The sequence below is a fragment of the Hyperoodon ampullatus genome, assembly GCF_949752795.1.
Source record: "Hyperoodon ampullatus genome assembly, chromosome: X".
NCBI lineage: Eukaryota > Metazoa > Chordata > Mammalia > Artiodactyla > Ziphiidae > Hyperoodon > Hyperoodon ampullatus.
In genome coordinates, this window is record NC_136913.1 from 142,411,654 (window position 1) to 142,988,369 (window position 576,716).

Sequence of the window (576,716 nt, forward strand, 5' to 3'; positions counted from 1 at the left end):
TGTCTTTCCTAGGATATTTTAGGTGGACCCAAGTTGAGGTTATTGTAAGCAGTGCAGACCTAAATTTTGGGGTGGTTCTGTCTTATTGATTTTCAATTTTCCCAAGGTATATTCCCTAGACTGGAAGTGCCCTTGACTCTGTAGCTCTGCTGTTTACTTCTTTTAGGGAACACAGTGCACTCCTCCAGAGAGGCAGTTGGCAATTTACATCCTGCCCATCAGCATAAGTAGGCTCACTGTTCTCCAGGCCCTGTCTTGCCTTTCTGGTTTTTACACATTTTGTGGCTGTCCCTTTTGACCGGTGGGAAGTGATACTTCTTTGTAGTGCAGATTTGCATTGCCCGCTTGCTTGCTTGGCCAAAAAGGGCGTATGCGTTTTCTCCTGAATATATTCAGGAGAAAACACATACACCCTTTTTAGCCAAGTGCCTCACTGTCGAAGTTGTGCCCCTCTTCCTGTGCTTTAAAGGTGATTCAAATGTACCTATTGAAATCTGTTTCCTGCATATCTGGCTCGCTTTCAAGTCCGCCTTGTTGCCTTCCCTCAACTGATATTTGAATGATAGATATCAATTATTACTCTGCCAGTTTGTGAGTTGCTGTTCCCCTGAGCTCCATTTTTCAACTCGTTTTTTGTGAGCTAGACCGCAAGTCCAAAATTTTGGTTCAGGACCTCTATTGGTTCCCGGACGGTGGCTGAGACTTTGATTAATTCTCCTTCCTGCCGGGAAATTAGTGTGACATGTGCCCGTCCAAATGCCTAAAAGCTAGTCTCTCATTCGTTCTCCCTCTTCCCTTTCATCCTCTGCCAAATTGGCAACCAGTGTGAAAAAGGAGGTTAAATGTGCTGTCTCTCCAAGTTGCTAGATTGATTGTAAAGCAGTTGGAAATTCAAACCGGAGCACCAGGAGAGGGACTCTTAGTTGAGTTTTAGAAACATTTCATATTCACACTGTGTCCATTCTTTAGGTTTCCCGTCATTGTTATAGCTGTAGTAATATTCCGTTCTACCTGGATAGTTGGGACCCTTGGAATGTGTGCCACACATTATTGCTTTAAATGGTCTGCATATGCTCAATGAATCTCACCAATCCTCTCAGTCCCAAGTGTCCAGCCTTATGCCACATCCAGCTCTCGTTGTAGATATGGTCATTCCAGGTTTCATCAGAGCCCCTGAAGGAAGTGTTAATAATTTCCCTGTTTTTTTGTTTTGTTTTCGAAATTCCTTTTTATAGTGGGTTTGAGCTGATTCTCCCTGCCATGTTTATGCCAGTCTAGACACACTTGATTCCCTTACGGAGACATATCAATACATTGGTTTTAAGATTCTTTCTAGTCAGATATATTCCTCTGCGGGAAATATGGGGTTTTGAGTCCCTTTCACTGAGGAAAGTGTAGGTCTTGTCTATTCCGTAGTTGGTTTTTGGAATGTTACCTGTACTAATATCAAACTTTGGTTTTATGCATCACCCCACCTTTCCTTCACCCTTAAGCAAGCACAAGAGTGTTTTCTAAATGTGAGACTCTGTTCTCTTTCTAACTCAGTTCATGTGTATCCAGCCATGTTTACAGGACCTTCATAAGTGATATCTTATGATAAGTTTCTTTTTCTCTGTGACTTATTTCACTTAGAATCATCGTAACTGAATCCACTCATTTTGCTGCTACTGGCCTTATGACATTGATTTCATGGCTGTGGGATATTCCATCTTACGTTAGTAACACAATTTCTTGAACCATTTTTGTCTTTCCTGGGATATTTAAGGTTTTAAAAATGTTGAGGTTCTTGTAAGCAGTGCAGCCCTAAATTTTTGGGTGGCGCTGTCTTATTGATTTTCAGTTTTCCCACGGTATATTCCCCAGACTGGAAGTTCACTTGGCTCTGTAGCTCTGTCGTTAACTTGTTTAAGGGAACACAATGCACTCATCCAGAGAGGCAGTTGGCAATTTACATCCTGTCCATCAGCATAACTAGGCTCCCTGTTCTCCAGGGCCTGTCTTGCCTTTCTGGTTTTTACACATTTTACGGATGTCCCATTTCACCGGTTGGAAGTGATACTTCTTTGTAGTGCAGATTTGCATTGCCAGCTTGCTTGCTTGGCCAAAAAGGGCGTATGCGTTTTCTCCTGAATATATCGAGGAGAAAATGCATACGCACTTTTTGGCCAAGTGCCTCACTGTCGAAGTTGTGACCCTCTTCCTGTGTCTTAAAGGTGATTCCAATGTACCTCTTGAAATCTGTTTCCTACTATTCTGGCTCGCTTTCAAGTCCACCTCGTTGCCTTCCCTCAACAGATTTTTGGAAGATTGTTGTCCTTTATTACTCTGCCCGTTTGTGAATTGCTGTGCCCCTGAGCTCCATTTTTCAACTCGTTTTTTGTGAGCTGACCGCAAGTCCCAAATGTTTGTTCAGGACCTATACTGGTTCCCGGCGGTGGGCTGAGACTTTGGTTTGTTCTTCTTCGTGCTGGGAAATTAGAGTGACATGTGCCCGTCCAAATGCCTAACAGCTACTCTCTCATTGGTACTCCCTCTTCCCTTTCATCCTTTGCCAATTTGGCAACCTGTGCGAACCAGGAGGTTAAAGGGGCTGTCTCTACAAGTTGGGAGATTGATAGCAAAGCAGTTGGAAAGTGAAACCGGAGCACGAGTTGAGGGACTATTAGTTGAGTTTTAGAAACCTTTCGTATTCACAGTGGGTCCATTCTCTAGGATCCCCGTACATGTTATAGCTGTAGTAATATTCCCTTTTATTTGGAGAGTTCGGACCCAAGGAATGGGAGCCACGCATTATTGCTTTAAAGGGTCTGCATTTGCTGACCCAATCTGACCAATCGTATCAGTCTCAAATTTCCAGCCTTATGCCACACCCAGCTGTCGTTGTAGAAATGGTCATTCCAGGTTACATCAGAGCCCCTGAAGGAATTGTAAAGAATTTCCCTGTTTTTTTGTTTTGTTTTAAATTCCTTTTTATCGTGGGTTTCCGCTGATTTTCACTGCCATGTTTATGCCAGTCTAGACACACTTGATTCCCTTATGGAGACATATCAATACATAGGTTTTAAGATTCTTACTAGTCAGATATATTCCTCTGCAGAGAATAGGGGTGTTGAGTCCCGTTCACTGAGGAAGGAGTTGGTCTTGTCTATTCTGTATTTGGATTATGGAATGGTACTGGTGCTAATATCAAACTCTGGATTTATGCATCTCTCCACATCTCCTTTCCCCATAAGCAGGCATAAGTATGTTTTCTATATGTGAGACTCTGTTCTCTTTACTAATTCAGTTCATGTGCACCCATGTTAACATTTACTTCATAAGTGATATCTTATGTCAGAATGCTCCATAGATCTTGTCATCATAATGCTCCATGATGCTTGTCACCACGATTATCCATGGTCTTCTCATCACAATGCTCCACGGTCTTGCCATCACATTGCTCCATGTCCCTTGTCATCAGAATTCTCCAACTCTTTGTCACCACAATATTCCATGACATTTCTCATCAAAACGTTACATGCTCTTGTCATCACAATTCTCCGTGCACTTGTCATCGCAATGCTCCCTGAACCCTGTCATAGCAAGCTCCATATGCTTGTCATCACAATGCTTCATGACATTGTTATAAAAATTATCAATATCCCTTGACATCACAATGCTCCCTGCCATTGTCAACACAATTCTCCATGTCCCCTGTCATCACAATCCTCCATGACACTTTTTAACACATTGCTCCATGCCCTTGTCATCACAGTGGTCCAGGCCCTCTTCACACAAGACTCTGTGACCTTTGTCACCACACTGCTCCATGAAATTTTCATCAAAATGCTCTGTGTCCCTTGTAATCACAATGCTCCTTGCCTTTGTCAGCACAATGCTCCATGACACTTGTCATCAAAATGCTCCATGCGCTTGTCAGCACAATGCTCCATGACACATGTCATCACAATGTGCCATGCTCTTTTCATCACAATGCTCCACATACGTTTCATCTCTATGCTCCATAAAACTTGTCATCACAATGCTCCATTCACTTCTCATCAAAATGCTCTCTCACCACATATATCACAATGTTCCATCACTAGTCATCACAATACTCTCTCACCACTGTCATCACAATGTTCCATGACCCCTGTCATCACAGTGCTACATGCCCTTATCATCACAATGCTCCATGATCCCTGACATCACAATGTTCCATAACACCTGTCACAAAATGCTCCATGACCCATTTCATCACAATGCTTCATGACCCCTGACATCACAATGTTCCATAACCCCTGTCATCAAAATATTCCATGACCCTTTTATTCAAATTGCTCCATGACCCTGTCATCACAATGCTCCCTGCCCTTCTCATCACAATGCACCACGCCCTTGTCATCAAAATGCCCCATGACATTTGTCATCACAAACCTCCATGACCCTTGGCATCACAATGCTCCATGCCATTGTCATCACAATGCTCAATGAAATATCTCATCACATTCCTCAATGCCCTTGTCATCACAATGCTCCATTACACCTGTCATAACAATGCTCCATGACCCCTGCCATCACAATGTTCCACGGACTTGTCATCACAAGGCTCCATGACTCTTGTCATCACAATGCTCCAAGACCTCTGTAATCACAATTCTCCATGCCACTTTTCATCTCAATGCTCCATGAACACTGTCGTCACAATGCACCATGCCCTTCATCATAATGATTCATGCTATTGTCACCACAATGAAATCAAAATGCTCCATGTCCTCTGTCATCACAATGCTCCAAACTCTTCTGATCACAAGGTTGATAACACTTGTCATCACATGCCCCATGACGCTCGTCATCACAATTATGCAAGGTCTTCTCATCACAATACTCCATGATATTTTTCACCACAATGCTCAATACACTTGGCACCACAATGCTCGCTGACACTTGTCATCAATATGCTCCTTGAACCCTGTCATGACAAGGCTCCATGCCTTTTTCATCACAATGATCCATTCCCTTTTCATCACAATGCTCCAAGACCCCCGTTATCAAAATACTCCGTGACTCCAGTCATCACAATACTTCATGACATTTGTCATCACAATGGTCCATGACCTCATCACTCTAAGCTCTGTGAGCTTCGTCACCACAATGCTCCATGAAATATTTATCACAATGCTCTGTGACCCTTGTCATCACAAAGCTCCATGCCTTTGTCAGCACAATGCTCCATGACCCTTGTCATCACAATGCTCGATGCGCGTGTCAGCACAATGCTCCATAACCCATGTCATGACAATGCACCATGCACTTGTCATCACAATGCTCCACATCCTTGTCATCAAAATGCTCCATAAACCTTTTCATCACAATGCTCCATGCACTTATCCTCAAAATGCCTTCTCACCACTGATATCACAATGTTCCATCACTAGTCATCACAATACTCGCTCACCACTGTCATCACAATATTCCATGACCCCTGTAATCACAATTCTCCATGCCCTTGTCATCACAAAACTACATGACGCATGTCATCAGAATGCTCCATGGCCTTCTCATCACAATGCTCCATGCCCTTGTCATCACAATGCTCCAACACCCCTGTAATCACAATGCTCCATGCCACTTTTCTTCTCAATGCTCCATGAACCCTGTCATCACAATGCACCGTGCCCATCACCATAATATTTCATGCTATTGTCATCACAATGAAATCAAAATGCTCAATGACCTCTGTCATCACAATGCACCAAACCCTTCTGATCACAATGTTCCATAACACTTGTCATCACAATGCCCCATGACGCTGGTCATCACAATTATCCATGGTCTTCTCATCACAATGCTCCATGATCTTTGTCATCACAATGCTCAATACACTTATCATCACAATGCTCGCTGACACTTGTCATCAGTATGCTCCTTGAACACTGTCATGACAAGGCTCCATGCATTTTTCATCACAATGATCCATTCCCCTTTCATCACAATGCTCCAAGACCCCTGTAATCACAATGCTCCATGTCCTTGTCATCACAAAGCTCCATGACGCATGTCATCAGAATGCTCCATTGCCTTCTCATCACAATGCTCCATGCCCTTGTAATCACATTGCTTCAAAACCACTGTAATCTCAATTTTCCATGCACCTTTTCATCAGAATGCTCCATGCCCTTGTCATCACAATGCCCCATGACCCTTGTCATCGCAATGTTCCAAGCCCTAGTCATCAAAATGTTCCATTACCTTTGTCATCACAATCCTCCATGACACTTGGTATCACAATGCTCCATGCCATTGTCATCACAATGGACAATGACAAATGTCATCACAATGCTCCCTGACACCTGTCTTCACAACACTCCATGACCTTGTCATCACAATGTTCCATGCCCTTGTCATCACAATGTGCCATGCCCACTGTCATCACAATAATCCATGAAACATGTCAGACCAATGTTCCATGCCCCTGTCATCACAATGCTCCATGCCCTTGTCATCACAATGCTCCATGACCCCTGTCATCACAATGCTCCGTGACTCCAGTCATTGCAATGCTTCATGACATTTGTCCTTACAATGTTCCATGCCCTCGTCACACAAGGCTCTGTGACCTTTGTCACCACAATGCTCCATGCCCTTGTCATCTCAATGCTCCATGCCCACTGTCATCACAATAATCCATGAAACTTGTCAGACCAATGTTCTATGCCCCTGTCATCACATTGCTCCATGCCCTTGTCATCACAGTGCTCCATGACCTCTGTCATTTCAATGCTCCGTGACTCCAGTCCTCACAGTGGTTCATGACTTTTCTCATCACAATGGTCCATGCCCTCGTCACACAAGGCTCTGTGATCTTTGTCACCACAATGCTCCATGAAATTTTCTTCTCAAAGCTCTGTGTCCCTTGTCATCACAATGCTCCATGCCTTTGTCAGCACAATGCCCCATGACACTTGTCATCAAAATGCTCCATGCGCTTGTCAGCACAATGCTCCATGACACATGTCATCACAATGTGCCATGCTCTTTTCATCACAATGCTCAACATCCTTTTCATCGCTATGCTCCATAAAATTTGTCATCACAATGCTCCATGCAGTGCTCATCAAAATGCTCTCTCATCACATATATCACAATGTTCCATCACTAGTCATCACAATACGTGCTCACCCCTGTCATCACAATGTTCCATGACCACTGTCATCACAGTGCTACATTCCCTTATCATCACAATGCTCCATTACCCCTGACATCACAATGTTCCATAGCCACTGTCATCAAAATATTCCATGACCATTTTATTCAAATTGCTCCATGACCCTGTCATCACAATGCTCCCTGCCCTTCTCATCACAATGCACCAAACACATGTCATCAAAATGCCCCTTGACATTTGTCATCACATTCCTCCATGACCCTTGGCATCACAATGCTACATGACCTTGTCATCACAATGCACAATGACATATGTCATCACAATGCTTCCTGACACATGTCTTCACAATTCTCCATGAACCCTGTCATCACAGTGCTCCGTGACACCATTCATCAAAATGCTTCATGACATTTGTCCTCACAATGGTCCATGCCCTCGTCACACAAGGCCATTTGACCTTTGTCACCACAATGATCCATGCCCTTGTCATCTCAATGCTCCATGCCCACTGTCATCAAAATAATCCATGAAACTTGTCAGAACAATGTTCCATGCCCCTGTCATCATATTGCTCCATGCCCTTGTAATCACAATGCTCCATGACCCCTGTCATCACAGTGATCCGTGACTCCAGTCACCACAATGATTCATGACCTTTCTCATCACAGTGGTCCATGCCCTCGTCACACAAGGCTCTGTGATCATTGTCACCACAATGCTCCATGAAATTTTCATCACAATGCTCAGTGTCCCTTGTCATCACAATGCTCCATGCCTTTGTCAGCACAATGCTCCATGACACTTGTCATCAAAATGCTCCATGCACTTGTCAGCACAATGCTCCATGACACATGTCATCAGAATACTCCATTGCCTTCTCATCACAATGCTCCATGCCCTTGTAATCACTTTGCTTCAAAACCCCTGTAATCTCAATGATCCATGCAGCTTTTCATCAGAATGCTCCATGGCTCTTTTCATCAAAATGCTCCATTAACCCTGACATCGCAAGGTTCCATAACCCCTCTCATCAAATTGTTCCATGACACTTTTCATCAATTTGCTCCATGACCCTGTCATCACAATGCTCCCTGCCCTTATCATCACAGTGCACCACGACCTTGTCATTAAAATGCTCCATGACCTTTGTCATCACAATGCTCCATGACCCTTGGCATCACAGTGCTCCATGCCATTTTATCACAATGCTACATGAAACCTCTTATCACATTGCTCCATGCCCTTGTCACCACAATGCTCCATGACGCTTGTCATCACAATGCTCGATACACTTCTCATCACAATGTTCCATGCCCTTGTCATTACAATCCCCCATAACACATGTATCACAGTGTTCCGTGCCCTAGTCATCACAATGTTCCATGCCAAATCTCATCACAATAATCCATGAAATTTTCAGACCAATGTTCCATGCCCTTGTCATCACAATGCTCCAAGACCCCTGTAATCACAATGCTCCATGTCCCTACTCATCAGAATGCTCCATGAGACTTGTCATCACAAGGCTCCATGGTCTTCTCATCACACTGCTCCAGGACATTGTCATCACAATGCTCCATTCCCCTGTCATCACAATGCTCCTTGACCACTGTCATCACAATACTCCATGAACATTTTCAGGCCAATGCTCCATGACCTTCTCATCACAGTGCTCCATGACCCTTGTCATCACAATGCTCCATGAGCCCTCTCATCACAATGCTCCATGACAGCTGTCATCACAATGCTCCATGCCCCTTGTCATTACAGTGATCCATGACGCTCTTCATCATAAATATTCATGGTCTTTTCATCACAATGCTCCACGGTCTTGCTATCACAATTCTCCATGCCATGTTCATCACAATGCTCCATGTCCCATGTCATTACAATTCTCCCCGTCCTTGTCATCACAATGCTTCGTGACACTTCTCATCACAATGTTACATGATCTTGTCATCACAATTCTCCATGCACTTGTCATCGCAATGCTCTATGACCCCTGTCATAGCAAGCTCCATGTGCTTGTCATCACAATGCTTCACGACGATGTCATCAAAATTATCAATGGCCCTTGTCATCAGAATGCTCCATGCCCTTGTCATCACAATGCTCCATGACCCTTGTCATCACAATGTTCCAAGCCCTTGTCATCAAAATGGTCCATTACCTTTGTCATCACAATCCTCCATGACACTTGGTATCACAATGCTCCATGCCATTGTCATCACAATGGACAATGACATATGTCATCACAATGCTCCCTGACACCTGTCTTCACAATACTCCATGACCTTTTCATCACAAGGTTCCATGCCCTTGTCATCACAATGCGCCATGCCCACTCTCATCAAAATAATCCATAAATCTTGTCAGACCAATGCTCCATGACACCTGTCAACACAATGCTCCGTGACTCCAGTCATCACAATGTTTCATGACCTTTGTCATCACAAAAGTCCATGACCTCGTCACACAAAGCTCTGTGTCCTTTGTCACCACAATGTTCCATGAAATTTTTATCACAATGCTCTATGACCCTTCTCATCACAAAGCTCCATGCTTTTTTCAGCACAATGCTCCATGACCCTTGTCATCACAATGCTCGATGCACGTGTCAACGCAATGCTCCATAACCCATGTCATCACAATGATCCATGCACTTCTCCTCAAAATGCTTTCTCACCACTGATATCACAATGTTCCATCACTAGTCATCACAATACTCCCTCACACCTGTCATCACAATATTCCATGACCCCTGTAATCAAATTTCTCCATGCCCTTGTCGTCACAAAGCTCCATGACGTATGTCATCAAAATGCTCCATGGCCTTCTCATCACAATGCTCCATGACCTTTTCATCACAATGCTCCAACACCCCTGTAATCACAATGTTCCATGCCACTTTTCTTCTCAATGCTCCATGAACCCTGCCATCACAATGCACCGTGCCCATCGCCATAATATTTCATGCTATTGTCATCACAATGAAATCAAAATGCTCAATGACCTCTGTCATCACAATGCACCAAACCCTTCTGATCACAATGTTCCATAACACTTGTCATCACAGTGCCCTATGACGCAGGTCATCACAATTATCCATGGTCTTCTCATAACAATGCTCCATGATCATTGTCATCACAATGCTCAATACACTTATCATCACAATGATCCCTGACAGTTGTCATCACCATGCTCCTTGAACCCTGTCATGACAAGGATCCATGCATTTTTCATCACAATGATCCATTCCATTTTCATCACAATGCCCCAAGACCCCTGTAATCACAATGATCCATGTCCTTTTCATCACAAAGCTCCATGACGCATGTCATCAGAATGCTCCATTGCCTTCTCATCACAATTCTCCATGTGCTTGTAATCACATTGCTTCAAAACCACTGTAATCTCAATGCTCCATGCACCTTTTCATCAGAATGCTCCATGCCCTTGTCATCAAAATGCTCCATGACCCTTGTCATCGCAATGTTCCAAGCCCTTGTCATCAAAATGCTCCATTACCTTTGTCATCACAATCCTCCATGACACTTGGTATCACAATGCTCCATGCCATTGTCATCACAATGGACAATGACATATGTCATCACAATGCTCCCTGACAATTGTCTTCACAATACTCCATGACCTTGTCATCACAATGTTCATTGCCCTTCTCATCACAATGCGCCATGCCCACTGTCATCACAATAATCCATGAAACATGTCAGACCAATGTTCCATGACCCTGTCATCACAATGCTCCATGCCCTTGTCATCAAAATGCTCCATGACCCCTGTCATCACAATGCTCCGTGACTCAAGTCATCACAATGCTTCATGACATTTGTCCTCACAATGGTCCATGCCCTCGTCACACAAGGCTCTGTGACCTTTGTCACCACAATGATCCATGCCCTTGTCATCTCAATGCTCCATGCCCACTGTCATCAAAATAATCCATGAAACTTGTCAGAACAATGTTCCATGCCCTTGTCATCATATTGCTCCATGCCCTTGTAATCACAATGCTCCATGACCCCTGTCATCACAGTGCTCTCTGACTCCAGTCACCACAATGATTCATGACCTTTCTCATCACAATGGTCCATGCCCTCGTCACACAAGGCTCTGTGATCATTGTCACCACAATGCTCCATGAAATTTTCATCACAATGCTCAGTGTCCCTTGTCATCACAATGCTCCATGCCTTTGTCAGCACAATGCTCCATGACACTTGTCATCAAAATGCTCCATGCACTTGTCAGCACAATGCTCCATGACACATGTCATCATAATACTCCATTGCCTTTTCATCACAATGCTCCATGCCCTTGTAATCACTTTGCTTCAAAACCCCTGTAATCTCAATGCTCCATGCACCTTTTCATCAGAATGCTCCATGGCCCTTTTCATCAAAATGCTCCATTACCCCTGACATCACAAGGTTCAATAACCCCTGTCGTCAAATTGTTCCATGACACTTTTCATCAATTTGCTCCATGACCCTGTCATCACAATGCTCCCTGCCCTTCTCATCACAATGCACCACGACCTTGTCATCAAAATGCTCCATGAACTTTGTCATCACAAAGCTCCATGACCTTTGGCATCACAATGCTCCATGACCCTTGTCATCACAATGTCCCAAGCCCTTGTCATCAAAATGTTCCATTACATTTGTCATCACAATCCTCCATTACACTTGGTATCACAATGATCCATGCCATTGTCATCACAATGGACAATGACATATGTCATCACAATGCTCCCTGACACCTGTCTTCACAATACTCCCTGACCTTGTCATCACAATGTTCCATGCCCTTGTCAGCACAATGCGCCATGCCCACTCTCATCACAATAATCCATAAATCTGGTCAGAGCAATGCTCCATGACCCCTGTCATCACAATGCTCCGTGACTCCAGTCATCACAATGCTTCATGACCATTGAATCACAGTGGTGCATGCCCACTTCAAACAAGGTTCTATGATCTTTTTCACCACAATGCTCCATGAATATTTCATCACAATGCTCTGTGTCCCTTGTCATCAAAATGCTCCATGCCTTTGTCATCACAATGCTCCAAACCCTTCTGATCACAATGTTCCATAACTCTTGTCATCACAATGCCCCATGAGGCTGGTCATCACAATTATCCATGGTCTTCTCATCACAATGCTCCATGATCGTTGTCATCACAATGCTCAATACACTGATCTTCACAATGCTCCTTGAAATTTCTCATCAGTATGCTACTTGAACCGTGTCATGACAAGGCTCCATGCAATTTTCATCACAATGATCCTTGTCCTTGTCATCACAAAGCTCCATGATGCATGTTATCAGAATGCTCCATGGCTTCACATCACAATGCTCCATGCCCTTGTCATCACGATGCTACAAAACCCCTGTAATCACAATGCTCCATGCACCTTTTCATCAGAATGCTCCATGACACTTGTCATCACAAGGGTCCATGGTCCTCTCATTACAATGCTCCAGGACCTTGTCATCACAGTGCTCCATTCCCTTGTCATCACAATGCTCCATGACCCCTGTTATCACAATAATCTATGTACATTTTCAGCCCAATGATCCATGACGTTCTCATCACAATGTTTCATGCCCAATGTCATCACAATGCTCCATGACCACAGTCATCAAAATGCTCCATGACCCCTGTCATCACAATGGTGCATGCCCTCGTCATCAAAAGGCTCTGTGACATTTGTCACAATGCTCCATGAAATTTTCATGACAATGTTCTCTTACTCATGTCATCACTATGCTCCATGCCTTTGTCAGCACAATGCTCCATGACCCTTGACATCACAATGCTCCATGTGCTTGTCCGCACAATGCCCCATGACCTGTGTCATCACAATGCGACATGTGCTTGTCATCACAATGCTCCACAACCTTGTCATCACAGTGCTCCGTAAACCTTGTCGTCACAATGCCCCATGCACTTCCCATCAAAAGTATCTCCCATCACTGATATCATAATGTTCCATCAGTAGTCATCACAATACTCCCTCACCCCTGTCATCACAATGTTCCATGACCCCTGTCATCACAATGCTCAATGACACTTTTTATCACAATGCTCCCTGACCCATGACATCACAATTTTAAATAACCCCTGTCATCAAAATGTCCCATGACACTTTTCATCAAATTGCTCCATGACCCTTTCATCACAATGCTCACTGCCCTCCTCATCACAGTGCACCACGCCCTTGTCATCAAAACCCTCCATGACCTTTGTCATCACAAAGCTCCGTGACCCCTGGCATCACAATGCTCCATGCCATTGTCATCAAAATGTTCCATGAACCCTCTCAACACATTGTTACATGTCCTTGTCATCACAGGCTCCATGATGCTTTTCATCACAATGCTCGATGCACTTCTTAACACAAAGCTCCAAGGTTTGTCATTACAATCCTTCATGACCCATGTATCACAGTGTTCCGTGCCCTTGTCATCACAATGCTCCATGCCCCCTCTCATCACAATAATCCATGAAAATTTTCAGACCAATTCTCCATGCCCTTGTCATGAAAATGCTCCATTACCACTGTTATAACAATGCTCCATGAAAACTGCCATTACAATGTTACACGGCCTTCTCATCACAAGGCTCCATGACCCTTGTCATCACAATGCTCCAAGACACCTGTAATCACAATGCTCCATGCCCTTGTCATCACAAAGCTCCATGACGCATGTCATCAGAATGCGCCTTCGCCTTCGCATCACAATGCTCCATGACCTGGTCATCGCAATGCTCCAAGACCCCTGTAATCACAATGCTCCATGCCCCTTTTCATCTCAATGCTCCTTGAACCCTGTCATCACAATGCACCATGCCCATCATCATAATGCTTCATGCTATTGTCATCACAATGAAATCAAAATGCTCCATGACCTCTGTAATCACAATGCTCCAAACCCTTTTGATCACAATGTTCCATAACATTTGTCATCACAACTCCCCATGACGCTCATCATCACAATTATCCATGGTCTTCTATTCACAATACTCCATGACCTTTTTCATCACAATTCTCAATAAACTTGTCATCACAATGCTCCCTGACAATGGTCGTGAATATGCTCCTTGAAACCTGTCATGACAAGGCTCCATGCATTTTTCATCACAATGATCCATGCACTTTTCATCACAATACTCCAAGACTCCTGTAATCACAATGCTCCATGCCCTTGTCATCACACAGCTTCATGTAGCATGTCTTCAAAATGCTCCATGGCCTTCTCATCACCATTCTCCATGCCCTTTTTATCACAATGCTCCATTCCCTTGTCATCAAAATGCTCCATGAAACCTGTCATCACAATGCACCGTGCCCATCCCCATAGTATTTCATGCTAATGTCATCACAATGAAATCAAAATGCTCAATGACCTCAGTCATCACAATGCACCAAACACTTCTGATCAAAATGTTCCATAACACTTGTCATCACAATGCCCCATGACGCTGGTCATCACAATGATCCATGCCCTTTTCATCACAATGCTCCAAGACCCCTGTAATCACAATGCTCCATGTCCTTGTCATCACAAAGCTCCATGACGCATGTCATCAGAATGCTCCATTGCCTTCTCATCACAATGCTCCATGCCCTTGTCATCACAATGCTTCAAAACCCCTTTAATCACAATGCTCCATGCACATTTTCATCAGAATGCTCCATGACCCTTTTCCTCAAAATGCTCCATTACTCCTGACATCACAATGTTTCATAACCCCTGTCATCACAATGTTCCATGACACTTTTCATCAATTTGCTCCATGATCCTGTCATCACAATGCTCCCTGCCTTTCTCATCACAGTGCACCACAACCTTGTCATCAAAATGCTCCATGACCTTTGTCATCACAGAGCTCCATGACCCTTGGCATCACAATGCTCCATGCCATTTCATCACAATGCTACATGTAACCTCTCACCATATTTCTCCATGCCCTTGTCAGCACAATGCTCCATGACACTTGTCATCACAATGCTCGATACTCTTCTCATCACAATGCTCCATGCCCTTGTCATTACAATCCTCCATGACACAGGTATCACAGTGTTCCGTTGCCTAATCATCACAATGCTCCATGACGTATCTCATCACAATAATCCATGAAATTTTTAGACCAATGTTCCATGCCCTTGGCATCAAAATGCTCCATTACCCCTGTCATAACAATGCTCCATGACCCCTGCCAACACAATGTTCCACGGCCATGTCATCCAAGGCTCCATGGCCCTTGTCATCACAATGATCCAACACCCCTGTAATCACAATGCTCCATGCCCTTGTCATCAAAAAGATCCATGACGCATGTCATCAGAATGCTCCATTGCCTTCTCATCAAAATGCTCCATGCCCTTGTCATCACAATGCTTCAAAACCCCTGTAATCACAATGCTCCATGGACCTTTTCGTCAGAATACTCCATGACCCTTTTCCTCAAAATGCTCCATGACCCCTGACATCACAATGTTTCATAACCCCTGTCATTACAATGTTCCATGACACTTTTCATCAATTTTCTCCATGACCCTCTCATCACAATGCTCCCTGCCTTTCTCATCACAGTGCACCACAACTTTGTCATCAAAATGCTCCATGACCTTTGTCATCACAAAGCTCTATGACCCTTGGCATCACAATGCTCCATGCTATTTCATCACAATGCTACATGTAACCTCTCATCACATTGCTCCATGCCCTTGTCAGCACAATGCTCCAGGACACTTGTCATCACAAAGCTCGATACCCTTCTCATCACACAGCTCCATGCCCTTGTCATTACAATCCTCCATGACACATGTATCACAGTGTTCCATTCCCTAGTCATCACAATGCTCCATGCCGAATCTCATCACAATAATCCATGAAATTTTCAGACCAATGATCCATGCCCTTGTCATCACAATGCTCCATTACACCTGTCATAACAATGCTCCATGCCACCTGCCAACACAGTGTTCCACGGCCATGTCATCCAAGGCTCCCTGGCCCTTGTCATCACAATGCTCCAAGACCACTGTAATCACAATGCTCCATGCCCTTGTCGTCACAAAGATCCATGACACATGTCATCAGAATGCTCCATGGACATCTCATCACAATGATCCATGCCCTTGTAATCACAATGCTCCAAGACAACTGTAATCACAATGCTCCATGCCCCTATTCATCAGAATGCTCGATGAGACTTGTCATCACATGACTCCATGGATTTCTCATCACACTGCTCCAGAAACTTGTCATCGCAATGCTCCATTCCCTTGTCATCACAATGCTCCTTTACCCCTGTCATCACAATACTCCATGAACATTTTCAGCCCAATGCTCCATGACCTTCCAATCACAATGCTCCATGACCCTTGTCAGCACATTGCTCCATGACCCCTCTCATCAGAATGCTCCATGTCCCATGCCATCAAAATTATCCACGTCTTTGTCATCACAATGCACCATGACACTTCTTATCACAATGTTACATGATCTTGTCATCACAATTCTCCATGAACTTGTCACTGCAATGCTCGATGACCCCTCTTATAGCAAGCTCTATGTGTTTGTCATCACAATGCTTCACGACGTTGTCATCAAAATTGTGAATGGCCCTTGTCATCACAATGCTCCATGCCCTTGTCATCACAATGCTCCATGACCATTGTCATCACAATGTCCCAAGCCCTTGTCATCAAAATGCTCCATTACTTTTGTCATCTCAATCCTCCATGACACTTGGTATCACAATGCTCCATGCCATTGTCATCACAATGGACAATGACATATGTCATCACAATGCTCCCTGACACCTGTCTTCACAATACTCCATGACCTTGTCATCACCATGTTCCATGCCCTTGTCATCACAAGGCACCATGCCAATTGTCATCACAATAATCCATGAAACTTGTCAGACCAATGTTCCATGCCCCTGTCATCACAATGCTCCATGCCCTTGTCATCACAATGCTCCATGACCCCTGTCATCACAATGCACCGTGACTTCAGTCATCACAATGCTTCATGACCTTTGTCATCACAATGGTCCATGCCTTCGTCACACATGGCACTGTGACCTTTGTCACCACAATGCTCCATGCACTTGTCATCACAAAGCTCCATGACGCATGTCATCAGAACGCTTCATTGCCTTCTCATCTCAATGCTCCTTGCCCTTGACATCATAATGCTTCAAAACACCTGTAATCACAATGCTCCATGCACCTTTTCATCAGAATGCTTCATGACCCTGTTCATCAAAATGCTCCATGACCCCTGACATCACAGTGTTCCATAACCCCTGTCATCAAAATGTTCCATGACAGTTTTCATCAATTTGCTCCATGACCCTGTCATCACAATGCTCCGTGCACTTCTCATCACAATGCACCACGATATTTTCATCAAAATGCTCCATGACTTTTGTCATCACAAAGCTCCATGACCCTTTGCATCACAATGCTCCATGCCATTTCATCACAATGCTACATGAAACCTCTCATCCCATTGCTCCATGCTCTTGTCATCACAATGATCAATGACGCTTGTCATCACAATGCTCGATACTCTTCCCATCACAATGCTCCATGCCCTTTTCATTACAATCTCCCATGACACATGTATCACAGTGTTCCATGCCCTAGTCATCACAATGCTCCATGCCGAATCTCATCACAATAATCCATGAAATTTTCAGACTAATGTTCCATTCCCTTGTCATCACAATGCTCCATTACCCCTGTCATAACAATGTTCCATGACCCCTGCCATCACAATATTCCACGGCCTTGTCATCCAAGGCTGCATGACCCTGGTCATCACAGTGCTCCAAGACCCCTGTAATCACAATTTTCCATGCCCTTGTCATCAAAAATATTCATGACGCATGTTATCAGAATATTGCATGGCCTTCTCATCACAAAGCTCCATGCCCTTGTCATCACAATGCTCCAAGACGCCTGTAATCACAATGCTCCATGCCCCTTGTCATTACAGTGCTCCATGACGCTCATTATCACAATTATCCGTGATCTTCTCATCACAATGCTCCACGGTCTTGCCATCACAATGCTCCATGCCCTGGTCATCACAATGCTCCATGTCCCATGTCATCACAATTCTCCACGTCCTTGTCATCACAATGCTCCATGACACTTCTTATCACAATGTTACATGATCTTTTCATCACAATTTTCCATGCACTTGTCATCACAATGCTCTATGACCCCTGTCATAGCAGGCTCCATGCGCTTGTTATCAAAATGCTTCACGATGTTGTCATCAAAATTCTCAAAGGCCCTTGTCATCACAATGCTCCATGACCCTTGTCATCACAATGTCCCAAGCCATTGTCATCAAAATGCTCCATTACCTTTCTCATCACAATCCTCCATGACACTTGGTATCACAATGCTCCATGCCATTGTCATCACAATGGACAATGACATATGTCATCACAATGCTCCCTGACACCTGTCTTCACAGTACTCCATGACCTTGTCATCACAATGTTCCATGCCCTTGTCATCACAATGCGCCATGCCCACTGTCATCACAATAATCCATGAAACATGTCAGACCAATGTTCCATGCCCCTGTCATCACAATGCTCCATGCCCTTGTCATCACAATGCTCCATGACCCCTGTCATCACAATGCTCTGTGACTCCAGTCATCACAATGCTTCATGACCTTTGTAATCACAATGGTCCATGCCCTCGTCACACAACGCTCTGTGACCTTTGTCACCACAATGTTCCATGCCCTTGTCATCACAATGCTCCATGCCCACTGTCATCACAATAATCCATGAAACTTGTTAGACCAATGATCCATGACCTCTTATCACAAGGCTCTGTGATCTTTGTCACCACAATGCTCCATGAACTTTTCATCACAATGATCTTTGTTCCTTGTCATCACGATGCTCCATGCCTTTGTCAGCACAATGCTCCATGACCCTTGTCATCACAATGCTCCAAGTCCCCTGTAATCACAATGCTCTATGCATTTGTAATCACAAAGCTCCATGACGCATGTCATCAGAATGCTCCATGGCCTTCTCATCACAGTGCTCCATGCCATTGTCGTCACAGTTCCCCAACACCCCTGTAATCACAATGCTCCATGCCCCTTTTCATCTCAATGCTCCGTGAATCCCGTCATCACAATGCACCAGGCCCATCACCATAATATTTCTTGCTATTGTCATCACAATGAAATCAAACTGCTCAATGAACTCTGTCATCATAATGCACCAAACCCTTCTGATCACAATGTTCCATAACACTTGTCATCACAATGCCCCATGACGCTGGTAATCACAATTATCAATGGTCTTCTCATCAAAATGCTCCATGACATTTGTCATCTAAGTGCTCAATACACTTATCATCACAATGCTCCCGGACACTTATCATGAGTATGCTCCTTGAACAGTGTCATGACAAGGCTCCATGCATTTTTCATCATACTGATCCATTCCCTTTTCATCACAATGCTCCAAGACTCCTGTAATCACAATGCTCCATGTCCTTGTCATCACAAAGCTCCATGACGCATGTCATCAGAATGCTCCATTGCCTTCTCATCACAATGCTCCATGCCCTTGTCATCACATTGCTTCAAAACCCCTGTAATCTCAATGCTCCATGCACCTTTTCATCAGAATGCTCCATGCCCTTGTCATCACAATGCTCCATGACCATTGTCATCGCAATGTTCCAAGCCCTTGTCATCAAAATGCTCCATTACCTTTGTCATCACAAAGCTCCATGACACTTGGCATCACAAAGCTCCTTGCCATTTCATCACAATGCTACATGAAACCTCTCATCACATTGCACCATGCCCTTGTCAGCACAATGCTCCATGACGCTTGTCATCACAATGCTCGATACTGTTCTCATCACAATGCTCCATGCCCTTGTCATTACAATACTGCATGACACATGTATCACATTGTTCCGTGCCCTAGTCATCACAGTTCTCCATGAAGCCTCTCATCACATTGCTCCATGCCCTTGTCATTACAATACTCCATGACACATGTATCACAGTCTTCCGTGCCCTAGTCATCACAATGCTCCATGCCGAAACTCATCACAATAATCCATGAAATTTTCAGACCAATGTTCCATGCCCTTGTCATCACAATGCTCCCTTACCCCTGTCATAACAATGCTTCATGACCCCTGCCATCACAATGTTCTACGGCCTTGTCATCCTAGGCTCCATGACCCTTGTCATCACAGTGCTCCAAGACGTCTGTAATCACAATGATCTATGCCCTTGTGGTCACAATGATTCATGACGCATGTCATCAGAATGCTCTATGGCCTTCTCATCAAAATGCTCCATTCCCTTGATACCACAATGCTCCAAGACCCCTGTAATCACAATGCTCCATGCCCCTTGTCATTACAGTGCTCCATGACGCTCGTCATCACAATTATCCGTGATCTTCTCATCACAATGCTCCACGGTCTTGCCATCACAATGCTACATGCCCTGGTCATCACAATGCTCCATGTCCAATGTCATCACAATTCTCCACGTCCTTGTCATCACAATGCTCCATGACACTTCTTATCACAATGTTACATGATCTTGTGATCACAATTCTCCATGCACTTGTCATCGGAATGCTCTATGATCCCTGTCATAGCAAGCTCCATGAGCTTGTCATCACAATGCTTCACGACATTGTCATCAAAATTCTCAATGGCACTTGTCATCACAATTCTCCAGCCCTTGTAATCACAATGCTGCATGACCCTTATCATCACAATGTTCCAAGCCCTTGTCATCAAAATGCTCCATTACCTTTGTCATCACAATCCTCCATGACACTTGGTATCACAATGCTCCATGCCATTGTCATCACAGTGTACAATGACATATGTCATCACAATGCTCCCTGACACCTGTCTTCACAATACTCCATAACCTTGTCATAACAATGTTCCATGACCTTGTCATCACAATGCACCATTCCCACTGTCATCACAATAATCCATGAAACATGTCAGACCAATGGTCCATGCGCCTGTCATCACAATGCTCCATGCCCTTGTCATCACAATGCTCCATGACCCCGGTCATCACAATGCTCCGTGACTCCAGTCATCACAATGCTTCATGACCTTTGTCATCACAATGTTCCATGCCCTCGTCACACAAGGCTCTGTGACCTTTGTCACCACAATGCTCCATGTCCTTGTCATCACAAACTCCATGACGCATATCATCAGAATGCTCCATTGCTTTCTCATCACAATGCTCCTTGCCCTTCTCATCACAATGCTTCAAAACCCCTGTAATCACAATGCTCCATGCACCATTTCATCAGAATGCTCCATGGCCCTTTTCATCAAAATGCTCCATGACCCATGACATCACAGTGTTCCATAACCCCTGTCATCAAAATGATCCATGACACTTTTCAGCAATTTGCTCCATGACCCTGTCATCACAATGCTCCCTGCCCTTCTTATCACAATGCACCACGACCTTGTCATCAAAATGCTCCATGACCTTTGTCATCACAAAGCTCCATGACCCTTGGCATCACAATGCTCCATGCCATTTCATCACAATGCTCCATGAAACTTCTCATCACATTGCTCCATGCCGTTGTCAGCACAATGCTCCATGACACTTGTCATCACAATGCTCGATACTCTTCTCATCACAATGTTCAATGCCCTTGTCACTACAATCCCACATGACACAGGTATCACAGTGTTCCGTGCCTTAGTCATCACAATGTTCCATGCCGAATCTCATCACAATAATCCATGAAATTTTCAGACAAATGTTCCATGCTCTTGTCATCACAATGCTCCATTACCCATGTCATAACAATGCTCCATGACCCCTGCCATCACAATGTTCCACCGCCTTGGCATTCAAGGCTCCATGACCCTTGTCATCACAATGCTCCAAGACCCCTGTAATCACAATGCTCCTTGCCCTTGTCATCACAAAGATCCATGACACATGTCATCAGAATGCTCCATGGCCTTCTCATCACAATGCTCCATGCCCTTGTCATCACAATGCTCCACGACCCCTGTAATCACAATGCTCCATGCCCCTATTCATCAGAATGCTACATGAGACGTGTCATCAAAAGGCTCCATGGTCTTCTCATCACACTGCTCCAGGACCTTGTCATCACAATGCTCCATTCCCTTGTCATCACAATGCTCCTTGACCACTGTCATCACAATACTCCATGAATATTTTCAGGCCAATGCTCCATGACCTTCTCATCACAATGCTCCATGATACTTCTCATCACAATGTTACATGACCTTTTCATCACAGTTCTCCATGCACTTGTCATCGCAATGCTCTATGACCCCTGTTATAGCAAGCTCCATGCGCTTGTCATCACAATGCTTCACGACGTTGTCATCAAAATTCTCGATGGCACTTGTCATCACAATGCTCCATGACCCTTGTCATCACAATGTTCCAAGCCCTTGTCATCAAAATGCTCCATTACCTTTGTCATCACAATCCTCCATCACACTTTGTATCACAATGCTCCATGCCTTTGTCATCACAATGGACAATGACATATGTCATCACAATGCTTCATGACTCCAGTCATCACAATGCTTCATGACATTTGTCATCACAATTGTCCATGCCCTCGTCACACAAGGCTATGTGACCTTTGTCACCACAATGCTCCATGCCCTTGTCATCACAATGCTCCATGCCCACTGTCATCACAATAATCCATGAAACTTGTCCGACCAATGATCCATGCCCTCTTCACAGAAGGCTCGGTGATCTTTGTCACCACAATGCTCCATGAACTTTTCATCACGATGCTCTTTGTCCCTTGTCATCACAATGCTCCATGCCTTTGTCAGCACAATGCTCCCTGACCCATGTCATCACAATGCGCTATGTGCTTGTCATCACAATGCTCCACATCCTTTTCAACGCTATGCTCCATAAAACTTGTCATCACAATGCTCCATGCACTTCTCATCAAAATGTTCTCTCAACACATATATCACAATGTTCCATCACTAGTAATCACAATACTCCCTCACCGCTGTCATCACAATTTTCCATGACCCCTGTCATCATAGTGTTACATGCCCTTATCATCACAATGCTCCATGACCCCTGACATCACAATGTTCCAAAACCACTGTCATCAAAATATTCCATGACCCTTTTCATCAAATTGCTCCATGACGCTGTCATCACAATGCTCCCTGCCCTTCTCATCACAATGCACCTCGCCCTTGTCATCAAAATGCCCCATGACCTTTGTCATCACAAAGTTCCATTACCCCTGTCATAACAATGATCCATGACCCCTGCCATCACAAGGTTCTGCGGCCTTGTCATCACAATCCTCCATGACCCTTGTCATCACAATGCTCCAAGACCCCTGTAATCACAATGCTCCATGCCCTTGTCATCACAAAGCTCCATGACGCCTGTCATCTGAATGCTCCATGGACTTCTCATCACAATGTTCCATGCCCTTGTCATCACAATGCTCCAACAGCCCTGTAATCACAATGCTCCATGCCCCTTTTAATCTCAATGCCCCATGAACCCTGTCATCACAATGCACCGTGTCCATCACCATAATATTTCATGCTATTGTCATCAAAATGAAATCTAACTGCTCAATGACCTTTGTCACCACAATGCTCCATGAAATTTTTATCACAATGCTCTGTGACACTTGTCATCACAAAGCTCCATGCCTTTGTCAGCTCAATGCTGCATGACCCCTTTCATCAAAATGCTCCATGAACCCTGACATCACAATGTTCCATAACCCCTGTCATCACAATGTTCCATGACACTTTTCATTAAATTGCTCCATGACCCTCTCATCACAATGCTCCCTTCCCTTCACAACATAAAGCAACACGCCCTTGTCATCAAAATGCCTCATGACCTTTGTCATCACACATCCCCATGACACTTTGCATCACAATGCTACATACCATTGTCATCACAATTCTCCATGAACCCTCTCATCATATTGTTCCATGTCCTTGTCATCACAAATCTCTATGACGCTTGTCATCACAATGCTCCAGGCCCTTGTCATTACAATCCTCCATGACCCATGTATCACAGTGTTCCTTGCCCTTGTCATCACAATGCTCCATGCCCACTCTCATCACAATAATCCATGAAAATTTTCAGACCAATTCTCCATGCCCTTGTCATCACAATGCTCCATTACACTTGTCATAACAATGCTCCATGACCCCTGCCATCACAATATTGCACGGCCTTGTCATCACAAGGCTCAATGACCCTTGTCATCACAATGCTCCCAGACCCCTGTAATCACAATGCTCCATGCCCTTGTCATCACAAAGCTCCATGACGCATGTCATCAGAATGCTCCTCGGCCTTCTCATCACATTTCTCCATGCCCTTGTCATCACAATGCTCCAAGAACCCTGTCATCACAATGCATCATGCCCATCATCATAATTCTTCACGCCATTGTCATCACAATGCACCATGTCATATGTCATCACAATGCTCCCTGACACCTGTCTTCACAATACTACATGACCTGGTCATAACAATGTTCCATTCCTTTGTTATCACAATGTGCCATGCCCACCCTCATAGCAATAATCCATGAAACTTTTCAGACCAATTCTCCATGCCCCTGTCATCACAATGCTCCATGCCCTTGTAATCACAATGCTCCATGAAACCTCACATCATAATGCTCCGTGAATCCAGTCATAACAATACTTTATGACATTTGTCATCACAATGGTCCATTCCCTCGTCATCACAATGCTCTGTAACATTTGTCATCACAATACTCCATGCCTTTGTCAGCACAGTGCTCCATGACCTTGTCATCACAATGCTCCATGCGCTTGTCAGCACAACGCTCCAAGACACATGTCATCACAATATGCCATGCACTTCTCATCACCATGCTCCACAACCTTGTCATCACAATGCTCCATAAACCTTGTCATCAAAATGCTCCATGCACTTCTCATCTAAATGCTCTCTCACTACTGATATCACAATGTTCCATCACTAGTCATCACAATACTCCCTCACCCCTTTCATCAAAATGTTCCATGACCACTGTCATCAAAATGTTACATGCCCTTATCATCACAATGCTCCATGACCACTGACATCACAATATTCCATAACAACTGTCATCAAAATGTTCCCGGACACTTTTCAACAAATTGCTCCATGACCCTGTCATCACAATGCTCCCTGCCCTTCTCATCACAATGCACAAAGCACTTGTCATCAAAATGCTCCATGACCCTTGGCATCACAATACTCCATGACCCTTGGCATCACAATGCTCCATGCCATTGTCTTCACAATGCTCCATGAAACCTATCATCACATTGCTCCTTGCCCTTGTCATCACAAAGCTCTATGACGCTTGTCATCACAATGCTCAATGCCTTTCTCATCACAATGATCCATGCCCTTGTCATTACAATCCTCCATGACCCATGAATCACCGTGTTCTGTGACCTTTTCATCACAGTGCTCCATGCCCACTCTCATCACAATAATCCATGAAATATTTCAAACCAATGCTCCATGCCCTTGTCATCACAATGCTCCATTACACCTGTCATAACAATGCTCCATGACCCCTGCCATCACAATATTGCATCACGTTGTCATCACAAGGCTCCATGACCCGTGTCATAACAATGCTCCATGACCCCTGTAATTACAAGTCTCCATGCCCCTTTTCACCTCAATTCTCCATGAACATTGTCATCACAATGCACCATGCCCATCATCATAAAGCTTCATGCTATTGTCATCACAATGAAATAAAAATGCTCCATGACCTCTGTCATCACAATGCTCCAAACCATTGTGATCACAATGTTCCATAACACTTGTCATCACATGCCCCATGACGCTCCTCATCACAATTATCCATGGTCTTCACATCACAATGCTCCATGACCTTTGTCATCACAATGCTCCTTGACATTTGTCATCAGTATGCACCTTGAACACTGTCATGACAAGGCTCCATGCATTTTTCATCACAGTGATCCAAGGACATTTCATCACAATGCTCCAAACCCCTCTAATAACAATGCTCCATGCCCTTGTCATCACAAAGCTTCATGGTGCATGTCATCAGAAAGCTCCATGGCTTTCTCAGCACAATGCTCCATGCCCTTGTCATCACAGTGCTCCAAGGCTCCTGTAATTACAATGCTCCATGCCCCTTTTCATCAGAATGCTCCATGACACTTGTCATCACAAGGTTCTATGGTCTTCTCATCACAATGCTCCATTGCTTTTGCCATCTAAATCCTCTATGACACTTGGCATCACAATTCTCCATGCCGTTGTCATCAGAATGCACCATGACATATGTCATCACAATGCTCCCTGACACCTGTCTTTACAATACTACATGACCTTGCCATAACAATGCTCCATGCCCTTGTCATCACAAAGATCCATGACCCTTGTCATCGCAATGTTCCAAGCTCTGTCATTAAAATGCTCCATTACATTTGTCATCACAATCCTCCATGACACTTGGTATCACAATGCTCCATGCCCTTGTCATCACAATGCTCCATGACCCCTGTCATCACAATGCTCCGTGACTCCAGTCATCACAATGATTCATGACCTTTCTCATCACAGTGGTCCATGCCCTAGTCACACAAGGCTCTGTGATCTTTGTCACCACAATGCTCCATGAAATTTTCATCACAATGCTCTGTGTCCCTTGTCATCACAATGCTCCATGACCTTTGTCACCACAATGCTCAGTACACTTGGCATCACAATGCTCCCTGACACTTGTCATTAGTATGCTCCTTGAAAACCGTCATGACAAGGCTCCAAGCCTTTGTCGTCACAATGATCCATGCCCTTTTCATCACAATGCTCCAAGACCCCTGTTATCACAAGGATCCGTGACTCCAGTCATCAAAATGCTTCATGACATTTGTCATCACAATGTTCCATGACCTCGTCACACAAAGCTCTGTGACCTTTGTCACCACAATGCCCCATGAAATTATTATCACAATGCTCTGTGACCCTTGTCATCACAATGCACCATGCCCACTGTCATTAAAATAATCCATGAAACTTGTCATACCAATGTTCCATGCCCCTGTCATCACATTGCTCCATGCCCTTGTCATCACAATGCTCCATGACCCATGTCATCACAATGATCCATGACTCCAGTCATCACAATGATTCATGACCTTTCTCATCACAATGGTCCATGCCCTCGTCACACAAGTCTCTGTGATCTTTGTCACCACAATGCTCCATGAAATTTTCATCACAATGCTCTGTGTCCCTTGTCATCACAATGCTCCATGCCTTTGTCAGCACAATGCTCCATGACACTTGTCATCAAAATGTTCCATGCGATTGTCAGCACAATGATCCATGACACATGTCATCACAGTGTGCCATGCTCTTTTCATCACAATGCTCCACATCCTTTTCATCGCTATGCTCCGTAAAACTTGTCATCACAATGCTCCATGCACTTCTCATCAAAATGCTCTCTCACCACATATATCACAATGTTCCATCACTAGTCATCACAATACTCGCTGACCCTTGTCATCACAATGTTCCATGACCACTGTCATCACAGTGCTACATGCCCTTATCATCACAAAGCTTCATGACCCCTGACATCACAATGTTCCATAACCCGTGTCATCAAAATATTCCATGACCCTTTTATTCAAATTGCTCCATGACCCTGTCATCACAGTGCTCCCTGCCCTTCTCATCACAATGCACCACGCCCTTGTCATCAAAATGCCCCATGAAATTTGTCATCACAAAGCTCCATGACACTTGGCATCACAATGCTCCATGCCATTGTCATCACAATGCTCAATGAAATCTCTCATCACATTGCTCCATGCCCTTGTCATCACAGTGCTCCATTACACCTGTCATAACAATGCTCCATGACCCCTGCCATCACATTATTCCACGGCCTTGTCATCACAAGGCTCCATGACCCTTGTCATCACAATGCTCCAAGACCTCTCTAATCACAATTCTCCATGCCACTTTTAATCTCAATGCTCCATGAACACTGTCATCACAATGCACCATGCCCATCATCATAATGATTCATGCTATTGTCATCACAATGAAATCAAAATGCTCCATGTCCTCTGTCATCACAATGTTCCAAACCCTTCTGATCACAATGTTCCATAACACTTGTCATCACATGCCCCATGACGCTGGTCATCACAATTTTCCATTGTCTTCTCATCACAATGCTCCATGATCTTTGTCATCACAGTGAGCAATACACTTATCATCACAGTGCTCCCTGACACTTGTCATCAGTATGCTCCTTGAACACTGTCATGACTAGGCTCCATGCCTTTCTCATCACAATGATCCATTCCCTTTTCATCCCAATGCTCCAAGACACATGTTATCACAATGCTCTGTGACTCCAGTCATCACAATGCTTCATGATAATTGTCATCATAATGGTCCATGACGTGTTCACACAAAGCTCTGTGACTTTTGTCACCACAAAGCTCCATGAAATTTTTATCACAATGCTCTGGGACCCTTGTCATCACAAAGCTCCATGCCTTTGTCAGCACAATGCTCCATGACCCTTGTCATCACAATGCTCGATGCGTGTGTCAGCACAATGCTCCATAACCCATATCATCACAATGCACCATGCACTTGTCATCACAATGCTCCACATCCTTGTCATCAAAATGCTCCATAAAACTTGTCATCACAATGCTCCATGCGCTTCTCCTCAAAATGCCTTCTCACCACTGATATCACAATGTTCCATCACTAGTCATCACAATACTCCCTCACCCCTGTCATCACAATATTCCATGACCCTTGTAATCACAATTCTACATGCCCTCGTCATCACAAAGCTCCATGACGCATGTCATCAGAATGCTCCATGCCCTTGTCATCACAATGCTCCAACACCACTGTAATCACAATGCTCCATGCCTCTTTTCATCTCAATGCTCCATGAACCCTGTCATCACAATGCACCGTGCCCATCACCATAGTATTTCATGCTATTGTCATCACAATGAAATCAAAATGCTCAATGACCTCTGTCATCACAATGCACCAAACCCTTCTGATCACAATGTTCCATAACACTTGTCATCACAATGCCCCATGACGCTGGTCATCACAAATTTCCATGGTCTTCTCATCACAATGCTCCATGATCTTTGTCATCACAGTGAGCAACACACTTATCATCACAATACTCCCTGACAGTTGTCATCAGTATGCTCCTTGAACCCTGTCATGACAAGGCTCCATGCATTTTTCATCACAATGATCCATTCCCTTTTCATCACAATGCTCCAAGACCCCTGTAATCACAAGGCTCCATGTCCTTGTCTTCACAATGCTCCATGACTCATGTCATCAGAATGCTCAGTTGCCTTCTCATCACAATGCTCCATGCCCTTGTAATCACATTGCTTCAAAACCCCTGTAATCTCAATGCTCCATGCAACTTTTCATCATAATGCTCCATGCCCTTGTCATCACAATGCTCCTTGACCCTTGGCATCGCAATGTTCCAAGCCCTTGTCATCAAAATGCTCCATTACCTTTGTCATCACAATCCTCCATGACACTTTGTATCACAATGCTCCATGCCATTGTCATCACAGTGGACAATGACATATGTCATCACAATGCTTCCTGACACCTGTCTTCACAATACTCCATGACCTTGTCAACACAATGTCCCATGCCCTTGTCATCAAATATGCCATGCCCACTGTCATCACAATAATCCATGAAGCTTGTGAGACCAATGTTCCATGCACCTGTCATCACATTGCTCCATGCCCTTGTCATTACAATGCTCCCTGACACCTATCATCACATTGCTCCGTGACTCCATTCATCACAATGTTCCATGCCCTCCTCACACAGCGCTCTGTGATCTTTGTCATCACAATGCTCCATGAAATTTTCATCACGATGCTCTGTGTCCCTTGTCATCACAATGCTCCACGCCTTTGTCAGCACAATGCTCCATGAGACTTGTCATCAAAATGCTCCATGAAACATGTCATCAAAATGTGCCATGCCCTTTTCATCACAATGCTCCACATCCTTTTCATCCCTATGCTCCATAAAACTTGTCATCACAATGCTCCATGAACTTCTCATCAAAATGCTCTCTCACCACATATATCACAATGTTCCATCACTAGTCATCAAAATACTCACTCACCCCTGTCATCACAATGTTCCATGACCACTGTCATCACAGTGCTACATGCTCTTATCATCACAATGCTCCATGACCCCTGACATCACAATGTTCCACAACACCTGTCATCAAAATGTTCCATGATACATTTCATCAATTTTCTCCATGACCTTGTCATCACAATGCTCCATGCCCTTCTCATCACAATGCACCACGACCTTGTCATCAAAATGCTCCTTGACCTTTGTCATCACAAAGATCCATGACACTTGGCATCACAATGCTCCTTGCCATTTCATCACAATGCTACATGTAACCTCTCATCACATTGCTCCATGCCCTTGTCAGCACAATGCTCCATGGAACATGTCATCACAATGTGCCATGCTATTTTCATCACAATGCTCCACATCCTTTTCATCACTATGCTCCATAAAACTTGTTATCACAATGTTCCATGAACTTCTCATCAAAATGCTCTCTCACCACATATATCACAATGTTCCATCACTAGTCATCACAATACTCGCTCACCCCTGTCATCACAATGTTCCATGACCACTGTCATCACAGTGCTACATTCCCTTATCATCACAATGCTCCATGACCCCTGACATCACAATGTTCCATAACCCCTGTCATCAAAATGTTCCATGACACTTTTCATCAATTTGCTCCATGACCCTGTCATCACAATGCTCGCTGCCCTTCTCATCACAATGCACCACGACCTTGTCATCAAAATGCTCCATGACCATTTTCATCACAAAGCTCCATGACCCTTGGCATCACAATGCTCCATGCCCTTTCATCACAATGCTACATGAAAACTCTCATCACATTGCTCCATGCCCTTGTCAGCACAATGCTCCATGACCCCTGTCATCACAATGCTAGATACACTTCTCATCACAATGCTCCATGCCCTTGTCATTACAATCCTCCATGACACATGTATCACAGTGTTCTGTGCCCTAGTCATCACAATGTTCCATGCCGAATCTCATCACAATAATCCATGAAATTTTCAGACCAATGTTCCATGCCCTTGTCATCACAATGCTCCATTACCCCTGTCATAACAATGCTCCATGACCCCTGCCATCACAATGTTCCACCGCCTTGTCATCCAAGGCTCCATGACCCTTGTCATCACAATGCTCCAAGACCCCTGTAATCACAATGCTCCTTGCCCTTGTCGTCACAAAGATCCATGACCCATGTCATCAGAATGCTCCATGGCCTTCTCATCACAATGCTCCATGCCCTTGTAATCACAATGCTCCAAGACCCCTGTAATCACAATGCTCCATGCCCCTATTCATCAGAATGCTCCATGAGACTTGTCATCAAAAGGCTCCATGGTCTTCTCATCACACTGCTCCAGGACCTTGTCATCACAAGGCTCCATTCCCTTGTCATCACAATGCTCCTTGACCACTGTCCTCACAATACTCCATGAACATTTTCAGGCCAATGCTCCATGACCTTCTCATCACAATGCTCCATGACCTTTGTCATCACAATGCTCCAAGAACCCTGTAATCACATTGCTCCATGTCCTTGTCATCACAAAGCTCCATGAAGCATGTCATCAGAATGCTCCATTGCCTTCTCATCACAATGCTCCATGCCCTTGTCATCACATTGCTTCAAAACCCCTGTAATCTCAATGCTCCATGCACCTTTTCATCAGAATGCTCCATGCCCTTGTCATCACAATGCTCCATGTCCCTTGTCATAGCAATGTTCCAAGCCCTTGTCATCAAAATGCTCCATTACATTTGTAATCACAATGCTCCCTGACACCTGTCTTCACAATACTCCATGACATTGTCATCACAATGTTCCATGCCCTTGTCATCACAATGCGCCATGCCCACTGTCATCACAATAATCCATGAAAAATGTCAGACCAATGCTCCATGCCCCTGTCATCACAATGCTCCATGTCCTTGTCATCACAATGCTCCATGACCCCTGTCATCACAGTGCTCCGTGACTCCAGTCATCACAATGCTTCATGACTTTGTCCTCACAATGGTCCATGCCCTCGTCACACAAGGCTCTGTGAACTTTGTCACTACAATGATCCATGGCCTTGTCATCTCAGTTCTCCATGCCCACTGTTCACACAGTAATCCATGAAACTTGTCAGACCAATGTTCCATGCCCCTGTCATCACATTGCTCCATGCCGTTGTCATCACAATGCTCCATGACCCCTGTCATCACAGTGCTCCGTTACTCCAGTGATCACAATGATCCATGACCTTTCTCATCTCAATGGTCCATGCCCTCGTCACACAAGGCTCTGTGATCTTTGTCACCACAATGCTCCATGAAATTTTCATCACAATGCTCTGTGTCCCTTGTCATCACAATGCTCCATGCCTTTGTCAGCACAATGCTCCATGACACTTGTCATCAAAATGCTCCATGTGCTTCTCAGCACAATGATCCCTGACAAATGTCATCACAATGTGCCATGCTCTTTTCATCACAATGCTCCACATCCTTTTCATTGCTATGCTCCATAAAACTTGTCATCACAATGTTCCATGCACTTCTCATCAAAATGCTCTCTCACCACATATATCACAATGTTCCATCACTAGTCATCACAACACTCGCTCACCCCTGTCATCACAATGTTCCATGACCACTGTCATCACAGTGCTACATGCTTTTATCATCACAATGCTCCATGACCGCTGACATCACAATGTTCCATAACCCCTGTCATCAAAATGTTCCATGATACATTTCATCAATTTTCTCCATGACCCTGTCATCACAATGCTCCATGCCCTTCTCATCACAATGCACCACGACCTTGTCATCAAAATGCTCCTTGACCTTTGTCGTCACAAAGATCCATGAGACTGGCATCACAATGCTCCTTGCAATTTCATCACAATGCTACATGTAACCTCTCATCACATTGCTCCATGCCCTTGTCATTACAATCCTCCATGACACATGTATCACAGTGTTCCGTTCCCTAGTCATCACAATGCTCCATGCCGAATCTCATCACAATAATCCATTAAATTTTCAGACCAATGTTCCATGCGCTTGTCATCACAATGTGCCATGCCCACTCTCATCACAATAATCCATTAATCTTGTCAGAGCAATGCTCCATGACCCCTGTCATCACAATCACCCGTGACTCCAGTCATCACAATGCTTCATGACCATTGTCATCACAGTGGTCCATGCCCTCTTCACACAAGGCTCTGTGATATTTTTCAGCACAATGCTCCATGAATATTTCATCACAATGCTCTGTGTCCCTTGTCATCAAAATGCTCCATGCCTTTGTCACCACAATGCTCCATGCCCTTGTCATCACAATGCTCCATGCCCACTGTCATCACAATAATCCATGAAACTTGTCAGACCTTTGTTCAATGCCCCTGTCATCACATTGCTCCATGCCCTTGTCATCACAATGCTCCATGACCCCTTTCATCACAATTCTCCGTGACTCCAGTCATCACAATGCTTCATGACCTATCTCATCACAATGGTCCATGCCCTCGTCACACAAGGCTCTGTGATCTTTTTCACCACAATGCTCCATGAATATTTCATCACAATGCTCTGTGTCCATTGTGATCAAAATGCTCCATGCCTTTTTCAGCACAATGCTCCATGACACTTGTCATCAAAATGCTCCATGCGCTTGTCAGCACAATGCTCAATGACGCATGTCATCAAAATATGCCATGCGCTTGTCATCACAATACTCCACATCCTTAATATTGCTATGCTCCATAACACTTGTCATGACAATGCTCCATGCACTTCTCATCAAAATGCTCTCTCACCACATATATCACAATGTTTCATCACTAGTCATCACAATACTCCCTCACCCCTGTCATCACAATGTTCCATGACCCCTGTCATCACAATGCTCCATGCCCCTTGTCATTACAGAGATCCATGACGCTCTTCATCATAATTATCCATGGTCTTTTCATCACAATGCTCCACGGTCTTGCTATCACAATTCTCCATGCCCTGTTCATCACAATGCTCCATGTCCCATGTCATTACAATTCTCCATGTCCTTGTCATCACAATGCTTCGTGACACTTCTCATCACAATGTTACATGATCTTGTCATCACAATTCTCCATACACTTGTCATCGCAATTCTCTATGACCCGTGTCATAGTAAGCTCCATGCGCTTGTCATCACAATACTTCACGACGTTGTCATCAAAATTCTCAATGGCACTTGTCTTGAAAATGTTCCATGCCATTGTCATCACAATGCTCCATGACACTTGTCATCACAATATTCCAAGCTCTTGTCATCAAAATGCTCCATTACCTTTGTCATCACAATCCTCCCTGACACTTGGTATCACAATGCTCCATGCCATTGTCATCACAATGGACAATGACATATGTCATCACAATGCTCCTTGAATCCTGTCTTCACAATACTCCATGACCTGGTCATCACAATGTTCCATGCCCTTGTCATCACAATGCGCCATGCACACTCTCATCAAAATAATCCATAAATCTTGTCAGAGCAATGCTCCATGACCCCTGTCATCACAATGCTCCGTGACCCCAGTCATCACAATGCTTCATGACATTTGTCATCACAATAGTCCATGACTTCATCACACAATCCTCTCTGACCTTTGTCACCACAATGCTCCATGAAATTTTTATCACAATGCTCTGTGACCCTTGTCATCACAAAGCTCCTTGCCTTTATCAGCACAATACTCCATGACCCTTGTCATCACAATGCTCGATGCACGTGTCAGCACAATTCTCCATAACTCATGTCATCACAATGCACCATGCACTTGTCATCACATTGCTCCACATCCTTGTCATCAAAATGCTCCATAAACCTTGTCATCACAATGCTCCATGCACTTTTCCTCAAAATGCTTTCTCACCACTGATATCACAATGTTCCATCACTAGTCATCACAATACTCCCTCACCCCTGTCATCACAATATTCCAAGACCCCTGTAATCACAATTCTCCATGCCCTTGTCATCACAAAGCTCCATGACGCATGTCATCAGAATGCTCCATGGCCTTCTCATCACAATGCTCCATGCATTTGTCATCACAATGCTCCAACACCCCTGTAATCACAATGCTCCATGCCCCTTTTCATCTCAATGCTCCATGAACCCTGTCATCACAATGCACCGTGCCCATCACCATAATATTTCATGCTATTGTCATCACAATGAAATCAAAATGCTCAATGACCACTGTCATCACAATGCACCAAACACTTCTGATCACAATGTTCCATAACACTTGTCATCACAATGCCCCATGACACTGGTCATCACAATTATCCATGGTCTTCTCATCACAATGCCCCATGATCTTTGTCATCACAATGCTCAATACACTTATCATCACAATGATCCCTGACAGTTGTCATCAGTATGCTCCCTGAACACTATCATGACAAGGCTCCATGCATTTTTCATCACAATGATCCATTCCCTTTTCATCAAAATGCTCCAAGACCCCTGTAATAACAATGCTCCATGTTCTTGTCATCACAAAGCTCCATGACGCATGTCATCAGAATGCTCCATTGCCTTCTCATCACATTGTTCCATGCCCTTGTAATCACATTGCTTCAAAACCCCTGTAATCTCAATGCTCCATGCACCTTTTCATCAGAATGTTCCATGACCCTTTTCATCAAAATGCTCCATTACCCCTGACATCACAATGTTCCATAACCCCTCTCATCAAATTGTTCCATGACATTTTTCATCAATTTGCTCCATGACCTTGTCATCACAATGCTCGCTGCCCTTCTCATCACAATGCACCACGACCTTGTCATCAAAATGCTCCATGACGTTTGTCATCACAAAGCTCCATGACACTTGGCATCACAATGCTCCATGCAATTTCATCACAATGCTACATGAAACCTCTCATCACATTGCTCCATGCCCTTGTCAGCACAATGCTCCATGACGCTTGTCATCACAATGCTAGATACTCTTCTCATCACAATGCTCCATGCCCTTGTCATTACAATCCTCCATAACACAAGTATCACAGTGTTCCGTGCCCTAGTCATCACAGTGTTCCATGCCGAATCTCATCACAATAATCCATGAAATTTTCAGACCAACGTTCCATGCCCTTGTCATCACAATGCTCCAAGACCCCAGTAATCACAATGCTCCATGCCCTTGTCATCACAAAGATCGATGACACATGTCATCAGTATGCACCAAGGCCTTCTCATCACAATGCTCCATACCCTTGTCATCACAATGCTCCAAGAGCCCTGTAATCACAATGCTCCATGCCCCTATTCATCAGAATGCTCCATGAGACTTGTCATCACAAGGCTCCATGGTCTTCTCATCACACTGCTCCAGGACCTTGTCATCACAATGCTCCATTACCTTGTCATCACAATGCTCCTTGACCACTGTCATCACAATACTCCATGAATATTTTCAGGCCAATGCTCCATGACCTTCTCATCACAGTGCTCCATGACCCCTCTCATCACAATGCTCCATGACACCTGTCATCACAATGCTCCATGCCCCTTGTCATTACAGTGATCCATGACGCTCTTCATCATAATTATCCATGGTATTTTCATCACAATGCTCCACGGTCTTGCTATCACAATTCTCCATGCCCTGTTCATCACAATGCTCCATGTCCCATGTCATTACAATTCTCCACGTCCTTGTCATCACAATGCTTCGTGACACTTCTCATCACAATGTTATATGATCTTGTCATCACAATTCTCCATGCACTTGTCCTCGCAATGCTCTATGTCCCCTGTCATAGCAAGCTCCATGTGCTTGTCATCACAATGCTTCACGACGTTGTCATCAAAATTCTCAATGGCCCTTGTCATCAGAATGCTCCATGCCCTTGTCATCACAATGCTCCATGAACGCTCTCATCACATTGCTCCCTGCCCTTGTCATCACAATGCTCAATGGCCTTTTCATCACAATGCTCCATGCAATTGTCAACATCATACTCCTCAAGCTTGTCGTCCGAATGCTCCATGAACCTTGTCATCACAATGCTCCATGACCCCTGTCATCACAATGCTCCATGACACCAGTTATCACAATGCTCCATGCCCTTGTCATCACAATGCTCCATGACCCCTGTCATCACAATGCTCCGTGACTCCAGTCATCACAATGCTTCATGACTTTGTCCTCACAATGGTCCATGCCCTCGTCACACAAGGCTCTGTGACCTTTGTCACTACAATGATCCATGCCCTTGTCATCTCAATTCTCCATGCCCACTGTTCTCACAGTAATCCATGAAACTTGTCAGACCAATGTTCCATGCCCCTGTCATCACATTGCTCCATGTCCTTGTCATCACAATGCTCCATGACCCCTGTCATCACAGTGCTCCTTTACTCCAGTCATCACAATGATTCATGACCTTTCTCATCTCAATGGTCCATGCCCTCGTCACACAAGGCTCTTTGATCTTTGTCACCACAATGCTCCATGAAATTTTCATCACAATGCTCTGTGTCCCTTGTCATCACAAAGCTCCATGCCTTTGTCAGCACAATGCTCCATGACACTTGTCATTAAAATGCTCCATGCGCTTCTCAGCACAATGCTCCCTGACAAATGTCATCACAATGTGCCATGCCCTTTTCATCACAATGTTCCACATCCTTTTCATCGCTATGCTCCATAAAACTTGTCATCACAATGTTCCATGCACTTCTCATCAAAATGCTCTCACACCTCATATATCACAATGTTCCATCACTAGTCATCAGAATACTCGCTCACCCCTGTCATCACAATGTTCCATGACCACTGTCATCACAGTGCTACATGCTCTTATCATCACAATGCTCCATGACCCATGACATCACGATGTTCCATAACACCTGTCAACAAAATGTTCCATGATACATTTCATCAATTTTCTCCATGACCCTGTCATCACAATGCTCCATGCCCTTCTCAACACAATGCACCACGACCTTGTCATCAAAATGCTCCTTGACCTTTGTCATCACAATGCTCCTTGACATTTGTCATCAGTATGCACCTTGAACACTGTCATGACAAGGCTCCATGCATTTTTCATCACAGTGATCCAAGGACATTTCATCACAATGCTCCAAACCCCTCTAATAACAATGCTCCATGCCCTTGTCATCACAAAGCTTCATGGTGCATGTCATCAGAAAGCTCCATGGCTTTCTCAGCACAACGCTCCATGCCCTTGTCATCACAATGCTCCAAGGCTCCTGTAATCACAATGCTCCATGCCCCTTTTCATCAGAATGTTCCATGACACTTGTCATCACAAGGTTCTATGGTCTTCTCATCACAATGCTCCATTGCTTTTGTCATCTAAATCCTCTATGACACTTGGCATCACCATGCTCCATGCCGTTGTCATCACAATGCACCATGACATATGTCATCACAATGCTCCCTGACACCTGTCTTTACAATACTACATGACCTGGTCATAACCATGCTCCATGCCCTTGTCATCACAAAGATCCATGACCCTTGTCATCGCAATGTTCCAAGCTCTGTCATTAAAATGCTCCATTACTTTTGTCATCACAATCCTCCATGACACTTGGTATCACAATGCGCCATGCCATTGTCATCACAATGGACAATGGCATATATCATCACAATGCTCCCTGGCACCTGTCTTCACAATATTCCATGACCTTGTCATCACAATGTTCCATGCCCTTATAATCAAAATGCGCCATGCCCACTGTCATCACAATATTCCATGAAACATGTCAGACCAATGTTCCATGCCCCTGTCATCACAATGCTCCATGCCCTTGTCATCACAATGCTCCAAGACCCGTGTAATCACAATGCTCCATGTCCTTGTCATCACAAAGCTTCATGACGCATGTCATCAGAATGCTCCATTGATTTCTCATCACAATGCTCCATGCCCTTGTAATCACATTGCTTCAAAACCCCTGTAATCTCAATGCTCCATGCACCTTTTCATCAGAATGCTCCATGCCCTTGTGATCACAATGCTCCATGACCCTTGTCATCGCAATGTTCCAAGCCCTTGTCATCAAAATGCTCCATTACCTTTATCATCACAATCCTCCATGACACTTGGTATCACAATGCTCCATGCCCTTGTCATCACAATGCTCCATGACCCCTGTCATCACAATGCTCCGTGACTCCAGTCATCACAATGATTTATGACCTTTCTCATCACAATGGTCCATGCCCTAGTCACACAAGGCTCTGTGATCTTTTTCACCACAATGCTCCTTGAAATTTTCATCACAATGCTCTGTGTCCCTTGTCATCACAATGCTCCAGGCCTTTGTCAGCACAATACTCCATGACTCTTGTCATCAAAAAGCTCCATGCATTTGCCAGCACAATGCTCCATGACACATGTCATCACAATGTTTCATGCTCATTTCATCACAATGCTCCACATCAATTCCATCGCTATGCTCCATAAAACTTGTCATCACAATGCTCCATGCCCTTCTCATCAAAATGCTCTCTCACCACATATATCACAATGTTCCATCACTCGTCATCACAATACTCGCTCACCATTGTCATCACAATATTCCATGACCACTGTCATCACAGTGCTACATGCCCTTATCATCACAATGCTCCATGACCCCTGACATCACAATGTTCCATAACCCCTGTCATCAAAATATTCTATGACACTTTTCATCAAATTGCTCCATGACCCTGTCATCACAATGCTCCCTGCCCTTCTCATCACAATGCACCACGCCCTTGTCATGAAAATGCCCCATGACATTTGTCATCACAAATCTCCTTGACCCTTGGCATCACAATGCTCCATGCCATTGTCATCACAATGTTCAATGAAATCTCTCATCACATTGCTCCATGCCCTTGTCATCACAATGCTCCATTACACCTGTCATAACAATGCTCCCAACCCTTCTGATCACAATGTTCCATAACACTTGTCATCACATGCCCCATGACGCTCATCATCACAATTATGCAGGGACTTCTCATCACAATGCTCCATGACCTTTGTCAGCACAATGCTCAGTACACTTGGCATCACAATGCTCGCTGACACTTGTCATTAGTATGCTCATTGAACACTGTCATGACAAGGCTCCATGCCTTTTTCGTCACAATGATCCATGCCCTTTTCATCACAATGCTCCAAGACCCCTGTTATCACAAGGATCTGTGACTCCAGTCATCAAAATGCTTCATGACATTTGTCATCACAATGTTCCATGACCTCGTCACACAAAGCTCTGTGACCTTTGTCACCACAATACCCCATGAAATTATTATCACAATGCTCTGTGACCCTTGTCATCAAAATGCGCCATGCCCACTGTCATTAAAATAATCCATGAAACTTGTCATACCAATGTTCCATGCCCCTGTCATCACATTGCTCCATGCCCTTGTCATCACAATGCTCCATGACCCCTGTCATCACAATGATCCATGACTCCAGTCATCACAATGATTCATGACCTTTCTCATCACAATGGTCCATGCCCTCGTCACACAAGTCTCTGTGATCTTTGTCACCACAATGCTCCATGAAATTTTCATCACAATGCTTTGTGTCCATTGTCATCACAACGCTCCATGCCTTTGTCAGCACAATGCTCCATGACACATGTCATCACAGTGTGCCATGCTCTTTTCATCACAATGCTCCACATCCTTTTCATCGCTATGCTCCGTAAAACTTGTCATCACAATGCTCCATGCACTTCTCATCAAAATGCTCTCTCACCACATATATCACAATGTTCCATCACTAGTCATCACAATACTCGCTCACCCTTGTCATCACAATGTTCCATGACCACTGTCATCACAGTGCTACATGCCCTTATCATCACAATGCTTCATGACCCCTGACATCACAATGTTCCATAACCCGTGTCATCAAAATATTCCATGACCCTTTTATTCAAATTGCTCCATGACCCTGTCATCACAGTGCTCCCTGCCCTTCTCATCACAATGCACCACGCCCTTGTCATCAAAATGCCCCATGACATTTGTCATCACAAAGCTCCATGACACTTGGCATCACAATGCTCCATGCCATTGTCATCACAATGCTCAATGAAATCTCTCATCACATTGATCCATGCCCTTTTCATAACAATGCTCCATTACACCTGTCATAACAATGCTCCATGACCCCTGCCATCACATTATTCCACGGCCTTGGCATCACAAGGCTCCATGACCCTTGTCATCACAATGCTCCAAGACCTCTCTAATCACAATTCTCCATGCCACTTTTAATCTCAATGCTCCATGAACACTGTCATCACAATACACCATGCCCATCATCATAATGATTCATGCTATTGTCATCACAATGAAATCAAAATGCTTCATGTCCTCTGTCATCACAATGCTCCAAACCCTTCTGATCACAATGTTCCATAACACTTGTCATCACATGCCCCATGACGCTGGTCATCACAATTATCCATTGTCTTCTCATCACAATGCTCCATGATCTTTGTCATCACAGTGAGCAATACACTTATCATCACAATGCTCCCTGACACTTGTCATCATTATGCTCCTTGAACACTGTCATGACAAGGCTCCATACCTTTTTCATCACAATGATCGATTCCCTTTTCATCCCAATGATCCAAGACCCCTGTTATCACAATGCTCCGTGACTCCAGTCATCACAATGCTTCATGATAATTGTCATCATAATGGTCCATGACGTGTTCACACAAAGCTCTGTGACTTTTGTCACCACAATGCTCCATGAAATTTTTATCACAATGCTCTGTGACCCTTGTCATCACAAAGCTCCATGCCTTTGTCAGCACAATGCTCCATGACCCTTGTCATCACAATGCTCGATGCATGTGTCAGCACAATGCTCCATAACCCATGTCATCACAATGCACCATGCACTTGTCATCACAATGCTCCACATCCTTGTCATCAAAATGCTCCATAAAACTTGTCATCACAATGCTCCATGCACTTCTCCTCAAAATGCCTTCTCACCACTGATATCACAATGTTCCATCACTAGTCATCACAATACTCCCTCACCCTGTCATCACAATATTCCATGACCCCTGTAATCACAATTCTCCATGCCCTTGTCATCACAAAGCTCCATGACGCATGTCATCAGAATGCTCCATGGCCTTCTCATCACAATGCTCCATGCCCTTGTCATCACAATGCCCCAACACCACTGTAATCACAAAGCTCCATGCCTCTTTTCATCTCAATGCTCCATGAACCCTGTCATCACAATGCACCGTGCCCATCACCATAATATTTCATGATATTGTCATCAAAATGAAATCAAAATGCTCAAAGACCTCTGTCATCACAATGCACCAAACCCTTCTGATCACAATGTTCCATAACACTTGTCATCACAATGCCCCATGACGCTGGTCATCACAATTTTCCATGGTCTTCTCATCACAATGTTCCATGATCTTTGTCATCACAGTGAGCAATACACTTATCATCACAATGCTCCATGACAGTTGTCATCAGTATGCTCCTTGAACCCTGTCATGAAAAGGCTCCATGCATTTTTCATCACAATGATCCATTCCCTTTTCATCACAATGCTCCAAGACCCCTGTAATTACAATGCTCCATGTCCTTGTCTTCACAATGCTCCATGACGCATGTCATCAAAATGCTCCCTTTCCTTTGTCATCACAATCCTCCATGACACTTTGTATCACAATGCTCCATGCCATTGTCATCACAGTGGACAATGACATATGTCATCACAATGCTCCCTGACACCTGTCTTCACAATACTCCATGACCTTGTCATCACAATGTCCCATGCCCTTGTCATCAAATGCGTCATGCCCACTGTCATCACAATAATCCATGAAGCTTGTGAGACCAATGTTCCATGCACCTGTCATCACATTGCTCCATGCCCTTGTCATTACAATGCTCCATGACACTTATCATCACAGTGCTCCGTGACTCCATTCATCACAATGGTCCATGCCCTCCTCACACAGGGCTCTGTGATCTTTGTCATCACAATGCTCCATGAAATTTTCATCACGATGCTCTCTGTCCCTTGTCACCACAATGCTCCACGCCTTTGTCAGCACAATGCTCCATGACACTTGTCATCAAAATGCTCCATGCGATTGTCAGCACAATGCTCCATGAAACATGTCATCAAAATGTGCCATGCTCTTTTCATCACAATTCTCCACATCCTTTTCATCGCTATGCTCCATAAAACTTGTCATCACAATGCTCCATGAACTTCTCATCAAAATGCTCTCTCACCACATATATCACAATGTTCCATCACTAGTCATCACAATACTCACTCACCCCTGTCATCACAATATTCCATGACCACTGTCATCTCAGTGCTACATGCTCTTATCATCACAATGCTCCATGACCCCTGACATCACAATGTTCCATAACACCTGTCATCAAAATGTACCATGATACATTTCATTAATTTTCTCCATGACCCTGTCATCACAATGCTCCATGCCCTTCTCATCACAATGCACCACGACCTTGTCATCAAAATGCTCCTTGACCTTTGTCATCACAAAGATCCATGACACTTGGCATCACAATGACCCTTGCCATTTCATCACAATGCTACATGTAACCTCTCATCACATTGCTCCATGCCCTTGTCAGCACAATGCTCCATGAAACATGTCATCACAATGTTCCATGCTCTTTTCATCACAATGCTCCACATCCTTTTCATCACTATGCTCCATAAAACTTGTCATCACAATGCTCCATTAACTTCTCATCAAAATGCTCTCTCACCACATATATCACAATGTTCCATCACTAGTCATCACAATACTCGCTCACCCCTGTCATCACAATGTTCCATGACCACTGTCATCACAGTGCTACATGCCCTTATCATCACAATGCTCCATGACCCCTGACATCACAATGTTCCATAACCCCTGTCATCAAAATGTTCCATGACACTTTTTATCAATTTGCTCCATGACCCTGTCATTACAATGCTCGCTGCCCTTCTCATCACAATGCACCACGACCTTGTCATCAAAATGCTCCATGACCTTTTTCATCACAAAGCTCCGTGACCCTTGGCATCACAATGCTCCATGCCATTTCATCACAATGCTACATGAAAGCTGTCATCACATTGCTCCATGCCCTTTTCAGCACAATGCTCCATGACGCTTGTCATCACAATGCTCCATGGCCTTCTCATCTCAATGCTCCATGCCCTTGTCATCACAATGCACCAAAACCCCTGTAATCACAATGCTCCATTTTCCTTTTCATCCCGATGCTCCATGAACCCTGTCATCACAATGCACCGTGCCCATCACCATAATATTTCATGCTATTGTCATCACAATGAAATCAAAATGCTCAATGACCTCTGTCATCACAATGCACCAAACCCTTCTGATCACAATGTTCCGTAACACTTGTCATCACAATACCCCAAGACGCTCGTCATCACAATTATGCAAGGTCTTCTCATCAAAATGCTCCATGATCTTTGTCATCACAATGCTCAATACACTTATCATCACAATTCTCCCTGACAGTAGTCATCAGTATGCTCCTTGAACCCTGTCATGACAAGGCTCCATGCATTTTTCATCACAATGATCCATTCATTTTTCATCACAATGATCCAAGACCTCTGTAATCACAGTGCTCCATGTCCTTGTCATCACAAAACTCCATGAGGCATGTCATCAGAATGCTCCATTGCCTTCTCATCACAATGCTCCATGCCCTTGTAATCACATTGCTTCAAAAACCCTGTAATCACAATGCTCCGTGCACCTTTTCATCAGAATGCTCCATGCCCTTGTCATCAAAATGCACCATGACATTTGTCATGACAAAGCTCCATGACCCTTGGCATCACAATACTCCATGCCATTTCATCACAATGCTACATGAAACCTCTCATCACATTGTCCCATGCCCTTGTCACCACAATGCTCCATGACGCTTGTCATCACAATGCTCGATACACTTCTCATCACAATGCTCCATGCCCTTGTCATTACAATCCTCCATGACACATGGATCACAGTGTTCCGTGCCCTAGTCATCACAATGTTCCATGCCAAATCTCATCACAATAATCCATGAAATTTTCAGACCAATGTTCCATGCCCTTGTCATCACAATGCTCCATTACCCCTGTCATAACAATGCTCCATGACCCCTGCCATCACAATGTTCCACCGCCTTGGCATCAAAGGCACCATGACCCTTATCATCACAATGTTCCAAGCCCTTGTCTTCAAAATGCTCCATTACCTTACTCATCACAATCCTCCATGACACTTGGTATCACAATGCTCCATGCCATTGTCATCACAATGGACAATGACATATGTCATCACAATGCTCCCTGACACCTGTCTTCACATTACTCCATGACCTTGTCATCACAATGTTCCATGCCATTGTTTTCACAATGCGCCATGCCCACTGTCATCACAATAATCCATGAAATATGTCAGACCAATGTTCCATGCAACTGTCATCACAATGATCCTTGCCCTTGTCATCACAATGCTCCATGACCCCTGTCATCACAATACTCCGTGACTCCAGTCATCACAATGCTTCATGACCTTTGTCCTCACAATGGTCCATGCCCTCATCACACAAGGCTCTGTAACCTTTGTCAACACAATGCTCCATGCCCTTGTCATCTCCATGCTGCATGCCCACTGTCATCACAATAATTCATGAAAATTGTCAGACCAATATTCCATGCCCCTGTCATCACATTGCTCCATGCCCTTGTCATCACAATGCTCCATGCCACTCTCATAACAGTGTTCCCTGACTACAGTAATCACAATGATTCATGCCCTTTCTCCTCAGAGTGGTCCCTGCCCTCGTCACACAAGGCTCTGTGATCTTTGTCACCATAATGCTCCATGAAATTTTCATCAAAATGCTCTGTGTCCCTTGTCATCACAATACTCCATGCCTTTGTCAGCACAATTTTCCATGACACTTGTCATCAAAATGCTCCATGCGCTTGTCAGCACAATGCTCCTTGACACATGTCATCACAATGTGCCAAGCTGTTTTCATCACAATGCTCCACATCATTTTCATCGCTATGCTTCATATAACTTGTCATCACAATGCTCCATGCACTTCTTATCAAAATGCTCTCTCACCACATATATCACAATGTTCCATCACTAGTCATCACAATACTCGCTCACCCCTGTCATCCCAATGTTCCATGACCACTGTCATTACAGTGCTACATGCCCTTATCATCACAATGCTCCATGACCCCTGACATCACAATACTCCATGTCCTGGTCATCACAAAGCTCCATGACACATGTCATCAGAATGCTCCATTGCCTACTCATCACAATGCTCCTTGCCCTTGTAATCACATTACTCCAAACCCCTGTAATTCAATGCTCCATGCACCTTTTCATCAGAATGCTTCATGACCCTTTTCATCAAAATGCTGCATGACCCCTGACATCACAATGTCCCATAAACCCTGTCATCAAAATGTTCCATGACACTTTTAATCAATTTGCTCCATGACCCTGTCATCACAATGCTCCCTGCCCTTCTCATCACAATGCACCATGACCTTGTCATCAAAATGTTCCATGACCTTTGTCATCACAAAGCTCCATGACCCTTGGCATCACAATACTCCATGCCATTTCATCACAATGCTACATGAAACCTTTCATCACATTGCTCCATGCCCTTGTCACCACAATGCTCCATGACGCTTGTCATCACATTGCTCGATACACTTCTCATCACAATGCTCCATGCCTTTGTCATTACAATCCTCCATGACACATGTATCACAGTGTTCCGTGCCCTAGTCATCACAATGTTCCATGACGAATCTCATCACAATAATCCATGAAATTTTCAGACCAATGTTCCATGCCCTTGTCATCACAATGTTCCAAGACCCCTGTAATCACAATGCTCCATGCCCTTGTCGTCACAAAGATCCATGACACATGTCATCAGAATCCTCCATGGCCTTCTCATAACAATGCTCCTTGCCCTTGTCATCACAATGCTCCAAGACCCCTGTAATCACAATGTTCCATGCCCCTATTCATCAGAATGCTCCATGAGACTTGTAATCACAAGGCTCCATGGACTTCTCATCACACTGCTACAGGACCTTGTCATCAAAATGCTCAATTCCCTTGTCATCACAATGCTCCTTGTCCACTGTCATCACAATACTCCATGAACATTTTCAGGCCAGTGCTCCATGACCTTCTCATCACAATGCTCCATGACACTTGTCATCACAATGCTCCATGACCACTCTCATCACAATGCTCCATGACACCTGTCATCACAATGCTCCATGCCCTTGTCATCACAATGCTCCATGACCCTTGTCATCACAATGTTCCAAGCCCTTGTCATCAAAATGCTCCATTACCTTTGTCATCACAATCCTCCATGACACTTGGTATCACAATGCTCCATGCCATTGTCATCACAATGGAGAATGACATATGTCATCACAATGCTCCCTGACACCTGTCTTCACAATAATCCATGACCTTGTCATCACAATGTTCCATGCCCTTGTCATCACAAAGCGCCATGCCCACTCTCATCACAATAATCCATAAATCTTGTCATCACAATGCTCCATGACCCCTGTCATCACAATGCTTCGTGACTCCAGTCATCACAATGCTTCATGACCTTTGTCATCACAGTGGTCCCTGCCCTCTTCAAACAAGGCTCTGTGATATTTTTCACCACAATGCTCCATGAATATTTCATCCCAATGCTCTGAGTCCCTTGTCATTAAAATGCTCCAGGCCTTTGTAACCACAATGCTCCATGCCCTAGTCATCACAATGCACCATGCGCTTGTCATCACAATACTCCTCATCCTTATCATTGCTATGCTCCATAACACTTGTCATCACAATGCTCCATGCACTTCTCATCAAAATGCTCTCTCACCACATATATCACAATGTTCCATCACTAGTCATCACAATACTCACTCACCCCTGTCATCCCAATGTTCCATGACTACTGTCATTACAGTGCTACATGCCCTTATCATCACAATGCTCCATGACCCCTGACATCACAATACTCCATGTCCTTGTCATCACAAAGCTCCATGACACATGTCATCAGAATGCTCCATTGCCTACTCATCACAATGCTCCTTGCCCTTGTAATCACATTACTCCAAACCCCTGTAATTCAATGCTCCATGCACCTTTTCATCAGAATGCTTCATGACCCTTTTCATCAAAATGCTGCATGACCCATGACATCACAATGTTCCATAAACCCTGTCATCAAAATGTTCCATGGCACTTTTCATCAGTTTGCTCCATGACCCATGTCATCTGAATGCTCCATGGCCTTCTCATCACAATGCTCCATGCCCTTGTCATCACAATGCTCCAAGACCCCTGTAATCACAATGTTCCATGCCCTTGTCATCACAATGCTCAAAGACCCCTGTTATCACAATGCTCCGTGACTCCAGTCATCACAATGCTTCATGACCTTTGTCATCACAGTGGTCCATGCCCTCTTCAAACAAGGCTCTGTGATATTTTTCACCACAATGCTCCATGAATATTTCATCTCAATGCTCTGAGTCCCTTGTCATTAAAATGCTCCAGGCCTTTGTAACCACAATGCTCCATGCCCTAGTCATCACAATGCACCATGCGCTTGTCATCACAATACTCCACATCCTTATCATTGCTATGCTCCATAACACTTGTCATCACAATGCTCCATGCACTTCTCATCAAAATGCTCTCTCACCACATATATCACAATGTTCCATCACTAGTCATCACAATACTCGCTCACCCCTGTCATCACAATGTTCCATAACCCCTGTCATCAAAACGTTCCATTACCTTTGTCATCACAATCCTCCATGACACTTGGTATCACAATGCTCCATGCCATTGTCATCACAATGGACAACGACATATGTCATCACAATGCTCCCTTACACCAGACTTCACAATATTCCATGACCTTGTCATCACAATGTTCCATGCCCTTGTCATCACAATGCGCCATGCCCACTGTCATCACAATAATCCAAGAAACTTGTCAGACAAATATTCCATGCCACTGTCATCACAATGCTCCATGCCCTTGTCATCACAGTGCTCCATCACCCCTGTTATCACAATGCTCCGTGACTCCAGTCATCACAATGCTTCATGACCTTTGTCATCACAATGTTCCATGCCCTCGTCACAAAAGGCTCTGTGATCTTTGTCAACATAGTGCTCCATGCCCTTGTCATCACAATGATCCATGCTCACTGTCATCACAAAATCCATGAAACTTGTCAGACCAATGTTCCATGCCCTCGTCACACAAGGCTCTGTGATCTTTGTCACCACAATGCTCCATGAACTTTTCATCACAATGCTCTGTGTCCCTTGTCATCACAATGCTCCATGCCTTTGTCAGCACAATGCTCCATGACACTTGTCATCAAAATGCTCCATGCGCTTTTCAGCACAATGCTCCATAACCCATGTCATCACAATGCGCCATGCACTTGTCATCACAATGCTCCACATCCTTGCCATCAAAATGCTCCATAAACCTTGTCATCACAATTCTCCATGCACTTCTCCTCAAAATGCTCTCTCACCACTGATATCACAATGTTCCATCCCTAGTCATCACAATACTTCGTCACCCCTGTCATCACAATGTTCCATGACCCCTGTCATCACAATGCTACATGCCCTTATCATCACAATGGTCCATGAAACCTGACATCACAATGTTCCATAACCCCTGTAAACAAAATGCTCCATGACCCTTTTCATCACAAAGCTCCATGACCACTGACATCACAATGTTCTATAACATTTGTCATCAAAATATTCCATGACCCTTTTCATCAAATTGTTCCATGACCCTGTCATCACAATGCTCCCTGCCCTTCTCATCACAATGCACCACGCCCTCGTCATCAAAATGCTCCATGACCTTTGTCATCACAAAGGTCCATGACCCTTGGCATCACAATGCTCCATTCCATTGTCATCACAATGTTCCATGAACCCTCTCATCACATTGCTCCATGCACTTGTCATCCAAATCTCAATGACGCTTGTAATCACAATGCTCGATGCCCTTCTCAACACAATGCTCCATGCCCTTGTCATTACAATCCTGCATGATCGATGTATCACAGTGTTCCGTACCCTTGTCATCACAAAGCTCCATTACATCTTTCATAACAATGCTCCATGACCCATGCCAACACAAGTTTCCACGGCCTTGTCATCACAAGCCTCGATGACCCTTGGTATCAAAATGCTCCAAAACCCCTGTAATCACAATGCTCCATGCCCTTGTCATCACAAAGCTCCATGACGCATGTCATCAGAATGTTCCATGGCCTTCTCATCACAGTGTCCTTGCCCTTGTAATCACAATGTTCCAACACCACTGTAATTACAATGCTCCATGCTCCTTTTCATCTCAATGCTCCATGAACCCTGTCATCAAAATGAACCGTGCCCATCACCATAATATTTCATGCTGTTGTCATCACAATGAAATCAAAATTCTCAATGACCACTGTCATCACAATGCACCAAACCCTTCTGATCAAAATGTTCCATAACACTTCTCATCACAATGCCCCATGACGCTGGTCATCACAATGATGCATGCCCTTTTCATCACAATGCTCCAAGAACCCTGTAATCACAATGCTCCATGTGCTTGTCATCACAAAGCTCCATGACACATGTCATCAGAATGCTCCATTGCCTTCTCATCACAATGATCCATGCCCTTGTCACCACAATGCTTCAAAACCCCTGTAATCACAATGCTCCATGCACCTTTTCATCAGAATGCTCCATGACCCTTTTCATCACAATGCTCCATGACCCTTTTCATCACAATGCTCCATGACCCCTGACATCACAATTTTCCATAACCCCTGTCATCAAAATGTTCCATGACACTTTTCATCAATTTGCTCCATGACCCTGTCATCACAATGTTCCCTGCCCTTCTCATCACAATGCACCACGACCTTGTCATCAAAATGCTCCATGACCTTTGTCATCACAAAGCTCCATGACCCTTGGCATCACAATGCTCCATGCCATTTCATCACAATGCTACATGAAATCTCTCATCACATTGCTACATGCCCTTGTCATCACAAGCCTCAATGACCCTTGTCATCACAGTGCTCAAAGACACCTGTAATCACAATGCTCCATGCCCTTGTCATCACAAAGCTCCATGACGCATGTCATCTAAATGCTGCATGGCCTTATCATCACAATGTTCCATGCCCTTGACATCACAATGCTCCAACAGCCCTGTAATAACAATGCTCCATGTCTTTTTTATCTCAATGCTCCATGAACCCTTTCATCACAATGCACCGTGTCCATCACCATAATATTTCATGCTATTGTCATCACAATGAAATCAAACTGCTCAATGATCTCTGTCATCACAATGCACCAAACCCTTCTGATCACAATGTTCCATAACACTTGTCATCACAATGCCCCATGAGGCTGGTCATCACAATTATCCAAGGACTTCTCATCACAATGCTCCATGATCTTTTTTATCACAATGCTCAATACACTTACCATCACAATGCTCCCTGACAGTTGTCATCAGTATGCTCCTTGATCCCTGTCATGACAAGGCTCCATGCATTTTTCATCACAATGATCCATTCCCTTTTCATCACAATGCTCCAAGACCCTTGCAATCACAATGCTCCATGTACTTGTCATCACAAAGCTCCATGACGCATGTCATCAGAATTCTCCATTGCATTCTCATCACAATACTCCATGCCCTTGTCATCACAATGCTTCAAAACCCCTGTAATCACAATGCTCCATGCACCTTTTCATCAGCATACTCCATGACCCTTTTCATCAAAATACTCCATGACCCCTGACATCACAATGTTCCATAACCCCTCTCATCAAAATGTTCCATGACACTTTTCATCAGTTTGCTCCATGACCCTGTCATCACAATGCTCCCTGCCCTTCTCATCACAATGCACCACGAACTTGTCATCAAAATGCTCCATGACCTTTGAAATCACAAAGCTCCATGAACCTTGGCAGCACAATACTCCATGCCATTTTATCACAATGCTACATGAAACCTCTTATCACATTGCTCTTTGACCCTTTGCATCACAATACTCCATGCCATTTTATCACAATGCTACATGAAACCTCTCATCACATTGCTCCATGCCCTTGTCAGCACAATGCTCCATGACGCTTGTCATCACAATGCTTCAAAACACCTGTAATCTCAATGCTCCTTGCACCTTTTCATCAGAATGCTCCATGACACTTGTCATCACAAGGCTCCATGGCCCTCTCATCACAATGCTCCAGGACATTCTCATCACATTGCTCCATTCCCTTCTCATCACAATGCTACATGACCACAGTCATCAAAATGATCCATGCCACTTGTCATCAGAATGTTCCATGTGCTTCTCATCCCAATGCTCCATGACCCCTGTAATCACAATGCTCCTTGACGCTAGTCGTCTCAGAGCTCCATGACACTTGTCATCACAATTCTCCATGCCTTTGTCAGCAAAATGCTACATGACCTTGTCATCACAATGCTCCATGGAATTGTCATCACAATTCTCCATTACCAGTGTCTTCACAATCCTCCGTGAACCTTGGGATCACATTGTTTCATGCCCTTGTCATCACAATGCTTCATGATTCTTGAAATCAAAATGTTCCATGACCTGTGTCATCAAAATGCTCCAAACACTTGTGATCACAATGTTCCATAACAGTTGTCATCACAACGCTCCATGATGCCTGTCATCACAATACTCCATGCCCTTGTCAACACAATGCTCCATGAACTTTGTCATCACAATGCTCAATACACTTGTCATCACAATGCTCCCTGACACTTTTCGTCAGAATGCTCCTTGAAACCTGTCATGAAAAGGCTCCATGACATTTTCATCACAATGCTCCATGCCCTTTTCATCACATTGCTCCATGCCACTGTCATCACAAAACTCCACAAGCTTGTCATCAGAATGCTCCATGACCCTTGTCATCACAATGCTCCATGACCCATGTAATCACAATGCTCCATGACACCTGTCATCACAATGCTCCATGCCCCTTGTCATTACAGTGCTCCATGACGCTCGTCATCAAAATTATCCATGGTCTTCTCATCACAATGCTCCAGGGTCTTGCCATCACAATGCTCCATGACACTACTCATCACAATGTTACATGCTCTTGTCATCACAGTTCTCCATGCACTTTTCATCGCAATGCTCCATGACCCCTGTCATAGCAAGCTCAATGTGCTTTTCATCACAATGCTTCAGGAACTTGTCATCAAAATTCTCAATGGCACTTGTCATCACAATCCTCCATGCCCTTGTCATCAAAATGCTCCATGACCCTTTTCATCACAGTGCTCCAAACCCCTGTCATCACAATGCTCTATTAACTTTGTCATCACATTCCTCCATGACACTTGGCATCACATTACACCAGGCCATTGTCATCACAATGGACCATGACATATGTCATCACAATGACCCAAGACCCCTGTCTTCACAGTACTCCATGACCTTCTCATCATAATGCTCCATGCTCTTCTCATCAGAATGTGCCTTGCCCACTGTCATCACAATAAACCATGAAAATTTTCAGACAAATGCACCATGCCCCTGTCATCAGAATGCTCCATACCCTTGTCATCACAATGTTCCGTGACTCCAGTCATCACAATGCTTCATGAACTTTGTCATCACAATGGTCCTTGACCTCGTCATCACAAGACTCTGTGACCATTGTCACCACAATGCTCCATGAACTTTTCATCACAATGCTCTGTGACCATTGTCGTCACACTGTACCATGCCTTTGTCATCACAATGCTCCATGCGCTTCTCAGCACAATGCTCCAAGACCCATGTCATCAAAATGCGCCATGCAATTGTCATCACAATGCTCCACAGCCTTGTCATCACAATGCTCCATAAACCTTGTCATCACAATGCTCCATAAACCTTGTCATCACAATGCTCCATTCACTTCTCATCAAAATGCTTTCTCACCACTGATATCACAATGTTCCATCAGTAGTCATCACAATACTCCCTCACCACTGTCATCACAATTTTCCATGACCTCTGTCATCACAATGGCACATGCCATATCATCACAATGCTCCATGACCCCTGACATCAAAATATTCCATACCCTCTGTCATCAGAATGCTCCATCACCCTTTTCATCACAATGCTCCAAGACCCCTGACATCACAGTGTTCCATAACCACTGTCATCAAAATGTTCCATGACACTTTTCATCAAATTGCTCCATGACCCTGTCATCACAATGAACCATGTCCATCATCATAATTCTTCATGCTATTGTCATCACAGTGAAATAAATATGCTCCATGACCTCTGTCATCAAAATGCTCCAAACCCTTGTGTTCACAACGTTCCATAACCATTGTCATCACAATGCACCATGAGGTTCATCCTCACAATTATCCATTGTCTTCTCATCACAGTGCTCCATGACCTTTGTCATCACAATGCTCAATACACTTGTCATCACAATGCTCCCTGACACTTGTCATCAGTATGCTCCTTGAACCCTGTCATGACAAGGCTCCATTCCTTTTTCATCACAATGATCCATACCATTTTCATCACAATGCTCGAAGACCACTGTAATCACAATGCTCAATGACCTTTAATCACAAAGCTCCATGATGCATGTCATCAGAATGCTCCATGGCCTTCTTATCACAATGCTCCATGTCCTTGTCATCACAGTGCTCCAAGACCCCAGTCATCTCAATGCTCTGTTACTCCAGTCATCACAAGGCTTCATGATATTTGTCATCACAATGGTCCATGTCCTCGCCACACAAGGCTCTGTGACCTTTCTCACCACAATGCTCCATGAACTTTTCATCACAATGCTCTCTGATCCTTGTCATCACCATGCTGCATGCCTTTGTCAGCACAATGCTCCATGACCCTTGTCATCACAATGCTCCATGTGCTTGTGAGCACAATGCTCCATAACCCATGTCATCACATTGAGCCATGTGCTTGTCATCACAATGCTCCACATCCTTGTCATTACAGTGCTCCAAAAAGCTTATCATCACAATGCTCCATGCACTTCTCATCAAAATGCTCTCTCCCCCCTGTCATCACAATGTTCCATCATCCCTGTCATGACAATGCTGCATGACCTTATCATCACAATGCTCCATGAACCCTGACACCACAATGTTCCATAACCCCTGTCATCAAAATGATCCATGACCCTATTCATCACAATGCTCCATGACCCCTGACATAACAGTGTTCCGTAACCACTGTCATCAAAATATTCCATGATACTTTTCATCAAATTGCTCCATGAACCTGTCATCAAAATGCTCCCTGCCCTTCTCATCACAATGCACCACGACCTTGTCATCAAAATGCTCCACGAACTTTGTCATCACAAAGCTCCATGACCCTTGGCATCACAATGCTCCATGCCATTTTCATCACAATGCTTCATGACCCCTGTAATCACAATGCTCCATGCACCTTTTCATCAGAATGCTCCATGAGACTTGTCATCACAAGGCTCCATGGTTTTCTCATTACAATGCCCAGGACCTTGTCATCACAATGCTCCTTTCCCTTCTCATCACAATGCCCCATTACACCTGTCATCACAATACTCCATGAACATTTTCAGCCCAGTGCTCCATGACCTCCTTATCACAAAGCTCCATGACCCTGGCATCACAATGCTCCATGACCACTGTCATCACAGAGCTCCATGACCCCTGACAACATGAAGATATGGGAATCTTGTCATCAAAATGCTCCATGACCCTTGTCATCACAATGCTCCATGCCCTTGTCATCACAATGCTCCATGAAGCCTCTCATCACATTTCTCCACGCCATTGTAATTACAGTTCTCCATGATCCATGTATCACGGTGTTCCGTGCCCTGGTCATCACAATGCTCTATGCCCACTCTCATCACAATAATCCATGAAACTTTTCAGACCAATGCTCGATGCCCTTGTCATCACAATGCTCCATTGCCCATGTCATAACCATGCTCCATGAACCCTGCCATCAAAATATTCTATGGCCTTGTCATCACAAGGATCCAATACACCTGTAATCACAATGCTCCATGCCCCTTTCCATCAGAATGCTCCATGAGAATTGTCACCACAAGGCTCCATGGTCCTCTCATCACAATGCTCCAGTACCTTGTTATCACACTTGTCCATGCCCACTTCATCAAAAGGCTCTGTGAAATTTGTCACCACAATGCTCCATGAAATTTTCATCACAATGCTCTTTTACCCATGTCTTCACCATGCTCCATGCCTTTGTCAGCACAATGTTCCATGACGCTTGTCAACACAATGCTTGATACACTTTTTATCACAATGCTCCATGCCCTTGTCATTACAATCCCCCAAGACACATGTATCAAGTGTTCCATGCCCTAGTCATCACAATGCTCCATGCCGAATCTCATCACAATAATCCATGAAATTTTCAGACCAATGTTCCATGCCCTTGTCAACACAATGTTCCATTACCCCTGTCATAACAATTCTCCATGACCCCTGCCATCACAATGTTCCATGGCCTTGTCATCCAAAGCCCCATGACCCTTGTCATCACAGTGCTCCAAGACCCCTGTAATCACACTGCTCCATGCCCTTGTCATCACAAAGATTCATGACGCATGTCATCAGAATGCTCCGTGGCCTTCTCATCAAAATGCTCCATGCCCTTGTCATCACAATGCTCCAAGACCCCTGTAATCACAATGCTCCATGCCCCTTGTCATCACAGTGTTCCATGACGCTCTTCATCACAATTATCCGTGATCTCCTCATCACAATGCTCCACGGTCTTGCCATCACAATGCTCCATGCCCTGGTCATCACAATGCTCCACGTCCCGTGTCATCACAATTCTCCACGTCCTTGTCATCACAACTCTCCATCACACTTCTCATCACAATGTTACATGATCTTGTGATCACAATTCTCCATGCACTTGTCATCGCAATGCTCTATGACCACTGTCATAGCAAGCTCCATGCGCTTGTCATCACAGTGCTTCACGACGTTGTCATCAAAATTCTCAATGGCACTTGTCATCACAATGCTCCATGACCCTTGTCATCACAATGTCCCAAGCCCTTGTCATCAAAATTCTCCATTACCCTTGTCATCACAATCCTCCATGACACTTGGTATCACAATGCTCCATGCCATTGTCATCACAATGGACAATGACATGCGTCATCACAATGCTCCCTGACACCTGTCTTCACAATACTCCATGACCTTGTCATCACAATGTTCCATGCCCTTGTCATCACAATGTGCCATGCCCACTGTCATCACAATAATCCATGAAACTTGTCAGACCAATGTTCCATGCCCCTGTCATCACAATGCTCCGTGACTCCAGTCATCACATTGCTTCATGACATTTGTCATCACAATGGTCCATGCCCTTGTCATCACAATGCTCCATGCCCACTGTCATCACAATAATCCATGAAACTTGTCAGACCAATGATCCATGCCCTCTTCACACAAGGCTCGGTGATCTTTGTCACCACAATGCTCCATGAAATATTCATCACAATGCTCTGTGTCCCTTTTCATCACAATGCTCCATGCCTTTGTCAGCACAATGCTCCAGGACACTTGTCATCAAAATGCTCCATGCGCTTCTAAGCACAATGCTCCATAACCCATGTCATCACAATGCGCTATGCGCTTGTCATCACAATGCTCCACATCTTTTTCAACGCTATGCTCCATTAAACTTGTCATCACAATGCTCCATGCACTGCTCATCAAAATGCTCTCTCACCACATATATCACAATGTTCAATCACTAGTCATCACAATACTCCCTCACCCCTGTCATCACAATGTTCCATGACCCCAGTCATCACAGTGCTACATGCCCTTAACATCACAATGCTCCATGACCCCTGACATCACAATGTTCCATAACCCCTGACACAAAATTCTCCATGAGCCATTTCATCACAATGTTTCATGACTCCTGACATCACAATGTTCAATAATCCCTGTCATCAAAATGTTCCATGACACTTTTCATCAAATTGCTCCATGACGCTGTCATCACAATGCTCCCTGCCCTTCTCATCACAATGCACCACGCCCTTGTCATCAAAATGCCCCATGACCTTTGTCATCACAAAGCTCCATTATCCCTGTCATAACAATGATCCATGAACCCTGCCATCACAAGGTTCCATGGCCTTGTCATCACAAGCCTCCATGACCCTTGTCATCACAATGCTACAAGACACCTGTAATCACAATGCTGCATGCCCTTGTCAGCACAATGCTCCATGACGCTTGTCATCACAATGCTAGATCCTCTTCTCATCACAATGCTCCATGCTCTTGTCATTACAATCCTCAATGACACATGTATCACAGTGTTCCATGCCCTAGTCATCACAATGCTCCATGCCGAAACTCATCACAATAATCCATGAAATTTTCAGACCAATGATCCATGCCCTTGTCATCACAATGCTCCATTACCCCTGTCATAACAATGCTCCATGACCCCTGCCATCACAAGGTTCCACGGCCTTGTCATCCAAGGCTCCATGACACTTGTAATCACAATTCTCCAAGACCCCTGTAATCACAATGCTCCATGCACTTGTCGTCACAAAGATCCATGATGCATGTCATCAGAATGCTCCATGGCCTTCGAATCACAATGCTCCATTCCCTTCTCATCACAATGCTCCAAGACCCCTCTAATCACAGTGCTCCATACCACTTTCATCTCAATGCTCCATGAACACTGTCATCACAATGCACCATGCCCATCATCATAATGCTTCATGCTATTGTCATCACAATGAAATCAATATGCTCCATTACCTCTGTCATCACAATGTTCTAATCCCTTGTGATCACAATGTTCCATAACACTTGTCATCACAATGCCCCTTGACGCTGGTAATCACAATTATCCATGGTCTTCTCATCACAATGCTCCATGACCTTTTTCATCACAATGCTCAATACACTTATCATCACAATGCTCCCGGACACTTATCACCAGTATGCTCCTTGAACACTGTCATGACAACGCTCCATGCATTTTTAATCACAATGATCCATTCCCTTTTCATCACAATCCTCCAAGACCCCTCTAATCACAATGCTCCATGTCCCTGTCATCACAAAGCTCCATGACGCATGTCATCAGAATGTTCCATGGCCTTCTCATCACAATGCTCCATGCCCTGGTCTTCACAATGCTACAAAACCCCTGTAATCACAATGCTCCATGAACCTTTTTATCAGTATGCTCCATGACACTTGTCATCACAAGGCGCCATGGCCCTCTCATCACAATGCTCCAGGACCTTCTCATCGCATTGCTCCATTAGCTTCTCATCACAATGCTCCAGGACCCCTGTCATCACAGTACTCCATGAACATTTTCAGCCCAATGCTCCATGACCTTCTCATCAAAAAGCTCCATGACCCATGTCATCACAATGCTCCATGACCTTTAATCACAAAGCTCCATGATGCATGTCATCAGAATGCTCCATGGCCTTCTTATCACAATGCTCCATGTCCTTGTCATCACAGTGCTCCAAGACCCCAGTCATCTCAATGCTCTGTTACTCCAGTCATCACAAGGCTTCATGATATTTGTCATCACAATGGTCCATGTCCTCGCCACACAAGGCTCTGTGACCTTTCTCACCACAATGCTCCATGAACTTTTCATCACAATGCTCTCTGATCCTTGTCATCACCATGCTGCATGCCTTTGTCAGCACAATGCTCCATGACCCTTGTCATCACAATGCTCCATGTGCTTGTGAGCACAATGCTCCATAACCCATGTCATCACATTGAGCCATGTGCTTGTCATCACAATGCTCCACATCCTTGTCATTACAGTGCTCCAAAAAGCTTATCATCACAATGCTCCATGCACTTCTCATCAAAATGCTCTCTCCCCCCTGTCATCACAATGTTCCATCATCCCTGTCATGACAATGCTGCATGACCTTATCATCACAATGCTCCATGAACCCTGACACCACAATGTTCCATAACCCCTGTCATCAAAATGATCCATGACCCTACTCATCACAATGCTCCATGACCCCTGACATAACAGTGTTCCGTAACCACTGTCATCAAAATATTCCATGATACTTTTCATCAAATTGCTCCATGAACCTGTCATCAAAATGCTCCCTGCCCTTCTCATCACAATGCACCACGACCTTGTCATCAAAATGCTCCACGAACTTTGTCATCACAAAGCTCCATGACCCTTGGCATCACAATGCTCCATGCCATTTTCATCACAATGCTTCATGACCCCTGTAATCACAATGCTCCATGCACCTTTTCATCAGAATGCTCCATGAGACTTGTCATCACAAGGCTCCATGGTTTTCTCATTACAATGCCCCAGGACCTTGTCATCACAATGCTCCATTCCCTTCTCATCACAATGCCCCATTACACCTGTCATCACAATACTCCATGAACATTTTCAGCCCAGTGCTCCATGACCTTCTTATCACAAAGCTCCATGACCCTGGCATCACAATGCTCCATGACCACTGTCATCACAGAGCTCCATGACCCCTGACAACACGAAGATATGGGAATCTTGTCATCAAAATGCTCCATGACCCTTGTCATCACAATGCTCCATGCCCTTGTCATCACAATGCTCCATGAAGCCTCTCATCACATTTCTCCACGCCATTGTAATTACAGTTCTCCATGATCCATGTATCACAGTGTTCCGTGCCCTGGTCATCACAATGCTCTATGCCCACTCTCATCACAATAATCCATGAAACTTTTCAGACCAATGCTCGATGCCCTTGTCATCACAATGCTCCATTGCCCATGTCATAACCATGCTCCATGAACCCTGCCATCAAAATATTCTATGGCCTTGTCATCACAAGGATCCAATACACCTGTAATCACAATGCTCCATGCCCCTTTCCATCAGAATGCTCCATGAGAATTGTCACCACAAGGCTCCATGGTCCTCTCATCACAATGCTCCAGTACCTTGTTATCACACTTGTCCATGCCCACTTCATCAAAAGGCTCTGTGAAATTTGTCACCACAATGCTCCATGAAATTTTCATCACAATTCTCTTTTACCCATGTCTTCACCATGCTCCATGCCTTTGTCAGCACAATGTTCCATGATGCTTGTCAACACAATGCTCGATACACTTTTTATCACAATGCTCCATGCCCTTGTCATTACAATCCCCCAAGACACATGTATCAAGTGTTCCATGCCCTAGTCATCACAATGCTCCATGCCGAATCTCATCACAATAATCCATGAAATTTTCAGACCAATGTTCCATGCCCTTGTCAACACAATGTTCCATTACCCCTGTCATAACAATTTTCCATGACCCCTGCCATCACAATGTTCCATGGCCTTGTCATCCAAAGCCCCATGACCCTTGTCATCACAGTGCTCCAAGACCCCTGTAATCACAATGCTCCATGCCCTTGTCATCACAAAGATTCATGACGCATGTCATCAGAATGCTCCGTGGCCTTCTCATCAAAATGCTCCATGCCCTTGTCATCACAATGCTCCAAGACCCCTGTAATCACAATGCTCCATGCCCCTTGTCATCACAGTGTTCCATGACGCTCTTCATCACAATTATCCGTGATCTCCTCATCACAATGCTCCACGGTCTTGCCATCACAATGCTCCATGCCCTGGTCATCACAATGCTCCACGTCCCGTGTCATCACAATTCTCCACGTCCTTGTCATCACAACTCTCCATCACACTTCTCATCACAATGTTACATGATCTTGTGATCACAATTCTCCATGCACTTGTCATCGCAATGCTCTATGACCACTGTCATAGCAAGCTCCATGCGCTTGTCATCACAGTGCTTCACGACGTTGTCATCAAAATTCTCAATGGCACTTGTCATCACAATGCTCCATGACCCTTGTCATCACAATGTCCCAAGCCCTTGTCATCAAAATTCTCCATTACCCTTGTCATCACAATCCTCCATGACACTTGGTATCACAATGCTCCATGCCATTGTCATCACAATGGACAATGACATACGTCATCACAATGCTCCCTGACACCTGTCTTCACAATACTCCATGACCTTGTCATCACAATGTTCCATGCCCTTGTCATCACAATGTGCCATGCCCACTGTCATCACAATAATCCATGAAACTTGTCAGACCAATGTTCCATGCCCCTGTCATCACAATGCTCCGTGACTCCAGTCATCACATTGCTTCATGACATTTGTCATCACAATGGTCCATGCCCTTGTCATCACAATGCTCCATGCCCACTGTCATCACAATAATCCATGAAACTTGTCAGACCAATGATCCATGCCCTCTTCACACAAGGCTCGGTGATCTTTGTCACCACAATGCTCCATGAAATATTCATCACAATGCTCTGTGTCCCTTGTCATCACAATGCTCCATGCCTTTGTCAGCACAATGCTCCAGGACACTTGTCATCAAAATGCTCCATGCGCTTCTAAGCACAATGCTCCATAACCCATGTCATCACAATGCGCTATGCGCTTGTCATCACAATGCTCCACATCTTTTTCAACGCTATGCTCCATTAAACTTGTCATCACAATGCTCCATGCACTGCTCATCAAAATGCTCTCTCACCACATATATCACAATGTTCAATCACTAGTCATCACAATACTCCCTCACCCCTGTCATCACAATGTTCCATGACCCCAGTCATCACAGTGCTACATGCCCTTAACATCACAATGCTCCATGACCCCTGACATCACAATGTTCCATAACCCCTGTCACAAAATTCTCCATGAGCCATTTCATCACAATGCTTCATGACTCCTGACATCACAATGTTCAATAATCCCTGTCATCAAAATGTTCCATGACCCTTTTCATCAAATTGCTCCATGACGCTGTCATCACAATGCTCCCTGCCCTTCTCATCACAATGCACCACGCCCTTGTCATCAAAATGCCCCATGACCTTTGTCATCACAAAGCTCCATTATCCCTGTCATAACAATGATCCATGAACCCTGCCATCACAAGGTTCCATGGCCTTGTCATCACAAGCCTCCATGACCCTTGTCATCACAATGCTACAAGACACCTGTAATCACAATGCTGCATGCCCTTGTCAGCACAATGCTCCATGACGCTTGTCATCACAATGCTAGATCCTCTTCTCATCACAATGCTCCATGCTCTTGTCATTACAATCCTCAATGACACATGTATCACAGTGTTCCATGCCCTAGTCATCACAATGCTCCATGCCGAAACTCATCACAATAATCCATGAAATTTTCAGACCAATGATCCATGCGCTTGTCATCACAATGCTCCACAACCTTGTCATCACAGTGCTCCATAACCCTTGTCATCACCATGCTCCATGCACTTCACATCAAAATGCTCTCCCCCCACTGATATCATAATGTTCCATCAGTAGTCATCACAATACTCCCTCACCCCTGTCATCACAATGATCCAGGACCCCTGTCATCAAAATGTTCCATGACACTTTTCATCATAATCCTCCATGACCCCTGACATCACAATGTTCCATAACCACTGTCATCAAAATGTCCCATGACAATTTTCATCAAATTGCTCCATGACCCTTTCATCACAATGATCCCTGTCCTTCTCAACACAGTTCACCACGTGCTTGTCATCACAATGTTCCATGACCTTTGTCATCACAAAGCTACATGACCCTTGGCATCACAATGCTCCATGCCATTGTCATCAAAATGCTCCATGAACACTCTCATCACATTGTTCCATGCCCTTGTCATCACAGGCTCCGTGATGCTTTTCATCACAATGCTCGATGCTCTTCTTAACACAATGCTTCATGCCCTTATCATTACAATCCGCCATGACCCATGTATCACAGTGTTCCGTGCCCTTGTCATCACAATGCTCCATGGCCCCTCTCATCACAATAATCCATGAAGCTTTTCAGACCTATGCTACATGCCCTTGTCATCAAAATGCTCCATTACCCCTGTTATAACAATGCTCCATTACACCTGCCATTACAATATTCCACGGCATTGTCATCACAAGGCTGCATAACCCTTGTCTTTACAATGCTCCATGTCCTTGTCCTCAAAAAGCTCCATGACGCATGTCATCAGAATGCTCCATGGCCTTCTCATTCACGATGCTCCATGCCCTTGTCATCACAATTCTCCTAGACCTCTGTAATCACAATGCTCAATGCCCCTTTTCATCTCCAATCTCCATGAACCGTGTCATCACAATGAACCATGCCCATCATCATAATGCTTCATGCTATTGTCATCAAAATGAAATCAAAATGCTCCATGACCTCTGTCATCACAATGCTCCAAACCCTTGTGATCACAATGTTCCATAACACTTGTCATAACAACGCCCCATGATGCTCATCATCACAATTATCCATGGCCTTCTATTCACAATACTCCATGAACTTTGTCATCACAATGCTCAATACACTTGTCATCACAATGCTCGCTGACACTTGTCATCAGTATGCTCCTTGAACCATGTCATGACAAGGCTCCATGAATTTTGCATCACAATGATCAATGTCCTTTTCATAACAATGCCCTGTGACCCTTGTCATCACAATGCACCATGCCTTTGTCAGCACAATGATCCATGACACTTGTCATCACAATGCTCCATGTGCTTTTCAGCACAATGCTCCTTGAAACATGTCATCACAATGCACCATGCGCTTGTCATCACAATGCTCCACATCCTTGTCATCACAATGCTCCATAAACCTTGTCATCACAATGCTCCATGCACTTCTCATCAAAATGCTCTCTCACCACTGATATCACAATGTTCCATCACTAGTCTTCTCAATACTCCATCAACCCTGTCATCACAATGTTCCATGAGCCCTATCATCACTATGCTACATGCACTTATCATCAAAATGCTCCATGACCAATGACATTACAATGCTCCATAATCCCTGTCATCAAAATGTTCCATTACCATTTTCATCACAATGCTCCATGACATCTGACATCACAATTTTCAATAACCACTCTCATCAAAATATTCCATGACTTTTTCACCAAATTGCTCCATGACCCTGTTAGCACAATGTTCCCTGCCCTTCTCATCACAACGGACCACGACCTTGTCATCAAAATGCTCCATGACCTTTGTCATCACAAAACTCCATGACACTTGGCATCACAATGCTCCATGCCATTGTCATCACAATGCTCCATGAGGGCACTCATCACATTGCTCCACGCCCTTGTCATCACAAACCTCCATGTCGCTTGTCATCACAATGCTCGATGCCCTTCTCATCACAATGCTCCATGTCCATGTCATTACAATCCTCCATGACCCATGTATCAAAGTGTTCTGTGCCCTTGTCATCACAATGCTCCATGCCCACTCTCATCACAATAATCGATGAAACATTTCAGAACAATGCTCCATGCCCTTTTCATCACAATGCCCCATTACACCTGTCATAACAATGCTCCATGACACCTGCCTTCACAAGTTTCCACGGCCTTGTCATCACAAGACTCCATGACACTTGTCATCACAATGCTCCAAACACTGTAATCACAATTCTGCATACACTTGTCATCACAAAGCTCCATGACGCATGTCATCAGAATGCTCCATGGCCTTCTCATTCACAATGATCCATGCCCTTGTCATCACAATGGTCCAAAACACCTGTAATCACAATGCTCCATGCCACTTTTAATCTCAATGCTCCATGAACCGTGTCATCACAATGCACCATGCACATCATCATAATGTTTCATGCTATTGTCATCAAAATGAAATCAATATGCTCCATGACCTCTGTCATCACAATGCTCCAAACACTTGTGATCACAATGTTGCATAACACTTGTCATCACAACGCCCAATGACGCTCATCATCACAGTTATCCATGGGCTTCTATTCACAGTACTCCATTTCCTTTGTCATCACAATGCTCAATACACTTGTCATCACAATGCTCCATGACACTTGTCGTCAGTATGCTCCTTGAACCCTGTCATGACAAAGCTCCATGCATTTTTCAACACAATGATCCATGCCCTTTTACTCACAATGCTCCAAGACCCCTGGAATCACAATGCTCCATGCCATTGTCATCACAAAGCTTCATGACTCATGTCTTCAGAATGCTCCATGGCCTTCTCATCACCATGTTCCATGTCCTTTTAATCACAATGCTCCATTCCCATGTCATCAAAATACCCCATGACCCCTGTCATCACAATACTCCATGAACATTTTCAGCCCAATGCTCCATGACCATCTAATCACAATGCCCCATGAAACCTGTCATCACAATGCTCCATGACCCCTGTCATCACAATACTCCGTGACTCCAGTCATCACAAAACTTCATGACATTTGTCATCTCAATGGTCCATGCCATTGTCACACAAGGCTCTGTGACCTTTGTCACCACAATGCTCCATGAACTTTTCATCACAATACTCTGTGACCCTTGTCATCAAAATGCACCATGCCTTTGTCAGCACAGTGCTCCATGACCCATGTCATCACAATGCGCCATGCGCTTGTCATCAGAAATCTCCATGAGGTTTGTCATCACAACGCTCGATGCATTTCTCATCACAATGCTCCATACCCTTGTCATTACAATCCTGCATGATCTATGTATCACAGTGTTCAGTGCCGTTGTCATCACAATGCTCCATACCCTTGTCATCACAATGCTCCATGACCCTTGTCATCACGATGCTCCAAACCCTTGTCATCAAAATGTTCCATTACCTTTGTCATCACTATCCTCCATGACACTTGGCATCACAATGCTCCATGCTATTGTCATCACAATGGAACATGACATATGTCATCACTATGCTCCCAGTCACCTGTCTTCACAATACTCCATGACCTTGTCATCACAATGCTCCATGCCCTTGTCATCACAATGAGCCATGCCCACTGTCATCACAATAATCCATGAAACTTGTCAGACCAATGTTCCATTTCCCTGTCATCACAATGCTCCATGCACTTGTCATCACAATGCTCCATGACACCTGTCATCACAATGCTCCGTGACTCCAGTCATCACAATGCTTTATGACATTTGTCATCACAATGATCCATGCCTTCGTCACACAAGGCTCTGTGACGTTTGTCACCACAATGCTCCATGCTCTTGTCATCACAATGTGCCATGCCCCTGTCATCACAATGCTCCATGCCTTTGTCATCACAATGCTCCATGACCCTTGTCATCACGAAGTTCTAAGCCCTTGTCATCAAAATGCTCCATTACGTTTGTCATCACAATCCTCCATGACACTTGGCATCACAATTCTCCATGCAATTGTCATCGCAATGGACCATGACATATTTCATCAAAATGCTCCCTGACACCTGTCTTCACAGTACTCCCTGACCTTGTCATCACAATGCGTCATGCCCACTGTCATCACAATAATCCATGAAACTTGTCAGACCAACGTTCCATGCCCCTGTCATCAAAATGCTCCATGCCTTTGTCATCACAATGCTCCATGACCCCTGTCATAACAATGCTCCATGATCCCTGCCATCACAATGTTCCACGGCCTTGTTATCCAAGGCTCCATGACACTTGTCATCACAATGCTCCAAGACCCCTGTAATCACAATGCTCCATGCCCTTGTCATCACAAAGCTCCATGACGGAAGTCATCAGAATGCTCCATGGCTTTCTCATCACAATGCTCCATGCCCTTGTCATCACAATGCTGCAAGACCCCTGTAATCACAGTGCTCCATGCCCCTTTTCATCTCAATGCTCCATGAACTCTGTTATCACAATGCACCATGCCCATCACCATAATATTTCTTGCTGTTGTCATCACAATGAAATCAAAATGCTCAATGGCCTCTGTCATCACAATGCTCCAAACCCTTCTGATCCCGATGTTCCATAACTCTTGTCATCACAATGCCCCATGAGGCTGGTCATCACAATTATCAGTGGTCTTCTCATCACAGTGCTCCATGATCTTTGTCATCACAATGCTCAATACACTTACCTTCACAATGCCCCTTGAATCTTCTCATCAGTATGCTCCTTGAACCCTGTCATGACAAGGCTCCATGCAATTTTCATCACAATGATCCATGTCCTTGTCATCACAAAGCTCCATGATGCATGTCATCAGAATGCTCCATGGCCTTCTTATCACAATGCTCCATGTCCTTGTCATCACAGTGCTCCAAGACCCCAGTCATCTCAATGCTCTGTTACTCCAGTCATCACAAGGCTTCATGATATTTGTCATCACAATGGTCCATGTCCTCGCCACACAAGGCTCTGTGACCTTTCTCACCACAATGCTCCATGAACTTTTCATCACAATGCTCTCTGATCCTTGTCATCACCATGCTGCATGCCTTTGTCAGCACAATGCTCCATGACCCTTGTCATCACAATGCTCCATGTGCTTGTGAGCACAATGCTCCATAACCCATGTCATCACATTGAGCCATGTGCTTGTCATCACAATGCTCCACATCCTTGTCATTACAGTGCTCCAAAAAGCTTATCATCACAATGCTCCATGCACTTCTCATCAAAATGCTCTCTCCCCCCTGTCATCACAATGTTCCATCATCCCTGTCATGACAATGCTGCATGACCTTATCATCACAATGCTCCATGAACCCTGACACCACAATGTTCCATAACCCCTGTCATCAAAATGATCCATGACCCTACTCATCACAATGCTCCATGACCCCTGACATAACAGTGTTCCGTAACCACTGTCATCAAAATATTCCATGATACTTTTCATCAAATTGCTCCATGAACCTGTCATCAAAATGCTCCCTGCCCTTCTCATCACAATGCACCACGACCTTGTCATCAAAATGCTCCACGAACTTTGTCATCACAAAGCTCCATGACCCTTGGCATCACAATGCTCCATGCCATTTTCATCACAATGCTTCATGACCCCTGTAATCACAATGCTCCATGCACCTTTTCATCAGAATGCTCCATGAGACTTGTCATCACAAGGCTCCATGGTTTTCTCATTACAATGCCCCAGGACCTTGTCATCACAATGCTCCATTCCCTTCTCATCACAATGCCCCATTACACCTGTCATCACAATACTCCATGAACATTTTCAGCCCAGTGCTCCATGACCTTCTTATCACAAAGCTCCATGACCCTGGCATCACAATGCTCCATGACCACTGTCATCACAGAGCTCCATGACCCCTGACAACACGAAGATATGGGAATCTTGTCATCAAAATGCTCCATGACCCTTGTCATCACAATGCTCCATGCCCTTGTCATCACAATGCTCCATGAAGCCTCTCATCACATTTCTCCACGCCATTGTAATTACAGTTCTCCATGATCCATGTATCACAGTGTTCCGTGCCCTGGTCATCACAATGCTCTATGCCCACTCTCATCACAATAATCCATGAAACTTTTCAGACCAATGCTCGATGCCCTTGTCATCACAATGCTCCATTGCCCATGTCATAACCATGCTCCATGAACCCTGCCATCAAAATATTCTATGGCCTTGTCATCACAAGGATCCAATACACCTGTAATCACAATGCTCCATGCCCCTTTCCATCAGAATGCTCCATGAGAATTGTCACCACAAGGCTCCATGGTCCTCTCATCACAATGCTCCAGTACCTTGTTATCACACTTGTCCATGCCCACTTCATCAAAAGGCTCTGTGAAATTTGTCACCACAATGCTCCATGAAATTTTCATCACAATTCTCTTTTACCCATGTCTTCACCATGCTCCATGCCTTTGTCAGCACAATGTTCCATGATGCTTGTCAACACAATGCTCGATACACTTTTTATCACAATGCTCCATGCCCTTGTCATTACAATCCCCCAAGACACATGTATCAAGTGTTCCATGCCCTAGTCATCACAATGCTCCATGCCGAATCTCATCACAATAATCCATGAAATTTTCAGACCAATGTTCCATGCCCTTGTCAACACAATGTTCCATTACCCCTGTCATAACAATTTTCCATGACCCCTGCCATCACAATGTTCCATGGCCTTGTCATCCAAAGCCCCATGACCCTTGTCATCACAGTGCTCCAAGACCCCTGTAATCACAATGCTCCATGCCCTTGTCATCACAAAGATTCATGACGCATGTCATCAGAATGCTCCGTGGCCTTCTCATCAAAATGCTCCATGCCCTTGTCATCACAATGCTCCAAGACCCCTGTAATCACAATGCTCCATGCCCCTTGTCATCACAGTGTTCCATGACGCTCTTCATCACAATTATCCGTGATCTCCTCATCACAATGCTCCACGGTCTTGCCATCACAATGCTCCATGCCCTGGTCATCACAATGCTCCACGTCCCGTGTCATCACAATTCTCCACGTCCTTGTCATCACAACTCTCCATCACACTTCTCATCACAATGTTACATGATCTTGTGATCACAATTCTCCATGCACTTGTCATCGCAATGCTCTATGACCACTGTCATAGCAAGCTCCATGCGCTTGTCATCACAGTGCTTCACGACGTTGTCATCAAAATTCTCAATGGCACTTGTCATCACAATGCTCCATGACCCTTGTCATCACAATGTCCCAAGCCCTTGTCATCAAAATTCTCCATTACCCTTGTCATCACAATCCTCCATGACACTTGGTATCACAATGCTCCATGCCATTGTCATCACAATGGACAATGACATACGTCATCACAATGCTCCCTGACACCTGTCTTCACAATACTCCATGACCTTGTCATCACAATGTTCCATGCCCTTGTCATCACAATGTGCCATGCCCACTGTCATCACAATAATCCATGAAACTTGTCAGACCAATGTTCCATGCCCCTGTCATCACAATGCTCCGTGACTCCAGTCATCACATTGCTTCATGACATTTGTCATCACAATGGTCCATGCCCTTGTCATCACAATGCTCCATGCCCACTGTCATCACAATAATCCATGAAACTTGTCAGACCAATGATCCATGCCCTCTTCACACAAGGCTCGGTGATCTTTGTCACCACAATGCTCCATGAAATATTCATCACAATGCTCTGTGTCCCTTGTCATCACAATGCTCCATGCCTTTGTCAGCACAATGCTCCAGGACACTTGTCATCAAAATGCTCCATGCGCTTCTAAGCACAATGCTCCATAACCCATGTCATCACAATGCGCTATGCGCTTGTCATCACAATGCTCCACATCTTTTTCAACGCTATGCTCCATTAAACTTGTCATCACAATGCTCCATGCACTGCTCATCAAAATGCTCTCTCACCACATATATCACAATGTTCAATCACTAGTCATCACAATACTCCCTCACCCCTGTCATCACAATGTTCCATGACCCCAGTCATCACAGTGCTACATGCCCTTAACATCACAATGCTCCATGACCCCTGACATCACAATGTTCCATAACCCCTGTCACAAAATTCTCCATGAGCCATTTCATCACAATGCTTCATGACTCCTGACATCACAATGTTCAATAATCCCTGTCATCAAAATGTTCCATGACCCTTTTCATCAAATTGCTCCATGACGCTGTCATCACAATGCTCCCTGCCCTTCTCATCACAATGCACCACGCCCTTGTCATCAAAATGCCCCATGACCTTTGTCATCACAAAGCTCCATTATCCCTGTCATAACAATGATCCATGAACCCTGCCATCACAAGGTTCCATGGCCTTGTCATCACAAGCCTCCATGACCCTTGTCATCACAATGCTACAAGACACCTGTAATCACAATGCTGCATGCCCTTGTCAGCACAATGCTCCATGACGCTTGTCATCACAATGCTAGATCCTCTTCTCATCACAATGCTCCATGCTCTTGTCATTACAATCCTCAATGACACATGTATCACAGTGTTCCATGCCCTAGTCATCACAATGCTCCATGCCGAAACTCATCACAATAATCCATGAAATTTTCAGACCAATGATCCATGCGCTTGTCATCACAATGCTCCACAACCTTGTCATCACAGTGCTCCATAACCCTTGTCATCACCATGCTCCATGCACTTCACATCAAAATGCTCTCCCCCCACTGATATCATAATGTTCCATCAGTAGTCATCACAATACTCCCTCACCCCTGTCATCACAATGATCCAGGACCCCTGTCATCAAAATGTTCCATGACACTTTTCATCATAATCCTCCATGACCCCTGACATCACAATGTTCCATAACCACTGTCATCAAAATGTCCCATGACAATTTTCATCAAATTGCTCCATGACCCTTTCATCACAATGATCCCTGTCCTTCTCAACACAGTTCACCACGTGCTTGTCATCACAATGTTCCATGACCTTTGTCATCACAAAGCTACATGACCCTTGGCATCACAATGCTCCATGCCATTGTCATCAAAATGCTCCATGAACACTCTCATCACATTGTTCCATGCCCTTGTCATCACAGGCTCCGTGATGCTTTTCATCACAATGCTCGATGCTCTTCTTAACACAATGCTTCATGCCCTTATCATTACAATCCGCCATGACCCATGTATCACAGTGTTCCGTGCCCTTGTCATCACAATGCTCCATGGCCCCTCTCATCACAATAATCCATGAAGCTTTTCAGACCTATGCTACATGCCCTTGTCATCAAAATGCTCCATTACCCCTGTTATAACAATGCTCCATTACACCTGCCATTACAATATTCCACGGCATTGTCATCACAAGGCTGCATAACCCTTGTCTTTACAATGCTCCATGTCCTTGTCCTCAAAAAGCTCCATGACGCATGTCATCAGAATGCTCCATGGCCTTCTCATTCACGATGCTCCATGCCCTTGTCATCACAATTCTCCTAGACCTCTGTAATCACAATGCTCAATGCCCCTTTTCATCTCCAATCTCCATGAACCGTGTCATCACAATGAACCATGCCCATCATCATAATGCTTCATGCTATTGTCATCAAAATGAAATCAAAATGCTCCATGACCTCTGTCATCACAATGCTCCAAACCCTTGTGATCACAATGTTCCATAACACTTGTCATAACAACGCCCCATGATGCTCATCATCACAATTATCCATGGCCTTCTATTCACAATACTCCATGAACTTTGTCATCACAATGCTCAATACACTTGTCATCACAATGCTCGCTGACACTTGTCATCAGTATGCTCCTTGAACCATGTCATGACAAGGCTCCATGAATTTTGCATCACAATGATCAATGTCCTTTTCATAACAATGCCCTGTGACCCTTGTCATCACAATGCACCATGCCTTTGTCAGCACAATGATCCATGACACTTGTCATCACAATGCTCCATGTGCTTTTCAGCACAATGCTCCTTGAAACATGTCATCACAATGCACCATGCGCTTGTCATCACAATGCTCCACATCCTTGTCATCACAATGCTCCATAAACCTTGTCATCACAATGCTCCATGCACTTCTCATCAAAATGCTCTCTCACCACTGATATCACAATGTTCCATCACTAGTCTTCTCAATACTCCATCAACCCTGTCATCACAATGTTCCATGAGCCCTATCATCACTATGCTACATGCACTTATCATCAAAATGCTCCATGACCAATGACATTACAATGCTCCATAATCCCTGTCATCAAAATGTTCCATTACCATTTTCATCACAATGCTCCATGACATCTGACATCACAATTTTCAATAACCACTCTCATCAAAATATTCCATGACTTTTTCACCAAATTGCTCCATGACCCTGTTAGCACAATGTTCCCTGCCCTTCTCATCACAACGGACCACGACCTTGTCATCAAAATGCTCCATGACCTTTGTCATCACAAAACTCCATGACACTTGGCATCACAATGCTCCATGCCATTGTCATCACAATGCTCCATGAGGGCACTCATCACATTGCTCCACGCCCTTGTCATCACAAACCTCCATGTCGCTTGTCATCACAATGCTCGATGCCCTTCTCATCACAATGCTCCATGTCCATGTCATTACAATCCTCCATGACCCATGTATCAAAGTGTTCTGTGCCCTTGTCATCACAATGCTCCATGCCCACTCTCATCACAATAATCGATGAAACATTTCAGAACAATGCTCCATGCCCTTTTCATCACAATGCCCCATTACACCTGTCATAACAATGCTCCATGACACCTGCCTTCACAAGTTTCCACGGCCTTGTCATCACAAGACTCCATGACACTTGTCATCACAATGCTCCAAACACTGTAATCACAATTCTGCATACACTTGTCATCACAAAGCTCCATGACGCATGTCATCAGAATGCTCCATGGCCTTCTCATTCACAATGATCCATGCCCTTGTCATCACAATGGTCCAAAACACCTGTAATCACAATGCTCCATGCCACTTTTAATCTCAATGCTCCATGAACCGTGTCATCACAATGCACCATGCACATCATCATAATGTTTCATGCTATTGTCATCAAAATGAAATCAATATGCTCCATGACCTCTGTCATCACAATGCTCCAAACACTTGTGATCACAATGTTGCATAACACTTGTCATCACAACGCCCAATGACGCTCATCATCACAGTTATCCATGGGCTTCTATTCACAGTACTCCATTTCCTTTGTCATCACAATGCTCAATACACTTGTCATCACAATGCTCCATGACACTTGTCGTCAGTATGCTCCTTGAACCCTGTCATGACAAAGCTCCATGCATTTTTCAACACAATGATCCATGCCCTTTTACTCACAATGCTCCAAGACCCCTGGAATCACAATGCTCCATGCCATTGTCATCACAAAGCTTCATGACTCATGTCTTCAGAATGCTCCATGGCCTTCTCATCACCATGTTCCATGTCCTTTTAATCACAATGCTCCATTCCCATGTCATCAAAATACCCCATGACCCCTGTCATCACAATACTCCATGAACATTTTCAGCCCAATGCTCCATGACCATCTAATCACAATGCCCCATGAAACCTGTCATCACAATGCTCCATGACCCCTGTCATCACAATACTCCGTGACTCCAGTCATCACAAAACTTCATGACATTTGTCATCTCAATGGTCCATGCCATTGTCACACAAGGCTCTGTGACCTTTGTCACCACAATGCTCCATGAACTTTTCATCACAATACTCTGTGACCCTTGTCATCAAAATGCACCATGCCTTTGTCAGCACAGTGCTCCATGACCCATGTCATCACAATGCGCCATGCGCTTGTCATCAGAAATCTCCATGAGGTTTGTCATCACAACGCTCGATGCATTTCTCATCACAATGCTCCATACCCTTGTCATTACAATCCTGCATGATCTATGTATCACAGTGTTCAGTGCCGTTGTCATCACAATGCTCCATACCCTTGTCATCACAATGCTCCATGACCCTTGTCATCACGATGCTCCAAACCCTTGTCATCAAAATGTTCCATTACCTTTGTCATCACTATCCTCCATGACACTTGGCATCACAATGCTCCATGCTATTGTCATCACAATGGAACATGACATATGTCATCACTATGCTCCCAGTCACCTGTCTTCACAATACTCCATGACCTTGTCATCACAATGCTCCATGCCCTTGTCATCACAATGAGCCATGCCCACTGTCATCACAATAATCCATGAAACTTGTCAGACCAATGTTCCATTTCCCTGTCATCACAATGCTCCATGCACTTGTCATCACAATGCTCCATGACACCTGTCATCACAATGCTCCGTGACTCCAGTCATCACAATGCTTTATGACATTTGTCATCACAATGATCCATGCCTTCGTCACACAAGGCTCTGTGACGTTTGTCACCACAATGCTCCATGCTCTTGTCATCACAATGTGCCATGCCCCTGTCATCACAATGCTCCATGCCTTTGTCATCACAATGCTCCATGACCCTTGTCATCACGAAGTTCTAAGCCCTTGTCATCAAAATGCTCCATTACGTTTGTCATCACAATCCTCCATGACACTTGGCATCACAATTCTCCATGCAATTGTCATCGCAATGGACCATGACATATTTCATCAAAATGCTCCCTGACACCTGTCTTCACAGTACTCCCTGACCTTGTCATCACAATGCGTCATGCCCACTGTCATCACAATAATCCATGAAACTTGTCAGACCAACGTTCCATGCCCCTGTCATCAAAATGCTCCATGCCTTTGTCATCACAATGCTCCATGACCCCTGTCATAACAATGCTCCATGATCCCTGCCATCACAATGTTCCACGGCCTTGTTATCCAAGGCTCCATGACACTTGTCATCACAATGCTCCAAGACCCCTGTAATCACAATGCTCCATGCCCTTGTCATCACAAAGCTCCATGACGGAAGTCATCAGAATGCTCCATGGCTTTCTCATCACAATGCTCCATGCCCTTGTCATCACAATGCTGCAAGACCCCTGTAATCACAGTGCTCCATGCCCCTTTTCATCTCAATGCTCCATGAACTCTGTTATCACAATGCACCATGCCCATCACCATAATATTTCTTGCTGTTGTCATCACAATGAAATCAAAATGCTCAATGGCCTCTGTCATCACAATGCTCCAAACCCTTCTGATCCCGATGTTCCATAACTCTTGTCATCACAATGCCCCATGAGGCTGGTCATCACAATTATCAGTGGTCTTCTCATCACAGTGCTCCATGATCTTTGTCATCACAATGCTCAATACACTTATCTTCACAATGCCCCTTGAATCTTCTCATCAGTATGCTCCTTGAACCCTGTCATGACAAGGCTCCATGCAATTTTCATCACAATGATCCATGTCCTTGTCATCACAAAGCTCCATGATGCATGTCATCAGAATGCTCCATGGCCTTCACATCACAATGTTCCATGCCCTTGTCATCACAATGCTACAAAACCCCTGTAATCACAATGCTCCATGCACCTTTTCATCAGAATGCTCCATGACACTTGTCATCACAAGGCTCCATGGTCCTCTCATCACAATGCTCCAGGACCTTGTCATCACAGTGCTCCATTCCCTTGTCATCACAATGCTCGATGATCCCTGTCATCACAATACTCTATGTACATTTTCAGCCCAATGCTCAATGACCATCTCATTACAATGCTCCATGACCCATGTCATCACAAGGCTCCATGACCACAGTCATCAAAATGCCCCATGACCCCTGTCATCACAATGGTGCATGCCCTCATCATCAAAACGCTCTGTGACATTTGTCACCACAATGCTCCATGAAATTTTCATGACAATGTTCTCTTACTCATGTCATAACTATGCTCCATGCCTTTGTCAGCACAATGCTCCATGACCCTTGTCATCACAATGCTCCATGTGCTTGTCCGCACAATGCCCCATTACCTGTGTCATCATAATGCGACATGCGCTTGTCATCACAATACTCTACAACCTTGTCATCACAGTGCTCCATAAACCTTGTCGTCACAATGCACCATGCACTTCCCATCAAAATGCTCTCCCATCACTAATATCATAATGTTTCATCACTAGTCATCACAATACTCCCTCACCCCTGTCATCACAATGTTCCATGACCCCTGTCATCACAATGCTCAATGACACTTTTCATCACAAGGCTCCCTGACACCTGTAGTCACAATGCTCCATGCTATTGTCATCACAAAGCACCATGACGCATGTCATCAATCTGCTCCATGGCCTTCTCATCACAATGCTCCATGCCCTTGTCATCACAATGCTCCAAGACAACTGTAATCAAAATACTCCATGCCACTTTTCATCTCAATGATCCATGAACTCTGTAATCACAATGAACAATGCCCATCATCAAAATGCTTCATGCTTTTGTCATCAAAATGAAATCAAAATGCTAAATAACCTCTGTCAACACAATGCTCCAAACCCTTGTGATCACAATGTTCCATAACACTTGTCATCACAACGCCCCATGATGCTCATTATCACAATTATCCATAGTCTTCTCATCACAATTCTCCATGTCCTTTGTCATCACAATGCTCAATACACTTGTCATTACAATGCTCCCTGACACTTGTCGTCAGTATGCTCCTTGAACCCTGTCATGACAAGGCTCCATGCCATTTGCATCAAAATCACCCATGCCATTTTCATCACAATGCTCCAAGACCCATGTAATCACAATGCTCCACACCCCTTTTCATCAGAATGCTCCATGACACTTGTCTTAACAAGGCTCCATGGTCTTCTCCTCACAATGCTCCAGGACCTTGTCATCACAATGCTCCATTCCATTGTCATCGCAATGCTTCATGACCACTGCCATCGCAATACTCAATGAATATTGTCAGCCCAATGCTCCATGAACTTCTCATCACAGTGCTCCATGACCCCTGTCATCACAATGCTCCATGACCACTGTCATCACAGTGCTCCATGACACCGGACAACACAATGATCCGGGACTCTTGTCATCAAAATGCTCCATGACACTTGTCATCACAATGATCCATGCCCTTGCCATCCCAATGCTCCGTGACCCCTGTAATCACAATGCTCAATGACGCTTGTCATCACAGTGTTCCATGACACTTGTCATCAAAATGCTCCATGCATTTGTCAGCAAAGTGCTACATGACCTTGTCATCACAATGCTCCATGCGCTTGTCATCACAATACTCCATTCCCATTGTCGTCAAAACCCTCCATGAACCTTGGGTTCACAATGCTTCATGCCCTTGTCATCACAATGCTCCATGCACCTTGAAATGAAAATGATACATGACTTCTGTCATCACAATGCTCAAAACCCTTGTGATCACAATGTTCCATAACATTTGTCATCACAACGCTCCATGATGCCTGTCATCACAATGCTCCATGATCTTTGTCATCACAATGCTCCCTGACACTTGTCGTAAGAATGCTCCTTGAACCCTGTCATGAAAAGGCTCCAAGCCTTTTTCATCACAATTCTCCATGCCATTTTCATCACAATGCTCCATGCCATTGTCATCACATTACTCCACAAGCTTGTCATCAGAATGGTCCATGACCCTTGTCATCACAATGATCCATGACACCTGTCATCACAATGCTCTATGCCCCTTGTCATTACAGTGCTCGATGACGCTCATCATCACAATTACCCATGGTCTTCTCATCACAGTGCTCCACGGTCTTTCCATCACAATGCTCCATGCACTGGTCATCACAATTCTACATGTCCTTCTCATCAAAATGCTCCATGACACTTCTCATCACAATGTTACATGATCTTGTCAATACAATTCTCCATGTACTTGTACATCACAATGCTCCATGACCCCTGTCATAGCAAGCTCGGTCCGCTTTTAATCACAATGATTCACGACCTTCTCATCAATATTCTCAATGGCCCTTCTCCTCACAATGCTCCAAGATCATGTCATCACAGTGCTCCATGACACTTGTCATCACGATGCTCCAAGCCCTTGTCATCACAATGCTCCATTACTTTGTCATCACAATCCTCCATGAAACTTGGCATCACAATGCTCCATGCCATTGTCATCATAATGGACCATGACATATGTCATCACAATGCTCCTTGACACCTGTCTTCACAATATTCCTTGACCTAGTCGTCACAATCCTCCATGCGCCTGTCATCACAATGCGCCATGCCCACTGTCATCACAATAATCCATAAAAACTGTCAGAGCAATGTTCTATGCCCCTGTCATCACAATGCTCCATGCCCTTGTCATCACAATGCTCGAAGGCTCCTGTAATCAAAATGCTCCATGCCCCATTTCATCAGAATGCACCATGAGACTTGTCATCACAAGGCTCCATGGATTTCTCATCACAATGCTCCAAGACCTTGTCATCACGATGCTCCATTCCCTTGTCATCACAATACTCCATGAACATTTTCAGCCAATGCTCCATGATCTTCTCATCACACTGCTCCATGACCCCTGTCATCACAATGCTCCATGACCTCTGTCATCACAATGCTCTATGACCCCTTACAACACAATAATCCGGGACTGTTGTCATCACAATGCTCCATGATCATTGTCATCACAATGCTCAATACACTTGTCATCACAATGCTCCCTGACACTTGTTTTCAGAATGCTCCTTGAAACCTGTCTTTAAAAGGCTCCATGCATTTTTCATCACAATGATCCATGCCCTTTTCATCACAATGATCCATGCCATTTTCATCACAGTACTCCACAAGCTTATCATCAGAATGCTCCATGACCTTGTCATCACAATGCTCCATGATCCGTCTTCAAAATGTTCCATGACCCATGTCATCACAATGCTCCATGACGCCTGTCATCAGAATGCTCCTTGCCCCTTGTCATTACAGTGCTCCATGACGCTCGTCATCACAGTTATCCATGGTCTTCACATCACAGTGCTCCACGGTCTTGCCATCACAATGCTCCATTCCCTGGTCATAACAATGCTCCATGTCCCTTGTCATCACAATTCTCCACGTCCTTGTCATCACAATGCTCCATGACACTTCTCATCACAATGTTACATGCTCTTGTCATCACAATTCTCCATGCACCTGTCATGGCAATGCCCCATGACACCTGTCATAGCAAGCTCCATGCCTTTGTCATCAAAATGCTTCATACATTTTCATCAAAATTCCTAGTGTCCGTTGTCATCACAGTGCTCCATGCCCTTGTCATCACAATGCACCATGTCCCTTGTGATCACAATGCTCCAAGCCGCTGTCATCACAATGCTCCATTACCTTTGTCATCACAATCCTCCATGACACTTGGCATCACAATGCTCCATGACATTGTCATCTCCATGGACCATGACATATGTCATCACAACGCTCCCTGTCACCTGTCTTCACAATATTCTATGACCTTGAAATCACAATGCTCCATGCTCTTGTCATCAAAATGCACGATGTCCACCATCATCACAATAGTCCATGAAACTTGTTAGACCAATTTTGAATGCCACTGTCATCACAATGCTCCATGCCCTTGTCATCACAAAGCTCCATTACGCATGTCATCAGAATGCTCCATTGCCTTCTCATCACAATGCTCCATGACCTTGTCATCACAGTGCTCCAAGACCACTTTAATCACAATGCTCCATGCCCCTTTTCATCTCAATGCTCCATGAACCCTGTCATCACAATGCACCATGCCCATCATCATAATGCTTCATGCTATTGTCATCACAATGAAATCAAAATGCTCCATGACCTCTGTCATCACAATGTTCCAAACTCTTGTGATCACAATGTTCCATAACACTTGTCATCACAACGCAACATGACGCTCGTCATCACAATTATCCATGGTTTTCTCATCACAATGCTGCATGATATTTGTCATCACAATGCTCAATACACTTGTCATCACAATGCTCCCTGACACTTGTCGTCAGTATGCTCCTTGAACCCTGTCATGACAAGGCTCCATGCCGTTTCCATCACAATGACACATGCCCTTTTCAGCACAATGCTCCAAGACCCCTGTAATCACAATGATCCATGCCCTTGTCATCCCAATTCTCCATGACCCCTTTAATCACAATGTTCCGTGACGCTTGTCATCACAGTGCTCCGTGACCCTTGTCATCACAATGCTCCATGCCTTCGTCAGAAAAATGCTCCATGACCTTGTCGTCACAGTCCTCCATGACCCTTGGGATCACATTGCAAGATGCTCTTTTTATCTCTGTCTTTATTTTCTTGTTTTTACAGATTTTCGGATGTCCCTTTTGAGTGGTGGGAAGTGACAATACTTTGTAGTGTGGATTTGCATTGCGGGCTTGCTTGATTGGCCAAAAAGGGCGTATGCATTTTCTCCTGAATATATTCAGCAGAAAATGCATACGCCCTTTTTGGCCAAGTGCATCATTGTCGAAGTTGTTACGCTTTTCCTGTGCTTTAAAGGCGATTCCAATTTACCACTTGAAATATGTTTTGTGCAATTCTGCCTCATTTTCAAATCTGCTTCACTGCCTTCCCTCAACAGATTTTTGGAAGAGAGTTGTCCTTTATAACTCTGCAGGTTTGTGAATTGCTGTGCCCCTGAGCTCCAATTTTCAACTCGTGTTTTTGTGAGCTGACCGCAAATCCAAAATTTTGCTACAGGACCTATACTGGTTCCGGGGGTGCAGGCTGACGCTTTGGTTAATTCTTCCTTCCAGAGGGGAAAATAGAGTGACATGTGTCCGTCCAAATGCCTACAGCTACTCTCTGATTGGTTCTCCCTCTTCCCTTTCATCCACTGCACAATTTGCAAACTGTGCGAAGCAGGAGCTTACAGGGTCTGACTGTCCAAGTTGGGAGATTGATAGTAAAGCAGTTGGAATGCCAAACTGGAGCACAAGGAGAGGAAAAAATTAGGAGCCTTTTAGAAATCTTTTGCCATCACAGGGTGTCCATTCTCTAGGTTTCCCATACATGTTATAACTGTAGTGATATTCCCTTCTACCTGGAGAGTTGGGACCCATGGAATGGGTGGCATGCATTACTGCTTTAAAGGGTCTGCATTTTCTCACCCAATCTCACCAGTCCTCTCAGCCCCAAGTGTCCAGCCTTATGTCTCATCTAGCTGTCTTCGCAGATAGGGTAATTCCAGGTTTCATCAGAACCCCTGAAGGGATTGTGTAAGAATTTCGCTGTATTTTTTTGTTTTGTTTTTGAAATTCATTTTTATAATGGGGTTGAGCTGATTTTCACCGACATGTTTATGCCGTTCTAGACACACTTGATTCCCTTATGGAGACATATCAATATATAGGTTTTAAGATTCTTACTAGTCAGATATATTCCTGTGCTGGGAATTGGGGTTTTGAGTCCCGTTCACTGAGGAAGGTGTAGGTTTTGTCTATTCTGTATTTGCTTCATGGAATGCTACATGTGCTAATATCACACTCTGGTTTTATGCATCACCCCACCTCTCCTTCCCCCTTATACAGGCATAAGAGTGTTTCCTCAAAGTGAGACTCTGTTCTCTTTCCTCAGTTCATGTGTAGTCATGTTTACAGGACCTTCATAAGTGATATCTTATGATAAGTTTCTTTTTCTGTGTGACTTATTTCACTTAGAATCATCGTACCTAAATCCACTCATTATGCTGCTACTGGCCTTATGACATTGATTTCATGTCTGAGTGATATTCCATTGTACAAAATTACAACAAGTTCTTTACGCAAATTTCTCTTTCCTGGAGTATTTAAGTTGTACCGAAGTTGAGGTTCTTGTATGCAGAGCAGCCCTAAACTTTGGGGTGCCTGTGTCTTGTTGATATTTAGTCTTCCCAAGTTATATGCCCATGAGTGGAAGTGCCCTATGCTCGGTAGCTTTGTATTTTAGATGTTTTAGGAAACAGCATACACTTCTTCAGAGTGGCTCTTGGATATTTATATCCCACCCATCAGCGTGACTAGCTCCCTGTTCTCCATGGCCTCTCCTGCATTTCTGGTTTGTACACATTTTTTGGATGGCCTTTCTGAGCAGTGGAAATTGCGACTTCTTTGTTGTGCAGATTTGCATTTCCCGCTTGCTTGGTTGGCCAAAAAATATGTATGTGTTTTTTTCCTGAAGTTATTCATGAAAAAAACGCATACACCCTTTTGCCCAACTACATCATTTTAGAAATTCTGCTGCTTTTCATATGCTTTAAATGTGAGTCCAATCTACCTTTTGAAATCTGTTTCCTGCAATTCTGCCTCTCATTCAGATCCTCTTCGTTGCCTTACCTGAATATATTTTTGGACGTTGGTTATCAGTTTTATCTTTGCAGGTCTTTGAATTGTCTGCTCCTGAGCTCCATTTTGCAACTCGCTTTTTTGTGAGCTGGCCGCCAAACCATTGTATTGCTACCGGCCCTATTCTGGTTCTGGGGAGGCAGGCTGAAACTTTGGTTAATTTTTCTTCCTAATGGGAAATTAGAGTGACATGTGCCTGTCAAAACTCCTACAGCTAGTCTCTCATTGGTTCCCCCTCTTCCCGTTTATCCTCTGCACAAATTGCAAACTGTGTGAAACAGGAGGTTAAAGGTGCTGATTCTCCAAGTGGGGAGATTGTTAGTAATTTGGCTGGAATGGTGAACCCCAGCACCAGGAGATCAAAAATGAGGTGCATTTTAGACCCCTTTCCTGATCACACGGTGTACATTCGTCTCGGTTTCCCAGGCATGTTTTTGCTGTCAGAAGATTCCCTTGAACCTGCAGATTCGGAACACATGGAATGGGAATCAGGCAGTATTTCTTTTAAAGGTCTGCATTTCGTCAGCCAGCCTCTCTAACATCTCTTAGCATGCATAGCTTCCTGCCTTATATATCATCCTGCTGTGGGTCTACATGTGTTCAATCCATGTTACATCATAGACCTTCAACAAAAGTTGTAAGAAATTTTGTTTGTCTCACTGTTTTTCTAAATATTTTTAAATTTATTTTTATATTGGTTACAGCTGATTTTCAAAGCTCTGTTTTTTGCTGCTGTACATCCACTTGATTCATGTACTGTGAGACAACAATATATTCTTTTTCAGATGCTTACCATTCATATGTATTATTTTCCAGTGACTTGAGTGGGCTGAGTGCAGTTCTTTGAGGTACCGTGTAGGCCTTGTCAGTTATTCTATATGGCGCTTGGAATGGTATCTTTGCTAATTTCAACCTCCTGGATAATACCTCACCCTTCCCCACCTTTCCCATTTAGCAGCCTTATGTCTATTTTCTACATATTTGACTATGTTTCTGTTTTGTAAATTATTTCATGTGTAGCCATTTTTTATTCCACCTTTAAGTGACATCTTATGATATGTGTCTTTTTCTTTCTGACATACGTCACTTAGAATGATCATATGTAACTCCTCCAGAGTTGTTACAACTGGCCTTATTTCATTGATTTCTGGATGAGTAATATTCCACTCTACATTAGTACCCCATCTCTTTTATCCATTTTATCTTTCCAGGGACATTTAGGTTATATCCAAATTGAGGCCCATTTTAACAGGAGGTGGTAAACGTTGTGGTGCCTGTTTTCTGTCAATTTTTGTTTTTCCCAAGGTATACACCCATGAGTGCAAGTGCCCTACGCTCTGTAGCTCATGTTTTAGATGTTTTAGCAAACACAATACACTTCTCCAGAGTGGCCGTTGGCAAATTACATTTCCACTATCAGCCTCACAGGGCTCCCTTTTCTCCTCACCCTGTCCTGCATTTCGTGTGTTTACATTTTATGTGGATGGCACTTCTGACTGATGTGAAGTGATACATTTTTTAGTATTGATTTCCAGTGCCCACCTGCTTGGTTGGATAAAATGTGTGTATGGCCTTTACTTGAATATATTCAGAAAAAATGCATACGCCCTTTTTGGCCAACTGCATCATTGGTGATGTTCAGCCCCTTTTCTTGTGCTTTAATGGGGAGTCCTTTCTACCTCTTCAAATCTGTTTCCTGCCACTCTCCCTTGCTTACAAGTCCTTTTCTGTGACTTACCTCAAGACATTTTTTGACGATAGATATTTTCAACTGTGCAGTTTCATGAATTTTAGTACCCCTGAGTTCCATATTTCAACTTGTGTTTTTGGAAACTGGACACAAAACAGTGGGATTTCCTCTAGTCCTATTCTGTTTCCAAGGGCAATTCTAGCCTTTGATGAATTTGTCTTCCGGATTGGAAATTAGAGTGGCATGTGCCTGTCCAAACACCTAGGTCTTGTCTCTAATTTTTTCTCATCCTTCCACTTCATCCTCTGGACAAATTCCAAACTGTGTGCAACAGGATGTTGACGGTGCTGATATCCCCAAGTGAGGAGATTGTTAGGAAAGATGCTGGAGGGGTGAACCCGAGCACCAGGCGATGAGGAGATGAGGTGCCTTTTCCAAACTGTTTCCGATCAAACGGTGTACCATCCTCTAGGTGTGACAGGCATGTTTGAGCTGTAGGAATGGTCCCGTGCATGTAAGGAGAACATCAGGGATTTTTCCAATTCAGTGCCTCCCCGAACCCCAAACAGGGAATTTTTAAGCTACGGCTACACATATGTCCATTAAGGGCCTTGGGTAATAGGCAGAGTCCAAACTTTAGATGATTGAAATCTTCAGAGTCAGAAGTGCTCACCATCGGCCTTGCTTAGGGTACATTTTATCTGTCATTGATAGATGATGTCAAAAAAAATATCTATTCTTTTTCAGGTTATTTCCCCTTATAGTTTATTGCAAAATATTCAGTGTAGTTCCCTGTGCTATACAATAGTTCCTTGTTGATGATCTGTTTTATACATAGCAGTGTGTATGTGTTAATCCCAAACTGTTAACTTACCCCTTCTCCTAACTTTCCCCTTTGGTAATAATAAATTATAAGATTTTATACTTCTCAGAAATGGGGAAGCTGAAAGAGAGGTATCATTTTCAATGGAAAAGCATTCAAAACAAGATTGAAGCTTCAGCCAAGAGTATTCGATGTACATCCTTGGGAATAAATCACTTCATTTCTCTAATGTTGACCTGACAAATAAGACAGACGTCTTCACTGAACTTTCTTATAATAAAGTGATGGAAATATTAAATGTAAGTCTTAGAAACATCTTATTTTACCCGAGCCTTATACACTGCTCTAGGTTGACTACAGTTTGGCTCACACATCTGTTCATTGAATTTACAATGTTCTCAATTTCTTTACTGATCCTCCAGAGTGGACCCCAACAGGAGTCCCTGTGCCCAGTGTCATTGGAGCCAACAGATCAAGACTGAGTTTGGTTCAGAAGCAAAGGAAACTTTATATTTTGAAAACAGAATGGAGAGGTGAGAGCTTGCACTCCTGCGTGGGCTGTGGGCGGGGCTGCTGTGTAGTGATCCCGGCAGCGTCAGCAGGAGGGAGGGGATGGAGCTCTTGAAGGCTGGCTTGGATGCAGCTCAGGCTCTATGTCGCAGAGTCTGCATGGGACCCCGCTAGCTGAGGTGTCGACCCAGCCATTCTGCACTAGGAAATCGGGTCTGTAGTGCCGGGTGTGGGACCTCTGCATGTGGAACCCTAGGAGCACGTGAAATTAGACAAAGCACAAAGGAAAAACAGGTTAGACTTTATTTTATTGCCCAGATTCTCTTTTTATCTCCCAGGAATTTTTAATGAACATTGCCGGAGACGAACACCTCCTCAGCTTTTTGTCCCGTTCCTCATTCTTGGGGTGCTGAGGGTGCAGACCCCTCTTTTGTAACTGCTTCATGCTGAGGTGGGAGCCCTCATACACGGGGGGAGGGGCAAAACTTCTCCCCAGCAGCCTCCAGGTGAGGTTGATTGTCCCCAGGACTACTGCCTCACTGGTCTTCCACCTAAGCACCAGCATTGGAAGTGTTATAGATTCTAATGACCTTTAAGGGTCCAGGAAAGAGTTGCACAGTGATGCTGCGGTGGCAGGTTTCACCCCACCCCACATTTGTTCCACGACCTTAGACTGACGGTTTTTGCCAGCGTAGATGCACTGTCCAGTAGTCTGAGCTTTCTTTAATTAGGTCCCTGAATTAATGTACCAACAGCACCATGTGTCAGAGCCCTGCCCGCTCAACTCCGAGACAGTCCAGGTTCGGTGGTGATCCAGGACCATGACGTCCACTGAGTCAACGGCCTTTTGAAGTAGCCAGCAGTCCAGCCGGTCATATTGGCCACCATCACCGCGGTGTCTGTAGTGTTTTCTATGGTGAAATCGTGATATACGTTTCCTCCGCCAAGCTTGTTAGCTCCCATTTGGGTGCAGTAAGTCCTCCAAGCAGTAGTCTGCTCTTTCAGGGTACAGACTTGTTTCTGAGAGAAACTCCAGGTCAAGTGATGGTCACACGAGTCATCTTGGGGGCCCATTGCCCCCGTTTGTCTCTCTGGAGGTTGGAGTTGGAGGGCCTCCTAACTCGAGGTCATTGTGTCCACAGAGCAACCCCTGCAACTTCAGGGCATGATGGGTGGTTAGGATCACCACGTGGGGTCCTTTTCCCTTAGGAGGGAGCTGGCCTTGTGGGCTGCTGATTTCCAGCTTTTTAGATACCCCAGTATCCTGGCCTGATGGGGCGGGGGGCAAAGCCCTTGGTGACAATAGTTTATCATACCTGAAGGTCATTCTTGTGTTGCTCCATTTCAAGTGGTCCCAGTTTTTGCACTAAGGCTCGAAGGGCGTTTAACCTTTGACTGGGTATGTAAAGGTCAAAGGGTTTAGCTAAATTAGGGAGTTCCTGGGCAAGGGTCTGAATTGACTGCTCTTTCCATTCTTGAAAGGCTGCTTCTGGATTCTATTCAAAAGGATCATCATCTTTTCGTGTCAGTGTTTCATGTAGAGGCCCAGCTATTAGACTGTAGTTAGGGATCCAGATGCAGAAAACCTTGGCCTCCCCAGGAACCCCTAAGCTGTCTTCTAGTTTTAGAAGAGGTAAGGCTGCAAATGGCTTCTTCCCTATCCTGGGATGCGTTTCTCTGAATATCTGTGAGAATTAAGCCCAGGCATGTCGCCTTAGCCTGGGATATTTGAGCCTTTTTCTTGGACACCTTCTATCCTTCCTTGGCTAGGTAGTTCAGAGGCGTCTTTAGTAGGACTGGCGATCAGAATGTCATCTCATATTGAAGGAGGGTTCCCTTTTACAGAGGTAGAACTTTTATGTCTTTAGAGGACGTTTCCCCAATGATGGTGTGGGGATTTTTCAACCATTGGGGCAGGACGGCCCAGCATTATTGCTTTTGTTGCATGTTGTGTCCTGCCACTCACAAGCCAAAAATTCTTGTGACTCAGAGATGAATGGAATACTGAAGAAGGCATCATTGAAGTATAATACAGAATGCCATGGCCTGGTGGATGTTAAAATGACCAGCAGGTGTAGGAAATAGGAGCTACTTGATGTATATCCTCGGTGGCTTCACAGACTGTCCTGATATACTTTACCAGGTCTCCAGCAGCTCATGGGGCTCTCGTGGTCAGGCCAATCCCAGGATATGGAGCTCACCTGGGCTGCACACCCCACCGCACAGCCCACGGGGCTCTCGTGGTCAAGTCCCTCCCAGGGTATGGAGCTCACCTGTGCAGCTACCCAACAGCCCATGGGTCTCTCATAGTCAGGCCCTTACCAGGATACGGAGCTCCACTGGGCATGTACCCCAGCAGTGCTGGACACACAGGAACCGTGCACATAGCCCACCTTGCAGAGAACCCCCAGCTCACCTGTCGCTCACAGCTGACACAGAACACCTCAGAGCAGGACTTGAACTAACAAACAGCAGCTCTGACAGTTCTGTGACACTGGGTATCACTCTGTGTGGCCTCTCTCTGCCTGGTCTTCCAGACACTTCCACTGCACCCAGGGCAACAGGCCTCTGTCTCCACCCACCATCACTCCTCTCCCTGACTCCTGGGTTCCTCTTGTTAGGATAGGGTCTTCTTGAATTTGTTTTCCACTCATGGACCACATAAAATGATAAGAAAATAAGCCGCAGCTGCAGCCCCTTGTCTATCCTGACTCTCAAGAGCCCACACTTGTTCCTTGGGCCTGGCCCGTTTAGCAAGGCTCATTTTCTGCAACTGTGAGCCCCTGAGTGGTGAGGATTGGCTGATTTGGGCAGCCTGACACCGCCTGACAGCCCTCCCGAGGTGTGCCTGGGTTGAGGTCAATATAAACACCTCTCCAGTCAGCAGGATCTCCTGTAACTGTGCCTGACGCCATATTCTCTTCCCGGTCAGCAGTGTCGGGGCTGGGGTGGTGGGAGGGAGTGAGGGGCCGTGGCTTTGTGGGTGGTCCAGTGTGAGTGGGGCTCTGCTGGACTTTCTGCAGGAGTTGCCAGGCTGCCACCTGCTAAAGAAGAGGATGTGTCACCCATACCTGCCGCTGGAATTTCTCCCCAGGCAGAGGTGAGGAAGTAAAAAAGCAGTGGGGGCCGTGGCAGGAGGGGTATCTCAGGCAGGGAAATGGAAAGCTTCCAGAAGAGCATCTGGTGCCAGGAGCATCCTGGATGTCCTGCAGGCACCACGTCGGCCTGCATGCTGTCGCTGGTGTGGCTCCACAGCCCTTCCTCTAGGCTTGCAAGTTCTTGTACATATTCAGGTGTTTTACCTGGAAAGGGTGGGAAGATTTCAGATGCAGCAGGACTGGGGTACAGCTCACATTTACACACAGAGGCCTCGACATAGTCCCCCAGCTTTTCAATGAGGATGCTCCTTGTGGGGGGGAGCGCTGCTGACTGCATGGGAGATGATTTCCCACTTCTGAACAACTTAAGAATTTTTGACCACTGGAGCAAATGCCCTGATACGATTTTCCTCTGTATAACTGGTGGGTTCTGTTTTTTTTTTTTTTTTCCTTTTTTCTTTTTGGTTCAAGGTAGGTTTTATTTATTCCTCTTTTTTTTTAATTTAGAGATATAAACATGGAAATAATGCATTAATATAAAGACGTCTATATGAAGGGAAAAACTATTTTTCTGTTTTATTTTATTAAATGTTATTTATTTATTTTTAATTTTTTAAAATTTATTTATTTCTTTTATACAGCAGGTTCTTATTGGATATCTATTTTATACATATAAGTGTGCACATGTGAATCCCAGTCTCCCAATTCATCCCACCACCACCCTCACATGGCGTTCCCCCCTTGGTGTCCATATGTTTGTTCAATACATCTGTGTCTCTATCTCTGCCCTGCAAACCCGTTCATCTGTACCAATTGTCTAGGTTCCACATATATGCATTAATATACAATATTTGTTTTTCTCTTTCTGACTTACTTCACTCTGTATGACAGTCTCTAGATCCATCAAGGTCTCTACAAATGACCCAATTTCATTCCTATGTATGGCTGAGTAATATTCCATTGTATATATGTGCCACATCTTTATCCATTCGTCTGTCTGTGGGCACTTAGGTTGCTTTCATTACCTGGCTATTGTAAATAGTGCTGCAATGAACATTGTGGTGAATGTGTCTTTTTGATTTATGCTTTTCTCTGGGTATATGCCCAGCAGTGGGATTGCTGGATTATATGGTAATTCTATTTTTAGTTTTTTAAGGAACCTCCATTCTGTTCTCCATAGAGACTGTATCGATTTACATTCCCAACAATAGTGGAAGAAGGTTCCTTTTCTCCACACCCTCTCCAGCATTTGTTGTTTGTAGATTTTCTGATGATGCCCATTCTAACAGGTGTGACGTGATACCTCATTGTAGCTTCGATTTCCATTTCTCTAATAATTATTGATGTTGAGCAGATTTTCATGTGCGTCTTGGCCATCTCTATGTCTTCTTGGAAGAAATGTCTATTTAGATCTGCTTCCATTTTTGTATTGGGTTTTTTGTCTTATTAATGTTGAGCTGCATGAGCTGTTTATATATATTGGAGATTAATCATTTGTCCATTGATTCGTTTGCAAATATATTCTGCCATTCTGAGGGTTGTCTTTTCGTCTTGTTTGTAGTTTCCTTTGCTTTGCAAAAGATTTTACGTTTCATTAGGTCCCATCTGTTTAGCTTCTTTTTTTTATTTCATTACTATAGGAGGTGGATCAAAAAAGATCTTGCTGTGATTTACGTCAGAGTATTCTTCATAAGTTTTCCTCTCAAAGTTTTATACTGTCCGGTCTTACATTAAGGTCTCTAATCCATTTTGAATATATTTTTATTTATGGTGTTGGGGAGTGTTCTAATTTCATTTTTTTACATGTAGCTTTCCATATTTCCCAGCAGCACTGATTGAAGAGACTGTCTTATCTCCATTGTATAGTCTTGCCTCCTTTGTCATAGATTAGTTGACCATAGGTGTGTAGGTTTATCCCTGGGCTTTCTTTTTATTTTTTTCCTTTTACACGTTTATTGGAGTATAACTGCTTACAATGGAGTGTTAGTTTCTGCTGTATAACAAAGTGAATCAGCTATACATATACAAATATCACCAGATCCCCTCCCTCTTGCATCTCCCTCCCACACTCCATATCCCACCCCTTTAGGTGATCACAAAGCACTGAGCTGATCTCCCTGTTCTATGTGGCTGCTTCCCAGTAGCTATTGGTGTTTCATGTGGTAATGTATTTATGTCCATGCCACTCTCTCACTTCGTCCCAGCTTACCCATACCCTTTCCGGTCTCCTCAAGTCCTTTCTCTACATCTGTGTCCTTAATCCTGTCCTGCCACTAGGTTCTTCATAATCTTTTTTTTTTTTTTTTTCTTCATTAGATTCCGTATATCTCTGTTAACATACAGTATTTGTTTTTCCCTTTCTGACTTACTTCACTGTGTAGGACAGATTCTAATCCATCCACCCCAGTACAAATAACTCAGTTTTGCTTCTTTTTATGGCTGAGTAATATTCCATTGTATATATGTGCCAGATCTTCTTTATCCATTCATCTGTCGATGGACACTTAGGTTGCTTCCATGTCCTGGCTATTGTAAATAGAGCTGCAATGAATATTTTTGTACATAACTCTTTTTGAATTATGGTTTTCGTAAGGCAAATGCCCAGTAGTTGGATTGTTGTGTCGTATTGTACTTCTATTGTTAGTTATTTAAAGGAACGTCCGTACTATTCTCCCTAGTGCCTATATCAATTTACATTCCCACCCACAGTACAAGTGTGTTCCCTTTTCTCCAATAAAGGCCTCTCCATCATTTATTGTTTTGTAGAATTTTTTGATGATTGCCACTCTGACTGCTGTGAGGTGATACCTCACGGTAGTTTTGATTTGCATTTCTCTAATGATTAGTGATGTTCAGCATCCTTTCATGTGTTTCTTGGTAATCTGTATATCTTCTTTGGAGAAATGTCTATTTAGGTCTTCTGCCCGTTTTTGGATTGGGTTGTTTGTTTTTGTGATATTGAGCTACATGAGGTGCTTGTAAAGTTTGGAGATTAATCGTTTATCAATTGCTTCGTTTGAAAATATTTTCTCCCATTCTGAGGGTTGTTTTTGCATCTTTTTTATGTTTTCTTGTACTGTGTAAAAGCTTTTAAGTTTCATTAGGTCCCATTTGTTGATTTCTGTTTTTATTTCCATTTCTCTAGGAGGTGGGTCAAAAAGGATCTTGCTGTGATTTATGTCATAGAGTGTTCTGCCTATGGTTTCCTCTAAGTGTTTTATAGTGTCTGGTCTTATATTTAGATCTCTAATCAATTTAGAGTTTATTTTTGTGTATGGTGTTATGGAGTGTTCTAATTTCATTCTTTTATGTGTAGGGGTCCAGTTTTCCCAGCACCAATTACTGAAGAGACTGTCTTTTCTCCATTGTATATCCTTAGCTCCTTTGTCATAGATGAGATAGCCATAGGTATGTAGGTTTATCTCTGCACTTTCTGTCCTGTTCCATTGATCTGTGTTTATGCTAATCTACATACACTTGATTCCATTATGGAGACGTATAAATACATAGGTTTCAAGATTATTACCAGTCAGATATATTCCTCTTCAGTGAATAGGGTGTTTTGTGTCCAGTTCATTGAGAAAGGAGTAGGTCTTGTCTATTACATATTTGGTATATGGAATGGTATCTGTGCTAATTTCAAACTCTGCTTTTACACATCACCCCACGTCACCTTTCCCCATAAGGAGGCATAAGTGTTTTCTAAATGTGTAACTCTGTTCTCTTTTGAAATTCAGTTCATGTGTATCCATGTTTACATTCCCTCTATAAGTGATATATTACAATAAGTTTCTTTTTCTTTGTGGCTCATTTCCATTAGCATCATCATACCTAAAGCCACTCATTATGCTGCTATTGGCCTTATGACATTGATTTTATGTCTGAGTGACATTCCATTGTATATAAGTACCACAACATCTTTATCCATTATTTACCCTTTCCTGGGATATTTAAAGTGTACCAAAGTCGAGGTTCTTGTAAACAGAGCAGCTCTAAACTTGGGCTGGCTGTGTTTTGTGGATTTTTAATTTTCCCAAAATACACGCCCATGAGTGGAAGTGTGCTATGCTCTGTAGCTCTGTTTTAGAAAACAACATTCAGTTCTCCAGAGAGGCTGTTGGCAATTTACATCCTGTCCATCGGCGTAACCAGGCTCCCTTTTCTCCATGGCATGTCCTGTATTTGTGGTTTTTACACTATTTGCGGATGGCCCTTTTGACCGGTGGTAAGTGACACTTCTATGTAGGGTGGATTTGCAATGCCTGATGGCTTGCTTGGCCAAAAAGGGCGTATGCATTTTTTTCCTGAAAATATTCAAGAAAATACACATACTCCCTTTTCGGCCAAGGGCAACATTGTCGAAGTTCTGTCGCTTTTCATGTGCTTTAAAGACGACTCCAATCTACCTCTTGAAATCTGTTTCCTTCAATTCTGCCTTGCTTTCAAATCCTCTTCACTGCCTTACCTCAATATATTTCTGGATGATAGTTGTCCTTTATAACTCTGCAAGTTTGTGAATTGCTGTGCCACTGATTTCCATTTTTCAACTTGCTTATTTGTGAGCTGGCTGCAATACCGCAGAATGGCTTTAGGCCCTAGTCTGGTCCCGGGGTTGCAGGCTGAGCCTGTGTTTAATTCTTCTTCCTGATGGGAAACTAGAGTGACATGTGCCCATCCAAACACCTACAGCTAATCTCTCATTTGTTTCCCCTCTTCCTGTTCATCCTCTGCACAATTTGCAAACTGTGCACAACAGGAGGGTAAAGGTGCTGACACTCCAAGTGGGGAGATTTTTAGTAATGCAGATGGAATGGCAAAGCCGAGCACGAGGAAAGGAAAAATGAGGTACCTTTTAGAAAACTTTCCCGATTACACAGTGTACCATCCACTGGGTTCCCCAAGCATGTCTTAACTGTAGGAAGATTCCCTTAAACCTGGAGAGTTGGGGCCACTAGAATGGGTAGCACACAGTATTGCTCTAAGTGGTGTTCTTTACTCACACAATCTCAGCAAAATTGTCAGAACCAAGGGTCCAGTCTTATGTCTCATCCAGCTGTGGATGTAAAGGTGGACCGTCCAGGTTGCATCATAGGCCCTGAACGTAATTTTTAAGAATTTCTCCCTGTTTCGCTGTTTTTGCATTTTGCTTTTGAAATTTATTTTTATAAGGGGGTTTAGCTGAATTTCAGTGATGTGTTCATGACATTATACACACACATGATTCATTTATGGAGACATGAGAATACATATGTTTTAAAATTCTTACTAGTCAGATATATTCCTCTTCAATGAATAGGGGTTGTTGAGTCCAGTTCATTTTGCCAGGAGTAGGTGCTGTCTATTACATACTTGGTTTATGGAACGATATCTGTGCTAATTAAGGAGTGTGGATTTATGCATCACCCCACCTTGCCTTTCCCCTTAATCATCAGAAGTTTGTTTTCTAAATGTGTGACTCTGTTGTGTTTGTAATTCAGTTCATGGGTAGCCATGTGTACATTCCCGCTATGAGTGATATCTTATGATAAGTTTCATTGTTCTGTTGTCTTTCCTAACTCAGATCATGTGTAGCCATGTTTACAGGACCTTCATAAGTGATATCTTCTGATAAGTTTCTTTTTCTCTGTGACTTATTTCACTTAGAATCATCGTACCTGAATCCACTCATTTTGCTGCTACTGCCCTTATGAGATGGATTTCATGGCTGAGGGATATTCCATCGTATGTAAGAACCACAATTTCTTGAAGCATTTTTGTCTTTCCTGGGATATTTAAGGTGCACCCAAGTTGAGGTTCTTGTAATCAGTGCAGCCCTAAATTTCGGGGTGGCTCTGACTTATTGATTTTCAGGATTCCCAAGGTATCTTCCCTAGACTGGAAGTGCCCTTGGCTCTGTAGCTCTGTTGTTTACTTGTTTTAGGGAACACAATGCACTCCTCCAGAGAGGCAGTTGGCAATTTACATCCTGCCTTTCAGCATAACTAGGCTCCCTGTTCTCCAGGGCCTGTCTTGCCTTTGTCGTTTTTACACATTTTGCGATGTCCCTTTTGAACTCTGGGAAGTGATACTTCATTGTAGTGCAGATTTGCATTGCCCGCTTGCTTGATTGGCCAAAATGTGCATATGCGTTTTCTCCTGAAAATATTCAGGATAAAAAGCATACGCCCATTTTTGGCAAAGTGCATCATTGTCGAAATTGTGCCCCTCTTCCTGTGCTTTAAAGGCAATTCCAATGTACCTCTTGAAATCTGTTTCCTGCTATTCTGGCTCGCATTCAAGTCCACCTCATTGCCTTCCCTCAACCGATATTTGGACGATTGTTGTCCTTTATTACTCTGCCAGTTTGTGAATTGCTGTGACCCTGAGCTCCATTTTTCAACTCGTTTTTTGTGAGCTGACCGCAAGTCCAAAATTTTGGTTCAGGATCTATACTGGTTCCCGGCGGGTGGCTGTGACTTTGGTTAATTCTTCTTCCTGACAGGAATTAGAGTGACATGTGCCCGTCCAAATCCCTAACAGCTATCTCTCATTGGTTCTCCCTCTTCCCTTTCATCCTCTGCCAAATTGGCAACCTGTGCGAAACAGGAGTTTAAAGGGTCTGTCTCTCCAAGTTGGGAGATTGATAGTAAAGCAGTTGGAAAGTCAAACTGGAGCACCAGGAGAGGGATTATTAGTTGTGTTTTAGAAACCTTTCGTATTCAATGTGTGTCCATTTTCTAGGTTTCCCGTACATGTTATAGCTGTAGTAATATTCCCTTCAACCTGGAGGGTTGGGACCCTTGGAATGTGCGCCACACATTATTGTTTTCAATGGTCTGCATTTGCTCACCGAATCTCATGAATCCTCTCAGTCCCAAGTGTCCAGCCTTATGCCTCATCCAGCTGTCATTGTAGATAGGGTCATTCCAGGTTTCATCAGAGCCCCTGTAGTAATTGTAAAGAATTTCCCTGTTTTTTTGTTTTGTTTTTGAAATTCCTTTTAATAGTGGGTTTGAGCTGATTCTAACTGCCATGTTTATGCCAGTCTAGACACATTCGATTCCCTTATGGAGACATATTAATACATAGATTTTAAGATTCTTACTAGTCAGATATATTCCTCTGTGGGAAATATGGTGTTTTGAGTCTCTTTCCCTGAGGAAAGTGTAGGTCTTGTCTATTCCGTATCTGGTTTTTGGAACGGTACCTGTACTACTATCAAACTCTGGTTTTATGCATCACCCCACCTCTCCTTCCCCCTTAAGCAGGCATAAGAGTGTTTTCTAAATGTGAGACACTGCTCTCTTTCCTAACTCAGTTCATGTGTAGCCATGTTTACAGGACCTTCATAAGTGATATCTTATGATAAGTTTCTTCTTCTCTGTGACTTATTTCACTTAGAATCATCGTATCTGAATGCACTCATTTTGAAGCTACTGGCCTTATGACATTGATTTCATGGCTGAGGGGTATTCCATTGTACGTAAGTACCACAATTTCTTGAAGCATTTTTGTCTTTCCTGGGATATTTTAGGTGTACCCAATTTGCGTTTCTTGTAAGCAGTGCAGCCATCAATTTTGTGTTTGCTCTGTCTTATTGATTTTCAGTTTTCCCAAGGTATCTTCCCTAGACTGGAAATGCCCTTGGCACTTTAGCTCTGTTGTTTACTTGTTTATGGAACACAATGCACTCCTCCAGAGAGGCAGTTGTCAATTTACATCCTCCCCATCAGCATAACTAGGCTCCCTGTTCTCCAGGGCCTTTCTTGTCATTCTTCTTTTTACACATTTTGTGGATTTCCCTTTTGATCTGTGTGAAGTGATACTTCTTTGCAGTGAAGATTGGCATTGCCGGCTTGCTTGCTTGCCCAAAAAGGGCGTATGCGTTTTCTCCTGAATATATTCAGGAGAAAATGCATACGCACTTTTTGGATAAGTGCATCATTGTCGAAGTTGTGCCCCTCTTCCTGTGCTTTAAAAGTGATTCCAATGTACCTCTTGAAATCTGTTTCCTCCTATTCTGGCTCGCTTTCAAATCCCCCTCGTTGCCTTCCCTCAACAGATTTTTGGAAGATAGTTGTCTTTTATTACTATGCCAGTTTGTGAATTGCTGTGCCCCTGAGCTCCATTTTTCAACTCGTTTTTTGTGAGCTGACGGCATATACAAAACTTTGGTTCAGGAACTATACTGGTTCCCGGCGGTTTGCTGAGACTTTGGCTAATTCTTCTACCTACCTGGAAATTAGAGTGACATGTGCCCATCCAAATGCCTAACAGCTACTCTCTCATTGGTTCTCCCTCTTCCCTTTCATCCTCTGCCAAATTGGCAACCTGTGCGAACCAGGAGGTTAAAGGGGCTGTCTCTACAACTTGGGAAATTGATAGTAAAGGAGTTGGAAAGTCAAACCATACACCAGGAGAGGGACTATTACTTGAGTTTTAGAAACCTTTCGTATTCACAGTGTGTCCATTTTCTTTGTTTCCCATACATGTTATAGCTGTAGTAATATTCCCTTGAACCTGGAGAGTTGGGACCCTTGGAATGTGTGCCACGCATAATTGCTTTAAATGGTCTGCATTTGCTCACTGAATATCACCAGTCCTCTCAGTCCTAAGAGTCCAGCGTTATGCCACATCCAGGTGTCGTTGAAGATAGGGTCATTCCAGGTTTCATCAGAGCCCCTGAAGGAATTGTAAAGAATTTCCCTGTTTTTTTGTTTTGTTTTTGAAATTCCTCTGTATAGTGATTTTGAGCTGATTCTCACTGACATATTATGCCAGTCTAGACACACTTGATTCCCTTAAGGAGACATATCAGTGCATAGGTTTTAAGATTCTTACTAGTAAGATATATTCCTCTGCGGGAAATATGGTGTTTTGAGTCCCTTTCATTGAGGAAGGTGTAGGTCTTGTCTTTTCCGTAGATGGTTTTTGGAACTGTACATGTACTAATATCACACTCTGCTTTTATGCATCACCCCACATCTCCTTCCCCCTTAAGCAGGCATAAGAGTGTTTTCTAAATGTGAGACTCTGTTCTCTTGGTAACTCAGTTCATGTGTAGCCATGTTTACAGGACCTTCATAAGGGATATCTTATGATACGTTTCTTTTTCTCTGTGACTTATTTCACTTAGATTCATCGTACCTGAATCCACTCATTTTGCTGCTACTGGCCTTATGACATTGATTTCGTGGCTGAGGGGTATTCCATTGTACGTAATTAACACAATTTCTTGAACCATTTTTGTCTTAACTGGGATATTTAAAGTGTACCAAAGTTGAGGTTCTTGTAAGCAGTGCAGCCCTCAATTGTGTCTTTGCTCTGTCTTATTGATTTTCAGTTTTCCCAAGGTATCTTCCCTAGACTGGAAGTTCCCTTGGCTCTGTAACTCTGTTGTTTACTTGTTTTAGGGAACACAATGCACTCCTCCAGAGAGGCTGGTTTCAATTTACATCCTGCCAATCAGCATAACTAGGCTCCCTGTTCTCCAGGGCCATTCTTGCCTTTCTGTTTTTTAAACATTTTGCGGATAACCCTTTTTACAGGGGGGAAGTAATACTTCTTTATAGTGCAGGTTTGCATTGCCCGCGTGCTTGCTTGGCCAAAAAGGGCGTATGCGTTTTCTCCTGAATATATTCAGGAGAAAACGCATACACCCTTTTTGGCCAAGTGCATCATTGTGGAAATTGTGCCCCTCTTCCTGTGCTTTAAAGGTGATTCCAATGAACCTCTTGAAATCTGTTTCCTGCTATTCTGGCTCGCTTTCAAGTCCGCCTCGTTGCGTTCCCTCAACAGATTTTTGGACGATAGTTTTCCTTTATTACTGTGCCAGTTTGTGAATTGCTGTGCCCCTGAGCTCCATTTTTCAACTCGTTTTTTGTGAGCTGACGGCAGGTACACAATTTTGGTTCCGGACCTATACTGGTTCCCGGCGGGTGGCTGAGACTTTGATTAATTCTTCTTCCTGCCGGGAAATTAGAGTGACATGTGCCCGTCCAAATGCCTAACAGCTACTCTCTCATTAGTGTTACCTCTTCCCTTTCATCCTCTGCCAAATTGGCAACCTGTGCGAACCAGGAGGTTAAAGAGGCTGTCTCTCCAAGTTGGGAGATTGATAGTAAAGCAGTTAGAAATTCAAACAGGACCACCAGGAGAGGGACTATTAGTAGAGTTTTAGAAACCTTTCGTATTCATAGTGTGTCCATTCTCTAGGTTTCCCGTACATGTTATAGCTGTAGTAATATTCCCTTCAACCTGGAGAGTTGGGACCCTTAGAATGTGTGCCACACATTATTGCTTTAAATGGTCTACATTTCCTCACCAAATCTCACCAATCCTCTCAGTCCCAAGTGTCCAGCCTTATGCCACATCCAGGTGTCATTGTAGATAGGGTCATTCCAGTTTTCATCAGAGTACCTGTAGGAATTGTAAAGAATTTCCCTTTTTTTTTTGTTTTTGAAATTCCTTTTTATAGTGGGTTTGAGCTGATTCTCACTGCCATTTTTATGCCAGTCTAGACACACTTTTTTCCCTTATGGAGACTTATCAATACATTGGTTTTAACATTCTTACTAGTCAGATATATTCCTCTGCGGGAAATATGGGATTTTCAGTCCCTTTCACTGAGGAAGGTGTAGGTCTTGTCTATTTCATAGTTGGTTTTTGGAACGGTACATGTACTAATATCAAAATCTGGTTTTATGCATCACCCCACCTCTCCTTCCACCTTCAGCAGGCATAAGAGTGTTTTTTAAGTGTGAGACTCTGTTCTCTTTCCTACCTCAGTTTTTGTGTATCCAGCCAATTTTAAAGGACCTTCATAAGTGATATCTTATGATAAGTTTCTTTTTCTCTGTGACTTATTTCACTTAGAATCATCGTACCTGAATCCACTCATTTTGCTGCTACGTGCCTTATGACCTTGATTTCATGGCTGAGGAATATTCCATCGTACGTAAGTAGCACAATTTCTTGAAGCATTTTTGTCTTTCCTGTGATATTTTAGGTGGACCCAAGTTGAGGTTCCTGTAAGCAGTGCAGCCCTAAATTTTGGAGTGGCTCTGTCTTATTGATTTTCAGTTTTCCCAAGGTATATTCCCTAGACTGGAAGTGCCCTTGGCTCTGTAGCTCTGTTGTTTACTTGTTTTAGAGAACACAGTGCACTCCTCCAGAGAGGCAGTTGGCAATTTACATCCTGCCCTTCTGCATAAGTAGGCTCCCTGTTCTCCAGGGCCTGTCTTGCCTTTCTGGTTTTTTACACATTTTGCGGATGTCCCTTTTCACCGGTTGGAAGTGATACTTCTTTGTAGTGCAGATTTGCATTGCCCGCTTGCTTGCTTGGCCAAAAAGGGCGTATGAGTTTTCTCCTGAATATAATCTGGGGAAAATGCATACACCCTTATTGGCCAAGTGCATCATTGGCGAAGTTGTGCCCCTCTTCCTGTGCTTTAAAGGTGATTCCAATGTACCTCCTGAAATCTGTTTCCTGCTATTCTGGCTCACTTTCAAGTCTGTCTCGTTGCCTTCCCTCAACAGATTTTTGAACAATAGTTGTCCTTTATTACACTGCCAGTTTGTGAATTGCTGTGCCCCTGAGCTCCATTTTTCAACTCGTTTTTTGTGAGCTGACTGCAAGTCCAAAATTTTGGTTCAGGACCTATACTGGTTTCGGGCGGGTGGCTGAGACTTTGGTTAATTTTTCTTCCTGATGGGAAATTAGAGTAACATGTGCCGGTCTAAATGCCTAACAGCTACTCTCTCTTTGTTTCTCCCTCTTCCCTTTCATCCTCTGCCAAATTGGCAACCTGTGCGAACCAGGAGGTTAAAGAGGCTGTCTCTCCAAGTTGGGAGATTGATAGTAAAGCAGTTGGAAAATCAAACCGGAGCACCAGGAGAGAGACTATTAGTTGAGTTTTAGAAACCTTTCATATTCACAGTTTGTCCATTCTCTAGGTTTCCTGTAGATATTATAGCTGTAGTAATATTCCCTTCAACCTGGAGAGTTGGGACCCTTGGAATGTGTGACAGGCATTATTGCTTTAAATGGTCTGCATTTGCTCACCGAATCTCAACAATCCTCTCAGTCCCAAGTGTCCAGCCTTATGCCACATCCAGCTGTCGTTGTAGATAGGGTCATTCCAGGTTTCAACAGAGCCCCTGAAGGAATTGTAAAGAATTTCCATGTTTTTTTGTTTTGTTTTTGAATCTCCTTTTTAGAGTGGTTTTGAGCTGATTCACACTGCCATGTTTATGCCCGTTTAGACACACATGATTCCCTTAAGGAGACATATCAATACATATGTTTTAAGATTCTTACTAGTCAGATATATTCCTCTCTGGGAAATATGGGGTTTGGAGTCCCTTTCACTGAGGAAGGTGTCGGTCTTCTCTATTCCGTAGGTGGTTTTTGGAACAGTACATGTACTAATATCACACACTGGTTTTATGCATCACCCCACCTCTCCTTCCCCCTTAAGCAGGCATAAGTTTGTTTTCTAACTGTGAGACTCTGATCTCTTTCCTAACTCAGTTCATGTGTAGCCATGTTTACAGGACCTTCATAAGTGATATCTTATGATAAGTTTCTTTTTCTCTGTGACATATTTCACTTAGATTCATCGTACCTGAATCCACTCATTTTGCTGCTACTGGCCTTATGACATTGATTTAATGGCTGAGGGATATTCCATCGTACGTAAGTAACACAATTTCTTGAACCATTTTTGTCTTTCCTGGGATATTTAAGGTGTACCGAAGTTGAGATTCTTGTAAGCAGTGCAGCCCTAAATTTTGGGGTGGCTCTGTCTTATTGATTTTCAGTTTTCCCAAGGTATATTCTCTAGACTGGAAGTGCCCTTGGCTCTGTAGCTCTGTTGTTTACTTGTTTTAGGGAACACAATGCACACCTCCAGAGAGGCAGTTGGCAATTTACATCCCACCCATCAGCATAACTCGGCTCCATGTTCTCCAGGGCAGGTCTTGCCATTCTGGTTTTTACACATTTTGTGGATGTCCTTTTTAACCGGTGGGAAATGATACTTCTTTTTAGTGCAGATTTGCATTGCCCACTTGCTTGCTTGGCCAAAAAGGGCGTATGAATTTTCTCCTGAATATAATCTGGAGAAAACACATACACACTTATTGGCCAAGTGCATCATTGTCTAAGTTGTGCCCTTCTTCCTGTGCTTTAAAGGCAATTCCAATGTACCTTTTGAAATCTGTTTCCTGCAATTCTGGCTCGCTTTCAAGTCCGCCTCATTGCCTTCCCTCAACAGATTTTTGGAAGATTGTTGTCCTTTATTACTCTGCCGGTTTGTGAATTGCTGTGCCTCTGAGCTCCATTTTTCAACTCGTTTTTTTGTGAGCTGACCGCAAGTCCCAAATGTTGGTTCAGGACCTATACTGGTTCCCGGCGGTTGGCTGAGACTTTGGTTACTTCTTCTTCGTGCCGGGAAATTAGAGTGACTTGTGCCCGTCCAAATGCCTAACAGCTACTCTCTCATTGGTACTCCCTCTTCCATTTCATCCTCTGCCAATTTGGCAACCTGTGCGAACCAGGAGTTAAAGGGGCTGTCTCTCCAATTTGGGAGATTGATAGTAAAGCAGTTGGAAAGTCAAACCGGAGCACGAGGAGAAGGACTATTAGTTGAGTTTTAGAAACCTTTCGTTTCTTCACAGTGTGTCCATTCTCTAGGTTTCCCGTACATGTTATAGCTGTAGTAATATTCCGTTCTACCTGTAGAGTTGGGACCCAAGGAATGGGTGCCACGCATTATTGCTTTAAAGGGTCTGCATTTGCTCACCGAATCTCACAAATCCTCTCAGTCCCAAGTGTCCAGCCTTATGCCACATCCAGCTGTCATAGATAGGGTCATTCCAGGTTTCATCAGAGCCCCTGAAGGAATTGTAAAGAATTTCCCTGGTTTTTGGTTTTGTTTTTAAATTCCTTTTTATCGTTGGTTTCAGCTGATTTTCACTGTCATGTTTATGCCAGTCTGGACACACTTGATTCCCTTACGGAGACATATCAATACATAGGTTTTAAGATTCTTACTAGTCAGATATATTCCTCTCCGGAGAATAGGGGTGTTGAGTCCCATTCACTGAGGAAGGAGTAGGTCTTGTCTATTCTGTATTTGGATTATGGAATGGTACCTGTGCTAATATCAAACTCTGGTTTTATGCATCTCCCCACCTCTCCTTTCCCCTTAAGCAGGCATAGTATGTTTTCTCTATGTGAGACTCTGTTCTCTTTACTAATTCAGTTCATGTGTACCCATGTTTACATTTCCTTCATAAGTGATATCTTATGTCGGAATGCTCAATGGCTCTTGTCATCATAATGAGCCATGATGCTTGTCACCACGATTATCCATGACCTTATCATCACAATAGTCCATGGTCTTGCCATCACATTGCTCCATGCCCTGGTCATCACAATGCTCCTTGTCCCTTGTCATCACAATTCTCCACCTCTTTGTCATCACAATGTTCCATGACACTTCTCATCACAATGTTACATGCTCTTGTCATCACAATTCTCCATGCACTTGTCATTGCAATGCTCCATGAAACCTGTCATAGCAAGCTCCATATCCTTATCATCACAATGCTTCATGACTTTGTTATAAAAATTCTCAATGTCCCTTGTCATCACAATGCTCCCTGCCATTGTCATCACAATGCTCCCTGCCATTGTCATCACAGTGCTCCAAGCCCTTGTCATCACAATGCTCCATGCCCTTGTCATCACAATGCTACATGACCCATGTCATCACAATGTTCCCTGACACCTGTCATCACAATGCTCCTTTCCCCTTGTCAGTACAGTGCTCCATGATGCTCGTCATCACAATTACCCAAGGTTTTCTCATCACAATGCTTCACGGTTTTACCATCACCATGCTCCATGCCCTGGTCATCTCAATGCTCCATGTCCCTTGTCATCACAATTCTCCACGTCCTTGTCATCACAATGCTTCTTGACAGTTCTCATCACAATGATATATGCTCTTGTCATCACAATTCTGCATGCACTTGTCATCACAATGCTCCATGACCCCTGTCATAACAAGCTCCATGTGCTTGTCATCACGATGTTTCAAGACATGGTCATTAAAATTCTCAATGACCCTTGTCATCACAATGGTCCATGCCCTTGTCTTCACAATCCTCCATGACACTTGGCATCACAATGCTCCATGTCATTGACATCACAATGGACCATGACATATGTCATCAAAATGCACCCTGACACCTGTCTTCACAATAATCCATGACGTTGTCATCACAATGTTCCATGCTCTTGTCATCACAATGCACCATTCCCACTGTCATCACAATAATCCATGAAACTTGTCAGACCAATGCTCCATGCCCCTGTCATCACAATGCTCCATACCCTTGACATCCCAATGCTCCATGACCCCTTTCATCACAAGGCTCCGTGACTCCATTCATCACAATGCTTCATGATCTTTGTCATCACAATGGTCAATTCCCTCGTCATCACAAGTCTCTTTGACCTATGTCACCACAATGCTCCATGAACTTTTCATCACAATGCTCCGTGACTCTTGTCATCACAATGATCCATGCCTTTCTCAGCACAATACTCAATGAGACTTGTCATCACAATGCTCCATGCACTTGTCAACACAATGATCCACCAGCTTGTCATCACAATGCTCCTTGCACGTCTCATCAAAATGCTCTGTCACCACTGATATCACAATGTTCCATCAGTAGTCATCACAATACTCCCTCACCCTTGTCATCACAATGTTCCATGACCCCAGTCATCACAATACTACATGCCATTATCATCACAATGCTCCATGACGCCTGACAACACAGTGCTCCATAACCCATGTCATCAAAATGCTCCATGACCCTTTTCATCACAATGCTCCATGACCCCTGACCTCACAATGCTCCATAACACATGTCATCAAAATGCTCCATGACCTTTGTCATCACAAAGCTCCATGACCCTTGGCATCACAATGCTCCATGTCATTGTCATCTCAATGCTCCATGAACCTTCTCGTCACATTGCGCCATGCCCTTGTGATCACAAATCTCCATAACGCTTGTCATCAAAATGCTCGATGCCTTCTCATAACATTGCTCCATGCCCTTGTCATTACAGTTCTCCATGAACCCTGTATCACAGTATTCCGGGCCCTTGTCATCACAATGCTCCATGCCCACTCTCATAACAATATTCCATGAAACTTTTCAGACCAACTCCACATGGCCTTGTCATCACAATGCTCCAATACCCCTGTCACAACAATGCTCCATGACCCTTGTCATCACAAGGCTCCAAGACCCATGTACTCACTTTGCTCCATGCCCTTGTCATCACAAAGATCCATGATGGATGTCATCAGAATGCTCCATGGCTTTCTCATCGCAATGCTCCATTCCCTTGTCATCAGAATGCTCCAAGACCCCTGTAATCACAATGCTCCATGCCCATTTACACCAGAATGCTCCAGGACCTTGTCATCACAATGCTCCATTCCCTTGTCATCACAATGCTCCATGACTGCTGTCGTCACAGTACTCCATGAACATTTTCAGCCCAATGTTCCATGACATTCTCATCACAATGCTCCATGACCCCTGTCATCACAATGTTCAATGACCACTGTCATCACAGTGCTCCATGACCCCTGACAAAACAGTGATCCGGGACTCTTGTCATCAAAATGATCCATGACACTTGTCATCACAATGATCCTGCCCTTGTCATCCCAATGCTCCATGAACCCGTAATCAAAATGCTCCGTGACGCATGTCATCACAGTGCTCCATGACACTTGTCATCACAATGCTCCATGCCTTTGTCATCAAAATGCTCCATGACATTGTCATCACAATGCTCCATGCACGTCTCATCAAAATGCTCTCTCACCACATATATCACAATATTCCATCACTTGTCATCACAATACTCGCTCACCCCTGTCATCACAATGTTCCATGACCACTGTGATCACAGTGCTACATGCCCTTATCATCACAATGCTCCATGACACCTGGCATCACAATGTTCCATAACCCCTATCACAAAATGCTCCATGACCCATTTCATCAGAATGCTTCATGTCCCCTGACATCACAATGTTCCATAACCCCTGTCCTCAAAATATTCCATGACCCTTTTATTCAAATTGCTCCATGACCCTGTCATCACAATGCTCCCTGCGCTTCTCATCACAATGCACCACGCCCTTGTCATCAAAATGACCCATGACATTTGTCATCACAAAGCTCCATGACACTTGGCATCACAATGCTCCATGCCATTGTCATCACAATGCTCAATGAAATGTCTCATCACATTGCTCCATGCCCTTGTCATCACAATGATCCATTACACCTGTCATAACAATGCTCCATGTCCCCTGCCATCACAATGTTCCATGGCCTTGTCATCACAAGGCTCCATGACCCATGTCATCACAATGCTCCAAGACCACTGTAACCACAATTCTCCATGCCACTTTTCATCTCAATGCTCCATGAACACTGTCATCACAATGCACCATGCCCATCATCATAATGATTCATGCTATTGTCATCACAATGAAATCAAAATGCTCCATGTTCTCTGTCATCACAATGCTCCAAACCCTTCTGATCACAATGTTCCATAACACTTGTCATCACATGCCCCATGACGCTCGTCATCACAATTATGCAAGGTCTTCTCATCACAATGCACCATGACCATTGTCACCACAATGCTCAATACACTTGGCATCACAATGCTCGCTGACACTTGTCATCAGTATGCTCCTTGAAAACTGTCATGACAAGGACCCATGCCTTTTTTTTTGTTTTTTTTGTTTTTTTTTTTTTTTTTTTTTTTTTTTTTTTGCGGTACGCGGGCCTCTCACTGCTGTGGCCTCTCCCGCTGCGGAGCACAGGCTCCGGACGCGCAGGCTCAGCGGCCATGGCTCACGGGCCCAGCCGCTCCGCGGCATGTGGGATCTTCCCGGACCGGGGCACGAACCCGTGTCCCCTGCATCGGCAGGCGGACTCTCAACCACTGCGCCACCAGGGAAGCCCAGACCCATGCCTTTTTCATCACAATGATCCATTCCCTTTTCATCACAATGCTCCAAGACCCCTGTTATCACAATGCTTCGTGACTCCAGTCATCACAATGCTTCATGATATTTGTCATCACAATGGTCCATGACCTTGTCACACAAAGCTCTGTGACCTTTGTCACCACAATGCTCCATGAAATTTTTATCACAATGCTCTGTGACCTTTGTCATCACAAAGCTCCATGCCTTTTTCAGCACAATGCTCCATGACCCTTGTCATCACAATGCTCAATGCGCGTGTCAGCACAATGATCCATAACCCATGTCATCACAATTCTCCATGCCCTTGTCATTACAAAGCTCCATAACGCATGTCATCAGAATGCTCCATGGCTTTCTCATCACAATGATCCATGCCCTTGTCATCACAATGCTCCAACACCCCTGTAATCACAATGCTCCATGCCCCTTTTCATCTCAATGCTCCATGAACCCTGTCATCACAATGCACCATGCCCTTCACTATAATATTTCATGCGATTGTCATCACAGTGAAATCAAAATTCTCAATGACCTCTGTCATCACAATGCACCAAACCCTTCTGATCACAATGTTCCATAACACTTGTCATCACATGCCCCATGACGCTCGTCATCACAATTATTCAGGGACTTCTCATCACAATGCTCCATGGCCTTTGTCACCACAATGCTCAATACATTTGTCATCACAATGCTCCCTGACACTTGTCATCTGTATGCTCCTTGAACACTGTCATGACAAGGATCCATGCCTGTTTCATCACAATGATCCATTTCCTTTTCCTCACAATGCTCCAAGACCCCTGTTATCACAATGCTCTATGACTTCAGTCATCACAATCCTTCATGAAATTTGTCATCACAATGGTCCATGACCTTTTCACACATGCTCTGTGACCTTTGTCACCACAATGCTCTATGAAATTTTAATCACAATGCTCTCTGTTCCTTGTCATCACAAAGCTCCATGCATTTGTCAGCACAGTGCTCCATGACCCTTGTCATCACAATGCGCCTTGCACTTGTCATCACAATGCTCCACATCCTTGTCATCAAAATGCTCCATAAACCTTGTCATCACAATGCTCCATGCACTTCTCCTCAAAATGCTCTCTCACCACTGATATCACAATGTTCCATCACTAGTCATCACAATACTCCCTCACCCCTGTCATTACAATGTTTCATGACCACTGTCATCACAATGCTACATGCCCTTATCATCACAATGCTCCATGACACCTGACATCACAATGTTCCATAACCCCTGTAATAAAAATTCTCCATGACCCTTTTCATCACAAAGCTCCATGACCACTGACATCACAATGTTCTATATCCCCTGTAATCAAAATATTCCATGACCCTTTTTATCAAATTGCTCCATGACCCTGTCCTCACAATGCTCCGTGCCCTTCTCATCACAATGCACCACGCCCTTGTCATCAAAATGCTCCATGACATTTGTCATCACAAAGATCCATGACTCTTGGCATCACAATGATCCATTCCATTGTCATCACAATGCTCCATGCACCCTCTCATCACATTGCTCCATGCACTTGTCATTACAATCCTGCATGATCTATGTATCACAGTGTTCTGTGCCCTTGTCATCACAATGCTCCATGCACACTCTCATCACAATAATCCGTGAAAATTTTCAGACAAATGCCCCATTCCCTTGTCATCACAAAGCTCCATTACCCCTGTCATAACAATGCTCCATGACCCCTTCCATCACAAGGTTCCACGGCCTTGTCATCACTAGCCTCGATGACCCTTTTCATCAAAATGCTCCATGCCCTTGTCATCACAAAGCTCCATGACGCATGTCATCAGAATGCTCCATGGCCTTCTCATCACAATGCTCCATGCCCCTGTAATCACAATGTTCCAACACCCCTGTAATCACAATGCTCCATGACCCCTGACATCACAATGTTCCATAACCCCTGTAATCAAAATGTTCCATGACACTTTTCATCAATTTGCTCCATGACCCTGTCATCACAATGCTCCGGGCACTTCTCATCACAATGCACCACGACATTGTCATCAAAATGCTCCATAACCTTTGTCATCACAAAGCTCCATGACCCTTGGCATCACAATGCTCCATGCCATTTCATCACAATGCTACATGAAACCTCTCATCCCATTGCTCCATGCCCTTGTCAGCACAATGATCAATGACGCTTGTCATCACAATGCCCGATACTCTTCTCATCACAATGCCCCATGCCCTTGTCAATACAATCTCCCATGACACATGTATCACAGTGTTCCATGCCCTAGTCATCACAATGCTCCATGCCGAATCTCATCACAATAATCCATGAAATTTTCAGACTAATGTTCCATGACCTTGTCATCACAATGCTCCACTACACCTGTCATAACAATGCTCCATGACCCCTGCCATCACAATGTTCCACGGCCTTGTCATCCAAGGTTCCATGTCCCTTGTCATCACAGTGCTCCAAGACCCCTGTAATCACAATGCTCCTTGCCCTTGTCATCACAAAGATCCATGACCCATGTCATCAGAATGCTCCATGGCCTTCTCATCACAATGCTCCACATCCTTTTCATCACTATGCTTCATAAACCTTGTCATCAAAATGCTAAATGCACTTCTCATCTAAATGCTCTCTCACCACTGATATCACAATGTTCCATCACTAGTCATCACAATACTCCCTCACCCCTTTCATCACAATGTTCCATGACCACTGTCATCAAAATGCTACATGCCCTTATCATCACAATGCTCCATGACCACTGACATCACAATGTTCAATAACACATGTCATCAAAATGTTCCCGGACACTTTTCAACAAATTGCTCCATGACCCTGTCATCACAATGCTCCCTGCCCTTCTCATCACAATGCACAAAGCTCTTGTCATCAAAATGCTCCATGACCTTTGTCATCACAAAGCTCCATGACCCTTGGCATCACAATGCTCCATGCCATTGTCTTCACAATGCTCCATGAAACCTATCATCACATTGCTCCTTGCCCTTGTCATCACAAAGCTCTATGACGCTTGTCATCACAATGCTCAAAGACTTTCTCATCACAATGAGCCATGCCAATGTCATTACAATCCTCCATGACCCATGAATCACCGTGTTCTGTGACCTTGTCATCACAATGCTGCATGCCCACTCTCATCACAATAATCCATGAAACATTTCAAACCAATGCTCCATGCCCTTGTCATCACAGTGCTCCATTACACCTGTCATAGCAATGCTCCATGACCACTGCCATCACAATATTGCATGGCGTTGTCATCACAAGGGTCCATGACCCTTGTCATAACAATGCTCCATGACCCCTGTAATTACAAGGCTCCATGCCCCTTTTCACCTCAATTCTCCATGAACACTGTCATCACAATGCACCATGCCCATCATCAAAAAGCTTCATGCTATTGTCATCACAATGAAATCAAAATGCTCCATGACCTCTGTCATCACAATGCTCCAAACCATTGTGATCACAACGTTCCATAACACTTGTCATCACAATGCCCCATGACGCTCCTCATCACAATTATCCATGGTCTTCACATCACAATGCCTCATGTCCTTTGTCACCACAATGCTCCTTGACATTTGTCATCAGTATGCACCTTGAACCCTGTCATGACAAGGCTCCATGCCTTTTTTATCACAGTGATCCATAGACTTTTCATCACAATGCTCCAAACCCCTGTAATAACAATGCTCCATGCCCTTGTCATCACAAAGCTTCATGACGCATGTCATCAGCATGCTCCATGGCTTTCTCAGCAAAATGCTCCATGCCCTTGTCATCACAATGCTCCTAGGCTCCTGTAATCACAATGCTCCATGCCCCTTTTCATCAGAATGCTCCATGACACTTGTCATCACAAGGTTCTATTGTCTTCTCATCACAATGCTCCATTGCTTTTGTCATCACAATCCTCTATGACACTTGGCATCACAATGCTCCATGCCGTTGTCATCACAATGCACCACGTCATAAGTCATCACAATGCTCCCTGACACCTGTCTTTACAATACAACATAACCTTGTCATAAAAATTCACCATGCCCTTGTCATCACAAAGATCCATGACCCTTGTCATTGTAATGTTGCAAGCCCTTGTCATCAAAATGCTCCATTACTTTGGCATCACAATCCTCCATGACACTTGGTATCACAATGCTCCATGCCATTGACATCACAATGGACAATGACATATGTCATCACAATGCTCCCTGACACCTGTCTTCTCAATATTCCATGACCTTGTCATCACAATGTTCCATTCCCTTGTCATCAAAATGCGCCATGCCCACTGTCATCACAATATTCATTGAAACATGTCAGACCAATGTTCCATGCCCCTGTCATCACAATGCTCCATGCCTTTGTCATCACAATGATCCATGACCCCTGTCATCACAATGCTCCGTGACTCCAGTCATCACAATGCTTCATGACCTTTGTCCTCACAATGGTCCATGCCCTCGTCACACAAGGCTCTGTGACCTTTGTCACCACAATTCTCCCTGCCCTAGTCATCTCAATGTTCCATGCCCACTCTCATCACAATAATCCATGAAACTTGTCAGAACAATGTTCCATGCCCCTGTCATCACATTGCTCCATGCCCTTGTCATCACAATGCTCCATGACCCCTGTCAAAACAATGCTCCGTGAATCCAGTCATCACAATGATTTATGACATTTGTCCTCACAATGGTCCATGCCCTCGTCACACAAGGCTCTGTCACCTTTTCACCACAGTGCTCCATGAATATTTCATCACAATGCTCTGTGTCCCTTGTCATCACAATGCTCCATGCCTTTTTCAGCACAATGATCCATGACCCCTGACATCACAATATTCCATAACCACTGTCATCAAAATGTTCCATGACACTTTTCATCAATTTGCTCCATGACCCTGTCATCACAATGCAACCTGCCATTCTCATCACAATGCACCACGACCTTGTCATCAAAATGCTACATAACCTTTGTCATCACAAAGGCCATGACCCTTGGCATCACAATGCTCCTGGCCATTTCATCACAATGCTACATGAAAGCTCTCATCACATTGCTCCATGCCCTTGTCAGCACAATGCTCCATGACGCTGTCATCACAATGCTCGATACACTTCTCATCACAATGCTCCATGTCCTTGTCATTACAATCCTCCATGACACATGTATCACAGTGTTCCGTGCCCTAGTCATCACAATGTTCCATGCCGAATCTCATCACAATAATCCATGAAATTTTCAGACCAATGTTCCATGGCCTTGTCTTCACAATGCTCCATTACCCCTGTCATAACAATGCTCCATGACCCCTGCCATCACAATGTTCCACCGCCTTGTCAACCAAGGCTCCATGACCCTTGTCATCACGATGTTCCAAGACCCCTGTAATCACAATGCTCCATGCCCTTGTAATCACAAACATCCATGACTCATGTAATCAGAATGCTCCATGGGCTTCTCATCACAATGCTCCATGCCCTTGTCATCACAATGCTCCAAGACCGCTGTAATCACAATGCTCCATGCCCCAATTCATCAAAATGCTCTATGAGACTTGTCATCACAAGGCTCCATGGTCTTCTCATCACACTGCTGCAGGACCTTGTCATCACGATGCTCCACTCCCTTGTCATCACAATGCTCCTTGACCACTGTCATCACAATACTCCGTGAACATTTTCAGGCCAATGCTCCATGACCTTCTCATCACAATGCTCCATGACCTTTGTCATCACAATTCTCCAAGAATCCTGTAATCACAATGCTCCATGTCTTTTTCATCACAAAGCTCCATGACGCATGTCATCAGAATGCTCCATTGTCTTCTCATTACAATGCTCCATGCCCTTGTCATCACATTGCTTCAAAACCCCTGTAATCTCAAAGCTCCATGCACCTTTTCATCAGAATGCTCCATGACCTTGTCATCACAATGCTCCATGACCCTTGTCATCGCAATGTTCCAAGCCCTTGTCATCAAAATGCTCCATTACATTTGTCATCACAATCCTCAATGACACTTGGTATCACAATGCTCCATGCCATTGTCATCACAATGGACAATGACATATGTCATCGCAATGCTCCCTGACACCTGTCTTCACAATACTCCATGACATTGTCATCACAATGTTCCATGACCCCTGTCATCACAGTGCTCCATGCCCTTATCATCACAATGACCCATGACCACTGACATCACAATGTTCCATAATCCCTGTCACAAAATGCTCCATGACCCATTTCATCACAATGCTTCATGACCCCTGACATCACAATATTCCATAATCACTGTCATCAAAATATTCCATGACAGTTTTATTCAAATTGCTCCATGACCCTGTCATCAAAATGCTCCCAGCCCTTCTCATCACAATGCACCACCCTCTTGTCATCAAAATGCCCCATGACATTTGTCATCACAAAGCTCCATGACCCTTGGCATCACAATGTTCCATACCATTGTCATCACAATGCTCAATGAAATCTCTCATCACATTGCTCCATGCCTTTGTCATCACAATGCTCCATTACACCTGTCATAACAATGCTCCATGACCCCTGCCATCACAATGTTCCACGGCCTTGTCATCACAAGGCTCCATGACCCTTGTCATCACAATGCTCCAAGACCTCTGTAATCACAATTCTCCATGCCCCTTTTCATCTCAATGCTCCATGAACACTGTGATTACAATGCACCATGCCCATCATCATAATGATTCATGCTATTGTCATCACAATGAAATCAAAATGCTCCATGTCCTCTGTCATCACAATGCTCCAAACCCTTTTGATCACAATGTTCCATAACACTTGTCATTACTTGCCCCATGACCCTCGTCATCACAATTATGCAAGGTCTTCTCATCACAATGCTCCATGACCTTTGTCACCACACTGCTCAACACACTTGTCATCACAATGCTTGCTGACACTTGTCATCAGTATGCTCCTTGAACACTGTCATGACAAGGCTCCATGCCTTTTTCATCACAATGATCCATTCCCTTTTCATCACAATGCTCCAAGACCCCTGTTATCACAATGCTACGTTACTCCAGTCGTCACAATGCTTCATGACATTTGTCATCACAATGGTCCATGACCTCATCACACAAAGCTCTCTGACCTTTGTCACCACAATGCTCCATGAAATTTTTATCACAATGCTCTGTGACCCTTGTCATCACAAAGCTCCATGCCTTTGTCAGCACAATGCTCAATGACCCTTGTCATCACAATGCTCGATGCGCGTCTCAGCACAATGCTCCATAACCCATTTCATCACAATGCACCATGCACTTGTCATCACAATGCTCCACAACCTTGTCATCAAAATGCTCCATAAACCTTGTCCTCACAATGCTCCATGCACTTCTCCTCAAAATGCCTTCTCACCAATGATATCACAATGTTCCATCACAAGTCATCACAATACTCCCTCACCCCTGTCATCACAATATTCCATGAACCCTGTAATCACAATTCTCCATGCCCTTGTCATCACAAAGCTCCATGATGCATGTCATCAGAATGCTCCATGGCCTTCTCATCACAATGCTACATGCCCTTGTCATCACAATGCTCCAACAACCCTGTAATCACAATGCTCCATGCCACTTTTTATCTCAATGCTCCATGAACACTGTCCTCACAATGCACCGTGCCCATCACCATAATATTTCAGGCTATTGTCATCACAATGAAATCAAAATGGTCAATGACCTCTGTCATCACAATGCACCAAACCCTTCTGATCACAATGTTCCATAACACTTGTCATCACAATGCCCCATGACGCTGGTCATCACAATTATCCATGGTCTTCTCATCACAATGCTCCATGATCTTTGTCATCACAATGCTCAATACACTTATCATCACAATGCTCCCTGACAGTTGTCATCAGTATGCTCCTTGAACCCTGTCATGACAAGGCTCCATGCATTTTTCATCAAAATGATCCATTCCCTTTTCATCACAATGTTCCAAGACCCCTGTATTCACAATGCTCCATGTTCTTGTCTTCACAAAGCTCCATGACGCATGTCATCAGAATGCTCCATTGACTACTCATCTCAATGCTCCATGCCATTATCATCACATTGCTTCAAAACCCCTGTAATCTCAATGCCCCATGCACCTTTTCATCAGAATGCCCCATGCCCTTGTCATCACAATGCTCCATGACCCTTGTCATCGCAGTGTTCCAAGCCCTTGTCATCAAAATGCTCCATTACCTTTGTCATCACAATCCTCAATGACACTTGGTATCACAATGCTCCATGCCATTGTCATCACAATGGACAATGACATATTTCATCACAATGCTCCCTGACACCAGTCTTCACAATAATCCATGACCTTGTCATCAGAATGTTCCATGCCCTTGTCATCACAATGCGCCATGCCCACTCTCATCACAATAATCCATGAAACATGTCAGACCAATGTTCCATGCCCCAGTCATCACAATGCTCCATGCCCTTGTCATCACAATGCTCCATGACCCCTGTCATCACAATGCTCCGTGACTCCAGTCATCACAATGCTTCATGACCTTTGTCATCACAATGGCCCCTGCCCTCGTCACACAAGGTTCTGTGACCTTTGTCACCACAATGCTCCATGCCCTTGTCATCTCAATGCTCCATGCCCACTGTCATCACAATAATCCATGAAACTTGTCAGACCAATGTTCCATGCCCCTGTCATCACATTGCTCCATGCCCTTGTCATCACAATGCTCCATGAGCCCTGTCATCACAGTGCTCCGTGACTCCAGTCATCACAATGATTCATGACCTTTCTCATCACAATGGTCCATGCCCTCGTCACACAAGGCTCTGTGATATTTGTCACCACAATGCTCCATGAAATTTTCATCACAATGCTCTGTGTCCCTTGTCATCACAATGCTCCATGCCTTTCTCAGCACAATGCTCCATGACACATGTCATCAAAATGCTCCATGCGCTTGTCTGCACAATGCTCCATGACACATGTCATGACAATGTGCCATGCTCTTTTCATCACAATGCTCCACATCCTTTTCATCCCTATGCTCCATAAAATTTGTCATCACAATGCTCCATGCACTTCTCATCAAAATGCTCTCTCACCACATATATCACTATATTCCATCACTAGTCATCACAATACTCGCTCACCCCTGTCATCACAATGTTCCATAACCACTGTCATCACAGTGCTACATGCCCTTATCATCACAATGCTCCATGACCCCTGACATCACAATGTTCCATAACCATTGTCACCAAAATGTTCCATGACAATTTTCATCAATTTGCTCCATGACCCTGTCATCACAATGCAACCTGCCCTTCTCATCACAATGCACCACGACCTTGTCATCAAAATGCTCCATGACTTTTGTCATCACAAAGCTCCATGACCCTTGGCATCACAATGCTCCATGCCATTTCATCACAATGCTACATGAAACCTCTCATCATATTGCTCCATGCCCTTGTCACCACAATGCTCCATGACACTTGTCATCACAATGCTCGATACTCTTCTCATCACAATGCTCCATGCCTTGTAATTACAATCCTCCATGACACATGTATCACAGTGTTCCGTGCCCTAGTCATCACAATGTTCCATGCCGAATCTCACCACAAAAATCCATGAAATTTTCAGACCAATGTTCCATGCCCTTGTCATCACAATGCTCCATTAACCCTGTCATAACAATGCTCCATGACCCCTGCCATCACAATGTTCCACCGCCTTGGCATCCAAGGCTCCATGACCCTTGTCATAACAATGCTACAAGACCCCTGTAATCACAATGCTCCATGCCCCTGTCATCACAAAGATCCATGACACATGTCATCAGAATGATCCATGGCCTTCTCATCACTATGCTCCATGACCTTGTCATCACAATGCTCCAAGACCCCTGTAATCAAAATGCTCCATGCCCCTATTCATCAGAATGCCCCATGAGACTTGTCATCACAAGGCTCCATGGTCTTCTCATCACACTGCTCCAGGACCTTGTCACCAAAATGCTCCATTCCCTTGTCATCACAATGCTCCTTGACCACTGTAATCACAATACTCCATGAACATTTTCAGGCAAATGCTCCATGACCCAAGTCATTACAGTTCTCCACGTCCTTGTCATCACAATGCTTCGTGACACTTCTCATCACAATGTTACATGATCTTGTAATCACAATTCTCCATGCACTTGTGATCGCAATGCTCTATGACCACTGTCATAGCCAGCTCCATGCGCTTGTCATCACAATGCTTCACGACGTTGTCATCAAAATTCTCAATGGCCCTTGTCATCACAATTCTCCATGCGCTTGTCATCACAATTCTCCATGACCATTGTCATCACAATGTTCCAAGCCCTTGTCATCAAAATGCTCCATTACCTTTGTCATCACAATCCTCCATGACACTTGGTATCACAATGCTCCATGCCATTTTCATCACAATGGACAATGACATATGTCATCACAATGCTCCCTGACACCTGTCTTCACCATACTCCATGACCTTGTCATCACTATGTTCCATGCCCTGGTCATCACAATGCGACATGCCCACTCTCATCACAATAATCCATAATCTTGTCAGAGCAATGCTCCATGACCCCTGTCATCACAATGCTCCGTGACTCCAGTCATCACAATGTTTCATGACCTTTGTCATCACAGTGGTACTTGTCCTCTTCAAACAAGGCTCTGTTATCTTTTACACCACAATGCTCCATGAATATTTCATCACAATGCTCTGTGTCCGTTGTCATCAAAATGCTCCATGCCTTTGTCACCACAATGATCCATGCCCTTCTCATCACAATGCTCCATGCCCACTGTCATCACAAAAATCCATGAAATTTGTCAGACCAATCATCCATGCCCCTGTCATCAAATTGCTCCGTGTCCTTGTCATCACAATGCTCCATGACCCCTTTTATCACAATGCTCTGTGAGTCCAGTCATCACAATGCTTCTTGACCTATCTCATCACTATGGTCCATGAGCTCGTCACACAAGGCTCTGTGATCTGTTTCACCACAATGCTTCATGAATATTTCATCACAATGCACTGTGTCCCTTGTCATCAAAATGCTCCATGGCTTTGTCAGCACAATGCTCCATGACCCATGTCATCACAATGTGCCATGCGCTTGTCATCACAATACTCCACAACCTTATCATTGCTATGCTCCATAACACTTGTCATCACAATGCTCCATGAACTTCTCATCAAAATGCTCTCTCACCACATATATAACAATGTTACATCACTAGTCATCACAATACTCCCTCACCCCTGTCATCACAGTGCTACATGCCCTTATCATCACAATGCTCCATGACCCCTGACATCTCAATGTTCCATAACCCCTGTCACAAAATGCTCCATGACCCATTTCATCACAATGCTTCATGACCCCTGACATCACAATGTTCCATAACACCTGTCATCAAAATATTCCATGACCCTTTTCATCAAATTGCTCCATGACCCTGTCATCACAATGCTCCCTGTCCTTCTCATTTCAATGCACCATGCCCTTGTCGTCAAAATGCCCCATGACCTTTGTCATCACAAAGCTCCATGAAACTTGGCATCACAATGCTCCATGCCATTGTCATCACAATGCTCAATGAAATCTCTCATCACATTGCTCCATGCCCTTGTCATCACAATGCTCCATTACACCTGTCATAACAATGCTCCATGACCCCTGCCATCACAATGTTCCACGGCCGTTTCATCACATGGCTCCAAGACCCTTGTCATCAGAATGTACCAAGACCTCTGTCATCACAATTCTCCATGCCCCTTTTCATATCAATGTTCCTTGAACCCTGTCATCACAATGCACCATGCCAATCACCATAATGATTCATGCTATTGTCATCACAATGAAATTAAAATGCTCCATGACCTCTGTCATCACAATGCTCCAAACCCTTCTGATCACAATGTTCCATAACACTTCTCATCACATGCCCCATGACGCTCGTCATCAAAATTATGCAAGGTCTTCTCATCACAATGCTCCATGACCTTTGTCACCACAATGCTCAATACACTTGGCATCACAATGCTCGCTGACACTTGTCATCAGTATGCTCCTTGAACACTGTCATGACAAGGCTCCATGTCTTTTTCATCACAATGATCCATTCCCTTTTCATCACAATGCTCCAAGACCCCTGTTATCACAGAGCTCCGTGACCCCAGTCATCACGATGCTTCATGACATTTGTCATCACAATGGTCCATGACCTCGTCACACAAAGCTCTGTGACCTTTGTCACCACAATGCTCCATGAAATTTTTACCACAATGCTCTGTGACCCTTGTCATCACAAAGCTCCATACCTTTGTCAGCACAATGCTCCATGACCCTTGTCATCACAATGCTCGATGCGTGTGTCAGCACAATGCTCCATAACCCATGTCATCACAATGCACCATGCACTTGTCATCACAATGCTCCAAATCCTTGTCATCAAAATGCTCCATAAACCTTGTCATCACAATGCTCCATGCACTTCTCCTCAAAATGCCTTCTCACCACTGATATCACAATGTTCCATCACTATTCATCAAAATACTCCCTCACCCCTGTCATCACAATATTCCATGACCCCTGTAATCACAATTCTCCATGCCCTTGTCATCACAAAGCTCCATGACGCATGTCATCAGAATGCTCCATGGCCTTTTCGTCACAATGCTCCATGCCCTTGTCATCACAATGCTCCAACACCCCTGTAATCACAATGATCCATGCCCCTTTTCATCTCAATGCTCCATGAACCCTGTCATCACAATGTACCGTGCCCATCACCATAATATTTCATACTATTGTCATCAAAATGAAATCAAAATGCTCAATGACCTCTGTCATCACAATGCAGCAAACCCTTCTGATCACAATGTTCCATAACACTTGTCATCACAACGCCCAATGATGCTCATCATCACAGTTATCCTTGGGCTTCTATTCACAGTACTCCATTACCTTTGTCATCACAATGCTCAATACACTTGTCATCAGTATGCTCCTTGAACCCTGTCATGACAAGGCTCCATGCATTTTTCAACACAGTGATCCATGCCCTTTTCCTCACAATGCTCCAAGACCCCTGGAATCACAATGCTCCATGCCATTGTCATCACAAAGCTTCATGACACATGTCTTCAGAATGTGCCATGGCCTTCTCATCACCATGCTCCATGCCCTTTTCATAACAATGCTCCATTCCCATGTCATCAAAATACCCCATGACCCCTGTCATCACAATACTCCATGAACATTTTCAGCCCAATGCTCCATGACTTTCTCATCACAATGCCCCATGAACCCTGTCATCACAATGCTCCATGAACCCTCTCATCACAATGCTCAGTGACTCCAGTCATCACAATGCTTCATGACCTTTGTCATCTCAATGGTCCATGCCATTGTCACACATGGCTCTCTGACATTTGTCACCACAATGCTCCATGAACTTTTCATCACAATACTCTGTGACCCTTGTCTTCAAAATGCACCAAGCCTTTGTCAGCACAGTGCTCCATGACACATGTCATCACAATGCGCCATGCGCTTGTCATCACAAATCTCCATGAGGCTTGCCATCACAACGCTCGATGCACTTCTCATCACAATGCTCCATGACCTTTTCATTACAATCCTGCATGATCTATGTATCACAGTGTTCCGTGCACTTTTCAGTACAGTGCTCCATGCCCTTGTCATCACAATGCTCCGTGACTCCAGTCATCACAATGCTTTATGACATTGGTCATCACAATGTTCCATGCCCACGTCACACAAGGCTCTGTGACGTTTGTCACCACAATGCTCCATGTTCTTGTCATCTCAATGTTCCATGTCCACTGTCATCACAATAATCCATGAAACTTGTCAGACCAAAGTTCCATGCCCACTGTCATCACAATAATCCATGAAACTTGTCAGACCAAAGTTCCATGCCCCTCTCATCACAATGCTCCATGCCCTTGTCATCACAATGCTCCAAGACCCTTGTCATCACGATGCTCTAAACCCTTGTCATCAAAATGCTCCATTACGTTTGTCATCACAATCCTCCATAACACTTGGCATCACAATGCTCCATGCAATTGTCATCGCAATGGACCATGACATATTTCATCAAAATGCTCCCTGACACCTGTCTTCACAATACTCCCTGACCTTGTCATCACAATGCTCCATGCCCTTGTCATCACAATGTGTCATGCCCACTGTCATCACAATTATCCATGAAACATGTCAGACCAAAGTTCCATGCCCCTGTCATCACAATGCTCCATGCATTTGTCATTACAATGCACCATGCACATCATCATAATGCTTCATGCTATTGCCATCACAATGAAATCAAAATGCTCCATGACATCTGTCATCACAATGCTAAAAACCCTTGTGATCACAATGTTCCATAGAACTTGTCATCACAATGCCCCATGACGCTCGTCATCACAATTATGAATGGTTTAATCATCACAATGTTCCATGACCTTTGTCACCACAATCCTCAATAAACTTATCACCACAATGCTCCCTGACACTTGTCATCAGTATGCTCCATGAACCCTGTCATGAAAAGGCTCCATGCCTTTTTCATCACAATGATCCTTTCCCTTTTCATCACAATGCTGCAAGACCCCTGTAATCACAATGCTCCCTGCTCTTGTCATCACAAAGCTCCATGACACATGCCATCTGAATGCTCCATGGCCTTCTCATCACAATGCTCCATGCCCTTGGCATCACAATGCTCCAACTACACTGTCATCACAATGCTCCTTGACTACAGTCATCACAGTGCTTCATGACATTTGTCATCACAATGTTCCATCACCTCGTCACACAAGGATTTGTGACCTTTGTCACCACAATGCTCCATGAACTATTCATCACAGTGCTCTGTGACCCTTGTCATCACAAAGCTCCATGCAATTGTCAGCACAATGCTCCATGACCGTTGTCAGCACAATGCTCGATGCACGGGTAAGGACAATGCTGCATAACCCATGTCATCACAATGCTCCCTGCACTTCTAATCACAATGCACCACGCACTTGTTATCAAAATGCTCCATGACCATTGTCATAACAAAGTTCCATGACACTTGGCATCACAATGCTCCATTCCATTGTCATCACAATGCTCCATGAACACTCTCATCACATTGCTCCATGCACTTGTCATCACAAATCTCCATGAGGCTTGTCATCACAACGCTCGATGCCCTTCTCATCAAAATGCTACATGTCCTTGTCATTACAATCCTGCATGATCTATGTATCACCGTGTTCCGTGCCCTTGTCATAACAATGCTCCATGACCCCTGCCATCACAAAGTTCCACGGCCTTGTCATCACAAACCGCCATGAACCTTGTCATCACAATGCTCCAAGACCCCTCTAATCAAATGCTCCATGCCCTTGTCATCACAAAGCTCCATGACGCAAGTCATCAGAATGCTCCATGGCCTTCTCATCACAATGCTCCATGCCCTTGTGATCACAATGATCCAAGACCACTGTAATCACAGTGCTCCATGCCCCTTTTCATCTCAATGCTCCATGAACCCTGTCATCACAATGCACCATGCCCATCACCATAATATTTCATGCTATTGTCATCACAATGAAATCAAAATGCTCAATGACCTCTGTCATCACAATGATCCAAACCCTTCTGATCACAATGTTCCATAACACTTGTCATCACAATGCCCCATGAGGCTGATCATCACAGTTATCAATCGTCTTCCCATCACAATGCTACTTGATCTTTGTCATCACAATGCTCAATACACTTATCATCACAATGCTCCCTGACTCTTCTCATCAGTATGTTCCTTGAACCCTCTCATGACAAGGCTCCATGCAATTTTCATCACAATGATCCATGCACTTTTCATCACAATGCTCCAAGACTCCTGTAATCACAATGCTCCATGTACTTGTCATCACAAAGCTCCATGGCGCATGTCATCAGAATGCTCCATGGCCTTAGCATCACAATGCTCCATGCCCTTGTCATCACAATGCTACAAAACCCCTGTAATCACAATGCTCCATGCACCTTTTCATCAGAATGCTCCATGACACTTGTCATCACAAGGCTCCATGGTCCTCTCATCACAATGCTCCAGGACCTTGTCATCACAGTGCTCCATTACCTTGTCATCACAATGCTCCATGACCCCTGTCATCACAATACTACATGTACATTTTCAGCCCTATGCTCTATGACCGTCTCTTTACAATGCTCCATGACCCATGTCTTCACAATGCTCCATGACCACAGTCATCAAAATGCTCCATGACCCCTGTCACCACAATGGTCCATGCCCTCGTCATCAAAAGGCTCTGTGACGTTTGTCACCACAATTCTCCATGAAATTTTCATCACAATGTTCTCTTACTTATGTCATAACTATGCTCCATGCCTTTGTCAGCACAATGCTCCATGATACATGTCATCACAATGCTCCATGCGCTTGTCAGCAACATGCCCCATGACCTGTGTCATCACAATGCGACATGTGCTTGTCATCACAATGCTCCACAACCTTGTCATCACAGTTCTCGATTAACCTTGTTGTCACAATGCTCCATGCACTTCCCATCAAAATGCTCTCCCATCACTGATATCATAATGATCCATCACTTGTCATCACAATACTCCATCACCCCCGTCATCACAATGTTCCATGACCCCTGTCTTCACAATGCTCCATGACCCTTTTCATCACAATACTCCCTGACACCTGACATCACAATGTTCCATAACCCCTGTCATCACAATGTCCCATGACACTTTTCAACAAATTGCTCCATGACACTTTCATCACAATGCTCACTGCCCTTCTCATCACAGTACACCACGCCATTGTCATCAAAACCCTCCATGACCTTTGTCATCACAAAGCTCCGTGACCCTTGGCATCACAATGCTCCATGCCATTGTCATCAAAATGCTCCATGAACCCTCTCATCACATTGTTACATGTCCTTGTCATCACAGGCTCCATGATGCTTTTCATCACAATGCTCGATGCTCTTCTTAACACAAAGCTCCAAGGCTTGTCATTACAATCCTCCATGACCCATGTATCACATTGTTCCGTGTCCTTGTCATTACAATGCTCCATGCCCCCTCTCATCACAATAATCCATGAAAATTTTCAGACCAATGCTCTATGCCCTTGTCATGAAAATGCTCCATTACACCTGTTATAACAATGCTCCATAAAAACTGCCATTACAATGTTCCACGGCCTTCTCATCACAAGGCTCCATGACCCTTGTCATCACAATGCTCCAAGACACCTGTAATCACAATGCTCCATGCCTTTGTCATCACAAAGCTCCATGACGCATGTCATCAGAATGCGCCTTCGCCTTCTCATCACAATGCTCCATGACCTGGTCATCGCAATGCTCCAAGACACCTGTAATCACAATGCTCCATGCCCCTTTTCATCTCAATGCTCCATGAACCCTGTCATCACAGTGCACCATGCCCATCATCATAATGCTTCATGCTATTGTCATCACAATGAAATCAAAATGCTCCATGACCTCTGTCATCACAATGCTCTAAACCGTTGTGATCACAATGTTCCATAACACTTGTCATAACAACGCCCCATGACGCTCATCATCACACTTATCCATGGTATTTTATTCACAATACTCCATGACCTTTGTCATCACAATGCTCAATAAACTTGTCATCACAATGCTCCCTGACAATGGTCGTCAATATGCTCCTTGAAACCTGTCATGACAAGGCTCCATGCATTTTTCATCAAAATAATACTTGCACTTTTCATCACAATACTCCAAGACCCCTCTAATCACAATGCTCCATGCCCTTGTCATCACAATGCTTAATGAAGCATGTCTTCAAAATGCTCCATTGCCTTCTCATCAACATGCTCCATGCCCTTTTCATCACAATGCTCCATTCCCTTGTCATCAAAATGCCCATGACCCGTGTCATCACAATACTCCATGAATATTTTCAGCCTAATGCTCCATGACCTCTTCACAATGCCCCATGAACCCAGTCATCACTATGCTCCATGACCACTGTCATCACAACGATCCATGACCCCTGACAACACAGTGATCCTGGACTCTTGTCATCAAAATGCTCCATTACACTTGTCATCACAATGATCCATTCCCTTGTCATCACAATGCTCCATAACCCTTGTCATCACAAGGCTCCAAGCCCTTGTCATCACAATGCTCCATTATATTTGTCATCACATTTCTCCATGACAATTGGCATCACAATGCTCAATACACTTGTCATCACAATGCTCCATGAGCTTGTCAGCACAATGCTCTCAGACACTTGTCATCAGTATGCTCCTTGAAAACTGTCATGACAAGGATCCATGCCTATTTCATCACAATGATCCATTCCCTTTTCATCACAAAGCTCCAAGACCACTTTATCACAATGCTCCGTGACTTCAGTCATCACAATGCTTCATGACATTTGTCATCACAATGGTCCATGACCTCGTCACACAAAGCTCTGTGACCTTTGTCACCACAATGATCCATGAACTTTTAATCACAATGCTCTGTGACCCTTGGCATCACAATGCTCCATGCCTTTGTCAGCACAATGCTCCATGACCCTTGTCATCATAATGCTCCATGAGCTTGTCAGCACACTGTTCCATGACCGATGTCATCACAAGGTGCCATGCGCTTGTCAACACAATGCTTCACATCTTTGTCATCACAATGCACCATAAAACTTGTCATCACAATACTCCATGCTCTTCTCATGAAAATGCTCTCTCACCACTGATATCACAATGTTCCATCACTAATCATCACAATACTCCCTAACCCCTTTCATCACAATGTTCCATGACCCCAGTCATCACAATGCTACATGCCCTTATCGTCACAATGTACCACTCGCTTGTCATCAAAATGCTACATGACCTTTGTCATCACACAGCTCCATGACCCTTGGCATCACAATTCTCCATGCCATTGTCATCACAAGGCTCCATGAAGCCTCTCATCATATTGCTCCATGCCCTTGTCATCACAAAGCTCCAAGGCGCTTGTCATCACAGTGCTCGATGCCCTTCTCATCACAATGTTCTATGCACTTGTCATTACAATCCTCCAAGACCCATGTATCAAAGTGTACCTTGCCCTTGTCATCATATTGCTCCATGCACACTCTAATCACAATAAACCATGAAACTTTTCAGACCAATGCTCCATGCCCTTGTCATCACAATGCTCCATTACTCCTGTCATAACAATGCTCCATGACCCCTGCCATCACAAGGTTCCATGGCCTTGTCATCAAAAGACCCCATGACACTTGTCATCACAATGCTCCAAGACCCTGTAATCACAATGCTCCATGCCCTTGTCATCACAAAGCTCCATGACGCATGTCATCAGAATGCTTCATGACCTTCTCATTCAAAATGCACCATGCCCTTGTCATCACAATGCTCCATGACCCCTGTCATCACAATGCTCCATGACCACAGTCATCACAACGATCCATCACCCCTGACAACACAATGATCCGGGAATCTTGTCATCAAAATGCTCCATGACACTTGTCATCACAATGATCTATGCCCTTGTTATCCCAATGCTCCATGACCCCTGTAATCACAATGTTCAGTGACGCTTGTCATCACAGTGCTCCATAACCCTTGTCATCAAAATGTTCCATGCATTTGTCAGCAAAATGCTTCATGAACTTGTCATCACAATGCTCCATTCCCATTGTCATCAAAATCCTCGATGAAACTTGGGTTCACATTGCTTGATGCCCTTGTCATCACAATGCGCCATGGTCCTTGAAATGAAAATGATCCATGACCTCTGTCATCACAATGCTCCATGCCCACTGTCATAGCAATAATCCATGAAACTTGTCAGACCAATGCTCCATGCCCCTGTCATCACAATGCTCCATGCCCTTGTAACAACAATGCTCCATTACCCCTCACATCATAATATTCCTTGACTGCAGTCATCACAATGCTTTATGACATTTGTCATCACAATGGTCCATCCCCTCGTCATCACAATGCTCTGTAACACTTGACATCACAATGCTCCATGGCTTTGTCAGCTCAATGCTCCATGACCCTTGTCATCACAATGCTCCATGTGCTTCTCAACACAATGCTCCGAGACACATGTCATCACAATGTGCCATGCACTTGTCATCACAATTCTCCACAACCTTGTCATCACAATGCTCCATAAACATTTTTATCACAATGCTCCATGCACTTCTCATCTAAATGCTCTCTCACCACTGATATCACAATGTTCCATTACTAGTCATCACAATACTCCCTCACCCCTGTCATCACAATGTTCCATGACCCCTGTCATCAAAATGCTACATGCCCTTATAATCACAATGCTCCATGACCGCTGACATCACAATGTTCCATGACCCCTGTCATCAAAATGTTCCCTGACCCTTTACATCAAATTTCACCATGACCCTGTCATCACAATGCTCCCTGCCCTTCTCATCACAATGCACCACGCACTTGTCATCAAAATGCTCCATGACCTTTGTCATCACAAAGCTCCATGACCCTTGGCATCACAATACTCCATGCCATTGTCATCACATGCTCCATGAACACTCTCATCACATTGCTCCTTGCCCTTGTCATCACAATGCTCAATGGCCTTTTCATCACAATGCTCCATGCAATTGTCATCATAATACTCCACATGCTTGTCATCCGAATGCTCCATGAACCTTGTCATCACAATGCTCCATGACCCCTGTCATCACAATGCTCCATGACACCAGTTATCACAATGCTCCATGCCCCTTGTCACTACAGTGCTGCATGACGCCCGTCATCACAATTATCCATGGTCTACACATCACAATGCTCCCCGGTCTTGCCATCACAATGCTCCATGCCCTGTTCATCAGTATTCTCCACGTCCTTGTCATCACAGTGCTCTTTGACACATCTCATCACAATTTTACATGCTCTTTTCATCAAAATTCTCCATGCCCTTGTCATTGCAATGCTCCATGACACCTGTCATAGCAAGCCTCATGCTCTTGTCATCACAATGCTTCACGAATTTGTCATCAAAATTCTCAATGGCCCTTGTCATCACAATGCTCCAATCCCTTGTCATCACAATGATCCATGACTCCAGTCATCAAAATGCTTCATGACCTTTTTCATCAAAATGGTCCATGCCCTCGTCATCACAAGGCTCTGTGACATTTGTCACCACAAGGCTCCATGAACTTTTCATCACAATGCTCTGTGACCCCTGTCATCACAATGTTCTATGCCTTTCTCAGAACAATGCTCCATGACCCTTGTCATCACAATGCTCCATGCGCTTCTCAGCACAATACTCCATGACCCACGTCATCACAACGCGCCATGTGCCTGTCATCACAATGCTCCACATCCTTTTCATCACAATGCTGCTTAAACATTGTCATTACAGCACTCCATGCACTTCTCATCAAAATGCTCTCTCACAACTGATATCACAATGTTCCATCACTATTCATTCCAATACTCCATCACCCCTGTCATCACAATGTTCCATGACCCCTGTCATTAAAATGCTACATGCACTTATCATCACAATGTTCGATGACCCCTGACATCACAATATTCCATAACCCCTGTCATCAAAATGCTCCATGACACTTTTCATCACAAAGCTCCATGACCCCTGACATCACAATATTCCATAACCACTGTAATCAAAATGTTCCATGACCCTTTTCACCAAATTACTCAATGACCCTGTCATCACAATGCTCCCTGCCCTTCTCATCACAATGCAAGTCACCCTTGTCATCAGAATGCTCCATGACATTTGTCATCACAAAGCTCCATAACCCTGGGCATCACAATGCTCCATGCCATTGTCATCACAATGCTCCATGAACCCTCTCATCACATTGCTCCATGCCGTTGTCATCACAAAGCTCCATGACGCTTGTCATCACAATGCTCCATGCCCACTCTCATCACAATAATCCATGAAACTTTTCAGACCAATGCTCCATGCACTTGTCATCACAATGCTCCATTCCCCCTGTCATAACAATGATCCATGACACCTGCCATCACAAGGATCCACAGCCTTGTCATCACAAGACTCCATGACCCTTTTCATCACAATGCTCCAAGACCCTGTAATCACAATGCTCCATACAATTGTCATCAGAAAGCTCCATGACGCATGTCATCAGAATGCTCCGTGGACTTCTCATTAACTATGCTCCATGCCCTTGTCATCACAATGCTCCAAGACCCATGTAATCACAATGCTCCATGTCCCTTTACATCTCAATGCTCCAAGAACCCTGTCATCCCACGCACCATGCCCATCATCATAATGATTCATGCTATTGTCATCACAATGAAATCAATATGCTCCATGACTTCTGTCATCACAATGCTCCAAACACTTGTGATCACAATGTTCCATAACACTTGTCATCACAATGCCCCATGACACTCCTCATCACAGTTAACCATGGTCTTCTCATCACAATGCTCAATGAACTTTGTCATCACAATGCTCAATACAATTGTCATCACAATGCTCCCTGACATTTGACGAGAGTATGCTCCTTGAACCCTGCCCTGACAAGGCTCCATGCCTTTTTCATCACAATGATCCATGCCCTTTTCATCACAATGCTCAAAGACCCCTGTAATCACAATGCTCCATTCCTCTTTTCATCACAAACATCCATGACACATGTCATCAGAATGCTCCATGGCCTTCTCATCACAATGCTCCATGCCCTTGTTATCACAGTGCTCCAAGACCCCTGTCATCACAATACTCCATGAATATTTTCAGCCCAATGCTCCATGATCTTCTCATCACAATGCTCCATGATCCCTGTCATCACAACGCTCCGTGCTCCTTGAAATCAAAATGATCCATGACCTCTGTCATCACAATGCTCCAAACCCTTGTGATCACATTGTTCCACAACACTTGTCATCACAACGCTCCATGATGCCTGTCATCACAATACTCCATGCCCGTGTCATCACAATGCTCCATGACCTTTGTCATCACAATGCTCAATACACTTGTCATCACAATGCTCCCTGACACGTGTCATCAGAATGCTCCTTGAACACTGTCATGAAAAGCCTCCATGACTTTTACATCACAATGCTCCATGCCCTTTTCATCACAATGCTCCATGCCTTTGTCATCACATTACTCCACAAGCTTGTCATCAGAATGCTCCACGACCCTTGTCATCACAATGCTCCATGCCCCTTGTCATTACAGTGCTGCATGATGCTCGTCATCACAATTATCCATGGTCTTCTCATCACAGTGCTCCACGGTCTTGCCATCACAATGCTCCATGACACTTCTCATCAAAATGTTACATGATCTTGTCATCACAATTCTCCATGCACTTGTCATCGCAATGCTCCATGAACCCTGTCATAGCAAGCTCCAAGTGCTTTTCATCACAGTGCTTCACGACATTGTCATCAAAATTCTCAATTGCCGTTGTCATCACAGTGCTCCATGCCCTTGTCATCACAGTGCTCCATGACCATTGTCATCAAAAAGGTCCATGACCTTTTCCTCACAATGCTCCATTACCTTTGTCATCACAATCCTCCATGACACTTGGCTTCACAATGCTCCATGCCATTGTCATCACAATGCACCAAGACATATATCATAACAATGCTCCCTGACACCTGTCTGCACAGTACTCCATGACCTTCTCATAACAATGCTGCATGCCCTTGTCATCACAATGCTCCATGCCCTTGTCATCACAATGCTCCGTGATTCCAGTCATCACAGTGCTTCATGACCTTTGGCATCAAAATTGTCCATGCCCTCTTCATCACAGGGCTCTGTGAAATTTGTCAACATAATGCTCCATGAACTTCTCATTCACAATGCTCTGTGACCCTTGCCATCACAATGCTCCATGTCTTTTTCAGCAGACTGCTCCATAACCCTTGTTATCAAAATGCTCCATGCGCTTGTTATCAAAATTTTCCACAAACTTGTCATCAGAATGCTCCATGAAACTTGTCATCACAATGCTCCATGTACTTCTCATCAAAATGCTCTCTCACCACTGATATCAAAATGTTCCATCATTAGTCATCACAATACTCGCTCACCCCTGTCATGACACTGTTCCACAGCCTTGTCATCACAAGTCTCCATGACCCTTGTCATCACAATGCTCCAAGACCACTGTAATCACAATGCTCCATGCTATTGTCATCACAAAGCTCCATGACGCATGTCATCAATCTGCTCCATGGCCTTCTCATCACAATGTTCCATGCCCTTGTCATCACAATGCTCCAAGACAACTGTAATCAAAATGCTCCATGCCACTTTTCCTCTCAATGCTCCATGAACTCTGTAATCACAATGAACCATAACCATCATCATGGAGAATTATCAATACATAGGTTTTAAGATTCTTACTAGTCAGATATATTCCTCTGCGAGAAATATGGGGTTTTGAGTCCATTTCACTGAGGAAAGTGTAGGTCTTGTGTATTCCGTATTTGGTTTCTGGAACGGTACCTGTACTAATATCAAACTCTGGTTTTATGCATCACCCCACCTCTCCTTCCCCCTTAAGCTGGCACAAGAGTGTTTTCTAAATGTGAGACTCTGTTCTCTTTCCTAACTCAGTTCATGTGTATCCATGTTTATAGGACCTTCATAAGTGGTATCTTATGATAACTTTCTTTTTCTCTGTGACTTCTTTCACTTAGAATCATCATACCTGAATCCACTCATTTTGCTGCTACTGGCTTTATAACATTGATTTCATGGCTGAGGGATATACCATCGTACGTATGTAACACAATTTCTTGAACCATTTTTGTCTTTCCTGGGATATTTAAGGTGAACCCAACTTGAGGTTCTTGTAAGCAGTGCAGCCCTAAATTTTGCGGTGGCTCTGTCTTATTGATTTTCAGTTTTCCCAAGGTATATTCCCTAGACTGGAAGTGCCCTTGGCTCTGTTGCTCTGTTGTTTCCTTGTTTTAGGGAACACAATGCACTCCTCCAGAGTGGCAGTTGGCAATTTACATCCTGCCCATCATCATAACTAGGCTCCCTGTTCTCCAGGACCTGTCTTGCCTTTCTGGTTTTTACACATTTTGCGGATGTCCCTTTTGACAGGTGGGAAGTGATACTTCATTGTAGTTCAGATTTGCGTTGCCCGCTTGCTTGCTTGGCCAAAAAGGACGAATGCATTTTCTCCTTAATATATTCAGAAGAAAACACATACGCTCTTGCTGGCCAAGTGAATCATTGTTGAAGTTGTGCCCCTCTTCCTGTGCTTTAAAGGTGATTCCAATGTACCTCTTGAAATTTGTTTCCTGCTATTCTGTCTCACTTTCAAGTCCGCCTCGTTGCCTTCCCTCAACAGATTTTTGGACGATTGTTGTCCTTTATTACTCTGCCAGTTTGTGCATTGTTGTGCCCCAGAGCTCCAATTTTCAACTCGTTTTTTGTGAGCTGACCGCAAGTCCAAAATTTTGGCTCAGGGCCTATAATGGTTCCCGGCAGGTGTCTGAGACTTTGGTTAATTCTTTTTCCTGCCAGAAAATTAGAATGACATTTGCCGTCCAAATGCCTAACAGCTACTCTCTCATTGGTTCTCCCTCTTCCCTTTCATTCTCTACCAAATTGGCCACCTGTGCGAACCAGGAGGTTAAATGGGCTGTCTCTCCAAGTTGGGGGATTGATAGTAAAGCTGTTGGAAAGTCAAACCGGAGCACCAGTAGAGGGATTATTAGTTGAGTTTTAGAAACCTTTCATATTCACAGTGTGTCCATTCTCTAGGTTTCCCATACATGTTATAGCTGTAGTAATATTCCCTTCACCCTGTAGAGTTGGGACCATTGGAATGTGTGTCACGCATTATTGCTTTAAAGGGTCTGCATTTGCTCACCAAATCTCACCAATCCTCTCAGTCCCAAGTGTTCAGCCTTATGCCACATCCAGCTGTCGTTTTAGATAGGGTTATTCCAGGTTTCATCACAGCCCCTGAAGGAATTGTAAAGAATTTCCCTGCTTTTTTTTTTTTTTTTGAAATTCGTTTTTATAATCGGTTTTAGCTGATTCTCACTGTCATCTTTATGCCAGTCTAGACACACTTGATTCTCTTATGGAGAAATATCAATACATAGATTTTAATATTCTTACCAGTCAGATATATTCCTCTGCGGGAAATATGGCGTTTTGAGTCCCTTTCACTGAGGAAAGTGTAAGTCTTGTCTATTCCGTATTTGATTTTTGGAACAGTACCTATACTAATATCAAACTCTGGTTTTATGCATCACCCCACCTCTCCTTCCCCCTAAAGCAGGCACAAGAGTGTTTTCTAAATGTGAGGCTCTGTTCTCTTTCCTAACTCAGTTCATGTGTAGCCATGTTTACAGGGCCTTCATAAGTGATATCTTATGATAAGTTACTTTTTCTCTGTTACTTATTTCACTTAGAATCATCGTACCTGAATCCACACATTTTGCTGCTACTGGCCTTAAGACATTGATTTCATGGTTGTGGGATATTACATCGTATGTAAATACCACAATTTTTTGAACTATTTTTGTCTTTCCTGGGATATTTAAGGTATACCCAAGTTGAAGTTCTTGTAAGCAGTGCAGCCCTAAATTTTGGGGTGGCTCTATCTTATTGATTTTCAGTTTTCCCAAGGTATATTCCCTAGACTGGAAGTGCCCTTGGCTCTGTAGCTCTGTTGTTTACTTGTTTTAGGGAACACAATGCACTCCTCCAGAGAGGCAGTTGGCAATTTATATCCTGCCCATCAGCATAATTAGGCTCCCTGTTCTCCATTGCCTGTCTTGCCTTTCTGGCTTTTACACATTTTGCGGATGTCCCTTTTGACCGGTGGGAAGTGATACTTCATTGTAGTTCAGATTTTCATTGCCCGCTTGCTTGATTGGCCAAAAAGGAGGTATGCGTTTCCTCCTAATTTTATTCAGGAGGAAACGCTTATGCCCTTTTTGGCCAAGTGCATCATTGTCGAAGTTGTGCCCCTCTTCCTGTGCTTTAAAGGCGATTCCAATGTACCTCTTGAAATCTGTTTCCTGCTATTCTGGCTCGCTTTTAAGTCTGCCTCGTTGCCTTCCCTCAACAGATATTTGGACGATTGTTTCCCTTTAATACTGTGCCAGTTTGTGAATTGCTGTGGCCCTGAGCTCCATTTTTCAACTCGTTTGTTGTGAGCTGACCACAAGTCCAAAATTTTGGTTCAGCACCTATACTGTTTCCCGGCAGGTGGCTGAGTCTTTGTTTAATTCTTCTTCCTGCCGGGAAATTAGAGTGACATGTGCCCGTCCAAATGCCTAACAGCTACTCTCTCATTGGTTCTCCCTCTACCCTTTCATCTTCTGCCAAATTGGCAACCTGTTCGAACCAGGAGGTTAAAGGGGCTGTCTCTCCAAGTTGGGAGATTGATAGTAAAGCAGTTGGAAATTTAAACCAGAGCACCAGGAAAGGGACTATTAGTTGAGTTTTAGAAACCTTTTATATTCACACTGTGTCCATTCTCTAGGTTTCCCGTACATGTTATATCTGTAGTAATATTCCCTACAACCTGGAGAGTTGGGACCCTTGGAATGTGTGCCAGGCATTATTGCTTTAAATGGTCTGCATTTGCTCACCAATCCTCTCAGTCCCAAGTGTCCAGCCTAATGCCACATCCAGCTGTCATTGTAGATATTGTCATTCCAGGTTTCATCAGAGCCCCTGAAGGAATTGTAACGAATTTCCCTGTTTTTTTGTTTTGTTTTTGAAATTACTTTTTATAGTGGGTTTGAGCTGATTCTAACTGCCATGTTTATTCCAATCTAGACACACTTGATTCCTTATGGAGACTTATCAATACATAGGTTTTAAGATTCTTACTAGTCAGATATATTCCTCTGCGAGAAATATGGGTTTTGAGTCCATTTCACTGAGGAAAGTGTATGTCTTGTCTATTCCGTATTTGCTTTTTGGAACGGTACGTGTACTAATATCAAACTCTGGCTTTATGCATCACCCCACCTCTCGTTCCCCTTAAGCAGGCATAAGAGTGTTTTCAAAATGTGAGACTCTGTTCTCTTTCCTAACTCAGTTCATGTGTAGCCATGTTTAGAGGATCTTCATAAGTGATATTTTATGATAATTTTCTTTTTCTCTGTGACTTATTTCACTTAGAATCATCGTACCTGAATACACTCAGTTTGAAGCTACAGGCCTTATGACATTGATTTCATGGCTGACTGATATACCATCGTACGTAAGTAACACAATTTCTTGAACCATTTTTGTTTTTCCTGGGATATTTAAGGTGTACCCAAGTTGAGGTTCTTGTAAGCAGTGCAGCCCTAAATTTTGCGGTGGCTCTCTCATATTGATTTTCAGTTTTCCCAAGGTATATTCCCTAGACTGGAAGTGTCCTTGGCTCTGTTGCTCTGTTGTTTCCTTGTTTTAGGGAACACAATGCACTCCTCCAGAGAGGCAGTTGGCAATTTACATCATGCCCACCATCATAACTAGGCTCCCTGTTCTCCAGGGCCTGTCTTGCCTTTCTGGTTTTTACATATTTTGCGGATGTCCCTTTTGACAGGTGGGAAGTGATACTTCATTGTAGTTCAGATTTGCGTTGCCCACTTGCTTGCTTGGCCAAAAAGGGTATATGCATTTTCTCCTTAATATATTCAGGAGAAAACACATACGCTCTTGCTGGCCAAGTGCATCATTGTCGAAGTTGTGCCCCTCTTCCAGTTCTTTAAAGGCGATTCCAATGTACCTCTTGAAATCTGTTTCCTGCTATTCTGGCTCGCTTTCAAGTCCGCCTCGTTGCCTTCCCTAAACAGATTTTCGGACGATTGTTGTCCTTTATTACTCTGCCAGTTTGTGCATTGTTGTGTCCCTGAGCTCCATTTTTCAACTCGTTTTTTTGTGAGCTGACCGCAAGTCCAAAATTTTGGTTCAGGACCTATACTGGTTCCCGGCGGGTGTCTGAGACTTTGGTTAATTCTTCTTCCTGCCAGAAAATTAGAATGACATGTGCCGTCCAAATGCCTAACAGCTACTCTCTCATTGGTTCTCCCTCTTCCCTTTCATTCTCTACCAAATTGGCCACCTGTGCGAACCAGGAGTTTAAATGGGCTGTCTCTCCATCTTGGGGGATTGATAGTAAAGCAGTTGGAAAGTCAAATCGGAGCACCAGGATAGGGAGTATTAGTTGAGTTTTAGAAACCTTTCGTATTCACAGTGTGTCCATTCTCTAGGTTTCCCGTACATGTTATAGCTGCAGTATTATTCCCTTCATCATGTAGAGTTGGGACCCTTGGAATGTGTGCCACACATTATTGCTTTAAAGGGTCTGCATTTGCTCACCGAATCTCACCAATCCTCTCAGTCTCAAGTGTCCAGCCTTATGCCACATCCAGCTGTCGTTTTAGATAGGGTCATTCCAGTTTTCATCAGAACCCCTGAAGGAATTGTAAAGAATTTCCCTGTTTTTTTGTTTTGTTTTTGAAATTCATTTTTATAATGGGTTTTAGCTGATTCTCACTGCCATATTTATGCCAGGCTAGACGCACTTGTTTCCCTTACGGAGACATATCAATACGTAGATTTTAAGATTCTTACCAGTCAGATATATTCCTCTGCGGGAAATATGGCGTTTTGAGTCCCTTTCCCTGAGGAAAGTGTAAGTCTTGTCTATTCCGTATTTGGTTTTTGGAACGGTACCTGTACTAATATCAAACTCTGGTTTAATGCATCACCCCACCTCTCCTTCACCCTTAAGCAGGCACAAGAGTGTTTTCTAAATGTGAGGCTCTGTTCTCTTTCCTAATTCAGTTCATATGTAGCCATGTTTACATTTCCTTCATAAGTGATATCTTATGTCAGAATGCTCCATGGTTCTTCTCATCATAATGCTCTATGATGCTCTTCTTCACAATTATCCATAGTCTTCTTATCACAATGCGCCACAGTCTGGCCATTACATTGCTCCATGCCCTGATCATCACAATGTGCCTTTACCTTTGTCATCACAATCGTCCATGACACATGTCATCACAATGCTCCATGTTATTGGCGTCACAATGGACCATGACATATGTCATCACAATGCTCCCTGACACCTGTCTTCACTATAATCCATGAGGTTGTCATCACAATGTTCCATGCTCTTTTCATCACAATGCACCATGCCCACTGTCATCACAATAATCCATGAAATTTGTGAGACCAATGCTCCATGCCCCTGTTATCACAATGCTCCATACCCTTGACATCCCAATGCTCCATGACACTTGTCATCACAATGCTCCGTGACTCCATTCATCAAAATGCTTCATGATATTTGTCATCACAATGGTCAATGTCCTCGTCATCTCAAGGCTCTGTGACCTGTGTCACCACAATGCACCATGAACTTTTCATCACAATGCTCCATGCCTTTCTCAGCACAACACTCAATGACACTTGTCACCACAATGCTCCATGCGCTTGTCAGCAAAATGCTCCACCAGCTTGTCATCACAATGCTCCATGCACTTCTCATCAAAATGCTCTGTCACCACTGATATCACAATGTTCCATCACTAGTCATCACAATACGCCCTCATCCTTGTCATCACAATGTTCCATGACCGCTGTCATCACAATACTACATGCCCTTATCATCACAGTGCTCCATGACCCCAGACATCACAATTCTCCATAACCCATGTCATCAAAAAGCTCCATGACCTTTTACGTCACAATGCTCGATGACCCCTTACCTCACCATGCTCCATAACACATGTCATCAAAAATCTCCGTGACATTTGTCATCACAAATCTCCATGACGCTTGTCATCACAATGCTCGATACCCGTCTCATAACAATGCTCCATTCCCTTGTCATTACAGTCCTCCATGAACCCTGTACCACAGTGTTCTGGGCCCTTGTCATCACAATGCGCCAGGCCCACTCTCATCACAATAATCCATGAAACATTTCAGACCAATTCCCCATGGCCTTCTCATCACAATGCTACATTACCCTTGTCATAACAATGCTCCATGACCCCTGTCATCACAATGCACCGTGCCCATCACCATAATATTTCATGCTATTGTCATCACAATGAAATCAAAATGCTCAATGACCTCTGTCATCAAAATGCTCCAAACCCTTCTGATCACAGTGTTCCATAACACTTATCACAATGCCCCATGAGGCTGGTCATCACAATTATCCATGGTCTTCTCATCACAATGCTCCATGATCTTTGTCATCACAACGCTCAATACACTTATCAGCACAATGCTCCCTGACAGTTGTCATCAGTATGCTCCTTGAACCCTGTCATGACAAGGCTCCATGCATTTTTCATCACAATGATCCATTCCCTTTTCATTACAATGCTCCAAGACCCCTGCAATCACAATGCTCCATGTCCTTGTCATCACAAAGCTCCATGACGCATGTCATCAGAATGCTCCATTGCCTTCTCATCACAATGCTCCATGCCTTTGTAATCGCATTCCTTCAAAACCCCTGTAATCTCAATGCTCCATGCACCTTTTCATCAGAATGCTCCATGACCCTTTTCATCAAAATGCTCCATTACCCCTGACATCACAATGTTCCATAACCACTGTCATCAAATTGTTCCATGACACTTTTCATCAATTTGCTCCATGACCCTGTCATCACAATTCTCCCTGCCCTTCTCATCACAATGCACCACGACCTTGTCATCAAAATGCTCCATGACTTTTGTCATCACAAAGCTCCATGACCCTTGGCATCACAATGCTCTATGCCATTTCATCACAATGCTCCATGAAACCTCCCATCACATTGCTCCATGCCCTTGTCACCACAATGCTCCATGACACTTGTCATCACAATGCTCGATACTCTTCTCATCACAATGCTCCATTACCTTGTCATTACAATCCTCTATGAAACATGTATCACAGTGTTCCGTGCCCTAGTCATCACAAATCTCCATTACCACTGTCATAATAATGATCAATGACCCCTGCCATCACAATGTTCCACGGCCTTGTCATCCAAGTCTCCATGACCCCTGTCATCAAAATACTCCATGAACATTTTCAGCCCCATGCTCCATGACCTTCTTATCACAATGCTCATTGACCCTTGCCATCACAATTCTCCATGCCCTGTTCATCACAATGATCCATGTCCCATGTCATTACAATTCTCCAAATCCTTGTCATCACAATGCACCATGACACTTCTCATCACAATGTTATATGATCTTTTCATCACAATTATCCATGCATTTGTCATCGCAATGATCTATGACCCCTGTCATAGCAAGCTCCATGCGTTTGTCATCACAATGCTTCATTACATTGTCATCAAAATTCTCAATGGCCCTTGTCATCACAATGCTCCATGCCCTTGTCATCACAATGCCCCTTGACCCTTGACATCACAATGTTCCAAGCCCTTGTCAGCAAAATGATCCATTACTTAGTCATCACAATCCTCCATGACACTTGGTATCACAGTGCTCCATGCCATTGTCATCACAATGGACAATGACATATGTCATCACAATGCTCCCTGACACCTGTCTTCACAATACTCCATGAGCTTGTTATCACAATGTTCCATGCCCTTGTCATCACAATGCGTCATGCCCACTGTCATCACAATAATCCATGAAACTTGTCAGCCCAATGTTCCATGCCCCTGTCATCACATTGCTCCATGACTCCAGTCATCACAATGCTTCATTACCCTTGTCATCACAGTGGTCTATCACCTCGTCACACAAGGCTCTGTGACCTTTGTCACCACAATGCTCCATGCCCTTGTCATCACAGTGCTCCATGCCCACTGTCATCACAATAATCCATGAAACTTTTCAGCCCAATGTTCCATGCCCCTGTCATCACATTGCTCCATGCCCCTGTCATCAAAATGCTCCCCAACCTTGTCATCACAATGCTCCGTGACTCCAGTCATCACAATTCTTCATGACCTTTGTCATCACAATGGTCCATGCCCTCATCATCACAAGGCTCTGTGAACATTTTCACCACTATGCTCCATGAACTTTTGATCCCAATGCTCTGTGAGCCATGTCATAACAATTCTCCATGCCTTTGTCAGCACAATGCTCCATGACATTTGTCATCACAATGCTACATGCCCTTGTCAGCACAATGCTCCATGACCCATGTCATCACAGTGTGCCATGCGATTATCATCACAGTGCTCCCCAACTTTGTCAACACAATGCTCCGTAAAACTTGTCATCACAGAGCTACATGCACTTCACATCTAAATGCTGTCTCACCACTAATATCATAATTTTCCAACACTAGTCATCACAATATTTCCTCTCTCCTGTCATCACAATGTTTCACGGCATTGTCATCACAAGGCTCCATGACCCGAGTAATCATAATGCTCCATGCCAATTTTCATCTCAATGCTCCATGAACCTTGTCATCACAACGAACCATGCCCATCAGCATAATGCTTCACGCTATTGTCATCACAATGAAATCAAAATGCTACATGACCTCTGTCATCACAATGCTCCAAACCCTTGTGATCACAATGCTCCATAACACTTGTCATCACAACGCCCCATGACTCTCGACATCACAATTATCCATGCACTTCTCATCACAATGTTCCATGACCTTTGTCATCACAATGTTCAATACACTTGTCATCACAATGCTCCCTGACACTTGTCGTCTGTATGCTACTTGAACCCTGTCATGACAAGGCTCCATGCCTTTTTCATCACAATGATCCATGTCCTTTTCTTCACAATGCTCTAAGACCCCTGTGATCACAATGCTGCATGCACCTTTTCATCAGAATGCTCCATGAGACTTCTCATCACAAGGCTCAGTGGGCTTCTCATCACAATGCTCCAGGAACTTCTCATCACAATGCTCCAGTACCTTTTCATCACAATGTTCCATTCCCTTGTCAACACAATGCTCCATGACCCCTGCCATCAAAAAACTCCATGAACATTTTCAGCCCAATGATCTATGACCTTCTCATCACAATGTTCCATGACCACTGTCATCACAACGCTCCATGGCCACTGACAACACAATGATCCTGGACTCTTTTCATCAAACTACTCCATGACCCTTGTCATCACAATGATCCATTCCCTTGCCATCCTAATGCTCCATGACACCTGTAATCACAATGCTCCGTGACGCTTGTCATCACAGTGCTCCATGACACTTGTCATCAAAATGTTCCGTGCATTTGTCAGCAAAATGCTACATGACCTTGTCATCACAATGCTCCATGTGCTTGTCATCACAGTACTCCATTACGATTGTCATCAAAATCCTCGAAGAAACTTGGGTTCACATTGCTTCATGCCCTTGTCATCACAATGCTCCATGGTCGTTGAAATGAAAATGTTCCATGCCCTCTCTCATCACAGTGCTCCAAACCCTTGTGATCACAATGTTCCATAACCCTTGTCATCACAACGCTCCATGATGCCTGTCATCACAATGCTGCATGAACTTTGTCATCACAATGCTCAACACACTTGTCATCACAATGCTCCCTGACACTTGTCGTCAGAATGCTCCTTGAAACCTGTCATGAAAAGACTGCATGCCTTTTTCATCACAATGCTCCATGCACTTTTCATCACAATGCTCCTTGCCAGTGTCATCACAATACTCCACAAGCTGGTCATAAGAAGGCTCCATGACCCCTCTCATCAAAATGATCCATGACACCTGTCATCACAATGCCCCATTCCCCTTGTCACTACAGTGCTCCATGACGCTCGTCATCACAATTACCCATGATCTTCTCATCACAATGTTCTACAGTCTTGCCATCACAACGCTGAATCCCCTGGTCATCACAATGCTCCATGTCCCTTGTCATCACAATTCTCCATGTCCCTCTCATCACAATGCGCCATGACACTTCTCATCACAATGTTACATGCTCTTGTCATCACAATTATCCATGCACTTGTCATCGCAATGCTCAATGACCCCTGTCATAGCAATCTCCATGTGCTTGTCATCACAATGCTTCACGACGTTGTCATCAAAATTCTCAATGGCCATTGTCATCACAATGCTCCATGACACTTCTCATCACAATGCTCCATGCCCTTGTCATCAAAATGCTCCATTACATTTGTCATCACAATCCTCCATGACACTTGGTATCACAATGCTCCATGCCATTGTCATCACAATGCACCTTGACATATGTCATCACAATGCTCCCTGACACCTGTCTTCACAATACTCCATGACCTTGTCATCACAATGCGCCAGTCCCTTGTCATCACATGGCGCCATGCCCACTGTCATCACAATAATCCATGAAACTTGTCAGACCAATGTTCCATGCCCCTGTCATCACAATGCTCCATGACCCTTGGCAACACAATGATCCGGGACTCCTGTCATGAAAATGCTCCATGACCATTGTCATCACAATACTCCATGCCCTTGCCATCCGAATGCTACAAGACACCTGTTATCACAATGCTCCATGCCCCTTTTCATCAGAATGCTCCATGAGACTTGTCATCACAAGGCTCCATGGTCTTCTCATCACAATGCTCCATGAAGCCTCTCATCACATTGCTCCATGCCCTTGTCATAACAAAGGTCCATGATGCTTGTTACAATGCTTGATGCCCTTCTCATCACAATGCTCCATGCCCTTGTCATTACAGTCCTCAATGACCCATGTATCACAGTGTTCCGTGCCCTTGTCTTCACAATGCTCCAGGCCCACTCTCATCACAATGCTCCATGACACTTCTCATCAAAATGTTACATGCACTTGTCATCACAATTCTCCATACATCTGTCATCGCAATGCCCCATGACACCTGTCATAGCAAGCTCCATGCCTTTGTCATCAAAATGCTTCATACCTTGTCATTAAAATTCCCAATGTCCGTTGTCATCACAATGCTCCAAGCCCCTGTCATCACAATTCTCCATGACACTCCTCATCACAATGCTCCAAGCCCTTGTCATCACAATGCTCCATTACCTTTGTCATCAAAATCCTCCATGACACTTGGCATCACAATGCTCCATGCCATTGTCATCTCAATGGACCGTGACATATGTCATCACAACGCTCCCTGTCACCTGTCTTCACAATAATCCATGACCTTGTAATCACAATGCTCCATGCCCTTGTCATCACAATGTGCCATGCCCACTGTCATCACAATAATCCATGAAACTTGTTAGACTAATTTTCCATGCCACTGTCATCACAATTCTCCATGTCCTTGTCATCACAAAGCTCCATGACGCATGTCATCAGAATGCTCCATTGCCTTCTCATCACAATGCTCCATGCCCTTGTCATCACAATGCTCCAAGACCACTTTAATCACAATGCTCCATGCCAATTTTCATCTCAATGCTCCATGAACCCTGTCATCACAATGCACCATGCCCATCATCATAATGCTTCTTGCTATTGTCATCACAATGAAATCAAAATGCTCCATGACCTCTGTCATCACAATGCTCCAAACCGTTGTTATCACAATGTTCCATAACACTTGTCAACACAAAGCCCCATGACGCTCGTCATCACAGTTTTACAGGGGTTTCTCATCACAATGCTCCATGACCTTTGTCATCACAATGCTCAATACACTTGTCATCACAATGCTCCCTGACACTTGTCGTCAGTATGCTCCTTGAACCCTGTCATGACAAGGCTCCATGCCTTTTCCATCAAAATGATCCATGCCCTTTTCATCCCAATGCTCCATGATCCATGTAATCACAATGCTCCGTGAGGATTGTTATCACAGTGCTCCGTGACTCCTGTCATCATAATGCTCCATGCATTTGTCAGCACAATGCTACATGGCCTTGTCATCACAATCCTCCATGACCCCTGGGATCACATTGCACCATGCTCTTGTCATCTCTGTCTTTATTTTCTGGTTTTTACAGATTTTCGGATGTTCCTTTTGACCGGTGGGAAGTGACAATTCTTTGTAGTGTGGATTTGTATTGCGGGGTTGCTTGATTGGCCAGAAAGGGCGTATGCCTTTTCTCCTGAATATGTTCAGCAGAAAATGCATACGCCCTTTTTGGCCAAGTGCATCATTGTCGAAGTTGTTACGCTTTTCCTGTGCTTTAAAGGCGATTCCAGTTTAACTCTTGAAATATGTTTTCTGCAATTCAGCCTCATTTTCAAGTCTGCTTCGCTGCCTTCCCTCAACAGATTTTTGGAAGAGAGTTGTCCTTTATAACTCTGCAGGTTTGTGAATTGCTGTGCCCCTGAGCTCCAATTTTCAACTCGTGTTTTTGTGAGCTGACCACAAATCTACAATTTTACTACAGGACATATACTGGTTCCGGGGGTGCAGGCTGATGCTTTGGTTAATTCTTTCTTCCGGACGGGAAATTAGAGTGAAATGTGTCCGTCCAAATGCCTACAGCTACTCTCTGATTTGTTCTCCCTCTTTCCTTTCATCCACTGCACAATTTGCAAACTTTGTGAACCAGTAGCTTATAGGGGCTGACTCTCCAAGTTGGGAGATTGATAGTAAACCAGTTGGAATGCCAAACTGGAGCACAAGGAGAGGAAAAATTAGGAGCCTTTTAGAAATCTTTTGCCATCACAGGGTGTCCATTCTCTAGGTTTCCCATACATGTTATAACTCTATTGATATTCCCTTCTACCTGGAGAGCTGGGACCCATGGAATGGGTGGCATGCATTACTGCTTTAAAGGATCTGCATTTTCTCACCAAATCTCACAAGTCCTCTCAGCCCCAAGTGTCTAGCCTTATGTCTCATCTGGCTGTCTTTGCAGATAGGGTCGTTCCAGGTTTCATCAGAACCCCTGAAAGAATTGTGAAAGAATTTCGCTGTTTTTTTTGTTTGCTTGTTTTTGAAATTCATTTTTATAATGGGGTTGAGCTGATTTTCACCGACATGTTTATGCCTGTCTAGACACACTTGATTCCCTTATGGAGACATATCAATATATAGGTTTTAAGATTCTTACTAGTCAGATATATTCCTCTGTGTGGAATAGGGGTGTTGAGTCCCGTTCACAGAGGAAGGTGTAGGATTTGTCTATTCTGTATTTGCTTCATGGAATGGTACCAGTGCTAATATCAAAGTCTGGTTTTATGCATCACCCCACCTCTCCTTTCCCCTTATCAGGAATAAAAGTGTTTTCTCAATGTGAGACTCTGTTCTCTTTCCTAACTCAGTTCATGTGTAGCCATGTTTACAGGACCTTCATAAGTGATATCTTATGATAAGTTTCCTTTTCTCTGTGACTGATTTAACTTAGAATCATCGTACCTAAATCCACTCATTATACTGCTACTGGCTTTATGACATTGATTTCATGTCTGAGTGATATTCCGTTGTTCAAAATTACCACAAGTTCTTTATGCAATTTTCTCTTTCCTGGAATACTTAAGTTGTACTGAAGTTGAGGTTCTTGTATGCAGAGCAGCCTTAAATTTTGGGGTGCCTGTGTCTTGTTGATATTTAGTCTTCCCAAGTTATATGCCCATGAGTGGAAGTGCCCTATGCTTGGTAGCTTTGTATTTTAGATGTTTTAGGAAACAGCATACACTTCTTGAGAGTGGGTCTTGGATATTTATACCACACCCATCAGCGTGACTAGCTCCCTGTTCTCCATGGCCTCTCCTGCATTTCTGGTTTGTACACATTTTTTGGATGGCCTTTCTGAGCAGTGGAAATTGAGACTTCCTTGTTGTGCGGATTTGCATTTCCCGCTTGCTTGGTTGGCCAAAAACTCTGTATGTGTTTTTTTCCTGAAGATATTCACGAAAAAAACGCATACACCCTTTTGCCCAACTGCATCATTTTAAAAATTCTGCTGCTTTTCATATGCTTTAAATGTGAGTCCAATCTACCTTTTGAAATCTGTTTCCTGCAATTCTGCCTCTCATTCAGATCCCCTTCGTTGCCTTACCTGAATATATTGTTGGACGTTGGTTATCATTTTTATCTTTGCAGCTCTTTGAATTGTTTGCTCCTGAGCCCCATTTTACAACTCGCATTTTTTGTCAGCTGGTCGCCAAACCATTGTATTGCTTCCGGCTCTATTCTGGTTCTGGGGAGGCAGGCTGAGCCTTTGGTTAATTCTTCTTCCTAATGGGAAATTAGAGTGGCATGTGCCTGTCAAAACTCCTACAGCTAGTCTCTCATTGGTTCCCCCTCTTCCCGTTTATCCTCTGCACAAATTGCAAACTGTGTGAAACAGGAGGTTAAAGGTGCTGATTCTCCAAGTGGGGAGATTGTTAGTAATTTGGCTGGAATGGCGAACCACAGCACCAGGAGATCAAAAATTAGGTGTATTTTAGACACCTTTCCTGGTCACACGGTGTACATTCGTCTCGGTTTCCCAGGCATGTTTTCGCTGTCAGAAGATTCCCTTGAACCTGCAGATTTGGGTCCCAAGTAATGGGAATCAGGCAGTATTACTTTAAAAGGTCTGCCTTTACTCACACAGCCTCTCTAACATCTCTTAGCGTGCATAGCTTCCAGCCTTATATATCATTCTGCTGTTGGTCTACATGTGTTCAATCCATGTTACATCGTAGCCCTTCAACAAAAGTTGTAAGAAGTTTTGGCTGTCTCACTGTTTTTATAAATATTTTTAAATTTATTTTTATATTGGTTACAGCTGATTTTCAAAGCTCTGTTTTTTGCTGCTGTACATCCACTTGATTCATGTACTGTGAGACAACAATAAATTCTTTTTTAGATGCTTACCAGTCATATATATTATTTTCCAGTGACTTGAGTGCGCTGAGTGCAGTTCTTTGAGGTACCATGTAGGCCTTGTCAGTTATTCAATTTGGTACTTGGAATGGTGTCTTTGCTAATTTCAACCTCCTGGATAATACCTCACCCTTCCCCACCTTTTCCATTTAGCAGCTTTATGTCTATTTTCTACATATTTGACTATGTTTCTGTTTTGTAATTTATTTCATGTGTAGCCATTTTTGATTCCACCTTTAAGTGACATCTTATGATATGTGTCTTTTTCTTTCTGTCATATGTCACTTAGAATGATTGTATGTAACTCCTCCAGAGTTGTTACAACTGGCCTTATTTCATTGATTTCTGGATGAGTAATATTCCACTCTACAAAAGTACCCCAACTCTTTTATCCATTTTATCCTTCCAGGGACATTTAGGTTATATCCAAGTAGAGGCCCTTTTTAACAGAGAGGTGGTAAACGTTGGGGTGCCTGTTTTCTGTCGATTTTTGTTTTCCCCAATGTATACGCCCATGAGTGCAAGTGCCCTATGCTCTGTAGCTCATTTTTTCGATGTTTTAGCAAACACAATACACTTCTCCAGAGTGGCCGTTGGCAAATTACATTTCCACTATCAGCCTCACAGGGCTCCCTTTTCTCCTCAACCTGTCCTACATTTCTGGTGTTTACACTTTATGTGGATGGCCCTTCTGACTGATGTGAAGTGATACATTTTGTAGTATAGATTTCCAGTGCCCACATGTTTGGTTGGATAAAATGTGTGTATGGCCTTTACTTGAATATATTCAGAAAAAAATGCATATGCCCTTTTTGGCCAACTGCATCATTGTTGATATTCAGCCCCTTTTCTTGTGCCTTAATGGGGAGTCATTTCTACCTCTTCAAATCTGTTTCCTGCCACTCTCCCTTGCTTACAAGTCCTTTTCTGTGACTTACCTCAAGACATTTTTTGATGATAGATATTTTCAACTGTGCAGTTTCATGAATTTTAGTGCACCTGAGTTCCATTTTTCAACTTGTGTTTTTGGAAACTGGACACAAAACAGCGGGATTTCCTCTAGCCCTATTCTGTTTCCGTTGGCAATTCTAGCCTTTGATGAATTTGTCTTCCGGATTGGAAATTACAGTGGCATGTGCCTGTCAGAACACCTAGGACTTGTCTCTAAATTTTTCTCATCCTTCCGCTTCATCCTCCGGACAAATTCCAAACTGTGTGCAACAGGATGTTGACGGTGCTGATATCCCCAAGTGAGGAAATTGTTAGGAAAGATGCTGGAGGGGTGAACCCGAGCACCAGGCGATGAGGAGATGAGGTGCCTTTTCCAAACTGTTTCCGATCAAATGGTGTACCATCCTCTAGGTGTGACAGGCATGTTTGAGCCGTAGGAATGGTCCCGTGCATATAAGGAGAACACCAGGAATTTTTCCAAATCAGTTCCTCCCTGAACCCCAAACTAGGGAATATTTAAGCTACGGCTACACATATGTCCATTAAGGGCCTTGGGAAATATGCAGAGTCCAAACTTTAGATGATTGAAATCTTCGGGATGAGAAGTGTTCACCATCGGCCTTGCTTAGTTTACATTTTATCTGTCATTGATAGATGATGTCAATAAAAATATCTATTCTTTTTCAGATTATTTGCCCTTATAGGTTATTGCAAAATATTCAGTGTAGTTCCCTGTGCTATACAGTAGTTCCTTGTTGATGATCTGTTTTATACGTAGCAGTGTGTATGTGTTAATCCCAAACTGTTAATTTATCCCTTCTCCTACCTTTCCCCTTTGGTAATAATAAATTATAAGATTTTATACTTCTCAGAAATGGGGAAGCTGAAAGAGAGGTATCATTTTCAATGGAAAAGCATTCAAAACAAGATTGAAGCTTCAGCCAAGAGTATTCGATGTACATCCTTGGGAATAAATCACTTCATTTCTTTAATGTTGACATGACAAATAAGACAGACGTCTTCACTGATCTTGCTTATAATAAAGTGATGGAAATATCAAATGTAAGTCTTAGAATCATCTTATTTTACCCGAGTCTTATACACTGCCCTATGTTAACTACAGTTTGGCTCACACATCTGTTCATTGTAGTTACAATGTTCTCAATTTCTGTTACTGATCCTCCAGAGTGGACCCCAACAGGAGTCCCCGTGCCCAATGTCATTGTAGCCAACAGATCAAGACTGAGTTTGGTACAGAAGCATAGGAAACTTTATATTTTGAAAACAGAATGGAGAGGTGAGAGCGTGCACTCCCCGGCGGGCTGTGGGCTGGGCTGCTGTGTCGGAATCCCGGCAGCGTCAGCAGGAGGGAGGGGATGGAGCTCTCGAGGGCTGGGTTGCCTGCAGCTCAGGCTCTATGTCGCGGAGTCTGCATGGGACCCCACTAGCTGAGGTGTCAGCCCAGCCATTCTGCACTAGGAAATCGGGTGTGAAGTGCCGGGTGTGGGACCTCTGCATGTGGAACCGTAGGAGCACGTGAAATTAGACAAAGCACAAAGGAAAAATAGGTTAGACTTTATTTTATTGCCCAGATTCTCTTTTTATCTCCCAGGAATTTTTAATGAACGTTGCCGGTGATGAACACCTCCTCTGCTTTTTGTCCCGTTCCTCATTCTTGGGGTGCTGAGGGTGCAGATCCCTCTTTTGTAACTGCTTCATGCTGAGGTGGGAGCCCTCATACACGGGGGGAGGGGCAAAACTTTTCCCCAGCAGCCTCCAGGTGAGGTTGATTGTCCCAAGGCTTCCTGCCTCACTGCTCGTCCACCTGAGCACCAGCATTGGAAATGTTATAGATTCTAATGACCTTTAAGGGTCCAGGAAAGAGAGGCAAAGAGATGCTGTGGTGGCAGGTTTCACCCCACCCCACATTTGTTCAGCGACCTTAGGCTGACGGTTTTTGCCAGCCTAGATGCTCTGACCAGTAGTCTGTGCTTTCTTTAATTAGGTCCCTGAATTAATGTATAAACAGCACCATGTGTCAGAGCCCTGCCTGCTCAACTCCCAGACAGTCCAGGGTCAGTGGTGATCCAGGACCATGACGTCCACTGAGTCAATGGCCTTTTGAAGTAGTCAGCAGTCCAGCCGGTCGTATTGGCCACCATCACCGTGGTTTCTGTAGGGTTTTCTATGGTGAAAGCATGATATATGTTTCCCCGCCAAGCTTATTAGCTCCCGTCTGGGTGCAGTAAGTCCGGCAAGCAGTAGTCTGCTCTTTTGGGGCACAGACTTGTTTTCTGAGAGAAACTCCAGGTCAAGTGATGGTCACACGTGTCTTCTTGGGGGCCCATTGCCCCCGTTTGTCTCTCTGGGGGTTGGAGTTGGAGGGCCTCCTCACTCGAGGTCAGTGTGTCCACAGAGCGACCCCTGTAACTTCAGGGTATGATGGGTGGTTAGGATCACCACGTGGGGTCCTTTTCCCTTAGGAGGGAGCTGGCCTTGCGGGCTGCTGATTTCCACCTTTTTAGATACCCCAGTATCCTGGCCTGATGGGGCTGGGGGCAAAGCCCTTGGTGAGTATAGTTTATCATACCTGAAGGGCATTATTGTGTTGCTCCATTTCAAGTGGTCCCAGTTTTTGCACTAAGGATCTAAGGGCGATTAACCTTTGACCGGGTATGTAAAGGTCAAAGGGTTTAGCTAAATTAGGGAGTTCCTGGGCAAGGGCCTGAATTGACTGCTCTTTCCATTCTTGAAAGGCTGCTTCTGGATTCTATTCAAAAGGATCATCATCTTTTCGTGTCAGAGTTTAATGTAGAGGCCCAGCTATTAGACTGTAGTTAGGGATCCAGATGCAGAAAACCTTGGCCTCCCCAGGAACCCCTAAGCTGTCTTCTAGTTTTAGAAGAGGTAAGGCTGCAAATGGCTTCTTCCCTATCCTGGGATGCGTTTCTCCGAATATCTGTGAGAATGAAGCCCAGGCATGTCACCTTAGCCTGGGATATTTGAGCCTTTTCCTTGGACACCTTCTATCCTTTCTTGGCTAGGTAGTTCAAAGGCGTCTTTAGTAGGCCTGGCGATCAGAATGTCATCTGCATATTGAAGGAGGGTTCCCTTTTACAGAGGTAGAACTTTTAGGTCTTTAGAGGACATTTCCCCAATGATGGTGTGGGGATTTTTGAACCATTGGGGCAGGACGGCCCAGCATTATTGCTTTTGTTGCATGTTTTGTCCTGCCACTCACAAGCCAAAAATTCTTGTGATTCTGAGATGAGTGGAATACAGAAGAAGGCATCATTGAAGTCTAATACAGAATGCCATGGCCTGGTGGATGGTAGACTGACCAGCAGGGTGTAGGAAATAGGAGCTACTTGATGTATATCCTCGGTGGCTTAACTGATAGTCCTGATATACTTTGCCAGGTCTCCAGCAGCCCATGGGTCTCTCGTGGTCAGGCCAATCCCAGGATATGGAGCTCACCTGGGCTGCACCTCCACCCCCACAGCCCACGGGGCTCTCGTGGTCAAGTCCCTCCCAGGGTATGGAGCTCACCTGTGCAGCTACCCAGCAGCCCATGGGGCTCTCATAGTCAGGCCCTTCCCAGGATATGGAGCTCCCTTTGGGCAGGTACCCCAGAAGGGCTGGACACACAGGAACTGTGCACATAGCACAAATTGCAGAGAAACCCCAGCTAACCTGTCGCTCACAGCTGACACAGAACACCTCAGAGCAGGACTTGAACTATCAAACAGCAGCTCTGACAGGTCTGTGACACCAGGTATCACTCTGTGCGGCCTCTCTCTGCCTGGTCTTCCAGACACTTCCACTGCAGCCAGGGCACCAGGCCTCTATCTCCACCGACCATCACTCCTCTCTCTGACTCCTGGGTTCCTCTCATTAGGATAGTGTCTTCTTGAAGTTGTTTTCCACTCATGGACCACATAAAATGATAAGAAAACAAGCAGCAGCTGCAGCCCCTTGTCTAGCCTGACTCTCAAGAGCCCACACCTGTTCCTTGGGCCTGGCCCATTTAGCAAGTTTCATTTTCTGCAACTGTGAGACCCTGAGGGGTGAGGATTGGCTGATTTGGGCAGCCTGACACTGCCTGCCAGCCCTCCCCAGGTGTGCCTGGGTTGAGATCAATATAAGCACCTCTCCAGTCAGCAAAAGCTCCTGTAGCTGTGCCTGACGCCATATTCTCTGCCCCGTCAGCAGTGTTGGGGCTGTGGTGGTGGGAGGGAGTGAGGGGCCGTGGCTTTGTGGGTGGACCAGTGTGAGTGGGGCTCTGCTGGACTTTCTGCAGGAGTTGCCAGGCTGCCACCTGCTAAAGAAGAGGATGTGTCACCCATACCTGCCGCTGTAATTTCTCCCCAGGCAGAGGTGAGGAAGTAAAAAAGCAGTGGGGGCCGTGGCAGGAGGGGTATCTCAGGCAGGGAAATGGAAAGCTTCCAGAAGAGCATCTGGGGCCAGGACCATCCTGGCTGGCCTGCTGGCACCAAGTCGGCCTGCATGCTGTCGCTGGTGTGGCTCCACAGCCCTTCCTCTAGGCTTGCAAGTTCTTGTACATATTCAGGTGTTTTACCTGGAAAGGGTGGGAAGATTTCAGCTGCAGCAGGACTGGGGTACAGCTCACATTTACTCACAGAGGCCTCGACATAGTCCCCCAGCTTTGCAATGAGGATGCTCCTTGTGGGGGGGAGCGCTGCTGACTGCATGCGAGATGATTTCCCACTTCTGACCAACTTAAGAATTTTTTACCACTGGAACAAGTGCCCTGATGCGATTTTCCTCTGTATAACAGGTGGGTTCTGTTTTTTTTTTTTTTTCCTTTTTTCTTTTTGGTTCAAGGTAGGTTTTATTTATTCCTCTTTTTCTTTAATTTAGAGATATAAACATGGAAATAATGCATTTATATAAAGACGACTATATGAAGGGAAAAACTTATTTTCTGTTTTATTTTATTAAATGTTATTTATTCATTTTTAATTTTTTAAAATTTATTTATTAGTTTTATACAGCAGGTTCTTATTGTATATCTATGTTATACATATAAGTGTGAACATGTGAATCCCAGTCTCCCAATTCATCCCACTATCACCCTCCCATGGTGTTCCCCCCTTGGTGTCCATATGTTTGTTCTCTACATCTGTGTCTCTATCTCTGCCCTGCAAACGGGTTCATCTGTACCATTTTTCTAGGTTCCACATATATGCATTAATATACAATAATTGTTTTTCTCTTTCTGACTTACTTCACTCTGTATGACAGTCTCTAGATCCATCAAGGTCTCTACAAATGACCCAATTTCATTCCGATGTATGGTTGAGTAATATTCCATTGTATATATGTACCACATCTTTATCCATTCGTCTGTCTGTGGGCACTTAGGTTGCTTTCATTACCTGGCTATTGTAAATAGTGCTGCAATGAACATTGTGGTGAATGTGTCTTTTTGATTTATGGTTTTCTCTCGGTATATGCACAGTAGTGGGATTGCTGGATTATATGGTAATTCTATTTTTAGTTTTTTAAGGAACCTCCATTCTGTTCTCCATAGAGACTGTATCGATTTACATTCCCAACAATAGTGGAAGAAGGTTCCTTTTCTCCACACCCTCTCCATCATTTGTTGTTTGTAGATTTTCTGATGATGCCCATTCTAACAGGTGTGACGTGATACCTCATTGTGGTTTCGATTTCCATTTCTCTAATAATTAGTGATATTGGGCATATTTTCATGTGCGTCTTGGCCATCTCTATGTCTTCTTGGAAGAAATGTCTATTTAGATCTGCTTCCATTTTTGTATTGGGTTTTTTGTCTTATTTATGTTGAGCTGCATGAGCTGTTTATATATATTGGAGCTTAATCATTTGTCCATTGATTCGTTTGCAAATATATTCTGCCATTCTGAGGGTTGTCTTTTCATCTTGTTTGTAGTTTCCTTTGCTTTTCAAAAGCTTTTACATTTCATTAGGTCCCATCTGTTTAGCTTCTTTTTTTATTTCATTACTATAGGAGTTGGATCAAAAAAAGATCTTGCTGTGATTTACGTCAGAGTATTCTTCGTAAGTTTTCCTCTCAGAGTTTAATATTGTCCGGTCTTACATTAAGGTCTCTAATCGATTTTGAATATATTTTTATGTATGGTGTTGGGGAGTGTTCTAATTTCATTCTTTTACATATAGCTGTCCAAAATTCCCAGCACCACTGACTGAAGAAACTCTCTTTTCTCCATTGTAAAGTCTTGCCTCCTTTGTCATAGATTAGTTGAGCATAGGTGTGTAGGTTTATCCCTGGGCTTTCTTTTTCTTTTGCTTTTCCAACTTTATTGGAGTATAATTGCTTTACAATGGAGTGTTAGTTTCTGCTGTATAACAAAGTGAATCAGCTATACATATACAAATATCACCAGATCCCCTCCCTCTTGCATCTCCCTCCCACACTCCATATCCCACACCTTTAGTTGGTCACAAAGCACCGAGCTGATCTCCCTGTTCTATGTGGCTGCTTCCCAGTAGCTATCAGTATTACATGTGGTAATGTATTTATGTCCATGCCACTCTCTCACTTCGTCCCATCTTACCCATCCCCCTTCCGGTGTCCTCACGTCCTTTGCCTATGTCTGTGTCCTTAATCCTGTCCTGCCACTAGGGTCTTCAAAATCTTTTTCTTTTCCTCATTAGATTCCGTATATCTCTGTTAACATACATTATTTGTTTTTCCCTTTCTGACTTACTTCACTGTGTAGGACAGATTCTGAGTCCATCCACCTCAGTGCAAATAACGCAGTTTTGCTTCTTTTTATGGCTGAGTGACATTCCATTGTATATATGTGCCATATCTTCTTTATCCATTCATCTGTCGATGGACACTTAGGTTGCTTCCATGTCCTGGCTATTGTAAATAGAGTTGCAATGAACATTTTTTTACATAACTCTTTTTGAATTATGGTTTTCACAAGGCAAATACCCAGTAGTTGGATTGTTGTGTCGTATGGTACTTCTATTGTTAGTTATTTAAAGGAACCTCCGTACTGTTCTCCCTAGTGCCCATATCAATTTACATTCCCACCCACAGTGCAAGTGTGCTCCCTTTTCTCCAATAAAGGCCTCTCCAGCATTTATTGTTTTGTAGATTTTTTTGATGATTGCCACTCTGACTGCTGTGAGGTGATACCTCACAGTAGTTTTGATTTGCATTTCTCTAATGATTAGTGATGTTCAGCATCCTTTCATGTGTTTCTTGGTAATCTGTATATCTTCTTTGGAGAAATGTCTATTTAGGTCTTCTGCCCGTTTTTGGATTCGGTTGTTTGCTTTTGTGATATTGAGCTACATGTGGTGCTTGTAAAGTTTGGAGATTAATCCTTTGTCAATTGCTTCATTTGAAAATATTTTCTCCCATTCTGAGGGTTGTTTTTGCATCTTGTTTATGTTTTCCTGTACTGTGTAAAAGCTTTTAAGTTTCATTAGGTCCCATTTGTTGATTTCTGTTTTTATTTCCATTTCTCTAGGAGGTGGGTCAAAAAGGATCTTGCTGTGATTTATGTCATAGAGTGTTCTGCCTATGGTTTCCTCTCAGTGTTTTATAGTGTCTGGTCTTATATTTAGATCTCTGATCAATTTAGAGTTTATTTTTGTGTATGGTGTTATGGAGTGTTCTAATTTCATTCTTTTATGTGTAGGGGTCCAGTTTTCGCAGCACCAATTACTGAAGAGACTGTCTTTTCTCCATTGTATATCCTTAGCTCCTTTGTCATAGGTGAGATAGGCATAGGTATGTAGGTTTATCTCTGAGCTTTCTGTCCTGTTCCATTGATCTGTGTTTATGCCAGTCTGAATACACTTGATTCCATTATGGAGACATATAAATACATAGGTTTCAAGATTATTACCAGTCAGATATATTCCTCCTCAGTGAATAGGGTGTTTTGTGTCCAGTTCATTGAGAAAGGAGTAGGTCTTGTCTATTACATATTTGGTATATGGAATGGTATCTGTGCTAATTTCAAACTCTGCTTTTACACATCACCCCACATCACATTTCCCCTTAAGGAGGCTTAAGTGTGTTTTCTAAATGTGTAACTCTGTTCTCTTTTGAAATTCAGTTCATGTGTAGCCATGTTTACATTCCCTCTATAAGTGATATATTACAATAAGTTTCTTTTTCTTAGTGGCTCATTTCACTTAGCATCATCGTACCTAAAGCCACTCATTATGCTGCTATTGGCCTTATGACATTGATTTTATGTCTGAGTGACATTCCATTGTATATAAGTACCACAATATATTTATCCATTTTTTTCCCTTTCCTGGGATATTTAAAGTGTACCGAAGTTGAGGTTCTTGTAAACAGAGCAGCCCTACACTTTGGGCTGGCTGTGTGTTGTGGATTTTTAGTTTTCCCAAAATACACGCCCATGAGTGGAAGTGTGCTATGCTCTGTAGCTCTGTTTTAGAAAACAACATACAGTTCTCCAGAGAGGCTGTTGGCAATTTACATCCAGTCCATCGGCATAACCAGGCTCCCTTTTCTCCATGGCCTGTCCTGTATTTGTGGTTTTTACACAATTTGCAGATGGCCCTTTTGACCGGAGGTAAGTGACACTTCTATTTAGGGTGGATTTGCAATGCCTGATGGCTTGTTTGGCCAACAAGGGCGTATGCAATTTTTCCCGAATTTATTCAAGGAAATACACATACTCCCTTTTCAGCCAAGGGCAACATTGTCGAAGATCTGTCGCTTTTCATGTGCTTTAAAGACGACTCCAATCTACCTCTTGAAATCTGTTTCCTTCAATTCTGCCTTGCTTTCAAATCCTCTTCACTGCCTTACCTCAATATATTTCTGGATGATAGTTGTCCTTTATAACTCTGAAAGTTTGTGAATTGCTGTGCCCCTGATTTCCATTTTTCAACTCGCTTATTTGTGAGCTGGCTGCAATACCACAGGATGGCTTTAGGCCCTAGTCTGGTTCCGCGGTTGCAGGCTGAGCCTGTTTTTAATTCTTTTTCCTGATGGGAAACTAGAGAGATATGTGCCCATCCAAACACCTACAGCTAATGTCTCATTTGTTTCCCCTCTTCCTGTTCATCCTCTGCACAATTTGCAAACTGTGCACAACAGGAGGGTAAATGCAGTGACACTCCAAGGGGGGAGATTTTTAGTAATGCAGATGGAATGGTGAAGCCGAGCACGAGGAAAGGAATAATGAGGTACCTTTTAGAAAACTTTCCCGATTACACAGTGTACCAACTACTGGGTTTCCCATGCATGTTTTAACTGTAGGAAGATTCCCTTAAACATGGAGATTTGGGGCCACTAGAATGGGTAGCACACAGTATTGCTCTAAGTGGTGTTCTTTTGCTCACACAACCTCAGCAATCTTGTCAGCTCCAAGTGTCCAGTCTTATGTCTCATCCAGCTGTGTGTGTAAAGGTGGTCAATCCAGGTTGCATTACAGGCCCTGAACGTAATTTTTAAGACATTCTCTCTGTTTCGCTGTTTTTGCATTTTGCTTTTGAAATTTATTTTTATAAGGGGTTTAGCTGAATTTCAGTGCGGTGTTCATGCCATTATACACACACATGATTCCTTTATGGAGACATGAGAATACATATGTTTTAAAATTGTTACTAGTCAGATATATTCCTCTGCAATGAATAGGGGTTGTTGAGTCCAGTTCATTGTGCCGGGAGTAGGTGCTGTCTATTATATACTTGATTTATGGAATGGTATCTGTGCTAATTTTGGACTGTATATTTATGTATCACCCCACCTCGCCTTTCCCCTTAATCAGGCAGAAGTTTTTTTCTAAATGTGTGACTGTGTTGTGTTTGTAATTCAGTTCATGTGTAGCCATGGGTACATTCCCGCTGTGAATGAGAGCTTATGATAAGTTTCATTATTCTGTTCTCTTTCCTAACTGAGTTGATGTGTAGCCACGTTTCCAGGACCATCATAAGTGATATCTTATGATAAGTTTCTTTTTCTGTGTGACTTATTTCACTTAGAATCATCATACCTGAATCCACTTATTTTGCTGCTACTGGCCTTATGACATTGATTTCATGGCTGAGGGATATTCCATCGTATGTAAATAACACAATTTCTTGAACCATTATTGTCTTTCCTGGGATATTTAAGGTGTACCCAAGTTGAGATTCTTGTAAGCAGTGCAGCCCTAAATTTTGAGGTGGCTCTGTCTTATTGATATTCAGATTTCCCAAAGTATATTCCCTAGACAGGAAGTGCCCTTGGCTCTGTAGCTCTGTTGTTTACTTGTTTTAGGGAACACAATGCACTCCTCCAGAGAGGAAGTTGGCAATTCACATCCAGCCAATCAGCATAACTAGGCTCCCTGTTCTCCAGGGCCTGTCTTGCCTTTCTGGTTTTTACACATTTTGCGTATGTCCCTTTTGACTGGTGAGAAGTGATATTTCTTTGTAGTGCAGGTTTGCATTGCCCGCTTGCTTGGCCAAAAAGGGCGTATGAGTTTTCTCTTGAATATATTCAGGAGAAAACACATACGCCGTTTTTAGCCAAGTGCATCATGGTCGAAGTTGTGCCCCTTTTCCTGTGCTTTAAAGGAGATTCCAATGTACCTCTTGAAATCTGTTTCCTGCTATTCTGTCTCGCTTTCAAGTCCACCTCGTTGCCTTCCCTCAACAGATTTTTGGACGATAGTTGTCCTTTATTACTCTGCCAGGTTTTGAATTATTGTGCCCCTGAGCTCGATTTATCAACTCGTTTTTTGTGAGCTGCCCGAAAGTCCATAATTTTGGTTCAGGACCTATACTCTTTCCCGGCGCGTGGCTGAGACTTGGATTAATTCTTCTTCCTGCCTGGAAATTAGAGAGACCTGTGCCCGTCCAAATGCCTAACAGCTACTCTCTCATTGGTTCTCCCTCTTCCCCTTCATCCTCTGCCAAATTGGCAAGCTGTGCGAACCAGGAGGTTAAAGGGGATGTCTCTCCAAGTAGGGAGATTGAGTGTAAAGCAGTTGGAAAGTCAAACAGGAGCACCAGGAGAGGGACCGTTAGTTGAGTTTTAGAAACTTTTTGTATTCAGAGTTTGTCCATTCTCTAGGTTTCCCATACATGTTATAGCTGTAGTAATATTCCCTTCAACCTGGAGAGTTGGGACCCTTGGAATGTGTGCCACGCATTATTGCTTTAAATGGTCTGCATTTGCTCACTGAATGTCACCAATACTCTCAGTCCCAAGTGTCCAGCCTTATGCCACATCCAGCTGTCATTGTAGATAGGGTCATTCCAGGTTTCATCAGAGCCACTGAAGGAATTGTAAAGAATTTCCCTGTTTTTTTGTTTTGTTTTTGAAATTCCTTTTTATAGTGGGTTTGAGCTGATTCTCACTGCCATGTTTATGCCAGTCTAGAAACTCTTGATTCCCTTACGGAGACATATCAATACATAGGTTTTAAGATTCTTACTAATCAGATATATTCCTCTGCGGGAAATATGGGGTTTGGAGTCCCTTTCACTGAGGAAGGTGTAGGTCTTGACTATTCCGTAGTTGGTTTTTGGAACAGTACCTGTACTAATATCAAACTCTGGTTTTATGCATCACCCCACCTCTCTTTATACCTTGAAAAGGCATAAGAGTTTTTTCAAAATGTGAGACTCTGCTCTCTTTCCTAACTCAGTTCATGTGTAGCCATGTTAACTGGACCTTCATAAGTGATATCTTATAATAAGTTTCTTTTTCTCTGTCACTTATTTCACTTACAATCATCGTACCTGAATCCACTCATTTTGCCGCTACTGGCCTTATGACATTGATTTCATGGCTGAGGGCTATTCCATCATACATAAGTAATAGAATTACTTGAACCATTTTTGTCTTTCTAGAGATATTTAAGTTGTACCCAAGTTGAGGTTTTTGTAAACAGAGCAGCCATAAATTTTGGGGTATCTCTGACTTATTGATTTTCAGTTTTCCCAAGGTATATTCCCTAGACTGGAAGTGCCCTTGGCTCTGTAGCTCTGTCGTTTACTTGTTTTAGGGAACACAATGCACCCCTCCAGAGAGGCAGTTGGCAATTTACATCCCGCCCATCAGCATAACTAGCCTCCCTGTTCTCCAGGGCCTGTCTTGTCTTTCTGGTTTTTACACATTTTGTGGATGTTCCTTTTGACAGGTGGGAAGTGATACTTCTTTATACTGCTGATTTGCATTGCCCGCTTGCTTGCTTGGCCAAAAAGGGCGTATGCCTTTTCTCCTGAATATATTCAGGAGAAAACACATACGCCCTTTTTGGCCAAGTGCATCATTGTCGAAGTTGTGCCACTCTTCCTGTGCTTTAAAGGTGATTCCAGTGTACCTCTTGAAATCTGTTTCTTGCTATTCTCGCTCGCTTTTAAGTCCGCCTCGTTGCCTTTCCTCAACAGATTTTTGGACGATAGTTGTCCTTTATTACTCTGCCAGTTTGTGAATTGCTGTGACCCTGAGATCCATTTTCAACTTGTTTTTTGTGAGCTGAACCAAAGTCCAAAATTTTGGTTCAGGACCTATACTGGTTCCCGGTGGGGGGCTGAGACTTTGCTTAATTCTTCTTCCTGCCGAGAAATTAGAGTGGCATGTGCCCGTCCAAATGCCTAACAGCTACTCTCTCATTGTTTCTCCCTCTTCCCTTTAATCCTCTGCCAAATTGGCAACCTGTGCGAACCAGGAGGTTAAAGGGGCTGTCTCTCCAAGTTGGGAGATTGATAGTAAATCAGTTGGAAAGTCAAACCAGAGCACCAGGAAGGGGACTATTAGTTGAGTTTTAGAAACCTTTCGTATTCACAGTGTGTCCATTCTCTAGGTTTCCCGTACTTGTTATAGCTGTAGTAATATTCCCTTCAACCTGGAGAGTTGAGACCCTTGGAATGTGTGTCACGCATTATTCCTTTAAAAGGTCTGCATTTGCTCACCGAATCTCACCAATCCTATCAGTCCCAAGTGTCCAGGTTTATGCCACATCCAGCTGTCGTTGTAGATAGGGTCATTCCAGGTTTCATTAGAGCCCCTGAAGGAAATGTAAAGAATGTCCCGGTTTTTTTTTTTTTTTTTCGGTTGTTTTTGAAATTCCTTTTTATAGTGGGTTTGAGCTGATTCTCACTGCCATGTTAATGCCAGTCGAGACACAATTGTTTCCCTTATGGAGACATATCAATATATAGGTTTTAAGATTATTACTAGTCAGATATATTCCTCTGCGGGAAATATGGGGTTTTGAGTCCCTTTCACTGAGGAAGGTGTAGGTCTTGACTATTCGATATTTGGTTTTTGGAATAGTACCTGTACGAATATCAAACTCTGGTTTTATGCATCACCCCTCCTCTCCTTTCCCCTTAAGCAGGCATAAGAGTATTTTCTAAATGACAGGCTCTTTTCTCTTTCCTAACTCTGTTCATGTGTAGCCATGTTTACAGGAACTTCATAAGTGATATCTTATGATAAGTTTCTTTTTCACTGTGACTTATTTCACTTAGAATCATCATACCTGAATCCACTCATTTTGCTGCTACTGGCCTTATAACATTGATTTTATGGCTGAGGGAAAATCCATCGTACGAAAGTACCAAAATTTCTTGAAACAATTTTGTCTTTCCTGGGATATTTAAGGTGTACCCAAGTTGAGGTTCTTGTAAACAGTGCAACCCTAAATTTTGGGGTGGCTCTGTCTTATTGATTTTCTTTTTTCCCAAGGTATACTCCCAACACTGGAATTGCCCTTGGCTCTGTAGCTCTGCTTTTAATTTTTTTAGGTAACACATTGCACTCCTCCAGAGAGGCGGTTGGCAATTTACATCCTGCCCATCAGCATAACAAGGCTCCGTGTTCTCCAGGGCCTGTCTTGCCTTTCTGGTTTTTACACATTTTGCAGATGTCCCTTTTGACCGCTGGGAAGTGATACTTCTTTGTACTGCAGAATTGCATTACCCGCTTGCTTGCATGGCCAAAAAGGGCGTATGTGTTTCCTCATGATTATATTCAGGAGGAAACGCATACGCCCTTTTTGGGCAAGTGCATCATGGTCGAACTTGTGCCCCTCTTCCTGTGCTTTAAAGGCGATTCCAATGTACCTCTTGAAATCTGTTTCCTGCTATTCTGCCTCCCTTTCAATTTCGCCTCGTTACCTTCCCTCAACAGACTTTTGGACGATAGTTGCCCTTTATTACTCTGCTAGTTTGTGAATTGCTGTGCCCATGAGCTCCATTTTTCAACTCGTTTTTTGGGAGCTGACCGCAAGTACAAAATTTTGCTTTAGGATCTAAACTGGTTCCTGGCTGGTGGCTGAGACTTTGGTTAATTCTTCTTCCTGCCGGGAAATTAGAATGGCATGTGCCCGTCCAAATGCCTAATAGCTACTCTCTCATTGGTTCTCCATCTTTCCTTTCATCCTATGCCTATTTTGCAACCTGTGAGAACCAGGAGGTTAAAGGGGTTGTCTCTTCAAGTTGGGAGATTGATAGTAAAGCAGTTGGAAATTCAAACCGAAGCACCACGAGAAGGACTATTAGTTGAGTTTTAGAAACCATTCGTATTCACAGTGTGTCCAAACCCTTGCTTTCCCGTACATGTTATAGCTGTAGTAATATTCCCATCAACCTGGAGAGTTGGGACCCTTGCAATGTGTGCCACGCATTATTGCTTTAAATGGTCTGCTTTTGCTGACCCAATCTCACCAATCCTTTCAGTCCCCAGTGTCCATCCTTATGCCACATACAGCTGTCATAGTAGATAGGGTCATTCCAGGTTTCATCAGAGACCCTGAAAGAATTGTAAAGAATTTCCCTATTTTTTTGTTTGGTTTTTGAAATTCCTTTTTATTGTGGGTTTGAGCTGATTCTCACTGCCATGTTTATGCCAGTCTAGACACACTTGATTCCCTTACGGCAACATATCAATACATAGGTTTTAAGATTCTTACTAGTCAGATATATTCCTCTGCGGGAAATATGGTGTTTTGAGTCCCTTTCACTGACGAAGGTGTAGGACTTGTATAATCCGTAGCTGGTTTTTGGACCGGTACCTGTACTAATATCAAACTCTGGTTTTATGCATCACCTCACCTCTCCTTCCCCCTTAGGCAGGCATAAGAATGTTTTCTAAATGTGAGACTCTGTTGTCTTTCCTAACTCATTTCATGTGTAGCCATGTTTACAGGACTTTCATAAGTGATATCTTATGATAAGTTACTTTTTCTCTGTGACTTATTTCACTTAGAATCATCGTACCTGAATCCACTCATTTTGCTGCTACTGGCCTTATGACATTGATTTCATGTCTGAGGGATATTCCATCATACTATAGTAACACAATTTCTTGAACCATTTTTGTCTTTCCTCGGATATTTAAGGTGTACCCAAGTTGAGGTTCTTGTAAGCAGTGCAGCCCTAAATTTTGGGGTGGCTCTGTCTTATTGATTTTCAGTTTTCCCAAGGTATATTCCCTAGACTGGAAGTGCCCTTGGCTCCTTAGCTCTGGTTTTTACCTGTTTTAGGGAACACAATGCACTCCTCCAGAGAGGGAGTTGGCAATTTACATCCCGCCTAGCAGCATAACAAGTCTCCCTGTTCTCTTGGGCCTGTCTTGCCTTTCTGGTTTTTACACATTTTGCAGATATCCCTTTTGACCGGTGGGAAGTGATACTTCTTTGTAGTGGAGATTTGCATTGCTGGCTTGTTGCTTGGCCAAACAGGGCGTATGCTTTTTCTCTTGAATATATTCAGGAGAAAACGCATAAACCCTTTTTGGCCAAGTGCATCATTTTTGAAGTTGGGCCCCTCTTCCTGTGCTTTGAAGGCGATTCCAATGTACCTCTTGAAATCTGTTTCCTGCTATTCTGGCTCGCATTCAGGTCCACCTCGTTGCCTTCCCCCAACAGATTTTTGGACGATATTTGCCCTTTAGTTCTCTGCCAGTTTGTGAATTGCTGTGCCCCTGAGTTCCATTTTTCAACTAATTTTTTTGTGAGCTGACCACAAGTCTAAAATTTTGGTTCAGGACCTATAGAGGTTCCCAGTGGGTGGCTGAGAATTTGATTAATTCTTCTTCCTGCCGCGAAATTAGAGTGACATGTGTCCGTCCAAATGACTAACAGCTATTCTCTCATTGGTTCTCCCTCTTCCCTTTCATTCTCTGCCAATATGGCAACCTGTGAGAACCAGGAGGTTAAAGGGGATGTCTCTCCAAGTTGGGAGATTGATAATAAAGCAGTTGGAAATTCAAACCCGAGCACCATAAGAGGGACTCTACGTTGAGTTTTAGAAACCTTTTGTATTCACAGTGTGTCCATTCTCTAGGTTTCCCGTACATGTTATAGCTGTAGTAATATTCCCTTCAACCTGGAGAGTTGGGACCCTTGGAATGTGTGCCATGCATTATTGCTTTAAATGGTCCGCATTTGCTCACTGAATCTCACCAAACCTCTCAGTCCCAAGTGGCCAGGCTTATGCCACATCCAGCTGTCCTTGTAGAGAGGGTCATTCCAGGTTTCATCAGAACCCCTGTAGGAACTGTAAAGAATTTCCCTGTTTTTTTGTTTTGTTTTTGAAATTCCTTTTTATAGTGGGTTTGAGCTGATTCTCAATGCCATGTTTATGCCAGTCTAGAACCACTTCATTCCCTTATGGAGACATATCAATACATAGGTTTTAAGATTCTTACTAGTCAGATATATTCCTCTGCGGGAAATATGGGGTTTTGAGTCCCTTTCACTGAGGAAGTTGTAGGTCTTGTCTATTCCATATTTGGTTTTTGGAACGGTAGCTGTACGAATATCAAACTCTGGTTTTATGCATCACCCCTCCGCTCCTTTCCCCTTAAGCAGGCATAAGAGTGTTTTCTAAACGTGAGACTCTGTTCTCTTTCCTAACTCAGTTCATGTGTAGCCATGTTTACAGGACCTTCATAAGTGATATCTTATGATAAGTTTCTTTATGTTTGTGACTTATTTCACTTAGAACCATTATACCTGAATCCACTCATTTTGCTGCTACTGGCCTTATGACATTGATTTCATGGCTATGGGATATTCCATCATACGTAAGTACAATTTCTTGAACCAATTTTGTCTTTCCTGGGATATTTAAGGTGTACCCAATTTGAGGTTCTTGTAAGCAGTGCAGCCCAAAATTTTGGGGTGGCTCTGTCTTATTGATTTTCAGTTTTCCCAAGGTATATTCCTTAGACTGGAAATGCCCTTGGCTCTGTAGCTCTGTTGTTTACTTGTTTGAGGGAACACAATGCACTCCTCCAGAGACGCAGTTGGCAATTTACATCCTGCCCATCAGCATATCTAGGCTACATATTCTCCAGGGCCTGTCTTGCCTTTCTGGTTTTTACACATTTTGCGGATGTCCCTTTTGACTGGTGCGAAGTGATACTTCTTTGTAGTGCAGATTTGCATTGTCCGCTTGCTTGCTTGGCCAAAATGGGCGTATGCGTTTTCTCCTAAATATATTCAGGAGAAAACGCATACACCCTTTTCGGCCAAGTGCATCATTGTCAAAGTTGTGCCCCTCTTCCTGTGCTTTAAATGTGATTCCTATGTACCTCTTGAAATCTGTTTCCTGATATACTGGCTCGCTTTCAAGTCCTCTTGGTTGCCCTCCCTCAACAGGTTTTTGGACTATAGTTGTCCTTTATTACTCTGCCAGTTTGTGAATTGCTGTGCCCTTGAGCTCCGTTTTTCAACTTTTTTTTGTGAGCTGACCGCAACTCCAAAATTTTGGTTCAGGACCTATACTGGTTCCCGGCGGGTGGCTGAGACTTTGGTTAATTCTTCTTCCTGTTGGGAAATTCGAGTGACATGTGCCCGTCCAAAGGCCTAAGAGATACTCTCTCATTGGTTCTCCCTCTTCCCTTTCATCCTCTGCCAAATTGGCAAGCTGTGCGAACCAGGAGGTTAAAGGGGCTGTATCTCCAAGTTGGGAGATTGATAGTAAAGCAGTTGGAAAGTCAAGCAGAAGCACGAGGAGAGGGACTATTATTTGAATTTTAAAAACCTTTTGTATATACAGTGTGTCCATTCTCTAGGTTTCCTGTACATGCTATAGCTGTAGTAATATTCCCTTCAACCTGGAGAGTTGGGACCCTTGGAATGTGTGCCACGCATTATTGCCTTAAATGGTCTGCATTTGCTCACCGAATCTCACCGATCCTCTCAGTCCCAAGTGTCCAACCTTGTGCCACATCCAGGTGTCGTTTTAGATAGGATCATTCCAGGGTTCATCAGATCAACTGAAGGAATTGTAAAGAATTTCCGTGTTTTTTCTGTTTTGTTTTTGAAATTCCTTTTTAATGTGGGTTTGAACTGATTCTCACTGACATGTTTATGCCATTCTAGACACACTTGATTCCCTTATGGAGACATATCAATATATAGGTTTTAAGATTCTTACTAGTCAGATATATTCCTCTGAGGGAAATATGGGGTACTGAGTCCCTTTCACTGAAGAAGGTGTAGGTCTTGTCTGTTCCATATTTGGTTTTTGGAATAGTACATGTACGGATTTCAAACTCTGGTTTTATGCATCACCCCTCCTCTCCTTTCCCCTTAAGCAGGCATAAGAGTGTTTTCTAAATGTAAGACTCTGTTCTCTTTCCTAACTCAGTTCATGTGTAGCCATGTTAACAGGACCTTCATAAGTGATATCTTATGATAAGTTTCTTTATGTTTGTGACTTATTTCACTTAGAACCATCGTACCTGAATCCATTCATTCTGCTGCTACTGGCCTTATGACATTGATTTCATTGCTGAGGTATATTCCATCGTACATAAGTAACACAGTTTCTTGAACCATTTTTGTCTTTCCTGGGATATTTAAGGTGTACCCAAGTTGAGGTTTTTGTAAGCAGTGCAGCCCTAAATTTTGGGGTGGCTCTGTCTTATTGATTTTCAGTATTCCCAAGGTATATTCCCTAGGCTGGAAGTGTCCTTGGCTCTGTAGCTCGGTTGTTTACTTGTTTGAGGGAACACAGTGCACTCCATCAGAAAGGCAGTTGGCAATTTACATCCTGCCCATCAGCATAACTAGGCTCCCTGTACTCCAGGGACTGTCTTGCCTTTCTGTTTTTTACCCATTTGCGGATGTCCCTTTTGACCGTTGGGAAGTGATACCTCTTTGTAGTGCAGATTTGCATTGCCCGCTTGCTTGCTTGGCCAAAACGGGCGTATGGGTTTTCACCTGAATATATTCAGGAGAAAACCCATACGCCCTTTTTTGCCAAGTGCATCATTTTCGAAGTTGTGCCCTCTTCCTGTGCTTTAAAGGAGATTCCAATGTACCTCTTGAAATCTGTTTCCTGGTATTCTGTCTCGCTTTCAAGTCCACCTCGTTGCCTTCACTCACCAGATGTTTGGACGATAGTTGTCATTTATTACTCTGCCAGTTTGTGAATTGCTGTGCCCCTGAGCTCCATTTTTCTACTCGTTTTTTGTGAGCTGACCGCAAGACCAAAATTTTGGTTCAGGACCTATACTGGTTCCGGGCGGGTGGCTGAGACACTGGTTAATTCTTCTTCCTGCCCGGAAATGATAGTGACATGTGCCCGTCCAAATGCCTAACAGCTACTCTCTCATTGGTTCTTCCTCTTCACTTTCATCCTCTGCCAAATTGGCAAACTGTGCGAACCAGGAGGTTAAAGGGGCTGTCTCTCCAAGTTGGGAGATTGATAGTAAAGCAGTAGGAAATTCTAGCCGGAGAAACAGGAGAGGGAGTATTAGTTGAATTCTAGAAACCTTTCGTATTCACAGTGTGTCCATTCTCTAGGTTTCCCGTACATGTTATAGCTGTAGTAATATTCCCTTCAACCTGGAGAGTTGGGACCATTGGAATGTGTGTCACGCATTATTGCTTTAAAATGTCTGCATTTGCTCACCCAATCTAACCAATCCTCTCTGTCCCAAGTGTCCAGCCTTATGCCACATCTAGCTATCTTTGTAGATAGGGTCTTTCCAGGTTTCATCAGAGCCCCTGAAGGAATTGTAAAGAATTTCCCTGTTTTTCTCTTTTGTTTTTGAAATTCCTTTTTATCGTGGGTTTGAGTTGATTCTCACTGCCAAGTTTCTGCCAGTCTAGACACACTTGATTACCTTACGGAGACATATGAATACATAGGTTTTAAGATTCTGACTAGTGAGATATATTCCTCTGCGCGAAATATGGGGTTTTGAGTCCCTTTCACTGAGGAAAGTGTTGGTCTTGTCTATTACGTGTTTGGTTTTTGAAACGGTACCTGTACTAATATCAAACTCTGGTTTTATGCATCACCCCACCTCTCCTTCCCCTTAAGCAGTCATAAGAGTGTTTTCTAAATGTGAGACTCTGCTGTCTTTCCTAACTCAGTTCATGTTTTGCCATGTTACAGGACCTTCATAAGTGATATCTTATTTTTAGCTTCTTTTTCTCTGTGACTTATTTCACTTAGAATCATGGTACCTGAATCCACTCATTTTGCTGCTACTGGCCTTATGACATTGATTTCATGGCTGAGGGATATTCCATCCTATGTAAGTAACACAATTTCTTGAACCATTTTTGTCTTTCCTGCGATATATATGGTGTACCCAAGTTGAGGTTATTGTAAGCAGTGCTGCCCTAAATTTTGGTGTTGCTGTGTCTTATTGATTTTCAGTTTTTGCAAGTTATATTCCCTAGACTGGAAGTGCCATTGGCTCTGTACCTCTGTTGTTTACCTCTTTTAGGGAGCACAGTGCACTCCTCCAGAGAGGCAGTAGGCAATTTACATCGTGCCCATCAGCATAAATAGGCTCCCTGTTCTCCAGGGCATGTCTTCCCTTTGTTGTTTTTACACATTTTGTGGATGTCACTTTTGAACGGTGGGAAGTGATACTTCTTTGCAGTGCCGAATTGCATTGCCCGCTTGCTTGCTTGGCCAAAGAGGGCGTATGCGTTTCCTCCTGAATATATTCAGGAGAAAACGCATACACCCTGTTTGGCCAAGTGCATCATTGTCGAAGTTGTGCCCCTCTTCCTGTGCTTTAAAGGCGATTCCAATGTACCTCTTGAAATCTGTTTCCTGCTATTCTGGCTCGCTTTCAAGTCTGCCTCATTGCCTTCCCTCAACAGATTTTTGGACGATAGTTGTCCTTTATTACTCTGCCAGTTTGTGAATTGCTGTGCCCCTGAGCTCCATTTTTCAACTCTTTTTTGGTTAGCTGACCACAAGTCCAAAATTTTGGTTCAGGACCTATACTGGTTCCCGGTGGGTGGCTGAGACTTTGGTTAATTGTTCTTCCTGCCGGGAAATTAGAGTGACATGTGCCCGTCCAAATTCCTAACAGCTACTCTCTCATTGGTTCTCCCTCTTCCCTTTCATCCTCTGCCAAATTGGCAACCTGTGCGAATCAGGAGGTAAAAGTGGCTGTCTCTCCAATTTGGGAGATTGATAGTAAAGCAGTTGGAAAGTCAAACTGGAGCACCAGGAGAGGGACTATTAGTTGAGTTTTAGAATCCTTTAGAATTCACATTGTGTACATTCTCTACGTTTCCCATACATGTTATAACTGTAGTGATATTCCCTTCTACCTGGAGAGTTGGGACACATGGAATTGGTGGAATGCATTATTGCTTTAAAGCGTCTGCATTTTCTCAGCCAATCTCACCAATCCTCTCAGTCCCAAGTGACCAGCCTTATGTCTCATCCAGCTGTCGTTTTAAATAGGGTCATTACAGGTTTCATCATAACACCTGACGGAATTGTGTTTGAATTTCGCTGTTTTTTTTGTTTTGTTTTTGAAATTCATTTTTATACTGAGGTTGAGCTGATTTTCACTGACATGTTTAAGCCTGTCTAGACAGATTTGATTCCCTTACGGAGACATATCGATACATAAGTTTTAAGATTCTTACTAATCAGGGGCTTCCCTGGTGGTGCAGTGTTTGAGAGTCCGCCTGCCGATGCAGGGGACACGGGTTCGTGCCCCGGTCTGGGAGGTTCCCACAAGCCGCGGAGCGGCTTGGCCCATGAGCGATGGCCATTGAGCCTTCGTGTCCTGAGCCTGTGCTCCGCAACGGCAGAGTCCACAACATTGAGAGGCCCACATACCGCAAAAAAAAAAAAAAAAAAAAAAAAAAAAGATTCTTACTAATCAGATATATTCCTCTGTGGGGAATAGGGGTGTTGAGTCCCGTTCACTGAGGAAGGAGTAGGTCTTGTCTATTCTGTATTTGGATTATGGAACGGTACCTGTGCTAATATCAAACTCTGGTTTTGTGCATCTTCCCACCTTTCTTTCCCCTAAGCAGCCATAAGTATGTTTTCTAAATGTGAGACTCTGTACTCTTTCCTAATTCAGTTCATGTTTAGCCATGTTTACATTTCCTTCATAAGTGATATCTTATGTCAGAATGCTGCATGTCTCTTTTCATCATAAAGCTCCATGATGCTCGTCATCACAATTATCCATGGTCTTCTCATCACAATGCTCCATGGTCTTGCCATCACATTGCTCCAAGTCCTGATCATCACAATGCTCCTTTACCTTTGTCATCACAATCCTCCATGACACTTGGCATCACAATGCTCCATGTCATTGGCATCACAATGGACCTTGACATATGTCATCACATTGTTCCCTGACACCTGTCTTCACAATAATCCATGACGTTGTCATCACAATGTTCCATGCTCTTTTCATCACAATGCACCATGCCCACTGTCATCACAATAATCCATGAAATTTGTGAGACCAATGCTCCATGCCCCTGTCATCACAATGCTCCATGCCCTTGACATCACAATGCTCCATGACCCCTGTCATCACAATGCCCCGTGACTCCATTCACCACAATGCTTCATGATCTTTGTCATCACAATGGTCAATGCCCTCGTCATCACAAGGCTCTGTGACCTGTGTCACCACAATGCTCCAAGACCCTTGTCATCACAATGCTCCATGCCTTTCTCAGCACAATACTCAATGACCCTTGTCATCACAATGCTCCATGCGCTTGTCAGCAAAATGCTCCACCAGCTTGTCATCACAATGCTGCATGCACTTCTCATCAAAATGATCCATCACCACTGATATCACAATGTTCCATCACTAGTCATAACAGTACTCCCTCACCCTTGTCATCACAATTTTCCCTGACTTCTGTCATCACAATACTACATGCCCTTATCATCACAGTGCTCCATGACCCCTGACATCACAATGCTCCATAAGCCATGTAATCAAAATGCTCCATGACCCTTTTCATCACAATGCTCCATGACCCCTGACCTCACAATGCTCCATAACATATGTCATCAAAATGCTCCATGACATTTGTCATCACAAAGCTCCATGACCATTGGCATCACAATGCTCCATTCCAATGTCATCACAATGCTCCATGACCCCTGCTATCACAATGTTCCACGGCCTTCTCATCACAAGCCTCCATGACCCTTGTCATCACAATGCTCCAAGACCCCTGTAATCACAATGCTCCATGCCCTTGTCATCACAGTGCTCCAACACCCCTGTAATCACAATGCTCCATGCCACTTTTCTTCTCAATGCTTCATGAACCATGTCATCACAATGCACCGTGCCCATCACCATAATATTTCATGCTATTGTCATCACAAGGAAATCAAAATGCTCAATGACCTCTGTCATCACAATGCTCCAAACCCTTCTGATCACAATGTTCCATAACACTTGTCATTACAATGCTCCATGACACTTGGCATCACAATGCTCCATGCCATTGTCATTGCAATGGACCATGACATATGTCATCACAGTGCTCCCTGACACCTGTCTTCACAATACTCCATGACCTTGTCATCACAATGCTCCCTGCCCTTGTCATCACAATGAGCCATGCCCACTGTCATCACAATAATCCATGAAACTTGTCAGACCAATGTTCCATGCCCCTGTCATCACAATGCTCCATGCCTTTGTCATCACAATGCTCCATGACCCCTGTCATCACAATGCTCCGTGACTCTAGTCATCACAATGCTTTATGACATTTTATATCACAGTGTTCCATGCTTTCGTCACACAAGGCTCTGTGACCTTTGTCACCACAGTGTTCCATGCCCATGTCATCACAATGTGCCATGCCCACTGTCATCACAATAATACATGAAACTTGTCAGACCAATGTTCCATGCCCCTGTCATCACAGTGCTCCATGCCCCTGTCATCACAGTGCTTCGTTCCTCCAGTCATCACAATGCTTCATGACCTTTTTCATCACAATGGTCCATGCCCTCGTCACACAAGGCTCTGTGACCTTTGTCACCACAATGCTCCATGAACTTTTCATCACAAAACCCTATGAGCCTTGTCATCACAATGCTTCATGCCTTTGTCAGCACAATGCTCCATGCACTTGTCAGCACAATGCTCCATGACCCATGTCATAACAATTCACCATGCGCTTGACATCACAATGCTCCACATCCTTTTCATCGCTATGCTCCATAAAACGTGTCATCACAATTCTCCATGCACTTCTAATCTAAATGCTCTCTCACCACATATATCAAAATGTTCCATAACTAGTCATCACAATACTCCCTCACCCCGTCATCACCATGTTCCATGACCCCTGTCATCAAAATGCTACATGCCCATATCATCACAATGCTACATTCCCATATCTTCACAATGCTCCCTGACCCCTGACATCACAATGTTCCATAACCCCTGTCATCAAAATATTCCATGATACATTTCATCAGATTGCTCCATGACTCTGTCATCACAATGCTCCATGAACTATTCATCACAATTCTCTCTGACCCTTGTCATCACAAATCTCCATGCAGTTTTCAGCACAATGCTCCATGATATTTGTCATCACAATGATCGATGCGCATGTAAGCACAATGCTCCGTAAACCATGTCATCACAATGCTCCCTGCACTTCTCATCACAATGCACCCCGCCCTTGTCATCAAAATGCTCCATGACTTTGTCATCACAAAGCTCCATGACCCTTGGCATCACAATGCTCCATTCCATTGTCATCACAATGCTCCATGAACCCTCTCATCACATTGCTCCATGCATTTGTCATCACAAATCTCCATGAGGCTTGTCATCACAATGCTCGATGCACTGCTCCTCACAATGCTCCATGCCCTTGTCATCACAAAGCTCCGTGACGCATGTCATCAGAATGCTCCATGCCATTGTCATCAAAATACTTCACAAGCTTGTCATAAGAGTGCTGCATGACACTTGTCATCACAATTCTCCATGCACTTGTCAGTACAATGCTCACAGACGCTTGTCATCACAATGCTCCAAGCGATTGTCATCACAATGCTCCATTACCTTTGTCATCAGAATCCTCCATGACACTTGTCATCACAATGCTCCATGCCCTTGTTATTACAATGCTCCATGACCCCTGTCATCACAATGCTCCGTGACTCCTGTCATCTCAATGCTTCATGACCTTTGTCGTCACAATGGTACATGCCCTCGTCATCACCAATCTCTGTGACATTTTTCACCACAATTCTCCATGAACTTTTCATCACAATGTAATTTGACCCTTGTCATCACAATGCTCTATGCCTTTCTCAGCACAATGCTCCATGACCCATGTCATCACAATGTGCCATGCGCTTGTCATCACAGTGCTCCACAATCTTTTCATCACAGTGCTCCATAAACTTTGTCATCAAAATGCTCCATGCACTTCTCATCAAAATGATCTCTCACCACTGATATCACAATGTTACATCACTATTCATCACAATACTCCCTCACCCCTGTCATCACAATGTTCCATAACTCCTGTCATCACAATGCTACATGCACTTACCCTCACAATGTTCAATGACACCTGACATCACAATGTTCCATAAACCCTGTCATCAAAATGCTCCATGACCCTTTTCATCAAAATGCTCCAGGACACCTGACATCACAATGTTCCATAACCACTTTCATCAAATTGTTCCATGATACTTTTCATCAAATTTCTCCATGACCCTGTCATCACAATGCTCCCCACCCTTCACAACAGAGTGCACCAAACACTTGTCATCAAAATGCTCCATGACCTTTGTCATCACAAAGCTCCATGACCCTTGGCATCACAATGCTGCATGCCATTGTCATCACAATGCTCCATGAACCCTCTCATCACATTGCTCCATGGCCTTGTCATCACAAAGCTCCATGACGCTTGTCCTCACAATGCTCGATGTCCTTCTTATCACAATGCTCCATGCGCTGGTCATTACAATCCTGCATGACCCATGTATCTCAGTATTCCATTGCCTTGTCATCACAATGCTCCTTCCCCCTCTCATTACAATAATCCATGAAATTTTTCAGATGAATGCTCCATGCCCTTGTCATCACAATGCTCCATTACCCCTGTCATAACAATGCTCCATGACCCCTGCCATCACAATGTTCCACAGGCTTGTCATCACAAGGCTCCATGACCCTTGTCATCACAATGCTCCACGGCCCCTGTAATCACAATGCTCCATGCCCTTGTCATCACAATGCTCCAAGACTGCTGTTATCACAATGCTCCATGCCCCTTTTCATCTCACTGCTCCATGAACCCTGTCATCAAAATGCACCATGCCCATCATCATAATGCTTCATGCTATTGTCATAACAATGAAATAAAAATGCTCTATGACCTCTGTCACCACAATGCTCCCAATCCTTCTGATCAAAATGTTCCATAACACTTATCATCACAATGCCCCATGATGCTTGTCACCACAATTATCCATGGTCTTCTCATCACAATGCTCCATGAACTTTGTCATCACAATGCTCAATACCCTTGTCATCACAATGCTCCCTGACACCTGTCATCACTATGCTGCTTGAACCCTGTCATGACAAGGCTCCATGCCATTTTCATCACAATGATCCATGCCCTTTTCATCACAGTGCTCCAAGACCCCTGTAATCACCATGCTCCATACCCTTGTCATCACAGTGCTCCGTGATGCATGTCATCAGAACGCTCCATGGCCTTCTCATCCAAATGCTCCATGCCCTTGTCATCACAATGCTGCAAGACGCCTGTAATCACAATGCTCCATGCCCCTTTTCATCAGAATGCTCGATGAGACTTGTCATCACAAGGCTCCATGGTCTTCTTATCACAATGCTCCAGTACCTTGTCATAACAATGCTCCATGACCCCTGTCATCACAATACTCCATGAATATTTTCAGCCCAATGCTCCATGACCTTCTCATCTCAATGCTCCGTGACCACTCTCATCACAATGCTCCAGGACCACTGTCATCACAACGCTCCATGAACCCTGGCAACACAATGATCCGGGACCCTTGTGATAAAAATGCTCCATGACACTTGTCACCAAAATGATCCATGCCCTTGTCATCCCAATGCTCCATGACCACTCTAATCACAATGCTCCTTGAGGCTTGTCATCACAGTGCTCCATGAACCTTGTCATCACAATGCTCCATGCCTTTGTCAGCAAATGCTACATAATCTTGTCATCACAATGCTCCATGCACTTGTCATCACAATCCTCCATGACCCTTGGGATCAAATTGCTTCATGCCCTTGTCATCTCTCTCTTGCCTTTGTGGTTTTTACAGATTTTCGGATATCCCTTTTTACCGGTGGGAAGTGACAATTCTTTGTAGTGTGTATTTGCATTGTGCGCTTGCTTGATTGGCCAAAAAGGGCGTATGCGTTTTCTCCTGAATATATTCAGCAGAAAATGCATACGCCCTTTTTGGCCAAGTGCATCATTGTCGAAGTTGTGATGCTTTTCCTGAGCTTTAAAGGCGATTCTAATTTACCTCTTGAAATATGTTTTGTGCAATTCTGCCTCATTTTCAAGTCCACTTCTTTGCCTTTCCTCAACAGATTTTTGGAATTGAGTAGTTCTTTATAACTGCAGCTTTGTGAATTTCTGTGCTCCTGAGCTCCAATTTTGAAATCCCATTTTTGTGAGCTGACCGCAAATCCACAATATTGCTTCAGGAACTATACTGGTTCCAGGGGTGGCTATACTGGTTCCCTGCTGTTGGCTGAGGCTTTGGTTAATTCTTCTTCCTGAACGGGAAATTAGAGTGACATGTGCCCGTCCAAATGCCTTCATCTACTCTCTGATTGGTTCTCCGTCTTCCCTTTCATCCTCTGCACAATTAGCAAACTGTGCGAAACAGGAGGTTATAGGGGTTGACTCTCCAAAGGTGGGAGATTGATAGTAAAGCAGTTGGAATGCCAAATTGGAGCACAAGGAGAGGAAAAATTAGGAGACTTTTAGAAACCTTTTGCCAAAACAGTGTGTTCATTCTCTAGGTTTCCCATACATGTTATAACTGTAGTGATATTCCCTTCTACCTGGAGATTTGGGACTCATGGAATGGTGGCATGCATTACTACTTTAAAGGGTCTGCATTTTCTCTCCCAATCTCACCAGTCCTCTCATTCCCCGGTGTCCAGCCTTATGTCTCATCCAGCTGTCTTTGCAGATAGGGTCATTCCAGGTTTCATCAGAACCCCTGAAGGAATTGTGTAAGAATTTCACTGTTATTTTGTTTTGTTTTTGAAATTCATTTTTATAATGGGGTTGAACTGATTTTCACGGACGTGTTTATGCCGGTCTAGACACAATTGATTCCCTTACAGAGACATATCAATACATAGGTTTTAAGATTTTTTACTAGTCAGATATATTCCTCTGTGTGGAATAGGGGTGTTGAGTCCCGTTCACTGAGGAAAGTGTAGGTCTTGTCTATTCTGTATTTGGTTTATGGAATGGTACCTGTGCTAATATCAAACTCTGGTTTTATGCATCACCCCACCTCTACTTTCCCCTTAAGCAGGCATAAGAGTGTTTTCTAAATGTGAGACTATGTTCTCTTTCCTAATTCAGTTCATGTGTTGTGATGTTGACATTACCTCTATAAGTGATATCTTATGATTAGATTCTTTTTCTGTGTGACTTATTGCACTTAGAATCACGGTACCCTAATCCACTCATTATGTTGCTACTGGCCTTATGGCCTTGATATCACGTCTGAGTGATATTCTGTTGTACAAAATTACCACAAGTTCTTTATGCATTTTTCTTTTTCCTGGGATATTTTATGTGTACCGAAGTGGAGGTTCTTGTATGCAGAGCAGCCCTAAATTTTGGGGTGCCTGTGTCTTGTTGATATTTAGTCTTCCCAAGTCATATGCCCATGAGTTGAAGTCGCCTTTGCTCGGGGGCTATGTATTTTAGATGTTTTAGGAAACAGCATACACTTCTTCAGAGTGGCTCTTGGATATTTATACCCCACCCATCAGCGTGACCAGGCTCCCTGTTCTCCATGGCCTCTCCTGCATTTGTGGTTTGTACAGATTTTTTTGGATGGCCTTTCTGAGCAGTGGAAATTGAGACTTATTTGTTAAGCGGACTTGCATTTCCCGCTTGCTTGGTTGGCCAAAAACTCTGTATGTGTTTTTTTCCTGAAGATATTCACGAAAAAAACGCATACACCCTTTTGCCCAACTGCATCATTTTAGAAATTCTGCTGCTTTTCATATGCTTTAACTGTGAGTACAATCTACCTTTTGAAATCTGTTTCCTGCAATTCTGCCGCTCATTCAGATCCCCTTCGTTGCCTTACCTGAATATATTTTTGGACGTTCGTTATCATTTATATCTTTGCAGGTCTTTGAATTGTCTGCTCCTGAGCTCCATTTTTCAACTCGCATTTTTTGTGAGCTGGCCGCCAAACCATTGTATTGCTTCCGGCCCTATTCTGGTTCTGGGGAGGCAGGCTGTGCCTTTGGTTAATTATTCTTCCTAATGGGAAATTAGAGTGACATGTGCCTGTCAAAACTCCTACAGCTAGTCTCTCATTGGTTCCCCCTCTTCCCGTTTATCCTCTGCAGAAATTGCAAACTGTGTGAAACAGGAGGTTAAAGGTGCTGATTCTCCAAATGGGGAGTTAGTTAGTAATGTGGCTGGAATGGCGAACCCCAGCACCAGGAGATCAAAAATGAGGTGCATTTTAGACACCTTTCCTGAGCACACGGTGTATGTTCATCTTGGTTTTCCAGGCATGTTTTCGCTGTCAGAAGATTCCCTTGAACCTGCAGATTTGGGACCCATGGAATGGGTACCAGGCAGTATTACTTTAAAAGGTCTGCATTTCCTCACCCAGCCTCTCTAACATCTCTTAGCGTGCATAGCTTCCAGCCTTATATATCATCCTGCTGTGGGTCTACATGTGTTCAATCCATGTTACATTGTAGCCGTTCAACAAAAGTTGTAAAAATTTTTGTCTGTCTCACTGTTTTTATACATATTTTAAAATTTATTTTATATTGGTTACAGCTGATTTTCAAAGCTCTGTTTTTTGCTGCTGTACATCCATTTGATTCATGTACTGTGAGACAACAATAAATTCTTTTTCAGATGCTTACCTGTCATATGTATTATTTTCCAGTGACTTGAGTGGGCTGAGTGCAGTTCTTTGAGGTACCGTGTAGGCCTTGTCAGTTATTCAATTTGGTACTTGGAATGGTATCTTTGCTAATTTCAACCTCCTGGATAATACCTCACCCTTCCCCACCTTTCCCATTTAGCAGCCTTATGTCTATTTTCTACATATTTGACTATGTTTCTCTTTTGTAATTTATTTCATGTGTAGCCATTTTTCATTCCAACTTTAAGTGACATCTTATGATATGTGTCTTTTTCTTTCTGACATACGTCACTTAGAATGATCGTATGTATCTCCTACAGAGTTGTTACAACTGGCCTTATTTCATTGATTTCTAGATGAGTAATATTCCACTCTACATAAGTGCCCCTTCTCTTTTATCCATTTTATCCTTCCAGGGACATTTATTTTATATCCAAGTTGAGGCCCTTTTTAACAGAGTGGTGGTAAACGTTGGGGTGCCTGTTTTCTGTCGATTTTTGTTTTTCCCAAAGTATACGCCCATGAGTGCAAGTGCCCTATGCTCTGTAGCTCATTTTTTCGATGTTTTAGCAAACACAATACACTTCTCCAGAGTGGCCGTTGGCAAATTACATTTCCACTATCAGCCTCCCAGGGCTCCCTTTTCTCCTCACCCTGTCCTACACTTCTGGTGTTTACACTTTATGTGGATGGCCCTTCTGACTGATGTGAAGTGATACATTTTGTAGTATAGATTTCCAGTGCCCACCTGTTTGGTTGGATAAAAAGTGTGTATGGCCTTTACTTGAATATATTCAGAAAAAATGCATACGCCCTTTTTGGCCAACTGCATCATTGGCGATGTTCAGCCCCTTTTCTTTGTTTTAATGGGGAGTCCTTTCCACCTCTTCAAATCTGTTTCCTGCCACTCTCCCTTGCTTACAAGTCCTTTTCTGTGACTTACCTCAAGACATTTTTTGACGATAGATATTTTCAACTCTGCAGTTTCATGAATTTTAGTGCCCCTGAGTTCCATTTTTCAACTTGTGTTTTTGGAAACTGGACACAAAACAGCGGGATTTCCTCTAGCACTGTTCTGTTTCTGTGGGCAATTCTAGCCTTTGATGAATTTGTCTTCCGGATTGGAAATTACAGTGGCATGTGCCTGTCCGAACACCTAGGACTTGTCTCTGAATTTTTCTCATCCTTCCACTTCATCCTCTGGACAAATTCCAAACTGTGTGCAACAGGATGTTGACGGTGCTGATATCCCCAAGTGAGGAGATTGTTAGGAAAGATGCTGGAGTGGTGAAGCCGAGCACCAGGCGATGAGGAGATGAGGTGCCTTTTCCAAACTGTTTCCGCTCAAACGGTGTACAATCCTCTAGGTGTGACAGGCATGTTTTAGCCATAGGAATGGTCCCGTGCATGTAAGGAGAACACCAGGGATTTTTCCAAATCAATTCCTCCCTGAACCCCAAACTGGGGAATTTTTAAGCTATGGCTACATATATGTCCATTAAGGGCCTTGGGAAATAGGCAGAGTCCAAACTTTAGATGATTGAAATCTTCAGAGTCAGAAGTGCTCACCATCGGCCTTGCTTAGGTTACATTTTATCTGTCATTGATAAAGGATGTCAATAAAAATATCTATTCTTTTTCAGATTATTTCCCCTTATAGGTTATTGCAAAATATTCAGTGTAGTTCCCTGTGCTATACAGAAGTTCCTTGTTGATGATCTGTTTTATACATAGCAGTGTGTATGTGTTAATCCCAAACTGTTAATTTATCCCTTCTCCTACCTTTCCCCTTTGGTAATAATAAATTATAAGATTTTATACTTCTCAGAAATGGGGAAGCTGAAAGAGAGGTATCATTTTCAATGGAAAAGCATTCAAAACAAGATTAAAGCTTCAGCCAAGAGTATTCGATGTACATCCTTGGGAATAAATCACTTCATTTCTCTAATGTTGACCTGACAAATAAGACAGACGTCTTCACTAAACTTGCTTATAATAAAGTGATGGAAATATCAGATGTAAGTCTTAGAAACATCTTATTTTACCCGAGCCTTATACACTGCTCTAGGTTGACTACAGTTTGGGTCACACATCTGTTCATTGAAGTTACAATGTTCTCAATTTCTGTTACTGATCCTCCAGAGTGGACCCCGACAGGAGTCCCTGTGCCCAGTGTCATTGGAGCCAACAGATCAAGACTGAGTTTGGTTCAGAAGCAAAGGAAACTTTATATTTTGAAAACAGAATGGAGAGGTGAGAACGTGCACTCCCCCACGGGCTGTGGGCTGGGCTGCTGTGTAGGGATCCCGGCAGCGTCAGCGGGAGGGAGGGGATCGAGCTCTCGAGGGCTGGGTTGGCTGCAGCTCAGGCTCTATGTCGCGGAGTCTGCATGGGACCCCGCTAGCTGAGGTGTCGACCCAGCCATTCTGCACTAGGAAATCGGGTCTGAAGTGCCGGGTGTGGGACCTCTGCATGTGGAACCCTAGGAGCACGTGAAATTAGACAAAGCACAAAGGAAAAACAGGTTAGAGTTTATTTTATTGCCCAGATTCTCTTTTTATATCCCAGGAATTTTTAATGAACGTTGCCGGAGACGAACACCTCCTCTGCTTTTTGTCCCGTTCCTCATTCTTGGAGTGCTGAGGGTGCAGACCCCTCTTTTGTAACTGCTTCATGCTGAGCTGGGAGCCCTCATACACAGGGGAGGGGCAAAACTTCTCCCCAGCAGCCTCCAGGTGTGGTTGATTGTCCCAAGGCCTCCTGCCTCCCTGCTCGTCCACCTGAGCACCAGCATTGGAAGTGTTATAGAGTCTAATGACCTTTAAGGGTCCAGGAAAGAGATGCACAGAGATGCTGCTGTGGCAGGTTTCACCCCAACCCACATTTGTTCGGTGACCTTAGGCTGACGGATTTGCCAGCCTAGATGCTCTGACCAGTAGTCTGTGCTTTCTTTAATTAGGTCCCTGAATTAATGTACAAACAGCACCATGTGTCAAAACCCTGCCCGCTCAACTCCCAGACAGTCCAGGTTCGGTGGTGATCCAGGATCATGACGTCCACTGAGTCAACGGCCTTTTGAAGTAGCCAGCAGTCCAGCCGGTCATATTGGCCACCATCACCGTGGTGTCTGTAGGGTTGTCTATGGTGAAATCGTGATAAACTTTTCCTCCGCCAAGCTTGTTAGCTCCCGTCTGGGTGTAGTAAGTCCTGCAAGCAGTAGTCTGCTCTTTCGGGGCAGAGACTTGTTTTCTGAGAGAAACTCCAGGTCAAGTGATGGTCACACGAGTCATCTTGGGGGCCCATTGCCCCAGTTTGTCTCTCTGGAGGTTGGAGTTGGAGGGCCTCCTCACTCGAGGTCAGTGTGTCCACAGCGCAACCCCTGGAACTTCAGGGCATGATGGGTGGTTAGGATCACCACGTGGGGTCCTTTTCCCTTAGAAGGGAGCTGGCCTTGCAGGCTGCTGATTTCCAGCTTTTTAGATACCCCAGTATCCTGGCCTGATGGGGCAGTGGGCAAAGCCCTTGGTGAGCATAGTTTATCATACCTGAAGGGCATTCTTGTGTTGCTCCATTTCAAGTGGTCCCAGTTTTTGCACTAAGGCTCCAAGGGCGATTAACCTTTGACCAGGTATGCAAAGGTCAAAGGGTTTAGCTAAGTTAGTGAGTTCCTGGGCAAGGGCCTGAATTGACTGCTCTTTCCATTCTTGAAAGGCTGCTTCTGGATTCTATTTAAAAGAATCATCATCATTTCGTGTCAGTGTTTCATGTAGAGGCCCAGCTATTAGACTGTAGTTAGGGATCCAGATGCATAAAACCTTGGCCTCCCCAGGAACCCCTAAGCTGTCTTCTAGTTTTAGAAGAGGTAATGTTGCAAATGGCTTCTTCCCTATCCTGGGATGCGTTTCTCCGAATATCTGTGAGAATGAAGCCCAGGCATGTCACCTTAGCCTGGGATATTTGAGCCTTTTCCTTGGACACCTTCTATCCTTTCTTGGCTAGGTAGTTCAGAGGCGTCTTTAGTAGGCCTGGCGATCAGAATGTCATCTGCATATTAAAGAAGGGTTCCCTTTTACAGAGGTAGAACTTTGAGTTCTTTAGAGGATATTTCCCCAATGATGGTGTGGGGATTTTTGAACCATTGGGGCAGGATGGCCCAGCATTATTGCTTTTGTTGCATGTTGTGTCCTGCCACTCACAAGCCAAAAGTTCTTGTGACTCTGAGATGAATGGAATACAGAAAAAGTCATCATTGAAGTCTAATACAGAATGCCATGGCCTGGTGGATGGTAGAATGACCAGCAGGGTGTAGGAAATAGGAGCTACTGGATGTATATCCTCGGTGGCTTCACTGACTGTCCTGATATACTTTACCAGGTCTCCAGCAGCCCATGGGGCTCTCGTGGTCAGGCCAATCCCAGGATATGGAGCTCACCTGTGCAGCTACCCAGCAGCCCATGGGGCTCTCCTAGTCAGGCCCTTCCCAGGATACATAGCTCCCCTGGGCAGGTACCCCATCAGGGCTGGACACACAGTAACTGTGCACATAGCCCACCTTGCAGAGAACCCCCAGCTCACCTGTCGCTCACAGCTGACACAGAATACCTCAGAGCAGGACTTGAATTAACAAACAGCAGCTCTGACAGGTCTTTGACACTGGGTATCACTCTGTGCAGCCTCTCTCTGCCTGGTCTTCCAGACACTTCCACTGCAGCCAGGGCACCAGGCCTCTGTCTCCACCCACCATCACTCCTCTCCCTGACTCCTGGGTTCCTCTCATTAGGATAGGGTCTTCTTGAAGTTGTTTTCCACTCATAGACCAGATAAAAATGATAAGAAAACAAGCCGCAGCTGCAGCCCCTGGTCTATCCTGACTCTCAGGAGCCCACACCTGTTCCTTTGGCCTGGCCCGTTTAGCAAGTTTCATTTTCTGCAACTGTGAGCCAATGAGGGGTGAGGATTGGCTGATTTGGGCAGCCTGACACTGCCTGCCAGCCCTCCCCAGGTGTGCCTCTGTTGAGGTCAATATAAACACCACTCCAGTCAGCAAGAGCCCCTGTTGCTGTGCCTGGCACCATATTCTCTGCCCCGTCAGCAGTGCTGGGGCTGGGGTGGTGGGAGGGAGTGAGGGGCCGTGGCTTTGTGGGTGGCCCAGTTTGAGGGGGGCTCTGATGGACATTCTGCAGGAGTTGCCAGGCTGCCACCTGCTAAAGAAGAGGATGTGTCACCCATACCGGCCGCTGGAATTTCTCCCCTGGCAGAGGTGAGGAAGTAAAAAAGCAGTGTAGGCCGTGGCAGGAGGGGTATCTCAGGCAGGGAAATGGAAAGCTTCCAGAAGAGCATCTGGGGCCAGGACCATCCTGGCTGGCCTGCAGGCACCAAGTCGGCCTACGTGCTGCCGCTTGTGTGACTCCACAGCCCTTCCTCGAGGCTTGCAAGTTCTTGTACATATTCAGGTGTTTTACCTGGAAAGGGTGGGGAGAGTTCAGCTGCAGCAGCACTGGGGCTCAGCTCACATTTACTCACAGACGCCTCGACACAGTCCCCCAGCTTTGCAATAAGGATGCTCCTTGTGGGGGGGAGCGCTGCTGACTGCATGGGAGGCGATTTCCCAACTCTGACCAACTTAAGAATTTTTACCACTGGAGCAAGTGCCCTGATGCAATTTTCCTCTGTATAGCTGGTAGGTTCTGTTTTTTTTTTTTTTCTTTTTGGTTCAAGGTAGATTTTAGTTATTCCTCTTTTTTTAATTTACAGATATAATCATGGAAATAATGCATTAATATAAAGAGGTCTAAATGAAGGGAAAAACATATTTTCTTTTTTTTTTATTAAATGTTATTTATTTATTTTTAATTTTTTTAAAATTTATTTATTTCTTTTATACAGCAGGTTCTTATTGGATATCTATTTTATACATATAAGTGTGCACATGTGAATCCCAGTCTCCCAATTCATCCCACCACCACCCTCACATGGCATTCCCCCCTTGGTGTCCATATGTTTGTTCTCTACATCTGTGTCTCTATCTCTGCCCTGCAAACCGGTTCACCTGTACCATTTTTCTAGGTTCCACATATATGCATTAATATCCAATATTTGTTTTTCTCTTTCTGACTTACTTCACTCTGTATGACACTCTCTAGATCCAACAAGGTCTCTACAAATGACCCAATTTCATTCCTATGTATGGCTGAGTAATATTCCATTGTATATATGTACCACATCTTTATCAATTCGTCTGTCTGTGGGCACTTAGGTTGCTTTCATTACCTGGCTATTGTAAATAGTGCTGCAATGAACATTGTGGTGAATGTGTCTTTTTGATTTATGGTTTTCTCTGGGTATATGCCTAGTAGTGGGATTGCTGGATTATATGGTAATTCTATTTTTAGTTTTTAAAGGAACCTCCATACTGTTCTCCATAGAGATTGTATTGATTTACATTCCCAACAATAGTGGAAGAAGGTTCCTTTTCTCCACACCCTCTCCAGCATTTGTTGTTTGTAGATTTTCTGATGATGCTCATTCTAGCAGGTGTGATGTGATACCTCATTGTAGTTTCGATTTCCATTTCTCTAATAATTATAGATGTTGAGCAGATTTTCATTTGTGTCTTGGCCATCTCTATGTCTTCTTGGAATAAATGTCTATTTAGATGTTCTTTCATTTTTGTATTGGGTTGTTTGTTTTATTAATATTGAGCTGCATGAGCTGTTTATGTATATTGGAGATTAAGCAATTGTCCATTGATTCGTTTGCAAATACTTTCTGCCATTCTGAGGGTTGTCTTTTCGTCTTGTTTGTAGTTTCCTTTGCTTTGCAAAAGCTTTTACGTTTCATTAGGTCCCAGCTGTTTAGTTTTCTTTTTTATTTTATTAGTATAGGAGGTGGATCCAAAAAGATCTTGCTGTGATTTACGTCCGAGTATTCTTCGTAAGTTTTCCTCTCAGAGTTTTATACTGTCCAGTCTTACATTAAGGTCTCTAATCCATTTTGAATAAATTTTTATGGATGGTTTTGGGGAGTGTTCTAATTTCATTCTTTTACATGTAGCTGTCCATATTTCCCAGCACCACTGATTGAAGAGACTGTCGTATCTCCATTGTATAGTCTTGCCTCCTTTGTCATAGCTTAGTTGACCATAGGTGTGTAGGTTTATCCCTGGGCTTTCTTTTTTTTTTTCCTTTTACACGTTTATTGGAGTATAATTGCTTTACAATGGAGTGTTTGTTTCTGCTGTAAAACAAAGTGAATCCTCTATACATATACAAATGTCACCAGATCCCCTCCCTCTTGCATCTCCCTCCCACACTCCATATCCCACCCCTTTAGGTGGTCACAAAGCACTGAGCTGATCTCCCTCTTCTATGTGGCAGCATCCCAGTAGCTATCAGTGTTACATTTGGTAATGTATTTATGTCCATGCCACTCTCTCACTTCGTCCCATCTTACCCATCCCCCTTCCGGTGTCCTCAAGTACTTTCCCTATGTCTGTGTCCTTAATCCTGTCCTGCCACTAAGTTCTTCAAAATCTTTTTTTTTCTCTTCATTAGATTCCGTATATCTCTGTTAACATACAGTATTTGTTTTTCCCTTTCTGACTTACTTCACTGTGTAGGACAGATTCTAAATCCCACCACCTCAGTACAAATAAGTCAGTTTTGCTTCTTTTTATGGCTGAGTAATATTCCATTGTATATATGTGCCAGATCTTCTTTATCCATTCATCTGTCGATGGACACTTAGGTTGCTTCCATGTCCTGGCTATTGTAAATAGAGCTGAAATGAACATTTTCGTACATAACACTTTTTGAATTATGGTTTTCGCAAGGCTAATGCCCAGTAGTTGGATTCTTGTGTCATTTGGTACTTCTATTGTTAGTTATTTAAAGGAACCTCCTTACTGTTCTCCCTAGTGCCCATATCAATTTACATTCCCACCCACAGTGCAAGTGTGCTCCCTTTTCTCCAATAAAGGCCTCTCCAGCATTTATTGTTTTGTAGATTTTTTTTGATGATTGCCGCTCTGACTGCTGTGAGGTGATACCTCACGGTAGTTTTGATTTGCATTTCTCTAATGATTAGTGATGTTCAGCATCCTTTCATGTGTTTCTTAGTAATCTGTATATCTTCTTTGGAGAAATGTCTATTTAGGTCTTCTGCCCGTTTTTGAATTGGGTTGTTTGTTTTTGTGATATTGAGCTACATGAGGTGCTTGTAAAGTTTGGAGATTAATCCTTTGTCAATTGCTTCATTTGAAAATAGTTTCTCCCATTCTGAGGGTTGTTTTTGCATCTTGTTTATGTTTTCCTGTACTGTGTAAAAGCTTTTAAGTTTCATTAGGTCCCATTTGTTGATTTCTGTTTTTATTTCCATTTCTCTAGGAGGTGGGTCAAAAAGGATCTTGCTGTGATTTATGTCATAGAGTGTTCTGCCTATGGTTTCCTCTAAGTGTTTTATAGTGTCTGGTCTTATATTTAGATCTCTAATCAATTTAGAGTTTATTTTTGTGTATGGTGTTATGGAGTGTTCTAATTTCATTCTTTTATGTGTAGGGGTCCAGTTTTCCCAGCACCAATTACTGAAGAGACTGTCTTTTCTCCATTGTATATCCTTAGCTCCTTTGTCATAGATGAGATAGCCATAGGTATGTAGGTTTATCTCTGGGCTTTCTGTCCTGTTCCATTGAACTGTGTTTATGCCAAAGTACATACACTTGATTCCATTATGGAGACATATAAATACATAGGATTCAAGATTTTTACCAGTCAGATATATTCCTCTTCAGTGAATAGGGTGTTTTGTGTCCAGTTCATTGAGAAAGGAGTAGGTCTTGTCTATTAGATATTTGTTATATGGAATGGTATCTGTGCTAATTTCAAACTCTGGTTTTATGCATCACCCCACGTCACCTTTCCCCTTAAGGAGGCATAAGTGTGTTTTCTAAATGTGTAACTCTGTTCTCTTTTGAAATTCAGTTCATGTGTAGCCATGTTTATATTCCCTCTATAAATGATATATTACAATAAGTTTCTTTTTCTTTGTGGCTCATTTCACTTAGCATCATCGTACCTAAAGCCACTCATTATGCTGCTATTGGCCTTATGACATTGATTTTATGTCTGAGTGGCATTCCATTGTATATAAGTACCACAACATCTTTATCCATTATTTTTTTTCCTTTCCTGCGGTATTTAAAGTGTACCGAAGTTGAGGTTCTTGTAAACAGAGCAGCCCTAAACTTTGGGGTGTCTGTGTGTTGTGGATTTTTAGTTTTCCCAAAATACACGCCCATGAGTGGAAGTGTGCTATGCTCTGTACCTCTGTTTTAGAAAACAACATACAGTTCTCCAGAGAGGCTGTTGACAATTTACATTCTGTCCATCGGCGTAACCAGGCTCCCTTTTCTCCATGGCCTGTCCTGTATTTGTGGTTTTTACACTATTTGCAGATGGCCCTTTTGACCGGACGTAAGTGACAATTCAATGTAGTGAGGATTTGCAATGCCTGATGGCTTGCTTGGCCAAAAAGGGCGTATGCATTTTTTCCCGAATATATTCAAGAAAATACACATACTCCCTTTTTGGCCAAGGACATCATTGTCGAAGTTCTTTCACTTTTCATGTGCTTTAAAGACGACTCCAATCTACCTCTTGAAATCTGTTTCCTTAAATTCTGCCTTGCTTTCAAATCCTCTTCACTGCCTTACCTCAATATATTTCTGGATGATAGTTGTCCCTTATAACTCTGCAAGTCTGTGAATTGCTCTGCCCCTGATTTCCATTTTTCAACTCGCCTATTTGTGAGCTGGCTGCAATACCGCAGGATGGCTTTAGGCCCTAGTCTGTTTCCGGGGCTGCAGGCTGAGCCTTTCGTTAATTCTTCTTCCTGAGGTGAAACTAGAGAGACATGTGCCCATCCAGACACCTACAGCTAATCTCTCATTTGTTTCCCCTCTTCCTGTTGATCCTCTGCACAATTTGCAAACTGTGCATAACATGAGGGTAAATCCGCTGACACTCCAAGTGGGGAGATTTTCAGTAATGCGGATGGAATGGCGAAGCCGAGCACGACGAAAGGAAAAATGAGGTACCTTTTAGAAAACTTTCCCGATTACACAGTGTACCAACCACTGGGTTTCCCAGGCATTTTTAACTGTAAGAAGATTCCCTTAAACCTGGAGAGTTGGGACCACTAGAATGGGTAGCACAAACTATTGCTCTAAGTGGTGTTCTTTTGCTCACACAACCTCAGCAATCTTGTCAGCTCCAAGTGTCCAGTCTTATGTCTCATCCAGAGGTGGGTGTAAAGTTGGTCAATCCACGTTGCATCACAGGCCCTGAACGAAATTTTTAAGAATTTCTCTCTGTTTTGCTGTTTTTGCATTTTGCTTTTGAAATTTATTTTTATACGGGGTGTTTAGCTGAATTTCAGGGCAGTGTTCATGCCGTTATACACACACATGATTCCTTTATGGAGACATGAGAATACATATGTTTTAAAATTCTTAAAGTCAGATATATTCCTCTGCAATGAATAGGGGGTGTTGAGTCCAGTTCATTGTGCTGGGAGTAGGTGTTGTCTATTACATACTTGGTTTATTTATCGGTATCTGTGCTAATTTAAAACTGTGGTTTTATGCATTACCCCACCTCGCCTTTCCAATTAAACAGGTAGAAGATTGTTTTCTAAATGTGTGACTCTGTTGTGTTTGTAATTCAGTTCATGTGTAGCCATGTGTACATTCCCGCTATGAGTCATATCTTATGATAAGATTCGATACTCTGTACTCTTTTCTAACTCAATTCATGTGTAGCCATGTTTACAGGAACTTCATAAGTGATATCTTATGATAAGTTTCTTTTTCTCTGTGACTTATTTCACTTAGAATCATCGTACCTGAATCCACTCATTTTGCTGCTACTGGACTTATGACATTGATTTCATGGCTGAGGGATATTCCATCGTACATAAGTACCACAATTTCTTGAACCATTTTTGTCTTTCCTGAGATATTTAAGGTGTGCCCAAGTTGAGGTTCTTGTAAGCAGAGCAGCACTAAATTTTGGGGTGGCTCTGTCTTATTGATTTTCAGTTCTCCCAAGGTATATTCCATAGACTGGAAGTGCCCTCGGCTTTGTAGCTCTGTATTTTACTTGTTTTAGCGAACACAAGTCACTTTTCCAGACAGGTAGTTGGCAATTTACATCCAACCCATCAGCATACCTAGGCTTCCTGTTCTCCAGGGCATGTCTTGCCTTTCTGGTTTTTACACATTTTGCGATGTCCGTTTTGACTGGTGGGTACTGATACTTCTTTGTAGTGCAGATTTGCATTGCCCGCTTGCTTGCTTGGCCATATAGGGCGGATGCATTTTCTCCTGAATATATTCAGGAGAAAACGCATACGCCCTGTTTGGCCAAGTGCATCATTGTCGAAGTTGTGCCCCTCTTCCTGTGCTTTAAAGGCGATTCCAATGTACCTCTTTAAATCTGTTTCCTGCATTTCTGGGTCACTTTCAAGTCCGCCTCGTTGCCTTCCCTCAACAGATTTTTGGACGATATTTGTCCTTTATTACTCTGCGAGTTTGTGAATTGCTGTGCCCTTGAGTTCCATTTTTCAACTCATTTTTGTGAGCTGACCACAAGTCCAAAATTTTGGTTCAGGACCTATACTGGTTCCCAGCGGGTGGCTGAGACTTTGGTTAATTCTTCTTCCTGCCTGGAAATTAGAGTGTCATGTGCCAGTCCAAATGACTAACAGCTACTCTCTCATTGGTTCTCCCTCTTCCCTTTCATCCTCTGCCAAATTGGCAACATGTGCTAACCAGGAGGTTAAAGGGTCTGTCTCTCCAAGTTAGGAGATTGATAGTAAAGCAGTTGGAAATTCAAACCGGAGCACCTGGAGAGGGACTATTTGTTGAGTTTCAGAAACCTTTCGTATTCACAGTGTGTTCATACTCTACGTTTCCTGTACATGTTATAGCTGTAGTAATATTCCCGTAAACCTGGAGATTTGGGTCCCTAGGGATGTGTGCCACGCATTCTTGCTTTAAATGGTCTGCATTTGCTCACCGAATCTCACCAATCCTCTCAGTCCCAAGGGTCCAGCCTTATGCCACATCCAGCTGTCTTTGTAGATAGGGTCATTCCAGGTTTCATCAGAGCCCCTGAAGGAATTGTAAAGAATTTCCCTGTTTTTTTGTTTTGTTTTTCAATTTCCTTTTTATACTGAGTTTGAGCCGATTCTCACTGCCATGTTTATGCCACTCTAGACACACTTGATTCCCTTACGGAGACATATCAATACATAGGTTTTAAGATTCTTACTAGTCAGATATACTCCTCTGTGGGAAATATGGGGTTTTGACTCCCTTTCACTGAGCAAGGTGTAGGTCTTGTCTATTCCGTAGTTGGTTTTTGGAACGGTACATGTACTAATATCAAACTCTTGTTTTATGTATCACCCCACCTCTCCTTCACCCTTAAGCAGGCATAAGAGTGTTTTCTACATGTGAGACTCTGTTCTCTTTCCTAACTCGCTTCATGTGTAGCCATGTTTACAGGACCTTCATAAGTGATATCTTATGATAAGTTTCTCTCTCTCTGTGATTTATTTCACTTAGAATCATCGTACCTGAATCCACTCATTTTGCTGCTACTCGCCTTATGACATTGATTTCATGGCTGAGGGATATTCCATCGTACGTAAGTACCACAATTTCTTGAACCATTTTTGCCTTTCCTGGGACATTTATTGTGTACCCATTTTGATGTTCTTGTAAGAAGAGCAGCCCTAAATTGTGGGGTGGCTCTGTCTTATTGATTTTCATTTCTCCCAAGATATATTCCATAGACTGGAGGTGCCATCGGCTTTGTAGCTCTGTTTTTTACTTGTTTTAGTGAACACAGTGCACTCCTCCAGAGAGGCAGTTGGCAATTTACATCCTGCCCATCAGCATAACTAGGCTCCCTGTTCTCCAGGGCCTGTCTTGCCTTTCTGGTTTTAACACATTTTGCGATGTCCGTTTTGACTGGTGGGTAATGATACTTCTTGTAGTGCAGGTTTGCATTGCCCGCTTGCTTGCTTGGCTATAAAGGTCGTATGCGTTTTCTCCTGAATATATTCAGGAGAAAACGCATACGCCCTGTTTGGCCAAGTGCATCATTGTCGAAGTTGTGCCCCTCTTCCTGTGCTTTAAAGGCGATTCCAATGTACCTCTTGAAAACTGTTTCCTGCTATTCTGGTTCTCTTTCAAGTCCACCTCGTTTCCTTCCGTCAAGATTTTTGGACGATAGTTGTCCTTTATTACTCTGCCAGTTTGTCAATTGCAGTGCCCCTGAGTTCCATTTTTCAACTCGTTTTTTGTGAGCTGACCGCACGTCCAAAATTTTGGTTCAGGACCTATACTGGTTCCCGGCGGGTGGCTGAGACTTTGGTTAATTCTTCTTCCTGCTGGGAAATTTGAGTGTCATGTGCCCGTCCAAATGCCTAACAGCTACTCTCTCATTGGTTCTCCCTCTTCCCTTTCATCCTCTACCAAATTGGCAACCTGTGCTAACAAGCAGGTTAAAGGGCCTATCTCTCCAATTTGGGAGATTGATAGTAAAGCAGTTGGAAATTCAAACTGGAGCACCAGGAGAGGGACTATTGTTGAGTTTCAGAAACCTTTCGTATTCACAGTGTGTCCATTCTCTAGGTTTCCTGTACATGTTATAGCTGTAGTAATATTCCCTTCTACCTAGAGAGTTGGGACCATTGCAATGTGTGCCACGCATTATTGATTTAAATGGTCTGCATTTGCTCACCAAAACTCACCAATCCTCTCAGTTTCAAGTGTCCAGCCTTATGCCACATACAGCTGTCATTGTAGATAGGGTCATTCCAGGTTTCATCAGAGCCCCTGAAGGAATTGTAAAGCATTTCCCTGTTTTTTTGTTTTAATTTTGAAATTCCTTTTTATAGTGGGTTTGAGCTGATTCTCACTGCCATGTTTATGCCAGTCTAGACACACTTTATTCCCTAATGGAGACATATCAATACATAGGTTTTAAGATTGTTACTAATCAGATATATTCCTCTGCGGAAAATATGGGGTTTGATTACCTTTCACTGTGGAAAGTGTAGGTCTTGTCTATTCCTCATTTGGATTTTGGAACGATACCTGTACTACTACCAATGTCTGGTTTTATGCATCACCCCACCTCTCCTTCCCCCTTAAGCAGGCATAAGTGTTTTCTAAATGGGAGACTCTTTTCTCCTTCCTAAATCAGTTCATGTGCAGCCATGTTTACAGAAACTTCATAAGTGATATCTTATGATAAGTCTCTTTTTCGCTGTGACTTATTTCACTTAGAAACATCGTACCTAAATCCACTCATTTTGCTGCTACTGGCCTTATGACATTGATTTCATGGCTGATGGATATTACATCGTACGAAAGTAACACAATTTCTTGAGCCATTTTTGTCTTTCCTGGGATATTTCAGGTGTACCCTGGTTGAGGTTCTTGTAAGCAGTGCAGCCCTAAATTTTGGGGTGGCTCTGTCTTATTGATTTTCAGTATTCCCAATGTATATTCCCTAGACTGGAAGTGCCCTTGGCTCTGTAGCTCTGTTGTTTACTTGTTTTAGGGAACACAATGCACTCCTCCAGAGAGGCAGTTGGCAATTTACATCCGGCCCATCAGCATAACTAGGCTCCCTGTTCTTCAGGGCCTGTCTTGCCTTTCTGGTTTTTACACATTTTGCAGATGTCCCTTTTGACCGGTGGGAAGTGATACTTCTTTGTACTGCAGATTTGCATTGCCTCCTTGCTTGCTTGGCCTAAAAGGGCGTATGCTTTTTCTCCTGAATATATTCAGGAGAAAACGCATACGCCCTTTTTGGCCAAGTGCATTATTGTCGAAGTTGTGCCCCTCTTCCTGTGATTTAAAGGTGATTCCAATGTACCTCTTTAAATCTGTTTCCTGCATTTCTGGATCGCTTTCAAGTCCACCTCGTTGCCTTCCCTCAACAGATTTTTGGACGATAGTTGTCCTTTATTACTCTGCCAGTTTGTGAATTGCTGTGCCCCTGAGCACCATTTTTCAACTCCTTTTTTGTGAGCTGACCACAAGTCCAAAATTTTGGTTCAGGACCTATACTGGTTCCCGGCGGGTGGCTGAGACTTTGGTTAATTCTTCTTCCTGCCGGGAAGTTAGAGTGACATGTGCCAGTCCAAATGCCTAACAGCAATTCTCTCATTGGTTCTCCATCTTACCTTTCATCCTCTGCCAATTGGCAACATGTGAGAACCAGGAGGTTAAAGGGGCTGTCTCTCAAAGTTGGGAGATTGATAGTAAAACAGTTAGAAATTCAAACCAGAGCAACAGGAGAGGGATTATTAGTTGAGTTTTAAAAACCTTTCGTATACACTGTGTGTCCATTGTCTAGGTTTCCCGTAAATGTTATAGCTGTAGTAGTATTCCCTTCAACCTGGAGAGTTGGGACCTTTGGAATGTGTGCCACACATTATTGCTCTAAATGATCTGCATTTGCTCACCGACTCTCACCAATCCTCTCAGTCCCAAGTGTCCAGCCTTATGCCACATCCAGCTGTCATTGTAGATAAGGTCATTCCAGGTTTCATCAGAGCCCCTGAAGGATCTGTAAAGAATTTCCCTGTTTTTTGTTTTGTTATTGAAATACCTCCTTAGTGGGTTTGAGCTGATTCTCACTGCCATGTTTATGCCAGTCTAGACACACTTGATTCCCTTATGGAGACATATAGATACATAGGTTTTAAAATTTATACTAGTCAGATATATTCCTCTACGGGAAATATGGGGTTTTGAGTCCCTTTAAGTGAGGAAAGTTTAGGTCTTGTCTATTCCGTAATTGGATTTTGGAACGGTACCAGTATTAATATCAATCTCTGGTTTTATGCATCACCCCACCTCTCCATCCCCCTTAAGAAGGCATAATGGTGTTTTCTGAATGTGAGACTCTGTTCTCTTTCCTAACTCGGTTCATGTGTAGCCATGTTTACAGGACCTTCTTAAGTGATATCTTATGATAAGTTTCTTTTTCTCTGTGACTTATTTCACTTAGAATCTTCGTACCTGAATCCACTCATTTTGCTGCTAGTGGTCTTATGACATTGATTTCATGGCTGAGGGATATTCCATCGTACATAAGTACCACAATTACTTGAACCATTTTTGTCTTTCCTGGGACATTTATGGTGTACCCAAGTTGAGGTTCTTGTAAGCAGAGCAGCCGTAAATTTTGGGGTGGCTCTGTCTTATTGATTTTCATATCTAACAGGATATATTCCATAGACTGGAAGTGCCCTTGGCCCTGTAGCTCTGTTTTTTACTTTTTTTAGCAAACACAATGCACTCCTCCAGAGAGGCAATTGGCAATTTACATCCAGCCCATCAGCATAACTAGGCTCCCTCTTCTCCAGGGCATGTCTTGCCTTTCTGATTTTAACACATTTTGCGATGTCCATTTTGACTGGTGTGTAGTGATACTTCTTTGTAGAGCAGATTTGCATTGCCCGCTTGCTTGCTCGGCCAAAAAGGGCGTATGCGTTTTCTCCTGAATATATTCAGGAGAAAACGCACACGCGCTGTTCGGCCAAGTGCATCATTGACGAAGTTTTGCCCCTCTTCCTGTGCTTTAAAGGCGATTCCAATGTACCTCTTGAAATCTGTTTCCTGCTCTTCTGGTCCGCTTTCAAGTCCACCTCGATGCCTTCCCTCAAAAGATTTTTGGACGATAGTTGTCCTTTATTACTCTGCCAGTTTGTCAGTTGCAGTGCCCCTGAGTTCCATTTTTCAACTCGTTTTTTGTGAGCTGACCGCAAGTCCAAAATTTTAGTTCAGGACCTATACTGGTTCCCGGCTGGTGGCTGAGACTTTGTTTAATTCTTCTTCCTGCCTGGAAATTTGAGTGTCATGTGCCCGTCCAAATGCCTAACAGCTACTCTCTCATTGGTTCTCTCTCTTCCCTTTCATCCTCTGCCAAATTGGCAACCAGTGCTAACAAGCAGGTTAAGGGGTCTGTCTCTGCAATTTGGGGGATTGATAGTAAAGCAGTTGGAAATTCAAACCGGAGCACCAGGAGAGGGACTATTGTTGAGTTTCAGAAACCTTTCGTATTCACAGTGTGTCCATTCTCTAGGTTTCCTGTACATGTTATAGCTGTAGTAATATACCCTTCAACCTAGAGAGTTGGGACCATTTCAATGTGTGCCACTCATTATTGATTTAAATGGTCTGCATTTGCTCACCAAAACTCACCAATCCTCAGTCCCAAGTGTCCAGCCTTATGCCACATACAGCTGTCGTTGTAGATAGGGTCATTCCAGGTTTCATCAGAGACCCTGAAGGAATTGTAAAGCATTTCCCTGTTTTTTTGTTTTATTTTTGAAATTCCTTTTTATAGGGTGTTTGATCTTATTCTCACTGCCATGTTTATGCCAGTCTAGACACACTAGATTCCCTTACGTAGACATATCAATACATAGGTTTTAAGATTGTTACTAATCAGATATATTCCTCTGCGGGAAATATGGTGTTTGAGTCCCTTTCCCTGCGGAAAGTGTAGGTCTTGTCTATTCCTCATTTGGTTTTTGGAACGATACCTGTACTACTACCAAACTCTGGTTTTATGCATCACCCCACCTCTCCTTCCCCCTTAAGCAAGCATAAGAGTGTTTTCTAAATGGGAGACTCTGTTCTCCTTCCTAAATCAGTTCATGTGTAGCCATGTTTACAGGAACTTCGTAAGTGATATCTTATGATAAGTTTCTTTTTCTCTGTGACTTATTTCACTTAGAAACATCGTACATAAATCCACTCATTTTGCTGCTACTGGCCTTATGACATTGATTTCATGGCTGATGGATATTCCATCGTACGTAAGTAACATAATTTCTTGAACCATTTTTGTCTTTCCAGGTATATTTAAGGTGTACCCAAGTTGAGGTTCTTGTAAGCAGAGCAGCCGTAAATTTTAGGGTGGCTCTGTCTTATTGATTTTCATATCTCCCAAGATATATTCCATAGACTGGAAGTGCCCTCGGCTCTGTAGCTCTGTTTTTTACTTGTTTTAGCGAACACAATGCACTCCTCCAGAGAGGCAGTTGGCAATTTATATCCTGTCCATCAGCATAACTAGGCTCCCTGTTCTCCAGGGCATGTCTTGCCTTTCTGGTTTTAACACATTTTGCGATGTCCGTTTTGACTGGTGGGTAGAGATACTTCTTTGTAGTGCAGATTTGCATTGCCCGCTTGCTTGATCGGCCAAAAAGGGCGCATGTGTTTTCTCCTGAATATATTCAGTAGAAAACGCACACGCTCTGTTGGGCCTAGTGCATCATTGTCGAAGTTGTGCCCCTCTTCCTGTGCTTTAAAGGTGATTCCAATGTACCTCTTGAAATCTGTTTCCTGCTATTCTGGTCCGCTTTCAAGTCCTCCTCGTTGCCTTCCCTCAAAAGATTTTTGGACGATAGTTGTCCTTTATTACGCTGCCAGTTTGTGAATTGCTGTGCCCCAGAGCTCCATTTTTCAACTCGTTTTTTGTAAGCTGACAGCAAATCCACAATTTTGGTTGAGGACCTATACTGGTTCCTGGCGGGTGGCTGAGACTTTGGTTAATTTTTCTTCCTGACGGGAAATTAGAGTGACATGTGCCCGTCCAAATGCCTAACAGCTACTCTCTAATCGGTTCTCCCTCTTCCCTTTCATCCTCTGCCAAATTGGCAACCTGTGCGAACCAGGAGGTTAAAGGGTCTGTCTCTCCAGGTTGGGAGCTTGATAGTAAAGCAGTTGGAAACTCTAACCGGAGCACCAGGATAGGGACTATTAGTTGAGTTTTAGAATCCTTTCGTATTCACAGTGTGTCCATTCTCTTCGTTTCCCATACATGTTATAACTGTATTGATATTCCCTTTTACGTGTCGAGTTGGGACCCATGGAATTGGTGGCATGCATTATTGCTTTAAACGGTCTGCATTTTCTCTCCCAATCTCACCAATCCTCTCAGTCCCAAGTGTCCAGCCTTATGTCTCATCCAGCTGTCATTTTAGATGGGGTCATTCCAGGTTTCATCAGAACACCTGAAGGAATTGTGTTAGAATTTCGCTGTTTTTTTGTTTTGTTTTTGAAATTCATTTATATAATGCGGTTGAGCTGATTTTCACTGACGTGTTTATGCCGGTCTAGACACACTTGATTCCCTTACGGAGACATATCAATACGTAGGTATTAAGATTCTTACTAGTCAGATATATTCCTCTGCGGGAATAGGGCTGTTGAGTCCCGTTCACTGAGGAAGGAGTAGGTCTTGTCTCTTCTGTATTTGGATTATGCAACGGTACCTGTGCTAATATCAAACTCTGGTTTTGTTCATCTCCCCACCTCTCCTTTCCCCTTAAGCAGGCATAAGTACGTTTTATAAATGTGAGACTCTGTTCTTTTTCCTAATTCTGTTCATGTGTAGCCATGTTTACATTTCCTTCATAAGTGATATCTTATGTCAGAATGCTCCACGGCTCTTGTCATCATAATGCTCCATGATGCTCGTCATCACAATTATCCATGGCCTTCTCATCACAATTTTCCACTGTCTTGCCCTCACATTGCTCCTTGACCTGGTCATCACAATGCTCCATGTCCCTTGTCATCACAATTCTCCACCTCTTTGTCATCACAATGCTCGATGACACTACTCATCACAATGTTACATGCTCTTGTCATCACAATTCTCCATGCACTTGTCATCGCAATGTTCCCTGACCCATGTCATAGCAAGCTACATATGCTTGTCATCACAATGCTTCATGACATTGTTATAAAAATTCTCAATGTCCCTTGTCATCACAATGCTGCATGCCAGTGTCATCACAATGCTCCATGACACTTGTCATCACAGTGCTCCAAGCCCTTGTCATCACAGTGCTCCATGCCCTTGTCATCACAATGCTCCATGACCTCTGTCATCACAATGTTCCCTGACACCTGTCATCACAATGCTCCATGCCCTTTGTCAGTACAGTGCTCCATGATGCTCGTCATCACAATTACCCAAGGTCTTCTCATCACAATGCTTCAGGGTTTTACCATCACAGTGCTCCATGCCCTGGTCATCTCAATGCTCCATGTCCCTTGTCATCACAATTCTCCACGTTCTTGTCATCACAATGCTCCTTGACACTTCTCCTCACAATGTTATATGCTCTTGTCATCACAATTCTGCATGCACTTGTCATCACAATGCTCCAGGACCCCTGTCATAGCAAGCTCCATGTGCTTGTCATCACAATGTTTCAAGACCTGGTCATTAAAATTCTCAATGGCCCTTGTCATCACAATGATCCATGCCCTTGTCATCACAATGCTTCTTTACCTTTGTCATCACAATCCTCCATGACACTTGGCATCACAATGCTCCATGTCATTGGCATCACAATGGAACATGACATATGTCATCACAATGCTCCCTGACACCTGTCTTAACAATAATCCATGACGTTGTCATCACAATGCTCCATGCCATTGTCATCACAATGCTCCATGACACTTGTCATCACCATGCTCCAAGCCCTTGTCATCACAATACTCCATGCCCTTGTCATCACAATGCTCCATGACCTCTGTCATCACAATGTTCCCTGACACCCGTCATCACAATGCTCCATGCCCCTTGTCAGTACAGTGCTCCATGATGCTCGTCATCACAATTACCCAAGATCTTCTCATCACAATGCTTCAGGGTTTTACCATCAAAATGCTCTATGACCGCTGTCATCACAATGCTCCGTGACTCCATTCATCACAATGCTTCATGATCTTTGTCATCACAATGGTCAATGCCCTCGTCATCACAAGGCTCTGTGACCTGTCACCACAATGCTCCATGACCCTTGTCATCACAATGCTCCATGCCTTTCTCAGCACAATACGCAAAGACACTTGTCATCACAATGCTCCATGTGCTTGTCAACACAGTGCTCCACCAGCTTTTCATCACAATGCTCCATGCACTTCTCATCAAAATGCTCTGTCACCACTGATATCACAATGTTCCATAACTAGTCATCACAATACTCCCTCACCCTTCTCATCACAATGTTCCATGACCCCTGTCATCACAATACTACATGCACTTATCATCACAGTGCTCCATGACCCCTGACCTCACAATACTCCATAACACATGTCATCAAAATGCTCCATAACATTTGTCATCACGAAGCTCAATGACCCTTGGCATCACAATGCTCCATGTCATTGTCATCACAGTGCTCCAGGAACCTTCTCATCACGTTGCTTCATGCCCTTGTCATCACATATCTCCATGACACTTGTCATCACAATGTTCGATGCCCTTCTCATAACAATGCTCCATGCCCTTGTCATTACAGTCCTCCTTGAACCCTGTACCACAGTGTTCCAGGCCCTTGTCATCATAATGCTCCAGGCCCACTCTCATCACAATAATCCATGAAACTTTTCAGACCAATGCTCCATGGCCTTGTCATCACAAAGCTCCATTACCCCTGTCATAGCAATGCTCCATGATCCCAGTCATCACAATGTTCCACAGCCTTGTCATCACAAGGCTCCATGACCCTTGCCATCACAAGGCTCCATACACATGAAATCACAATGCTCCATGCCCTTGTCATCACAAAGCTCCATGACGCATGTCATCTGAATGCTCGATAGCCTTCTCATCACAATAGTCCATGCCCTTGTCATCACAATGCTCCAAGACATCTGTAATCACAATGCTCCATGTCCCTTTTCATCTCAATGCTCCATGAACCCTGTCATCACAATGCACCATGCCCATCATCATAATACTTCATGCTATTGTCATCACAATGAAATCAAAATGCTCCATGACCTCTGTCATCACAATGCTCCAAACCCTTGTGATCACTATATTCCATAACACTTGTCATCACAACGCCCCATGACGCTCGTCATCACAATTATCCATGGTCTTCTCATCACAATGCTCCATAACATTTGTCATCACAATGCTCAATACACTTGTCATCACAATGCTCCCTGACTCTTGCCATCAGTATGCTCCTTGAACCCTGTCATGACAAGGCTCCATGCCTTTTTCATCACAATGCTCCATGCCCTTGTAATCACAATGCTCCAAGACCCCTGTAATCACAATGCTCCATGCCCCTTTTCATCAGAATGCTCCATGAGACTTCTCATCACAAAGCTCCATGGTCTTCTCATCAGAGTGCTCCAGGACCTTGTCATCACAATGCTCCATGACACCATTCATCAGAATACTCTATTAACATTTTCAGCTCAATACTCCATGATCTTCTCATCACAATGCTCCATGACCCCTGTCATCACAATGCTCCATGCTCCTTGATATCAAAATGATCCATGACCGCTGTCATCACAGTGCTCCAAATCCTTGTGATCACATTGTTCCATAACACTTGTCATCACAACGCTCCATGATGCCTGTCATCACAATACTCCATGCCCTTGTTATCACAATGCTCCATGACCTTTGTCATCACAATGCTCAACACACTTGTCATCACAATGCTCCCTGACACTTGTCGTCAGAATGCTCCTTGAAACCTTTCATGAACAGACTCCATGCTTTTTTCATCACAATGCTCCATGCCCTTTTCATCACAATGCTCCATGCCATTGTCATCACAATACTCCACAAGCTTGTCATCAGAATGCTCCATGACCCTTGTCATCACAGTGCTCCATGACCCCTGTTATCACAATGCTCCATGACACCTATCATCACAATGCTCCTTGCCCCTTGTCATTACAGTGCTCCATGACGCTCGTCATCACAATTATCATTGGTCTTCTCATCAAAGTGATCCACGGACTTGCCATCACAATGATCCATGACATTTCTCATAACAATGATCCATGACCGATATCATCACAAGGCACCATGCGCTTGTCATCACAATGCTCCATAAAACTTGTCATAACAATGCTCCATGCACTTCTCATGAAAATGGTCTCTCACCACTGATATCACAATGTTCCATCACTAGTCATCACAATACTCCCTCAGGCATGCCATCACAATGTTCCATGACCCCAGTCATCACAATGATCCGTGCACTTTTCATCACAATGCTCCATGCTATTGTCATCACAATACTCCACAAGCTTGTCATCAGAATGCTCCATGACCCTTTTCATGACCATGCTCCATGACCCCTGTCATCACAATGCTCCATGACCCCTGTCATCACAATGCTCCATGCCCCTTGTCATTACAGAGCTCCATGACGCCCGTCCTCACAATTATCCACGGTCTTCTCATCACAATGCTCCCCGGTCTTGCCATCACAATGCTCCATGCCCTGGTTATCAGTATTCTACACGTCCTTGTCATCACAATGCTCCATGACACATCTCATCACAATGTTCCGTGCACTTTTCATCACAATTATCCATGCACTTGTCATCGCAATGCTCCATGACCCCTGTCATAGCAAGCTCCATGCGCTTGTCATCACAATGCTTCACGACCTTGTCATCAAAATTCTCAATGGCCCATGTCATCACAATGCTCCAAGCCCTTGTCATCACAAAGCTACATTACATTTGTCATCACAATCCTCCATGACACTTGGCATCACAATGCTCCCTGCCATTGTCATCACAATGGACCATGACATATGTCATCACAATGCTCCCAGACCACTGTCTTCTCAATTCTACATGACCTTGGCATCACAATGCTCCATGCCCTTGTAATCACAGTGAGCCATGCGCACTGTCATCACAATAATCCATGAAACTTGTCAGACCAATGCTCCATGCCCCTGTCATCACAATGCTCCACGCACTTGTCATCACAATGCACCATGACCCCTGTCATCACAATGCTCCGTGACTCCAGTCATCACAATGATTCATGACCTTTGTCATCACAATGGTTCATAGCCTCGTCATCACAAGGCTCTGTGACATTTGTCACCACAAACCTCCATAAACATTGGCATCACAATTCTCCATGCCATTGTCATCACAATGCTCCATGAACCCTCTCATCAAATTGCTCCATGCACTTGTCATCACAAAGCTCCATGACGCTTGTGATACCAATGCTCGATGCACTTCTCATCACAATGATCCATGCCCTTGTCATTACAATCCCCCATGACCCATGTAACACAGTGTTCCGTGACCTTGTCATCACAGTGCTCCATGCCCACTCTCATCACAATAATCCATGAAACTTTTCATACCAATTCTGATGCCCTTGTCATCACAATGCTCCACTACCCTGTCATAACAATGCTCCATGACACCTGACATCACAAGGTTTCACGGCCTTGTCAATACAAGTCTGCATGACCGTTGTCGTCACCGTGCACCAAAACCCTGTAATCACAATGCTCAATGCACTTGTCATCACAAAGCTCCATGGCGCATGTCATCAGAATGCTCCATGGCCTTCTCATTAACAATGCTCCATGCCCTTGTCATCACAATGCTCCAAGACGCATTTAATCACAATGCTCCATGCCCCTTTTCATCTCAATGCTCCATGAACCCTGTCATCACAATGCACCATGCCCATCATCATAATGCTTCATGCTATTGTCATCACAATGAAATCAAAATGCTCCATGACCTCTGTCATCACAATGCTCCAAACCCTTGTGATCACAATGTTCCATAACACTTGTCATCACAATGCCCCATGACGCTCCTCATCACAGTTATCCATGGTCTTCTCAGCACAATGCTCCATGAACTTTGTTATCACAGTCCTCAATACACTTGTCATCACAATGCTCCCTGACACTTGTCATCAGTATTCTCCTTGAACACTGTCATGACAAGGCTCCATGCCCTTTTCATCACAATGCTCGAAGACACCTGTAATCACAATACTCCATGAATATTTTCAGCCCAATGTTCTGTGGTCTTCTCATCACAATGCTCCATGACCCCTGTCATCACAATGCTCCATGCTCCTTGAAATCAAAATGATCCATGACCTCTGTCATCTCAATGCTCCAAACCCTTGTGATCACATTGTTCCACAACACTTGTCATCACAACGCTCCATGATGCCTGTCATCACAATACTCCATGCCAGTGTCTTCACAATGCTCCATGCACTTTGTCATCACAATGCTCAATACACTAGTCATCACAATGCTCCCTGACACTTGTCGTCACAATGCTCCTGGAAGCCTGTCATTAAAAGGCTCCATGCCTTTTTCATCACAATGCTCCATGCCCTTTCATCACAATGTTCCATGCCATTGTCATCACAATACTCCACAAGCTTGTCATCAGAATGTTCCATGACCCTTGTCATCACAATGCTCCATGACCCCTGTCATCACAATGATCCATGACACCTGTCCTCACAATGCTCCACGCCCCTTGTCATTACAGTGCTCCATGACGCTCGTCCTCACAATTTTCCATGGTCTTCTCATCACAGTGCTCCACGGTCTTGCCATCACAATGCTCCATGACACTTCTCATCACAATGTTACATGCTCTTGTCATCACAATTCTCCATGCACTTGTCATCGCAATGCTCCGTGGCCCCTGTCATAGCAAGCTCCATATGCTTGTCATCACAATTCCTCCCGACCTTGTCATCCAAATTCTCAATGGCCCTTGTCATCACAGTGCTCCATGCCCTTGTCATCACAATGCTCCATGACCATTGTCTTCACAATGCTCCAAGCCCTTGTCATCACAATGCTCCATTACCTTTGTCATCAAAATCCTCCATGACACTTGGCTTCACAATACTCTATGCCATTTTCATCACAATGCACCATGACATATGTCATCACAATGCTCCCTGACACCTATCTTCACAATACTCCATGACCTGGTCATAACAATCCTCCATGCCCTAGTCATCACAATGTGCTATTCCCACTATCATCACAATAATCCTTGAAACTTATCAGACCAATGCTCCATGCCCCTGTCATCACAATGCTCCATGCCCTTGTCATGACAATGCTCTGTGACTCCACTCATCACAATGCTTCATGACCTTTGTCATCACAGTGGTCCATGCACTCGTCATCACAGGGCTCTGTGATCTTTGTCTCCGTAATTCTCCCTGAACTTTTCATCACAATGCTCTGTGACCCTTGTCATCACAATCCTCCATGCCTTTGTCAGCAGAGTGCTCCATGACCCTTGTCTGCACAAAGCTCCATGAAATTGTCAGAAAAATGCTCCATGACCCATGTCTTCACAATGTGCCATGCGCTTGTCATCACAATGTTCCACAACTTTGTCATCACAATGCTCCATAAACCTTGTCATCAAAAAGCTCCATGCACTTCTCATCAAAATGCTCTTTCACCACTGATATCAAAATGTTTCATCACTAGTCATTACAATACTCCCTCACCCCTGTCATTACAGTGTTCCACGGCCTTGTCATCCAAGGCTCCATGACCCTTCTCATCACAATGCTCCAAGACCCCTGTAATCACAATGCTCCATGCTCTTGCCATCACAAAGCTCCATGACGCATGTCATCAGACAGCTCCATGGCCTTCTCATCTCAATGCTCCATGCCCTTTTCATCACAATGCTCCAAGACACGTGTAATCACAATGCTCCATGCCCCTTTTCATCTCAATGCTCCATGAACTCTGTCATCACAATGAACCATGCCCATCATCATAATGCTTCATGCTATTGTCATCACAATGAAATCAAAATGCTCCATAACCTCTGTCATCACGATGCTCCAAACCCTTGTGTTCACAATGTTCCATAACACTTGTTATCACAACTCCCCATGATGCTCGTCATCACAATTATCCATGGTCTTCTAATCACAATGCTCCATGAACTTTGTCATCACAATGCTCAATACACTTGTCATCACAATGCAACCTGACACTTCTCGTCAGTATGCTCCTTGAACCCTCTCATGACAAGGCTCCATGCTTTTTCATCACAATCATCCATGCTCTATTCATCTCAATGATCCTAGACCCATTTAATCACAATGCTCCAAGCCCCTTTTCATCAGAATGCACCATGATACTTGTCATCACAAGGCTCCATGGTCTTCTCCTCACAATGCTCCAGGACATTTTCATCACAATGCTCCATTCCATTAGCATCACAATGCTCCATTACCCCTGCCATCACAATGCTCAATGATTATTGTCAGCCCAATGCTCCATGAACTTCTGATCACAATGCTCCATGACCCGTCATCACAATGCTCCATGACACCAGTCATCACAATGCTCCATGACCACTGTCATCACAACGCTCCATGACACCAGAAAACACAATGATCCGGGACTATTGTCATCAAAACGCTCCATGACACTTGTCAACACAAGGATTCATGCCCTTGCCATCCCAATGCTCAAAGACCCCTGTAATCCAAATGCTCCATGACGCTTGTCATCACAGTGCTCCATGACCCTTGTCATCAAAATGTAACATGCATTTGTCATCACAATGCTCAATACACTTGTCATCACAATGCTCCCTGACACTTGTCGTCAGAATGCCCCTTGAACACTCTCATGAAAAGGCTCCATGCCTTTTTCATCACAATGATCCATTCCTTTTCATCAAAATGCTCCAAGACCCCTGTTATCACAATGCTCCATGTCCTTGTCATCACAAAGCTCCATGACGCATGTCATCAGAATGCTCCATTGCCTTCTCATCACAATGCTCCATGTCCTTGTCATCACAAAGCTCCATGATGCATGTCATCAGAATGCCCCATTGCCTTCTCATCACAATTCTCCATGCACTTGTCATCGCAATGCTCCATGAACCCTGTCATAGCAAGCTCGGTGCACTTTTCATCACAATGCTTCACGACCTTCTCATCAAAATTCTCAATGGCCCTACTCCTCACAATGCTCCAAGATGTTGTCATCACAGTGCTCCATGACCCTTGTCATCACGATGCTCCAAGCCCTTGTCATCAAAATGCTCCATTACTTTGTAATCACAATCCTCCATGACACTTGGTATTACAATGCTCTATGACATTGTCCTCTCAAAGGACCATGACATATGTCATCACAACACTCCCTGTCACCTGTCTTCACAATATTCCATGACCTTGAAATCACAATGCTCCATGCCCTTGTCATCAAAATGCACCATGTCCACCGTCATCACAATAATCCATGAAACTTGTTAGACCAATTTTGAATGCCACTGTCATCACCATGCTCCATGCCCTTGTCATCACAAAGCTCCATGACGCATGTCATCAGAATGCTCCATTGCATTCTCATCACAATGCTCCATGCCCCTTTTCATCTCAATGCTCCATGAACCCTGTCATCACAATGCACCATGCCCATCAACAAAATGCTTCATGCTATTGTCATCACAATGAAATCAAAATGCTCCATGACCTCTGTCATCACAATGTTCCAAACCCTGTTGATCACAATGTTCCATAACACTTGTCATCACAACGCCCCATGACGCTCATCATCACAATTATCCATGGTATTCTCATCACAATGGTCCATGACCTTTGTCATCACAATGCTCAATACACTTGTCATCACAATGCTCCCTGACACTTGTCATCAGTATGCCCCTTGAACCCTGTCATGACAAGGCTCCATGCCTTTTCCATCACAATGATCCATTCCCTTTTCATCACAATGCTACAAGACCCCTGTAATCACAATGCTCCATGCCATTGTTATCACAAAGCTCCATGACACATGTCATCAGAGCGCTCCATGGTCTTCTCATCCAAATGCTCCATGCCCTTGTCATCACAATGCTCCAAGGCCCCCGTAATCACAATGTTCCATGCCCATTTTCATCAGAATGCTCCATGAGACTTGTCATCACAAGGCTCCATGGTCTTCTCATTACAATGCTCCATGACCCATGTCATCACAATACTCCATGAATATTTTCAGCCCAAAGCTCCATGACCTTCTCATCTCACTTCTACATAACCCTTGTCATCACAGTGCTCCATGACCACTGTCATCACAACCCTCCATGACCCCTGACAACACAGTGATCCGGGACTCTTGTCATCAAAATGCTCCATAACACTTGTCATCACAATGATCCATGCCCTTTTCATCCCAATGCTCCATGACCCATGTAATCACAATGCTCCGTGACGCTTGTCATCACAGTGCTCCGTGACCCTTGTCATCACAATGCTCCATGCCTTTGTCAGCAAAATGCTCCATGACCTTGTCATCACAGTCCTCCATGACCCTTGGGATCACATTGCAACATGCTCTTGTTATCTCTATCTTTATTTTCTGGTTTTTCCAGATTTTCGGATGTCCCTTTTGACCGGTGGGAAGTGACAATTCTTTGTAGTGTGGATTTGCATTGCAGACTTGCTTGATTGGCCAAAAAGGGCGTATTCATTTTCTCCTGGATATATTCAGCAGAAAATGCATACGCACTTTTTGGCCAAGTGCATCATTGTCGAAGTTGTTACGCTTTTCCTGTGCTTTAAAGGCGATTCCAATTTACCTCTTGAAATATGTTTTGTGCAATTCTGCCTCATTTTCAAGTCTGCTTCGTTGCCTTCCCTCAACAGATTTTTGGAAGAGAGTTGTCCTTTATAACTCTGCAGGTTTGTGAATTGCTGTGCCCCTGAGCTCCAATTTTCAACTCGTGTTTTTGTGAGCTGACCGCAAATCCACAATTTTGCTACAGGACCAATACTGGTTCCGGGGGTGCAGGCTGACACTTTGGATAATTCTTCCTTCCAGACGGGAAATTAGAGTGACATGTGTCCGTCCAAATGCCTACAGCTACTCTCTGATTGGTTCTCCCTCTTCCCTTTTATCCACTGCACAATTTGCAAACTGTGCAAAGCAGGAGCTTATAGGGGCTGACTCTCCAAGTTGGGAGATTGATAGTAAAGCAGTTGGAATGCCAAACTGGAGCACAAGGAGGGGAAAAATTAGGAGCCTTTTAGAAATCTTTTGCCATCACAGGGAGTCTATTCGCTAGGTTTCCCATACATGTTATAACTGTAGTGATATTCCCTTCTACCTAGAGAGTTGGGACCCATGGAATGGGTGGCATGCATTACTGCTTTAAAGGGTCTGCATTTTCTCACCCAATCTCACCAGTCCTCTCAGCCCCAAGTGTCCAGCCTTATGTCTCATCTAGCTGTCTTTGCAGATGGGGTCATTCCAGGTTTCATCAGATCCCCTGAAGGAATTCTGTAAGAATTTTGCTGTTTTTTTTGTTTTGTTTCTGAAATTCATTTTTATAATGGGGTTGAGCTGATTTTCACCAACATGTTTATGCCATTCTAGACACACTTGATTCCCTTATGGAGACATATCAATATATAGGTTTTAAGTTTCTTACTAGTCAGATATATTCCTGTGCTGGGAATTGGGGTTTTGAGTCCCGTTCACTGAGGAAGGTGTAGATTTTGTCTATTCTGTATTTGCTTCATGGAATGGTACATGTGCTAATATCAAACTCTGGTTTTATGCATCACCCCAAATCTCCTTCCCCCTTAAGCAGGCATAAGAGTGTTTTCTCAATGTGAGACTCTGTTCTCTTTCCTCAGTTCATGTGTAGCCATGTTTACAGGAACTTCATAAGTGATATCTTATGATAAGTTTCTTTTTCTGTGTGACTTATTTCACTTAGAATCATCGTACCTAAATCCACTCATTTTGCTGCTACTGGCCTTATGACATTGATTTCATGTCTGAGTGATATTCAATTGTACAAAATTACCACAAATTCTTTACGCAATTTTCTCTTTCCTGGAATATTTATGTTGTAGTGATGTTGAGGTTCTTGTATGCAGAGCAGGCCTAAACTTTGGGGTGGCTGTGTCTTGTTGATATTTAGTCTTCCCAAGTTATATGCCCATGAGTGGAAGTGCCCTATGCTCGGTAGCTTTGTATTTTAGATGTTTTAGGAAACAGCATACACTACTTCAGAGTGGCTCTTGGATATTTATACCCCACCCATCAGCGTGACTAGCTCCCTGTTCTCCATGGCCTCTCCTGCATTTCTGGTTTGTACATATATTTTGGATGGCCTTTCTGAGCAGTGGAAATTGAGACTTCTTTGTTGTGCAGATTTGCATTTCCCGCTTGCTTGGTTGGCCAAAAACTCTGTATGTGTTTTTTTCCTGAAGTTATTCATGAAAAAAATGCATACACCCTTTTGCCCAACTACATCATTTTAGAAATTCTGCTGCTTTTCATATGCTTTAAATGTGAGTCCAATCTACCTTTTGAAATCTGTTTCCTGCAATTCTGCCTCTCATTCAGATCCTCTTCGTTGCCTTACCTGAATATATTTTTGGACGTTGGTTATCCTTTTTATCTTTGCAGGTCTTTTAATTGTCTGCTCCTGAGCTCCATTTTGCAACTCGCTTTTTTGTGAGCTGGCCGCCAAAACATTGTATTGCTTCCGGCCCTATTCTGGTTCTGGGGAGGCAGGGTGAACCTTTGGTTAATTGTTCTTCCTAATGGGAAATTAGAGTGACATGTGCCTGTCAAAACTCCTACAGCTAGTCTCTCATTGGTTCCCCCTCTTCCCGTTTATCCTCTGCACAAATTGCAAACTGTGTGAAACAGGAGGTTAAAGGTGCTGATTCTCCAAGTGGGGAGATTGTTAGTAATTTGGCTGGAATGGCGAACCCCAGCACCAGGAGATCAAAAATGAGGTGCATTTTAGACCTCTTTCCTGATCACACGGTGTACATTCGTCTCGGTCTCCCAGGCATGTTTTCGCTGTCAGAAGATTCCCTTGAACCTGCAGATTTGGGACCCATGGAATGGGAATCAGGAAGTATTTCTTTTAAAGTTCTGCATATCCTCACCCAGCCTCTCTAACATCTCTTAGCGTGCATAGCTTCCAGCCTTATATATCATCCTGCTGTGGGTCTACATGTGTTCAATCCATGTTACATCATAGCCCTTCAACAAAAGTTGTAATCAATTTTGTCTGTCTCACTGTTTTTCTAAATAATTTTTAATTTATTTTTATATTGGTTACAGCTGATTTTCAAAGCTATGTTTTTTGCTGGTATACATCCACTTGATTCATGTACTGTGAGACAACAATAAATTCTTTTTCAGATGCTTACCATTCATATGTATTATTTTCCAGTGACTTGAGTGGGCTGTGTGCAGTTCTTTGAAGTACCGTGTAGGCCTTGTCAGTTATTCAATTTTGTACTTGGAATGGTATCTTTGCTAATTTCAACCTCCTGGATAATACCTCACCCTTCCTCACCTTTCCATTTAGCAGCCTTATGTCTATTTTCTACATATTTGACTATGTTTCTGTTTTGTAATTTATTTCATGTGTAGTCATTTTTGATTCCACCTTTAAGTGACATCTTATGATATGTGTCTTTTTCTTTCTGACATACGTCACTTAGAATGATCGTATGTAAATCCTCCAGAGTTGTTACAACTGGCCTTATTTCATTGATTTCTGGATGAGTAATATTCCACTCTACATAAGTAAACCATCTACATAAGCAGCCCTAAATTTTGGGGTGGCTCTATCTTATTGATTTTCAGTTTTCCCAAGGTATATTCCCTAGACTGGAAGTGCCCTTGGCTCTGTAGCTCTGTTGTTTCCTTGTTTTAGGGAACACAATGCACTCCTCCAGAGATGCAGTTCGCAATTTACATACTGTCCATCAGCATAACTAGGCTCCCTGTTCTCCAGGGCCTATCTTGCCTTTCTGGTTTTTACACATATTGCGGATGGCCCTTTTGACTGGTGGGAAGTGATACTTCATTGTAGTGCAGATTTGCATTGCCCGCTTGCTTGCTTGGCCAAAAAGCACGTATGCGTTTTCTCCTCAATATATTCAGGAGAAAACGCATACGCCCTTTTTGGCCAAGTGCATCATTGTCGAAGTTGTGCCCCTATTCCAGTGCTTTAAATGTGATTCCAATGTACCTCTTGAAATCTGTTTCCTGCTATTCTGGCTCGCTTTCAAGTCCGCCTCGGTGCCTTGCCTCAACAGATTTTCGGACGATTGTTGTCCTTTACTACTCTGCCAGTTTGTGCATTGCTGTGCCCCTGAGCTCCATTTTTCAACTCGTTTTTAGTGAGCTGACCGCAAGTCCAAAATTTTGGTTCAGGACCTACACTGGTTCCCGGCGGGTGTCTGAGACTTAGGTTAATTCTTCTTCCTGCCTGGAAATTAGAATGACATGTGCCCGTCCAAATGCCTAGCAGCTACTCTCTCATTGGTTCTCCCTCTTCCCTTTCATCCTCTACAACATTGGCCACCTGTGATAACAAGGAGGTTAAAGGGCCTGTCTCTCCAAGTTGGGAGATTGATAGTAAAGCAGTTGGAAAGTCAAACCGGAGCACCAGGAGAGGGACTATTAGTTGAGTTTTAGAAACCTTTCATATTCACATTGTGTCCATTCTCTAGGTTTCCAGTACATGTTATAGCTGTAGTAATATTCCCTTCAACCTGGAGAGTTGGGACCATTGGAATGTGTGCCACATATTATTGTTTTAAATGGTCTGCATTTGCTCACCGAATCTCACCAATTGTCTCAGTCCCAAGTGTCCAGCCTTATGCCACATCCAGTTGTGGTTGTAGATAGGGTCATTCCAGGTTTCATCAGAGCCCCTGAAGGAATTGTAAAGAATTTCCCTGTTTTTTTTTTTTTTTTTGAAATTCCTTTTTATAGGGGGTTTGAGTTGATTCTCACTGCCATGTTTATGGCAGTCAAGACACACTTAATTCCCTTACGGAGACATACCAATACATAGGTTTTAAGTTTCTTACTAGTCAGATATATTCCTCTGCAGGAAATATGGGGTTTTGAGTCCATTTCACTGAGGAAAGTGTTGGTCTTGTCTATTCCGTAGTTGGTTTTTGAAACGGTACATGTACTAATAACAAACTCTGGGTTTATGCATCACCCCACCTCTCCTTCCCCCTTAAGTAGGCATAAGAGTGTTTTCTAAATGTGAGGCTCTGTTCTCTTTCCTAACTCAGTTCATGTGTAGCCAGGTTTACAGGACCTTCATAAGTGATATCTTATGATAAGTTTCTTTTCCAATGTGACTTATTTTACTTAGAATCATCGTACCTGAATCCACTCAGTTTGAAGCTACTGGCCTTATGACATTGATTTCATTGCTGACTGATATTCCATCGTACGTAAGTAACAAAATTTCTTGAAACATTTTTGTGTTTCCTGGGATATATAAGGTGTACCCAAGTTGAGGTTCTTGTAAGCAGTGTAGCCCTAAATTTTGGGGTGGCTCTGTCTTATTGATTTTCCATTTTCCCAAGGTATATCACCTAGACTGGAATTGCCCTTTGCTCTGTAGCTCTGTTGTTTCCTTGTTTTAGGGAACACAATGCACTCCTCCAGAGAGGCAGTTCGCAATTTATATCCTGTCCATCAGCATAACTAAGCTCCCTGTTCTCCAGGGCATATCTTGCCTTTCTGGTTTTTACACATTTTGCGGATGGCCCTTTTGACCGGTGGGAAGTGATACTTCATTGTAGTGCAGATTTGAATTGCCCGCTTGCTTGCTTGGCCAAAAAGGGCCTATGCATTTTCTCCTGAATATATTCAGGAGAAAACGCATACGCCCTTTTTCGCCAAGTGCATCATTGTCGAAGTTGTGCCCCTATTCCTGTGCTTTAAAGGTGATTCCAATGTAACTCTTGAAATACGTTTCCTGCTATTCTGGCTCACTTTCAAGTCCACTTCGTTGCCTTCCCTCAACAGATATTTGGACGATTGTTGTCCTTTATTTCTCTGCCAGTTTGTGAATTGCTGTGGCCCTGAGCTCCATTTTTCAACTCGTTTTTTGTGAGCTGACCGCAAGTCCAAAATTTTGGTTCAGGACCTATACTTGTTCCTGGCGGGTGTCTGAGACTTTGGTTAATTCTTCTTCCTGCCGGGAAATTAGAATGACATGTGTCCGTCCGAATGCCTAACAGCTACTCTCTCATTGGTTCTCCCTCTTCCCTTTCATCCTCTACAAATTTGCCCACCTGTGAGAACAAGGAGGTTAAAGGGGCTGTCCCTCAAAGTTGGGAGATTGATAGTAAAGCAGTTGGAAAGTCAACCTGGAGCACCAGGAAAGGGATTATTAGTTGAATTTTAGAAACCTTAAGTATTAACAGTGTGTCCATTCTCTATGTTTCCCGTACATGTTATAGCTGTAGTAATATTCCCTTCAACCTGGAGAGTTGGGACCCTTGGAATGTGTGCCACGCATTATTGCTTTAAAGGGACTGCATTTGCTCACCGAATCTCACCAATCCTCTCAGTCCCAAGTGTCCAGCCTTATGCCACATCCAGCTGTCATTGTAGATAGGGTCATTCCAGGTTTCATCAGAGCCCCTGAAGGAATTGTAAAGAATTTCCCTGTTTATTTCTTTTGTTTTTGAAATTCCTTTTTATAGTGGGTTTGAACTGATTCTCACTGCCATGTTTATGCCAGTCTAGACAAACTAGATTCCCTTATGGAGACATATCAATACATAGGTTTTAAGATTCTTACCAGTCAGATATATTCCTCTGCGGGAAATATGGGGTTTTGAGTCCCTTTCAATGAGGAAAGTGTAGGTCTTGTCTATTCCCTAGTTGGTTTTTCGAACGGTACCTGTACTAATATCAAACTCTGGTTTTATGCATCACCCCACCTCTCCTTCCCCCTTAAGCAGGCATAAGAGTGTTTTCTAAATGTGAGACTCTGTTCTCTTTCCTAACTCAGTTCATATGTAGCCATGATTACAAGACCTTCATAAGTGATATCTTATGATAAGTTTCTTTTTATCTGTGACTTATCTCACTTAGAATCATCGTACCTGAATCCACTCACTTTGAAACTACTGGCCTTATGACATTGATTTCCTGGCTGACTGATATTCCATCGTACGTAAGTAACACAATTTCTTCAAACATTTTTGTCTTTCCTGGGATATTTAAGGTGTACCCAAGTTGAGGTTCTTGTAAGCAGTGCAGACCTAAATTTTGGGGTGGCTCTGTCTTATTGATTTTCCGTTTTCCCAAGGTATATCCCCTAGACTGGAATTGCCCTTGGCTCTGTAGCTCTGTTGTTTCCTTGTTTTAGGGAACACAATGCACTCTTCCAGAGAGGCAGTTTGCAATTTACATCCTTTCCATCAGCATAACTAGGCTCCCTGTTCTCCAGGGCCTATCTTGCCTTTCTGGTTTTTACACATTTTGCGGATGTCCCTATTGACCGGTGGGAAGTGATACTTCATTGTAGTGCAGATTTGCATTACCCGCTTGCTTGCTTGGTCAAAAAGCGTGTATGTGTTTTCTCCTGAATATATTCTGGAGAAAACTCATACGCCCTTTTGGGCCAAGTGCATCATTGTCGATGTAATGCCCCAATTCCTGTGCTTTAAAGGCGATTCCAATGTACCTCTAGAAATCTGTTTCTTGCTATTCTTGCTCGCTTTCAAGTCCGCATCGTTGCCTTGCCTCAACAGATTTTTAGGCGATTGTTGTCCTTTATTTCTCTGACAGTTTGTGCATTGTTGTGTCCCTAAGCTCCATTTTTCAACTCGTTTTTTGTGAGCTGACCGCTAGTCCAAAATTTTGGTTCAGGACCTATACTGGTTCCCGGCAGGTGGCTGAGACTTTGGTTAATTCTCCTTCCTTCCGGGAAATTAGAGTGACATGTGCCCGTCCAAATGCCTAACAGCTACTCTCTCATTGGTTCTCCTTTTGGCAACCTGTGAGAACCAGGAGGTTAAAGGGGCTGTCTTTGAAGTTGGGAGATTGATAGTAAAGCAGTTGGAAAGTCAAACCAGAGCACCAGGAGAGGGATTATTAGTTGTGTTTTAAAAACCTTTCATATTCACATTGTGTACATTCTCTAGGTTTCCAGTACATGTTATAGCTGTAGTAATATTCCCTTCAACCTGGAGAGTTGGGACCCTTGGAATGTGTGCCACATATTATTGCTTTAAATTGTCTGCATTTGCTCACCGAATCTCACCAATCGTCTTAGTCCCAAGTGTCCAGGCTTATGCCACATCTAGCTGTGGTTGTAGATAAGGTCATTCCAGGTTTCATCACAGCCCCTGAAGGAATTGTAAAGAATTTCCCTGTTTTTTTGTTTTGTTTTTGAAATTCCTTTTTATAGGGGGTTTGAGCTGCTTCTCACTGCCATGTTTATGGCAGTGAAGACACACTTCTTTCCCTTACAGAGACGTATCAATACATAGGTTTTAAGTTTCTTACTAGTCAGATATATACATCTGTGAGAAATATGGGGTTTCGAGGCCATTTCACTGAGGAAAGTGAAGGTCTTGTCTATTCCGTAGTTGGTTTTTGGAACGGTACCTGTACTAATATCAAACACTGGCTTTATGCATCACCCCACCTCTCCTTCCCCCTCAAGCAGGCATAAGAGTGTTTTCTAAATGTGAGACTCTTTTCTCTTTCCTGACTCAGTTCATGTGTAGCCATGTTTACAGGACCTTCATAAGTGATATCTAATGATAAGTTTCTTTTTCTCTGTGACTTATTTCACTTAGAATCATCGTACCTGAATCCACTCAGTTTGAAGCTACTGGCCTTATGACATTGATTTCATGGCTGACTGATATTCCATCGTACGTAAGTAACACAATTTCTTGAAACATTTTTGTCTTTCCTGGGATATTTAAGGTCTACACAAGTTGAGGTTCTTGTAAGCAGTGTAGCCCTAAATTTTGGGGTGGCTCTGTCTTATTGATTTTCCATTTTCCCAAGGTATATCCCCTAGACTGGAATTGCCCTTTGCTCTGTTGCTCTGTTGTTTCCTTATTATAGGGAAAACAATGCACTCCTCCAGAGAGGCAGTTGGCAATTCACATCCTGCCCATCAGCATAACTAGGCTCCCTGTTCTCCAGGGCCTGTCTTGCCTTTCTGGTTTTTACACATTTTGCGGATGTCCCTTTTGACCGGTGCAAAGTGATATATTTTGTAGTGCAGACTTGCATTGCCCGCTTGCTTGCTTGGCCAAAAAGGACGTATGTGTTTTCTCCTGAATATATTCAGGAGAAAACGCATACGCCCTTTTTCGCCAAGTGCATCATTGTCGAAGTTGTGCCCCTCTTCCTGTGCTTTGAAGGTGATTCCAATGTACCTCTTGAAATCTGTTTCCTTCTATTCTGGATCGCTTTCAAGTCTGCCTCGTTGCCTTCCCTCAACAGATTTTTGGACGATAGTTGCCCTTTAGTACTCTGCCGGTTTGTGAATTGCTGTGCCCCTGAGCTGCATTTTTCAACTCGTTTTTTGTGAGCTGACCGCAAGTCCAAAATTTTGGTTCAGGAACTATACAGGTTCCCAGTGGGTGGCTGAGACTTTGATTAATTCTTCTTCCTGCCGGGAAATTATAGTGACATGTGCGCGTCCAAATGCCTAATAGCTACTCTCTCATTGATTCTCCCTCTTCCCTTTCATCCTCTGCCAAATTGGCAACCTGTGTGAACCAGGAGGTTAAAGGGCCTGTATTTCCAATTTGGGAGATTGATAGTAAAGCAGTTGGAAATACAAACTGGAGCACCAGGAGAGGGACTTTAGTTGGTTTTAGAAAACTTTCGTATTCACAGTGTGTCCATTCTCTAGGTTTCGCATACATGTTATAGCTGTAGTAATATTCCCTTCAACCTGGAGAGTTGGAACGCTCGGAAAGTTTGTCACGCATTATTGCTTTAAGTGGTCTGCATTTGCTCACTGAATCTCGCAAATCCTCTCAGTCCCAAGTGTCCAGCCTTATGACACATCCAGCTGTCATTGTAGATATGGTCATTCCAGGTTTCATTAGAGCCCCTGAAGGAATTGTAAAGAATTTCCCTGCTTTTTTGTTTTGTTTTTGAATTTCTTTTATAGTGGGTTTGAGCTGATTCTCACTGCCATGTTTATGCCAGTCTAGACACACTTGATTCCGTTATGGAGACATATCAATATATAGGTTTTATGATTATTACTAGTCAGATATATTCCTCTGCGGGAAATATGGGGTTTTGAGTCCCTTTCTCTGAGGAAGGTGTAGGTCTTGTCTATTCCCTAGTTGGTTTTTGGAATGGTACCTGTACTAATATCAAACTCTGGTTTTATGCATCACCCTACCTCTCCTTCCCCCTTGAGCAGGCATAAGAGTCTTTTCTAAATGTGAGACTCTGTTCTCTTTCCTAACTCAGTTCATGTGTAGCCATGTTTACAGGAACTTCATAAGTGATATCTTATGATAAGTTTCTTTTTCTCTGTGACTTATTTCACTTAGAATCATCCTAACTGAATCCACTTATTTTGCTTCTACTGGCCTCATGACATTGAGTTCATGGCTGGGGGATATTCCATCTTACGTAAGTACCACAATTTCTTGAACCAATTTTGTCTTTCCCGGGATATTTAAGGTGTACACAAGTTGAGGTTCTTGTAAGCAGTGCAGCCCTAAATATTGGGGTGGATCTGTCTTACTGATTTTCAGTTTTCCCATTGTATATTCCCTAGACTGGAAGTGCTCTTGGATCTGTATCTCTGGTGTTTACTTGTTTGAGGGAACACAATGCACTCCTCCAGAGTGGCAGGTGGCAATTTACATCCTGCCCATCAGCATAACTAGGCTCCCTCTTCTCCAGGGCCTGTCTTGCCTTTCTGTTTTTTACACATTTTGCGGATGTCCCTTTTGACTGGTGGGAAGTGATACTTCTTTGTAGTGCAGATTTGCATTGCCTACATGCTTGCTTGGGCAAAAAGGTCGTTTGTGTTTTCTCCTAAATATATTCAGGAGAAAACACATACACACTTTTTGGCCAAGTGCATCCTTGTCGAAGTTGTGCCCTTCTTCCTGTGCTTTAAAGGCGATTCCAATGTACCTCTTGAAATCTGTTTCCTGCTATACTGGCTCGCTTTCAATTTCCCCTGGTTGCCTTCCCTCAACAGGTTTTTGGACTATAGTTGTCATTTATTACTCTGCCTGTTTGTGAATTGCTGGGCCCCTGAGCTCCATTTTTCAACTTGTTTTTTGTGAGCTGACCGCAAATCCAAAATTTTGGTGCAGTACCTATACTGGTTCCCGGCGGGTGGCTGAGACTTTGGTTAATTCTTCTTCCATCTGGGAAATTAGAGTGACATGTGCCCGTCCAAATGCCTAACAGCTACTCTCTCATTGGTTGTCCATCTTCCCTTTCATCCTCCACCAAATTGGCAACATGTGAGAACCATGAGGTTAAAGGGGGGGCTGTCTCTCTAAGTTGGGAGATTGATAGTAAAGCATTTGGAAATTCAAATTGGAGCACCAGGAAAGGGACTATTAGTTGAGTTTTAGAAACCTTTCGTATTCACACTGTGTCCATTCTCTAGGTTTCCCGTACATGTTATAGCTGTAGTAATATTCCCTTCAACCTGGAGAGTTGGGACCCTTGGAATGTGTGCCACACATTATTGCTCTAAATGGTCTGCATTTGCTCACCGAATCTCACCAATCCTCTCAGTCCCAAGTGTCCAGCCTTATGCCACATCCAGCTGTCATTGTAGATAGTGTCATTCCAGGTTTCATGAGAGCCCCTGAAGGAATTTTAAAGAATTTCCCTGCTTTTTTGTTTTGTTATTGAAATACATCCTTAGTGGGTTTCAGCTGATTCTCTCTGCCATGTTTATGCCAGTCTAGACACACTTGATTACCTTATAGAGACATATCGATACATAGGTTTTAAATTTATACTAGTCAGATGTATTCCTCTGCGGCAAATATGGGGTTTTGATTTCCTTTAACTGAGGAAAGTTTAGGTCTTGTCTATTCCATATTTGGATTTTGGAACGGTACCTGTACTAATATCAATCTCTGGTTTTATGCATCACCACACCTCTCCTTCCCCCTTAAGAAGGCATAAGGGTGTTTTCTGAATGTGAGACTCTGTTCTCTTTCCTAACTCACTTCATGTGTAGCCATGTTTACAGGACCTTCATAAGTGATATCTTATGATAAGTTTCTTTTTCTCTGTGACTTATTTTCCTTAGAATCATCATACCTGAATCCACTCATTTTTCTGCTACTGGCCTTATGACATTGATTTCATGGCTGAGAGATATTCCATCGTACATAAGTACCACAATTTCTTGAACCATTTTTGTCTTTCCTGGGATATTTCAGTTGTACCCAAGTTGAGGTTCTTGTAAGCAGTGCAGCCCTAATTTTGGGGTGGCTCTGTCTTATTGATTTTCAGGTTTCCCAAGGCATATTTCCTAGACTGGAAGTGCCCTTGGTTCTGTAGCTCTCTTGTTTACTTGTTTTAGGGAATACAGTGAACTCCTCCACAAAGGCAGTTGGTAATTTACATCCCGACCATCAGCATAACGAGGCTCTCTGTTCTCCAGGGCCTGTCTTGCCTTTCTGGGTTTTACATATTTTGCGGATGTCCCTTTTGACCTGTGGGAAGTGACACATTTTGTAGTGCAGATTTGCATTGCCCGCTTGCTTGCTTGGCCAAAAAGGGCGTACGTGTTTTCTCCTGAATATATGCAGGAGAAAACGCATAAGCCCTTTTTTGCCAAGTGCATCATTGTCGAAGTTGTGCCCCTCATCCTGTGATTTGAAGGCGATTCCAATGTACCTCTTGAAATCAGTTTCCTGCTATTCTGGATCGCTTTCAAGTCCGCCTCGTTGCCTTCCCTCAACAGATTTTTGGACGATGGTTGCCCTTTAGTACTCTGCCAGTTTGTGAATTGCTGTGCACCTGAGCTCCATTTCTCAACTCGTTTTTTGTGAGCTGACCGCAAGTCCAAAATTTTGGTTCAGGACCTATACAGGTTCCCAGTGGGTGGCTGAGACTTTGATTAATTCTTCTTCCTGCCGGGAAACCAGAGTGACATGTGCCCGTCCAAATGCCTAACAGCTACTCTCTCATTGGTTCTCCCTCTTCCCTTTCATCCTGTGCCAGATTGGCAACCTGTGCGAACCAGGAGGTTAAAGGGGCTGTCTCTCCAAGTTGGTAAATTGATAGTAAAGCAATTGGAAATTCAAACCAGATCACCAGGAGAGGGACAATTAGTTGAGTTTTAGAAACCTTTTGTATTCACATTGTGTCCATTGTCTAGGTTTCCCGTACATGTTATAGCTAGGTAATATTCCCTTCAACCTGGAGAGTTGGGACCCTTTGAATGTGTGCCTCGCATTATTGCTTTAAATAGTCTGCATTTGCTCACCGAATCTCACCAATCCTCTCAGTTGCAAGTGTCCAGCCTTATGCCACATCCAGCTGTCGTTGTAGATATGGTCATTCCAGGTTTCTTCAGAGCCCCTGAAGGAATTGTAAACAATTTCCCTGTTTTTTTGTTTTGTTTTTGAAATTCCTTTTTGTAGTGGGTTTGAGCTGATTCTCACTGCCATGTTTATGCCAGTCTAGTACACTGTATTCCCTTACGGAGACATACTGATACATAGGTTTTAAGATTCTTAATAGTCAGATATATTCCTCTGCGGGAAATATGGGATTTTGAGTCCCTTTCACTGAGGAAGGTGTAGGTCATGTCTATTCTTTATTTGGTTTTTGGAACGGTACCTGTACTAATATCAAACTCTGGTTTTATGCATCACCCCACCTCTCCTTCCCCCTTAAGCAGGCAAAAGAATGTTTTCTAAATGTGAGACTCTGTTTTCTTTCCTATCTCAGTGAATGAGTAGCCATGTTTACAGGACCTTCATAAGTGATATCTTATGATAAGTTTCTTTTTCTCTGTGTCTTATTTCACTTAGAATCATTGTACCTGTATCCACTCATTTTGTTGCTACTGGCCTTATGACTTTGATTTCATGGCTGTGGGATATTGCATCGTATGTAACTACCACAATTTCTTCAACCACTTTTCTCTTTCCTGGGACATTTAAGGTGTACCCAAGTTAAGATTCTTGTAAGCTGTGCAGCCCTATATTTTGCGGTGGCTCTGTCTTATTGATTTTCAGTTTTCCCAAGGTATATTCCCTAGACTCGAAGTGCCCTTGGCTCTGTAGATCTGGTGTTTACTTGTTTTAGGGAACACAATGCACTCCTCCAGAGCAGTAGTTGGCAATTTACATCCTGACCATCAGCATAACTAGGCTTCCTGTTCTACAGGGCCTGTATTGCCTTTCTGGTTTTACACATTTTGTGGATGTCCCTGTTCACCTGTGGGAAAAAATACTTCTTAGTAGTGCAGATTTGCATTGCCTGCTTGGTTGCTTGGCCAAATGGGCCTATGCGTTTTCTCCTGAATATATTCAGGTGAAAACGCATATGCACTTTTTGGCCAAGTGCATCATTGTCGAAGTTGTGCCCCTCTTCCTGTGCTTTAAAGGCGATTCCAATGTACCTCTTGAAATCTGTTTCCTACTATTGGGGCTCGCTTTCAAGTCCACCTCGTTGCCTTCCCTCAACAGATTTTAGGAAGATTGTTGTCCTTTATTACTCTGCCAGTTTGTGAATTGCTGTGCCCCTGAGCTCCATTTTTCAACTCGTTTTTTGTGAGCTGACCGCAAGTCCCAAATGTTGGTTCAGGACCTATACTGGTTCCCAGCGGTTGGCTGAGACTTTGGTTTATTCTTCTTCGTGCTGAGAAATTAGAGTGACATGTGCCCGTCCAAATGCTTAACAGCTACTCTCTCATTGGTACTCCCTCTTCCCTTTCATCCTTTGCCAATTTGGCAACCTGTGCGAACAAGGAGGTTAAAGGGGATGTCTCTCCAAGTTGGGAGATTGATAGTAAAGCAGTTGGAAAGTGAAACCGGAGCACGAAGAGAGGGACTATTAGTTGAGTTTTAGAAACCTTTCATATTCAGAGTGGGTCCATTCTCTAATTTTCCCGTACATGTTATAGCTGTAGTAATATTCCCTTTTATTTGGAGAGTTGGGACCCAAGGAATGGGTGCCACGCATTATTGCTTTATAGGGTCTGCATTTGCTCACCCAATCTGACCAATCGTCTCAGTTTCAAGGTTCCAGCCTTATGCCACATCCAGCTGTCGTTGTAGATATGGTCATTCCACGTTTCATCAGAGCCCCTGAAGGAATTGTAAAGAATTTCCTTGTTTTTTTTGTTTTGTTTATAAATTCCTTTTTATCGTGGGTTTCCGCTGATTTTCACTGCCATGTTTATGCCAGTCTAGACACACTTGATTCCCTTACGGAGACATATCAATACGTAGGTTTTAAGATTCTTACTAGTCAGATATATTCCTCTGCAGAGAATAGGGGTGTTGAGTCCCGTTCACTGAGGAAGGAGTTGGTCTTGTCTATTCTGTATTTGGATTATGGAATGGTACTGGTGCTAATATCAAACTCTGGTTTTATGCATCTCGCCACATCTCCTTTCCCCGTAAGCAGGCATAAGTATGTTTTCTATATGTGAGAATCTGTTCTCTTTACTAATTCAGTTCATGTGTACCCATGTTTACATTTCCTTCATAAGTGATATCTTATGTCAGAATGCTCCATGGCTCTTGTCATCATAATGCTCCATGATGCTTGTCACCACGATTATGCATGGTCTTCTCATCACAATGCTCCACGGTCTTGCCATCACATTGCTCCATGTCCCTTGTCATCACAGTTCTCCACGTCTTTGTCACCACAATAATCCATGACATTTCTCTTCAAAATGTTACATGCTCTTGTCATCACAATTCTCCGTGCACTTGTCATAGCAATGTTCCCTGAACCCTGTCAGAGCAAGCTCCATATGCTTGTCATCACAAAGCTTTATGACATTGTTATAAATATTATCAATGTCCCTTGACATCACAATGCTCCCTGATATTGTCATCACAATTCTCCATGACACTTCTCATCACAATGCTCCAAGCACTTGTCATCACAATGCTCCATGTCCCTTGTCATCACAATGCTCCAGGACGTCTGTAATCACAATTCTCCATGCCCCTTTTCATCTCAATGCTCCATGAACACTGTCGTCACAATGCACCATGCCCATCATCATAATGATTCATGCTATTGTCATCACAATGAAATCAAAATGCTCAATGACCTCTGTCATCACAATGCACCAAAGCCTTCTGATCACAATGTTCCATAACACTTGTCATCACAATGCCCCATGACGCTGCTCATCACAATTATCCATAGTCTTCTCATCACAATGCTGCATGATCTTTGTCATCACAATGCTCAATACACTTATCATCAAAATGCTCCCTGTCAGTTGTCATCAGTATGCTCCTTGAACCCTGTCATGAAAAGGCTCCATGCATTTTTCATCCCAATGCTCCAAGACCCATGTAATCACAATGCTCCATGTCCTTGTCATCACAAAGCTCCATGACGCATGTCATCAGAATGCTCCATTGCCTTCTCATCACAATGCTCCATGCCCTTGTAATCACATTGCTTCAAAACACCTGTAATCTCAATGCTCCATGTACCTTTTCATCAGAATGCTCCATGCCCTTGTCATCACAATGCTCCAAGACCCTTGTCATCGCAATGTTCCAAGCCCTTGTCATCAAAATGCTCCATTACCTTTGTCATCACAATCCTCCATGACACTTGGTATCACAATGCTCCATGCCACTGTCATCACAATGGACAATGACATATGTCATCACAATGCTCCCTGACACCTGTCTTCACAATATTCCATGACCTTGTCATCACAATGTTCCATGCCCTTGTCATCACAATGTGCCATGCCCACTGTCATCACAATAATCCATGAAACATGTCAGACAAATGTTCCATGCCCGTGTCATCACAATGCTCCTTGCCCTTCTCATCACAATGCTCCATGACCCCTGTCATCACAATGCTCCGTGACTCCAGTCATCAAAATTCTTCATGACCTTTGTCCTCACAATGGTCCATGCCCTAGTCACACAAGGCTCTGTGACCTTTGTCACCACAATTCTCCACGCCCTTGTCATCACAATGCTCCAACACCGTGTTATCACAATGCTCCATGCCCCTTTTCATCTGAATGCTCCATGAACCCTGTCATCACAATGCACCGTGCCCATCACCATAATATTTCATGCTATTGTCATCACAATGAAATCAAAATGCTCAATGACCTCTGTCATCACAATGCACCAAACCCTTCTGATCACAATGTTCCATAACACTTGTCATCACAATGCCCCATGACGCTGGTCATCACAATTATCCATGGTCTTCTCATCACAATGCTCCATGTTATTGGTCATCACAATGCTCAATACACTTATCATCACAATGCTCCCTGACAGTTGTCATCAGTATGCTCCTTGAACCCTGTCATGACAAGGCTCCATGCATTTTTCATCACAATGATCCATTCCCTTTTCATCACAATGCTCCAAGAACCCTGTGATCACAATGCTCCATGTCCTTGTCATCACAAAGCTCCATGACGCATGTCATCAAAATGCTCCATTGCCTTCTCATCACAATGCTCCATGCCTTGTAATCACATTGCTTCAAAACCCCTGTAATCTCAATGCTCCATGACCTTCTCATCACAATGCTCCATGACCCTTGTCATCACAATGCTCCATGCCCCTTGTCATTACAGTGATCCATGATGCTCTTCATCATAATTATCCATGGTCTTTTCATCACAATGCTGCACGGTCTTGCTCTCACAATTCTCCATGCCCTGTTCATCACAATGCTCCATGTCCCATGTCATTACAATTATCCACGTCCTTGTCATCACAATGCTTCGTGACACTTCTCATCACAATGTTACATGATCTTGTCATCACAATTCTCCATGCACTTGTCATCGCAATGCTCTATGACCCCTGTCATAGCAAGCTCCATGCGCTTCTCATCACAATGCTTCACGACGTTGTCATCAAAATTCTCAATGGCCCTTGTCATCACAATGCTCCATGCCCACTGTCATCAAAATAATCCATGAAACTTGTCAGACCAATGTTCCATGCCCCTGTCATACATTGCTCCATGTCCTTGTCATCACAATGCTCCATTACCCGTTTCGTCACAATGCTCCGTGACTCCAGTCATCAAAATGCTTCATGACCTATCTCATCACAATGGTCCATGCCCTTGTCACACAAGTCTCTGTGATCTTATTCACCACAATGCTGCATGAATATTTCATCACAATGCTCTGTGTCCCTTGTCATCAAAATGATCCATGCCTTTGTCAGCACAATGCTCCCTGACACTTGTCATCAAAATGCTCCATGCACTTTTCAGCACAATGCTCCATGACCATGTCATGAAAATGTGCCATGTGCTTGTCATCACAATACTCCACATCCTTACCATTGCTATGCTCCAAAACACTTGTCATCACAATGCTCCATGCACTTCTCATCAAAATGCTCTCTGACCACATATATCAAAATGTTAAATCACTAGTCATCACAATACTCCCTCACCCCTGTCATCACAGTGTTCCATGACCCCTGTCATCACAGTGCTACATGCCCTTATCATCACAATGCTCCATGACCCATGACATCACAATGTTCCATTACCCCTGTCACAAAATGCTCCATGACCCATTTCATCACAATGCTCCATGACCCCTGACATCACAATGTTCCATAACCCCTGTCATCAAAATATTCCATGACCCTTTTCATCCAATTGCTCCATGACCCTCTCATCACAATGCTCCCTGTGCTTCTCATCTAAATGCACCATGCCCCTGTCATCAAAATGCCCCATGACCTTTGTCATCAAAAAGCTCCATTACCCATTGCATCACAATGCTCCATGCCATTGTCATCACAATGTTCAATGAAATCTCTCATCACATTGCTCCATGCCCTTGTCATCACAATGTCCCATTACACCTGTCATAACAATGCTCCATGACCCCTGCCATCAAAATTTTCCACGGCCTTGTCATCACAATGCTCCATGACCCTTGTCATCACAATGCACCATGCCCATCATCATAATGATTCATGCTATTGTCATCACAATGAAATCAAAATGCTCCATGTCCTCTGTCATCACAATGTTCCAAACCCTTCTGACCACAATGTTTCATAACACTTGTAATCACATGCCCCATGACGCTCGTCATCACAATTATGCAAGGTCTTCTCATCACAATGCTCCATGTCCTTTGTCACCACAATTCTCAATACACTTGGCATCACAATGCTCGCTGACACTTGTCATCAGTATGCTCCTTGAACACTGTCATGACAAGGCTCCATGCCTTTTTCATCACAATGATCCATTCCCTTTTCATCACAATGCTCCAAGACCCCTGTTATCACAATGCTCCGTGACTCCAGTCATCACAATGCTTCATGACACTTGTCATCACAATGGTCAATGACCTCGTCACACAAAGCTCTGTGACCTTTGTCACCACAATGCTCCATGAAATTTTTATCACAATGCTCTGTGACCCTTGTCATCACAAAGTTCCATGCCTTTGTCAGCACAATGATCCATGACCCTTGCCATCACAATGCTCGATGCGGGTGTCAGCACAATGCTCCATAACCCATGTCATCACAAAGCACCATGCACTTGCCATCACAATGCTCCACATCCTTGTCATCAAAATGCTCCATAAACCTTGTCATCACAATGCTCCATGCACTTCTCCACAAAATGCCTTCTCACCACTGATATCACAATGTTCCATCACTAGTCATCACAATACTCCCTCACCCCTGTCATCACAATATTCCATGAGCCCTGTAATCACAATTCTCCATGCCCTTGTCATCACAAAGCTCCATGACGCATGTCATCAGAATGCTCCTTGGCCTTCTCATCACAATGCTCCATGCCCTTGTCATCACAATGCTCCATGTCCACTTTCATCACAATAATCCATGAAACTTGTCAGACCAATGTTCCATGCCCCTGTCATCACATTGCTCCATGCCCTTGTTAACACAATGCTCCATGACCCCTGTCATCACAGTGCTCCGTGACTCCAGTCATTACAATGATTCATGAGCTTTCTCATCACAATGGTCCATGCCCTCGTCACACAAGGCTCTGTGATCTTTGTCACCACAATGCTCCATGAAATTTTCAACACAATGCTCTGTTTCCCTTGTCATCACCATGCTCCATGCCTTTGTCAGCCCAATGATCCATGACACTTTTCATCAAAATGCTCCATGCGCTTGTCAGCACAATGCTCCATGACACATGTCATCACAATGTGCCATGCTCTTTTCATCACAATGCTCCACATCATTTTCATCGCTATGCTCCATAAAATTTGTCATCACAATGCTCCATGCACTTCTCATCAAAATGCTCTCTCACCACATATATCAAAATGTTCCATCACTAGTCATCACAATACTCCCTCACCACTGTCATCACAATGTTTCATGACCACTGTCATCACAGTGCTACATGCCCTTATCATCACAATGCTCCATGACCCCTGATATCACAATGTTCCATAACCCCTGTCATCAAATTGTTCCATGACACTTTTCATCAATTTGCTCCATGACATTTCATCACAATGCTACATGAAAGCTCTCATCACATTGCTCCATGCCCTTGTCACCACAATGCTCCATGACGCTTGTCATCACAATGCTGGATACTCTTTTCATCACAATGCTCCATGCCCTTGTCATTACAGTCCTCCATGACACATGTATCACAGTGTTCCATGCCCTTGTCATCACAATGCTCCATTACCCCTGTCATAACAATGCTCCATGACCACTGCCATCACAATGTTCCACCGCGTTGGCGTCCAAGGCTCCATGACACTTGTCATCTCAATGCTCCAAGACCCCTGTAATCACAATGCTCCATGCCCTTGTCATCACAAAGATCCATGACACATGTCATCAGAATGCTCCATGGTCTTCTCATCACAATGCTCCATGCCCTTGTCATCACAGTGCTCCAAGACCCCTGTAATCACAATGCTCCATGCCCATATTCATCAGAATGCTCCATGAGACTTGTCATCACAAGACTCCATGGTCTTCTCATCACACTGCTCCAGGATCTTGTCATCACAATGCTCCATTCCCTTGTCATCACAATGCTCCTTGACCACTGTCATCACAATACCCCATGAACATTTTCAGGCCAATGCTCCATGACCTTCTCATCACAATGCTCCATGACCCTTGTCATCACAATGCTCCATGACCCCTCTCATCACAATGCTCCATGACACCGGTCATCACAATGCTCCATGCCCCTTGTCATTACAGTGATCCATGACGCTCTTCATCATAATTATCCATGGTCTTTTCATCACAATGCTCCACGGTCTTGCCATCACAATTCTCCATGCCCTGTTCATCACAATGCTCCATGTCCCATGTCATTACAGTTCTCCACGTCCTTGACATCACAATGCTTCGTGACACTTCTCATCACAATATTACATGATCTTGTCATCACAATTCTCCATGCACTTTTCATCGCAAAGCTCGATGACACCTGTCATAGCAAGCTCCATGCACTTGTCATCACAATGCTTCACGACGTTGTCATCAAAATTCCCAATGGCCCTTGTCATCACAATGCTCCATGCCCTTGTCATCACAATGCTCCATGATGCATGTCATCACAATGTTCCAAGCCCTTGTCATCAAAATGCTCCATTACCTTTGTCATCTCAATCCTCCATGACACTTGGTATCACAATGCTCCATGCCATTGTCATCACAATGGACAATGTCATATGTCATCACAATGCTCCCTGACACCTGTCTTCACAATAATCCATGACCTTGTCATCACAATGTTCCATGCCCTTGTCATCACAATGTGCAATGCCCACTCTCATCACTATAATCCATAAATCTTGTCAGAGCAATGCTCCATGACACCTGTCATCACAATGCTCCGTGACACCAGTCATCACAATTCTTCAAGACCTTTGTCATCACAGTGGTCCATGCCCTCTTCACACTAGGCTCTGTGATCTTTTTCACCACAATGCTCCATGAATATTTCATCGCAATGCTCTGTGTCCCTTGTCATCAAAATGCTCCATGTCTTTGTCACCACAATGCTCCATGCCCTTTTCATCACAATGCTCCATGCCCACTGTCATCACAATAATCCATGAAACTTGCCAGACCAATGTTCCATGCCCCTGTCATCACATTGCTCCATGCCCTTGTCATCACAATGCTCCATGACCCCTGTCATCACAATGCTCCGTTACTCCAGTCATCACAATGCTTCATGACCGTTCTCATCACAATGGTCCAGGCAATCTTCACACAAGGCTCTGTGATCATTTTCACCACAATGCTCTGTGTCCCTTTTCATCAAAATGCTCCATGCTTTTGTCAGCACAGTGCTCCATGACACTTGTCATCAAAATGCTCCATGCGCTTGTCAGCACAATGCTCCATGACCCATGTCATCACAATGCGCCATGCGCTTCTCATCACAATACTACACATCTTTATCATTGCTATGCTCCATAAAACTGGTCATCACAATGCTCCATGCACTTCTCATCCAAATGCTCTCTCACCACATATATCACAATGCTACATCACTAGTCATTACAATACTCCCTCACCCCTGTCATCACAGTGTTCCATGACCCCAGTCATCACAGTGCTACATGCCCTTATCATAACAATGCTCCATGACCCCTGACATCACAATGTTCCATAACCCCTGTCACAAAATGCTCCATGACCCATTTTATCACAATGCTTCATGACCCTTTACATCACAATGTTCCATAACCCCTGTCATCAAATTATTCCATGACACTTTTCAACAAATTGCTCCATGACCCTGTCATCACAATGCTCCCTGTCCTTCTCATCTCAATATGCCATGCCCTTGTCGTCAAAATGCCCCATGACCTTTGTCATCACAATGTTCCCTGAAACTTGGCATCACAATGCTCAATGCCATTGTCATCACAATACTCCATTACACCTGTCATAACAATGCTCCATGTCCCATGCCATCACAATGTTCCACGGCCTTGTCATCACAAGGCTCCATGACCCTTGTCATCACAATGCACCAAGACCTCTGTAATCACAATTCTCCATGCCACTTTTCATCTCAGTGCTCCATGAACGCTGTCATCAGAATGCACCATAACCATCATCATAATGATTCATGCTATTGTCATCGCAATGAAATTAAAATGCTCCATGACCTCTGTCATCACAATGCTCCAAACCCTTCTGATCACAATGTTCCATAACACTTGTCATCACAATACCCCATGACGCTTGTCATCACAATTATGCAAGGTCTTCTCATCAAAATGCTCCATGACCTTTGCAACCACAATGCTCAAAACACTTTTCATGACAATGCTCCCTGACCCTTGTCATCAGTATGCTCCTTGAACACTGTCATGACAAGGATCCTTGCCTATTTCATCACAATGATCCATTCCCTTTTCATTACAATGCTCCAAGACCACTGTTATCACAATGATCTGTGACTTCAGTCATCACAATGCTTCATGACATTTGTCATCAATATGGTCCATGACCTCGTCACACAAAGCTCTGTGAACTTTGTCACCACAATGCTCCATGAAATTTTTATCACAATGCTCTGTGACCCCTGTCATCACAAAGCTCCATGCCTTTGTCAGCACAATGCTCCATGACCCTTGTCATCACAATGCTCAATGCGCGTATCAGCACAATGCTCCATAACCCATGTCATCACAATACACCATGCATTTGTCATCTCAATGCTCCACATCCTTGTCATCAAAATGCCCCATAAACCTTGTCATCACCGTGCTCCATGAACTTCTCCTCAAAATTCCTTCTCACCACTGATATCACAATGTACCATCACTAGTCATCACAATACTCCCTCACCCCTGTCATCACAATATTCCATGACCCCTGTAATCACAATTCTCCATGCCCTTGTCATCACAAAGCTCCATGACGCATGTCTTTAGAATGCTCCATTGCCTTCTCATCACAACGTTCCCTGCCCTTGTCATCACAATGCTCCAACACCCCTGTAATCACAATGCTCCATGCCCCTTTTCATCTCAATGCTCCATGAACCCTGTCATCACAATGCACCGTGCCCATCACCATAATATTTCATGCTATTTTCATTAGAGTGAAATCAAAATGCTCAATGACCTCTGTCATCACAATGCACCAAACCCTTCTGATCACAATGTTCCATAACACTTGTCATCACACTGCCCCATGACACTGGTCATCACAATTATCCATGGTCTTCTCATCACAATGCTCCATGATCATTGTCATCACAATGCTCAATACACTTATCATCAGAATGCTCCCTGACAGTAGTCATCAGTATGCTCCTTGAACCCTGTCATGACAAGGCTCCATGCATTTTTCATCACAATGATCCATTCCATTTTCATCACAATGCTCCAAGACCCCTGTAATCACAATGCTCCATGTCCTTGTCATCACAAAGCTCCATGACGCATGTCATCAGAATGCTCCATTGTCTTCTCATCACAATGCTCCATGCCCTTGTAATCACAGTGCTCCATGAACTTTGTCATCACAATGCTCAATACACCTGTCATCACACTGCTCCCTGACACTTTTCCTCAGAATGCTCCTTGAACCCTGTCATGAAAAGGCTCTATGCCTTTTTCATCACAATGCTCCATGCCCTTTTTCTCACAATGCTCCATGCCATTGTCATCAGAATACTCCACAAGCTTGTCATCAGAATGCTCCAAGACCCTTGTCAATACAATGCTCCATGATCCCTGTCATCACAATGTTCCATGCGCTTGTCCGCACAATGCCCCATGACCTGTGTCATCACAATGCGCCATGCGCTTGTCATCACAATGCTCCACAACCTTTTCATCACAGTGCTCCATAAATCTTGTCATCACAATGATCCATGCACTTCCCATCAAAATGCTGTCCCACCACGGATATCATAATGTTCCATCAATAGTCATCACAATACTCCTTCACACCTTTCATCACAATGTTCCAGGACCCTTGTCATCAAAATGCTCCATGACCCTTTTCATCATAATGCTCCATGACCCCTGACATCACAATGTTCCATAACCCCTTTCATCAAAATATCCCATGACACTTTTCATCAAATTGCTCCATGACCATTTCAGTACAATGCTCTCTGCGCTTCTCATCACAGTGCACCCCGCCCTTGTCATCAAAATGCTCTATGACCTTTGTCATCACAAAGCTCCATGACCCTTGGCATCACAATGCTCCATGCCATTGTCATCAAAATGCTCCATGAACACTCTCATCACATTGTTCCATGCAATTGTCATCACAGGCTCCATGATGCTTTTCATCACAATGCTCGATGCTCTTCTTAACACAATGCTCCATGCGCTTTCAATTAATATCCGCTATGACCCATGTATCACAGTGTTCCGTGCACTTGTCATCACAATGCTCCATGCCCCCTCTCATCACAATAAGCCATGAAACATTTCAGACCAATGCTCCATGCCCTTGTCATCAAAATGCTCCATTACCCTTTATAACAATGCTCCATGACACCTGCCATTACAATGTTCCACGGCCTTGTCATCACAAGGCTCCATAACCCATGTCATCACAATGCTCCATGTCCTTGTCATCACAAAGCTCCATGACGCATGTCATCAGAAAGCTCCATGGCCTTCTCATTCACGATGCTGCATGCCCTTGTCATCACAATTCTCCTAGACCCCTGTAATCACAATGCTCCATGCCACTTTTCATCTCAATGCTCCATGAACCGTGTCATCAGAATGCACCATGCCCATCATCATAATACTTCATGCTATTGTCATCAAAATGAAATCAAAATGCTCCATGACCTCTGTCATCACAATGCTCCAAACCCTTTTGATCACATTGTTCCATAACACTTGTCATCACAACGCCCCATGACGCTCATCATCACAATTATCCATGGCCTTCTATTCACAATACTCCATGAACTTTGTCATCACAATGCTCAATACACTTGTCATCACAATGCTCTCTGACACTTGTCGTCAGTATGCTCCTTGAAACCTGTCATGACAAGGCTCCATGCCTTTTTAATCACAATGATCCATGCCCTTTTCCTGACAATGCTCCAAGACCCCTGTAATCACAATGCTCCATGACCTTGTCATCACAAAGCTTCATGACATATGTCTTCAGAATGCTCCATGGCATTCTCATCACCATGCTCCATGCCCTTTTCATCACAATGCTCCTTTCCCTTGTCATAAAATTGACCCAGGACCCCTGTCATCACAATACTCCTTGAATATTTTCAGTCCAATGCTCCATGACCTTCTCATCACACTGCCCCATGAATCCTGTCATCACAATGCTCCATGACCCCTGTCATCACAATGCTCCGTGACTCCAGTCATCACAATGCTTCATGACATTTGTCATCAGAACGGTCCATGCCCTTGTCACAAAAAGCTCTGTGTCATTTGTCACCACAATGCTCCATGAACATTTCATCACAATGCTCTCTGACCCTTGTCATCACAATGCACCATGCATTTGTCAGCACAATGATCCATGAAACTTGTCATCACAATGCTCCATGCGCTTGTCATCACAATGCTCCTTGACACATGGCATCACAATGTACCATGCACTTGTCATCACAATGCTTCATGTGCTTTTCGGCACAATGATTTTTGACCCATGTCATCACAGTGCTCCACATCCTTGTCACCACAATGCTCCATAAACCGTGTCATCACAATGCTCCATGCTCTTCTCATCAAAATGCTCTCTCCCCACTGATATCACAATGTTCCATCACTAGTCTTCACAATACTCCCTCACCCCTGTCATCACAATGTTCCATGACCCCTATCATCACAATGCTACATGCACTTATCATTAAATGCTCCATGACCCATGACATCACAATGTTCCATAAACCCTGTCATCCAAATACTCCAATACCCTTTTCATCACAATGCTCCATGACCCCTGACACCACAATTTTCCATAACCACTCTCATCAAAATATTCCATGACCTTTTTCATCAAATTGCTCTATGACCCTGTTATCACAATGCTCCCTGCCCTTCTCATCACAACGCACCTCGACCTTGTCATTAAAATGCTCCATGACCTTTGTCATCACAAAAATCAATGAACCTTAGCATCACAATTCTCCATGCCATTGTCATCACAATGCTCCATGAAGCCTCTCATCACATTGCTCCATGCCCTTGTCATCACAAAGCTCCATGACGCTTGTGATCCCAATGCTTGATGCCCTTCTCATCACAATGCTTCATGCCCTTGTCATTACAATGCACCATGACCCATGTATCAAAGTGTTCCGTGCCCTTGTCATCACAATAATCCATGAAACTTTTCAGACCAATTCACCATGGCCTTGTCATCACAACGCACCTTTACCACTGTCATAACACTGCTCCATGACACCTGCCCACACAAGGTTCCACGACCTTGTCATCACAAGACTCCATGACACTTTTCATCACAATGCTACAAGACAATGTAATCACAATTCTCCATACCCATGTCATCACAAAGATCCATGACACATGTAATCAGAATGCTCCATGGCCTTCTCATTCACGATGCTCCATACCTTTGTCATCACAATGCTCCAAGACTCCTGTAATGACAATGCTCCCTGCCCCTTTTCATCTCAATGCTCCATGAACACGGTCATAACAATGCACCATGCCCATCATGAAAATGCTTCATACTATTCTCATCACAATGAAATTAAAATGCTCCATGACCTCTGTCATCACAATGCTCCAAACCCTTGTGATCACAATGTTCCATAACACTTGTCATCACAATGCCCCATGACTCTGGTCATCACAATTATCCATGGTCTTCTCATCACAATGCTCCATGATCTTTGTCATCACAATGCTCAATACACTTGTCATCACAATGCTCCATGACACTTGTCAGAATGCTCCTTGAACCTTTTCATGACAAGGCTCCATGCATTTTTCATCACAATGATCCATGCCCTTTTCATCACAATGCTCCAAGACCACTCTAATCTCCATGCTCCTTGCCCTTGTCATCACAAAGCTCCATTATGCATGTCATTAGAATGCTCCATGGCCTTCTCATCACTATGCTCCATGACCTTGTCATCTCAATGCTCCAAGACCACTGTCATCATAATGATCCATGCTCCTTTTCATCAGAATGCTCCATGAGACTTGTCATCACAAGGCTCCATTGTCTTCTCATCACAATGCTCCAGGACCTTGTCATCACAATGCTCCATTCCCTTGTCATCACAATGCTCCATGACCCCTTTCATAACAATACTCTAAGAACATTTTCAGCCCAATGCTCCATGAACTTCTCATCACAATGCTCCATTACCCTATCATTACAATTCTCCATGCTCCTTGAAGTCAAAATGATCGATGACCTCTGTCATCACAATGTTCCAAATCATTGTGATCACATTGTTCCATAACACTTGTCTTCACAACACTCCAGGGTGCCTGTCATAACAATACTCCATGCCCTTGTCTTCACAATGCTCCAGGACCTTTTTCATCACAATGCTCAATACACTTGTCATCACAATGCTCCCTGACACTTGTCATCAGAATGCTCCTTGAACCCTGTCATGAAAAGGCTCCATGCCTTTTTCATCACAATGCTCCATGCCCTTTGCATCACAATGCTTCATGCCATTGTCATCACAATACTCCACAAGCTTGTCATCAGAATGCTCCATAACACCTGTCATCACAATGCTCCATGACCCCTGCTATCACAATGCTCCATGACACCTGTCATCAAAATGCTCCTTGCCCCTTGTCATTACAGTGCTCCATGACGCTCGTCATCACAATTGTACATGGTTTCTCATCACAGTGCTCCACGGTATTGCCATCACAAGGATCCATGACACTTCTCATCACAATGTTACGTGGTCCTGTCATCACAATTCTCCATGCACTTTTCATAGCAATGCTCAATGTCCCTTGTCATAGCAAGCTCCTTGCGCTGGTCATCACAATGCTTCACGACGTTTGCATCAAAATTCTCAATGGCCCTTGTCATCAAAATGCTCCATGTCCTTGTCATCACAATGCTCCATGACCCTTTTCTTCACAATTCTAAAAGAAATTTTCATCACAATGCTCCATTACCTTTGTCATCACAATCCTCCATGACACTTGGCATCAAAAGGCTCCATTACAGTTGTAAACACAATCCTCCATGACACTTGGCATCACAATTCTCCATGCCATTGTCATCACAATGCACCATGACATATTTCATCACAGTGCTCCTTGACACCTGTCTTCACAATACTACATGACCTTGTCATAACTATGTTCCATGCCCCTGTCATCACAATGTGCCCTGTGCACTCTCATAGCAATAATTCATGAAAATTGTCAGACCAATACTCCATGCCCCTGTCATCACAATGCTCCATGCCCTTGTAATCACAATGCTCCATGACCCCTCACATCATAATGCTCCGTGACTCCAGCCATCACGATGCTTTATGACCTTTGTCATGAAAATGGTCCATTCCATCGTCATCACAATGCTCTGTAACACGTGTCATCACAATGCTCCATGCCATTGTCAGCACAATGCTCCATGACACTTGTCATCACAAAGCTCCATGCGCTTGTCAGCACAATGCTCCAAGACACATGTCGTCACAATGTGCCATGCACTTGTCATCACAATGCTCCACAACCTTGTCATCACAATTTTCCATAAACCTTGTCATCACAATGCTCCATGCACTTCTCATCTAAGTGCTCTCTCACCACTGATATCACAATGTTCCATCACCAGTCATCACAATACTCCCTCAACACTGTCATCACAATGTTCCATGACAACTGTCATCAAACTGCTACATGCCCTTATCATCACAATGCTCCATGACCACTGACATCACAATGTTCCATAACCCCTGTCATCAAAATATTCCCTGACCCTTTCCATCAAATTGTTCCATGAACCTGTCATCAGAATGCTCCCTGCCCTACTCATCACAATGCACCATGCCTTTGTCATCGAAATGCTCCATGACATTTGTCATCACAAAGCTCCATGACCCTTGGCATCACAATGCTCCATTCCATTGTCATCACAATGCTCCATGAAACATCTCATCACATTACTCCATGCACTTGTCATCCCAAATCTCCATGACGCTTGTCATCACAATGCTCGATGCCTTTCTCATCACAATGATCCATGCCTTGTCATTACAATCCTCCATGACCCCTGTATCACCGTGTTCCCTGCCCTTGTCATCACAATGCTCCATGCCCACACTCATCACAATAATACATGAAACATTTCAAACCAATGCTCCATGCCCTTGTCATCACAATGCTCCATTATCCCTGTCATAACAATGCTCCATTACCCCTGCCATCACAATGTTCCACGGCGTTGTCATCACAAGGCTCCATGAACATTGTCATCACAATGCTCCAAGACCCCTGTAATCACAATGTTCCATACCCCTTTTCATCTCAATTCTCCATGAACACTGTCATCAAAATGCACCATGCCAATCATCATAATGCTTCATGCTATTGTCATCACAAAGAAATCAAAATGCTCCATGACATCTGTCATCACAATGCTCCAAACCCTTCTGATCACAATGTTCCATAACACTTGTCATCACACTGCCCCATGACACTGGTCATCACAATTATCCATGGTCTTCTCATCACAATGCTCCATGATCATTGTCATCACAATGCTCAATACACTTATCATCAGAATGCTCCCTGACAGTAGTCATCAGTATGCTCCTTGAACCCTGTCATGACAAGGCTCCATGCATTTTTCATCACAATGATCCATTCCATTTTCATCACAATGCTCCAAGACCCCTGTAATCACAATGCTCCATGTCCTTGTCATCACAAAGCTCCATGACGCATGTCATCAGAATGCTCCATTGTCTTCTCATCACAATGCTCCATGCCCTTGTAATCACAGTGCTCCATGAACTTTGTCATCACAATGCTCAATACACCTGTCATCACACTGCTCCCTGACACTTTTCCTCAGAATGCTCCTTGAACCCTGTCATGAAAAGGCTCTATGCCTTTTTCATCACAATGCTCCATGCCCTTTTTCTCACAATGCTCCATGCCATTGTCATCAGAATACTCCACAAGCTTGTCATCAGAATGCTCCAAGACCCTTGTCAATACAATGCTCCATGATCCCTGTCATCACAATGTTCCATGCGCTTGTCCGCACAATGCCCCATGACCTGTGTCATCACAATGCGCCATGCGCTTGTCATCACAATGCTCCACAACCTTTTCATCACAGTGCTCCATAAATCTTGTCATCACAATGATCCATGCACTTCCCATCAAAATGCTGTCCCACCACGGATATCATAATGTTCCATCAATAGTCATCACAATACTCCTTCACACCTTTCATCACAATGTTCCAGGACCCTTGTCATCAAAATGCTCCATGACCCTTTTCATCATAATGCTCCATGACCCCTGACATCACAATGTTCCATAACCCCTTTCATCAAAATATCCCATGACACTTTTCATCAAATTGCTCCATGACCATTTCAGTACAATGCTCTCTGCGCTTCTCATCACAGTGCACCCCGCCCTTGTCATCAAAATGCTCTATGACCTTTGTCATCACAAAGCTCCATGACCCTTGGCATCACAATGCTCCATGCCATTGTCATCAAAATGCTCCATGAACACTCTCATCACATTGTTCCATGCAATTGTCATCACAGGCTCCATGATGCTTTTCATCACAATGCTCGATGCTCTTCTTAACACAATGCTCCATGCGCTTTCAATTAATATCCGCTATGACCCATGTATCACAGTGTTCCGTGCACTTGTCATCACAATGCTCCATGCCCCCTCTCATCACAATAAGCCATGAAACATTTCAGACCAATGCTCCATGCCCTTGTCATCAAAATGCTCCATTACCCTTTATAACAATGCTCCATGACACCTGCCATTACAATGTTCCACGGCCTTGTCATCACAAGGCTCCATAACCCATGTCATCACAATGCTCCATGTCCTTGTCATCACAAAGCTCCATGACGCATGTCATCAGAAAGCTCCATGGCCTTCTCATTCACGATGCTGCATGCCCTTGTCATCACAATTCTCCTAGACCCCTGTAATCACAATGCTCCATGCCACTTTTCATCTCAATGCTCCATGAACCGTGTCATCAGAATGCACCATGCCCATCATCATAATACTTCATGCTATTGTCATCAAAATGAAATCAAAATGCTCCATGACCTCTGTCATCACAATGCTCCAAACCCTTTTGATCACATTGTTCCATAACACTTGTCATCACAACGCCCCATGACGCTCATCATCACAATTATCCATGGCCTTCTATTCACAATACTCCATGAACTTTGTCATCACAATGCTCAATACACTTGTCATCACAATGCTCTCTGACACTTGTCGTCAGTATGCTCCTTGAAACCTGTCATGACAAGGCTCCATGCCTTTTTAATCACAATGATCCATGCCCTTTTCCTGACAATGCTCCAAGACCCCTGTAATCACAATGCTCCATGACCTTGTCATCACAAAGCTTCATGACATATGTCTTCAGAATGCTCCATGGCATTCTCATCACCATGCTCCATGCCCTTTTCATCACAATGCTCCTTTCCCTTGTCATAAAATTGACCCAGGACCCCTGTCATCACAATACTCCTTGAATATTTTCAGTCCAATGCTCCATGACCTTCTCATCACACTGCCCCATGAATCCTGTCATCACAATGCTCCATGACCCCTGTCATCACAATGCTCCGTGACTCCAGTCATCACAATGCTTCATGACATTTGTCATCAGAACGGTCCATGCCCTTGTCACAAAAAGCTCTGTGTCATTTGTCACCACAATGCTCCATGAACATTTCATCACAATGCTCTCTGACCCTTGTCATCACAATGCACCATGCATTTGTCAGCACAATGATCCATGAAACTTGTCATCACAATGCTCCATGCGCTTGTCATCACAATGCTCCTTGACACATGGCATCACAATGTACCATGCACTTGTCATCACAATGCTTCATGTGCTTTTCGGCACAATGATTTTTGACCCATGTCATCACAGTGCTCCACATCCTTGTCACCACAATGCTCCATAAACCGTGTCATCACAATGCTCCATGCTCTTCTCATCAAAATGCTCTCTCCCCACTGATATCACAATGTTCCATCACTAGTCTTCACAATACTCCCTCACCCCTGTCATCACAATGTTCCATGACCCCTATCATCACAATGCTACATGCACTTATCATTAAATGCTCCATGACCCATGACATCACAATGTTCCATAAACCCTGTCATCCAAATACTCCAATACCCTTTTCATCACAATGCTCCATGACCCCTGACACCACAATTTTCCATAACCACTCTCATCAAAATATTCCATGACCTTTTTCATCAAATTGCTCTATGACCCTGTTATCACAATGCTCCCTGCCCTTCTCATCACAACGCACCTCGACCTTGTCATTAAAATGCTCCATGACCTTTGTCATCACAAAAATCAATGAACCTTAGCATCACAATTCTCCATGCCATTGTCATCACAATGCTCCATGAAGCCTCTCATCACATTGCTCCATGCCCTTGTCATCACAAAGCTCCATGACGCTTGTGATCCCAATGCTTGATGCCCTTCTCATCACAATGCTTCATGCCCTTGTCATTACAATGCACCATGACCCATGTATCAAAGTGTTCCGTGCCCTTGTCATCACAATAATCCATGAAACTTTTCAGACCAATTCACCATGGCCTTGTCATCACAACGCACCTTTACCACTGTCATAACACTGCTCCATGACACCTGCCCACACAAGGTTCCACGACCTTGTCATCACAAGACTCCATGACACTTTTCATCACAATGCTACAAGACAATGTAATCACAATTCTCCATACCCATGTCATCACAAAGATCCATGACACATGTAATCAGAATGCTCCATGGCCTTCTCATTCACGATGCTCCATACCTTTGTCATCACAATGCTCCAAGACTCCTGTAATGACAATGCTCCCTGCCCCTTTTCATCTCAATGCTCCATGAACACGGTCATAACAATGCACCATGCCCATCATGAAAATGCTTCATACTATTCTCATCACAATGAAATTAAAATGCTCCATGACCTCTGTCATCACAATGCTCCAAACCCTTGTGATCACAATGTTCCATAACACTTGTCATCACAATGCCCCATGACTCTGGTCATCACAATTATCCATGGTCTTCTCATCACAATGCTCCATGATCTTTGTCATCACAATGCTCAATACACTTGTCATCACAATGCTCCATGACACTTGTCAGAATGCTCCTTGAACCTTTTCATGACAAGGCTCCATGCATTTTTCATCACAATGATCCATGCCCTTTTCATCACAATGCTCCAAGACCACTCTAATCTCCATGCTCCTTGCCCTTGTCATCACAAAGCTCCATTATGCATGTCATTAGAATGCTCCATGGCCTTCTCATCACTATGCTCCATGACCTTGTCATCTCAATGCTCCAAGACCACTGTCATCATAATGATCCATGCTCCTTTTCATCAGAATGCTCCATGAGACTTGTCATCACAAGGCTCCATTGTCTTCTCATCACAATGCTCCAGGACCTTGTCATCACAATGCTCCATTCCCTTGTCATCACAATGCTCCATGACCCCTTTCATAACAATACTCTAAGAACATTTTCAGCCCAATGCTCCATGAACTTCTCATCACAATGCTCCATTACCCTATCATTACAATTCTCCATGCTCCTTGAAGTCAAAATGATCGATGACCTCTGTCATCACAATGTTCCAAATCATTGTGATCACATTGTTCCATAACACTTGTCTTCACAACACTCCAGGGTGCCTGTCATAACAATACTCCATGCCCTTGTCTTCACAATGCTCCAGGACCTTTTTCATCACAATGCTCAATACACTTGTCATCACAATGCTCCCTGACACTTGTCATCAGAATGCTCCTTGAACCCTGTCATGAAAAGGCTCCATGCCTTTTTCATCACAATGCTCCATGCCCTTTGCATCACAATGCTTCATGCCATTGTCATCACAATACTCCACAAGCTTGTCATCAGAATGCTCCATAACACCTGTCATCACAATGCTCCATGACCCCTGCTATCACAATGCTCCATGACACCTGTCATCAAAATGCTCCTTGCCCCTTGTCATTACAGTGCTCCATGACGCTCGTCATCACAATTGTACATGGTTTCTCATCACAGTGCTCCACGGTATTGCCATCACAAGGATCCATGACACTTCTCATCACAATGTTACGTGGTCCTGTCATCACAATTCTCCATGCACTTTTCATAGCAATGCTCAATGTCCCTTGTCATAGCAAGCTCCTTGCGCTGGTCATCACAATGCTTCACGACGTTTGCATCAAAATTCTCAATGGCCCTTGTCATCAAAATGCTCCATGTCCTTGTCATCACAATGCTCCATGACCCTTTTCTTCACAATTCTAAAAGAAATTTTCATCACAATGCTCCATTACCTTTGTCATCACAATCCTCCATGACACTTGGCATCAAAAGGCTCCATTACAGTTGTAAACACAATCCTCCATGACACTTGGCATCACAATTCTCCATGCCATTGTCATCACAATGCACCATGACATATTTCATCACAGTGCTCCTTGACACCTGTCTTCACAATACTACATGACCTTGTCATAACTATGTTCCATGCCCTTGTCATCACAATGTGCCCTGTGCACTCTCATAGCAATAATTCATGAAAATTGTCAGACCAATACTCCATGCCCCTGTCATCACAATGCTCCATGCCCTTGTAATCACAATGCTCCATGACCCCTCACATCATAATGCTCCGTGACTCCAGCCATCACGATGCTTTATGACCTTTGTCATGAAAATGGTCCATTCCATCGTCATCACAATGCTCTGTAACACGTGTCATCACAATGCTCCATGCCATTGTCAGCACAATGCTCCATGACACTTGTCATCACAAAGCTCCATGCGCTTGTCAGCACAATGCTCCAAGACACATGTCGTCACAATGTGCCATGCACTTGTCATCACAATGCTCCACAACCTTGTCATCACAATTTTCCATAAACCTTGTCATCACAATGCTCCATGCACTTCTCATCTAAGTGCTCTCTCACCACTGATATCACAATGTTCCATCACCAGTCATCACAATACTCCCTCAACACTGTCATCACAATGTTCCATGACAACTGTCATCAAACTGCTACATGCCCTTATCATCACAATGCTCCATGACCACTGACATCACAATGTTCCATAACCCCTGTCATCAAAATATTCCCTGACCCTTTCCATCAAATTGTTCCATGAACCTGTCATCAGAATGCTCCCTGCCCTACTCATCACAATGCACCATGCCTTTGTCATCGAAATGCTCCATGACATTTGTCATCACAAAGCTCCATGACCCTTGGCATCACAATGCTCCATTCCATTGTCATCACAATGCTCCATGAAACATCTCATCACATTACTCCATGCACTTGTCATCCCAAATCTCCATGACGCTTGTCATCACAATGCTCGATGCCTTTCTCATCACAATGATCCATGCCTTGTCATTACAATCCTCCATGACCCCTGTATCACCGTGTTCCCTGCCCTTGTCATCACAATGCTCCATGCCCACACTCATCACAATAATACATGAAACATTTCAAACCAATGCTCCATGCCCTTGTCATCACAATGCTCCATTATCCCTGTCATAACAATGCTCCATTACCCCTGCCATCACAATGTTCCACGGCGTTGTCATCACAAGGCTCCATGAACATTGTCATCACAATGCTCCAAGACCCCTGTAATCACAATGTTCCATACCCCTTTTCATCTCAATTCTCCATGAACACTGTCATCAAAATGCACCATGCCAATCATCATAATGCTTCATGCTATTGTCATCACAAAGAAATCAAAATGCTCCATGACATCTGTCATCACAATGCTCCAAACCCTTCTGATCACAATGTTCCATAACACTTGTCATCACAATGCGCCATGACGCTCGTCATCAAAATTATCCATGGTCTCCTCATCAAAATGCTCCATGACATTTGTCAGCACAATGCTCAATACACTTGTCATCACAATGCTCCCTGACAATTGTCTTCAGTATGCTACTTGAAACCTGTCATGACAAGGCTCTTTGCCTTTTCCTCACAATGATCCATGCACTTTTCATCACAATGCTCCAAGACCCCTGTAATCACAATGCTCCATTTGCATGCCATCACAAATCTCCAGGACGCATGTCATCAGAATTCTCCATGGCATTGTCATCACCATGCTCCATGCCCTTGTCATCACAATGCTCCAAGACCCCTCTAATCACAATGCTCCATGCACTTGTCATCGCAATGCTCCATGACCCATATCATAGCAAGTTCCATGCGCTTCTCATAACTATGCTGCACGACCTTGTCATCAGAATTCTCAATGGCCCTTGTCACCACAATGCTCCAAGCCCTTGTCATCACAATGCTCCATTACCTTTGTCATCACTATCCTCCATGACACTTGGCTTCACAATGCTCCATGACATTGTCATCACAATGCACCAGGACATATGTCATCACAATACTCCCTGATACCTGTCTTCACAATAATCCATGACCTGGTCATAACAATGCTCCATGCCCTTCTCATCACAATGTGACATGCACACTTTCATCACAATAATCCATGATACTTCTCAGACCAATGCTCCATGCCCCTGTCATCACAATGCTCCATGCCCTTGTCATCACAATGCTCTGTGACTCCAGTCATCACACTGCTTCTTGACCTTTGTCATCACAGTGGTCCATGCCCTCGTAATCACAGGGCTCTGTGAACTTTGTCACCATAATACTCCATGAACTTATCATCACAATGCTCTGTGACCCTTGTCATCACAATGCTCCATGCCTTTGTCAGCAGAGTGCTCCATGTCCCTTGTCCTCACAATGCTCCATGCGCTTGTCAGCACAATGCTCCATGACCCATGTCATCACAATATGCCATGCGCTTGTCATCACAATGTTCCACATCTTTGTCATCCCAATGCTCCATAAACCTTGTCATCTCAAAGCTCCATGCACTTCTCATTTAAATGCTCTTTCACCACAGATATCAAAATGTTCCGTCACTAGTCATTACAATACTCCCACACCCCTGTCATGACAATGTTCCACGGCCTTGTCATCACAAGGCTCCATGACCCTTGTCATCACAATGCTCCAAGACCCCTGTAATCACACTGCTCCATGCTCTTGTCATCACAAAGCACCATGACGCATGTCATCAGACAGCTCCATGGCCTTCTCATCACAATGCTCCATGCCCTTTTCCTCACAATGCTCCATGAACTCTGTCATCACAATGAACCATGCCCATCATCATAATGCTTCATGCTATTGTCATCACAGTGAACACAAAATGCACCATAACCTCTGTCATCACAATGCTCCAAACCATTGTGTTCACAATGTTCCATAACACTTGTCATCACAACTCCCCATGACGCTCATCATCACAATTATCCATGGACTTCTCATCACAATGCTCCATGACCTTTGTCATCACAATGCTCAATACACTTGTCATCACAATGCTCCCTGACACTTGTCGTTAGTATGCTCCTTTAACCCTCTCATGACAAGGTTCCATGCTCTTTCATCACAATCATCCATGCCCTATTCTTCACAATGCTCCAAGACCCATGTAATCACAATGCTCCATGCCCCTGTTCGTCAGAATGCTCCATGATACTTGTCATCACAAGGCTCCATTGTCTTCTCCTCACAATGCTCCAGGACCTTGTCATCACAATGCTCCATTCCATTGTCATCACAATGCTCCATGACCCTTGCCATCACAATACTCAATGAATACTGTCAGTCCAATGCTCCATGAACTTCTGATCACAATGATCCATGACCCCTATCATCACAATGCTCCATGACCCCTGTCATCACAACGCTCCATGACACCAGACAACACAATGATCCGGGACACTTGTCATCAAAATGCTCCATGACACTTGTCATCACAATGATCCATGCCCTTGCCATCACAATGCTCCATGAGCCCTGTCAACACAATGCTCCATGACTCCAGTCATCACAATGCTTCATGACCTTTGTAATCACAATGGTCCATGCCCTCGTTTTCACAAGGCTCTGTGATATTTGTCACCACAATGCTCCATGAAATTTTCATCATAATGGTCTGTGACCATTGTCATCACAATGCTCCAAGGCTTTCTCAGTACAGTGCTCCATGACCATTGTCATCACAATGCTCCATGCCATTGTCAGCACAGTGTGCTATGAACCTTGTCATCACAAGGCTCCAAGCCCTTATCATCACAATGCTCCATTACCTTTGTCATCACAAACCTCCATGACACTTGGCATCACAACTCTCCATGGCATTGTCATCACAATGGGCCATGACTTATGTCTTCAAAATGCTCCCAGACACCTGTCTTCAAATACTGCATCACCTTGTCATCAAAATGCTCCATGCCCTTGTCATCACAATGCGCCATTCCCACTGTTATCGCAGTAATCCATGAAACTTGTAATACAAATGCTCCATACCCCTGTCATCACAATGCTCCATGCCCTTTTCATCACAATGCTCCTTGACCCGTCATCAAAATGCACCGTGACTCCTGTCATCACAAAACTTCATAACATTTCTCATCACAATGGTCCATGCCCTCGTCATCACAAGTCTCTTTGACATTTGTCACCACAATGCTCCATGAACTTTTCATCACCATGCTCTGCGACCCTTGTCATCACAATGCTCTAGGAACCATTTCATCACACTGCTCCATGAACCCTGACATCACAATATTCTATAACCCATGTAATCAAAATGTTCCATGACCCTTTTCATCAAATTGCTCCATGACCATGTCATCACAATGCTCCCTGCCCTTCTCATCACAATGCACCATGCCCTTGTCATCAAAATGCTCCATGACATTTGTCATCACATAGCTCCATAACCCTTGGCATCACAATGCTCCATGCCATTGTCATCACAATGCTCCAAGACCCCTGTAATCGCAGTGCTCCATGCACTTGTCATCACAATGCTCCATGACCCCTGTCATAGAAAGCTCCATGTGCTTGTCATAACAATGCTTCACGAACTTGTCATCAAAATTCTCAATGGCCCTTTTCACCGCAGTGCTCCAAGCCCTTGTCATCACAATGCTCTATTACCTTTGTCATCACAATCCTCCATGACACTTTGCTTCACAATGCTCCATGACATTGTCATCACAATGCACCAGGACATATGTCATGACAATGCTCCCTGATACCTGTCTTCACAATAATCCATGACCTGGTCATAACAATGCTCCATGCCCTTGTCATCATAATGCTCCCTGACTCCAGTCATCACACTGCTTCTTGACCTTTGTCATCACAATGGTCCATGCCCTCGTAATCACAGGGCTCTGTGAACATTGTCACCATAATGCTCCATGAGCTTATCATCACAATGCTCTGTGACCCTTGTCATCACAATGCTCCATGCCTTTGTCAGCAGAGTGCTCCATGACCCTTGTCATCACAATGCTCCATTCGCTTGTCAGCACAATGCTCCATGACCCATGTCATCACAATATGCCATGCGCTTGTCATCACAATGTTCCACATCTTTGTCATCCCAATGCTCCATAAAACTTGTCATCACAAAGCTCCATGCACTTCTCATTAAAATGCTCTTTCACCACAGATATCAAAATGTTCCGTCACTAGTCAACACAATACTCCCACATCCCTGTCATGACAATGTTCCACGGCCTTGTCATCACAAGGCTCCATGACCCTTGTCATCACAATGCTCCAAGACCCCTGTAATCACACTGCTCCATGCTCTTGTCATCACAAAGCACCATGAAGCATGTCATCAGACAGCTCCATGGCTTTCTCATCACAATGCTCCATGCCCTTTTCCTCACAATGCTCCATGAACTCTGTCATCACAATGAACCATGCCCATAATCATAATGCTTCATGCTATTGTCATCACAATGAAATCAGAATGCACCATAAACTCTGTCATCACAATGCTACAAACCCTTGTGTTCACAGTGTTCCATAACACTTGTCATCACAACTCCCCATGACGCTCATCATCACAATTATCCATGGTCTTCTCATCACAATGTTCCATGACTTTTGTCATCACAATGCTCAATACACTTGTCATCACAATGCTCCCTGACACTTGTCATTAGTATGCTCCTTGAACCCTCTCATGACAAGGCTCCATGCTCTTTCATCACAATCATCCATGCGCTATTCTTCACAATGCTCCAAGACCCATGTAATCACAATGCTCCATGCCCCTTTTCATCAGAATGCTCCATGATACTTGTCATCATAAGGTTCCATGGTCTTCTCCTCACAATGCTCCAGGACTTCGTCATCACAATGCTCCATGACCCCTGCCATCACAATACTCAATGAATACTGTCAGCCCAATGCTCCATGAAATTCTGATTACCATGCTCCATGACCCCTGTCATCACAATGAACTATGACCCCTGTCATCACAATGCTCCATGACCACTGTCATCACAACACTCCATGACACCAGACAACACAATGATCCGGGACCAATGTCATCAAAATGCTCCATGACACTTGTCATCACAATGATCCATGCCCTTGCAATCACAATGCTCCATGACCCCTGTCATCACAATGCTCCATGACGCCAGTCATCACAATGCTTCATGACCTTTGTCATCACAATGCTCCATGCCCCGTCTTCACAATGCTCTGTAACATTTGTCACCACAGTGGTCCATGAAATGTTCATCATGATGGTCTGGGACCGTTGTCATCACAATGCTCCAAGCCTTTCTCAGTACAATGTTCCATGACCATTGTCATCACAATGCTCCATGCCGTTGTCAGCACAGTGTGCCATGACCCTTGTCAACACAAGGTTGCAAGCCCTTGTCATCACACAGCTCCATTACCTTTATCATCACAAACCTCCATGACACTTAGCATCACAACGCTCCATGGCATTGTCATCACAATGTGCCATGACTTATGTCTTCAAAATGCTCCCAGACACCTGTCTTCAAATACTGCATGGCCTTGTCATCACAATGCTCCATGCCCTTGTCATCACAAAGCGCCATTCCCACTGTCATCCCAATAATCCATGAAACATGTAAGTCCAATATTCCATGCTCCTGTCATCACAATGCTCCATGCCCCTGTCATCACAATGCTCCATGCCCTTGTCACCACAATGCTCCATGACCCGTCATCACAATGCTCCGTGACACCTGTCATCACAATGCTTCATGACCTTACTCATCAAAATGGTCCATGCCCTCGTCATCACAAGTCTCTGTGCCATTAATCACCACAATGCTCCATGAACTTTTCATCACAATTCTCCATGACTCTTGTCATCACAATGCTCCATGTGCTTATCAGCACAATGCTGCATGACCCATGTCATCACAATGCAGCATGTACTTGTCATCACAATGCTCCACATCCTCATCATCATAATGCTCCATAAAACTTATCATCACAGTGCTCCATGCACTTCTCATCAAAATGCTCTCTCACCACTGATATCACAATGTTCCATCACTAGTCATCCCAATACTCCATCACCCCTGTCATCACAATGTTCCATTACCCCTGTCATCAAAATGCTACATGCACTTATCATCACAAAGTTCGATGACCCCTGACATCACAATGTTCCATAACCCCTGTCATCAAAATGCTCCATGACCCTTTTCATCACACTGCTCCATGACCCCTGACATCACAATATTCTATAACCCCTCTAATCAAAATGTTCCATGACACTTTTCATCAAATTTCTCCATGACCCAGTCATCACAATGCTCCCTGCCCTTCTAATCACAATGCTCCATGCCCTTGTCATCAAATTGATCCATGACATTTGTCATCACAAAGTTCCATAACCTTTGGCATCACAATGCTCCATGAACCCTCTCATCAAATTGCTCCATGCACTTGTCATCAAAAAGCTCCATGACGCTTGTGATACCAATGCTCGATGCCCTTCTCATCACAATGCTCCATGCCCTTGTCATTACAATACTCCATGACCCATGTAACACAGGGTTCCGTGACCTTGTCATCACAATGCTCCATGCCCACTCTCATCACAATAATCCATGAAACTCTTCAGACCAATGCTGATGCCCTTGTCATCACAATGCTCCTTTAACCCTGTCATAACAATGCTCCATGACACCTGCCATCACAAGGTTCCACGGCCTTGTCATCACAAGACTTCATGACCCTTGTGATCACAATGCTCCAAGACCCTGTAATCACAATGCTCCATGTACTTGTCATCACAAAGCTCCATGGCGCATGTCATCAGAATGCTCCATGGCCTTCTCATTCACAATGCTCCATTCCCTTGTCATCACAATGCTTCAAGACACCTGTAATCACAATGCTCCATTCCCCTTTTCATCTCAATGCTCCATGAACCCTGTCATCACAATGCACCATGCCCATCATCATAATGCTTCATGCTTTTGTCATCACAATGAAATCAAAATGCTACATGACCTCTGTCATCACAATGCTCCAAACCCTTGTGATCACAATGTTCCATAACACTTGTCATCACAATGCCCCATGATGCTCCTCATCACAGTTATCCATGGTCTTCTCATCACAATGCTCCATGAACTTTGTTAAAACAATGCTCAATACACTTGTCATCACAATGCTCCCAGACACTTGTCATCAGTATGCTCCTTGAACCCTGTCATGACAAGTCTCCATGCCCTTTTCATCACAATGCTCCAAGACCCCTGTAATCTCAATGCTCCTTGCCCTTATCATCACAGACCTCCATGACGCATGTCATCAGAATGCACTATGGCCTTCTCATCACAATTCTCCATGCCCGTGATATCACAATGCTGCAAGAAACCTGTCATCACAATACTCCATGAATATTTTCAGCCCAATTCTCTATGATATTCTCATCACAATGCTCCATGATCCCTTTCATCACAATGCTCCATGCTCCTTGAAATCAGAATGATCCCTGACCTCTATCATCACAATGCTCCAAACCCTTGTGATCACATTGTTCCACAACACTTGTCATTGCAATGCTCCGTGATACCTGTCATCATAATAATCCATGCCCGTGTCATCACAATGCTCCATGAACTTTGTCTTCACAATGCACAATACACTTGTCATCACAATGCTCACTGATACTTGTCGTCAGAATGCTCCTTGAACCCTCTCATGAGGAGCTCCATGCCTTTTCCATCACAATGCTCCATGCCGTTTTCATCACAATGTTCCATGACCCCTGTCATCACAATTCTCCATGCACTTTTCATCGCAACGCTCCATGTCCCCTGTCATAGCAAGCTCCGTGTGCTTGTCATCAAAATGCTTCACGACGTTGGCATCAAAATTCTCAATGGCCCTTTTCATCACAATGCTCCATGACGCTCGTCATCACAATTATCCATGATCTTCTCATCACAGTGCTCCACGGTCTTGCCATCACAATGCTCCATGACACTTCTCATCACAATGTTACATGCTCTTGTCATCACAATTCTCCATGCACTTGTCATCGCAATGCTCCATGACCCCTGTCATAGCAAGCTCCATGTGCTTTTCATCAAAGTGCTTCACGAACTTGTCATCACAATTCTCAATGGCCCTTGTCATCACAATGCTCCATTACCGTTGTCATCACAATCCTCCATGACACTTGGCTTCACAATGCTCCATGCCGTTGTCATCACAATGCACCATGACATATGTCATCACAATTCTCCCTGACACCTGTCTTCACAGTACTCATGACCTGGTCATAACAATGCTCCATGCCCTTGTCATCACAATGTTCCATGCCCACTATCATCACAATAATCCATGAAACTTGTCAGACCAATGCTCCATGCCCCTATCATCACAATGCTCCATGCCTTTGTCATCACAGTGCTCCGTGACTCCAGTCATCACATTGCTTCATGACCTTTGTCATCACAGTGGTCCATGCCCTCCTCATCACAGTGCTCTTTGAAATTTGTCACCATAATGCTCCATGAACTTTTCATCACAATGCTCTGTGACCCTTGTCATCACAATGCTCCATGCCTTTGTCAACAGAGTGCTCCATGACCCTTGGCATCACAATGCTCCATGCGCTTTTCAGAACAATGTTCCATGACCCATGTCATCACAATATGCCATGCGCTTGTCATCACAATGTTCCACAACCTTATCATCACAATGTTCCGTGAACATTGTCATCACAAAGCTCCATGCACTTCTCATCAAAATGCTCTTTCAACACTGATATCAAAATGTTCCATCATTAGTCATTACAATACTCCCTCACCCCTGGCATGACAATGTTCCACGGCCTTGTCATCACAAAGCTCATTGACCATTGTCATCACAATGCTCCAAGACACCTGTAATCACAATGCTCCATGCCCCTGGTCATCAGTGTGCTCCATGAGACTTGTCATCACAAGGCTCCATGGTCTTCTCATCACAATGCTCCAGGACCTTGTCATCACAATGCTTCACGACCTCCTCATCAAAATTCTCAATGTCCCTTGTCAAAATAATGTTCCAAGCCCTAATCACAATGCCCATTATCTTTGTCATCACAATCCTCCATGACACTTGGCATCACAGTGCCCCATGCCATTGTCATCGCAATGTAACATGACATATGTCATCACAATGCTCCCTGACACCTGTCTTCACAATACTCCATGACCTTGTCATCACAATGCTCAATACACTTGCCATCACAATGCTCAATACACTTGTCATCACAATGCTCCCTGACACTTGTCGTCAGTATGCTCCTTGAACCCTGACATGACAAAGCTCCATGCATTTTTCATCACAATGATCCACGCCCTTTTCTCACAATGCTCCAAGACCCCTGTAATCATAATGCTCCATGCCGTTGTCATCACACAGCTTCATGACGAATGTCTTCAGAATGCTCCATGGCCTTCTCATCACCATGCTCCATGATATTTTCATCAAAATGCTCCATTCCCTTGTCATCAAAATGCCCCATGACCCCTGTCACCACAATACTCCATGAACATTTTCACCCCAATGCTGTATGACCTTCTCATCACCATGCCACATGAACCCTGTCATCACAATGCTCCATGACCCATGTCATCACAATGCTCCATGAACACTGACAACACAATGATCCGGGACTTTTGTCATCAAAATGCTCCATGACCCTTGTCATCACAATGATCCATTCCATTGTCATCACAATGCTCCATTACCCTTGTCATCACAATGCTCCAAGCCCTTGTCATCACAATGCTCCATTACATTTGTCATCACATTTCTCCATGAGACTAGGCATCACAATGCTCAATGCCATTGTCATCACAATGCACCATGACATATGTCACCACAATACTCCCTGACACCTTTCTTCACAATAATCAATGACCTTGTCATCACAATGCTCCATGCGCTAGTTATCACAATATGCCATGCCCTCTGTCATCACAATAATCCATGAAATATGTCAGACCAATGCTCCATGCCCCTTTCATCCCAATGCTCCATGCCCTTGTCATCACAATGCTCCATGATCCCTGTCATCACAATGCTCCGTGACATTTGTCATCACAATGTTCCATGCCACTTTTCATCTCAATGCTGCATGAACCCTGTCATCACAATGCACCATGCCCATCATCATAATGCTTCATGCTATTGTCATCATAATGAAATCATAATGTTCCATGACCTCTGACACCAAAATGCCCCAAACCCTTGTGATCACAATTTTCCATAACACTTGGCATCACAACGCCCCATTACGCTCGTCAACACAATTATCCATGAACTTCTCATCACAATGCTCCATGAACTTTGTCATCACAATGCTCAATACACTTGTCATCTCAATGCTCCCTGACACTTGTCCTCAGTGTGCTCCTTGAACCCTGTCATGTCAAGGCTCCATGCATTTTTCATCACAATGATCCATGCCCTTTTCATCACAATGCTCCAAGACCCCGGTAATCACAATGCTCCATGTGCTTGTCTTCACAAAGCTCCATGACGCATGTCATCAGAATGCTCCATGGCCTTCTCATCACCATGCTCCATGCACTTGTCATCTCAATGCTCCAAGACCCCTGTAATTACAATGCTCCATGCTGCTTTTCATCAGAATGCTCCATGAGACATGTCATCACAAGACTCCATGGTCTTCTCAACACAATTCTCCAGGACCTTGTCATCACAATGCTCCATTCCCTTGTCATCACAATGCTCCATGACCCCTGTCATCACAATACTCCATGAACATTTTCAGCCCAATGATCCATGATCTTCTCATCACAATGCTTCATGACCACTGTCATCCCCGCTCTCCATGACCCCTCACAACACAATGATCCGGGAATCTTGTCATCAAAAATCTCCATGACACCTGTCATCACAATGATCCATGCCCTTGTCATCCCAATGCTCCATGACACCTTTAATCAGAATGTTCCGTGATGCTTGTCATCACAATGCTCCATGACCCCTGTAATCACAATGCTCCATGAAGATTTTCAGCCCAATGCTCCATGACCTTCTCATCACAATGCTCCAAGACCCCTTTAATCACAATTCTCCATGCCCCTTTTCATCTCCGTGCTCCATGAACCCTGTCATCACAATGAACCATGCCCATCATCATAATGTTTCATGCTATTTTCATTACAATGAAATCAAAATGCTCCATAACCTATGTCAGCACAATGTGCCAAACCCTTGTGATCACAGTGTTTCATAAAACTTGTCATCACAACGCCCCATGATTCTCATCATCACAATTATCCATGGTCTTCTCATCACAATGCTCCATGACCTTTGTCATCACAATGCTCAATACACTTGTCATCACAATGCTCCCTGACACTTGTCGTCATTATGGTCCTTGATCCCTGTCATGACAAGGCTCCATGCATTTTTCATCAAAATGATCCATGCCCTTTTCTTCACAATGTTCCAAAACCCATGTAATCACAATTCTCTATGCCACTTTTCATCAGAATGCTCCATGAGACTCGTCAATACAAGGCTCCAATGTTTTCTCATCACAATGCTTCAGTACCTACTCACCACAATGCTCCATTCCCTTGTCATCACAATGTTCCATGACCCCCGCCTTCACAACAATTCATGAATATTTTTAGCCCAATGCTCTATGACCTTCTCATAAGAATGCTCCATGAACCCTGTCATCACAATGCTCCATTACCACTGTCATCACAATGCTCCATGACCCCTGACAACACAATGATCCGGGACTCTTGTCATCAAAATGCTCCATGACACTTGTCATCACGATGATCCATGCACTTGCCATCCCAATGCTCCATGACCCCTGTAATCACAATGCTCCATGACGCTTGTCATCACAGTGCTCCATGACACTTGTCATCAAAATGCTCCATGCCTTTGTCAGCAAAATGCTTCATGACATTGTCATCACAATGCTCCATGCGCTTGTCATCACAATACTCCATTCCCATTGTCATCAAAATCCTCGGTGAACCTTGGGTTCACATTTCTTCATGCCCTTGTCATTACAATCCTCCATGATCCTTGAAATCAAAATGATCCATGACCTCTGTCATCACAATGCTACAAACCCTTGTGATCACAATGTTCCATAACACTTGTCATCACAATGCTCCATGATGCCTGTCATTACAATGCTACATGAAGTTTGTCATCAAAATGCTAAATACACTTGTCAACACAATGCTCCCTGACACTTATCATCAGAATGCTCCTTGAACCCTGTAATGAAAAGGCTCCATGCCTTTTTCATAACAATGCTCCATGCCCTTTTCATCACAATGCTTCATGCCATTGTCATCACAATACTCCACAAGCTTGTCATCAGAATGCTCCATGACCCGTGTCATCACAATGATCCATGACATCTGTCATCAAAATGCTCCATTTCCCTTGTCATTACAGTGCTCCATGACGCTCATCATCACAATTATCCATGACCTTCTCATCACAATGCTCCACGGTCTTGCGATCACAATGCTCAATTCCCTGGTCATCACAGTGCTCCATGTCCCTTGTCATCACATTTCTCCACGTCCATGTCATCACAATGCTCCAAGACACTAATCGTCACAAAGTTACATGCTATTGTCATCATAATTATACATGCACTTGTCATCACAATGCTCCATGACACCTGTCATAGCAAGTTCCATGTGCATGTCATCACAATGTTTCACGACGTTGGCATCAAAATTCTCAGTGGCCCTAGTCATCACAATGCTCCATGCCCTTGTCATCACAATGCTCCATGACACTTCTCATCACAATGCTCCAAGCGCTGGTCATCACAATGCTCCATTACCTTTGTCATCACAATCCTCCATAACACTTGTCATCACAATGCTCCATGCCATTGTCATCACAATGCACCATGACATAGGTCATCACAATGCTCCCTGACACCTGACTTCACAGTACTCCATGACCTTTTCTTCACAGTGCTCCATGCCCTTGTCATCACAATGCGCAATGCCCACTGTCATCACAATATTCCATGAAATTTTTCAGACCGATGCACCATGCCTCTGTCATCACAATGCTCCATGCACTTGTCATCACAATGCTCCATGACACCTGTCATCACAATGCACCGTGACCCCTTTCATCAGAATACTCCATGAACATTTTCAGCTCAATGCTCCATGATCTTCTCATCACAATGCTCCATGACCCCTGTCATCACTATGTTCCATGCTCCATGCTCCTTGATAACAAAATGATCCATGACCTCTGTCATCTCAGTGCTCCAAACCCTTGTGATCACATTGTTCCATATCACTTGTCATCACAAAGCTCCATGATGCCTGTCATCACAATACTCCAGGCCATTGTCATCACAATGCTCCATGACCTTTGTCATCACAATGCTCAATACACTTGTCATCACAATGCTCCCGGACACTTGTCGTCAGAATGCTTCACGAACACTGTCATGAAAAGGCTCTATGCCCTATTCATCACAATGCTCCATGCCATTGTCATCACAATACTCCACAAGCTTGTCATCAGAATGCTCCATGACCCTTGTCATCACAATGCTCCATGACCCCTATCATCACAATGCTCCATGACACCTGTCATCACAATGCTCCAGGACCCTTGTCATTACAGTTCTCCATGACGCTCGTCATCACAATTATCCATGGTCTTCTCATCACAATGCTCCACCGTCTTGCCATCACAATGCTCCATGACACTTCAAATCACAATGTTACATGCTCTTGTAATCACATTCTCCATGCACTTTTCATCGCAATGCTCCATGACCCCTGTCATAGCAAGCTCCGTGTGCTTTTCATCACAGTGCTTCACGAACTTGTCATCAAAATTCTCAAAAGCCTTTGTCATCACAATGCTCCATGCCCTTTTCATCACAATGCTCCATGACCATTGTCATCACAATGCTCCATTACCTTTGTCATCACAATCCTCCATGACACTTTCATCACAGTGCTCCATGCCGTTGTCATCACAATGTACCATGACATAGGTCAACACAGTGCTCCCTGACACCTGACTTCACAATACTCCATGACCTTATCTTCACAGTGCTCCATGATCTTGTCATCACAATGTGCAATGCCCACTGTCATCACAATAATCCATGAAATTTTTCAGACCGATGCTCCATGCACTTGTCATCACAATTCTCCATGACACCTGTCATCACATTGGTCCGTGACTCCAGTCATCACAAGGCTTCAATACTTTTTCATCACAATGGTCAATGCCCTCATTATCACAAGTCTCTGTGACCTTTGTCACCACAATGCTCCGTGAACTTTTCATCACAATGATCTGTGACCCTTGGCATCACAATGCTCCATGTCTTTGTCAGCACAATGTTCCATGACACTTGTCATCACAAAGCTCCATGAGCTTGTCAGCACAGTGCTCCATGACCGACGTGATCACAATGTGCCATGCGGTTGTCATCACAATGCTCCACATCCTTGTCAACACAGTGCTCCATAAACATTGTCATCCCAATGCTCCATGCACTTCTCATGATAATGCTCTCTCACCACTGATATCACAATGCTCCATCACTAGTCATCACAATACTCCCTCACCCCTGTCATCACAATGTTCCATGACCCATATCATCACAATGCTACATGCCGTTATCATCACAATGCACCACTCCCTTGTCATCAAAATGCTCCATGACCTTTGTCATCACAAAGCTCTATGACCCTTGGCATCACAATGCTCCATGCCATTGTCATCACAATGCTTCATGAAGCCTCTCATCTCATTGCTCCATGCCCTTGTCATCGCAAATCTTCATGATGCTTGTCATCCAAATGCTCGATGCCCTTCTCATCACAATGCTCCATGACCTTGTCATTACAATCCTCCATGACCCATGTATCACAGTGTTCCGTGTCCTTGTCATCACAATGCTCCATGCCCATTCTCATCACAATAATCCATGAAAATTTTCAGACAAATGCTCCATGCCCTTGTCATCACAAAGCTCCATGACGCATGTCATCAGAATGCTCCATGGCCTTCTCATTCACAATGCTCCATGCCCTTGTCATCACAATGCTCCAAGACACCTGTAATCACAATGCTCCATGTCCCTTTTCATCTCAGTGCTCCATGAACCCTGTCATCACAATGCACCATGCCCATCATCATAATGCTTCATGCTATTGTCATCACAATGAAATCAAAATGCTCCATGACCTCTGTCATCACAATGCTCCAAACCATTGTGATCACAATGTTCCATAACACTTGTCATCACAACGCCCCATGACTCTCGTCATCACAATTATCCATGGTCTTCTCATCACAATGCTCCATAATATTTGTCATCACAATGTTCAATACACTTGTCATCACAATGCTCCCTGACTCTTGCCATCAGTATGCTCCTTGAACACTGTCATGACAAGGCTCCATGCCTTTTTCATCACAATGCTCCATGCCTTTTTCATCACAATGCTCCATTCCCTTGTCATCACAATGTTCCATGACCCCTGCCATCACAATACTCCATGAACATTTTCATCCCAATGCTCTATGACCTTCTCATCACAGTGTTCCATGACCACTGTCATCACAACGCTCCATGACCACTGACAACACAATGATCCGGGACTCTTTTCATCAAACTTCTCCATGACCCTTGTCATCAAAATGATCCATGCCCTTGCCATCCCAATGCTCAATGACCTCTGTAATCCCAATGATCCGTGACGCTTGTCATCACAGTGCTCCATGACACTTGTCATCAAAATGCTCCATGCATTTGTCAGCAAAATGCTACATGACATTTTCATCACAATGCTGCATGCACTTGTCATCAAAATACTCCATTCCCATTGTCATCAAAATCCTCGGTGAACCTTGGGTTCACATTGCTTCAGGCCATGTCATAACAATGCTCCATGCTCCTTGAAATGAAAATGATCCATGACCTCTGTCATCACAATGCTCCAAACCCTTGTGATCACAATGTTCCATAACACTTGTCGTCACAATTCTCCATGATGCCTGTCATCACAATGCCCCATGACCATTGTCATCACAATGCTCAATACACTTGTCATCACAATGCTCCATGACACTTGACGTCAGAATGCTCCTTGATCCCTGTCATGAAAAGGTTCCATGCATTTTTCTCCACAATGCTCCATGCCTTTTTCATCAAAATGCTCCACGCCATTGTCATCACAATACTCCACAAGCTTGTCATCTGAATGTTCCTTGACCCTTGTCATCACTATGATCCATGACACCTGTCATCACAATTCTCGATACCCCATGTAATTACAGTGCTCGTTGACACTCGTCATCAAAATGCTCCAAGGTCTTGCGATTACAATGCTCCACGGTCTTGCCATCACAATGCTCCATGACCTGGACATCACAATGCTCATTGTCCCTTGGCATCACAATGCTCCATGCGCTTCTCAGCACAATGCTCCATGACCCATGATATCACAATGTGCCAAGCGCTTCTCATCACAATGCTCCACGACCTTGTCATCACAATGCTCCATAAATATTGTCATCACAATGCTCCATGCACTTCTCATCAAAATGCTCTCTCACCACTGATATCACAATGTTCCATCGCTAGTCATCACAATACTCCCTCACCCCTGTCATCACAATGTTCCATGACCCCTGTAATCACAATGTTCCATGCCCTTGTCATCACAAAGCTCCATGATGCATGTCATCAAAATGCTCCATGGCCTTCTCATCACAATGCTCCATGCCCTTGCCATCACAATGCTCCATTACACCTTTCATCACAATGCTCCCTGACCACTCTCATCACAGCGCTCGATGACCCCTGACAACACAATGATCTGGGACTTTGTCATCAAAATGCTCAATGACACTTGTCATCACAATGATCCATGCGCTTGTCATCCCAATGCTCCATGACACCTGTAATCAGAATGCTCCGTGACGCTTGTCATCCCAGTGCTCCATGACCCTTGGCATCACAATGCTCCATGAACCCTCTCATCACATTGCTCCATGCCCTTGTCATCACAAATCTCCATGACGCTTGTCATCACAATGCTCGATGCCCTTCTCATCACAGTGCTCCATGCCCTTGTCATTACAATCCTCCATGATCAATGTATCACCGTGTTCCTTGCCCTTGACATCACAATGCTTCATGACCACACTCATCACAATAATCCATGAAACGTTTCACACAAATGCTTCATGCCCTTGTCAACAAAAGGCTCCATTACCCATGTCATAACAATGCTCCTTGACCCCTGCCATAACAATGTTCCATGGCCTCGTCATCACAAGACTCAATGACCCTTGTCATCACAATTCTCCAAGACCACTGTAATCACAATGCTCCATGCCCTTGTCATCACGAAGCTCAATGACTTATGTCATCAGAATGCTCCATGGCCTTCTCATCACAATGGTCCTTGCCCTTGTGATCACAGTGCTCCAAGACCCCTGTATTCACAATGCTCCATGCCCCTTTTCATCTCAATTCTCCATGAACTCTCTCATTCCAATGCACCATGCCCATCATCATAATGCTTAATGGTATTGTCATCACAATGAAATCAAAATGCTCCATGACCTCTGTCATCTCAATGCTCCAAACCCTTGTGATCACAATGTTCCATAACACTTGTCATCACAATTCCCCATGATGCTCCTCATGACAATTATCCATCGTCTTCTCATCACAATGCTCCATGACCTTTGTCATCACAATGCTCAATACACTTGTCATCTCAATGCTGCCTGCCACTTGTCGTCAGTATGCTTCTTGTACCGTGTCATGACAAGGCTCCATGCCTTTTTCATCACAATGATCCATGCGCTTTTCATCACAATGTTCCAAGACCCCAGTAATCACAATGCTCCTTGCCCTTGTCATCACAAAGCTCAATGACCCATATCATCAGAATGCTCCATGGCCTTCTCATCACCATGCTCCATGCCCTTGTCATCACACTGCTCCCTGACACTCGTATTCAGAATGCTCCTTGAACCCTGTCATGAAAAGGCTCCATGTCTTTTTCATCACAATGCTCCATGAATTTTCATCACTATGCTCCATGCCATTGTCATCAGAATGCTCCATGACCCATGTCATCCCAATGCTCCATGACCCCTGTCATCACAATGCTCCATGACACCTGTCATCACAATGCTCCATGCCTCTTGTCATTACAGTGCTCCATGACGCTCGTCATCACAATTATCCATGGTCTTCTCATCACAATGCTGCACGGTCTTTCCATCACAAAGCTCCCTGCCCTGGTCATCACAATGCTCCATGACCCTTTTCATCACAATTCTCCAAGCAATTGTCATACAATGCTCCATTACATTTGTCATCACAATCCTCCATGACACTTGGCATCACAATGCTCCATTACATTTGTCATCACAATCCTCCATGACACTTGGCATCACAATGCTCCACGCCATTGTCATCACAATGCACCATGACATATGTCATCACAATGCTCCCTGACACCTGTCTTCACAATACTACATGATCTTGTCATAAAAATGTTGCATGCCCTTGTCATCACAATGTGCCATGCCGACCCTCATACCAATAATCCATGAAACTTGTCAGACCAATTCTCCATGCCCCTGTCATCACAATGCTCCATGCCCTTGTAATCACAATGCTCCATGACCCCTCACATCATAATGCTCCGTGACTCCAGTCATCACAATGCTTTATGACCTTTGTCATCACAATGGTCCATTCCCTCGTCATGACAATGCTCTGTAACACTTGTCATCACAATGCTCCATGCCTTTTTCAGCACAAGGCTCCATGACCCTTGTCATCACAATCCTACATGCGCTTGTCAGCACAGTGCTCCAAGACACAGGTCATCACAATGTACCATGCACTTGTCATGACAATGCTCCACAACCTTGTCATCACAATGCTCCAAAAAACTTGTCATCACAAGGCTCCATGCTCTTCTCATCTAACTGCTCTCTCACCACTGATATCACAGTGTTCCGTCACTAGTCATCACAATACTCCCTCACCCCTGTCATCACAATGTTCCATGACCCCTGTCATCAAAATGCTACATGCCCTTATCATCACAGTGCTCCATGACCACTGACATCACAATGTTCCATAACCCCTGTCATCAAAATGTTCCCTGACCCTTTTCATCAAATTGTTCCATGACCCTTTCATCACAATGCTCCCTCCCCTACTCATCACAATGCACCACACTCTTGTCATCAAAATGCTCCATGACCTTTGTCATCACCAAGCTCCATGACCCTTGGCATCACAATGATCCATGCCATTGTCATCACAGTGATCCATGAACACTCTCATCACATTCCTCCTTGCCCTTGTCATCACAAAGCTCCACGACGCTTTTCATCACAATGTTCGATGCCTTTCTCATCACAATGCTCCATGCCTTGTCATTACAATACTCAATGACCCATGTATCACCGTGTTCCGTGCCCTTGTCATCACAATGCTCCATGCCCACTGTCATCACAATAATCCATGAAACATTTCAAACCAATGCTCCATGCCCTTGTCATCACAATGCACCATTAGCCCTGTCATGACAATGCTCCATGACCCCTGCCATCACAATATTCCACAGCATTGTCATCACAAGGCTCCATGTACCTTGTCATCACAATGCTCCAAGACCCCTGTAATCACAATGCTCCATGCCCCTTTTCATCTCAATTCTCCATGAACACTGTGATCACAATGCACCATGCCCATCATCGTAATGCTTCATGCTCTTATCATCACAATGAAATCAAAACGTTCCATGACCTTTGTCATCACAATGCTCCAAACCCTTCTGATCACAGTGTTCCATAACACTTGTCATCACAATGCCCCATGACGCTCCTCATCACAATTATCCATTGTTTTCTCATCACAATGCTCCATGACCTTTGTCAACATTATGCTCAATACACTTGTCATCACAATGCTCCCTGACACTGGTCTTCAGTATGCTCCTTGATACCTGTCATGGCAAGGCTGCATGCCTTTTCCTCACAATGATCCATGCACTTTTCATTACAATGCTCCAAGGCCCCTGTAATCACAATGCTCCATGCGCTTGTCATCACAAACTCCATGACGCATGTCATCAGAATGCTCCATGGCATTGTCAGCAAAATGCTACATTTCCTTGTCATCACCATGCTCCATGCCCTTGTCATCACAGTGCTCCAAGAAACCTTTAATCAAAATGCTCCATGCCCCTTTTTATCAGATTGCTCCATGAGACTTGTCATCACAATGCTCCATGGTCTTCACATCACAATGCTCCAGGACCTTGTCATCACAATACTCCATGAACATTGTCAGCCCAAAGCTCCATGACTTTCTCATCTCACTTCTCCACAACCCTTGTCATCACAATGCTCCATGACCACTGTCATCACAACGCTCCATGACCCTGACAACACAATGATCCGGGACTCTTGTCATCAAAATTCTCCATAACCCTTGTCATCACAATGATCCATGCCCTTGTCATCCCAGTGCTCCATGACCCCTGTAATCACAATGCTCCATGACGCTTGTCATCACAATGCTCCATGACACTTGTCATCACAATGCTCCATGCCTTTTTCAGCAATATGCTACATGATCTTGTCATCACAATCCTCCATGACACTTGGGATCACATTGCTTCATGCCCTTGTCATCTCTGTCTTTCTTTTCTGGTTTTTACAGATTTTCGGATGTCCCTTTTGACCTGTGGAAATTGACAATTCTTTGTAGTGCGGATTTGCATTGTGCACTTACTTGATTGGCCAAAAAGAGCGTATGTGTTTTCTCCTGAATATATTCAGCAGAAAATGCATACGCCCTTTTTGGCCAAGTGCATCATTGTCGAAGTTGTTACGCTTTTCATGTGCTTTAAAGGTGATTCCAATTTACCTCTTTAAATATGTTTTGTGCAGTTCTGCCTCATTTTCAAGTCCCCTTCGTTGCCTTCCCTCAACAGACTTTTGGAAGTGAGTTGTCCTTTATAACTATGAAGGTTTGTGAATTGATCTGCCCCGAACTCCAATTTTCAACTCGCGTTTTTGTGAGCTGACCACAAATCCACAATTTTGCTTCAGGACCTATACTGGTTCCGGGGGTGCAGGCTGACGCTTTGGTTATTTCTTCTTCCAGACGGGAAATTAGACTGACACATGTCCGTCCAAATGCCTACAGCTACTCTCTGATTGGTTCTCCCTCTTCCCTTTCATCCTCTGCACAATTTGCAAACTGTGCAAAGCAGCAGGTTAAAGGGGCTGACTCTCCAAGGTGGGAGATTGATAGTAAAGCAGTTGGATTGCCAAACTGGAGCACAAGGAGAGGAAAAATTAGGAGCATTTCAGAAATCTTACGCCATCACAGGGTGTCCATTCTCTAGGTTTCCCATACATGTTATAACTGTAGTGATATTCCCTTCTACCTGGAGAGTTGGGACCCATGGAATGGGTGGCATGCAATACTGCTTTAAAGGGTCTGCATTTTCTCACCCAGTCTCACCAGTCCTCTCATTCCCAAGTGTCCAGCATTATGTCTCATCTAGCTGTCTTTGCAGATAGGGTCATTCCACGTTTCATCAGAACCCCTGAATGCATTGTGTAAGAATTTCGCTGTTTTTTTTTTGTTTGTTTTGTTTTTGAAATTCATTTTTTATTGGGTTTGAGCTGATTTTCACCGACGTGTTTATGCCGGTCTAGACACACTTGATTCCCTTATGGAGACATATCAATATATAGGTTTTAAGATTCTTACTAGTCAGATATATTCCTCTGCGGGGAATAGGTGTGTTGAGTCCCGTTCACTGAGGAAGGTGTAGGTTTTGTCTATTCTGTATTTGGTTTATGGAATGGTACCTGTGCTAATATCAAACTCTGGCTTTATGCATCAGCCCACCTCTCCTTCCCCCTTAAGCAGGCATAAGAGTGTTTTCTCAATGTGAGACTCTGTTCTCTTTCCTAACTCGGTTCATGTGTAGCAATGTTTACAGGACCTTCCTAAGTGAAATCTTATGATAAGTTGCTTTTTCTGTGTGACTTATTTCACTTAGAATCATTGTACCTAAATCCACTCATTATGCTGCTACTGGCCTTATGACATTGATTTTATATCTGAGTGATATACTTTTAAACAAAATTACCACAATTTCTTTACGCAATTTTCTCTTTCCTGGAATATTTAAGGTGTCCTGAAGTTGAGGTTCTTGTTTGCAGAGCAGCCTTAAACTTTGGGGTGCCTGTGTCTTGTTGATATTTAGTCTTCCCAAGTTATATGCCCATGAGTGGAAGTGCCCTATGCTCCGTAGCTTTGTATTTAAATGTTTTAGGAAACAGCATACACTTCTTCAGAGTGGCTCTTGGATATTTATACCACACCCATCAGCGTGAGAAACTCCCTGTTCTCCATGGCCTCTCCTGCATTTCTGGTTTGTACACATTTTTTGGATGGCCTTTCTGAGCAGTGGACATTGAGACTTCTTTGTTGTGCGGATTTGCATTTCCCGCTTGCTTGCTTGGCCAAAAACTCTGTATGTGTTTTTTTTACTGAAGATATTCACGAAAAAGAACGCATACAACCTTTTGCCCAACTACATCATTTTAGAAATTCTCCTGCTTTTTATATGATTTAAATGTGAGTCCAATCTACCTTTTAAAATCTGTTTCCTGCAATTCTGCCTCTCATTCAGATCCTCTTCGTTGCCTTACCTGAATATATTTTTGGACGTTGGTTATCATTTTTATCTTTGCAGGTCTTTGAATTATCTGCACCTGAGCTCCATTTTGCAACTCGCATTTTTTGTGAGCTGGCCGCCAAACCATTGTATTGCTTTCGGTCCTATTCTGGTTCTGGGGAGGCAGGCTGAGCCTTTGGTTAATTCTTCTTCCTAATGGGAAATTAGAGTGACATGTGCCTGTCAAAACTCCTACAGCTAGTCTCTCATTGGTTCCCCCTCTTCCCGTTTATCCTCTGCACAAATTGCAAACTGTGTGAAACAGGAGGTTAAAGGTGCTGATTCTCCAAGTGGGGAGATTGTTAGTAATTTGGCTGGAATGGCGAACCGCAGCACCAGGAGATCAAAAATGAGGTGCATTTTAGACCCTTTTCCTGATCACACGGTGTACATTCGTCTCGGTTTCCCAGGCATGTTTTCGCTGTCGGAAGATTCCCTTGAACCTGCAGTTTTGGGACCCATGGAATGGGAATCAGGCAGTATTACTTTAAAAGGTCTGCATTTTCTCACCCAGCCTCTCTAACATCTCTTAGCGTGCATAGCTTCCTGCCTTATATGTCATCCTGCTGTGGGTCTACATGCATTCAATCCACGTTACATCGTAACCCTTCAACAAAAGTTGTAAGAATTTTTGTCTGTCTCACTGTTTTTATAAATATTTTTATATTTATTTTTATATTGGTTACAGCTGATTTTCAAAGCTCTGTTTTTTGCTGCTGTACATCCACTTGATTCATGTACTGTGAGACATCAATAAATTCTTTATCAGATTCTTACCAGTCATATGTATTATTTTCCAGTGACTTGAGTGGGCTGAGTGCAGTTCTTTGATGTACCGTGTAGGCCTGGTCTGTTATTCAATTTGGTACTTGGAATGGTATCTTTGCTAATTTCAACCTCCTGGATAATACCTCACCCTTCCTCACCTTTCCCATTTAGCAGCCTTATGTCTATTTTCTACATATTTGACTATGTTTCTGTTTTATAATTTATTTCATGTGTAGCCATTTTTGATTCCACCTTTAAGTGACATCTTATGATATGTGTCTTTTTCTTTCTGACATACGTCACTTAGAATGATCGTATGTAACTCCTCCAGAGTTGTTACAACTGGCCTTATTTCACTGATTTCTGGATGAGTAATATTCCACTCTACATAAGTACCCCATCTGTTTTATCAATTTTATCCTCCCAGGGACATTTAGGTTATATCCAAGTTGAGGCCCTTTTTAACAGAGAGGTGGTAAACGTTGGGGTGCCTGTTTTCTGTCGATTTTTGTTTTTCCCAATGTATACGCCCATGAGTGCAAGTGCCCTATGCTCTGTAGCTCATTTTTTAGATGTTTTAGCAAACACAATACACTTCTCCAGAGAGACCTTTGACAAATTACATTTCCACTATCAGCCTCACAGGGCTCCCTTTTCTCCTCACCCTGTCCTGCATTTCGGGTGTTTACACTTTATGTGGATGGCCCTTCTGACTGATGTGAAGTGATACATTTTGTAGTATTGATTTCCAGTGCCCACCTGTTTGGTTGGATAAAAAGTGTGTATGGCCTTTACTTGAATATATTCAGAAAAAATGCATACGCCCTTTTTGGCCAACTGCATCATTGGCGATGTTCAGCCCCTTTTCTTGTGTTTTAATGGGGAGTCCTTTCTACCTCTTCAAATCTGTTTCCTGCCACTCTCCCTTGCTTACAAGTCCTTTTCTGTGACTTACCTCAAGACATTTTTTAACGATAGATATTTTCAACTCTGCAGTTTCATGAATTTTAGTGCCCCTGATTTCCATTTTTCAACCTGTGTTTTTGGAAACTGGACACAAAACAGCGGGATTTCCTCTAGCCCTATTCTGTTTCCGTGGGCAAATCTAACCTTTGATGAATTTGCCTTCCAGATTGGAAATTAGAGTGGCATGTGCCTGTCTGAACACCTAAGACTTGTGTCTAATTTTTTCTCATCCTTCCGCTTCATTCTCTGGACAAATTCCAAACTGTGTGCAACAGGATTTTGACGGTGCTGATATCCCCAAGTGAGGAAATTGTTAGGAAAGATGCAGGCGATGAGGAGATGAGGTGCCTTTTCAAAACTCTTTCCGATCAAACGGTGTACCATCCTCTAGGTGTGACAGACATGTTTTAGCCGTAGGAACAGTCCCGTGCTTGTAAGGGGAACACCAGAGTTTTTTGCAAATTAGTGCCTCCCCGTACCCCAAACTGGGGAATGTTTAAGCCACGGCTACACATATGTCCATTATGGGGCTTGGAAAATAGGCAGAGTCCAAACTTTAGATGATTGAAATCTTCGGGATCAGAAGTGCTAACCATCGGCCTTGCTTAGGTTACATTTTATCTGTCATTGATAGATGATGTCAATAAAAATATCTATTCTTTTTCAGATTATTTCCCCTTATAGGTTATTGCAAAATATTCAGTGTAGTTCCCTGTGCTATACAGTAGTTCCTTGTTGATGATCTGTTTTATACATAGCAGTGTGTATGTGTTAATCCCAAACTGTTAATTTATCCCTTCTCCTACCTTTCCCCTTTGGTAATAATAAATTATAAGATTTTAGACTTCTCAGAAATGGGAAAGCTGCAAGAGAGGTATCATTTTCAATGGAAAAGCATTCAAAACAAGATTGAAGCTTCAGCCAAGAGTATTCAATGTACATCCTTGGGAATAAATCACTTCATTTCTCTAATGTTGTCGTGACAAATAAGACAGACGTCTTCATTGAACTTGCTTATAATAAAGTGATGGAAATATCAAATATAAGTCTTAGAAACATCTTATTTTACCCGAGCCTTATACACTGCTCTATGTTAACTACAGTTTGGCTCACACATCTGTTCATTGAAGTTACAATTTTCTCAGTTTCTGTTACTGATCCTCCACAGTGGACCCCAACAGGAGTCCCCATGCCCAGTGTCATTGGAGCCAACAGATCAAGACTGAGTTTGGTTCAGAAGCAAAGGAAACTTTATATTTTGAAAACAGAATGGAGAGGTGAGAGCGTGCACTCCCCCGCGGGCTGTGCACTGGGCTGCTGTGTAGGGATACTGGGAGCGTCATCGGGAAGGAGGGGATGGATCTCTCGAGGGCTGGGTTGGCTGCAGCTCAGGCTCTATGTCACAGAGTCTGCATGGGACCCCGCTAGCTGAGGTGTCGGCCCAGCCATTTTGCACTAGGAAATAGGGTCTGAAGTGCCGGGTGTGGGACATCTGCATGTAGAACCCTACGAGCACGTGAAATTAGACAGAGCACAAAGGAAAAACAGGTTAGACTTTATTTTATTGTCCAGATTCTCTTTTTATCTCCCAGGAATTTTTAATGAATGTTGCCAGAGATGAACACCTCCTCTGCTTTTTGTCCCGTTCCTCATTCTTGGGGTGCTGAGGGTGCAGACCCCTCTTTTGTAACTGCTTCATGCTGAGGTGGGAGCCCTCATACACGGGGGGAGGGGCAAAACTTCTCCCCAGCAGCCTCCAGGTGAGGTTGATTGTCCCAAGGCCTCCTGCCTCACTGCTCGTCCACCTGAGAACCAGCATTGGAAGTGTTATAGATTCTAATGACCGTTAGGTGTCCAGGAAAGAGATGCACAGTGATGCTGCGGTGGCAGGTTTCACCCCACCCCACATTTGTTCGGCGACCTTAGGCTGACGGTTTTTGCCAGCCTAGATGCTCTGACCAGTAGTCTGTGCTTTCTTTAATTAGGTCCCTGAATTAATGTACAAACAGCACCATGTGTCAGAGCCCTGCCCGCTCAACTCTCAGACATTCCAGGGTTGGTGGTGATACAGGACCATGATGTCCATTGAGTCAACGGCCTTTTGAAGTAGCCAGCAGTCCAGCAGGTCATATTGGCCACCATCACCGTGGTGTCTGTAGGGTTTTCTATGGTGAAATCGTGAATATACGATTCCCCCGCCAAGTTTATTAGCTCCCCTCTGGGTGCAGTAAGTCCTGCAAGCAGTAGTCTGCTCTTTCAGGGTTCAGACTTGTTTTCTGAGAGAAACTCCAGGTCAAGTGATGGTCACACGTGTCTTCTTGGGGGCCCATTGCCCCCGTTTGTCTCTCTGGAGTTTGGAGTTGGAGGGCCTCCTCAGTCGAGGTCAGTGTGTCCACAGAGCGACCCCTGCAACTTCAGGACATGATGGGTGGTTAGGGTCACCACATGGGGTCCTTTTCCCTTAGCAGGGAGCTGGCCTTGTGGGCTGCTGATTTCCAGCTTTTTACATACCCCAGTATCCTGGCCTGATGGGGCGGTGGGCAAATCCCTTGGTGACCATAGTTTATCATACCTGAAGGTCATTCTTGTGTTGCCCCATTTCAAGTGTTCCCAGTTTTTGCACTAAGGCTCCAAGGGTGATTAACCTTGACCGGGTATGTAAAGGTCAAAGTGTTTAGCTAAATTAGGGAGTTCCTGGGCAAGGGCCTGAATTGACTGCTCTTTCCATTCTTGAAAGGCTGTTTCTGGATTCTATTCTAAAGGATCATCATCTTTTCGTGTCAGTGTTTCATGTAGAGGCCCAGCTATTAGACTGTAGTTAGGGATCCAGATGCAGAAAACCTTGGCCTCCCCAGGAACCCCTAAGCTGTCTTCTAGTTTTAGAAGAGGTAAGGCTGCAAATGGCTTCTTCCCTATCCTGGGATGCGTTTCTCCTAATATCTGTGAGAATGAAGCCCAGGCATGTCACCTTAGCCTGGGATATTTGAGCCTTTTTCTTGGACACCTTCTATCCTTTCTTGGCTAGGTAGTTCAGAGTCGTCTTTTGTAGACCTGACAATCAGAATGTCATCTGCATATTGAAGGAGGGTTCCCTTTTACAGAGGTAGAACTTTTAGGTCTTTAGAGGACATTTCCCCAATGATGGTGTGGGGATTTTTGAACCATTGGGGTAGGATTGTCCAGCATTATTGCTTTTGTTTCATGTTGTGTCCTGCCACTCACAAGCCAAAAATTCTTGTGACTCTGAGATGAATGGAATACAGAAGAAGTCATCATTGAAGTCTAATACAGAATGCCATGGCCTGGTAGATGGTAGAATGACCAGCAGGGTGTAGGAAATAGGAGCTACTGGATGTATATCCTCGGTGGCTTCTCTGACTGTCCTGATACCCTTTACCAGGTCTCCAGCAGCCCATGGGGCTCTCGTGGTCAGGGCAATCCCAGGATATGGAACTCACCTGGGATGCACCCCCCACCCCACAGCCCACCGGGCTCTTGTGGTCAACTCTCTCCCTGAGTATGGAGCTCATCTGTGCAGCTACACAGCAGCCCATGGGGCTCTCATAGTCAGGCCTTTCCCAGGATACGGAGCTCCCCTGGGCAGGTACCCCAGCAGGGTTGGACCAACAGGAACCATGCACAGAGCCCACCTTGCAGAGAACCCCCAGCTCACCTGTCGCTCACAGCTGACACAGAACACCTCAGAGCAGGACTTCAACTAACAAACAACAGCTCTGACAGTTCTGTGTCCCTGGGTATCACGCTGTGTGGCCTCTCTCTGCCTGCTCTTCCAGACACTTCCACTGCAGCCAGGGCACCAGAACTCTGTCTCCACACATCATCACTCCTCTCCCTGTCTCCTGGGTTCCTCTCATTAGGATAGGGTCTTCTTGAAGTTGTTTTCCACTCATGGACCAGATAAAATGATAAGAAAACAAGCCGCAGCTGCAGCCCCTTGTCTATCCTGACTCTCAAGAGCCCACACCTGTTCCTTGGGCCTGGCCCGTTTAGCAAGGTTCATTTTCTGCAACTGTGAGCCCCTGAGGAGTGAGGATTGGCTGATTTGGGCAGCCTGACACTGCCTGCCAGCCCTCCCCAGGTGTGCCTCTGTTGAGGTCAATATAAACACCTCTCCAGTCAGCAAGAGCTCCTGTAGCTGTGCCTGACGCCTTATTCTCTGCCCCGTCAGCAGTGTCGGGGCTGGGGTGGTGGGAGGGAGTGAGGGGCCGTGGCTTTGTGGGTGGCCCAGTGTGAGTGGGGCTCTGCTGGACTTGCTGCTGGAGTTGCCAGGCTGCCACCTGCTAAAGAAGAGGATGTGTCACCCATACCTGCCGCTGGAATTTCTCCCCAGGCAGAGGTGAGGAAGTAAAAAAGCAGTGGGAGCCGTGGCAGGAGGGGTATCTCAGGCAGGGAAATGGAAAGCTTCCAGGAGAGCATCTGGGGCAGTACCATCCTGGCTGCCCTACAGGCACCAAATCGTCCTGCGTGCAGTCGCTGGTGTGGCTCCCCAGCCCTTCCTCTAGGCTTGCAAGTTCTTGTACATATTCAGGTGTTTTACCTGGAAATGGTGGGAAGAGTTCAGCTGCAGCAGGACTGGGGCTCAGCTCACATTTACTTACAGACGCCTCGACACAGTCCCCCAGCTTTGCAATAAGGATGCTCCTTGTTGGGGGGGAGCGCTGCTGACTGCATGGGAGTTTATTTCCCACGTCTGATCAACTTAAGAATTTTTTACCACTGGAGCAACTGCCCTGATATGATTTTCCTGTTTATAACTGGTGGTTTCTGTTTTTTTTTTTTTTTTTTTCTTTATTCTTTTTGGTTCAACGTAGATTTTATTTATTCCTCTTTTTTATAATTTAGAGATATAAACATAGAAATAATGCATTAATATAACGACGTCTATATGAAGGGAAAAACTTTTTTTCTGTTTTATTTTATTAAATATTATTTATTTATTTTTATTTTTTTTAATTTATTTATTTCTTTTATACAGCAGGTTCTTATTGGATATCTATTTTATACATATAAGTGTGCACATGTGAATCCCAGTCTCTCAATTCATCCCACCACCACCCTCACATGACGTTCCCCCCTTGGTGTCCATATGTTTGTTCTCTACATCTGTGTCTCTATCTCTGCCCTGCAAACCGGTTCATCTGTACCATTTTTCTAGGTTCCACATATATGCATTAATATACAATATTTGTTTTTCTCTTTCTGACTTACTTCACTCTGTATGACAGTCTCTAGATCCATGAAGGTCTCTACAAATGACCCAATTCCATTCCTATGTATGGCTGAGTAATATTCCATTGTATGTATGTACCACATCTTTATCCATTCGTCTGTCTGTGGGCACTTAGGTTGCTTTCATTACCTGGCTATTGTAAATAGTGCTGCAATGAACATTATGGTGAATGTGTCTTTTTGATTTATGGTTTTCTCTGGGTATATGTCCAGTAGTGGGATTGCTGGATTATATGGTAATTCTATTTTTAGATTTTAAGGTACCTCCATACTGTTCTCCATAGAGACTGTATCGATTTACATTCCCAACAACAGTGGAAGAAGTTTCCTTTTCTCCACACCCTCTCCAGCATTTGTTGTTTGTAGATTTTCTTATGATGCCCATTCTAACAGGTGTGACGTGATAACTCATTGTAGTTTCGATTTCCATTTCTCTAATAATTAGTGATGTTGAGCAGATTTTCATGTGCGTCTTGGCCATCTCTATGTCTTCTTGGAAGAAATGTCTATTTAGATCTTCCATTTTTGTATTGGGTTGTTTGTTTTATTAATATTGAGCTGCATGAGCTGTTTATATATATTGGAGATTAATCATTTGTCCATTGATTCGTTTGCAAATATTTTCTGCCATTCTGAGGGTGGTCTTTTCCTCTTGTTTGTAGTTTCCTTTGCTTTGCAAAAGCTTTTACGTTTCACTAGGTCCCATCTGTTTCGTTTCTTTTTCTTATTTCATTACTATAGGAGGTGGATCAAAAAAGATTTTGCTGTGATTTATGTCAGAGTATTCTTCGTAAGTTTTCCTCTCAGAATTTTATACTGTCCAGTCTTACATTAAGGTCTCTAATCCATTTTGAATATATTTTTATGTACGGTGTTGGGGAGTGTTCTAATTTCATTCTTTTACATGTAGCTGTCCATATTTCCCAGCACCACTGATTGAAGAGACTCTCTTTTCTCCATTGTAAAGTCTTGCCTCCTTTGTCATAGATTAATTGAGCATAGGTGTGTAGGTTTATCCCTGGGCTTTCTTTTTTTTTTTTTTTCCTTTTACACGTTTATTGGAGTATATTTGCATTACAATGGAGTGTTAGTTTCTGCTGTCTAACAAAGTGAATCAGCTATACATATACAAATATCACCAGATCACCTCCCTCTTGCATCTCCCTCCCACACTCCATATCCCACCCCTTTAGGTGGACACAAAGTACCGAGCTGATCTCCCTGTTCTATGTGGCTGCTTCCCTGTAGCTATCGGTATTACATTTGGTAATGTATTTATGTCCATGCCACTCTCTCACTTCTTCCCATCTTACCCATCCCCCTTCTGTTGTCCTCAAATCCTTTCTCTATGTCTGTGTCCTTAATCCTGTCCTGCCACTAGGTTCTTCAAAACTTATTTTTTTCTTTGTTAGATTCCGTATATCTCTGTTAACATACAGTATTTGTTTTTCCCTTTCTGACTTACTTCACTGTGTAGGACAGATTCTAAGTCCATCCACCTCAGTACAAATAAATCAGTTTTGCTTCTTTTTATGGCTGAGTAATATTCCATTGTATATATATGCCAGATCTTCTTTATCCATTCATCTGTCGATGGACACTTAGGTTGCTTCCATGTCCTGGCTGTTGTAAATAGAGCTGCAATGAACATTTTTGTACATAACTCTTTTTAATTATGGTTATCGCAAGGCAAATGACCAGTAGTTGGATTGTTGTGTCGTATGGTACTTGTATTGTTAGGTATTTAAAGGAACCTCCGTACTGTTCTCCCTAGCAGCCATATCAATTTACATTCCCACCCACAGTGCAAGTGTGTTCCCTTTTCTCCAATAAAGGGCTCTCCATCATTTATTGTTTTGTAGATTTTTTTTGATGATTGCCACTCTGACTGCTGTGAGGTGATACCTCACGGTAGTTTTGATTTGCATTTCTCTAATGATTAGTGATGTTCAGCATCCTTTCATGTGTTTCATGGCAATCTGTATATCTCCTTTGGAGAAATGTCTATTTAGGTCTTCTGCCCGTTTTTGGGTTGGGTTGTTTGTTTTTGTGATATTGAGCTACATGAGGTGCTTGTAAAGTTTGGAGATTAATCCTTTGCCAATTGCTTCATTTGAAAATATTTTCTCCCATTCTGAGGGTTGTTTTTCCATCTTGTTTATGTTTTCCTGTACTGTGTAAAAGCTTTTAAATTTCTTTAGGTCTCATTTGTTGATTTTTGTTTTTATTTCCATTTCTCTGGGAGGTGGGTCAAAAAGGATTTTGCTGTGATTTATGTCATAGAGTGCTCTGCCTATGGTTTCCTCTAAGTGTTTTATAGTGTCTGGTCCTATATTTAGATCTCTAATCAATTTAGAGATTATTTTTGTGTATGGTGTTATGGAGTGTCCTAATTTCATTATTTTATGTGTAGGGGTCCAGTTTTCCCAGCACCAATTACTGAAGAGTCTGTCTTTTCTACATTGTATATCCTTAGCTCCTTTGTCATAGATGAGATAGCCATAGGTATGTAGGTTTAGCTCTGAGCTTTCTGTCCTATTCCATTGATCTGTTTTTATGCCAATCTACATACACTTGATTCCATTATGGAGACATATAAATACATAGGTTTCAAGATTATTACCAATCAGATATATTCTTCTTCAGTGAATAGGGTGTTTTGTGTCCAGTACATTGAGAAAGGAGTAGGTCTTGTCTATTACATATTTGGTATATGGTATGGTATCTGTGCTAATTTCAAACTCTGCTTTTACACATCACCCCACGTCACCATTCCCCTTAAGGAGGCATAAGTGTGATTTCTAAATGTGTAACTCTGTTCTCTTTTGAAATTCAGTTCATGTGTAACCATGTTTACATTTCCTCTATAAGTGATATATTACAATAAGTTTCTTTTTCTTTGTGGCTCATTTCACTTAGCATCATTGTACCTAAAGCCACTCATTATGCTGCTATTGGCCTTATGACATTGATTTTATGTCTGAGTGACATTCCATTGTATACAAGTACCACAACATCTTTATCCATTTTTTTTTCCTTTCCTGGGATATTTAAAGTGTACCGAAGTTGAGGTTCTTATAAACAGAGCAGCCCTAAATTTTGGGCTGGCTGTGTGTTGTGGAATTTTGTTTTCCCAAAATACATGCCCATGAGTGGTATTGTGCTATGCTCTGTAGCTCTGTTTTAGAAAACAACGTACAGTTCTCCAGAGAGGCTGTTGGCAATTTACATCCTGTCCATCGGCGTAACCAGGCTCCCTTTTCTCCATGGCCTGTCCTGCATTTGTGGTTTTTACACTATTTGCGGATGGCCCTTTTGACCGGTGGTAAGTGACACTTCTATGTAGTGTGGATTTGGAATGCCTGATGGCTTGCTTGGCCAAAAAGGGCGTATGCATTTTTTTCCCGAATATATTCAAGAAAATACACATACTCCCTTTACGGCCAAGGGCAACATTCTCGAAGTTCTGTCGCTTTTCATGTGCTTTAAAGACGACTCCAATCTACCTCTTGAAATCTGTTTCCTTCGATTCTGCCTTGCTTTCAAATCCTCTTCACTGCCTTACCTCAATATATTTCTGGATGATAGTTGTCCTTTATAACTCTGCAAGTTTGTGAATTGCTGTGCCCCTGATTTCCATTTTTCAACTTGCTTATTTGTGACCTGGCTGCAATACCGCAGGATGGCTTTAGGCCCTAGTCTGGTTCCAGGGTTGCAGGCTGAGCCTTTGTTTATTTATTCTTCCTGATGGGAAGCTAGAGTGACATGTGCCCATCCAAACACCTACAGCTAATGTCTCATTTGTTTCCCCTCTTACTGTTCATCCTCTGCACAATTTGCCAACTGTGCATAGCAGGAGGGTAAAGGCGCTGACACTCCAAGTGGGGAGATTTTCAGTATTGCAGATGGAATGGCTAAGCCGAGCACGAGGAAAGGAAAAATAAAGTACATTTTAGAAAATTTTCCCTATTACACAGTGTACCATCCAACGGGTTTCCCATGCATGTTTTAACTGTAGGAAGATTCCCTTAAACATGGAGAGTTGGGGCCACTAGAATGGGTAGCACACAGTATTGCTCTAAGTGGTGTTCTTTTGCTCACACAACCTCAGCAATCTTGTCAGCCCCAAGTGTCCAGTCTTATGTCTCCTCCAGCTGTGGGTGTAAAGATGGTCAATCCAGGTTGCATCACAGGACCTGAAAGTAATTTTTAAGACTTTCTCTCTGTTTTGCTGTTTTTGCATTTTGCTTTTGAAATTTATTTTTATAAGGGTGTTTAGCTGAATTTCAGTGCTGTGCATTCCTTTATATACACGCATGATTCCTTTATGGAGACATGAGAATACATATGTTTTAGAATTATTACAAGTCAGATATATTCTTCTGCAATGAATTGGGGTTGTTGAGTCCAGTTCATTGTGCCGGGAGTAGGTGCTGTCTATTACATACTTGGTTTATGGAACGGTATCTGTGCTAATTTAGGACTCTGGATTTATGCATCACGCCACCTCTCCTTCCCCCTTAAGCAGGCATAAGAGTGTTTTCTAAATGTGAGACTCTGTTCTCTTTCCTAAATCAGTTCATGTGTAGCCATGTTTACAGGACCTTCATACGTGATATCTTATGATAAGTCTCTTTTACTCTGTGACTTATTTCACTTAGAATCATCGTACCTGAATCCACTCATTTTGCTGCTACTGGCCTTATGACATTGATTTCATTCCTGAAGGATATTACATCGTAAGTAAATACCACAATTTCTTGAACCATTTTTGTCTTTCCTGGGATATTTCAGCAGTACCCTAGTTGAGGTTCTTGTAAGCAGTGCAGCCCTCAATTTTGGGGTGGCTCTGTCTTATTGATTTTCAGTTTTACCAAGATATATTCCCTAGACTGGAAGTACACTTGGCTCTGTAGCTCTGTTGTTTATTTGTTTTAGGGAACACAATGCACTCCTCCAGAGAGGCAGTTGGCAATTTACATCCTGCCCATCAGCATAACTAGGCTCCCTGTTCTCCATGGCCTGTTTTGCCTTTCTGGTTTTTACACATTTTGCAGATCTCCCTTTTGACTGCTGGGAAGTGATACTTCTTTGTAGTGCAGATTTGCATTGCCCGCTTGCTTGCTTGGCCAAAAAGGGCGTATGCGTTTTCTCCTGAATATATTCAGGAGAAAACGCAAATGCCGTTTTTGGCCACGTGCATCATTGTAGAAATTGTGCCCCTCTTCCTGTGCTTTAAAGGCGATTCCAATGTACCTCTTGAAATCTGTTTCCTGCTATTCTGCCTCGCATTCAAGTGCGCCTCCTTGCCTTCCCTCAACAGATTTTTGGACGATTGTTTTCCTTTATTACTGTGCCAGTTTGTGGATTGCTGTGCCCCTGAACTCCATTTTCCAACTCGTTTTTTTGTGAGCTGACAGCAAGTCCAATATTTTGGTTCAGGACCTATACTGGTTCCCAGCGGGTAGCTGAGACTTTGGTTAATTCTTCTTCCTGACGGGAAATTAGAGTGACATATGCCCGTCCAAATGCCTAACAGCTACTCTCTCATTTGTTCTCCCCCTTCCCTTTCATCCTCTGCCAAATTGGCAACCTGTGCGAACCAGGAGGTTAGAGGGGCTGTCTCTCCAAGTTGGGAGATTGATAGTAAAGCACTTCGAAAATCAGACCAGAGCACCAGGAGAGGGAATATTAGTTGAGTATTAGAAATCTTTCGTATTCACATTGTGTCCATTCTCTATGTTTCCCGTACATGTTACAGCTGTAGTAATATTCCGTTCAACCTGGAGAGTTGGGACCCGTGGAATGTGTGCCACGCATTATTGCTTTAAATGGTCTGCATTTGCTCACCGAATCTCACCAATCCTCTCAGTCCCAAGTGTCCTGCCTTATGCCACATCCTGCTTTCGTTGTAGATAGGGTCATTCCAGGTTTCATCAGAGCCCCTGAAGGAATTGTAAAGAATTTCCCTGTTTATTTGTTTTGTTTTTGAAATTCCTTTTTATAGTGGGTTTGAGCATATTCTCACTTCCATGTTTATGCCAATCTAGACACACTTGAATCCCTGATGGAGACATATCAATACATAGGTTTTAAGATTTTTACTAATCAGATATATTCCTCGGGGGGAAATATTGGATTTTGAATCACTTTTACTGAGGATGGTGTAGGTCTTGTATATTCCATGTTTGGTTTTTGGAACGGTACCTGTACTAATATCAAACTCTGGTTTTATGCATCACCCCACCTCTCCTTCCCCCTTAAGCATGCATAAGAGTGTTTTCTCAGTGTGAGACTCTGTTCTCTTTCCTAACTCAGTTCATGTGTAGCCAAGTTTACAGGACCTTCATAAGTGATATCATATGATAAGTTTCTTTTTCTCTGTGACTTATTTCTCTTAGAATCATCGTACCTGAATCCACTCATTTTGCTGCTACTGGCCTTATGACATGATTTCATGGCTGAGGGATATTCCATCATACGTAAGTAACACAATTTCTTGAACCATTTTTGTCTTTCCTGGGATATTTAAGGTGTACCCAAGTTGAGGTTCTTGTAAGAAGTGCAGCCCTAATTTTTGGGGTGGTTCTGTCTTATTGATTTTCAGTTTTCCAAAGGTATATTCTCTAGACTGGAAGTGCCCTTGGCTCTGTAGCTCTGTTGTTTACTTGTTTTAGGGAACACAATGAACTCCTCCAGAGAGGCAGTTGGTAACTTACATCCTGCCCATCAGCATAACTAGGCTCCCTGTTCTCCAGGGCCTGTCTTGCCTTTCTGGATTTTACACATTTTGCGGATGTCCCTTTTGACCGGTGGTCAGTGATACTTCTTTGTAGTGCAGATTTGCATTGCCCGCTTTCTTGCTTGGCTAAAATGGGCGTCTGCGTTTTCTCCTGAATATATTCAGGAGAAAACGCATATGCCCTATTTAAACAAGTGCATCATTGTCGAACTTGTGCCACTCTTCCTGTGCTTTAAAGGCGATTTCAATGTACCTCTTGAAATCTGTTTCCTGCTATTCTGGCCCAAATTCAAGTCCGCCTGGATTCCTTCCCTCAACAGATTTTTGGACGATAGTTGTCCTTTATTACTCTGCCATTTTGTGAATAGCTGTGCCCCTGAGCTCCATTTTTCAACTCGTTTTTTGTGAGCTGACCACAAGTCCAAAATTTTGGTTCAGGACCTATACTGTTTCCCGGCGGGTGGCTGAGACTTTGGTTAATTCTTCTTCCTGACGGGAAATTAGAGTGACATGTGCCCGTCCAAATGCCTAACCGCTAATCTCTCATTGGTTCTCCCTCTTTCCTTTCATCCTCTGCCAAATTGGCAACCTGTGCGTGCCAGGAGGTTAAAGGGGCTGTCTCTCCAAGTTGGGAGATTGATAGTAAAGCAGTTGGAAAGTCAAATCAGAATACCAGGACAGGGACCATTAGTTGAGTTTTAGAAACCTTTCGTATTCACAGTGTGTCCATTCTCTAGATTTCCAGTACATTTAATAGCTGTAGTAATATTCACTTCAACCTGGAGAGTTGTGACCCTTGGAATGTGTGCCACGCATTATTGCTTTAAATGGTCTTCATTTGCTCACTGAATATCAACAATCCTCTCAGTCCCAAGTGTCCTGCCTTATGCCACATCCAGCTGTCGTTGTAGATAGTGTCATTCCAGGTTTCATCAGGGGCCCTGAAGGAATTGTAAAGAATTTCCCTGTTTTTTCGTTTTGTTTTTGAAATTCCATTTTATAGTGGGTTTGAGCTGATTCTCACTGCCATGTTTCTGCCAGTCTAGACACACTTGATTCCCTGATGGAGACATATCAATACATAGGTTTTAAGATTCTTACTAATCAGATATATTCCTCTGCGGGAAATATGGGGTTTTTCGTCCTTTTCACTGAGGAAAGTGTAGGGATTGACTCTTCCGTAGTTGGTTTTTCGAACGGTACCTGTACTAATATCAAACTCTGGTTTTATGCATCACCCCACCTCTCCTTCCCCCTTAAGCAGGCATAAAAGTGTTTTCTAAAGGTGAGACACTGTTCTCTTTCCTAACTCAGTTCATGTGTAGCCATGTTTACAGGACGTTCATAAGTGATATCTTATGATAAGTTTCTTTTTCTCTGTGACTTATTTCACTTAGAATCATCGTACCTGAATCCACTCATTTTGCTGCTACTGGCCTTATGACATTGATTTCGTGGCTGCGGGATATTCCATCGTTCGTAAGTACCACAATTTCTTGAACGATTTTTGTCTTTCCTGGGATATTTCAGGTGTACCCTAGTTGAGGTTCTTGTAAGCAGTGCAGCCCTAAATTTTGAGGTGGCTCTGTCTTATTGATTTTCAGTTTTCCCAAGGTATATTCCTTAGACTGGAAGTGTCCTTGGCTCTGTAGCTCTGTTGTTTACTTGTTTTAGGGAACACAATGCACTCCTCCAGAGAGGCAGATGGCAATTTACATCCCACCCATCAGCATAACTAGGCTGCCTCTTCTCCAGGGCCTGTCTTGCCTTTCTGGTTTTTACACATTTTGCGGATGTCCCTTTTGTCCATTGGGAAGTGATACTGCTTTGTAGTGCAGATTTGCATTGTCCGCTTGCTTGCTTGGCCAAAAAGGGCGTATTCGTTTTTTCCTGAATATATTCAGGAGAAAACGCATACCCCCTTTTTGGCCAAGTGCATCATTGTCGAAGATGTGCCCCCCTTCCTGTGCTTTAAAGGCGATTACAATGTACCTCTTGAAATCTGTTTCCTGCTATTCTGGCTCGCTTTCAAGTCCGCCTCGTTGCCTTCCCTCAACAGATTTTTGGTTGATAGTTTTCCTTTATTACTCTGCCAGATTGTGAATTGCTGTGTCCCTGAGCTCCATTTTTCAACTCGTTTTTTGTGAGCTGACCACAAGTCCAAAATTTTGTTTCAGGAACTATACTGGTTCCCAGCGGGTGGTTGAGACTTTGATTAATTCTTCTTCCTGCCAGGAAATTAGAGTGACATGTGCCCGTCCAAATGTCTAACAGCTACTCTCTCATTGGTTCTCCATCTTACCTTTCATCCTGTGCCAATTGGCAACATGTGAGAACCAGGAGGTTAAAGGGGCTGTGTCTCCAAGTTGGGAGATTGATAGTAAAGCAGTTTGAAATTCAAGCCGGAGCACCAGGAGAGGGACTATTAGTAGAGTTTTAGAAACATTTCGTATTCACAGTGTGTCCATTCTTTAGGATTCCCATACATGTTATAGCTGTAGTAATATTCCATTCAACCTGGAGAGTTGGGACCCATGGAATGTGTGCCACGCATTATTGCTTTAAATGGTCTGCATTTGCTCACAGAATCTCACCAATCGTCTCAGTCCCAAGTATCCTCCCATATGCCACATCCAGCTGTCATCATAGAAAGGGTCATTCCAGGTTTCATCAGAGCCCCTGAAGGAATTGTAAAGAATTTCCCTGTTTTTTTGTTTTGTTTTTGAAATTCCTTTTTATACTGGGTTTGAGCTGATTCTCACTGCCATGATTCTGCCAGTGTACACACACTTGATTCCCTGATGGAGACATATCAATACATAGGTTTTAAGATTCTTACTAGTCAGATATATTCCTCTGCGGGAAATATGGGGTTTTGAGTCCCTTTCAGTGAGGAAGGTGTAGGGCTTGTCTCTTCCGTAGTTGGTTTTTGGAACGGTACCTGTACTAATATCAAACTTTGGTTTTATGCATCACCCGACCTCTCCTTCCCCCTTAAGCAGGCATAAGAGTGTTTTCTAACTGTGAAACTCTGTTCTCTTTCCTAACACAGTTCATGTGTAGCCATGTTTACAGGACCTTCATAAGTGATTTCTTATGATAAGTTTCTTTTTCTCTGTGACTTATTTCACTTAGAATCATCGTACCTGAATCCAGTCATTTTGCTTCTACTATCCTTATGACATTGATTTCATGGCTGAGGGATATTCCATCATACGTAAGTAACACAATTTCTTGAACCATTTTTTTCTTTCCTTGGATATTTAAGGTGTACCCAAGTTGAGGTTCTTGTAAGCAGTGCAGCCCTAAATTTTGTGGTGGCTCTGTCTTATTGATTTTCAGTTTTCCCAAGGTATATTCCCTAGACTGGAAGTGCCCTTGGCTCTGTACCTCTGTTGTTTACTTGTTTTAGGGAACACAGTGCACTCCTCCAGAGAGGTAGTTGGCAATTTACATCCTGCCCTTCAGCATAGCTAGGTTCCCTGTACTCCAGGGCCTGTCTTGCCTTTCTGGTTTTTACACATTTGCGGATGTCCCTTTTCACCGGTGGGAAGTGATACTGCTTTGTAGTGAAGATTTGCATTGCCCCCTTGCTTGCTTGGCCAAAAAGGGCGTATTCGTTTTTTTCCTGAATATATTCAGGAGAAAACGCATACGCCCTTTTTAGCCAAGTGCATCATTGTCGAAGTTGTGCCCCTCTTCCTGTGCTTTAAAGGCGATTCCAATGTACCTCTTGAAATCTGATTCCTGCTATTCTGGCTCCCTTTCAAGTCTTCCCTGTAGCCTTCCCTGAAGAGATTTTTGGACGATTGTTGTCCTTTATTGCTCTGCCATTTTGTGAATTGCTGTGCCCTGAGCTCCAGATTTCAACTCGTTTTTTGTGAGCTGACGTGAAGTCCAAAATTTTGGTTCAGGACCTATACTGGTTCCCGGTGGGTGGCTGAGACTTTGGTTAATTCTTCTTCCTGCCGGGAAATTAGAGTGACATGTGCCCGTCCAAATGCCTAACAGCTACTCTCTCATTGGTTCTCCCTTTTCCCTTTCATCCTCTGCCAAATTGGCAACCTGTGTGAACCAGGAGGTTAAAGGTGCTGTCTCTCCAAGTTGGGAGATTGATAGTAAAGCAGTTGGAAACTCAAACCGGAGCACCAGCAGAGGGACTATTAGTTGAGTTTTAGAATCCTTTCGTATTCACAGTGTGTGCATTCTCTACGTTTCCCATACATGTTATAACTGTAGTGATATTCCCTTTTACCTGGCGAGTTGGGACCCATGGAATTGTTGGTATGCATTTTTGCTTTAAACGGTCTGCATTTTCTCGTCCAATCTCACCAATCTTCTCAGTCCCAAGTGTCCAGCCTTATGTCTCATCCAGCTGTCATTTTAGATAGGTTCATTCCACGTTTCATCAGAACACCTGAAGGAATTGTGTTAGAATTTCGCTGTTTTATTGTTTTGTTTTTGAAACTCATGTATATAATGAGGTTGAGCTGATTTTCACTGACGTGTTTCTGCCGGTCTAGACACACTTGATTCCTTTATGGAGACATATCAATATATAGTTATTAAGATTCTTACTAGTCAGATATATTCCTCTGCGGGAATAGGTTTGTTGAGTCCCTTTCACTGAGGTATGAGTAGCTCTTTTCTATTCTGTATTTGGATTATGCAATGGTACCTGTGCTAATATCAAACTCTGGTTTTGTGCATCTCCCCACCTCTCCTTTCCCCTTAAGGAGGCATAAGTATGTTTTCTAAATGTGAGACTCTGTTCTCTTTCCTAATTCAGTTCATGTGTAGCCATGTTTACATTTCCTTCATAAGTGATATTTTATGTCAGAATGCTCCACGGCTCTTGTGATCATAATGCTCCATGACGCTCGTCATCACAATTATCCATGGCCTTCTCATCACAATGCTCCACCGTCTTGCCATCACATTACTCCATGACCTGGTCATCACAAAGCTCCATGTCCCTTGTCATTACAATTCTCCACCTCTTTGTCATCACAATGCTCGATGACACTTCTCATCACAATGTTACATGCTCTTGTCATCACAATTCTCCATGCACTTGTCATCGCAATGCTCCCTGACCCATGTCATAGCAAGCTCCATATTCTTGTCATCACAATGCTTCATGACATTGTTATAAAAATTCTCAATGTCCCTTGTCATGACAGTGCTGCATGCCAATGTCATCACAATGCTCCATGACACTTGTCATCACAATCCTCCAGGCCCTTGTCATCACAATGCTCCATGACCTCTGTCATCACAATGTTCCCTGACACCTGTCATCACAATGCTCCATACCCCTTGTCAGTACAGTGCTCCGTGATGCTCGTCATCACAATTACCCAAGGTCTTCTCATCACAATGCTTCAGGGTTTTACCATCACAATGCTCCATGCCCTGGTCATCTCAATGCTCCATGACCCTTGTCATCACAATTCTCCTTATCCTTGTCATCACAAGGCTCCTTGACACTTCTCCTCACAGTGTTATATGCTCTTGTCATCACAATTCTGCATGCACTTGTCATCACAATGCTCCAGGACACCTGTCATAGAAAGCTCCATGTGCTTGTCATCACAATGTTTCAAGACCTTGTCATTAAAATTCTCAATGGCCCTTGTCATCACAATGATCCATGCCCTTGTCATCACAATGCTCCTTTACCTTTGTCATCACAATCCTCCATGACACTTGGCATCACAATGCTCCATGACATATGTCATCACAATGCTCCCTGACACCTGACTTAACAATAATCCATGACGTTGTCATCACAATGCTCCATGCCATTGTCATCACAATGCTCCATGACACTTGTCATCACAATGCTCCAAGCCCTTGTCATCACAATGCTCCATGACCTCTGTCATCACAATGTTCCCTGACACCTGTCATCACAATGCTCCATGCCCCTTGTCAGTACAGTGCTCCATGATAATCCTCATCACAGTTACCCTAGGTCTTCTCATCACAATGCTTCATGGTTTTACCATCAAAATGCTCCATGCCCCTATCATCACAATGCTCCATGCCCTTGACATCCCAATGCTCCATGACCGCTGTCATCACAATGCTCCGTGACTCCATTCATCACAATGCTTCATGATCTTTGTCATCACAATGGTCAATGCCCTCGTCATCACAAGACACTGTGACCTCTCTCACCAAAATGCTCCATGAACTTTTCATCACAATGGTCCATGACTCTTGTCATCACAGTGCTCCATTCCTTTCTCAGCACAATATGCAAAGACACTTGTCATCACAATGCTCCATGCGCTTGTCAAAACAGTGCTCTACCAGCTTGTCATCACAATGCTCCATGCACTTCTCATCAAAATGCTCTGTCACCACTGATATCACAATGTTCCATAGCTAGTCATCACAATAGTCCCAAACCCTTCTCATCACAATGTTCCATGACCCCTGTCATCACAATACTACATGCCCTTATCATCACAGTGCTCCATGACCCCTGACCTCACAATGCCCCATAACACATGTCATCAAAATGCTCCATAACTTTTGTCATCACAAATCTCAATGACTCTTGGCATCACAATGCTCCATGTCATTGTCATCACAATGCATCAGGAACCTTCTCATCACATTGCTCTATGCCCTTGTCATCACAAATCTCCATGACCTTTGTCATCACAATGCTCAATACACTTGTCATCACAGTGCTCCCTGACACTTGTCGTCAGTATGCTCCTTGAACCCTGTCATGACAAGGCTCCATGCATTTTTCATCACAATGATCCATGCCCTTTTCATCACAATCCTCCAAGACCCCTCGTATCACAATGCTCCATGTCCTTTTCATCACAAAGCTCCATGACATATGTCATCAAAATGCTCCATGGCCTTCTCATCACAATGCTCCATGCCCTGGTCTTCACAATGCTACAAAACCCCTGTAATCACAGTGCTCCATGAACCTTTTTATCTGTATGCTCCATGACAATTGTCATCACAAGGCGCCATGGCCTTCTCATCACAATGCTCCAGGACCTTCTCATCGCATTGCTCCATTCCCTTCTCATCACAATGCTCCATGACCACTGTCATCACAGTACTCCATGAATATTTTCAGCCCAATGCTCCATGACCTTCTCATCACAATACTCCAGGACCCATGTCATCACAATGCTACATGACCACAGTCATCAAAATGATCCATGCCACTTGTCATCAGAATATTCCATGCACATGTCATCCCCATGCTCCATGACCCCTGTAATCACAATGGTCCTTGATGATTGTCGTCACAGAGCTCCATGACACTTGTCATCACGGTGCTCCATGCACTTGTCCTCACAATTCTCCATTACCAGTGTCATCACAATCCTCCATGAAACTTGGGATCACATTGCTTCATGGCCTTTTCATCACAATGCTCCAGGGCCTTGTCATCACAATGCTCCATTCCCTTGTCATCACAATGCTCCTTGACCGCTGTCATCACAATACTCCTTGAATAATTTCAGCCCAATGCTCCATGATCTTCTCATCACAATGCTCCATGACCCCTGTCATCACTATGCTCCATGCTCTTTGAAATCAAAATGATCCATGACCTCTGTCATCACAATGCTCCAAACACTTGTGATCACCATGTTCAATAACACTTGTCATCACAACGCTCCATGATGCATGCCATCACAATACTCCATGCCCTTGTCATCACAATGCTCCATGTCCTTGTCATCACAGTGCTCCAAGACAGCTGTCATCTCAAAGCTCTGTGATTCCAGTCATCACATGGCTCCATGACATTTGTCATCACAATATTCCATGTCCTCGTCACACAAGGCTCTGTGACCATTGTCACCACAATGCTCCATGAACTTTTCATCACAATGCTCTGTGATCCTTGTCATCACCATGCTCCATGCATTAGTCAGCACAATGATACATGACCCTTGTCATCACAATGCTCCACGCACTTGTCAGCACAATGCTCCATAACCCATGTCATCACAATGCGCCATGCGCTTGTCATCACAATGCTCCACATCCTTGTCGTTACAGTGCTCCAAAAACCTTGTCATCACTATTCTCCATGCACTTCTCATCAAAATGCTCTCTCCCCCTTGTCATCACAATGTTCCATGATCCCTGTCATGACAGTGCTACATGATCTTATCATCACAATGCTCCATGAACCATGACATCAAAATGTTCCATAACCCCTGTCATCAAAATGCTCCTTGACCCTTTTCATCACAATGCTCCATGAGCCCTGACATAACAATGTTCCATAACCACTGTCTTCAAAATGTTCCATGATCCTTTTCATCAAATTGCTCCATGACACTGTCATCACAATGCTCCCTGCCCTTCTCATCACAATGCACCACGACCTTGTCATCAAAATGCTCCATGAACCTTGTCATCAGCAAAGCTCTATGAACCTTCACATCACAATGCTCCATGCCATTTTCATCAAATGCTCCATGACCCCTGTAATGACAATGCTCCATGCCAGTTTTCATCAGAATGCTCCATGAGAATTGTCATCACAAGGCTACATTGTCCTCTCATCACAATGTTCCAGGACCTTGTCATCACAATGCTCCGTGACTCCAGTCATCACAATGCTTCATGACCTTTGTCAACACAATGGTCAATGCACTCGTCATCAAAAGGCTCTCTGATATTTGTCACCACAATGCTCAATGAAATTTTCATCACAAAGCTCTGTTACCCATGTTATCACTATGCTCCATACCTTTGTCAGCACAATGCTCCATGACCATTGTCATCACAATGCTCCATGCGCTTGTCCGCACAATGCCCCATGACCTGTGTCATCACAATGCGCCATGCGCTTTTCATCACAATGCTCCACAACCTTTTCATCACAGTGCTCCATAAATCATGTCATCACAATGCTCCATGCACTTCCCATCAAAATGCTGTCCCACCAAGGATATCATAATGTTCCATCAATAGTCATCACAATACTCCCTCACCCATTTCATCACAATGTTCCAGGACACCTGTCATCAAAATGCTCCATGACCCTTTTCATCATAATGCTCCATGACCCGTGACATCACAATGATCCATAACCCCTTTCATCAAAATATCCCATGACACTTTTCATCAAATTGCTCCATGACCATTTCATCACAATGCTCTCTGCCCTTCTCATCACAGTGCACCACGCCCTTGTCATCAAAATGCTCCATGACATTTGTCATCACAAAGCTCCATGACCCTTGGCATCACAATGCTCCATGCCATTGTCATCAAAATGATCCATGAACACTCTCATCACATTGTTCCATGCAATTGTCATCACAGGCTCCATGATGCTTTTCATCACAATGCTCGATGCTCTTCTTAACACAATGCTCCATGCGCTTTTCATTAAAATCCGCCATGACCCATGTATCACAGTGTTCCGTGCCCTTGTCATCACAATTCTCCATGCCCCCTCACATCACAATAATCCATGAAACTTTTCAGACCAATGCTCCATGCCCTTGTCATCAAAATGCTCCATTACCCGTTATAAAAATGCTCCATGACACCTGCCATTACAATGTTCCACGGCCTTGTCATCACAAGGCTACATAACCCTTGTCATCACAATGCTCCATGTACTTGTCATCACAAAGCTCCATGACGCATGTCATCAGAATGCTCCATGGCCTTCTCATTCACGATGCTCCATGCCCTTGTCATCACAGTTCTCCTAGACCCCTGTAATCACAATGCTCCATGCCCCTTTTCATCTCAATGCTCCATGAACCGTGTCATCACAATGCACCATGCCCATCATCATAATGCTTCATGCTATTGTCATCAAAATGAAATCAAAATGCTCCATGAACTCTGTCATCACAATGCTCCAAACCCTTGTGATCACATTGTTCCATAACACTTGTCATCACAACGCCCCATGACGCTCATCATCACAATTATCCATGGCCTTCTATTCACAATACTCCATGACCTTTGTCATCACAATGCTCAATACACTTGTCATCACAATGCTCCCTGACACTTGTCGTCAGTATGCTCCTTGAAACCTGTCATGACAAGGCTCCATGCCTTTTTAATCACAATGATCCATGCCCTTTTCCTGACAATGCTCCAAGACCCCTGTAATCACAATGCTCCATGCCCTTGTCATCACAAAGCTTCATGACATATGTATTCAGAATGCTCCATGGCCTTCTCATCACCATGCTCCATGCCCTTTTCATCACAATGCTCCTTTCCCTTATCATCAAATTGCCCCATGACCCCTGTCATCACAATACTCCTTGAATATTTTCAGCCCAATGCTCCATGACCTTCTCATCACAATGCCTCATGAATCCTGTCATCACAATGCTCCATGACCCCTGTCATCACAATGCTCCGTGACTCCAGTCATCACAGTGCTTCATGACATTTGTCATCAGAACGGTCCATGCCCTTGTCACACAAGGCTCTGTGTCATTTGTCACCACAATACTCCATGAGCATTTCATCAAAATGCTCTGTGACCCTTGTCATCACAATGCACCATGCATTTGTCAGCACAATGATCCATGACACTTGTCATCACAATGCTCCATGCGCTCGTCATCACAATGCTCCTTGACCCATGGCATCACAATGTACCATGCCCTTGTCATCACAATGCTCCACATCATAGTCATCACAATGCTCCATAAATTTTGTCATCAAAATGTTCCATGCACTTCTCATCAAAATGCCCTCTCACCACTGGTATCACAATATTCCATCACTAGTCTTCACAATATTCCCTCACCGCTGTCATCACAATGTTCCATGACACCTATCATCACAATGCTACATGCACTTATCATTAAAATGCTCCGTGACACCTGACATCACAATGTTCCATAACCCCTGTCATCAAAATGCTACATTACCCATTTCATCTCAATGCTCCATGACCCTTGTCATCACAATTTTCCATAACCACTCTCATCAAAATATTCCATGACGTTTTTCATCAAATTGATCCATGAACCTATTATCACAATGCTCGCTGCACTTCTCATCACAACGCACCATGACCTCGTCATCAAAATGCTCCATGACCTTTGTCATCACAAAGCTCCGTGACCCTTGGCATCACAATACTCCATGCCATAGTCATCACAATGCTCCATGAAGCCTCTCATCACATTGCTCCATGCCCTTGTCATCACAAAGATCCATGATGCTTGTGATCCCAATGCTCGATGCCTTTCTCATCACAATGTTCCATGCCCTTGTCATTACAATCCTCCATGACCCATGTATCAAAGTGTTCTGCGCCCTTGTCATTACCATCCTCCATGACCCATGTATCAAAGTGTTCTGTGCCCTTGTCATCACAATGCTCCATGCCCACTCTCATCATAATAATCCATGAAATATTTCAGACCAGTGTTCCATGCCCTTGTCATCAAAATGCTCCATTACCCCTGTCATAAAAATGCTCCATGGCCCCTGTCATCACAATGTTCCACGGCCTTGTCATCACAAGACTCCATGACACTTGGCATCACAATGTTCCAAGACACTGTAATCACAATTCTCCATACACTTGTCTTCACAAAGCTCCATGGCGCATGTCACCAGAATGCTCCATGGCATTCTCATTTACGATGCTCCATGCCCTCATCATCACAATGCTCCATGCCATTGTCATCACAATGCTCCATGAAGCCTCTCATCATATTGCTCCATGCCCTTGACATCACAAAGCTCCATGACGCTTGTGATTCCAGTGCTTGATGCCCTTCTCATCACAATGCTTCATGCCCTTGTCATTACAATCCACCATGACCCATGTATCAAAGTGTTCCGTGCCCTTGTCATCACAATAATCCATGAAACTTTTCAGACCAATTCTTCATGCCCTTGTCATCACAACGCACCTTTACCACTGTCATAACACTGCTCCATGACACTTGCCCACACAAGGTTCCACGACCTTGTCATCACAAGACTCCATGACACTTTTCATCACAATGCTACAAGACAATGTAATCACAATTCTCCATACCCATGTCATCACAAAGATCCATGACACATGTAATCAGAATGCTCCATGGCCTTCTCATTCACGATGCTCCATACCCTTGTCATCACAATGCTCCAAGACTCCTTTAATGACAATGCTCCCTGCCCCTTTTCATCTCAATGCTCCATGAACCCTGTCATAAAAATGCACCATACCCATCATCAAAATGCTTCATACGATTGCCGTCACAATGAAATTAAAATGCTCCATGACCTCTGTCATCACAATGCTCCAAACCCTTGTGATAACAATGTTCCATAACATTTGTCATCACAATGCCCCATGACTCTGGCCATCACATTTAACCATGGACTTCTCATCACAATGCTCCATGATCTTTGTCATCACAATGCTCAATACACTTGTCATCACAATCCTCCATGATACTTGTCGTGAGAATGCTCCTTGAAACCTTTCATGACAAGGTTCCTTGCATTTTTCATCACAATGATCCATGCTCTTGTCATCACAATGCTCCAAGACCACTCTAATCTCAATGCTCCTTGCCCTTGTCATCACAAAGCTCCATGATGCATGTCATCAGAATGCTCCATTGCCTTCTCATCACTATGCTCCATGACCTTGTCATCTCAATGCTCCAAGACCACTGTCATCATAATGATCCATGCCCATTTTCATCAGAATGCTCCATGAGACTTGTCATCACAAGGCTCCATTGTCTTCTCATCACAATGCTCCAGGACCTTGTCATCACAATGCTCCATTCCCTTGTCATCACAATGCTCCATGACCCCTTTCATAACAATACTCCAAGAACATTTTCAGCCCAATGCTCCATGAACTTCTCATCACAATGCTCCATTACCCCTATCATTACAATTCTCCATGGTCCTTGAAATCAAAATGATCCATGACCTCTGTCATCACAATGTTCCAAATCATTGTGATCACATTGTTCCATAACACTTGTCTTCACAACACTCCAGGAAGCCTGTCATAACAATACTCCATGCCCTTGTCATCACAATGCTCCATGACCTTTTTCCTCAGAATGCTCAATACACTTGTCATCACAATGCTCCCTGACACTTGTCATCAGAATGCTCCTTGAACCCTGTCATGAAAAGGCTCCATGCCTTTTTCATCACAATGCCCCATGCCCTTTGCATCACAATGCTCCATGCCATTGTCATCACAATAGTCCACAAGCTTGTCATCAGAATGCTCCATAACACCTGTCATCACAATGCTCCATGACCCCTGCTATCACAATGCTCCATGACACATGTCATCAAAATGCTCCTTGCCCCTTGTCATTACAGTGCTCCATGATGCACGTCATCACAATTATACATGGTCTTCTCATCACAGTGCTCCACGGTATTGCCATCACAAGGATCCATGACACTTCTCATCACAATGTTACATGATCTTGTCATCACAATTCTCCATGCAGTTGTCATCGCAATGCTCCATGAATCCTGTCATAGCAAGTTCCATATGTTTTTTATCACAATGCTTCACGACCTTGTCATCATAATTATCAATGGCCGTTGTCATCACAATGCTCCATGCTCTTCTCATCAAAATGCTCCATGACCCTTGTCATCACAATGCTCCAAGCCCTTGTCATCACAATGCTCCATTACCTTTGTCATCACAATCCTCCATGACACTTGGCATCACAATGCTCCATGTCATTGTCATCACAATGGACCATGACATTTGTCAATAGAAAGATCCCTGACACCTGTCTTCACAATACACTTGACTTTCTCATCACAATTCTCCATGCCCTTGTCATCACAATGTGCCTTGCCCACTGTCATCAAAATAATCCATGAAACTTGTAAGAGCAATGTTCCATGCCACTGTTATCACAATGCTTCATGCCCTTGTCATCACAATGCTCCGTGACACCAGTCATCACAATGCTTCATGACCTTTGTCATCACAATGGGGCATGCCCTCGTTATCACAAAGCTCAGTGACCTTTGTCACCACAGAGCTCTATGAACATTTCGTCACAATGCTCTGTGAAACTTGTCATCACAATGCTCCTTGCCTTTGTCTGCACAATACTCCAGAAGCTTGTCATCAGAATGCTCCATGTCCGTTGTCATCACAATGATCCATGACACCTGTCATCACAATTCCCCATGCCACGTGTCATTACAGTGCTCGATGACACTCGTCTTCAAAATGCTCCATGGTCTTGCCATCACAATGCTCCACGGTCTTGCCATCACAATGCTCCATGTCCTGGACATCACAATGCTCCATGTCCCTTGTCATCACAATCCTCCATGACACTTGGTATCACAATGCTCCATGCCATTGTCATCACAATGGACCATGACATATGTCATCACCATGCTCCCTGACACCTGTCTTCACAATATTCCATGACCTTGTCATCACAATGATCCATGCCCTTGTCATCACAATGCTCCATGCCCTTGTCTTCCCAATGCACCATGCCTACACTCATCACAATAATCCATGAAAGTTGTCAGATAAATTTTCCATGCCCCTATCATCACAGTGCTCCATGCCGTTGTCATCACAATGCACCATGAACCCTGTCATCACAATGCTCCGTGACTCCAGTCATCACAATGCCTCATGAACTTTGACATCACAGTGGTCCATGCCCTGGTCATCAGAAGTCTCTGTGACCTTTGTCACCACAATGCTCCATGAACTTTTCATCACAATGCTCCATGACCCTTGTCATCACAAAGCGCCATGCGCTTCTCAGCACAATGCTCCATGACCCATGTCATCACAATGTGTCATGCGCTTGTCATCACAATGCTCCACAACCTTATCATCACAGTGCTCCATAAACCTTGTCATCACAATGCACCATGCACTTCTCATCAAAATGCTCTCTCACAACAGATATCACAATATTCCATCACTAGTCATCACTAAACTCCCTCACACCTGTCATCACAATGTTCCATGACCCCTGTAATCACAATGCTCCATGCCCTTGTCATCACAAAGCTCCATGATGCATGTCATCAGAATGCTCCACGGCTTTCTCATCACAATGATCCATGCCTTTGCCATCACAATGCTCCATTACCCCTGTCATCACAATGCTCCATGACCACTGTCAACACAGCGCTCCATGACCCCTGACAGCACAATGATCTGGGACACTTGTCATCAAAATGCTCCATGACACTTGTCATCATAATGATCCATGCGCTTGTCATCCCAATTCTCCATGACCCCTATAATCAGAATGTTCCGTGACGCTTTTCATCCAAGTGCTCCATGACCCTTGGCATCACAATGCTCCATGCCATTGTCATCACAGTGCTCCATGAACCCTCTCATCACATTGCTCAATGCCCTTGTCATCACAATGCTCCATGACGCTTGTCATCACACTGCTCGATGCCATTCTCATCACAATGATGCAGGCCCTTGTCATTAAAATGTTCCATGGTCCATGTATCACCGTGTTCCGTGCCCTTGTCATCACAATGCTCCATGCCCACTCTCATCGCAATAATCCATAAAATTTGTCACATCAATGCACCATGCACTTGTCATCAAAAGGCTCCATTACCCGTGTCATAACAATGCTCCATGACCCCTGCCATGACAATGTTCCACGGCCTCATCATCACAAGGCTCCATGACCCTTGTTATCACAATTCTCCAAGAACCCTTTAATCGCAATGCTCCATGCACTTGTCATCACAAAGCTCCATGATGCATGTCAACCGAATGCTCCTTGTCCTTCTCATCAAAATGCTGAACAACCTTGTCATCACAATTTTCCATAAACCTTGTCATCACCATGCTCCATGCACTTCTCATCTAAATGGTCTCTCACCACTGATATCACAATGTTCCATCACCAGTCATCACAATACTCCCTCAACACTGTCATCACAATGTTCCATGACCCGTGTCATCAAAATGCTACATGCCCTTATCATCACAATGTTCCATGACCACTGACATCACAATGTTCCATAACCCCTGTCATCAAAATATTCCCTCACGCTTTCCATCAAATTGTTCCATGAACCTGTCATCAGAATGCTCCCTGCCCTACTCATCACAATGCACCACGCCCCTGTCATCAAAATGCTCCATTACATTTGTCATCACAAAGCTCCATGACCCTTGGCATCACAATGCTCCATTCCATTGTCATCACAATGCTCCATGAAACATCTCATCACGTTACTCCATGCACTTGTCATCCCAAAACTCCATGACGCTTGTCATCACAATGCTCGATGCCTTTCTCATCACAATGATCCATGCCTTTTCATTACAATCCTCATGTCCCATGTATCACCGTGTTCCATGCCCTTGTCATCACAATACTCCATGCGGACACTCATCACAATATTACATGAAACTTTTAAAACCAATGTTCCATGCCCTTGTCATCACAATGCTCCATTACCCCTGTCATAACAATGCTCCATTACCCCTGCCATCATAATGTTCCACGGCGTTTTCATCACAAGGATCCATGAACATTGTCATCACAATGCTCCAAGGCCCCTGTAATCACAATGCTCCATACCCCTTTTCATCTCAATTCTCTCATGAACACTGTCATCAAAATGCACCATGCCAATCATCATAATGCTTCATGCTATTGTCATCACAATGAAATCAAAATGCTCCATGACATCTGTCATCACAATGCTCCAAATCCTTCTGACCAAAATGTTCCATAACACTTGTCATCACAATGTGCCTTAAGCTCTTCATCATATTTATCCATGGTCTCCTAATCAAAATGCTCCATGACCTTTGTCAACACAACGCTCAATACACTTGTCATCACAATGCTCCCTGACACTTGTCTTCAGTATGCTACTTGAAACCTGTCATGAAAAGGCTCTTTGCCTTTTCCTCAGAATGATCCATGCACTTTTCATCACGATGCTCCAAGACCCCTGTAATCACAATGCTCCATGTGCTTGTCATCACAAATCTCCAGGATGCATGTCATAAGAATGCTCCATGGCATTGTCATCACCATGCTCCATGCCCTTGTCATCACAATGCTCCAAGACCCCTCTAATCACAATGCTCCATGCACTTGTCATCGCAATGCTCCATGACCCATGTCATAGCAAGCTCCATGCGCTTGTCATAACTATGCTACACGACCTTGTCATCAGAATTCTCAATGGCCCTTGTCATCACAATGCTCCATTACTTTTGTCATCACAATCCTCCATGACACTTGGCTTCACAATGCTCCATGACATTGTCATCACAATGCACCAGGACATATGTCATCACAGTACTCCCTGATACCTGTCTTCACAATAATCCATGACCTGATCATAACAATGCTCCATGCCCTTGTCATCACAATGCGCCATGCACACTTTCATCACAATAATCCATGATATTACTCAGAGCAATGCTCCATAATCCTTGTCATCGCAAAGCTCCATGAACTTCTCATTAAAATGCTCTTTCACCACAGATATCAAAATGTTCCGTCACTAGTCATTAAAATACCCCCACACCCCTGTCATGACAATGTTCCACGGCCTAGTCATCACAAGCCTCCATGACCCTTGTCATCACAATGCCCCAAGACCCCTGTAATCAGACTGCTCCATGCTCTTGTCATCACAAAGCACCATGACACATGTCATCAGACAGCTCCATGGCCTTCTCATCACAATGCTCCATGCCCTTTTCATCACAATGCTCCATGAAATTTGTCATCACAATGAACCATGCCCATCATCATAATGCTTCATGCTATTGTCATCACAATGAAATCAAAATGCACCATAACCTCTGTCATCACAGTGCTCCAAACCATTGAGTTCACAATGTTCCATAACACTTGTCATCACAACTCCCCATGACGCTCAACATCACAATTATCCATGGACTTCTCATCACAATGCTCCATGACCTTTGTCATCACAGTGCTCAATACACTTGTCATCACAATGCTCCCTGACACTTGTCGTTAGTATACTCCTTGAACCCTCTCATGACAAGGCTCCATGCTCTTTCATCACAATCATCCAAGCCCTATTCTTCACAATGCTCCAAGACCCATGTAATCACAATGCTCCATGCCCCTTTTCATCAGAATGCTCCATGATACTTGTCATCACAAGGCTCCATGGCCTTCTCCTCACAATGCTCCAGGACCTTGTCATCACAATGCTCCATTCCATTATCATCACAATGCTCCATGACCCATGCCATCACAATACTCAATGAATACTGTCAGTCCAATGCTCCATGAACTTCTGATCACAATGCTCCATGACCCCTGTCATCACAACGCTCCATGACACCAGACAACACAATGATCCGGGACACTTGTCATCAAAATGCTCCATGACACTTGTCATCACAATGATCCATGCCCTTGCCATCACAATGCTCCATGAGCCCTGTCATCACAATGCTCCATGACTCCAGTCATCACAATGCTTCATGACCTTTGTCATCACAATGGTCCATGCCCTCGTTTTCACAAGGCTCTGTGACATTTGTCACCACAATGCTCCATGAAATTTTCATCATAATAGTCTGTGACCATTGTCATCACAATGCTCCAAGCTTTTCTCAGTACAATGCTCCATGACAACTGTCATCACAATGCTCCATGCCATTGTCAGCACAGTGCGCTATGAACCTTGTCATCACAAGCCTCCAAGCCCTTATCATCACAATGCTCCATTACCTTTGTCATCACAAACCTCCATGACACTTGGCATCACAACGCTCCATGGCATTGTCATCACAATGGGCCATGACTTATGTCTTCAAAATGCTCCCAGACACCTGTCTTCAAATACTGCATGATCTTTTCATTACAATGCTCCATGCCATTGTCATCACAATGCACCATGACATATGTCAGCACAATGCTCCCTGACAACTGTCTTCACAGTACTCATGACCTGGTCATAACAATGCTCCATGCCCTTGTCATCACAATGTGCCATGCCCACTATCATCACAATAATCCATGAAACTTGTCAGACCAATGCTCCATGCCCCTATCATCACAATGCTCCATGCCTTTGTCATCACAGTGCTTCGTGACTCCAGTCATCACATTGCTTCATGACCTTTGTCATCACAATGGTCCATGCCCTCCTCATCACAGTGCTCTTAGAAATTTGTCACCATAATGCTCCATGAACTTTTCATAACAATGCTCTGTGACCCTTGTCATCACAATGCTCCATGCCTTTGTCAGCAGAGTGCTCCATGACCCTTGGCATCACAATGCTCCATGCGCTTGTCATCACAATGTTCCAAGACCCCTGTAATCACAATGCTCCATGCACCTTTTCATCAGAATGCTCCATGAGACTTGTCATCACAAGTCTCCATGGTCTTCTCATCACAATGCTCCATGCCAGTGTCATCACAATACTCCACAAGCGTGTCATCAGAATGCTCCATGACCCCTGTCATAACAATGATCCATGACACCTGTCATCAAAATGCTCATTTCCCTTGTAATTACAGCGCTCCATGACGCTCGTCATCCCAATTATCCATGAACTTCTCATCACAATGCTCCAAGGTCTTGCGATCACAGTGCTCAATGAACTGGTCATCACAGTGCTCCATGTCCCTTGTCATCACATTTCTCCACGTCCATGTCATCACAATGCTCCATGCCATTGTCATCACAATGCTTCATGAAGCCTCTCATCACATTGCTCCATGTCCTGGTAATCACAAAGCTCCACGATGCTTGTCATCAAAATGCTCCATGCCCTTCTCAACACAATGCTCCACGCCCTTTTCATTACAATACCCCACGACCCATGTATCACAGTGTTCCATGCCCTTGTCATCACAGTGCTCCATGCCCTATCTCATCACAATAATCCATAAAACTTTTCAGACCAAAGCTCCATGCCCTTGTAATCACAATGCTCCATTACACCTTCATGATCATGCTCCATTACCCCAGCCATCAAAATGATCCACGGCCTTGTCATCAAAAGGCTCCATAACCCTTGTCATCAAAATGATCCAAGATCCCTGTAATCACAATTCTCCATGCCTTTGTCATCACAAAACTCCATGACACATGTCACAAGAATGCTCCATGGCCTTCTCATCACAATGCTCCATACTCTTGCCATCACAATACTCCATTAGCCCTGTCATAACAATGCTCCATGACCCATGACAACACAATGATCCGGGACTCTTGTCATCAAAATGCTCCATGACACTTGTCATCACAATGCTCCATGCCCTTGTCATCCCAATGCTCCATGACCCCATTAATCAGAATGCTCCGTGACGCTTGTTATCACAGTGCTCCATGACCCTTGTCATCACAATGCTCCATGCTTTTGTTAGCAAAATGCTACATGACCTTGTCATCACAATGCTCCATGTGTTTGTCATCAAAATACTCCATTACCTTTGTCATCACAATCCTCCATGGACCTTGGATCACATTGCTTCATGCCCTTGTCATCACAATGGTGCATTCTACTTGAAATCAAAATGATCTATGACCTCTGTCATCACAATGCTCCAAGCCCTTGTGATCACAATGTTCCATAACACTTGTCATCACAACGCTCCATTATGCCTGTCATCACAATACTCCATGCCCTTGTCATCACAATGCTCCCTGACTTTTGTCATCGCAATGCTCAATACACTTGTCATCACAATGCTCCCTGACACCTGTCTTCACAATACTCCATGACCATGTCATAACAATGTTCCATGCCCTTGTCATCACAAAGCTCCATGACGCTTGTCATCACAATGCTCGATGCCCTTCTCATCACAATGCTCCAGGCCCTTGTCATTACAATCCTCCATGACCCATGTATCACAGTGTTCCTTGCTCTTGTCATCACAATGCTCCATGCCCACTCTCATCGCAAAAATCCATGGAAATTTCAGACCAATTCTCCATGCCCTTGTCATCAAATGCTCCATTAGACTTGTCATAACAATGCTCCATGAACCCTGCCATCACAATATTGCACGGTCTTGTCATCAAAATGCTCCATGACAATTGTCATCACAATGCTCCCAGACCCCTGTAATCACAATGCTCCATGCCCTTGTCATCACAAAGCTCCATGACCCATGTCATCAGAATGCTCCACGGCCTTGTCATCACAATGCTCCAAAAACACTGTATTCACAATGCTCCATACCCTTGTCACCACAAAACTCCATGATGCATGTCAGCAGAATGCTCCTTGGCCTTCTCATCACAATGCTCCATTCCCTTGTCATCACAATGTTCCAAGACCCCTGTAATCACAATGCTCCATGCCCCTTTTCATCAGTATGCTCCATGAGACTTGTCCTCACAAGGCTCCATGGTTTTCTCATCACAATGCTGCAGGACATTGTCATCACAATGTCTCAGGACCTTCTCATCAAAATTATCAATGCCCTTGTCATCATAATGTTCCAAGCCTTAATCATCATAATGCCCCATTATCTTTCTCATCACAATCCTCCATGACACTTGGCATCACAATGCCCCATGCCATGGTCATCACAATGGACCATGACATAAGTCATCACATGCTCCCTGATACCTGTCTTCACAATACTCCGTGACCTTGTCATCACAATGCTCCATGCCCTTGTCATCACAATCCGCCACGCCCACTGTCATCACAATAATCCATTTAACTTGTCAGACCAATGCTCCATGCCCCTGTCATCACAATGCTCCATGCCCTTGTCATCTCAATGCTCCGTGACTCCAGTCATCACAATGCTTCATGACATTAGTCATCACAGTAGCCATGTCCGCGTCATCACAATGCTCCATGACCCTTGTCATTTCAATGCTCCTTGCCTTTGTCAGCACAATACTCCAGGAACCTTGTCATCACAATGTGCCACATGCTTTTCATCACAATAGTCCACAACCTTGTTATCACAGTGCTACATAAACATTGTCATCACAATGATCCATGCACTTCTCATCAAAATGCTCTCTCACCACTTATATCACAATGTTCCATCACTAGTCATCACAATACTCACTCACTCCTATCATCACAATGATCGAGGACCCCGTCGTCACAATGCTACATGCACTTATCACCACAGTGCGCCATGACACATGATATCACAATGTGCCAAAACACCTGTCATCAAAATGTTCCATGACACTTTTCATCAAATTGCTCCATGACCCTGTCATCACCATGCTCCCTGCCCTTCTCATCACAATGCACAATGCCCTTGTCATCAAAATGCTCCATGACATTTGTCATCTCAAAGCTCGATGAGCCTTGGCATCACAATGCTCCATGTCATTGTCATCACAATGCTCGATGAACCCTCTCATCACATTGATCCATGCCCTTGTCATCACAAAGCTCCATGACGCTTGTCATCACAATGCTCAATGCCTTTCTCATCACAATGCTCCAAGCCCTTGTCATTACAATCCACCATGACCAATTTATCACAGTGTTCCATGAACTTGTCATCACAATTCTCCATGCCCACTCTCATCACAATAATCCATGAAATTTTTCAGACCAATGCTCATTGCCCTTCTCATCACAAAGCTCCATTACCCCTGTCATAGCAATGCTCCATGACCCCTGCCATCACAATGCTCTACAGCCGTGTCATCACAATGCTCCATGACACTTGTCAACACAATGCTCCAAGTCCCTGTAGTCACAATGCTCCATGCCCTTGTCATCACAAAGCACAATGACACATGTCATCAGAATGCTCCATGGCCTTCTCATCACATTGCTACATGCGCTTGTCATCACAATGCTCTAAGACCCCCGTAATCACAATTCTCCATGCCCCTTTTCATCTCAATGCTCCATGAACCCTGTCATCACAATGAATCATGCCCATCATCATAATTAATCACGCCATTGTCATCACAATGCACCATGACATATGTCATCACAATGCTCCCTGACACTTGTCTTCACAATACTACATGATTTTGTCATAACAATGTTCCATTCCCTTGTCATCACAATGTGCCATGCCCACCCTCATAGCAATAATCCATGAAATTTGTCAGACCAATTCTCCATGCCCCTGTCATCACAATGCTCCATGCCCTTGTAATCACAATGCTCCAATACCACTCACATCATAATGCTCCGTGAATCCAGTCATCACAATGCTTTATGACCTTTGTCATCACAATGGTCCATTCCCTCGTCATCACAGTGCTCTGTAACACTTGTCATCACAATGCTGCATGCCTTTGTCAGCACAATGCTCCATGACCTTGTCATCACAATGCTCCATGCCCTTGTCAGCACAATGCTCCAAGACACATGTCATCACAATATGCCATGCACTTGTCATCACAATGCTCCACAACCTTGTCATCACAATGCTCCATAAACCTTGTCATCACAATGCTCCATGAACTTCTCATATAAATGCTCTCTCACCACTAATATCACAATGTTCCATCACTAGTCATCACAATACTCCCTCACCCCTTTCATCACAAGCTTCCATGACCCATGTCATCAAAATGGTACATGCCCTTATCATCACAATGCTCCATGACCACTGACATCACAATGTTCCATAACCCCTGTCATCAAAATGTTCCCCGACACTTTTCATCAAATTGCTCCATGACCCTGTCATCACAATGCTCCCTGCCCTTCTCATCACAATGCACAATGCTCTTGTCATCAAAATGCTCCATGACATTTGTCATCACAAAGCTCCATGACCCTTGGCATCACAATGCTCCATGCCATGGTCATCACAATGCTCCATGTACCCTATCATCACATTGCTCCTTGCCCTTGTCATCAAAAAGCTCCATGACGCTTGTCATCACAATGCTCAATGTCTTTCTCATCACAATGGTCCATGTCCCTGTCATTAAAATCCTCCATGACCCATGAATCACCGTGTTCTGTGACTTGTCATCACAATGCTCCATGCCCACTCTCATCACAATAATCCATGAAACATTAAAAACCAATGCTCAATGCCCTTGTCATCACAATGCTCCATTACACCTGTCATAACAATGCTCCATGACCCCTGCTATCACAATAATCCACGGCGTTGTCATCACAATGCTCCATTACACCTGTCATAACAATGCTCCATTACCCCTGCCATCACAATATACCACGGCGTTGTCATCACAAGGCTCCATGACCCTTGTCATAACAATGCTCCATGACCCCTGTAATTACAAGGCTCCATGCCACTTTTCATCTCAATTCTCCATGAGCACTGTCATTACAATGCACCATGCCCATCATCATAAAGCTTCATGCTATTGTCATCACAATGAAATAAAAATGCTCCATGACGTCTGTCATCACAATGCTCCAAACCCTTGTGATCACAATGTTCCATAACACTTGTCATCACAATGCCCCATGACGCTCCTCATCACAATTATCCATGGTCTTCACATCACAATGCTACATGACCTTTGTCACCACAATGCTCCTTGACACTTGTCATCAGTATGCTCCTTGAACCCTGTCATGACAAGGCTCCATGCCTTTTTCATCACAATGATCCATGGACTTTTCATCACAATGCTCCAAGACCCCTGTAATAACAATTCTCCATGCCCTTGTCATCACAAAGCTTCATGACCCATGTCATCAGAATGCTCCATGGCTTTCTCATCACAATGCTCCATGCCCTTGTCATCACAATGCTCCAAGGCTCCTGTAATCACAATGCTCCATACCCCTTTTCATCAGAATGCTCCATGAGACTTGCCATCACAAGGCTCTATAGTCTTCTCATCACAATGCTCCATTACCTTTGTCATCACAATCCTCCATGACACTTGGCATCACAATGCTCCATGCCGTTGTCATCACAATGCACCACGACATATGTCATCACAATGCTCCCTGACACCTGTCTTCACAATATTATATGACCTAGTCATAACAATGCTCCATGCCCTTGTCATCACAATGTGCCATGCTCACTGTCATAGCAATAATCCATGAAACTTATCAGACCAATGCTCCATGCCCCTGTCATCACAATGCACCATGCCCTTGTAATCACAATGCTCCATGACCCCTCACATCATAATGCTCCGTGAATCCAGTCATCACAATGCTTTATGACTTTGTCATGAAAATGGTCCATTCCCTCGTCATCACAATGCTCTGTAACACGTGTCATCACAATGCTCCATGCCTTTGTCAGCACAATGCTCCATGACCCTTGTCATCACAATGCTCCATGCGCTTGTCAGCACAATGCTCCAAGACACAGGTCATCACAATATGCCATGCACTTGTCTTCACAATGCTCCACAACCTTGTCATCACAATGCTCTATGGACTTCTAATCTAAATGCTCTCTCACCACTGATATCACAATGTTCCATCACTAGTCATCACAATACTCCCGGACCCCTGTCATCACAATGTTCCATGACCCCGTCATCAAAATGCTACATGCCCTTATCATCACAATGCTCCATGACCACTGACGTAACACTGTTCCATAACCCATTTCATCAAAATGTTTCCTGACCCTTTTCATCAAATTGCTCCATGATCCTGTCATCACAATGCTCCCTGCCCTTCTCATCACAATGCACAATGCCCTTGTCATAAAAATGCTCATTGACCTTTGTCCTCACAAATCTCCATGACCCTCGGCATCACAATGCTCCATGCCATTGTCATCACAATGTTCCATGAACCCTATCATCACATTGCTCCTTGCCCTTGTCATCACAAAGCTCCATGACGCTTGTCATCACAATGCTCGATGCCTTTCTCATCACAATGATCCATCCCCTTGTCATTATAATGCTCTATGCTCCTTGAAATGAAAATGATACATGACATCTGTCATCACAGTGCTCCAAATCCTTGTGATCACAATGTTCCATAATACTTGTCATCACAATGCTCCATGATGCCTGTCATCACAATGCTCCATGACCTTTGTCATCACAATTCTCAATACACATGTCCTCACAATGCTCCCTGACACTTGTCGTCAGAATGCTCCTGGAGCACTCTCATGAAAAGGCTCCATGCCTTTTTCAGCACATTACTTCACAAGCTTGTCATCAGAAGGGTCCATGACACTTGTCATCACAATGATCCATGACACCTGTCATCACAATGCTCCATGCCCCTTGTCATTACAGTGATCCATGACGCTCATCATCACAATTATCCATGGTCTTCTCATCACAATGTTCCACGGTCCTGCCATCACAATGCCCCATGCCCTGGTCATCACAATTCTACATGTCCTTGATATCACAATGCTCCAAGACACTTCTCATCAAAATGTTACATGCTGTTGTCAATACAGTTCTCCATGCACTTTTCATTGCAGTGCTCCATGACCCCTGTCATAGCAAGCTCCATGCACTTCTCATCACAATGCTTCACGAACTTCTCCTCAAAATTCTCAATGGCCCTTGTCATCACAACTCTCCATGATCTTGTCATCAGAGTGCTCCTTGACCTTGTCATCACGATGCTCAAAGCCCTTGTCATCACAATGCTCCATTATATTTGTCATCCCAATCTTCCATGACACTTGGCATCACAATGCCCAATGGCATTGTCATCACAATGGATCGTGACATATGTCATCACAATGCTCCCTGACACCTGCCTTCACAATAATGTATAACCTTGTCATCACAATGCTCCATGCCCTTGTCATCACAATGAGCCATGCCAACTGTCATCCAATAATCCATAAAACTTGTCAGAGCAATGCTCTATGCCTCTGTCATCACAATCCTCCATGCCCTTGTCATCACAATGCTCCATGACCCGGGTCGGCACAATGCTCCGTGACTCCAGTCATAACAATGATTCATGACCTTTGTCATCAAAATGGTCCATGCCCTCGTCATCACAAGTCTCTGTGACCTTTGTCACCACAATGCTCCATGAACTTTTGATCACAATGCTCCATGACCCTTGTCATCACAATGCTCCATGCGTTTCTCAGCACGATGCTCCATGACCCTTTTCATCACAATGCTCCATGTGCTAGTCAGCACAATGCTCAATAACACATGTCATAACAATGCACCACACGCTTGTCATCACAATGCTCCACAACCTTGTCATCACAACGCTCCATAAAACTTGTCATCACAATGATCCATACACTTCTCATCAAGATGCTCTCTCACCACTAATATCACAATGTTCCATCACTAGTCATCACAATACTACCTCACCCCTGTCATCACAATGTTCCATGACCCCTGTAATCACAATGCTACATGCCCTTATCACCACAATGTTCGATGACCCCTGACATCACAACGTTCCATAATCCCTGTCATCAAAATGCTCCATGACCCTTTTCATCACAATGCTCCATGACCCCTGACATCACAATGTTCCATAACCCCTGTCATCAAAATGTTCGATGACCATTTTCATCAAATTGCTAAATGACCCTGTCATCACAATGCACCCTGCCCTTCTCATTACAATGCACCACGCACTTGTCAACAAAATGCTCCATGACCTATGTCATCACAAAACTCCATGACCCTTGGCATCACAAAGATCAATGCCATTGTCATCACAGTGCTTCCTGAAGTCTCTCATCACATTGCTTCCATGTCCTTGTCATCACAAAGCTCCACGATGCTTGTCATCAAAATGCGCGATGCCCTTCTCATCTCAATGCTCCATGCCCTTGTCATTACAATCCTCCATGAACCATGTAACACAGTGTTGTGTGACCTTGTCATCACAATGCGCCATGCCCACTCTCATTACAATAATCCATGAAACTTTTCAGACCAATGCTCCATACAATTGTAATCACAATGCTCAATTACCCCTGTCATGACAATGCTCCATTAACCCTGCCATCAAAATGATCCACGGCACTCTCATCACAAGGCTCCATAACCCTTGTCATCACAATGATCCAAGACCCCTGTAATCACAAACCTCCATGCCTTTGTCATCACAAAGCTCCATGACGCATGTCATCAGAATGCTCCATGGCTTTCTCATCACAATGCTCCATACCCTTGCCATCACAATAGTCCATTACCCCAGTCATAACAATGCTCCATGACCACTGTCATCACGATGTTCCACGGCCTTGTCATCACAATGCAAAATGCCCATCATCATAATGCTTCATGCTATTGTCAACACAATGAAATCAAAATGCTCCATGACTTGTGTCATCACAATGCTCCAAACACTTGTGATCACGATATTCCATAACACTTGTCATCACAACGCCCTATGATGCTCGTCATCACAATTATCCATGGTCTTCTCATCACAATGCTCCATGACATTTGTCATCACAATGCTCAATACTCATGTCATCATAATGGTCCCTGACAATTGTCATCAGTATGCTCCTTGAACCCTGTCATGACAAGGCTCCATGCCTTTTTCATCACAATGATCCATGCCCTTTTCATCACAATGCTCCAAGACCCCGGTATTCACAATGCTCCATGCCCTTGTCTTCACAAAACTCCATGATGAATGTAATCGGAATGCTCCATGGCCTTCTCATCACAATTATCCATGCCCTTGTCATCACAATGCTCCAAGACCCCTGTAATCACAATGCTCCATGCCCCTTTTCATCAGAATGCTCCATGAGACTTGTCATCACAAGGCTCTATGGTCTTCTCATCACAATGCTCCATTACATTTCTCATCGCAATCCTCCATGACACTTGGCATCACAATGCTCCATGCCATTGTCATCACAATGCACCATGACATATGTCATCACAATGTTTCCTGACACCTGTCTTCACAATACTACATGACCTTGTCATAACAATGCTCCATTCCCTTGTCATCACAATGCGACACGCCCACTGTCATAGCAATAATCCATGAAACTTGTCAGACCAATGCTCCATGCCCCTGTCATTCCAATGCTCCATGCCCTTGTAATCACAATGATCCATGAGCCCTCATATCATAATGCTCCATGAAACCATTCATCACAATGATTTATAATCTTTGTCATCACAATGGTCCATTCCCTCGTCATCACAATGCTCTGTAACACGTGTCATCACAGTGCTCCATGCCTTTGTCAGCACAATGCACCATGGTCGTTGTCATCACAAGGCTCCATGAGCTTGTCAGCACAATGCTCCAAGACAGAAGTCATCACAATATGCCATGCACTTGTCATCAAAATGCTCCACAACCTTATCATCAAAATGCTCCATAAACCTTGTCATCACAATTCTCCATGCACTTCTCATCTAAATGCTCTCTCACCACTGATATCACAATGTTCCATCACTAGTCATCATAATACTCCCTCACCCCTTTGATCACAATGTTCCATGACTCCGTCATCAAAATGCTACATGTGCTTATCATCACAATGCTCCATGACCACTGATGTCACACTGTTCATTAATCCCTGTCATCAAAATATTACCTGACATTTTTCATCAAATTGCTCCATGATCCTGTCATCACAATGCTCCCTGCCCTTCTCATCTCAATGCACAATGCTCTAGTCATAAAAATGCTCATTGACTTTTGTTCTCACAAATCTCCATGACCCTTGGCATCACAATGCTCCATGCCATTGTCATCACAATGTTCCATGAACCCTATCATCACATTGCTCCTTGCCCTTGTCATCACAAAGCTCCATGACGCTTGTCATCACAATGCTCGATGCCTTTCTCATCACAATGATCCATCCCCTTGTCATTACAATCCTCCATAACCCATATATCACCGTGTTCTGGGCCCTTGTCATCACAATGCTCGGTGCTTTTATCATCACAATAATCCATGCCCTTGTCATTACAATCCTCCATAACCCGTGTATCACCGTGTTCTGTGCCCTTGTCATCACAATGCTCCATGACCACTCTCGTCACAATAATCCATGAAATTTTTCATACCAATGCTCCATGTCCTTGTCATCACAATGCTCCATTACCCCTGTCATAACAATGCTCCATGAGCCCTGCCATCACAGTGTACCACGGCGTTGTCATGACAAGGTTCCATGACCCTTGTCATAACAATGCTCCAAGACCCCTGTAATCCCAAGGCTCCATGTCCCTTTTCATCTCAATTCTCCGTGAACACTGTCATCACATTGCACCATGCCCATCATCATAAAGCTTCATGCTATTGTCATCACAATGAAATCAAAATGCTCCATGACCTCTGTCATCACAATGCTCCAAACCCTTGTGATCACAATGTTCCATAACACTTGTCATCACAATGCCCCATGACACTCCTCATCACAATTATCCATGCTTTTCTCATCACAATGCTCCATGACCTTTGTCATCACAATGCTCCCTGACACTTGTCATCAGTATGCTCCTTGAACCCTGTCATGACAAAGCTCCATGCCTTTTCCTCACAATGATCCATGGACTTTTCATCACAATGCACCAAGACCCCTGTAATCACAATGCTGCATGCACTTGTCATCAGAAAGCTCCATGACACATGTCATCAGAATGCTCCTGGCATTGTCATCACCATGCTCTATGCCCTTGTCTTCCCAATGCTCCAAGACCCCTGTAATCACAATGCTCCATGCCCTTTTTCATCAGAATGTTCCATGAGACTTGTCATCTCAATGCTCCATGACCCCTGTCACCACAATACTCAATGAATATTCTCAACCAAATGCTCCATGAACTTCTCATCACAATGCTCCATGACCCCTGGCATCACAATGTTCCATGATCACTGTCATCACAACGCTCCATGACACCAGACAACACAATGATGCGGGTCTCTTGTCATCAAAATGCTCCATGACCCTTGTCATCACAATGATCCATGTCTTTGCCATCCCAATGCTCCATGACCCCTGTAAAAACAATGCTCCATGACGCTTGTCATCACAATGCTCCATGACCCTTGTCATCAAAATGCTCCATGCATTTGTCAGCAAAATGCTACATAACTTTGTCATCACAATGCTCCATGGGCTTGTCATCACAGTATTCCGTTCCCATTGTCATCAAAATCCTCCATGAACCTTGGGTTCGCATTGCTTCATGCCCTTGTCATCACAATACTCCATGCTCCTTGAAATGAAAATGATACATGACTTCTGTCATCACAATGTTCCATAACACTTGTCATCACAATGCTCCATGATGCCTGTCATCACAATGCTCCATGACCTTTGTCATCACAATGCTCAATACAATTGTCATCACAATGCTCCCTGACACTTGTCGTCAGAATGCTCCTTGAACACTGTCATGAAAAGGCTCCATGCCTTTTTCATCACAATGCTCCATGCCCTTTTCATCACAATGATCCATGCCATTGTCATCACATTACTCCACAATCTTGTCATCAGAATGGTCCATGACCTTTGTCATCACAATGATCCATGACACCTGTCATCACAATGCTCCATGACCCCTGTCATCACAATGCTCCGTGACTCCAGTCATAACAATGATTCATGACCTTTGTTATCAAAATACTCCATGCCTTCGTCATCACAAGTCTCTGTGACCTTTGTCACAGCAATGCTCCATGAACTTCTGATCACAATGCTCCGTGACCCTTGTCATCACAATGCTCCATGCCTTTCTCAGCACAATGCTCCATGACCCTTTTCATCACAATGCTCCATGCGCTAGTCAGCACAATGCTCCATAACACATGTCATAACAATGCACCACGCGCTTGTAATCACAATGCTCCACAACCTTGTCATCACAACGCTCCATAAACATTGTCATCACAATGCTCCATACACTTCTCATCAAAATGCTCTCTCACCACTGATATCACAGTGTTCCATCACTAGTTATCAGAATACTCCCTCACCCCTGTCATCACAATGTTCCATGACCCCTGTAATCACAATGCTACATGCCTTTATCACCACAATGTTCGATGACCCCTGATATCACAACGTTCCATAATCCCTGTCATCAAAATGCTCCATGACCCTTTTCATCACAATGCTCCATGACCTCTGACATCACAATGTTCCATAACCCCTCTATTCAAAATGTTCGATGACCCTTTTCATCATATTGCTCCATGACCCTGTCATCACAAAGCACCCTGCCCTTCTCATCACAATGCACCACGCACTTGTCAACAAAATGCTCCATGACATTTGTCATCACAAACCTCCATGACCTTTGGCATCACAATGCTCCATGCCATTGTCATCACAGTGCTTCCTGAAACCTCTCATCACATTGCTTCCATGTCCTTGTCATCACAAAGCTCCACTATGCTTCTCATCAAAATGCTCGATGCCGTTCTCATCACAATGCTCCATGCCCTTGTCATTACAATCCTCCATGACCCATGTAACACAGTGTTGTGTGACCTTGTCATCACAATGTGCCATGCACACTCTCATCACAATAATCCATGAAACTTCTCAGACCAATGCTCCATACCCTTGTATTCACAATGCTCCATTGCCCCTGTCATAACAATGCTCCATGACCCCTGCCATCACAATGTTTCCCAGCCTTGTCATCACAATGCTCCATGACACTTGTCATCACAATGCTCCAAGACCCTGTAATCACAATGCTCCATGCCCTTGTCATCACAAAGCTCCTTGATGCATGTCATCAGAATGCTCCATGGCCTTCTCATCACAATGTTCCCTGACCCTTGTCATCACAATGATCCGTGCCCTTGCCATCCCAATTCTCCATGACCGCTGTAATCACAATGCTCCGTGATGCTTGTCTTCACAGTGCTCCATGAAAATTGTCATCACGATGCTCCATGCCTTTGTCAGCAAAATGCTACATGACATTGTCATCACAATGCCCCATGCACTTTTCATCAAAATCCTCCATGGAACTTTGGATCACATTGCTTCATGCCCTTGTCATCACAATGCTCCATGCTCCTTGAAATCAAAATGATCCATGACCTGTCATCACAATGCTCCAAAACCTTGTGATCACAATGTTCCATAACCCTTGACATCACAATGATCCATGATGCCTGTCATCACAATACTCCATGCCATTGTCATCACAATGCTCCAGGACCATTGTCATCACTATGCTCAATACACTTGTCATCACAATGATCACTGACACTTGTTGTCAGAATGCTCCTTGAAACCTGTCACGAAAAGGCTCCATGCATTTTTCATCACAATGATCCATGCCATTTTCATCACAATGCTCCATGCCATTGTCATCACAATACTCCACAAGCTTATCATCAGAATGCTCCATGCCCTTGTCATCAAAATAATCCACGCACACTGTCATCACAATAATCCATGAAACTTGTTAGACCAATTTTCCATGCCACTGTCATCACAATGCTCCATGCCCTTGTCATCACAAAGCTACATGACGCATGTCATCAGAATGCTACATTGCCTTCTCATCACAATGCTACATGCCCTTGTCATCACAATGCTCCAAGACCAATTTAATCACAATTCTCCATGCCCCTTTTCATCTCAATGCTCCATGAACACTGTCTTCACAATGCACCATGCTCATCATCATAATGCTTCATGCTATGGTCATCACAATGAAATCAAAATGCTCTATGAACTCTGTCATCACAATGCTCCAAACCCTTGTGATCACAATGTTCCATAACACTTGTCATCACAACGCCCCATGACGCTCGTCATCACAATTATCCATGGTTTTCTCATCACAATGCTCCATGATCTTTGTCATCACAATGCTCAATATACTTGTCATCACAATGCTCCCTGACACTTGTCGTCAGTATGCTCCTTGAACCCTGTCATAACAAGGCTCCATGCCTTTTCCATCACAATGATCCATGCCCTTTTCATCACAATGCTCCAAGACCCCTGTAATCACAATGCTCCATGCCCTTTTCATCACAATGCTCCATGACCCTTGTCATCACAATGCTCCAAGCCCTTGTCATCACAATCCTCCATGACACTTGGCATCACAATGCTCCATGCCATTGTCATCACAATGGACCACCGCATATGTCATCACAGTGTTCCCTGACACCAGTCTTCACAATACTGTATCACCTTGTCATCACAATGCTCCATGCCCTTGTCATCACAAAGCGCCACGTCCACTTTCATCACAATAATCCATAAGACTTGTCAGAGCTATGCTCTATGGCCCTGTCATCACAATGCTCCTTGTCCTTTTCATCACAATGCTCCATGACCCATGTCATCACAGTCCTCCTTGGCTCCAGTCCTAACAATGATTCATGACCTTAGTCATCACAATGGTCCATGAACTTTTGATCACAATGCTCCGTGACCCTTGTCATCACAATGCTCCATGCCTTCCTCAGCAAAATGCTCCATGACCATTGTCATCACAATGCTCCATGTTCTAATCAGCACAATGCTCCATAACTCACGTCAAAACAATGTGTCATGCACTTGTCATCAAAATGCTCCACAACCTTGTCATCACAACGCTCTATAAACATTGTCATCACAATGCTCCGTACACTTCTCATCAAAATGCTCTCTCACCACTGATATCACAATGTTCCATCACTAGTCATCACAATAGTCCCTCACCCCTGTCATCACAATGTTCCATGACCCCTGTCATCACAATGGTATATGCCCTTATCATCCCAATGTTCAATGACCCCTGACATCACAATGTTCCATAACACCTGTCATCAAAATTCTCCATGACCCCTTTCATCAAAATGTTCCATGAACCCTCACATCACAATGTTCCATAACCCCTGTCATCAAAATGTTCGATGACACTTTTCATCAAATTGCTCCATGACCCTGTCATCACAATGCACGCTGACCTTCTAATCACAATGCACGACACACTTGTCATCAAAGTGCTCCATGACCTTTGTCATCACAAAGCTCCATGACGCTTTGCATCACAATGTTCCATGCCATTGTCATCACAATGCTTCATGAAGCCTCTCATCACATTGTTCCATGTCCTTGTCATCACAAACCTCCAAGACGCTTGTCATCAAAATGCTTGATGCCCTTCTCATCACAATGCTCCATGCCCTTGTCATTACAATCCTTCATGACCCATGTATCAGAGTGTTCCATGACCTGTCATCACAATGCTCCAAACCCTTGTGATCACAATGTTCCATAACACTTGACATCACAATGCTCCATGATGCCTGTCATCACAATACTACATGCCCTTGTCATCAGAATGCTCCATGACCATTTTCATCACAATGCTCAATACACTTGTCATCACAATGCTCCCTGACACTTGTTGTCAGAATGCTCCTTTAAAACTGTCATGAAAAGGCTCCATGCATTTTTCATCACAATGATCCATGCCCTTTTCATCACAATGCTCCATGCCATTGTCATCACAATACTCCACAAGCTTATCATCAGAATGCTCCATGACCCCTGTCATCACAATGTTCCATGACCTCTGTCATCACAATGCTCCATGACGCCTGTCATCAGAATGCTCCATGCCCCTTGTCATTACAGTGCTCCATGATGCTCGTCATCACAGTTATCCATTTTTCTTCTCATCAGAGTGCTCTATGGTCTTTCAATCACAATGCTCCATTCCCTGGTCATAACAATGCTCCATGTCCCTTGTCATCACAATTCTCCACGTTCTTGTCATCACAATGCTCCATGACATTTCTCATCACAATTTTACATGCTCTTGTCATCACAATTCTCCATGCAACTGTCATCGAAATGTCCCATGACACCTGTCATAGCAAGATCCATGGCTTTGTCATCAAAATGCTTCATACCTTGTCATCAAAATTCTCAATGCCCGTTTTCATCACAATGCTCCATGACCCTTGTTATCACAATGCTCCAAGCCCTTGTCATCACAATGCTCCATTACCTTTGTCATCACAATCCTCCATGACACTTGGCGTCACAATGCTCCATGCCCTTGTCATCACAATTCGCCATGCCCACTGTCATCACAATAATCCATAAAACTTGTTACACCAATTTTCCATGCCACTGTCTTCACAATGCTCCATGCCCTTTTACTCACAAAACTACATGACGCATGTCATCAGAATGCTCCATTGCCTTCTCATCAAAATGCTCCATGCCCTTGTCATCATAATGCTCCAAGAGCACTTTAATCACAATGCTCCTAGCCACTTTTCATCTCAATTCTCCATGAACCCTGTCATCACAATGCACCATGCCCATCATCATAATGCTTCATGCTATTGTCATCACAATGAAATCAAAATGCTCCATGACATTTGTCATCCCAATGCTCCAAACCCTGGTGATCACAATGTTCCATAACACTTGTCATCACAACGCCCCATGACGCTCGTCATCACAATTATCCATGGTTTTCTCATCACAGTGCTCCATGACTTTTTTCATCTCAATGCTCCTTGACCGCTGTCATCACAATACTCCATGAATATTTTCTGCCCGATGCTCCATGACCTTCTCATCACAATGCTCCATGACCCTTGTCAACACAATGCTCCATGACCCCTCTCATCACAATGCTCCATGACACTTGTCATCACAATGTTCCAAGCCCTTGTCATCAAAATGCTCCATTACCTTTGTCATCACAATCTTCCATGACACTTGGTATCACAATGCTCCATGCCATTGTCATCACAATGGACAATGACATATGTCATCACAATGCTCCCTGACACCTGTCTTCACAATACTCCATGACCTTGTCATCACAATGTTCCATGCCCTTGTCATCACAAAGCGCCGTGGCCACTGTCATCAGAATAATCCATGAAACTTGTCAGACAAATGTTCCATGCCACTGTCATCACAAAGCTCCATGCCCATTTCATCACAATGCTCCATGCCATTGTCATCACAATGCTCAATGAAATCTCTCATCACATTGCTCCATGCACTTGTCATCACAATGCTCCATTACACCTGTCATAACAATGCTCCATGACCCCTGCCATCACAATGTTCCACGGCCTTGTCATCACAAGGCTCCATGACCCTTGTCATCACAATGCTCCAAGACCTCTGTAATCACAATTCTCCATGCCCCTTTTCATCTCAATTCTCCATCCACCCTGTCATCACAATGCACCATGCCCATCATCATAATGATTCATGCTATTGTCATCACTATGAAATCAAATGCTCCATGACCTGTGTCATCACAAAGCTGCAAACCCTTCTGATCACAATGTTCCATGACACTTGTCATCACATGCCCCATGACGCTCGTCATCACAATTATGCAAGGTCTTCTCATCACAATGCTCCATGACATTTGTCAACACAATGCTCAATACACTTGTCCTCACAATGCTCTCTGACACTTGTCATCAGTATGCTCCTTGAACACTGTCATGACAAGGCTCCCTGCATTTTTCATCACAATGATCCGTTCCCTTTTCTTCACAATGCTCCCAGAACCCTGTTATCACAATGCTCCGTGACTCCAGTCATCACAATGCTTCATGACATTTGTCATCACAATGGTCCATGACATTGTCACACAAAGCTCTGTGACCTTTGTCACCACAATGCTCCATGAACTTTTTATGACTTTGCTCTCTGACCCTTGTCATCACAAAGCTCCATGCCTTTGTCAGCACAATGCTCCATGACCCTTGTCATCACAATGCTCGATGCGCGTTTCAGCAAAATGCTCCATAAGCAATGCCATCACAATTCGCCATGCACTTGTCATCACAATGCTCAACATCCTTGTCATCAAAATTCTCCATAAACCTTTTCATCACAATGCTCCATGCACTTATCAAAATGCTCTCTCACCACTGATATCTCAATGTTCCACCACTAGTCATCACAATACTCCCTCAACCCTGTCATCACAATATTCCATTACCCCTGTCATCACAATGCTACATGCCATTATAATCACAATGCTCCATGACACCTGACATCACAAAGTTCCATAACCCCTGTAATCAAAATGCTCCATGACCCTTTTCATCACAAAGCTCCATGATCCCTCACATCACAAAGTTCTATAACACCTGTCATCAAAATGTTCCATGACACTTTACATCAAATTGCTCCATGACCCTGTCATCACAATGCTCCCTGCCCTTCTCATCACAATGCACCAGGCCATTTTCATCAAAATGCTCCATTCCATTATCATCACAATGCTCCATGGACCCTCTCATCACATTGCTCCATGCACTTGTCATCCCAAATCTCCATGACGCTTGTCATCACAATGCTCGATGCCCTTCTCATCACAATGCTCCATGCCATTGTCATTAGAATCCTGCATGATCTATGTATCACAGTGTTCCGCGCCCTTGTCATCACACTGCTCCAGGCCCACTCTCTTCACAATAATCCATGAAACTTTTCAGACCATTGCCCCATTTCCTTGTCATCAAAATGCTCCATTACCACTGTCATAACAATGCTCCATGACCCCTGCCATCACAAGATTCCACGGTCTTGTCATCACAAGCCTCGATGACCCTTGTCATCACAATGTTCCAAGACCCCTGTAATCACAAATCTCGATGCCCTTGTCATCACAACGCTCCATGACGCATGTCATAAGAATGCTCCATGGCCTTCTCCTCACAGTGCTCCATTACATTTGTCATCGCAATCCTCCATGACACTTGGCTTCACAATGCTCCATGCCATTGTTATCACAATACTCCATGATTCCTGTCATCACAATGCTTCCTGACCTTTGTCATCACAATGGTCCATGCCCTCGTCATCACAAGGCTCTGTGACATTTGTCACCACAGTGCTCCATGAACTTTTCATCATAATGGTCTGTGACCGTTGTCATCACAATGCTCCATGCCTTTCTGAGCACAGTGCTCCATGACCCTTGTCATCACAATTCTCCATGCCCTTGTCAGCACAGTGCTCCATGACCCTTGTCATCACAATTCTACATGCGCTTGTCATCAAAATGCTCCATTACCTTTGTAATCACAATCCTCCATGACAATTGGCATCACAATGCTCCATGGCATTGTCATCACAATGGGCCATGACATATGTCTTCACAATGCTCCCAGACACCTGTCTTCACAATAATGCATGAGCTTGTCATCACAATGCTCCATGCCCTTTTCATCACAATGTGCCATTCCCACTGTCATCACAATAATCCATGAAACTTGTAAGACCAATGTTCCATGTCCCTGTAATCACAATGCTCCATGCCCTTGTCATCACAATGCTCCATGACACGTCATCTCAATGCTCCGTGACTCCTGTCATCACAATGCTTCATGACCTTTCTCATCACAATGGTCCATGCCCTCGTCATCACAAGTCTCTTTGACCTTTGTCACCAAAATGCTCCATGAACTTTTCATCACAATGCTCTGTGACCTTTGTCATCACAATGCACTATGCGTTTTTCAGTACAATGCTCCGTGACCCTTGTCATCACAATGCTCCATGCGCTTGTCATCAAAATGCTCCATGATCTTTGTCATAACCATGCTCCATGACCCTTGGCATCACAATGCTCCATGGGCTTGTCATCAAAATGATCCATGATCTTTGTCATCACCAAGCTCCATGACCCTTGGCATCAGAATGATCCATGCCATTGTCATCACAATGCTTCCTGAAGCCTCTCATCACATTTCTTCCATGTCCTTATCATCACAAAACTCCACGATGATTGTCATCATAATGCACGATTCCCTTCTCATCACAATGTTCCATGCCCTTGTCATTACAATTCTCCATGACCCATGTATCACAGTGTTCCTTTCCCTTGTCATCATAATGCTCCATGCCCACTCTCATCACAATAAAACATGAAAAGTTTCAGACCAATGCTCCATAAAATTGTAATCACAATGCTCCATTACCCCTGTCATGACAAGGCTCCATAACCCCTGCCATCAAAATGTTCCACGGCCTTGTCATCACAAGGCTCCTTAACCCTTGTCATTACAATGATCCAAGACCCCTGTAATCACAATGCTCCATGCCTTTGTCATCACACAGCTCAATGACACATGTCATCAGAATGCTCCATGGCTTTCTCATCACAATGCTCCATACCCTTGCCATCACAATATTCCATTACCCCTGTATTAACAATGCTCCATGACCACTGTCATAATGATGTTCCACGGCCTTGTCATCAAAATGCCCCATGAACCCTGTCATCACAATGCTCCGTGACTCCAGTCATCGCAGTGCTTCATGAACTTTGTCATCACAATGGTCCATGCCCTCATATCACAATTCTCTGTGACCTTTGTCACCACAATGCTCCATGAACTTTTCATCACAATGCTCTCTGACCATTGTCATCACAATGCTCTATGCATTTCTCAGCACAATGCTCCATGACCCTTGTCATCACAGTGCTCCATGTGCTTCTCAGCGCATTGCTCCATGACCCATGTTATCAAAATGTGCCATGCGCGTGTCATCACTGTGCTCCACAACATTGTCATCACAGTGCTCCATAAACCTTGTCATCAATATGCTCCAGGCACTTCTCAACAAAATTCTCTCTCACAACTGATATCACTATGTTCCATCACAAGTCATCACAATACTCCCTCACCCCTGTCATCACAATGTTCCATGACCCCTGTCATCACATTGCTACATGCACTTATCATCACAATGTTCGATGAGCCCTGACATCACAATGTTCCCTAACCCCTGTCATCAAAATGCTCCATGACCCTTTTCATCAAAATGCTCCATGACCCCTAACATCACAATGTTCCATAACCCCTGTCATCAAAATCTTCCATGACCTTTTTCATCAAATTGCTCCCTGACCCTGTCATCACAATGCTCCCTTCCCTTTATTACACAATGCACCACGAACTTGTCATTAAAATGCTCCATGACATTTGTCATCACACATCTCCATGACAATTGGCATCACAATGCTCCATGTCATTGTCATCACAATGCTCCATGAACCCTCTCATCACATTATTCCATGCCCTTGTCATAACAAAGCTCCATGACGCTTGCCATCACAATGCTCGATGCCCTTCTCATCACAATGCTCCATTTCCTAGTCATTATAATCCTCCATGACCCATGTATCACAGTGTTCTGTGCCCTTGTCATCAGAATTCTCCATGCCCACTCTCATCACAATAATCCATGAAACTTTTCAGACCAATGCTCCATGCCCTAGTCATCACAGTGCTCCATTACACCTGTCATAACAATGCTCCATGACCCCTGCTATCACAATGATCCACGGCCTTTTAATCACAAGGCTCCATGACTCTTGTCATCACAATGCTCCAAGACCCCCATAATCACAATGCTCCATGCAATTGTCATCACAAAGCTCCTTGACGCATGTCATCAGAATGCTCCATGGCCTTCTCATCACAATGCTCCATGCCCTTGTCATCACAATGCTTCAAGACGCCTGTATTCACAATGCTCCATGCCCTTGTCATCAAAAAGCTCCATGACGCATGTCATCAGAATACTCCTTGGCATTCTCATCACAATTCTCCATGCCCTTGTCATCGCAATGTTCCAAGATCCCTGTAAACACAATGCTCCATGCCTCTTTTCATCATTATGGTCCATGAGACTTGTCATCACAAGGCTCCATGGTCTTCTCAACACAATGCTCCAGGACTTTGTCATCACAATGCTTCACGACCTTCTCATCAAGATTCTAAATGGCCCTTGTGATCATAATGTTCCAAGCCCTAATCATCACAATTCCTCATTATCTTTGTCATCACATTCCTCCATGACACTTGGCATCACAATGCCCCACGCCATTGTCATCGCAATGGAACATGACATATGTCATCACAATGCTCCCTGACACCTGTCTTCACAATACTCCATGACCTTTTCATCACAATGCTCCATGCCCTTGTCACCACTGTCCGCCATGCCGAATGTCATCACGATAATCCATGAAACTTGTCAGACCAATGCTCCATGCCCTTGTCATCACAATGCTCCATGCCCTTGTCAACACAATTCTCCATGACCCTGCACATCATAATTCTCCGTGAATCCAGTCATCACAATGCTTTATGGCCTTTGTCATCACAATGGTCCATTCCCTCATCATCACAGTTCTGTGTAACACGTTTCATCACAATGCTCCATGCCTTTGTCAGCATAATGCTCCATGACCCTTGTCATCACAATGATCCATGCGCTTGTCAGCACAAAGCTCCACAACCTTGTCATCACAATACTCCATGCCCTTGTCATCACAATGCTCCTTGCACTTCTCATCTAAATGCTCTCTCACTACTGATATCACAATGTTCCATTACAACTCATCACAATACTCCCTCACCCCTTTCATCACAATGTTCCATGAACCCTATCATCAAAATGCTACATGCCCTTATCATCATAATGCTCCATGACCACTGACATCACAATGTTCCATATCCCTGTCATGTAAATGTTCCCTGACGATTTTCATCAAATAGCTCCATGACCCTGTCATCACAATGCTCCCTGCCCTTCTCATCACAATGCACAACACTCTTGTCATCAAAATGCTCCATGACCATTGTCATCACAAACTCCATGACCCTTGGCATCACAATGCTCCATGCCGTTGTCATCACAATGCTCCATGAAACCTATCATCACATTGTTCCTTGCTCTTGTCATCACAAAGCTCCATGATGCTTGTCATCACAATGCTCGATGCCTTTCTCATCACAATGATCCATGCCCTTGTCATTACAATCCTCCATGACCCATGTATCACCGTCGTTCTGAGCCCTTGTCATCACAATGCTCCATGCCCACTCTCATCACAATAATCCATGAAACTTTTCAAACCAATACTCCATGCCCTTGTCATCACAATGCTCCATTACCCCTGTAATAACAATGCTCTATGACCCCTGCCATCACAATGTTCCACGGTGTTGTCATTACAAGTCTCCATGACCCTTGTCATAACAATGCTCCAAGACCCCTGTAATCACAATGCTCCATGCCCTTTTTCATCAGAATGCTCCATGAGACTTGTCATCACAATGATCCATGGTCTTCTCATCACGATGCTCTAGGACATTGTCATCCCAATGCTCCATTCCCTTGTCATCACAATGCTCCATGACCCCTGCCATCACAATACTCAAGGAATATTGTCAGCTCAGTGCTCCATGAAATTCTCATCACAATGCTCCATGAACCCTGTCATCACAATGCTCCATGACCACTGTCATCACAACGCTCCATGACACCAGACAACACAATGATCTGGGAATCTTGTCATCGAAATGCTCCATGACCCTTGTCATCACAATGATCCATGCCCTTGCCATCCCAATGCTCCATGACCCCTGTAATCACAATGCTCCATGACGCTTGTCATCACAATGCTCCATGACACTTGTCATCAAAATGCTCCATGCATTTGTTAGCAAAATGCTACATGACCTTTTCATCACAATGCTCCATGCGCTTGTCATCAAAATAATCCATTCCCATTGTCATCAATATCCTCCATGAACCTTGGGTTCACATTGCTTCATGCCCTTGTCATCACAATGCTCCATGCACCTTGAAATGAAAATGATACATGACTTCTGTCATCACAATGCTCCAAAGCCTTGTGATCACAATGTTCATAAGACTAGTCATCATAACGCTCCATGATGCCTTTCATCACAATGCTCCATGAAATGTGTCATCACAATGCTCAATACACTTGTCATCACAATGCTCCCTGAGACTTGTCATCAGAATGCTCCTTGAACACTGTCATGAAAAGGCTCCATGCCTTTTTCATCACAATGCTCCATGCCCTTTTCATCAAAATGCTCCATGTCATTGTCATCACATTACTCCACAAGCTTGTCATCAGAATGGTCCATGACCCTTGTCATCACAATGATCCATGACACCTGTCATCACAATGCTCCATGCCCCTTGTCATTACAGTGCTCCATGACGATCCTCATCACAATTATCCGTGGTCATCTCATGACAATGCTCCACGGTCTTGTCATCCCAATGCTCCATGCCCTGGTCATCACAATTCTACAAGTCCTTTTCATCACAATGCTCCATGACACTTCTCATCAAAATGTTACTTGCTCTTCTCAATACAATTCTCCATGCACTTGTCATTGCAATGCCCCATGACACCTGTCATAACAAGCTCCATGCGCTTGTCATCACAATGCTTCACGACCTTATCATTAAAATTCTCAAAGGCCCTTGTCATCACAATGCTCCCTGATGTTGTCATCACAATGCTTCATGACCTTGTCATCACGAAGCTCCAAGCCCTTGTCATCACAATGCTCCATTACCTTTGTCATCACAATCCTCCATGACAATTGGCATTCCAATGCCCCATGCCATTCTCATCACATTGGAACATGACATATGTCATCCCAATACTCCCTGACACCTGTCTTCACAATACTGTATGACCTTGTCATCACAATGCTCCATGCCTTGGTAATCACAATGTGCCATGCCAAATGTCATCACATTAATCCATAAAACTTTTCAGAGCATTGCTCTATGCCCATGTCATCACAATGCTCCATTCCCGTGTCATCACAATGCTCCGTGACTCCAGTCATCACAGTGCTTTATGAACTTTGTCATCACAATGGTCCATGCTTTCATCATCACAAGTCTCTGTGACTTTGTCACCACAATGCTCCATGAACTTTTCATAACAATGCTCTCTGACCCTTGTCATCAGAATGCTCTATGCCTTTCTCAGCACAGTGCTCCATCCCCCTTTTCATCACAATGCTCCATGTGCTTGTCAGCACATTGCTCCATGACCCATGTTATCACAGTGTGCCATGCGCTTGTCATCACAATTCTCCACAACCTTGTCATCACAATGCTCCATAAACCCTTGTCATCACAATGCTCCATGCACTTCTCAACAAAATGCTCTCTCACAACTGATATCACTATGTTCCATCACTAGTCATCACAATACTTCCTCACCCCTGTCATCACAATGTTCCATGACCCCTGACATCACTATTTTCCATAACCCCTGTCATCAAAATGCTCCATGACTCTTTTCAGCACAATGCACCATGACCCCTGACATCACAATGTTCCATAACCCATATCATCAAAATCTTACATGACGTTTTTCATCAAATTGCTCCTCGACTCTGTCATCACAATGCTCCCTTCCCTTCACAACACAATGCACCACGCTCTTGTCATCAAAATGCTTCATGACATTTGTCGGCACATATCTCCATGACAGTTGGCATCACAATGCTCCATGCCATTGTCATCAAGATGCTCCATGAACCCTCTGATCACATTGTTCCATGCCCTTGTCATCACAAAGCTCCATGACATTTGTCATCACAATGCTCGATGCCCTTCTCATCACAATGCCCCATACCCACTCTCATCACAATAATCCATGAAATTTTCAGACCAATGCTCCATGCCCTTGTCATCACAATGCTCCATGATGCCTGATATCACAATGTTCCATAACACCTGGCATCAAAATGCTCCATGACCCTATTCATCACAAAGCTCCATGAACCCTGACATCACAATGTTACATATCCCCTGTCATCAAAATGATCCATGACCCTTTTCATCAAATTGTTCCATGACCCTGTCATCACAATGTTCCCTGCCCTTCTCATCACAATTTACAACGCCATTGCTATCAAAATGCTCCATGACCTTTGTCATCACAAAGGTCCATGACTCTCGTCATCAAAATTTTCCATGGTCTTCTCATCACAATGTTCCATGACCTTTGTCATCACAATGCTCAATACACTGGTCATCACAATGCTCCCTGACACTTGTCATCAGTATGCTCCTTGAACCCTCTCATGACAATGCTCCATGCCTTTTTCATCACAATGATCCATGCCCTTTTCATCACAATGCTCCATGCCATTTTCATCACAATACTCCACAAGCTTATCATCAGAATGCTCCGTGACCCTTGTCATCACAATGCTCCATGACCACTGTCATCACAATGTTCCATGAACCCTGTCATCACAATGCTCCATGACAACTGTCATCAGAATGCTCCATGCCCCTTGGCATTACAGTGCTCCATGAGGCTCATCATCACAGTTATTCATGGCCTTCTCATCACAGTGCTCCACGGTCTTGCTATCACAATGCTCCATTCCCTGGTAATCACAATGCTCCATTCCCTGGTAATAACAATGCTCCATGTCCCTTGTCATCAGAGTTATCCACGTCCTTGTCATCACAATGCTCCATGACACTTCTCATCACAATGTTACATGCACTTGTCATCAAAATTTTCCATGAAATTTTCATCTCAATGCCATATGAACCCTGTCATAGCAAGCTCTATGCCTTTGTCATCAAAATTCTTCACGACATTGTCATCAAAATTGTCAGTGTCCGTTGTCATCACAATGCTCCATGCCCTTGTCATCACAATGCTCCATGACCCTTGTTATCACAGTGCTCCAAGCCGTTGTTAACACAATGCTCCATTACCTTTGTCGTCACAATACTCCATGACACCTGGCATCACAATGCTCCACGTCATTGTCATCAAAATGGGCCATGACATATGTCATCACAATGCCCCATGACACCTCTTTTCACAATACTCTATGACCTTGTCATCACAATGCTCCATTCCCTTGTCATCACAATGCGCCATTCCCACTCTCATCACAATAGTCCATAAATCTTGTCAGAGAAATGCTCTATGACCCTGTCATCACAATGCTCCATGCCCTTGTCATCACAATGCTCCATGACCCTGTCATCACAATGCTCCGTGACTCGTCATAACAATGATTCATGACCTTTGTCATCACAACGGTCCATACACTCATCATCACAAGTCTTTTTGACTTTGTCACCACAATGCTCCATGAACTTTTCATCACAATGCTCTCTGACACTGGTCATCACCATATTCTATGCCTTCCACAGCACAATGTTCCCTGACCCTTGTCATAAGAGTGCTCCATGTGCTTGTCAGCACATTGCTCCATGACCCATGTTATCAAAATGCGCCATGCGCTTGTCATCAAAATGTATCCAAGTTGAGGTTCTTGTAAGCAGTGCAGCCCTAAATATTGGGGTGCCTCTGTCATATTGATTTTCAGTTTTCCCAAGGTATATTCCCTAGACTGGAAGTGCCCTTTGCTCTGTAGCTCTGTTGTTTAATTGTTTTAGGGAACACATTGCACTCCTCCAGAGAGGCGGTTGGCAATTTATATCCTGCCCATCAGCATAACAAGGCTCCCAGTTCTCCTGGGCCTGTCTTGCCTTTCTGGTTTTTACACATATTGCAGATGTCCCTTTTGACCGCAGGGAAGTGATACTTCTTTGTACTGCAGAATTGCATTGCCCGCTTTCTTGCTTGGCCCAAAAGGGCGTACGCGTTTCCTCCTGAATATATTCAGGAGGAAACGCATACGCCCTTTTTGGGCAAGTGCATCATTGTTGAAATTGTGCCCCTCTTCCTGTGCTTTAAATGTGATTCCAATGTACCTCTTGAAATCTGTTTCCTGATATTCTGGCTCACTTTCAAGTCAACCTCGTTGCCTTGCCTCAACAGATTTTTGGACGATAGTTGCCCTTTATTACTCTGCCAGTTTGTGAATTGCCGTGCCCCTGAGCTCAATTTTTCAAGTCGTCTTTTGTGAGCTGACCGCATGTCCAAAATTTTGGTTCAGGATCTATACTGGTTCCCGGTGGGTGGCTGAGACTTTGGTTAATTCTTCTTTCTGCCGGGAAATTAGAGTGACATGTGCCCATCCCAATGCCTAACAGCTACTCTCTCATTGGTTGCCATCTTTCTTTTCATCCTCTGCCTAATTTGCAACCTGTGAGAACCAGGAGTTCAAAGGGGCTGTCTCTCCAAGTTGGGAGATTGACAGTAAAGCATTTGGAAATTCAAACCGAAGCACCAGGAGAGGGATTATTAGTTGAGTTTTAGAAACCTTTCTTATTCACAGTGTGTCCATTCTCTTGGTTTCCTGTACATGTTATAGCTGTATTAATATTCCCTTCAACCTGCAGAGTTGGGATCCTTGGAATGTGTGCCACGTATTATTGCTCTAAATGGTCTGCATTTGCTGACCCAATCTCACCAATCCTCTCAGTCCCAAGTGTGCAGCCTTATGCCACATCCAGCTGTCGTTGTAGATAGGGTCATTCCAGGTTTCATCAGAGCCCCTGAAGGAATTGTAAAGAATTTCCCTATTTTTTTGTTTTGTTTTTGAAATTCCTTTTTATAGTGTGTTTGAGCTGATTCTCACTATCATGTTTATGCCTCTCTAGACACACTTGATTCCCATACGGAGACATATCAATACATAGGTTTTAAGATTTTTACTATGCAGATATATTCCTCTGTGGGAAATATGGTGTTTTCAGTCCCTTTCACTGTGGAAGGTTTAGGGCTTGTATAATCCGTAGTTGGCTTTTGGCACGGTACCTGTATTAATATCAAACTCTGGTTTTATGCATCACCCCACCTCTCCTTTCCACTTAAGCAGGCATAAGAATATTTTCTAAATGTGAGACACTGTTCTCTTTCCTAACTCAGTTCATGTGTAGCCATGTTTACAGGACCTTCATAAGTGATATCTTATGATAAGTTTCTTTTTTCTCTGAGACTTATTTCATTTAGAATCATCGTACATGAATCCACTCATTTTGCTGCTACTGGCATTATGACATTGATTTCATGGATTAGGGATATTCCTTCGTACGTTAGTAACACAATTTCTTGAACCATTTTTGTCTTTCCTGCGATATTTAAGGTGTACCCAAGTTGAGGTTTTTATAAGCAGTGCATCCCTCAATTTTGTGTTTGCTCTGTCTTATTGATTTTCAGTTTTCCCAAGGTATATTCCCTAGACTGGAAGTGCCCTTGGCTCTGTAGCTCTGTTGTTTACTTGTTTTAGGGAACACAATGCACTCCTCCAGAGAGGCAGATGGCAATTTACATCCTGCCCATCAGCATAACTAGGCTCCCTGTTCTCCAGGGACTGTCTTGCCTTTCTGGTTTTTACACATTTTGTGGATGTCCCTGTTCACCTGTGGGAAATGATGCTTCTATGTAGTGCAGATTTGCATTGCCCGCTTGGTTGCTTGGCCAAATGGCTATATGCGTTTTCTCCTGAATATATTCAGGAGAAAACGCATATGCACTTTTTGGCCAAGTGCATCATTGTCGAAGTTGTGCCCCTCTTCCTGGGCTTTAAAGGCAATTCCAATGTACCTCTTGAAATCTGTTTCCTGCTATTCTGTCATGCTTTCAAGTTCGCCTCGTTGCCATCCCTCCACAGATTTTTTGTCGACAGTTGTCCATTATTACTGTGCCAGTTTGTGAAATGTTGTGCCCCTGAGCTCCATTTTTCTACTTGTTTTTTGTGAGCTGACCGCAAGTCGAAAATTTTGGTTCAGGACCTATAGTGGTTCCTGGCTGGTTGCTGAGACATTGGTTAATTCTTCTTCCTGCCGGGAAATTAGAGTGGCATGTGCCCGTCCAAATGCCTAACAGCTACTCTCTCATTTGTTCTCCCTCTTCCCTTTCATCCTCTGTCAAATTGGCAACTTCTGCGAACCAGGAGGTTAAAGGGGCTGTCTCTCCAATTTGGGAGATTGATAGTAAAGCAGTTGTAAAGTCAAACCGGAGCACCAGGAGAGGGAGTATTAGTTGAGTTTTAGAAACATTTCGTATTCACAGTGTGTCCATACTCTAGGTTTCCCGTACATGTTATAGCTGTAGTAATATTCCATTTAAACTGGAGAGTTGGGACCCTTGGAATATGTGCCACGCATTATTGCTTTAAATGGTCTGCATTTGCTCACTGTATCTCACCAAACCTCTCAGTCCCAAGTGTCCAGGCTTATGCCACATCCAGCTGTCCTTGTACACAGTGCCATTCCTGGTTTCATCAGAGCCTCTGTAGGAAATATAAAGAATTACCCCGTTTTTTTTCTTTTGTTTTCGAAATTCCTTTTTATAGTGTCTTTGAGCTGTTTCTCACTGCCATGTTTATGCCAGTCTAGACCCACTTGATTCCCTTATGGAGACATATCAATACCTAGGTTTTAAGATTCTTACTAGTCAGATATATTCCTCTGCGGGAAATATGGGGTTTTGAGTCCCTTTCACTGACGAAAGTGTGAGTCTTGTCTCTTCGGTAGTGGGTTTTTGGAACGGTACATGTACTAATATCAAACTCTGGTTTTATGCGTCACCCCACCTCTCCTTCCCCCTTAAGCAGGCATAAGAGTGTTTTCTAAATGTGAGACTCTGTTCTCTTCCCTAACTCAGTTCATTTGTAGCAATATTTACAGGACCTTCATTAGTGATATTTTATGATAAGATTCTTTTTCTCTGTGACTTATTTCACTTAGAATCATCGTACCTGAATCCACTCATTTTGCTGCTACTGGCCTATGACATTGATTTCATGGCTTACGGGTATTCCATCGTATGTTAGTAACACAATTTCTTGAACCATTTTTGTCTTTCTCGGATATTTATGGTGTACCCAAGTTGAGGTTCTTGTAAGCAGTGCAGCCCTAAATTTTGGGGTGGCTCTGTCTTATTGATTTTCAATTTTCCCAAGGTATATTCCCTAGAGTGGATGTGCCCTTGGCTCTGAAGCTCTGGTGTTTACCTGTTTTAGGGAACACAATGCACTCCACCAGAGAGGGAGTTGGCAATTGACATCCCGCCCATCAGCATAACAAGGCTCCCGGTTCTCCAGGGCCTGTCTTGCCTTTCTGGTTTTTACACATTTTGCGGATGTCCCTTTTGACCGGTGGGAATTGATACTTCTTTGTAGATAAGATTTCCATTGCCCTCTTGCTTGCTTGGCCAAAAAGGGCGTATGTGTTTTCTAGTTAATATATTCAGGAGAAAATGCATACGCCCTTTTTGTCCAAGTGCATCATTGTTGAAGTTGTGCCCCTTTTCCTGTCCTTTGAAGGCGATTCCAATGTACCTCTTGAAATCTGTTTCCTGCTATTCTGGCTCGCTTTCAAGTCCGCCTAGTTGCCTTCCCTCAATAGATTTTTGGACGATAGTTGTCCTTTATTACTCTGCCAGTTTGTGAATTGCTGTGCCCCTGAGCTCCATTTTTCAACTCGTTTTTTGTGAGCTGACCCCAAGTCCAAAGTTTTGGTTCAGGACCTATACTGGTTCCCGGCGGTTGGCTGAGACTTTGATTAATTCTTCTTCCTGCCGGGAAATTGGAGTGACATGTGCCCGTCCAAATGCCTAACATCTACTCTCTCATTGGTTCTCCCTCTTCCCTTTCATCCTCTGCCAAATTGGCAACCTGTGCGAAACAGGAGGTTTGAGGGGTTGTCTCTCGAAGTTGGGAGATTGATAGTACAGCAGTTGGAATGTCAAACCGGAGCACCAGGAGAGGGATTATTAGTTGAGTTTTAGAAACCTTTCGTATTCACAGTGTGTCCATTCTCTAGGATTCCCGTACATGTTATAGCTGTAGTAATATTCCCTTCAACCTGGAGAGTTGGGACCCTTGGAATGTGTGGCACGCATTATTGCTTTAAATGGTCTGCATTTGCTCACTGAATCTCACCAATCCTCTCAGTCCCACGTGTGCAGCCTTATGCCACATCCAGCTGATGTTTTAGATAGGGTCATTCCAGGCTTCATCAGAGCCCCTGAAAGAATTGTAAAGAATTTCCCTGTTTTTTTTATTTGTTTTCGAAATTCTTTTTATAGTGTGTTTGAGCTGATTTTTACTGCCATGTTTATGCCAGTCTAGACACACTTGATTCCCTTACGGTGACATATCAATACATAGGTTTTAAGATTCTTACTAGTCAGATATATTCCTCTGTGGAGAATAGGGGTGTTGAGTCCCGTTCACTGAGGAAGGAGTAGGTCTTGTCTATTCTCTATTTGGATTATGGAATGGTACCTGTGCTAATATCAAACTCTGGTTTTTTGCATCTCCCCATCTCTCCTTTCCCCTTAAGCAGGCATAAGTATGTTTTCTCTATGTGAGACTCTGTTCCCTTTACTAATTCAGTTCATGTGTACCCATGTTTACATTTCCTTCATAAGTGATATCTTATGTCAGAATGCTCCATGGCTCTTGTCATCATAATACTCCATGATGCTTGTCACCACGATTATCCATGTCCTTCTCATCATAATACACCACGGTCTTGCCATCACATTGCTCCATGCCCTGATCATCACAATGCTCCATGTCCCTTGTCATCACAATTCTCCACCTCTTTGTCATCACAATGTTCCATGACACTTCTCATCACAATGTTACATGCTCTTGTCATCGCAATTCTCCATGCACTTGTCATCGCAATGCTCCCTGAACCCTGTCATAGCAAGCTCCATATCCTTGTCATCACAATGCTTCATGACATTGTTATAAAAATTCTCAATGTCCCTTGTCATCACAATGCTCCCTGCCATTGTCATCACAATGCTTCATGACACTTGTCATCACAATGCTCCAAGCCCTTGTCATCACAATGCTCCATGCCCTTTTCATCACAATGCTACATGACCCATGTCATCACAATGTTCCCTGACACCTGTCATCACAATGCTCCTTGCCCCTTGTCAGTACAGTGTGCCATGATGCTCGTCATCACAATTACCCAAGGTCTTCTCATCACAATGCTTCTCGGTTTTACCATCACAATGCTCCATGCACTGGTCATCTCAATGCTCCATGTCCCTTGTCATCACAATTCTCCACGTCCTTGTCATCACAATGCTTCTTTACACTTCTCATCACAATGATATATGCTCTTGTCATCACAATTCTGCATGCACTTGTCATCACAATGCTCCATGACCCCTGTCATAACAAGCTCCATGTGCTTGTCATCACGGTGTTTCAAGACCTGGTCATTAAAATTCTCAATGGCCCTTGTCATCACAATGATCCATGCCCTTGTCATCACAATGCTCCCTTACCTTTGTCATCACAATCCTCCATGACACTTGGCATCACAATGCTCCATGTCATTAACATCACAATGGACCATGGCATATGTCATCAAAATGCTCCCTGACACCTGTCTTCACAATAATCCATGACGTTGTCATCACAGTGTTCCATGCTGTAGTCATCACAATGCACCATTCCCACTGTCATCACAATAATCCATGAAACTTGTCAGACCAATGCTCCATGCCCCTGTCATCACAGTGTTCCATGGCCTTGACATCCCAATGCTCCATGACCCCTGTCGTCACAAGGCTCCGTGACTCCATTCATCACAATGCTTCATGATCTTTGTCATCACAATGGTCAATGCCCTCGTAATCACAAGTCTCTTTGACCTATGTCACCACAATGCTCCATGAACTTTTCATCACAATGCTCCCTGACCCTTGTCATCACAATGCTCCATGCCTTTCTCAGCACAATCCTCAATGAGACTTGTCATCACAATGCTCCATGTGCTTGTCAACACAATGCTCCACCAGTTTGTCATCACAATGCTCCATGCACTTCTCATCAAAATGCTCTGTCACCACTAATATCACAATATGCCATCAGTAGTCATCACATTACTCCCTCACCCTTGTCATCACAATGTTCCATGACCCCTGTCATTCCAATACTACATGCCCTTATCATCACAGTGCTCCATGACCCCTGACATCACAATGCTACATAACACATGTCATCAAAATGCTCCATGACCTTTGTCATCACAAAGCTCCATTACCCTTGGCATCACAATGCTCCATGTCATTGTCATCACAGTGCTCCATGAAACTTCTCCGCACATTGCTCCATGCCTTTGTGATCACAAATCTCCATGACGCTTGTCATCAAAATGCTCGATGCCCTTCTCATAACAATGCCCCATGCCCTTGTCATTACAGTTCTCCATGAACCCTGTACCACAGTATTCCGGGCTCTTGTCATCACAATGCTCCATGCCCACTCTCATAACAATAATCCATGAAACTTTTCAGACCAATTCCACATGGCCTTGTCATCACAATGCTCCATTACCCCTGTCATTACAATGCTCCATGATCCCTGTCATCACAATGTTCCACAGCCTTGTCATCACAAGGCTCCATGACCCTTGTCATCACAAGGTTCCAAGACCCATGTACTCACAGTGCTGCATGCCCTTGTCATCACAAAGATCCATAATGGATGTCATCAGAATGCTCCATGGCTTTCTCATCGCAATGCTCCTTTCCCTTGTCATCAGAATGCTCCAAGACCCCTGTAATCACAAGGATCCATGCCCATTTACATCAGAATGCTCCATGAGACTTGTCATCACAAGGCTCCATGGTTTTCTCATCACAATGCTCCAAGACCTTGTCATCACAATGCTCCATTCCCTTGTCATCACAATGCTCCATGACTGCTGTCATCACAATACTCCATGAACATTTTCAGCCCAATGTTCCATGACATTCTCATCACAATGCTCCATGACCCCTGTCATCACAATGCTCCATGACCACTGTCATCACAGTGCTCCATGACCCCTGACAAAACAGTGATCCGGGACTCTTGTCATCAAAATGCTCCATGACACTTTTCATCACATTGATCCTGCCCTTGTCATCCCAATGCTCCATGAACCCGTAATCACAATGCTCTGTGACGCATGTCATCACAGTGCTCCATGACACTTGTCATCACAATGCTCCATGCCTTTGTCATCAAAATGCTCCATGACCTTGTCATCACAATGCTCCATGCCCTTCTCATCACAATGCACCACGACCTTGTCATCAAAATGATCCATGACCTTTGTCATCACAAAGCTCGATGACCATTGGCATCAAAATGCTCCATGCTCCTTTAAATCAAAATGATCCATGACCCCTGTCATCACAATGCTCCAAACCCTTGTGATCACAATGTTCCATAATTCTTGTCATCACAACGCTCAATGATGCCTGTCATCACAATACAGCATGCCTTTGTCATCACAATGCTCCATGACTTTGTCATCACAATTCTCAATACACTTGCCATCACAATGCTCCCTAACACTTGTCGTCAGAATGCTCCGTGAACCCTGTCATGAAAAGGCTCCATGCCTTCTTCATCACAATGTTCCATGCCATTTTCATCACAATGCTCCATGCCATTGTCATCACAATACTCTACAAGCTTGTCATCAGAATGCTCCATGACCCTTGTCATTACAATGCTCCATGACCGCTGTCATCAGAATTCTCTATAACACCTGCCATCACAATGCTCCATGTCCCTTGTCATTACAGTGCTCCATGACACTCGTCATCACAATTATCCATGGTCTTCTCATCACAATGCTCCACGGTCTTGCCATCACAATGCTGCATGCCCTGGTCATCACAATGCTCCATGTCTTTGGTGATCACAGTTCTCCACGTCCTTGTAATCACTGTGCTCCATGACACTTCTCCTCACAGTGTTAAATGCTTTGTCATCACAATTCTCTATGCACTTTTCATCGCAATGCTCCATGACCCCTGTCATAGCCAGCTCCATGTGGTTGTCATCACAATACTTCATGAATTGTCATCAAAATTATCAATGGCCCTTGTTATCACAATGCTCCATGCCCTTGTCAACACAATGCTCCAAGCCCTTGTCATCATAATGCTCCATTACCTTTCTCATCACAGTCCTCCATGACACTTGGTATCACAATGCTCCATGGCATTGTCATCACCATGGACAATGACATATGTCATCACAATGCTCCCTGACACCGGTCTTCACAATAATCCATGACCTTGTCATCACAATGATCCATGCCCTTGTCATAACAATGCACGATGCCCACTGTCATCACAATAATCCATGAAACTTGTGAGACCAATGCTCCATGCCCCTGTCATCACAATGCTCCATGCCCTTTTCATCACAATGTTCCAAGAACCCTGTAATCACAATGCTCTATGCCCCTTTTCATCAGAATGCTCCATGAGACTTGTCATCACAAGGCTCCATGGTCTTCTCATCATAATGCTCCAGCACCATGTCATCACAATGCTCCATTCCCTTGTCATCACAATGTTCTATGACACCTGTCATCACAATACTCCATGAATATTTTCAGCCCAATGTTCCATGACCTTCTCATCACAATGCTTCATGACCCATGTCATCAAAATGCTCCATGACCACTGTCATCAAAATGCTCCATGACCATTGTCATCACATTGATCCATGCCCTTGTCATCCCAGTGGTCCATGGCCACTGTAATCACAATGCTCTGTGACGCTTGTCATCACATTGCTCCGTGACACTTTTCATCACAATGCTCCATGCTTTGTCAGCAAAATGCTACATGACATTGTCATCACAATGCTCCATGCGCTTGTCATCATAATTCTACATTACCATTGTCATCAAAATCCTCCATGAACCTTGGGATCACATTGCTTCAAGCCCTTGTCATCAAAATGCTCCATGTTCCTTGAAATAAAAATGATCCATGACCTCTGTCATCACAATGCTCCAAACACTTGTGATCACAATGTTCCATAACACTTGTCATCACAACACACTTTGATGCCTGTCATCACAGTTATCCAGGACTTCTCATGACAATGCTCCATGAACTTTGTCATCACAATGCTCAATACACTTATCATCACAATGCTCCCTGTCATTTCTCGTCAGAATGCTCCTTGAACCATGTCATGAAAAGGATCCATGGACTTTTCATCACAATGCTCCATGCCAATTTCATCACACAACTTCACAAGCTTGTCATCAGTATCCTCCATGACCCTTGTCATCACAATGCTCCATGACACTTGTCATCACAATGGTCCACGCCCATGTCATTACAGTGCTCCATGACGCTAGTCATCACAGGTATCAATGGTTTTCTCATCACAATGCTCCACGGTCTTACCATCACAATGCTCCATGACACTTCTCTTCACAATGTTACATGATCTTGTCATCACAATTCTCCATGCACTTGTCATCGCAATGCTCCATGACCCGTCATAGCAAGCTCCATGTGCTTTTCATCACAATGCTTCACGACCTTGTCATCAAAATTCTCAATGGCGCTTGTCATCACAGTGCTCCATGCACTTGTCATCACAGTGCTCCATGACCCTTGTCATAGCAATGTTCCAAGCCCTTGTCATCAAAACGCTCCATTACCTTTGTCATCACAATCCTCCATGACACTTGGTATCACAATGTGCCATGCCATTGTCATCACAATGCTCCATGCCCTTGTCATCACAATGCTCCATGACCCCTGTCATCACAAAGCTCCGTGACTCCAGTCATCACAATGATTCATGACCTTTCTCATCACAATGGTCCATGCCCTCGTCACACAAGGCTCTGTGATCTTTGTCACCACAATGCTCCATGAAATTTTCATCACAATGCTCTGTGTCCCTTGTCATCACAATGCTCCATGCCTTTGTCAGCACAATGCTCCATGAGACTTGTCATCAAAATGCTCCAAGCGCTTGTCAGCACAATGCTCCATGACGCATGTCATCAAAATGTGCCATGCCCTTTTCATCACAATGCTCCACATCATTTTCATTGATATGCTCCATAAAACTTGTTATCACAATGCTCCATGCACTCCTCATCAAAATACTCTCTCACCACATATATCACAATGTCCCATCACTAGTCATCACAATACTCGCTCACCCCTGTCATCACAATGTTCCATGACCACTGTCATCACAGTGCTACATGCCCGTATCATCACAATGCTCCATGACCCCTGACATCACAATGTTCCATAACCCCTGTCACAAAATGCCCCATGACCCATTTCATCACAATGCTTCATGACCCCTGACATCACAATGTTCCATAACCACTGTCATCAAAATATTCCATGACACTTTTATTCAAATTGCTCCATGACCCTGTCATCACAATGCTCCCTGCCTTTCTCATCACAATGCACCACGCCCTTGTCATCAAAATGCCCCATGACATTTGTCATCACAAAGCTCCATGACCCTTGGAATCACAATGCTCCATGCCCTTGTCATCACAATGCTCAATTAAACCTGTCATAACAATGCTTCATGAACCCTGCCATCACAATGTTCCACGGCCTTGTCATCACAAGGCTCAATGACCCTTGTCATCACAATGCTCCAAGACCTCTGTAATCACAATTTTCCATGCCACTTTTCATCTCAATGCTAAACGAACACTGTCGTCACAATGCACCATGCCTATCATCATAATGATTCATGCTATTGTCATCACAATGAAATCAAAATGGTCCCTGTCCTCTGTCATCACAATGCTTCAAACCCTTCTGATCACAATGTTCCATAACACTTGTCATCACATGCCCCATGACGCTCGTCATCACAATTATGCAAGGTCTTCTCATCACAATGCTCCATGACTTTTGTCACCACAATGCTCAATAGATTTGGCATCACAGTGCTCCTTGAAACTTGCCATCAGTGTGCTCCTTGACCACTGTCATGACAAGGCTCCATGCGTTTTTCATCACAATGATCCATTCCCTTTTCATCACAATGCTCCAAGACCCCTGTTATCACAATGCTCCGTGACACCAGTCATCACAATGCTTCATGACATTTGTCATCACAATGGTCCATGACATCGTCACACAAAGCTCTGTGACCTTTGTCACCACAATGCTCCATGAAATATTTACCACAGTGCTCTGTGACCCATGTCATCACAATGCACCATGCACTTGTCATCACAATGCTCCACATCCTTGTCATCAAAATGCTCCATAAACCTTGTCATCACAATGCTCCATGCACTTCTCCTCAAAATAACTTCTCACCACTGATATCACAATGTTCCATCACTAGTCTTCACAATACTCCCTCACCCGGGTCATCACAATATTCCATGACCCCTGTAATCACAATTTTCCATGCCCTTGTCATCACAAAGCTCCATGACGCATGTCATCAGAATGCTCCATGGCCTTCTCATCACAATGCTCCATGCCCTTGTCATCACAATGCTCAAACACCCCTGTAATCAGAATGCTCCATGCCCCTTTTCATCTCAATGCTCCATGAAACCTGTCATCACAATGCACCAAGCCCATCACCATAATATTTCATGCTATTGTCATCACAGTGAAATCAAAATGTTCAATGACCTCTGTCATCACAATGCACCAAACCCTTCTGATCACAATATTCCATAACACTTGCCATCACAATGCCCCATGACGCTGGTCATAAAAATTATCCTTGGTCTTCTCATCAGAATGCTCCATGATTTTGTCATCACAATGCTCAATACACTTATCAGCACAATGCTCCCTTACAGTTTTCATCAGTATGCTCCTTGAACCCTGTCATGACAAGGCTGCATGCATTTTTCATCACAATGATCCATTCCCTTTTCATCACAATGCTCCAAGAACCCTGTAATCACAATGCTCCATGTCCTTGTCATCACAAATCTCCATGACACATGTAATCAGAATGCTCCATTGCCTTCTCATCACAATGTTCCATGCCCTTGTAATCACATTGCTTCAAAACCCCTGTAATCTCAATGCTCCATGCACCTTTTCATCAGAATGCTCCATGGCCTTGTCATCACAATGCTCCATGACCCTTGTCATCGCAATGTTCCAAGCCCTTGTCATCAAAATGCTCCATTACCTTTGTCATCACAATCCTCCATGACACTTGGTATCACAATGCTCCATGCCATTGTCATCACAATGGACAATGACATATATCATCACAATGCTCCCTGACACCTGTCTTCACAATATTCCATGACCTTGTCATCACAATGTTCCATGCCTTTGTCATCAGAATGCGACATGCCTACTGTCATCACAATAATCCATGAAACATGTCAGACCAATGTTCCATGCCCCTGTCATCACAATGCTCGATGCCCTTGTCATCACAATGCTCCATGGCCCCTGTCATTACAATCCTCCGTGACTCCAGTCATCACAATGCTTCATGACATTTGTCCTCACAATGGTCCATGCCCCCGTCACACAACGCTCTGTGACCTTTGTCACCACAATGCTCCATGCCCTTGTCATCTCAATGCTCCATGCCCACTGTCATCACAATAATCCATGAAACTTGTCAGACCAATGTTCAATGCCCCTGTCATCACTTTACTCCATGATCTTGTCATCACAATGCTCCATGACCCTTGTCATCACAATGCTCCGTGACTCCAGTCATCACAATGATTCATGACATTTCTCATCACAATGGTCGATGCCCTCGTCACACAAGGCTCTGTGATCTTTGTCACCACAATACTCCATGAAATTTTCATCACAATGCTCTGTGTCCCTTGTCATCACAATGCTCCATGCCTTTGTCAGCACAATGCTCCATGACACTTGTCATCAAAATGCTCCATGCGCTTGTCAACAAATGCTCCATGACACATGTCATCACAATGTGCCATGCTCTTTTCATCACAATGCTCCACATCCTTTTCATCGCTATGCTTCATAAAACTTCTTATCACAATGCTCCACGCACTTCTCATCACAATGCTCTCTCACCACATATATCACAATGTTCCATCACTAGTCATCACAATACTCGCTCACCCCTGTCATCACAATGTTCCATGACCACTGTCATCACAGTGCTACATGCCCTTATCATCACAATGCTCCATGACCCCTGACATCACAATGTTCCATAACCCCTGTCACAAAATGCTCCATGACCCATTTCATCACAATGCTTCATGACCCCTGAAATCACAATGTTCCATAACCCCTGTCATCAAAATATTCCATGACCCTTTTATTCAAATTGCTCCATGACCCTGTCATCACAATCCTCCCTGCCCTTCTCATCACAATGCACCACGCCCTTGTCATCAAAATGCTCCATGACCTTTGTCATCACAAAGCTCCATGACCCTTGGCATCACAATGCTCCATGCCATTTCATCACAATGCTACATGAAACCTCTCATCACATTGCTCCATGCCCTTGTCAGCACAATGCTCCATGACGCTTGTCATCACAATGCTCGATACTCTTCTCATCACAATGCTCCATGCCCTTGTCATTATAATCCCCCATGACACATGTGTCACAGTGTTCCGTGCCCTAGTCATCACAATGCTCCATGCCGAATCTCATCACAATAATCCATGAAATTTTCAGACCAATGTTCCATGCCCTTGCCATCACAATGCTCCATTACACCTGTCATAACAATGCTCCATGTCCCCTGCCATCACAAGGTTCCACGGCCTTGTCATCCAAGGCTCCATGATCCTTGTCATCACAATTCTCCAAGACCCCTGTAATCACAATGCTCCATGTCCTTGTCGTCACAAAGATCCATGACGCATGTCATCAGAATGCTCCATGGCCCTCTCATCACAATGCTCCATGCCATTGTCATCACAATGCTCCAAGACCCCTGTAATCACAATGCTCCATACCACTTTTCATCTCAATGCTCCATGAACACTGTCATCACAATGCACCATGCCCATCATCATAATGCTTCATGCTATTGTCACCAAAATGAAATCAAAATGCTCCATTACCTCTGTCATCACAATGTTCTAATCCCTTGTGATCACAATGTTCCATAACTCTTGTCATAACAATGCCCCTTGACGCTGGTCATCACAATTATCCATGGTCTACTCATCACAAAGCTCCATGACCTTTTTTATCACAATGCTCAATACACTTATCATCACAATGCTCCCGGACACTTATCATCAGTATGCTCCTTGAACACTGTCATGAGAAGGCTCCAGGCACTTTTAATCACAATGATCCATTCCCTTTTGATCACAATGCTCCAAGACCCCTCTAATCACAATGCTCCATGTCTTTGTCATCACAGAGCTCCATGACGCATGTCATCAGAATGCTCCATGGCTTTCTCATCACAATGCTCCATGCCCTGGTCATCACAATGCTTCAAAACCCCTGTAATCACAATGCTCCATGCACCTTTTCATCAGTATGCTCTATGATTATTCTCATCACAAGGCTCCAAGTCCCTCTCATCAAAATTCTCCAGGACCTTCTCATCACATTGCTCCATTCCCTTCTCATCACAATGCTCCATGACCCCTGTCATCACAATACTCTATGTACATTTTCAGCCCAATGCTCAATGACCGTCTCATTACAATGCTCCATGACCCATGTCATAACAATGCTCCATGACCACAGTCATCAAAATGCTCCATGACCCCTGTCATAACAATGGTGCATGCCCTCGTCATCAAAAGGCTCTGTGACATTTGTCACCACAATGCTCCATGAAATTTTCATGACAATGTTCTCTTACTCAGGTCATCACTGTGCTCCATGCCTTTGTCAGCACAATGCTCCATGACCCTTGTCATCACAATGCTCCATGTGCTGGTCCGCACAATGCCCCATGACGTGTGTCATCACAATGCGACATGTGCTTGTCATAACAATGCTCCACAACATTGTCTCACAGTGCTCCATAAACCTTTTCGTCAAAATGATCCATGCACTTCCCATCAAAAGGCTCTCCCATCACTGATATTATAATGTTCCATCACTAGTCAACACAATACTCCCTCACCCCTGTCATCACAATGTTCCATGACCCCTGTCATCACAATGCTCAATGACACTTTTCATCACAATGCTCCCTGACCCCTGACATCACAATGTTCCATAACCCCTGTCATCAAAATATCCCATGACACTTTTCATCAAATTGCTCCATGACCCTTTGATCACAATGCTCACTGCCCTTCTCATCACAGTGCACCAAGCCCTTGTCATCAAAACCCTCCATGACCTTTGTCATCACAAAGCTCCGTGACACTTGGCATCACAATGCTCCATGCCATTGTCATGAAAATGCTCCATGAACCCTCTCAACACATTGTTACATGTCCTTGTCATCACAGGCTCCATGATGCTTTTTATCACAATGCACGATGCTCTTCTTAAGACAAAGCTCCAAGGCTTGTCATTGCAATCCTCCATGACCCATGTATCACAGTGTTCCGTGCCCTTGTCATCACAATGCTCCATGCCCCCACTCATCACAATAATCCATGAAAATTTTCATACCAATGCTCCATGCGCTTGTCATGAAAATGCTCCATTACCACTGTTATAACAATGCTCCATGAAAACTGCCATTACAATGTTCCACGGCCTTCTCATCACAAGGCTCCATGACCCTTGTCATCACAATGCTCCAAGACACCTGTAATCACAATGCTCCATGCCCTTGTCATCACAAAGCTCCATGACGCATGTCATCAGAATGTGCCTTTGCCTTCTCATCACAATGCTCCATGACCTGGTCATCACAATGCTCCAAGACCACTGTAAAAACAATGCTCCATGCCCCTTTTCATCTCAATGCTCCGTGAACCCTGTCATCACAATGCACCATGCCCATCATCATAATGCTTCATGCTATTGTCATCACAATGAAATCAAAATGCTCCATGAACTCTGTCATCACAATGCTCCAAACCCTTGTGATCACAGTGTTACATAACACTTGTCATCACAACACCCCATGACGCTCATCATCACAATTATCCATGGTCTTCTATTCACAATACTCCATGACCTTTTTCATCACCATTCTCAATAAACTTGTCATCACAATGCTCCCTGACAATGGTCGTCAATATGCTCCTTGAAACCTGTCATGACAAGGCTCCATGCATTTTTCATCACAATGATCCATGCACTTTTCTTCACAATACTCCAAGACTCCTGTAATCACAATGCTCCATGCCCTTGTCATCACAAAGCTTCATGAAGCATGTCTTCAAAATGCTCCATGGCCTTCTCATCACCATGCTCCATGCCCTTTTCATCACAATGCTCCATTCCCTTGTCATCAAAATGCTCCATGACCCCTGTCATCACAATACTCCATGAATATTTACAGCCCAATGCTCCATGACCTTCACTTCACAATGCCCCATGAACCCTGTCATCACTATGCTCCATGACCACTGTCATCACAACGATCCATGACCCCTGACAACACAATGATCCTGGAATCTTTTTTTTTTTTTTTTTTTTTTTTTGCGGTACGCGGGCTTCTCACTGCTGTGGCCTCTCCCGTTGCGGAGCACAGCCTCCGGACGCGCAGGCTCAGCAAACATGGCGCACGGACCCAGCCGCTCCGTGGCATGTGGGATCCTCCCAGACCGGGGCACGAACCCGTGTCCCCTGCATCGGCAGGCGGTCTCTCAACCACTGCCCCACCAGGGAAGCCCGATCCTGGACTCTTTTCATCAAAATGCTCCATGACACTTGTCATCACAATGATCCATTTCCTGGTCATCACAATGCTCCATAACCCTTGTCATCACAAGGCTCCAAGCCCTTGTCATCACAATGCTCCATTATATTTGTCATCACATTTCTCCATGACACATGGCATCACAATGTTCCATGCCATTGTCATCACAATGGACCATGACATATGTTACCACAATGCTCCCTGACAACTATCTTCACAATAATCTACGACCTTGTCATCACAATGCTCCATGCACCTGTCATCACAATGTTCCATGCAATTGTCATCACAATGATCCATTCCCTTGTTATCACAATGCTCCATGACCCCTGTAATCACAATGTTCAGTGACGCTTGTCATCACAGTGCTCCATGACCCTTGTCATCAAAATGTTCCATGCATTTGTCAGCAAAATGTTTCATGATCTTGTCATCACAATGCTCCATTCCCATTGTCATCAAAATCCTCGATGAAACTTGGGTTCACATTGCTTGATGCCCTTGTCATCACAATGCGCTATGGTCCTTGAAATGAAAAGGATCCATGACCTCTGTCATCACAATGCTCCATGCCCACTGTCATAGCAATAATCCATGAAACTTGCCAGACCAATGCTCCATGCCCCTGTCATCAAAATGCTCCATGCCCTTTTAATCACAATGCTCCATTACCCCTCACATCATAATGTTCCTTGACTCCAGTCATCACAATGCTTTATGACCTTTGTTATCACAATGGTCCATTCCCTCGTCATCACAATGCTCTGTAACACTTCTCATCACAATGCTCCATGCCTTTGTCAGCACAATGCTCCAAGACCCTTGTCATCACAGTGTTCCATGTGCTTCTCAGCACAATGCTCCAAGACACATGTCACCACAATGTGCCATGCACTTGTCATCACAATGCTCCACAACCTTGTCATCACAATGCTCCCTGACACCTGTCTTCACAATACTCCATGACCTTGTCATCACAATGTTCCATGCCCTTGTCATCTCAAAGTTCCATGCCGACTGTCATCACAATAATCCATGAAACTTGTCACACCAATGATCCATGCTCCTGTCATCACATTACTCCATGCCCTTGTCATCACAATGCTCCATGACCCCTTTCATCACAATGCACCGTGACTCCAGTCATCACAAAGATTCATGACCTATGTCCTCACAATGATCCATGCCCTCGTCAAACAAGGCTCTGTGGTCTCTGTCACCACAGTGCTCCATGAAATTTTCATCAGAGTGCTCTGTGTCCCTTGTCATCACAATGCTCAATGCCTTTGTCAGTACAATGCTCCATGACACTTGTCATCAAAATGCTCCATGCGTTTGTAAGCACAATGCTCCATGAAACATGTCATCACAATGTGCCATGCTCTTGTCATCACAATGCTCCACATCCTTTTCATCGCTATGCTCCATAAAACTTGTCATCACAATTCTCTATGCACTTCTCATCAAAAAGCTCTCTCACCACATTTATCACAATGTTCCATCGAAAGTCATCACAATACTCGCTCACCCCTGTCATCACGATGTTCCATAACCACTGTCACAAAATGCACCATGACCCATTTCATCACAATGCTTCATGACACCTGACATCACAATGTTCCATAACCCCTGTCATCAAAATATTCCATGACCTGTTATTCAAATTGCTCCATGACCCTGTCATCACAATGCTCCCTGCCCTTCTCATCACAATGCACCACAACATTGTCATCAAAATGCCCCATGACATTTGTCATCTCAAAGCTCCATGACCCTTGGCATCACAATGCTCCATGCCATTGTCATCACAGTGCTCAATGAAATCTCTCATCACATTGCTCCATGCCCTTTTCATCACAATGGTCCATTACAACTGTCATTACAATGCTCCATGAGCCCTGCCATCAAAATGTTCCACGGACTTGTCATCACAAGTCTCCATGACCCTTGTCATCAAAATGCTCCAAGGGGGCTTCCCAGGTGGCGCAGTGGTTGAGAGTCCGCCTGCTGATGCAGGGGACATGGGTTCGTGCCCCGGGCCGGGAAGATCCCACATGCCACATAGCAGGTGGGCCCATGAGCCATGGCTGCTGAGCTTGCGCATCCGGAGCCTGTGCTCCACAACGGGAGAGGTAACAACAGTGAGAGGCCTGCGTACTGGAAAAGAAAAAAAATGCTCCAAGACCTCTGAAATCAAAATTCTCCATGCCACTTTTCAACTCAATGCTCCATGAACACTGTCATCACAATGCACCATGCCCATCATCATAATGATTCATGCTATTGTCATCACAATGAAATCAAAATGCTCCATGTCCTCTGTCATCACAATGCTCCAAACCCTTCTGATCACAATGTTCCATAACACTTGTCATCACATGCCCCATGACACTCGTCATCACAATTATGCAAGGTCTTCTCATCACAATGCTCCATGACCTTTGTCACCACAATGCTCAATACACTTGGCATCACAATGCTCGCTGACACTTGTCATCAGTATGCTCCTTGAACACTGTCATGACAAGGCTCCATGCCTTTTTCATCGCAATGATCCATTCCATTTTCATCACAATGCTCCAAGACCCCTGTAATCACAATGCTCCATGTCCTTTTCATCACAAAGCTCCATGACGCATGACACCAGAATGCTCCATTGCCTTCTCATCACAATGCTCCATGCCCTTGTCATCACATTGCTTCAAATCCCCTGTAATCTCAATGCTCCATGCACATTTTCATCAGAATGCTCCATGCCCTTGTCATCACAATGCTCCATGACCCTTGTCATCGCAATGTTCCAAGCCCTTGTCATCAAAATGCTCCATTACATTTGTCATCACAATCCTCCATGACACTTGGTATCACAATGCTCCATGCCATTGTCATCACAATGGACAATGACATATGTCATCACAATGCTCCCTGACACCTGTCTTCACAATATTCCATGACCTTGTCATCACAAAGTTCCATGCCCTTGTCATCAAAATGCGCCATGCACACTGTCATCACAATAATCCATGAAACATGTCAGACCAATGTTCCATGCCCCTGTCATCACAATGCTCCATGCCCTTGTCATCACAATGCTCCATGACCCCTGTCATCACAATGCTCCGTGACTCCAGTCTTCACAATGCTTCATGACCTTTCTCCTCACAATGGTCCATGCCCTCGTAACACAAGGCTCTGTGACCTTTGTCACCACAATGCTCCATGCCCTTGTCATCTCAATGCTCCATGCCGACTGTCATCACAATTATCCATGAAACTTGTAAGACCAATGTTCCATGCCCCTGTCATCACATTGCCCCATGCCCTTGTCATCAAAATGCTCCATGACCCCTGTCATCACAATGCTCCGTGACTCCAGTCATCAAAATGATTCATGACCTTTCACATCACAATGGTCCATGCCCTCGTCACATAAGGCTCTGTGATATTTGTCACCACAATGCTCCATGAAATTTTCATCACAATGCTCTGTGTCACTTGTCATCACAATGCTCCATGCCTTTGTCAGCACAATGCTGCATGACACTTGTCACCAAAGTGCTCCATGCGCTTGTCAGCACAATGCTCCATGACACATGTCATCACAATGTGCCATGCTCTTTTCATCACAATGCTCCACATCCTTTTCATCGCTATGCTCCATAAAACTTGTCATCACAATGCTCCATGCACTTCTCCTCAAAATGCTCTCTCACCTCATATATCACAATGTTCCATCACTAGTCATCACAATACTCGCTCACCCCTTTCATCACAATGTTCCATGACCACTGTCATCACAGTGCTACATGCCCTTATTATCACAATGCTCCATGACCCCTGACATCACAATGTTCCATAACCCCTGTCACAAAATGCTCCATGACCCATTTCATCACAATGCTTCATGACCCCTTACATCACAATGTTCCATAACCCCTGTCATCAAAATATTCCATGACCCTTTTATTCAAATTGCTCCATGACCCTGTCATCACAATGCTCCATGCACTTGTCATCAAAATGCTCCAGAACCCTGTCATCACAATGCTCCATGCCCTTGTCATCAAAATGCTCCATGACCCCTGTCATCACAACGCTCCGTGACTCCAGTCATCACAATGCTTCATGACATTGTCCTTACGATGGTCCTTGCCCTCGTCACACAAGGCTCTGTGACCTTTGTCACCACAAGATCCATGCCCTTGTCATCTCAAAGCTCCATGCCCACTGTCATCACAATAATCCATGAAACTTGTGAGACCAATGTTCCATGCCCCTGTCATCATATTGCTCCATGCCCTTGTCATCACAATGCTCCATGACCCCTGTCATCACAGTGCTCCGTGACTCCAGTCATCACAATGATTCATTACCTTTCTCTTCACAATGCTCCATGCCTTTGTCACACAAGGCTCTGTGATCTTTGTCACCACAATGCTCTATGAAATTTTCATCACAATGCTCTGTGTCCCTTGTCATCACAATGCTCCATGCGTTTGTCAGCACTATGCTCCATTACACTTGTCATCAAAATGCTCCATGCGCTTGTCAGCACAATGTTCCATGACACATGTCATTACAGTGTGCCATGCTCTTTTCATCACAATGCTCCACATCCTTTTCATCGCTATGCTCCATAAAACTTGTCATCACAATGCTCCATGCACTTCTCATCAAAATGCTCTCTCACCACATATATCACAATGTTCCATCACTTGTCATCACATTACTCGCTCACCACTGTCATCACAATGTTCCATGACCACTGTCATCACAGTGCTACATGCCCTTATCATCACAATGCTCCATGACCCCTGATATCACAATGTTCCATAACCCCTGTCACAAAATGTTCCATGACCCATTTCATCACAAAGCTTCATGACCCCTGACATCACTATGTTCCATAACCACAGTCATCAAAATATTCCATGACATTTTTATTCAAATTGCTCCATGACCCTGTCATCACAATGCTCCCTGCCATTCTCATCACAGTGCACCACGCCCTTGTCAGGAAAATGCCCCATGACATTTGTCATCACAAAGCTCCATGACCCTTGGCATAACAATGCTCCATGCCATTGTCATCACAATGCTCAATGAAATCTCTCATCACATTGCTCCATGCCCTTGTCATCACAATGCTCCATTAACCTGTCATAACAATGCTACATGACCCCTGCCATCACAATGATCCACGGCCTTGTCATCACAATTCTCCATGACCCTTGTCATCACAATGCTCCAAGACCTCTGTAATCACAATTCTCCATGCCACTTTTCATCTCAATGCTCCATGAACACTGTCATCACAATGCACCATGCCCATCATCATAATGATTCATGCTATTGTCATCACAATAAAATCAAAATGCTCCATGTCCACTGTCATCACAATGCTCCAAACCCTTCTGATCACAATGTTCCATAACACTTGTCATCACATGCCCCATGACGCTCGTCGTCACAATTATGCAAGGTCTTCTCATCACAATGCTCCAGGACCTTTGTCACCACAGTGCTCAATACACTTGGCATCACAATGCTCGCTGACACTTCTCATCAGTATGCTCCATGAACACTGTAATGACAAGGCCCCATGCATTTTTCATCACAATGATCCATTCCCTTTTCATCACAATGCTCCATGACCCCTGTTATCACAATGCTCCGTGACTCCAGTCATCACAATGCTTCATGACATTTGTCATCACAATGGTCCATGGCCTCGTCACACAAAGCTCTGTGACCTTTGTCACCACAATGCTCCATGAAATTTTTATCGGAGTGCTCTGTGACCCTTGTCATCACAAAGCTCCATGCCTTTGTCAGCACAATGCTACATGACCCTTGTCATCACAATGCTCGATGCGCATGTCAGCACAATGATCCATAACCCAAGTCATCACAATGCACCATGCACTTGTCATCACAATGCTCCACATCCTTGTCATGAAAATGTTCCATAGACCTTGTCATCACAATGCTCCATGCACTTCTCCTCAAAATGCCTTCTCACCACTGATATCACAATGTTCCATCACTAGTCATCACAATACTCCCTCACCCCTGTCATCACAATATTCCATGACCCCTGTAATCAAAATTCTCCATGCCCTTGTCATCACAAATCTCCATGACGCACGTCATCAGAATTCTCCATGGTCTTCTCATCACAATGCTCCATGCCCTTGTCATCACATTGCTCCAAAACCCCTGTAATCTCAATGCTCCATGCATATTTTCATCAGAATGCTCCATGCCCTTGTCATCACAATGCTCCATGACCCTTGTCATCACAATGTTCCAAGCCCTTGTCATCAAAATGCTCCATTACCTTTGTCATCACAATCCTCCATGATACTTGGTATCACAATGCTCCAAGCCATTGTCATCACAATGGACAATGACATATGTCATCACAATGCTCCCTGACACCTGTCTTCACAATACTCCATGACCTTGTCATCACAATGTTCCATGACCTTGTCATCACAATGCGCTACGCCCACTGTCATCACAATAATCCATGAAATATGTCAGACCAATGCTCCATGACCCTGTCATGACAATGCACCATGCCCCTGTCATCACAGTGCTCCATGCCCTTGTCATCACAATGCTCCATGACCCCTGTCATCACAGTGCTTCATGAAATTAGTCCTCACAATGGTCCATGCCCTCGCCACACAAGGCTCTGTGACCTTTGTCACCACAATGCTCCATGCCCTTGTCATCTCAATGCTCCATGCCCACTGTCATCACAATAATCCATGAAACTTGTCAGACCAATGTTCCATGCCCCTGTAATCACAATGCTCCATGCCCCTATTCATCAGAATGCTCCATGAGAGTTGTCATCACAAGGCTCCATGGCCTTCTCATCACACTGCTCCAGGACCTTGCCATCACAATACTCAATTCCCTTGTCATCACAATGCTCCTTGACCACTGTCATCACAATACTCCATGAATATTTTCAGGCCAATGCTCCATGACCTTCTCATCACAATGCTCCATGACCCTTGTCATCACAATGCTCCATGACACCTCTCATCACAATGCTCCATGACACTTGTCATCACAATGCTCCATGCCCCTTGTCATTACAGTGATCCATGACCCTCTTCATCATAATTATCCATGGACTTTTCATCACAATGCTCCACGGTCTTCCTATAACAATTCTCCATGCCCTGTTCATCACAATGCTCCCTGTCCCATGTCATTACAATTTTCCACGTCCTTGTCATCACAATGCTTCGTGACACTTCTAATCACAATATTACATGATCTTGTCATCACAATTCTCCATGCACTTTTCATCGCAAAGCTCGATGACCCCTGTCATAGCAAGCTCCATGCACTTGTCATCACAATGCTTCACAACGTTGTCATCAAAATTCTCAATGGCCCTTGTCATCACAATGCTCCATGCCCTTGTCATCACAATGCTCCATGATGCATGTCATCACAATGTTCCAAGCCCTTGTCATCAAAATGCTTCATTACCTTTCTCATCACAATCCTCCATGACACTTGGTATCACAATGCTCCATGCCATTGTCATCACAATGGACAATGACATATGTCATCACAATGCTCCCTGACACCTGTCTTCACAATACTCCATGACCTTGTCATCACAATGCGCCATGCCCACTCTCATCACAGTAATCCATAAATCTTGTCAGAGCAATGCTCCATGACCTCTGTCATCACAATGCTCCAAACCCTTCTGATCACATTGTTCCATAACACTTGTCATCACAACGCCCCATGACGCTCATCATCACAATTATCCATGGACTGCTATTTACAATACTCCATCAACTTTGTCATCACAATGCTCAATACACTTGTCATCACAATGCTCCCTGACACTTGTCGTCAGTATGCTCCTTGAAACCTGTCATGACAAGGCTCCATGCCTTTTTAATCACAATGATCCATGCCCTTTTCCTGACAATGCTCCAAGACCCCTGTAATCACAATGCTCCATGCCCTTGTCATCACAAAGCTTCATGACATATGTCTTCCGAATGCTCCATGGCCTTCTCATCACCATGCTCCATGCCCTTTTCATCACAATGCTCCTTTCCCTTGTCATCAAATTGCCCCATGACCTCTGTCATCACAATACTCCTTGAATATTTTCAGCCCAATGCTCCATGACCTTCTCATCACAATGCCCCATGAATCCTGTCATCACAATGCTCCATGACCCCTGTCATCACAATGCTCCGTGACTCCAGTCATCACAATTCTTCATGACTTTTGTCATCAGAATGGTCCATGCCCTTGTCACACAAGGCTCTGTGTCATTTGTCACCACAATGCTCCATGAACATTTCATCACAATGCTCTGTGACCCTTGTAATCACAATGCACCATGCCTTTGTCAGCACAGTGATCCATGACACTTGTCATCACAATGTTCCATGCGCTTTTCAGCACATTGCTTTTTGACCCATGTCATCACAATGCTCCACATCCTTGTCACCACAATGCTCCATAAACCGTGTCATCACAATGCTCCATGCACTTCTCATCAAAATGCTCTCTCACCACTGATATCACAATGTTCCATCACAAGTCTTCACAATACTCCCTCACCCCTGTCATCACAATGTTCCATGACCCCTATCATCACAATGCTACATGCACTTATCATTAAATGCTCCATGACCCTGGACATCACAATGTTCCATAAACCCTGTCATCAAAATACTCCAATACCCTTTTCATCACAATGCTCCATGACCCCTGACACCACAATTTTCCATAACCACTCTCATCAAAATATTCCATGACCTTTTTCATCAAATTGCTCTAAGACCTGTTATCACAATGCTCCCTGCCCTTCTCTTCACAACGCACCTCGACCTTGTCATCAAAATGCTCCATGACATTTGTCATCACAAAGCTCCATGACCCTTAGCATCACAATGCTCCATGCCATTGTCATCACAATGCTCCATGAAGCCTCTCATCACATTGCTCCATGCCCTTGTCATCACAAAGCTCCATGATGCTTGTGATCCCAATGCTTGATGCCCTTCTCATCACAATGCTTCATGCCCTTGTCATTACAATCCACCATGACCCATGTATCAAAGTGTTCCGTGCCCTTGTCATCACAATAATCCATGAAAATTTTCAGACCAATTCACCATGCCCTTGTCATCACAACGCACCATTACCACTGTCATAACACTGCTCCATGACACCTGCCCACACAAGGTTCCACGACCTTGTCATCACAAGACTCCATGACACTTTTCATCACAATGCTCCAAGACAATGTAATCACAATTCTCCATACCCATATCTCACAAAGATCCATGACACATGTAATCAGAATGCTCCATGGCTTTCTCATTCACGATGCTCCATACCTTTGTCATCACAATGCTCCAAGACTCCAGTAATGACAATGCTCCCTGCCCCTTTTCATCTCAATGCTCCATGTACCCGGTCATAACAATGCACCATGCCCATCATCAAAATGCTTCATACTATTGTCATCACAATGAAATTAAAATGCTCCATGACTTCTGTCATCACAATGCTCCAAACCCTTGTGATCACAATGTTCCATAACACTTGTCATCACAATGCCCCATGACTCTGGTCATCAAAATTATCCATGGTCTTCTCATCACAATGCTCCATGATCTTTGTCATCACAATGCTCAATACACTTGTCATCACAATGCTCTATGACACTTGTCGTCAGAATGCTCCTTGAACACTTTCATGACAAGGCTCCATGCATTTTTCATCACAATGATCCATGCCCTTTTCACCACAATGCTCCAAGACCACTCTAATCTCAATGTTCCTTGCCCTTGTCATCACAAAGCTCCATTATTCATGTCATTAGAATGCTCCATGGCCTTCTCATCACTATGCTCCATGACCTTGTCATCTCAATGCTCCAAGACCACTGTCATCATAATGATCCATGCCCCTTTTCATCAGAATGCTCCATGAGACTTGTCATCACAAGGCTCCAATGTCTTCTTATCACAATGCTCCAGGACCTTGTCATCACAATGCTCCATTCCCTTGTCATCACAATGCTCCATGACCCCTTTCATAACAATACTCCAAGAACATTTTCAGCCCAATGCTCCATGAACTTCTCATCACAATGCTCCATTACACCTATCATTACAATTCTCATGCTCCTTGAAATCAAAATGATCCATGACCTCTGTCATCACAATGTTCCAAATCATTGTGATCACATTGTTCCATAACACTTGTCTTCACAACACTCCAGGATGCCTGTCATAACAATACTCCATGCCCTTGTCTTCACAATGCTCCATGACCATTTTCATCACAATGCTCAATACACTTGTCATCACAATGCTCCCTGACACTTGTCGTCAGAATGCTCCTTGAACCCTGTCATGAAAAGGCTCCATGCCTTTTTCATCACAATGCTCGATGCCCTTTGCATCACAATGCTCCATGCCATTGTCATCACAATACTCCACAAGCTTGTCATCAGAATGCTCCATAACACCTGTCATCACAATGCTCCATGACCCCTGCTATCACAATGCTCCATGACACCTGTCATCAAAATGCTCCTTGCCCCTTGTCATTACAGTGCTCCATGACGCTCGTCATCACAATTATACATGGTCTTCTCATCATAGTGCTCCACAGTATTGCCATCAGAAGGACCCATGACACTTTTCATCACAAAGTTACATGATCTTGTCATCACAATTCTCCATGCAATTGTCATCGCAATGCTCCATGAACCCTGTCATAGCAAGCTCCATATGTTTTTTATCACAATGCTTCACGACCTTGTCATCATAATTATCAATGGTCCTTGTCATCACAATGCTCCATGCTCTTCTCATCAAAATGCTCCATGACCCTTGTCATCACAATGCTCCAAGCCCTTGTCATCACAATGCTCCATTACCTTTGTCATCACAGTCCTCCATGACACTTGGCATCACAATGCTCCATGCCATTGTCATCACAATGGACCATGACATATGTCAATAGAACGCTCCCTGACACCTGTCTTCACAATACACTTGACTTTGTCATCACAATTCTCCATGCCCTTGTCATCACAATGTGCCTTCCCCACTGTCATAAAAATGATCCATGAAACTTGTCAGACCAATGTTCCATGCCACTGTTATCACAATGCTCCATGCCCTTTTCATCACAATGCTCCATGACACCAGTCATCACAAAGCTTCATGACCTTTGTCATCACAATGGGCCATGCCCTCGTCATCACAAGGCTCAGTAACCTTTGTCACCACAGTGCTCCATGAACTTTTCGTCACAAGGCTCTGTGAAACTTGTCATCACAATGCTCCTTGCCTTTGTCTGCACAATACTCCAGAAGCTTGTCATCAGAATGCTCCATGTCCCTTGTCATCACAATGATCCATGACACCTGTCATCACAATTCTCCATGCCACGTGTCATTACAGTGCTCGATGACACTCGTCATCAAAATGCTCCATGGTCTTGCCATCACAGTGCTCCACGGTCTTGCCATCACAATGCTCCATGCCCTGGACATCACAATGCTCCATGTCCCTTGTCATCACAATGCTCCATGACACTTCTCATCACCATGTTACATGCTCTTGTCATCACAATCCTCCATGCCATTGTCATCACAATGGACCATGACATATGTCATCACCATGCTCCCTGTCACCTGTCTTCACAATACTCCATGACGTTGTCATCACAATGATCCATGCCCTTGTCATCACAATGCTCCATGCCCTTATCTTCACAATGCACCATGCCTACACTCATCACAATAATCCATGAAAGTTGTCAGACCAATTCTCAATGCCCCTATCATCACAGTGCTCCATGCCGTTGTCATCACAAGGTACCATGAACCCTGTCATCACATTGCTCCCTGACTCCACTCATCACAATGCTTCATGACCTTTGACATCAAGGTGGTCCATGCCCTGGTCATCAGAAGTCTCTGTGACGTTTCTCACCACAATGCTCCATGAACTTTTCATCACAATGCTCCATGACCCTTGTCATCACAAAGCGCCATGCGCTTCTCAGCACAATGCTCCATGACCCATGTCATCGCAATGTGTCATGCGCTTGTCATCACAATGCTCCACAACCTTGTCATCACAGCGCTCCATAAACCTTGTCATCACAATGCACCATGCACTTCTCATCAAAATGCTCTCTCACAACTGATATCACAATGTTCCATCACTAGTCATCACTATACTCCCTCACACCTCTCATCAGAATGTTCCATGACCCCTGTAATCAAAATGCTCCATGCCCTTGTCATCACAAAGCTCCATGATGCATGTCATCAGAATGCTCCATGGCCTTCTCATCACAATGCTCCATGCCCTTGCCATCACAATGCTCCATTACACCTGTCATCACAATGCTCCATGACCACTGTCAACAGAGCGCTCCATGACCCCTGACTGCACAATGATCTGGGACACTTGTCATCAAAATGCTCCATGACACTTGTCATCACAATGATCCATGCACTTGTCATCCCAATTCTCCATGACCCCTGTAATCAGAATGTTCCGTGACGCTTGTCATCCCAGTGCTCCATGACCCTTGGCATCACAATGCTCCATGCCATTGGCATCACAATGCTCCATGAACCCTCTCATCACATTGCTCCATGCCCTTGTCATCACAAAGCTCCATGACGCTTGTCATCACACAGCTCGATGCCATTCTCATCACAATGCTGCAGGCCCTTTTCATTACAATGTTCCATGGTCCATGTATCACCGTGTTCCGTGCCCTTGTCATCACAATGCTCCATGCCCACTCTCATCACAATAATCCATAAAACTTGTCACATCAATGCACCATGCACTTGTCATCAAAAGGCTCCATTACCCGTGTCATAACAATGCTCCATGACCACTGCCATCACAATGTTCCACGGCCTCATCATCACAAGGCTCCATGACCCTTGTCATCACAATTCTCTAAGAAAACTGTAATCGCAATGCTCCATGCACTTGTCATCACAAAGCTCCATGACGCATATCATCAATATGCTCCATGTCCTCTGGCATCTCAGTGCTCCAAACCATTGTGATCACAATGTACCATAACACTTGTAATCACAATTCCCCATGACGCTCCTCATCACAATTATCCATGGTCTTCTCATCACAATGCTCCATGACCTTTGTCATCACAATGCTCAATACACTTGTCAGCTCAATGCTCCCTGACACTTGTCCTCAGTATGCTCCTTGAACCCTGTCATGACAAGGCTCCATGCCTTTTTCATCACAGTGATCCATGCACTTTTCATCACAATGCTCCAAGACCCCTGTAATCACAATGCTCCATGCCCTTGTCATCACAAAGCTCCATGACCCATATCATCAGAAGTCTCCATGGCCTTCTCATCACCATGCTCCATGCCCTTCTCATCACAATGTTCCCTGACATTTGTCTTCAGAATGCTCCTTGAAACCTGTCATGAAAAGGCTCCATGCCTTTTTCATCACAATGTTCCATGCCCTTTTCATCACGATGCTCCAGGCCATTGTCATCACAAAACTCCACAAGCATGTCATCAGAATGCTCCATGACCCCTGTCATCACAGTGCTCCATGACACCTGTCATCACAATGCTCCATGCTCCTTGTCATTACAGTGCTCCATGACTCTCGTCATCACAATTATCCATGTCCTTCTCATCACACTGCTCCACGGTCTTGCCATCACTATGCTCCATGCCCTGGTCATCACAATGCTCCATGTCCCTTGTCATCACAATTCTCCACGTCCTTGTCATCACAATACTCCATGACACTTCTCATCACAATGTTACGTGGTCTTTTCATCACATTTCTCCATGCACTTTTCATAGCAATGCTCCATGTCCCCTGTCATAGCAAGCTCCGTGCGCTTGTCATCACAATGCTTCACAACATTTGCATCAAAATTCTCAATGGCCCTTGTCATCACAATGCTCCATGTCCTTGTCATCACAATGCTCCATGACCATTTTATTCACAATACTAAAAGAAATTTTCATCACAATGCTCCATTACCTTTGTCATCACAATCCTCCATGACACTTGGCATCACAAGGCTCCATTACAGTTGTAATCACAATCCTCCATGACACTTGGCATCACAATGCTCCATGCCATTGTCATCAAAATGCCCCATGACATATGTCATCACAGTGCTCCTTGACACCTGTCTTCACAATACTACATGACCTTGTCATAACTATGTTCCATGCCCTTGTCATCACAATGTGCCCTGTCCACTCTCATAGCAATAATTCATGAAAATTGTCAGACCAATGCTCCATGCCCCTGTCATCACAATGCTCCATGCCCTTGTAATCACAATGCTCCATGACCCCTCACGTCATAATGCTCCGTGACTCCAGGCATCACAATGCTTTATGAACTTTTTCATCACAATGGTTAATTCCCTCGTCATCACAATGCTCTGTAACACTTGTCATCACAATGCTCCATGCCATTGTCAGCACAATGCTCCATGACCCTTGTCAACACAATGCTCCATGCCCTTGTCAGCACAATGCTTCAAGACACATGTCATCACAATGTGCCATGAACTTGTCATCACAATGCTCCACAACCTTGTCATCACAATTTTCCATAAACCTTGTCATCACAATGCTCCATGCACTTCTCATCTAAATGCTCTCTCACCACTGATATCACAATGTTCCATCACCAGTCATCACAATACTCCCTCAACACTGCCATCACAATGTTCCATGACCCCTGTCATCAAAATTAAACATGCCCTTATCATCACAATGCTCCATGACCACTGACATCACAATGTTCCATAACCCCTGTCATCAAAATATTCCCTGACCCTTTCTATAAAATTGTTCCATGAACCTGTCATCAGAATGCTCCCTGCCCTACTCATCACAATGCACCACGCCCTTGTCATCAAAATGCTCCATTACATTTGTCATCACAACGCTCCATGACCCTTGGCATCACAGTACTCCGTTCCATTTTCATCACAATGTTCCATGAAACATCTCATCACATTACTCCATGCACTTGTCATCCCAAATCTCCATGACGTTTGTCATCACAATGCTCGATGCCTTTCTCATCACAATGATCCATGCCTTGTCATTACAATCCTCCATTACCCATGTATCACCGTGTTCCCTGCCCTTGTCATCACAATGCTCCATGCCCACACTCATCACAATAATGCATGAAACTTTTCAAACCAATGCTCCATGCCCTTGTCATCACAATGCTCCATTACACCTGTCATAACAATGCTCCATTACCCCTGCCATCACAATGTTCCACAGCGTTGTCATCACAAGGCTCCATGAACGTTGTCATCACAATGCTCCAAGACCCCTCTAATCACAATGCTCCATACCCCTTTTCAACTTAATTCTCCATGAACACTGTTATCAAAATTCACCATGCCAATCATCATAATGCTTCATGCTATTGTCATCACAAAGAAATCAAAATGCTCCATGACATCTGTCATCACAATGCTCCAAACCCTTCTGATCACAATGTTCCATAACACTTGTCATCACAATGTGCCATGACTCTCGTCATCACAATTATCCTTGGTCTCCTCATCAAAATGCTCCATGACCTTTGTCAGCACAATGCTCAATACACTTGTCATCACAATGCTCCCGGACACTTTTCTTCAGTATGCTACTTGAAACCTGTCATGACAAGGCTCTTTGCCTTTTCCTCACAATGATCCATGCACTTTTCATCACAATGCTCCAAGACCCCTGTAATCACAATGCTCCATTTGCATGCCATCACAAATCTCCAGGACGCATGTCATCAGAATTCTCCATGGCATTGTCATCACCATGCTCCATGCCCTTGTCATCACAATGCTCCAAGACCCCTCTAATCACAATGCTCCATGCACTTGTCATCACAATGCTCCATGACCCATGTCATAGCAAGCTCCATGTGCTTGTCATAACTATGCTTCACGACCTTGTCATCAGAATTCTCAATGGCCCTTGTCTCCACAATGCTCCAAGCCCTTGTCATCACAATGCTCCATTACCTTTGTCATCACAATGCTCCATTACCTTTGTCATCACAATCCTCCATGACACTTGGCTTCACAATGCTCCATGACATTGTCATCACAATGCACCAGGACATATGTCATCACAATACTCCCTGATACCTGTCTTCACAATAATCCATGACCTGGTCATAACAATGCTCCATGCCCTTGTCATCACAATGTGACATGCACACTTTCATCACAATAATCCATGATACTTCTCAGACCAATGCTCCATGCCCCTGTCATCACAATGCCCCATGCCCTTGTCATCACAATGCTCCGTGACTCCAGTCATCACACTGCTTCTTGACCTTTGTCATCACAGTGGTCCATGCCCTCGTAATCACAGGGCTCTGTGAAGTTTGTCACCATAATGTTCCATGAACTTATCATCACAATGCTCTGTGACCCTTGTCATCACAATGCTCCATGCCTTTGTCAGCAGAGTGCTCCATGTCCCTTGTCATCACAGTGCTCCATGTGCTTGTCAGCACAATGCTCCATGACCCATGTCATCACAATATGCCATGCGCTTGTCATCACAATGTTCCACATCTTTGTCATCCCAATGCTCCATAAACCTTGTCATCACAAAGCTCCATGCACTTCTCATTAAAATGCTCTTTCACCACAGATATCAAAATGTTCCGTCACTAGTCATTACAATACTCCCACACCCCTGTCATGACAATGTTCCACGGCCTTGTTATCACAAGGCTCCATGACCCTTGTCATCACAGTATTCCAAGACCCCTGTAATCACACTGCTCCATGCTCTTGTCATCACAAAGCACCATGACGCATGTCATCAGACAGCTCCATGGCCTTCTCATCACAATGCTCCATGCACTTTTCATCACAATGCTCCATGAACTCTGTCATCACAATGAACCATGCCCATCATCATAATGCTTCATGCTATTGTCATCACAATGAAATCAAAATGCACCATAACCTCTGTCATCACAATGCTCCAAACCATTGTGTTCACAATGTTCCATAACACTTGTCATCACAACTCCCCATGACGCTCATCATCACAATTATCCATGGTCTTCTCATCACAATGCTCCATGACCTTTGTCATCACAATGCTCAATACACTTGTCATCACAATGCTCCCTGACACTTGTCGTTAGTATGCTCCCTAAAACCTCTCATGACAAGGTTCCATGGTCTTTCATCACAATCATCCTTCCCTATTCTTCACAATGCTCCAAGACCCTTGCTATCACAATGCTCCATGCCCCTTTTCATCAGAATGCTCCATGATACTTGTCATCAGAAGGCTCCATGGTCTTCTCCTCGCAATGCTCCAGGACCTTGTCATCAAAATGCTCCATTACACCTGCCATCACAATACTCATTCAATACTGTCAGCCCAATGCTCCATGAACTTCTGATCACAATGCTCCATGACCCCTGTCATCACAATGAACCATGACCCCTGTCATCACAATGCTCCATGACCACTGTCATCACAATACTCCATGACACCAGACAACGCAAAGATCCGGGACCCCTCTCAACAAAATGCTCCATGACACTTGTCATCACAATGATCCACGCCCTTGCCATCACAATGCTCCATGACCCCTGCCATCACAGTGCTCCATGACTCCAGTCATCACAATGCTTCATGACCTTTGTCATCACAATGGTCCATGCCCCGTCTTCACAATGCTCTGTGACATTTGTCACCACAGTGCTCCATGAAATTTTCATCATAATGGTCTGGGACCATAGTCATCACAATGCTCCAAGCCTTTCTCAGTACAATGTTCCATGACCATTGTCATCACAATGCTCCATGCCCTTGTCAGCACAGTGCGCCATGACCCTTGGCAACACAAGGCTCCAAGCCCTTGTCATCACAAACTCCATTACCTTTATCATCACAAACCTCCCTGACACTTAGCATCACAATGCTCCATGGCATTGTCATCACAATGGGCCATGACTTCTGTCTTCCAAATGCTCCCAGACACCTGTCTTCAAATACTGCATGACCTTGTCATCACAATGCTCCATGCCCTTGTCATCACAATGCGCCATTCCCACTGTCATCGCAATAATCCATGAAACATGTAAGACCAATGTTCCATGCTCCTGACATCACAATGCTCCATGCCCCTGTCATCACAATGCTCCATGCCCTTGTCATCACAATGCTCCATGACCCGTCATCACAATGCTCCATGACTCCTGTAATCACAATGCTTCATGACCTTTCTCATCAAAATGGTCCATGCCCTCGTCATCACAAGTCTCTGTGCCATTTGTCACCACAATGCTCCATGAACTTTTCATCACAATTCTCCAGAACCTTGTCATCACAATGCTCCATGTGCTTATCAGCACAATGCTGCATGACCCATGTCATCACAATGCACCATGTACTTGTCATCACAATGCTCCACATCCTCGTCATCACAGTGCTCCATAAAACTTGTCATCACAGTGCTCCATGCACTTCTCATCAAAATGCTCTCTCACCACTGATATCAAAATGTTCCATCAATAGTCATCCCAGTACTCTATCACCCCTGTCATCACAATGTTCCATTACCCCTGTCATCAAAATGCTACATGCACTTATCATCACAAAGTTCGATGACCCCTGACATCACAATGTTCCATAACCCCTGTCATCGAAATGCTCCATGACCCTTTTCATCACACTGCTCCATGATCCCGGACATCACAATATTCTATAACACCTCTAATCAAAATGTTCCATGACACTTTTCATCAAATTTATCCATGACCCTGTCATCACAATGCTCCCTGCCCTTCTAATCACAATGCTCCATGCCCTTGTCATCAAATTGCTCCATGACATTTGTCATCACAAAGTTCCATAACCTTTGGCATCACAATGCTCAATGCCATTGTCATCACAATGCTCTATGAACCCTCTCATCAAATTGCTCCATGAACAGGTCATCACAAAGCTCCATGACGCTTGTTATACCAATGCTCGATGCCCTTCTCATCACAATGCTCCATGCCCTTGTCATTACAATCCTCCATGACCCATGTAACACAGTGTTCCATGACCTTGTCATCACAATGCTCCATGCCCACTCTCATCACTATAATCCTTGAAACTCTTCAGACCAATGCTGATGCCCTTGTCATCACAATGCTCCATTACCCCTGTCATAACAATGCCCCATGACACCTGCCATCACAAGGTTCCACGGCATTGTCATCACAAGACTCCATGACCCTTGTGATCACAATGCTCCAAGACCCTGTAATAACAATGCTCCATGCACTTGTCATCACAAAGCTCCATGGCACATGTCATCAGTATGCTCCATGGCCTTCTCATTCACTATGCTCCATTCCCTTGTCATCACAATGCTTCAAGATACCTGTAATCACAAGGCTCCATGAACCCTGTCATCACAATGCACCATGCCCATCATCATAATGCTTCATGCTTTTGTCATCACAATGAAATCAAAATGCTACATGACCTCTGTCATCACAATGCTCCAAACCCTTGTGATCACAATGTTCCATAACACTTGTCATCACAATGCCCCATGACGCTCCTCATCACAGTTATCCATGGTCTTCTCATCACAATGCTCCATGAACTTTGTTAAAACAATGCTCAATACACTTGTCATCACAATGCTCCCAGACACTTGTCATCAGTATGCTCCTTGAACCCTGTCATGACAAGGCTCCATGTCATTTTCATCACAATGCTCCAAGACCCCTGTAATCACAATGCTCCTTGACCTTATCATCACAAACCTCCATGACGCATGTCATCAGGATGCACTATGGCCTTCTCATCACAATTCTCCATGCCCGTGTTATCACAATGCTCCAAGAACCCTGTCATCACAATACTCCATGAATATTTTCAGCCTAATTCTCTATGATATTCTCATCACAATGCTCCATGACCCCTTTCATCACAATGCTCCATGCTCCTTGAAATCAGAATGATCCCTGCCCTCTATCATCACAATGCTCCAAACCCTTGTGATCACATTGTTCCACAACACTTTTCATTGCAACGCTCCATGATACCTGTCATCATAATACTCCATGCCCGTGTCATCACAATGCTCCATGAACTTTGTCATCGCAATGCACAATACACTTGTCATCACAATGCTCACTGACACTTGTCGTCAGAATGCTCCTTGAACCCTGTCATGAAGAGCTCCATGCCTTTTCCATCACAATGCTCCATGCCCTTTTCATCACAATGCTCCATGACCACTGTCATCACAATACTCCATGCACTTTTCATCGCAATGCTCCATGTCCCCTGTCATAGCAACCTCCGTGTGCTTGTCATCAAAATGCTTCACGACGTTGGAATTAAAATTCTCAATGGCCCTTGTCATCACAATGCTCGATGACGCTCGTCATCACAATTATCCATGGTCTTCTCATCACAGTGCTCCACGGTCTTGCCATCACAATGCTCCATGACACTTCTCATCACAATGTTACATGCTCTTGTCATCACAATTCTCCATGCACTTGTCATCGCAATGCTCCATGACCCCTGTCATAGCAAGCTCCATGTGCTTTTCATCACAGTGCTTCACGAACTTGTCATCACAATTCTCAATGGCCCTTGTCATCATAATGCTCCATTACCGTTGTCATGACAATCCTCCATGACACTTGGCTTCACAATGCTCCATGCCATTGTCATCACAATGCACCATGACATATGCCATCACAATGCTCCCTGACACCTGTCTTCACAGTACTCTTGACCTGGTCATAACAATGCTCCATGCCTTTGTCATCACAATGTGCCATGCCCACTATCATCACAATAATCCATGAAACTTGTCAGACCAATGCTCCATGCCCCTATCATCACAATGCTCCATGCCTTTGTCATCACAGTGCTCCGTGACTCCAGTCATCACATTGCTTCATGACCTTTGTCATCACAATGGTCCATGCCCTCCTCATCACAGTGCTCTTTGAAATTTGTCACCATAATGCTCCATGAACTTTTCATCACAATGCTCTGTGACCCTTGTCATCACAATGCTCCATGCCTTTGTCAGCAGAGTGCTCCATGACCCTTGGCATCACAATGCTCCATGCGCTTCTCAGAACAATGCTCAATGACCCATGTCATCACAATGTGCCATGTGCTTGTCATCACAATGTTCCACAACCTTATCATCACAATGCTCCGTAAAAATTGTCATCACAAAGCTCCATGCGCTTCTCATCAAAATGCTCTTTCACCACTGATATCAAAATGTTCCATCACTAGTCATTACAATACTCCCTCACCCATGTCATGACAATGTTCCACGGCCTTGTCATCACAAGGCTCCATGACCCTTGTCATCACAATGCTCCAAGACCCCTGTAATCACAATGCTCCATGACCCTTGTCATCAGTGTGCTCCATGAGACTTGTCATCACAAGGCTCCATGGCATCTCATCACAATGCTCCAGGACCTTGTCATAACAATGCTTCACGACCTCCTCATCAAAATTCTCAATGTCCCGTGTCATCATAATATTCCAAGCCCTAATCACAATGCCCATTATATTTGTCATCACAATCCTCCATGACACTTGGCATCACAGTGCCCCATGCCATTGTCATCGCAATGGAACATGACATATGTCATCACAATGCTCCCTGACACCTGTCTTCACAATACTCCATGACCTTGTCATCACAATGCTCAAGACACTTGTCATCACAATGCTCAATACACTTGTCATCACAGTGCTCCCTGACACTTGTCGTCAGTGTGCTCCTTGAACCCTGACATGACAAGGCTCCATGCATTTTTCATCACAATGATCCATGCCCTTTTCCTCAGAATGCTCCAAGACCCCTGAAATCACAATGCTCCATGCCGTTGTCATCACACAGCTTCATGACGAATGTCTTCAGAATGCTCCATGGCCTTCTCATCACCATGCTCCATGATATTTTCATCAAAATGCTCCATTCCCTTGTCATCAAAATGCCCCATGACCCCTGTCACCACAATACTCCATGAACATTTTCAGCCCAATGCTCTATGACCTTCTCATCACCATGCCCCATGAACCCTGTCATCACAATGCTCCATGAACCCTGACAACACAATGATCCGGGACTTTTGTCATCAAAATGCTCCATGACCCTTGTCATCACAATGATCCATTCCATTGTCATCACAATGCTCCATTACCATTGTCATCACAATGCTCCAAGCCGTTGTCATCACAATGGTCCATTACATTTGTCATCACATTTCTCCATGAGACTTGGCATCACAATGCTCAATGCCATTGTCATCACAATGCACCGTGACATATGTCACCACAATGCTCCCTGACACCTTTCTTCACAATAATCAATGACCTTGTCATCACAATGCTCTATGTGCTAGTTATCACAATGTGCCATGCCCTCTGTCATCACAATAATACATGAAACATGTCAGACCAATGCTCCATGCCCCTTTCATCCCAATGCTCCATGCCCTTGTCATCACAATGCTCCATGACCCCTGTCATCACAATGCTCCATGACCCCTGTCATCACAACGCTCCAGGACACCAGAGAACACAATGATCCGGGACACTTGTCATCAAAATGCTCCATGACACTTGTCATCACTATGATCCATGCCCTTGCCATCACAATGCTCCATGAGCCCTGTCATCACAATGCTCCATGACTCCAGTCATCACAATGCTTCATGACCTTTGTAATCACAATGGTCCATTCCCTCGTTTTCGCAAGGCTCTGTGATATTTGTCACCACAATGCTCCATGAAATTTTCATCATAATGGTCTGTGACCGTTGTCATCACAATTCTCCAAGCCTTTCTCAGTACAATGCTCCATAACCATTGTCATCACAATGCTCCATGCCATTGTCAGCATAGTGCGCCATGAACCTTGTCATCACAAGGCTCCAAGCCCTTATCATCACAATGCTCCATTACCTTTGTCATCACAAACCTCCATGACACTTGGCATCACAACGCTCCATGGCATTGTCATCATAATGGGCCATGACTTATGTGTTCAAAATGCTCCCTGACACCTGTCTTCAAATACTGCATGACCTTGTCATCACAATTCTCCATGCCATTGTCATCACAATGGACAATGACATATGTCATCACAATGCTCCCTGACACCTGTCTTCACAATACTCCATGACGTTGTCATCACAAGGATCCATGACCCTTGTCATCACAGTGCACCATGCCCATCATTATAATGCTTCATGCTATTGCCAACACAGTGAAATCAAAATGCTCCATGACCTGAGTCATCACAATCCTCCATGACACTTGGCATCACAAGGCTCCATTACAGTTGTAATCACAATCCTCCATGACACTTGGCATCACAATGCTCCATGCCATTGTCATCAAAATGCCCCATGACATATGTCATCACAGTGCTCCTTGACACCTGTCTTCACAATACTACATGACCTTGTCATAACTATGTTCCATGCCCTTGTCATCACAATGTGCCCTGTCCACTCTCATAGCAATAATTCATGAAAATTGTCAGACCAATGCTCCATGCCCCTGTCATCACAATGCTCCATGCCCTTGTAATCACAATGCTCCATGACCCCTCACGTCATAATGCTCCGTGACTCCAGGCATCACAATGCTTTATGAACTTTTTCATCACAATGGTTAATTCCCTCGTCATCACAATGCTCTGTAACACTTGTCATCACAATGCTCCATGCCATTGTCAGCACAATGCTCCATGACCCTTGTCAACACAATGCTCCATGCCCTTGTCAGCACAATGCTTCAAGACACATGTCATCACAATGTGCCATGAACTTGTCATCACAATGCTCCACAACCTTGTCATCACAATTTTCCATAAACCTTGTCATCACAATGCTCCATGCACTTCTCATCTAAATGCTCTCTCACCACTGATATCACAATGTTCCATCACCAGTCATCACAATACTCCCTCAACACTGCCATCACAATGTTCCATGACCCCTGTCATCAAAATTAAACATGCCCTTATCATCACAATGCTCCATGACCACTGACATCACAATGTTCCATAACCCCTGTCATCAAAATATTCCCTGACCCTTTCTATAAAATTGTTCCATGAACCTGTCATCAGAATGCTCCCTGCCCTACTCATCACAATGCACCACGCCCTTGTCATCAAAATGCTCCATTACATTTGTCATCACAACGCTCCATGACCCTTGGCATCACAGTACTCCGTTCCATTTTCATCACAATGTTCCATGAAACATCTCATCACATTACTCCATGCACTTGTCATCCCAAATCTCCATGACGTTTGTCATCACAATGCTCGATGCCTTTCTCATCACAATGATCCATGCCTTGTCATTACAATCCTCCATTACCCATGTATCACCGTGTTCCCTGCCCTTGTCATCACAATGCTCCATGCCCACACTCATCACAATAATGCATGAAACTTTTCAAACCAATGCTCCATGCCCTTGTCATCACAATGCTCCATTACACCTGTCATAACAATGCTCCATTACCCCTGCCATCACAATGTTCCACAGCGTTGTCATCACAAGGCTCCATGAACGTTGTCATCACAATGCTCCAAGACCCCTCTAATCACAATGCTCCATACCCCTTTTCAACTTAATTCTCCATGAACACTGTTATCAAAATTCACCATGCCAATCATCATAATGCTTCATGCTATTGTCATCACAAAGAAATCAAAATGCTCCATGACATCTGTCATCACAATGCTCCAAACCCTTCTGATCACAATGTTCCATAACACTTGTCATCACAATGTGCCATGACTCTCGTCATCACAATTATCCTTGGTCTCCTCATCAAAATGCTCCATGACCTTTGTCAGCACAATGCTCAATACACTTGTCATCACAATGCTCCCGGACACTTTTCTTCAGTATGCTACTTGAAACCTGTCATGACAAGGCTCTTTGCCTTTTCCTCACAATGATCCATGCACTTTTCATCACAATGCTCCAAGACCCCTGTAATCACAATGCTCCATTTGCATGCCATCACAAATCTCCAGGACGCATGTCATCAGAATTCTCCATGGCATTGTCATCACCATGCTCCATGCCCTTGTCATCACAATGCTCCAAGACCCCTCTAATCACAATGCTCCATGCACTTGTCATCACCATGCTCCATGACCCATGTCATAGCAAGCTCCATGTGCTTGTCATAACTATGCTTCACGACCTTGTCATCAGAATTCTCAATGGCCCTTGTCTCCACAATGCTCCAAGCCCTTGTCATCACAATGCTCCATTACCTTTGTCATCACAATGCTCCATTACCTTTGTCATCACAATCCTCCATGACACTTGGCTTCACAATGCTCCATGACATTGTCATCACAATGCACCAGGACATATGTCATCACAATACTCCCTGATACCTGTCTTCACAATAATCCATGACCTGGTCATAACAATGCTCCATGCCCTTGTCATCACAATGTGACATGCACACTTTCATCACAATAATCCATGATACTTCTCAGACCAATGCTCCATGCCCCTGTCATCACAATGCCCCATGCCCTTGTCATCACAATGCTCCGTGACTCCAGTCATCACACTGCTTCTTGACCTTTGTCATCACAGTGGTCCATGCCCTCGTAATCACAGGGCTCTGTGAAGTTTGTCACCATAATGTTCCATGAACTTATCATCACAATGCTCTGTGACCCTTGTCATCACAATGCTCCATGCCTTTGTCAGCAGAGTGCTCCATGTCCCTTGTCATCACAGTGCTCCATGTGCTTGTCAGCACAATGCTCCATGACCCATGTCATCACAATATGCCATGCGCTTGTCATCACAATGTTCCACATCTTTGTCATCCCAATGCTCCATAAACCTTGTCATCACAAAGCTCCATGCACTTCTCATTAAAATGCTCTTTCACCACAGATATCAAAATGTTCCGTCACTAGTCATTACAATACTCCCACACCCCTGTCATGACAATGTTCCACGGCCTTGTTATCACAAGGCTCCATGACCCTTGTCATCACAGTATTCCAAGACCCCTGTAATCACACTGCTCCATGCTCTTGTCATCACAAAGCACCATGACGCATGTCATCAGACAGCTCCATGGCCTTCTCATCACAATGCTCCATGCACTTTTCATCACAATGCTCCATGAACTCTGTCATCACAATGAACCATGCCCATCATCATAATGCTTCATGCTATTGTCATCACAATGAAATCAAAATGCACCATAACCTCTGTCATCACAATGCTCCAAACCATTGTGTTCACAATGTTCCATAACACTTGTCATCACAACTCCCCATGACGCTCATCATCACAATTATCCATGGTCTTCTCATCACAATGCTCCATGACCTTTGTCATCACAATGCTCAATACACTTGTCATCACAATGCTCCCTGACACTTGTCGTTAGTATGCTCCCTAAAACCTCTCATGACAAGGTTCCATGGTCTTTCATCACAATCATCCTTCCCTATTCTTCACAATGCTCCAAGACCCTTGCTATCACAATGCTCCATGCCCCTTTTCATCAGAATGCTCCATGATACTTGTCATCAGAAGGCTCCATGGTCTTCTCCTCGCAATGCTCCAGGACCTTGTCATCAAAATGCTCCATTACACCTGCCATCACAATACTCATTCAATACTGTCAGCCCAATGCTCCATGAACTTCTGATCACAATGCTCCATGACCCCTGTCATCACAATGAACCATGACCCCTGTCATCACAATGCTCCATGACCACTGTCATCACAATACTCCATGACACCAGACAACGCAAAGATCCGGGACCCCTCTCAACAAAATGCTCCATGACACTTGTCATCACAATGATCCACGCCCTTGCCATCACAATGCTCCATGACCCCTGCCATCACAGTGCTCCATGACTCCAGTCATCACAATGCTTCATGACCTTTGTCATCACAATGGTCCATGCCCCGTCTTCACAATGCTCTGTGACATTTGTCACCACAGTGCTCCATGAAATTTTCATCATAATGGTCTGGGACCATAGTCATCACAATGCTCCAAGCCTTTCTCAGTACAATGTTCCATGACCATTGTCATCACAATGCTCCATGCCCTTGTCAGCACAGTGCGCCATGACCCTTGGCAACACAAGGCTCCAAGCCCTTGTCATCACAAACTCCATTACCTTTATCATCACAAACCTCCCTGACACTTAGCATCACAATGCTCCATGGCATTGTCATCACAATGGGCCATGACTTCTGTCTTCCAAATGCTCCCAGACACCTGTCTTCAAATACTGCATGACCTTGTCATCACAATGCTCCATGCCCTTGTCATCACAATGCGCCATTCCCACTGTCATCGCAATAATCCATGAAACATGTAAGACCAATGTTCCATGCTCCTGACATCACAATGCTCCATGCCCCTGTCATCACAATGCTCCATGCCCTTGTCATCACAATGCTCCATGACCCGTCATCACAATGCTCCATGACTCCTGTAATCACAATGCTTCATGACCTTTCTCATCAAAATGGTCCATGCCCTCGTCATCACAAGTCTCTGTGCCATTTGTCACCACAATGCTCCATGAACTTTTCATCACAATTCTCCAGAACCTTGTCATCACAATGCTCCATGTGCTTATCAGCACAATGCTGCATGACCCATGTCATCACAATGCACCATGTACTTGTCATCACAATGCTCCACATCCTCGTCATCACAGTGCTCCATAAAACTTGTCATCACAGTGCTCCATGCACTTCTCATCAAAATGCTCTCTCACCACTGATATCAAAATGTTCCATCAATAGTCATCCCAGTACTCTATCACCCCTGTCATCACAATGTTCCATTACCCCTGTCATCAAAATGCTACATGCACTTATCATCACAAAGTTCGATGACCCCTGACATCACAATGTTCCATAACCCCTGTCATCGAAATGCTCCATGACCCTTTTCATCACACTGCTCCATGATCCCGGACATCACAATATTCTATAACACCTCTAATCAAAATGTTCCATGACACTTTTCATCAAATTTATCCATGACCCTGTCATCACAATGCTCCCTGCCCTTCTAATCACAATGCTCCATGCCCTTGTCATCAAATTGCTCCATGACATTTGTCATCACAAAGTTCCATAACCTTTGGCATCACAATGCTCAATGCCATTGTCATCACAATGCTCTATGAACCCTCTCATCAAATTGCTCCATGAACAGGTCATCACAAAGCTCCATGACGCTTGTTATACCAATGCTCGATGCCCTTCTCATCACAATGCTCCATGCCCTTGTCATTACAATCCTCCATGACCCATGTAACACAGTGTTCCATGACCTTGTCATCACAATGCTCCATGCCCACTCTCATCACTATAATCCTTGAAACTCTTCAGACCAATGCTGATGCCCTTGTCATCACAATGCTCCATTACCCCTGTCATAACAATGCCCCATGACACCTGCCATCACAAGGTTCCACGGCATTGTCATCACAAGACTCCATGACCCTTGTGATCACAATGCTCCAAGACCCTGTAATAACAATGCTCCATGCACTTGTCATCACAAAGCTCCATGGCACATGTCATCAGTATGCTCCATGGCCTTCTCATTCACTATGCTCCATTCCCTTGTCATCACAATGCTTCAAGATACCTGTAATCACAAGGCTCCATGAACCCTGTCATCACAATGCACCATGCCCATCATCATAATGCTTCATGCTTTTGTCATCACAATGAAATCAAAATGCTACATGACCTCTGTCATCACAATGCTCCAAACCCTTGTGATCACAATGTTCCATAACACTTGTCATCACAATGCCCCATGACGCTCCTCATCACAGTTATCCATGGTCTTCTCATCACAATGCTCCATGAACTTTGTTAAAACAATGCTCAATACACTTGTCATCACAATGCTCCCAGACACTTGTCATCAGTATGCTCCTTGAACCCTGTCATGACAAGGCTCCATGTCATTTTCATCACAATGCTCCAAGACCCCTGTAATCACAATGCTCCTTGACCTTATCATCACAAACCTCCATGACGCATGTCATCAGGATGCACTATGGCCTTCTCATCACAATTCTCCATGCCCGTGTTATCACAATGCTCCAAGAACCCTGTCATCACAATACTCCATGAATATTTTCAGCCTAATTCTCTATGATATTTTCATCACAATGCTCCATGACCCCTTTCATCACAATGCTCCATGCTCCTTGAAATCAGAATGATCCCTGCCCTCTATCATCACAATGCTCCAAACCCTTGTGATCACATTGTTCCACAACACTTTTCATTGCAACGCTCCATGATACCTGTCATCATAATACTCCATGCCCGTGTCATCACAATGCTCCATGAACTTTGTCATCGCAATGCACAATACACTTGTCATCACAATGCTCACTGACACTTGTCGTCAGAATGCTCCTTGAACCCTGTCATGAAGAGCTCCATGCCTTTTCCATCACAATGCTCCATGCCCTTTTCATCACAATGCTCCATGACCACTGTCATCACAATACTCCATGCACTTTTCATCGCAATGCTCCATGTCCCCTGTCATAGCAACCTCCGTGTGCTTGTCATCAAAATGCTTCACGACGTTGGAATTAAAATTCTCAATGGCCCTTGTCATCACAATGCTCGATGACGCTCGTCATCACAATTATCCATGGTCTTCTCATCACAGTGCTCCACGGTCTTGCCATCACAATGCTCCATGACACTTCTCATCACAATGTTACATGCTCTTGTCATCACAATTCTCCATGCACTTGTCATCGCAATGCTCCATGACCCCTGTCATAGCAAGCTCCATGTGCTTTTCATCACAGTGCTTCACGAACTTGTCATCACAATTCTCAATGGCCCTTGTCATCATAATGCTCCATTACCGTTGTCATGACAATCCTCCATGACACTTGGCTTCACAATGCTCCATGCCATTGTCATCACAATGCACCATGACATATGCCATCACAATGCTCCCTGACACCTGTCTTCACAGTACTCTTGACCTGGTCATAACAATGCTCCATGCCTTTGTCATCACAATGTGCCATGCCCACTATCATCACAATAATCCATGAAACTTGTCAGACCAATGCTCCATGCCCCTATCATCACAATGCTCCATGCCTTTGTCATCACAGTGCTCCGTGACTCCAGTCATCACATTGCTTCATGACCTTTGTCATCACAATGGTCCATGCCCTCCTCATCACAGTGCTCTTTGAAATTTGTCACCATAATGCTCCATGAACTTTTCATCACAATGCTCTGTGACCCTTGTCATCACAATGCTCCATGCCTTTGTCAGCAGAGTGCTCCATGACCCTTGGCATCACAATGCTCCATGCGCTTCTCAGAACAATGCTCAATGACCCATGTCATCACAATGTGCCATGTGCTTGTCATCACAATGTTCCACAACCTTATCATCACAATGCTCCGTAAAAATTGTCATCACAAAGCTCCATGCGCTTCTCATCAAAATGCTCTTTCACCACTGATATCAAAATGTTCCATCACTAGTCATTACAATACTCCCTCACCCATGTCATGACAATGTTCCACGGCCTTGTCATCACAAGGCTCCATGACCCTTGTCATCACAATGCTCCAAGACCCCTGTAATCACAATGCTCCATGACCCTTGTCATCAGTGTGCTCCATGAGACTTGTCATCACAAGGCTCCATGGCATCTCATCACAATGCTCCAGGACCTTGTCATAACAATGCTTCACGACCTCCTCATCAAAATTCTCAATGTCCCGTGTCATCATAATATTCCAAGCCCTAATCACAATGCCCATTATATTTGTCATCACAATCCTCCATGACACTTGGCATCACAGTGCCCCATGCCATTGTCATCGCAATGGAACATGACATATGTCATCACAATGCTCCCTGACACCTGTCTTCACAATACTCCATGACCTTGTCATCACAATGCTCAAGACACTTGTCATCACAATGCTCAATACACTTGTCATCACAGTGCTCCCTGACACTTGTCGTCAGTGTGCTCCTTGAACCCTGACATGACAAGGCTCCATGCATTTTTCATCACAATGATCCATGCCCTTTTCCTCAGAATGCTCCAAGACCCCTGAAATCACAATGCTCCATGCCGTTGTCATCACACAGCTTCATGACGAATGTCTTCAGAATGCTCCATGGCCTTCTCATCACCATGCTCCATGATATTTTCATCAAAATGCTCCATTCCCTTGTCATCAAAATGCCCCATGACCCCTGTCACCACAATACTCCATGAACATTTTCAGCCCAATGCTCTATGACCTTCTCATCACCATGCCCCATGAACCCTGTCATCACAATGCTCCATGAACCCTGACAACACAATGATCCGGGACTTTTGTCATCAAAATGCTCCATGACCCTTGTCATCACAATGATCCATTCCATTGTCATCACAATGCTCCATTACCCTTGTCATCACAATGCTCCAAGCCGTTGTCATCACAATGGTCCATTACATTTGTCATCACATTTCTCCATGAGACTTGGCATCACAATGCTCAATGCCATTGTCATCACAATGCACCGTGACATATGTCACCACAATGCTCCCTGACACCTTTCTTCACAATAATCAATGACCTTGTCATCACAATGCTCTATGCGCTAGTTATCACAATGTGCCATGCCCTCTGTCATCACAATAATACATGAAACATGTCAGACCAATGCTCCATGCCCCTTTCATCCCAATGCTCCATGCCCTTGTCATCACAATGCTCCATGACCCCTGTCATCACAATGCTCCATGACCCCTGTCATCACAACGCTCCAGGACACCAGAGAACACAATGATCCGGGACACTTGTCATCAAAATGCTCCATGACACTTGTCATCACTATGATCCATGCCCTTGCCATCACAATGCTCCATGAGCCCTGTCATCACAATGCTCCATGACTCCAGTCATCACAATGCTTCATGACCTTTGTAATCACAATGGTCCATTCCCTCGTTTTCGCAAGGCTCTGTGATATTTGTCACCACAATGCTCCATGAAATTTTCATCATAATGTTCTGTGACCGTTGTCATCACAATTCTCCAAGCCTTTCTCAGTACAATGCTCCATAACCATTGTCATCACAATGCTCCATGCCATTGTCAGCATAGTGCGCCATGAACCTTGTCATCACAAGGCTCCAAGCCCTTATCATCACAATGCTCCATTACCTTTGTCATCACAAACCTCCATGACACTTGGCATCACAACGCTCCATGGCATTGTCATCATAATGGGCCATGACTTATGTGTTCAAAATGCTCCCTGACACCTGTCTTCAAATACTGCATGACCTTGTCATCACAATTCTCCATGCCATTGTCATCACAATGGACAATGACATATGTCATCACAATGCTCCCTGACACCTGTCTTCACAATACTCCATGACGTTGTCATCACAAGGATCCATGACCCTTGTCATCACAGTGCACCATGCCCATCATTATAATGCTTCATGCTATTGCCAACACAGTGAAATCAAAATGCTCCATGACCTGAGTCATCACAATGCTCCAAACATTTGCGATCACGATATTCCATAACACTTGTCATCACAATGCCACATGATGCTCGTCATCACAATTATCCATGGTCTTCTCATCACAATGCTCCATGACTTTGTCATCACAATGCTCAATACTCATGTCATCATAATGGTCCCTGACACTTGTCGTCAGTATGCTCCTTGAACCCTGTCATGACAAGGCTCCATGCCTTTTTCATCACAGTGATCCATGCCCTTTTCATCACAATGCTCCAAGTCCCCGGTATTCACAATGGTCCATTCACTTGTCTTCACAAAACTCCATGATGAATGTCATCGGAATGCTCCATTGGCTTCTCATGACAATGCTCCATGCCCTTGTCATCACAATGTTCCAAGACCCCTGTAATCACAATGCTCCATGCCCCTTTTCATCAGAATGCTCCATGAGACTTGTCATCACAAGGCTCTATGGTCTTCTCATCACAATGCTCCATTACATTTGTCATCACAATCCTCCATGACACTTATCATCACAATGCTCCATGCCGTTGTCATCACAATGCACCATGACATATGTCATCACAATGTTCCCTGACACCTGTCTTCACAATATTACAAGACCTTGTCATAACAATGCTCCATGCCCTTGTCATCACAATGCGACACGCCCACTGTCATAGCAATAATCCATGAAACTTGTCAGACCAATGCTCCATGCCCCTGTCATTCCAGTGCTCCATGCCCTTGTAATCACAATGCTCCATGACCCCTCACATCATAATGATCCATGAATCCAGCCATCACAATGATTTATGATCATTGTCATCACAATGGTCCATTCCCTCGTCATCACAATGCTCTGTAACACGTGTCATCACAATACTCCATGCCTTTGTCAGCACAATGCTCCATGGTCGTTGTCATCACAAGGCTCCATGCGCTTGTCAGCACAATGCTCCAAGACACAGGTCATCACAATATGCCATGCACTTGTCATCAAAATGCTCCACAACCTTATCATCAAAATGCTCCATAAACCTTGTCATCACAATTCTCCATGCACTTCTCATCTAAATGCTCTCTCACCACTGATATCACAATGTTCCATCACTAGTCATCATAATACTCCCTCACCCCTTTCATCACAATGTTCCATGACCCCTGTCATCAAAATGCTACATGTGCTTATCATCACAATGCTCCATGACCACTGACGTCACACTGTTCCATAACCTCTGTCATCAAAATGTTCCCTGACCATTTTCATCAAATTGCTCCACGATCCTGTCATCACAATGCTCCCTGCCCTTCTCATCACAATGCACAATGCTCTTGTCATAAAAATGCTCATTGACTTTTGTTCTCACAAATCTCGATGACCCTTGGCATCACAATGCTCCATGCCATTGTCATCACAATGCTCCATGCCATTTTCATCACAATGTTCCATGAACCCTATCATCACATTGCTCCTTTCCCTTGTCATCACAAAACTCCATGATGCTTGTCATCACAATGCTCATTGCCTTTCTCATCACAATCATCCATCCCCTTGTCATTACAATCCTCCATAACCCAGATATCACCGTGTTCTGGGCCCTTGTCATCACAATGCTCGGTGCCTTTCACATCACAATGATCCATGCCCTTGTCATTTCAAGCCTCCATAACCCGTGAATCACCGTGTTCTGTGCCCTTGTCATCACAATGCTCCATGACCACTCTCGTCACAATAATCCATGAAACTTTTCAAACCAATGCTCCATGTCCTTGTCATCACAATGCTCCATTAACCCTGTCATAACAATGCTCCATGAGCCCTGCCATCACAATGTACCACGGTGTTGTCATGACAAGGCTCCATGACCCTTGTCATAACAATGCTCCAAGACCCCTGTAATCCCAAGGCTCCATGTCCCTTTTCATCTCAATTCTCCGTGACCACTGTCATCACAATGCACCATGCCCATCATCATAAAGCTTCATGCTATTGTCATCACAATGAAATCAAAATGCTCCATGACCTCTGTCATCACAATGCTCCAATCCCTTGTGATCACAATGTTCCATAACACTTGTCATCACAATGCCCCATGACGCTCCTCATCACAATTATCCATGGTCTTCTCATCACAATGCTCCATGACCTTTGTCATCACAATGCTCCCTGACAATTGTCATCAGTATGCTCCTTGAAGCCTGTCATGACAAGGCTCCATGCCTTTTCCTCTCAATGATCCATGGAATTTTCCTCACAATGCCCCAAGTCCCCTGTAATCACAATGCTCCATGCACTTGTCATCACAAAGCTCCATGACACATGTCATCAGAATGATCCTGGCATTGTCATCACCATGCTCCATGCGCTTGTCATTCCAATGCTCCAAGACCCCTGTAATCACAATGCTCCATGCCCTTTTTCATCAGAATGTTCCATGAGACTTGTCATCACAATGCTCCATTCCCTTGTCATCACAATGCTCCAATACCCCTGCCACCACAATACTCAATGAATATTGTCAACCCATTGCTCCATGAACTTCTCATCACAATGCTCCATGACCCCTGGCATCACAATGTTCCATGATCACTGTCATCACAACGCTCCATGACACCAGACAACACAATGATGAGGGACTCTTGTCATCAAAATGCTCCATGACCCTTGTCATCACAATGATCCATGTCTTTGCCATCCCAATGCTCCATGACCCCTGTAAAAACAATGCTCCATGACGCTTGTCATCACAATGCTCCATGACCCTTGTCATCAAAATGCTCCATGCATTTGTCAGCAAAATGCTACCTAACCTTGTCATCATAATGCTCCATGCGCTTGTCATCACAATACTCCATTCCCATTTTCATCAAAATCCTCCATGAAACTTGGGTTCACATTGCTTCATACCCTTGTCATCACAATGCTCCATGCTCCTTGAAATGAAAATGATACATGACTTCTGTCATCACAATGTTCCATAACACTTGTCATCACAATGCTCCATGATGCCTGTCATCACAATGCTCCATGAAATTTGTCATCACAATGCTCAATACACTTGTCATCACAATGCTCCCTGACACTTGTCGTCAGAATGCTCCTTGAACACTGTCATGAAAAGGCTCCATGGCTTTTTCATCACAATGCTCCATGCCCTTTTCATCACAATGATCCATGTCATTGTCTTCATATTACTCCACAAGCTTGTCATCAGAATGGTCCATGACCTTTGTCATCACAATGATCCATGACACCTGTCATCACAATGCTCCATGACCCCTGTCATCACAATGCTCCGTGACTCCAGTCATAACAATGATTCATGACCTTTGTCATCAAAATGCTCCATGCCCTCGTCATCACACGTCTCTGTGACCTTTGTCACCACAGTGCTCCATGAACTTTTGATCACAATGCTCCGTGACGCTTGTCATCAAAATGCTCCATGCCTTTCTCAGCACAATGCTCCATGACCCTTTTCATCACAATGCTCCATGCGCTAGTCAGCACAATGCTTCATAACACATATCATAACAATGTACCACGTGCTTGTCATCACAGTGCTCCACAACCTTGTCATCACAACGCTCCATAAACTTTGTCATCACAATGCTCCATTCACTTCTCATCAAAATGCTCTCTCACCACTGATATCACAGTGTTCCATCACTAGTCATCACAATAATCCTTCACCCCTGTCATCACAATGTTCCCTGACCCCCTGTAATCACAATGCTACATGCCTTTATCACCACAATGTTCGATGACCCCTGATATCAAAACGTCCCATTATCCCTGTCATCAAAATGCTCCATGACGCTTTTCATCACAATGCCCCATGACCCCTGACATCACAATGTTCCATAACCCCTCTTATCAAAATGTTCGATGACCCTTTTCATCAAATTGCTCCATGACCCTGTCATCACAATGCACCCTGCCCTTCTCAACATAATGCACCACGCACTTGTCAACAAAATGCACCATGACCTTTGTCATCACAAAGCTTCATGATCCTTGGCATCACAATGATCCATGCCATTGTCATCACAGTGCTTCCTGAAGCCTCTCATCACATTGCTTCCATGTCCTTGTGATCACAAAGCTCCACGATGCTTGTCATCAAAATGCTCGATGCACTGCTCATCACAATGCTCCATGCCCTTGTCATTACAATCCTTCATGACCCATGTAACACAGTGTTGTGTGACCTTGTCATCACAATGCGCCATGCCCACTCTCATCACAATAATCCATGAAACTCTTCAGACCAATGCTCCATACCCTTGTAATCACAATGCTCCATTACCCCTGTCAAAACAATGCTCCATGACCCCTGCCATCACAATTATTCCCAGCCTTGTCATCGCAATGCTCCATGACACTTGTCATCACAATGCTCCAAGACCATGTAATCACAATGCTCCATGCCCTTGTCATCAAAAAGCTCCATGATGCATGTCATCAGAATGCTCCATGGCCTTCTCATCACAATGTTCCATGCCCTTGTCATCACAATGCTCCAAGACCCCTGTAATCACAGTTCTCCATGCCCCTTTTCATCTCAATTTTCCATGAACCCTGTCATCACAATGCACCATGCCCATCATCATAATGCTTCATGCTATTGTCATCACAAAGAAATCAAAATTCTCCATGACATCTGTCATCACAATGCTCCAAACCGTTGTGATCACAATGTTCATAACACTTGTCTTCACAACGCCCCATGACTCTCGTCATCACAATTATCCACGGTCTTCTCATCACAATACTCCATGACCTTTGTCATCACAATGCTCAATACACTGGTCATCACAATGCTCCCTGACACTTGTCATCAGTATACTCCTTGAACCCTGTCATGACAAGGCTACATGCCTTTTTCATCACAATGATCCCTGCCGTTTTCATCACAATGCTCCAATACCCCTGTAATCACAATGCTCCATGCCCTGGTCATCACAGTGCTTCATGACGCATGTCATCAGAATGCTCCATGACCTTCTCATCACAATGCTCCATGCCCTTGTCATCACAATGCTCCAAGGCTCCTTTAATCACAATGCTCCATGCCCCATTTCAAAGAGATTGCTCCATGAGACTTGTCATCACAAAGCTCCATAGACTTCTCATCACAATGCTCCAGGATCTTGTCATCACGATGCTCCATTCCCTTGTCATCACAATGCTCCATGACCCCTGTCATCACAATACTCCATGAACATTTTCAGGCCAATGCTCCATGAATTTCTCATCACAAATCTCCATGACCCCTGTCATCACAATGCTCCATGACCACTTTCATCACAATGCTCCATGACCCCTTACAACACAATAATCCGGGACTTTTATCATCAATATGCTCCCTGACCCTTGTCATCACAGTGATCCGTGCCCTTGCCATCCCAATTCTCCATGACCGCTGTAATAACAATGCTCCGTGATGCTTGTCTTCACAGTGCTCCATGAAATTTGTCATCACGATGCTCCATGCCTTTGTCAGCAAAATGCTACATGACATTGGCATCACAATGCCCCATGTGCTTGTCATCAAAATCCTCCCTGAAACTTTGGATCACATTGCTTCATGCCCTTGTCATCACAATGCTCCATGCTCCTTGAAATCAAAATGATCCATGACCTGTCATCTCAATGCTCCAAAACCTTGTGATCACAATGTTCCATAACCCTTGACATCACAATGATCCATGATACCTGTCATCACAATACTCCATAACATTGTCATCACAATGCTCCATGACCATCGTCATCACAATGCTCAATACACCTGTCATCACAATGCTCACTGACTCTTGTTGTCAGAATGCTCCTTGAAACCTGTCATTAAAAGGCTCAATGCATTTTTCATCACAATGACCCATGCCATTTTCTTCACAATGTTCCATGCCATTGTCATCACAATACTCCACAAGCTTATCATCAGAATGCTCCATGCCCCTGTCTTCAAAATAATCCATGCCCACTGTCATCACAATAATCCATGAAACTTGTTAGATCAATTTTCCAAGCCACTGTCATCACAATGTTCCATGACCTTGTCATCACAAAGCTCCAATACGCATGTCATCAGAATGCTACATTGCCTTCTCATCACAATGCTCCATGCCCTTGTCATCACAATGCTCCAAGACCAGTTTAATCATAATTCTCCATGCCCCTTTTCATCTCAATGCTCCATGAACCCTGTCATCACAATGAACCATGCTCATCATCATAATCCTTCATGCTATGGTCATCAAAATGAAATCAAAATGCTCCATGAACTCTGTCATCACAATGTTCCAAACCCTTGTGATCACAATGTTCCATAACACTTGTCATCACAACGCCCCATGACGCTCGTCATCACAATTATCCATGGTTTTCTCATCACAATGCTCCATGACCTCTGTCATCAAAATGCTCAATATACTTGTCATCACAATGCTCCCTGACACTTGTCGTCAGTATGCTCCTTGAACCCTGTCATAACAAGGCTCCATGCCTTTTTAATCACAATGATCCATGCCCTTTTCCTGACAATGCTCCAAGACCCCTGTAATCACAATGCTCCATGCCCTTTGCATCACAATGCTCCATGACCCTTGTCATCACAATGCTCCAAGCCCTTGTCATCACAATCCTCCATGACACTTGGCATCACAATGCTCCATGCCATTGTCATCACAATGGACCACCGCATATGTCATCACAGTGCTCCCTGACACCTGTCTTCACAATACTGTAACACCTTGTCATCACAATGCTCCATGCCCTTGTCATCACAAAGCGCCATGCCCACTGTCATCACAATAATCCATAAAACTTGTCAGAGCTATGCTCTATGGCCCTGTTATCACAATGCTCCATGCCCTTTTCATCACAATGCTCCATGACCCCTGTCATCACAGTCCTCCTTGACTCCAATCATAACAATGATTCATGAACTTTGTCATCACAATGGCCCATGCCCTCTTCATCACAAGTCCCTGTGACCTTTGTCACCACAATGCTCCATGAAATTTTGATCACAATGCTCCGTGACCCTTGTCATCAAAATGCTCCATGCCTTCCTCGGCACAATGCTCCATGACCATTGTTATCACAATGCTCCATGTGCTAATCAGCACAATGCTCCATAACTCATGTCATAACAATGTGTCATGCACTTGTCATCACAATGCTCCACAACCTTGTCATCACAGTGCTCCATAAACATTGTCATCACAATGCTCCATACACTTCTCATCAAAATGCTCTCTCACCACTGATATCACAATGTTCCATCATTAGTCATCACAATAGTCCCTCACCCCTGTCATCACAATGTTCCATGACCCCAGTCATCACAATGGTACATGCCCTTATCATCACAATGTTCAATGACCCCTGACATCACAATGTTCCATAACACCTGTCATCAAAATTCTCCATGACCCATTTCATCAAAATGCTCCATGAACCCTGACATCAAAATTTTCCATAACGCCTGTCATCAAAATGTTCGATGACACTTTTCATCAAATTGCTCCATGACCCTGTCATCACAATGCACGCTGCCCATCTAATCACAATGCACGACGCACTTGTCATCAAAGTGCTCCATGACATTTGTCATCACAAAGCTCCATGACCCTTTGCATCACAATGTTCCATGCCATTGTCATCACAATGCTTCATGAAGACTCTCATCACATTGTTCCATGTCCTGGTCATCACAAAGCTCCAAGACGCTTGTCATCAAAATGCTTGATGCCCTTCTCATCACAATGCTCCATGCCCTTGTCATTACAATCCTTCAAGACCCATGTATCAGAGTGTTCCATGACCTGTCATCACAATGCTACAAACCCTTGTGATCACAATGTTCCATAACACTTGACATCACAATGCTCCATGATGCCTGTCATCACAATACTACATGCCCTTGTCATCACAATGCTCCATGACCATTTTCATCACAATGCTCAATACACTTGTCATCACAATGCTCCCTGACACTTGTTGTCAGAATGCTCCTTTAAAACTGTCATGAAAAGGCTCCATGCATTTTTCATCACAATGATCCCTGTCCTTTTCATCACAATGCTCCATGCCATTGTCATCACAATACTCCACAAGCTTATCATCAGAATGCTCCATGACCCATGTCATCACAATGTTCCATGACCTCTGTCATCACAATGCTCCATGACGCCTGTCATCAGAATGCTCCATGCCCCTTGTCATTACGGTGCTCCATGATTCTCGTCATCACAGTTATCCATTTTTCTTCTCATCACAGTGCTCCATGGTCTTGCGATCACAATGCTCCATTCCCTGGTCATAACAATGCTCCATGTCCCTTTTCATCACAATTCTCCACGTTCTTGTCATCACAATGCTCCATGACACTTCTCATCACAATTTTACATGCTCCTGTCATCACAATTCTCCATGCAACTGTCATCGAAATGTCCCATGACACCTGTCAAGGCAAGATCCATGGCTTTGTCATCAAAATGCTTCATACCTTGTCATCAAAATTCTCAATGCCCGTTTTCATCACAATGCTCCATGACCCTTGTTATCACAGTGCTCCAAGCCCTTGTCATCAAATTGCTCCATTACCTTTGTGATCACAATCCTCCATGACACTTGGCGTCACAATGCTCCATGCCCTTTTCATCACAATTCACCATGCCCACTGTCATCACAATAATCCATAAAACTTGTTACACCAATTTTCCATGCCACTGTCTTCACAATGCTCCATGCCCTTGTCATCACAAAACTACATGACGCATGTCATCAGAATGCTCCATTGCCTTCTCATCACAATGTTCCATGCCCATGTCATCATAATGCTCCAAAACCACTTTAATCACAATGCTCCTTGCCACTTTTCATCTCAATTCTCCATGAACCCTGTCATCACAATGCACCATGCCCATCACCATAATGCTTCATGCTATTGTCATCACAATGAAATCAAAATGATCCATGACCTCTGTCATCACCATGCTCCAAACCCTGGTTATCACAATGTTCCATAACACTTGTCATGACAGCGCCCCATGACGCTCGTCATTCACAATTATACAAGGTTTTCTCATCACAATGCTCCATGACCTTTGTCATCACAATGCTCAATACACTTGTCATCACAATGCTCCATGACCCTTGTCATCACAATGCTCCATGACCCATCTCATCACAATGCTCCATGACACTTGTCATCACAATGTTCCAAGCCCTTGACATCAAAATGCTCCATTACCTTTGTCATCACAATCTTCCATGACACTTGGTATCACAATGCTCCATGCCATTGTCATCACAATGGACAATGACATATGTCATCACAATGCTCCCTGACACCTGTCTTCACAATACACCATGACCTTGTCATCACAATGTTCCATGCCCTTGTCATCACAATGTGCCATGCCCACTGTTATCATAATAATCCATGAAACTTGTCAGACCAATGTTCCATGCCCCTTTCATCACAATGCTCCATTACCCATGTCATCAAAATGCTCCGTGACTCCAGTCATCACAATGCTTCATGACTTTTGTCATCACAATGCTCCATGCCCACTGTCATCACAATAATCCATGAAACTTGTCAGGCAATTGTCCAATCCCCCGTCACACAAGGCTCTGTGATCTTTGTCACCACAATGCTCCATGAATATTTCATCACAACGCTCTGTGTCCCTTGTCATCACCATGCTCCATGCCTTTGTCAGCACAATGCTCCATGACACTTGTCATCAAAATGCTCCATGCGCTTGTCAGCACAATGCTCCATGACCCCTGCCAACACAATTCTCCGTGACTCCAGTCATCACAGTGCTTCATGACCTTTGTCAACACAATGGTCCATGCCCTCTTCACACAAGGCTCTGGGACCTTTGTCATCACAATGCTCCAGGCCCACTGTCATCACAATAATCCATGAAACTTGTCAGACATATTTTCCATGCCCGTGTCATCACATTGCTCCCTGCCCTTGTCATCAAAATGCTCCATTACCCCTGACATCACAATGTTCCATAACCACTGTCACAAAATGCTCCATGACCCATTTCATCACAATGCTTCATGACCACTGATATCACAATGTTCCATAACGCCTGTCATCAAAATAATCCGTGACGTTTTTCATCAAATTGCTCCATGACCCTTTCGTCACAATGCTCCCTGCCATTCTCATCACAATGCACCACGCCCTTGTTATTAAAATGCCCAATGACATTTTTCATCAGAAAGCTCCATGACCCTTGGCATCACAATGCTCCATGCCATTGTCATCATAATGCTCAATGAAATCTATCATCACATTGCTCCATGCCCTTGTCATCACAATGCTCAATTACAGCTGTCATAACAATGTGCCATGACCGCTGCCATCACAATGTTCCACGGCCTTGTCATCACAAGGCTCCATGACCCTTGTCATCACCATGCTCCAAGACCTCTGTAATCACAATTCTCCATGCCCCTTTTCATCTCAATTCTCCAACAACCCTGTCATCACAATGCACCATGCCCAACATCATAATGATTCATGCAGTTGTCATCACTATGAAATCAAAATGCTCCATGACCTCTGTCATCACAAAGCTGCAAACCCTTCTGATCACAATGTTCCATAACACTTGTCATCACAATGCCCCATGACGCTCGTCTTCACAATTATGCAAGGTCTTCTCATCACAATGCTCCATGACCTTTGTCAACACAATGGTCAATACACTTGTCATCACAATGCTCCCTGACACTTGTCATCAGTATGCTCCTTTAACACTGTCATGACAAGTCTCCATGCCTTTTTCATCACAATGATCCATTCCCTTTTCATCACAATGCTCCAAGACCCCTGTTATCACAATGCTCCGTGATTCCAGTCATCACAATGCTTCATGACGCTTGTCATCACAGTGGTCCATGACCTCGTCACACAAAGCTCTGTGACCTTTCTCACCAAAATGCTCCATGAAATTTTTATCACAATGCTCTGTGACCCTTGTCATCACAAAGCTCCATGCCTTTGTCAGCACAATTCTCCATGACGCTTTTCATCACAATGCTCGATGCGCTTGTCAGCACAATGCCCCATTACCCATGTCATCACAATGAACCATGCAGTTGTCATCACAATGCTCCACATCCTTGTCATGAAAATGCTCCATAAACCTTGTCATCACAATGCTCCATGCACTTCTCCTCAAAATGCCTTCTCACCACTGATATCACGATGTTCCATCACTAGTCATCACAATACTCCCTCACCACTGTCATCACAATTTTCCATTACCCCTGTCATCACAATGCTCCATGCCATTATCATCACAATGCGCCATGACACCTGGCATCATAGAGTTCCATAACCCCTGTAATCAAAATGCTCCATGACCCTTTTCATCACAAAGCTCCATGATCCCTCACATCACAATGTTCTATAACCCCTGTCATCAAAATGTTCCATGACCCTTTTCATCAAATTGCTCTATGACCCTGTCATCACAATGCTGCCTGCCCTTCTCATCACAATGCACCAGGCCCTTGTCATCAAAATGCTCCATGACATTTGTCATCACAAAGATCCATGACCCTTGGCATCACAATGCTCCATTCCATTATCATCACAATGCTCCATGGACCCTCTCATCACATTGCTCCATGAACTTGTCATCCCAAATCTCCATGACGCTTGTCATCACAATGCTCGATGCCCTTCTCATCACAATGATCCATGCCATTGTCATTACAATCCTGCATGATCTATGTATCACAGTGTTCCGTGCCCTTGTCATCACACTGCTCCATGCCCACTCTCTTCACAATAATCCATGAAACATTTCAGACCATTTCCCCATGTCCTTGTCATCACAATGCTCCATTACCCCTGTCATAACAATGCTCCATGATCCCTGCCATCACAAGATTCCACGGTCTTGTCATCACAAGCCTCCATGACCCTTGTCATCACAATGCTCCAAGACCCCTGTAATCACAAATCTCGATGCCCTTGTCATCACAAAGCTCCATGACGCATGTCATCAGAATGCTCCATGGCATTCTCCTCACAGTGCTCCATGCCCTTGTCATCACTAGGCTCCAACACCCCTGGAATCACAATGCTCCAAGCCCCTTTTCATCTCAATGCTCCATCAACCCTGTCATCACAATTTACCGTGCCCATTAACATAATATTTCATGCTTTTGTCATCACAATGAAATCAAAATGCTCAATGACGATTGTCATTACAATGCACCAAATCCTTGTGATCACAATGTTCCGTAACACTTGTCATCAAAATGCCCCATGACGCTGGTCATCACAATTATCCATGGTCTTCTCTCACAATGCTCCAAGCCCTTGTCATCAGAATGCTCCATTACATTTGTCATCACAATCCTCCATGACACTTGGCTTCACAATTCTCCATGCCATTGTCATCACAATGCACCATGACATATGTCATCACAATGCTCCCTGACACCTGTCTTCACCATACTCAATGACCTGGTCATATCAATGCTCCATGCCACTGTCATCACAGTGCGCCATGCCCACTATTTTCACAATAATCAATGAAAGATGTCAGAACAATTCTCCATTCTCCTGTCATCACAATGCTCCATGCCTTTGTCATCAAAATTGTCCGTGACTCCAGTCATCACAATGCTTCATGACCTTTGTCCTCACAATGGTCCATAACCTCGTCATCACAGGGCTCTGTGAACTTTGTCAACATAATGCTCCATGAACTTTTCATAACAATGCTCTGTGACCCTTGTCATCACAATGCTCCATGCCTTTGTCAGCAGAGTGCTCCATGACCCTTGTCATCACAATGCTCCATGGGCTTGTCAGAACAATGCTCCATGACACTTGTCATCACAATGTTCCACAACTTTGTCATCACAATACTCTATAAACCTTGTCATCAGAAAGCTCCATGCACTTCTCATCAAAATGCTCTTTCACCGCTGATATCAAAATGTTCCATCACTAGTCATTACAATACTCCCTCACGCCTGTCATGACAATGTTCCACCTCCTTGTCATCACAAGGCTCCATGACCCTTGTCATCACAATGCTCCAAGACCCCTGTAATCACAATGCTGCATGCTCTTGTCATCACATAGTTCCATGACGCTTGTCATCAGACAGCTCCATGGCCTTAGCATCACAATGTTCCATGCCCTTTTCATCACAATGCTCCAAGACACCTGTAATCACAATGCTCCATGCCCCTTTTCATCTCAATGCTCCATGAACTCTGTCATCACAATGAACCATGCCCATCATCATAATGCTTCATGCTATTGTCATCACAATGAAATCAAAATGCTCCATAAACACTGTCATCACAATGCTCCAAACCCTTGTGCTCACAATGTTCCATAACACTTGTCATCACAACTCCCCATGACTCTCATCATCACAATTACCCATGGTCTTCTCATCACAATGCTCCATGACCTTTGTCATCACAATGCTCAATACACTTGTCATCACAATGCTCCCTGACACTTGTCGTCAGTATGCTCCTTGAACCCTCTCATGACAAGGCTCCATGCTTTTCCATCACAATCATCCATGCCCTATTCATCACAATGCTCCAAGTCCCCTGTTATCACAATGCTCCATGCCCCTTTTCATCAGAATGCTCCATGATACTTGTCATCAAAAGGCTACATGGTCTTCTCCTCACAATGCTCCAGGAATTTGTCATCACAATGCCCCTTTCCATTGTCACCACAATGCTCCATGGCCCCTGCCATCATAATACTCAATGAATATTTTCAGCCCAATGCTCCATGAAATTCTGATCACAATGCTCCATGACCCCTGTCATCACAATGTTCCATGACCACAGTCATCACAACGCTCCATGACACCAGACAACACATGATCCGGGAACCTTGTAATCAAAATGCTCCATGTCACTTGTCATCAGAATGATCCATGCCCTTGCCATCCCAATGCTTCATGACCCCTGTAATCACAGTGCTCCATGACGCATGTCATCACAGTGCTCCATTACACTTGCCATCAAAATGCTCCATGCATTTGTCAGCAAAATACTACATTACATTTTCATTACAATGCTCCATGCCTTTGTCAGCACAATGCTCCATGACAGGTTTCATCGCAATGCTCCAGGCCCCTGTCAGCATAGTGCTCCGTGACCCCTGTCATCACAGTGCCCCAAGCCCTTGTCATCACAATGCTCCATTACCTTTGTCATCACAAACCTCCATGACAATTGGCATCACAATACTCCATGGCATTGTCATCACAATGGGCCACGACTTATGTCTTCACAATGCTCCCAGACACCTGTCTTCACAATACTGCATTACCTTGTCATCACCATGCTTCATGCCCTTGTCATCACAATGCACCACTCCCACAGTCATTGCAGTAATCCATGAAACTTGTAAGACCAATGTTCCATGCCCCTGTCTTCACAATGCTCCATGCACTTGTCTTCACAATGCTCCATGACCCGTCATCACAATGATCCATGACCCCTTTCATCACAATGCTCCATGCTCCTTGAAATCAAAATGATCCACGACCTCTGTCATCACAATGCTCCAAACCCTTGTGATCACATTGTTCCACAACACTTGTCATCACAACACTCCATGATGCCTGTCATCACAATACTCCATGCCCGTGTCATCACAATGCTCCATGAGCTTTGTCATCACAATGTTCAATACACTTGTCATCACAAGTCTCTGTGACCTTTGTCACCACAATGCTCCATGAACTTTTCATCACGATGCTCTGTGACCTTTGTCATCACAATGCACTATGCGTTTCTCAGCACAATGTTCTGTGACCCTTGTCATCACAATGCTCCATGCGCTTGTCATTAAAATGCTCCATGATCTTTGTCATCACCAAGCTCCATGACCCTTGGCATCACAATGCTCCATGCGCTTGTCATCAAAATGCTCCATGATCTTTGTCATCACCAAGCTCCATGACCCTTGGCATCAGAATGATCCATGCCATTGTCATCACAATGCTTCCTGAAGCCTCTCATCACATTGCTTCCATGTCCTTATCATCACAAAACTCCACGATGATTGTCATCAAAATGAACGATTCCCTTCTCATCACAATGTTCCATGTCCTTGTCAAGACAATTCTCCATGACCCATGTATCACAGTGTTCCTTTCGCTTGTCATCATAATGCTCCATGCCCACTCTCATCACAATAATTCATGAAAAGTTTCAGACCAATGCTCCATAAACTTGTAATCACAATGCTCCATTACCCCTGTCATGACAATGCTCCATAACCCCTGCCATCAAAATGTTCCACGGCCTTGTCATCACAAGGCTCCATAACCCTTGTCATTACAATGATCCAAGACCCCTGTAATCACAATGCTCCATGCCTTTGTCATCACACAGCTCAATGACGCATGTCATCAGAATGCTCCATGGCTTTCTCATCACAATGCTCCATACCCTTGCCATCACAATATTCCATTACCCCTGTCATAACAATGCTCCATGACCACTCTCATAATGATGTTCCACGGCCTTGTCATCACAATACTACATGAACCCTGTCATCACAATGCTCCGTGACTCCAGTCATCACAGTGCTTCATGAACTTTGTCATCACAATGGTCCATGCCCTCATCATCACAATTCTCTGCGACCTTTGTCACCACAATGCTCCATGAACTTTTCATCACAATGCTCTCTGACCATTGTCATCACAATGCTCTATGCCTTTCTCAGCACAATGCTCCATGACCCTTGTCATCACAATGCTCCATGTGCTTCTCAGCACATTGCTCCATGACCCATGTTATCAAAATGTGCCATGCGCGTGTCATCACTGTGCTCCACAATATTGTCATCACAATGCTCCATAAACCTTGTCATCAATATGCTCCAGGCACATCTCAACAAAATGCTCTCTCACAACTGATATCACTATGTTACATCACAAGTCATCACAATACTCCCTCACCCCTGTCATCACAATGTTCCATGACCCCTGTCATCACATTGCTACATGCACTTACCATCACAATGTTCGATGAACCCTGACATCACAATGTTCCATAACCCCTCTCATCAAAATCTTCCATGACCTTTTTCATCAAATTGCTCCATGACCCTGTCATCACAATGCTCCCTTCCCTTCACAACACAATGCACCATGAACTTGTCATCAAAATGCTCCATGACATTTGTCGTCACACATCTCCATGACAATTGGCATCACAATGCTCCATGTCATTTTGATCACAGTGCTCCATGAACCCTCTCATCACATTGTTCCATGACATTGTCATCACAAAGCTCCAAGACGCTTGCCATCACAATGCTCGATGCCCTTCTCTTCACAATGCTCCATGTCCTTGTCATTATAATCCTCCATGACCCATGTATTACAGTGTTCCTTGACCTTGTCATCAGAATGCTCCATGCCGACTCTCATCACAATAATCCATGAAACTTTTCAGACCAATGCTCCATGCCCTAGTCATCACAGTGCTCCATTGCACCTGTCATAACAATGCTCCATGACCCCTGCTATCACAATGCTCCATGCAATTGTCATCACAAAGCTCCTTGACGTATGTCATCAGAATGCTCTATAGCCTTCTCATCACAATGTTCCATGCCCTTGTCATCACAATGCTCCAAGTCCCCTGTATTCACAATGCTCCATGCCCTTGTCATCACAAAGATCCATGACGCATGTCATCAGAATGCTCCTTGGCCTTCTCATCACAATGCTCCATGCCCTTGTCATCACAATGTTCCAAGACCCCTGTAAACACAATGCTCCATGCCTCTTTTCATCAGTATGGTCCATGAGACTTGTCATCACAAGGCTCCATGATCTTCTCAACACAATGCTCCAGGACTTTGTCATCACAATGCTTCACGACCTTCTCATCAAGATTCTAAAGGGCCCTTGTGATCATAATGTTCCAAGCCCTAATCATCACAATGCCCCATTATCTTTGTAATCACATTCCTCCATGACACTTGGCATCACAATGCCCCACACCATTGTCATCGCAAGGGAACATGACATATGTCATCACAATGCTCCCTGACACCTGTCTTCACAATACTCCATGACCTTTTCATCACAATGCTCCATGACCTTGTCAGCACAATCCGCCATGCCGAATGTCATCACAATAATCCATGAAACTTGTCAGACCAATGCTCCATGCCCTTGTCATCACAATGCTCCATGCCCTTGTCATCACAATTCTCCATGACCCCACACATCATAATTCTCCGTGAATCCAGTCATCACAATGCTTTATGACCATTGTCATCACAATGGTCCATTCCCTCATCATCACAGTTCTCTGTAACACGTTTCATCACAATGCTCCATGCCTTTGTAAGCATAATGCTCCATGACCCTTGTCATCACAATGATCCATGCGCTTGTCAGCACAATGCTCCACAACCTTATCATCACAACACTCCATAAACCTTGTCATCACAATGCTCCTTGCACTTCTCATCTAAATGCTCTCTCACCACTGATATCACAATGTTCCATTACTACTCATCACAATACTCCCTCACCCCTTTCATCACAATGTTTCATGACCCCTATCATCAAAATGCTACATGTCCTTATCATCATAATGCTCCATGACCACTGACATCACAATGTTCCATAACCCTATCATGAAAATGTTCCCTGACCATTTTCATCAAATTGCTCCATGACCCTGTCATCACAATGCTCCCTGCCCTTCTCATCACAATGCACAATGCTCTTGTCATCAAAATGCTCCATGACCTTTGTCATCACAAACTCCATGACCCTTGGCATCACAATGCTCCATGCCATTGTCATCACAATGCTCCATGAAACCTATCATCACATTGTTCCTTGCTCTTGCCATCACAAAGCTCCATGATGCTTGTCATCACAATGCTCGATGCATTTCTCATCACAGTGATCCATGCCCTTGTCATTACAATCCTCTATGACCCATGTATCAACGTCGTTCTGTGCCCTTGTCATCACAATGCTCCATGCCCACTCTCATCACAATAATCCATGAAACTTTTCAAACCAATACTCCATGCCCTTTTCATCACAATGCTCCATTACCCCTGTCATAATAATACTCCATGACCCCTGTAATCACAATGCTCCATGACGCTTGTCATCACAAGGCTCCATGACACTTGTCATCAAAATGCTCCATGCATTTGTCAGCAAAATGCTACATGACCTTGTCATCACAATGCTCCATGCGCTTGTCATCACAATATTCCATTCCCATTGTCATCAAACTCCTCCATGAACTTTGGGTTCACATTGCTTAATGCCCTTGTCATCACAATGCTCCATGCTCCTTGAAATGAAAATGATACATGACTTCTGTCATCACAATGTTCCATAACACTTGTCATCATAATGCTCCATGATGCCTTTCATCACAGTGCTCCATGAAATTTGTCATCACAATGCTCAATACACTTGTCATCACAATGCTCCCTGAGACTTGTCATCAGAATGCTCCTTGAACACTGTCATGAAAAGGCTCCATGCCTTTTTCATCACAATGCTCCATGCCATTGTCATCACAGTACTCCACAAGCTTATCATCAGAATGCTCCGTGACCCTTGTCATCACAATGCTCCATGACCCCTGTCATCACAATGTTCCATGACCCCTGTCATCACAATGTTTAATGACAACTGTCATCAGAATGCTCCATGCCCCTTGGCATTACAGTGCTCCATGAGGCTGGTCATCACAGTTATTCATGGCCTTCTCATCACAGTGCTCCACGGTCTTGCTATCACAATGCTCCATTCCCTGGTAATCACAATGCTCCGTTCCCTTGTAATAACAATGCTCCATGTCCCTTGTCATCAGAGTTATCCACGTCCTTGTCATCACAATGCTCCATGACACTTCTCATCACAATGTTACATGCACTTGTCATCAAAATTTTCCGTGAAATTGTCATCTAAATGCCATATGACCCCTGTCATAGCAAGCTCTATGCCTTTGTCATCAAAATTCTTCACGACATTGTCATCAAAATTCTCAGTGTCCATTGTCATCACAATGCTCCATGCCCTTGCCATCCCAATGCTCCATGACCCCTGTAATCACAATGCTCCATGACGCTTGTCATCACAATGCTACATGACACTTGTCATCGAAATGCTCCATGCATTTGTCAGCAAAATGCTACATGACCTTGTCATCACAATGCTCCATGCGCTTGTCATCACAATACTCCATTCCCATTGCATCAAAATCCTCCATGAACCTTGGGTTCACATTGCTTCATGCCCTTGTCATCACAATGATCCATGCTCCTTGAAATGAAAATGATACATGACTTCTCTCATCACAATGCTCCAAAGCCTTGTGATCACAATGTTCATAACACTTGTCATCATAACGCTCCATGATGCCTGTCTTCACAATGCTCCATGACATTTGTCATCACAATGCTCAATACACTTGTCATCACAATGCTCCCTGAGACTTGTCATCAGAATGCTCCTTGAACACTGTCATGAAAAGGCTCCATGCCTTTTTCATCACAATGCTCCATGACATTTTCATCAAAATGCTCCATGCCATTGTCATCACATTACTCCACAAGCTTGTCATCAGAATGGTCCATGACACTTGTCATCACAATGATCCATCACACCTGTCATCACAATGCTCCATGCCCCTTGTCATTACAGTGCTCCATGATGATCCTCATCACAATTTTCCGTGGTCCTCTCATGACAGTGCTCCACGGTCTTGTCATCCCAATGCTCCATGCCCTGGTCATAACAATTCTACATGTCCTTTTCATCACAATGCTCCATGACACTTCTCATCAAAATGTTAGATGCTCTTGTCAATACAATTCTCCATGCACTTGTCATCGCAATGCTCCATGACCCCTGTCATAGCAAGTTCCATGCGCTTGTCATCACAATGCTTCACGACCTTGTCATCAAAATTCTCAAAGGCCCTTGTCATCACAATGCTCCATGATGTTGTCATCACAATGCTTCATGACCTTGTCATCACGAAGCTCCAAGCCCTTGTCATCACAATGCTCCATTACCTTTGTCATCACAATCCTCCATGACACTTGGCATTCCAATGCCCCATGCCATTCTCATCACAATGGAACATGACATATGTCATCCCAATACTCCCTGACACCTGTCTTCACAATACTGTATGACCTTGTCATCACAATGCTCCATGCCCTTGTAATCACAATGTGCCATGCCCACTGTCATCACAATAATCCATAAAACTTGTCAGAGCAATGCTCTATGCCCATGTCATCACAATGCTCCATGACTCCAGTCATCACAGTGCTTTATGAACTTTGTCATCACAATGGTCCATGCTTTCATCATCACAAGTCTCTGTGACTTTGTCACCACAATGCTCCATGAACTTTTCATAACAATGCTCTCTGACCCTTGTCATCAAAATGCTCTATGCCTTTCTCAGCACAGTGCTTCATCCCCCTTTTCATCACAATGCTCCGTGTGCTTGTCAGCACATTGCTCCATGACCCATGTTATCACAATGTGCCATGCGCTTGTCATCACAATGCTCCACAACCTTGTCATCACAATGCTCCATAAACCCTTGTCATCACAATGCTCCATGCACTTCTCAACAAAATGCTCTCTCACAACTGATATCACTATGTTCCATCACTAGTCATCACAATACTTCCTCACCCCTGTCATCACAATGTTCCATGACCCCTGACATCACAATGTTCCATAACCCCTGTCATCAAAATGCTCCATGACCCTTTTCAGCAAAATGCTCCATGACCCCTGACATCACAATGTTCCATAACCCATATTATCAAAATCTTCCATGACCCTTTTCATCAAATTGCTCCTCGAATCTGTCATCACAATGCTCCCTTACCTTCACAACACAATGTACCACGCCCTTGTCAAAAAAATGCTTCATGACATTTGTCGTCACATATCTCCATGACACTTGCCATCACAATGCTCCATGCCATTGTCATCAAGATGATCCATGAACCCTCTGATCACATTGTTCCATGCTCTTGTCATCACAAAACTCCATGACATTTGTCATCACAATGCTCGATGCCCTTCTCATCACAAAGCTCCATGCCCTTGTCATTACAATCCTCCATGACCAATGTATCACAGTGTTCCGTGCCCTTGTCATCACAATGCCCCATGCCCACTCTCATCACAAAAATCCATGAAATTTTCAGAACAATGCTCCATGCCCTTGTCATCACAATGCTCCATGACGCCTGATATCACAATGTTCCATAACCCCTGGCATCAAAATGCTTCATGACCCTATTCATCACAAAGCTCCATTACCCCTGACATCACAATATTCCATATCCCCTGTCGTCAAAATGATCCATGACCCTTTTCATCAAATTGTTCCATGACCCTGTCATCACAATGTTACCTGCCCCTCTCATCACAATGCACAACGCCATTGTCATCAAAATGCTCCATGACCTTTGTCATCACAAAGGTCCATGACTCTCATCATCACAATTTTCCATGGTCTTCTCATCACAATGCTCCATGACCTTTGTCATCACAATGCTCAATACACTGGTCATCACAATGCTCCCTGACACTTGTCATCAGTATGCTCCTTGAACCCTCTCATGACAACGCTCCATGCCTTTTTCATCACAATGATCCATGCCCTTTTCATCACAATGCTCCATGCCATTGTCATCAAACTACTCAACAAGCTTATCATCAGAATGCTCCATGACCCTTGTCATCACAATGCTCCATGACCCCTGTCATCACAATGTTCCATGACCCCTGTCATCACAATGCTCCCTGACAACTGTCATCAGAATGCTCCATGCCCCTTGTCATTACAGTGCTCCATGAGGCTCGTCATCACAGTTATTCATGGTCTTCTCATCACAGTGCTCCACGGTCTTGCTATCACAATGCTCCTGTCCCTGGTAATCACAGTGCTCCATTCCCTGGTAATAACAATGCTCCATGTCCCTTGTCATCAGAATTCTACACGTCCTTGTCATCAAAGTGCTCCATGACACTTCTCATCACAATGTTACATGCACTTGTCATCAAAATTTTCCATGAAATTGTCATCTCAATGCCATATGACCCCTGTCATAGCAAGCTCCATGCCTTTGTCATCAAAATTCTTCACGACATTGTCATCAAAATTCTCAATGTCCGCTGTCCTCAAAATGCTCCATGCCCTTGTCATCACAATGCTCCATGACCCTTGATATCACAGTGCTCCAAGCCGTTGTCAACACAATGCTCCATTACCTTTGTCATCACAATACTCCATGACACCTGGCATCACAATGCCCCATGCCATTGTCACCACAATAGGCCATGACATATGTCATCACAATGCTCCCTGACACCTCTTTTCACAATACTCTATGACCTTGTCATCACAATGCTCTATGCCCTTGTCATCACAATGCGCCATGCCCACTCTCATCACAAGAGTCCATAAATCTTGTCAGAGCAATGCTCTATAACCCTGTCATCACAATGCTCCATGCCCTTGTCATCACAATGCTCCATGACCCTGTGATCACAATGCTCCGTGACTCGTCATAACAATGATTCAAGAACTTTGTCATCACAATGGTCCATACCCTCGTCATCACAAGTCTCTGTGACTTTGTCACCACAATGCTCCATGAACTTTTCATCACAATGCTCTCTGACACTGGTCATCACCATATTCTGTGCCTTTTTCTGCACAATGCTCCCTAACCCTTGTCATAAGAGTGCTCCATGTGCTTGTCAGCACATTGATCCATGACCCATGTTATCACAATGCGCCATGCACTTGTCATCAAAATGTAACCAATTTGAGGTTCTTGTAAGCAGTGCAGCCCTATATTTTGGGGTGGCTCTGTCTTATTGCTTTTCAGTTTTCCCAAGGTATATTCCCTAGACTGGAAGTGCCCTTGGCTCTGTAGCTCTGGTGTTTACTTGTTTTAGGGAACACAATGCACTCCTCCAGAGAGGCAGTTGGCAATTTACATCCCGCCAATCAACATAACTAGGCTCCCTGTTCTACAGGGCCTGTCTTGCCTTTCTGGTTTTACACATTTTGTGGACGTCCCTGTTCACCTGTGGGAAATGATATTTCTTAGTAGTGCAGATTTGCATTGCCCGCTTTGTTGCTTGGCCAAATGGGCCTATGCGTTTTCTCCTGAATATGTTCAGGAGAAAACGCATATGCACTTTTTGGCCAAGTGCATCATTGTCGAAGTTGTGCCCCTCTTCCTGGGCTTTAAAGGCGCTTCCAATGTACCTCTTGAAATCAGTTTCCTGCTATTCTGCCTTGTTTTCAAGTCCTCCTCATTGTCTTCCCTCAACAGATTTTTGGTCGATAGTTGTCCTTTATTACTCTGCCAGTTTTTGAAATGCTTAGCCCCGGAGCTCCATTGTTCAACTCGTTATTTCTGAGCCGACCGCAAATCCACAATTCTGGTTCAGGACATATACTGGTTCCTGGCGGGTGGCTGAGACTATGGTTAATTTTTCTTCCTTAACGGAATTTAGAGTGACAAATGCCGTTCCAAATGCCTAACAGCTACTCTCTCATTGGTTCTCCCTCTTCCCTTTCATCCTCTGCCAAATTCGCAACTTCTGCGAACCAGGAGGTTAAAGAGGCTGTCTCTGCAAGTTGGGAGATTGATAGTAAAGCAGTTGGAAAGTCAAACCGGAGCAACAGGAGAGGTACTATTAGTTGAGTTTTAGAAAACTTTCGTATTCACAGTGTGTCTATTGTCTATGTTTCCCGTACATGTTATAGTTGTAGTAATATTCCCTTGAACCTGGAGAGTTGGGACGCTTGGAATGTGCGCCACTCATTATTGCTTTAAATGGTCTGCATTTGCTCACTGAATCTCACCAAACCGCTCAGCCCGAAGTGTCCAGGCTTATGCTACATCCAGCTGTCCTTGTACACAGGGCCATTCCAGGTTTCATCAGAGCCCCTGTAGTAATTGTAAAGAATTCCCCTGTTTTTTTGGTTTGTTTTTGAAATTCCTTTTTATATTGGGTTTGATCTGATTCTCACTGCCATGTTTATGCCAGTTAGGATACACTTGATTCCCTTACGGAGACATATCAATACATAGGTTTTAAGACTCTTACTAGTCAGATATATTCCTCTGCGGGAAATATGGGGTTTTGAGTCCCTTTCACTGAGGAAGGTGTAGGTCTTTTCTATTCCATATTTGGTTTTTGGAACGGTAGCTGTACTAATATCAAACTCTGGTTTTATGCATCACCCAACCCCTCCTTCCCCATTAAGCAGGCATAGAATGTTTTTTAAATGTGAGACTCTGTTCTCTTTCCTAACTCAGTTGATGTGTAGCCATGTATACAGGATCGTCGTAAGTGATATCTTATGATAAGTTTCTTTTTCACTGTGACTTATTTCACTTAGAAGCATCGTAACTGAATCCACTCATTTTGCTGCTACTGGCCTTATGACATTGATTTCATTGATGAGGGATATTCCATCGTACGTAATTACCACAATTTCTTCAACGACTTTTGTCTTTCCTGGGATATTTAAGGTGTACCCAAGTTGAGATTCTTGTAAGCAGTGCAGCCCTAAATTTTGGGGTGGCTCTGTCTTATTGATTTTCAGTTTTCCCAAGGTTTATTGCCTAGAAATGAAGTGCCCTTGGCTCTGTAGCTCTGTTGTTTAATTCTTTTAGGGAACACAATGCACTCCTCCTGAGAGGCAGTTGGCAATTAACGTCCCAACCATCAGCATAACTAGACTCCCTGTTCTCCAGGGCTTGTCTTGACTTTCTGGTATTTACACATTTTGTGGATGTCCCTGTTCACGTGTGGGAAATGATGCTTTTTGTAGTGCAGATTTGCATTGCCCGCTTGCTTGCTCGGCCAAATGGGCATATGCGTTTTCTCCTGAATATATTCAGGAGAAAACGCATATGCACTTTTTGCCAAGTGCATCATTGTCGAAGTTGTGGCCCTCTTCCTGTGCTTTATAGGTGATTCCAATTTACCTCTTGAAATCTGTTTCCTTCTATTCTGGCTCGCTTTCAAGTCCACCTTGTTGCCTTCCCTCAACAGATTTTTGGACGAGAGTTTCCCTTTATTACTCTGCCCGTTTTTGAATTGCTGGTCCCCTGAGCTCCATTTTTCAACTCGTTATTTGTGAGCTGACCGCAAGTCCAAAATTTTGGTTCAGGACCTATACTGGTTCCCGGCGGGTGGCTGAGACTTTGGCTAATACTTCTTCCTGCCAGGAGATTAGAGTGACTAATGCCGGCCCAAATGCCTAACAGCTACTCTCTCATTGGTTGTCCATCTTCCCTTTCATCCTCCGCCAAATTGGCAACATGTGAGAACCAGGAGGATAAAGGGGGGGCTGTCTCTCTAAGTTGGGAGATTGATAGTAAAGCATTTGGAAGTTCAAATCTGAGCACCAGGAAAGGGACTATTAGTTGAGTTTTAGAAACCTTTCGTATTCACAGTGTGTCCATTCTCTAGGTTTCCCGTACATGTTATAGCTGTAGTAATATTCCCTTCAACCTGGAGAGTTGGGACCCTTGGAATGTGTGCCACACATTATTGCTCTAAATGGTCTGCATTTGCTCACCGAATCTCACCAATCCTCTCAGTCCCAAGTGTCCAGCCTTATGCCACATCCAGCTGTCATTGTAGATAGTGTCATTCCAGGTTTCATCAGAGCCCCTGAAGGAATTTTAAAGAATTTCCCTGTTTTGTTATTGAAATACCTCCTTAGTGGGTTTGAGCTGATTCTCACTGCCATGTTTATGCCAGTCTAGACACACTTGATTACCTTATGGAGACATATCGATACATAGGTTTTAAGATTTATACTAGTCAGATGTATTCCTCTGCGGGAAATATGGTGTTTTGAGTTCCTTTAACTGAGGAAAGTTTAGGTCTTGTCTATTCCGTATTTGGATTTTGGAACGGTACCTGTACTCATATCAATCTCTGGTTTTATGCATCACCACACCTCTCCTTCCCCCTTAAGAAGGCATACGTGTGTTTTCTGAATGTGCGACTCTGTTCTCTTTCCTAACTCACTTCATGTGTAGCCATGTTTACAGGACCTTCATAAGTGATATCTTATGATAACTTTCTTTTTCTCTGTGACTTATTTTCCTTAGAATCATCATACCTGAATCCACTCATTTTGCTGCTACTGGCCTTATGACATTGATTTCATGGCTGAGAGATATTCCATCGTACATAAGTACCACAATTTCTTGAACCATGTTTTTCTTTCCTGGGATACTTCAGTTGTACCCAAGTTGAGGTTCTTGTAAGCAGTGCAGCCCTAAATTTTGGGGTTGCTCTGTCTTATTGATTTTCAGTTTTCCCAAGGTATATTCCCCAGACTGGAAGTGCACTTGGCTCTGTAGCTCTGTTGTTTACTTTTTTGGGGGAACACAATGCATTCTTCCAGAGAGGCAGTTGGCAATTTACATCCCGCCCATCAGCATAACTAGGCTCCCTGTTCTCCAGGGCCTGTGTTGCCTCTCTATTTTTTACACATTTTGCAGATGTCCCTTTTGTCCAGTGGGAAGTGATACTGCTTTGTAGTGCAGATTTGCATTGCCCGCTTGCTTGCTTGGCCAAAAAGGGCATATGCATTTTCTCCTGAATATATTCTGGAGAAAACTCATATGCACTTTTTGGCCAAGTGCATCATTGTCGACAATGAGCCCCTCTTGCTGTGCTTAAAGGGCGATTCCAAAGTACCTCTTGAAATTTGTTTCATGCTATTGGGCCTCGTTTTCAAGTCCGCCTCATTGCCATCCCTCAAAAGATTTTTGGACGATAGTTGTCGTTCATTACGCTGCCAGTTTTTGAATTGCTGTACCCCAGAGCTCCATTTTTCAACTCGTTTTTTGTAAGCTGACAGCAAATCCACAATTTTGGTTGAGGACCTGTACTGGTTCCTGGCGGGTGACTGAGACTTTGGTTAATATTTCTTCCTGACGGGAAATTAGAGTGACATGTGCCAGTCCAAATGCCTAACAGCAACTCTCTCATTGGTTCTCCAGCTTACCTTTCATCCTCTGCCAATTGGCAACATGTGAGAACCAGGAGGTTAAAGGGGCTGTCTCAACAAGTTCGGAGATTGATAATAAAGCAGTTGGAAATTCAAACTGGAGCAACAGGAGAGGGATTATTAGTTGAGTTTTAAAAACCTTTCGTATTCACAGTGTGTCCATTCTCTAGGTTTCCTGTAAATGTTATAGCTGTAGTAGTATTCCCTTCAACCTGCGGAGTTGGGACCATGGGAATGTGTGCCACACATTATTGCTTTAAATGCTCTGCATTTCCTCACCGAATCTCACCAATCCTCTCAGTCCCAAGTGTCCAGACTTATGCCACATCCAGCTGTCATTATAGATAGGGTCATTCCAGGTTTCATTAGAACACCTGAAGGAATTGTGTTAGAATTTCGCTGTTTTTTTGTTTTGTTTTTGAAAATCATTTATATAATGAGGTTGAGCTGATTTTCACTGACGTGTTTATGCCGGTCTAGACACACTTGATTCCCTTATGGAGACATATCAATACGTAGGTGTTAAGATTCTTACTAGTCAGATATATTCCTCTGAGGGAATAGGGCTGTTGAGTCCCGTTCACTGAGGAAGGAGTAGGTCTTGTCTCTTCTGTATTTGGATTATGCAACCGTATCTGAGCTAATATCAAACTCTGGTTTTGTTCATCTCCCCACCTCTCCTTTCCCCTTAAGCAGGCATAAGAGTGTTTTCTAAATGTGAGACTCTGTTCTCTTTCCTAATTCTGTTCATGGGTAGCCATATTTACATTTCCTTCCTCAGTGATATCTTATGTCAGAATGCTCCACGGCTATTGTCATCATAATGCTCCATGATGCTCGTCATCACAATTATCCATGGCCTTCTCATCACAATGCTCCACCGTCTTGCCATCACATTGCTCCATGCCCTGGTTATCTCAATGCTCCATGTCCCTTGTCATCACAATTCTCCACGTCCTTATCATCACAGTGCTCCTTGACACTCCTCCTCACAATGTTATATGCTCTTGTCATCACAATTCTGCATGCACTTCTCATCACAATGCTCCAGGACCCCTGTCATAGCAAGCTCCATGCGCTTGTCATCACAATATTTCATACCTGGTCATTAAAATTCTCAATGGCCCTTGTCATCACAATGATCCATGCCCTTGTCATCACAAAGCTCCTTTACCTTTGTCATCAAAATCCTCCATGACACTTGGCATCACAATGCTCCATGTCATTGGCATCACAATGGAACATGACATATGTCATCACAATGCTCACTGACACCTATCTTAACAATAATCCATGACGTTGTCATGACAATGCTCCATGCCATTGTCATCACAATGCTCCAAGCCCTTGTCATCACAATGCTCCAAGCCCTTGTCATCACAATACTCCATGCCCTTGTCATCACAATGCTCCATGACCTCTGACATCACAGTGTTCCCTGACACCTGTCATCACAATGCTCCATGCCCCTTGTCAGTACAGTGCTCCATGATGCTCGTCATCACAATTACCCAAGGTCTTCTCATCACAATGCTTCAGGGTTTTACCATCAAAATGCTCCATGTCCCTGTCATCACAATGCTCCATGCCCTTGACATCCCAATGCTCCATGGCCGCTGTCATCACAATGCTCCGTGACTCCATTCATAACAATGCTTCATGATCTTCGTGATCACAATGGTCAGTGCCCTCATCATCACAAGGCTCTGTGACCTGTCACCACAATGCTCCATGAACTTTTCATCACAATGCTCCATGACCCTTGTCATCACAATTCTCCATGCCTTTCTCAGCACAATACGCAAAGACACTTGTCATCACAATGCTCCATGCGCTTGTCAACACAATGCTCCACCAGCTTGTCATCACAATGCTCCCTGCATTTCTCATCAAAATGCTCTGTCACCACTGATATCACACTGTTCCATAACTAGTCATCACAATACTCCCTCATCCTTCTCATCACAATGTTCCATGACGCCTGTCATCACAATACTACATGCACTTATCATCACTGTGCGCCATGACCCCTGACCTCAAAATGCTCCATAACATATGTCATCAAAATGCTCCATAACTTTTGTCATCACAAAGCTCAATGACCCTTGGCATCACAATGCTCCATGTCATTGTCATCACAATGCTCCAGGAACCTTCTCATCAGATTGCTCCATGCCCTTGTCATCACAAATGTCCGTGACACTTATCATCACAATGTTCGATGCTCTTCTCATAACAATGCTCCATGCCCTTGTCATTACAGTCCTCCATGAACCCTGTACCTCAGTGTACCAGGCCCTTGTCATCACAGTGCTCCAGGCCCACTCTCATCACAATAATCCATGAAACTTTTCAGACCAATGCGCCATGGCCTTCTCATCACAATGCTCCATTACCACTGTCATAACAATGCTCCATGATCCGAGTCATCACAATGTTCCACAGCCTTGTCATCACAAGGCTCCATGACCCTTGTCATCACAAGGCTCCATACACATGAAATCACAATGTTCCATGTCCTTGTCATCACAAAGCTCCATGATGCATGTCTTCAGAATGCTCCATGGATTTCTCATCACAATGCACCATTCCCTTGACATCAGAATGCTCCACGACGCCTGTAATCACAATGCTCCATGCCCATTTTCATTAGAATGCTCCATGAGAATGTCATCACAAGGCTCCATGGTTTTCTCATCACAATGCTCCAGGACCTTGTCATCACAATGCTCCTTTCTCTTGTCATCACAATGCTCCATGACTCCTGTCATCACAATACTCCATGAACATTTTCAGCCCAGTGTTCCATGACATTCTCATCACAGTGCTCCTTGACACCTGTCATCACAATGCTCCATGACCAATGTCATCACAACCCTACATGACCTCTGACAACACAATGATCCGGGACTCTTGTCATCAAAATGCTCCATGACACTTGTCATCACAATGATCCATGCACTTGTCATCACAATGCACCATGAACCCTGTCATCACATTGCTACCTGACTCCACACATCACAATGCTTCATGAACTTTGACATCAGAGTGGTCCATGCCCTGGTCATCAGAAGTCTCTGTGACCTTTCTCACCACAATGCTCCATGAACTTTTCATCACAATGCTCCATGACCCTTGTCATCACAAAGGGCATGCGCTTCTCAGCACAATGCTCCATGTCCCATATCATCACAATGTGTCATGCGCTTGTCATCACAATGCTCCACAACATTGTAATCACAGTGCTCCATAAACCTTGTCATCACAATGCACCATGCACTTCTCATCAAAATGCTCTCTCACAACTGATATCACAATGTTCCATCACTAGTCATCACTATACTCCCTCACCCCTGTCATCACAATGTTCCATGACCCCTGTAATCACAATGCTCCATGCCCTTGTCATCACAAAGCTCCATGATGCATGTCATCAGAATGCTCCATGGGCTTCTCATCACAATGCTCCATGCCCTTGCCATCACAATGCTCCATTACCCCTGTCATCACAATGCTCCATGACCACTGTCAACAGAGCGCTCCATGACCCCAGACAGCACAATGATCTGGGACACATGTCATCAAAATGCTCCATGACACTTGTCATCACAATGATCCTTGTACTTGTCACCCCAATTCTCCATGACCCCTGTAATCAGAATGTTCCGTGACGCTTGTCATCCCAGTGCTCCATGACCCTTGGCATCACAATGCTCCATGCCATTGTCATCACAATGCTCCATGAACCCTCTCATCACATTGCTCCATGCCTTTGTCATAACAATGTTCCATGATCCCTGCCATCACAATGTTCCACGGCCTCATCATCAAAAGGCTCCATGACCCTTCTCATCACAATTCTCCAAGAACACTGTAATCGCAATGCTCCATGCACTTGTCATCACAAAGCTCCATGACGCATATCATCAAAATGCTCCATGACCTCTGGCATCTCAGTGCTCCAAACCATTGTGATCACAATGTACCATAACTCTTGTCATCACAATTCCCCATTACGCTCCTCATCACAATTATCCATGGTCTTCTCATCACAATGCTCCATGACCTTTGTCATCACAATGCTCAATACACTTGTCAGCTCAATGCTCCCTGACACTTGTCCTCAGTATGCTCCTTGAACCCTGTCATGACAAGGCTCCATGCCTTTTTCATCACAATGATCCATGCACTTTTCATCACAATGCTCCAAGACCCATGTAATCACAATGCTCCATGCCCTTGTCATCACAAAGCTCCATGACACATATCATCAGAAGTCTCCATGGCCTTCTCATCACCATGCTCCATGCCCTTGTCATCACAATGCTCCCTGACATTTGTCTTCAGAATGCTCCTTGAAACCTGTCATGAAAAGACTCCATGCCTTTTTCATCACAATGCTCCATGCCCTTTTCATCACTATGCTCCAGGCCATTGTCATCACAAAACTCCACAAGCTTCTCATCAGAATGCTCCATGACCCATGTCATCACAATGCTCCATGACCCCTGTCATCACAATGCTCCATGACACCTGTCATCACAATGCTCCATGCCCCTTGTCATTACAGTGCTCCATGACTCTCGTCATCACAATTATCCATGGCCTTCTCATCACACTGCTCCATGGTCTTGCCATCACTATGCTCCATGCCCTGGTCATCACAATGCTCCATGTCCCTTGTCATCACAATTCTCCACATCCTGGTCATCACAATACTCCATGACTCTTCTCATCACAATGTTACGTGGTCTTGTCATCACAGTTCTCCATGCACTTTTCATAGCAATGCTCCATGTCCCCTGTCATAGCAAGCTCCGTGCGCTTGTCATCACAATGCTTCACGACGTTTGTATCAAAATTCTCAATGGCCCTTGTCATCACAATGCTCCATGTCCTGGTCATCACAATGCTCCATGGCCCTTTTCTTCACAATTCTAAAAGAAATATTCATCACAATGCTCCATTACCTTTGTCATCACAATCCTCCATGACACTTGGCATCACAAGGCTCCATTACAGTTGTAATCACAATCCTCCATGACACTTGGCATCACAATGCTCCATGACATTGTCATCACAGTGATCCTTGACACCTGTCTTCACAATACTACATGACCTTGTCATAACTATGTTCCATGCCCTTGTCATCACAATGTGCCCTGTCCACTCTCATAGCAATAATTCATGAAAATTGTCAGACCAATGCTCCATGCCCCTGTCATTACAATGCTCCATGCCCTTGTAATCACAATGCTCCATGACCCTTCACATCATAATGCTCCGTGACTCCAGCCATCACAATGCTTTATGAACTTTTTCATCACAATGGTTAATTCCCTCGTCATCACATTGCTCTGTAACACTTGTCATCACAATGCTCCATGCCATTGTCAGCACAATGCTCCATGACCCTTGTCATCACAATGCTCCATGCGCTTGTCAGCACAATGCTCCAAGACACATGTCATCACAATGTGCCATGTGCTTGTCAGCACAATGCTCCAAGACACATGTCATCACAATGTGCCATGCACCTGTCATCACAATGCTCCACAACCTTATCATCAAAATGCTCCATAAACCTTGTCATCACAATGCTGCATGCACTTCTCATCTAAATGCTCTCTCACCACTGATATCACAATGTTCCATCACCAGTCATCACAATACTCCCTCACCGCTGTCATCACAATGTTCCATGACCCCTGTCATCAAAATGCTACATGCCCTTATCATCACAATGCTCCATGACCACTGACATCACAATGTTCCATAACCCCTGTCATCAAAATATTCCCTGACCCTTTCCATCAAATTGTTCCATGAACCTGTCATCAGAATGCTCCCTGCCCTACTCATCACAATGCACCACGCCCTTGTCATCAAAATGCTCCATTACATTTGTCATCACAAACCTCCATGACCATGGCATCACAATGCTCCATTCCATTGTCATCACAATGCTCCATGAAACATCTCATCACGTTACTCCATGCACTTTTCATCCCAAATCTCCATGACGCTTGTAATCACAATGCTCGATGCCTTTCTCATCACAATGATCCATGCCTTGTCATTACAATCCTCCATGACCCATGTATCACCGTGTTCCCTGCCCTTGTCATCACAAAGTTCCATGCCCACACTCATCACAATAATACATGAAACTTTTCAAACCAATGCTCCATGCCCTTGTCATCACAATGCTCCATTACCCCTGTCATAACAATGCTCCATTAGCCCTGCCATCACAATGTTCCACGGCGTTGTCATCACAAGGCTCCGTGAACATTGTCATCACAGTGCTCCAAGACCCCTGTAATCACAATGCTCCATACCCCTTTTCATCTCAATTCTCCACGAACACTGTCATCAAAATGCACCATGCCAATCATCATAATGCTTCATGCTATTGTCATCACAAAGAAATCAAAATGCTCCATGACATCTGTCATCACAATGCTCTAAACCCTTCTGATCACAATGTTCTATAACACTTGTCATCACAATGCGCCATGAGGCTCGTCATCACAATTATCCATGGTCTCCTCATCAAAATGCTCCATGACCTTTGTCAACACAACGCTCAATACACTTGTCATCACAATGCTCCCTGAAACTTGTCTTCAGTATGCTACTTGAAACCTGTCATGACAAGGCTCTTTGCCTTTTCCTCATAATGATCCATGCACTTTTTATCACAATGCTCCAAGACCCCTGTAATCACAATGCACCATGTGTTGTCATCACAAATCTCCAGAACGCATGTCATCAGAATGCTCCATGGCATTGTCATCACCATGCTCCATGCCCTTGTCATCACAATGCTCCAAAACCCCTCTAATCACAATGCTCCATGCACTTTTCATCGCAATGCTCCATGACCCATGTCATATCAAGCCCCATGCGCTTGTCATAACTATGCTTCACGACCTTGTCATCAGAATTCTCAATGGCCCTTGTCACCACAATGCTCCATTACCTTTGTCATTACAATCCTCCATGACACTTGGCTTCACAATGCTCCATGACATTGTCATCACAATGCACCAGGACATGTGTCATCACAATACTCCCTGATACCTGTCTTCACAATAATCCATGACCTGGTCATAACAATGATCCATGCCCTTGTCATCACAATGCGACATGCACACTTTCATCACAATAATCCATGATACTTCTCAGACCAATGCTCCATGCCCCTGTCATCACAATGCCCCATGCCCTTGTCATCACAATGCTCCGTGACTCCAGTCATCACACTGCTTCTTGACCTTTGTCATCACAGTGGTCCATGCCCTCGTAATCACAGGGCTCTGTGAACTTTGTCACCATAATGTTCCATGAACTTATCATCACAATGCTCTGTGACCCTTGTCATCACAATGCCCCATGCCTGTGTCAGCAGAGTGCTCCATGTCCCTTGTCATCACAATTCTCCATGCGCTTGTCAGCACAATGCTCCATGACCCATGTCATCACAATATGCCATGCGCTTGTCATCACAATGTTCCACATCTTTGTCATCCCAATGCTCCTTAAACCTTGTCATCACAAAGCTCCATGCACTTCTCATTAAAGTGCTCTTTCACCACAGATATCAATATGTTCCATCACTAGTCATTACAATACTCCCACACCCTTGTCATGACAATGTTCCACGGCCTTGTCATCACAAGGCTCCATGACCCATGTCATCACAATGCTCCAAGACCCCTGTAATCACACTGCTCCATGCTCTTGTCATCACAAAGCACCATGACGCATGTCATCAGACAGGTCCATGGCCTTCTCATCACAATGCTCCATGCCCTTTTCATCACAATGCTCCATGAACTCGGTCATCACAATGAACCATGCCCATCATCATAATGCTTCATGCTATTGTCATCACAATGAAATCAAAATGCACCATAACCTCTGTCATCACAATGCTCCAAACCATTGTGTTCACAATGTTCCATAACACTTGTCATCACAACTCCCCATGACGCTCGTCATCACAATTATCCATGGTCTTCTCATCAAAATGCTCCATGATCTTTGTCATCACAATGCTCAATAAACTTGCCATCACAGTGCTCCCTGACACTTGTCGTTAGTATGCTCCTTGAACCCTCTCATGACAAGGATCCATGCTCTTTCATCACAATCATCCATGCCCTATTCTTCACAATGCTCCAAGACCCATGTTATCACAATGCTCCATGCCCCTTTTCATCAGAATGCTCCATGATAATTGTCATCACAAGGCTCCATGGTCTTCTCCTCCCAATGCTCCAGGACCTTGTCATCACAATTCTCCATTCCATTGTCATCACAATGCTCCATGGCCCATGCCATCACAATACTCAATGAATACTGTCAGTCCAATGCTCCATGAACTTCTGATCACAATGCTCCATGACCCCTGTCATCACAATGCTCCATGACCCCTGTCATCACAACGCTCCATGACACCAGACAACACAATGATCCGGGACACTTGTCATCAAAATGCTCCATGACACTTGTCATCACAATGATCCATGCCCTTGCCATCACAATGCTCCATGAGACCTGTCAACACAATGCTCCATGACTCCAGTCATCACAATGCTTCATGACCTTTGTGTTCACAGTGGTCCATGCCCTCGTTTTCACAAGGCTCTGTGATATTTGTCACCACAATGCTCCATGAAATTTCCATCTTAATGGTCTGTGACCGTTGTCATCACAATGCTCCAAGCCTTTCTCAGTACAATGCTCCATGACCATTGTCATCACAATGCTCCATGCCATTGTCAGCACAGTGCGCTATGAACCTTGTCATCACAAGGCTCCAAGCACTTATCATCACAATGCTCCATTACCTTTGTCATCACAAACCTCCATGACACTTGGCATCACAACGCTCCATGGCATTGTCATCACAATGGGCCATGACATATGTCTTCAAAATGCTCCCAGACACCTGTCTTCAAATACTGCATGACCTTGTCATCACAATGCTCCATGCCCTTGTCATCACAATGCGCCATTCCCACTGTCATCGCAATAATCCATGAAACATGTCAGACCAATGTTCCATGCCACTGTCATCACAATGATCCATGTCCTTGTCATCACAATGCTTCATGACCCCTGACATCACAATGTTCCATAACCCCTGTCATCAAAATATTCCATGACCCTTTTATTCAAATTTCTCCGTGACCCTGTCATCACAATGCTCCCTGTCCTTCTCATCTCAATGCACCATGCCCTTGTCATCAAAATGCCCCATGAACTTTGTCATCACAAAGCTCCATGACACTTGGCATCACAATGCTCCATGCCATTGTCATCAAAATGTTCAATGAAATCTCTCATCACAATGCTCCATGCCCTTGTAATCACATTGCTTCAAAACGCCTGTAATCTCAAAGCTCCATGCACCTTTTCATAAGAATCCTCCATGCCTTGTCATCACAATGCTCCATGACCCTTGTCATTGCAATGTTCCAAGCCCTTGTCATCAAAATGCTCCATTACCTTTGTCATCACAAAACTCCATGACACTTGGTATCACAATGCTCCATGCCATTGTCATCACAATGGACAATGACATATGTCATCACAATGCTCCATGACACCTGTCTTCACAATACTCCATGACCTTGTCATCACAATGTTCCATGCCCTTGTCATCACAATGTGCCTTGCCCACTGTCATCACAATAATCCATGAAACATGTTAGACCAATGTTCCATGCCCCTGTCATCACATTGCTCCATGCCCTTGTCATCACAATGCTCCATGACCCCTGTCATCACAATGCTCCATGACTCCAGTCATCACAATGATTCATGACCTTTGTCCTCACAATGCGCCATGCACTCATCACACAAGTCTCTGTGATATTTGTCACCACAACGCTCCATGAAATTTTCATCACAATGCTCTGTGTCCCTTGTCATCACAATGCTCCATGCCTTTGTCAGCACAATGCTCCATGACACTTCTCATCAAAATACTCCAAGCGCTTGTCAGCACAATGCTCCATGACACATGTCATCACAATGTTCCAAGCTGTGTCCTCAAAATGCTCCATTACCTTTGTCATCAAAATCCTCCATGACACTTGGTATCACAATGCTCCATGCCATTGTCATCACAATGGACAATGACATATGTCATCACAATGCTCCCTGACACCTGTCTTCACAATACACCATGACCTTGTCATCACAATGTTCCATGCCCTTGTCATCACAATGCGCCATGCCCACTGTCATCACAATAATCCATGAAATATGTCAGACCAATGCTCCATGCCCCTGTCATCACGTTGCTCCATGCCCTTGTCATCAAAATGCTCCATGACCCCTGTCATCACAATGCTCCATGACTCCAGTCATCACAATGATTCATGACCTTTGTCCTCACAATGCGCCATGCACTCATCACACAAGTCTCTGTGATATTGGCACCACAACGCTCCATGAAATTTTCATCACAATGCTCTGTGTCCCTTGTCATCACAATGCTCCATGCCTTTGTCAGCACAATGCTCCATGACACTTCTCATCAAAATACTCCAAGCGCTTGTCAGCACAATGCTCCATGACACATGTCATCACAATGTTCCAAGCTGTGTCCTCAAAATGCTCCATTACCTTTGTCATCAAAATCCTCCATGACACTTGGTATCACAATGCTCCATGCCATTGTCATCACAATGGACAATGACATATGTCATCACAATGCTCCCTGACACCTGTCTTCACAATACACCATGACCTTGTCATCACAATGTTCCATGCCCTTGTCATCACAATGCGCCATGCCCACTGTCATCACAATAATCCATGAAATATGTCAGACCAATGCTCCATGCCCCTGTCATCACGTTGCTCCATGCCCTTGTCATCAAAATGCTCCGTGACTCCAGTCATTACAGTGATTCATGAGCTTTCTCATCACAATGGTCCATGCCCTTGTCACACAAGGCTCTGTGATATTTGTCAACACAATGCTCCATGAAATTTTCATCTAAATGCTCCATGCCCTTGTCATCACAAAGATCCATGACACATGTCATCAGAATGCTCCATGGCCTTCTCATCACAATGATCCATGCCCTTGGCATCACTATGTTCCAAGAACCCTGTAAACACAATACTCCGTGACTACAGTCATTGCAGTGCTTCATGACATTTGTCACACAATGGTCCATGACCTCCTAACAGAAGGCTCTGTGACCTTTTTGACCACAATGCTCCATGTACTTTTCATTACAATTCTCTGTCACCCTTGTCATCACAATGCTCCATGCGTTTGTCAGCACACTGCTCAATGACTCTTGTCATCACAATGCTCCATGCGCTTGTCAGCACAATGCTTCATAACCCATGTCATCACAATGCGCCATGTGCTTGTTATCAAAATGCTCCACATCCTTGTCATCAAAATGCTCCATAAACCTTGTCATCACAATTCTCCATGCACTTCTAATAAAAATGATCTCTCACCAATGGTATCACAGTGTTCCATCACTAGTCATCACAATACTCCCTCACCCCTGTCATCACAATGTTCCATGACCCCTGTCATCAAAATGCTATATTGCATTATAATCACAATGCTCCATGAGCCCTGACATCACAATGTTCCATAACACCTGTCATCAAAATGCTCCATGACCCGTTTCATCACAAAGCTCCATGCCCCCTGACATCAGAATTTTCAATAATCCCTGTCACAAAATGCTCCATGACCCTTTTCATCACAATGCTCCATGACACCTGACATCACAATTTTCCATAACCCCTCTCATTAAAATGTTCCATGACCCTTTTGATCAAATTGCTCCTTGACCCTGTCATCACAATGCTTCCTGCACTTCTCATCACAATGCACCTTGGCCTTGTCATCAAAATGCTCCATGACATTTGTCATCACAAAGCTCCATGACCATTGGCATCACAATGCTCCATGCCATTATCATCAAATGCTCCTTGAACCCTCTCATCACATTGCTCCATGCCCTTGTCATCACAAAGCTCCATGAGGCTTGTCATCACAATGCTCGATGCCCTTCTCATCACAATGCTCCATGCCCTTATCATTACAATCCTCCATGACCTATGTATAATAGTGTTCCGTGCCCTTGTCATCACAATGCTCCATGCCCACTCTCATCACAATAATCCATGAAACATTTCAGACCAATGCTCCATGCCCTTGTCATCACAATGCTCCATTACACTGTCATTATAATGCTCCATGACCCCTGTCATCACAAGGTTCCATGGCCTTGTCATCACAAGCCTCCATGACCCTTGTCATCACAATGCTCCAAGACCCCTCTAATCACAATGCTCCATGTCTTTGTCATCACAAAGCTCCATGATGCATGTCATCAGAATGCTCCATGGTCTTCTCATCACAATGCTCCATTCCCCTTTTCATCTCAATGCTCCATGAACCCTGTCATCACAATGCACCATGCCCATCATCATAATGCTTCATGCTGTTGTGATCACAATGAAATCAAAATGCTCCATGACCTCTGTCATCACAATGCTCCAAACCCTTGTGATCACAATGTTCCATAACACTTGTCATCACAATGCCCCATGACGCTGGTCATTACACTTATCCATGGTCTTCTCATCACAATGCTCCATGACCTTTGTCATCACAATGCTCCCTGACAGTTGTCATCAGTATGCTCCTTGAACCCTGTCATGACAAGGCTCCATGCATTTTTCATCACAATGATCCATGCCCTTTTCATCCCAATGCTCCAAGACCCCTCTAATCACAATGCTCCATGTCCTTTTCATCACAAAGCTCCATGACGCATGTCATCAGAATGCTCCATGGCCTTCTCATCACAATGCTCCATGCCCTGGTCTTCACAATGCTACAAAACCCCTGTAATCACAATGCTCCATGAACCTTTTTATCAGTATGCTCCATGACAATTGTCATCACAAGGCGCCATGGCCCTCTCATCACAATACTCCAGGACCTTTTCATCGCATTGCTCCATTCCCTTCTCATCACAATGCTCCATGACCACTGTCATCACAGTACTCCATGAATATTTTCAGCCCAATGCTCCATGACCTTCTCATCACAATGCTCCATGACCCATGTCATCACAATGCTACATGACCACAGTCATCAAAATTATCCATGCCACTTGTCATCAGAATATTCCATAAGCTTCTCATCCCCATGCTCCATGACCCCTGTAATCACAATGGTCCTTGACGCTTGTCGTCACAGAGCTCCATGACACTTGTCATCACGGTGCTCCATGCCTTTGACAGCAAAATGCTACATGACCTTGTCATCACAATGCTCCATGCACTTGTCCTCACAATTCTCCATTACCAGTGTCATCACAATCCTCCATGACCCTTGGAATCACATTGCTTCATGCCCTTGTCATCACAATGCTCCATGATTCTTCAAATCAAAATGATCCATGACCTCTGTCATCACAATGCTCCAAACACTTGTGATCACCATGTTCCATAACACTTGTCATCACAACGCTCCATGATGCCTGCCATCACAATACTCCATGCCCTTGTAATCACAATGCTCCATGAAATTTGTCATCACAATGCTCAATAAACCTGTCATCACAAAGCTCCCTGACACTTTTCCTCAGAATGCTCCTTGAACCCTGTCATGAAAAGGCTCTATGCCTTTTTCATCACGATGCTCCATGCCCTTTTTCTCACAATGCTCCATGCCATTGTCATCACAATACTCCACAAGCTTGTCATCAGAATGCTCCAAGACCCTTGTCAATACAATGCTCCATGATCCCTGTCATCACAATGCTCCATGACGCTGGTCATTAAAATTATCCATGGTCTTCTCATCACAATGTTCAATGACCTTTGTCATCACAATGCTCAATACACTTGTCATCACAATGCTCCCTGACACTTGTCGGCAGTATGCTCCTTGAACCCTGTAATGACAAGGCTCCATGCCTTTTTAATCACAATGATCCATGCCCTTTTCCTGACAATGCTCCAAGACCCCTGTAATCACAATGCTCCATGCCCTTGTCATCACAAAGCTTCATGACATATGTCTTCAGAATGCTCCATGGCCTTCTCATCACCATGCTCCATGCCCTGTTCATCACAATGCTCCTTTCCCTTGTCATCAAATTGCCCCATGACCCCTGTCATCACAATACTCCTTGAATATTTTCAGCCCAATGCTCCATGACCTACTCATCACAATGCCCCATGAATCCTGTCATCACAATGCTCCATGACCCCTGTCATCACAATGCTCCGTGACTCCAGTCATCACAATGCCTCATGACTTTTGTCATCAGAATGGTCCATGCCATTGTCACACAAGGCTCTGTGTCATTTGTCACCACAATGCTCCATGAACATTTCATCACAGTGCTCTGTGACCCTTGTCATCACAATGCACCATGCATTTGTCAGCACAATGATCCATGAAACTTGTCATCACAATGCTCCTTGACCCATGGCATCACAATGTACCCTGCGCTTGTCATCACAATGCTCCACATCATAGTCATCACAATTCTCCATAAACATTTTCATCACAATGTTCCATGCACTTCTCATCAAAATGCCCTCTCACCACTGGTATCACAATATTCCATCACTAGTCTTCACGATATTCCCTCACCGCTGTCATCACAATGTTCCATGACCCCTATCATCACAATGCTACACGCACTTATCATCAAAATGCTCCATGACCCCTGCCATCACAATGTTCCATAACCCCTGTCATCAAAATGCTACATTACCCATTTCATCTCAATGCTCCATGACCCCTGTCATCACAATTTTCCATAACCACTCTCATCAAAATATTCCATGACATTTTTCATCAAATTGCTCCATGAACCTATTATCACAATGCTCGCTGCACTTCTCATCACAACGCACCACGACCTCGTCATCAAAATGCTCCATGACCTTTGTCATCACAAAGCTCCATGACCCTTGGCATCACAATGCTCCATGCCATAGTCATCACAATGCTCCATGAAGCCTCTCATCACATTGTTCCATGCCCTTGTCATCACAAAGCTCCATGACGCTTGTGATCCCAATGCTCGATGCCTTTCTCATCACAATGTTCCATGCCCTTGTCATTACAATCCTCCATGACCCATGTATCAAAGTGTTCTGTGCCGTTGTCATTACCATCCTCCATGACCCATGTATCAAAGTGTTCCGTGCCTTTGTCATCACAATGCTCCATGCCCACTCTCATCATAATAATCCATGAAATATTTCACACAAGTGCTCCATGCCCTTGTCATCACAATGCTCCATTACCCCTGTCATAACAATGCTCCATGACCCCTGCCATCACAATGTTCCACGGCCTTGTCATCACAAGGCTCCATGACACTGGTCATCACAATGTTCCAAGACACTTTAATCACAATTCTCCATACACTTGTCATCACAAAGCTCCATGACACATGTCATCAGAATGCTCCATGGCCTTCTCATTTACAATGCTCGATGCCCTCATCATCACAATGATCCAAGACCCCTGTAATCACAATGCTCCATGCCCCTTTTCATCTCAATGCTCCGTGAACCGTGTCATCACAATGCACCATGCCCATCATAATAATGCTTCATGCAATTGTCATCAAAATTAAATCAATATGCTCCATGACCTCTGTCATCAGAATGCTCCAAACCCTTGTGATCACAATGTTTCATAACACTTGTCATCACAACGCCCCATGACGCTCATCATCACAATTATCCATGGTCTTCTATTCACAATACTCCATGAACTTTGTCATCACAATGCTCAATACACTTGTCATCACAATGCTCCCTGACACTTGTCGTCAGTATGATCCTTGAACCCTGTCATGACAAGGCTCCATGCCTTTTTAATCACAATGATCCATGCCCTTTTCCTCACAATGCTCCAAGACCCCTGTAATCACAATGCTCCATGCCCTTGTCATCACAAAGCTTCATGACACATGACTTCAGAATTCTCCATGGCCTTCTCATCGCCATGCTCCATGCCCTTTTCATCACAATGCTCCATTCCCTTGTCATCAAAATGCCACATGAGCCCTGTCACCACAATACTCGATGAACATTTTCAGCCCAATGCTCCATTACCTTCTCATCAAAATGACCCATGAAACCTGTCATCACAATGCTCCATGAACCCTGTCATCCCAATGCTCCGTGACTCCAGTCATCGAAATGCTTCATGACCTTTGTCATCACAATGGTCCATGCCCTTGTCACACAAGGCTCTGTGACTTTTTTCACCACAATGCTCCCTGAAATATTCAAAACATTGCTCGGTGACCCTTGTCATCAAAATGCACCATGCCTTTGTCAGCACAATGATCCATGACACATGTCATCACAATGCTCCATGCGCTTTTCAGCACAATGCTTTTTGACCCATGTCATCACAATGCTCCACATCCTTGTCACCACAATGCTCCATAAACCTTGTCATCAAAATGCTCCATGCACTTCTCATCAAAATGCTCTCTCACCACTGATATCACAATGTTCCATCACTAGTCTTCACAATACTCCCTCACCCCAGTCATCACAATGTTCCATGACCCCTATCATCACAATGCTACATGCACTTATCATTAAATGCTCCATGACCCTTGACATCACAATGTTCCATAAACCCTATCATCAAAATAATCCAATACCCTTTTCATCACAATGCTCCATGACCCCTGACACCACAATTTTCCATAACCACTCTCATCAAAATATTCCATGACCTTTTTCATCAAATTGCTCTATGACCTGTTATCACAATGCTCCCTGCCCTTCTCATCACAACGCACCTCGACCTTGTCATCAAAATGCTCCATGGCATTTGTCATCACAAAAATCAATGAACCTTAGAATCACAATGCTCCATGCCATTGTCATCACAATGCTCCATGAAGCCTCTCATCACATTGCTCCATGCCCTTGTCATCACGAAGCTCCATGACGCTTGTGATCCCAATGCTTGATGCCCTTCTCATCACAATGCTTCATGCCCTTGTCATTACAATCCACCATGACCCATGTATCAAAGTGTTCCGTGCCCTTGTCATCACAATAATCCATGAAACTTTTCAGACCAATTCACCATGCCCTTGTCATCACAATGCACCATTACCACTGTCATAACACTGCTCCATGACACCTACCCACACAAGGTTCCACGACCTTGTCATCACAAGACTCCATGACACTTTTCATCACAATGCTCCAAGACAATGTAATCACAATTCTCCATACCCATGTCTCACAAAGATCCATGACACATGTAATCAGAATGCTCCATGGCCTTCTCATTCACGATGCTCCATACCTTTGTCATCACAATGCTCCAAGACTCCTGTAATGACAATGCTCCCTGCCCCTTTTCATCTCAATGCTCCATGAACCCGGTCATAACAATGCACAATGACCATCATCAAAATGCTTCATACTATTGTCATCACAATGAAATTAAAATGCTCCATGACCTCTGTCATCACAATGCTCCAAACCCTTGTGATCACAATGTTCCATAACACTTGTCATCATAATGCCCCATGACTCTGGTCATCACAATTATCCATGGTCTTCTCATCACAATGCCCCATGATCTTTGTCATCACAATGCTCAACACACTTGTCATCACAATGCTCCATGACACTTGTCGTCAGAATGCTCCTTGAACCCTTTCATGACAAGGCTCCATGCATTTTTCATCACAATGATCCATGCACTTTTCATCACAATGCTCCAAGACCACTCTAATCTCAATGCTCCTTGCCTTTGTCATCACAAAGCTCCATTACGCATGTCATTAGAATGCTCCATGGCCTTCTCATCACTATGCTCCTTGACCTTGTCATCTCAATGCTCCAAGACCACTGTCATCATAATGATCCATGCTCCTTTTCATCAGAATGCTCCATGAGACTTGTCATCACAAGGCTCCATTGTCTTCTCATCACAATGCTCCAGGACTTTGTCATCACAATGCTCCTTTCCCTTGTCATCACAATGCTCCATGACCCCTTTCATAACAATACTCCAAGAACATTTTCAGCCCAATGCTCCATGAACTTCTCATCACAATGCTCCATTACCCCTATCATTACAATTCTCCATGCTCTTTGAAATCAAAATGATCCATGACCTCTGTCATCACAATGTTCCAAATCATTGTGATCACATTGTTCCATAACACTTGTCTTCACAACACTCCAGGATGCCTGTCATAACAATACTCCATGCCCTTGTCTTCACAATGCTCCATGACCTTTTTCATCACAATGCTCAATACACTTGTCATCACAATGCTCCCTGACACTTGTTGTCAGAATGCTCCTTGAACCCTGTCATGAAAAGGCTCCATGCCTTTTTCATCACAATGCTCCATGCCCTTTGCATCACAATGCTCCATGCCATTGTCATCACAATACTCCCCAAGCTTGTCATCAGAATGCTCCATAACACCTGTCATCACAATGCTCCATGACCCCTGCTATCACAATGCTCCATGACACCTGTCATCAAAATGCTCCTTGCCCCTTGTCATTACAGTGCTCCATGACGCTCGTCATCACAATTATACATGGTCTTCTCATGACAGTGCTCCACGGTATTGCCATCACAAGGATCCATGACACTTTTCATCACAATGTTACATGATCTTGTCATCACAATTCTCCATGCAATTGTCATCGCAATGTTCCATGAACCCTGTCATAGCAAGCTCCATATGATTTTATCACAATGCTTCACGACCTTGTCATCATAATTATCAATGGCCCTTGTCATCACAATGCTCCATGCTCTTCTCATCAAAATGCTCCATGACCCTTGTCATCACAATGCTCCAAGCCCTTGTCATCAAAATGCTCCATTACCTTTGTCATCACAATCCTCCATGACACTTGGCATCACAATGCTCCATGCCATTGTCATCACAATGGACCATGACATATGTCAATAAAACACTCCCTGACACCTGTCTTCACAATAAACTTGACTTTGTCATCACAGTTCTCCATGCCCTTGTCATCACAATGTGCCTTGCCCACTGTCATCAAAATAATCCATGAAACTTGTCAGACCAATGTTCCATGCCACTGTTATCACAATGCTCCATGCCCTTGTGATCACAATTCTCCGTGACACCAGTCATCAAAATGCTTCATGAGGGCTTCCCTGGTGGTGCAGTGGTTGAGAGTCCGCCTGCCGATGCAGGGGACACGGGTTCGTGCCCCGGTCTGGGAAGATCCCACATGCCGCGGAGCGGTTGGGCCCGTGAGCCATGGCCGTTGAGCCTGCGCGTCCGGAGCCTGTGCTCCGCAATGGGAGAGGCCACAACAGTGAGAGGCCCACGTACAGCAAAAAAAAAAAAAAAAAAAAAAATGCTTCATGAACTTTGTCATCACAATGGGCCATGCCCTCGTCATCACAAGGCTCAGTGACCTTTGTCAACACAGTGCTCCATGAATTTTTCATCACAAGGCTTTGTGAAACATGTCATCACAATGCTCCTTGCCTTTGTCTGCACAATACTCCAGAAGCTTGTCATCAGAATGCTCCATGTCCCTTGTCATCACAATGATCCATGACACCTGTCATAACAATTCTCCATGCCACGTGTCATTACGGTGCTCAATGACACTCGTCATCAAAATGCTCCATGGTCTTGCCATCACAATGCTCCATGCCCTGGACATCACAATGCTCCTTGTCCCTTGTCATCACAATGCTCCATGACACTTCTCATCACCATGATACATGCTCTTGTCCTCACAATCCTCCATGCCATTGTCATCACAATGGACCATGACATATGTCATCATCATGCTCCCTGACACCTGTCTTCACAATACTCCATGCCCTTGTCATCACAATGCTCCATGCCCTTGTCTTCACAATGCACCATGCCTACACTCATCACAATAATCCATGAAAGTTGTCAGACCAATTCTCCATGCCCCTATCATCACAGTGCTCCATGCCGTTGTCATCACAATGCACCATGAACCCTGTCATCACATTGCTACCTGACTCCACACATCACAATGCTTCATGAACTTTGACATCAGAGTGGTCCATGCCCTGGTCATCAGAAGTCTCTGTGACCTTTCTCACCACAATGCTCCATGAACTTTTCATCACAATGCTCCATGACCCTTGTCATCACAAAGGGCATGCGCTTCTCAGCACAATGCTCCATGTCCCATGTCATCACAATGTGTCATGCGCTTGTCATCACAATGCTCCACAACATTGTAATCACAGTGCTCCATAAACCTTGTCATCACAATGCACCATGCACTTCTCATCAAAATGCTCTCTCACAACTGATATCACAATGTTCCATCACTAGTCATCACTATACTCCCTCACCCCTGTCATCACAATGTTCCATGACCCCTGTAATCACAATGCTCCATGCCCTTGTCATCACAAAGCTCCATGATGCATGTCATCAGAATGCTCCATGGGCTTCTCATCACAATGCTCCATGCCCTTGCCATCACAATGCTCCATTACCCCTGTCATCACAATGCTCCATGACCACTGTCAACAGAGCGCTCCATGACCCCAGACAGCACAATGATCTGGGACACATGTCATCAAAATGCTCCATGACACTTGTCATCACAATGATCCTTGTACTTGTCACCCCAATTCTCCATGACCCCTGTAATCAGAATGTTCCGTGACGCTTGTCATCCCAGTGCTCCATGACCCTTGGCATCACAATGCTCCATGCCATTGTCATCACAATGCTCCATGAACCCTCTCATCACATTGCTCCATGCCTTTGTCATAACAATGTTCCATGATCCCTGCCATCACAATGTTCCACGGCCTCATCATCAAAAGGCTCCATGACCCTTCTCATCACAATTCTCCAAGAACACTGTAATCGCAATGCTCCATGCACTTGTCATCACAAAGCTCCATGACGCATATCATCAAAATGCTCCATGACCTCTGGCATCTCAGTGCTCCAAACCATTGTGATCACAATGTACCATAACTCTTGTCATCACAATTCCCCATTACGCTCCTCATCACAATTATCCATGGTCTTCTCATCACAATGCTCCATGACCTTTGTCATCACAATGCTCAATACACTTGTCAGCTCAATGCTCCCTGACACTTGTCCTCAGTATGCTCCTTGAACCCTGTCATGACAAGGCTCCATGCCTTTTTCATCACAATGATCCATGCACTTTTCATCACAATGCTCCAAGACCCATGTAATCACAATGCTCCATGCCCTTGTCATCACAAAGCTCCATGACACATATCATCAGAAGTCTCCATGGCCTTCTCATCACCATGCTCCATGCCCTTGTCATCACAATGCTCCCTGACATTTGTCTTCAGAATGCTCCTTGAAACCTGTCATGAAAAGACTCCATGCCTTTTTCATCACAATGCTCCATGCCCTTTTCATCACTATGCTCCAGGCCATTGTCATCACAAAACTCCACAAGCTTCTCATCAGAATGCTCCATGACCCATGTCATCACAATGCTCCATGACCCCTGTCATCACAATGCTCCATGACACCTGTCATCACAATGCTCCATGCCCCTTGTCATTACAGTGCTCCATGACTCTCGTCATCACAATTATCCATGGCCTTCTCATCACACTGCTCCATGGTCTTGCCATCACTATGCTCCATGCCCTGGTCATCACAATGCTCCATGTCCCTTGTCATCACAATTCTCCACATCCTGGTCATCACAATACTCCATGACTCTTCTCATCACAATGTTACGTGGTCTTGTCATCACAGTTCTCCATGCACTTTTCATAGCAATGCTCCATGTCCCCTGTCATAGCAAGCTCCGTGCGCTTGTCATCACAATGCTTCACGACGTTTGTATCAAAATTCTCAATGGCCCTTGTCATCACAATGCTCCATGTCCTGGTCATCACAATGCTCCATGGCCCTTTTCTTCACAATTCTAAAAGAAATATTCATCACAATGCTCCATTACCTTTGTCATCACAATCCTCCATGACACTTGGCATCACAAGGCTCCATTACAGTTGTAATCACAATCCTCCATGACACTTGGCATCACAATGCTCCATGACATTGTCATCACAATGCACCATGACATATGTCATCACAGTGATCCTTGACACCTGTCTTCACAATACTACATGACCTTGTCATAACTATGTTCCATGCCCTTGTCATCACAATGTGCCCTGTCCACTCTCATAGCAATAATTCATGAAAATTGTCAGACCAATGCTCCATGCCCCTGTCATTACAATGCTCCATGCCCTTGTAATCACAATGCTCCATGACCCTTCACATCATAATGCTCCGTGACTCCAGCCATCACAATGCTTTATGAACTTTTTCATCACAATGGTTAATTCCCTCGTCATCACATTGCTCTGTAACACTTGTCATCACAATGCTCCATGCCATTGTCAGCACAATGCTCCATGACCCTTGTCATCACAATGCTCCATGCGCTTGTCAGCACAATGCTCCAAGACACATGTCATCACAATGTGCCATGTGCTTGTCAGCACAATGCTCCAAGACACATGTCATCACAATGTGCCATGCACCTGTCATCACAATGCTCCACAACCTTATCATCAAAATGCTCCATAAACCTTGTCATCACAATGCTGCATGCACTTCTCATCTAAATGCTCTCTCACCACTGATATCACAATGTTTCATCACCAGTCATCACAATACTCCCTCACCGCTGTCATCACAATGTTCCATGACCCCTGTCATCAAAATGCTACATGCCCTTATCATCACAATGCTCCATGACCACTGACATCACAATGTTCCATAACCCCTGTCATCAAAATATTCCCTGACCCTTTCCATCAAATTGTTCCATGAACCTGTCATCAGAATGCTCCCTGCCCTACTCATCACAATGCACCACGCCCTTGTCATCAAAATGCTCCATTACATTTGTCATCACAAACCTCCATGACCATGGCATCACAATGCTCCATTCCATTGTCATCACAATGCTCCATGAAACATCTCATCACGTTACTCCATGCACTTTTCATCCCAAATCTCCATGACGCTTGTAATCACAATGCTCGATGCCTTTCTCATCACAATGATCCATGCCTTGTCATTACAATCCTCCATGACCCATGTATCACCGTGTTCCCTGCCCTTGTCATCACAAAGTTCCATGCCCACACTCATCACAATAATACATGAAACTTTTCAAACCAATGCTCCATGCCCTTGTCATCACAATGCTCCATTACCCCTGTCATAACAATGCTCCATTAGCCCTGCCATCACAATGTTCCACGGCGTTGTCATCACAAGGCTCCGTGAACATTGTCATCACAGTGCTCCAAGACCCCTGTAATCACAATGCTCCATACCCCTTTTCATCTCAATTCTCCACGAACACTGTCATCAAAATGCACCATGCCAATCATCATAATGCTTCATGCTATTGTCATCACAAAGAAATCAAAATGCTCCATGACATCTGTCATCACAATGCTCTAAACCCTTCTGATCACAATGTTCTATAACACTTGTCATCACAATGCGCCATGAGGCTCGTCATCACAATTATCCATGGTCTCCTCATCAAAATGCTCCATGACCTTTGTCAACACAACGCTCAATACACTTGTCATCACAATGCTCCCTGAAACTTGTCTTCAGTATGCTACTTGAAACCTGTCATGACAAGGCTCTTTGCCTTTTCCTCATAATGATCCATGCACTTTTTATCACAATGCTCCAAGACCCCTGTAATCACAATGCACCATGTGTTGTCATCACAAATCTCCAGAACGCATGTCATCAGAATGCTCCATGGCATTGTCATCACCATGCTCCATGCCCTTGTCATCACAATGCTCCAAAACCCCTCTAATCACAATGCTCCATGCACTTTTCATCGCAATGCTCCATGACCCATGTCATATCAAGCCCCATGCGCTTGTCATAACTATGCTTCACGACCTTGTCATCAGAATTCTCAATGGCCCTTGTCACCACAATGCTCCATTACCTTTGTCATTACAATCCTCCATGACACTTGGCTTCACAATGCTCCATGACATTGTCATCACAATGCACCAGGACATGTGTCATCACAATACTCCCTGATACCTGTCTTCACAATAATCCATGACCTGGTCATAACAATGATCCATGCCCTTGTCATCACAATGCGACATGCACACTTTCATCACAATAATCCATGATACTTCTCAGACCAATGCTCCATGCCCCTGTCATCACAATGCCCCATGCCCTTGTCATCACAATGCTCCGTGACTCCAGTCATCACACTGCTTCTTGACCTTTGTCATCACAGTGGTCCATGCCCTCGTAATCACAGGGCTCTGTGAACTTTGTCACCATAATGTTCCATGAACTTATCATCACAATGCTCTGTGACCCTTGTCATCACAATGCCCCATGCCTGTGTCAGCAGAGTGCTCCATGTCCCTTGTCATCACAATTCTCCATGCGCTTGTCAGCACAATGCTCCATGACCCATGTCATCACAATATGCCATGCGCTTGTCATCACAATGTTCCACATCTTTGTCATCCCAATGCTCCTTAAACCTTGTCATCACAAAGCTCCATGCACTTCTCATTAAAGTGCTCTTTCACCACAGATATCAATATGTTCCATCACTAGTCATTACAATACTCCCACACCCTTGTCATGACAATGTTCCACGGCCTTGTCATCACAAGGCTCCATGACCCATGTCATCACAATGCTCCAAGACCCCTGTAATCACACTGCTCCATGCTCTTGTCATCACAAAGCACCATGACGCATGTCTTCAGACAGGTCCATGGCCTTCTCATCACAATGCTCCATGCCCTTTTCATCACAATGCTCCATGAACTCGGTCATCACAATGAACCATGCCCATCATCATAATGCTTCATGCTATTGTCATCACAATGAAATCAAAATGCACCATAACCTCTGTCATCACAATGCTCCAAACCATTGTGTTCACAATGTTCCATAACACTTGTCATCACAACTCCCCATGACGCTCGTCATCACAATTATCCATGGTCTTCTCATCAAAATGCTCCATGATCTTTGTCATCACAATGCTCAATAAACTTGCCATCACAGTGCTCCCTGACACTTGTCGTTAGTATGCTCCTTGAACCCTCTCATGACAAGGATCCATGCTCTTTCATCACAATCATCCATGCCCTATTCTTCACAATGCTCCAAGACCCATGTTATCACAATGCTCCATGCCCCTTTTCATCAGAATGCTCCATGATAATTGTCATCACAAGGCTCCATGGTCTTCTCCTCCCAATGCTCCAGGACCTTGTCATCACAATTCTCCATTCCATTGTCATCACAATGCTCCATGGCCCATGCCATCACAATACTCAATGAATACTGTCAGTCCAATGCTCCATGAACTTCTGATCACAATGCTCCATGACCCCTGTCATCACAATGCTCCATGACCCCTGTCATCACAACGCTCCATGACACCAGACAACACAATGATCCGGGACACTTGTCATCAAAATGCTCCATGACACTTGTCATCACAATGATCCATGCCCTTGCCATCACAATGCTCCATGAGACCTGTCAACACAATGCTCCATGACTCCAGTCATCACAATGCTTCATGACCTTTGTGTTCACAGTGGTCCATGCCCTCGTTTTCACAAGGCTCTGTGATATTTGTCACCACAATGCTCCATGAAATTTCCATCTTAATGGTCTGTGACCGTTGTCATCACAATGCTCCAAGCCTTTCTCAGTACAATGCTCCATGACCATTGTCATCACAATGCTCCATGCCATTGTCAGCACAGTGCGCTATGAACCTTGTCATCACAAGGCTCCAAGCACTTATCATCACAATGCTCCATTACCTTTGTCATCACAAACCTCCATGACACTTGGCATCACAACGCTCCATGGCATTGTCATCACAATGGGCCATGACATATGTCTTCAAAATGCTCCCAGACACCTGTCTTCAAATACTGCATGACCTTGTCATCACAATGCTCCATGCCCTTGTCATCACAATGCGCCATTCCCACTGTCATCGCAATAATCCATGAAACATGTCAGACCAATGTTCCATGCCACTGTCATCACAATGATCCATGTCCTTGTCATCACAATGCTTCATGACCCCTGACATCACAATGTTCCATAACCCCTGTCATCAAAATATTCCATGACCCTTTTATTCAAATTTCTCCGTGACCCTGTCATCACAATGCTCCCTGTCCTTCTCATCTCAATGCACCATGCCCTTGTCATCAAAATGCCCCATGAACTTTGTCATCACAAAGCTCCATGACACTTGGCATCACAATGCTCCATGCCATTGTCATCAAAATGTTCAATGAAATCTCTCATCACAATGCTCCATGCCCTTGTAATCACATTGCTTCAAAACGCCTGTAATCTCAAAGCTCCATGCACCTTTTCATAAGAATCCTCCATGCCTTGTCATCACAATGCTCCATGACCCTTGTCATTGCAATGTTCCAAGCCCTTGTCATCAAAATGCTCCATTACCTTTGTCATCACAAAACTCCATGACACTTGGTATCACAATGCTCCATGCCATTGTCATCACAATGGACAATGACATATGTCATCACAATGCTCCATGACACCTGTCTTCACAATACTCCATGACCTTGTCATCACAATGTTCCATGCCCTTGTCATCACAATGTGCCTTGCCCACTGTCATCACAATAATCCATGAAACATGTTAGACCAATGTTCCATGCCCCTGTCATCACATTGCTCCATGCCCTTGTCATCACAATGCTCCATGACCCCTGTCATCACAATGCTCCATGACTCCAGTCATCACAATGATTCATGACCTTTGTCCTCACAATGCGCCATGCACTCATCACACAAGTCTCTGTGATATTTGTCACCACAACGCTCCATGAAATTTTCATCACAATGCTCTGTGTCCCTTGTCATCACAATGCTCCATGCCTTTGTCAGCACAATGCTCCATGACACTTCTCATCAAAATACTCCAAGCGCTTGTCAGCACAATGCTCCATGACACATGTCATCACAATGTTCCAAGCTGTGTCCTCAAAATGCTCCATTACCTTTGTCATCAAAATCCTCCATGACACTTGGTATCACAATGCTCCATGCCATTGTCATCACAATGGACAATGACATATGTCATCACAATGCTCCCTGACACCTGTCTTCACAATACACCATGACCTTGTCATCACAATGTTCCATGCCCTTGTCATCACAATGCGCCATGCCCACTGTCATCACAATAATCCATGAAATATGTCAGACCAATGCTCCATGCCCCTGTCATCACGTTGCTCCATGCCCTTGTCATCAAAATGCTCCATGACCCCTGTCATCACAATGCTCCATGACTCCAGTCATCACAATGATTCATGACCTTTGTCCTCACAATGCGCCATGCACTCATCACACAAGTCTCTGTGATATTGGCACCACAACGCTCCATGAAATTTTCATCACAATGCTCTGTGTCCCTTGTCATCACAATGCTCCATGCCTTTGTCAGCACAATGCTCCATGACACTTCTCATCAAAATACTCCAAGCGCTTGTCAGCACAATGCTCCATGACACATGTCATCACAATGTTCCAAGCTGTGTCCTCAAAATGCTCCATTACCTTTGTCATCAAAATCCTCCATGACACTTGGTATCACAATGCTCCATGCCATTGTCATCACAATGGACAATGACATATGTCATCACAATGCTCCCTGACACCTGTCTTCACAATACACCATGACCTTGTCATCACAATGTTCCATGCCCTTGTCATCACAATGCGCCATGCCCACTGTCATCACAATAATCCATGAAATATGTCAGACCAATGCTCCATGCCCCTGTCATCACGTTGCTCCATGCCCTTGTCATCAAAATGCTCCGTGACTCCAGTCATTACAGTGATTCATGAGCTTTCTCATCACAATGGTCCATGCCCTTGTCACACAAGGCTCTGTGATATTTGTCAACACAATGCTCCATGAAATTTTCATCTAAATGCTCCATGCCCTTGTCATCACAAAGATCCATGACACATGTCATCAGAATGCTCCATGGCCTTCTCATCACAATGATCCATGCCCTTGGCATCACTATGTTCCAAGAACCCTGTAAACACAATACTCCGTGACTACAGTCATTGCAGTGCTTCATGACATTTGTCACACAATGGTCCATGACCTCCTAACAGAAGGCTCTGTGACCTTTTTGACCACAATGCTCCATGTACTTTTCATTACAATTCTCTGTCACCCTTGTCATCACAATGCTCCATGCGTTTGTCAGCACACTGCTCAATGACTCTTGTCATCACAATGCTCCATGCGCTTGTCAGCACAATGCTTCATAACCCATGTCATCACAATGCGCCATGTGCTTGTTATCAAAATGCTCCACATCCTTGTCATCAAAATGCTCCATAAACCTTGTCATCACAATTCTCCATGCACTTCTAATAAAAATGATCTCTCACCAATGGTATCACAGTGTTCCATCACTAGTCATCACAATACTCCCTCACCCCTGTCATCACAATGTTCCATGACCCCTGTCATCAAAATGCTATATTGCATTATAATCACAATGCTCCATGAGCCCTGACATCACAATGTTCCATAACACCTGTCATCAAAATGCTCCATGACCCGTTTCATCACAAAGCTCCATGCCCCCTGACATCAGAATTTTCAATAATCCCTGTCACAAAATGCTCCATGACCCTTTTCATCACAATGCTCCATGACACCTGACATCACAATTTTCCATAACCCCTCTCATTAAAATGTTCCATGACCCTTTTGATCAAATTGCTCCTTGACCCTGTCATCACAATGCTTCCTGCACTTCTCATCACAATGCACCTTGGCCTTGTCATCAAAATGCTCCATGACATTTGTCATCACAAAGCTCCATGACCATTGGCATCACAATGCTCCATGCCATTATCATCAAATGCTCCTTGAACCCTCTCATCACATTGCTCCATGCCCTTGTCATCACAAAGCTCCATGAGGCTTGTCATCACAATGCTCGATGCCCTTCTCATCACAATGCTCCATGCCCTTATCATTACAATCCTCCATGACCTATGTATAATAGTGTTCCGTGCCCTTGTCATCACAATGCTCCATGCCCACTCTCATCACAATAATCCATGAAACATTTCAGACCAATGCTCCATGCCCTTGTCATCACAATGCTCCATTACACTGTCATTATAATGCTCCATGACCCCTGTCATCACAAGGTTCCATGGCCTTGTCATCACAAGCCTCCATGACCCTTGTCATCACAATGCTCCAAGACCCCTCTAATCACAATGCTCCATGTCTTTGTCATCACAAAGCTCCATGATGCATGTCATCAGAATGCTCCATGGTCTTCTCATCACAATGCTCCATTCCCCTTTTCATCTCAATGCTCCATGAACCCTGTCATCACAATGCACCATGCCCATCATCATAATGCTTCATGCTGTTGTGATCACAATGAAATCAAAATGCTCCATGACCTCTGTCATCACAATGCTCCAAACCCTTGTGATCACAATGTTCCATAACACTTGTCATCACAATGCCCCATGACGCTGGTCATTACACTTATCCATGGTCTTCTCATCACAATGCTCCATGACCTTTGTCATCACAATGCTCCCTGACAGTTGTCATCAGTATGCTCCTTGAACCCTGTCATGACAAGGCTCCATGCATTTTTCATCACAATGATCCATGCCCTTTTCATCCCAATGCTCCAAGACCCCTCTAATCACAATGCTCCATGTCCTTTTCATCACAAAGCTCCATGACGCATGTCATCAGAATGCTCCATGGCCTTCTCATCACAATGCTCCATGCCCTGGTCTTCACAATGCTACAAAACCCCTGTAATCACAATGCTCCATGAACCTTTTTATCAGTATGCTCCATGACAATTGTCATCACAAGGCGCCATGGCCCTCTCATCACAATACTCCAGGACCTTTTCATCGCATTGCTCCATTCCCTTCTCATCACAATGCTCCATGACCACTGTCATCACAGTACTCCATGAATATTTTCAGCCCAATGCTCCATGACCTTCTCATCACAATGCTCCATGACCCATGTCATCACAATGCTACATGACCACAGTCATCAAAATTATCCATGCCACTTGTCATCAGAATATTCCATAAGCTTCTCATCCCCATGCTCCATGACCCCTGTAATCACAATGGTCCTTGACGCTTGTCGTCACAGAGCTCCATGACACTTGTCATCACGGTGCTCCATGCCTTTGACAGCAAAATGCTACATGACCTTGTCATCACAATGCTCCATGCACTTGTCCTCACAATTCTCCATTACCAGTGTCATCACAATCCTCCATGACCCTTGGAATCACATTGCTTCATGCCCTTGTCATCACAATGCTCCATGATTCTTCAAATCAAAATGATCCATGACCTCTGTCATCACAATGCTCCAAACACTTGTGATCACCATGTTCCATAACACTTGTCATCACAACGCTCCATGATGCCTGCCATCACAATACTCCATGCCCTTGTAATCACAATGCTCCATGAAATTTGTCATCACAATGCTCAATAAACCTGTCATCACAAAGCTCCCTGACACTTTTCCTCAGAATGCTCCTTGAACCCTGTCATGAAAAGGCTCTATGCCTTTTTCATCACGATGCTCCATGCCCTTTTTCTCACAATGCTCCATGCCATTGTCATCACAATACTCCACAAGCTTGTCATCAGAATGCTCCAAGACCCTTGTCAATACAATGCTCCATGATCCCTGTCATCACAATGCTCCATGACGCTGGTCATTAAAATTATCCATGGTCTTCTCATCACAATGTTCAATGACCTTTGTCATCACAATGCTCAATACACTTGTCATCACAATGCTCCCTGACACTTGTCGGCAGTATGCTCCTTGAACCCTGTAATGACAAGGCTCCATGCCTTTTTAATCACAATGATCCATGCCCTTTTCCTGACAATGCTCCAAGACCCCTGTAATCACAATGCTCCATGCCCTTGTCATCACAAAGCTTCATGACATATGTCTTCAGAATGCTCCATGGCCTTCTCATCACCATGCTCCATGCCCTGTTCATCACAATGCTCCTTTCCCTTGTCATCAAATTGCCCCATGACCCCTGTCATCACAATACTCCTTGAATATTTTCAGCCCAATGCTCCATGACCTACTCATCACAATGCCCCATGAATCCTGTCATCACAATGCTCCATGACCCCTGTCATCACAATGCTCCGTGACTCCAGTCATCACAATGCCTCATGACTTTTGTCATCAGAATGGTCCATGCCATTGTCACACAAGGCTCTGTGTCATTTGTCACCACAATGCTCCATGAACATTTCATCACAGTGCTCTGTGACCCTTGTCATCACAATGCACCATGCATTTGTCAGCACAATGATCCATGAAACTTGTCATCACAATGCTCCTTGACCCATGGCATCACAATGTACCCTGCGCTTGTCATCACAATGCTCCACATCATAGTCATCACAATTCTCCATAAACATTTTCATCACAATGTTCCATGCACTTCTCATCAAAATGCCCTCTCACCACTGGTATCACAATATTCCATCACTAGTCTTCACGATATTCCCTCACCGCTGTCATCACAATGTTCCATGACCCCTATCATCACAATGCTACACGCACTTATCATCAAAATGCTCCATGACCCCTGCCATCACAATGTTCCATAACCCCTGTCATCAAAATGCTACATTACCCATTTCATCTCAATGCTCCATGACCCCTGTCATCACAATTTTCCATAACCACTCTCATCAAAATATTCCATGACATTTTTCATCAAATTGCTCCATGAACCTATTATCACAATGCTCGCTGCACTTCTCATCACAACGCACCACGACCTCGTCATCAAAATGCTCCATGACCTTTGTCATCACAAAGCTCCATGACCCTTGGCATCACAATGCTCCATGCCATAGTCATCACAATGCTCCATGAAGCCTCTCATCACATTGTTCCATGCCCTTGTCATCACAAAGCTCCATGACGCTTGTGATCCCAATGCTCGATGCCTTTCTCATCACAATGTTCCATGCCCTTGTCATTACAATCCTCCATGACCCATGTATCAAAGTGTTCTGTGCCGTTGTCATTACCATCCTCCATGACCCATGTATCAAAGTGTTCCGTGCCTTTGTCATCACAATGCTCCATGCCCACTCTCATCATAATAATCCATGAAATATTTCACACAAGTGCTCCATGCCCTTGTCATCACAATGCTCCATTACCCCTGTCATAACAATGCTCCATGACCCCTGCCATCACAATGTTCCACGGCCTTGTCATCACAAGGCTCCATGACACTGGTCATCACAATGTTCCAAGACACTTTAATCACAATTCTCCATACACTTGTCATCACAAAGCTCCATGACACATGTCATCAGAATGCTCCATGGCCTTCTCATTTACAATGCTCGATGCCCTCATCATCACAATGATCCAAGACCCCTGTAATCACAATGCTCCATGCCCCTTTTCATCTCAATGCTCCGTGAACCGTGTCATCACAATGCACCATGCCCATCATAATAATGCTTCATGCAATTGTCATCAAAATTAAATCAATATGCTCCATGACCTCTGTCATCAGAATGCTCCAAACCCTTGTGATCACAATGTTTCATAACACTTGTCATCACAACGCCCCATGACGCTCATCATCACAATTATCCATGGTCTTCTATTCACAATACTCCATGAACTTTGTCATCACAATGCTCAATACACTTGTCATCACAATGCTCCCTGACACTTGTCGTCAGTATGATCCTTGAACCCTGTCATGACAAGGCTCCATGCCTTTTTAATCACAATGATCCATGCCCTTTTCCTCACAATGCTCCAAGACCCCTGTAATCACAATGCTCCATGCCCTTGTCATCACAAAGCTTCATGACACATGACTTCAGAATTCTCCATGGCCTTCTCATCGCCATGCTCCATGCCCTTTTCATCACAATGCTCCATTCCCTTGTCATCAAAATGCCACATGAGCCCTGTCACCACAATACTCGATGAACATTTTCAGCCCAATGCTCCATTACCTTCTCATCAAAATGACCCATGAAACCTGTCATCACAATGCTCCATGAACCCTGTCATCCCAATGCTCCGTGACTCCAGTCATCGAAATGCTTCATGACCTTTGTCATCACAATGGTCCATGCCCTTGTCACACAAGGCTCTGTGACTTTTTTCACCACAATGCTCCCTGAAATATTCAAAACATTGCTCGGTGACCCTTGTCATCAAAATGCACCATGCCTTTGTCAGCACAATGATCCATGACACATGTCATCACAATGCTCCATGCGCTTTTCAGCACAATGCTTTTTGACCCATGTCATCACAATGCTCCACATCCTTGTCACCACAATGCTCCATAAACCTTGTCATCAAAATGCTCCATGCACTTCTCATCAAAATGCTCTCTCACCACTGATATCACAATGTTCCATCACTAGTCTTCACAATACTCCCTCACCCCAGTCATCACAATGTTCCATGACCCCTATCATCACAATGCTACATGCACTTATCATTAAATGCTCCATGACCCTTGACATCACAATGTTCCATAAACCCTATCATCAAAATAATCCAATACCCTTTTCATCACAATGCTCCATGACCCCTGACACCACAATTTTCCATAACCACTCTCATCAAAATATTCCATGACCTTTTTCATCAAATTGCTCTATGACCTGTTATCACAATGCTCCCTGCCCTTCTCATCACAACGCACCTCGACCTTGTCATCAAAATGCTCCATGGCATTTGTCATCACAAAAATCAATGAACCTTAGAATCACAATGCTCCATGCCATTGTCATCACAATGCTCCATGAAGCCTCTCATCACATTGCTCCATGCCCTTGTCATCACGAAGCTCCATGACGCTTGTGATCCCAATGCTTGATGCCCTTCTCATCACAATGCTTCATGCCCTTGTCATTACAATCCACCATGACCCATGTATCAAAGTGTTCCGTGCCCTTGTCATCACAATAATCCATGAAACTTTTCAGACCAATTCACCATGCCCTTGTCATCACAATGCACCATTACCACTGTCATAACACTGCTCCATGACACCTACCCACACAAGGTTCCACGACCTTGTCATCACAAGACTCCATGACACTTTTCATCACAATGCTCCAAGACAATGTAATCACAATTCTCCATACCCATGTCTCACAAAGATCCATGACACATGTAATCAGAATGCTCCATGGCCTTCTCATTCACGATGCTCCATACCTTTGTCATCACAATGCTCCAAGACTCCTGTAATGACAATGCTCCCTGCCCCTTTTCATCTCAATGCTCCATGAACCCGGTCATAACAATGCACAATGACCATCATCAAAATGCTTCATACTATTGTCATCACAATGAAATTAAAATGCTCCATGACCTCTGTCATCACAATGCTCCAAACCCTTGTGATCACAATGTTCCATAACACTTGTCATCATAATGCCCCATGACTCTGGTCATCACAATTATCCATGGTCTTCTCATCACAATGCCCCATGATCTTTGTCATCACAATGCTCAACACACTTGTCATCACAATGCTCCATGACACTTGTCGTCAGAATGCTCCTTGAACCCTTTCATGACAAGGCTCCATGCATTTTTCATCACAATGATCCATGCACTTTTCATCACAATGCTCCAAGACCACTCTAATCTCAATGCTCCTTGCCTTTGTCATCACAAAGCTCCATTACGCATGTCATTAGAATGCTCCATGGCCTTCTCATCACTATGCTCCTTGACCTTGTCATCTCAATGCTCCAAGACCACTGTCATCATAATGATCCATGCTCCTTTTCATCAGAATGCTCCATGAGACTTGTCATCACAAGGCTCCATTGTCTTCTCATCACAATGCTCCAGGACTTTGTCATCACAATGCTCCTTTCCCTTGTCATCACAATGCTCCATGACCCCTTTCATAACAATACTCCAAGAACATTTTCAGCCCAATGCTCCATGAACTTCTCATCACAATGCTCCATTACCCCTATCATTACAATTCTCCATGCTCTTTGAAATCAAAATGATCCATGACCTCTGTCATCACAATGTTCCAAATCATTGTGATCACATTGTTCCATAACACTTGTCTTCACAACACTCCAGGATGCCTGTCATAACAATACTCCATGCCCTTGTCTTCACAATGCTCCATGACCTTTTTCATCACAATGCTCAATACACTTGTCATCACAATGCTCCCTGACACTTGTTGTCAGAATGCTCCTTGAACCCTGTCATGAAAAGGCTCCATGCCTTTTTCATCACAATGCTCCATGCCCTTTGCATCACAATGCTCCATGCCATTGTCATCACAATACTCCCCAAGCTTGTCATCAGAATGCTCCATAACACCTGTCATCACAATGCTCCATGACCCCTGCTATCACAATGCTCCATGACACCTGTCATCAAAATGCTCCTTGCCCCTTGTCATTACAGTGCTCCATGACGCTCGTCATCACAATTATACATGGTCTTCTCATGACAGTGCTCCACGGTATTGCCATCACAAGGATCCATGACACTTTTCATCACAATGTTACATGATCTTGTCATCACAATTCTCCATGCAATTGTCATCGCAATGTTCCATGAACCCTGTCATAGCAAGCTCCATATGATTTTATCACAATGCTTCACGACCTTGTCATCATAATTATCAATGGCCCTTGTCATCACAATGCTCCATGCTCTTCTCATCAAAATGCTCCATGACCCTTGTCATCACAATGCTCCAAGCCCTTGTCATCAAAATGCTCCATTACCTTTGTCATCACAATCCTCCATGACACTTGGCATCACAATGCTCCATGCCATTGTCATCACAATGGACCATGACATATGTCAATAAAACACTCCCTGACACCTGTCTTCACAATAAACTTGACTTTGTCATCACAGTTCTCCATGCCCTTGTCATCACAATGTGCCTTGCCCACTGTCATCAAAATAATCCATGAAACTTGTCAGACCAATGTTCCATGCCACTGTTATCACAATGCTCCATGCCCTTGTGATCACAATTCTCCGTGACACCAGTCATCAAAATGCTTCATGAGGGCTTCCCTGGTGGTGCAGTGGTTGAGAGTCCGCCTGCCGATGCAGGGGACACGGGTTCGTGCCCCGGTCTGGGAAGATCCCACATGCCGCGGAGCGGTTGGGCCCGTGAGCCATGGCCGTTGAGCCTGCGCGTCCGGAGCCTGTGCTCCGCAATGGGAGAGGCCACAACAGTGAGAGGCCCACGTACAGCAAAAAAAAAAAAAAAAAAAAAAATGCTTCATGAACTTTGTCATCACAATGGGCCATGCCCTCGTCATCACAAGGCTCAGTGACCTTTGTCAACACAGTGCTCCATGAATTTTTCATCACAAGGCTTTGTGAAACATGTCATCACAATGCTCCTTGCCTTTGTCTGCACAATACTCCAGAAGCTTGTCATCAGAATGCTCCATGTCCCTTGTCATCACAATGATCCATGACACCTGTCATAACAATTCTCCATGCCACGTGTCATTACGGTGCTCAATGACACTCGTCATCAAAATGCTCCATGGTCTTGCCATCACAATGCTCCATGCCCTGGACATCACAATGCTCCTTGTCCCTTGTCATCACAATGCTCCATGACACTTCTCATCACCATGATACATGCTCTTGTCCTCACAATCCTCCATGCCATTGTCATCACAATGGACCATGACATATGTCATCATCATGCTCCCTGACACCTGTCTTCACAATACTCCATGCCCTTGTCATCACAATGCTCCATGCCCTTGTCTTCACAATGCACCATGCCTACACTCATCACAATAATCCATGAAAGTTGTCAGACCAATTCTCCATGCCCCTATCATCACAGTGCTCCATGCCGTTGTCATCACAATGCACCATGAACCCTGTCATCACATTGCTACCTGACTCCACACATCACAATGCTTCATGAACTTTGACATCAGAGTGGTCCATGCCCTGGTCATCAGAAGTCTCTGTGACCTTTCTCACCACAATGCTCCATGAACTTTTCATCACAATGCTCCATGACCCTTGTCATCACAAAGGGCATGCGCTTCTCAGCACAATGCTCCATGTCCCATGTCATCACAATGTGTCATGCGCTTGTCATCACAATGCTCCACAACATTGTAATCACAGTGCTCCATAAACCTTGTCATCACAATGCACCATGCACTTCTCATCAAAATGCTCTCTCACAACTGATATCACAATGTTCCATCACTAGTCATCACTATACTCCCTCACCCCTGTCATCACAATGTTCCATGACCCCTGTAATCACAATGCTCCATGCCCTTGTCATCACAAAGCTCCATGATGCATGTCATCAGAATGCTCCATGGGCTTCTCATCACAATGCTCCATGCCCTTGCCATCACAATGCTCCATTACCCCTGTCATCACAATGCTCCATGACCACTGTCAACAGAGCGCTCCATGACCCCAGACAGCACAATGATCTGGGACACATGTCATCAAAATGCTCCATGACACTTGTCATCACAATGATCCTTGTACTTGTCACCCCAATTCTCCATGACCCCTGTAATCAGAATGTTCCGTGACGCTTGTCATCCCAGTGCTCCATGACCCTTGGCATCACAATGCTCCATGCCATTGTCATCACAATGCTCCATGAACCCTCTCATCACATTGCTCCATGCCTTTGTCATAACAATGTTCCATGATCCCTGCCATCACAATGTTCCACGGCCTCATCATCAAAAGGCTCCATGACCCTTCTCATCACAATTCTCCAAGAACACTGTAATCGCAATGCTCCATGCACTTGTCATCACAAAGCTCCATGACGCATATCATCAAAATGCTCCATGACCTCTGGCATCTCAGTGCTCCAAACCATTGTGATCACAATGTACCATAACTCTTGTCATCACAATTCCCCATTACGCTCCTCATCACAATTATCCATGGTCTTCTCATCACAATGCTCCATGACCTTTGTCATCACAATGCTCAATACACTTGTCAGCTCAATGCTCCCTGACACTTGTCCTCAGTATGCTCCTTGAACCCTGTCATGACAAGGCTCCATGCCTTTTTCATCACAATGATCCATGCACTTTTCATCACAATGCTCCAAGACCCATGTAATCACAATGCTCCATGCCCTTGTCATCACAAAGCTCCATGACACATATCATCAGAAGTCTCCATGGCCTTCTCATCACCATGCTCCATGCCCTTGTCATCACAATGCTCCCTGACATTTGTCTTCAGAATGCTCCTTGAAACCTGTCATGAAAAGACTCCATGCCTTTTTCATCACAATGCTCCATGCCCTTTTCATCACTATGCTCCAGGCCATTGTCATCACAAAACTCCACAAGCTTCTCATCAGAATGCTCCATGACCCATGTCATCACAATGCTCCATGACCCCTGTCATCACAATGCTCCATGACACCTGTCATCACAATGCTCCATGCCCCTTGTCATTACAGTGCTCCATGACTCTCGTCATCACAATTATCCATGGCCTTCTCATCACACTGCTCCATGGTCTTGCCATCACTATGCTCCATGCCCTGGTCATCACAATGCTCCATGTCCCTTGTCATCACAATTCTCCACATCCTGGTCATCACAATACTCCATGACTCTTCTCATCACAATGTTACGTGGTCTTGTCATCACAGTTCTCCATGCACTTTTCATAGCAATGCTCCATGTCCCCTGTCATAGCAAGCTCCGTGCGCTTGTCATCACAATGCTTCACGACGTTTGTATCAAAATTCTCAATGGCCCTTGTCATCACAATGCTCCATGTCCTGGTCATCACAATGCTCCATGGCCCTTTTCTTCACAATTCTAAAAGAAATATTCATCACAATGCTCCATTACCTTTGTCATCACAATCCTCCATGACACTTGGCATCACAAGGCTCCATTACAGTTGTAATCACAATCCTCCATGACACTTGGCATCACAATGCTCCATGACATTGTCATCACAGTGATCCTTGACACCTGTCTTCACAATACTACATGACCTTGTCATAACTATGTTCCATGCCCTTGTCATCACAATGTGCCCTGTCCACTCTCATAGCAATAATTCATGAAAATTGTCAGACCAATGCTCCATGCCCCTGTCATTACAATGCTCCATGCCCTTGTAATCACAATGCTCCATGACCCTTCACATCATAATGCTCCGTGACTCCAGCCATCACAATGCTTTATGAACTTTTTCATCACAATGGTTAATTCCCTCGTCATCACATTGCTCTGTAACACTTGTCATCACAATGCTCCATGCCATTGTCAGCACAATGCTCCATGACCCTTGTCATCACAATGCTCCATGCGCTTGTCAGCACAATGCTCCAAGACACATGTCATCACAATGTGCCATGTGCTTGTCAGCACAATGCTCCAAGACACATGTCATCACAATGTGCCATGCACCTGTCATCACAATGCTCCACAACCTTATCATCAAAATGCTCCATAAACCTTGTCATCACAATGCTGCATGCACTTCTCATCTAAATGCTCTCTCACCACTGATATCACAATGTTCCATCACCAGTCATCACAATACTCCCTCACCGCTGTCATCACAATGTTCCATGACCCCTGTCATCAAAATGCTACATGCCCTTATCATCACAATGCTCCATGACCACTGACATCACAATGTTCCATAACCCCTGTCATCAAAATATTCCCTGACCCTTTCCATCAAATTGTTCCATGAACCTGTCATCAGAATGCTCCCTGCCCTACTCATCACAATGCACCACGCCCTTGTCATCAAAATGCTCCATTACATTTGTCATCACAAACCTCCATGACCATGGCATCACAATGCTCCATTCCATTGTCATCACAATGCTCCATGAAACATCTCATCACGTTACTCCATGCACTTTTCATCCCAAATCTCCATGACGCTTGTAATCACAATGCTCGATGCCTTTCTCATCACAATGATCCATGCCTTGTCATTACAATCCTCCATGACCCATGTATCACCGTGTTCCCTGCCCTTGTCATCACAAAGTTCCATGCCCACACTCATCACAATAATACATGAAACTTTTCAAACCAATGCTCCATGCCCTTGTCATCACAATGCTCCATTACCCCTGTCATAACAATGCTCCATTAGCCCTGCCATCACAATGTTCCACGGCGTTGTCATCACAAGGCTCCGTGAACATTGTCATCACAGTGCTCCAAGACCCCTGTAATCACAATGCTCCATACCCCTTTTCATCTCAATTCTCCACGAACACTGTCATCAAAATGCACCATGCCAATCATCATAATGCTTCATGCTATTGTCATCACAAAGAAATCAAAATGCTCCATGACATCTGTCATCACAATGCTCTAAACCCTTCTGATCACAATGTTCTATAACACTTGTCATCACAATGCGCCATGAGGCTCGTCATCACAATTATCCATGGTCTCCTCATCAAAATGCTCCATGACCTTTGTCAACACAACGCTCAATACACTTGTCATCACAATGCTCCCTGAAACTTGTCTTCAGTATGCTACTTGAAACCTGTCATGACAAGGCTCTTTGCCTTTTCCTCATAATGATCCATGCACTTTTTATCACAATGCTCCAAGACCCCTGTAATCACAATGCACCATGTGTTGTCATCACAAATCTCCAGAACGCATGTCATCAGAATGCTCCATGGCATTGTCATCACCATGCTCCATGCCCTTGTCATCACAATGCTCCAAAACCCCTCTAATCACAATGCTCCATGCACTTTTCATCGCAATGCTCCATGACCCATGTCATATCAAGCCCCATGCGCTTGTCATAACTATGCTTCACGACCTTGTCATCAGAATTCTCAATGGCCCTTGTCACCACAATGCTCCATTACCTTTGTCATTACAATCCTCCATGACACTTGGCTTCACAATGCTCCATGACATTGTCATCACAATGCACCAGGACATGTGTCATCACAATACTCCCTGATACCTGTCTTCACAATAATCCATGACCTGGTCATAACAATGATCCATGCCCTTGTCATCACAATGCGACATGCACACTTTCATCACAATAATCCATGATACTTCTCAGACCAATGCTCCATGCCCCTGTCATCACAATGCCCCATGCCCTTGTCATCACAATGCTCCGTGACTCCAGTCATCACACTGCTTCTTGACCTTTGTCATCACAGTGGTCCATGCCCTTGTAATCACAGGGCTCTGTGAACTTTGTCACCATAATGTTCCATGAACTTATCATCACAATGCTCTGTGACCCTTGTCATCACAATGCCCCATGCCTGTGTCAGCAGAGTGCTCCATGTCCCTTGTCATCACAATTCTCCATGCGCTTGTCAGCACAATGCTCCATGACCCATGTCATCACAATATGCCATGCGCTTGTCATCACAATGTTCCACATCTTTGTCATCCCAATGCTCCATAAACCTTGTCATCACAAAGCTCCATGCACTTCTCATTAAAATGCTCTTTCACCACAGATATCAATATGTTCCATCACTAGTCATTACAATACTCCCACACCCTTGTCATGACAATGTTCCACGGCCTTGTCATCACAAGGCTCCATGACCCATGTCATCACAATGCTCCAAGACCCCTGTAATCACACTGCTCCATGCCCTTGTCATCACAAAGCACCATGACGCATGTCATCAGACAGGTCCATGGCCTTCTCATCACAATGCTCCATGCCCTTTTCATCACAATGCTCCATGAACTCGGTCATCACAATGAACCATGCCCATCATCATAATGCTTCATGTTATTGTCATCACAATGAAATCAAAATGCACCATAACCTCTGTCATCACAATGCTCCAAACCATTGTGTTCACAATGTTCCATAACACTTGTCATCACAACTCCCCATGACGCTCGTCATCACAATTATCCATGGTCTTCTCATCAAAATGCTCCATGATCTTTGTCATCACAATGCTCAATAAACTTGTCATCACAGTGCTCCCTGACACTTGTCGTTAGTATGCTCCTTGAACCCTCTCATGACAAGGCTCCATGCTCTTTCATCACAATCATCCATGCCCTATTCTTCACAATGCTGCAAGACCCATGTAATCACAATGCTCCATGCCCCTTTTCATCAGAATGCTCCATGATACTTGTCATCAGAAGGCTCCATGGTCTTCTCCTCCCAATGCTCCAGGACCTTGTCATCACAATTCTCCATTCCATTGTCATCACAATGCTCCATGGCCCATGCCATCACAATACTCAATGAATACTGTCAGTCCAATGCTCCATGAACTTCTGATCACAATGCTCCATGACCCCTGTCATCACAATGCTCCATGACCCCTGTCATCACAACGCTCCATGACACCAGACAACACAATGATCCGGGACACTTGTCATCAAAATGCTCCATGACACTTGTCATCACAATGATCCATGCCCTTGCCATCACAATGCTCCATGAGACCTGTCAACACAATGCTCCATGACTCCAGTCATCACAATGCTTCATGACCTTTGTAATCACAGTGGTCCATGCCCTCGTTTTCACAAGGCTCTGTGATATTTGTCACCACAATGCTCCATGAAATTTCCATCTTAATGGTCTGTGACCGTTGTCATCACAATGCTCCAAGCCTTTCTCAGTACAATGCTCCATTACCATTGTCATCACAATGCTCCATGCCATTGTCAGCACAGTGCGCTATGAACCTTGTCATCACAAGGCTCCAAGCACTTATCATCACAATGCTCCATTACCTTTGTCATCACAAACCTCCATGACACTTGGCATCACAACGCTCCATGGCATTGTCATCACAATGGGCCATGACATATGTCTTCAAAATGCTCCCAGACACCTGTCTTCAAATACTGCATGACCTTGTCATCACAATGCTCCATGCCCTTGTCATCACAATGCGCCATTCCCACTGTCATCGCAATAATCCATGAAACTTGTAAGACCAATGATCCATACACCTGTCATCACAATGCTCCATGCCCTTGTCATCACAATGCTCCGTGACTCCAGTAATCACACTGCTTCTTGACCTTTGTCATCACAGTGGTCCATGCCCTCGTAATCACAGGGCCTTGTGAACTTTGTCACCATAATGCTCCATGAACTTATCATCACAATGCTCTGTGTCCCTTGTCATCACAATGCTCCATGCCTTTGTCAGCAGAGTGCTCCATGTCCCTTGTCATCACAATGCTCCATGCGCTGGTCAGCACAATGCTCCATGACCCATGTCATCACAATATGCCATGCGCTTGTCATCACAATGTTCCACATCTTTGTCATCCCAAAGCTCCATAAATCTTTTCATCACAAAGCTCCATGCACTTCTCATTAAAATGCTGTTTCACCACAGATATCAAAATGTTCCGTCACTAGTCATTACAATACTCCCACACCCCTGTCATGACAATGTTCCACGGCCTTGTCATCACAAGGCTTCATGACCCTTGTCATCACAATGCTCCAAAACCCCTGTAATCACACTGCTCCATGCTCTTGTCATCACAAAGCACCATGACGCATGTCATCAGACAGGTCCATGGCCTTCTCATCACAATGCTCCATGCCCTTTTCATCACAATGCTCCATGAACTCGGTCATCACAATGAACCATGCCCATCATCATAATGCTTCATGCTATTGTCATCACAATGAAATCAAAATGCACCATAACCTCTGTCATCACAATGCTCCAAACCATTGTGTTCACAATGTTCCATAACACTTGTCATCACAACTCCCCATGACGCTCATCATCACAATTATCCATGGTCTTCTAATCAAAATGCTCCATGACCTTTGTCATCACAATGCTCAATACACTTGTCATCACAATGCTCCCTGACACTTGTCGTTAGTATGCTCCTTGAACCCTCTCATGACAAGGCTCCATGCTCTTTCATCACAATCATCCATGCCCTATTCTTCACAATGCTGCAAGACCCATGTAATCACAATGCTCCATGCCCCTTTTCATCAGAATGCTCCATGATAATTGTCATCACAAGGCTCCATGGTCTTCTCACAATGCTCCAGGACCTTGTCATCATAATGCTCAATTCCATTGTCATCACAATGCTCAATGACCCATGCCATCACGATACTCAATGAATACTGTCAGTCCAATGCTCCATGAACTTCTGATCACAATGCTCCATGACCCCTGTCATCACAATGCTCCATGACCCCTGTCATCACAACGCTCCATGACACCAGACAACACAATGATCCGGGACACTTGTCATCAAAATGCTCCATGACACTTGTCATCACAATGATCCATGCCCTTGCCATCACAATGCTCCATAAGCCCTGTCAACACAATGCTCCATGACTCCAGTCATCACAATGCTTCATGAATTTGTAATCACAATGGTCCATGCCCTCGTTTTGACAAGGCTCTGTGATATTTGTCACCACAATGCTCCATGAAATTTTCATCATAATGGTCTGTGACCGTTGTCATCACAATGCTCCAAGCCTTTCTCAGTACAATGCTCCATGACCATTGTCATAACAATGCTCCATGCCATTTTCAGCACAGTGCGCTATGAACCTTGTCATCACAAGGCTCCAAGCCCTTATCATCACAATGCTCAATTACCTTTGTCATCACAAACCTCCATGACACTTGGCATCACAACGCTCCATGGCATTGTCATCACAATTGGCCATGACTTATGTCTTCAAAATGCTCCCAGACACCTGTCTTCAAATACTGCATGACCTTGTCATCACAATGCTCCATGCCCTTGTCATCACAATGCGCCATTCCCACTGTCATCGCAATAATCCATGAAACTTGTAAGACCAATGCTCCATAACCCTGTCATCACAATGCTCCATGCCCTTGTCATCACATTGCTCCATCACCCATCATCATAATGCACCGTGACTCCTGTCATCACAATGCTTCATGACATTTCTCATCACAATGGTCCATGCCCTCGTCATCACAAGTCTCTTTGACATTTGTCACCACAGTGCTCCATGAACTTTTCATCACCATGCTCTGCGACCCTTGTCATCACAATGCTCTAGGACCCTTTTCATCACACTGCTCCATGACCCCTGACATCACAATATTCTATAACCCATGTAATCAAAATGTTCCATGACGCTTTTCATCAAATTGCTCCATGACCCTTGTCATCACAATGCGCCAAGACCCCTGTAATCACACTGCTCCATGCTCTTGTCATTCACAAAGCACCATGACGCATGTCATCAGACAGCTCCATGGCCTTCTCATCACAATGCTCCATGCCCTTTTCATCACAATGCTCCATGAACTCTGTCATCACAATGAGCCATGCCCATCATCATAATGCTTCATGCTATTGTCATCACAATGAAATCAAAATGCACCATAACCTCTGTCATCACAATGCTCCAAACCATTGTGTTCACAATGTTCCATAACACTTGTCATCACAACTCCCCATGACGCTCATCATCACAATTATACATGGTCTTCTCATCAAAATGCTCCATGACCTTTGTCATCACAATGCTCAATACACTTGTCATCACAATGCTCCCTGACACTTGTCATTAGTATGGTCCTTGAACCCTCTCATGACAAGGCTCCATGCTCTTTCATCACAATCATCCATGCCCTATTCTTCACAATGCTCCAAGACCCATGTAATCACAATGCTCCATGCCCCTTTTCATCAGAATGCTCCATGATAATTGTCATCACATGGCTCCATGGTCTTCTCCTCACAATGCTCCAAGACCTTGTCATCACAATGCTCCATGACCCATGTCATCACAATACTCAATGAATACTGTCAGTCCAATGCTCCATGAACTTCTGATCACAATGCTCCATGACCCCTGTCATCACAATGCTCCATGACCCCTGTCATCACAACGCTCCATGACACCAGACAACACAATGATCCGGGACACTTGTCATCAAAATGCTCCATGACACTTGTCATCACAATGATCCATGCCCTTGCCATCACAATGCTCCATGACTCCAGTCATCACAATGCTTCATGACCTTTGTAATCACAATGGTCCATGCCCTCGTTTTCACAAGGCTCTGTGATATTTGTCACCACAATGCTCCATGAAATTTTCATCATAATGGTCTGTGACCGTTGTCATCACAATGCTCCAAGCATTTCTCAGTACAATGCTCCATGACCATTGTCATCACAATGCTCCATGCCATTGTCAGCACAGTGCGCTATGAACCTTGTCATCACAAGGCTCCAAGCACTTATCATCACAATGCTCCATTACCTTTGTCATCACAAACCTCCATGACACTTGGCATCACAACGCTCCATGGCACTGTCATCACAATGGGCCATGACTTATGTCTTCAAAATGCTCCCAGACACCTGTCTTTAAATACTGCATGACCTTGTCATCACAATGCTCCATGCCCTTGTCATCACAATGCACCATTCCCACTCTCATCGCAATAATCCATGAAACTTGTAAGACCAATGTTCCATACCCCTGTCATCACAATGCTCCATGCAATTGTCATCACAATGCTCCATCACCCGTCATCATAATGCACCGTGACCCCTGTCATCACAATACTTCATGACATTTCTCATCACAATGGTCCATGCCCTCGTCATCACATGTCTCTTTGACATTTGTCACCACAATGCTCCATGAACTTTTCATCACCATGCTCTGCGACCCTTGTCATCACAATGCTCTAGGACCCTTTTCATCACACTGCTCCATGACCCCTGACATCACAATATTCTATAACCCATGTAATCAAAATGTTCCATGACCCTTTTCATCAAATTGCTCCATGACCCTGTCATCAATATGCTCCCTGCCCTTCTCATCACAATGCACCATGCCCTTGTCATCAAAATGCTCCATTACATTTGTCATCACATAGCTCCATAACCCTTGGCATCACAATGCTCCATGCCATTGTCATCACAATGCTCCAAGACCCCTGTAATCACATTGCTCCATGCACTTGTCATCGCAATGCTCCATGACCCCTGTCATAGCAAGCTCCATGTGCTTGTCATAACAATGCTTCATGACCTTGTCATCAAAATTCTCAATGGCCCTTGTCACCACAGTGCTCCAAGCCCTTGTCATCACAATGCTCCATTACGTTTGTCATCACAATCCTCCATGACAATTTGCTTCACAATGCTCCATGACATTGTCATCACAATGCACCATGACATATGTCATGACAATGCTCCCTGATACCTGTCTTCACAATAATCCATGACCTGGTCATAACAATGATCCATGCCCTTGTCATCACAATGCTCCATGCCCTTGTCATCACAATGCTCCGTGACTCCAGTCATCACACTGCTTCTTGACCTTTGTCATCACAGTGGTCCATGCCCTCGTAATCACAGGGCTCTGTGAACTTTGTCACCATAATGCTCCATGAACTTATCATCACAATGCTCTGTGACCCTTGTCATCACAATGCTCCATGCCTTTGTCAGCAGAGTGCTCCAGGTCCCTTGTCATCACAATGCTCCATTCGCTTGTCAGCACAATGCTCCATGACCCATGTCATCACAATATGCCATGCGCTTGTCATCACAATGTTCCACATCTTTGTCATCCCAATGCTCCATAAACCTTGTCATGACAAAGCTCCACGCACTTCTCATTAAAATGCTCTTTCACCACAGATATCAAAATGTTCCGTCACTAGTCATTACAATACTACCACAACCCTGTCATGACAATGTTCCACGGCCTTGTCATCACAAGGCTCCATGACCCTTGTCATCACAATGCTCAAAGACCCCTGTAATCACACTGCTCCATGCTCTTGTCATCACAAAGCACCATAACGCATGTCATCAGACAGCTCCATGGCTTTCTCAGCACAATGCTCCATGCCCTTTTCATCAAAATGCTGCATGAACTCTGTCATCACAATGAACCATGCCCATCATCATAATGCTTCATGCTATTGTCATCACAATGAGATCAGAATGCACCATAAAATCTGTCATCACAATGCTACAAACCTTTGTGTTCACAGTGTTCCATAACACTTGTCATCACAACTCACCATGACGCTAATCATCATAATTATCCATGGTCTTCTCATCACAATGCTCCATGATCTTTGTCATCACAATGCACAATACACTTGTCATCACAATGCTCCCTGACACTTGTCGTTAGTATGCTCCTTAAACCCTCTCATGACAAGGCTCCATTCCCTTTCATCACAATCATCCATGCGCTATTCTTCACAATGCTCCAAGACCCATGTAATCACAATGCTCCAGGCCCCTTTTCATCAGAATGTGCCATGATACTTGTCATCACAAGGCTCCATGGTCTTCTCCTCACAATGCTCCAGGACCTTGTCATCACCATGCTCCATGACCCCTACCATCACAATACTCAATGAATACTGTCAGCCCAATGCTCCATGAACTTCTGATCACAATGCTCCATGACCACTGTCATAGTAAGCTCCATGTGCTTTTCCTCAGAATGCTTCACGACTTTGTCATCAGAATTCTCAATGGCCCTTGTCTCCACAATGCTCCAAGCCCTTGTCATCACAATGCTCCATTACCTTTGTCATCACAATACTCCATGACACTTGGCTTCACAATGCTCCATGACATTGTCATCACAATGCACCAGGACATATGTCATCACAATACACCCTGATACCTCTCTTCACAATAATCCATGACCTGGTCATAACAATGCTCCATGCCCTTGTCATCACAATGCGACATGTACACTTTCATCACAATAATCCATGATACTTCTCAGACCAATGCTCCATGCCCGTGTCATCACAATGCCCCATGCCCTTGTCATCACAATGCTCCGTGACTCCAGTCATCACACTGCTTCTTGACCTTTGTCATCACAGTGGTCCATGCCCTCGTAATCACAGGGCTCTGTGAACTTTGTCACCATAATGCTCCATGAACTTATCATCACAATGCTCTGTGACCCTTGTCATCACAATGCTCCATGTGCTTGTCAGCACAATGGTCCATGACCCATGTCATCACAATATGCCATGCGCTTGTCATCACAATGTTCCACATCTTTGTCAGCCCAATGCTCCATGAACTTCTGATCACAATGCTCCATGACCCCTGTCATCACAATGAACTATGACCCCTGTCATCACAATGCTTCATGAACACTGTCATCACAACACTCCATGACACCAGACAACACAATGATCCGGGATCCCTGTCATCAAAATGCTCCATGACACTTGTCATCACAATGATCCATGCCCTTGCCATCACAATGCTCCATGACCCCTGTCATCACAATGCTCCATGTCTCCAGACAACACAATGCTTCATGACCTTTGTCATCACAATGGTCCATGCCCCGTCTTCACAATGCTCTGTGACATTTGTCACCACAGTGCTCCATGAAATTTTCATCATAATGGTCTCGGACCGTTATCATCACAATGCTCCAAGCCTTTCTCAGTACAATGTTCCATGACCATTTTCATCACAATGCTCCATGCCCTTGTCAGCACAGTGTGCCATGACCCTTGTCAACACAAAGCTCCAAGCCCTTGTTATCACAGAGCTCCATTACCTTTATCATCACAAACCTCCATGACATTTAGCATCACAACGCTCCATGGCATTGTCATCACAATGTGCCATGACTTATGTCTTCAAAATGCTCCCAGACACCTGTCTTCAAATACTGCATGACCTTGTCATCACAATGCTCCATGCCCTTGTCATCACAATGCGCCATTCCCACTGTCATCGCAATAATCCATGAAATATGTAAGACCAATGTTCCATGCCCCTGTCATCACAATGCTCCATGCCCCTGTCATCAAAATGCTCGATGCCCTTGTCATCACAATGCTCCATGACCCGTCATCACAATGCTCAATACACTTGTCATCACAATGCTCCCTTACACTTGTCGTCAGAATGCTTCTCGAACCCTGTCATGGAAAGGCTCTATGCCTTTTTCATCACAATGCTCCATGCCCTTTTCATCACAATGCTCCACGCCATTGTCATCACAATACTCCACAAGCTTGTCATCAGAATGCTCCATGACACTTGTCATCACAATTCTCCATGACCCCTGTCATCACAATGCTCCAGGCCCCTTGGCATTACAGTTCTCCATGACGCTCGTCATCACAATTATCCATGGTCTTCTCATCACAATGCTCCACCGTCTTGCAATCACAATGCTCCATGACACTTCAAATCACAATGTTACATGCTCTTGTAATCACATTCTCCATGAACTTGTCATCGCAATGCTCCATGACCCCTGTCATAGCAAGCTCCATGTGCTTTTCATCACAGTGCTTCACGAAATTGTCATCAAAATTCTCAAAAGCCCTTGTCATCACAATGCTCCATGCCCTTTTCATCACAATGATCCATGACCATTGTCATCAAAATGCTCCATTACATTTGTCATCACAATCATCCATGACACTTCTCATCACAATGCTCCATGCCATTGTCATCACAATGCACCATGACATAGGTCATCACAATGCTCCCTGACACCTGACTTCACAATACTCCATAACCTTTTCTTCACAGTGCTCCATGCCCTTGTCATCATAATGTGCAATGCCCACTGTCATCACAATAATCCATGAAATTTTTCAGACCGATGCTCCATGCCCCTGTCATCACAATGATCCATGCACTTGTCATCACAATGCTCCATGACACCTGTCATCACAATGCTCCGTGTCTCCAGTCATCACAATGCTTCAAGACTTTGTCATCAGAATGGTCCATGCCCTCATCATCACAAGTCTCTGTGACCTTTGTCACCACAATTCTCCATGAACATTTCATCACAATGCTCTGTGACCCTTGGCATCACAATGCTCCATGCACTTCTCATGAAAATGCTCTCTCACCACTGATATCACAATGTTCCATCACTAGTCATCACCATACTCCTTCACCCCTGTCATCACAATGTTCCATGACCCCTATCATCACAAGGCTACATGCCGTTATCATCACAATGCACCACTCCCTTGTCATCAAAATGCTCCATGACCTTTGTCATCACAAAGCTCCATGACCCTTGGCATCACAATGCTCCATGCCATTGTCATCACAATGCTTCATGAAGCCTCTCATCACATTGCTCCATGCCCTTGTCATCGCAAAGCTCCATGACGCTTGTCATCACCATGCTCGATGCCCTTCTCATCACAATGCTCCATGACCTTGTCATTACGATCCTCCATGATCCATGTATCACAGTGTTCCGTGTCCTTTTCATCACAATGCTCCATGCCCACTCTCATCACAATAATCCATGAAAATTTTCAGACAAATGCTCCATGCCCTTGTCATCACAAAGCTCCATGACGCATGTCATCAGAATGCTCCATGGCCTTCTCATTCACAATGCTCCATGCCCTTGCCATCACAATGCTCCAAGACACCTGTAATCACAATGCTCCATGTCCCTTTTCATCTCAATGATCCATGAACCCTGTCATCACACTGCACCATGCCCATCATCATAATGCTTCATGCTATTGTCATCAAATGAAATCAAAATGCTCCATGACCTCTGTCATCACAATGCTCCAAACCCTTGTGATCACAATGTTCCATAACACTTGTCATCACAATTCCCAATGACGCTCGTCTTCACAATTATCCATGGTCTTCTCATCACAATGTTCCATGACCTTTGTCATCACAATGCTCAATACACTTGTCATCACAATGCTCCCTGACTCCTGCCATCAGTATGCTCCTTGAACACTGTCATGACAAGGCTCCATGCCTTTTTCATTACAATGATCCATGCCTTTTTCATCACAATGCTCCAAGACCCCTGTAATCACAATGCTCCTTGCCCTGGTCATCACAAAGCTCCATGACACATGTCATCAGAATGCTCCTTGGACTTCTCTCACAATGCTCCATGCCCTTGTAATCACAATGCTCCAAGACCCCTGTAATCACTATGCTCCATGCCCCTTTTCATCAGAATGCTCCATGAGGCTTCTCATCACAAGTCTCCATGGTCTTCCCATCAGAGTGCTCCAGGACCTTGTCATCACAATGCTCCATGACCCATTTCATCAGAATACTCCATGAACATTTTCAGCTCAATACTCCATGATCTTCTCATTACAAAGCTCCATGACCCCTGTCATCACAATGCTCCATGCTCCTTGATATCAAAATGATCCATGACCTCTGTCATCACAGTGCTCCAAACCCTTGTGATCACATTGTTCCATAACACTTGTCATCACAACGCTCCATGATGCCTGTTATCAAAATACTCCATGCCCTTGTCATCACAATGCTCCATGACCTTTGTCATCACTATGCTCAATACACTTGTCATGACAATGTTCCCTGACACTTGTCATCAGAATGCTTCTCGAAACTTGTCATGAAAAGGCTCTATGTCTTTTTCATCACAATGCTCCATGCCCTATTCATCACAATGCTCCATACCATTTTCATCACAATACTCCACAAGCTTGTCATCAGAATGCTCCATGACCCTTGTCATCACAATGCTCCATGACCCCTGTCATCACAATGCTCCATGACACCTGTCATCACAATGCTCCATACCCCTTGTCATTACAGTTCTCCATGACGCTCGTCATCACAATTATCCATGGTCTTCTCATCACAGTGATCCACCGTCTTGCCATCACAATGCTCCATGACACTTCAAATCACAATGTTACATGCTCTTGTAATCAATTTCTCCATGCACTTGTCATCGCAATGCTCCATGACACCTGTCATAGCAAGCTCCATGTGCTTTTCATCACAGTGCTTCATGAACTTGTCATCAAAATTCCCAAAAGCGCTTGTCATCACAATGCTCCATGACCATTGTCATCACAATGCAACAAGCCCTTGTCATCACAATGCTCCATTACATTTGTCATCACAATCCTCCATGTCACTTGTCATCACAGTGCTCCATGCCATTGTCATCACAATGCACCATGACATAGGTCATCACAATGCTCCCTGACACCTGACTTCACAATACTCCATGACCTTTTCTTCAGAGTGCTCCATGCCCTTGTCATCACAATACGCAATGCCCCCTCTCATCACAATAATCCATGAAATTTTTCAGACCGATGCTCCATGCCCCTGTCATCACAATGCTCCATGCACTTGTCATCACAATGCTCCATGACACGTCATCAAAATGCTCCGTGACTCCAGTCATCACAATGCTTCAAGACTTTGTCATCACAATGGTCCGTGCCCTCATCATCACAAGTCTCTGTGACCTTTGTCACCACAATGCTCCATGAACTTTTCATCACAATGCTCTGTGACCCTTGGCATCACAATGCACCATGCCATTGTCTTCACAATGCTTCATGAAGCCTCTCATCACATTGCTCCATGCCCTTGTCATCACAAAGCTCCATGACGCTTGTCATCACAATGCTCGATGCACTTCTCATCACAATGCTCCATGACCTTGTCATTACAATCCTCCATGACCCATGTATCACAGTGTTCCGTGTCCTTGTCATCACAATGCTCCATGCCCACTCTCATCACAACAATCCATGAAAATTTTCAGACAAATGCTCCAAGCCCTTGTCATCACAAAGCTCTATGACGCATGTCATCAGAATGCTCCATGGCCTTCTCATTCACAATGCTCCATGCCCTTGTCATCACAGTGCTCCCAAAACTTGTCATCTCAATGCTCCTTAAACATTGTCATCACAAAGCTCCATGCATTTCGCATCAAAATGCTCTCTCACCACTGATATCACAATTTTCCATCACTAGTCATCACAATACTACCTCACCCCTGTCATCACAATGTTCCAGGGCTTTGTCATCACAAGGCTCCATGACACGAGTAATCACAGTGCTCCATACTCCTTTTCATCTCAATGCTCCATGAACCCTCTCATCACAACGAACCATGCCCATCATCATAATGCTTCATGCTATTGTCATCACAATGAAATCAAAATGCTCCATGACCTCTGTCATCACAATGCTCCAAACACTTGTGATCACAATGTTCCATAACACTTGTCATCACAATGCCCCATCATGGTCCTCATCACAGTTTTCCATGGTCCTCTCAGCACAATGCTCCATGAACTTTGTCATCACAATGCTCAATACACTTGTCATCACAATGCTCCCTGACACTCGACGTCAGAATGCTCCTTGATCCCTGTTATGAAAAGGTTCCATGGCTTTTTCATCACAGTGCTCCATGCCTTTTTCATCAAAATGCTCCATGCCATTGCCATCACAATATTCCACAAGCTTGTCATCAGAATGCTCCTTGACCCTTGTCATCACAATGATCCATGACACTTGTCATCACAATTCTCCATGCCACGTGTCATTACAGTTCTCGATGACCCTCGTCATCAATATGCTCCATGGTCTTGCCATCACAATGCTCCTTGTCCCTTGTCATCACAATGCTCCATGCGCTTCTCAGCACAATGCTCCATGACCCATGACATCACAATGTGCCAAGCGCTTCTCATCACAATGCTCCACAACCTTTTCATCACAATGCTCCATAAACCTTGTTATCACAATGCACCATGCACTTCTCATCCAAAGGCTCTCTCACCACTGATATCACAATGTTCCATCACTAGTCATCACAATACGCCCTAACCCCTGTCATCACAATGTTCCATGACCCCTGTAATCACAATGCTCCATGCCCTTGTCATCACAAAGCTCCATGATGCATGTCATCAGAATGTTCCATGGCCTTCTCATCACAATGCTCCATTCCCTTGCCATCACAATGCTCCTTTACACCTGTCATCACAATGCTCCATGACTAGTGTCATCACAGCGCTCCATGACCGCAGACAACACAATGTTCTGGGACTCTTGTCATCAAAATGCTCCATGACACTTGTCATCAAAATGATCAATGCGCTTGTCATCCCAATGCTCCATGACACCTGTAATCAGAATGCTCCCTGACGCTTGTCATCCCAGTGCTCCATGACCCTTGACATCACAATGTTCCATGCCATTGTCATCACAGTGCTCCAAGAACCCTCTCATCACATTGCTCCATGCCCTTGTCATCACAAAGCTCCATGACGCTTGTCATCACAATGCTCGATGCACTTCTCATCACAGTGCTCCATGCCCATGTCATTACAATCCTCCATGATCCATGTATCACCGTGTTCCTTGCTCTTGACATCACAAAGCTCCATGCCCACTCTCATCACAATAATCCATGAAAATTTTCACACAAATGCTCCATGCCCTTGTCATCAAAAGGCTCCATTACCCGTGTCATAACAATGCTCCATGACACCTGCCATCACAATGTTCCACGGCCTCGCCATCACAAGGCTCCCTGACCCTTGTCATCACAATTCTCCAAGAGCCCTGTAATCACAATGCTCCAAGCCCTTCTCATCACGAAGCTCAATGATTTATGTCATCAGAATGCTCCATGGCCTTCTCATCAAAATGCTCCATGCCCTTGTCATCACAGTGCTCCAAGACAACTGTGTTCACAATGCTCCATGCCCCTTTTCATCTCAATTTTCCATGAACTCTGCCATTCCAATGCACCATGCCCAACATCATAATGCTTAATGCTATTGTCATCACAATGAAATCAAAATGCTACATGACCTCTGTCATCACAATGTTCCAAACCCTTGTGATCACAATGTTCCATAACACTTGTCATTACAATTCCACATGATGCTCCTCATGACAATTATCCATGCTCTTCTCATCACAATGCTCCGTGACCTTTGTCATCACAATGCTCAATACACTTGTCATCTCAATGCTCCCTGCCACTTGTCGTCAGTATGCTTCTTGAACCCTGTCATGACAAGGCTCCATGCCTTTTTCATCAAAATGATCCATGCGCTTTTCATCACAATGCTCCAAGACCCCAGTAATCACAGTGCTCCATGCCCCTGTCATCACAAAGCTCCATTACCCATATCATCAGAATGCTCCATGGCCTTCTCAACACCATGCTCCATGCACTTGTCATCACACTGCTCCCTGACACTTGTCTTCAGAATGCTCCATGAACACTGTCATGAAAAGTCTCCATGCCTTTTTCATCACAATGATCCATGACCTTTCATCACTATGCTCCATGCCATTGTCATCACAATACTCCACAAGCTAGTCATCAGAATGCTCCATGACGCATGTCATCACAATGCTCCATGACCCCTCTCATCACAATGCTCCATGACACCTGTCATCACAATGCTCCATGCCCCTTGTCATTACAGTGCTCCATGATGATCGTCATCAGAATTATCCATGGTCTTCTCATCACAATGCTGCACGGTCTTGCCCTCACAATGCTCCGTGCCCTGGCCATCACAATGCTCCATATCCCTTGTTATCACAATTCTCCATGTCCTTGTCATCACAATACTCCATGACACTCCTCATCACAATGTTACATGCTCTTGTCTTCACAATTCTCCATGCACTTTTCATTGCAATGCTCCATGTCCCCTGTCATAGCAAGCTCCATTCACTTGTCATCAAAATGCTTCACGAAGTTGGCATCAAAATTCTTAATGGCCCTTGTCATCACAATCCTCCATGACACTTGGCATCACAATGCTCCACGCCATTGTCATCAAAATGCACCATGACATATGTCATCGCAGTGCCTCCTGACACCTGTCTTCACAATACTACATGACCATGTCATAAAAATGTTCCATGCCCTTGTCATCACAATGTGCCATGCCCACGCTCATAGCAATAATCCATGAAACCTGTCAGACCAATTCTCAATGCCCCGGTAATCACAATGCCCCATGCCCCTGTAATCACAATGCTCCATGACCCCTCACATCATAATGCTCCGTGACTCCAGTCATCACAATGCTTCATGACCTTTGTCCTCACAATGGTCCATGCCCTCGTCACACAAGGCTCTGTGACCTTTGTCACCACAATGCTCCATGAAATTTTCATCACAATGCTCTGTGTCCCTTGTCATCACAATGCTCCATGCCTTTGTCAGCACAATGCTCCATGAACCCTGTCATCACAATCCTACATGCGCTTCTCAGCACAATGCTCCAAGACACATGTCATCACAATATGCCATACACTTGTCATGACAATGCTCCACAACCTTGTCATCACAATGCTCCATAAAAGTTGTCATCACAATGCTCCATGAACTTGTCATCTAAATGCTCTCTCACCACTGATATCACAATGTTCCATCACTAGTCATCACAATACTCCCTCACCCCTGTCATCACAATGTTCCATAACCCCTGTCATCGAAATGCTACATGCCCTTATCATCACAATGCTCCATGACCACTGACATCACAATGTTCCATAACCGCTCTCATCAAAATGTTCCCTGACGCTTTTCATCAAATTGTTCCATGACCCTTTCATCACAATGCTCCCTGCCCTACTCATCACAATGCACCACACTCTTGTCATCAAAATGCTCCATGACATTTGTCAACAGCAAGCTCCATGAACCTTGTCATCACAATGCTCCATGCCCTTGTCAGCAAAGTGCTCCATGAACCTTGTCATCACAATGCTCCAAGTCCTTGTCATCAAAATGCTATATTATATTTGTCATCACAAACCTCCATGACAATTGGCATCACAATGCTCCATGGCATTGTCATCACAATGGGCCATGACTTATGTCTTCACAATGCTCCCAGACAACTGTCTTCACAATACTGCATGACCTTGTCATCACAATGCTCCATGCCCTTGTCATCACAATGCGCCATTCCCACTCTCATCGCAATGATGCATGAATCTTGTAAGAACAATGCTCCATGCCTCTGTCATCAAAATGCTCCTTGCCCTTGTCATCACAATGCTCCATGAGCCGTCATCACAATGCTCCGTGACTCCTGTCATCACAATGCTTCATGATCTTACTCATCACAATGGTCCATGCCCTCGTCATCACAAGTCTCTGTGACATTTGTCACCACAATGCTCCATGAACTTTTCATCACAATGCTCTGTGACCCTTGTCATCACAATGCTCTATGCGTTTCTCAGCACAGTGCTCCATGACTCTTGTCATCACAATGCTCTATGAGCTTTTTAGCACAATGCTCCATGACCCATGTCATCACAATGCACCATGTGCTTGTCATCAAAATGCTCCACATCCTTGTCATCACAATGCTGCATAAACTTTGTCATCACAGTGCTGCATGCTCTTCTCATCAAAATGCTCTCTCACCACTGATATCACAATGTTCCATCACTAGTCATCCCAATACTCCATCACCCCTGTCATCACAATGTTGCATGACACCTGTCATCAAAATGCTACATGCACTTATCATCACAATGTTACATGCTCTTGTCATCACAATTCTCCATGCACTTGTCATCGCAATGCTCCATGACACCTGTCATTGCAAGCTCCATGTGCGTTTCATCACAGTGCTTCACAACCTTGTCATCTAAATTCTCAATGGCCCTTGTCATCACAATGCTCCATGCCCTTGTCATTTCAATGCTCCATGACCATTGTCATCAGAATGCTCCAAGCCCTTGTCATCACAATGCTCCAAGACACCTGTAATCACAATGATCCATGCCCTTGTCATCAGAAAGCTCCATGACGCATGTCATCAGAATGCTCCATGGCTTTCCCATCAAAATGCTCCATGCAGTTGTCATCACAATGCTCCAAGACACCTGTAATCACAATGCTCCATGCCCCTTTTCTTCTCAATGCTCCGTGAACCCTGTCATCACAATGCACCATGCACATCATCATACTGCTTCAAGCTATTGTCATCACAATGAAATCAAAATGCTCCATGACCTCTGTCATCACAATGCTCCAAGCCGTTGTCATCACAATGCTCCTTTACCTTTGTCATCACAATCCTCCATTACACTTGGCATCACAATGTTCCATGCCTTTGTCATCTCAATGGACCATGACGTATGTCATCACAATGCTCCCTGTCACCTGTCTTCACAGTATTCCATGACCTTGTCATCACAATGCACCATGCCCACTGTAATCACAATAATCCATGAAACTTGTCAGTCCAATGTTCCATGCCACTGTCATCACAATGCTATATGCCCTTGTCATCACAAAGCTGCATGACGCATGTCATCAGAATGCTCCATTGCATTCTCATCACAATGGTCCATGCCCTTGTCATCACAATGCTCCTAGACCACTTTAATCACAATGCTCCATGCCCCTTTCAATCTCAATGTTCCATGAACACTGTCATCAAAATGCTCCAAACCCTTGTGATCACAATGTTCCATAACACTTGTCATCACAACGCCCCATGACGCTCGTCATCACAATTATCCATGGTTTTCTCATCACGATGCTCCATGACCTTTGTCATCACAATGCTCAATACACTTGTCATCACAATGCTCCCTGATACTTGTTGTCACTATGCTCCTTGAACCCTGTCATGACAAGGCTCCATGCATTTTCCGTCACAATGATCCATGCCCTTGTCATCACAAAGCTCCATGACGCATGTCATCAGAATGCTCCATGGCCTTCTCATCACAATGCTCCATGATGCCTGTCATCACAATGCTCCATGACCATTTTTATCACAATGCTCAATACACTTGTCATCACAATGTTCCCTGACAGTTGACGTCAGAATGCTCCTTGATCCCTGTCATGAAAAGGTTCCATGTCTTTTTCATCACAATGCTCCATGCATTTTTCATCACAATGCTCCATGCCATTGTCATCACAATACTCCACAAGCTTGTCATCAGAATGCTCCATGACCCTTGTCATCACAATGATCCATGACACCTATCATCACAATTCTCCATGCCCCATATCACTACAGTGTTCGATGACACTCGTCAACAAAATGCTCCATGGTCTAGCGATCACAATGCTCCACGGTCTTGCCATCACAATGCTCCATGCCCTGGACATCACAATGCTCCCTGTCCCTTGTCATCACAATGCTCCATGACACATGGCATCACAATTCTCCATGCCATTGTCATCAAAATGGACCATGACATATGTCATTACAATGCTCCCTGACACCTGTCTTCACAATACTCCATGACCTTGTCATCACAATGCTCCATGCCCTTGTCATCACAATGTTCCATGCCCTTGTCTTCACAATGCGCCATGCCGTCACTCATCACAATAATCCTTGAAAGTTGTCAGACCAGTTCTCCATGCACCTATCATCACAATGCTCCATGCCATTGTCATCACCATGCACCATGAACCCTGTCATCACAATGCTCCATGACTCCAGTCATCACAATGCTTCATGACCTTTGTCATCACAATGGTCCATGACCTCCTCATCACACGTCTCTGTGACCTTTGTCACCACAATGCTCCATGAACTTTTCATCACAATGCTCCGCGACCCTTGTCATCATAATGCTCCATGCCTTTGTCAGCACAATGCTCCATGACCCATGTAATCACAATGAGCCATGCGCTTGTCATCACAATGCTCCACAAACTTGTCATCACAATGCTCCTTAAAACTTGTCATCACAATGCTCCATGCACTTCTCATCAAAATGCTCTCTCACCACTGATATAACAATGTTCCATCACTAGTCATCACAATACTCCCTCACCCTTGTCATCACAATGTTCCATGACCAATGTCATCAAAATGTTCCATGCCCTTGTCATCACAATGCTCCTTAAAACTTGTCATCACAATGCTCCATGCACTTCTCATCAAAATGCTCTCTCAACACTGATATCACAATTTTCCATCACTAGTCATCACAATACTCCCTCACCCCTGTCATCACAATGTTCCATGACCCCTGTCATCAAAATGTTCCATGTCCTTGTCATCACAATGCTCCGTGATGCATGTCATCAGAATGCTACATGCCCTTGCCATCACAATGCTCCATTACCCCAGTCATCACAATGCTCCATGACCACTGTCATCACAGCGATCCATAACCCCTGACAACACAATGATCCGGGACTCTTGTCATCAAAATGCTCCATGACCCTTGTCATCACAATGATCCATGCGCTTGTCATCCCAATGCTCCATGACCCCTGTAATCAGAATACTCTGTGACGCTTGTCATCCCAGTGCTCCATGAACCTTGACATCACAATGCTCCATGCCATTGTCATCACAGTGCTCCATGAACCCTCTCATCACATTGCTCCATGCAGTTGTCATCACAAAGCTCTCTGATGCTTGTCATCACAATGCTCAATGCCCTTCTCATCACAATAGTCCATGAACCTTTTCACACTAATGCTCCATGCCCTTGTCATCGAAAGGCTCCATTACCCGTGTCATAACAATGCTCCATGACCCCTGCCAACACAATGATCCACGGCCTCATCATCACAAGGCTCCATGACCCTTGTCATCACAATTCTCCAAGACCCCTGTAATCACAATGCTCCATGCCCTTGTCATCACAAAGCTCCATGACTTATGTCATCAGAATGTTCCACGGCCTTCTCATCACAGTGCTCCATGCCCTTGTCATCACAGTGCTCCAAAACCCCTGTAATCACAATTCTCCATGCCACTTTTCATCTCAATGCTCCATGAACCCTGTCATCACAATGCACCATGCCCATCATAATAATGCTTCATGCTATTGTCATAACAATGAAATCAAAATGTTCCATGACCTCTGTCATCACAATCCTCCAAACCCTTGTGATCACAATGTTCCATAACACTTGTCATCACAATTCCCCATGACGCTCCTCATGACAATTATCCATGGTCTTCTCATCACAATGCTCCATGACATTTGTCATCACAATGCTCAATACACTTGTCATCTCAATGCTACCTGACACTTGTCGTCCGTATCCTCCTTGAACACTGTCATGGCAAGGTTCCATGTATTTTTCATCACAATGATCCATGCGATTTTCATCACAATGCTCCAAGACCACTGTAATCACAATGCTCCATGCCCTTGTCATCACAAAGCTCCATGCCCCATATCATCAGAATGCTCCATGGCCTTCTCATCAACATGCTCCATGCCCTTGTTATCACAATGCTCCCAGACACTTGTCTTCAGAATGCTCCTTGAACACTGTCATGAAAAGGGTCCATGCCTTTTTCATCACAATGCTCCCTGCTTTTATCATCACTATGCTCCATGCCATTGTCATCACAATGCTCAATGAAATCTCTCATCACATTGCTCCATGCCCTTGTCATCACAATGCTCCATTACACCAGTCATAACAATGCTCCATGACCCCTGCCATCACAATGTTCCACGGCCTTGTCATCACAAGGCTCCATGACCCTTGTCATCACAATGCTCCAAGACCTCTGTAATCACAATTCTCCATGCCCCTTTACATCTCAATTCTCCATCAACCCTGTCATCACAATGCACCATGCCCATCATCATAATGATTCATGCTATTGTCATCACTATGAAATCAAAATGCTCCATGACCTCTGTCATCACAAAGCTGCAAACCCTTCTTATCACAATGTTCCATGACACTTGTCATCACAATGCCCCATGACGCTCGTCATCACAATTATGCAAGGTCTTCTCATCACAATGCTCCATGACCTTTGTCAACACAATGCTCAATACACTTGTCATCACAATGCTCCCTGACACTTGTCATCACTATGCTCCTTGAACACTGTCATGACAAGGCTCCCTGCATTTTTCATCACAATGATGCATTCCCTTTTCTTCACAATGCTCCAAGACCCCTGTTATCACAATGCTCCGTGACTCCAGTCATCACAATGCTTCATGACATTTGTCATCACAATGGTCCATGACCTTGTCACACAAAGCTCTGTGACCTTTGTCACCACAATGCTCCATGAAATTTTTATCACAATGCTTTATGACCCTTGTCATCACAAAGCTCCATGCCTTTTTCAGCACAATGCTCCATGACTCTTGTCATCACAATGCTCGATGCGCGTGTCAGAACAATGCTCCACAACCAATGTCATCACAATGCACCATGCACTTGTCATCACAATGCTCAACATCCTTGTCATCAAAATGATCCATAATCCTTGTCATCACAATGCTCCATGCACTTATCAAAATGCTCTCCACCACTGATATCTCAATGTTCCACCACTAGTCATCACAATACTCCTTCAAACCTGTCATCACAATGTTCCATTACCCCTGTCATCACAATGCTACATGCCATTATCATCACAATGCTCCATGACACCTGACATCACAAAGTTCCATAGCCCCTGTAATCAAAATGCTCCATGACCCTTTTCATCACAAAGCTCCATGATCCTTGACATCAGAGTGTTCTATAACCCCTGTCATCAAAATGTTCCATGACCCTTTTCATCAAATTGCTCCATGACCCTGTCATCACAATGCTCCCTGCCCTTCTCATCACAATGCACCAGGCCCTTGTCATCAAAATGCTACATGACATTTGTCATCACAAAGCTCCATGACCCTTGGCATCACAATGCTCCATTCCATTATCATCACAATGCTCCATGGACCCTCTCATCACATTGCTCCATGAACTTGTCATCCCAAATCTCCATGACGCTTGTCATCACAATGCTCAATGCCCTTCTCATCACAATGCTCCATGCCATTGTCATTACAATCCTGCATGATCTATGTATCACAGTGTTCCATGCCCTTGTCATCACACTGCTCCATGCCCACTCTCTTCACATTAATCCATGAAACTTTTCAGACCATTGCCCCATGTCCTTGTCATCACAATGCTCCATTACCCCTGTCATAACAATGCTCCATGTCCCCTGCCATCACAAGATTCCACGGTCTTGTCATCACAAGCCTCCATGACCCTTGTCATCACAATGCTCCAAGACCCCTGTAATCACAAATCTCGATGCCCTTGTCATCACAAAGCTCCATGACTCATGTCATCAGAATGCTCCATGGCCTTCTCCTCACAGTGCTCCATGCCCTTGTCATCACAATGCTCCAAGACCCCTGTAATCACTATGCTCCATTCCCCTTTTCATCTCAATGCTCCATCAACCCTGTCATCACAATGCACCGTGCCCATCACCATAATATTTCATGCTTTTGTCATCACAATGAAATCAAAATGCTCAATGTCGTCTGTCATTACAATGCACCAAAACCTTGTGATCACAATGCTCCATAACACTTGTCATCACAATGCCCCATGACGCTGGTCATCACAATTATCCATCGTCTTCTCTCACAATGCTCCAAGCCCTTGTCATCAGAATGCTCCATTACATTTGTCATCACAATCCTCCATGACACTTGGCTTCACAATGCTCCATGCCATTGTCATCACAATGCACCATGACATATGTCATCACAATGCTCCCTGACACCTGTCTTCACCATATTCCATGACATGGTCATATTAATGCTCCATGCCGCTGTCATCACAGTGCGCCATGCCCACTATCATCACAATAATCAATGAAAGTTGTCAGACCAATGCTCCATGCTCCTGTCATCACAATGCTCCATGCCCTTGCCATCACAATGGTCCGTGACTCCAGTCATCACAATGCTACATGACCTTTGTCCTCACAATGGCCCATAACCCTGTCATCACAGGGCTCTGTGAACTTTGTCACCATAATGCTCCAAAAACTTTTCATCACAATGCTCTGTTAACCTTGTCATCACAATGCTCCATGACTTTGTCAGCAGAGTGCTCCAATACCCTTGTCATCACAATGCTCCATGGGCTTGTCAGAACAATGCTCCATGACCCATGTCATCACAATGTGCCATGCAGTTGTCATCACAATGTTCCACGACTTTGTTATCACAATACTCTATAAAACTTGTCATCACAAAATTCCATGCACTTCACATCAAAATTCTCTTTCACCGCTGATATCAAAATGTTCCATCACTAGTCATTACAATACTCCTTCACGCCTGTCATGACAATGTTCCACGTCCTTTTCATCACAAGGCTCCATGACCCTTGTCATCACAATGCTCCAAGACCCCTGTAATCACAATGCTGCATGCTCTTGTCATCACATAACTCCATGACGCTTGTCATCAGACAGCTCCATGGCCTTAGCATCACAATGCTCCATGCCCTTTTCATCACAATGCTCCAAGACACCTGTAATCACAATGCTCCATGCCCCTTTTCATCTCAATGCTCCATGAACTCTGTCATCACAATGAACCTTGCCCATCATCATAATGCTTCATGCTATTGTCATAACAATGAAATCAAAATGCTCCATAAACACTGTCATCACAATGCTCCAAACCCTTGTGTTCACAATGTTCCATAACACTTGTCATCACAACTCCCCATGACGCTCATCATCACAATTATCCATGGTCTTCTCATCACAATGCTCCATGACCTTTGTCATCACAATGCTCAATACACTTGTCATCACAATGCTCCCTGACACTTGTCGTTAGTATGCTCCTTGAACCCTCTCATGACAAGGCTCCATGCTTTTTCTTCACAATCATCCATGCCCTATTCATCACAATGCTCCAAGACCCATGTAATCACAATGCTCCATGCCACTTTTCATCAGAATGCTCCATGATACTTGTCATCACAAGGCTACATGGTCTTCTCCTCACAGTGCTCCAGGACCTTGTCATCACAATGCTCCTTTCCATTGTCACCACAATGCTCCATGACCCCTCCCATCATAATACTCAATGAATATTTTCAGCCCAATGCTCCATGAAATTCTGATCACAATGCTCCATGTACCCTGTCATCACAATGTTCCATGACCACAGTCATCACAACGCTCCATGACACCAGACAACACAATTATCCGGGACCCTTGTAATCAAAATGCTCCATGACACTTGTCATCAGAATGATCCATGCCCTTGCCATCCCAATGCTTCATGACCCCTGTAATCACAATGCTCCATGACGCATGTCATCACAGTGCTCCATGACACTTGTCATCAAAATGCTCCATGCATTTGTCAGCAAAATTCTACATTATCTTGTCATCACAATGCTCCATGCCTTTGTCAGCACAATGCTCCATGACACGTTTCATCCCAATGTTCCATGCCCCTGTCAGCATAGTGCTCCGTGACCCTTGTCATCACAATGCTCCATTACCTTTGTCATCACAAACATCCTTGACACTTGGCATCACAATACTCCATGGCATTGCCATCACAATGGGCCACGACTTATTTCTTCACAATGCTCCCAGACACCTGTCTTCACAATACTGCATTACCTTGTCATCACCATGCTCCATGCCCTTGTCATCACAATGCACATTTCCCACTGTCATTGCAGTAATCCATGAAACTTGGAAGACCAATGTTCCATGCCCCTGTCATCACAATGCTTCGTGACTCCAGTTATCCCAATGCTTCATGACCTTTGTCATCACAATGGTCCATGCACTCGTCATCACAAGGCTCTGTGACATTTGTCAACACAATGCTCCATGAACTTTTCATCATAATGGTCTGTGACCGTTGTCATCACAATGCTCCATGCCTTTCTCAGCACAATGCTCCATTACCCTTGTCATCACAATGCTCCATGCCCTTGTCAGCACAGTGCTCCATGACCCTTGTCATCCCAATGCTCCATGCGCTTGTCATCAAAATGATCCATTACCTTTGTCATCACAATCCTCCATGACATTTGGCATCACAATGCTCCATGGCATTGTCATCACAATGGGCCATGACATATGTCTTCACAATGCTCCCAGACACCTGTCTTCACAATAATGCCTGAGCTTCTCATCACAATGCTCCATGCCATTTTCATCACAATGTGCCATTCCCAGTCTCATCGAAATAATCCATGAAACTTGTAAGACCAATGTTCCATGCCCCTGTCATCACAATGCTCCATGACACATCATCTCAATGCTCCGTGACTCCTGTCATCACAATGCTTCATGACCTTTCTCATCACAATGGTCCATGCCCTCGTCATCACAAGTCTCTGTGACCTTTGTCACCACAGTGCTCCATGAACTTTTCATCACAATGCTCTGTGACCTTTGTCATCACAATGCACTATGTGTTTCTCAGCACAGTGCTCCGTGACCCTTTTGATCACAATGCTCCATGTGCTTGTCATCAAAATGCTCCATGATCTTTGTCATCACCAAGCTCCATGACCCTTGGCATCACAATGCTCCATGCACTTGTCATCAAAATGCTCCATGATATTTGTCATCACCAAGATCCATGACCCTTGGCATCACAGTGCTCCATGCGCTTCTCATCAAAATGCTCCAGGATCTTTGTCATCACCAAGCTCCATGACCCTTGGCATCAGAATGATCCATGCCATTGTCATCACAATGCTTCCTGAAGCCTCTCATCACATTGCTTCCTTGTCCTTATCATCACAAAGATCCACGATGATTTTCATCAAAATGCACGATTCCCTTCTCATCACAATGTTCCATGCCCTTGTCAATACAATTCTCCATGACCCATGTATCACAGTATTCCTTTCCCTTGTCATCATAATGCTCCATGCCCACTCTCATCACAATAATCCATGAAAAGTTTCAGACCAATGCTCCATAAACTTGTAATCACAATGCTCCATTACCCCTGTCATGACAATGCTCCATAACCCCTGCCATCAAAATGTTCCACGGCCTTGTCATCACAAGGCTCCATAACCCTTGTCATTACAATGATCCAAGACCCCTGTAATCACAATGCTCCATGCCTTTGTCATCACACAGCTCAATGACGCATGTCATCAGAATGCTCCATGGCTTTCTCATCACAATGCTCCATAACCTTGCCATCAAAATATTCCATTACCCCTGTCATAACAATGCTCCATGACCACTGTCATAATGATGTTCAACGGCCTTGTCATCACAATGCTCCATGAACCCTGTCATCACAATGCTCCGTGACTCCAGTCATCACAGTGCTTCATGAACTTTGTCATCACAATGGTCCATGCCCTCATCATCACAATTCTCTGTGACCTTTGTCACCACAATGCTCCATGAACTTTTTATCACAATGCTCTCTGACCATTGTCATCACAATGCTCTATGCCTTTCTCAGCACAATGCTCCATGACCCTTGTCATCACAATGCTCCATGTGCTTCTCAGCACATTGCTCCATGACCCATGTTATCAAAATGTGCCATGCACGTGTCATCACTGTGCTCCACAACATTGTCATCACAATGCTCCATAAACCTTGTCATCAATATGCTCCAGGCACTTCTCAACAAAATGCTCTCTCACAACTGATATCACTATGTTCCATCACAAGTCATCACAATACTCCCTCTCCCGTCATCACAATGTTCCATGACCCCTGTCATCACATTGCTCCATGTACTTATCATCACAATGTTTGATGACCCCTGACATCACAATGTTCCATAACCACTGTCATCAAAATGCTCCATGAAACTTTTCATCAAATTGCTCCATGACCATGTCATCACAGTGCTCCCTTCCCTTCACAACACAGTGCACCACGAACTTGTCATCAAAATGCTCCATGACATTTGTCGTCACACATCTCCATGACAATTGGCATCACAATGCGCCATGTCATTGTCATCACAATGCTCCATGAACCCTCTCATCACATTGTTCCATGCCCTTGTCATCACAAAGCTCCATGACGCTTGCCATCACAATGCTCGATGCCCTTCTCATCACAATGCTCCATGTCCTTCTCATTATAATCCCCCATGACCCATGTATCACAGTGTTCTGTGCCCTTGTCATCAAAATGCTCAATGCCCACTCTCATCACAATAATCCATGAAACTTTTCAGACCAATGCTCCATGCCCTAGTCATCACAGTGCTCCATTACACCTGTCATAACAATGCTCCAAGACCCCTGCTATCACAATGATCCACGGCCTTGTAATCACAAGGCTCCATGACTCTTGTCATCACAATGCTCCAAGACCCCTGTAATCACAATGCTCCATGCAATTGTCATCACAAAGCTCCTTGACGCATGTCATCAGAATGCTCCATGGCCTTCTCATCACAATGCTCCATGCACTTGTCATCACAATGCTCCAAGACCACTGTATTCACAATGCTCCATGCCCTTGTCATCAAAAAGCTCCATGACGCATGTCATAAGAATGCTCCATGGCCTTCTCATCACAATGCTCCATGCCCTTGTCATCACAATGCTCCAATACCCCTGTATTCACAATGCTCCATGCCCTTGTCATCAAAAAGCTCTATGATGCATGTCATCAGAATGCTCCTTGGCCTTCTCATCACAATGCTCCATGTCCTTGTCATCACAAAGTTCCAAGATCCCTGTAAACACAATGCTCCATGCCTCTTTTCATCAGTGTGGTCCATGAGACTTGTCATCACAAGGCTCCATGGTCTTCTCAACACAATGCTCCAGGACTTTGTCATCACAATGCTTCACGACCTTCTCATCAAGATTCTAAAGGGCCCTTGTGATCATAATGTTCCAAGCCCTAATCATCACAATGCGCCATTATCTTTGTCATCACATTCCTCCATGACACTTGGCATCACAATGCCCCACGCCATTGTCATCGCAATGGAACATGACATATGTCATCACAATGCTCCCTGACACCTGTCTTCACAATACTCCATGACCTTTTCATCACAATGCTCCATGCCCTTGTCACCACAATCCGCCATGCCGAAAGTCATCACAATAATCCATGAAACTTGTCAGACCAATGCTCCATGCGCTTGTCATCACAATGCTCCATGCCCTTGTCATCACAATACTCCATGACCCCGCACATCATAATTCTCCGTGAATCCAGTCATCACAATGCTTTATGACCTTTGTCATCACAATGGTCCATTCCCACATCATCACAGTTCTCTGTAACACGTTTCATCACAATGCTCCATGCCTTTGTCAGCATAATGCTCCATGACCCTTGTCATCACAATGATCCATGTGCTTGTCAGCACAATGCTCCACAACCTTATCATCACAATGCTCCATAAACCTTGTCATCACAATGCTCCTTGCACTTCTCATATAAATGCTCTCTCACCACTGATATCACAATGTTCCATTACTACTCATAACAATACTCCCTCACCCCTTTCATCACAATGTTCCATGACCCCTATCATCAAAATGCTACATGCCCTTATCATCATAATGCTCCATGACCACTGACAACACAATGTTCCATAACCCTGTCATGAAAATGTTCCCTGACGATTTTCATCAAATTGCTCCATGACCCTGTCATCACAATGCTCCCTGCCCTTCTCATCACAATGCACAACACTCTTGTCATCAAAATGCTCTATGACCTTTGTCATCACAAACCCCATGACCCTTGGCATCACAATGCTAGATGCCATTGTCATCACAATGCTCCATGAAACCTATCATCACATTGTTCCTTGCTCTTGTCATCACAAAGCTCCATGATGCTTGTCATCACAATGCTCGATGCCTTTCTCATCACAATGCTCCATGCCCACTCTCATCACAATAATCCATGAAATTTTTCAAACCAATACTCCATGCCCTTTTCATCACAATGCTCCATGACCCCTGCCATCACAATGTTCCACGGTGCTGTCATCACAAGGCTCCAGGACCCTTGTCATAACAATGCTCTAAGACCTCTGTAATCACAATGCTACATGCCCCTTTTCATCAGAATGCTCCATGAAACTTGTCATCACAATGCTCCATGGTCTTCTCATCACAATGTTCCAGGACATTGTCATCCCAATGCTCCATTCCCTTGTCATCACAATGCTCCATGAGCCCTTTCATCACAATACTCAAGGAATATTGTCAGCTCAGTGCTCCATGAAATTCTGATCACAATGCTCCATGACCCCTGTCATTACAATGCTCCATGACCATTGTCATCACAACGCTCCATGACACCAAACAACACAATGATCTGGGAATCTTCTCATCGAAATGCTCCATGACCCTTGTCATCACATTGATCCATGCCCTTGCCATCCCAATGCTCCATGACCCCTGTAATCACAATGCTCCATGACGCTTGTCATCACAATGCTCCATGACACTTGCCATCAAAATGCTCCATACATTTGTCAGCAAAATCCTACATGACCTTGTCATCACAATGCTCCATGTGCTTGTCATCACAATACTCCATTCCCATTGTCATCAAAATCCTCCATGAACCTTGGGGTCACATTGCTTCATGCCCTTGTCATCACAATGATCCATTCTCCTTGAAATGAAAATGATACATGACTTCGGTCATCACAATGCTCCAAAGCCTTGTGATCACAATGTTCATAACACTTGTCATCATAACGCTCCATGATGCCTGTCATCACAATGCTCCATGAAATTTGTCATCACAATGCTCAATACACATGACCTCTGACATCACAATGTTCCATAACCCCTGTCACAAAATGCTCCATGACCCATTTCATCACAATGCTTCATGACAAGTGACATCACAATGTTCCATAAAATCTTTCATCAAAATATTCCCTGAACTGTTATTCAAATTGCTCCATGACCCTGTCATCACAATGCCCCCTGCCCTTCTCATCACAATGCCACACGCCCTTGGCATCAATATGCCCCATGACATTTGTCAGAGCAAGTCTCCATGACCTTTGGCACCACAATGCTCCAAGCCATTGTCATCACAAAGTTCAATGAAATCTCTCATCACATTGCTCCATGCCCTTGTCATCACAATGCTTCACTACACCTGTCATAACAATGCTCGATGAACCCTGCCATCACAATGTTCCACGGCCTTGTCATCACAAGGCTCCATGACCCTTGTCATCACAATGCTCCTAGACCTCTGTAATCACAATTCTCCATGCCACTTTTCATCTCAATGCTCCATGAACACTGTCATCACAATGCACAATGCCCATCATCATAATGATTCATGTTATTGTCATCACAATGAAATCAAAATGCTCCATGTCCTCTGTCATCACAATGCTCCAAACCCTTCTGATCACAGTGTTCCATAACACTTGTCATCACATGCCCCATGACGCTCGTCATCACAATTATGCAATGTCTTCTCATCACAATGCTCCATGACCTTTGTCACCACATTGCTCAATACACTTGGCATCACAATGCTCGCTGACACTTGTCATCAGTATGCTCCTTGAACACTGTCATGACAAGGCTCCATGCCTTTTTCATCACAATGATCCATTCCCTTTTCATCACAATGCTCCAAGACCCCTGTTATCACAATGCTCCGTGACTCCAGTCATCACAATGCTTCATTACATTTGTCATCACAGTGGTCCATGACCTCGTCACACAAAGCTCTGTGACATTTGTCTCCACAATGCTCCATGAAATTTTTATCACAATGCTCTGTGACGCTTGTCATCACAAAGCTCCTTGCCTTTGTCAGCACAATGCTCCATGACCATTGTCATCACAATGCCCGATGCGCGTGTCAGCACAATGCTCCATAACCCTTTGTCATCACAATGATCCATGCCCTTGTCATCACAATGCTCCATGACCCCTAGCATCACAGTGCTCCGTGACTCCAGTCATCACAATGCTTCATGACATTTTTCATCACAATGGTCCATGCCCTCGTCACACAAGGCTCTGTGACCATTGTCACCACAATGCTCCATGCCCTTGTCATCTCAATGCTCCATGCCAACTGTCATCACAATAATCCATGAAACTTTTCAGACCAATATTCCATGCCCCTGTCATCATATTGCTCCATGCCCTTGTCATCACAATGCTCCATGACCCCTGTCATCACAGTGCTCCGTGACTCCAGTCACCACAATGATTCACGCCCTTTCTCATCACAGTGGTCCATGCCCTCGTCACACAAGGCTCTGTGATCATTGTCACCACAATGCTCCATGAAATTTTAATCACAATGCTCTGTGTCCCTTGTCATCACAGTGCTCTATGCCTTTGTCAGCACAATGCTCCATGACACTTCTCATTAAAATGCTGCATGTGCTTGTCAGCACAATGATCCATGACACATGTCATCACAATGTGCCATGCTCTTTTCATCACAATGCTCCACAGCCTTTTCATCGCTCTGCTCCATAAAACTTGTCATCACAATGCTCCATGCACTTCTCATCAAAATCCTCTCTCACCACATATATCACAATGTTCCATCACTAGTCATCACAATACTCGCTCACCCCAGTCATCACAATTTTCCATGACCACAGTCATCACAGTCCTACATGCCCTTATCATCTCAATGCTCCATGACCCCTGACATCACAATGTTCCATAACCCCTGTCATCAAAATATTCCATGACACTTTTATTCAAATTGCTCCATGACCCAGTCATCACAATGCTCCCTGCCCTTCTCATGACAATGCACCACACCCTTGTCATCAAAATGCCCCATGACATTTGTCATCACAAAGCTCCATGACCCTTGGCATCACAATGCTCCATGCCATTGTCATCACAATGCTCAATGAAATCTGTCATCACATTGCTCCATGCCCTTGTCATCACAATGCTCCTTTACACCTGTCATAACAATGCTCCATGACACCTGCCATCACAATGTTCCACGGCCTTGTCATCACAAGGCTCCATGACCCTTGTCATTACAATGCTCCAAGACATCTGTAATCACAATTCTCCATGCCAGTTTTCATCTCAATGTTCCATGAACACTGTCATCACAATGCACCATGCCCATCATCAAAATGATTCATGCTATTGTCATCAAAATTAAATAAAAATGCTCCATGTCCTCTGTCATCACAATGCTCCAAACCCTTCTGATCACAATGTTCCATAACACTTGTCATCACATGCCCCATGGCGCTCGTCATCACAATTATGCAAGGTCTTCTCATCACAATGCTCCATGACCATTTTCAGAACAATGCTGAATACACTTGGCATCACAATGCTCGCTGACACTTGTCATCAGTATGCTCCTTGAACACTGTCATTACAAGGCTCCATGCCATTTTCATCACAATGATCCATTCCCTTTTCATCACAATGCTCCAAGACCCCTGTTATCACAATGCTCCGTGACTCCAGTCATCACAATGCTTCATGACATTTGTCATCACAATGGTCCATGACCTCGTTACACAAAGCTCTGTGACATTTGTCACCACAATGCTCCATGAAATTTTTATCAAAATGCTCTGTGACCCCTGTCATCACAAAGCTCCATGCGTTTGTCAGCACAATGCTCCATGACCCTTGTCATCACAATGCTGGATGCGCATGTCAGCACAATGCTCCATAACCCATGTCATCACAATGCACCATGCACTTGTCATCACAGTGCTCCACATCCTTGTCATCAAAATGCTCCATAAACCTTGTCATCACAATGCTCCATGCACTTCTCCTCAAAATGCCTTCTCGCCACTGATATCACATTGTTCCATCACTAGTCATCACAATACTCCCTCACCCCTGTCATCACAATATTCCATGACACCTGTAATCACAATTCTCCATGCCCTTGTCATCACAAAGCTCCATGACGCATGTCATCAGAATGCTCCATGGCCTTCTCATCACAATGCTCCATGCCCTTGTCATCACAATGCTCCAACACCCCTTTAATCACAATGCTCCATGCCCCTTTTCATCTCAATGCTCCATGAACCCTGTCATCACAATGCACCGTGCCCATCACCATAATATTTCATGCTATTGTCATCACAATGAAATCAAAATGCTCAATGACCTCTGTCATCATAATGCACCAAACCATTCTGATCACAATGTTCCATAACACTTGTCATCACAATGCCCCATGACGCTGGTCATCACAATTATCCATGGTCTTCTCATCACAATGCTCCATGATCTTTGGCATCACAATGCTCAATACACTTATCATCACAATGCTCCCTGACAGTTGTCATCAGTATGCTCCTTGAACCCTGTCATGACAAGGCTCCATGCATTTTTCATCACAATGATCCATTCCCTTTTCATCACAATGCTCCAAGACCCCTGTAATCACAATGCTCCATGTCCTTGTCATCACAAAGCTCCATGACGCATGTCATCAGAATGCTCCATTGCCTTCTCATCACAATGCTCCATGCCCTTGTTATCACATTGCTTCAAAACCCCTGTAATCTCAATTCTCCATGCACCTTTTCATCAGAAAGCTCCATGCCCTTGTCATCACAATGCTCCATGACACTTGTTATCGCAATGTTCCAAGCCCTTGTCATCAAAATGCTCCATTACCTTTGTCATCACAATCCTCCATGACACATGGTATCACAATGCTCCATGCCATTGTCATCACAATGGACAATGACATATGTCATCACAATGATCCCTGACACCTGTCTTCACAATACTCCATGCCCTTGTCATCACAATGCGCCATTCCCTCTCTCTTCACAATAATCCATGAAACATATCAGACCAATGTTTCATGCCCCTGTCACCACAATGCTCCAAGCCCTTGTCATCACAATGCTCCATGACCCCTGTTATCACAATGCTCCGTGACTCCAGTCATCACAATGCTTCATGATCTTTGTCCTCAAAATGGTCCATGCCCTCGTCACACAAGGCTCTGTGACCTTTGTCAACACACTGTTCCATGTCCTTGTCAACACAATGTTCCATGCCCACTGTCATCACAATAATCCATGAAACTTGTCAGACCAATGTTCAATGTTCCTGTCATCATATTGCTCCATGTCCTTGTCATCACAATGCTCCATGAACCCTGTCATCACAATGCTCCGTGAATATACTCATCACAATGATTATTGACCTTTGTCCTCACAATGGTCCATGCCCTCGTCACACATGGCTCTGTGATCTTTGTCACCACAATGCTCCATGAAATTTTCATCACAATTCTCTGTGTCCCTTGTCATCACAGTGCTCCATGTCTTTGTCAGCACAATGCTCCATGACACTTGTCATCAAAATGCTCCATGCGCTTGTCAGCACAATGCTCCATGACACATGTCATCACAATGTGCCATGCTCTTTTCATCAGAATGCTCCCCATCCTTTTATCGCTGTGCTCCATAAAAATTGTCATCACAATGCTCAATGCAATTCTCATAAAAATGCTCTCTCACCACATATATCACAGTGTTCCATCACTAGTCATCACAATACTCGCTCACCCCTGTCATCACAATGTTCCATAACCACTGTCATCACAGGGCTACATGCCCTTATCATCACAATGCTCCATGACCACTGACATCACAATGTTCCATAACCCCTGTCACAAAATGCTCCATGACCCTTTTCAAAACAATGCTTCATGATCCCTGACATCACAATGCTCCATAACCACTGTCATCAAAATAGTCCATGACACTTTTATTCAAATTGCTCTATGAACCTGTCATCACAATGCTCCCTGCCCTTCTCATCACAATGCACGATGCCCTGGTCATCAAAATGCCCCTTGAAATTTGTCATCACAAAGCTCCATAACCCTTGGCATCACAGTGTTCCATGCCATTGTCATCAAAATGCTCAATTAAATCTCTCATCACATTGCTCCATGCCCTTGTCATCACAATGCTCCATTACACCTGTCATAACAATGCTCCATGACCACTGCCATCACAATGTTCCACGGCCTTGTCATCACAAGGCTCCATGACCCTTGTTATCACAATTCTCCAAGACCTCTGTAATCACAATTCTCCATGCCACTTTTCATCTCAATGCACCATGAACACTGTCATCACAATGCACCATGCCCAACACCATAATATTTCATGCTATTGTCATCACAATGAAATCAAAATGCTCCATGTCCTCTGTCATCACAATGCTCCAAACCCTTCTGATCACAATGTTCCATAACTCTTGTCATCACATGCCCCATGACGCTCGTCATCACAATTATGCTAGATCTTCTCATCACAATGCTCCATGACCTTTGTTACCACAATGCTCAATACACTTGGGATCACAATGCTCGCTGACACTTGTCATCAGTATGCTCCTTGAACACTGTCATGACAAGGCTCCATGCCTTTTTCATCACAATGATCCATTCCCTTTTCATCACAATGCTCCAGGTCCCCTGTTATCACAATGCTCCGTGACTCCAGTCATCACAATGCTTCATGACATTTGTAATCACAATGGTCCATGACCTCGTCACACAAAGCTCTGTGACCTTTGTCACCACAATGCTCCATGAAATTATTAGCACAATGCTCTGTGACCCTTGTCATCACAAAGCTCCATGCCTTTTTCAGCAAAATGCTCCATGACCCTTGTCATCACAATTTTCGATGCACGTGTCAGCACAATGCTCCATAATCCATGTCATCACAATGCACCATGCACTTGTCATCACAATGCTCCACATCCTTGTCATCAAAATGCTCCATAAACCTTGTCATCACAATGCTCCATGCACTTCTCCTGAAAATGCCTTCTCACCACTGATATCACAATGTTCCATCACTAGTCAACACAATACTCCCTCACAACTGATATCACAATATTCCATCACTTGTCATCACAATGCTCCCTCACCCCTGTCATCACAATATTCCATGAACCCTCTAACCACAATTCTCCATGCCCTTGTCATCACAAAGCTCCATGATGCATGTCATCAGAATGCTCCATGGCCTTCTCATCACAATGCTCCATGCCCTTGTCATCACAATGCTCCAACACCCCTGTAATCACAATACTCCATGCCCCTTTTCATCTCAATGCTCCATGAACCCTGTCATCACAATGCACTGTGCCCATCACCATAATAATTCATGCTATTGTCATCACAATGTAATCAAAATGCTCAATGACCACTGTCATCACAATGCACCAAACCCTTCTGATCACAATGTTCCATAACACTTGTCATCACAATGCCCCATGACTCTGGTCCTCACAATTATCCATGGTCTTCTCATCACAATGCTCCATGATCTTTGGCATCACAATTCTCAATACACTTATCATCACAGTGCTCCCTGACTGTTGTCATCAGTATGCTCCTTGAACCCTGTCCTGACAAGGCTCCATGCATTTTTCATCACAATGATCCATTCCCTTTTCATCACAATGCTCCAAGACCCCTGTAATCACAATGCTCCATGTCCTTGTCATCACAAAGCTCCAAGACGCATGTCATCATAATGCTGCATTGCCTTCTCATCACAATGCTCCATGCCCTTGTAATCACATTGCTTCAAAACCCCTGTAATCTCAATGCTCCATGCACCTTTTCATCAGAAAGCTCCATGCCCTTGTCATCACAATGCTCCATGACGCTTGTCATCGCAATGTTCCAAGTCCTTGTCATCAAAATGCTCCATTAGCTTTGTCATCACAATCCTCCATGACACTGGGTATCACAATGCTCCATGCCATAGTTATCACAATGGACAATGACATATGTCATCACAATGCTCCCTGACACCTGTCTTCACAATACTCCATGACCCTGTCATCACAATGTTCCATGCCCTTGTCATCACAATGCGCCATGCCGACTGTCACCACAATAATCCATGAAACATGTCAGACCAATGTGCCATGCTCCTTTCATATCAATACCCCATGCCCTTGTCATCACAATGCTCCATGACCCCTGTCATCACAATGCTCCATTACTCCTGTCATCACAATGATTCATGACATTTGTGCTCTCAATGGTCCATGCCCTCGTCACACAAGGCTCTGTGATCTTGTCACCACAATGCTCCATGAAATTTTCATCACAATGCTTTGTGTCCCTTGTCATCACAATGCTCCATGCGCTTGTCAGCACAATGCTCCATGACACATGTAATCACAATGTGCCATGCTCTTTTCATCACAATGCTCCACATCCTTTTTATCGCTATGCTCCATAAAACTTGTCATCACAATGCTCCATGCACTTCTCATCAAAATGCTATCTCAACACATATATCACAATGTTCCATCACTAGTCATCACAATACTCGCTCACCCCTGTCATCAAAATGTTCCATGACCACTATCGTCACAGTGCTATATGCCCTTATCATCACAATGCTCCATGACCCCTGACATCACAATGTTCCATAACCCCTGTCACAAAATGCTCCATGACCCATTTCATCACAATGCTTCATGACCCCTGACATCACAAAGATCCATAACCACTGTCATCAAAATATTCCATGACACATTTATTCAAATTGCTCCATGACCCTGTCATCACTATGCTCCCCGCCCTTCTCATCGCAATGCACCATGCCCTTGTCTTCAAAATGCCCCTTGACATTTGTCATCTAAAAGCTCCATAACCCATGGCATCACAGTGTTCCATGCCATTGTCATCAAAATGCTCAATGAAATCTCTCATCACATTGCTCCATGCCCCTGTCATCACAATGCTACATGCCCTTGTCATCACAAAGCTCCATGACCCCTGTCATCACAATGCTCCGTGACTCCAGTCATCACAATGCTTCATGACCTTTGTCCTCACAATGGCCCATGCCCTCGTCACACAAGGCTCTGTGACCTTTGTCACCACAATGCTCCATGCCCTTGTCATCACAAAGCTCCATGATGCATGTCATCAGAATGCTCCATTGCCTTCTCATCACAATGCTCCATGCCCTTGTCATCACATTGCTTCAAAACCACTGTAATCTCAATGCTCCATGCACCTTTTCATCAGAATGCTCCATGCCCTTGTCATCACAATGCTCCATGACCCTTGTCATCACAATGTTCCAAGCCCTTGTCATCAAAATGCTCCATTACCTTTGTCATCACAATCCTCCATGACACTTGGTATAACAATGCACCATGCCATTGTCATCACAATGCACAATGACCTATGTCATCACAATTCTCGTTGACACCTGACTTCACAATATTCCATGACCTTGTCATCACAATGTTCCATGCCCTTGTCATCACAATGCGCCATGCCCACTGTCATCACAATAATCCATGAAACATGTCAGACCAATGTTCCATGCCCCTGTCATCACAATGCACCATGGCCTTGTCATCACAGTGCTCCATGACCCCTGTCATCAAAATGCTCCGTGACTCCAGTTATCACAATGCTTCATGACCTTTGTCCTCACAATGGTCCATGCCCTCGTCACACAAGGCTCTGTGACCTTTGTCACCACAATGCTCCATGCCCTTGTCATCACAAAGCTCCATGACGCATGTCATCAGAATGCTCCATTGCCTTCTCATCACAATGCTCTATGCCCTTGTCATCACATTGCTTCAGAACCCCTGTAATCTCAATGCTCCATGCACCTTTTCATCAGAATGGTCCATGCCCTTGTCATCACAATGCTCCATGACCCTTGTCATCACAATGTTCCAAGCCCTTGTCATAAAAATGCTCCATTTCCTTTGTCATCAGAGTCCTCCATGACACTTGGTATCACAATGCACCATGCCATTGCCATCACAATGGACAATGACATATGTCATCACAATGCTCCCTGACACCTGTCTTCACAATACTCCATGCCCTTGTCATCACAATGTTCCATGCCCTTATCATCACTATGCACCATGCCCACTGTCATCACAATAATCGATGAAACAGGTCAGACCAATGTTCCATGCCCCTGTCATCACAATGCTCCATGGCCTTGTCATCACCATGCTCCATGACCCCTGTCATTTCAATACTCCATGAATATTTTCAGCCCAATGCTCCATGACCACTGTCATCACAGCGCTCCTTGACCCCTGACAACACAATGATCTGGGAATCTTGTCATCAAAATGCTCCATGACCCTTGTCATCACAATGCTCCATGCCCTTGTCATCACATTGCTCCATGAAGCCTCTCATCACATTACTCCATGCCCTTGTCATTACAATCCTACATGACCCATGTATCACAGTGTTCCGTGCCCTTGTCATCACAATTCTCCTTCCCCACTCTCATCACAATAATCGATGAAACTTTTCAGACCAATGCTCGATGCCTTTGTCATCACAATACTCCATTGCCAATGTCATAACCATGCTCCATGACGCCTGCCATCAAAATGTGCTACGGCCTTTTCATCACAAGGATCCAGTACCCCTGTAATCACAATGCTCCATTCCCCTTTTCATCAGAAGGCTCCATGAGAATTGTCATCACAAGGCTCCATGGTCCTCTCATCACAATGCTAAAGGACCTTGTCATCACAGTGGTCATTGCCCACGTCATCAAAAGGCTCTGTGAAATATGTCACCACATTGCTCCATGAAATTTTCATCACAATGCTCCGTGACTCCAGTCATCACAATGCTTCATGACCTTTGTCCTCACAATGGTTCAAGCCCTCGTCACACAAGGCTCTGTGACCTTTGTCACCACAATGCTCCATGCCCTTGTCATCTCAATGCTCCATGCCCACTGTCATCACAATAATCCATGAAACTTGTCAGACCAATGTTCCATGCCCTTGTCATCACAATGCTCCATGACCCCTGTCATCACAATGCTCCGTGACTCCAGTCATCACAATGATTCATGACCTTTCTCATCACAATGGTCCATGCCCTCGTCACACAAGGCTCTGTGATCTTTGTCACCACAATGCTGCATGAAATTTTCATCACAATGCTCTGTGTCCCTTGTCATCACAATGCTCCATGCCTTTGTCAGCACAATACTCCATGACAATATTCATCACAATGCTCCATGCGCTTGTCCGCACAATGCCCCATGACCTGTGTCATCACAATGCGCCATGCGCTTGTCATCACAATGCTCCACAACCGTGTCATCACAGTGCTCCATAAACCTTGTCATCACAATGCTCCATGCACTTCACATCAAAATGCTCTCCCACCACTGATATCATAAAGTTCCATCACTAGTCATCACAATACTCCCTCACCCCTGTCATCACAATGTTCCAGGACCCCTGTCATCAAAATGCTCCATGACCCTTTTCATCATAATCCTCCATGACCCCTGACATCACAATGTTCCATAACCCCTGTCATAAAAATGTCCCATGACAAATTTCATCAAATTGCTCCATGACCCTTTCATCACAATGATCCCTGCCCTTCTCATACACAGTTCACCACGCGCTTGTCATCAAAATGCTCCATGACTTCTGTCATCACATAGCTACATGACCCTTGGCATCACAATGCTCCATTCCCTTGTCATCACAAAGCTCCATGACGCATGTCATCAGAATGCTCCATGGCCTTCTCATTCATGATGCTCCATGCCCTTGTCATCACAATTCTCCTAGACCTCTGTAATCACAATGCTCAATGCCCATTTTCATCTCAATGCCCAATGAACCGTGTCATCACAATGCACCATGCCCATCATCATAATGCTTCATGCTACTGTCATCAAAATGAAATCAAAATGCTCCATGACCTCTGTCATCACAATGCACCGTGCCCATCATCATAATGCTTCATGCTATTGTCATCAAAATGAAATGAAAATGCTCCATGACCTCTGTCATCACAATGCTCCAAACCCTTGTGATCACAATGTTCCATAACACTTGTCATAAAAACTCCCCATGATGCTCATCATCACATTTATCCATGGCCTTCTATTCACAATACTCCATGACATTTGTCATCACAATGCTCAATACACTTGTCATCACAATGCTCGCTGACACTTGTCATCAGCATGCTCCTTGAACCCTGTCATGACAAGGCTCCATGAATTTTGCATCACAGTGATCCATGTCCTTTTCATCACAATGCTCTGTGACCCTTGCCATCGCAATGCACCATGCATTTGTCAGCACAATGATCCATGACACTTGTCATCACAATTCTCCATGTGCTTTTCAGCCCAATGCTCCTTGACCCATGTCATCACAATGCACCATGCGCTTGTCATCACAATGCTCCACATCCTTGTCATCACAATGCTCCATAAACCTTGTCATCACAATGCTCCATGCAGTTCTCATCAAAATGCTCTTTTAGCACTGATATCACAATGTTCCATCGCTAGTCTTCACAATACTCCCTCACCCCTGTCGTCACAATGTTCCATGACCCCTATCATCACTATGCTACATGCACTTATAATCAGAATGCTCCATGACCAATGACATCACAATGCTCCATAATCCCTGTCATCAAAATGCTCCATTAACATTTTCAGCACAATGCTCCATGACCCCTGACATCACAATTTTCCATATCTACTCTCATCAAAATATTCCATGACATTTTCACCAAATTGCTCCATTACCCTGTTAGCACAATGCTCCCTGCCATTCTCATCACAACGCACCACGACCTTGTCATCAAAATGCTCCATGACCTTTGTCATCACAAAACTCCATGACACTTGGAATCACAATGCTCCATGCCATTGTCATCACAATGCTCCATGAAGCCTCTCATCACATTGCTCCATGCCCTTGTCACCACAATGCTCCATGACACCTGTCATCACAATGCTCGATGCCCTTCTCATCACAATGCTCCATGCCCTGTCATTACAATCCTCCATGACCCATGTATCATAGTGTTCTGTGCCCTTGTCATCACAATGCTCTATGCCCACTATCATCACAATAATCGATGAAACATTTCACACCAATTCTCCCTGCCCTTGTCATCACAATGCTCTATGTCCCCTGTCATAACAATGCTTCATGACACCTGCCTTCACAAGTTTCCACGGCCTTGTCATCACAAGACTCCATGACACTTGTCATCACAATGCTCCAAACTCTGTAATCACAATTCTGCATACATTTGTCATCACAAAGCTCCATGAGGCATGTCATCAGAATGCTCCATGGCCTTCTCATTCAAGATTCTCCATGCCCTTGTCATCACAATGGTCCAAGACACCTGTAATCACAATGCTCCATGGCCCTTTTCATCTCAATGCTCCATGAACCGTGTCATCACAATGCACCATGCCCATCATCATAATGCTTCATGCTATTGTCATCAAAATGAAATCAATATGCTCCATGAACTCTGTCATCACAATGCTCAAAACAGTTGTAATCACAATGATCCATAACACTTGTCATCACAACGCCCAATGATGCTCATCATCACAGTTATCCTTGGGCTTCTATTCACAGTACTCCATTACATTTGTCATCACAATGCTCAATACACTTGTCATCACAGTGCTCCCAGACACTTTTCGTCAGTATGCTCCTTGAACCCTGTCATGTCAAGGCTCCATGCATTTTTCAACACAATGATCCATGCCCTTTTCCTCACAATGCTCCAAGACCCCTGGAATCACAATGCTCCATGCCATTGTCATCACAAAGCTTCATGACACATGTCTTCAGAATGCTCCATGGCCTTCTCATCACCATGCCCCATGCCCATTTAATCACAATGCTCCACTCCCATGTCATCAAAATACCCCATGACCCTTGTCATCACAATACTCCATGAATATTTTCAGCCCAATGCTCCATGACCTTCTCATCACAATGCCCCATGAACCCTGTCATCACAATGCTCCATAAACCCTCTCATCACAATGAACCGTGACTCCAGTCATCACAATGCTTCATGACCTTTGTCATCTCAATGGTCCATGCCATTGACACACAAGGCTCTGTGACCTTTGTCACCACAATGCTCCATGAACTTTTCATCACAATACTCTGTGACCCTTGTCATAAAAATGCACCATGCCTTTGTCAGCACAGTTCTCCATGACCAATGTCATCACAATGCCCCATGCGTTTGTCATCACAAATCTCCATGAGGCTTGTCATCACAACGCTCGATGCACTTCTCATCACAATGCTCCATGACCTTGTCATTACAATCATGCATGATCTATGTATCACAGTGTTCCGTTCCCTTTTCATTAAAATGCTCCATGCCCTTGTCATCACAATGCTCCATGACCCTTGTCATCACGGTGCTCCAAACTCTTGTCATCAAAATGCTCCATTACCTTTGTCATCACAATCCACCATGACACTTGGCATCACAATGCTCCATGCCATTGTCATCACAATGGACCATGACATATGTCATCACTATGCTCCCTGACACCTGTCTTCACAATACTCCATGACCTTGTCATCACAATGCTCCATGCCCTTGTCATCACAATGAGCCATGCCCACTGTCATGACAATAATCCATGAAACTTGTCAGACCAATGTTCCATGGCCCTGTCATCACAGTGCTCTATGCCCTTCTCATCACAATGCTCCATGAAACCTGTCATCACAATGCTCCGTGAATCCAGTCATCACAATGCTTTATGACCTTTGTCATCACAATGTTCCATGCCCACGTCACACAAGGCTCTGTGACCTTTGTCACCACAATGCTCCATGCTCTTGTCATCACAAAGTGCCATGCCCACTGTCATCACAATAATCCATGAAACTTGTCAGAACAATGTTCCATGCCCCTGTCATCACAGTGCTCCATGCCCTTGTCATCACAATGCTCCAAGACCCTTGTCATAACGATGCTCTAAACCCTTGTCATCAAAATGCTCCATTACGTTTGTCATCACAATCCTCCATGACAATTGGCATCACAATGCTCCATGCAATTGTCATCGCAATGGACCATGACATATTTCATCAAAATGCTCCCTGACACCTGTCTTCACAATACTCCCTGACCTTGTCATCACAATGCTCCATGCCCTAATCATCACAATGCGTCATGCCCACTCTCATCACAATAATCCATGAAACTTGTCAGACCAAAGTTCCATGCCCCTGTCATCACAATGCTCCATGCCTTTGTCATCACAATGCTCCATAACCCCTGACATAACAATTCTCCATGATCCCTGCCATCACAATGTTCCACGGCCTTGTCATCCAAGGCTCCATGACCCTTGTCATAACAATGCTCCAAGACCCCTGTAATGACAATGCTCCATGCCCTTGTCATCACAAAGATCCATGATGCATGTCATCAGAATTCTCCATGGCCTTCTCATCACAATGCTCCATGCTCTTGGCATCACAATGCTCCAAGACCCCTGTAATCACAGTGCTCCATGCCCCTTTTTATCTCAATGCTCCATGAACCCTGTCATCACAATGCACCATGAACATCATCATAATGCTTCATGCTATTGTCATCACAATGAAATCAAAACGCTCCATTACATCTGTCATCACAATGCTAAAAACACTTGTGATCACAATGTTCCATAGAACTTGTCATCACAATGCCCCATGACGCTCATCATCACAATTATGAATTGTTTAATCATCACAATGCTCCATGACCTTTGTCAAGACAATCCTCAATACACTTATCACCACAATGCTCCCTGACACTTGTCATCAGTATGCTCCATGAACACTGTCATGAAAAGGCTCCATGCCTTTTTCATCACAATGATCCTTTCCCTTTTCATCACAATGCTGCAAGACCCCTGTAATCACAATGCTCCCTGCCCTTGTAATCACAAAGCTCCATGACACATGTCATCTGAATGCTCCATGGCATTCTCATCACAATGCTCCATGCCCTTGGCATCAAAATGCTCCAAGTACACTGTCATTACAATGCTCCGTGACTACAGTCATCACAGTGCTTCATGACATTTGTCATCACAATGTTCCATGACCTCGTCACACACGGCTTTGTGACCTTTATCACCACAATGCTCCATGAACTATTCATCACAGTGCTCTGTGAACCTTGTCATCACAAACCTCCATGCCATTGTCAGCAAAATGCTCCATGACCGTTGTCAGCACAATGCTCGATGCGCGTGTAAGCACAATGCTCCATAACCCATGTCATCACAATGCTCCCTGCACTTCTCATCACAATGCACCGCGCACTTGTTATCAAAATGCTCCATGACTTTGTCATCACAAAGTTCCATGACACTTGGAATCACAGTGCTCCATTCCATTGTCATCACAATGCTCCATGAACACTCTCATCACATTGCTCCATGCACTTGTCATCACAAATCTCCATGAGGCTTGTCATCACAACGCTCGATGCCCTTCTCATCACAATGCTACATGTCCTTGTCATTACAATCCTGCATGATCTATGTATCACCATGTTCCGTGCCCTTGTCATAACTATGCTCCATGACCCCTGCCATCACAGAGTTCCACGGCCTTGTCATCACAAGCCTCCATGAACCTTGTCATCACAATGCTCCAAGACACCTGTAATCACAATGCTCCATGCATTTGTCATCACAAAGCTCCATGACGCATGTCATCAGAATGCGCCTTCGCCTTCTCATCACAATGCTCCATGACCTGGTCATCGCAATGCTCCAAGACCCCTGTAATCACAATGCTCCATGCCCCTTTTCATCTCAATGCTCCATGAACCCTGTCATCAAAATGCACCATGCCCATCACCATAATATTTCATGCTATTGTCATCACAATGAAATCAAAATGCTCAATGACCTCTGTCATCACAATGCTCCAAACCCTTCTGATCACAATGTTCCATAACTCTTGTCATCACAATGCCCCATGAGGCTGGTCATCACAATTATCAATGGTCTTCTTATCACAATGCTCCTTGATCTTTGTCATCACAATACTCAATAGACTTACCACAATGCTCCCTGACACTTCTCATCAGTATGCTCCTTGAACCCTGTCATGACAAGGCTCCATGCAATTTTCATCACAATGATCCATGCCCTTTTCATCACAATGCTCCAAGACTCCTGTAATCACAATGCTCCATGTCCTTGTCATCACAAAGCTCCATGACGCATGTCATCAGAATGCTCCATGGCCATCGCATCACAATGCTCCACGCCCTTGTCATCACGATGCTACAAAACCCCTGTAATCACAATGCTCCATGCACCTTTTCATCAGAATGCTCCATGACACTTGTCATCACAAGGCTCCATGGTCCTCTCATCACAATGCTCCAGGACCTTGTCATCACAGTGCTCCATTCCCTTGTCATCACAATGCTCCATGACCCCTGTCATCACAATACTACATGTACATTTTCAGCCAAATGCTCAATGACCGTCTCATTACAATGCTCCATGACCCATGTCTTCACAATGCTCCATGACCACAGTCATCAAAATGCTCCATGACACCTGTCATCACAGTGGTCCATGCGCTCGTCATCAAAAGGCTCTGTGACATTTGTCACCACAATTCTCCATGAAATTTTCATCACAATGTTCTCTTACTCATGTCATAACTATGATAAATGCCTTTGTCAGCACAATTCTCCATGATGCTCCTCATCACAATTATCCATGGTCTTCTCATCACAATGCTCCATGAACTTTGTCAACACAATGCTCAATACACTTGTCATTACAATGCTCCCTGACACTTGTCGTCAGTATGCTCCTTGAACCCTGTCATGACAAGGCTCCATGCCATTTGCATCACAATCACCCATGCCATTTTCATCACAATGCCTCAAGACCCATGTAATCACAATGCTCCACACCCCTTTTCATCAGAATGCTCCATGACACTTGTCATCACAAGGCTCCATGGTCTTCTCCTCACAATGCTCCAGGAACTTGTCATCACAATGCTCCATTCCATTGTCATCGCAATGCTCCATGACCACTGCCATCACAATTGTCAGCCCAGTGCTCCATGAACTTCTCATCACAGTGCTCCATGACCCCTGTCATCACAATGCTCCATGCCCCTTGTCATTACAGTGCTGCATGACGCTCGACATCACAATTATCCATGGTCTTCTCATCACAGTGCTCCATGGTCTTGCCATCACAATGCTCCATGACACTTCTCCTCACAATGCTCCAGGACCTTGTCATCACAATGCTCCATGACCACTGTCATCACAGTGCTCCATGACACCGGACAACACAATGATCCAGGACTCTTGTCATCAAAATGCTCCATGACACTTGTCATCACAATGATCAATGCCCTTGCCATCCCAATGCTCCGTGACCGCTGTAATCACAATGCTCCATGACGCTTGTCATCACAATACTCCATTCCCATTGTCATCAAAACACTCCATGAATCTTGGTTTCACAATGCTTCATGCTCTTGTCATCACAATGCTCCATGCACCTTGAAGTGAAAATGATACATGACTTCTGTCATCACAATGCTCAAAACCCTTGTGATCACAATGTTCCATAACATTTGTCATCACAACGCTCCATGATGCCTGTCATCACAATGCTCCATGACCTTTGTCATCACAATGCTCAATACACTTGTCATCACAATGCTCCCTGACACTTGTCGTCAGAATGCTCCTTGAACCCTGTCATGAAAAGGATCCAAATATTTTTCATCACAATGCTCCATGCCCTTTTCCTCACAATGCTCCATGCCATTGTCATCACATTACTCCACAAGCTTGTCATCAGAATGCTCCATTACACTTGTCATCACAATGATCCAAGACACCTGTCATCACAATGCTCTATGCCCCTTGTCATTACAGTGCTCCATGACGCTCATCATCACAATTATCCATGGTCTTCTCATCACAGTGCTCCACGGTCTTTCCATCAAAATGCTCCATGCACTGGTCATCAAAATTCTACATGTCCTTATCATCAAAATGATCCATGACACTTCTCAGCACAATGTTACATGCTCTTGTCATCACAATTCTCCATGCACTTGTCATCGCAATGCTCTATGACCCCTATCACCACAAGCTCCATGCCCTTGTCATCACAATGCTCCATGCACCTTGAAATGAAAATGATCCATGACTTCTGTCATCACAATGCTCAAAACCCTTGTGATCACAATGTTCCATAACATTTGTCATCACAACGCTCCATGATGCATGTCATCACAATGCTCCATGACCTTTGTCATCACAATGCTCAATACACTTGTCATCACAATGTTCCCTGACACATGTTGTCAGAATGCTCCTTGAACACTGTCATGAAAAGGCTCCAAGCATTTTTCATCACAATGCTCCATGCCCTTTTCCTCACAATGCTCCATGCCATTGTCATCACATTACTCCAGAAGCTTGTCATCAGAATGGTCCATGACCCTTGTCATCACAATGATCCATGACACCTGTCATCACAATGCTCTATGCCCCTTGTCATTACAGTGCTCCATGATGCTCATCATCACAATTATCCATGGTCTTCTCATCACAGTGCTCCACGATCTTTCCATCATAATGCTCCATGCACTGGTCATTACAATTCTACATATCCTTATCATCAAAATGCTCCATGACACTTCTCATCAAAATGTTACATGCTCTTGTCAATACAATTCTCCATGCACTTGTCATCACAATGCTCCATGACCCCTGTCATAGCAAGCTCGGTGACCTTTTCATCACAATGCTTCACGACCTTCTCATCAAAATTCTCAATGGCCCTTCTCCTCACAGTGCTCCAAGATCTTGTCATCACAGTGCTCCATGACCCTTGTCATCACGATGCTCCAAGCCCTTGTCATCAAAATGCTCCATTACTTTGTCATCACAATCCTCCATGACACTTGGTATCACAATGCTCCATGACATTGTCATCTCAATGGACCATGACATATGTCATCACAACACTCCCTGTCACCTGTCTTCACAATATTCCATGACCTTGAAATCACAATGCTCCATGCCCTTGTCATCAAAATGCACCATGTCCACCGTCATCACAATAATCCATGAAACTTGTTAGACCAATTTTGAATGCCACTGTCATCACAATGCTCCATGCCCTTGTCATCACAAAGCTCCATGACGCATGTCATCAGAATGCTCCATTGCCTTCTCATCACAATGCTCCATGCCCTTGTCATCACAGTGCTCCAAGACAACTTTAATCACAATGCTCCATGCCCCTTTTCATCTCAATGCTCCATGTACCCTGACATCACAATACACCATGCCCATCATCATAATGCTTCATGCTATTGTCATCACAATGAAATCAAAATGCTCCATGACCTCTGTCATCACAATGTTCCAAACCCTTGTGATCACAATGTTCCATAACACTTGTCATCACAACGCCCCATGACGCTCATCATCACAATTATCCATGGTACTCTCATCACAATGCTCCATGACCTTTGTCATCACAATGCTGAATACACTTGTCATCACAATGCTCCCTGACACTTGTCATCAGTATGCTCTTTGAACCCTGTCATGACAAGGCTCCATGCCTTTTCCATTCACAATGATCCATGCCCTTTTCATCACAATGCTCCTAGACCCCTGTAATCACAATGCTCCATGCCCTTGTCATCACAAAGCTCCATGACACATGTCATCAGAACGCTCCATGGTCTTCTCATCCAAATGCTCCATACCCTTGTCATCACAATGCTCCAAGACCCCTGTAATCACAGTTCTCCATGCCCATTTTCATCAGAATGCTCCATGAGACTTGTCATCACAAGGCTCCATGGTCTTCTCGTTACAATGCTCCATGACCCATGTCATCACAATACTCCATGAACATTTTCAGCCCAAAGCTCCATGACCTACTCATCTCACTTCTACATGACCCTTGTCATCATAATGCTCCATGACCACTGTCATCACAACCCTCCATGACCCCTGACAACACAGTGATCCGGGACTCTTGTCATCAAAATGCTCCATAACCCTTGTCATCACAATGATCCATGCCCTTGTCATCCCAATGCTCCATGAACCCTGTAATCACAATGCTCCGTGACGCTTGTCATCACAGTGCTCCGTGACCCTTGTCATCACAATGCTCCATGCCTTTGTCAGCAAAATGCTCCATGACCTTGTCATCACAGTTTCCATGACCCATGGGATCACATTGCAACATGCTCTTGTTATCTCTGCTTTATTTTCTGGTTTTTACAGATTTTTGGATGTCCCTTTTGACCGGTGGGAAGTGACAATTCTTTGTAGTGTGGATTTACATTGTGGGCTTGCTTGATTGGCCAAAAAGGGCATATTCATTTTCTCCTGGATATATTCAGCAGAAAATGCATACGCCCTTTTTGGCCAAGTGCATCATTGTCGAAGTTGTTACGCCTTTCCTGTGCTTTAAAGGCGATTCCAATTTACCTCTTGAAATATGTTTTGTGCAATTCTGCCTCATTTTCAAGTCTGCTTCGTTGCCTTCCCTCAACAGATTTTTGGAAGAGAGTTGTCCTTTATAACTCTGCAGGTTTGTGAATTGCTGTGCCCCTCAGCTCCAATTTTCAACTCGTGTTTTTGTGAGCTGACCGCAAATCCACAATTTTGCTACAGGACCTATACTGGTTCCGGGGCTGCAGGCTGACACTTTGGATAATTCTTCCTTCCAGACGGAAAATTAGAGTGACATGTGTGCGTCCAAATGCCTACATCTACTCTCTGATTGGTTCTCCCTCTTCCCTTTCATCCACTGCACAATTTGCAAACTGTGCGAAGCAGGAGCTTATAGGGGCTGGCTCTCCAAGTTGGGAGATTGATAGTAAATCAGTTGGAATGCCAAACTGGAGCACAAGGAGGGGAAAAATTAGGAGCCTTTTAGAAATCTTTTGCCATCACAGGGTGTCCATTCTCTAGGTTTCCCATACATGTTATAACTGTAGTGATATTCCCTTCTACCTGGAGAGTTGGGACCCATGGAATGGGTGGCATGCATTACTGCTTTAAAGGGTCTGCATTTTCTCACCCTATCTCACCAGTCCTCTCAGCCCCAAGTGTCCAGCCTTATGTATCATCTAGCTGTCTTTGCAGATGGGGTCATTCCAGGATTCATCAGATCCCCTGAAGGAATTGTGTAAGAATTTCGCTGATTTTTTTTTGTTTTGTTTTTGAAATTCATTTTTATAATGGGGTTGAGCTGATTTTCACCAACATGTTTATGCCGTTCTAGACACACTTGATTCCCTTATGGAGACATATCAATATATAGGTTTTAAGTTTCTTACTAGTCAGATATATTCCTCTGCTGGGAATTGGGGTTTTGAGTCCCGTTCACTGAGGAAGGTGTAGGTTTTGTCTATTCTGTATTTGCTTCATGGAATGGTACATGTGCTAATATCAAACTCTGGTTTTATGCATCACCCCAACTCTCCTTCCCCCTTAAGTAGGCATAAGAGTGTTTTCTCAATTTGAGACTCTGTTCTCTTTCCTCAGTTCATGTGTAGCCATGTTTACAGGAACTTCATAAGTGATATCTTATGATAAGTTTCTTTTTCTGGGTGACTTAATTCACTTAGAATCATCGTACCTAAATCCACTCATTTTGCTGCTACTGGCCTTATGGCATTGATATCACGTCTGAGTGATATTCCGTTGTACAAAATTACCACAAGTTCTTTACGCAATTTTCTCTTTCTTGGAATATTTAAGTTGTACAGATGTTGAGGTTCTTGTATGCAGAGCAGCCCTAAACTTTGGGGTGCGTGTGTCTTGTTGATATTTAGTCTTCCCAAGTTATATGCCCATGAGTGGAAGTGCCCTATGCTCGGTAGCTTTGTATTTTAGATATTTTAGGAAACAGCATACACTTCTTCAGAGTGGCTCTTGGATATTTATACCCCACGCATCAGCGTGACTAGCTCCCTGTTCTCCATGGCCTCTCCTGCATTTCTGGTTTGTACATATATTTTGGATGGCCTTTCTGAGCAGTGGAAATTGAGACTTCTTTGTTGTGCAGATTTGCATTTCCCGCTTGCTTGGTTGGCCAAAAACTCTGTATGTGTTTTTTTCCTGAAGTTATTCATGAAAAAAACGCATACACCCTTTTGCCCAACTACATCATTTTAGAAATTCTGCTGCTTTTCATATGCTTTAAATGTGAGTCCAATCTCCCTTTTGAAATCTGTTTCCTGCAATTCTGCCTCTCATTCAGATCCTCTTCGTTGCCTTACCTGAATATATTTTTGGACGTTGGTTATCATTTTTATCTTTGCAGGTCTTTGAATTGTCTGCTCCTGAGCTACATTTTGCAACTCGCTTTTTTTGTGAGCAGGCCTCCAAACCATTGTATTGCTTCCGGCCCTATTCTGGTTCTGGGGAGGCAGGCTGAGCCTTTGGTTAATTTTTCTTCTTAATGGGAAATTAGAGTGACATGTGCCTGTCAAAACTCCTACAGCTAGTCTCTCATTGGTTCCCCCTCTTCCCGTTTATCCTCTGCACAAATTGCAAACTGTGTGAAACAGGAGGTTAAAGGTGCTGATTCTCCAAGTAGGGAGATTGTTAGTAATTTGGCTGGAATGGCGAACACCAGCACCAGGAGATCAAATATAAGGTGCATTTTAGACCCCTTTCCTGAACACACGGTGTACATTCGTCTCGGTTTCCCAGGCATGTTTTCACTGTCAGAAGATTCCCTTGAACCTGCAGATTTGGGACCCATGGAATGGGAATCAGGCAGTATTTCTTTTAAAGTTCTGCATGTCCTCACCCAGCCTCTCTAACATCTCTTAGCGTGCATAGCTTCCAGCCTTATATATCATCCTGCTGCGAGTCTACATGTGTTCAATCCATGTTACATCATAGCCCTTCAACAAAAGTTGTAAGAATTTTTGTCTGTCTCACTGTTTTTCTAAATATTTTTTAATTTATTTTTATATTGGTTACAGCTGATTTTCAAAGCTCTGTTTTTTTGCTGCTGTACATCCACTTGATTCATGTACTGTGAGACAACAATAAATTCTTTTTCAGATGCTTACCATTCATATGTATTATTTTCCAGTGACTTGAGTGCGCTGAGTGCAGTTCTTTGAGGTACCGTGTAGGCCTTGTCAGTTATTCAATTTGGTACTTGGAATGGTATCTTTGCTAATTTCAACCTCCTGGATAATACCTCACCCTTCCTCACATTTCCATTTAGCAGCCTTATGTCTATTTTCTACATATTTGACTATGTTTCTGTTTTGTAATTTATTTCATGTGTAGCCATTTTTGATTCCACCTTTAAGTGACGTCTTATGATATGTGTCTTTTTCTTTCTGACATACGTCACTTAGAATGATCGTATGTAAATCCTCCAGAGTTGTTACAACTGGCTTTATTTCATTGATTTCTGGATGAGTAATATTCCACTCTACATAAGTAAACCATCTACATAAGCAGCCCTAAGTTTTGGGGTGGCTCTATTTTATTGATATTCAGTTTTCCCAAGGTATATTCCCTAGACTGGAAGTGCCCTTGGCTCTGTAGCTCTGTTGTTTCCTTGTTTTAGGGAACACAATGCACTTCTCCAGAGAGGCAGTTTGCAATTTACATCCTGTCCATCAGCATAACTAGGCTCCCTGTTCTCCAGGGCCTATCTTGCCTTTCTGGTTTTTACACATTTTGCGGATGGCCCTTTTGACCGGTGGGAAGTGATACTTCATTGTAGTGCAGATTTGCATTGCCCGCTTGCTTGCTTGGCCAAAAAGCATGTATGCGTTTTCTCCTGAATATATTCAGGAGAAAACGCATATGCCCTTTTTGGCCAAGTGCATCATTGTCCAAGTTTTGCCCCTCTTCCTGTGATTGAAATGCGATTCCAATGTACCTCTTGAAATCTGTTTCCTGCTACTCTGGCTCGCTTTCAAGTCTGCCTCGTTGCCTTCCCTCAACAGATTTTCGGACAATTGTTGTCCTTTACTACGCTGCCAGTTTGTGCATTGCTGTGCCCCTGAGCTCCACTTTTCAACTCGTTTTTTGTGAGCTGACCGCAAGTCCAAAATTTTGGTTAAGGACCTATACTGGTTCCCGGCGGGTGTCTGAGACTTTGGTTAATTCTTCTTCCTGCAGGGAAATTAGAATGACATGCGGCCGTCCAAATGCCTAACAGCTACTCTCTCATTTGATCTCCCTCTTCCCTTTCATCCTCTACAAAATTGGCCACCTGTGAAAACAAGGAGGTTAAAGGGGCTGTGTCTGCAAGTTGGGAGATTGATAGTAAAGCAGTTTTAAAGTCAACCTGGAGCACCAGGAAAGGGATTATTTGTTGAGTTTTAGAAACCTTTCATATTCACAGTGTGTCCATTCTCTAGTTTTCCCATACATGTTATAGCTGTAGTAATATTACCTTCAACCTGGAGAGTTGGGACCCTTGGAATGTGTGCCACGCATTATTGCTCTACATGGTCTGCATTTGCTCACCAAATCTCACCAATCCTCTCAGTCCCAAGTGTCCAGCCTTATGCCACATCCAGCTGACATTTTAGATAGGGTCATTCCAGGTTTCATCAGAGCCCCTGAAGGAATTGTAAAGAATTTCCCTGTTTTTTTGTTTTGTTTTTGAAATTCTTTTTATAGTGGGTTTGAGCTGATTCTTACTGCCATGTTTATGCCAGTCTAGACACACTTGATTCCCTTACGGTGACATATCAATACATTGGTTTTAAGATTCTTACTAGTCAGATATATTCCTCGGTGGGAAAAATTGGGTTTTGAGTCCCTTTCACTGAGCAAGGTGTAGGTCTTGTCTATTCCGTAGTTGGTTTTTGGAACGATAGCTGTACTAATATCAAACTCTGGTTTTATGCATCACCCCACCTATCCTTTCCCCTTAAGCCGGCACAAGAGTGTTTTCTAAATGTGAGACTCTGTTCTCTTTCCTAACTCTGTTCTTGTATAGCCATGTTTACAGGACCTTCATAAGTGATATCTTCTGATAAGTTTCTTTTTCTCTGTGACTTATTTCACTTGGAATCATCATACCTGAATCAACTCATTTTGCTGCTACTGGCCTTATGACTTTGATTTCATGGCTGAGGGATATTCCATTGTACGTAAGTAACACCATTTCTTGAACCATTTTTGTCTTTCCTGGGATAGTTAATGTGTACCCAAATGGAGGTTCTTGTAAGCAGTGCAGCCCTAAATTTTGGGGTGGCTCTGTCTTATTGATTTTCAGTTTTCCCAAGGTATATTCCCTAGACTGGAAGTGCCCTTGACTCTGGAGATCTGTTGTTAACTTGTTTAAGGGAACACAATGCACTCCTCCAGAGAGGCAGTTGGCAATTTACATCCTGCCCATCAGCATAACTAGGCTCCCTGTTCTCAGGGCCTGTCTTCCCTTTCTGGATTTTAAACATTTTACGGATGTCCCATTTCACCGGTTGGAAGTGATACTTCTTTGTAGTGCAGATTTGCATTGACCACTTGCTTGCTTTGCCAAAAAGGGCGTATGCGTTTTCTCCTGAATATATTCAGGAGAAAATGCATATGCCCTTTTTGGCCAAGTGCATCATTGTCGAAGTTGTGCCCCTCTTCCTGTGTCTTAAAGGTGATTCCAATGTACCTCTTGAAATCTGTTTCCTACTATTCTGTCTCGCTTTCAAGTCCACCTCGTTGCCTTCACTCAACAGATTTTTGGAAGATTGTTGTCCTTTATTACTCTGTCAGTTTGTGAATTGCTGTGCCCCTGAGCTCCATTTTTCAACTCGTTTTTTGTGAGCTGACCGCAACTCCCAAATGTTGGTTCAGGACCTATAATGGTTCCCGGTGGTTGGCAGAGACTTTGGTTTATTCTTCTTTGTGCCAGGAAATTAGAGTGACATGTGAAAGTCCAAATGCCTAACAGCTACTCTCTCATTGGTACTCCCTCTTCCCTTTCATCCTTTGCCAATTTGGCAACCTGTGGGAACCAGGAGGTTAAAGGGCCTGTCTCTCCAAGTTGGGAGATTGATAGTAAAGCAGTTGGAAAGTGAAACCGGAGCACGAGGAGAGGGACTATTAGTTGAGTTTTAGAAACCTTTCGTATTCACTGTGGGTCCATTCTCTTGGTTTCCCGTACATGTTATAGATGTAGTAATATTCCCTTTTATTTGGAGAGTTGGGACGCAAGGAATGGGTGCCACGCATTATTGCTTTAAAGGATCTGCATTTGCTCACCGAATCTCACCAATCCTCTCAGTCTCAAGTTTCCAGCCTTATGCCACATCAAGCTGTCGTTGTAGATAGGGTCATCCCAGGTTTCATCAGAGCCCCTGAAGGAATTGTAAAGAATTTCCCTGTTTTTTTGTTTTGTTTTTAAATTCCTTTTTATCGTGGGTTTCTGCTGATTTTCACTGCCATGTTTATGCCAGTCTAGACACACTTGATTCCATTACGGACACATATCAATACATAGGTTTTAAGATTCTTACTAGTCAGATATATTCCTCTGCAGAGAATAGCGGTTTTCAGTCCCGTTCACTGAGGAAGGAGTGGTCTTGTCTATTCTGTAATTGGATTATGGAATGGTACTGATGCTAATATCAAACTATGGTTTTATGCATCTCGCCACATCTCTTTTACCCGTAAGCAGGCATAAGTATGTTTTCTATATGTGAGACTCTGTTATCTTTACTAATTCAGTTCAAGTGTACCCATGTTTACATTTCCTTCATAAGTGATATCTTATGTCAGAATGCTCCATGGCTCTTGTCATCATAATGCTCCATGATGCTTTTCACCACGATTATCCATGGTCTTCTCATCGCAATGCTCCACGGTCTTGCCATCACATTGCTCCATGTCCCTTGTCATCACAATTCTCCAACTCTTTGTCATCACAATATTCCATGACATTTCTCATCACAATGTTACATGCTCTTGTCATCACAATTCTCCGTGCACTTGTCATCGCAATGCTCCCTGAACCCTGTGATAGCAAGCTCCATATGCTTGTCATAACAATGCTTCATGACATTGTTATAAAAATTCTCAATGTCCCTTGACATCACAATGCTCCCTGCCTTTGTCATCACAATTCTCCATGAAACTTGTCATCACAAGCTCCAAGCACTTGTCATCAGAATGCTCCATGACCCTTGTCATCACAATGCTCCAAGACCTCTGTAATCACAATTCTCCATGCCACTTTTCATCTCAATGCTCCATGAACACTGTCATCACAATGCACCATGCTCCTCATCATAATGATTCATGCTATTTTCATCACAATGAAATCAAAATGTTCCATGTCCTCTGTCATCACAATGCTCCAAAACCTTCTGATCAGAGTGTTCCATAACACTTGTCATCACATGCCCCATGACGCTCGTCATCACAATGATGCAAGGTCTTCTCATCACAATGCTCCATGACCTTTGTCACCACAATGCTCAATACACTTGGCATCACAATGCTCGCTGACACTTGTCATCAGTATGCTCCTTGAACACTGTCATGACAAGGCTCCATGCCTTTTTCATCACAATGATCCATTCCCTTTTCATGACAATGCTCCAAGACCCCTGTTATCACAATGCTCCGTGACTCCAGTCATCACAATGCTTCATGACATTTGTCATCACAATGGTCCATGACCTCGTCACACAAAGCTCTGTGACCTTTGTTACCACAATGCTCCATGAAATATTTATCACAATGCTCTGTGACACTTGTCATCACAAAGCTCCATGCCTTTGTCAGCACAATGCTCCATGACCCTTGTCATCACAATGCTCGATGCGCGTGTCAGCACAATGCTCCATAACCCATGTCATCACAATGCACCATGCACTTGTCATCACAATGTTCCACATGCTTGTCATCAAAATGCTCCATAAACCTTGTCATCACAATGCTCCATGCACTTCTCTTCAAAATGCCTTCTCACCAATGATATCACAATGTTCCATCACTAGTCATCACAATACTCCCTCACCCCTGTCATCACAATATTCCTTGACCCTTATAATCACAATTCTCCATACCCTTGTCATCACGAAGCTCCATGACGCATGTCATCAGAATGCTCCATGGCCTTCTCATCACAATGCTCCATGCCCTTGTCATCACAATGCTCCAACACCCCTGTAATCACAATGCTCCATGCCCCTTTTCATCTCAATGCTCCATGAACCCTGTCATCACAATGCACCGTGCCCATTACCATAATATTTCATGCTATTGTCATCACAATGAAATCAAAATGCTCAATGACTTCTGTCATCACAATGCACCAAACCCTTCTGATCACAATGTTCCATAACACTTGTCATCACAATGCTCCATGAGACTTGTCATCACAAGGCTCCTGGTCTTCTCATCACACTGCTCCAGGACCTTGTCATCACAATGCTCCATTCCCTTGTCATCACAATGCTCCTTGACAACTGTCATCACAATACTCCATGAACATTTTCAGGCCAATGCTCCATGACATTCTCATCACAATGCTCCATGACACTTGTCATCACAATGCTCCAAGAACCCTGTAATCACAATGCTCCATGTCCTTGTCATCACAAGGATCCAAGACGCATGTCATCAGAATGCTCCATTGCCTTCTCATCAGAATGCTCCATGCCCTTGTCATCACATTGCTTCAAAACCCCTGTAATCTCAATGCTCCATGCACCTTTTCATCAGAATGCTCCATGCCCTTGTCATCACAGTGCCCAATGATGGTGGTCATCACAATTATCCATGGTCTTCTCATCACAATGTTCCATGATCTTTGTCATCACAATGCTCAATACACTTATCATCACAATGCTCCCTGACAGTTGTCATCACTATGCTCCTTGAACTCTGTCATGACAAGGCTCAATGCATTTTTCAGCACAATTATCCATTCCCTTTTCATCACAATGCTCCAAGACCCCTGTCATCACAATGCTCCGTGACTCCACTCATCACAATGATTCATGACTTTTCTCATCACAATGGTCCATGCCATCGTCACACAAGGCTCTGTGATCTTTGTCACCACAATGCTCCATGAAATTTTCATCACAATGCTCTGTGTCCCTTGTCATCACAATGCTCCATGCCTTTGTCAGCACAATGTTCCATGACACTTGTCATCAAAATGCTCCATGCGCTTGTCAGCACAATGCTCCATGACACATGTCATCACAACGTGTGATGCTCTTTTCATCACAATGCTCCACATCCTTTTCATCGCTATGCTCCATAAAATTTGTCATCACAATGCTCCATGCACTTCTCATCAAAATGCTCTCTCACCACATATATCACAATGTTCCATCACTCGTCATCACAATACTCGCTCACCACTGTCATCACAATGTTCCATGACCACTGTCATCACAGTGCTACATGCCCTTATCATCACAATGCTCCATGACCCCTGACATCACAATGTTCCATAACCCCTCTCACAAAATGCTCCATGACCCATTTCATCACAATGCTTCATGACCCCTGACATCACAATGTTCCATAACACCTGTCATCAAAATATTCCATGACCGTTTTCATCAAATTGCTCCATGACCCTGTCATCAAAATGCTCCCTGCCCTACTCATCACAATGCACCACGCCCTTGTCATCAAAATGCCCCATGACATTTGTCATCACAAGCTCCATGACCCTTGGCATCACAATGCTCCATGCCTTTGTCATCTCAATGCTCAATGAAATCTCTCATCACATTGCTCCATGCCCATGTCATCACAATGCTCCATTACACCTATCATAACAATGCTCCATGACCCCTGCCATCACAATATCCACGGTCTTGTCATCACAAGGCTCCATGACCCTTGTCATCACAATGCTCCGAGACATCTGTAATCACAATTCTCCATGCCACTTTTCATCTCAATGCTCCATGAACACTGTCATCACAATGCACCATGCCCATCATCATAATGATTCATGCTATTGTCATCACAATGAAATCAAAATGCTCCATGTCCTCTGTCATCACAATGCTCCAAACCCTTCTGATCACAATGTAACATAACACATGTCATCACATGCCCCATGACGCTCGTCATCACAATTATGCAAGGTCTTCTCATCACAATGCTACATGACCTTTGTCACCACAATGCTCAATACACTTGGCATCACAATGCTCGCTGACACTTGTCATCAGTATGCTCCTTGAACACTGTCATGACAAGGCTCAATGCCTTTTTCATCACAATGATCCATTCCATTTTCATCACAATGCTCCAAGACCCCTGTTATCACAATGCTGCGTGACTCCAGTCATCAGAATGCTTCATGACACTTGTCATCACAATGGTCCATGACCTCGTCACACAACGCTCTGTGACCATTGTCACCACAATGCTCCATGAAATTTTTATCATAATGCTCTGTGACCCTTGTCCTCATAAAGCTCCATGCCTTTGTCAGCACAATGCTCCATGAACCTTGTCATCACAATGCTCGATGCGCGTGTCAGCACAATGCTCCATAACCCATGTCATCACAATGCACCATGCACTTGTCATCACAATGCTCCACATCCTTGTCATCAAAATGCTCCATAAACCTTGTCATCACAATGCTCCATGCACTTCTCCTCAAAATACCTTCTCACCACAGATATCACAATGTTCCATCACTAGTCATCACAATACTCCCTCACACCTGTCATCACAATATTCCATGACCCATGTAATCACAATTCTCCATGCCCTTGTCATCACAAAGCTCCATGACTCATGTCATCATAATGCTCCACGGCCTTCTCATCACAATGCTCCATGCCCTTGTCATCACAATGCTCCAACACTCCTGTAATCACAATGTTCCATGCCGCTTTTCATCTCAATGCTCCATGAACCCTGTCATCACAATGCACCGTGCCCATCACCATAATATTTCATGCTATTGTCATCACAATGAAATCAAAATGCTCAATGACCTCTGTCATCACAATGCACCAAACCCTTCTGGTCACAATGTTCCATAACACTTGTCATCACAATGCCCCATGACGCTGGTCATCACAATTATTCATGGTCTTCTCATCACAATGCTCCATGATCATTGTCATCACAATGCTCAATACACTTATCATCACAAAGCTCCCTGACAGTTGTCATCAGTATGCTTCTTGAACCCTGTCATGACAAGGCTCCATGCATTTTTCAGCACAATGATCCATTCCCTTTTCATCACAATGCTCCAAGACCCCTGTACTCACAATGATCCATGTCCTTGTCATCACGAAGCTCCATGGCGCATGTCATCAGAATGCTCCATTGCCTTCTCATCACAATGCTCCATGCCCTTGTCATCACATTGCTTCAAAATCCCTGTAATCTCAATGCTCCATGCACCTTTTCATCAGAATGCTCCATGCCCTCGTCATCACAATGCTCCATGACCCTTGTCATCGCAATGTTCCAAGCCCTTGTCATCAAAATGCTCCATTACATTTGTCATCACAATCCTCCATGACACTTGGTATCACAATGCTTCGTGCCATTGCCATCACAATGGACAATGACATATGTCATCACAATGCTCCCTGACAACTGTCTTCATAATACTCCATGACCTTGTCATCACAATGTTCCATGCCCTTGTCATCACAATGCGCCATGCCCACTGTCATCACAATAATCCATGAAACATGTCAGACCAATGTTCCATGCCCCTGTCAACACAATGCTCCATGCCCTTCTCATCACAATGCTCCATGACCCCTGTCATCACAATGCTCCGTGACTCCAGTTATCAAAATGCTTCATGACGTTTGTCCTTATAATGTTCCATGCCCTCGTCACACAAGGCTCTGTGATCTTTGTCACCACAATGTTCCATGTAATTTTCATCACAATGCTCTGTGTCCCTTGTCATCAAAATGCTCCATGCCTTTGTCAGCACTATGCTCCATGACACATGTCATCACAATGTGCCATGCTCTTTTCATCACAATGATCCTCATTCTTTTCTTCGCTATGCTCCATAAAACTTGTCATCACAATGCTCCATGCACTTCTCATCAAAATGCTCTCTCAACACATATATCACAATGTTCCATCACTAGTCATCACAATTCTCCCTCACCCCTGTCATCACAATGTTCCATGACCACTGTCATCACAGTGCTACATGCCCTTATCATCAAAATGCTCCATGACCCCTGACATCACAACGTACCATGGCCTTGTAATCTCAAGGCTCCATGACCCCTGTCATCACAATGCTCCGTAACTCCAGTCATCACAATGATTCATGACCTTTGTCCTCACAATGGTCCATGCCCTTGTCAAACAATGCTCTGTGATCCTTGTCACCACAACGCTCCATGAAATTTTCATCACAATGTTCTTTGTCCCTTGTCATCACAGTGCTCCATGCCTTTGTCAGCAGAGTGCTCCATGACACTTGTCATCAAAATGCTCCATGCGCTTGTCAGCACAATGCTCCATGACACATGTCATCACAATGTGCCATGCTCTTTTCATCACAATGCTCCACATCCTTTTCATCGCTATGCTCCATAAAATTTTCATCACAATGCTCCCTGCTCTTCTCATCAAAATGCTCTCTCACCACATATATCACAATGATCCATCACTAGTCCTCACAATACTCGCTCAGCCCTGTCATCAGTGTGTTCCATGACCACTCTCATCACAGTGCTACATGCCCTTATCATCACAATGCTCCATGACCCCTGACATCACAATGTTCCATAACCCCTCTCACAAAATGCTCCATGACCCATTTCATCACAATGCTTCATGACCCCTGACATCACAATATTCCTTAACACCTGTCATCAAAATTGTCCATGACGCTTTTTTTCAAATTGCTCCATGACCCTGTCATCACAATGCTCCCTGCCCTCCTCATCACAATGCCCCACGCCCTTGTCTTCAAAATGCCCCATGACATTTGTCATTACAAAGCTCCATGACCATTGGCATCACAATGCTCCAGGTCATTGTCATCACAATGCTCAATGAAATCTCTCATCACATTGCTCCATGCCCTTGTCATTACAATGCTCCATTACACCTGTCATAACAATGCTCCATGACCCCTGCCATCACAATGTTCCACGGCATTGTCATCACAAGGCTCCATGACCCTTGTCATCACAATGCTCCAAGACCTCTGTAATCACAATTCTCCATGCCACTTTTCATCTCAATGCTCCATGAACACTGTCATCACAATGCACCATGCCCATCATCATAATGATTCATGCTATAGTCATCACAATTAAATCAAAATGCTCCAAGTCCACTGTCATCACAATGCTCCAAACCCTTCTGATCACAATGTTCCATAACACCTGTCATCACATGCCCCATGACGCTCTTCATCACCATTATGCAAGGTCTTCTCATCACAATGCTCCATGACCTTTGTCACCACAATGCTCAATACACTTGGCATCACAATGCTCGCTGACACTTGGCATCAGTATGCTCCTTGAACACAGTCATGACAAGTCTCCATGCCTTTTTCATCACAATGATCCATTCCCTTTTCATCACAATGCTCCAAGACCCCTGTTGTCACAATGCTCCGTGACACCAATCATCAAAATGCTTCATGACACTTGTCATCACAATGGTCCATGACCTCGTCACACAACGCTCTGTGACCTTTGTCACCACAATGCTCCTTGAAATTTTTATCACAATGCTCTGTTACCCTTGTCATCACAAAGCTCCATGCCTTTGTCAGCACAATGCTCCATGCCCTTGTCATCACAAAGCTCCATCACGCATGTCATCAGAATGCTCCATGGCCTTCTCATCACAATGCTCCATGCCCTAGTCATAACAATGCTCCAACACCCCTGTAATCACAATGCTCCATGCCCCTTTTCATCTCAATTCTACATGAACCCTGTCATCACAATGCACCGTGCCCCTCACCATAATATTTCATGCTATTGTCATAACAATGAAATCAAAATGCTCAATGACCTCTGTCATCACAATGCACCAAACTCTTCTGATCACAATGTTCCATAACCCATGTCTTCACAATGCACCATGCACTTGTCATCACAATGCCCCACATCCTTGTCATCAAAATGCTCCATAAACCTTGTCATCACAATGCTCCATGCACTTCTCCTCAAAATGCCTTCTCACAACTGATATCACAATGTTCCATCACTAGTCATCACAATACTCCCTCACCACTGTCATCACAATATTCCATGACCCCTGTAATCACAATTCTCCATGCTCTTGTCATCAGAAAGCTCCATGACGCATGTCATCAGAATGCTCCATTTCCTTCTAATCACAATGCTCCATGCCCTTGTAATCACATTGCTTCAAAACCCCTGTAATCTCAATGCTCCATGCACGTTTTCATCAGAATGCTCCATGCCCTTGTCATCACAATGCTCCATGACCCTTGTCATCGCAATGCACAATGACATATGTCATCACAATGCTCCCTGACACCTGTCTTCACAATAATCCATGACCATGTCATCACAATTTTCCATGCCCTTGTCATCACAATGTGCCATGCCCACTGTCATCACAATAATCCATGAAACATGTCACACCAATGTTCCATGCCCCTGTCATCACAATGCTCCATGCCATTGTCATCACAATTCCCATGACCCCTGTCATCACAATGCTCCGTGACTCCAGTCATCACAATGCTTCATGACCTTTGTCCTCACAATGGTCCTTGCCCTCGTCACACAAGGCTCTGTGACCTTTGTCACCACAATGCTCCATGACCCTTGTCATCACAATGCTCCATGCCCTTGTCATCACATTGCTCCATGAAGCCTCTCATCACATTGCTCCATGCCCTTGTCATTACAATCCTACATGACCCATGTATCACAGTGTTCCGTGCCCTTGTCATCACAATGCTCAATTGCCCATGTCATAACCATGCTCCATGACCCCTGACATCACAATTCTCCATAACCACTCTCATCAAAATATTCCATGAATTTTTCACCAAATTGCTCCATGACCCTGTTAGCACAATGTTCCCTGCCCTTCTCATCACAACGCACCTCGACCTTGTCATCAAAATGCTCCATGACTTTTGTCATCACAAAACTCCATGACAGTTGGCAACACAATGCTCCATGCCATTGTCATCACAATGCTCCATGAAGCCTCTCATCACATTGCTCCATGCCCTTGTCATCACAAAACTCCATGTCGCTTGTCATCACAATGCTCGATGCACTTCTCATCACAATGCTCCATGTCCTTGTCTTTACAATCCTCGATGACCCATGTATCAAAGAGTTCTGTGCCCTTGTCATCACAATGTTCCATGCTCACTGTCAGCACAATAATCGATGAAACATTTCAGAACAATGCTCCATGCCCTTTTCATCACAATGATCCATTACGCCTGTCCTAACAATGCACCATGACACCTGCCTTCACAAGTTTCCATGGCCTTGTCATCACAAGACTCTATGACACTTGTCATCACAATGCTCCAAACGCTGTAATCACAATTCTGCATACACTTGTCAACACAAATTTCCATGACACATGTCATCAGAATGCTCCATGGCCTTCTCATTCACGATGCTCCATGCCCTTGTCATCACAATGGTCCAAAACACCTGTAATCACAATGCTCCATGCCCCTTTTCATCTCAATGCTCCATGATCCGTGTCATCACAGTGCACCATGTGCATCATCATAATGCTTCATGCTATTGTCATCAAAATGAAATCAATATGCTCCATGACCTCTGTCATCACAATGCTCCAAACACTTGTGATCACAATGTTGCATAACACTTGTCATCACAACGCCCAATGACGCTCATCATCACAGTTATCCATGGGCTTCTATTCACAGTACTCCATTATCTTTGTCATCACAATGCTCAATACACTTGTCATCACAATGCTCCCTGACACTTGTCATCAGTATTCTCCTTAAACCCTGTCATGACAAAGATCCATGCATTTTTCAACACAATGATCCATGCCTTTTCCTCACAATGCTCCAAGACCCCTGGAATCACAATGCTCCATGCCATTGTCATCACAAAGCTTCATGACCTTTGTCATCTCAATTGTCCATGCCATTGTCACACAAGGCTCTGTGACCTTTGTCACCACAATGCTCCATGAACTTTTCATCACAATACTCTGTGACCCTTGTCATAAAAATGCACCATGCCTTTGTCAGCACAGTGCTCCATGACCCATGTCATCACAATGTGCCATGCACTTGTCATCACAAATCTCTATGAGGCTTGTCATTACAACCCTCGATGCACTTCTCATCACAATGCTCCATTTCCTTGTAATTACAATCCTGCATGATCTATGTATCACAGTGTTCCGTGCCGTTGTCATCACAATGCTCCATGCCCTGGTCATCAAAATGCTCCATGACCCTTGTCATCACGATGCTCCAAACCCTTGTCATTAAAATGCTCTATTACATTTGTCATCACTATCCTCCATGACCTTTGGCATCACAATGCTCCATGCCATTGTCATCACAATGGACCATGACATATGTCATCACTATGCTCCCAGACACCTATCTTCACAATACTCCATTACCTTGTCATCACAATGCTTCATGCACTTCACATCAAAATGCTCTCCCACCACTGATATCATAATGTTCCATCACTAGTCATCACAATACTCCCTCACCCCTGTCATCACAATGTTCCAGGACCCCTGTCATCAAAATGCTCCATGACCCTTTTCATCATAATCCTCCATGACCCCTGACATCACAATGTTCCATAACCCCTTTCACCAAAATGTCCCATGACAATTTTCATCAAATTGCTCCACGACCCTTTCATCACAATGATCCCTGCCCTTCTCAACACAGTTCACCACGTGCTTGTCATCAAAATGCTCCATGACCTTTGTCATCACAAAGCTACATTACCCTTGGCATCACAATGCTCCATGCCATTGTCATCAAAATGCTCCATGAAGACTCTCATCACATTGTTCCATTCCCTTGTCATCACAGGCTCCGTGATGCTTTTCATCACAATGCTCGATGCTCTTCTTAACACAATGCTCCATGCCCTTGTCATTACAATCCGCCATGACCCATGTATCACTGCGTTCCGTGCCCTTGTCATCACAATGCTCCATGTCCCCTCTCATCACAATAATCCATGAAGCTTTTCAGACCAATGCTCCATGCCCTTGTCATCAAAATGCTCCATTACCCCTGTTATAACAATGCTCCATGACACCTGCCATTACAATATTCCACGGCCTTGTCATCACAAGGCTCCATAACCCTTGTCATTACAATGCTCCTTGTCCTTGTCATCAAAAAGCTCCATGACGCATGTCATCAGAATGCTCCATGGCCTTCTCATTCACGATGCTCCATGCCCTTGTCATCACAATTCTCCTAGACCTCTGTAATCACAATGCTCAATGCCCCTTTTCATCTCAAATCTCCATGAACCGTGTCATCAAAATGCACCATGCCCATCATCATAATGCTTCATGCTATTGTCATCAAAATGAAATCAAAATGCTCCATGACCTCTGTCATCACAATGCTCCAAACCCTTGTGATCACAATGTTCCATAACACTTGTCATAACAACGCCCCATGATGCTCATCATCACAATTATCCATGGCTTTCTATTCACAATACTCCATGAACTTTGTCATCACAATGCTCAATACACTAGTCATCACAATGCTCGCTGACACTTGTCATCAGTATGCTCCTTGAACCCTGTCATGACAAGGCTCCATGAATTTTGCATCACAGTGATCAATGTCCTTTTCATCACAATGCCCTGTGACCCTTGTCATCACAATGAACCATGCCTTTGTCAGCACAATGATCCATGACACTTGACATCACAATGCTCCGTGTTCTTTTCAGCACAATGCTCCTTGAAACATGTCATCACAATGCACCATGCGCTTGTCATCACAATGCTCCACATCCTTGTCATCACAATGCTCCATGCACTTCTCATCAAAATGCTCTCTCACCACTGATATCACAATGTTCCATCACTAGTCTTCACAATACTCCATCAACCCTGTCATCACAATGTTCCATGACCCCTATCATCACTATGCTACATGCACTTATCATCAAAATGCTCCATGACCAATGACATCACAATGCTCCATAATCCCTGTCATCAAAATGCTCCATTACCATTTTCATCACAATGCTCCATGACCCCTGACATCACAATTTTCCATAACCACTCTCATCAAAATATTCCATGAATTTTTCACCAAATTGCTCCATGACCCTGTTAGCACAATGTTCCCTGCCCTTCTCATCACAACGTACCACGACCTTGTCATCAAAATGCTCCATGACCTTTGTCATCACAAAATTCCATGACACTTGGCATCACAATGCTCCATGCCATTGTCATCACAATGCTCCATGAAGCCTCTCATCACATTGCTCCATGCCCTTGTCATCACAAACCTCCATGTCACTTGTCATCACAATGCTCGATGCCCTTCTCATCACAATGCTCCATGTCATTGTCATTACAATCCTCCATGACCCATGTATCAAAGAGTTCTGTGCCTTTGTCATCACAATGCTCCATGCCCACTCTCAGCACAATAATCGATGAAACATTTCAGAACAATGCTCCATGCTCTTTTCATCACAATGATCCATTACCCCTGTCATAACAATGCACCATGACACCTGCCTTCACAAGTTTCCATGGCCTTGTCATCACAAGACTCCATGACACTTGTCATCACAATGCTCCAAACGCTGTAATCACAATTCTGCATACACTTGTCAACACAAATTTCCATGACACATGTCATCAGAATGCTCCATGGCCTTCTCATTCACGATGCTCCATGCCCTTGTCATCAAAATGGTCCAAAACACCTGTAATCACAATGCTCCATGCCCCTTTTCATCTCAATGTTCCATGAACCGTATCATCACAATGCACCATGCGCATCATCATAATGCTTCATGCTATTGTCATCAAAATGAAATAAATATGCTCCATGACCTCTGTCATCACAATGCTCCAAACACTTGTGATCACAATGTTGCATAACACTTGTCATCACAACGCCCAATGACGCTCATCATCACAGTTATCCATGGGCTTCTATTCACAGTACTCCATTATCTTTGTCATCACAATGCTCAATACACTTGTCATCACAATGCTCTCTGACACTTGTCGTCAGTATGCTCCTTGAACCCTGTCATGACAAAGATCCATGCATTTTTCAACACAATGATCCATGTCTTTTCCTCACAATGCTCCAAGTCCCCTGGAATCACAATGCTCCATGCCATTGTCATCACAAAGCTTCATGACTCATATCTTCAGAATGGTCCATGGCCTTCTCATCACCATGCTCCATGCCCTTTTAATCACAATGCTCCATTCCCATGTCATCAAAATGCCCCATGACCCCTGTCATCACAATACTCCATGAACATTTTCAGCCCAATGCTCCATGACCTTCTAATCACAATGTCCCAAGAACCCTGTCATCACAATGCTCCATGACCCCTGTCATCACAATGCTCCGTGACTCCAGTCATCACAAAGCTTCATGACCTTTGTCATCTCAATGGTCCATGCCATTGTCACACAAGGCTCTGTGACCTTTGTCACCACAATGCTCCATGAAATTTTCATCACAATACTCTGTGACCCTTGTCATCAAAATGCACCATGCCTTTGTCAGCACAGTGCTCCATGACCCATGTCATCACAATGCGCCATGCGCTTGTCATCACAAATCTCTATGAGGCTTGTCATTACAACCATCGATGCACTTCTCATCACAATGCTCCATTTCCTTGTCATTAAAATCCTGCATGATCTATGTATCACAGTGTTCCGTGCCGTTGTCATCACAATGCTCCATGCCCTTGTCATCACAATGCTCCATGACCCTTGTCATCACGATGCTCCAAACCCTTGTCATCAAAATGCTCCATTACCTTTGTCATCACTATCCTCCATGACTCTTGGCATCACAATGCTCCATGTCATTGTCATCACAATGGACCATGACATATGTCATCACTATGCTCCCAGAAAACTATCTTCACAATACTCCATGACCTTGTCATCACAATGCTCCATGCCCTTGTCATCACAATGAGCCATGCCCACTGTCATCACAATAATCCATGAAACTTGTCAGACCAATGATCCATGTCCCTGTCATCACAATGCTCCATGCACTTGTCATCACAATGCTCCATGACCCCTGTCATCACAATGCTCCGTGACTCCAGTCATCACAATGCTTTATGACATTTGTCATCACAATGATCCATGCCCGCGTCACACAAGGCTCTGTGACCTTTGTCACCACAATGCTCCATGCCCTTGTCATCAAAATGTGCCATGCCCCTCTCATCACAATGTTCCATGCCCTTGTCATCACAATGCTCCATGACCCTTGTCATCACGAAGCTCTAAGCCCTTGTCATCAAAATGCTCCATTACATTTGTCATCATAATCCTCCATGACACTTGGCATCACAATGCTCCATGAAATTGTCATCGCAATGGACCATGACATATTTCATCAAAATGCTCCCTGACACCTGTCTTCACAATACTCCGTGACCTTGTCATCACAATGCTACATGCCCTTGTCATCACAGTGCGTCATGCCCACTGTCATCACAATAATCCATGAAACTTGTCAGACCAACGTTCCATGCCCCTTTCATCACAATGCTCAATGCCTTTGTCATCACAATGCTCCATGACCCCTGTCATAACAATGCTCCACGGCCTTGTTGTTCAAGGCTCCATGACCCTTGTCATCACAATGCTCCAAGACCCCTGTAATCACAATGCTCCATGCCCTTGTCATCACAAAGAACCATGATGCAGGTCATCAGAATGCTCCACGGACTTCTCATCACAATGCTCCATGCACTTGTCATCACAGTGCTCCAAGACCCCTGTAATAACAGTGCTCCATGCCCCTTTTTATCTCAATGCTCCATGAACCCTGTCATCACCTTGAACCATGCCCATCATCATAATGCTTCATGCTATTGTCATCACAATGCAATCAATATGCTCCATGACATCTGTCATCACAATGCTAAAAACCCTTCTGATCACAATGTTCCATAACACTTGTCATCACAATGCCCCATGACACTCGTCATCACAATTAGGAATGGTTTAATCATCACAATGCTCCCTGACACTTGTCATCAGTATGCTCCATGAACCCTCTCATGAAAAGGCTCCATGCCTTTTTCATCACAATGATCCATTCCCTTTTCATCACAATGCTCCAAGACCCCTGTAATCACAATGCTCCCTGCCCTTGTCATCACAAAGCTCCATGACACATGTCATCTGAATGCTCCATGGCATTCTCATCACAATGCTCCATGCCTTTGGCATCACAATGCTCCAAGTACACTCTCATCACAATGCTCCATGACTACAGTCATCACAGTGCTTCATGACATTTGTCATCACAATGGTCCATGACCTCGTCACACAAGGCTTTGTGACATTTGTCACCACAGTGCTCCATGAACTATTCTTCACAATGCTCTATGACCCTTGTCATCACAAAGCTCCATGCCATTGTCAGCAAAATGCTCCATGACCCTTGTCAGCACAATGTTCGATGCGCGTGTAAGCACAATGCTCCATAACCCATGTCATCACAATGCTCCCTGCACTTCTCATCACAATGCACCACGCACTTGTTTTCATAATGCTCCATGACCTTTGTCATCAGAAATCTCCATGACACTTGGCATCACAATGCTCCATTCCATTGTCATCACAATGCTCCATGAACCCTCTCATCACATTGCTCCATGCACTTGTCATCACAAATCTCCATGAGGCTTGTCATCACAACGCTCGATGCCCTTCTCAGCACAATGCTACATGTCCTTGTCATTACAATCCTGCATGATCTATGTATCACCGTGTTCCGTGCCCTTCTCATAACATTGCTCCATGACCCCTGCCATCACAAGGTTCCACGGCCTTGTCATCACAAGCCTCCATGAACCTTGTCATCACAATGCTCCAAGACCCCTCTAATCACAATTCTCCATGCCCTTGTCATCAGGAAGCTCCATGACGCAAGTCATCAGAATGCTCCATGGCCTTCTCATCACAATGCTCCATGCCCTTGTCATCACAATGCTGCAAGACCCCTGTAATCACAGTGCTCCATGCCCCTTTTCATCTCAATGCTCCATGAACTCTGTCATCACAATTCACCATGCCCATCACCATAATATTTCATGCTGTTGTCATCACACTGAAATCAAAATGCTCAATGACCTCTGTCATCACAATGCTCCAAACCCTTCTGATCACAATGTTCCATAACTCTTGTCATCACAATGCCCCATGAGGCTGGTCATCACAATTATCAGTGGTCTTCTCATCACAATGCTCCATGATCTTTGTCATCACCATGCTCAATACACTTATGTTCACAATGCTCCTTGAAACTTCTCATCAGTATGCTACTTGAACCCTGTCATGACAATGCCCCATGCAATTTTCATCACAATGATCCATGTCCTTGTCATCACAAAGCTCCATGATGCATGTCATCAGAATGCTCCATGGCCTTCACATCACAATGCTCCATGCCCTTGTCATCACAATGCTACAAAACCCCTGTAATCACAATGCTCCATGCACCTTTTCATCAGAATGCTCCATGACACTTGTCATCACAAGGCTCCATGGTCCTCTCATCACAATGCTCCAGGACCTTGTCATCACAGTGCTCCATTCCCTTGTCATCACAATGCTCCATGACCCCTCTCTTCACAATACTCTATGTACATTTTCAGCCCAATGCTCAATGACCGTCTCATTACAATGCTCCATGACCGATGTCATCACAATGCTCCATGACCACAGTCAGCAAAATGCTCCATGACCCCTGTCATCACAGTGGTCCATGCGCTCGTCATCAAAAGGCTCTGTGACATTTGTCACCACAATGCTCCATGAAATTTTCATGACAATGTTCTCTTACTCATGTCATCACTATGCTCCATGCCTTTGTCAGCACAATGCTCCATGACCCTTGTCATCACAATGCTCCATGTGCTTGTCCGCACAATGCCCCATGACCTGTGTCATCACAATGCGACATGCACTTGTCATCACAATGCTCCACAACCTTGCCATCACAGTGCTCCATAAACCTTGTCGTCACAATGCTCCATGCACTTCCCATCAAAAGGCTCTCCCATCACTGATATCATAATGTTCCATCACTTGTCATCACAATACTCCCTCATCCCTGTCATCACAATGTTCCATGAAACCTGTCATCACAATGCTCAATGACACTTTTCATCACAATGCTCCCTGACCCCTGACATCACAATGTTCCATGACCCCTGTCATCAAAATGTCCCATGACACTTTTCATCAAATTGCTCCATGACCCTTTCATCACAATGCTCACTGCACTTCTCATCACAGTGCACCACGCCCTTGTCATCAAAACCCTCCGTGACCTTTGTCATCACAAAACTCCGTGACCCTTGGCATCACAATGCTCCATGCCATTGTCATCAAAATGCTCCATGAACCCTCTCAACACATTGTTACATGTATTTCTCATCACAGGCTCCATGATGTTTTTCATCACAATGATCGATGCTCTTCTTAACACAAAGCTCCAAGGCTTGTCATTACAATCCTACATGACCCATGTATCACAGTGTTCCGTGCCCTTGTCATCACAATGCTCCATGCCCCCTCTCATCACAATAATCCATGAAAATTTTCAGACCAATGCTCCATGCTCTTGTCATGAAAATGCTCCATTACCACTGTTATAGCAATGTTCCATGAAAACTGCCATTACAATGTTCCACGGCCTTCTCATCACAAGGCTCCATGACCCTTGTCATCACAATGCTCCAAGACACCTGAAATCACAATGATCCATGCCTTTGTCATCACAAAGCTCCATGACGTATGTCATCAGAATGCGCCTTCACCTTCTCATCACAATGCTCCATGACCTGGTCATCACAATGCTCCAAGACCCCTGTAATCACAATGCTCCATGCCCCTTTTCATCTCAATGCTCCATGAACCCTGTCATCTCAATGCACCATGCCCATCATCATAATGCTTCATGCTATTGTCATCACAATGAAATCAAAATGCTCCATGACCTCTGTCATCACAATGCTTCAAACCCTTGTGATCACAATGTTCCACAACACTTGTCATCACAACGCCCCATGATGCTCATCATCACAATTATCCATGGTCTTCTATTCACAATACTCCATGACCTTTTTCATCACAATTCTCAATAAACTTGTCATCACAATGCTCCCTGACAATGGTCGTGAATATGCTCCTTGAAACCTGTCATGACAAGGCTCCATGCATTTTTCATCACAATGATCCATGCACTTTTCTTCACAATACTCCAAGACTCCTGTAATCACAATGCTCCATGCCCTTGTCATCACAAAGCTTCATGAAGCATGTCGTCAAAATGCTCCATGGCCTTCTCATCACCATGCTCCATGCCCTTTTCATCACAATGCTCCATTCCCTTGTCATCAAAATGCTCCATGACCCCTGTCATCACAATACTCCATGAATATTTACAGCCCAATGCTCCATGACCTTCACTTCACAATGCCCCATGAACCCTGTCATCACTATGCTCCATGACCACTGTCATCACAACGATCCATGACCCCTGACAACACAATGATCCTGGACTCTTGTCATCAAAATGCTCCATGACCCTTGCCATCACAATGATCCATTCCCTTGTCATCACAATGCTCCATAACCCTTGTCATCACAAGGCTCCAAGCCCTTGTCATCACAATGCTCCATTATATTTGTCATCACATTTCTCCATGAGACTTGGCATCACAATGCTCCATGCCATTGTCATCACAATGGACCATGACATATGTCACCACAATGCTCACTGACAACTGTATTCACAATAATCTACGACCTTGTCATCACAATGCTCCATGCCCCTGTCATCACAATGTTCCTTGCCCTTGTCATCACAATGATCCATTCCCTTGTTATCACAATGCTCCATGAACCCTGTAATCACAATGTTCAGTGACGCCTGTCATCACAGTGCTCCATGGCCCTTGTCATCAAAATGTTCCATGTATTTGTCAGCAAAATGCTTCATGAACTTGTCATCACAATGCTCCATTCCCATTGTCATCAAAATCCTCGATGAAACTTGGGTTCACATTGCTTGATGCCCTTGTCATCACAATGCGCCATGGTCCTTGAAATGAAAATGATCCATGACCTCTGTCATCACAATGCTCCATGCCCACTGTCATAGCAATAATCCATGAAACTTGTCAGACCAATGCTCCATGCCGCTGTCATCACAATGCTCCATGCCCTTTTAATCACAGTGCTCCATTACCCCTCACATCATAATGTTCCTTGACTCCAGTCATCACAATGCTTTATGACCTTTGTCATCACAATGGTCCATTCCCTCGTCATCACAATGCTCTGTAACACTTCTCATCACAATGCTCCATGCCTTTGTCAGCACAATGCTCCATGACCCTTGTCATCACAATGCTCCATGTGCTTCTCAGCACAATGCTCCAAGACACATGTCATCACAATGTGCCATGCACTTGTCATCACAATGCTCCACAACCTTGTCATCACAATGCTCCATAAACCTTTTTATCACAATGCTCCATGCACTTCTCATCTAAATGCTCTCTCACCACTGATATCACAATGTTCCATCACTAGTCATCACAATACTCCCTCACCCCTGTCATCACAATGTTCCTTGACCCCTGTCATCAAAATGCTACATGCCCTTATCATCACAAAGCTCCATGACCACTGACATCACAATGTTCCATGACCCCTGTCTTCAAAATGTTCCCTGGGGCCTCCCTGGTGGCGCAGTGGTTGAGAGTCCGCCTGCCGATGCAGGGGATACGGGTTCGTGCCCCGGTCTGGGAGGATCCCATATGCCGCGGAGCGGCTGGGCCCGTGGGCCATGGCCGCTGAGCCTGCGCGTCCAGAGCCTGTGCTCCGCAACGGAAGAGGCCACAACAGTGGGAGGCCCGCATACCGCAAAAAAAAAAAAAAAAAAAAAAAAAAAAAAAAAAAAAATGTTCCCTGACCCTTTTCATCAAATTGCTCCATGACCCTGTCATCACAATGCTCCCTGCCCTTCTCACCACAATGCACCACGCACTGGTCATCAAAATGCTCCATGACCTTTGTCATCACAAAGCTCCATGACCCTTGGCATCACAATACTCCATGCCATTGTCATCACAATGCTCCATGAACGCTCTCATCACATTGCTCCCTGCCCTTGTCATCACAATACTCAATGGCCTTTTCATCACAATGCTCCATGCAATTGTCATCATCATACTCCTCAAGCTTGTCGTCCGAATGCTCCATGAAACTTGTCATCACAATGCTCCATGACCCCTGTCATCACAATGCTCCATGACACCAGTTATCACAATGCTCCATGCCCCTTGTCACTACACTGCTCCATGACGCCCGTCATCACAATTATCCATGGTCTACTCATCAAAATGCTCCCCGGTCTTGCCATCACAATGCTCCATGCCCTGGTCATCAGTATTCTCCACGTCCTTGTCATCACAATGCTCTTTGACACATCTCATCACAATTTTACATGCTCTTTTCATCAAAATTCTCCATGCACTTGTCAGCGCAATGCTCCATGACCCCTGTCATAGCAAGCTTCATGCGCATGTCATCACAATGCTTCACGAACTTGTCATCAAAATTCTCAATGACCCTTGTCATCACAATGCCCCAAGCCCTTGTCATCACAATGCTCCATTACCTTTGTCATCACAATCCTCCATGACACTTGGCATCACAATGCTCCATGCCATAGTCATCACAGTTGTCCATGGCATAGGTCATCACAATGCTCACTGACACCTGTCTTCACAATTCTGCATGACGTTGTCATCACAATGCTCAATGCCCTTGTCATCACAAGGAGCCATGCCCATTGCCATCACAATAATCCATGAAACATGTCAGACCAATGTTCCATGCCCCTGTCATCACAATGCTCCATGCCATTGTCATCACAATGATCCGTGACTCCAGTCATCAAAATGCTTCATGGCCTTGGTCATCACAATGGTCCATGCCCTCGTCATCACAAGGCTCTGTGACATTTCTCACCACAATGCTCCATGAACTTTTCATCAAAATGCTTTGTGACACTTGTCATCACAATGCTCCATGCCTTTCTCAGCACAATGCTCCATGAACCTTGTCATCACAATGCTCCATGCCCTTGTCAGCACAGTGTTCCATGACCTTTGTCATCACAATGCTCCAAGCACTTGTCATCACAATGCTCCATTACCTTTGTCATCACAATACTCCATGACACTTGGCATCACAATGCTCCATGCCATTGTCATCACAATGGGCCATGACATAGGTGTTCACAATGCTCCCTGACACCTGTCTTCATAATACTGCATGACATTGTCATCACAATGCTCCGTGCCCTTGTCATCACAATGCGCCATTCCCACTGTCATCACAATAATCCATGAAACTTGTCAGACCAATGTTCCATGCCCCTGTCATCACAATGCTCCATGCCCTTGTCATCACAATGCTCCATGACCCCTGTCATCACAATGCTCCGTGACTCCAGCCATCACAATGCTTCATGACCTTTCTCATTAAAATGGTCCATGCCCTCGTCATCACAAGTCTCTGTGACCTTTTTCACCACAATGCTCCATGAACTTTTCATCACAATGCTCTGTGACCCTTGTCATCACAATGCTCTATGCCTTTCTCAGCACAATGCTCCATGACCCTTGTCATCACAATGCTCCATGCTCTTCTCAGCACAATACTCCATGACCCATGTCATCACAACATGCCATGTGCTTGTCATCACAATGCTCCACATCCTTTTCATCATAATGCTGCTTAAACCTTGTCATTACAGTGTTCCATGCACTTCTCATCAAAATGCTCTCTCACCACTGATATCACAACGTTCCATCACTATTCATTCCAATACTCCATCACCCCTGTCATCACAATGTTCCATGACCCCTGTCATTAAAATGCTACATGCACTTATCATCAAAATATTCGATGACCCCTGACATCACGATATTCCATAACCCCTGTCATCAAAATGCTCCATGACACATTTCATCACAAAGCTCCATGACCCCTGACATTACAGTATTCCATAACCACTGTAATCAAAATGTTCCATGACCCTTTTCACCAAATTGCTCAATGACCCTGTGATCACAATGCTCCCTGCCCTTCTCATCACAATGCACGTCACCCTTGTCATCAGAATCCTCCATGACATTTGTCATCACAAAGCTCCATAACCCTTGGCATCACAATGCTCCATGCCATTGTCATCACAATGCTCCATGAACCCTCTCATCACATTGCTCCATGCCCTTGTCATCACAAAGCACCATGACGCTTGTCATCACAATGCTTGATGCATTTCTCATCACAATGCTCCATGCCCTTGTCATTACAATCCTCCATGACCCATGTATCACAGTGTTGCATGAACTTCTCATCACAATGCTCCATTCCCCCTGTCATAACAATGCTCCATGACACCTGCCATCACAATGTTCCACAGCCCTGTCATCACAAGACTCCATGACCCTTTTCATCACAATGCTCCAAGAACCTGTAATCACAATCCTTCATGCAATTGTCATCAGAAAGCTCCATGACGCATGTCATCAGAATGCTCCATGGAATTCTCATTCACTATGCTCCATGCCCTTGTCATCACAATGCTCCAAGACCCCTGTAATCACAATGCTCCATGCCCCATTTAATCTCAATGCTCCAAGAACCCCATCATCCCATGCACCATGCCCACCATCATAATGCTTCATGCTATTGTCATCACAATGAAATCAATATGCTCCATGACTTCTGTCATCACAATGCTCCAAACACTTGTGATCACAATGTTCCATAACACTTGTCATCACAATGCCCCATGACGCTCCTCATCACAGTTAACCATGGTCTTCTCATCACAATGCTCCATGAACTTTGTCATCACAATGCTCAATACACTTGTCATCACAACGCTCCATGATGCCTGTTATCACAATACTCCATGCCCTTGTCATCACAATGCTCCATGACCTTTGTCATCAGAATGCTCAATACACTTGTCATCACAATGCTCCCTGACACTTGTCGTCAGAATGCTCCTTGAACGCTGTCATGAAAAGCCTCCATGCCTTTTACATCACAATGCTCCATGCCCTTTTCATCACAATGCTCCATGCCATTTTCATCACATTACTCCACAAGGTTTTCATCAGAATGCTCCATGACCCTTGTCATTCACAATGCTCCATGACCCCTGTCATCACAATGCTCCATGCCCCTTGTCATTACAGTGCTGCATGACGCTCGACATCACAATTATCCATGGTCTTCTAATCACAGTGCTCCACGCACTTGCCATCACAATGCTCCATGACACTTCTCATCACAATGTTATATGATCTTGTCATCACAATTCTCCATGCACTTTTCATCGCAATGCTCCATGACCCTTGTCATAGCAAGCTCCAAGTGCTTTTCATCACAGTGCTTCACGACATTGTCATCAAAATTCTCAATGGCTGTTGTCATCACAGTGTTCCATGCACTTGTCATCACAGTGCTCCATGACCATTGTCATCAAAAAGCTCCAAGCCCTTGTCATCACAATGCTCCTTGCCCTTGGCATCACAATGCTCCGTGATTCCAGTCATCACAATGCTTCATGACCTTTGGCATCAAAATGGTCCATGCCCTCGTCATCACAGGGCTCTGTGAATTTTGTCACCATAATGCTCCATGAACTTTTCATTCACAGTGCTCTGTGACCCTTGGCATCACAATGCTCCATGCCATTGTCATCACAATGCTCCATGAACCCTTTCATCACATTGCTTCATGCCCTTGTCATCACAAAGCTCCATGACGCTTGCCATCACAATGCTCGATGAACTTCTATTCACAATGCTCCATGCTCTTGTCAATACAATCCTCCATGACCCATGTATCACAGTGTTCCTTGCCCTTGTCATCACAATGCTCCAAGACCCCTGTAATCACAATGCTCCATGCCCTGGTCATCACAAAGCTTCCTGACGCATGTCATAAGTATGCTCCATGGCTTTCTCATCACAATGCTCCATGCCCTGGTCATCACAGTGCTCGAAGGCTCCTGTAATCAAAATGCTCCATGCCCCATTTCATCAGAATGCTCCATGAGACTTGTCATCACAAGGCTCCATGGACTTCTTATTACAATGCTCCAGGACCTTGTCATCACGATGCTCCATTCCCTTGTCATCACAATACTCCATGAACATTTTCAACCAATGCTCCATGATCTTCTCATCACACTGCTCCATGACCCCTGTCATCACAATTCTCCATGACCACTGTCATCACAATGCTCTATGACCCCTTACAACACAATAATCCGGGACTGTTGTCATCACAATGCTCCATGATTATTGTCATCACAATGCTCAATACACTTGTCATCACAATACTCCCTGACACTTGTTGTCAGAATGCTCCTTGAAACCTGTCATTAAAAGGCTCCATGCCCTTTGCATCACAATGATCCATGCCATTTTCATCACAGTACTCCACAAGCTTATCATCAGAATGCTCCATGAGCCTTGTCATCACAATGCTCCATGACCCTTCTTCACAATGTTCCATGACCCATGTCATCACAATGCTCCATGACGCCTGTCATCAGAATGCTCCATGCCCCTTGTCATTACAGTGCTCCATGACGCTCGTCATCACAGTTATCCATGGTCTTCTCATCACAGTGCTCCACGGTCTTGCCATCACAATGCTCCATTCCCTGGTCATAACAATGCTCCATGTCCCTTGTCATCACAATTCTCCACGTCCTTGTCATCACAATGCTCCATGAGACTTCTCATCACAATGTTACATGCTCATGTCATCACAATTCTCCATGCACATGTCATGGCAATGCCCCATGACACCTGTCATAGCAAGCTCCATGCCTTTTTCATCAAAATGCTTCATACATTTTCATCAAAATTCTCAGTGTCCGTTGTCATCACAGTGCTCCATGTTCCTTGTGATCACAATGCTCCAAGCCGCTGTCATCACAATGCTCCATTACCTTTGTCATCACAATCCTCCATGACACTTGGCATCACAATGCTCCATGACATTGTCATCTCCATGGACCATGACATATGTCATCACAACGCTCCCTGTCACCTGTCTTCACAATATTCCATGACCTTGAAATCACAATACTCCTTGCCCTTGTCATCAAAATGCACCATGTCCACCATCATCACAATAATCCATGAAACTTGTTAGACCAATTTTGAATGCCACTGTCATCACAATGCTCCATACGCTTGTCATCACAAAGCTCCATGATGCATGTCATCAGAATGCTCCATTGCCTTCTCATCACAATGCTCCATGACCTTGTCCTCACAGTGCTCCAAGACCACTTTAATCACAATGCTCCATGCCCCTTTTCATCTCAATGCTCCATGAACCCTGTCATCACAATGCACCATGCCCAGCATCATAATGCTTCATGCTATTGTCATCACAATGAAATCAAAATGCTCCATGACCTCTGTCATCACAATGTTCCAAACCCTTGTGATCACAATGTTCCATAACACTTGTCATCACAACGCCCCATGACGCTCATCATCACAATTATCCATGGTACTCTCATCACAATGCTCCATGACCTTTGTCATCACAATGCTCAATACACTTGTCATCACAATGCTCCCTGACACTTGTCATCAGTATGCTCTTTGAACCCTGTCATGACAAGGCTCCATGCCTTTTCCATTCACAATGATCCATGCCCTTTTCATCACAATGCTCCTAGACCCCTGTAATCACAATGCTCCATGCCCTTGTCATCACAAAGCTCCATGACACATGTCATCAGAACGCTCCATGGTCTTCTCATCCAAATGCTCCATACCCTTGTCATCACAATGCTCCAAGACCCCTGTAATCACAGTTCTCCATGCCCATATTCATCAGAATGCTCCATGAGACTTGTCATCACAAGGCTCCATGGTCTTCTCGTTACAATGCTCCATGACCCATGTCATCACAGTACTCCATGAACATTTTCAGCCCAAAGCTCCATGACCTACTCATCTCACTTCTACATGACCCTTGTCATCATAATGCTCCATGACCACTGTCATCACAACCCTCCATGACCCCTGACAACACAGTGATCCGGGACTCTTGTCATCAAAATGCTCCATAACCCTTGTCATCACAATGATCCATGCCCTTGTCATCCCAATGCTCCATGAACCCTGTAATCACAATGCTCCGTGACGCTTGTCATCACAGTGCTCCGTGACCCTTGTCATCACAATGCTCCATGCCTTTGTCAGCAAAATGCTCCATGACCTTGTCATCACAGTCCTCAATGACCCTTGGGATCCCATTGCAACATGCTCTTGTTATCTCTGTCTTTATTTTCTGGTTTTTACAGATTTTCGGATGTCCCTTTTGAGTGGTGGGAAGTGACAATTGTTTGTAGTGTGGATTTGCATTGTGGGCTTGCTTGATTGGCCAAAAAGGGCGTATGCATTTTCTCCTGAATATATTCAGCAGAAAATGCATACGCCCTTTTTGGCCAAGTGCATCATTGTCGAAGTTGTTACGCTTTTCCTGTGCTTTAAAGGCGATTCCAATTTACCACTTGAAATATGTTTTGTGCAATGCTGCCTCATTTTCAAGTCTGCTTCGTTGCCTTCCCTCAACAGATTTTTGGAAGAGAGTTGTCCTTTATAACTCTGCAGGTTTGTGAATTGCTGTGCCCCTCAGCTCCAATTTTCAACTCGTGTTTTTGTGAGCTGACCGCAAATCCACAATTTTGCTACAGGACCTATACTGTTTCTGGGGGTGCAGGCTGACGCTTTGGTTAATTCTTACTTCCAGAGGGGAAATTAGAGTGACATGTGTCCGTCCAAATGCCTACAGCTACTCTCTGATTGGTTCTCCCTCTTCCCTTTCATCCACTGCACAATTTGCAAACTGTGCGAAGCAGGAGCTTATAGGGGCTGACTCTCCAAGTTGGGAGATTGATAGTAAAGCAGTTGGAATGCCAAACTGGAGCACAAGGAGAGGAAAAAATTAGGAGCCTGTTAGAAATCTTTTGCCATCACAGGGTGTACATTCTCTAGGTTTCCCATACATGTTATAACTGTAGTGATATTCCCTTGTACCTGGAGAGTTGGGACCCATGGAATGGGTGGCATGCATTACTGCTTTAAAGGGTCTGCATTTTCTCACCCTATCTCACCAGTCCTCTCAGCCCCAAGTGTCCAGCCTTATGTCTCATCTAGCTGTCTTTGCAGATAGGGTCATTCCAGGTTTTATCAGAACCCCTGAAGGAATTGTGTAAGAATTTCGCTGTTTTTTTTTGTTTTGTTTTTCAAATTCATTTTTATAATGGGGTTGAGCTGATTTTCACTGACATGTTTATGCCGGTCTAGACACACTTGATTCCCTTATGGAGACATATCAATATATAGGTTTTAAGATTTTTACTAGTCAGATATATTCCTGTGCTGGGAATTGGGGTTTTGAGTCCCATTCACTGAGGAAGGTGTAGGTTTTGTCTATTCTGTATTTGCTTCATGGAATGCTACATGTGCTAATATCACACTCTGGTTTTATGCATCACCCCACCTCTCCTTCCCCCTTAAGCAGGCATAAGAGTGTTTCCTCAATGTGAGACTCTGTTCTCTTTCCTCAGTTCATGTGTAGCCATGTTTACAGGACCTTCATAAGTGATATCTTATGATAAGTTTCTTTTTCTGTGTGACTTATTTCACTTAGAATCATCGTACCTAAATCCACTCATTATGCTGCTACTGGCCTTATGACATTGATTTCATGTCTGAGTGATATTCCATTGTACAAAATTACCTCAAGTTCTTTACGAAAATTTCTCTTTCCTGGAATATTTAAGTTGTACCGAAGTTGAGGTTCTTGTATGCAGAGCAGCCCTAAACGTTGGGGTGCCTGTGTCTTGTTGATATTTAGTCTTCCCAAGTTATATGCCCATGAGTGGAAGTGCCCTATGCTCGGTAGTTTTGTATTTCAGATGTTTTAGGAAACAGCATACACTTCTTCAGAGTGGCTCTTGGATATTTATATCCCACCCATCAGCGTGACTAGCTCCCTCTTCTCCATGGCCTCTCCTGCATTTCTGGTTTGTACATATTTTTTTGGATGGCCTTTCTGAGCAGTGGAAATTGAGACTCCTTTGTTATGCAGATTTGCATTTCCTGCTTGCTTGGTTGGCCAAAATATCTGTATGTGTTTTTTCCTGAAGTTATTCATGAAAAAAACGCATACAACCTTTTGCACAACTGCATCATTTTAGAAATTCTGCTGCTTTTCATATGCTTTAAATGTGAGTCCAATCTCCCTTTTGAAATCTGTTTCCTGCAATTCTGCCTCTCATTCAGATCCTCTTCGTTGCCTTACCTGAATATATTTTTGGACGTTGGTTATCATTTTTATCTTTGTAGGTCTTTGAATTGTCTGCTCCTGAGCTCCATTTTGGAACTCGCTTTTTTTGTGAGCAGGCCGCCAAACCATTGTATTGCTTCCGGCCCTATTCTGGTTCTGGGGAGGCAGGCTGAGCCTTTGGTTAAATTTTCTTCCTAATGGGAAATTAGAGTGACATGTGCCTGTCAAAACTCCTACAGCTAGTCTCTCATTGGTTCCCCCTCTTCCCGTTTATCCTCTGCACAAATTGCAAACTGTATGAAATAGGAGGTTAAAGGCGCTGATTCTCCAAGTGGGGAGATTGTTAGTAATTTGGCTGGAATGGCGAACCCCAGCACCAGGAGATCAAAAATGAGGTGCATTTTAGACCCCTTTCCTGATCACACGGTGTACATTCGTCTCGGTCTCCCAGGCATGTTTTTGCTGTCAGAAGATTCCCTTGAACCTGCAGATTTGGGACCCATGGAATGGGAATCAGGCAGTATTTCTTTGAACAGTCTGCATTTCCTCACCCAGCCTCTCTAACATCTCTTAGCGTGCATAGCTTCCTGCCTTTTATATCATCCTGCTGTGGGTCTACATGTGTTCAATCCATGTTACATCATAGCCCTTCAACCAAAGTTGTAAAAAATTTTGTCTGTCTCACTGTTTTTCTAAATATTTTTAAATTTATTTTTATATTGGTTACAGCTGATTTTCAAAGCTCTGTTTTTTGCTGCTGTACATCAACTTGATTCATGTACTGTGAGACAACAATAAATTCTTTTTCAGATGCTTACCATTCATATGTATTATTTCTCAGTGACTTGAGTGGGCTGAGTGCAGTTCTTTGAGGTACCGTGTAGGCCTTCTCAGTTATTCAATATGGTACTTGGAATGGTATCTTTGCTAATTTCAACCTCCTGGATAATACCTCATCCTTCCCCACCTTTCCCATTTAGCAGCCTTATGTCTATTTTCTACATATTGGACTATGTTTCTGTTTTGTAATTTATTTCATGTGTAACCATTTTTGATTCCACCTTTAAGTGACATCTTATGATATGTGTCTTTTTCTTTCTGACATACGTCACTTAGAATGATCGTATGTAACTCCTCCAGAGTTGTTACAACTGGCCTTATTTCATTGATTTCTGGATGAGTAATATTCCACTCTACATAAGTACCCCATCTCTTTTATCCATTTTATCCTCCCAGGGACATTTATTTTATATCCAAGTTGAGGCCCTTTTTAACAGAGAGGTGGTAAACGTTGGGGTGCCTGTTTTCTGTCGATTTTTGTTTTTCCCAAGGTATACGCCCATGAGTGCAAGTGCCCTATGCTCTGTAGCTCATTTTTTAGATGTTTTAGCAAACACAATACACTTCTCCAGAGTGGCCATTGGCAAATTACATTTCCACTGTCAGCCTCACAGGGCTCCCTTTTCTCCTCACACTGTCCTGCATTTCGGGTGTTTACACTATATGTGGATGGCCCTTATGACTGATGTGAAGTGATACATTTTGTAGTATTGATTTCCAGTGCCCACCTGTTTGGTTGAATAAAATGTGTGTATGGCCTTTACATGAATATATTCAGAAAAAATGCATACGCCCTTTTTGGCCAACTGCATCATTGGCGATGTTCAGCCCCTTTTCTTGTGCTTTAATGGGGAGTCCTTTCTACCTCTTCAAATCTGTTTCCTGCCACTCTCCCTTGCTTACAAGTCCTGTTCTGTGACTTACCTCAAGACATTTTTTGACGATAGATATTTTCAACTCTGCAGTGTCATGAATTTTAGTGCCCCTGAGTTCCATTTTTCAACTTGTGTTTTTGGAAACTGGACACAAAACAGTGGGATTTCCTCTAGCCCTATTCTGTTTCCATGGGCAATTCTAGCCTTTGATGAATTTGTCTTCCGGATTGGAAATTAGAGTGGCATGTGCCTGTCCAAACACCTAGGACTTGTCTCTAAATTTTTCTCATCCTTCCGCTTCATCCTCTGGACAAATTCCAAACTGTGTGCAACAGGATGTTGACGGTGCTGATATCCCCAAGTGAGGAGATTGTTAGGAAAGATGCTGGAGGGGTGAACCCGAGCACCAGGCGATGAGGAGATGAGGTGCCTTTTCCAAACTGTTTCCGATCAAACAGTGTACCATCCTCTAGGTGTGACAGGCATGTTTGAGCCGTAGGAATGGTCCCGTGCATGTAAGGAGAACATCAGGGATTTTTCCAAAACAGTGCCCCCTCGAACCCCAAACTGGGGAATTTTTAAGCTACGGCTACACATATGTCCATTAAGGGCCTTGGGAAATAGGCAGAGTACAAACTTTAGATGATTGAAATCTTCAGAGTCAGAAGTGCTCACCATCGGCCTTGCTTAGGTTACATTTTATCTGTCATTGATAGATGATGTCAAAAAAATATCTATTCTTTTTCAGATTATTTCCCCTTATAGGTTATTGCAAAATATTTAGTGTAGTTCCCTGTGCTATACAATAGTTCCTTGTTGATGATCTGTTTTATACATAGCAGTGTGTATGTGTTAATCCCAAACTGTTAACTTATCCCTTCTCCTACCTTTCCCCTTTGGTAATAATAAATTATAAGATTTTATACTTCTCAGAAATGGGGAACCTGAAAGAGAGGTATCATTTTCAATGGAAAAGCATTCAAAACAAGATTGAAGCTTCAGCCAAGAGTATTCGATGTGCATCCTTGGGAATAAATCACTTCATTTCTCTAATGTTGACCTGACAAATAAGACAGACGTCTTCACTGAACTTGCTTATAATAAAGTGATGGAAATATTAAATGTAAGTCTTAGAAACATCTTATTATACCCGAGCCTTATACACTGCTCTAGGTTGACTACAGTTTGGCTCACACATCTGTTCATTGAAGTTACAATGTTCTCAATTTCTGTTACTGATCCTCCAGAGTGGACCCCAACAGGAGTCCCCGTGCCCAGTGTCATTGTAGCCAACACATCAAGACTGAGTTTGGTTCAGAAGCAAAGGAAACTTTATATTTTGAAAACAGAATGGAGAGGTGAGGGCGTGCACTACCCCGTGGGTTGTGGGCTGGGCTGCTGTGTAGGGATCCCATCAGCGTCAGCAGGAGGGAGGGGATGGAGCTTCTCGAAAGCTGGGTTGGCTGCAGCTCAGGCTCTATGTTGAAGAGTCTGCATGGGACCCCGCTAGCTGAGGTGTCGACCCAGCCATTCTGCACTAGGTAATCGGGTCTGAAGTGCCGGGTGTGGGACCTCTGCCTGTGGAACCCTAGGAGCACGTGAAATTAGACAAAGCACAAAGGAAAAACAGGTTAGACTTTATTTTATTGCCCAGATTCTCTTTTTATCTTGCAGGAATTTTTAATGAACGTTGCCAGAGACGAACACCTCCTCTGCTTTTTGTCCCGTTCCTCATTCTTGGGGTGCTGAGGGTGCAGACCCCTCTTTTGTAACTGCTTCATGCTGAGGTGGGAGCCCTCATACACGGGGGGAGGGGCAAAACTTCTCCCCAGCAGCCTCCAGGTGAAGTTGATTGTCCCCAGGACTCCTGCCTCACTGGTCTTCCACCTAAGCACCAGCATTGGAAATGTTATAGATTCTAATGACCTTTAAGGGTCCAGGAAACAGATGCACAATGATGCTGCTGTGGCAGGTTTCACCCCACCCCACATTTGTTCGGCGACCTTAGGCTGACGGTTTTTGCCAGCCTAGATGCACTGACGAGTAGTGTGTGCTTTGTTTAATTAGGTCCCTGAATTAATGTACAAACAGCACCATGTGTCAGAGCCCTGCCCGCTCAACTCCGAGACAGTCCAGGATCGGTGGTGATCCATGACCATGACGTCCACTGAGTCAACGGCCTTTTGAAGTAGCCAGAAGTCCAGCCGGTCATATTGGCCACCATTACTGCGGTGTCTGTAGGGTTTTCTATGGTGAAATCATGATATACGTTTCCTCCACCAAGCTTGTTATCTCCCGTCTGGGTGCAGTAAGTCCTCCAAGCAGTAGTCTGCTCTTTCGGGGTAGAGACTTGTTTTCTGAGAGAAACTCCAGGTCAAGTGATGGTCACACGTGTCTTCTTGGGGGCCCATAGCCCCCGTTTGTCTCTCTGGAGTTTGGAGTTGGAGGGCCTCCTCACTCGAGGTCAGTGTGTCCACAGAGAGACCCCTGCAACTTCAGGGCATGATGGGTGGTTAGGATCACCACGTGGGTTCCTTTTCCCTTAGGAGGGAGCTGGCCTTGTGGGCTGCTGATTTCCAGCTTTTTAGATACCCCAGTATCCTGGCCTGATGGGGCGGGGGGCAAAGCCCTTGGTGACCATAGTATATCATACCTTAAGGGCATTCTTGTGTTGCCCCATTTCAAGCGGTCCCAGTTTTTGCACTAAGGCTCCAAGGGCGTTTAACCTTTGACCGGGTACGTAAAGGTCAAAGGGTTTAGGTAAATGAGGGAGTTCCTGGGCAAGGGTCTGAATTGACTGCTCTTTCCATTCTTGAAAGGCTGCTTCTGGATTCTATTCAAAAGGATCATCATCTTTTCGTGTCAGTGTTTCATGTAGAGGCCCAGCTATTAGACTGTAGTTAGGGATCCAGATGCAGAAAACCTTGGCCTCCCCAGGAACCCCTAAGCTGTCTTCTAGTTTTAGAAGAGGTAAGGCTGCAAATGGCTTCTTCCCTATACTGGGATGCGTTTCTCCGAATATCTGTGAGAATGAAGCCCAGGCATGTCACCTTAGCCTGGGATATTTGAGCCTTTTTCTTGGTCACCTTCTATCCTTCCTTGGCTAGGTAGTTCAGAGGCGTCTTTAGTAGGCCTGGTGATCAGAATGTCATCTGCATATTGAAGGAGGGTTCCCTTTTACAGAGGTAGAACTTTTAGGTCTTTAGAGGACATTTCCCCAATGATGTTGTGGGGATTTTTGAAGCATTGGGGCAGGACGGCCCAGCATTATTGCTTTTGTTGCATGTTGTGTCCTGCCACTCACAAGCCAAAAGTTCTTGTGACTCTGAGATGAATGGAATACAGAAGAAGGCATCATTGAAGTCTAATACAGAATGCCATGGCCTGGTGGATGGTAGAATGACCAGCAGGGTGTAGGAAATAGGAGCTACCGGATGTATATCCTCGGTGGCTTCACTGACTGTCCTGATATACTTTACCAGGTCTCCAGCAGCCCATGGGGCTCTCGTGGTCATTCCAATCCCAGGATATGGAGATCACCTGGGCTGCGCCGCCCACCGCACAGCCCACGGGGCTCTCGTTGTCAAGTCCCTCCCAGGGTATGGAGCTCACCTGTGCAGCTACCCAGCAGCCCATGGGTCTCTCATAGTCAGGCCCTTACCAGTTTACGGAGCTCCCCTGGGCATGTACCCCAGCAGGGCTGGACACACAGGAACCATGCACATAGCCCACCTTGCAGAGAACCCCCAGCTCACCTGTCGCTCACAGCTGACACAGAACACCTCAGAGCAGGACTTGAACTAACAAACAGCAGCTCTGACAGGTATGTGACCCTGGGTATCACTCTGTGTGGCCTCTCTCTGTCTGGTCTTCCAGACACTTCCACTGCAGCCAGGGCAACAGGCCTCTGTCTCCACCCACCATCACTCCTCTCCCTGACTCCTGGGTTCCTCTCGTTAGGATAGGGTCTTCTTGAAGTTGTTTTCCACTCATGGACCACATAAAATGATAAGAAAATAAGCTGCAGCTGCAGCCCCTTGTCTATCCTGACTCTCAAGAGCCCACACCTGTTCCTTGGGCCAGGCCCGTTTAGCAAGGCTCATTTTCTGCAACTGTGAGCCCCGGAAGGGTGAGGATTGGCTGATTTGGGCAGCCTGACACTGCCTGCCAGCCCTCCCCAGGTGTGCCTGGGTTGAGGTCAATATAAACACCTCTCCAGTCAGCAAGAGCTCCTGTAGCTGTGCCTGACGCCATATTCTCTGCCCCGTCAGCAGTGTCGGGGCTGGGGTGGTGGGATGGGGTGAGGGGCCGTGGCTTTGTGGGTCGTCCAGTGTGAGTGGGGCTCTGCTGGACGTTCTGCAGGAGTTGCCAGGCTGCCACCTGCTAAAGAAGAGGATGTGTCACCCATACCTGCCACTGGAATTTCTCCCCAGGCAGAGGTGAGGAAGTAAAAAAGCAGTGGGGGCCGTGGCAGGAGGGGTATCTCAGGCAGGGAAATGGAAAGCTTCCAGAAGAGCATCTGGTGCCAGGACCATCCTGGCTGTCCTGCAGGCACCACGTCGGCCTGCATGCTGTCACTGGTGTGGCTCCACAGCCCTTCCTCTAGGCTTGCAAGTTCTTGTACATATTCAGGTGTTTTACCTGGAAAGGGTGGGAAGATTTCAGCTGCAGCAGGACTGGGGTTCAGCACATATTTACTCACAGATGCCTCGGCATAGTCACCCAGCTTTTCAATGAGGATGCTCCTTGTGGGGGGAGCGCTGCTGACTGCATGGGACATGATTTCCCACTTCTGACCAACTTAAGAATTTTTTACCACTGGAGCAAGTGCCCTGATAGGATTTTGCTCTGTATAACTTGTGGGTTCTGTTTTTTTTTTTTTTCCTTTTTTCTTTTTGGTTCAAGGTAGGTTTTATTTATTCCTCTTTTTTATTTAATTTAGAGATATAAACATGGATATAATGCATTAATATAAAGACGTCTATATGAAGGGAAAAACTTTTTTTCTGTTTTATTTTATTAAATGTTATTTATTTATTTTTAATTTTTTAAAATTTATTTATTTCTTTTATACAGCAGGTTCTTATTGGATATCTATTTTATATATATAAGTGTGCACATGTGAATCCCAGTCTCCCAATTCATCCCACCACCACCCTCACATGGCGTTCCCCCCTTGGTGTCCATATGTTTGTTCTCTACATCTGTGTCTCTATCTCTGCCCTGCAATCGGTTCATCTGTACCAATTGTCTAGGTTCCACATATATGCATTAATATCCAATATTTGTTTTTCTCTTTCTGACTTACTTCACTCTGTATGACAGTCTCTAGATCCATCAAGGTCTCTACAAATGACCCAATTTCATTCCTATGTATGGCTGAGTAATATTCCATTGTATATATGTACCACATCTTTATCCACTCGTCTGTCTGTGGGCACTTAGGTTGCTTTCATTACCTGGCTATTGTAAATAGTGCTGCAATGAACATTGTGGTGAATTTGTCTTTTTGATTTATGCTTTTCTCTGGGTATATGCCCAGCAGTGGGATTGCTGGATAATATGGTAATTCTATTTTTTAGTTTTTTAAGGAACCTCCATTCTGTTCTCCATAGAGACTGTATCGATTTACATTCCCAACAATAGTGGAAGAAGGTTCCTTTTCTCCACACCCTCTCCAGCATTTGTTGTTTGTAGATTTTCTGATGATGCCCATTCTAACAGGTGTGACGTGATACCTCATTGTAGTTTTGATTTCCATTTCTCTAATAATTAGTGATGTTGAGCAGATTTTCATCTGCGTCTTGGCCATCTCTATGTCTTCTTGGAAGAAATGTCTATTTAGATCTGCTTCCATTTTTGTATTGGGATTTTTGTCTTATTAATGTTGACCTGCATGAGCTGTTTATATATATTGGAGATTAATCATTTGTCCATTGATTCGATGCAAATATATTCTGCCATTCTGAGGGTTGTCTTTTCATCTTGTTTGTAGTTTCCTTTGCTTTGCCAAAGCTTTTACGTTTCATTAGGTCCCATCTGTTTAGCTTCTTCTTTTTATATTTCATTACTATAGGAGATGGATCAAAAAAAGATCTTGCTGTGATTTACGTCAGAGTATTCTTCGTAAGTTTTCCTCTCAGAGTTTTATACTGTCCGGTCTTACATTAAGGTCTCTAATCGATTTTGAATATATTTTTATGTATGGTGTTGGGGAGTGTTCTAATTTCATTATTTTACATAGAGCTGTCCGTAATTCCCAGCACCACTGACTGAAGAAACTCTCTTTTCTCCATTGTAAAGTCTTGCCTCCTTTGTCATAGATTAGTTGAGCATAGGTGTGTAGGTTTATCCCTGGGCTTTCTTTTTTTTTTTTTTTTCCTTTTATACGTTTATTGGAGTATAATTGCTTTACAATGGAGTGTTAGTTTCTGCTGTATAACAAAGTGAATCAGCTATACATATACAAATATCACCAGATCCCCTCCCTCTTGCATCTCCCTCCCACACTCCATATCCCACCTCTTTATGTGGTCACAAAGCACCGAGCTGATCAACCTGTTCTATGTGGCTGCTTCCCAGTACCTATCGGTGTTACATGTGGTAATGTATTTATGTCCATGCCACTCTCTCACTTCGTCCCAGCTCTCCCATACCCTTTCTGGTGTCCTCAAGTCCTTTCTCTACTTCTGTGTCCTTAAACCTGTCCTGCAACTTGGTTCTTCATAATCTTTTTTTTTTTCTTCATTAGATTCCGTATATCTCTGTTAACATACAGTATTTGTTTTTCCCGTTCTGACTTACTTCACTGTGTAGGACAGATTCTAATCCATCCACCTCAGTACAAATAACTCAGTTTTGCTTCTTTTTATGGCTGAGTAATATTCTATTGTATATGTGTGCCAGATCTTCTTTATCCATTCATCTGTCGATGGACACTTAGGTTGCTTCCATGTCCTGGCTATTGTAAATAGAGCTTCAATGAATATTTTTGTACATAACTCTTTTTGAATTATGGTTTTCGCAAGGTAAATGCCCAGTAGTTGGATCGTTGTGTCGTATGGTACTTCTATTGTTAGTTATTTAAAGGAACCTCCGTACTGTTCTCCCTAGTGCCCATATCAATTTACATTCCCACCCACAGTGCAAGTGTGTTCCCTTTTCTCCAATAAAGGCCTCTCCATCATTTATTGTTTTGTAGATTTTTTTGATGATTGCCACTCTGACTGTTGTGAGGTGATACCTCACGGTAGTTTTGATTTGCATTTCTCTAATGATTAGTGATGTTCAGCATCCTTTCATGTGTTTCTTGGTAATCTGTATATCTTCTTTGGAGAAATGTCTATTTAGGTCTTCTGCCCGGTTTTGGATTGGGTTGTTTGTTTTTGAGATATTGAGCTACATGAGCTGCTTGTAAAGTTTGGAGATTAATCCTTTATCAATTGCTTCGTTTGAAAATATTTTCTCCCATTCTGAGGGTTGTTTTTGCATCTTGTTTATGTTTTCTTGTACTGTGTAAAAGCTTTTAAGTTTCATTAGGTCCCATTTGTTGATTTCTGTTTTTATTTCCATTTCTCTAGGAGGTGGGTCAAAAAGGATCTTGCTGTGATTTATGTCATAGAGTGTTCTGCCTATGGTTTCCTCTAAGTGTTTTATAGTGTCTGGTCTTATATTTAGATCTCTGATCAATTTAGAGTATATTTTTGTGTATGGTGTTATGGAGTGTTCTAATTTCATTCTTTTATGTGTAGGGGTCCAGTTTTCCCAGCACCAATTACTGAAGAGACTGTCTTTTCTCCATTGTATATCCTTAGCTCCTTTGTCATAGATGAGATAGCCATAGGTATGTAGGTTTATCTCTGAGCTTTCTGTCCTGTTCCATTGATCTGTGTTTATGCCAATCTACATACACTTGATTCCATTATGGAGACATATAAATACATAGGTTTCAAGATTATTACCAGTCAGATATATTCCTCTTCAGTGAATAGGGTGTTTTGTGTCCAGTTCATTGAGAAAGGAGTAGGTCTTGTCTATTACATATTTGGTATATGGAATGGTATCTGTGCTAATTTCAAACTCTGCTTTTATACATCACCCCACGTCACCTTTCCCCTTAAGGAGGCATAAGTGTGTTTTCTAAATGTGTAACTCTGTTCTCTTTTGAAATTCAGTTCATGTGTATCCATGTTTTCATTCCCTCTATAAGTGATACATTACAATAAGTTACTTTTTCTTTGTGGCTCATTTCCCTTAGCATCATCATACCTAAAGCCACTCATTATGCTGCTATTGGCCTTATGACATTGATTTTATGTCTGAGTGACATTCCATTGTATATAAGTACCACAACATCTTTATCCATTATTTTCCCTTTCCTGGGATATTTAAAGTGTACCAAAGTCGAGGTTCTTCTAAACAGAGCAGCTCTAAACTATGGACTGGCTGTGTTTTGTGGATTTTTAATTTTCCCAAAATACACGCCCATGAGTGGAAGTGTGCTATGCTCTGTAGCTCTGTTTTAGAAAACAACATACAGTTCTCCAGAGAGGCTGTTGGCAATTTACATCCTGTCCATCGGGGTAACCAGGCTCCCTTTTCTCCATGGCCTCTCCTGTATTTGTGGTTTTTACACTATTTGCGGATGGCCCTTTTGACCGGAGGTAAGTGACACTTCTATGTAGGGTGGATTTGCAATGCCTGATGGCTTGCTTGGCCAAAAAGGGCGTATGCATTTTTTTCCCGAATATATTCAAGAAAATACACATACTCCTTTTTCGGCCAAGGGCAACATTGTCGAAGTTCTGTCGCTTTTCATGTGCTTTAAAGACGACTCCAATCTACCTCTTGAAATCTGTTTCCTTCAATTCTGCCTTGCTTTCAAATCCTCTTCACTGCCTTACCTCAATATATTTCTGGATGATAGTTGTCCTTTATAACTCTGCAAGTTTGTGAATTGCTGTGCCACTGATTTCCATTTTTCAACTTGCTTATTTGTGAGCTGGCTGCAATACCGCAGGATGGCTTTAGGCCCTAGTCTGGTCCCGGGGTTGCAGGCTGAGCCTGTGTTTAATTCTTCTTCCTGATGGGAAACTAGAGTGACATGTGCCCATCCAAACACCTGCAGCTAATCTCTCATTTGTTTCCCCTCTTCCTGTTCATCCTCTGCACAATTTGCAAACTGTGCATAACAGGAGGGTAAAGGCGCTGACACTCCAAGTGGTGAGATTTTTAGTAATGCAGATGGAATGGCAAAGCCGAGCACGAGGAAAGGAAAAATGAGGTACCTTTTAGAAATCTTTCCCGATTACACAGTGTACCATCCACTGGGTTCCCCAAGCATGTCTTAACTGTAGGAAGACTCCCTTAAACCTGGAGAGTTGGGGCCACTAGAATGGGTAGCACACAGTATTGCTCTAAGTGTTGTTCTTTTGCTCACACAACCTCAGCAATCTTGTCAGACCCAAGTGTCCAGTCTTATGTCTCATCCAGCTGTGGATATAAAGGTGGACAATCCAGGTTGCATCACAGGCCCTGAACGTAATTTTTAAGACTTTCTCCCTATTTCGTTGTTTTTCCATTTTGCTTTTGAAATTTATTTTTATAAGGGGGTTTAGCTGAATTTCAGTGCTGTGTTCATGTCATTATACACACACATGATTCATTTATGGAGACATGAGAATACATATGTTTTAAAATTCTTACTAGTCAGATATATTCCTCTTCAATGAATAGGGGTTGTTGAGCCCAGTTCATTTTGCCCGGAGTAGGTGCTGTCTATTACATACTTGGTTTATGGAACGATATCTGTGTTAATTAAGGACTGTGGATTTATGCATCACCCCACCTCGACTTTCCCCTTAATCAGGCAGAAGTTTGTTTTCTAAATGTGTGACTCTGTTGTGTTTGTAATTCAGTTCATGGGTAGCCATGTGTACATTCGCACTATGAGTGATATTGTATGATAAGTTTCATTGTTCTGTTGTCTTTCCTAAATCAGATCATGTGTAGCCATGTTTACAGGACCTTCATAAGGGATATCTTCTGATAAGTTTCTTTTTCTCTGTGACTTATTTCACTTAGAATCACCGTACCTGAATCCACTCATTTTGCTGCTACTGCCCTTATGAGATTGATTTCATGGCTGAGGGATATTCTATCGTACGTAAGTACCACAATTTCTTGAAGCATTTTTGTCTTTCCTGGGATATTTAAGGTGTACCCAAGTTGAGGTTCTTGTAATCAGTGCAGCCCTAAATTTCGGGGTGGCTCTGTCTTATTGATTTTCAGTTTTCCCAAGGTATCTTCCCTAGATTGGAAGTGCCCTTGGCTATGTAGCTCTGTTGTTTACTTGTTTTAGGGAACACAATGCACTCCTCCAGAGGGGCAGTTGGCAATTTACATCCTGCCCTTCAGCCTAACTAGGCTCCCTGTTCTCCAGTGCCTGTCTTGCTTTTGTTGTTTTTACACATTTTGCGATGTCCCTTTTGACCTGTGGGAAGGGATACGTCTTTGTAGTGCAAATTTGCATTGCCCACTTGCTTGCTTGGCCAAAATGTGCGTATGCATTTTCTCCTGAAAATATTCAGGAGAAAACGCATACGCCCATTTTTGGCCAAGTGCATCACTGTCGAAATTGTGCCCCTCTTCCTGTGCTTTAAACGCAATTCCAGTGTACCTCTTGAAATCTGTTTCCTGCTATTCTGGCTCGCTTTCAAGTCCACCTCATTGCCTTCCCTCAACAGATATTTGGACAATTGTTTTCCTTTATTACTCTGCCAGTTTGTGAATCTTTGTGCCCCTGAGCTCCATTTTTCAACTCGTTTTTTGTGAGCTGACCGCAAGTCCAAAATTTTGGTTCAGGATCTATACTGGTTCCCAGCGGGTGGCTGTGACTTTGGTTAATTCTTCTTCCTGACAGGAATTAGAGTGACATGTGCCCGTCCAAATCCTTAACAGCTATCTCTCATTGGTTCTCCCTCTTCCCTTACATCCTCTGCCAAATTGGCCACCTGTGAGAACCAGGAGGCTAAAGGGGCTGTCTCTCCAAGTTGGGTGATTGATAGTAAAGCAGTTGGAAAGTCAAACCGGAGCACCAGGAGAGGGATTATTAGTTGTGTTTTAGAAACCTTTCGTATTCACAGTGTGTCTATTCTCTAGGTTTCCCGTACATGTTATAGCTGTAGTAATATTCCCTTCAACCTGGAGAGTTGGGACCCTTGGAATGTGTGCCACACATTATTGCTTTAAATGGTCTGCATTTGCTCACCGAATCTCACGAATCCTCTCAGTCCCAAGTGTCCAGCCTTATGCCTCATCCAGCTGTCATTGTAGATAGGGTCATTCCAGGTTTCATCAGAGACCCTGAAAGAATTGTAAAGAATTTCCCTGTATTTTTGTTTTGTTTTTGAAATTCCTTTTTATAATGGGTTTGAGCTGATTCTCACTGCCATGTTTATGCCAGTGTAGACACACTTTATTCCCTTATGGAGACATATTAATACATAGATTTTAAGATTCTTACTAGTCAGATATATTCCTCTGCGGGAAATATGGGGTTTTGAGTCCCTTTCATTGAGGAAAGTGTAGGTCTTGTCTATTCCGTATCTGGTTTTTGGAACGGTACCTGTACTACTATCAAACTCTGGTTTTATTCATCACCTCATTTCTCCTTCCCACTTAAGCAGGCATAAGAGTGTTTTCTAAATGTGAGACACTGTTCTGTTTCCTAACTCAGTTCATGTGTAACCATGTTTACAGGACCTTCATAAGTGATATCTTATGATAAGTTTCTTTGTCTCTGTGACTTATTTCACTTAGAAACATCGTATCTGAATCCACTCATTTTGAAGCTACTGGCCTTATGACATTGATTTCATGGCTGAGGGGTATTCCATTGTACGTAAGTACCACAATTTCTTGAAGCATTTTTGTCTTTCCTGGGATATTTTAGGTGTACCCAATTTGCAGTTCTTGTAAGCAGTGCAGCCATCAATTTTGTGTTTGTTCTGTCTTATTGATTTTCAGTTTTCCCAAGGTATCTTCCCTAGACTGGAAATGGCTTTGGCACTGTAGCTCTGTTGTTTACATGTTTTAGGGAACACAATGCACTCCTCCAGAGAGGCAGTTGTCAATTTACATCCTGCCCATCAGCATAAATAGGCTCCCTGTTCTCCAGGGCCTTTCTTGACATTCTGGTTTTTACACATTTTGCTGATGTTCCTTTTGAGTGATGGGAAGTGATACTTCTTTGTAGTGCAGATTTGCATTGCCCGCTTGCTTGCTTGCCCAAAAAGGGCATATGCGTTTTCTCCTGAATATATTCAGGAGAAAACGCATACGCCCTTTTTGGCCAAGTGCATCATTGTCGAAGTTGTGCCCCTCTTCCTGTGCTTTAAAAGTGATTCCAATGTACCTCTTGAAATCTGTTTCCTGTTATTCTGGCTCGCTTTAAAATCCCCCTCGTTGCCTTCCCTAAACAGATTTTTGGAAGATAGTTTTCCTTTATTACTATGCCAGTTTGTGAATTGCTGTGCCCCTGAGCTCCATTTTTCAACTCGTTTTTTGTGAGCTGACGGCAGATACAAAACTTTGGTTCAGGAACTATACTGGTTCCCGGCGGGTTGCTGAGACTTTGGCTAATTCTTCTACCTGCCAGGAAATTAGAGTGACATGTGCCCGTCCAAATGCCTAACAGCTACTCTCTCATTGGTTATCCCTCTTCCCTTTCATCCTCTGCCAAATTGGCCACCTGTGCGAACCAGGAGGTTAAAGGGGCTGTCTCTCCAAGTTGGGAAATTGATTGTAAAGCAGTTGGAAAGTCAAACCGGAGCACCAGGAGAGGGACAATTAGTTGAGTTTTAGAAACCTTTCGTATTCACAGTGTTTCCATTCTCTAGGTTTCCCATACATGTTATAGCTGTAGTAATATTCCCTTGAACCTGGAGAGTAGGGAACCTTGAAATGTGTGCCACGCATTATTGCTTTAAATGGTCTGCATTTGCTCACCGTTTCACACCAGTCCTCTCAGTCCCAAGTGTCCAGCCTTATGCCATATCCAGGTGTCGTTGAAGATAGGGTCACTCCAGGTTTCATCAGAGACCCTGAAGGAATTGTAAAGAATTTCCCTGTTTTTTTGTTTTGTTTTTGAAATTCCTCTGTATAGTGATTTTGAGCTGATTCTCACTGACATATTATGCCAGTCTAGACACACTTGATTCCCTTAAGGAGACATATCAATACATAGGTTTTTAGATTCTTACTAGTCAGATATATTCCTATGCGGGAAATATGGTGTTTTGAGTCCCTTTCCTTGAGGAAGGTGTAGGTCTTGCCTTATCCATAGTTGGTTTTTGGAACGGTACCTGTACTAATATCCAACTCTGGTTTTATGCATCACCCCACCTTTCCTTCCCCCTTAAGCAGGCATAAGAGTGCCTTTTAAATGTGAGACTCTGTTCTCTTTCATAACTCAGTTCATGTGTAGCCATGTTTACAGGACCTTCATAAGTGATATCTTATGATAAGTTTTTTTTTTTTTCTCTGTGACTTATTTCACTTAGAATCATCGTACCTGAATACACTCATTTTGCTGCTACTGGCCTTATAACATTGATTTCATGGCTGAGGGATATTCCATCGTATGTAGTGACACAATTTCTTGAACCATTTTTGTCTTTCCTGGGACATTTTAGGTGGACCCAAGTTGAGGTTCTTGTAAGCAGTGCAGCCTTCAATTTTGTGTTTGCTCTGTCTTATTGATATTGAGTTTTCCCAAGGTATCTTCCCTAGACTGGAAGTGCCCTTGGCTCTGTAGCTCTGTTGTTTACTTGTTTTAGGGAACACAATGCACTCCTCCAGAGACGCAGTTGTCAATTTACATCCTGCCCATCAGCATAACTAGGCTCCCTGTTCTCCAGGGCCTTTCTTGCCATTCTGGTTTTTACACATTTTGCGGATGTCCCATTTTACCGGTGGGAAGTGATACTTCTTTGTAGTGCAGATTTGCATTGCCCGCTTGCTTGCTTGGCAAAAAAGGATGTATGCGTTTTCTCCTGAATATATGCAGGAGAAAACGCATAAGCCCTTTTTGGCCAAGTGCATCATTGTCGAAGTTGTGCCCCTCTTTCCGTGCTTTAAAGCTGATTCCAATGTACCTCTTGAAATCTGTTTCCTGCTATTGTGGCTCAATTTCAAGTCCACCTCGATGCCTTCCCTCAATGGATTTTTGGACGATAGTTGTCCTTTATTACTCTGCCAGTTTGTGAATTGCTGTGCCCCTGGGCTCGATTTTTCAACTCGTTTTTTGTGAGCTGATGGCAGGTCCAAAAATTTGGTTCAGGATCTAGTCTGGTTCCCAGCGGGTGGCTGAGACTTTGGCTAATTCTTCTACCTGCCAGGAAATTAGAGTGACGTGTGCCCTTCCAGATGCCTAACAGCTACTCTCTCATTGGTTCTCCCTCTTCCCTTTCAGCCTCTGCCAAATTGGCAACCTGTGCGAACCAGGAGGTTAAAGGGGCTGTCTCTCCAAGTTGGGACATTGATTGTAAAGCAGTTGGAAAGTCAAACCGGAGCACCAGGAGAGGGACTATTAGTTGAGTTTTAGAAACCTTTCATATTCACAATGTGTCCATTCTCTAGGTTTCCCATACATGTTATAGCTGTAGTAATATTCCCTTCAACCTGGAGAGTTGTGACCCTTGGAATGTGTGCCATGCATTATTGCTTTAAAAGGTCTGCATTTGCTCAGTGAATCTCACCATTCCTCTCAGTCACAATTGTGCAGCATTATGCCATATCCAGCTATCGTTGTAGATAGGGTCATTCCAGGTTTCATCAGAGCCCCTGAAGGAATTGTTAAGAAATTCCCTGTTTTTTTGTTTTGTTTTCGAAATTCCTTTTTATAGTGAGTTTGAGCTGATTCTCACTGCCATGTTTATGCCAGTCTAGACACACTTGATTCCCTTACAGAGACATATCAATACATAGGTTTTAAGATTCTTACTAGTCACAAATATTCCTCGGTGGGAAATACTGTGTTTTGAGTCCCTTTCAGTGAGGAAAGCGTAGGTCTTGTCTATTCCGTGCTTGGTTTTTGGAACGGTACCTGTACTAATATCAAACTCTGGTTTTACGCATCACCCCACCTCTCCTTCCCCCTTAAGCAGGCATAAGTGTGTTTTCTAAATGTGAGATTCTGATCTCTTTTCTAACTCAGTTCATGTGTACCCATGTTTACAGGACCTTCATAAGTGATATCTTATGATAAGTTTCTTTTTCTCTGTGACTTATTTCACTTAGATTCATCGTACCTGAATCCACTCATTTTGCTGCTACTGGCCTTATGACATTGATTTCATGGCTGAGGGATAATCCATCGTACGTAAGTAACACAATTTCTTGAACCATTTTTGTCTTTCCTGGGATATTTAAGGTGTACCGAAGTTGAGATTCTTGTAAGCAGTGCAGCCCTAAATTTTGGGTTGGCTCTGTCTTATTGATTTTCAGTTTTCCCAAGGTATATTCTCTAGACTGGAAGTGCCCTTGTCTCTGTAGCTCTGTTGTTTACTTGTTTTAGGGAACACAATGCACTCCTCCAGAGAGGCAGTTGGCAGTTTACATCCAACCCATCAGCATAACTAGGCTCCCTGTTCTCCAGGTCAGGTCTTGCCATTCTGGTTTTTACACATTTTGCGGATGTCCTTTTTAACCGGTGGGAAGTGATACTTCTTTGTAGTGCAGATTTGCATTGCCCGCTTGCTTGCTTGGCCAAGAAGGGCGTATGCATTTTCTCCTGAATATAATCTGGAGAAAACGCATACACCCTTATTGGCCAAGTGCATCATTGTCTAAGTTGTTCCACTCTTCCTGTGCTTTAAAGGCAATTCCAATGTACCTCTTGAAATCTGTTTCCTGCAGTTCTGGCTCGCTTTCAAGTCCGCCTCATTGTCTTCCCTCAACAGATTTTTGGAAGATTGTTGTCCTTTATTACTCTGCCAGTTTGTGAATTGCTGTGCCCCTGAGCTCCATTATTCAACTCGTTTTTTTTGTGAGCTGACCACAAGTCCCAAATGTTGGTTCAGGACCTATACTGGTTCCCGGCGGTTGGCTGAGACTTTGGTTACTTCTTCTTCGTGCCGGGAAATTAGAGTGACATGTGCCCGTCCAAATGCCTAACAGCTACTCTCTCATTTGTACTCCCTCTTCCCTTTCATCCTCTGCCAATTTGGCAACCTGTGCGAACCAGGAGGTTAAAGGGTCTGTCTCTCCAAGTTGGGAGATTGATAGTAAAGCAGTTGGAAAGTCAAACCGGAGCACTAGGAGAGGGACTATTAATTGAGTTTTAGAAACCTTTTGTTTCTTCACAGTGTGTCTATTCTCTAGGTTTCCCGTACATGTTATAGCTGTAGTAATATTCCCTTCTACCTGGAGAGTTGGGACCCAAGGAATGGGTGCCACACATTATTGCTTTTAAGGGTCTGCATTTGCTCACCGAATCTCACCAATCCTCTCAGTCCCAAGTGTCCAGCCTTATGCCACATCCAGCGGTCGTTGTAGATAGGGTCATTCCAGGTTTCATCAGAGCCCCTGAAGGTATTGTAAAGAATTTCCCTGTTTTTTGGTTTTGTTTTTAAATTCCTTTTTATCGTGGGTTTCAACTGATTTTCACTGCCATGTTTATGTCCGTCTAGACACACTTGATTCCCTTACAGAGACATATCAATACATAGGTTTTAAGATTCTTACTAGTCAGATATATTCCTCTGCGGAGAATAGGTGTGTTGAGTCCCGTTCACTGAGGAAGGAGTAGGTATTGTCTATTCTGTATTTGGATTATGGAATGGTACCTGTGCTAATACCAAACTCTGGTTTTACGCATCTCCCCACCTCTCCTTTCCCCTTAAGCAGGCATAAGTATGTTTTCTGTATGTGACACTCTGTTCTCTTTACTAATTCAGTTCATGTGTACCCATGTTTACATTTCCTTCATAAGTGATATCTTATGTCAGAATGCTCCATGGCTCTTGTCATCATAATGCTCCATGATGCTTGTCACCACGATTATCCATGGACTTCTCATCACAATCCTCCACGGTCTTGCCATCACATTGCTCCATGCCCTGGTCATCACAATGCTCCATGTCCCTTGTCATCACAATGCTCCATGACCGCTGTCATCAGAATTCTCTATAACACCTGCCATCACAATGCTCCATGCCCCTTGTCATTACAGTGCTCCATGACACTCGTCATCACAATTATCCATGGTCTTCTCATCCCAATGCTCCACGGTCTTGCCATCACAATGCTGCATGCCCTGGTCATCACAATGCTCCATGTCTTTGGTGATTACAGTTCTCCAGGTCCTTGGAATCACTATGCTCCATGACACTTCTCCTCACAGTGTTAAATGCTTTGTCATCACAATTCTCTATGCACTTTTCATCGCAATGCTCCATGACCCCTGTCCTAGCAAATTCCATGTGGTTGTCATCACAATGCTTCATGAATTGTCATCAAAATTATCAATGGCCCTTGTTATCACAATGCTCCATGCCCTTGTCAACGCAGTGCTCCAAGCCCTTGTCATCACAATGCTCCATTACCTTTGTCATCACAATCCTCCATGACACTTGTTATCACAATGCTCAATGGCATTGTCATCACAAGGGACCATGACATATGTCATCACAATGCTCCCTGACACCGATCTTCACAATAATCCCTGACCTTGTCATCACAATGATCCATGCCCTTGTCATAACAATGCACCATGCCCACTGTCATCACAATAATCCATGAAACTTGTCAGACAAATGCTCCATGCCCCTGTCATCACAATGCTCCATGCCTTTTTCATCACAGTGTTCCAAGAACCCTGTAATCACAATGCTCTATGCCCCTTTTCATCAGAATGCTCCATGAGACTTGTCATCACAAGGCTCCATGGTCTTCTCATCACAATGCTCCAGGATCTTGTCATCACAGTGCCCCATTACCCTGTCATCACAATACTCCATGAACATTTTCAGCTCAATGCTCCATGATCTTCTCATCACAATGCTCCATGACCCCTCTCATCACTATGCTCCATGCTCCTTGATATCAAAATGATCCATGACCTCTGTCATCACAGTGCTCCAAACCCTTGTGATCACATTGTTCCATAACACTTGTCATCACAACGCTCCATGATGCCTGTCATCACAATGCTCCATGACCTTTGTCATCACAATGCTCAATACACTTGTCATCACAATGCTCAATACACTTGTCATCACTATGCTCCCTGACACTTGTCGTCAATATGCTCCTTGAACCATGTCATGACAAGGCTCCATGCATTTTTCATCACAATGATCCATTCCCTTTTCATCACAATGCTCCAAGACCCCTGTAATCACAATGCTCCATGTCCTTGTCATCACAAAGCTCCATGACGCATGTCATCAGAATGCTCCATTGCCTTCTCATCACAATGCTCCATGCCCTTGTAATCACATTGCTTCAAAACACCTCTAATCTCAATGCTCCATGGACCTTTTCATCAGAATGCTCCATGCCCGTGTCATCACAATGCTCCATGACCCTTGTCATCGCAATGTTCCAAGCCCTTGTCATCAAAATGCTCCTTTACCTTTGTCATCACAATCCTCCATGACACTTGGTATCACAATGCTCCATGCCATTGTCATTACAATGGACAATGACATATGTCATCACAATACTCCCTGACATCTGTCTTCACAATATTCCATGACCTTGTCATCACAATGTTCCATGCCCTTGTCAACACAATGTGCCATGCCCACTGTCATCACAATAATCCATGAAACATGTCAGACCAATGTTCCATGCCCCTGTCATAACAATGCTCCATGCCATTGTCATCACAATGCTCCATGACCCCTGTCATCACAATGCTCCGTGACTCCATTCATCACAATGCTTCATGACCTTGTTCCTCACAATGGTCCATGCCCTCGTCACAAAAGGCTCTGTGACCTTTGTCACCACAATGCTCCATGCCCTTGTCATCTCAGTGCTGATGCCCACTGTCATCAAAATAATCCATGAAACTTGTCAGACCAGTGTTCCATGCCGCAGTCATTATATTGTTCCATGCCCTTGTCATCACAATGCTCCATGACCCCAGTCATCACAGTGCTCCGTGACTCCAGTCATCACAATGATTCATGAACTTTCTCATCACAATGGTTCATGTCCTCGTCACACAAGGCTCTGTGATCTTTGTCACCACAATGCTCCATGAAATATTCATCACAATGCTATGTGTCCCTTGTCATCACAATGCTCCATGCCTTTGTCAGCACAATGCTCCCTGACACTTGTCATCTAAATGCTCTATGCTCTTGTCAGCACAATGCTCCATGACATATGTCATCACAATGTGCCATGCCCGTTTCATCACAGTGCTCCACATCCTTTTCATCGCTATGCTCCATAAAACTTGTTATCACAATGCTCCATGCACATCTCATCAAAATGCTCTCTCACCACATATATCACAATGTTCCATCACTAGTCATCACAATACTCGCTCACCCTTGTCATCACAATGTTCCATGGCCACTGTCATCACAGTGCTACATGCCCTTATCATCACAATCCTCCATGACCCCTGACATCACAATGTTCCATAACCCCTGTCACAAAATGCTCCATGACCCATTTCATCACAATGCTTCATGACCCCTGACATCACAATGTTCCATAACACCTGTCATCAAAATATTCCTTGACCCCTTTATTCAAATTGCTCCATGACCTTGTCATCACAATGCTACCTGCCCTTCTCATCACAATGCACCACACCCTTGTCATCAAAATGCCCCATGACATTTGTCATCACAAAGCTCCATGACCCTTGGCATCACAATGCTCCATGCCATTGTCATCATAATGCTCAATGAAATCTCTCATCACATTGCTCCATTCCCTTGTCATCACAATGCTCCATTACACCTGTCATAACAATGCTCCATGACCCCTGTCATCACAGTGTTCCACGGCCTTGTCATCACAAGTCTCCATGACCCTTGTCATCACAATGCTCCAAGACCTCTGTAATCACAATTCTCCATGCCACATTTCATCTCAATGCTCCATGAACACTGTCATCACAATGCACCATGCCCATCATCATAATGATTCATGCTATTGTCATCACAATGAAATCAAAATGCTCCATGTCCTCTGTCATCACAATGCTCCAAACCCTTCTGATCACAATGTAACATAACACATGTCATCACATGCCCCATGACGCTCGTCATCACAATTATGCAAGGTCTTCTCATCACAATGCTCCATGACCTTTGTCACCAAAATGCTCAATACACTTGGCATCACAATGCTCGCTGACACTTGTCATCAGTATGCTCCTTGAACACTGTCATGACAAGGCTCCATGCCTTTTTCATCACAATGATCCATTCCCTTTTCATCACAATGCTCCAAGACCTCTGTTATCACAATGCTCTGTGACTCCAGTCATAACAATGCTTCATGACATTTGTCATCACAATGGTCCATGACCTCGTCACACAAAGCTCTGTGACCTTTGTCACCACAATGCTCCATGAAATTTTTACCACAAAGCACTGTGACAATTGTCATCACAAAGCTCCATGCCTTTGTCAGCACAATGCTCCATGAAATTATTATCACAATGTTCTGTGACCATTGTCATCACAAAGCTCCATGCCTTTGTCAGCACAATGCTTCATAACCCATGTCATCACAATGCACCATGCACTTGTCATCACAATGTTCCACATTCTTGTCATCAAAATGCTCCATAAACCTTGTCATCACAATGCTGCATGCACTTCTCCTCAAAATGCCTTCTCACCACTGATATCACAATGTTCCATCACTAGTCATCACAGTACTCCCTCACCCCTGTCATCACAGTATTCCATGACCCCTGTAATCACAATTCTCCATGCCCTTGTCATCACAAAACTCCATGACGCATGTCATCAGAATGCTCCATGGCCTTCTCATCACAATGCTCCATGCCCTTGTCATCACAATGCTCCAACACCACTGTAATCACAATGCTCCATGCCTCTTTTCATCTCAATGCTCCATGAACCCTCTCATCACAGTTCACCGTTCCCATCACAATAATATTTCATGCAATTGTCATCACAATGAAATCAAAATGCTCAATGACTTCTGTCATCACAATGCACCAAACCCTTCTGATCACAATGTTCCATAACACTTGTCATCACAATGCCCCATGACGCTGGTCATCACAATTATGCAAGGTCTTCTCATCAAAATGCTCCATGAACTTTGTCACCTAAACGCTCAATACACTTATGATCACAATGCTCCCTGACAGTTGTCATCAGTATGCTCCTTGAACCCTGTCATGACAAGGCTCCATGCATTTTTCATCACAATGATCCATTCCGTTATCATCACAATGCTCCAAGACCCCTGTAATCACAATGCTCCATGTCCTTGTCATCACAAAGCTCCATGACGCATGTCATCAGAATGCTCCATTGCCTTCTCATCACAATGCTCCATGCCCTTGTAAACACATTGCTTCAAAACCCCTGTAATCTCAATGCTCCATGCAAATTTTCATCAGAATGCTCAATGCCCTTGTCATCACAATGCTTCATGACCCTTGTCATCGCAATGTTCCAAGCCCTTGTCATCAAAACGCTCCATTACCTTTGTCATCACAATCCTCCATGACACTTGGTATCACAATGCTCCATGCCATTGTCATCAAAATGGAAAATGACATATGTCATCACAATGCTTCCTGACAGCAGTCTTCACAATGCTCCATGACCTTGTCATCACAATGTTCCAAGCCCTTGTCATCACAATGTGCCATGCCCACTGTCATCACAATAATCCATGAAACATGTCAGACCAATGTTCCAAGCCCCTGTCATCACAATGCTCCATGCCGTTGTCATCACAATGCTCCATGACCACTGTCATCACAATGCTCCGTGACTGCAGTCATCACAATTCTTCATGACCTTTGTCCTCACAATGGTCCATGCCCTCGTCACACAAGGGTCAGTGACTTTGTCACGACAATGCTCCATGCCCTTGTCATCTCAATGATCCATGCCCACTGTCATCACAATAATCCATGAAACTTGTCAGACCAATGTTCCATGCCCCTGTCATCATATTGCTCCATGCCCTTGTCATCATAATGCTCCATGACCCCTTTCATCACAGTGCTCCGTGACTCCAGTCATCACAATGATTCATGACCTTTCTCATCACAATGGTCCATGCCCTCGTCCCATAAGGCTCTGTGAGCTTTGTCACCACAATGCTCCATGAAATTTTCATCACAATTCTCTGTGTCCCTTTTCATCACAATGCTCCATGCCTTTGTCAGCACAATGCTACATGACACATGTCATCTCAAAGTGCCATGCCCTTGTCATCACAATGCTCCATTACACCTGTCATAACAATGCTCCATTACCCCTGCCATAACAGTATTCCACGGTCTTGTCATCACAAGGCTCCATGACCCTTGTCATCACAATGCTCCAAGACCTCTGTAATCACAATTCTCCTTGCCACTTTTCCTCTCAATGCTCCATGAACACTGTCATCACAATACACAATGCCCATCATCATAATGATTCATGTTATTGTCATCACAATGAAATCAAAATGCTCCATGTCCTCTGTCATCACAATGCTCCAAACCCTTCTGATCACAATGTTGCATAACACTTGTCATCACATGCCCCATGACGCTCGTGATCACAATTATGCAAGGTCTTCTCATCACAATGCACCATGACTTTTGTCACCACAATGCTCAATACAACTGGCATCACAATGCTCGCTCACACTTGTCATCAGTATGCTCCTTGAAAACTGTCATGACAAGGCCCCATGCCTTTTTCATCACAATGATCCATTCCCTTTTCATCCCAATGCTCCAAGACCCCTGTTATCACAATGCTCCGTAACTCCAGTCATCACAATGCTTCATGACATTTGTCATCACGATGGTCCATGACCTCGTCACACAAAGCTCTGTGACCTTTGTCACCACAATGCTCCATGAAATTTTTATCACAATGCTCTGTGACCCTTGTCATCACAAAGCTCCATGCCTTTGTCAGCACAATGCTCCATGACCCTTGTCATCACAAAGCTCGATGCGCGTGTCAGCACAATGCTCCATAACCCATGTCATCACAATGCACCATGCACTTGTCATCACAATGCTCCACATCCTTGTCATCAAAATGCTCCATAAACCTTGTCATCACAATGCTCCATGAACTTCTCCTTAAAATGCTTTCTCACCACTGATATCACAATGTTCCATCACTAGTCATCACAATACTCCCTCACCCCTGTCATCACAATATTCCATGACCCCTGTAATCACAATTCTCCATGCCCTTGTCATCACAAATCTCCATGACGCATGTCATCAGAATGCTCCATGGCCTTCTCATCACAATGCTCCATGCCCTTGTCATCACAATGCTCCAACACCCCTGTAATCACAATGTTTCATGAACCCTGTCATCACAGTGCTGCATGCCCTTATCATCACAATGCTCCATGACCCCTGACATCACAATGCTCCATAACCCCTGTCACAAAATGCTCCATGAGCCATTTCATCACAATGCTTCATGACCCCTGACATCACAATGTTCCATAACCCCTGTCATCAAAATGTTCCATGACACTTTTCATCAAATTGCTCCATGATGCTGTCATCATAATGCTCCCTGCCCTTCTCATGACAATGCACCACGCCCTTGTCATCAAAATGCCCCATGACCTTTGTCATCACAAAGCTCCATTACCCCTATCATAAAAATGATCCATGACCCATGCCATCACAAGGTTCCACGGCCTTGTCATCACAAGCCTCCATGACCCTTGTCATCACAATGCTACATGACCACAGTCATCAAAATGATCCATTCCACTTTTCATCAGAATGTTCCCTGTGTTTGTCATCCCAATGTTACATGACCCCTGTAATCACAATGCTCCTTGACGCTTGTCGTCTCAGAGCTCCATGACACTTGTCATCACAATTCTCCATGCCTTTGTCAGCATAATGCTACATGCCCTTGTCATCACAATGCTCCATGCACTTGTCATCACAATTCTCCATTACCAGTGTCATCACAATACTCCGTGAACCTTGGGATCACATTGTTTCATGCCCTTGTCATCACAATGTTCCATGATACTTGAAATCAAAATGATCCATGACCTGTGTCATCACAGTGCTCCAAACACTTGTGATCACAATGTTCCATAACAATTGTCATCACAACGCTCCATGATACCTGTCATCACAATAACCCATGCCCTTGTCATCACAAAGCTCCAACAGCCCTGTAATCACAATGCTCCATGCCCCTTTTCATCTCAATGCTCCATGAACCCTGTCATCACAATGCACCGTGCCCATCACCATAATATTTAATGCTATTGTCATCACAATGAAATCAAATGCTCAATGACCTCTGTCATCACAATGCACCAAACCCTTCTGATCACAATGTTCCATAACACTTGTCATCACAATGCCCCATGACACTGGTCATAACAATTATCCATGGTCTTCTCATCACAATGCTCCATGATCTTTGTCATCACAATGCTCAATACACTTATCATCACAATGCTCCCTGACAGTTGTCATCAGTATGCTCCTTGAACCCTGTCATGAGAAGGCTCCATGCATTTTTCATCAAAATGATCCATTCCCTTTTCATCAAAATGCTCCAAGACCCCTGTAATCACAATGCTCCATGTCCTTGTCATCATAAAGCTCCATGACGCATGTCATCAGAATGCTCCATTGCCTTCTCATCACAATGCTCCATGCCGTTGTAATCACATTGCTACAAAACGCCTGTAATCTCAATGCTCCATGCACATTTTCATCAAAATGCTCCATGCCCTTGTCATCACAATGATCCATGACCCTTGTCATCACAATGTTCCAAGCCCATCTCATCAAAATGCTCCATTACATTTGTCATCACAATCCTCCATGACACTTGGTATCTCAATGCTCCATGCCATTGTCATCACAATGGACAATGACATATGTCATCACAATGCTCCCTGACACCTGTCTTCACAATATTCCATGACCTTGTCATCACAATGTTCCATGCCCTTGTCATCACAATGCGCCGTGCCCACTGTCATCACAATAATCCATGAAACATGTCAGACCAATGTTCCATGCCCCTGTCATCACAATGCTCCATGCCCTTGTCATCACAAAGCTCCATGGCCCCTGTCATCACAATGCTCCGTGACTCAAGTCATCACAATGCTCCATGAAACTTGTTATCACAATGCTCGATGCGCGTGTCAGCACAACGCTCCATAACCCATGTCATCACAATGCACCATGCACTTGTCATCACAATGCTCCACATCCTTGTCATCACAATGCTCCAAGACCACTGTGAACACAATGCTCCGTGACTCCAGTCATCACAATGATTCATGAACTTTCTCATCACAATGGTCCATGCCCTCATTAAACAAGGCTCTGTGATCTTTGTCAACACAGTGCTCCATGAAATTTTCATCACAGTGCTCTGTGTCCCTTGTCATCACAATGCTCCATGCCTTTGTCAGCACAATGCTCCATGACACTTGTCATCAAAATGTTCCAAGCGCTTGTCAGCACAATGCTCCATGACACGTCATCACAATGTGCCATGCCCTTTTCAACACAATGCTCCACATCCTTTTCATCGCTATGCTCCATAAAACTTGTCATCACAATGCTCCATGCACTTCTCATCAAAATGCTCTCTCACCACATATATCACAATGTTCCATCACTAGTCATCACAATACTCGCTCACCCCGGCATCACAATGTTCCATGACCACTGTCATCACAGTGCTACATGCCCTTGTCATCACAATGCTCCATGACGCCTGTCATCACAATGCTCCGTGACTCCAGCAACCACAATACTTCATGACTTTGTCATCAAAATGGTCCATGCCCACATCATCACAAAGTTCCGTGACCTTTGTCATCACAATGCTACATGCAATTATCATCACAATGCTCCATGACACCTGATATCACAATGTTCCATAACCCCAGCATCAAAAAGCTCCATGACCCTTTTCATCACATATCTCCATGACCCCTGATATCACAATGTTCCATATCCCTTGTCATCAAAATGTTCCATGACAGTTTTCATCAAATTGCTCTATGACCCTGTCATCACAATGCACCCTGCCCTTCTCATCACAATGCACAACGCCCTTGTAATCAAAATGTTCCAAGACCTTTGTCATCACAAAGCTCCATGACCCTTGGCATCACAATGCTCCATGCCATTGTCATCACAATGCTCCATGAACCCTTTCATCACATTGCTTCATGCCCTTGTCATCACAAAGCTCCATGACGCTTGTCATCACAATGCTCGATGACCTTCTATTCACAATGCTCCATGCTCATGTCATTACAATCCTCCATGACCCGTGTATCACAGTGTTCCTTGCCCTTGTCATCACAATGCTCCAAGACCCTTGTAATCACAATGCTCATGCCCTGGTCATCACAAAGCTTCATGACGCATGTCATAAGTATGCTCCATGGCCTTCTCATCACAATGCTCCATGCCCTGGTCATCACAATGCTTGGAGGCTCCTGTAATCAAAATGCTCCATGCCCCATTTCATCAGAATGCTCCATGAGACTTGTCATCACAAGGCTCCATGGACTTCTCATCACAATGCTCCAGGACCTTGTCATCACGATGCTCCATTCCCTTGTCATCACAATACTCCATGAGCATTTTCAGCCAATGCTCCATGATCTTCTCATCACACTGCTCCATGACCCCTGTCATCACAATGCTCCATGACCACTGTCATCACAATGCTCTATGACCCCTTACAACACAATAATCCGTTACTGTTGTCATCACAATGCTCCATGATCATTGTCATCACAATGCTCAATACACGTCATCACAATGCTCCACGACACTTGTTGTCAGAATGCTCCTTGAAACCTGTCATTAAAAGGCTCCATGCATTTTTCATCACAATGATCCATGCCCTTTTCATCACAATGATCCATGCCATGTTCATCACAGTACTCCACAAGTTTATCATCAGAATGCTCCATGACCCTTGTCATCACAATGCTCCATGACCCGTCTTCACAATGTTCCATGACCCATTTCATCACAATGCTCCATGACGCCTGTCATCAGAATGCTCCATGCCCCTTGTCATTACAGTGCTCCATGACGCTCGTCATCACAGTTATCCATGGTCTTCTCATCACAGTGCTCCACGGTCTTGCCATCACAATGCTACATTCCCTGGTCATATCAATGCTCCATGACCCTTTTCATCACAATGCTCCATGTGCTTGTCCGCACAATGCCCCATGACCTGTGTCATCACAATGCGACATGCGCTTGTCATCACAATGCTCCACAACCTTGTCATCACAGTGCTCCATAAACCTTGTCGTCACAATGCTCAATGCACTTCCCATCAAAAGGCTCTCCCATCACTGATATCATAATGTTCCATCACTAGTCATCACAATACTCCCTCACCCCTGTCATCACAATGTTCCATGACCCCTGTCATCACAATGCTCAATGACACGTTTCATCACAATGCTCCGTGACCCCTGACATCACAGTTTTCCATAACCCCTGTCATCAAAATGTCCCATGACACTTTTCATCAAATTGCTCCATGACCCTTTCATCACAATGCTCACTGCACTTCTCATCACAGTGCTCCACGCCCTTGTCTTCAAAACCCTCCATGACCTTTGTCATCACAAAGCTCCGTGACCCTTGGCATCACAATGCTCCATGCCATTGTCATCAAAATGCTCCATGAACCCTCTCAACACATTGTTACATGTCCTTGTCATCATAGGCTCCATGATGCTTTTCATCACAATGCTCGATGCTCTTCTTAACACAAAGCTCCAAGGCTTGTCATTACAATCCTCCATGAACCATGTATCACAGTGTTCCGTGCCCTTGTCATCACAATGCTCCATGCCCCCTCTCATCACAATAATCCATGAAAATTTTCAGACCAATGCTCCATGCCCTTGTCATGAAAATGCTCCATTACCACTGTTATAACAATGCTCCATGAAAACTGCCATTACAATGTTCCACGGCCTTCTCATCACAAGGCTCCATGACCCTTGTCATCACAATGCTCCAAGACACCTGTAATCACAATGCTCCATGCCCTTGTCATTCACAAAGCTCCATGACGCATGTCATCAGAATGCGCCTTCGCCTTCTCATCACAGTGCTCCATGACCTGGTCATCGCAATGCTCCAAGACCCCTGTAATCACAATGCTCCATGCCCCTTTTCATCTCAATGCTCCATGAACCCTGTCATCACAATGCACCATGCCCATCATCATAATGCTTCATGCTATTGTCATCACAATGAAATCAAAATGCTCCATGACCTCTGCCATCACAATGCTCCAAACCCTTGTGATCACAATGTTCCATAACACTTGTCATCACAACGCCCCATGACGCTCATCATCACAATTATCCATGGTCTTCTATTCACAATACTCCATGACATTTTTCATCACAATTCTCAATAAACTTGTCATCACAATGCTCCCTGACAATGGTCGTGAATATGCTCCTTGAAACCTGCCATGACAAGGCTCCATGCATTTTTCATCACAATGATCCATGCACTTTTATTCACAATACTCCTAGACTCCTGTAATCACAATGCTCCATGCCCTTGTCATCACAAAGCTTCTTGAAGCATGTCTTCAAAATGCTCCATGGCCTTCTCATCACCATGCTCCATGCCCTTTTCATCACAATGCTCCATTCCCTTGTCATCAAAATGCTCCATGACCCCTGTCATCACAATACTCCATGAATATTTACAGCCCAATGCTCCATGACCTTCACTTCACAATGCCCCATGAACACTGTCATCACTATGCTCCATGACCACTGTCATCACAACGATCCATGACCCCTGACAACACAATGATCCTGGACTCTTGTCATCAAAATGCTCCATGACCCTTGTCATCACAATGATCCATTCCCTTGTCATCACAATGCTCCATAACCCTTGTCATCACAAGGCTCCAAGCCCTTGTCATCACAATGCTCCATTATATTTGTCATCACATTTCTCCATGACACTTGGCATCACAATGCTCCATACCATTGTCATCACAATGGACCATGACATATGTCACCACAATGCTCCCTGACAACTCTCTTCACAATAATCTACGACCTTGTCATCACAATGCTCCATGCCCCTGTCATCACAATGTTCCATGCCCTTGTCATCACAATGATCCATTCCCTTGTTATCACAATGCTCCATGACCCCTGTAATCACAATGTTCAGTGACGCTTGTCATCACAGTGCTCCATGACCCTTGTCATCAAAATGTTCCATGCATTTGTCAGCAAAATGCTTCATGAACTTGTCATCACAATGCCCCATTCCCATTGTCATCAAAATCCTCGATGAAACTTGGGTTCACATTGCTTGATGCCCTTGTCATCACAATGCGCCATGGTCCTTGAAATGAAAATGATCCATGACCTCTGTCATCACAATGCTCCATGCCCACTGTCATAGCCATAATCCATGAAACTTGTCAGACCAATGCTCCATGCTGCTGTCATCACAATGCTCCATTCCCTTTTAATCACAATGCTCCATTACCCCTCACATCATAATGTTCCTTGACTCCAGTCATCACAATGCTTTATGACCTTTGTCATCACAATGGTCCATTCCCTCGTCATCACAATGCTCTGTAACACTTCTCATCACAATGCTCCATGCCTTTGTCAGCACAATGCTCCATGACCCTTGTCATCACAATGCTCCATGTGCTTCTCAGCACAATGCTCCAAGACACATGTCATCACAATGTGCCATGCACTTGTCATCACAATGCTCCACAACTTTGTCATCACAATGCTCCATAAACCTTTTTATCACAATGCTCCATGCACTTCTCATCTAAATGCTCTCTCACCACTGATATCACAATGTTCCATCACTACTCATCACAATACTCCCTCACCCCTGTCATCACAATGTTCCATGACCCCTGTCATCAAAATGCTACATGCCCTTATCATCACAATGCTCCATGACCACTGACATCACAATGTTCCATGACCCCTGTCATCAAAATGTTCCCTGACCCTTTTCATCAAATTGCTCCATGACCCTGTCATCACGATGCTCCCTGCCCTTCTCATCACAATGCACCACGCACTTGTCATCAAAATTCTCCATGACCTTTGTCATCACAAAGCTCCATGACCCTTGGCATCACAGTACTCCATGCCATTGTCATCACAATGCTCCATGAACGCTCTCATCACATTGCTCCCTGCCCTTGTCATCACAATGCTCAATGGCCTTTTCATCACAATGCTCCATGCAATTGTCATCATCATACTCCTCAAGCTTGTCGTCCGAATGCTCCATGAACCTTGTCATCACAATGCTCCATGACCCCTGTCATCACAATGCTCCATGACGCCAGTTATCACAATGCTCCATGCCCCTTGTCACTACAGTGCTCCATGACGCCCGTCATCACAATTATCCATGGTCTACTCATCACAATGCTCCCCGGTCTTGCCATCACAATGCTCCATGCCCTGGTCATCAGTATTCTCCACGTCCTTGTCATCACAATGCTCTTTGACACATCTCATCACAATTTTACATGCTCTTTTCATCAAAATTATCCATGCAATTGTCTTCGCAATGCTCCATGACCCCTGTCATAGTAAGCTTCATGCGCATGTCATCACAATGCTTCACGAACTTGTCATCAAAATTCTCAATGACCCTTGTCATCACAATGCTCCAAGCCCTTGTCATCACAATGCTCCATTACCTTTGTCATCACAATCCTCCATGACACTTGGCATCACAATGCTCCATGCCATTGTCATCACAATTGTCCATGGCATAGGTCATCACAATGCTCCCTGACACCTGTCTTCACAATTGTGCATGACGTTGTCATCACAATGCTCAATGCCCTTGTCATCACAAGGAGCCATGCCCATTGCCATCACAATAATCCATGAAACATGTCAGACCAATGTTCCATGCCCCTGTCATCACAATGCTCCATGCCATTGTCATCACAGTGATACGTGACTCCAGTCATCAAAATGCTTCATGACCTTGGTCATCACAATGGTCCATGCCCTCGTCATCACAAGGCTCTGTGACATTTGTCACCACAATGCTCCATGAACTTTTCATCAAAATGCTTTGTGACACTTGTCATCACAATGCTCCATGCCTTTCTCAGCACAATGCTCCATGAACCTTGTCATCACAATGCTCCATGCTCTTGTCAGCACAGTGTTCCATGACCTTTGTCATCACAATGCTCCAAGGCCTTGTCATCACAATGCTCCATTACCTTAGTCATCACAATACTCCATGACACTTGGCATCACAATGCTCCATGCCATTGTCATCACAATGGGCCATAACATAGGTGTTCACAATGCTCCCTGACACCTGTCTTCACAAAACTGCATGACATTGTCATCACAATGCTCTGTGCCCTTGTCATCACAATGCGCCATTCCCAATGTCATCACAATAATCCATGAAACTTGTCAGACCAATGTTCCATGCCCCTGTCATCACAATGCTCCATGCCCTTGTCATCACAATGCTCCATGACCCCTGTCATCACAATGCTCTGTGACTCCAGTCATCACAATGCTTCATGACCTTTCTCATTAAAATGGTCCATGTCCTGGTCATCACAAGTCTCTGTGACCTTTGTCACCACAATGCTCCATGAACTTTTCATCACAATGCTCTGTGACCCTTGTCAACACATTGCTCTATACCTTTCTCAGCACAATGCTCCATGACCCTTGTCATCACAATGCTCCATGCGCTTCTCAGCACAATACTCCATAACCCATGTCATCACAACGTGCCATGTGCTTGTCATCACAATGCTCCACATCCTTATCATCACAATGCTGCTTAAAACTTGTCATTACAGTGTTCCATGCACTTCTCATCAAAATGCTCTCTCACCACTGATATCACAATATTCCATCACTATTCATTCCAATACTCCATCACCCATGTCATCACAATGTCCCATGACCCCTGTCATTAAAATGCTACATGCACTTATCATCAAAATGTTCGATGACCCCTGACATCACAATATTCCATAACCCCTGTCATCAAAATGCTCCATGACACATTTCATCACAAAGCTCCATGACCCCTGACATCACAATATTCCATAACAACTGTAATCAAAATGTTCCATGACACTTTTCACCAAATTGCTCAATGACCCTGTGATCACAATGCTCCCTGCGCTTCTCATCACAATGCACGTCACCCTTGTCATCAGAATGCTCCATGACATTTGTCATCACAAAGCTCCATAACCCTTGGCATCACAATGCTCCATGCCATTGTCATCGCAATGCTCCATGAACCCTCTCATCACATTGCACCATGCCCTTGTCATCACAAAGCTCCATGACGCTTGTCATCACAATGCTCGATGCATTTCTCATCACAATGCTCCATGCCCTTGTCATTACAATCCTCCATGACCCATGTATCACAGTGTTGCATGAACTTCTCATCACAATGCTCCATTCCCCCTGTCATAACAATGCTCCATGACACCTGTCATCACAAGGTTCCACAGCCCTGTCAACACAAGACTCCATGACCCTTTTCATCACAATGCTCCAAGAACCTGTAATCACAATCCTTCATGCAATTGTCATCAGAAAGCTCCATGACGCATGTCATCAGAATGCTCCATGGACTTCTCATTCACTATGCTCCATGCCCTTGTCATCACAATGCTCCAAGACCCCTGTAATCACAATGCTCCATGCCCCTATTAATCTCAGTGCTCCAAGAATCTTGTCATCCCATGCACCATGCCCATCATCATAATGCTTCATGCTATTGTCATCACAATGAAATCAATATGCTCCATGACTTCTGTCATCACAACGCTCCAAACACTTGTGATCACAATGTTCCATAACACTTGTCATCACAATGCTCCATAACGCTCCTCATCACAGTTAACCATGGTCTTCTCATCACAATGCTCCATGAACTTTGTCATCACAATGCTCAATACACTTGTCATCACAATGCTCCCTGACATTTGTCGAGAGTATGCTCCTTGAAACCTGCCATGACAAGGCTCCATGCCTTTTTCATCACAATGATCCATGCCCTTTTCATCACAATGCTCAAAGTCCCCTGTAATCACAATGCTCCATTCCCCTTTTCATCACAAACAGCCATGACACATGTCATCAGAATGCTCCATGGCCTTCTCATCACAATGCTCTATGCCCTTGTTATCACAGTGCTCCAAGACCCCTGTCATCACAATACTCCATGAATATTTTCAGCCCAATGCTCCATGATCTTCTCATCACAATGCTCCATGATCCCTGTCATCACAACGCTCCGTGCTCCTTGAAAACAAAATGATCCATGACCTCTATCATCACAATGCTCCAAACCCTTGTGATCACATTGTTCCACAACACTTGTCATCACAACGCTCCATGATGCCTGTCATCACAATACTCCATGCCCTTGTCATCACAATGCTCCATGACCTTTGTCATCACAATGTTCAATACACTTGTCATCACAATGCTCCCTGACACTTGTCATCACAATGCTCCTTAAACGCTGTCATGAAAATCCTCCATGCCTTTTACATCACAATGCTCCATGCTCTTATCATCACAATGCTCCATGCCATTGTCATCACATTACTGCACAAGGTTGTCATCAGAATGCTCCATGACCCTTGTCATCACAATGCTCCATGACCCCTGTCATCACAATGCTCCATGACCCCTGTCATCACAATGCTCCATGCCCCTTGTCATTACAGTGCTGTATGACGCTGGACATCACAATTATCCATGGTCTTCTCATCACAGTGCTCCACGGTCTTGCCATCACAATGCTCCAGACACCTCTCATAACAATGTTACATGTTCTTGTCATCAGAATTCTCCATGCACTTGTCATTGCAATGCTCCATGACCCCTGTCATAGCAATCTCCAAGTGCTTTTCATCACAGTGCTTCACTACATTGTCATCAAAATTCTGAATGGTCGTTGTCATCACAGTGCTCCATGCCCTTGTAATCACAGTGCTCCATGACCATTGTCATCAAAAAGCTCCAAGCCCTTGTCATCACAATGCTCCATTACATTTGTCATCACAATCCTCCATGACACTTGGCTTCACAATGCTCCATGCCATTGTCATCACAATGCACCAAGACATATGTCATCACTATGCTCCCTGACACCTGTCTGCACAATAATTCATGACCTTCTCATAACAATGCTCCATGCCCTTGTCATCACAATGTGCCATGCCCACTGTCATCACAATAATCTATGAAACTTTTCAGACCAATGTTCCATGCCCCTGTCATCACAATGCTCCATGCCCTTGTCATCACAATGCTCCGTGATTCCAGTTATCACAATGCTTCATGACCTTTGGCATCAAAATGGTCCATGCCCTGGTCATCACAGGGCTCTGGGAAATTTGTCACCATAATGCTCCATGAACTTTTCATTCACAATGCTCTGTGACCCTTGCCATCACAATGCTCCATGCCTTTGTCAGCAGAGTGCTCCACGACCCTTGTTATCACAATGCTCCATGCGCTTGTTATCAATATTTTCCACAAACATGTCATCAAAATGCTCCGTAAAACTTGTCATCACAATGCTCCATGTACTTCTCATCAAAATGCTCTCTCACCACTGATATCAAAATGTTCCATCACTAGTCATCACAATACTCCCTCACCCCTGTCATGACAATGTTCCTCGGCCTTGTCATCACAAGGCTCCATGCCCTTGTAATCACAATTCTCCAAGACACCTGTAATCAAAATGCTCCATGGCACTTTTCATCTCAATGATCCATGAACTCTGTAATCACAATGAACAATGCCCATCATCAAAATGCTTCATGCTATTGTCATCACAATGAAATCAAAATGCTCCATAACCTCTGTCAACACAATGCTCCAAACCCTTGTGATCACAATGTTCCATAACACTTGTCATCACAACGCCCCATGATGCTCATCATCACAATTATCCATGGTCTTCTCATCACAATTCTCCATGTCCTTTGTCATCACAATGCTCAATACACTTGTCATTACAATGCTCCCTGACACTTGTCATCAGTATGCTCCTTGAACCCTGTCATGACAAGGCTCCATGCCTTTTGCATCACAATCACCCATGCCATTTTCATCACAATGCTCCAAGACCCATGTAATCACAATAATCCACACCCAGTTTCATCAGAATGCTCCATGACACTTGTTATCACAATGCTCCATGGTCGTCTCCTCACAATGCTCCAGGACCTTGTCATCACAATGCTCCATTCCATTGTCATTGCAATGCTCCATGACCCATGTAATCACAATGCTCCAAACACCTTTTCATCAGAATGCTCCATGACACTTGTCATCACAAGGTACCATGGTGTTCTCCTCACAATGCTCCAGGACCTTGTCATCACAATGCTCCATTCCATTGTCATCGCATTGCTCCATGACCACTGCCATCGCAATACTCAATGAATATTGTCAGCCCAATGCTCCATGAACTTCTCATCACAGTGCCCCATGACCCCTGTCATCACAATGCTCCATGACCACTGTCATCACAGTGCTCCATGACACCGGACAACAAAATGATCCGGGACTCTTGTCATCAAAATGCTCCATGACCCTTGTCATCACAATTATCCATGCCCTTGCCATCCCAATGCTCCGTGACCCCTGTAATCACAATGCTCCATGACGCTTGTCATCACAGTGTTCCATGACACTTGTCATCAAAATGCTCCATGCATTTGTCAGCAAAATGCTACATGACCTTGTCATCACAATGCTCCATGCGCTTGTCATCACAATACTCCATTCCCATTGTCAACAAAACCCTCCATGAACCTTGGGTTCACAATGCTTCATGCCCTTGTCATCACAATGCTCCATGCACCTTGAAATGAAAATGATACATGACTTCTGTCATCACAATGCTCAAAACACTTGTGATCACAATGTTCCATAACATTTGTCATCACAACGCTCCATGATGCCTGTCATCACAATGCTCCATGGTCTTTGTCATCACAATGCTCAATACACTTGTCATCACAATGCTCCCTGACACTTGTCGTAAGAATGCTCTTTGAACCCTGTCATGAAAAGGCTCCAAGCCTTTTTCATCACAATGCTCCATGCCCTTTTCATCACAATGCTCCATGCCATTGTCATCACATTACTCCACAAGCTTGTCATCACAATGGTCCATGACCCTTGTCATCACAATGATTCATGACACCTGTCATCACAATGCTCTATGTCCCTTGTCATTACAGTGCTCCATGACGCTCATCATAACAATTACCCATGGTCTTCTCATCACAGTGCTCCACGGTCATTCCATCACAATGCTCCATGCACTGGTCATCACAATTCTACATGTCCTTATCATCAAAATGCTCCATGACCCTTCTCATCACAATGTTACATGATCTTGTCAATACAATTCTCCATGCACTTGTACATCACAATGCTCCATGACCCCTGTCATAGCAAGCTCGGTGCGCTTTTCATCACAATGCTTCACGACCTTCTCATCAAAATTCTCAATGGCCCTTCTCCTCACAATGCTCCAAGATCTTGTCATCACAGTGCTCCATGACCCTTGTCATCACGTTGCTCCAAGCCCTTGTCATCACAATGCTCCATTACTTTGTCATCACAATCCTCCATGACACTTGGCATTACAATGCTCCATGCCATTGTCATCATAATGGACCATGACATATGTCATCACAATGCTCCTTGACACCTGTCTTCACAATATTCCTTGACCTTGTCGTCACAATGCTCCATGCGCCTGTCATCACAATGCGCCATGCCCACTGTCATCACAATAATCCATAAAAACTGTCAGAGCAATGCTCTATGCCCCTGTCATCACAATGCTCCATGCCCTTGTCATCACAATGCTCCATGACCCCTGTCATCACAATGCTCCGTGACTCCAGCAACCACAATACTTCATGACTTTGTCATCAAAATGGTCCATGCCCACATCATCACAATGTTCCGTGACCTTTGTCATCACAATTCTACATGCAATTATCATCACAATGCTCCATGACGCCTGATATCACAATGTTCCATAAGCCCAGCATCAAAAAGCTCCATGACCCTTTTCATCACAAAGCTCCATGACCCCTGATATCACAATGTTCCATATCCCCTGTCATCAAAATGTTCCATGACAGTTTTCATCAAATTGCTCTATGATCCTGTCATCACAATGCTCCCTGCCCGTCTCATCACAATGCACAACGCCCTTGTAATCAAAATGCTCCATGACCTTTGTCATCACAAAGCTCCATGACACTTGGCATCACAATGCTCCATGCCATTGTCATCACAATGCTCCATGAACACTTTCATCACATTGCTTCATGCCCTTGTCATCACAAAGCTCCATGATGTTTGTCATCACAATGCTCGATGACCTTCTATTCACAATCCTCCATGCTCTTGTCATTAAAATCCTCCATGACCCATGTATCACAGTGTTCCTTGCCCTTGTCATCACAATGCTCCAAGACCCCTGTAATCACAATGCTCCATGCCCTGGTCATCGCAAAGCTTCATGACGCATGTCATAAGTATGCTCCATGGCCTTCTCATCACAATGCTCCATGCCCTGGTCATCACAATGCTCGAAGGCTCCTGTAAACAAAATGCTCCATGCACCATTTCATCAGAATGCTCCATGAGATTGTCATCACAAGGCTCCATGGACTTCTCATCACAATGCTCCAGAACCTTGTCATCACGATGCTCCATTCCCTTGTCATCACAACACTCCATGAACATTTTCAGCCAATGCTGCATGATCTTCTCATCACACTGCTCCATGACCCCTGTCATCACAATGCTCCATGACCACTGTCATCACAATGCTCTATGACCCCTTACAACACAATAATCCGTTACAGTTGTCATCACAATGCTCCATGATCATTGTCATCATAATGCTCAATACACATGTCATCACAATGCTCCACGACACTTGTTGTCAGAATGCTCCTTGAAACCTGTCATTAAAAGGCTCCATGCATTTTTCATCACAATGATCCATGCCCTTTTCATCACAATGATCCATGCCATTTTCAGCACAGTACTCCACAAGCTTATCATCAGAATGCTCCATGACCCTTGTCATCACAATGCTCCATGACCCGTCTTCACAATGTTCCATGACCCATTTCATCACAATGCTCCATGACGCCTGTCATCAGAATGCTCCATGCCCCTTGTCATTACAGTGCTCCATGACGCTCGTCATCACAGTTATCCATGGTCTTCTCATCACAGTGCTTCACGGTCTTGCCATCACAATGCTACATTCCCTGGTCATAACAATGCTCCATGACCCTTGTCATCACAATGCTCCATGTGCTTGTCCGCACAATGCCCCATGACCTGTGTCATCACAATGCGACATGCGCTTGTCATCACAATGCTCCACAACCTTGTCATCACAGTGCTCCATAAACCTTGTCGTCACAATGCTCAATGCACTTCCCATCAAAAGGCTCTCCCATCACTGATATCATAATGTTCCATCACTAGTCATCACAATACTCCCTCACCCCTGTCATCACAATGTTCCATGACCCCTGTCATCACAATGCTCAATGACACTTTTCATCACAATGCTCCCTGACCCCTGACATCACAATTTTCCATAACCCCTGTCATCAAAATGTCCCATGACACTTTTCATCAAATTGCTCCATGATCCTTTCATCACAATGCTCACTGCCCTTCTCATCACAGTGCACCACGCACTTGTCATCAAAACCCTCCATGACCTTTGTCATCACAAAGCTCCGTGACCCTTGGCATCACAATGCTCCATGCCATTGTCCTCAAAATGCTCCATGAACCCTCTCAACACATTGTTACATGTCCTTGTCATCACAGGCTCCATGATGCTTTTCATCACAATGCTCGATGCTCTTCTTAACACAAAGCTCCAAGGCTTGTCATTACAATCCTCCATGACCCATGTATCACAGTGTTCCGTGCCCTTGTCATCACAATGCTCCATGCCCCCTCTCATCACAATAATCCATGAAAATTTTCAGACCAATGCTCCATGCCCTTGTCATGAAAATGCTCCATTACCACTGTTATAACAATGCTCCATGAAAACTGCCATTACAATGTTCCACGGCCTTCTCATCACAAGGCTCCATGACCCTTGTCATCACAATGCTCCAAGACACCTGTAATCACAATGCTCCATGCCTTTGTCATCACAAAGCTCCATGACGCATGTCATCAGAATGCGCCTTAGCCTTCTCATCACAATGCTCCATGACCTGGTCATCGCAATGCTCCAAGACCCCTGTAATCACAATGCTCCATGCCCCTATTAATCTCAATGCTCCATGAACCCTGTCATCACAATGCACCATGCCCATCATCATAATGCTTCATGCTATTGTCATCACAATGAAATCAAAATGCTCCATGACCTCTGCCATCACAATGCTCCAAACCCTTGTGATCACAATGTTCCATAACACTTGTCATCACAACGCCCCATGATGCTCATCATCACAATTATCCATGGTCTTCTATTCACAATACTCCATGACCTTTTTCATCACAATTCTCAATAAACTTGTCATCACAATGCTCCCTGACAATGGTCTTGAATATGCTCCTTGAAACCTGTCATGACAAGGCTCCATGCATTTTTCATCACAATGATCCATGCACTTTTCTTCACAATACTCCAAGACTCCTGTAATCACAATGCTCCATGCCCTTGTCATCACAAAGCTTCTTGAAGCATGTCTTCAAAATGCTCCATGGCCTTCTCATCACGCTGCTCCATGCCATTTTCATCACAATGTTCCATTCCCTTGTCATCAAAATGTTCCATGACCCCTGTCATCACAATACTCCATGAATATTTACAGCCCAATGCTCCATGACCTTCACTTCACAATGCCCCATGAACCCTGTCATCACTATGCTCCATGACCACTGTCATCACAACGATCCATGACCCCTGACAACACAATGATCCTGGACTCTTGTCATCAAAATGCTCCATGACCCTTGCCATCACAATGATCCATTCCCTTGTCATCACAATGCTCCATAACCCTTGTCATCACAAGGCTCCAAGCCCTTGTCATCACAATGCTCCATTATATTTGTCATCACATTTCTCCATGACACTTGGCATCACAATGCTCCATGCCATTGTCATCACAATGGACCATGACATATGTCACCACAATGCTCCCTGACAACTGTCTTCACAATAATCTACGACCTTGTCATCACAATGCTCCATGCCCCTGTCATCACAATGTTCCATGCCCTTGTCATCACAATGATCCATTCCCTTGTTATCACAATGCTCCATGACCCCTGTAATCACAATGTTCAGTGACGCTTGTTATCACAGTGCTCCATGACCCTTGTCATCAAAATGTTCCATGCATATGTCAGCAAAATGCTTCATGAACTTGTCATCACAATGCTCCATTCCCATTGTCATCAAAATCCTCGATGAAACTTGGGTTCACATTGCTTGATGCCCTTGTCATCACAATGCGCCATGGTCCTTGAAATGAAAATGATCCATGACCTCTGTCATCACAATGCTCCATGCCCACTGTCATAGCAATAATCCATGAAACTTGTCAGACCAATGCTCCATGCCGCTGTCATCACAATGCTCCATGCCCTTTTAATCACAATGCTCCATTACCCCTCACATCATAATGTTCCTTGACTCCAGTCATCACAATGCTTTATGACCTTTGTCATCACAATGGTCCATTCCCTCGTAATCACAATGCTCTGTAACACTTCTCTTCACTGTGCTCCATGCCTTTGTCAGCGCAATGCTCCATGACCCTTGTCATCACAATGCTCCATGTGCTTCTCAGCACAATGCTCCAAGACACATGTCATCACAATGTGCCATGCACTTGTCATCACAATGCTCCACAACCTTGTCATCACAATGCTCCATAAACCTTTTTATCACAATGCTCCATGCACTTCTCATCTAAATGCTCTCTCACCACTGATATCACAATGTTCCATCACTAGTCATCACAATACTCCCTCACCCCTGTCATCACAATGTTCCATGACCCCTGTCATCAAAATGCTACATGCCCTTATCATCACAATGCTCCATGACAACTGACATCACAATGTTCCATGACCCCTGTCATCAAAATGTTCCCTGACCCTTTTCATCAAATTGCTCCATGACCCTGTCATCACAATGCTCCCTGCCCTTCTCATCACTATGCACCACGCACTTGTCATCAAAATGCTCCATGACCTTTGTCATCACAAAGCTCCATGACCCTTGGCATCACAATACTCCATGCCATTGTCATCACAATGCTCCATGAACGCTCTCATCACATTGCTCCCTGCCCTTGTCATCACAATGCTCAATGGCCTTTTCATCACAATGCTCCATGCAATTGTCATCATCATACTCCTCAAGCTTGTCGTCCGAATGCTCCATGAACATTGTCATCACAATGCTCCATGACCCCTGTCATCACAATGCTCCATGACACCAGTTATCACAATGCTCCATGCCCCTTGTCACTACAGTGCTCCATGACGCCCGTCATCTCAATTATCCATGGTCTACTCATCACAATGCTCCCCGGTCTTGCCATCACAATGCTCCATGCCCTGGTCATCAGTATTCTCCACGTCCTTGTCATCACAATGCTCTTTGACACATCTCATCACAATTTTACATGCTCTTTTCATAAAAATTCTCCGTGCACTTGTCATCACAATGCTCCGTGACCCCTGTCATAGCAAGCTTCATGTGCATGTCATCACAATGCTTCACGAACTTGTCATCAAAATTCTCAATGACCCTTGTCATCACAATGCTCCAAGCCCTTGTCATCACAATGCTCCATTACCTTTGTCATCACAATCCTCCATGACACTTGGCATCACAATGCTCCATGCCATTGTCATCACAATTGTCCATGGCATAGGTCATCAC